This window comes from Chiloscyllium punctatum, chromosome 4 (assembly GCF_047496795.1).
Source record: "Chiloscyllium punctatum isolate Juve2018m chromosome 4, sChiPun1.3, whole genome shotgun sequence".
Classification (NCBI taxonomy): domain Eukaryota; kingdom Metazoa; phylum Chordata; class Chondrichthyes; order Orectolobiformes; family Hemiscylliidae; genus Chiloscyllium; species Chiloscyllium punctatum.
Window position 1 is genome coordinate 89,309,686 of NC_092742.1, and position 543,427 is coordinate 89,853,112.

At 41.6% G+C, this 543,427-nt stretch overlaps 3 protein-coding genes across 8 annotated transcripts; 1 reads left to right on the forward strand and 2 right to left on the reverse strand.

Annotated features, from left to right (window-relative positions):
- Positions 1-57,575: 57,575 nt before the first annotated feature.
- exd2 (exonuclease 3'-5' domain containing 2) lies at positions 57,576-107,073 on the reverse strand. Of its 3 annotated transcripts, XM_072569259.1 has the most exons (10): positions 107,031-107,073; positions 104,379-104,449; positions 91,372-91,875; positions 88,763-89,019; positions 81,699-81,828; positions 75,661-75,989; positions 64,962-65,068; positions 63,010-63,145; positions 60,207-60,563; positions 57,576-58,666 (listed from the first exon to the last, which is right to left on the reverse strand). In XM_072569259.1, exons 3-10 carry the CDS (start codon positions 91,711-91,713, stop codon positions 58,450-58,452), a joined length of 1,875 nt encoding a protein of 624 aa, XP_072425360.1. In that variant the 5' UTR covers positions 91,714-91,875; positions 104,379-104,449; positions 107,031-107,073; the 3' UTR covers positions 57,576-58,449. The 3 variants fall into 3 exon arrangements, with proteins under 3 accessions (XP_072425360.1, XP_072425361.1, XP_072425359.1); XM_072569260.1 differs by lacking the exon at positions 107,031-107,073 and having other exon boundaries at positions 81,699-81,825; positions 104,379-104,625; XM_072569258.1 differs by lacking the exon at positions 107,031-107,073 and having other exon boundaries at positions 104,379-104,624.
- A 27,726-nt stretch (positions 107,074-134,799) lies between these two features.
- On the reverse strand, positions 134,800-419,796 carry pacs2 (phosphofurin acidic cluster sorting protein 2). 4 transcript variants are annotated; one of them, XM_072569261.1, is made up of 26 exons: positions 419,576-419,796; positions 263,813-263,900; positions 247,295-247,384; positions 238,590-238,715; positions 237,954-238,116; positions 232,959-233,032; positions 231,582-231,662; positions 230,127-230,186; positions 229,620-229,777; positions 225,322-225,415; positions 216,668-216,742; positions 215,571-215,695; positions 205,629-205,761; positions 198,939-198,989; positions 189,927-190,031; positions 188,606-188,712; positions 177,922-178,076; positions 176,101-176,211; positions 172,339-172,447; positions 169,871-169,903; positions 159,690-159,732; positions 151,045-151,087; positions 150,454-150,586; positions 142,674-142,906; positions 142,326-142,439; positions 134,800-140,651 (listed from the first exon to the last, which is right to left on the reverse strand). In XM_072569261.1, the coding sequence occupies exons 1-26, from the start codon at positions 419,689-419,691 to the stop codon at positions 140,533-140,535; spliced, it is 2,739 nt and encodes a 912-aa protein (XP_072425362.1). In that variant the 5' UTR covers positions 419,692-419,796; the 3' UTR covers positions 134,800-140,532. The 4 variants fall into 4 exon arrangements, with proteins under 4 accessions (XP_072425362.1, XP_072425364.1, XP_072425363.1 ...); XM_072569263.1 differs by lacking the exon at positions 198,939-198,989; XM_072569262.1 differs by lacking the exon at positions 169,871-169,903.
- A 59,922-nt stretch (positions 419,797-479,718) lies between these two features.
- Positions 479,719-523,538, forward strand: LOC140475988 (homeodomain-interacting protein kinase 3-like). The gene is made up of 10 exons (XM_072567889.1): positions 479,719-480,223; positions 490,019-491,118; positions 501,273-501,425; positions 501,579-501,621; positions 508,429-508,483; positions 510,811-510,919; positions 512,269-512,348; positions 513,113-513,182; positions 515,202-515,303; positions 523,417-523,538. Exons 1-10 carry the CDS (start codon positions 479,719-479,721, stop codon positions 523,432-523,434), a joined length of 2,235 nt encoding a protein of 744 aa, XP_072423990.1. The 3' UTR covers positions 523,435-523,538.
- The last annotated feature ends 19,889 nt before the right edge of the window (positions 523,539-543,427 follow it).

A 543,427-nucleotide genomic window follows, 5' to 3' on the forward strand; every position in this document is an offset into this window, starting at 1 on the left:
CCTAACCACTTTTTAACCAATCTATTAGCCAGCCTTCCCGAGTGTGTCCTTAAGTGGTTAGGCTTGGTTAACAGATAAGTATGAGGGAGCATATGCCAAATTTTCGATATGTCAAATGTTGTCATATGACATTCCTACAAAGTACTTGGAATGTTTACATGAAAGGCACTACATAATTGCAAGTTGTTGTTGTTGAGAAAATTACTGATCAGTCCAGTTAGACAAGAAAGCTTCCTCTCCAACAACCCGTGAGAGTCTGACTATCTGGAGGATGCACCAATCATGAAAAGTGTAGGGACAGTGTAATATGATGCAGAGGGTCATGTGTTCAAAACTGCAGGAGTATGCCAACCAGAACTGACCACTCTCGCTACTCTGTAATTGTACATACTCAAGGACTTAACAGAACAATCTGGAATCTTTCTGGAGAAAAGGTCATTGGATGCATAATATTAACTCTGCTTTCTCTTTCTGTGGATGCTGCTGGACCTGCTGAGATTTCCCAGTACTTTCTGATCTCTCTTCCGGAACTTTTGTCAGGATTGAGCCAACACTCGGATGTGGCAGAAGTTCGTGTTCCACAAGTCTGCAATTGCTTTAAATCAACATTTTAATTTGCCTCACAGCTGGTGATGCCAGATTGAGAGGAAATTAAAATGAAAACAGAACGTTTCCCCCGATGTAGGATATAAAACAGAAATGTTTTATTATTAAATCCCAATTACAGTCCAAATGTCCCAGGCTGTTTTTCAGAAATTCTCTTTGTTGGTGACACTGGCATTTATTGCTCATTCCTTATTGCCTGGGAATCGAGAGGCTTGTTCACCCATTTCAGGGTGGAAGTTAAGGTCTGGAGTCATATGTGGGTCAGACCATGTATTGATGGTAGATTTCCTTCCCAACTTAAATTCCAAGGAAGTAACATGGTGGGATCTGAAGCCTTGCTGCATGACTACCTCAATTATATTACCATCACTTGCCCATCTGACCGATTGAAAAAAATAAGTTGCAGCCCCAAAACTGACTGTAGGCCAAAATCACAGATAGACTGAGCAAAGAAACGTCTGCATTGATCTACAATTCACATCTGCATTGATAGAGCGCCTTTCATGGCTTTGGAAAATTTCAGAGTACTATTTATTATTGGTCCTAGGATATAGGCATTACTGGCTGGACCAGCACTAATTACTGTCCCTAACGGATCATTGAGAAGGTGCTGATGAAGCTGCACCACAGAATGATAACTACATCCACGGTTCTGATGAAGAGTCAACGGACTCAGAGCATTGACTCTGCTTTATCTCCCCACAGATGTTGCCAGGCCTGCTGAGTTTCACCAGCAATTTCTGTTCTGGATACACCCACAGAGTTGTGAGGAAAGGAGCCAATAAGGTTTCTTTTTAATAACTCCTCCTTTCATAAAAGTGGGTATATACCCGGACTGTACAATTGTCACACAGAAAGCAGGGTCAGTTTCCTATGGTGGCGAGAATGAACTCAGGAAGCAGAAACCTTAAGGGTTTTCACTGTGACAGGAAATAGCCTGCACACTATTTTCATTGATCTTTGCACAGTTGGGAAAACAAAAGGTTGAAACCCTGCATGCATCCCACCTGAGGTCAAGATCACTGTTATCACCTCTGTAGCAAATATGACCTTACCATCACCTGCAACATTTCATAGATCATAGAATCCCTACAGTGTGGAAACAGGCCCTTCGGCCCAACCAGTCCACACCGACACTCCAAAGAGTAACCCACTCAGACCCATTCGCCTACATTTAACCCCTGACTAATGCACCCAACCTACACATCCCTGAACAATGTGGACAATTTAGCACGGTCAACTCACCTAAAATGCACATCTTTGGATTATGCAAGGAAACTGGAGCACCCGGAGGAAACCCACACAGACACAGGAGAATGTGCAAACTCCATACAGTCACCTGAGGCTGTGAGGCTGCAGTGCTAATCACTGAGTCTTGTGTATGGTGGGGTGGGTTTTGCAAGCCCTAAAAAAGAGACCTTCTTGATTGGAGAGTTTGTGACCAATGAGAGTAATCCGCTAAGGAACAGGGAACATTCTGACGGATATATGTAAAATGTTTTGATACTTGATTCTGTATCACAATGTAACTGTATTTTAACTGCAGTGATTCATGATGGAGTATTGCCTTGAACAGATAAATCACCATTACATTAGCCAGCAATCTCTAAATATGAGATGCTTTAGAGTGCTTTACCCATTGGAGAAAATGCCAGAATGCATTCAAACCTGGAGCAAAATGTGCTGGGAGAAGTCCTGTCATAATTTATACTGTCAGTTAAATGTCGGGATAAACATACTTTGAAAAAAGATGCCTGTTGTTGAAAGTATAACAAAACTAAGTTTGTGCTTCAGTCTGTTGATTGGTAGACAATCTTCTTTAAAGGGTGATTGACTTGTAAGTGCCTCTGAAATAGCCTGGCAAGACCATTTGATTCAAAGATAATTTAGAATAAGCAAAAAATGCTGTCTTTGCTAGTGACATGCATTACAAATAATGGAAATGAACCACCATCTGCAGTTAATAAAAATCTATTTGTTTCAGTTTGTATAGACTCCATTGTTTACAGTCCTATGGTTGAGTTTTTTTTCAGTGGGGAGCTATATTAATATTTTTGACTGACAATTTTAAGAGGTTATTAAAGGAATTTTCATCTTTGACGTGGTAAGTGGTTCAGTGCTTGTTTGCTTACATTGAGAACAGATTGACCACTTCAGATTTTTAAGGTAGCTTTTTATGATTTTTTTTTCCCACCCCAGAATGAGATGTCTTTAAATAATGGCTGTGTTAGAATTGTTTGATTTTTCCAAAGGCGTTGTGTGACATGCCCGTTGTGGAAACCGGTGAATGGCTATGGAAGTAAACTGGGGCACGAAGACGGCATGGAACTATGAGAAGGCATGCAAGAGTATGGGATCCATGGAGGAGGCATGGGGGTAGCATAGTGGGCTATGGAGAGGGAATGAAGAGTATGAGGGGACATGGGACACATGAAAGGGCATGAGGAGTGTAAGAGGGTAGAAGGCGTGTGAGGCATGCGGGATGAAGTTTTGAGGTTCATAAGATTGCTGTTGGGTGCTGGGCTGTTGTGCACAGAACCATGATAAGCATTCTAACCAGCTTGCCTCTGTACCTATACCTATCCTGCACAGTATCACTTGCAAAGCCTGATCCTGGCCTGTCCACATCTCTCACAGACAGATGTGTGGAGGGAATGGGGCTCAGATATGAGCTTGAGTTTCAGAGGACTTAAAGAACGTCAGATCCTATTGAATGGCACAGTAGGCTCGAGGGGCTGAATGGCCTACTCCTGTTCCTATTTCTTGTGGTCTTATGGCATACATTCCTGAAACTGACCAGTTAACAGACCCGAAATTAAGATGGTGTTGGGGCACTGATGGTAATGAGCGAAAGAGGTGCCTTTTCCCTTCTGTGGGAATCTTGGCCTACTTGAAGGTGGGGTAGTGAACGCAGGTCATGGGTGATCTTGTGATGCTTGCTACCCTGCCAAAGTACCCACTCCCTAGGGCAAGGTGGCTAAAACCGAGGCCTCTGTTTCAGTTCACTACAGGCACCCAGCAAGTCCCTGTCAGCATCACGCCCTTACCTTGTCACCACATGAGAAATAACCAGACTCCCTGTCAGGCAGTCAATGATTCTCAAATTAGTCAAGCAGTTCCTTCTCTCAACTTCAATGAATATCTATGACTATTAAGAGAAAGTGATCAAAGATCTCTTAAAAGGCTATATGCCCCAATGATTTTTCCCCAGATTTGCTTGTGGCATTGCCCTGAGTGTTAATCTGAGAACTGTATATCAATCCTGGAGAGTTGTCAGCCCTATCTTCAATGCGCCCATGCTCAGCTGTGGTTCTGAAGATTTATTTCGGCAAGGTTCTGGGCACTGTACTGTGACCGCAGTTAGCTAGACTGGCCAGCCTATTCCTCAAAAGCAAAATCAATTCTCACCCAATTGCTACCGCAACTCTAAGCGGCAGTGTACATTCATCAGGATGTCCTTGGCGTCATCAGTCTCTGTAATAGAAGTGCAAAGCCATCCATGACCCTGCACCATAACTTTCAAACCGATCTGCTCTGCTGCCCACTGACATATATGCTACAATTTGCCAACACTCAGTTCTTGACTTGGAGGGAGGGAGCTAGCAAGAAACGTGAAAGATTACTGCTGCTGGCTAATAATTATTGGCATTTTAAATAAGTTGAGAGAATGAGCTTTGCAGGGTGATATTCAGTAAGGTGTATGACAGTTCATTTTAAATGAATTCACCTTCCCCATTCACTACCTAGTTCATCTTAATTCTGAAGGGTTTCCCCAGAGTGCTTTGCTTAATTGGTAGATCTGTCTTAGAAGCAGTGTGAATGGTATGCTGTTACTCCCTTCCCTTCACCCTACCATCTCCCTGGTGCACACCCCGAACCCAGTCCCAGTTTGTCCTCTTTATTCTTAAAGACTGCAGCTCATTCCTGTTCGGTGCTATCTCAGCATGTATCAACTCCTGCAAATGTCCAATGTTCAAGGAAAAGAAGCAGTTCTCATTTCCCAGTTTCCAAAACTTTAGACTGTGGGATAGGGACGGGTGTCACCAACAAAACAAAGGGATTCTTTTTTAAAAGTCAGGTAATGATGATCTGACTGTATGGGGAGTTATAATGGGCCTCATAATCTCAAAATATTACTAGGAGGGGAGGTAATCTATCCAGTGCTGCTGTGATCGATCACCACTCACTGATACTACGAGGATAGGTAAATGGATCCCAGGTCATGATTTGGAGATGCTGGTGTTGGACTGGGGTGTATAAAGTTAAAAATCACACAACATAACCACCTGATGGAGCAGTGCTTCGAAAGCTAGTGCTTCCAATTAAACCTGTTGGGCTGTAACCTGGTGTTGTGTGAGTTTTAACTTTGTAGATCCCAGGTGGATCACATCACAGGAATAACCTGAACCAACAACAACTGTGTCAAATGAAATTAAATTGTGTCTAACTGAGGAGATTTCCCCAAACCACTTCGATAGGAGCATAATGTGACAAAGTTGGACGCTGATTCATAAAGGCGCATTAGTGTAGATGATTAAATCAGAGATGGATTTAAAGGAGCAACTTTAAAGTACAAGAGAGGGTGAGAGAAATGGAGAGGTTTGGGGGGGGGATCTTCAGAGTGAGGGCCCAGAGAACAGAAGGTACAGTTTCCGACAAGTGAAACCAAGGAAACCAGGAATGCTGAAGAGATCAGAATTTTTCGAGGCCTGTGGGAATGAAGGAGGTTACTAGGAGAGCTGAGGACACGGAGGGATTTGGAAACAAGGGGCGCACCGTGGAGGAGTTGCTGGACAGGAGCTATTGCAGATCGGTGAGCAAACGGGGAGAAAATTGTCGGAAAGTTGGTTAGAGAGACTTGGCAAAGTAACCTAGCTAAATTGTAAGTACAAATGTTCTTTGTGCTGTTATTGAATCAGACGTTGCTCATAACGGCATTCTTTCCTTTGTGGTAGGCTCAAGTCCTACTCCACAGAATTGATCACAGGATCCAGTCTGATACCCCCAGGTCAGTACTAAAGGGGATTGCTCCATGTTTCAGCATGAGACCTTGGCAGCATTCTAGAGTAGATGTCAATCATCTATTTTGAAGATGATCAGGAGTTCTTCCTAGAGTGCTGGCAATATTTCCCCTCAATTAACTCTTCGAAAGTGGCCAGTGATCTCACTGTTTTAGGAGCTAGTTGTGAAGAGATTGGTGGTCACTTTCGTATATTACAACATTGACCTGCATTCAAAACTTAACTGAAAAACACTCTGGGATGTCCTGAAGTCATTAATGGAAAAATATGAATTCAAGTCTATTGATACAAAATTTAAACATTTCTTAAATATTGCTGAAGCTTTTCATCTTTCATTGGGGAAAATGTAAGGACATCACATTTTGAACCACCACAACAATTGGAAGGACTGCTGATTACAAAGAAGATGCTGAGTCTCCCGTACAGTGGGGCAATGTGAAGTATGAACTTGATGCCAGTTTGATGTCAAATGTACATTGCAGCATTTGGTGCCCGGAACAAACAGAATGCTCCTTCGGGTTATTCTTAATAGGCAGAGTACAGACCATCATTAACCAGCCCAGGCTTGCAAAACACAAACATCAACTGTCCAATGGGATTCTGTGATTTGGCAGCACTTACTGAATGATCAAGAGTACGCTAACAGTTACACTAACAGCCAACTTCATATAATTAGTTGATCTTGTAAGAGTCCCCAAAAAATACACCCTCAGACTAAAATTCCCGAGGGAATGCAATCATGGACACCACCAATTGAAGAAACGCCCCCATAAGGTCATGGACAGATTCAATGAGGAACTGTTTCTTCAGATACAGGCTGGTTCTCTCCCAGATTTGCTGCTGATAGGGCAATTAAGAAAAGAAGGGCATGAAAGCAAGCGAACTACCAGACTCCTGACCCTGGGTGGAGCTGTCTGTCAGGGTCGGGGAGGGAGGGGGAATGAAAGAAACCACAAGCAGGGAGTTGAGAAGGAAGAGGCTGCAAGAAGATTTGAGGCTAAGGCTGCAGTGGGCAAGAGGGGAGAATGAACGAAAGACGTAGGGGACCATGAAAGGTAAAGTTGGGAGGCTGCAAGGGGGAAATAAGAGATGGAGGCAGCAAAGACTGCATAACTGTAAATAGGGTCAGATACAGGCTGCTTAGGAGGGAGGACAGTTTTAAACTTGTCAGCAAAGGAATGGTCCACTGAAAAGCAAGGAAAACGTGAACTTACAGAGAAATGAACTCCTTTCAATTACAGTTGGAACTTAGGGCGGTGGATATTCAGGAGCTACTACTTATGGAGTGGATGTTATTGTAATGAACACCGTCAATTGTTAAATTTCAATCTGAGATTGAGATCCGCAGTAAAAGTGATTGAAACATATTGATTAAATCTTTCAGCTTTGTGCATATACTCCACCACATGTGATCTCACCAGTCTGTGGAAGGTGTGGTAAGGGTAATGGTATTTTGTGTGTAGAAGTGTGTTCATTTTTTTTCGTAAGAAAAGCCTTTGATGCTTATTTATGTCTGTCGCCTTGTGCCGATTTAAACATTGCAGTGCATAAGAAATGAATGCTCCCATTGTGTTGTAGCTTTACATTTGCTGGGGGATTGATAATAATTGATAATATTGATGAATTCTTCTCATTCTGCTTCTGTGTCAGTTCAAATTCTCCATATGTCGACACAAGTATGGAAGACAGAGTGGGGTGGAGAATGCATTTGGCACACTTGCCTTTACTGGCCAGAGCATTGAGTACAGAAGTTGGGACATCATGTCATGGCTGTACAAGACATTGCTGAGGCCACATCTGCACTACTGCGTACAATTCTGGTTGCCCTGCTGTAGGAAGGATGTTATTAAACTGAAAGGGGTACAAATAAGATATACAAGGATGTTACTGTGACAAGAAGGTTTGAGTTATAAGGAGAGGCTGGATAGGGTGAGACTTTTTTTCTCCTGAACATAGGAAGCTTGAGGGGTGATCTTCTCGAGGTTTATAAAATCTTGAGGGGCATAGATAAGGTGAATGGCCAAGGTCTTTTCCCCAGAGTAGGAGAGTCCAAAACTAGAGGCCATAGGTTTAAGGTGAGAGGGGAAAGATTTAAAAGGGAACTGAGGGGCAATCTTTTCACACAGAGGGTGTATGGAATGAGCTGCCAGAGGAAGTGGTGGAGGCTGGTACAATTGTAACATTTAAAAGGCATCTGGATGGGTATATGAATAGGAAGGGTTTAAAGGGATATGGGCCAAGTGCTGGCAGGTGGGACTAGATTGGGTTGGGATATCTGTTCAGCATGGAAGAGTTGGACCGAAGGTTCTTTTTCTGTGCTCTATGACTCTATGACTAATAAACAATTGAGATTGAAAACCTAGCCTCCAATAACCTAAATAGAGCTCTCAGAAGAGCTTCATTACACTTGCTAGAAGTAAGATATTTCAGAAACTTCAAACAAAAGGAATATTTTCAAACATTGTTCTTTTTTTGATTTATCCAAAGGTTGGGATATCTTAGTACCTTATTGTTCCCTGCATGGCAATACACTATCAATCAAAGTCAATCAGCCAACCAATGTACACCCTTTTCTCCTGTAGCACAATCTGTTGTGGAATTGTTAGAAATGTGGTGTTCTTGCACTTGTCCTGAAAGGTACAAGGTTAAAAAACGTAGCAATTTGGCTCTCTTTTCAATAATATTCAACTTCAAGACTTTCTGCCTCTTTAATATAATCATCAAGACAGTTTAAATCGACTCCGGTAACTGCAAACATTAATTGAGTAAAGAAAAATTCTAAAGAACAGATGCTAACAAGCAGACCAAAGCTATTTTACCACTTCATTAATTGAAAGCGCTGAGAGTGGGAGAGGAGGGGATGGTGAGCATTGAATTTTAGTGTTGAAAAACCTTGAAAAATAAATTGAAAAAGCAATTTACAAATGGTGCTGAGTGCCAGATGGGCCAAAGAAATAGAAAGGAAAAGCACAGATAGGAATTCATCATGAAAGACAATGGAATCCAAGCTTGAAATTGAATCATACTGTGGAGAACTGAGAGCAAAGAGAGGGAATTAAGATTTGTTCAGCATTAGTTTTGGAGAAACATAAAGGGCAGGTTTCAGAGTGTTCAAAAATTAGAGATTAAAGGGGAACAATGATTGATGGAAGGAGATAAATAAGGGATCTAGTTCATGACAGAATGGAGGGGGAAGTAGCAACTGAAGTAAGGCAATGGAACAATATTATTGTTCTGCTTGATATTGTGGATGGCGAGAAATTATTTCCTCTGCTTGGGGATTGAAGACTAGGCCAACACAACCGGAAAAAATCAGAGCTAGGTCACTCAGCGGAGATGTCAAGAAGCAGTCCCTGACACAAAAGGTGAAATTGGGAACTCTCTCTTGCATGAGAAAAAGAAGTTGAGAATTGGAGGGGAAAAGTTGGGATCAATAAGTGATTGAGTAAGTTACTGAGGCAATGTGAGTAAAGAGAGTTATGATGTCGATCAACAATTGGTTAATCTAGTAGCCGAACTGATTCCAGGCGTTAATGACTTCCTTATCCTACCTACCTTAAAGTTCAGACTGCTTGATGGGGTACAGTCTTAACACCATAAGAACAGCACTTTAATGCTAAATTTCAAAGAGCCAACACAGGCATAAAGGCAGAATGACCTGTTCCTGTACCATTCTATAATTCTATAGCACAGATGCGTATAAAATGACACTAGTTATGCACATGGGGGAGTAAGAAATAATGAGATACGGTGATAGAGTGGAATGAAATAAAGTGGGAGGAGGTTTATGTGGAACTCAAACAATTACATAGACCAATTGAGCTGAATGTGCTGTAAATATTAAGTAATGGACGTGCAAAGTTGCTGTGGTGAGTGTACAATCCACCCAGCTGGCACTGTGAATGTATGGGAGCTGATATCAGACACACAAGGAGTTGTACAGAAGATGACTTTTTATTTGGCTGTTGTACATTATACAAATTTAAGAGTTTGCAGTAAGACAGACAATAAATAAGGTAACAGATGGAACTGAAACTTCCTTTCTTACTGCTGCAGATGTACAAGAGCTGTCAGAAAGATACACATTTTATTACTATTTTTGAGATGTGAATATCACTAATGAGTTCAGCATTTATTGACAAGTCCTAGTTGTCAATGAGAAGGTGGGCATAGGCAGGTTAAGGATTTTCATTAAACAACAATGAAGGACATGAGTTTCATGGTAAGTAAGAATGATAGAAATGCTTCTCTTCCTTGTTTTCAAATCCCTCCACTGCCTCAGCCCTCTGTATCTCTGTAATCTCCTCCAGTCCCACCACCCTCCAAGATATCTGCACATTATCCACCTCTTGAATAGTCTCACCATATGTAGCCGTGTTTCAGTTGCCTAGGCCCTAAAGCTTTGGAATTCTCTTCCAACGCCTCTCTGCCTCACATTCCTCCCTTAATAGACTCTTTAAAACTGGTGGCACAGTCGCCCACTAATTAGCACTGCTGCCTCACAGCACCAGGAATCCGGGTTCAATTCCAGCCTCGGGCAACTGCCTGTGTAGAGTTTGCACATTTTCCCCGCGTCTGCCTGGGTCTCCTCCCACAATCCGAAGATGAGTAGGGTTAGCTGAATTGGCCATGGGAAATTACTCATAATGTTCAGGGATATGTAGGTTAGTCGGGGGTAAATATAGGATAGTAGGGTAGGGGAATGGGTCTGGATGGGTTACTCTTTGAAGGGTTGGTGTGGACTTGTTGGGCCGAAGGGCCTGTTTTCACACTGTAGGGATTCTTCTGCGTTTGGTCACCCTGTGATCATCTGATTATATATAATCTGATAGTCTAAAATGTCCTCGTGGAATTTGATGTCATGCTTTACATCACAATGCTCTACTGACGTGCCCTGTGACCTTTTATTATGTTAAAGGCACTGTATATAAGTATAGATTTTAGTTGCCTTTACACATTGAAATTAGAGCTGAAAATGTGTTGCTGGAAATTAGAGCCAAACTCTTATACTCTGCTGATCTCAAAGCAACATGAGTTCTCAAAGATCTCTGTGCAGACTTGAGTAATGGTCATTCTTGTGCATAAGTTGACATTTGACGATAATAGAACATAGAACGTATAAAAGTACAGTGCAGAACAGGCCCTTTGGCCCACGATGTTGTGCCGAGATTTAATCCTAATGTAAAATATAGTAACTTAACCTACGCACCCCTCAACTCACTGCTATCCATGTGCATGTCCAGCAGTCGCTTAAATGTCCCCAATGACTCTGCTTCCACCACCTCAGCTGGCAACGCATTCCATGCATTCACAACTCTCTGTGTAAAGAACCTACCTCTGACGTCTCCTTTATACCTTCCTCCTAATATCTTCAAATCCTAATAATCTCCAAACTCTTAGTATTTATCATCCATTCACTGCTGAAATCAATACTGTCCCAGTGCAAACCTCCTTAACATTAAAAACAGAAACACAGAAAGTAGGGGCAGGTGTAGGCTATTCGGCCCTTTGAGTCTGCACTGCCATTTAATATGACCATAGCTGATCTTGGGTCACTTAATAAAATCAGGGAATTGCCAACTAATGAATGCAGTGGTTCAACTTATGTCTGCGCATGTTAAATATGTGGTGCTCTGGCTGATTTGCTGGGGCTGCTGTCTCCACAGACAGCACTGCTCCCTTGCAACTGCATCGATCTGTCTGATATAGAGTCTGGGAGGGAGATGTCTTACCGCATTGCTCAGGCTGCTCTTATTCAGCTGGACTGTCCCTGTGGCTTCTCTTTCTCTGCCTTATTTAAGATTATTGTTTGACTCTCCAGTAAACTCCCAACATTCTAAAATACAAAATACTTTTGGATAAAAATGTAGTCTCAGAAACTCGACCTTTAGATGAGTGTGCATGTAAAGTCCTCAAAACGAATCAGACCTGAGCTTTCAAATACATCGAGAATTATCTGATTTATTTCAGATTGGAAGCCTCCACTGTATTTTGTTTTTTGTATATAATCCATGGTAAAGTGAGAATTCTGATAGGATTTGCCCACGGGATTCAATGAGCAGCATCATAGCGCCCTCTGTTGGTCTATATTTCATCATCTTTCTCCTCTGATGTTCTGTTCATGATATTGGTGAGGAATACTATTGGCCAGGGCATTGGAGAGATTTAAATGTCCTGGAGGTAATTGAGATGTTCAATTGTACCATGGAACCTTTTATGTTCATCTGACAGAACTAATTAGGCCTCAGTTTAAACTGACAGCAACTCTGATAGTGCAATGGTCCCACAGTTACTGCAGTGACATGTTATTCTATGGTATGGTGTTCAAGACTCAGAACAGAGTTAAGCTCCACTAGTCTTTGAACTTAGAATCTCTACAGTGTGAAAGCAGGCCACTCGACTCATTAAGTCCACACCGACCCTCCGAAGAGCAGTCAACCCAGACCTGTCCCCCTACCCTATCCCTGTACGTCTCTTGTCTAATCCAGCTAGCCTGTACACAATGAGTACTTTGGCATGGTCAATCCACCCAACCTGCACATCTTTGGACAGTGGGGGGGAAACTGGAGCACCTGGATGAAACCCACACAGATATGAAGAGAATGGGCAAAGTCCATATAGACAGTTGCCCGAGGCTGGAATTTAATCTGGGTCCCTGGCACTGTGAGGCTGCACTTTCAAAGTGATCAAAGTGATAATTGAGTCAAGGTGGTACAAACTGTGTCTGTCGCAGAAACAGGGACTCACCATCGTGCTTGCCTGTGAATATCCAGGAACGTTGGAGTTGCACATAAATATGAATTAAACGCCACCAAAAAATGGTTGAGGGGACCAATTCATGACCCTGTTCATTTTATGATCTTGGCATGAAACTCAATTTTGTAAGATCAAACACGGGAAAAAGTGAGACTGTGGACTCTCACTTCCACAAGCAGGAAACTGCTCCTGGACGTCTTATCACAATTTTTTTTTCAAATCAATTCTGTTATTATTTTGTTTTTCTCTCTCACCTTTTCTTAATTAAATCCGTTTGTATCTCTCTTTCTAGATTCCTAACATACTTGTTCTTTCACCATCAGTCATTCTGCATCGCTCTACATACTCATTGGTTAAGAAATTACTGTAATTTACTGCAGTTGCTTCATGGGGCCATTGGCGTTGAGCTGGAAACAATGGAATGAAATGCTGATTTCAATAATCAGCAGGAGAGAGTAAGATCTAGTAGCATAGATGCTGCCAGTTCTGTATAGCTAGCTGAGCACTGGGCAATAACTTATGATCTTCGGCATTTACATTCCACTAGCTGTGCACATATTAAATAAGTACACTTCTCAGAAGGTCAGTGTTTCAGTTCATTTCAACTGTGCGAACTCAAGAATAACAATAAGTTGTTGGCAGGTAAACCACTTTTCTTAAAATGAGCTAATAAGTCTTCAGCAACGTTCTTACCTATAGGGTGGATGGTATGACACTTCTGTCGTGACGGAGACAGCATTGAGGCTTAAATAATAAGGGAGAATTTGGCTTTTTAAAGCACCTTTCAACACTTTCCAAATTAAGTGAGAGTAAATAAAGAATTTTTGAAGTGTGGTCACTGTGCTTTTCCAGCACCACACTCTCAACAGGAAACACAGCAGCCAATATGTGTATAAGGCTCAATTGTCACATCAGATCCCACAAGCACCAAACTGTCACCACTGTGATAATGACAATGCTGGTTAAGGGCTAAATATTGGTCAGGGCACTGGGAAGAATGCCCCTGCTCCTTATTTTACTTGACAGGGCACACGGGCACCAGGTTAACAGCTTCCACAAATTCAACCCAGATTCTGTGCATGTTTTCCAGAGTTTGATTCTATGATGTCCCAATTCAGAGGTGAGAATGCTAAATATGAGTCCACAGCTGGTAGACACATATAAAAGTCATGGACACCTGTTCGCAGGAATCAAGCTTTCCCAGTCAGTTGTAGGATCCTGCCTGTTCTAATCTGCCCACAAGAAACCTTCAACTTGACCTTCAAAGAAGACCCATAATTGATGTCCGACTCCAGACATCACTGTAATTCTTGCAAGTGAGATTGACGATAGCCAATAAGTGCAAATGTGCTCCATACTAAAGTCTAGAAATGGAGGAATTGTCTCATGAGCAAAGTCTGAACGGGTGTGGACTCTACTCACTAGAGTTTTAAAAAATGAGAGGTGATCTCATTGAACTGTGTCGCATTCTTAAGGGGTTTAATGCTGAGAGCGTGCCCCTCCCCCCCCCCCCCCCCCCCCCCCCACCCCCGCCATGGGAGAGTCTAGGATCAGAGAGTATTGTCTCAGAATAGACGGGTGCCTATTTAAGAGTGAGATGTGGAGGAATTTCTTCTCTCAGAGGATGAAGAATCTTTGGAACTCATTGCCACAGAGAGCTGTGGGAGCAGAGTGCTTGTGTCTATTGAAGGCTGACATGGATTCTTGATCAGTAGTGGAATCAAGGGTTACGGAGAAAGGACAGGGAAGTGGACTTGAGGAATGATGGATCAGCCATGGTCCGAGTGAATGGGAGAGCAGGTTCAAGGGGCCGAATGGTCTGCTCCTGTCCCTATTTCTTAAGGTCTTTCTGTTTGTAGATCCATTCCCAACTATCAACTGGGCCGAGAAAATCATTTTGTATAGTAGTTGTGAAGTAAATAGACATGAGGTTTCTAATCTGTCAGTCTGGGTTGAATTTAGACTAAGATCCCAGAGTTGATAAGTTACTCTGATCCTCCCTACAGCTCAATCCTTCCACTCTGTCCACAAAGAGTGTTTGGCAAAGGTTTCATTGGATTTGTTTCTAAGCTGGAAGTTACATCAGGGCACTTCACTGCACCATTGTATTGACAACATGATGAAACTGACACAAGGTTCTTCCCCACAGCAAGCAGTGGAAGATTTAACAAATGCTTCGTGCACTGAGACAAGAGCCTCTTTAAATAAATGACAGTCATTCATTTGGAACATACATGATTTATAAGCAGGGAATAATTAACACAGTGCTCGGAGCCAATGTTCCCAGTTACTGCCTAAAATGAGTCATCGTTTTCATAAATATTTTTCATAATCCTACCAAAACTGACAGGCTCACAAAATTAATCCTCTCAGATTGCCTAGATACACAAAGTCATTTGATATATTACTGGGTTGGAAAAGGAAGGCAAAATAGTATCTAAATTCATGATATCTAATTTGTGTAACACGCATCACAAACTTAAATAATTGCACATTGCAGTTTTATCCCCAACAGCTTTTTCCATTGGTCTATGCAATTGTCCTAACCTTAAAGAAAACAGAGAAACTATTTCTAAATAGCCTTTCATGGCACTTTTAATATCCCAACACACTTCATGGGAGCTATTACGAAATGAAAGTTGACACTGAATCACAGAAGGAAATACAGGTATTAGCACAGGTGACGAATAAAAAGAGGTTTAAGGGTCTTAAATGAGGACAGAAATGTACTGATGGAATTAAAGAGCTTACTGGGTATGAGTTCAAGTCTGATCAGGGTACATTTGGAAACTGGATGGCATAAATTTTGTAATTTTGGGGTGCGTATGTGTAAAAGTGACCATGCTAGGTGGTTGTAAAACCCAAAAATGTTCACTGGCATCAGAATAACTCTGCAGAGGCTGTTATCCCGTCACCCAGGTCACCCCTTGTTTACATGTGCATGGTTACTGACCAGGTATCTCAGAGCCAGTCCCTAGCGTGAGGCTCCTGTTTAGATCTGTCAGCCAGGGCTCCCTGATTAGCCCAGGTTAACAGCCCCAATCAGAGATCAAATACTCAATGAGATCTATTAGGCCCACCTTGTTCCAATCACTACAAATCCTTTAGGCAAGAGAACATAGGAGCAGACATAGAGTATTCTGCGCCTCGGAACTGTTAAGCCATTCAACAAATAAAGAAGGACCTTGGGAAAACCTTTAGACAAAGCCATGGTAGCAGTGTGGGAATCGTAATGCATAATTAACCCATACCCTTCTATGGGTTAATGCAGACAACACACTAACTTTGTGCTCCTCACTAATTTAAAGTGGAAGGTGATGCATTTTAGAAGAAGGAATCAGAATAGGGAGTAAGTTGTTAATGACACGATTCAAAAGAGTGTGCAACAGCAATGAAACCTGGGGATGCATGTGCATTGATCTTTGAAAGTGACACGACATATTGAGAGAGTGATTAAGCTTTGGAACTTGGACTTCCGAAGAATATGAAGGGAAAGTGAGAACAAGGTTCTGAGTTGGATGATCAGCCATTACTGTATGAGGGAGCAGGCTCAAAGGGCTGAATGGCCTATTCCTGCATCTACTTTCTATGTTTCTATGAGTCTGCTCTGCCATTTTAAGTGATCATGGCTGACCTGATGATCATCAGCTCCACATTCCTGCTTTTTCCCTCTAACCCTTGATTCTCTTACTGATAAAATGTCTACCTCAGCCTTGAATATATTTAATTATCCCACTTCAACAGCACTCTGTTGAATTACACAGACTCACTGCACTCAGACAGAAGAAATTCCTCATAGTTCCTATTGTTCTGTTTCCAAAACTTGACTGTTTGATCTTACATGTTTGTCACTCTGTGTAGCCTTGAAGGTAACAATGATACGTAGCTTCGCAACACAAAGGATGTACCATGGGTTGATGTCTGTGTTGAGAGCCTTTTGCAGCATCTGGAAGCAAGAGGAACAGAGAATAAACAGGGTACTGGATCCTGCTGACACCATTGCTCCTTGTCTTGCAACATCCCTATTTTTGCCCTAGTGTTTGAGTCCAAAAGCATTGGTCTCAACGAGTTGGTCAGCAATGCCTGGACAGAGAGGTGCGCAGCAACAAGGAAGCCACTAGGGATTAGGGATCCTATAGGCTTGTATAAATCCGATAGACCCTAATTTTCCAAATTGCCTTCTCAGTAGCCCTTCCCCATAACTCCCCATGGGCTTAGCACCTCCCAGGGTCTCTACCCATACTGTCTCGTGAGTCTGCTTCTGCCCACTGTTCCCTGCCAATCCTTGGGCACATGAAGTGATTTGTCAGGTGTGATCATGGGCTACTCCCTCTTTGAAGTCACTACCTAATTGCACGAAAATTGCTCTTGCTTGTGACGTAAAGGGAAGTGAATGAGAGTTGAGACACAAAATGAAGTGTAAGGACAGACACAACATTCTATAGGCTTTGCTGCAAGGTCAATTTAGTAAGAATTCTCCACACAAGAAGGCTTATTGCCCATGACCTAGCAGTTCAAACAATGGAAGTATTGATTGCCATTCTGTTGAGAATTGTAATGAGCAATAGCAGAATGTATAATGATATTATAATGATATCAATGTCACATTATTGTGGAGCAAGATCTGGAAGATGGCAGAAACTAGGCTCAAAAAGCAGTACACGGGATAAAAGAGAATGATATCTAATTTCCTTGAATACATGGTTACCGCGAACTGAAAAGATGAACTGTGGATGCTGGAGAACTGAAACAAACAAAAACGGAAAGTGCTGGAGAAACTCAGCAGGTCTGGCGGCATCTGTGAAGAGTGAAAAAGAGTTAACATTTCAAGTCCCGTGATCCTTCTTCAGAACTGGACTTCAAATGCAAACTCGGTTTCCTCTTCAGAGGCGCTGACAGATCTGCTGAGTTTCTCCAGCAACTCCTGTTCTTATTGTGAACTGGTCTTGCATACAATTGTGAATGTATTTGGGGAGAGAGAGTAAAGGACCTGAGCAAAGGACATCACAGTGAGAGTTAAAAGTGTTCCAAGTGGTGAAGGCTATTGGCAAGACTGATAAGGACAAAATTGTTTCCAGTGACAGGAAAGCCAGTAACCAGAAGGTACAACTTTAAGGTAATTCATAAAAGAGGCAGAATGGAGATGAGAAACGGTGTATGTTTCCACACAGGCAGTTGTTACGATTTGAAATTCACTACTTGAGGGGTTGGTAGAACCTGATTAAATAATGGGAACTAGATGAATACATGAAAAGGGGAATAAATGCAGGGTAATGAAGAAGGAACAGAGGAGTGGGACTAATTGGAAAAGCTCCTTCAAAGTGCAGTGCAGGCACAAAGGGCCAAGTAGTGTTTTTCCGTTGTGTTAAATTTGTCACTGCCTCTTTATTTTTCCATTTTCTCAGTGAAGCCCTATTTCCAAGTCAGGATAGCAAGAGAGACACCCAAGGGCATAAAGATGTGAGCTTATGTAAAAAAGTCCATCAAAGGATTTAAGTTTTTTTAACAAAGGGTCTGAGATTCAGAGTTTTTCTTTACTTCCTACCCAAGAAATGAATTATAACGATAATATAACGCTGTAATTTTCATGTTGCTTCCATGTGAAGTGCTTATATTATTTGAATTGGTTGCAACTTGAATAATGGTGTTTTCTCATCTGCAAAGAGATTATAGACACATACTGTGCATTCTATATGAAGTCTGATTATTAGGAGTGTAGTAAATATGGTCAAAGCTTGGGAAAAGATTTGTAGCTCGGGTGCTCGTTGTTGTGGTTCTGTTCGCCGAGCTGGGAATTTGTGTTGCAGACGTTTCGTCCCCTGTCTAGGTGACATCCCCAGTGCTTGGGTGCCTCCTGTGAAGCGCTTCTGTGATCTTTCCTCTGGCATTTATAGTGGTTTGAATCTGCTGCTTCCGGTTGTCAGTTCCAGCTGTCCGCTGCAGTGGCCGGTATATTGGGTCCAGGTCGATGTGTTTGTTGATAGAATCTGTGGATGAGTGCCATGCCTCTAGGAATTCCCTGGTTGTTCTCTGTTGGCTTGTCCTATAATAGTAGTGTGGTCCCAGTCGAATTCATGTTGCTTGTCATTTGCGTGTGTGGCTACTAAGGATAGCTGGTCGTGTCGTTTCGTGGCTAGTTGGTGTTCATGGATGCGGATCGTTAGCTGTCTTCCTGTTTGTCCTATGTAGTGTTTTGTGTAGTCCTTGCATGGGATTTTGTACACTACATTGGTTTTGCTCATGCTGGGTATTGGGTCCTTCATTCTGGTGAGTTGTTGTCTGAGAGTGGCTGTTGGTTTGTGTGCTGTTATGAGTCCTAGTGGTCGCAGTAGTCTGGCTGTCAGTTCGGAAATGCTCCTGATGTATGGTAGTGTGGCTAGTCCTTTGGGTTGCGGCATGTCCTCGTTCTGTTGTCTTTCCCTTAGGCATCTGTTGATGAAATGGCGGGGGGTATCCGTTTTTGGCCAATACATTGTATGGGTGTTCTTCTTCGTCTTTTTGTAGTTCTGGTGTACTGCAGTGTGTTGTGGCCCTTTTGAATAGTGTCTTGATGCAACTTCTTTTGTGTGTGTTGGGGTGGTTGCTTTCGTAATTCCCAGCTCGGCGAACAGTAGTAAATATGGGCTACATAGATTTTAACTTGCATCATCTAGCTGTTATACCTGAGCCCTTACATGATCTAAAATGTTTTTTTTAAAAAAGTAGAAACATAAATGGCTGCAGTAGTCATCTGAACACTGTTTGACATAGGTGTTCTGAGATATACGTGAAATAAATGAATTACCTATATTGTCATTACCATTTTATCCAAAGACACTAAATTCAGGCTAGGCAAAAGTGAGGACTGCAGATGCTGGAAACCAGAGTTTAGATTAGAATGGTGCTGGAAAAGCACAGCAGGTCAGGCAGCATCTGAGGAGTTGGAAAATCAATGTTTTGGGCAAAAGCCCTTCATGAGGCTACTGGCTAAAATCAGGCCACTGAGTCAGCATCAGGAAATTTGCATCACCCATTTAACTGATGTTAATTATATGATGATTTCACACATTGGGAGATGAAAAACTCACCTGTCAGTCAGCTTGGCAAAACAGTGGAGCTAGACTCAGGAATACATACTAAACAATATTTCAATAGCTGCTTTTGAGCAGTAGAGCAGTGGAAATGAAAATTAATTTGTAACAAATGGGATAGAGTCCTCCTTCTCTCTGTCTGCTTCTCTCATGCTCTTACAGTGCCTGGTGAAAAAGCAATGAGAGACAACCATTCACTGACAACTTAAAGATATCTACAGAGTCCGCTGTTTCTGAGGTTACAAATCAACGATTAAACAGCTGCAGTCTCGGGTTAAGAATCTAACATCTCAAGGACTTCAGGACCACTTAACTGTGCAAGCTTCCAACTCCCTGTCTGTACTAAACACTCTCCCTTTTAAACTTACTACCTGTGTTTGTGTGTTTGATGTCCTATAATTATTTTTTTCTCTGGGTTAGTTTGTAATAAAATTCCTCTTTCTTTCACATAAACCCCTGAAAATTGCCTAATTCTAGTTAACCAACTTTCAATGAAACATCGAATCCTGGATAATAGCAGGAGTAGGCTATTTGGCCCTTTCTGCTCACTCTACCATTCGGTATGATCACATTGATCATCCAAGTCAGCACCCTGTTCCTGCTTTTGTTCCATACCCATTGATCTGTTTAGCCCTACAAACTGTATCTATCTGCTTCTTGAACACATTTAACGTTTTGACATTGGCCACATTCTGTAACAGAGAATTCCATCGGCTGTCTGACTGAAGATATTTCTCTTCATCTCAGTCCTAAATGGCGTACCCCATATCCTTAGACTGTGACCCCTGGTTCTAGACTCACTGGTTAGTGAGAACATCCTTCCTGTGTTTGCCCCGATTTGTATGATAGCTGTGTGCTGAAATAAAACAAAAGCTAACTGAAAGGGGGTTAAAAAGAGGGGGAGCCAATTCCTTCTGTCCACCTGGTTAGAACACAATGCATTTCCTCGAGATGTAAGGAGGCGAAGGTGAGGACTGCGCAACGCTGGAGATTAGAGTCGAGAGCGTGGTGCTGAGAAAGCACAGCAGGTCAGGCAGCATCTGAGGAGCAGGAGAGTAGCGATGTCAGGATACAGCTGAGGCACATTGCTCTGGTTCACTTTAAGTGATTGTTCCAGATTCTCAGGTGTGGAAACTGTAATGAGTCCTGGGTATGGAATGGTAGGGTTTAGTAGAGCTCTCTCTCCCCTTGGCTTTAATAACATCTGTTACTTCACTTGATTACTGTTGCTTTCCTTTCCCATCACCTCCCACCTAGCGTTACATTACAGAGAGGAATCAAGATAAATGAAGAAAAATGTATTAGTTCCAAGGCACTAAAACAAAGTTGCATAATGCAAGCCAGCAAAAAATAAATCAGCAAAATCGGAATCATCAGACCAGATACATAACCTGTTAGCAGTGTCATTTATTGATTTATCATTGTTTTGTCTCTTGCAGGAGCAATTCCTTGGGATATGTTTCACGAGTCCATGAGTATCCGATGCAAACAAAAACTGTTTTTTTAGATATCCTTGGCCTTGCAGCAGTGGAGTGGAGCAGAAAATTACACAGTCACGGAATGCTTATAAGTGGCTTCAGTGAAAGTAAGATGACAAAACACACTGACAACAAGCTGAAAAGAAAACCAAAGCTGGCATGAATTCAAATCCAATTTTTCTTGCTTTACTCGTTAAGAGGCTTGTACAAATCTCCTGTATCCAGAATAAAGAGTCAGTCCTTGAAGCAGACTTTTGGACGGTGGGCAAGTTGCACTTCATTTTCGTCCTTCGATATTTTCAAAGGTGCTAAAGAATGATGACAAGCTCAGTTATGAATATGAATACGAATTTTACAGATGACAGAAGCCAACAGTGAGTAGTGACCACAATGTGAGAGCTAGCTAGCCACCAAATGCACGGCCCCCAGCCCAAACCCCAGAAAAACTATTATACTGTTTCCTTACTTCAGTTAAAAAAACGGATTTGCGTATGTATTGTTTTGTTATGTGCTGTGAGCTAATGCTGCTCCCTACAGATTGGGATACTGATCTGGTGTTTCTCTGAGTTGTGGACACCTGGACAAACGCTGTCTCTATGGCTGCTCCTTATCACGCAGCATGGCTCCTTACGTACTGTAATCTCCCTTCTTCACACCTGTGTGCAGTAGTTCTTACATACCGCTCTCTACTGCAGTGTCTAAGTCCTCTGGCTTCACATGCTTATTCTCAACTGAGCTCACACATGGCGATTTACAAGAATCTCATTACAGCACATCAGAAGGAATCATCAGAATGAAAGTGGTCATTGTCTCCACAAGGACTATACAGAGGCCACTCTGAATGATACTGACTTGGATGGACACATTGGCGGCAGGTAGATTGGTGATGGCAAGGTCAAATAGGTTGATCCCTCTTGTTGGTTTTCTTACTGCCAGCTCCAAGCCCTGTCTGGTGGCTACGCCCTGTTAGATTTGGCCAGCTCCATCAGTAGTGGCACTACTGAACTAGTCTTGGCGATGGGAACCTGTGTTCAAAACACACAGGAGAGGTGGTGGAATCTGCCAGCAGCAAATACGGTCGAGAAACAGTTTGTGACTGGAGGTGTAGTGAACATGGTAAATAAAGAAAAGAGAGCAAGCCACCTTTCACCATCTGGGCAATGAGGAGTGAGTAGAGAAGCCTTGAGCCTCCAATAATGAGAAGTCTTTCGTTGCTGGACGGGGTAGAAGGGTTGGGGCAGGGAAACTGTGAGCTACCATTGGGAGCAGCGGTTGGGATTTTGACTGACAGCAGGAGAATGTAACAGCTACAAGGCAAGGGCGAAGGTTGCCAGGAGAAGGAAGGCGGAGTGGCTATAAGGGAGGGGTCGAGGGTCAGGCTGCAAGGGGGTCAGGCAGAGAAGCTGAAAAGTGGTATGATTAAAAGAATGCACAGCCTAACACACAGGCAGTAAAACTTAAAATTACTTAAGAGTCATAGAGTCAGAGATACACAGCACAGAAACAGACCCTTCGGACTAACTCGTCTATGTTGACCAGATATCTGAACCTAATCTAGTCCCTTTGCCAGCACCCGGCCCATATCCCCTAAACCCTTCCTATTCATATACCCATCCAGATGCCTTTTAAATTTGCATTGTATCTTCCAGCTTTATTCACATATGATGGAGAGTAGCAGCAATAACTTCAAAAGTCAGTGGAAAGTAGGTTCAGGGTGATGGTTTTTTTTGAGCATAGATGTGTATTTTAAAAATTAAACCTTATTGCTAACTTATGCTTGTGGTCTCATGCCATTTATATAGTGTCTCAGAAATTAACGCTCTCCTTGTGTTAAATTTAATAAAGGTTTGATGGTTATTGAAAATATTGACAAATTGAGTCCAAATATCCCATATAGCTATACAAATACAGAAGAGATCGTGAGCACTTGACTGACTTAACTTACAAATAAATTTGTGAGAATGGAAAAGGAGACACTGAAAACCAAAAGGTAGCCCTTGACAGTGTCTCGAGAGGATTACCTACTAAAGAAGGTGCAAAACATGACCTACTCTTGGGAAAAAAGACAAGGCAGGTGACTGAGATGTCAATGGGGGAGCACTTTGGGGCCAGTGACATTAATTCTAATAGTTTTAAAATAGCGATGGAAAAGGATAGACCAGACCTAAAAGTTTAAGTTCTCAATTGGAGGAAGGCCAATTTTGATGATATTAGGCAAGAACTTTCGGAAGCTAATTGGGGGCAGATGTTTGCAGGTCAAGGGACGGCTGGAAAATGGGAAGCCTTCAGAAATGAGGTAATGAGAGTCCAGAGACAGCTTATTCCTGGTAGGTGTAGGGAATGCTGGGTGACTAGAGAAATTGAGGATTCGGTTAAGAAAAAGAAGGAAGCGTATGTCAGGTATAGACAGGATAGATCGAGTGAATCCTTAGAAGAGTATAAAGGAAGTAGGAGTATACTTAAGAGAGAAATCAGGAGGGCAAATGGGGACATGAGATAGCTTTGGCAAATAGGGTTAAGGAGAATCCAAAGGGTTTTTACTAATACTTTAAGGACAAAAGGATAACTAGGGAGAGAATAGGGCCTTTCATAGATCAGCAAGGCAGCCTTTGTGTGGAGTCAAAGGAGATGGGAGAGATACTAAATGAGTATTTTGCATCAGTATTTACTGTGGAAAAGAATATGGAAGAAATGGAATGTGGGGAGATAGATGGTGACATCTTGAAAAATGTCCATATTACAGAGAAGGAAATGCTGGATGTCTTGTAATGCATAAAAGTGGATAAATCCCCAGGACCTGATTGGATATACCCTAGAACTCTGTGGGAAGCTAGGGTATTGATTGCTGGGCCCCTTGTTGAGATATTTGTATCATTGATAGTCACTGGTGAGGTTCTAGCAGACTGGAGGTTGGCTAACGTGGTACCATTATTTAAGAAAGGTGGTAAGGACAAGCCAGGGAACTATAGACTCGTGAGCCTGACATTGGCGGTGGGCAAGTTTTTGGAGGGTATCCTGAGAGACAGGATTTAGACATATTTAGAAAGATAAGGACTGATTAGGGATAGCCAACATGGCTTTGTGCATGAGCAATCATATCTCACAAACTTGATTAATTTTTTGAAAAAGTAACAAAGAAGATTGATGAAGGCAGAGCAGTGACCTATATGGACTGAGGTAAGGCACTTAACAAGGTTCCTCATGGGAGACTGATTAGCAAGGTTAGATCTCATGGAATACAGGGAGAACTAGCCATTTGGATACAGAACTGGCTCAAAGGTAGAAGACAGAGGGTGGTGGTGGAGGATTGTGTTTCAGACTGGAGGCCTGTGACCAGTGGAGTGCCACAAGGATTGGTGCTGGGTCCACTATTTCTCGTCATTTATATAAATGATTTGGATATGAACATTGGAGGCATAGTTAATAAGTTTGCAGATGACACCAAAATTGGAGGTGTAGTAGACAGCGAAGAAGGTTACCTCGGATTACAACAGGATCTTGATCCGACAGGCCAATGGGCTGAGAAGTGGCAAATGGAGTTTAATTCAGATAAATGCAAGGTGCTGTGTTTTGGAAAAGCAAATCAGAGCAGGACTTATACACTTAATGGTAAGGTTCTAGGGAATGTTGTTGAACAAAGAGACCTTGGAGTGCAGGTTCATAGCTCCTTGAATGTAGAGTCACAGGCAGATAGGATAGTGAAGAAGGCGTTTGGTATGCTTTCCTTTATTGGTCAGGGCATTGTGTAAAGGATTTGGGAGGTCATGTTGCGGACGTTGGTTAGGCCACTATAGGAATAGTGCGTGCAATTCTGGTCTCCTTCCTAACAGAAGGATGTTGAGATTTACAAGGATGTTGCCAGAGTTGGATGATTTGAGCTATCGGGAGAGGTTTAACAGGCTGGGGCTGTTTTCCCTGGAGCGAAAGCTGAGGGTTCACCGTATAGAGGTTTACAAAATCATGAGGGGCATGGATAGGATAAATAGACAACGTCTTTTCCCTGGGGTGGGGTGAGTCTAGAACTAGAGGGCATAGGGTTAGGGTGAGAGGCGAAAGATATAAAAGGGACCTAAGAGGCAATGTTTTCATGCAGAGGGTGGTGTGTGTATGGAATGAGCTGCCAGAGGATGTGGTGGAGGCTGGTACAATTACAACATCTAAAAGACATTTGGATGGATATATGAATAGGAAGGGTTTGGAGGGATATGGGCCAAGTGCTGGGAAAAAGGCACTAGATTAGGTTTGCATATCTGGTTGTCTTGGACCAGTTGGACCGAAGGGTCTGTTTCCATGCTGTACATCTCTATGACTATGACTCTAAGAGTCTTCGAGAAAAGAAAATTATTTTGTGCCTTGGCTTTATGTGCCATTTTGGTGAGGGCAGAAGCAAAGACGTTAGGACTGTGCTCTTGGACTGGGCAGATCTTTACGTGAGTCAGCACATAATGATGATTAGACACCAGCACTGTTATCTTTGGCCTTGCTGCTCCAGTCAACATCTTTTTAAATGTCCACAGTTGAACGTGCATTCAGTCACAATCTTTAAAAGCGTTATGAATTATTTGCAGGTTTGTTCTTGTTTGATTTCTACCTGGTGAAGTTGAAGAGGTGAATAGCAAATTACGCGGAGGGACATTAGCTTTGACGTCAAGTGGGTTTGAGGCCACAGCAAGTGTTGTCAGTCACATACTTCCTCTCAGTCACAAGGTTGCTCTCAGTCACATTCTTGCTCTCAGTCATGTACTTGCTCTCAGTCATGTACTTCCTCTCCGTCATGTACTTCCTCTCCATCATGTACTTCCTCTCCGTCATGTCCTTCCTCTCCATCATGTACTTCCTCTTAGTCATGTACTTGCTCTCCATCATGTACTTCCTCTCCGTCATGTACTTCCTCTCAGTCATGTACTTCCTCTCTGTCATGTACTTCCTCTCCATCATGTACTTCCTCTCCGTCATGTACTTCCTCTCCATCATGTACTTCCTCTCCATCATGTACTTCCTCTCAGTCATGTACTTCCTCTCCGTCATGTACTTCCTCTCAGTCATGTACTTCCTCTCCATCATGTACTTCCTCTCCATCATGTACTTCCTCTTAGTCATGTACTTGCTCTCCATCATGTACTTCCACTACATCATGTACGTCCTCTCAGACATGTACTTCCTCTCAGGCATGTACTTGCTCTCCATCATGTACTTCCACTACATCATGTACGTCCTCTCAGACATGTACTTCCTCTCAGGCATGTACTTGCTCTCAATCATGTACTTGCTCTCCATCATGTACTTCTTCTCCGTCATGTACGTCCTCTCCATCATGTACTTGCTCTTGGTCAGTTGGATAGAAAACTGGCTAACAGGTCGAAGTCAGAGAGTGGTGGTAGATGGTAAATATTCGGCCTGGAGCCCAGTTACAAGTGGAGTTCCGCAGGGATCGGTTCTGGGTCCTCTGCTGTTTGTAATTTTTATTAATGATTCGGAAGAGGGAGTCAATGGGTGGGTCAGTAAATGTGCAGATGATACGAAGATTGGTGGAGTGAGGAGGGTTGTTGTCGGCTGCAAAGGGACTTAGATATGATGCAGAGCTGGGCTGAGGAGTGGCAGATGGAGTTCAACCCCGTCAAGTGTGGGGTTGTCCATTTTGGAAGGACAAATAAGAATGAGGAATACAGGGTTAACGGTAGGGGTGTTAGTCAGGTGGAGGAGCAGAGGAATCTTGGAGTCTACGTTCATAGATCTTTGAAAGTTGCCACTCAGTTGGATAGAGCTTATAAGAAGGCCTATGGTGTATTAACGTTCATTAGCAGAGGGATTGAATTCAAGAGTCGTGAAGTGATGTTGCAGCTGTACAGGACCTTGGTTAGGCCACATTTGGAGTACTGTGTGCAGTTCTGGTCGCCTCACTTTAGGAAAGATGTGGAAGCTTTGGAGAGGGTGCAGAGAAGATTTACCAGGATGTTGCCTGGAATGGAGAATAGGTTGCATGAGGATAGGTTGAGAGTGCTAGGCCTTTTCTCATTGGAACGGCGAAGGATGGGGGTAACTTGATAGAGGTTTATAAGATGATCAGAGGAATAGATAGAGTAGACAGTCAGAAACTTTTTCCCCGGGTACAACAGAGTGTTACAAGGGGACATAAATTTAAGGTGAAGGGTGGAAGGTATAGGGGAGCTGTCAGGGGTAGGTTCTTTACCCAGAGAGTGGTGGGGACATGGAATGCGCTGCCTGTGGGAGTGGCAGAGTCAGAATCATTGGCGACCTTTAAGCGGCAATTGGATAGGTACATGGATGGATGCATAAGCTAGGACAAATGTTCGGCACAACAACATGGGCCGAAGGGCCTGTTCTGTGCTGTATTGTTTTATGTTCTATGTTCTATACTCTCCATCAGGTAATTGCTCTCAGTTATGTACTTCCTCTCAGTCATGTACTTCCTCTCGGTCATGTACTTCCTCTCCGTCATGTACTTCCTCTTAGTCATGTACTTGCTCTCAGTCATGTACTTCCTCTCAGTCATGTACTTCCTCTCCATCATGTACTTGCTCTCCATCATGTACTTCCTCTTAGTACTGTAATTGCTCTCAGTCATGTATTTGCTCTCCGTCATGTACTTCCTCTCCACCATGTACTTCCTCTCAGTCATGTACTTCCTCTCCGTCATGTACTTCCTCTCAGTCATGTACTTCCTCTCCGTCATGTACTTCCTCTCAGTCATGTACTTCCTCCCCATCATGCACTTCCTCTCAGTCATGTACTTCCTCTCATTCATGTACATCCTCTCAGTCATGCACTTCCTCTCAGTCATGTACTTCCTCTCAGTCATGTACTTGCTCTCCATCATGTACTTGCTCTCAGTCATGTACTTCCTCTCCATCATGTACTTCCTCTAAGTCATGTACTTCCTCTCCATCATGTACTTCCTCTAAGTCATGTACTTCCTCTCCATCATGTACTTCCTCTAAGTCATGTACTTGCTCTCAGTCATGTACTTCCTCTCAGTCATGTACTTCCTCTCAGTCATGTACTTCCTCTCCATCATGTACTTCCTCTAAGTCATGTACTTGCTCTCAGTCATGTACTTCCTCTCAGTCATGTACTTTCTCTCCGTCATGTACTTCCTCTCAGTCATGTACTTCCTCTCAGTCATGTACTTCCTCCCAAACATGTGCTTCCTCTCCATCATGTACTTCCTCTCAGTCATGTACTTCCTCTCAGTCATGTACTTCCTCTTCGTCATGCACTTCCTCTCAGTCATGTACTTGCTCTCAGTTATGTACTTCCTCTCAGTCATGTACTTCCTCTCAGTCATGTACATGCTCTCCGTCATGTACTTCCTCTCAGTCATGTACTTCCTCTCCATCATGTACTTCCTCTCCACCATGTACTTCCTCTCGGTCATGTACCTCCTCTCCACCATGTACTTCCTCTCAGTCATGTACTTCCTCTCGGTCATGTACTTCCTCTCAGTCATGTACTTCCTCTCCGTCATGCACTTCCTCTCAGTCATGTACTTGCTCTCTGTCATGTACTTCCTCTCAGTCATGTACTTCCTCTCCGTCATGTACTTCCTCTCCATCATGTACTTCCTGTCCATCATGTACTTCCTCTCAGTCATGTACTTGCTCTCCTTCATGTACTTCCTCTCAGTCATGTACTTCCTCTCAGTCATGTACTTGCTCTCAGTCATGTACTGCCTCTCAGTCATGTACTTGCTCTCCGTCATGTACTTCCTCTCAGTCATGTACTTCCTCTCCATCATGTACTTCCTCTAAGTCATGTACTTGCTCTCAGTCATGTACTTCCTCTCAGTCATGTACTTGCTCTCCTTCATGTACTTCCTCTCAGTCATGTACTTCCTCTCAGTCATGTACTTGCTCTCAGTCATGTACTTCCTCTCAGTCATGTACTTGCTCTCCGTCATGTACTTCCTCTCAGTCATGTACTTCCTTTCCATCATGTACTTCCTCTAAGTCATGTACTTGCTCTCAGTCATGTACTTCCTCTCAGTCATGTACTTGCTCTCCGTCATGTACTTCCTCTCAGTCATGTACTTCCTCTCCATCATGTACTTCCTCTAAGTCATGTACTTGCTCTCAGTCATGTACTTCCTCTCAGTCATGTACTTCCTCTCAGTCATGTACTTCCTCTCCATCATGTACTTCCTCTCAGTCATGTATTTCCTCCCAAACATGTGCTTCCTCTCCATCATGTACTTCCTCTCAGTCATGTACTTCCTCTCCATCATGAACTTGCTCTCAGTCATGTACTTCCTCTCCATCATGTACTTCCTCTCAGTCATGTACTTCCTCTCCGTCATGCACTTCCTCTCAGTCATGTACTTGCTCTCCCTCATGTACTTCCTCTCAGTCATGTACTTCCTCTCCGTCATGCACTTCCTCTCAGTCATGTACTTCCTCTCCGTCATGCACTTCCTCTCAGTCATGTACTTGCTCTCCCTCATGTACTTCCTCTCAGTCATGTACTTCCTCTCCATCATGTACTTCCTCTCAGTCATGTACTTGCTCTCCCTCATGTACTTCCTCTCAGTCATGTACTTCCTCTTCGTCATGCACTTCCTCTCAGCCATGTACTTGCTCTCAGTTATGTACTTCCTCTCAGTCATGTACTTCCTCTCAGTCATGTACTTCCTCTTCATCATGCACTTCCTCTCAGTCATGTACTTCCTCTCAGTCATGTACTTCCTCTTCATCATGCACTTCCTCTCAGTCATGTACTTCCTCTTCGTCATGCACTTCCTCTCAGTCATGTACTTGCTCTCAGTTATGTACTTCGTCTCAGTCATGTACTTCGTCTCAGTCATGTACTTCCTCTCAGTCATGTACATGCTCTCCGTCATGTACTTCCTCTCAGTCATGTACTTGCTCTCCGTCATGTACTTCCTCTCAGTCATGTACTTGCTCTCAATTATGTACTTGCTCTCAGTCGTGTACTTGCTCTCCATCAGGTACTTCCTCTCCATCATGTACTTGCTCTCAATCATGTACATCCTCTCAGTCATGTACTTCCTCTCAGTCATGTACTTGCTGTTGTCATGTACTTCCTCTCAGTCATGTACTTCCTCTCCATCATGTACTTCCTCTCAGTCATGTACTTCCTCCCAATCATGTGCTTCCTCTCCATCATGTACTTCCTCTCAGTCATGTACTTCCTCTCCATCATGAACTTGCTCTCAGTCATGTACTTCCTCTCCATCATGTACTTCCTCTCAGTCATGTACTTGCTCTCCCTCATGTACTTCCTCTCAGTCATGTACTTCCTCTCCGTCATGCACTTCCTCTCAGTCATGTACTTGCTCTCAGTTATGTACTTCCTCTCAGTCATGTACTTGCTCTCCGTCATGTACTTCCTCTCAGTCATGTACTTCCTCTCAGTCATGTACTTCCTCTTCGTCATGCACTTCCTCTCAGCCATGTACTTGCTCTCAGTTATGTACTTCCTCTCAGTCATGTACTTCCTCTCAGTCATGTACTTCCTCTTCGTCATGCACTTCCTCTCAGTCATGTACTTGCTCTCAGTTATGTACTTCCTCTCAGTCATGTACTTCCTCTCAGTCATGTACTTCCTCTTCGTCATGCACTTCCTCTCTGTCATGTACTTCCTCTCAGTCATGTACTTCCTCTCCGTCATGTACTTCCTCTCCATCATGTACTTCCTGTCCATCATGTACTTCCTCTCAGTCATGTACTTGCTCTCCTTCATGTACTTCCTCTCAGTCATGTACTTCCTCTCAGTCATGTACTTGCTCTCAGTCATGTACTGCCTCTCAGTCATGTACTTGCTCTCCATCATGTACTTCCTCTCAGTCATGTACTTCCTCTCCATCATGTACTTGCTCTCCGTCATGTACTTCCTCTCAGTTATGTACTTCCTCTCAGTCATGTACATCCTCTTGTCATGTACTTCCTCTCAGTCATGTACTTCCTCTCCATCATGTACTTGCTCTCAGTCATGTACGTCCTCTCAGTCATGTACTTCCTCTCCAGCATGTATTTGCTCTCAGTCATGTACTTCCTCTCAGTCATGTACTTCCTCTCAGTTATGTACTTCCTCTTAGACATGTACTTGCTCTCAGTCATGTACTTGCTCTCAGTCATGTACTTCCTCTCCATCATGTACTTCCTCTCAGTCATGTATTTACGAACGAGAGGGACCGTATTGTTGAAGAGGAGAGTGTGAAACGGACTGATAAGCTAGAAGAGATACCTGTTAGGAAGGAAGATGTGTTGGACATTTTGAACAACTTGAGGATAGACAAGTCCCCCGGGTCTGACGGGATATATCCTAGGATTATGTGGGAAGCAAGAGAGGAAATTGCAGTACCGTTGGCAATGATCTTCTCGTCTTCACTGGCAACTGGGGTGGTACCAGGGGACTGGAGAGTAGCGAATGTTGTGCCCCTGTTCAAAAAAGGGAATAGGGATAACCCCGGGAATTACAGGCCAGTTAGTCTTACTTCTGTGGCAGGCAAAGTAATGGAAAGGGTACTGAGGGATAGGATTTACGAGTATCTGGAAAGACACTGCTTGATTAGGGACAGCCAGCACGGATTTGTGAAGGGTAGGTCTTGCCTTACAAGTCTTATTGAATTCTTCGAGGAGGTGACCAAGCATGTGGATGAGGGTAGAGCAGTGGATGTAGTGTACATGGATTTTAGTAAGGCATTTGATAAGGTTCCCCATGGTAGGGTTATGCGGAAAGTCAGGAGGCATGGGATAGAGGGAAATTTGGCCAATTAGATAGAAAACTGGCTAACCGGTAGAAGTCAGAGAGTGGTGGTAGATGGTAAATATTCAGCATGGAGTCCAGTTACAAGTGGAGTTCCGCAGGGATCAGTTCTGGGTCCTCTGCTGTTTGTAATTTTTATTAATGACTTAGAGGAGGGAGTCGAAGGGTGGGTCAGTAAATTTGCAGATGATACAAAGATAGGTGGAGTTGTGGACAGTGAGGAGGGCTGTTGTCGGCTGCAGAGGGACGTGGATAGGATGCAGAGCTGGGCTGAGGAGTGGCAGATGGAGTTCAACCCTGCCAAGTGTGAGGTTGTCCATTTTGGAAGAACAAATAAGAATGCGGAATACAGGGTTAATGGTAGGGTTCTTGGTCAGGTGGAGGAACAGAGGGATCTTGGGGTCTATGTACATAGATCTTTGAAAGTTGCCACTCAGGTGGATAGAGTTTGTAAGAAGGCCTATGGAGTATTATCGTTCATTAGCAGAGGGATTGAATTCAAGAGTCGTGAGGTGATGTTGCAGCTGTACAGGACTTTGGTTAGGCCACATTTGGAGTACTGTGTGCAGTTCTGGTCGCCTCACTTTAGGAAAGATGTGGAAGCTTTGGAGAGGGTGCAGAGAAGATTTACCAGGATGTTGCCTGGAATGGAGAGTAGGTCGTACGAGGATAGGTTGAGAGTTCTCGGCCTTTTCTCGTTGGAACGGCGAAGGATGAGGGGTGACTTGATCGAGGTTTATAAGATGATCAGAGGAATAGATAGAGTAGACAGTCAGAAACTTTTTCCCCGGGTACAACAGAGTGTTACAAGGGGACATAAATTTAAGGTGAAGGGTGGAAGGTATAGGGGAGATGTCAGGGGTGGGTTCTTTACCCAGAGAGTGGTGGGGGCATGGAATGCGCTGCCCGAGGGAGTGGTAGAGTCAGATTCATTGGCGACCTTTAAGCGGCATTTGGATAGGTACATGGATGGGTGCTTAATCTAGGATAGAAGTTCGGCACAACATCGTGGGCCGAAGGGCCTGTTCTGTGCTGTATTGTTCTATGTTCTATGTTCTATGTCATCTCCATCATGGACTTGCTCTCACTTATGTACGTCCTCTCAGTCATATACTTCCTCTCAGTCATGTACATGCTCTCAATCGTGTACTTGCTCTCCATCATGTACTTCCTCTCAGTCATGTACTTGATCTCCATCATGTACTTGCTCTTGGTCAGTTGGATAGAAAACTGGCTAACCGGTCGAAGTCAGAGAGTGGTGGTAGATGGTAAATATTCAGCCTGGAGCCCAGTTACAAGTAGAGTTCCACAGGGATCGGTACTGGGTCCTCTGCTGTTTGTAATTTTTATTAATAATTCGGAAGAGGGAGTCAAAGGGTGGGTCAGTAAATGTGCAGATGATACGAAGATTGGTGGAGTGAGGAGGGTTGTTGTCGGCTGCAAAGGGACTTAGATATGATGCAGAGCTGGGCTGAGGAGTGGCAGATGGAGTTCAACCCTGTCAAGTGTGGGGTTGTCCATTTTGGAAGGACAAATAAGAATGAGGAATACAGGGTTAACGGTAGGGGTGTTAGTCAGGTGGAGGAGCAGAGGGATCTTGGAGGACATTGGTTGTGCCACATTTGGAGTACTGTGTGCAGTTCTGGTCGCCTCACTTTAGGAAAGATGTGGAAGCTTTGGAGAGGGTGCAGAGAAGATTTATCAGGATATTGCCTGGAATGGAGAATAGGTTGTACGAGGATAGGTTGAGAGTGTTAGGCCTTTTCTCATTGGAACGGTGAAGGATGGGGGTAACTTGATAGAGGTTTATAAGATGATCAGAGGAATAGATAGAGTAGACAGTCAGAAACTTTTCCCCCGGGTACAACAGAGTATTACAAGGGGACATAAATTTAAGGTGAAGGGTGGAAGGTATAGGGGAGCTGTCAGGGGTAGGTTCTTTACCCAGAGAGTGGTGGGGGCATGGAATGCGCTGCCTGTGGGAGTGGCAGAGTCAGAATCATTGGCGACCTTTAAGCGGCAATTGGATAGCTTCATGGATGGATGCTTAAGCTAGGACAAATGTTCGGCACAACAACATGGGCCGAAGGGCCTGTTGTGTGCTGTATTGTTTTATGTTCTATGTTCTATGCTCTCCATCAGGTAATTGCTCTCAGTTATGTACTTCCTCTCAGTCATGTACTTCCTCTCAGTTATGTACTTCCTCTCCGTCATGTACTTCCTCTTAGTCATGTACTTGCTCTCAGTCATGTACTTCCTCTCAGTCATGTACTTCCTCTCCATCATGTACTTGCTCTCCATCATGTACTTCCTCTTAGTACTGTAATTGCTCTCAGTCATGTATTTGCTCTCCGTCATGTACTTCCTCTCCACCATGTACTTCCTCTCAGTCATGTACTTCCTCTCAGTCATGTACTTGCTCTCCATCATGTACTTCCTCTTAGTACTGTAATTGCTCTCAGTCATGTATTTGCTCTCCGTCATGTACTTCCTCTCCACCATGTACATCCTCTCAGTCATGTACTTCCTCTCCGTCATGTACTTCCTCTCAGTCATGTACTTCCTCCCCGTCATGCACTTCCTCTCAGTCATGTACTTCTTCTTCGTCATGCACTTCCTCTTTGTCATGCACTTCCCCTCAGTCATGTACTTGCTCTCAATTACGTACTTGCTCTCCATTATGTACTTGCTCTCCATCATGTACTTCCTCTTAGTACTGTAATTGCTCTCAGTCATGTATTTGCTCTCCGTCATGTACTTCCTCTCCACCATGTACTTCCTCTCAGTCATGTACTTCCTCTCCGTCATGTACTTCCTCTCAGTCATGTACTTCCTCTCCGTCATGTACTTCCTCTCAGTCATGTACTTCCTCCCCATCATGCACTTCCTCTCAGTCATGTACTTCCTCTCATTCATGTACATCCTCTCAGTCATGTACTTCCTCTCCGTCATGTACTTCCTCTCAGTCATGTACTTCCACCCCGTCATGCACTTCCTCTCAGTCATGTACTTCCTCTTCGTCATGCACTTCCTCTTTGTCATGCACTTCCCCTCAGTCATGTCCTTCCTCTCAGTCATGCACTTCCTCTCAGTCATGTACTTGCTCTCAGTTATGTACTTCCTCTCAGTCATGTACTCCCTCTCAGTCATGTACTTCCTCTCAGTCATGTACTTCCTCTTCGTCATGCACTTCCTCTCAGTCATGTACTTGCTCTCAGTTATGTACTTCCTCTCAGTCATGTACTCCCTCTCAGTCATGTACTTCCTCTCCATCATGTACTTGCTCTCCATCATGTACTTCCTCTCAGTTATGTACTTCCTCTCAGTCATGTACTTCCTCTCCATCATGTACTTCCTCTCGGTCATGTACTTCCTCTCGGTCATGTACTTCCTCTCAGTCATGTACTTCCTCTCCATCATGTACTTGCACTCCGTCATGTACTTCCTCTCAGTAATGCACTTCCTCTCCATCATGTACTTGCTCTCCGTCATGTACTTCCTCTCAGTTATGTACTTCCTCTTAGACATGTACTTGCTCTCAGTCATGTACTTGCTCTCAGTCATGTACTTCCTCTCCATCATGTACTTCCTCTCAGTAATGTACTTCCTCTCCATCATGTACTTGCTCTCCGTCATGTACTTCCTCTCAGTTATGTACTTCCTCTCAGTCATGTACTTCCTCCCCGTCATGCACTTCCTCTCAGTCATGTACTTCCTCTTCGTCATGCACTTCCTCTTTGTCATGCACTTCCCCTCAGTCATGTACTTGCTCTCAATTACGTACTTGCTCTCCATTATGTACTTGCTCTCCATCATGTACTTCCTCTTAGTACTGTAATTGCTCTCAGTCATGTATTTGCTCTCCGTCATGTACTTCCTCTCCACCATGTACTTCCTCTCAGTCATGTACTTCCTCTCCGTCATGTACTTCCTCTCAGTCATGTACTTCCTCTCCGTCATGTACTTCCTCTCAGTCATGTACTTCCTCCCCATCATGCACTTCCTCTCAGTCATGTACTTCCTCTCATTCATGTACATCCTCTCAGTCATGTACTTCCTCTCCGTCATGTACTTCCTCTCAGTCATGTACTTCCTCCCCGTCATGCACTTCCTCTCAGTCATGTACTTCCTCTTCGTCATGCACTTCCTCTTTGTCATGCACTTCCCCTCAGTCATGTCCTTCCTCTCAGTCATGCACTTCCTCTCAGTCATGTACTTGCTCTCAGTTATGTACTTCCTCTCAGTCATGTACTCCCTCTCAGTCATGTACTTCCTCTCAGTCATGTACTTCCTCTTCGTCATGCACTTCCTCTCAGTCATGTACTTGCTCTCAGTTATGTACTTCCTCTCAGTCATGTACTCCCTCTCAGTCATGTACTTCCTCTCCATCATGTACTTGCTCTCCATCATGTACTTCCTCTCAGTTATGTACTTCCTCTCAGTCATGTACTTCCTCTCCATCATGTACTTCCTCTCGGTCATGTACTTCCTCTCGGTCATGTACTTCCTCTCAGTCATGTACTTCCTCTCCATCATGTACTTGCACTCCGTCATGTACTTCCTCTCAGTAATGCACTTCCTCTCCATCATGTACTTGCTCTCCGTCATGTACTTCCTCTCAGTTATGTACTTCCTCTTAGACATGTACTTGCTCTCAGTCATGTACTTGCTCTCAGTCATGTACTTCCTCTCCATCATGTACTTCCTCTCAGTAATGTACTTCCTCTCCATCATGTACTTGCTCTCCGTCATGTACTTCCTCTCAGTTATGTACTTCCTCTCAGTCATGTACTTCCACTCAGTCATGTACATCCTCTTGTCATGTACTTCCTCTCCATCATGGACTTGCTCTCACTTATGTACGTCCTCTCAGTCATATACTTCCTCTCAGTCATGTACTTGCTCTCAATCATGTACTTGCTCTCCATCATGTACTTCCTCTCAGTCATGTACTTCCTCTCCATCATGTACTTCCTCTCAGTCATGTACTTCCTCTCCATCATGTACTTGCTCTCAGTCATGTACTTCCTCTCAGTCATGTACTTCCTCTCCATCATGTACTTCCTCTCAGTCATGTACTTCCTCTCCATCATGTATTTGCTCTCCATGATGTACTTGCTCTCAGTCATGTACTTCCTCTCAGTCATGTACTTCCTCTCCATCATGGACTTGCTCTCACTTATGTACGTCCTCTCAGTCATATACTTCCTCTCAGTCATGTACTTGCTCTCAATCATGTACTTGCTCTCCATCATGTACTTCCTCTCAGTCATGTACTTGATCTCCATCATGTACTTGCTCTTGGTCAGTTGGATAGAAAACTGGCTAACTGGTCGAAGTCAGAGAGTGGTGGTAAATGGTAAATATTCGGCCTGGAGCCCAGTTACAAGTGGAGTTCCGCAGGGATCGGTTCTGGGTCCTCTGCTGTTTGTAATTTTTATTAATAATTCGGAAGAGGGAGTCAAAGGGTGGGTCAGTAAATGTGCAGATGATACGAAGATTGGTGGAGTGAGGAGGGTTGTTGTCGGCTGCAAAGGGACTTAGATATGATGCAGAGCTGGGCTGAGGAGTGGCAGATGGAGTTCAACCCTGTCAAGTGTGGGGTTGTCCATTTTGGAAGGACAAATAAGAATGAGGAATACAGGGTTAACGGTAGGGGTGTTAGTCAGGTGTAGGAGCAGAGGGATCTTGGAGGACATTGGTTGTGCCACATTTGGAGTACTGTGTGCAGTTCTGGTCGCCTCACTTTAGGAAAGATGTGGAAGCTTTGGAGAGGGTGCAGAGAAGATTTATCAGGATGTTGCCTGGAATGGAGAATAGGTTGTACGAGGATAGGTTGAGAGTGCTAGGCCTTTTCTCATTGGAACGGTGAAGGATGGGGGTAACTTGATAGAGGTTTATAAGATGATCAGAGGAATAGATAGAGTAGACAGTCAGAAACTTTTCCCCGGGTACAACAGAGTATTACAAGGGGACATAAATTTAAGGTGAAGGGTGGAAGGTATAGGGGAGCTGTCAGGGGTAGGTTCTTTACCCAGAGAGTGGTGGGGGCATGGAATGCGCTGCCTGTGGGAGTGGCAGAGTCAGAATCATTGGCGACCTTTAAGCGGCAATTGGATAGCTTCATGGATGGATGCTTAAGCTAGGACAAATTTTCGGCACAACAACATGGGCCGAAGGGCCTGTTGTGTGCTGTATTGTTTTATGTTCTATGTTCTATGCTCTCCATCAGGTAATTGCTCTCAGTTATGTACTTCCTCTCAGTCATGTACTTCCTCTCAGTTATGTACTTCCTCTCCGTCATGTACTTCCTCTTAGTCATGTACTTGCTCTCAGTCATGTACTTCCTCTCAGTCATGTACTTCCTCTCAGTCATGTACTTCCTCTCCATCATGTACTTCCTCTTAGTACTGTAATTGCTCTCAGTCATGTATTTGCTCTCCGTCATGTACTTCCTCTCCACCATGTACTTCCTCTCAGTCATGTACTTCCTCTCAGTCATGTACTTCCTCTCCGTCATGTACTTCCTCTCAGTCATGTACTTCCTCCCCATCATGCACTTCCTCTCAGTCATGTACTTCCTCTCATTCATGTACATCCTCTCAGTCATGTACTTCCTCTCCGTCATGTACTTCCTCTCAGTCATGTACTTCCTCCCCGTCATGCACTTCCTCTCAGTCATGTACTTCCTCTTCGTCATGCACTTCCTCTTTGTCATGCACTTCCCCTCAGTCATGTACTTGCTCTCAATTACGTACTTGCGATCCATCATGTACTTGCTCTCCATCATGTACTTCCTCTTAGTACTGTAATTGCTCTCAGTCATGTATTTGCTCTCCGTCATGTACTTCCTCTCCACCATGTACTTCCTCTCAGTCATGTACTTCCTCTCCGTCATGTACTTCCTCTCAGTCATGTACTTCCTCTCCGTCATGTACTTCCTCTCAGTCATGTACTTCCTCCCCATCATGCACTTCCTCTCAGTCATGTACTTCCTCTCTTTCATGTACATCCTCTCAGTCATGTACTTCCTCTCCGTCATGTACTTCCTCTCAGTCATGTACTTCCTCCCCGTCATGCACTTCCTCTCAGTCATGTACTTCCTCTTCGTCATGCACTTCCTCTTTGTCATGCACTTCCCCTCAGTCATGTCCTTCCTCTCAGTCATGCACTTCCTCTCAGTCATGTACTTGCTCTCAGTTATGTACTTCCTCTCAGTCATGTACTCCCTCTCAGTCATGTACTTCCTCTCAGTCATGTACTTCCTCTTCGTCATGCACTTCCTCTCAGTCATGTACTTGCTCTCAGTTATGTACTTCCTCTCAGTCATGTACTCCCTCTCAGTCATGTACTTCCTCTCCATCATGTACTTGCTCTCCATCATGTACTTCCTCTCAGTTATGTACTTCCTCTCAGTCATGTACTTCCTCTCAGTCATGCACTTCCTCTCAGTCATGTACTTGCTCTCAGTTTTGTACTTCCTCTCAGTCATGTACTCCCTCTCAGTCATGTACTTCCTCTCAGTCATGTACTTGCTCTCAATTATGTACTTCCTCTCAGTCATGTACTTCCTCTCAGTCATGTACTTGCTCTCCATCATGTACTTGCTCTCCATCATGTACTTCCTCTTAGTACTGTAATTGCTCTCAGTCATGTATTTGCACTCCGTCATGTACTTCCTCTCCACCATGTACTTCCTCTCAGTCATGTACTTCCTCTCCGTCATGTACTTCCTCTCAGTCATGTACTTCCTCTCCGTCATGTACTTCCTCTCAGTCATGTACTTCCTCCCCGTCATGCACTTCCTCTCAGTCATGTACTTCCTCTCATTCATGTACATCCTCTCAGTCATGTACTTCCTCTCCGTCATGTACTTCCTCTCAGTCATGTACTTCCTCCCCGTCATGCACTTCCTCTCAGTCATGTACTTCCTCTTCGTCATGCACTTCCTCTTTGTCATGCACTTCCCCTCAGTCATGTACTTGCTCTCAATTATGTACTTCCTCTCAGTCATGTACTTCCTCTCAGTCATGTACTTGCTCTCCGTCATGTACTTGCTCTCCATCATGTACTTCCTCTCAGTCATGTACTTCCTCTCCATCAGATACTTGCTCTCCATCATGTACTTCCTCTCAGTTATGTACTTCCTCTCAGTCATGTACTTCCTCTCCATCATTTACTTGCTCTCCGTCATGTACTTCCTCTCAGTTATGTACTTCCTCTCCATCATGTACTTCCTCTCCATCATGTGCTTGGTCTCCGTCATGTACTTCCTCTCCAATATGTACTTCCTCTCAGTCATGTACTTCCTCTCAGTCATGTACTTGCTCTCCATCTTGTACTTCTTCTCCGTCATGTACGTCCTCTCCATCATGTACTTGCTCTTGGCCAGTTGGATAGAAAACTGGCTAACTGGTCGAAGTCAGAGAGTGGTGGTAGGTGGTAAATATTCGGCCTGGAGCCCAGTTACAAGTGGAGTTCCGCAGGGATCGGTTCTGGGTCCTCTGCTGTTTGTAATTTTTATTAATGATTCGGAAGAGGGAGTCAAAGGGTGGGTCAGTAAATGTGCAGATGATACAAAGATTGGTGGAGTGAGGAGGGTTGTTGTCAGCTGCAAAGGGACTTAGATATGATGCAGAGCTGGGCTGAGGAGTGGCAGATGGAGTTCAACCCTGTCAAGTGTGGGGTTGTCCATTTTGGAAGGACAAATAAGAATGAGGAATACAGGGTTAACGGTAGGGGTGTTAGTCAGGTGGAGGAGCAGAGGAATCTTGGAGTCTACGTTCATAGATCTTTGAAAGTTGCCACTCAGTTGGATAGAGCTTGTAAGAAGGCCTATGGTGTATTAACGTTCATTAGCAGAGGGATTGAATTCAAGAGTCGTGAGGTGATATTGCAGCTGTACAGGACCTTGGTTAGGCCACATTTGGAGTACTGTGTGCAGTTCTGGTCGCCTCACTTTAGGAAAGATGTGGAAGCTTTGGAGAGGGTGCAGAGAAGATTTACCAGGATGTTGCCTGGAATGGAGAATAGGTTGTACGAGGATAGGTTGAGAGTGCTAGGCCTTTTCTCATTGGAACGGCGAAGGATGAGGGGTAACTTGATAGAGGTTTATAAGATGATCAGAGGAATAGATAGAGTAGACAGTCAGAAACTTTCCCCCGGGTACAAGAGAGTATTACAATGGTACATAAATTTAAGGTGAAGGGTGGAAGGTATAGGGGAGCTGTCAGGGGTAGGTTCTTTACCCAGAGAGTGGTGGGGGCATGGAATGCACTGCCTGTGGGAGTGGTAGAGTCAGAATCATTGGCGACCTTTAAGCGGCAATTGGATAGGTTCATGGATGGATGCTTAAGCTAGGACAAATGTTCGGCACAACAACATGGGCTGAAGGGCCTGTTCTGTGCTGTATTGTTTTATGTTCTATGTTCTATGCTCTCCATCAGGTACTTGCTCTCAGTTATGTACTTCCTCTCAGTCATGTACTTGCTCTCAGTCATGTACTACCTCTCAGTCATGTACTTCCTCTCAGTCATGTACTTGTTCTCCATCATGTACTTCCTCTTAGTACTGAAATTGCTCTCAGTCATGTATTTGCTCTCCGTCATGTACTTCCTCTCCACCATGTACTTCCTCTCAGTCATGTACTTCCTCTCAGTCATGTACTTCCTCTCCGTCATGCACTTCCTCTCAGTCATGTACTTGCTCTCCGTCATGTACTTCCTCTCAGTCATGTACTTCCTCTCCGTCATGTACTTGCTCTCAGTCATGTACTTGCTCTCCATCATGTACTTCCTCTCCATCATGTACTTCCTCTCAGTCATGTACTTCCTCTCCATCATGTACTTCCTCTCAGTCATGTACTTCCGCTCAGTCATGTACTTCCTCTTCGTCACGCACTTCCTCTCAGTCATGTACTTCCTCTCAGTCATGTACTTCCTCTCAGTCATTTACTTGCTCTCCATCATGTACTTCCTCTCAGTCATGCACTTCCTCTCAGTCATGTACTTCCTCTCCGTCATGTACTTCCTCTCCATCATGCACTTCCTCTCAGTCACGTCCTTCTTCTCAGTCATGTACTTGCTCTCAGTCATGTACTTCCTATCGGTCATGTACTTCCTATCGGTCATGTACTTGCTCTCAGTCATGTACTTCCTCTCAGCCATGTACTTCCTATCGGTCATGTCCTTCCTCTCAGCCCTGTCCTTCCTCTCAGCCCTGTCCTTCCTCTCAGTCATGTACTTGCTCTCCGTCATGTTGAAATGCAGCACAAAGGGAGAGTAAGCAGAATAATCTCAGGGAAGAACAAGTTGCTTTCAGGAGGTGGGAAGAAGACCTTGCAGCAGATATTTCTTCTTCCTCCACCTAACCCAGGAATATACAAACATGTAGGTAATCTAATTGGGAACACAAGTAGGCCATTCGGCCCCTTGACCATGCACCACCATTTGATAGCATTATGGCCAATCTGTTTGTGGCCTCAGCTCTCCCTTTCTGTCTACCCACTATTCCTTTTGACTCCCTTGTCAATCAAACATATATCTCACTGAGTCCTTAAACAGTACCAAAGACCCTGCCTCCCCTGCACACTAAGGAAGAGAATTTCAGAGCCCCATGACCCTCTGACAGTAAACATTTATCCTCATTCCTGCCTTGAATCGGAGAAACATTATTATTAAACTGTGTCCCTAGCTCTAGGTTCTCCCAGAAGTGACAACCCACCTTATCAACTCCCCTCAGAATCTTAAAACAAAGAATTGGAAATGCTGGAAATCTGAAACAAACAGTAACCAAAATTTCTGGAGAATATCAGCAAATTCCAGAGCATCTATGGAAAGAAAACTGAGTTAATGTTTTGCAACAAGTTTGAAAAGTCTCCGGCCTAGAACTGGTAACACTTCACAAATGTTGCCAGGTCTGTTGCGTTTCTCTGGCGATTTGTGTTTGCTCAGTTCAGGATCTTATCTGTTTCACTAAGGTCACCTCTCATTCTTCTCAACTCCAATGAATCTCAGCTCAACCGTCAAACCTTTTCTCATTAACCAAGCCCTTCATCTCAGGAATCAGTTAAGTGAACCTTCTCTGTTCAGCTTCTAATGTAATTACATCCTTTAAATTGGAAGACTAAAATTGTACACAGTACTCCAGATGTGACCTCCCTAATGCTCTGTACAAATAACAAAACTTCATAATTTTATGTTCCATTCTCTTTACAACAAATGTCATTTTGCTTCCTAATCATTTGCTGTAGATTAATGATAGGAGATTCATGAGCCAGGACACCTCTGTACTCAGAGTTCTGCAACCTCTTTCCATTCAAATACTTTGCTGCTCTTCTATTCGTCCTGCTGAAGTTCCCATTTTCCCACACTATACTCCATCCCTAATTCACAATTGCTGAAATCTGCCACCTTACGTACCAGGCATTCACCTTAGTGCAGAACAAGGATGGCACCACCTGCAGCTGTGAAAGTGGCACTGACCCTGGATACATTTGCTATGAGATATTTCCAGGCAATATCTTGAATATCTCTCAATGTTCTATCCACTGCTGCACAACAGAGGTGACTGAGACTCTCAAGAACAGGACAGAGAAATACATTGTGCTTTCTCTGACCAGGGAGAAACAGGTGGAGTTTATTTATAGCTTTACCAGGATAATAGGGTTTACTATAGAGCAAGATGCCATTGTCCGCACATGTGTCTTTGTATTAAAGTAAAAAAAATTAATTTATACTGCACCTTCTACAACTACTAGTCATCTCAAAACACTGAAATGTAGTCATTGTTGTAATGTAGGAAATGAAATGGTACATTTGTGCGTGGTTAGCTCCTACAGATGACAATGTGATTTTTACCAGAACAAGAACTTTGATCTTCAAACTAATGTTATGGAAAGGCTTATATCCACTTTAGGGGGCCGACATGACTTTGGTTTCAACTTCTTAAACTTATTCTTTCATGGATTCTGGCATCACTGTCATGACCAGAAAACTGCAGTCCATCCTAAAAGCGCTGTTGAATTGAGTGACTTGATAAGGCATTGCAAAGAGCAGTTAACCATGTAGGTCTAGAGTCCCATATAGACCAGACCAGGCAAGACTAGCAGATTTCTAAACCTAAATGAGATTAATCAACAAGGTGGATTTTTATGGTAATTGACAATGGTTTCCTGCTCCTCTTGACTAAGGCTATTCCAGATTTTCCTATTTGAATTAAATTCCACCAGCTGTAAATTTAAACCCATGTCCCCAGAATATTTTTCAGAGTGTTTAATAGTCCAATGGCTATGTCACCATTTTCCACTGGCAAACGGACAAAATCAATATTTTACTACAGTTTCAGCCTTGATTTTTGTGCTTCACTCCTAGACTGGTCCTTGAAGCAGACTTCCTGGCTTACAGACAGGAGTGTAACCAACGCATGCACCACTCTGATGCAGAAATGTACTACAAACACAAAATGTTCCTCTCCCCAAATCTGCAATTGGTGTGCACCCGCACTGAGTACTCCATATAGCTCAATGCCCAATCCCCTGGCAGCAATGAATGTTTCTGTCTATAACTGAAAGGTCACAGGGTGGCCATGGGTAACAAGAACGGTTTGTTGACCACAGGGTCTGTGACTTTAATGTGCATTTACCCACACGTGCTCAGCATGTGCATGAGGAGAATCAAACTGCTCCAGGAAATATCACGGAGTACTCAAACAGCACTTCTGTTACCTGGATACCTTTGGGGGACCCCTGCTGTATTCACTAAAGCATGTACTTCAACTTGTTGTTGCCTGTTTCATCCAGTATAACCTCGCCATGAGAACACAGCCCATGACACCAGCGATAGGGAAAGCAGTTGGTGAGGAGGAAGGAGGATGAGGCAGAAAAGGAAGAAAAAGATGAGCAATAAATACGCCTTTAACCAGCCAGGTTGTCGAATGTACACCTCTTCCAGGTGCAGTGCCATTGAACAAAACTCCAAATCCTCCTTCTACATCAACCCACCTTAATAAGAACATAAATATGAGGAAAGGGAGCATGAGTCATCCATTTGGTTCATTTAGCTTTCTTTGATTGAATAAGAACGGATTATGAAGTTATATTCACTTTTCTGCCTGCTATAACCTTTTGACTCAAAAATCTATCTAACTCAGACTTGAATATATTCAATGACCCATCCTGCACTGCTCTCTTTGGAAGACAATTCAAAAGATTAACGACTACTTGTTTCAAATTGCCACACCCCACCCCCAAGTTGTAGATTCTCCCTTAAGGGTCAATCCTCCATATCTATCCTGTCAAGCCCAGTTTGATTCTTTATCATTCAATAAAATCACACATTCTTCTAAACACCAATGAGTATAGGCCCAATATGCTCAAAATGTCCACATCAGACAACTCCTTCCTTCAAAGCATCACTTAGCAAACTTTCTCTGAACTTCCTCCAATGCAAGTATATTCCTCCGTAGATATAGAGACCAGAGTTGTATGCAGTACTTCATCAAGACTTTCCTCTTGTTACACTGGACTTGCCTTGCAATGATGACAAAAGGCTGAAACTTATGTTTTTTTTGGTAAAGTGCGAGTTGCTTCAGATTTTGGGAGCGATTCTTGGCATGAGGCCCAGCAATATTCCTTACTGTAACTCACCAAACTCATCTCATTAATCAGTGGTTAGCATTGGTGCCTCACAGCGTCAGGGACCGGGATTAGATTCCTGCCTCGGGTGACTGTCTGTGTGGAGTTTGCACGTCCTCCCAGTATCTGGATGGATTTCCTCCGGCTGCTCCGGTTTCCTCCCACAGTCTAAAGATGCGCAGGTCAGGGTGGATTAGCCATAGAGGAATGCAGGGTTATAGGGTAGGGGAGTGGGTGTAGGTGGGATGCTCTTCGGATACTTGGTGTGGACTCAATGGGTCGAATAGGAGAAAGTGAGGACCGAAGATACTGGAGATTAGAGTCGAATGGCCTCCTTCCACACTGCAGGGATTCTACATTTCTATTCTATGATTGTCAGACATGATCTAGGAGCTATTTGCTAGATGTAGAATTGATACTGGTTTGTATGAGTATTAGTTTTCTTTCATAGAGTTGGTGTGTGTAGGTTAGACATGTCATTTCTATAAGCCTAGTAAACAAAACTGAAGCTGATATATGTGTTGGACTATCTAACCAATACACTACTTTACAATGCATCCTGTTATACAAGATGCTTATATTGGCAATATGTGTTGTGTAATGCAAGCAAATATGTCGTCAATGAATAGAGTCCCACTCATGAATCACTGTGTAAATGCACCAATCAGATGGCATCAGATGTGTCAGGATTAGATCTCTAGGCTATGCTGAGTTAGCCCCACTGATTCGAATAGCAATGAGTGGCTTTAACAGCTGTTGGAAGGGTGAATTCAAGTTGCAAGGATGCTCACCCTGATGGCAATCTAGTGAGGTCTGTCAGAAAGTGTTTGTATGTGCATGGCATGTCAAGCAAGATCACAATAGCTATAATCCAATCGATACACAGCATGGCTCTCAGTTAACTGAAACACACCATTTAAAGTCAAGTGACAGGTGACTGCTACACTCAACATAAGGAAAGAAGTTATTAAAGTCTTGTATGTAGTTCAGAGCCAAGATGATTCATTGTTAAGTAGAAAACCTTGTACAGATCTACAACTTCTAATCTATGAAGTGTAAGGGGGATGCACAAAGATGCTGCTTGCTCTTAACAAGATCCCGCGCGGGGGGCTGGAGCTAGCACAAGGTTCGGTCTGACCAGGAAACTCTCCTGTTCTTAGAACTGCAAAAGATGCTTTGGAAGAAGTTAAAGGATGCTAGTCAACTTGTTTGGTTGCATTATTATGTACCTTTTATGGCCAACAGGTTCTGAGGTGAGATTTGAACTTGAATCTTCTGAGCCACAGGTAAGGACACTACAACTGTAACACATGATCTCCTATATCTATAAGAGAGAGAAATTGGGAAGGCAAGTGTAAAGAATTTAGGAAGAAGGTCAACAATTACTTAGCTATCTTGGGAAGCTGAAAGAGCTTATCGTATTGCTTTAGAGTCAGAGGCCAAATCTGTGTTTGTTCACCCATTCACTCATTTTAGCATACAGGTGAAGCAAAGATGCAAACCAATGCTGCACAAAGGAGTGGTCTCACCTGTGAGAAAACTACAAGTCGGTGTTCAGGTAAAGTTACATTACCAAAACAAATGGATCACTGCAAATCTGCATTGATATGTCTCTCAGCTGAACAAAGCTGTTCAAAGGGAGATTCATCTAGTGGTCCTTGCAGATGAGAGTCTAGTAAAGATAGGTCAATTTTCCCCAAACTAGATATGAATTATGGCTTTCAATCTTTCAGATGAAGAATCCAAATTCCCAAAACTTCTTCACTTCATTTAGGAGGTATTTGTTTAATTAACTACCTTCTTGAATCGCACCAACGATTATTGAGCAGAGGATGCCACGTACTATACTCTTAAAGTAGACAGAAGGTAATCTGCCAGAGAGATTAGATTAGATTACTTAGAGTGTGGAAACAGGCCCTTCGGCCCAACAAGTCCACACCGCCCCGCTGAAGCGTAACCCACCCATACCCCTACATCTACATCTACCCCTTACCTAACACTACGGGCAATTTAGCATGACCAATTCACCTGACCTGCACATCTTTGGACTGTGGGAAGAAACCGGAGCACCCGGAGGAAACCCACGCAGACACAGGGAGAACGTGCAAACTCCACACAGTCAGTCGCCTGAGGCGGGAATTGAACCCGGGTCTCTGGCGCTGTGAGGCAGCAGTGCTAACCTATATATAACAGATATAACGTACTTTATTATTATTATTATTATTATTATTATTATTCCACTACAACAGAGTGGGATGCCAGAGGGAGAGTACTGTTGCAACGCTTCCAAGAATCAAGGTTTTGCCTCAGTAACAAATGAGTTCTCCATTCAATGTTTAGGGAACATTGTGAATGGATAGGAATCGGAGCTGTTTGTCAGTAAACCAAAGCAATTGAAGAATTTCCATCTCCTCCCAATATCACAGAGATTTATGGGAATGTGCCACATGTGGGGCATCCTTACTCAACTCAGTACATGTGAATCTGTGTCTGTTGCTAAGCCAAGACCAAGCACGGGTGTTGGGAAGACACCAACAAGTCTCACTCGATAGGATAAGAGAAGTGAATTGCACTGGATGCAGTGGCTAATTGTAATCCAGAACTGCCTGTGGATGCTGCTGTAGATGCAACATTAACGCACTGGGACATACAATTTCCCAGATTTTCCAACGAGATGGTAAACATAGATTAGTGTATTCCCATCTCATTCTTTAACTAGAAGAGAGGAAAGATACAGTGCAACTGAAAAGGAGCTACTGGGTAGATGTGCGAGACCACAATGAGCCATTGAATCCAGTCAAACTAGAGATTCCCCTGTTAAAGTAATTCTATTTTTGTGGATAGTTACCAAGAAAAATAATTAATCTATTAAAAACTTAGTTTAACTCCTGGGTAACTATTAAAACCATTCCCCAGCCACCTCTCCAATTTACCTCCAACCCCAGCAGGCTCCAAATTCCGCACCCATCTCTTCACCAGCAGCCACAACATCTTCACCAACCCCCACGCACCCAAGCCCACATTTACCTGACGTATCTACCCTTTCACAGCAGATGTAAGTGTCTGGCTGTGCTGCTGGGCGTTTAAATCTCAGAACATGGAACAATGACCGCGGACACATTTTGACTTCCCTCAACTATCCCACACCATGAGGTGGTGTTGGACTGGGGTGGACAAAGTCAGAAGTCACACGACACCAAGTTATAGTTCAACAGGTTTATTTGAAATCACAAGCTTTTGGAGCGCTGATCCTTCACCTGACGAAGGAGCAGCGCCCTGAAAGCTTGTGATTTCAAATAAATCTGTTGGATTATAACACAGTGCCATGTGACTTCTGACTTTATCCTGCTCTACAGATAGCACCACGTTTCTGAAGGAGTGGGTATCGGAATTCCTGGATAAAAATTGTGGAGCTTGGTACTAATGCTAAAAAAAAACTAGTGAAAAAGACAATGATTGTCACTTCTCAGACTATCTGAATTTATAGCCCTTTTTCAAATAAGAACACTGTACTGTACAGTACACAGTACATCAGATATGGTCTTACAAAGGCCCTGTGCAATCTCAGTGAAATGGTGTGACTTTTATATTCCACACTCCCAGCAATAAACACCAACAATTCATTTGCCTTCTTTGCTGCAAGTGCACACTAACTCTTTGTGATTCATATACTTGGGCATCTGGATCCCTCTGTGCCACCCAGTTGTACGATCTCTTTCCATTTAAACAACAGACTAATGTTCACTTCTCCCTGAGTGAGAAGAGATTGCTTTATTTTCAGAAAGTTAAACAGGAAATACTTTGTCACCAGAAATAGTAAACAATTGCATTATTTAAGAGAAAAATAGCTAAGTACTTGTGATTATTTGTGACTGAATACAGACCTTTCATGTTTCAACTTCAACAGACTGGCACGTTTATTATTTCTATATGAGAGGAACCACTGTTCAAGCAGGCAGCATATAACTTATGAATATCAGTCCTACGTGGATGTAGATATTGGAATATACAGATGCAAAAGATGATTGGAAACTAGATTTGTAACAATACTGAACAAAGAATCATGTTTTGTTATTATGATAAATTGTCTTTAAAACTAACATTTTATGGAAGCAAATGATGAACTTTGGGTTTAGAGGGCTTGCCTTGCCACATTGTGCAGCAGTCAGAAGGTTAGGGGCTCCAATCCCACTCCAGAGCTTGAACATATGCATAGACTGATGCCCCAACTCTACCACTTAGAGAAGTCTGCAGTGTAGGAAGTGCTGTCTTTCAGAAGAGACGTTAAACTGAAGTGACATCTGTCCTCTCTGGTGGCAGCTAATGATTCCCCGGAATTATTTTGAAGAGAATCTGGAGAGTTTCTAGCCTTGTTTGTGGCTGAGCTATAACAACTGACTGCTTTGCTTTGTAGATAGACCCATATGCGCAAAGTGCAATTGTCTCAAGAGGCAAACATGATATTTTGAGCAGCCATGGAGTCATGAGTTTGCCTGTGAAAGAAATATATCACCTTTACTCCCCATTCTTTACCAACCGCCCCACAAATATTTCCTTTTCAGCTATTACCCAATTCACATACAGATCTTCCTATCCAATCTGTTTCAACCGTCCGATCAGCCAGTGAATTCCAGGACATAATCACTTTGTAAAAGCAATCTTCATTAGTCACCAATATGTTTTTGCTATTTGTCTTAAAGCTCTGTGTTACTAAGCTTCTTGTCAATGGGAACAACTTCTCCATATTTACACTATCAAAACTGGACCGATAACTTAAATCTCCCCTAGTCTTTTATTGTTGCACAGACAACAATCTCAGTCTGCCCACGCAATCTACTTGGGACATCAAAACGTAAAAGTTGGAGCAGGACTAGGCCATTTGGCCCTTTGAGCCTGCTCCGCCATTCAATATGATCATTTAACTCTGATCCCTGTTTCCACTTTCACCCCATACCCCTTGATCCCTTTAGCCCAAAGAACTATATCTATCTCCTTCTTGAAATCATTCAATGTTTTTGCCTCAAATGGTTTCTGTGGCAGAGAATTCCATAGCTTCACCAGTCTCTGGGTGGAGAAATTTCTCCTCATCTCAGTTCTAAATGGCCTATCCCAAATCTTTAGTCTGTGACCCCTGGTTCTGCACTCCCCAGTTATTCATGAATATCCTTCCTGCAAATATCCCATATAGCCCTGTTAGTATTTTAAAGGTTTCTATGGATCCTTCTTACTCATTTAAACTCCAGTGAATATAGTTCGAACAGCCTCATTCCTGATGAAAGGCTTATGCCTGAAATGTCGATTCTCCTGCTCCTCAGATGTTGCCTGACCTGCTGTGCTTTTCCAGCAGCACACTCTTGACTCTGATCCCCAGCATCTGCGGTCCTCACTCTCTCCTCCCTGCTCCTCAGATGCTGCCTGATTGGCTGTGTTTTTCCAGCACCACACTCTTACCTCTGAAGGAAGTTGATGGAACAAAGCAAAAGGATAAGAAAGTGATAATCGCCATATTAACTGGAATAAAAACCTTGTGGAGAACAGCAGGAAAGAATATAAATTAATACTGAAAGGGAAATTTCTGTTTGATGGTTGGAAAGTACTGAATACCTTCATCCCTTTTAAGTACTCTCCCCTGCTGAACAAGCGAGCTGAAAGTATTCCAAAGTGCATTATTTACTCTGCTCTCAGGATAACTATACATGACTCTTGAAAATGCAGATCGGGCAGCGAAATCCAAATGAGCATTTGCCACAATGGAGTTGCTGACAGGGTGGGCAGGTTAAAGTTAAGTCTGTAGCTGGCTTCAGCGATCAGCACATTCCTTGTTTAGGGCTTTTCTTGACAAAAAAAAGATCAATCGCAATCACAATGATGGACAAGATAAGTTGACATGACCTAGTTTCAGGACTCAGTATTAAAAGTGACCCAGCTGAACAGCTACTTAGCTGTAGCTCGTTTACTTTTGGTCAAACTTATAGAACATCGAACATACAACAGTACAGCATAGTACAGGCCCTTGACCTTTTATCCTACTCTCAGACCACACTCAACTTACATACCTTTCATTTTACTATCATCCATGTGCCTATCCAAGACACTTCTATATGTCCCTAATGTATCTGACTCTATTACCATTGTTGGCAGTACATTCCACACACCCACCACTCTATGTAAAGAACCTACCTCTGACATCTCCCCTAAACCTTCCTCCAATAACCTTAAAATTGTGTCCTCCCATGATAGTCATTTCTGTCCTGGGAAAATGTCTCTGGCTATCTACTCTATCTGCGCCTCTCATCATCTTGTACACCTCTATCAGGTCATCTCTCACCCTTCTTCACTCCAATGAGAAAAGGCCTAGCTCCCTCAAACTTCCTTCATAAGACATGCCCTCCAATTCGGACAGTATCCTGGTAAATCTCCTCTGCAACCTTTATAAAGCTTCCACATCCTTCCTATGATCAGGCAACCAGAATTGAACACAATATTCCAAGTGTGCTCTAACCAGGGCTCTATAGAGCTGCAGCATAACCTCGCAGCTCTTAAACTCAACCCCCTGCTAATGAAAGCCAACACACCATATGCCTTCTTAACAATCCTTTCAACTTGGATGGCAACTTTGAGGGATCTATGGACATGGAATCCTAAGATCCCTCTGTTCCGCCACACTACCAAGAATCCTGCCTTTAACTCTGTATTCTGCATTCAAATTCATCCTTCCAAAATGAATTGCTTCACTCTTTTGCAGGTTGAACTCCACCTGCCAGAACTTGTCAGCCCAGTTCTGCATCCTATCAATGTCCTGCTGTAACTTACAATAGCTCTCCGCACAATTCAACACTGCACCAACCTTCATGTCATTGGCAAACTTACTAACCCATTCTTCCACTTCCTCATCTAAGTCATTTATAAAAATCACAAACAGCAGAGATCCCAGAATCGATCCCTGTGGAACACCACTAGACACCAAGCTCCATGTTGAATACTTTCCATCTCCTCCCACCCTCTGTCTTCTATAGGCCAGTCAATTCTGTATCCAGACAGCCAAATCTCTCTGTATCCCATACCTCCTTACTTTCTGAATGAGGAAGTGAGGACTGCAGATGCTGGAGATCAGAGCTGACAATGTGTTGCTGGAAAAGCGCAGCAGGTCAGGCAGCATCCAAGGTGCAGGAGAATCGACGCTTCGGGCATGATTCTGAAGAAGGGCTCATGCCCGAAACGTCGATTCTCCTGCTCCTTGGATGCTGCCTGACCTGCTGCGCTTTTCCAGCAACACATTTTCAGCTACTTTCTGAATGAGCCTACTCTGGGGAACCTTATCAAACGCCTTGCAAAAATCCATGTACACAACATTCACTGCTCTACATTCATCAATGTGTTTTATCACATCCTCAAAGAATTCAATAAGGTTTGTGAGGCATGACCTGCCCCTCACAAAGCCAAGATGACTATCTGTAATCAAGCTATGCTTTTCCAAATAATCATAAGGCCTCTCAGAATCCTCTCCGATAATTTGCTCACCAGTGACATCAGACTGACTGGTCTGTAATTTCCAGCGTTATCCCTATTGCTTTTCTTGAACAAGGGAATAACATTTGTCACCTTCTAAACATCTGGTACTACTCCAGTGAACAGGGAGGATGCAAAGATCTTTGTCAAAGGCGCAGTAACCTCTTCCCTTGCTTCTCATTTTTAAATTTTGGGTGTATCTCGTCTGGCCTGGGGACTTACCTATCCTCATATTTTTCAAAGTTTTTAGCACATCTTCCTTCTTAACATCAACCTGTTTGCACGTGTCAGTCTGTTTCGTGCTGTCCTCACAAACGACAAGGTACCTCTTCCGAGTGAATACCGAAGCAAATTCATTCAGGACCTCCCCAACCTCCTTTGACTCCAGGAGCAAGTTCCCTCCACTATCCTTGATTGGCCCTATCCTTACTCTGGCCACCCTCTTGTTCTTCCCATAGCTGTAGAACACCTTCAGGTTTTCCTTAATCCGACCCGCCAAGCCTTTTTCATGCCCATTTCTCATTCTCCCAAGTCATTCTTCCTGGCTACCTTCCACTCCACCAGAACCTTGTCTGAACCTTACTTTCTCAACCATAAGCTTCCTTCTTCCTCTTGACTGGATGTTCCACATCCCTGGTCACCCAAGGTTCCTTTACCCTACCAGCCCTTCCTTGCCTCAGTGGGTCAAACCTATCCAGCACTCACAGCAAGTGCTCCCTAAACAACCTCCACATTTCTTCCCTACATTTCCGAGAATACATGCTCCCAATTTATGCGCCTTAGTTCCTGCCTAATAGCATTGTAACTCCCCCTCACATAGTGATCAATATGCAAGATTAGAAAGAAAGACGAACGAATGTCCATTTATGTGGTGCTTTTCACATCTTCGGGACTCCCCTTTCTGATGAATTACTTAGTTACTTTTTAAAGTTTTATTGTAGCCGTTCTGTGCACAGAATTCTGTTGAACAACTGCTTTCTAGTTTTAGACAGTGTTGGTTGAAGATAAATGTTGAATAGGACACACAGAAAACTCCCAGAGGGTCTTTCGCATTCACTTCAACGGGTGGATGGGGTCTCATTTAGCATCTGATCTGAAAGACTGCATCTCAAGCCTTGCTGTCAACTCCTGGAATAGATTGCAACCATAGTTGGGAGGCAGATATTTGTCCTGGTCGTTGTACAAATGTTTAAGCTGTCTAGCCCTCAATCCTTGTGTGCCCTATATTTCAACTCCTGCCCTGTAATAACCTTCCATGCTACCTCACACCCTAACATCTCTACAGCCATTCAAACAGTATCCGTGCCCAGAGCTCAGGAATTAGGAACCATTTGAATTTTTTTTTTAAATGGCTAACAATCTAATAGAACTCACATTCATACAAATCTAACACTGAAAATAACTCTCATCCACAGACAAATTGAAATATTTTACATTCCAAGTTTCTAATCAATGATAAAAACCTCCTTTTGAGAAGTGTCAATCTAGAGCTCTATTGAAATTTCAGGAACAGATGAAAATTTTTATTTAACCTAAAAGAGGTGCCCCTGCAGTCAAAGCAAAGAGTTTTTAAAATAATTTTAGTTGACTGCTTCAGCCTTTTATTTCCATTTTAAAGGGGTGGGGATTTAAAAATTCATTTCAATATATTTAAATAGACCGCTTCACCTGTTTAAGAAAATGTAAGGGGGTAATCCAACAATTTGTGAATTAAAGCCCTTGGTACGGTGAAAACGCGGCTGGTGTGAACTCAGTAGCATCATGTAAAATTAGTGCTCAGTTCGGTTTTCAATCTGCGTCATTCTCATCCCTCTCCTCCATTGCAAAATGGAACCTCCATATCCAGGTCCAGCCCATTTTTAAAGGTCTCCAGAGCTGGGTTTGACTCTCAAAAATCTGGCCCCCGACTTAAGGTTAAAAACCTAACACCAAGTCAGTTTGACACTTGATTTCATGCAAACCATCTCATTCTTTGCACTGTTCCAAGCAATTGCAATTAAATATAATGATGAGGAATTTCTACAGCATTTTTCACCACCCCAGAATGTCTCCAAGTGCTCTGAAACAATTGAATATTTTTGAAACGTAGTCACTATATAACATGGTAAACACAGAAACCAATTTGTGCAGAGCAAGTTTCCTAGAAAATGTGATACGTTCTTCAGCAATTTTGGTTGTGGGATAAACACTGTCAGAGCACTGTAGAAAACATGACTTTTCTTTTTGAAAATGGTGTTTGGTTTTCACTGCAGACACTCAACTGGTCTCTGCTTAATGCTTAATTCATCAGTATCATTCCAAATTCTATGTCCAAGTCTCTGGAATAGGACTTGAACACAACAGATCCAAGTCCGATACCCTGGGCTGACTGAAGTGACAACTTAATGTCTTGGTTTCTTGTGGGGTTTTATGTAGTGGTAGGAACCAATAGGGTGAGACATCCGAGTTAAATAGTTTCGTCGACAGGAGAATGACTCCACTTAACGATTGAAGGTTAAAGTGCAAAGGATGTGAACCATCCAGACCTAGGAGATGATTTAAACAAACCAACAGAACAACTCTTTAGGAAATATATATTCTCTCAGGATGTCTCAAGCAATATAGATAATGAATTACTTTGAAATACAGTCAGCCTTGTATGTAAACATTTGACTGTCAAATTGGTGACTGCAAATGGCCATTATTTGAGTCATCATCTTGAACTGATTACCATTATCTCTAAGATAAAATTCTAATATTTAAAGTCTCATAGTAAAACACAATGGAGCTATTGAAGAGACGGAAAACTACAAAACGTTGTGGTCTGGTATCAGCTAAACACAGAAATAGCACTAATTCTAAGAGGTACTTACATTATTCAACAATACATGTGTAAGGATTCACCACAATGCAGAAATGCTCTGTAGTGATCTGCTCAAGGAGACTAATCAATCAGTAAGAATGTTCTGTGCATATCATATACTAATCCAATTCAACATATCATCTGTTCAACTTACCATATAAACTCAAGAAAAAGTTGATCTCATGTAAAAGTCGACCTCCTATTTTTAGCCCAAGCATCTGGAACTTTCCATACATCTCGGGTAAAAGTCGGCCCTTGTTCTTCACAGATAACAGGTAAACATTTGAAAGTCAAGAAATTATCCTGTACATAAATGTTATTATGAGGAAATGATTTTTTTTCATGCTATTGTGTTTTGATGTACAATTCACACCAATTTGGTGCAAAAGTTTAAGATTAGATTAGATTAGATTAGATTAGATTACTTACAGTGTGGAAACAGGCCCTTCGGCCCAACAAGTCCACACCGCCCCGCCGAAGCGCAACCCACCAATACCCCTACCCTTACCTAACACTACGGGCAATTTAGCATGACCAATTCACCAGATGCATCAGGTTAGAGTCAAGAGACAACCTCCCTTTGAGTGCAGCTGAGCTGAGCTCAGTTCCCCTCTTGCACTCGTGGAGTACAGTCACATACTGAGTTGAACAGTGATTTTGCAAGATTTTAATGAACTTTTGAATTTGACATGTTTAAAATGTACCATGTAATTATAATTTAAAGCCATATTATATTTCTACTTCACTTTTTGAATGTATAAACAAAAGCTTACGAATTCATTTTTGTTTCTATTGTCTTTATCTGGTAATTGGCATAATTCATTGTGTTTTTTTTCTTATTTGTTTAGAGATCAGTGGGGCTTCTGCTAATGACATGATATTTTGGACAGTAGGATGAAGTTCAACCCCATTAAAAGTAGTATCCATGTTCTAGTCGAAGCTATAAATTTAAGTTTAAAAAATAAAGTCTAAAAACTCAATTTTTATATGAGTATATATGGTTGTGGAATATATTGAAATAAATCGTTACAAGGAATAAAAATATGCTGGCAGTGTATCTTTTTTGGAGAGGGTCTTGTGTACTAGATTTGGAATACTAGAACAGGCTATGGCTGTCGTCTATTGTCCTTCTCTCCCCGAAACAGTCTGGGTACAATGGAAATCCAGCGTCAGTGAAATGAAAGCTGTGCAGTCACATCTGGAGGCAACTTTACATTGCCTTCACTGATCTCACCATGCAAGCAGAAGCAATCTATTTAAGCTGAGGAAAATTGGCTGTCTGCTGAAACTTCCTGGTGCGATCTCCTCTTTCCATGATAGTATGCTGGGTTGGGTCAGTTACACCAGGGCAACATCACAACACTGAGTTGCATAGTCATCAGACAGGGTTGTGTTCTAGCACCAATATGCTTTGGCATATTCTCTTTACTGCTGTATGCCTTCAGTTCATTCACATATCACGACTGAGATCAATGAGGCCTCCCTTTCCCTCAGTATTCATTGAAAACTAATTGCTGGCCAGGACACAGCAAGGAACTTCCGTAGCCTTCTTCAAAAATGTCTGTCGATCTTTCACTCAAATCAAGATAGCCGGTCAAACAGATTGGGTTGGCATTTCTTTCAACAGTACAATGGTCCCTCATTAATACACTGTCATGACGACTAGATTTTGTGCTTGAACCTGCAGATTCAGAGACAATCGACAATGTAAGTCAACTGAGAGAATGATTGTTTGCCTAATGAATGAGAACTACTTGGATCATGTAATCTGCCCATTTCTCAACAACTAAATAATGGGATGGGATTCCTAAAGAGGGACAGAAGCAAAATGCTGTGTGTAAGTGGCTCATGAGATCATCTGCTCAGGGAACTAAATTGGGTGATGGGAGAAAAATATTCAGGCACAAGACAATTAACTTATATTTGTAAATGATGTGTTTATTGAAGGCTCACTTCATAAACCGCTTGCAACAAAGAATCAGGAATGTACATGCATCACATTTAGTCAGTGTTAACCTAAGACATGATTACATGGGATGAACAACTACAACGTGTTAACAAAGATGCGTCCTCCTGTAGAAGGGCTTGGCTCAAACTGGACCCGCAGAACTACACAAACGTTATAACAGAAATTTTCACTTTCGGACAATGCAGAGAAAGATTTTTATTCTGAAACCACTTTTCTACTAATGAAATGAATGAAATATTTGGAAAGCCCCCATCTATTTTCTGGGAAACATGAATTAGCTTTGAAAACTGTATAAAAGCTAAAATATATTTTACTGTTCTGATCGGTTCTGGATGAGCAACTCTGACAAAATCTGATTACGTGATCCTCAAAAGCAGGTACAATGACTAACCTGTAGTATTCCAGATGGTATGTACTGAGATTGGAAGTTCCCTCTGCTATTGTAAACTGTTGCATCTCTCAAGCAGAAGATTCACTTATGCCTCTGGTTCAAATATATTGTTTTTATTTAAAAATTAATTTTTTAAAAATAAAGTCCTAATTTAAAAATGTACCTTCAGTGACATTGTACCAGATGTTATATTTGCAAACCAAACCTCTAAAAGGTGTTAAAATTTGATAATTGTTCAGTGTTTTATTTAACTGTTCACCGTTTCAACAGCTCTCTCCCACCTTCATAAATTTAATAAAAAAAAACTTGCAGTCCTTCCCAGTGCTTCACGAGTAGATTGATACAAGTGGCTCATGCATCAGCATTGATCATTTCCACAGTCTTGAGAAGCAATTGCAAAAATAAAACAAAGAACTGAATTGCATCTTCTTTCACGTCAACTCAATCTTCAGGTCCTCCCCATACTTGCGGATGAGCTTGCTGTGATTGTGATCCACAGACCACATGGGTGGAAGGTGCCGGGGCTGCATGTAGTCCAGGAAATGCTGGCGCCAACGTTTCTCTAAAGACATTAGGGCTCGGAGACCGCCAACTGCACAGGACTGGGTCACTTTCAGACCATGAGGGACATAGCTCTCATTGAATACCCTGAGAGAGGATAAAAGAGAAGTGGATAAATGCAAAGTCATTAGATTCATGCATCATACCTCATGTCAGGTTAAAATTCACATTAGAATTTAAAAATCACAAGAATCCACTAAGTAGAAAGAAATACATGGTTGTGCTGATACACTTGATGACGCTTCATAAATACCAGTTGGGCCAAATGGATCGTTTCCATGATGTATGTTCTTCGTGATTTTGATGATGAAATTAATACATAGCAGCATCATGTTAGGGAACAAAGAAAAACTTTGCAATTAAAGTCCCAGCAATCACATTAAGGCAAAGCTTCCCCTGATTTACCTCCAAAAATGCACTTTAGTCTGCAACCTTAGATTGACCCTTGACACACACACCCAGGATTTCAAATTCCCCACCAATTACTGCTGTAGTCCCAGTAAAACCATTGACCATTTGGAACTAGGCAGTGGATCTATCTTTATCTTCTCACTGTAACTACGTATCCCTCACCTGTCAAACTAAAGCAGATTGTCTGGTGATTGTCACATCATTGTTTGTGAAACATTGCAAATTTCCCCGATTATAATAGTGACACACTGCTGTCTGTGCTGACACACTGTACAATGAAAATGGAAGCCTTTTGTTTTATAATTGAAGATTATTTTCCAACATGAAGAGAAGGAATATATTGACTGATACTTCTGAAGTGAATTCCAGTGAGCTTACTGGAAAATGGAGGCATCAATATAGAACAGCAGTCGTAGAGGTAGATTTAGGCAATGCTTTACCAAAAATAAAATGTATTAAATAATCAACTGTAAGTCCAATATTAAACTCAAGTTCACCAGAGGACAGTTAATTACTTCCTTGTACTTCAGTGCACATAAAATGATCTGGATTTTTAATGTTGAGTATGGGAGTTACGATGAATGCCCCCATTCCAACTGTAGCATGGAATGTCACCCATTGGGAGATACATATATAATGCATTGACATGTTTCTTTGTCTATAAAATTGTAGGTCCATTTCCCAGCTGATCAAGGTTTCATGAGGGGAAGGAAGCAATTCAGCAGTTTAATTCTTATTTGCAGTAAGTCTTCTTCACCTGCCAATCCTCTGCTCACTGACCTATGCCAATTCCCAATCTGTCAACACTATGATTTTAAAGTCATCTTCTTCATGTCCCTGGTTTCACCCCTTTATATCTGCAATAACCTCCTTCTTAAGACCCCAAACCCTTAGGGTACCTTGCTTTCAACTAATTCTGGGTCTCTTGCGTATCCTATCACTCCAGAAATGGCTGCCATGCCTTCAGTTCTCTGGAATGTTCTCCTCAAACCTCTGCCTTGTGCGCATTCTCTCTCTCGCTCTCTAAGTCACACCTCAAAATGAACTTCTTACAGACCAATCTTTTTTAGTCATCAGCTCTACTTCCTCATGTGGCTGGTTGTTACTCATTAAGGTGCCTGTGAACCATTTTGGGATGTTCTTAATACACTTAAAGCACAAGATAACTGTAAATTGCTTTGAGTAAAGGTAAGATTGGAATCAAAAGTTCTCTCACCGCGTTTCCAGTGACGCTCCTTCTTCAAGGATCTCCCTTGTCAATGTCTCCTTACCATAGAAAGCCTTCAGGATATCCTGAAGCTCTTTCCTCCGAGTCTGGGGAAGGCCCTCAGCACGCAGCAAGGCCCGTGCTCCAGAACGCACCCGCCTGCGACCCGGATCCTCCAGTAGGCGAACACTTTCCTCGCAACCAATCGGTGCATTGAACTCTGCAGCTAGCTGCTGCTTTAGAACATTGTCATAATAGTTCGAGGTGGCATGGCAGGCAGTGCATAAGAGCAGGACGTCGTGAGAATTGTGGTCTTTCATTTGGACCGGGAAGTGTCTCCGGTATTCATGGGGAACAATGTTCTTCCTAAAGAAGCACAAATCATTGAATTTCAGATAAAATAGTTGGAATGAAACTGAAAATATGGGTTACCCAAAGTAGCCAGAATGGGAATGATTGAGTAATGTTTGCATTAATCACACCTTGAGTAACTATAACTTCACATTATTATGTATCTATCACCTCTATGCTCATTGATCTGACTGGCATCCAGTCTGGCAACACGGCAATATTTTTAAAAAATGCTTTTCCTCAAATACCTCAGTCTTAACTTTCCCTTTCTCCTTGAGTACTATAACCCTCTGATACACACTGCATACATCCAGTGTCAGTGCAAGTGACTCTTCAAAATGATGGTTGGAGTGATAACCATGTGTTATGTATTGGATGGTGCTGACATTCTTCAATATTGTTGCACTTAAGTAGGAAGTATTCAATCATACCCCGGGTCATGCCCTGTAGGTGGTGAAAAGGCTTTGCAAGTAAGGAGATTTGTTATGGGTTGAAAATAGCTAGCCTCTGCTCTGCTCTTGCAGTCAAAATGTGTGCTAGACTAATTAAGCTTTGGATGATGGCGATCTTCATGATATGCATGGTGAGGAATCTGACTAATGTAATATCAAAAGATGGTTTTGGAAGCCTTGCATCTGTTTATTGCACATATTACTCACCATCTGTCAGCCCAGGTTGTGCTGCTGACCACACTTTGTTGCATTCATTATCTTGAGAAGTTGTGAATAAAACTGAACACCGCAATCATCAGCGGATATCCTGACTTCTGACCTCATTACAGACAGAAGTTATAACAACTATGTTTTATTTTAAAAATGTAAATTGGAAAACGGAAGCTTGGACTACTGTGATGCAGAGGGAAAAAGACAATGTGTTTTTTTAATAACTGGAAGCAAACGAAAACTACAGAGGAACCTTGATTATCCAAAGGAGCCAGGTGGGCAGTATTTCGTTTTATTAACCGAATTCCAAATAATTGAATACCGGATAACATAGTTTAACCGAGCATTGGGACCTTGCCATCTTACTGGATAATCGATTTCTGAATGCCAGATAATCGAGGTTCCTCTATAGCGGATGTTTGCTCATTGGTTACACAAGAACTGAAACTTTTGAAAAATCTGAATTTGAACCTTCCGAGACATAATCCGGCATGAAATGCATTTGGGAATTAAAGAAAAACGTCCAGTAACAGCATTTGACTGGGTTTAGGTAGCAGTTTTGTCACGGGGTAAAATAAGAAAGCATTGGGCATAAAAACCTGCAAGCAAACCAAATCCCCTTTTTCAAAGATATCCTCCTCCAGTTAGTTATTGATTGTCCATCATGATTTATGGTTAGATTGGCAGGACTAATTAATTGATTTTGGGATTGTTTAGCTTTGTCTAACATGCTGCCTACCTCCTTAAATCAAGGCCCTATCTCTCTTTTCAAATGAGCTTAGAAGAACCTACTATTCCAAGGAAGAGTAGGGGAGTTACCCAGAGTCCTCTGCTCAATATTTACTCCACAGTCAGAGAGGTCTACAGCACTGAAAAAGGCCCATCAGCCCAGGATGTCTTCGCTAGTCAAAACAAACTATTTAACTATTCTAATCCTATTTCCAGCACTTGGCCCACAGCCTTGTATGCCTTGGCATCGTAAGTGCACATCTAAACACTTTGCAAATACTATGAGAGTTTCTGTCTCTATCATCCTTACAGACAGGAAGTTCCAAATTTCCACTCTTTGGGTGAAAAAAAAACTCCTGTCCTTCACTTTAAACCTATGCCCCTTTCTGTCTGCCCTGTCTATGTTCCTCACAAATTTTACATATCCCAATCATGACCCCCTCAGTCTCCTCTGCTCTAAGGAAAACAAACCCCAGTCTATCCAATCTCTCTTCATAACTTTAACATCCTACTACATCTTTCATGCACCGTGTGGGTGAAATGAGTTGTAAAAATCCTCATCTCCCTTTTATGTCTTCTATCACTGATAGGTCTGCTTTCAGCTACCATGAGCCTCAGAATGCAGAATTCCTTCCACCTCTCTCTCCTTCAAGGCACACTTGAAAAACCTCTTTGACCAATGTGTGTTTAGACTGTTCCAAGATCACTTCACATCGTTAAATTTTCTCTGATAATGCTTCACCTAAAGTGCTTTACTTTAACATTCCATAACATTAAGGGTACTGCACAAGCATAATATGCTTTTGTTTATCAAGTCAATGCCTTATGTCAGCATATTCCAATATATTAAACCAGTTTGCATACTGACGTGGAAGTGCTGAAGCCTGGAAAAGCTGAGGGTAAGGTGAAGTCTAATTTATAATAAGTATTATACAATCAGGTCAGGGCAAGCAATATATCCAAAGTTCTAAGTAAATAATATGTACGGAAATATACAAAAGCATCTCTATTAGCAATGATGGATGAGTAAAAGATACCAATGTTTATTCCAGTGTCCAACAACACCTCACCTGATGTAAGACTCTCTCTTGCCACACACAACACAAAGGTTTTCCTTGGTTGTCAAGTAATAATCTTCTTGAGATTCAGGTCTTCCTGATGGTTCAAATTTCAATTTCACAACAAATGGGTCTTCACTGATGAGCTCTAAATAAAAACACACATTCATTCAAACTCAGAACACAACACTTTTAGATTTGAGGAACAAAAAAAATCATATCATCTTCCTAGCCACGATTCAGGTTAATGTGGACACATCTGATGGCAGCCAAATAGAGTCAATTGAGAAGGATAGACAGGGGGATCCCCTGCTTTAACCTCAAGCTGCTAGGCTGACAGACACAGGAATCTTAGAAAACTTAAACACCCATTTAACAGTCCTGACCAAAGAGCAGCAGGAAAACGTGGTCACTCTACTACAGACATTTAAAGGAACCTGCAGAGATCAGCCAGGGCTTACCTCACTAATAATTCATAACAAAAATGTGGGAGAACACCACTCCCTACCCCATCCCAATACTGTTCTGCTGGAATTTGCACTTGCAACCCTTATCTTAAAAATTGCTCACATTGTGAGAAAGAACAATATCAACACTGTTGCTCTTTCCCAAGTGTGAACCTATAGAATACAGCAGGGGAACTGACAATGCACCTCTTAGCTGTGTATTGACTTTCAAATGTGAAAGAGAGAAGGAATGACACATTTTTACTAGGTTAACCAAACTGATCCCTGGGATGGCATATGAAGAGAGACTGGATCAGTGATGACCATATTCACTGAAGTTTGGATGAATGAGGCCAGATTTCACAGAAACCTATAAAATTCAACAGGACCAGACAGGATAAATGTGGGAAGGGTGTTCGCGAAGATCCAGGAGTCCAGAACCAGGGGTTACAGTTTAAGGATATGGGGTAGGCCACCTAGAACTGAGTCTAGATCAGAGTGGTACTGGAAAAGCACAGCAGGTCAGGCAACATCCGAGGAGCAGGAAAATCGATATTTCAGGCAAAGATTTTCCTACTCCTCGGATGCTGCCTGACCTGCTGTGTTTTTCCAGCGCCACTCTAATCTAATTCTGATCTCCAGCATCTGCAGTCCTCACTTCCAACTAGAACGGAGAAGAGGAGAAATTTCTTCGCCAAGAGTGGTGAGCCTATGGAATTTCCTGCCACAGAAAATGGAGTGGAGGCCAACAGATTGAATATTTTCAAGGAGGAGATCCTATAGTAAGACATATCTTTCTGAGGGGTAAAGGGATTAGAAGCTATGAGGAGAAGCAGGAAGAGGATACTGAGTTGGATGATTAACCATGATCATACTGAATGGCAGAGCAGATTCGAAGGGCTGAATGGCCTATTTCTGTTCCTATTTTCTATCTGCTTTCTTTGAACAGAAAGCTTGTTAAAAATATAGAACGATTAACATGCACAGAGTCGTCAAAATATTGAACAATGGATCCTCAATTAGAAAGGTAGAAATTATTTAAGTTGGAACTGACTCCTTAATGGGCCAACAACAGAACCAAAGTTCACCTGGTTATGAAGTGTGTAGTTCTGAACCTTGGTGGAATCTGCTCTTGACATTACAACAAAGAACAGCAGGCAGCACTCCAGACTGATAGCCAAGGCTGCGACGAGTCCAAGTCTCCCTGAAACCTAGTTCCAGAATGATTCTTGTATTTGCCTGCAAAGCAGACCAATTCATTGTACCCCAGGATCATCTCACTGCGCCATCACCAACCTTAAAGGAATCCTGCAACTCTTGCCATCAGTCAACTGGACATGCCTGGGAGTGGGGGATGTGTGTTGTGTTGTGGGTGTGGGTGTGTGTCTAGTCTGTCTCTCTCTCTCTCTCCTGTCCATAACACATGCAACTATTTTCATTATTCTTCTGTAACTCATTGTTCTCGGCAGTGGCAGCATAGTTCAGTCTCTTTTGCTCTCAAACTGAAGACCAACCTACCCCCAATGCCCTTGTCTATGTACCATTGAGCCTTCTTCCTGTCACAGGTGCACAGAGGTTGTCCATCTGGAGCATGGAGGAAGCAATTGTCATAGAGAGGCGATTTCCTGCAAAAAGTGAAATAATTAGCAATGATTCCCTTTGAAGTAATCATCAGAAACACACCTGCAGAGGACCCGAACAATCACCTGCCATGAATAGCACAGCTCCATGTACTAACAGAGGTTAACATTCGAACCAATGACAGTCAACCTTGGTCTTTGAAAATGCTATATCTGATGTCATGCTTTTTGTCACACTTTATGTCAAATGCAAGTGACTTTCAGATTTGTGCATTTAATGTGGAGACTAACAACTGGATTCCTTCAATGTTTTTTCAAAAGTTTTCACCGATGATTCCCCCAAAACCTCTGCAATCTAGTTTTCTTAAATACTTGAATGAAATAAAATGCAGAATTTATAAGAACGTTTTTTAATGCTTGCCCAAGTTTTACCTGCAGACTACAAATCTCATTTTTGGGTTGATCAACTTGTTCAGGCTGGAGACTAGGAAAACTACATCAGAATTGTGCAGCTGAGTATGTGCAGAATATTTAACTTCCCAGGTTGCCCGGTACTGTTCAGCCAGCTAGACCGATGAAATATTCCAACAACTTCTGACCAAGACTTTCTTGAAAAGTTAACTCTTTGAATAGTAGTTTAGAGAACACATTTTAAAATCTTCATTTAGGTAAAACATATATTGAGACTTTGAAAAGAAGTTGTGTGTTATACAAAAGGAAGTGGAAACTGCTGATTACACACCGTAACGTGCATTAAGCACGAATACGGGTTTTGTTACATTTGATGTTAACACATTCCGAGCATGTATCTCACCACCCAATTTCTATGTTATCCGCTGTTTTTTTTTCTCTTTCTCTTATTTGAATAATGTAAGAGACTTAAATATACACTCTGGTTAGTTGTAGGTTAGATTAGTAGTTAGTTGAGTTTTGTTTATTTTTCTCGGTATTTTTCTTCTGTTAAATTTTGGTTATTACATATTTAAGATTTAATTGTATATCAATGTTTGTTCTTGACTGTTTTGTTTATTTTTGTAAACTTGTAAAAATGTTAAATTTCTAATAAAAATATCTATTAAAAAAACATGGGGAGAATGTGTAAACTTCACAAGTCGACGAGGGTAGATTGGAACCCAGGTCCCTGGTACTGTGAGGCAGCAGCGCTGACCAATGAGCCACCGTGCCACCTGTTGTCATGTAAAACACTAAACAGGGAATGTAATGAGAAAAAATGTGAGTTTTGCACTTTGGCAGGAAGAATAGAAGAGGTCAATATTATTTATATGGGTAAAGACTGCACAAACCTTCAGAAAGGTTTGGAGGCCCAGTGCATGATTCACAAAACGTCAGCAGACAATTTCAGTAGCTAATAAGGAAGCAAATGGAATACTGGCCTTTATTTCAAAGGGAATGGATTATGAAAACAGGGGAGTCTTTCTAAAACTTTACAAAGTTCACAAGATAGACCAGATCTGGAATACCATGAATAGATTTGGTTTCCCTTAATGTAAAAAAAGATATATTGGTATTGGAGATAGTCCAGCGAAGGTTCATTGGGTTGATCCTAAGTATGGAATGACTCTCTTATGAGAAAGTCGAGAGGCCAAGTAGTTTGGGCTTGTATGCATTGGAGTTTCGGAGAATGAGAGGGCACTTTATTGAAACATAAGATTCTTCGGGGTCTTGACAAGGTAGATGCAGAGACATGGTTTCCCTTGTGAGAGACCATTCATTTAAGGCGGAGACGAGAAGGAATATTTTGTTCCAAAGAGTGTGTGGAATTGTTTATTATGGAGGCCTGTCAAAGCCGGATGGTTAAGAATTTTTTGAGGCTGAGGAAGACAGATTTCTAATCTTTTAGAGAATCAAATGTTATGGGGATAAGGCAAGAAAATAGTATTGAGGATTATCAGATCAGGCATGAACTAATGGGCTAAGCAAGAATCAAAGTTGTGGAATAACACCAACATTCTTGAAAGGAATAATGGGAGCACACTGTTCTTTAGAAACGAGAAGTAGAATTCTGGAAAGATATCCCACAAAAGAAGATAATTAAGATTTTGAGTAACAGATCTTGGAGGCACTGTAACAATTTGCATTTACACAGCACCTTTACCACAATAAAACAGCCCAAGGCATTTCAGATGAGCATCATCCAAAAAGCTAATAAGGAGCTATAAGACAAAAATGTAAAAATTTGGTCGAAAGGGCTGGTTTCAAAGAGATTCTTAAATTATGACAGAGATGGAGACATTTAGGGGAGGGAATTCTGCAACTGAAGGCTTCAAAAGCAGAAGCATGGCTGTCAGAGCAGCACAAAAATTACCAGGTGCTCGGGCAGGCAGAAGAGACCTTAGAGAGTTGGAGGAGATTGCAGAGATTGGGAAAAGGACAAGGCCATGAAGACATTTAAGAACATCGAGGCAAATTCTAAGAAGAAAAATAAAGGAAGCTGAACCTAGGCTCAAGTCGAAAAAAAACTCCACAATGGTTTGGGGAAAGATGAGGGGAAACAGAGATCATGATACAAATGCTGCCAGGAACACATTATTCCAATAAAACAATCAATGCTTGTGGCACCTCAATTCAATTGAAGACTGATATAGAAGGCTTTGACAATGAAGTCATTATGCACTGATGTCCTGCACCAGTTTATTCTTCCTGGTCCCCACAATCTTCAGCTGCTTCAGTGACCTTCAGTTTGCACAAGGTCAGAAGCGGGAACGTTTACTGATAATTGTACAATGTCCAGCACCACTTGCAACTCCAAACCTAGACAGACAGAGATAATTGAGGGACTGGTAGGGCCCTCAAGTTTAGATGAAAAGAGGCCAGGTACTGCAGGTAATGATGCATTGGAATCTGGTGCTATTCATTTAGATTTAAAGCTGCCTAAGCATGAGGAGAGAATGAAAAAATACTGGAGAAGTAAGGAAAAAGTCAAAGGAAAGCAGAAATAGATAATTGGAGAGAACTGTAAATGGAGAATAAAAACAGGAAGTGAAAATGAGAATTGCAGCTAGAATTGCAAACTAAAATTAGAATTGCAAACGGAAAAGAAAGCATGGAAACATGCAGATAAGCTTAAAATGATGTGACTGAAACAGGAGATGCTCTACAGTGGAGAGAATCTGAACCATAATTTGAAATCCAGTAAGGAAATGTTTAAGTTTGCATAAGTCCTACTCAAATTAGAGAAAAAGATTGCAGAGGCACTCTTCATGTGATTTGAGAAAATGGCTAGGCAAAAGAAGGCTGATGGGAGTATAAGTTGACAGGTTAAGCACAGGAAATTCATGCATCACTCTCAGTGGAGGTTTCTCAGGACAATGATGTTATGAAGACAACTATATTGATGGCATGTGAGCTAGTCCCTGAAGCATTTAGGTAGTGTTTGGAACTTTAGGGAAACTGCCAGAACTAACCTGCACAGGGAATCCCTGACTTATGAACGCTCGTACTTACGGACATAATCCCATGCAAAAGTGTCATTTTAAAGATCCAACATATGAATATTTCCTGTACTTATGAACAGCTACTTTATGCTGTCCTGCATTGAGTTCCGACTTGCGCATGGGCTTGAGAATGGAACCCATTTGGAACCCAGGGGCTGCCTGTATTGAATTGAAAAGGATTTAGCAAAGTAATTTTGGTGTGTTGGATAGAAGCATTAGAAGTTGAAACCACATATGAAGCTGTTAGAGAGGTTATGCACTTAAAAGAATTTTTAAAAACTCACTACCTTCTGTAATAAGAACCCATGGCGAGGGATAAAGGGTTGCATCTCCTAGACAGACAGCAATAATGCCCAATGATTAACAGCTAATCCATGAACTGTAACCTTTTATCCCAGTCACTGTCAGAAATACAAAAAGCATAGAAAAGTAAAAGGAAGGTGAGAGCCAAGAATGAATGGCTGGGAATATCCCAGGGTCTCCTCCTCAGATCAAAGGCAAAGTACTAAGGGTGGAAGTGAAAATTGGAAGCCAGTGTGTTTCCATTGTAGAAAGGTGGGGCCTTTGTTTCAGAAAGCTGGAAGCTGAGACTCATTGGGGCTCTTTAGGGTGCGCCTGAGTAGGAAACTCAGAAGGAAAAGGCAACGGATCAGATAGCAGCTTTAACTATAACGAAGAGACACTACGTTGAGTGCAGAAGTTGTACATAGGGTAGATGAAAGATTTGAAGGGATTTTATCTAAAAATAAGCTAACCCCCTTTTCTTCAAAGAGAGCATCCAAGCTCATAACTACACTAAGGAGTACAGAGGTAATTTAAATCATGCTGCTGGAAGCCCAAAGTGTTGGTAAATGGATAAATGGAGAGTATATTAGATTCCATTGTACAATGCCCAATTGGATTGAGACTTGTTGGCTGCACAAGTGGTAGTTAAGAAATTATCTAGCAGCAGCGAAACCTATGGCTTTGCCTATAACTAGGAAAAACCCATCTAAAGCTAAGAAAACAGAACAATCGTCAAGAGTAGTGACCAGAGGGATGGTTAAACAAAGTTCATCACCAGAGGTCATAGTAACAATGCATGTAAAAAATGTTGTTAGGGTGGCTGAAATGACCTAAGGAAGATAGTGCAAAAGAAGCATTTGGCATGTTTTTATTAATTGACCCTCAGGATGCTGCATCTGTCTGTCCACCCTGAAGCTGACGGTAAGTGCCATTACATCAAAAACGGAGTTCTGGTAAGGAGACATTCCTCACTCAGCACAGAATGAAGACTGGATGGTTCTTCATCAAATAGTGGTTTACCTCAATACTATAAGGAGATATGAAATTCTTAATGTAGGGCATGTAAGAATATACAAAATGCAGGCATTGATATACATTTATTTTATCTAGCCAAGATTCCGTAAGGATGTAGTGCGGTTCCGTAAAACATATCACACGTCAGGTGGTAGGAAAATAACAGGTAATGAAACTACTACCTTTGAAACCCATACCAGTTTTTTGAAGAGCCATTCAGTTGAGTGGTAGTGGATTGTGTAGAATCATTACCAAGAAGTGAAAGTAGGACACCAGTATATCCTTACAAAAAGGATTAATCTAACCAGACTGCAGGGCTGCTCTCATTAGAAAGAGATGACTGGTAATGGTTTAATCTGAGCATCATGACATATCAGGAAAGGGGAGAGGTAGAGAAAAATAATCCTTCATAGCAACCTCAACCAGTACAGAAATTGAACCCACATTATTAGTATCACTCTGCATCTCAAACCAACTATCCAGCCTACTGAGCTAAACCGATCCCAATTATGGATATGACATACTGATTTACAGAAGCTATTCCTTTAAGGACAGGTACAGCTACAGCAGTAATAGATAAATTAATTCAGTTTTTCAAGCATTATTGACTAACACTTGAGAAAAAGTTAGAATCCTGAGCAGACTGTATGTTTAAAGATTTCCAGAAAATCATTAGCAATTTGAGCATAAAACAATTGAAGTCAACTGCATTACATCCACAAGCCCAGGAAACTTTGGAAATCATCAGACACGTAAAACCATGATTAAGGCATACTTTATTGAAAGCCCTTGAATTTGAACAAAGGGTTAGATTTCTTACTATTTGCTGCCAGATATTCCCCAAATGAATCTCCTGAGTCTATCTATTTGAACTGATTTATGGTCAGGAGATTAAAGGACCGTTAAATTGACTGGGGAGAACTTTTTGAACCTAAAAGACAAATCTGCAAAGTTGAATTGCACATCTAGCAAAGCTCACAGGAGCATGTAGAGCACAAGAGAACCTGAAAGCTTCTTAGGCAAAAATGTGAAAATAGGCAGATAAACATTCAGCAACTACTTTTCAAGCAAGAGATGACATATGGGTAGTGTTGCCTCTGCAAGGTGAGCCTCAAAGCGAAATTTAGTGGTCCATAAAACGTAGTTAGGAGCATTAGTAAAATGATTTATCTGGCAAATATACCAGGTCATAGGAAGAAGAATTGGTTATGCCACATAAATGTGTTGAAAATATATCATCATAGGGAACAAGTGTGTCGAGGTGGTAAGAGTAGTTGAAGATGACACAAGAAATAAGAGTAAGGTAGGAGAGGCAGAACTCATACAGCCTCACTCCAATGATTGTTCGCACAGTTCATAAATTGAGCCATAGAAAGTTACAGCATAGAAAGAAGCCTTTTGGCTCATCATATCTTTGTCAGTCATCAACCATCCATCTACTGTAATCTCATTATCCAGCACTTGGCCCATAGCCTTGTGTGTTATCATGATTCAAATGCTCATCTAAATACTTCTTAATTGTCTTGAAGATTCCTGCTTTTACCATTCTTCGAGGCAGTTGAGTTCCCTCTGAGTGATACCCATTTCCTCCAATCGTCTCTAAACCTCATGCTCCTTACTTTAAAATGGTCACTGATCCCCCCCACTGAGGGGGAAACATTTCTTTCCAACTATCCTGTCTAAACCCCTCAGAACTTTATACACCTCAGTCAAATCTCCTGCTCTGTCTTCTCTGCTCAAAGGAAAACAACCCCAGCCTAGCTAGTTTCTCTTCATAGCTGAGTCGCTCCAGCCGAAGCAACATCCTGGTAAACCTGTTCTGCACCATGTCTACTCCAATTATATTCTGCATATAGTGTGGCAGCCAGAACTAACTGAACTTATATACAGCTTCATCATAACCTCCCTGCATTTGTATTTAATGCCCTGACTAATAAAGGCAAATCCCGTATGACTTCTAAATATCTACCTGCCCTGCTGCCAACTGGAGGATTTTGTGAGACTACTGAGGAAGCGCGAGGTAATCTGTAAAGATACACCTGGGTGAACTACAACAGCTAAACATAATGTGGACATAGGACAGTTAGGATCTATAAAACAGTATCCTTATCAGTTAAGACAACAAGGTGGAAACAAAGATTAAAGTAGCTGGAGTTTACCAGTACTATTGGGTTATTAAACTGATTAGAAAGTCCAGCTGATCCATAGTTCTAGAAAGGTAAATATAGTCACATAGACAAGTTCATATCTAGATCCACAGTTAGAAGACTGCATTGATCGAGTTGGTTATGCTTAATTCCTTCTTAAGATTAATCTATTGAAGCGCTATAGGCAAGTGCCAGTGACATCACAGGCTATTGAAATAGCTTACGTAATACCAAATGGTTTGTATTAATTTTGAGTGATGCCATTTGGATGAAAGAACACCTCAGCTGCATTCCAAAGGCTTATAGATTGAGTTGTAGTTGATGTTCATAACTGCAGTTTACTTAGACAAAATTATAGTATATAGTGTCACATGGGAAGAACATAAATGATTTGGATGTGAACATAGGTGGAATAGTTAGTAAGTTTGCAGTTGATACCAAAATTGGAGGTGTAGTGGACAGCGAAGAAGGTTACCTCAGAGTACAACAGGATCTTGATCAGGATCGAAGGCTGAAGGGTGACCTTATAGAAGTTTACAAAATCATTAGGTGCATGGATAGGATAAATAGATAAGGTCTTTCCCCTGGGGTGGGGAGTTCAGAACTAGAGGGCATAGTTTTAGGATGAGAGGAGAAAGATATAAACGGGACCTTAGGGAGTAACTTTTCCACACAGAGAGTGGTGTACGTATGGAATGAGCTGCCAGCTGAAGTGGTGGAGGTGGGTACATATACAGAATTTAAAAGACATCTGGATAGGAATATGAATAGGACGGGTTTAGGATAAGGGCCAAGTGCTAGCAAATGGGACTAGATTAGGTTAGGACATCTGGTTGGCATGGATGAGTTGGAGCGAAGGGTCTGTTTCCATGTGGGCTGTACATCTCTATAACTCTATGTAGAAGGCTTGTTTAAGCAATTATAGTTGGCTAGTTTAGTCATAAATTGAGCTAGAATTCAGGAAAGAAGTAGAAATTTACCCAAGTCATACCATGGGTCAAGGACAAGTGTTACAAAAGACAGTGAGACTGAATGCTCTAATAGAACTCACTGTTCCTAAAGCGAAACAAGAACATAGAATGTTACAGTGCAGTACAGGCCCTTCAACCCTCAATGTTGTAGTCATAACATTTTTAGGAATGTGTAGACTTTACCAGAAATTCATGTGTAATAGCTGTGCCTTGAACAAATTTGTTAAAAGAACAAACAAAAATGGCACGGTCAGCAGAACACCAGCTCTTGAGAAGCTGAAGGGACAATCTAATAAGAAACAGTGCTGGTTGTCCCTATTTTTCAAGACTTTTCAAATTAGAAATTGATGAAAGTGGCTCGAGTGCGGTTTTCTTGCAGGATGAAGCGTCAGCAATAGAAAAGCCAGAAAAAAAGAGGGGATTTAAGATTGACTGGCACTTTAACACTTTGAAGTTGAGATCTGACAGTAACAAGAAAATACTAATTTACACTGAGTATAATGAATTGGCCTTCAGTGAAAAGTCGAAAACCAGGAATTCCAGGCTATTTAGATGGAATTTTTTAATTGCAACTATTTAAATTTTATTCACATTGCCGTAAAAGATAATATAATTGATGATACATTGTGATAAGTGCTAGGAATAAGTTAGAAGTTTCAGAAATTCTAAGATCATAGATTACAATATAAGAATCCAGTAGCACCACTGCAGTTTTGTCTGTCAAGACCATTTCCTGTTGTTCTCAAAAAATAAGTTTGTCACAGTGACATCATAGGCTAGGAAAGCCTCCAAGTCCAACTACGCATCAGTTACACTACCCAACCCTGTAAAAGATCTGAGGAAGTGGAAGCTCCATTCCTTTCGGCTTGTTTTGCAGCCAGATTCTACAGCAATCTAACAGGAATCTTCCAAACTGACACCAATATTGAGAAATTAAAAGCTTATGTGAGTTGTACCAAGCGGCATTCACATTCCTGATTTAAGATTCAATTTGTCTGGAGCAGACTCTATCAATTAAACTAATCGTGTCCTCCGACCTGGCCAAGTTCTGGGTTTTCTCCAGGTGCTCCGGTTCCGGCCCACAGTCCAAGATGTGCAGGTTAAGTGGATTGGCTCTGCGAGATGTGTAGGTTAGGTGGATTAGTCACGGGGATTGCAGGATTGTATAATTTGGGGGGGTGCGGGAGGTGTGGCTGAATTGCCTGCTTCCATGCTGTAGGGATTCTATAGTTCCAAGTCAAAATCAAGAGACTGAACAAATTTCACTGGTTAAAAAAGGCTCCTCAAATTATGCACAATTTTATGGAAACAGAGAAATCTGTAGGCATGTCTTAAAACAGATTATATTTGCTAAGAAACTAGCTAGTGAACACTGGCAAAAACAATATTTTCAAGTGGGTTTTAAATGACTTAGAGGTACATGAATGGACATCCTAAAAATTCGTATTTTTGGTAATAGACTCAGAAATATATATCAAGAAATGCTTAATAATTACTTTCATGATACAAAGGAACTGCTTACGCTTATTGCTATTTGTGGGGTTTTGCACATTCCCTATTTTACTGTGGTCAAAAGTATTCATTAGTTGTAGAGAAGTATTTTCGGATGCCCTGAGGTAATGCAATGCATTATGTATGACAATATGGTGACTCTGTTCAAAAGGTGCAAGAGGTCCAGCAATGAGGCAAGATGCAAAAATGGAGAATGGCTATATCATGGCAGGGAGCAGGTGACCAGTACCTATGAATCAATGCAAGCAGAGAAATAGTAGATTTAGGTGACATAGGGACTACTGGGGCTGGTAGTGTTCAAGAGTTTGAAGAAAGCATGAAGTAAATACATTTTCAAAATAAATCATAATGTATTTTGAATACTACAAGAGAAAATATATTTAGAATTTTAAGGCTTATTCAATTTTCAGTTGAACCAAAAATTTATACCATTTACACTACCCACCCCTGTCAAAGGTCTGGGAAAGTGGAAGCTCCGTTCCTTCCTGAAACTTTTGGATAATACAGTTTATAGTAACTTGTACTTTTCAAGTTCCAGTTTTGGCTCCATCTTAAATAACATTGATTAATTCAGCACGACAATCTGGAGATTCCTTTTGTTTGGTAGGAGTTTAAATGCATCTTCCTACACTCAGACTGTGGCAAAGTAATTGATTAAAACGATAAATTTCAATATCACAATAAACTCTTATTCAGAAGAAAGGGCCACTTGACTTCGGTGATTTTAAGGAACTCTCAGAGTTCAAGAGAGCAACTGGAACAGGTTCTTAGATCATTCCACTTTTACACTTCGCAACCCAACAAAGTCAAACTTGGCCAAGCGTGACGTACAAGGTAACTTCAGGAGAAGGGACAAAAGCTGAAGGGCAAGTGTTCAGAAATGGTCCATTCACTGAAATGGTAGGAAAGCAAGGAGACCAATTTTCTGATCAAAGCATCAATTTGAGGGGGAAAATCAACAAAACTGTGTGAAGGAAACTGGTAAAGGACCATCAGCCTCTTTTTTTCCAGCCCCTTTTCATACAGGAAAAAAGCTGCCACCTATTTTGTTCTCTCTTATGTTCTCTCTCACAGCCACACATATATGTGGAAACACAAGAATCCACCAATATCAGATCTTTCTTAACCACCAGCTAGCACACTGCAGCACCAAGATGACTTGATCATTTTCAATCACATAAGGAAATCCCAACTACAGATATACTAGATTGTGTACAAGTTAGAAATTAGCACACAAACTATATCTATTTTACCTGGCAGAATATCCCACCCCTAGCGGTTTGTGTTGAGTTTTTCTTGGATCTGGGGTGTTCAGGTGTGATGCAGATTTCTGGTTGGCCCCAAACTTCTTGTTTCGCCATCTCTGTTGCGAGTTCACGTCTCCTGTTCCATCTTCCCCTCTTCTACTTCCCATCTTGCCCTTAAATGGGACATCTATCAGGCCCTGGCACCGTGCCAGCATCTGCTTCCAGGTGGGCTCACAGTCACTTGGCACACAATTTTCAAGTAGTGCAGAACCGAATCCCAGCAGCTGAAAGCACAGAGCCACTGATATCTGGGCATCTTGTGCAGCATAGGCTACCTGAGGGCACAAAATAGAATGCAGAAGTGAGATACAAACTAAAACCTTTACCCAAAACCTGCAAATGTGTCAAAACAAATTACTGTGTGTAATAAGAGACTGGTTGGTGAATACTAGAGACATAAGAACAGGAGCAAGCCATGCAGTCCCTTGTGCCTGTTGTGCCATTAGATTATGGATACCTTTGACATAATCACATGTTTGGTGAATATAAACACACATCAATCTCAGATTTAGATCTAACAACTAATACAGCACCCACTGCCATTTTCTGAAAAAAAGCGCAACATTTTAGATGACCCTTAGTGCGTGGAAGTGTCTTCTAAACTGAACTCCCGCAATTTTTTTTCCCAATACTAGATTCCCCAGGCAGTGGAAATAACTTCTCCAAATCTACCCAATCAGTGCTCTTAATACCTTGAAAACTAAAATTAATTTTACACTTTGTCTTTCAAGTTCCCAAGGATAGGTCCTTAAATTATGTAATCTGTCCTCATCTGTTAACCACTGGAGACGAGGACACATTTTTTGTGAATTCCCTTGAAGGTCAATTTGTCCTTGCTTAGGTGTTTGTTTGTTTGTTTGTTTTCAATGCTTCTGAAGTGTCTAACCAGAGCTGTGTATAGCTGTATCATGACTTTTGACAGTTCATATTTTAGTCTTCAAGATATAAGCATTCAGCATTTTATTAGCATGTTTTATTATCATTCAGACACATCCTTGATAGTTTCATGATATGCATAAATGGACCTCCGCTGTTTCTCGCTTTTCACCATTTAAACAACCATTCTGGTCTATGTTTTTTGGCCCAAAGTAGATGACCTCACACTTGCATATACTAAAATTAATTTGTCACATCTTAATCTCAGTGATACTAACATTTATTCTCATGTTTAATAGAACAAAAAGATCTAAGGCTCTACACAGGGGTATTAGAAAATGATACCAAGCCACATAATGAGGTATTCATTCAAGTGATAAATGTCTTCCTTAGAGAGGTAGGTTTTAAGGATATCTTAAGGGAAGGAAGCAAGAGAGAGAGAAGGAGAAGTGCTGGGAGTTAACACCTGAGCTTAGGGGCTCAGATGCTGAAGATGTGGCCACCAATGGAGGTTCAAGTTCAGAATCCTCCAGTGACCAGAATGAGAAAAGCACAGATGTTCCGGGGACATGTGGAACCAGAACATTAAATCTTTTTAAAAACTTTAGTCACCAGAAAGCGGGTATTGCTGCCTGGACTGCATTTGTTGCTCATCCCTCAAAAGGTGGTGGCACCTTCTTGAACCAGTGAAGTCAATTTGCAGTAGATGTACTCAAAATAATGTTAAGGAGGGATTTTCAAGACTCTGAGCCAATGATACTGAAGGAACAGGGATATATTTCCAAGTCAGGATGGTGTGTGGCTCAGACTAAGATACCTTAATGAATTTCTGCAGAGCGTCGGCATTTTCTACACAATTAGTGTTTCTGGTCTGAAGTGCATTACCCAGAAGTGTGGCCCAGGCAGAGTCAACTGAAGCATTCAAGAGTGCACTGGATGACTAGAATTTTTAGAATTAGAATTAGAATCCCTACAATGTGGAAACAGCCCCTTTGGCCCAACAAGTTCACATCGACCCTGCGAAGAGTAACTCACCCAGGCCTATTCCCCTACCCTATATTTCCCCCTGACTAACCTACACATCCCTGAACACTATGGGCAATTTAGCATGGCCAATTCACCTAACCTGCACATCTTTGGATTGTGGGAGGAAACCAGTGCACCCGGAAGAAACCCACACAGACATGGGGAGAATGTGCAAACTCCACAAAGACAGTTGCCCGAGGCTGGAATCGAACCTGGCGCTGTGAGGCAGCAGTGCTAACCACTGAGCCACCATGCCATCCTTAATATTTAAATGTGCAAAGGCATAGGGAAAAAGGTAGATGAATTGCACTAATCTATAATTGCTCATTGTGATTGCACCAGCTGTCGAATGTGCTGAATGACATCCTCCAGCACCATAACAATTTTGCGATTCTACGAACAGGATGGGAGATTTGAGGGAGGGAATTTGAAAATAAGGATGGAAATTTTAAAATCACGATGATGACTAATCGGGACACAGCTCTCAGTGAGTACAGGAGCGATAGGGTCTTGATGTGACACAAGACAGAGGCAGTGTAGCTTTAGAAGACCTCAAGTTAAGGGGGGATAGAATGCGAAAAAACAGCCAGAAGGCAATGGAGCAGCCAAGTCCAAAATTATCAAGACATTAATGAAAGCTTCAGCAGCAAATGAGCTGAAACAAAAGCAAAGTTAGGATATTTTGATACCAATTTCAAATTACTGACTTGGTTATGTTTATTTGGTGAATTCCAACCCTAATACAAGATGAGCTTCCTTGGGGGTGACTGGCATGATGGCTTTTTCTGGTGGAGATACACAATATTGAACACATCTTCCATGTCCTTATTTTCACCAAAGTCAATTTTTTCTTGACTTCTCTTCATTCTTTCTCTGATGTAATTGTCAAAGTTTTGTATTGATCGCTTGTAAGTTTCATTTCCTCGTCCCTATTTACACCTCTTACTATCTGTCTTGTCAACTTCTGTTATTCTTTAGAGCACTCCCATTTATCATATCCTATTTTTATGCATTCTTTATTTTTGTTAAGTTTTGTTTCACTTTATTCTTCACTTCTCAAGTCACCCAGGGATTGTATTCCCACCAAATGTTAGTTTTTGAAAATCTCCTAATAACTGACAAGAAGAAATTAGATTAGATTACCCACAGTGTAGAAACAGGCCCTTTGGCCCAACAAGTCCACACCGACCCTCCGAAGAGAAACCCACCCCTCTATATTTACCCCTGACTAATCCACCTAACACTATGGGCAATTTAGCATGGCCAATTCACCTAACCTGCACATCTTTGGACTGTGGGAGGAAACTGGAGCACCCGGAAGAAACCCACGCAGACACAGGGAGAATGTGCAAACTCCACACGGACAATTGCTCGTGGCAGGAATTGAACCCAGGTCCCTGGCGCTGTGAGGCAGCAGTGCTAACCACTGAGCCACCGTGCCACCCACCCTGTTATTTTTAGCCATTTTTAGATTTGCGCACTTTACTGTGGGAAACCTCAGTTTTAACCTGCTGAAGTTAGACTTGCCTAAATCTATCATCTTAGTAGATGGTTTGTATTTCTCCCCTTTCAAATACAATGGACACAACGATATTATTATCACTATTTGATAAATAAGCACACATCAATAAAACCATTTCTCATTACCAAATCTAATATGGGCTGGCCCTTTTTAGGTTCCTGGAATATATTGTAACAGAAAACTACATAAACAACAGGATAATCCTGCTACTTTTTTAACAGGTGCCTATTTACTTATTCCAATGAAATTCGAACTAAACTCCTTGCATTAAAATTTGTCTGTCTTTACTACATGATAGCCCAATCTCTGGTATTAGTTTTGAATGAGTTAAAGCAGAGGGCCAAAATGTAACTCCCAACTCAGTCTTAAATCCTTTCCATTTCTTAATTCTACCCATTACATTTTAACTGCCTCTCACATTCGTGATGGGTATTTTGACACAGCCTGTGCCAGTGGCTCAACCGCTCCTCATTCAGCTATGGTTTAGCAGTAACACCAAATGTTAGTTTTTGAAAATCTCCTAATAACTGACAAGAAGAAATTAGATTAGATTACCTACAGTGTGGAAACAGGCCCTTCGGCCCAACTAGTCCACACCGACCCTCCGAAGAGAAACCCACCCCCCTATATTTACCCCTGACTAATCCACCTCACACTATGGGCAATTAAGCATGGCCAATTCACCTAACCTGCACATCTTTGGACTGTGGAAGGAAACCGGAGCACCCGGAGGAAACCAGGGAGAATGTGCAAACTCTGAGTCAGAAAGTCATGGGTTCATGTCTCACTCTAAAAACTTGAGCATAACATTTGAGGGGGTATGTACCATCAGAAGTGCTATTTTTTAAGTGAGGTACTAAACCAATGTTCCACATGTACACTCAAATAGATTTAAAGAAGGTCAATTAATTCAGTTGGTTCGATGGTTGGTATGTGATGCAGAGTGATGCCAATAGCGTGAGTTCAATTCCTGTACCGGCTGAGGTTACCCTGAAGGACCCTCCATCTCAGCCTTTCCCCTTGCCTGGTGAGCCTCAGATTATATCATTACCAGTCATCCCTCTTTAATAGTTACCTGTCTTAAGGTAGAGCAGGCATATTCTCATTGATCTGCTCAGCATTAATCTCTCAAACAACATTCTTAAAAAAGATAATCTAGTTATTATCTAATAGCTACTTACGAGAGCTTACTGTGCACAAATTGAATGCTGCATTTTCTACATTATAGCAGTGACTTGAGAATACTTTGGAATGTTGAAAGCATTAAAATCATTGTAAAAATGCATATTATTACTGAGATCTTACTGATGTCACCATTTACTGTCATTAAGTATGTGCTCAACAAGGAAATATGACACTCATTTTTTTTTAATAAAGTTTCAAAACAAGCACTTGATGTTATTGAGGGCCAAATTAAGCCGGCATCCTGAACATGGTGACTACTTACATTTATAAAGGATGTTTTATCTGTTAAAAGGTACTAATGTGCTCTTCAGAAACCTAACTAAACCAAATATTTTACAGCCAAAAAAGGAAACGATACAACAGTTGATAAGGAAAAGGTCCCTTAAATGAGAAGAGGGGTGCAGAAAGGGAAAACCAAGGGAATTCCAAAGATGAGCACTTGCGCAGATCAAGACACAGCTTAATTCTACTTGGATTACATACAGTAAAATAAGAGTAAATTAAGGCAAGACAAAGCTGCCAAAGGTGGAGCATAGGAAGTCAGATACCATATAATCCCTATGGTGTGGACACAGACCATGTGGCCCAACAAGTCCACACCGTCCGTCCAAAGAGTATCACACCCAGACCCATGTCCCTACCCTATAATCCTGCATTTCCCATGATGAATGCATCTAACTTACACATCACCGAACACTATGGGCAATTTAGCACGGCCAATCCACCTAACTTGCACATCTTTGGACTGCAAGAGGAAATCGGAGCATCTGGCAGAAACCCATGCAAACAAAGGGAGAACACGCAAACTCCACACAGACAGTCGCCCGAGGCTGCAATTGAACCAGAGTCACTGGCACTGTGAGGCAGCATTACTAACTACTGAGACACTGTGCCAATGTGTGCAACAGTTGAAGATCACAAGAGACCAGGATTAGAGGAAAGCAGAATTTTGAGGCAGGTGGTGATGGAGGACATTACAAAAATAGAGATTTAAGGTTTTTGAGGAGTTGAAACACAAAAATGGGTATATTAAAATCCATGCACCTTGCAGTCAGTGAGCATAGGGATGATGCTTGAGTAAATATGAGTTAGGAAACAGGCATAAAGTTGCACAGGAACTGGTGTTTACACAGGAAGAAAGGAGATTAACTCTACTTTAGTCTGAAGGAAGGATGGGCTTTCTGCAGCAGATAGGCCAGTGACAGATGATATCAAGAAAACGGAAGCTGTGACTGGGAATCACCACAGACCTTTCCAAATCTCTGATGAAATGGAACACGAAGGAAATGACTTACCTCTCAAACAAAGATACATGAATACAAAAGTGCTTGCAATATTCCAAATAATTTTATAAACTCTCCTTTGACAAGAGTACCTGTTCGTTGGAGAGTTCTTCTGCCTCCCAATTGCTACACCGCAGATGGAGGGACTTGTCAAGGGTATAATTTAAGATGTCTTGAGCTAAGGACTTCAGACTGGGGGAGCACGCAAAGCTATTCTTCCTGCTGTAACAAAGAAAAGGGGACCTGGATTAATAGCAGAAAACTGCTTTAAATGTACATGAACTAAACAGGCAGCAAGGAAACGCTATACAGCAGATTATAATGTAACATCAGGCATCCTTTAAAAGTATCATAATAAGTTTGAAGTAATTTGAAGTAATACATCTGACCATGTGTGGTTGGAACCTAGATAAAAGTAAGCCAAATAACTCAACCCTCATTGTTCAAAATTTCAATATATCATACCCCTTTAGAATACATTAAACTATTACAGTTTCAATATCAGTCCACAGCACAGAACTCCAACAAAACCAACACCTTTCCCTTTGACTCATGAAGTAGAGAATTTCTATGGCCTCTAAATTTTCCCTAATTTGTTCTTATTTTGCAGGATTCAATCAAAGCAAATTCCATTCACTCCAACCTCAATTCCCAATCTCACACACAGAAACACATATTTCATTGAAAACTCATTGCAGATATCTGTAGAACAGCTGACATTTGAGGGGTTGGTTGCCCAGTAGGTATTTTCAATGGTAAAGGGGACTCATTGTTTGATGCATAACAATTTCTACATTACAGCAAAAGTATATTTGCCCTATGAGTGCACAACAAAGTGCAACTGTTTTCTGACCATTTTTCTCATCAGTAACTGACAATGTCTTTGGTGCAAAAGTACGTAAAACTTGAGATCATATACTGTAGCATCAGGCACCCTTTAGAAGTACCATAATTACTTCAGATTTCAGTATGAACTTATCCAAGGAATTCACTGCTATACTTTGAAAAAGTCCTCTGTCCTTCCTGCCTGTCTACACAAGACTGTGGAGGTCAGGTCATTGAGTATATTTAAAATGGAGATAGATAGGTTCTTGATTGTAAACGGAATCAATGGTTCTGGGCAGAAAGTGGGACAATGGGGTTAAGAAACGTATCAGCCATGATTGAATGGCAGAGCAGGCTGGATGGGCTGAATAGCCTAATTTCTGCACCTGTGTCTTATGGTCTGAGGATCAGATCCTTCCAAAACCTGAATTCAAATGAGATAGTTTTATCCAGCGTTTGACTCTATGAATTACATCAGATTGTGTAGCATTTCCAATGTCCCAAATACCTCAGTATCATTCAGTTATGTTGAGGAATATGCTTCTACTTTGATATAAATAAATTTGAAAACCATATACATTTCAAAAGTTGTATCATGTTGAAATTTACAGATTTTTAAAGAGACACTGGGTGTGTGCAAGAGACGGAAAAGTAAATGACTGCTTTCTGAATATACATCAGTTGCAAGCTTTTTGTATACTGCAAAAAGAAACTAAGAGAAAGACTTACCTCGTTTCATATTAATTAAATTTTCAAAAATGTTCAAGCCTATACTATAACAACAGAAAAAATCATTCGAATACATTCATTCCTAACACTCAGGAGAGACAGAAGCAGACAAGAGCAAGAGAAAAAGAACAGGAAGCTGCTCTATTTTATAAAGAAAGTTTAAAATGAAACAAAGCTTCTGTTAATGTTAGATTGATCTAGTAAACAGGCATTCATGTTAAGTGTTAATATCAATACTTGGAGTTAAAGAGTAAGCAGGTGAGGGGTGTTAATTGATCAATTTCCCATCCACTCCAAGAGTGTGCAATAACATCGCTGAACAAATTGATTAGAAAATATCTATCAGAATGATTATCCATATCGTCAAAATTGCCCCCACATGTGTACACACATAGCACATGGCAGGAGTGTTTGTATTTTTTTATATACACTACCTTTTTACTGGAACTAATTACATTGAATCATTAAGATTATTGATGCTATATTACTGTTTGCCTTCTTCAACTGCTGCCTACATTCCAGCACATACCAAGTCCTGTTCAGCTATCACATTAACTGCTGCTGCTGTTGTCATCATATCAAGATGAGGCCATACATGACATCACCAGGCTGGCATTGGAGATTGGAGCTGATGAAGTGAGCTTTGCCTCTTTGGCGGAGTAGATTTCTTGATTCATCGAGGAGACAGGGAGAACTGAGACAGTGAACAAATAAATCAATAAGCTCTCTGTTCAGGGAAGGAGCCGTGTCTTGGTCTGGCACGGTGGCTCAGTGGTTAGCACTGCTGCCTCTCAACGCCAAGAACCAGGGTTTGATTCCAGCCTCCAGCGACTGTCTTTGTGGAGTTTGCATATCCTTGCTGCATCTGTGTGGATTTCCTCCGGTTTCCTCCCATGGTCCTAATGTGCAGATTCGGTGAATTGGTCATGCTAAATTGCCCGTAGTGTTCAGGGATATGTGGGTTAGATGCATTAGTTAGGGGAAAAGTAAAGTAATAGGGTAGGGGAAATGGGTCTGGGTGGGATACTCTTCAGAGGGTCAGTGGGGACTTGTTGGGCCAAATGGCCTGTTTTCACACTGTAGGGATTCTCTGAACTCATCTTCAAGTTTGGATCCAGTTAATATTTCTTTGCGTGGGACAGATAGAAAGGGAGGGTAGCAACAGGAAAAGTCCCCTGGCTATGGAGCAAGTGAGATGAAGTGGGAAGTTTGGATGGAAGACAAATTGATGAACAAGAGGCGAGAAGCAAAGATACAGGGTTCGAGCAGGCCGTTTAGTGCAAGGCTGACAGAAACAGTATGGTAGAAGTGTTGGGAATGTAATAGTAGTAAGATGGTGGAGGAGAAACATGAAGTAGAGGGCAACATGTAAAGGTTGAGGCCATATTTTCCTCACAACCATCAGATAGTTGTTGCCTGCTTTGCCCATCATAATTCCCTCCTATCACTGTTCCCAAGCCCTCACTTACAGAGATTAAGTGAAATGAAACAAAGTACTGTGGATGCTGGAGATCTGAAACAAAAACAGAAATTGCTAGAGAAACTCAGTGGGTCTGGCAGCACCTGTGGAGAGAAAACGGGGTCACTGGGTTTAAAACTTTAACTGTTTTCTCTCGATAGATGCTGCCAGACCTGCTAGGTTTGTCCAGCAATTTCTGTTTTTGGTTAAGTAAAAAGGATTTATTCTTGGTCATTCCATTAAGCATGAAAGGAACTGAATACATATCATCACAATCAAGCTGACAGCATAGCATGCCTCAATAGCCCAATAACATTTGTGTAATTTTTCCTGTTTGCATAAGTTGGGAAATGGACAATTAAAATGAACCATACTCCATAAGATTTATAAATTGATCATTTACAGCTGGGTTTGTAGACATTCTTTACAAGCATAAAAATTATTGGACTAACATCACTTATATCAGACTCCAACATTACCAATAATACAGATAGTTACTGGGGTATTAAAATGCTTTCCTCAATTTAAAGTCTGTGTAGAGACAATTAATTGTTATGGGGCAATGTGAATTCAGTTTTCTAAGGCCTTTTGTTATAGAACCACTTGAAAAGCTAGGATTTCCACATCTATAATGTTTAAAAGCCAATTTAGAGCACTGAACAGTAAATTTGAATATCTTTGTTTCCTCACTCTCCACGGGAGTCGTACCGGAGGATTGGAGGGAGGTGAATGTTGATCCTCTTTTCAAGAAGGGGAATAGGGAAATCCATTCATTTAATTCAATTTTGTTTGAGAGACAATAATTTTTTTGAGAGCAAATTGTTAGATGGGCAATTAGCTTTCCAGGAGTTTGTTTCTTTGACAGTTACTCTCTGACCAATTTTCAAAATGTCTGCCTTCTTATACCTGCCAACATTGGATCGTCTCATTGGTTTGATGCTGGCAAAACAATAAATTCAAACTCAATTATCCTTTAGTATCCTGGGGCATAGTTTAAAGTGATGGGTTAAATTTGAATAGTTGTCAAAACAATAACCAAACAAAACTCAGGTATCTATTTCACAGCCAAATGTTACATATTTTCAATTTTTCACTATACTCTGGGACTGCCGACTGGCTGTATACACTGGTGCTTATAATCTCTCAGTTCAGAATATCACTCTCTCTCTCTCTCTTAAAGGTACAGTGCACACCTTCAACTTCATAACAGTACTTAAAAATTGATAAGGGACCAGAAGCGATGAGACGCATCTGAGAATATTATAGGGAATGAGACTGGAAACTGCAGAGGCACTGGCAACAATCTTTCAATCTTCCTGGATTCAATGATCATGCCAGAGGCCTGGAGATTTTCAAAAGTAACACCCTTGTTCAAATGTGTGTGTATGGATAAGCCTAGCAACTACAGTGCAGTGACTTTAGTGGTGGGGAAATTTCTTAAAATAATTATTTGGAATAGAAGTAATAGTCACATAGGAAGGTGTGGGTTAATTAGGAAGAGCTGGTATACATGGCCTTCTAGAAGGCATTTGATACAGTATTAAATAGCAGACCTGTAAGAAAACTTGTAGCTCATGGAATAAACAGAATAGTAGCAACATGGATACAAATTGGCTTAAGGAGAGGAAATAAAAGAGTAACGATTAACAGATTTTCCAGGCTGGAGGAAGATTTGTGTTGGAGTTCCCCAGGGATCAATCTTAGACCCTTGCATTTCCTGATATATATTACTGATCTTGATCTTGGTGCACAGGGAACGATTTCCAAGTTGTGGATGATGTGAAATTTGGAAGTATTATAATATGAGGAAGACTAGGTAAAACTCCAAAAAGGACATTGACAAGTCGGTGGAGTGGATAAATGTATGGCAGGTGAAGTCCAATGCAGAAAAGTAAGGTGATAGATTTTGGGAGAAAGAACATAGGAATAGAGTATGAAATAAAAGATTTACAAGGATGTTGCCAGGGTTGGAGGATTTGAGTTATAGGGAGAAGCTGAACAAGCAGGGGCTGTTTTTCCTGGAGTGTCGGAGGCTGAGGGGTGACCTTATAGGGATTTACAAAATTATGAGGGGCTGGATAGGATAAATAGACGAAGTCTTTTCCCTGGGGTCGGGGAGTCCAGAACTAGACGGCATAGGTTTAGGGCGAGAGGGGAAAGATAAACAAGCGACCTAAGGGGCAACTTTTTCACGCAGAGGGTGGTACGTGTATGGAATGAGCTGCCAGAGGATGTGGTGGAGGCTGGTACAATTGCAACATTTAAGAGGCATTTGGATGGGTATTTGAATAGGAAGGGTTTGGAGGGATATGGGCCAGGCGCTGGCAGATGGGACTAGATTGGGTTGGGATATCTGGTCAACATGTCAAAGCTGGTATATTTATATGCACATAGTCACAAACAGGGACAGGTCAGATAAAGAAAACAGTTCGTAAAATGTACAGTACGCTCAGTTTTATTAATAGGGCCAGAGAGTACAAAAGCAACGAAGTGATGCTGAATGTGTATCAGACCTGTTGGACCACAACTGCAATAGTGCATACAGTTCTAGATGCCGTGCAACAGAGAGGATGCGAACACATTGGAGAAAGTAGTTTATAATAATGGTTCCAGGGATGAGAAACTTCAGTTATCAAGATAGATTGGAGAAGTTGTGACGTTTCTTTTGGACAGGTGATGGTTAAAAAGAGATTTAGTAGCTGAAGGTAAATTGTTCCCTCTTATTAAAGTATTGAAGACAAGAGGGAAAGGCTATAAAGTTACTTGTAAAAATTAAATGTGACGTGGAAAAAAATTGAATTCTTCACTATCTGAAGCATACTACCTGAAGACTAGTGGAGGCAGGTGCAATTAAGCATTCGAGAGGACATTAAATTATGATTTAAATAGAAACAATGTGGAACAGCATGGCAAAATAGAACAGACTGTCACCATTTCACCAGTCAGTCAGTTCAGATATGATGGTCCTTTTGTACTATAACAATTCTGTAATTCTAAATTTAGCATTGCATTACTCAGTAAGGTTGTGAGTGAGTCTGTCTGTAGAATTTGTGATTCAGTTTAGAGGAACCTCAATTATTCAAGTATCTCATTCGGTTAATCGAATTCTAGATAATCGAATGCCAGATAACATAGTCTAGCCAAACATCGAGACCATGCAATCTTACCAGATAATCCGATATTCAGATAACTGAATACAAAATAATCGAGGTTCCTTTGTATATGAAACCAATTATTACAGAAGTTAAAGTTCATCTCTAGATTAGCCTAAAACACCAAACAGAAGGATGTTTTTTAAAAAAACCTAAGTCAATTTTGAAAACAGACATGCATAACCTCAGAAAGAGGGAGAAAGAAAATTCTCAATTCTGCAGAAAATAATAAAAATTTTTACAAAAATTATTTCACAGGCTGTTCACTGGACATTTATAGGCCATCACTGGAGGTAGTAGTTTTGAGCTGCCTTATTGAACTTCTGCAACCCTTAGGTCCACTTGCGAAGTTATCAGGAAGATATTTCCAGGATTTGGCCCAGTGATAGTAAAGGAACAGTGATATGTTTTCAAGTCAGAATGGTGAGTGGCTTGGAGGGGAATCTGCAATTTGAACTAAAGGGCACTATTCAGCCTCCTGACTATGTTCCACAATTCAATGACAATGTCAGAAGTCACACAACACTAGGTTATAACCCAATAGGTTTATTTGAAATCACAAGCCTTCAGACACTTCACCTGGTGAAGCAGCAGCACTCCAAAAACATGTGATCTCAAATAAACCTGTTAGAATATAAACTAGTGCCATGTAACTTCCGATTTTGTCCAACCTAGTGCAACACTGGTACTTCTACATCAATGAAATAACTGTTGACCTGTATGTTAACTACATCTCTAATCATTGCCTAACAAAAACTTGTTGATGCCAGTTCTGAAAGTTTCCACTGCTTCAAAGGCTTTTCTTTCAACTTCATTGTGAAGGCACGTTTCCTGACATCAACTCATTTTAAATCCTGATTTTAAGGTATGGCTCCTCATTCTAGAATCTACTACCAAACCCCTTAATTACATTATTCCTTGACTTTCCATAAGCAACTAAATATAGACTTAGTCTTTGCAATCTGTCCTCATAATTCAACCCATCACGAACCTCTGGCGCATGGCCAAGTATCTCACATCCAAGCAGCCCCTGACCATAATGCAGTAATCTCGGAATAACTTGCAGCCATCTTCGAAAGCATCAACACCAACTTTCAGAACACTACCATTCCCCAGTAGGTCAAGCAAAGTTTTCGGCATCAAGCGACCATCCCTGATCATCTGGGGCATGCGGACAAGAAGGCAGAAGCCGCTGTAAGATGCAAGCTGAAGGAGAGACACTGGGTTTGGTTTCCCCTTTATAGAAATCTGAAAAATAATTTCAAGATAGCAAGTCAAATAAACGTAATTATTGCCAGGGTTAAACTAAAAGATTAAAAATTCCAGAGACAAAAATACAACCTACAAAAACAAATCAGCTAAATCCAGTCTACTCACTCTTTCAGAAGTGCAAGTTATCCTAACTTCCATCCCAATAACTGTATTATACATGCTTTCAATGTAACCAAATTTCCCAAGGTACTTTACAGAAGCTTTGTCAAACAACATTTGACATCAAGTCTCAAAACCAGAAAGCTTATTAAACACAGGTAGATCTGATTGAATACCTAAAAGGCGACAGACAGACAGGTTTGGGGAAAGAATGCCAAATGTTAGGGATGAGGAAGTTGAAGACAGCCACCAAAAGTGGAGTGCAGGGATATGAGGATGTACAAGAGGCCAGAACTGGGAGGAGCACAGACAGTAGAAGACTATAGGACTGGACGAAATTACAGAAATAGGAGTGAGTGAAGCTAAAGGGATTTGGACAACGTCAAGATGGTTTTGATCCATCAGGAGTTAAGGTAGGCTTATGAACATACCGTCAAAGGGTGAACTGGACAGATGCAAGGTACGGTACAGGGAGCAGACCTTGAGTGAACAAAGGGTGATAGCTCACCCAAGAGAGTATCAGGATAGTTGAGGTAACAAAGAGGTGGTAGGGGTTTCTGGAAATGAGAGGTCTTTTACTTAAGCACCCTGCAGACTATGTTTTCTAACTGCACATTCCAACTTCGTTAACATCAGTGCAGTGCTCTGGTTTTAGAGGCAGTGCCTGACATACAATGCTCACAATTCAGTCTATCCTCTCCATAGCACCTTGCATTTAGTAAATGCTGCTTTTGGGTGCTATGGTTGCTGCAGGCTGACAGATGGACAACCAGACACTAAGGGTGACACGGGTGACCATTCCTTGAGCTGGTAATAAAATATTTCACGCCATCGTAGGGCTTTGCAAAATTGGGTTACAGACTTGAAAACATGTGGAGAAAGCCTGGTATTTAGCACATGATTTTGTCGAGGTAAGGGGAAGTTAGATAAACATAACGGAGAATGCAATAGAGGTCAAATGAAGTCAGGTGTGAAGACGTTCATGTGGAGTATAAATCTGCTAAACTAAATGATTTAGTTTCATGTAGTTCTATGCTTGGCAGTTCAGGGTCAACTTAGAAGACACAATTGGAAGCAGTTTACTTCAGCTTTAGAAACTGGCCAAGGAGAGAGATGGAGTCAGTAGCAAGAGAACTGAGTTTATGGGGGGACTGAAAGCAATGTTTTAGTCTTTCCAATAGTTAGTTGGAGGGTATCCTTGATCAGTTAAGGAACAAGACAAGTCAGTTTACTTGCATGCATGTGCAACTCCAAGCATTAGAGTCAAGTCTTCAGCAATACCAGGCCACAGGTCTTGGAAAGTCCATTTTCCAAAGGCAGTGTGCTCCACAGAATCCAGTTACCAACAGTTTAAAATGTACAGTTTTATTGTCCATTTCTGGAAATGTTTTTACAATATTTAGTACGTTTTTCAATAAGGCTGATCAGTGGGTTGTACTCTCCTCTCTCAAGCTGCAAGGTTGGGGCTTTGAAGCTGACTCCAGAGTTCAGCACAAGAAGTGACATCCTCTGAATCAGCATTAAACTGAAGCCTTGCGTGTCCTCAGATATTCATGAAAGATCTCTTAGCACTACTAAGGAATTCTCGCTAGCATCCTAGCCAATATTAATGGCTCAATCAGCATCACTAAAGAAAACATAATCTGTCTAGCTATGACCAAATTTGTAGCAGTCAGTGTGCAAGTTGATTACTGTTTTCCCATATTCAAACTATGACTGCACTTCGAAAGAAGAAGTACTTTGTCCACTATGAAGCACTGCAAAAATGGAGGAGTTGCATTATAAGCAGAGATACAGTCGGTAATAATGAGGGAAGGTTTCTTTATAAAACATGTTTTTCAGATGGGTCATGACAACCCTGGAGGAAATGGGACTTGAACCCTGGCCTCCTGGCCCAGAGATGGAGACACTGTCACTGCATCACAAGAGCCCCTGTGGGAATGCATTATTCAGTGACAGAGTGAACGAGCTGGATTAACATCAGTAGGCACAGTCAGTAAAACAGGGTGCTGAGAAATGCATCACTGCGTGACCATGTAGGGGAGCTGATTAAAATCAATAGATGTACAGCCAGGAACACAGCATGCTTGGGGACAGGTGACTGAGTGAGCCAGGGACCTGGAAATATAATTCTTAAATTTTACCACCTAATTTCAAGTAATTTGCTTTCAATCCCATGTGGAAAGTGCAGAGCAACAGAAATCGACAGATGTTATCAATACCACTTACCCATTCACAGTCAATTCCTATGAGAGGGTAATTATCCAGTTCTGACTTCAGCAATGGCCAGGCTTGCTCCCATTCATCCTCTGACTCCACTATGAAGGCATCTGCAGAGAGCAGTTTTCCCACCAGCAAACTGGGATTGACAAAATCGTCTGTGTTATCTATCTGGCAAGATTCCTCTCCATCAGTCTGTGTGGTTTCCTCTCTTTCCACACCCTCTTCATTCTGGTTCACAAGAGCCTTCTTGCATTTGGGACTTTTAAAGGCCTTCCACAAGTACAGGCAGCCAACAGCAGTACCCAGTAACGTGGCTGCTGTCACCACTAAGGCCTGCGGCCGGGACATGGTTTACCAGTCTTCTTGAAGATCTGACTCCGTCCACACATTACTTGTCAGACAGAAGAGACAGGGTGCAGCTTCCTACAGAACAGTGTCCTTAGTCAAAGCTCGAAGCACTCCAAACAAAGCTACCTGATTTATAATTTTCCAAAGAACATGATCATCAGGCTGTAAAATAAAAAAAATAACTTTAGTGTCCTTTTTTGGCGCACTACAGAATCAGAGGTTCAGTTAGCGTTAGCTGGTTTGGAATGCAAAGTGACAGCAACAGTGCAAGTTTAACTTCCAACACTGGCTGAAGTTACCATGAAGGTCCCACCTTCTCAATCTTGCCCTTCACCTGAGGTGTGATGATCCTCAGGTTAAACTGCCTGTCATGAGTGCAACGTTATTCCAAAATCTATTGTCGAGCTAAATGCCCAAGTGATTCCCTGTTGTATATCGCACCCAAGCTCTTACAATCCATTTTTAATATCCAGGCAAGTGTACTCTGGTATTCTGTTCCTGTTCCCTTTTTATAAAGTTGGTGGCCCTTTGCTAATTTCTAAAATACTTCCAGTTCTTGCACTTGCTCCTGCTCTTTGCAAAATTTTAAGCTAGTTTTAATCTAACACAATCCTTAGGTTCCTCAGCAGCTAATGGATGGATCTTACTGAGTTTTTGTTCTTGAATAGAATATATTATTGGTAAAGTTTCTTTAAATGCTTCCCTCTGGTATTTACCCAATTAAGCTCTCCCCTCATATTTACATTCCAGTATAATCTATTTTTAATGTTATGATCATTATTTCACAACTAATTTTTAATATGAAATTACTGATGAACTCTCCTTCATTGCACATTACTGGGTCTAAAATAGCGTCATCCCATTTGTTCTTCAACACACTGTTCCAGGAATATGTTATGATATTATCTTACAAACACGTTAAGGCCTTTGCTAATTTGATTTATCTAATTGATATGAAGTCTAAAATCCCTTCAGTTAGTACACTACCTTTGTTATAAGCTCCAATTATTTCCTACTTAATACTCTGCCAGGGTGCAGACAGGTTCTGGGGCATGGTGGGGAGGGCAGGATAGGTAGGGTTGGAAGGCAGAGTGGGGGCAGATGGTGTTGTGGGGTTGGGAGAAGATGGCGGGGGGGGGGGGGGGGAAAATCAGGAGTGGTTGGGGCCGACAGGTTCGGGGGCTGGGTAGGGGCAGGCGGAGTGAGAGGTTAGGGTTGAGGGGCGGGCGGGCAGGGTGAGAGGTCAGGGTTGAGGGGCGGGCGGGCGGGGTGAGAGGTCAGGGTTGAGGGGCGGGCGGGCGGGGTGAGGGGTCAGGGTTGAGGGGCGGGCGGGCGGGGTGAGAGGTCAGGGTTGAGGGGTGGGGTGAGAGGTCAAGATTGAGGGGCAGGCAGGCAGGGTGAGAGGTCAAGATTGAGGGGCGGGCGGGGTGTAAGGTCAAGATTGAGGGACAGGCGGGGTGAAAGGTCAAGATTGAGGGGCAGGCGGGGTGAGAGGTCAAGATTGAGGGGCGGGCGGGCGGGGTGAGAGGTCAAGATTGAGGGGCGGGCGGGCGGGGTGAGAGGTCAAGATTGAGGGGCGGGCGGGGTGAGAGGTCAAGATTGAGGGGCGGGCGGGCGGGGTGAGAGGTCAAGATTGAGGGGCAGGTGGGCGGGGTGAGAGGTCAAGATTGAGGGGCAGGCGGGCGGGGTGAGAGGTCAAGATTGAGGGGCAGAGACTCGTGCATGGTGTGCTGCTGCCTTGTCTCCTGAATAGGGAGCAAACTTACCAGAAAACCCCAAGCCCCAGAGGGAATCAATTAACCGAATAATCAATTATCGGAACAAAATAGTGCCGCCCACCTCGTTCAGATAATCGACAATCCTCTACACATGCAAAACATGCACAGATACTGCCGGAGGCTAAAAGGATACTAGCACAATAGATACAGAGCATTGATGATTAGTGTAAGGCGGGTGGGGGAGAGAATACACATTAGTAACGTGTACTGTCCACCAGAGTGTCTGAGTCCAGCCATCACCTTCAATAGAAATGTAAACCACCTGAGATTGCTTGTATACAAGTGTTAATACTTCAGATCTGCAGTAATGGAAACGATCACGACCACTGAAACTGACAATGATTTTGTAATGTTCTCTGTAAACAAATCATGCCGTACAAACAAAGACTCGATACTTGAACTATCATACCACAAAATGTATAAAATGTCATGACACGTGTCGCAGCTGACAGCCGTGCTGACGATCATGTCTCTCTCTCTCTCCCTGGAGCTCGGGTACAATAAACTCTGTCGTTGAATCCCAATTCTGACTCCGAAACTGGTGATTTTCCCCACAACAACTGACACTGTGCGTAGGGTCTCATATTCCTGGTGTTCTGGTCAAAGGCCACAATCGGGGAGCTGGGGTAAGAGACATTTTGAATCTGCAAATGGGAAGAGTCAGACTGGGCCAAAGACACAGTTTATAGGGTATATCATTGTAGCGTGTAACTTGTGCGATAGTACTGGGTTGTGTATAAGTGCAGGTCTATGGAGTGTAAGTGGAAAAGTGTACTAACTGGTGGGATAAGCAGCTGCTTGTGCTGAAATGACCAGAGGACAAGGTAGTGCCTGCCTCAAAAACCTGCCCTAAACCAGTTATTAAGAGGGATAGCATCCCCCCCCCCCTCCCCCCATGCGATGGTTGGGAATTGAAGTGGGAATTGTGGCACCAAGGGCACTAGGAGTTGTGAAGTACAAGTGGCAATGTTGGGTAACATTGGACTCTGTAGTGGCAAGCAATGCAGAGTCCAGTTAGAGCCTAGTTGAAGGTTGGGTGCTGTCTGTTATTGTGTTACTCTGACCAAGAGCCAGATTCCAGTGGAGCAGCACATTACCAAGGTGGGAAGCATGGACACTGAGTAATTGTGATACCCTGTCAGTCTGTAGCAGAATGACACAGCTTAAATAGTAGCGGTGGTCAGGAGGGTATAAAGTCCCTCCGATAGAGAGCACATCGGGCTTGAGATAGGTTTCTGGACCTATTGGGTGGTGTTGGAACAGTCGAGGTGGCAGGAATGGTAGAGGTCTCCTGGTAGAGAGCACACCCTATTGAACCGACATTCCCAGCCGACCTGTAGGTGCCGACTAGTAGTGATGGCCGGGAGGGTAGAGAGCACACCTTGCTAGGAGGCTGCTACAGCCATACGGACTGTGCTGGGACAATATTAGTTGCCAGGGGATAGAGATGTCCCACTGGTGAAGGACACTTTACTGTTGGGTGGTATCCAGGGGTACACAATCTGTGAGAAGGCAGATCAGGATTTTAAAGGGAATACTGCAGGTTCCCTTATTGAGAAATACAAGGCAGGCAGACGAGCGCTGACCGAACAGATGAAGAAAGGGGAGTTGGGATCCATCTTACACATGAGTACAGCAGCAGAATTGGATTGACAAAGAAAAACGAAATAAAATTAAAAAGGTAGGGGTAATGTTAGTGTACCAATGAGCAGGCCTAATTGAACAAGTAGATGCCTCCACTAGCAGGTGGGGAAAAGGCCAAGAATGAATTGAGGAGCTGGAGGATAGGATAAAGGAGTTAGAACAAAGATTAGAAAAAGTACAGGAGGAAAGGGAGACGGACTCTCTCCCCTCCTATGAAACAGTACAGCAGGGACGAACTGCTCCCTCAGCAAAGCAAGAGCTGTAACAATATAATCTAGCACCAGTCACTAGAGGGGGGCGACAGAGTTGCAGCCAAAAGCAAACTATAAACCCTTTACCCCAGGAGAAAGGCAACAGATCATGACCTCCCTGGGCTAATTACAGCCCCAAAGTGCAAACACGATGTTCTGGGAAGAGCTAGGCAGTACATGGGCACGGCACTGACTGCACTTGAGGGATAAATACCAGCTGTCCGGTGGTCACAAAGCCACAGCTGAGACTATTGGGGGTGGGGTGAACGTTGGACACATGCTGTCACCCCTACAGCCGAGGTGGATGCCCAGCAGGCCCCCTTTGCCCATTTTAAAGAAGAGATCCAGCGGGTATTAGGAAATGCTCCCACAAACTGGAGCAAAATCACAACCTCTAAACAGCTTAAAAGGGGAAGAAGCCTCTGAGTATGGGGAATGATTATTTAGAGTATACCAAGAGTGCTCAGGATAAGCAAACCCAGATCATGGGGCCAGGCACTTATTCAGGGTTTTAGAGACGGGCTGTCTAGCGCCCATCAATCCATCCTGAAAGTGGCAGTGATTATGTCCAAAATTTATGACAACCTGGTAGAGTGGGCTAGCGGGGTGCAGCAGGGGGAAGCTCCCACAACAAAAACAAAACCTGACAGAGCAACCTACCGGAACGGAGGCAAAGGCAGAACCAAACCAACCTGCCACAACTGTGGCCAACAGGGATACTTTGCCAGAGACTGTAGGGCCCAACAGGCAGGGAATAGGACAAGGGACAGCATAGAGTACTGCAGCCATTGCAACAGAGCAGGTCATACAGAGACAGTGCACTGGGAAAAGCATGGAGGTAACCCCATCAAGCATCAGTTAAGAATCCAAGCACTGCTGAGTGCCAGCAAACTGCCAAAAGAGGCTGCAGTAATAAAAATCAAAGAGCACCAAAAGGAGCCAGGGAAAGATAGTCCAGGCTGGCTGCAATTTAAAGGGAACCAAGCCATAGACAGAGCAACCCAGCGAGCCTTAAAGCAGGAAACCACTGATGAGGTTTCAATAGCAACAACAAAACTAATGGAAGATGATATTCACATATAGCAACTGCAGGAGGACAGCCCGCAGAAAGAGAGGGAGAGAGATGGAGAATGTAGGGAGCACTTAAAGGGCTGGACAATGTCTGGAGGCAAGCAGACAAGGTGGCAGCATCAGCGTGCACACAAAACACCTTGCTTGAGCTGCAACATGAGCTCTCACATACAGGCAGGGAAGCTAAGATAGCAAGTCTCGGGAGAGTGGCGGTGGAAGGGAATGGGAAGAGATGTAGATGCGTGGTTTTTGCACAGCACAACACAGGTAGACCCTTAAACGTTAGGATGGGACACCAATCAAGGCCAAGGGGACCCTGGGAACATGTCCAAATGGATTTCACAGGGCACTACCACCTTCCTGTGGAAAACGTACTGCCTGCTCATCATAGACCACTTCATCCGGTGGGTTGAGGCATTCCCCACCAAAATCTGTACTGCTACCACTGTAGTCAGGATTCTAGCACAGGAGGTAATCAAGAGGTGGGGGGTACCCCGACAGATCCACTCCGATCAAGGGACACATTTCACAGTCAAAGTTACAAACACAATATGCCAGCTACTACGGATAAAACAAAAATGTCATATCTGCTATCACCACCAGAGCTCAGGGGTGGTAGAGAGAATGAACAGAAACCTTAAAAATGCTTTAGCAGGGCAAGAGTTATAGCTGGGGGAAAAGCAATTATGATGTGATTAGTCAAGATTTTGGATGCATAGGACGGGGAGGGAAACTGCAGGGGATGGGCACAATTGAAATGTGAAGCTTATTCAAGGAACACCAACTGTGGGTCCTTGATAAGTATGTACCTGTCAGGCAGGGAGTAAGTGGTCAAGTGAAGGAGCTGTGGTTTACTAAAGAAGTTGAATCTCTTGTCAAGTGGAAGAAGGAGGCATATGTTAGATGAGACATGAAGGCTCACTTAGGTCGCTTCAGAGTTACAAGTTAGCTAGGAAAGACCTAAAGAGAGAGCTAAGAAGAGCCAGGAGGAGACATGAGAAGTCACTGGCAGACAGGATCAAGGAAAACCCTAAAGCTTTCTTTAGGTATATAATGAATAAGAGTGACTAGAGTAAGATTAGGGTCAATCAAGGACAGTAGTAGGAAGTTGTGTGTGGAATCTGAGGAGATAGGAGAAGCGCCAAATGAATATTTTTCATCAGTTTTCACTCTGGGAAAAGACTATATTGTCAAGGAGAATACTGAGATACAGGCTAATAGACTAGACGGATTGAGGTTCACAAAGAGGTGGTTTAGCAATTCTGGAAAGTGTGAAAATAAATAAGCCCCCTGGGCCAGATGGGATTTATCCTAGGATTCTCTGGGAATCCTGGGAGGAGATTGCAGAACTTTTGGCTTTGATCTTATGTCATCATTGTCTACAGAAATAGTGCCAGAGGACTGGGGGATACCAAATGTTGTCCCCTTGTTCAAGAAGGGGAGAAGAGACAACCCTAGCAATTATAGACCAGCAAGCCTTACTTTGTTTGTGGGTAAAGTGTTGGAAAAGTTATGACGGATAAGATTTATAACCATCTAGAAGGGAATAATTTGATTAGGAATAGTCAACACAGTTTTGGGAAGGGTAGATTATACCTCACAAATCTTATTGTGTTCTTTGAGAAGGTGAACAAACAGGTGGATGAGGGTAAAGTGGTTGATGTGGTGTATATGGATTTCAGTAAGGCGTTTGAAAAGGTTCCCCACGGTAGGCTACTGCATAAATATGGAGGCATGGGATTGATGTAGATTTAGCAGTTTGGTTCAGGAATTGGCTAGCTGAAAGAAGATAGAGAGTGGTGGTTGATGGGAAATATTCATCCTGGAGTTCAATTACTCATGGGATCTGTTTTGGGGCTACTGCTATTTGTCATTTTTATAAATGACCTGGATGAAGGTGTAGAAGGATGGGTTAGTAAATTGGTGGATGACATTAAGGTTGGTGGAGTTGGGGATAGTGCTGAAGGATGGTGCAGATTGCAGAGGGACGTAGGTAAGCTGCAGAACTAGGTTGAGAGATGGCAAGTGGAGTTTAATGTGGAAAACTGGGAAGTGATTCACTTTGGAAGGAGCAACAGGAATAAAGAGTACTGGGCTAATGGTAAGATTTTTGGTGGTGTAGATGAGCAGAGAGATCTCGGTGTCCACTTACATAGATCCCTGAAAGTTTCCACCCAGGTTGTTAGGGCTGTTAAAAAGTGCATGGTATGTTACCTTTTATTGGCAGAGGGATTAAGTTTCGGAGCCATGAGGTCATGTTGGAGCTGTACAAAATTCTGGTGTGGCCATACTTGGAGTATTGCGCACAGTTCTAGTCACCGCATTATAGGAAGGATGTGGAAGCTTTGGAAAGTGTTCAGAGAAGATTTACTATGATGTTGCCTGGTACGAAGGGAAGGTCTTATGAGAAAGGTTGATGGATTTGCAGCTGTTTATATTAGAGAGAAAAATGTTGAGAGGTGACTTAATTGAGACATTAGATGATCAGAGGGTTAGATAGTGTGGACAGAGCCTTTTTCCTCAAATGGGAAGGGCCAGCACGAGGGGACATAGCTTTAAACTGAGGGGTGACAGATATAGGACAGATGTCAGAGGTAGTTTCTTTATTCAGAGAGTAGTAGGGGCGTGGAATGACCTGCCTGCAACAGTAGAGGACTCGCCAAATTTAAGGGCATTAAAATGGTCATTGGATAGACATACAAATGAAAATGGAATAGTGTAAGTTAGATGGGCTTCAGAATGGTTCCACAGGTCGGCGCAACATGAACAGTTAGCCAGAGTGGCAAAGAGCACCAATACACACGGCTCACAGAATCACTCTCTGAGAGGTATCTGTTCATATGAACTCTGTGCAGCAGAAGACCCAAGAAAAGACTCACAAAAATCTACAGAGGAAGATACAGAAAAGGAGCGACACATCTGACTGGTTTTGAAATTTGAATTTTTGTAATTGGAGAGTTTTACCGGACCAGTATAGTGGGAGGTAGATAAATCGTTAAGACAAAGGAGGCTTACAGTGTTGATAGTTGTTTAATGTTCTCTTTTTTTCCTTTGGAGTTAAACAATAAATTGTTAATTTTTCTTTAAATACTGGGATTTGGCAGTTTTTTGTCACTCATACTTCTACAGATTATGAGGCAAGGTTAGATTTTCTGTGTATCTGGTTTAAATTATCAGAAGAGTCATAATAGCTGGGGGCTCTGGTCCGTGATTTGGACAGGTTTGAATAGATTTGGGGTACAAGAAAAGCCCAGTAGATTTAAACACTTGCAGGTTAGTTTCCTAGATCTTTAAATAAAACGTATGTGCGACAATTTGTTTAATTTTGGTTACTTGTGGTTGGTTAAATAAAAAGTGAGAGAAATGGCTTTTAAAATTGCTAAAGAGGTCTGGAATTTGAAGATGAATCCTAAATTTGTCAAGGAAGTTTAGAAAGAAAGAAAAAGACCTTACTTTTCAACTTAGCAAAGAAGTTAGAATTGCGTTGAACCAAGAACAAAAGTATAGCAGAAATTGTAAGGGAGTTACTCAAACACTTAAGCATGTCAGAGAAATAGACAAGTGCAGTTGAGTTAGAAAAATTTAGCTTACAATTGAGAAAAATTGAGTTATAAGATAAACAAAGAGAAAGGAAGGAGAGAGGAAGAGAGAAAGAGAGAGAAAGAAAAAGAGAGAGAAGAAAGAGGTAAAAGAGAGAGAAGAGTCTTAGCTGAGCAAAGAGAGAGAAAAAAGGGAAAGAGAAAACGTGAGAGAATTTGAACTGGAGATGTTGCGACTTAGTCAGCAAAGTCAAGTCAACAGGATGGAGATTAAAAGAGAAGGTAGCGATATATAAAAATATGGCAAAACTCTGCTACATTTTGATGAAAATGATTTTGAAGCCTTTTTTATTTCATTTGAAAAATTGGCTGGACAGGTGGAGTGGTCGAGAACTTGTGGGCAATACTAGTTCAGATTAAACTGGTAGGCAGAGCTAGTGAGGTATTTACAGCGCTGTCAAATGAAGGGTCAAGAGATCATGAAGAGGTCAAACTGGCTGTTTTGAGTGCTTATGAATTGGTACCAGAAGCAAATTGACAGCGGTTCAGAAACAAAAGAAGGAATCAGGTCAGACTCATGTTGAATTCTGAGAATTAAACATAATCATTTTGATAGATGGGTGCGTGCTTTAAAATAGATAAGATCTATGAGGCTCTAAGAGAAATTATTCTGCTATAGGAGTTTAAAAACTCACTTTCAGAGATGATAAGAATTCATGTGGATGAACATAAAGTGAGAAGAGCAGCAGAGTTAACAGATGAATACACACTGGTGCATAAGACAAGCTTCCTAAGGGGTATTACCTGAAAGAACTGGAGAAACTGCTGTGCAGAGTGAGGAATCAAATCCGATGTTGTAGCATTTGATGTGCCTCAAAATATGTTAAACAATGAGGAAGTCCTTGAGGAGTGGGATAGGTTAGTAAACTATTTGTCTCAGGAGCAAAGAACACAGTTGAAATGTTTGTTACAGCAGTATGAGGACATATGCAAGAATCCGATGGGGAGGACGAATGCTACTGCGCATTAAAGTCACTTTCAAAGCCAGGTCCAGAAAGAAGTGAAAGCCAAGCTCAACAAAAATATCATCAAACCGAGTCAAAGTGAGTGCAGTTTGCCAATCGTCTTAGTTCCCAAACCTGATGGGACTCAACGGTTTTGCGTGGATTATCAGAAGGCCGTAACAAAATCGGAATCATACCCAAAACAGAGATTGGAGGACCGTATAGAGAAGGTTGGACAAGCCAATTACATCATAAAGTTGGGCTTACTGCGTGGGTATTCGCAGGTACTTTTATCAGAGAAGTCAAAAGAAATTTCTGCATTTGTAACCCCAAATGGGCCATATTAATTCAAAGTGATGCCCTTTGGAATGAAGAACGCACCCACCACATTTCAAAGACTCATGAACAGAGTTGTGGCTGGCTTAACAAACTGTGTAGTCTGTTTGGACAATGTAGTGATCTTTAGTGAGTCCTGGGAAGATCACAGGGTACAGTTGGCAGAGCTCTTTGAACGACTACGAGAAGCAAAACATGTAGTAAACTTAAACAAAACTGAATTCATGAAAGCAGAGGTAACCTTCTTGGGATTATAACATCGGTCATGGAAGGTTGACCCCAAGGAACACAAAGATGAAGGTCATCGAGGAATTTCCATGACCAACCTCAAAGAAAGAGGTGCTTCAACTGTTTGGGACTAAGCGGATTCCATCGGAAGATTTTTCTGAACTTCAGCAGTGTAGTAGCACTGTTTACAGATTTGCTGAAGAAGAACACAAAATGTTGGTGGACATAACAATGCCAGGAGGCACTTGACAGTTTAAAAGCAATATTAACCACCGCACCAGTTTTAGCTATACCAAACGTTTTGAAACCTTTCAAAGTTACCTTATCAATGCTAGTGTCATTGGAATATACTGCTACAGGAAGATGAAGATGGAATTGAACTGCCAGCCTGTTACTTTTCAAAGAAACTCAACACTCACCAGAGAAATAGTCTATGATCGAAAAAGAACTATTCAGTTTGGTAACGGCCTGCCAACATTTTAATGTTTATGTCACAATGTGTCGGACATGGTTGTATACATGGATCACAATCCTCTTACATTCCTGGAATACTTTAAAGACAAGAATTCTAGCCTATTTCATTGGAGTCTTACGTTACAGTCTTTTAATTTACAAATCGTACATGTTGCGGGTGCTGAGAATGTAATAGCAGAAGCATTATTGCGGATTTAACTGATAAAGTACAGATGAAATTGGTATCTATTCAATGTTATATATATACATGTGGGAAGAAGTTAATATGAACTTGGATTAAAGTCATACATTTGTTATGGTAATGTGGTTAAGAAATAGAAAAAAACCATCTTTTCATTATGATGGTTCATTTTCTCTTAAGCGGGGAGGTGTTATGAAGGTGTAGGTGCATACTGTACCTTTAAGAGACAGTGGAAGCTGGCAAAGACTTAACAAGCACAGAGTATGCTGAAAAATTTAAAAATTTAACATTTGGCTGTGAAACAACTAGCTGAGCTGTTACATATCAAATTCGAATTTGGCCAATCAGTTTAAATTATGCCCCAAGATAACAAAATCCAATTGAATTTGAATTTTACTTTTTTGATGACATCAAACCAATGAGACCATCCGATGTTTTGGGGTATAAAAATCAGGCATTTTGAACAGTTAGCCAGAGCGGCAAAGAGCACCAACAAACACAGAAGGCTCACAAAATAAATCTCTGAAAGGTACCTGCTCATATGAAATCTGTGCAGCAGAAGATCAAAGAAAAGACACTGAAAAACCAACAGAGGAGGATCGACACATCTCATTGGTTTTGAGATTTGAATTTTTTGTAAAGCTTTATCGGAGGGTTTTATCACATCAGTATAGTGCTGTAGAGTGGGAGGTAGATAAATTGTTAAGACAAAGCAGGTTTACAGTGTAGATGGTTGTTGTTTAATGTTCTCTTTTTTTTCCCCCTTGGAGTTAAAGAATAAATTGTTAATTTTTTCTTTAAATACTAGGATTTGGTAGTTCTTTGTCACTGATACTTTTACAGATTATGAGACAAGGTGAGATTTTCTGCATGTCTGGTTTAAATTAGCAGAAGGTTTACCCCGTGTCATAATAATACCATTGAATCATACATGAGCCACAACTGGATTGTCCCCTCAACACCAACTCTGATAACATCTTTTTAATCTTGCATCAAGCCCATAATAGATTCTTCAAAAATCCCAGTTGAGATTGCAGAGAAGTATCTGTTCTGATTTTATTGCCCTCATTACTACCACACTGTTATGTAGTATTATGACTACATAGGGGTTGGTGGCATAGTAATAATGTCACTGGACTGGCAATCCAGAATCCTAGATTAATGATCTGAAGAAATAAAAACTGAAAGAACTGCACATGCTGAAAATCAGAAACAAAACAAATTGCTGCAAAAGCTCAGCAGGTCTGGCAGCAACTGTGGAGAGAAATCAGAGTTAACATTTTGGGTTGAATGACCTTTCCTCAGAACTGTTCTGAGGGTCGCTCGACCTGAAACTTTAACCCCAAGTTCTCTCCGAAGTTGCTGCCAGACCTGCTGAGCTTTTCCAGCAATTTTTGTTTTTGTTTCTAATGTTTTGAGGATGTGAATTCAAATCCCACTATGGCAGGTTGTGAAATTTGAATTCAATAACAATCTGGAATAAAAAGCCAGTCTGATGACAAAAAAAACCCATCTGGTTTGTTATTGTTATTTAGGGAAAGAAATCCTATATGTGACTTCACACAAACAGCAATGAGGTTGGCTCTCAGCTGTCCTCTAGATAGTTAGGGAAACAAAATAAATGTTAGCCTAGCCAGCGATGCCCATACCTCATGAACAAATTTAAAAAAAAACTTTCTCATTCCCTCCACTTGAATGACTATCTACATAGTGGGGCCATGAGCAGTATACTAAACTACCCTGCAGTCTTTGTTGTATAAATTTCAAAATCAGCTCAGCCATGATCTTACTAAGGGGTAATGGAGACTAATCGTTTTCCTTTTTATATGTGTTCTCATCCACCCTGCAATCTTTGTCCTCATATAATATTTCTTGCAGACTCATGTAGATGTTCTCATTTTCCTTTCTTTTCTCAGTTTCTTTGTCATCCATTGTCAAATTCCAAATGGTTTCCATCCTACAGGTTTGCCATATATTCTGGCATCCGTATAAACCATGTCCTCTGAGCTAATGAAATCTTTTCATTCTTTTGTTAACCACAGTTGATTCACCTTCTTTGTTGAGTATTTAGAAGAGTGTATGTTGTAGACCACTTAATACTTTAAATGCTAGCCATTGGCTGCCTACTATCAAATCTTTTAGCATATTTTCCAACTCACCATAGCCACCCATTCATAGTTTCTTGTGTTAGGGTTAGATCTTGTTCAGATTCAAGATCCGAATAAACTTTCTGAAATTCAAACAAAGTGAAATCTATCATAATACAAACTTTAAAACAGCCAAACATTAAAACAACCCAACTGTTAATTGGTTCTTCAGTGAACTGTTCCAGACACCTGTTAAGTGTGGTGCTGGAAAAGCACAGCAGGCCAGGCAGCAACCGAGGAGCAGGAGAATCGATGTTTTGTGCGTAAGTCCTTCATCAGGAATGAGGTTTGCGGGCCAGGGGTCAGTTGTGGTGGTGAGATATAAATGGGAAGGGGGTTGGGGTTGGGGGCAAGGTAGCTTAAAATGCAATAGGTAGATGAAGGTGGGGGAGAAGGCGATAGGTCAGTGAGGAGGATAGAGCAGATAGATGGGAAAGGTGATGGACAGATCAAGGGGGCGGTGCCGAGTAGGCTTGGGACTGGGATAATGTGGAGGAATGTGAAAAGAGGAAACTGATGAAATCCACATTGATCCTGTGTGGCTGCAGGGTTCCAAGGCAGAATATGAGGCATTCTTCCACCTATCCACTCCACCCTCTCCTCCTTGACCTATCACCTTCATCCCCTCCCCCACTCACCCACTGTACTCTATGCTACTTTCTCCCCACCCCCACCCTCCTCTAGCTTATCTCTCCACGCTTCAGGCTCACTGCCTTTATTCCTGATGAAGGGCTTTTGCCCGAAACGTCGATTTCGAAGCTACTTGGATGCTACCTGAACTGCTGTGCTCTTCCAGCACCACTAATCCACATTCTTCCTCCAGGTGTTTGGCTGAAGGTAAGGCTCAGGACCTGCATGTTCTTGCTGGAATGGGTGAGGGAGTTGAAGTGTTTAGCCATGGGACAGTTGGGTTGGTTGGTGTAGGTGTCCCAGAGATGTTCTCTGAAAGGATCCACAAGTTGGCATCCTGTCTCCCCGATGTAGATAAGACCACATTGGGCGCAACAGATATAGTAGATGATATTGGTGGAGGTACAGATACATTTCTGTCAGATGTGGAAGGATCCCTTATGGCCTTGGACGGAGGTGAGGGGGGAGGTGTGGGTGCAGGTTTTGCATTTCCTGTGGTGGCAGGGGAAGGTGCCGAGAGTGGGGTGTACGTCCACCCATGTCATCTATGTATCTGTTGCACCCGAAGTGGTTTCCTCTACGTCGGGGAGACAGGACACCAACTTGTGGATCGTTTCAGAAAACATCTCTGGGACACCCGCACCAATCAACTCCACCGCCCCATGGTTGAACACTTCAAAATCCTCTCCCACTCCACGAAGGACATGCAGATCCTGGGCCTTCTCCATAGCCAAACCCTTACCACCTGACGCCTAGAAGAAGAACACCTCATATTCCACCTTGGAACCCTGCAACCACACAAAATCAATGTGGCTTTCACCAGTTTCCTCATTCCCCCCCCCCCAACATTATCCCAATCCCAAGCCTCCAACTTGGCACCGCCCTCTTGACCTCTCCATCACCTTTCCCATCCATTCACTCCAACCTCTTCTCCGACCTATCACCTTCTCCCCCACCTTCACCAACCATCGCATTCTCAGCTTCCTCCCCCCCCAACTTCACCCCTCTCCCATTTCTGTCTCAGCACCCTGGGCCACAAGCCTCATTCCTGATGAAGGGCTTATGCCCAAAATGTAGAGTCACCTGCTCTTCAGATGCTGCCTGACCTGCTGTGCTTTCCCAGCACCACACTCTTGAATTTGATCTCCATCATCTGCAGTCCTACTTTCTCCTAGTTGTTCCAGATACTTATCTTGTACACATTCCACAAATTCATCCTCCACACATTAGTGATTCGGATTTGTTGAGGCTACATGAAATTCAAAGCTGCCCATTATTACTATATCACTGCCATCCATGCATTTCTAATTTCTGAATTATACTGTGCCCACCATTACATTACAGTTTGGTGACTCAGAAACAAATGTCACCCATGTTTGCTATCCCTTTCTCTTCTTTCCCCCTACCCAAAAAAAACTTGATCCTTTAACTGAAGATTCACTCTCCTACTGAACTCTAACCCTTTCTCTCTATCACTCTCTTTCCATCCACTTATCCTGCTCTCCAAAATACCAACATTTTCTGCTCCTCTGCAATCATATCTTGCATCTGCCTGTCTCACCTTTCCTAATTCCCTGTAATTCCCTCATTAACGCCTCCCTCATCCTCTCTATTCCCTCACAATCCCTCTATCCTATCCATTTTCCTCTATTCCTTGTAACCTTTCTCAAGTTCTTTCCCCATCATTCCCTCTATCCCCCCACCCAAATTATTCCCTCCATTCCCCCCATCATTCCTTCAACTCCCCTTTTCCTCTCTTACCCCATCATTTCTCTATTTCCCCCTTCCCTCTATTCCCATCATTCCCACTATCCCCATCTTCCCTCTATTTCCCCCTTCCCTCTATTCCTCCATCACTCCCTCTATTCCCACCTTCCCTCTGTTCTTCCCCCTTCCCTCTATTCCCATAACTCCCTCTATTTCCCCCTTCCCTCTGTTCCTCCATTCCCACCTTCCCTCTATCTCCCCCCCCTTCCCTCTGTTCTTCCCCCATTCCCTCTATCTTCACTCCTCCTCCCATTGTCTTTCCTTTACCTGGAGCCTCTCGTGCGGCTGCTGTTAAACAACGACAGCGCGCTGGCGGCAGGATAGGCGTCTTGCTAACACACACACTCTCAGTCCTCCCAGATCCTCACTTGGACCTCCCAGTGGTGCACATGCGCAGCGCCCGTGTTCAGCTGGAGTTGATAACTTTGTCCTGTTCGTTTCCGGTTGTGGTCTTCCTTAAGGCTTTATAATTCACCATCGCCACTGCTTTAAAAGTTCAGGAGCCGATCACTTCCGAATTAAGTTTGGGAACAGGATCCCAGAGAGTGATCCCAGGGAGAACATGATCTCAGAGAGTGATCCCAGGAAGAACAGGATCCCAGAGAGAACAGAATCCCCGAGAGTGATCCCAGGGAGAACAGGATCCCCGAGAGTGATCCCAGGAAGAACAGGATCCCAGGAAGAACAGGATCCCAGAGAGTGATCCCAGGAAGAACAGGATCCCAGAGAGAACAGGATCCCAGAGAGTGATCCCAGGGAGAACATGATCTCAGAGAGTGATCCCAGGAAGAACAGGATCCCAGGGAGTGATCCCAGGGAGAACATGATCTCAAGAGCGTGATCCCAGGGAGAACATGATCTCAGAGAGTGATCCCAGGGAGAACAGGATCCCAGAGAGTGATCCCAGGGAGAACATGATCTCAGAGAGTAATCCCAGGGAGAACATGATCTCAGAGAGTGATCCCAAGAAGAACGTGATCCCAGGGAGAACATATCCCACGAAGAACAAGATCCCAGGAAGGACACAAACCCAGAGAGTGATCTCAGAGAGAACACGATCCCAGACTGTGATTGGAGAGAACATGCGAGGTGTTGCCTTTTGGTAAAGCAAACCAAGGAAGGGCTTGTACAGTTAATGGTAGATCCCTGGTGAATGTTGCTGAACAAAGAGGCCTAGTGCCACAAGTGCATAAGCAATTGGAAATGGAGTCGCAGGTGTTAGGTTCTTTTCATGAGCTTTCACACACAAGATGCGTTTTGCACACACCATAAACTGTTAAAGTTTATTAAAGCATGTGCAAGTTAGTTGACCCCCTTTGACCCAAGTGAAGCCCTGAGTAAAGAAAATACATGCCCTTTATACAAGTCAGTTAGCAATGCTACATATGCTCTGACCAACCCCCAATAGTCACATGCCACTCAAGACAACCCCAGTTACTCAGTCACGTTATCCCAGGTGCAGTGGCAGGATGAGATCATCCTCAGAGATAATGCAAATGTTAATGCCCTACTCCTGAGGAATCAAATGCAGATGATTTCCTGACTGAGTGATTCCCCAACACAATGCAGGTGCGGCATTAACTCTGTCCAGAAACCATTTCTGAATGGAAGAGATTGAACGATAGTTTAACTTGACAATAGCAAGGAGGAATAGTAGCAAATGACTGTCTAATTGGAGAGGGAGGCATTCACATTCCTTCATGATTGTCGTCCTCACTGAAAGACAGTGCAGATTAACCCTTTAATATGACATTAATGTCCAGAGAGACAGTACATTTTAATCTTTTAACATTACATTCCTTCCTCTTATCATTCTATGATAACCACCTAGATGACACTGCCAGCTTTCATAAGATTCTGACAGCCAGTATTTAAGCAACTTATTGATACACAACATGCAATGATTATAACAACAAAAATTACAAGTCAATTCAGTAGATAGAATTTCTAGGATCCTCCCATGTGGGAAAAGGTTCACTAGTAAAGTTCTTAAATCCACAGTCCTTAATGAACGCTCCATCTGCTCCTAGTCGAGTGGAAATGAGCCAGTTATCCAAGATCTCCTTCAGTAAAGTCCAACCAGAAAAGAAAATTCAGTCTATCCTTGCACACCACCCCACGGAGAAATCCGAGTTCTTGGATAAGGGCAGTTAAATATTTAAACAGAATTGACAAGACTTCCATCCTTTCGGAGATGCTTCAGATGGAGGATACAGTGCATTTGAACATACAGCAGCTGCTGCAGCTACAGGCTAGGTAAATGCAGCATTCTTTGCTGCTTCTGCTCGTAAATATAACAAAGCCATCTGGTTGTTGTGATCAGCTTGATCAGTGAAGCTTCATATCCTTTAAATCCTTTATCCTTTAAAGACAAGGTAAAGCTCATATGGTTTAATGTCCATAGGAAGGCCACTGACAAATAGCGTACAGACCTCCTCTTCACTGTTGCTAGTTTTCGTGCTCATGACTGGGGAGCAGATTGAATCCTTTAGGTCAGGTTGTGGAGAGGTGGGCAGTGGTCCAAAGATGTGCCTTACCTGTGAATGGAGAAACTGGAGAGATAATGTTAGCTGCTGAAAGCATATTTACATTTCCTCTCTCATTCCTTCCTTGCCAAGGTGGCTATCAGTATGGAGACTACACTAAATTGTGTCTGCCTTTTTCAACGTTCTCAGTCATCTTGAAGTCTGTTAGTCTATTCACTATTTATAAATTATCAAGTTTTATACAATCCATAAACTTCTAAATTGTACTGCCTAAACAATTCAGTCAGTTATAAACAACAATCAGTGGTCCTAAAATCAAACCTTCGGGTACTTCATTCAGGTTATTCAAAAATTATTGTCCTTTAACAAATTGATACTTTGTCAATGTGAAAGCTGTCAGGAAAAGTATTTCAAGAATCTGGAACAGCAAGAAAACAACAACATGTTTCCTGCACTTTAGCTATTGAAGAGGCAGTTTCAGTTCCGATTTAAATCTCAAAATATTCGTGGGAAATAAATTCAAAACATTAAAATATGTTTTCCAAATGAAACTTCCGAAATAAAACATTCGGAATTACAGTGGCAACTTTGGTAGGGATCAAAATTCTTTGAATTTGCAATATGAAGGGGCCAATGAAGTTAACAGAACTGAAACAGCCCAGCCTCAAGTTCTTCTCTAAAATCTGAACAAAACATCAGACTTAAAATGCACTCTTCCTTTTGTGAACACTGCATTAAAAACACAGCAGCAAAGATATTTTAATACAATACCCTCATCTGGCCAAAGCATGACCACTGACGATTGTTTTTATTTTCAAACAGGCATTGTAGAATTTCAAACAAATCAGGGGCTCAAGGCACTCAATCAATTTGTTTTAAGGTTACAAGTTTGATCATTTTAAAAAGGACATAATGTACAATTTCAATGTAAAAACAAAATCTGCCCTATTACATAGCCCACAAACACATTGAATTGAGATCTTAATTCAAACAAGGCAAAACAGTTACTTAAAAGGATTTTCTGAACCAGGATTTTAACAAACCAAGATGTTTAAATATCAAACAATCACAGCATAGCACAATTTACATTAAGACATCCCCCCCTCGACCCAACTACTAGTACAACCTTAATTTCAGCATTTTTTGAAGAACCTTTGGTCAGAATTGTTCCCATTTGGGACACCATGCCGTCCCAAAAAGTACATCTAAGGGGAGGTGTGGGGGACAAAGGCGATAACTTTAAGTACCAAATTCTAACTTTTTTTTATCAGATCCTCAAACCTCGATGTCTGTAGAGGACCTTAAACTCCTTTCTACCTGGGGACTCTAACCCAGATTCAACCCTGGGACTCTAACCCAGATTTTAACCATGGGACTCTAACCCGGATTCACCCCTGGGATTCTAACCTGGATTCACCCCTGGGACTCTAACCCAGCTTTAACTGTGGGACTCTAACCCCAGTTTAACTGGGGGGGACTCTAACCCCGACTTAACCCTGAGGACGCTAACCCTGATGTAATCCTTTTCAAAACCCTTTTAAAACCCAGCTTCGTCCAAAATGACTCGTTTGTGTGCAAGTTACCTCAAAGATTCTGTCACCACCAAGTCCCAGGAAACGAAGGGTCAACTGTGTGTTAAGTTTAGGCAGAGAGATCAAGGTGAAGCTTATCTTGTGGGCCCATCCGTCTCACATAACCAACACTCAGACAATCGCTTATTCAGTCCGCCTGGAAGCTTTATAGAGTCATAGAGATGTACAGCATGGAAACAGACCCTTCGGTCCAACCCGTCCATGCCGACCAGATATCCCAACCCAATCTAGACCCACCTGCCAGCACCCGGCCCATATCCCTCCAAACCCTTCCTGTTCATATACCCATCCAAATGCCTCTTAAATGTTGCAATTGTACCAGCCTCCACCAGTTCCTCTTTTGTATCTTTAGGTCTCTTTTAAATCTTTCCCCTCTCACCCTAAACCTATGCCCTCGAGTTCTGGACTCCCCGACCCCAGGGAAAAGACTTTGCCTATTTACCCTATTCATGTCCCTCATAATTTTGTAAACCTCTATAAGGTCACCCCTCAGCCTCCGACACTCCAGGGAAAACAGCCCCAGCCTGTTCAGCCTCACCCTGCAGCTCAAATCCTCCAACCCTGGCAACATCCTTGTAAATCTTTTCTGAACCCTTTCAAGTTTCACAACATCTTTCCGATAGGAGACCAGAACTGCACACAATATTCCAACATTGGCCTAACCAATGCCCTGTACAGGCGCAACATGACCTCCTGTACTCAATACTCTGACCAATAAAGGAAAGCATACCAAATGCCTTCTTCACTATCCTATCAACCTGCGACTCCACTTTGTGTATGTTGGAAGCCCACCGCTGCCACCATATGTTAGGTTTTTTTCCCGAGGTTTCACACACAAGATACAATTCGCAGACATCAACTTCTGCAAGCTGTTGAAGTTTATTAAAGCTTATACATGCTAGGTGACTCTCTTTGACGCCCCACAGGCATGCTAGATTGAGTCAAACTGAGGCCCTAAACAAAGAAAACACATCCCCTTTATACAGGTCAGTCGATAATGCTCCAGGGTCTGGGCAGGAGACTGGTCTGGCTACTCCCCCATAGTCACATGCCACTCAAGACAGCCCCCAGTTACTCACAGTCACATGTTATCCCAGGTGCAATGGCAGGATGAGATCATCCTCACAGATAATGCAAATGCTAATGCCCTAATCCTGGGGAATTGTTATGCAGACAATTTCCTGACTCAGTGATCCCCAAGACAATGCAGGTGCGACATACCTCTGGGCAGAAAGCATTTCTGAATGGAAGAGATTGAATGATAGTTTAACTTGACAATAGCAAGGGGTAGTAACAAATGACTGTCTAATTGGAGAGGGAGTCATTCGTATTCCTTCAGGATTGTTATCCCCACCCAAAGACAGGGCAGTTTAATCCTTTAATATTACATTAATGTCCAGAGAGATATTACAACTTAATCTTTTAACATTACACAGGTAGACAAGGTGGTGAAGAAGGCGTTTGGTACACTTGCTTTCATTGGTCAGAACACAAGTATAGGAAGTGGGATGTCATGTTGTGACTGTACAGGACATTGGTGAGGCCATCTTTGGAATACTGCGTATAGCTCTGGTTGCCCACGTATACTAAGGATGTTGTTAAACTTGACAAGATTGAAGAAAGATTTACAACAATGTTGCTGGGACTGGAGGGTTTGAGTTATATAGACAGGCTGAAAAGACTGGGGCTGTTTTCCCTGGAGCATCAGATGCCGAAAGGTGACATTATAGAGGTTTATAAAATCATGAGGGGCATAGATAGAATGAAGAGCCAAAGTCTTTTTCCTAGGGTGGGGGAGTCCAACACTAGACGGCATAGGGTTAAGGTGAGAGGGGAAAGGTTGAAAAGGGACCTGAGGGGCAACATTTTCACAGGGAATGTATGAAGGGAATGAGCTGCCAGAGGAGGTTTTGGAGGCTGGTACAATTACACCATTTAAAATGGATCTGGATTGGTATATGAATAGGAAGGGTTTAGAGGTATATGGGCCAAATGGCGGAAAATGGGACCAGGTCAGATTGGGACAATTGGTTGGCATGGATGAGTTGGACTGAAGGGTCTGTTTCCATGCTGTATGACTCTATGACAATAAGAGAGTGATCCCAGAGAGACATCCCGGAGATAACACAATCCCAGACACAATCCATAAAGAGAATATGATCCCTGGCCATGATTCCAGAAAGACCACGATTCCAGATCATGATCCTGGAGAGAACATGATCCCAGTCAGTGATCCCAGGGACACTACAATATCAGATGGTGATCCCAGATAATACAGTATGAAATAGTGACCCCAGACAGAACATGGCACAGGATATAAGAGCAGGGAGGCTATGTTGGAACTGTACAAAATTTTGGTTAGACAAATGATTTTAAAAGGTCACTGACTTGAAATGTTAATTGCTTTCTCTCCGCAGATGCTGCCAGACCTACTGAGTTTCTCTAGCAACTTCTGTTTTTTCAGATCTTCAGCATCTGCAACTTTTTGTTTTATTTTGTTTCAGCTACAGCTAGAGTACTGTGTGCAGTTCTGTCACCACCCTATAGGACAAAGGTGATTGCACTATAAGGGGTGCAGAGGAGATTCACCATGATGTTGCCTGGATTGGAGCGGCTTAGCAATGAAGACGGACTGAATAAGCTTGAGTTATTTTCTTTAGAGCAGAGAAGGTTGAGAGGGCACCTGATTGAAGGGTTTCACAGTATGAACAAGGGATAGGAAGCAAGTGTTGCCCTTGGTTGAAGGATCAGTAATGAGAGGACGTAATTTTAAGATTAAGCACAGAAAGTTCAGAGGATTTTAGGAAACATATTTTCTCCCAGGTGGTGGGAATCTGGAATATACTGCCTGGGACAGTAGTGGAGGCAGGAAATCTCACAACCTTTAACAAGTCAAAAATGAATGAGCACTTGAAATATCATAACACTCAAAGCGATGGGTCATGTGCTGGCAAAAGGGACTAGTGTAGATAGGTCAGCGCAAACCCGATAGGCCGATGGGCTTTTTCTATGCTCTGACAAATCCAAAACAGTGAAACCAGATCATAGATTTCCAAGTAGTGCTCCCAAATAAAACACAATGCCAAAATGATCCCAAAGAGAACAAATTCCCAGACAATGATCCCAGGGACGTTACAATCCCAGCCAGTGATCCTGGTGAGAACTGTTGACAGCCATAATAAAGAGGGTGCGTAGCTCCCAAATGGGGCAGACCTCTGCTCCTCTAAACAACAGGGGAGGCAATAGTCTACTGGTATTAACAATACACAATTAACCCAGAGACCCAGGTAATGTCCTGAGGACCCGTTGAACTCCCACTTTGGCAGATAGTGGAATTTGAATTCAATAAAATATCTGGAATTTACATTCTAATGATAACCATAAAACTGTTGGAGAAACTCAGAAGGTCCAGCAGCCTCAGTGAAGAGAAAGCAGAGTTGCTATTTCAGGTCCAGTGACCTTTCTTGCACAAAGCAATTTCTGTTTCAGGTTTACAACATCTCTGTTTCTTTTTACTATAAAGCCATTGCTAATTGTCAGAAAAACCCGCTTAGTTCACTAATCTCCTTTTGGAAATGAAATCTGATGTTAACAGATTTGGATTACATGTGACCCCAGACCCATAGCCGTATGGTTGACTCTTGACCACCTTCCAGGCAATTAAGGATGGGCAATAAATGCTGGCCTAGCCAGTGATGTCCACATCCTATTAATAAATTAAATAAAAATTCCCAATCACCTTCATGTAGTCTGATCTGTAGACAACTCCACAATGGTCTGTCACTGTTCTACATTCATGGACTTACTGCCAACTGATTACACGATGCTACTATTGGTATGCAAATATTTAAAGAAAGTTCAAATGAGATTTTCAGTTTTTGGATCCTCAGCTGAACAAGGACTTCTGTAAGGCGTTTGGCAAGGTTCCCCATGGGAGACTGGTTAACAACGTTAGATCTCATGGAATACAGGGAGAACTAGCCATTTAGATACAGAACTGGCTCAAAGGTAGAAGACAGAGGGTGGTGATGGAGGGTTGTTTTTCAGACTGGAGGCCTGTGACCAGTGGAGTGCCACAAGGATCGGTGCTGGGCCCTCTACTTTTTGTAATTTACATAAATGATTTGGATGCGAGCATAAGAGATACAGTTAGTAAGTTTGCAGATGACGCCAAAATTAGAGGTGTAGTGGACAGCAAAGAAGGCTACCTCAGATTACAACAGGATCTTGATCAGATGGGCCAATGGGCTGAGAAGTGGCAGATGAAGTTTAATTCAGATAAATGTGAGGTGCTGCATTTTGGGAAAGCCATTCTTAGCAGGACTTATACACTTAATGGTAAGGTCCTAGGGAGTGTTGCTGAACAAGGAGACCTTGGAGTGCAGGTTCATAGCTCCTTGAAAGTGGAGTCGCAGATAGATAGGATAGTGAAGAAGGCGTTTGGTATGCTTTCCTTTATTGGTCAGAGTATTGAGTACAGGAGTTGGGAGGTCATGTTGCGGCTGTACAGGACATTAGTTAGGCCACTGTTGGAATATTGCGTGCAATTCTGGTCTCCTTCCTATCAGAAAGATGTTGTGAAACTTGAAAGGGTTGAGAAAAGCTTTATAAGGATGTTGCCAGGGTTGGAGGATTTGAGCTACAGGGAGAGGCTGAACAGGTTGGAGCTGTTTTCCCTGGAGCATCAGAGGCTGAGGGGTGACCTTATAGAGGTTTACAAAATGATGAAGGGCATAGATAGGATAAATAGACAAAGTCTTTTCCCTGGGGTTGGGGACTCCAGAACTAGAGGGAATAGGTTTAGGGTGATAGGGGAAAGACATAAAAGAGACCTAAGGGGCAACTTTTTCACACAGAGGGTGGTACGTGTATGGAAAGAGCTGCCAGAGGATGTGGTGGAGGCTGGTACAACAACAACATTTAAAAGACATTTGGATGGATATTTGAATAGGAAGGGTTTGGAGGGATATGGGCCAGGTACTGGCAGGTGGGACTAGATTGGGTTGGGATATCTGGTCAGCATAGACGAGTTGGACCAAGGGTTTGTTTCCATGCTGTACATCTCTATGAGGAGAAAGTGAGGACTGCAGATGCTGGAGATCAGAGCTGAAAATGTGTTGCTGGAAAAGCGCAGCAGGTCAGGCAGCATCCAAGGAGGAGGAGAATCGAGGTTTCGGGCATGAGCCCTTCTTCAGGAAAGAAGGGCTCTTCAGGAAAATTCCTGAAGAAGGGCTCATGCCCGAAACGTCGATTCTCCTGCTCCTTGGATGCTGCCTGACCTGCTGCGCTTTTCCAGCAACACATTTTCAGCTCAGTACATCTCTATGACTCTAAGGAGATGTGAATTAACTTTAAAAATCACACAACACCAGGTTATAGTCCAACAGGTTTAATTGGAAGCACTAGCTTTCGGAGCACTGTTCCTTCATCAGGTTGTTGTGAGCGGCGCTCCGAAAGCTAGTGCTTCCAATTAAACCTGTTGGACTATAACCTGGTGTTGTGTGATTTTTAACTTTGTACACCCCAGTCCAACACCGGCATCTCCAAATCATAAATTAACTTTGGTACCCATGTTGCTGTCACTTGTGATGCAAGATGCGTGATTTAACGATATTATTATCATTTATATTTGAATTTTGAACTGCTGGCATATGATTTTTCCGCCTGTTTGGCGGAGGGAGGTTGACAATTAGCTAATAAGTACCTCTGTCACCACAGTGATTTTGTTTTAAAAATGCTATGAGAGAAAGAGTTTGTCTTCTGTAATGGGGTCTTAGCTTCATTGGGAGAGTTTTACAAGCAAAGTAATAGAGTTGTGCATTTGGCATTCCGTGTAGTAGGACAGGAATGGATATTTTTTACTTTTGACTGAGGGAAGCAGTCAAGCTTGAAAATAAAATTGACATTTCAGTTCTGTAGAAGTCTTGACTGAAGCTGCATATGTAGAAAGCCACTCCTGAGAAAGGGAGATTGTTTAGAACTGCTAAGAAATTGGTTACCTCCATGTGAGGAGTTTTCTTTTATAGTTCCAGGCCAGAGGTATTTGGTCATAACCCTGAAGGGGTCATTTGAAGCTGAGAAAGTTCACACTCAGTTGTATAAAGGGTCAAAGGAGAAGTGATCAGATTCTCCAAACTGGTTATTGAAGGCACAGCTAAATCAAACCGTCTGTGTGTTGTATTATCTCTGGTGTTGTTACATGCGGAATTGGGATTAAGGGGATTGTAGTTTCTCTGTGTTTCAAAATCTTGAACGTCATTTTCTGCTTTTCCCAGATATACTTTTTTGCAGTGCAGACCTCGAAGAGCCACACCCAGTAGCAACTTCTGTGGGCTTAAGTCAACACTGGGGAGTATCGTTTAACAAAGAGACCTTGAAGTACAGGTTCATAGATCCTTGAAAGTGGAGTCACAGATAGATAGGATAGTGAAGAGGGCATTTGGTATGCTTTCCTTTATTGGTCAGTGCCAAAAAGTGTGGTGCTGGAAAAGCACAACCGGTCAGGCAGCATCCAAGGAGCAGGAGAGTCGACGTTTCGAGTATGCGGCCTTCATCAGGAATGAGGCTTCATTCCTGATGAAGAGCTCATACCTGAAACATCGACTGGCCTGATCCTCAGATGCTGCCTGACTGGCTGTGCTTTTCCAGCACCACACTTTTCGAGTCTGATCTCCAGCATCCACAGTCCTCACTTTTTCCTCCCTGATTGGTCAGTGCATTCAGAATAGGAGTTGGGAGGTCATGTTGCGGCTGTATAGGACATTGGTTAGGTCACTTTTGGAATACTGTGTTCAATTCTGTTCTCCCTGGTATAGGAAGGGTACGGTTAAATATTAAGGGTTCAGAAAAGATGTACAAGGGCATTGCTGGGTTTGGAGGTGGGGGTGTGTTCGAGCTATAAGGAGAGGCTGAATAGGCTGGGGCTATTTTCCCTGGAACAATGGAGGCTGAAGGCTGACCTTATAAAAGTTTATAAAATTATGAGAGGCATGGATAGCCAAGGTCCTTTCCCCATGTTGGGGGAATCCAAAACAATAGGGCACAGGTTTAAGGTAAGACGGTAAGATTTAAACGGGACCTAAAAGGCAGCTTTTTCACTCAGAGGGTGGTGCATGTGTGGAATGAGCCTCCAGAGGAAGTGGTGGAAGCTGGTACAATTACAACATTTAAAAGGCATCTGGATGGGTATATGAATAGGAAGGGTTTAGAGGGTCTTATTTCCATGCTGTACATCTCCACGATCTAATCCATCAGCATGTTAATCAGCATGTACAGGATGTCCAAGTGGCTGTGCCACATTGCTTGTGTTAAATAGTTCAATTAATTCTATTTTCTCTTTTTTTTTCTTTGCATAATAAACTTGCATTTTACTGATAAAACTACACCTGTAGCATCATGGGCTTGTGTTTCAGTGACAGATCACCTCATTAATACCAAAATAAAAATACGATTTGTCAAGCCTAATTTCAGAATGAGACCAGACTTGCCCAATAATAAAATCAGATGGGAACATCGAGTTAGATAACCAGGGGCTGGTGAAATTATCTGCTTCTACAAATATCCCAATATAAAATCCCTCCATCATAAGGTCAGAAGAGGGGATGTTCACTGATGGTTGCACAATGTTCAGCGTTATTTGTGAACTTTCAGCTACTGAAGCTGTTCATGTCCAAACGCATCAGGATCTGGATCTGGTCACTGTCCAAAGTTGGGCTGACAAGTGGTAAAACATTTATGCCACACAAGTTGTCGGCAAATGCCATCTCCAACAAAAGAGATTCCAATCATTGCTCCTTGACATTCAATGGCACTACTACTGCTGAATATCTCACTATCAATAACTTGGGTGTTACCGTTGACCAGAAACTGAATTGGACTAGCGAGATAAAAACTGTGACCACGAGAACAGGTCAGAAGCTGGAAGTTCTGTGGTAAGTAACGTATCACCTAACTCCCCAAAGCCTGATTACCAGCCAGAAAGCACAATTCAGAAGTGTGTGGAGTACTCCTCAAGTGTCTGGATGGGTGCAGTTCCAGTAACACTCAAGAAGCTTGACACCACCCAGGACAAAGCAGCTAAATATTCAGTCGTCACCGCTGAAACACAACAGCTGCAATGTGTACAATATCTGCAAGGTGCACTGCAACCATCCATCAGGCCTCCTCAGACAGATACTTTAATACACACTACCACTATCATGTAGAAGGACACATCTCCACGTTTGTGTTTCTCTTATGCCCTGATGGTGGAAACTGAACACAGTGCTCAAATTAACCAAAATACTTGACATCTTGGGGGTAAAAGAATGGAGAATTGGTGATCCTGTAGGCATTGTGAGAATGGGGATAGATCATAGTTCACTGTAAAGCTTTCCACCAAACGGCAAGGTCCAGATTCAAGTGCTAGCTCTGCAATTGGACTCGCACTATACCCTAACTATTACCAGTTAGTGCCTACACAGAGGCAATATACCTTCCCAACCCCAGGCAAATAATTCCTATTTGAGCGAATGCAATAGTTCTATGTGTTTCCTTCTTGCAGTAAGATACATATGGGGCCAGATCTTTCCAGGAGTGGCAACCATAGTCAGATTGTCACTCAACTCTGATATTTTTCAGAGCTCTACATTTCTAAATGGATGTTACAGTTAGGGATCCCTCAGAAATGTGGAGCACATTTAAACTTAACAGGTTCCTGGTCATGCACCCCACTTGTAATTGCAGAATTTTGCAACTTAAATGCCCAGAGCACAGGCATCTATTGTGACAGTACCTGTGAAAGGGTAAGTATGGAATTAGAATGCCTTTAAGAGGAATGTTGAGGGTAAATTTAGGTGAGTGGGTTGGAGTGTTGTGTCTGACAAGGGAGGGATGTGTGTGCGTGTGCTTGTGTGCTTTTTCTTTCTTTGCTTAACGTAAATGACTATCTGGCCATTGGAAAACCCAGGCGTTCATGTTGAACTGAAAAAGCAATGTGTGTCCATCTAGATAGCTGTCAATAATACAACAGTCGCTTGGAGATAGTAAGGACTGCAGATGCTGGAAGTCAGAGTTGATAAAACGTGGAGCTAGAAGGGCACAGCAGGTCAGGCAGCACTGGAGGGGGGAGGGAAATTGCTATTTTGGGTTGGGACCCTACATCAGGACTGGGGAGGGGGTAGGGAGCTGAGAAATAAATAGAGGGAAAGGGGGTGGGGCTGGCGGAAAGTTGGGTAGGATTGTGATAGGTGGGTGCAGAAGGTGGTTCACTCTCACCTTGTCTAGTCTCCTGGGAATGGGCAACCAACAAAATTTCGGTCAATTTATCATCGTAGCCACCAGTGTTAACCAGTCCCTGTGGTTCTACTCTGCAGCTCAGTGTCTTCAGGCACAAACGTGTTCTGTAGACATTATCAGATTGGGCTCTGGGTTGTTTAGATGGAGGGTGGCCACGAAATTCTCCTTTCAACTTTGACAAACCAAACTGTGACCAAACTATACCAATCACAACAGCCCTACCTTGCATCCACCTGTCACCATCCTACCTACCTTTCCCCCAGCCCCACTTCCCCTCCCTCTATTTATTTCTCAGCCAATCGTATAACAATTGTTGCACTCAGCAGTCAAAACATTTTGGATTCAAGACCTGCTGAAGATGTGGAAACCTATCATTAAGGTTGACATGGCAGTGATTGGGGTACACTGCGAGAAGAGTAATTTCTCAGGCGAAATGTTGAGGCATCTCTGTTGCCCTCAGGTGTGGCATCAGTCATGGTTGATCACCCTGATGGTCTGGTCAATATTTAAACCTTAACCACTAACTCGAACAGATGCTCTGATCATTTATTTAATAGCTGTTTCTGAGATCCTACTGTTTACAAATTGGCAGTTGTGCTTTCTTCGACAGACTGGGAGGTTTGATATATAAGGAGGGGCTGGATAGGTTGGGACATTTTTCCCTGGAGCATCGGAGGCTGACGGCTGATCTTAAAGGGGTTTACAAAATCATGAGAGGAATAGATAAGGTGAGTATTAAAGGTCTTGTCTCCAGGGGAGGGGAATCCAAAGCTCGATGGCACAGGTTTAAGGTAAGGGAGAAACGCTTAAAAAGGGACCTGAGGGGCAACTTTTTCACACAGAGGGTGATGTGTATGTGGAACGAGCTGCCAGAGGAAGTGATAAAGACAGTTACAGTTACAACATTTAAACAGGTACATGGAGAGGAAATGATTGGAGGACTATGCCCCAAAATGCAGGCAAATTGGACTTGTTCAGTTCAGGAAACTTGGTCGGCATGGATGAGTTGGGCCAAAGGGCCTGATTCCATGGTGTACATCTGTATGAGTCATAGACGTCTGCAGCACGGAAACCAACCCTTTGGTTCAACTGGTCCATGCTGAGCAGATAGCTTAAATTAATCTAGTCCTGTTTGGCCTATATCCTTTTGAACCCTTTCTATTCTTATACCCATCCAAATGCCTTTTAAATGTTGTAATTGTACCACTTCCTCTGGCACTTCATTCCGTACACACAGCAACCGCTGCGCGAAAAAAGTTGCTTCTAGGTCCCTTTTAAATCTTTCTTCTCTTACCTGAAACCTATGCCCTCTTGTTTTGGACTCCTGGGGAAAGGACCTTGACTATTCAGGTAAAAACAATGGCTGCAGATGCTGCAAACCAGATTTTGGATTAGTGGTGCTGGAAGAGCACAGCAGTTCAGGCAGCATCCGAGGAGCAGCAAAATCGACGTTTCGGGCAAAAGCCCTTCATCAGGAATAAAGACAGAGAGCCTGAAGCGTGGAGAGATAAGCTAGAGGAGGGTGGGGGTGGGGAGAAAGTAGCATAGAGTACAATGGGTGAGTGGGGGAGGGGATGAAGGTGATAGGTCAGGGAGGAGAGGGTGGAGTGGATAGGTGGAAAAGAAGATACGCAATTAGGACAAGTCCGGACAAGTCATGGGGACAGTGCTGAGCTGGAAGTTTGGAACTAGGGTGAGATGGGAGAAGGGGAAATGAGGAAACTGTTGAAGTCCACATTGATGCCCTGGGGTTGAAGTGTTCCGAGGCGGAAGATGAGGCGTTCTTCCTCCAGGCGTCTGGTGGTGAGGGAGCGGCGGTGAAGGAGGCCCAGGACCTCCATGTCCTCGGCAGAGTTGGAGGGGGAGTTGAAATGTTGGGCCACGAGGCGGTGTGGTTGATTGGTGCGGTTATCCCAGAGATGTTCCCTAAAGCGCTCTGCTAGGAGGCGCCCAGTCTCCCAAATGTAGAGGAGACCGCATCGGGAGCAACAGATGCAATCAATGATATTAGTGGATGTGCAGGTAAACCTTTGATGGATGTGGAAGGCTCCTTTAGGGCCTTGGATAGAGGTGAGGGAGGAGGTGTGGGCGCAGGTTTTGCAGTTCCTGTGGTGGCAGGGGAAGATGCAAGGATGGGAGGGTGGGTTGTAGGGGGGAGTGGACCTGACCAGGTAGTCACGGAGGGAACGGTCTTTGCGGAAGGCGGAAAGGGGTGGGGAGGGAAATATATCCCTGGTGGTGGGGTCTTTTTGGAGGTGGCAGAAATGTCGGCAGATGATTTGGTTTATGTGAAGGTTGGTAGGGTGGAAGGTGAGCACCAGGGGCAATCTGTCCTTGTTATGGTTGGAGGGGTGGGGTCTGAGGGTGGAGGTGCGGGATGTGGACGAGATGCGTTGGAGGGCATCTTTAACCACGTGGGAAGGGAAATTGCAGTCTCTAAAGAAGGTGGCCATCTGGTGTGTTCTGTGGTGGAACTGGTCCTCCTGGGAGCAGATACGGCGGAGGCGGAGGAATTGGGAATACGGTATGGCATTTTTGCAAGAGGTAAGATGGGAAGAGGTGTAATTCAGGTAGCTGTGGGAGTCGGTGGGTTTGAAAAAAATGTCAGTGTCAAGTCGGTTGTCATTAATGGAGATGGAGAGGTCCAGGAAGGGGAAGGAGTGTCAGAGATGGTCCAGGTAAATTTAAGGTCAGGGTTGAATGTGTTGGTGAAGTTGATGAATTGCTCAACCTCCTGAGGTGGCGCCAATACAGTCATCAATGTAGCGGAGGAAGAGGTGGGGAGTGGTGCCTGTGTAATTTCCCCTTCCCCCCACCTCACCCGAGTTCCAAACTTCCAGTTCAGCACTGTCCCCATGACTTGTCCTACCTGCCTATCTCCTTTTCCACCTATCCACTCCTCCCTTCTCCCTGACCTATCACCTTCATCCCCTCCCCCACTCACCTATTGTACTCTATGCTACTTTCTCCCCACCCCCACCGTCCTCTAGCTTATCTCTCCATGCTTCAGGCTCTCTGCCTTTATTCCTGATGAAGGGCTTTTGTCCGAAACGTCGATTTTGCTGCTCCTCAGATGCTGCCTGAATTGCTGTGCTCATCCAGCACCACTAATCCAAAACCTTGACTATTCACCCTACCCATGCCTGTCATGATTTTATAAACTCTATAACAGTAATTGTGCTTCAAGAGTTACTAAGTTGGTTGTAAAGTGCTTCAGGGAACCAAGGTCATGAAAAGTGTTTTGTAAATCCAAATTCATCCTTTGTGAATAATGATAAAATATCCTCTCATGCATTTAATTTACTGATTGCGTTATGGTTACTGGAACAAGCTTATGTGGAGGATTGTGCTGGGTAGATCTTTGAAGCAGGATACCCCTCAGAATAGTGGGATCTGATTGAGAGATTCATTTCCTTTTTTTTGCCTGCTCTGCAACCATTGCATAATCAGGTGAGACATTGTGACTCAAAGTATGAGTAGTCAGTTTGAATGCTCCTCGTCATTAAAACCATTTTTGCAGTGGGCCTTTGAAGCATTTTGTTTTTTCCTCCCTGGCACACTGGCCATTTGAAAGTTGAAAAATCAAGACTTGGCAGAGAGATGGCATCCAGAACGTATCCAGTCTGTCACAGTCGGTTTGGCAGGAGTCTTCGGGAATGGGCTGGAGGAAGGGCATTTGTTGCAAGGTCCTCCTAGTGGACCTGGATGTCATTGCCAGAGACAGTGCTAATGGAATTTTTCTCTCATGCCCTTATCTGTAAATTACATTAATACTATAATACAAACTAAATAAACCCTTGAAAAAGAACTAATTTTGTTCCGGATGTTCTCCTCTTTCCTCTGTACTTTAACTTTTTAAAAATATGATTGTCTTCTTGGCATTTTAGCCTTTGTTCTACATTCATATTTATTTTTAAATACACAGCTCATCTTTTCTTCTGTCTCTGTTCTATTCTTGGAGAAAGTGAAGCAGTTCTTCATGAGGGCGATGTCGAGAATGAGGTCATCAATTTATGACAGGGGACTGGATAAATGTGGGTTATAAGACACGATGATGACAAGGTTATGGGGTTATTTGATTAAGGCAGGGATATTACAACTATTTTAGTAACGGGGGCTGTGTTTGTAAAATTTAAAGACACGTAAAAGTAAATCCAAAAAACAAATCTTCATGTTTATTAGGATAGGGAATAGACCTTCCAATAGGATGAGGTCATGGTTGCAAGATCAATTTGAGCAGCTTGCAGTGATGTGGAGAAAGGGCCAGTTTTAGGATTAAAAAGGAAATGGGATCTTCAAACAAAGCAGCAGGTTAGGTTTTCTGGAGGCAAGTGTGTATTTGGTGTGTAGCACCATTGTGCTACTGAGACTTTATAAAGCTCTGGTTATGCCCCATTTGGAGTACTGTGTCCAGTTTTGGTCCCCACACCTCAGGAAGGACATACTGGCACTGGAGCGTGTCCAGCGGAGATTCACACGGATGATCCCTGGAATGGTAGGTCTAACATATGAGGAACGGCTGAGGATCCTGGGATTGTATTCATTGGAGTTTAGAAGATTAAGGGGAGACTTAATAGAGACGTACAAGATAATACATGGCTTGGAAAGGGTGGATGCTAGGAAATTGTTTCCGTTAGGTGAGGAGACTAGGACCCGTGGACACGGCCTTAGAATTAGAGGGGGTAAATTCAGAACAGAAATGCGGAGACATTTCTTCAGCCAGAGAGTGGTGGGCCTGTGGAATTCATTGTTGCAGAGTGCAGTGGAGGCCGGGACGCTAAATGTCTTCAAGGCAGAGATTGATAGATTCTTGTTGTCTCGGGGAATTAAGGGCTACGGGGAGAATGCGGGTAAGTGGAGTTGAAGTGCCCAGCAGCAATGATTGAATGGCGGAGTGGACTCAATGGGCCGAATGGCCTTACTTCCACTTATGGTCTTATTTTTGTCCTTTGTGCACATCTGTTTGAATCATTTTATGACACAACTACGTTTTCAAACAGTCGGAATAACACTTTTTTCTGGTTCCATCTATAATAGTAATAGTCCTAGAAAGTATCGCTTGTGATAAGTGCTTTGCAGAAAATGTATACTTGCACCCCCAGTATTTCAGTCCAACAAGTCCCTGCCTGGGATTTCTCCAACATGAGTCTGCTTCTCCCCCTTTTCACTTAATCCCATCAGCATGTTGTGTCATTTCCTTTCTCTTTGTGTGCACATCTGGCTTCTTCTTGAATCCACCCACCAAATTTACCTCAAATACACCTCTGGTAGAGAGCTCCACATTCTAAGCACTCGCTGGGTAAAAATATTACTTCCAAAATTCCTGTCGGATTAATGAGTGAATATTTTGGAGTTATGGCTCCCTGCATCTGGTTTCACCACAAATGGAAGCATTCTTTCTGTGTCTGTCAAATGCTTTCATAATCTTGAATACTTCTTTGAGTACAGGAGTTGGGAGGTCATGTTGCGGCTGGACAGGACATTGGTTAGGCCACTGTTGGAATATTGCACGCAATTCTGGTCTCCTTCCTATCGGAAAGATGTTGTGAAACTTGAAAGTGTTCAGAAAAGATTTACAAGGATGTTGCCAGGGTTGGAGGATTTCAGCTATAGGGAGAGGCTGAACAGGCTGGGGCTGTTTTCCCTCGGAGTGTTGGAGGCTGAGGGTTTACAAATTTATGAGGGGCATGGATAGGATAAATAAACAAAGTCTTTTCCCTGGGATCGGGGAGTCCAGAACTAGAGGGCATAGGTTTAGTGTGAGAGGGGAAAGATATAAAAGAGACCTATGGGGCAACTTTTTCACGCAGAAGGTGGCACGTATATGGAATGAGCTGCCAGAGGAAGTGGTGGAGGCAGGTACAATTGCAACATTTAAGAGGCATTTGGATGGGTATATGAAGAGGAAGGGTTTGGAGGGATATGGGCCGGGTGCTGGCAGGTGGGACTGGATTGGGTTGGGATATCTGGTTGGCATGGACGGGTTGGACCGAAGGGTCTGTTTCCATGCTGTACATCCCTATGACTCTATGAGGTCACTTCCCAGTCCTTCCTTTCCAAGAAACAAGGTCCCGAGCCTGTCCAAACTTTCTGTCAGGAATAACCTCTCAAATTCCGGTGCAATTTTAGTAAGTCTTCATCCTACTTTTCCAGAAATACTCTATCATTTTTTAACCTGGGGGAATAAAACAAATGTAGTCTAACAAGGGTTCAACAAAATTTTAACAATTTCTCTCTCTCACTGGAAATGCTTTTTCTTACCTGTCATTAGTAATGTATGCCACCATTTTAATGATTCATGTACTTTATCTGTATACCTAAATCCCTGTTAATGATATTTTGTTCAAAAAACATTCATATTCTGAAGACTGAAGCATGACTTGCATTAAAAAAAACAAGCTGAAAAACAAGCAAATGTTCCTCTACCTGATTTAGATACATTTCCAAAGGAGTGTGCCAACTTTGCATTCTTCTTACCAAAATGTCGCACTTTGCGCTAGCCTATATTGAACCTTATTAACCAATTATTCATCCAATTAAGTCAGTTTGACAGTGGCTCAGTGGTTAGCACTGCTGCCTCACAGCACCAGGTTTGATTCCAACCTCGGGTGACTGTCTGTGTGGAGTGTGCACGTTCTGTCCGGGTGCTCCGGTTTCCCCCCACAGTCCAAAGATGTGCAGGCCATGTTAAATTGCCCATAGTGTTAGGTGCATTCATCAGAGGGAAGTGGATGTGGGTGGGTTGCTGGTCGGAGGGCTGGTGTGGACTTGTTGGGCTGAAGGGTCTGTTTCCACACTGTAGGGAATCTAATCTAGTTCATCTCAGTCATAGAGCTGTACAGCATGGAAACAGACTCTTCAGTCCAACTCATCCATGCTGACCAGATATTCCAAATTAAGCTAGCCCCATTTGTCAGCATTTTGCCCATATCTATCTAAACACTTCCAATTCATAAACCCATCCAGAAATCTTTTAAAAGTAATAGTACCAGCATCCACCACTTCCTCTGGAAGTTTATTCCTCTGTGTGAAAAGGTTGCCCATTCAATCTCTTTAAATCTTCCTCCCTCAGCTTAAGCCTATGCCTTTGAGTTTTGGATTCCTCCGCCCTGGGGAAAAGACCTTGGCTATTCAACCCATCAATGCCCCTCATGATTTCATAAACCTCTACAAGGTCTCCCCTCAGCGCCGAAGCTCCAGGGAAAACAGCCCCAGCCTATTCAGCCTCTCCCCATAGTTCAAATCCTCCAACCCTGGCAACATCCCTGTAAATCTTTTATGAACCCTTTCAAGTTTCACAACATCTTTCCTATAGCAGGGAAACCAGAATTGCATGCGATATTCCAATAGTGGCCTAACCAATGATCTGTACAGCCACAACATGACCTCCTAACTCCTGTACTCAATGCACTGACCAATAAAGGCAAGCATACCAAATGCCTTCTTCACTATCCTATCTACCTGCAACTCCACTTTCGAGGAACAATGAATTTGTGCTCTAAGGTCTCTTTGTCCAGCAACACCCCCCAGGACCTTACTAATAAGTATATAAGTACTGCCCTGATTTGCTTTTCCAAAATGCAGCACCTCTCATGTATCTAAACTAAACTCTATCTGCCACACCTCGGCTGATTGGCTCATGTGACCAATTGTCTGTTGTACTCTGAAGTAACCTTCTTCACTGTCCACTACACCTGCAATTTTAGTGTCACCTGCAAACTTACTAACTATACCTCTTGTGCTCGCATCCAAATCATTTATATAAATGATGGAAAGAAATGGACCCAGTGCCAAGCCTTGTGGCACTGGTCACAGGCCTCCTGTCTGAAAAGCACCTCTCATCCAACACCATCTGTCTTTTGAGCCAATTCTGGATCCATATGGCTATTTTCCCTGTAGGCAGAGGTGGGTACTGCTGATGTTGGAGATTAGAGTCAAGATTAGAGTGGTGCTGGAAAAGCACAGCAGGTCAGGCAGCATCTGAGGAGCAGGAAAATCCACATTTCGGACAAAAGCCCTTCATTCCTGATGAAGGGCTTTTGTCCGAAATGTTGACTTTCCTGCTTCTCAGATGCTGCCTGACCTGCTGTGCTTTTCCAGCACCGCTCTAATCTAGACTCTATTTCTCCCTGTATTCCACATGATCTAACCTTGCTAACCAATCTACCATGAGGAACCTTGTCGAACGTCTTACTGAAGTCCATCTAGATCACATCCACCACTCTGCCTTCATCAATCCTCTTCGATTCTTCTTCAAAAATCTCAATCAAGTTAGTGAGACGTTGAATGTCTCTAATCAGTCCTTACCTTTCCAATTACATACAAATTCCTGTCACTCAGTTTCCCCTTCAACAACTTGCCCACCACCAATGTCGAGTTCAACGGTCTATAATTCCCTGTCTTTTCCTTACCACCTTTCCTAAATAGTGGCATCATGTTAGCCAATCTCCAGTCTTCTAACACCTCACCTGTGACTATCGGGGATACAAATATCTCATCAAGTAGCCCAGCAATCACTTCCCTAACTTCCCACTCTTCTCCCTAATAACTATTCCTTCCAATTTGCAGATTTTGAAATTATATTACTGATTCCAAAGGCAAAATTGTTTGCGTCAGTAGTGAACATTGGTTCAAGCGCTGAGCCTTTGGAGACCATCTTCCCACCATTTGCTAATCCAAGTAACAACCCATAATCCTGTTCTCTAATTTGTAACCAATTTCTAATCCAACCTGCTGTGTGTCCTATGACTCGACACGCTCTGATCTTAATCATGTATCTTAATATTGATGCCTTCTCAGAGGCGTTTTGGAAACTTAATTATGCCTACTGCATAACCTTTACCTGCCCCGACTACTACATTATTCCAGTCTATTTTTGCATTACTAATATAAAGGATTTGGGGAATTAGGGAACTCTGGAATTGTGTCTGCTACATATCAACTGTTAAATTGATTTGGCTTGCTTCCTTTGAAAACATGCATATATTATTTGTCTCTATGTGATCTGTCCTACAGAAGACAATCATAGAATCACACAGTTCAGAAGACGGTCTTTGGCCCATCAAGTCTGTACTAACCTATCCACACTTAGTCCCACTTTCTTGCAATAAGCTCATTGTCTTAAATGTTATGACCTTTGAAGCCCTCATCAAGTACTTTTTAAGGTTTGTGAGATTTCCTAACTTAACTAACTCTCTACACAATGCATTCCAGATTTCCACCATCATCTGGGTGAACAGAATTCCTTAAATCCCCTTTAAACGTCTTGCCTTTCAACTTATAATTATGCCCCCCGTCCCCCACTTCAACTAAAGGTAACAACTGTTCCCTGTCCATGCCCTTCAATCACACACATCTCAGTCAGATGCCCTCAGCCTTCTCTGCTCTTAAGTAAACACTCAAGCTTATCCAGCTGCTCTTCAAAGCTAAAGTGCTCCATTCCAGGGAACACCCTGATGAATCGCCATTGAATCCCCATTAGTGCAATCCTATCAGAGCTATACACAGTTCCAGCTGTAGCCTAACCAAAATTCTTTACAGCTGCAATATAACCCCTCCATTCCTATAATCTATGTCGTGACTGATACAAGGCAAATTGTCCCGAAGCCGACCTGTCACCTTCAGGGGTTTGCAGACAAACACTCCAAGATCCCTCTGTTCCTCTGGACATCCTAGTGTCCTGCCATTCATTGAATACTTTGTCTTGTTTCTTCTTCCAAAGGGCATTACCTTTCAATTTTTGGGGTTAAATTCCATCTTCCGTTGATCTTCCTTTAATCTAAGACCAACTTCTTCACTGTCAACCATCCAGCTAATGTTTGTGTCAACAACAAATTTAATGAGCATACCTTCCACATTTTGATCTATATTACTCACATATCCCAAATAATCGGGGACTCTGTACTGATCCCTGTGGTAAACCACTGGACACCAGCTCCAGCCATGTAAACAGCCTTCAACCACCACCCTCTATCTCCTGCCACTTAGCCAATTTTGGATCCAACTTGCTAAGCTACGCTGCATCCCAAATGCCTTTACCTTCTTTATCAGTCTCCCATGTGGAACTATGTCAAAGACCTTGCTGAAATCTGGATAAGCTACATCAACTGCATTGCCCTCATCTACACAACTGACCAACTCTTCAAAGAAAAGTTCAAAATTGCATGGTATGATATCTTTCTGACAAAGCTGTGATGACTATCCCTCGTCAAACCTCGAATTCCCTGTTTTATCTCTACTACCCTTTTTGACAAGTGAAACCCATTAGCTGTCACCCAATCCTCTGGCACTTCATCTGTGGCCAGGCAAGAACTAAAATCTGTAATTTCCTCCCTCATCTCACACAGCAACCCAGGGTACAACTCTTCTGGACCTGGGATATTTGTCCATCTTCAAGCCCACCAAAACCTCACTCCTTATATCAATCTGTTCAAGAACTACACGGTCTCTCTTCCTGAATTCTGTATCTATATCTCCTCCCAAGTGAAGACAGATATGAAGTACTCATATAACAACCAACCACAATGTCTTCCTGCTCCACACACAAATTGCGCACTCAGTTCCTCACAGGTCCTACTTTTTCTCTCCCCCTTGATAAAAGTTATGCAGCATAGAAACAGATCCTTTGGTCCAACTTGTCTGTGCTGACCTGGTCCCACCTTTTGGCCCATACCTTTTTCAAACCCTTCCTATTCATGTACCCATCCAGATACCTTTTAAATGCTGTAATTACACCAGCCTCCACCACATTCTCTGGCAGCTCAAGCCATATACCCACCACCCTGTGTAAAAATTTACCTGCTCTTTTCTCTCATCTTAAACCTATGCCCTCTAGTTTTGGACTCTGCCACTCAAGGAAAAAGACCTTGGCTGTTCACCCTATCCATGTCCCTCATGATTTTCTAAACCTCAAAAAAATCTCTGATAGAATATCTCAAGATTCTCCCTAATCTTACCTGCCAGTATTTTTTCATGCCTCCTCTTTTCTCTAACTGCTTTCTGAAGTTCCACTCTACACTTGCTACACACCACTTGGGTCTCTGTTGATTTGCTCCCATTGTACCGGTTAAAAAGCCCTTCCTTTTGTTCTTATCCTGAAAATTCCTAGCCAGTCATGGTTCTTTGGGTTTGTTGCTCCTACATTTCACCCTAAAGGAAAACATTTCAGGACAGTACACCTCCAAATTCTGTTTTGAACTTCCCCACACCTTAGGCTTGTTCCCTTCAATATTATAACAACCAATTAATTGAACATCTAGTAAGAGACTGACTCCATCTCCCTTACAGAGATTTACTGTTACTTTCTGAGGTGTTGTGGTGCAGCATGTAGTGTCCCTGCCTCCTGGTTTAAGTCACATTTCAAAGAATTGATGGCTAGATGTGTTGAAGATTAATTTGTAAGCCCTTCCAACGTACACAAATGGCAGACAGCATGGGAAGTTCCTGGTTAACCATGCAATGATAAGAAAATTGGAAACCATACCATTACCAGCGATAGTCCCAGACAGTAGCTATGTAAAGGTGCAAGGTACCACAGCAATACTCACTCCTAAGGTTGGTTCAGTTGGCTGGACAGCTAGTGTGGATCATATTCAAACTCTGTTCTGGCAATGGTGGATTTGTGATCTGTCTCTTTTCCCTCCTCATTTTGCCTTCAGCAAAGAACTCAAGATGATTATTGATGTGTGACTGGAGGTAGACTTGTATCCTTTAGTAAATTGTGGGCAGAACCGCTACTGGGAAGGAAAGCAAGGTGTGCGGCCTAATGCAGTGCATGCTAAGTGTGGTGCACTGGCTAATCAGCAGCAGAAAGAGTCAATAATCATAAATTCAGATTAATTAATATCAGAACTGCATGTGCTCCTTAATCAGATGAGCACGTGGAGGAGCATTAAGCAAGAGGAAAAAATGTATGTTTGAGAATTAGGTTACGACAGAATTCTCTCAGTGAAGTTGATTATTGCGGAGGTCTAATACCATGGGTGCTGAAAGTCTAAGATTGAGCCGGTTAGATCTGCAAAGGCATTCCTTCTCTAAAATTGTTATATCTGTAAAAAGAAACGGATATTTTGTGCTTGAATTTCTATAGTTTCATTAATAATGGTACGAGTAATGTGGAATGTTAATTGAGCAGAGAAACATTTGTGTTATTCGCTTTAGAGCGGAGAAAGTTCAGGATAGATTTAATAGAGGTATTCCCAGTAATTAAGTATTGACTATGTTAATAGGGTGAAACTGTTCCTGGTAGCAGAAGCATCAGTAACCAGAAAACAGAAGGTATTTTCATAAAAGCACCAGATTCATAGAACCAGCAAAAAATATGACCTACGATGCTGTGGGTAAACAAAGGATTGAACTGTTAAAGATGGTCTCTGTAGTGAATCCTGAGATATATGTACACAATTGAAAGGTACCACAATCAAGCTCATTTAACATTTTGAGAAGGCAACTCTGAGCAGTTGCTGTTACACTTCTGAAAACAAGAATAGGAAAAGCATCTTCCATTCAACACAGATGAGTTTGAGAGATTGGAGGAAGGATGATGAATTTAACAGAAGGTGCACACTTATAAGTCAGATCTTTTTGCTTTGAGAAAATTGAAAATTAGTACTATGGTCCCAGACAGATGGGGAATGGATTACAGATGCATTTGGTAGAACCTCTTTTAAAAAGTGTCATGAGGTTATTAAACCCCAGCTCTGGCACGAGAGAGAGAGAGAGAGAGAGAGAGAGGGAGGATACTTTGTACAAGATGCCTTCTGGTATTATCATGTGTTCTTTCTCTTTATTATTTTTCCCTTGGTTTTTCCAAAACCACATCATAGATCACAGCAAAGCAGCTGTGAGATCATGTTCAAATAACAACCAAAATCAGTGAAAGTGGTGAAAATAGCGCTCTTTTATTCAGCAATCACAGCACAACTTTGAGGCAGCAACAGGATCCCGAAATACAGTTCTTACAAGAGCTTGTTTATACACAGTTCTTATATATATTAAAATTCCACTACTATGGTGTTACTTTTTTTTAATCTATAGTTCACAAAGGTTTGAAGGGCTTCTGTCCTGGGAGACAGGCAATGGGTTACAACATGTGCTAAGTGCTGGCTGTTACTTCTGATGGGATTAAGAGTGCCTGTTTAGTCTACTTTCATAATTAAGAGGAATTTGATGAAGGGCTTTTGCCCGAAACATCGATTTTTCTGCTTCTCGGATGCTGCCCGACCTGCTTTTCCTATCCAGCAGCATACTCTCGACCTATTCAGGGATAGCCAGGCCTAAACACTGCTTGTAGCAAAGGCTGATAAAATATGAAAATGCAGTAATGGGTTTGAAAGGGTTGTTTGAATTTGGTCTATCTCATGATAGTAGAATAGACTACAAAACTGATGTTTTATGAATGAATGAATGAATGAAACTATGTTATAGTAAATAACAGGTTAGTAAAGGGTTATGAATGAGTGAACAGGAACCCAGTATTAATGAATATAGTGTTGAGTGAGTTAGTAAAGATTAGATTCCCAAGTGTGGAAACAGGCCCTTCGGCCCAACAAGTCCACACCGACCCTCTGAAGAATAACCCACCCAGATGCAACCAACACTCTGGGCAATTTAGCATGGCCAAGTCACCTGACCTGCACATCTTTGGATTGTGAGAGGAAACCGGAGCACCCAGCGGAAGCCCACGCAGACACGGGGAGAATGTGCAAATGCCACACAGACAGTCACCAGAGGCTGGAATCGAATCTGTATCCCTAGCACTGTGAGGCAGCAGTGCTAACCACTATGCCACTGGGGCCGCCCTTTTTAAAACCTTAACTCTCCCTTCCCTCATCCGGATTAGATTCGATCCCCTACAGTGTGGAAACAGGCCCTTTGACCCAACAAGATAACCTAAAAAAACAATATCGCACAGCATTTATACTGCAAAACTAAAATACTGTGGTTGCTGCAAGTCTGAAATTAAAAGAGAAGATATTGGAAGGAAAACAAACAATGCTGGAAATCACAGCGGGTCACGCTATGTTCATGGAGAGCGAGCACACTAATGTTTCAAGTCGAGATGACTCTTCACCTCGACTCAATATTAGTTTGCTCTCTTTCCATAGATGCTGCCTGACTTGCTGTGATTTCCGATGTTCATTGTTTTCAGTACCTGCAGATTCCAGTATCTGCAGTAATTTGCTCACAGATAATGGAAGGATATAGCCAGCTTAGTTAGCATCTGTGGAGAGGGAGAGTGACGCTGGACCTTGACTGACACCATTACTTTCATTAAGCCAAGATGGAATATAGAGAGTGTACATTTGGTCTTGTTATTATATGTGATGTAATGTTATGTAACTTTATTATTATTGATCATTGATTTCATGTTAGTGTCTGCCCCTTCTGGCTAAAGTTTACTTGCAACTATTCTAGACTTTCAGCTCTGGAAGAGTGTCCTTAAACATCTTCACCTCCTTTAAAATTTTCCTCAAAATCTCTCTTTGCCCAAGCCTTTGGTCACCTGTTCTGGTATTTCTTTTTTTTTTGTCAAATTGTGTCTGATTAAGCTTCCATCAGAGGTTATCAGATGTTCTGTTTCATTGAAGGTGCTATGTATAAATGCAATTTGGTGTTGTGTCAGAAATTCAAAATAAAAGTTTAAGTAGCAAAATGAATGATCACCACACTCTTATAATGACAATTTATGGATAACGGTTATTTTATTTAATTGTAGTACTCAATGTATTACACGTCTGTTCCTTCATAAGTCTTCACCAGTATAAAAAGAAAACAAAACTTGTGCTACATGGGCTTGCAAAACACAAAAGACTGCAATCTATTATCAGCCTCCTAGAGTGAAAATCCAAAAATAAGTTTCATTAAAAAAATTAAAAACAAAACTTTCTTTTTAATTCTGGACAGCAAAACAGTGCGTACTTTCATAAAGATGCATCTGTATTCAAAATCATTCACATACATACAGCAGTTTCACACACACTGCTTCCATACTGATTCCAGGTCACAGGCAGATGTTCACAGTGCAGCACAGACTGTGACTGACTCTTATAACAAGATGCTGATTAAAAAAGAATGCTGGATATGGTATTTGTTGTTAACACATTGGCTGTTTATTTGGTACTGGTTGATCGAAAACTTGGGCAATACTTGGAACTCTTAATTCCCTCTCATCTTTAGACTTGTAACTACTAACCAAAGCCGCTGATGTCAGATGTACATCATCATTAGCTCCAAACCAAAGAACAAATGATTCACAAAAGCTGTGTGTGTCATGCTCATCATTTGTAAAACATATGCCAAAGGCCTTCTGGCTCCTGTTTCTGGAGATCAGCCTGAAAACTAAAGAGCTGTGGATGGGGTTTCATCAACCACATCGCCTTCTAATTCTGGGCAGAGACCAGTAAGGAAAGGGGAAAAAAAGGAAGGAAACAATAGAGAAATAATAGAGAAAACTTACATCACAAGAGACAAAAATTTTAACACAAACATTGAAACCAGAAGCACAGAGATATCAGTAGGGAAAAACAGGAATGAGTAACAGTAGAAACAGCAATGAGAAAAAGTTCCAAGGAAGTTCCAACAAATAAAACAAACAAAAAAGTAACAAAATTGCAGACAAAAACAGTAATAGCAGTGAAAGAATAAATGAGAAAATTAAAATAAGAAAAAGGTTAAAAAACAAAAGGTTAGCTGTAAAGAATAAGTAAAATGAATAGGAGGAAGCTCAGAAAAGACTAATATCTGTTGATAATGTGACCACTTTAAAAGGTTATTATTAAGCGGTTACAGTTTAGCAAGTGTCAGTGTAAAATCTCAAATAAGTATTCATGATTACCATTAATGGACATTAAAAAGCTTCAAAGAGCACATTTGTAAGAGTCACGTGGCAGTTAATTCCTCACCCTTAAAAGGAAGTGGGCATGTACCTGCATGTCTCGATACAGTGCACATGGTGTTACACCAGCAACCTGTTTTCTAAGTCAACTGCAAACACCCTCAAAAATTACTCAGCACTATACTGCCAACATATTGTGCCAATATAAATACATCTCTCCAGGTTACTGAGCTATATTAGTAAAGTGGAATGGGTTTTGAGTCACATCCTGACTAGTGCATTACATGATCACCATTTAGTGAGAAAGTGGCTTACCCTTATGCTTGTTGAAAAAAAGCTCAGGAAGAAGTGCAAAAAAAATGCAAAATGCACACAGGATGTTCTAGAACCAGTTAACATTTGGTATGCACTCAAGTGATGACATTGTGTTTCTGCAGCAGTTAAACTCTTATTACATGATCATTTAGTCTATAGCACCTCTAATTCATGTCCTTTGGAATTTAGCATCCAGTCTGGAACAAAATAGCACAAATGCACTTGATAAAACAATTTCCTTTTTTCTCCTCCAACATGGAAAGCATCATATCCAAGCATGATACCTTAAGGGACCTGTGCTGCTGACCCCACAGCCCAGATAAGCTTAGTGAACACAAAAGTACCAAACAGCAGAGATCAGTGGTTTTCTATACAGCCTGCCTGTGGATAAGTCCCACATCATAACACCTTTTCACAAAATCAATATTAAATGCTACATAGTGAGCACTGGAGATGGAATGAGGATTTTGGGACTGGTAATATTACTTTTCCCTTAAAGAAAATAGCAGCATATTCAGGACCTGGAAGCAGTATGTGAATAACACAGTTTGACATTTACCGACAATGTAGAATTAGAGCAGTACCATTATAAACAATTGTATATTTCCACAGTCACAAAGCAGTCTTTAGTACATCAGGTTAATTCAGAAATGGTATTGGAGAAACATTTTCATTTCTTTGCTCATATTAAGTAACATGGAAAATAAATTAGAAAAACAGTGGGTTTTTGAATGATCAATAGCACAGCTGTCAGTATGTGAATCCTAAACTCTCAGGTCTCCAATAATGGAGAGACCTTGCCCTCAATCCTGAAGACCTACACTATTATGCCAACACCTTTCAAAAGCAGCCATTTTGATGGTTTCAATGATAAAGTTTTTTTTTATTAAAGTTTGAGTGTGTATAGCATTGTTTTACTGATAGGGTTTCTTAGTGCATCAAGACTGATATAGAACGTTCTGGAATACCTACTTCCTTCCAATTTCCAAGCTCTTCCAGGGATTTACAACTTTTGAAACAAAAGTCCTCCTCTCTTCCCTTGCCCCGTTAATTTTCTTTTCTGAAGGTGTCGATTCTCTCTAGGGTACAATTCTGTGGACCCTCTCACAGCTGAGCGCCTGCCCTTGGTTTTTAGATTAGATTAGATTAGATTACTTACAGTGTGGAAACAGGCCCTTCGGCCCAACAAGTCCACACCGCCCCATACCCCTACATCTACCCCTTACCTAACACTACGGGCAATTTAGTATGGCCAATTCACCTGACCTGCACATCTTTGGAGTGTGGGAGGAAACCGGAGCACCCGGAGGAAACCCACGCAGACACGGGGAGAATGTGCAAACTCCACACAGACAGTCGCCTGAGGCGGGAATTGAACCCGGGTCTCTGGCGCTGTGAGGCAGCAGTGCTAACCACTGGTTTTGGTGAGTTATTCACAAGGCATCACGATCAAAGCTGACCCTGTTACACTTGACACACATTCTCCTGAAGAGTGACTGGAGAAGGACAAGGAGCAGGAATGTTGGTAGATTTTCCTAAACTAGGCATGCTACAGATAATTTATAATACCCCACTTTTAAGTTCTCCAGGAATCAAATAGCTCTATGCAAGCCATGCATCCAAGCAGAGGTCTCCTGTACAGTCAAGTATAATACAGGACAAGAATCCACTCATCCTGAGGGGGATTACTTAATTTATTCCCACTTAGAAGCATAGTGGAAAATTGAAGTGGTGGCAGTGAAACAAAATACAGGACATGAAGTAGAACAGACAGGATTGATTTGGCTGCCCAGTACACATCTGATCAATACTGTTTAACAGGTAGCTGAAACGATCTAACTTGCAACGTCCAATTTCATTCCCAATGAACTGAATAACCCTGTAAAAACTTTTAGTGCACTGAAAGTAAGGAATGAGGCAGTTACCTGGTTAAAGACTACACATATCTAACACACATTCTTACTTTTCTCAAGCCCTTCTAATTTGACCTTTGGAAATGGCCAAACATCTCACACTCTTCTATTAACTAGTGGTAATAACCTTTGGAATAGACAACTGCCGAGAACCAAATTGTGAAAATGGTACTTATAATAAACTGGGTCAGAGATCTGAACTCGCACAGGAAGCAGTAATGCAATAGAAACCGAATGCTTATACTTTGTGTTATGTAGCTTTGATGTAAGGCTAAGTCTACATGAATGTATTATTACACAAAGGCATATAAACTAATGCAGAGATTAGTGGTCTAGCACCAGATACTGAAGATGGATGCCAGATTTTCCATATCTACAACTTATTTAAACTTCAAGACACTTAAAGATTCGCAGTATTACTTGTCACTTTTACGCCTGCAATTTGATGCACTCTCAGGCATTAGTTTACAGGCAAGTTAGACCCCGTAGGGAGAGCTCCTGACTTTGTCATGTTTTAAGGCAGGTGAGATCCAATTCATTCCCAACCAGAATTATAACTTAAACACATTTTGGCACATTAAAACAAAAAGGTCCAAGGTATTTGCAAAAACAGAAAGCACACAGAGTCAAGGTTAAACTTCATAATGAGATTATTAATATTTTCCAACATGTAGGAAATCAATGCAACATGGTTTATTTTCTGGTAAGCTACAAGCCTAATTTTGAACCACATATTCTGACCTATGTAACATCATTTTAAAGCTCTTGTGCCAATACAAGGTATGGGGAAAGAAATTCATTCTGTTAAAAGCAAATGCCCTTTGGTGCTTGTAGTGCCAGATTTTGCACCATCACTGCACCAGTCTATATAAAACTGTACAACATAAGTTATTAGTGTCAAAACAAATGTCAGTATGCACTCCTTCAAGAAATAACGTTCTTTTTCAGGAGGCCTAGTTAAATGCATAAAAATTATATTTTTAACTATCAAAGCTATGCTAACAAACTGTTATGTACACTGCAAACTTTCAGCAACACCACAGGGAAAAAACAGCCACCTTTCCCTCTTCATTGATAGTTAGATACACTCAAATCAAACAGAGAATCTGAATGATTTACTGAATAGATCTATGTTACATTTGGGGAAAAAAAAAAGTCCCATCCCCACCACCCTACCCACTCAAAAAAATAAAAGTTAGGAGTTAGAAATCTGTACAACCCAAGTTATATCACAAAATGAGGTTCAAAGCTGGATATCTGGGACAAATTGCCATGGTTCACTTGCAAGCGTGGTGAAAGCAAAGCCACAGAATTGCTGTGAGGGACAAAGTGTGGGAAAGATCTCAGCTCTTGTGAGTTTTTAAAAAATGACTTGTTAGTCAACCACAAACTTCACCCTTAAAGTGAATTTTTGAATAATGAATAAACCACCATAAAAAAACATTAGAACCTAATTAAAACATGGTGTGACAGTAATATAGGAAGTGCCTTTTATAGAATCACCACAGTGCAAATCAAACCCATTTGCCAGCTTACAAAGTTGAAGAAAGCTTTCAGTGGGGCAACCTTCAGGCTGAACAGCCGAGGCAGGGTCCCTTATTTGTCTGACTTGATAACAAGCACAATCCTCATGCCAAAGCCCTGCTCAGAATGGTAGTGAAGAGCCTGAATTAAGAAGTAAGGTTCTGAAAAAAAAATAGGTACCAAATCAAATAACCATAAAGCAATCATCTTCAGAAATCACGTGTTGAAGGCCCACTCCATACGTAGCCACTATTGAAGTTGTGGGGACTGGGGAGGTAAGAGGGGGACTGCAATGGCCATCTAGGCATTTAATAAACTTGTTCTCAAGATTCAGAATGTATTTACTGGGGGTGGGGGTGCAGGGGTTGGGTGGTGTGCACTAGGGTCATGAGGACCACAAAATTGGTTTGCTGTTACAATATTTAATTGCAGTCTGGTTTTTTTTTGGCTTATGTGGATGAGATATGGCCAAATTGTGGTTTACACTTCAATATGCAGACTTCACTTCTATCAAGAGCTGAAAAACAGGAAGCAATGGTTATAAGGAAACAGGGGAAATGGTTCATCTGAAATTACATCCATATGGCACCCTCCCCTTCCCACAGAAAAGAAAGTGCTGCATCATGCTCAGATAACCTTCTGATAAGGCTCATAAGGATATGCATGTTATTCCTTGCCTTAGATCATTGTTTTTAAGAAAAAATGCAAAGCTCTGACACTGCACGCAAGCAGCAGGCACCTCCAGTTCGAAATAGGTTCTTGGCACTGACTAGTTGCTGGCTCCTAGACCAGCTACAGGTTAAATATTTCTTGCTTAGCTGGGAAGGTTTAGTAAGCTGATTTCAAATGGCCAAAGATGCCAATTGGGAAGTATTTCACATGAGAGGACCACTGAGCAGCAAGCTGGAAAAACTTCACATCGTTCCATTCCACTCCATCAATTGTTACTGGAAGAGAAACAGAAGAAACAGTGAGCAGGATGGACAACAATGTCTGTATTTCCTGTTGGGAAGAAAAATAAACATTTAGATGAGAATCTATTTTGACATAATGTGTTATGATTAGATTAGATTAGATTCCCTACAGTGTGGAAACAGACCCTTCCGCCCAACAAGTCCACACCAACCCTCCGAAGAGCAACCCACCCAGACCCATTCCCCTGACTAACACACCTAACACTATGGGTAATTTAGCATGGCCAATTCACCTGACCTGCACATCTTTGGACTGTGGGAGGAAACCAGAGCACCCAGGGGAAACCCACGCAGACACGGGAGAATGTGTCAACTCCACACAGGCAGTTGCCCAAGGTGGGAATTGAATCCGGGTCCCTGGCGCTGTGAGGCAGCAGTGCTAACCACTGAGCCACCGTGCTGTCATATTATGGTCTGGAATTCAGTCTGAAAGCTTAGTGGAAGGAGCTTCAATAGTAACGTTTAAAAGATACATACTTGAAAAGGAACACACTGCATAGCTAGTGGGAAAGTGCAAGGGGATGGAAGTAAATAAAATGGCTTTTCAAAGAACCAGTACAAACCTTTGGCCCTGTGTGTCTAATTAATGAATCAATAAATAAGCACCACCAAACCAACCCATGCTGTTAGCTGCTGGAGAGGAAGTGACTCCTGTTTGTATCTTGTATCAACTATAGGAAGATCCCTGCATCAATTCACAGTGTTTTGAAGTGGGAGCAGATCCAAGGAAGTTTTCACCAACTATGCATTTTATATTAAAAGCCAAATTTCTAAGCAAGCAAAACTAAAACTGAAATACTCTAGTTTATTAGATAGGTCGCTAAAATAGTTAAATTATGCAAAAATTGCTCTCTCCCATCAAGAGGGCGTATGCACAGGACATGCACAGAATCTCTACAAGGCGGAGAGAGAAGAATAGGGTTCAGCAAAACATAACCGCGAAACTAACCATCATAGCTTCATGGTTGGAACTAAGATTCAGCTGTGGTCTGAAGTAGCATTCTCACTTCGCCCAAAAAAGTCCTGGATTTAAGCCCCATTCACAAATCTCAAAATAAAGCAAAATACAGTGGATACTGGAAATCTGAAGTAAAAATTGAAAGTGCTGAAAAAATGTAGGTGGTCTGGCAGCATCTGTGTTGTCAGAGAAACAGAGTTAATGTTTTGGGTCTGATATTCTAAAAGAAGGGGCCCTGTTTCTCTCTCCACATGTGCCAGATCTGCTGAGCTTAAAAGATTGGCTGACATTTGCATTGCAGTACTGAGGAAGTGCTGCACTGTTAAAAGTCACCTTTTGGATGTCATGTTTAACTGTGAACATAAAAGAACACAAGTCAGAGTTCCTCAACCAACAGTATTTAAAAAATGAAACTGTCTGGCCATTGTCATATGCTGTTTGTGTGATGTTACACTATGCCAATTGGCTTCTGCTTTTCTTACATTACAAAAGTGACTACCTTTAAAGTGCATCATTAGGTTTAATTTACTTGGAATGCCCCGAGTTTGTTAAAGGCACTACATAAATGTAAATGCTTCTTTAGGTTCTCTCTGAAACATCATAACTGTGTATTTCGCCACTGAACAACACTAAAAAATGCACTGTTGTGAGGTGTTCTGCTGCTGTGAATCTAATTTCTTTTTTCTTACCTCGCAGCATAGTCTGTTGCTGCTTTGCAGTACAGATCAATCGGCTGATGCCTTCAATCACTTGGCTCTTAGATTCCAATTCTTTGTCTTTTGCTTTCTTAGGCAAAAACATCACTATAAAGAAAGAATACAAACATACTTTTATAAATAACGAAACATTGATATTTGGAGGAACAGCTGCAAATCCAAAAGCATTTCTACTATCAATTAACATATAACAGATTGATTAGTATGCCAACAAAGACCACCTTTCCATAAGAAATAAAGGGGGCAGGCCAAATTAAACACTGGTCCATCTTAGCAGCTACAATAGCAATTAAAGTCAGCCTGGTCTGTGCAATACCTTACCCTTTTTGTTCTTCTCCTTTGTCACCACTGTCATAGACATTGTCGGCAGGGTTGTAACTTCTCCACCGCTTGGCAGTCTGCTGACCTGAAGGGAACGGAAGGTACACTTCAGTGTGTTCTTTGCTGTAGCATCCTTCTTCTCTGGATCCTTCTTCTTGTCAGCCAGCTGTTGTGCGATCCAGTAGTCAACCTGCAGTCCCATCAGTTCTCCACTGTGGCCAAGGCTCTGTGAACTGATGAGAGTCAAGTATCATGACATTACTGACTGCGAACAGTACACATCAGTGCTCAGAAAAATCTCATCATTTAACAACACTGGTCTTTTGGACTTGGCTGTCTATGTTGAATGAACAAACAAGACTATGTGATAACTGTGAATTTGCAACAAATTTAAGACATGGATTGACCCATGTGATTCAACACAGGATCAGCTCTGCTGAATGTGTTCAGCGGGGTCTAGGAGCTCTCTCATAGGGAAGGAGGAAATTAAAGAAATTAGAGGACAAGTAGATAACACTACTGTCACATGCCAGTGAGCTGTCATACAGCGAGGGGCAGGGGAAATAGTTACAAAAGGGAAGGTAAAACAGAATCCAGACTTTGTTTTTAACATAAGAATTTAAACTATGTAAAAACAAAGAATGTGAATGCTGGAGATCTACCTGCGACTCCACTTTCAAGGAGCTATGAACCCTCTCTCCAAGGTCTCTTTGTTTAGCAACACTTCCTCGGACCTTACCATTAAGTGTATAAGTCCTGCTAAGATTCGCTTTCCCAAAATGCAGCACCTCACATTTATCTGAATTAAACTCCATCTGCCACTTCTCAGCCCATTGGCCCAACTGGTCCAGAGCCTGTTGCAATCTGAGGTAATCCTCTTCGCTGTCCACTACACCTCCAATTTTGGTGTCATCTGCAAACTTACTAACTGTACCTCTAATGCTCGCATCCAAATCATTTATGTAAATGACAAAAAGTAGTGGACCCAGCACCGATCCTTGTGGCACTCCACTGGTCACAGGCCTCCAGTCTGAAAAACAACCATCCACCACCACCCTTTACTGGTTTCGTCTATACCCAATCTGGTTTGAGACTTCATCAAAAAAAAGTCTAATAAATTAGACAAATTTCCCTTTCATGAAGTCACGCTGACTTTGGATTAAATTATTATTTTCCCAAAGGTGGCATTATTACTTCCCTAATAATCGATACCAATACTTTTCCAAAAAACCATAATAAATGTCTGGCTAGTTGGCCTAGAGTTACCCACATTCTGCCTCCCTCCCTTTTTGAATTGGAGTGTCACAATGGCATTTTTCCAAATCCTCTGGTACTTCTTCAGAATCCAACAATTAACAACACCACAACCAATACATCCAATATCTCTGTAGGTACTGCTTTTAGGATGCTAGGATTCAAGGGGACATATATGCCTTTAGCCGCCTTAGCTTGTCTGATACTACTTCTTCAGTGATGGTGATGGTGATGGTTCTTAATTCCCCCCCTGGTATTCTTTAGTATTAATGGCACATTTGAAATATCCTCCCTGTAAAGATTGATACAAAATAATTATTTAACTCCTCTGCCATTTCCAAGATCCCCATAACTGTCTTTCCAGATTCATTTTCTAAAGAGCCTCAGTTCACTTTGACATAGTTTCTTTTTGTAAATTTAAAGAAGCTCTTACTGTCAGTTTTTATACTACTTGCTAATTTGCCCTCATACTTTATTTTCTCTGCCTCCTTTACTAGATTCTGAATTTACCTCCATCTTCAGGGATATTTGGCCTCCTTATATACTATTTTCTTTGAACTTAATACTCACCTTAACTTCCTTGGTTAGCCATGGTTGGTTTATCCCTCTCATAGAATCTTTCCTCCTTATTGGGATGTATTTTTGCTGAGAGTAATGAATTACCTCCTTAAATGAATGCCACTGCTTGCTTACTGTCATTCCTGCTAATCCATCCATCCAGGTCACTTTAGCCAAAGAATCATTTCATTGTAATTCCCTTCAAGTTAAATATAGTTGTTTCCAATTCAAGTTTCTCACTCTTAAACTGAATATTAAATTCTATAAGGTTATGATCACTACTTCCTAGGGGATCTTTTACTCTGAGGCCATTTATTTAACTTGCCTCAATATTGATACCCAGATCATAGACAACTCCATGGTTGGCAACATATTGCTCTAGAAATCTATTCCTAATGCATTCAATGAATTAGTCGTCATAGATACCCTTTCCCATTTTATTAACCCAATCAACAAGATTAAAGTCATCCATAATTATTTTTCTATTCTTTCTATATGCTCCTAATATTTGTTCATTTATAGTCTTTCCCACAGAGTGGCTACCTTTTGGGGGTTTCTCACCACTGTCACCAAAGTCTTCCTTCCTTTGCGGTTTTGGTTCTACCCCTACCAAAATGGACTGTATATCACCCCAGCCTAGATTGTCTCTCAACGTTTCATCCACTATTAACAGTGCTACCCTAACATCTTTTCCATCCCTGTAGGCTCTCTAAAAGGTCAAATATCCTTGAATGATAAGTTCTCAGTTTTGATCTCCTTGTTACCATGTTTCTGTAATGGTTTTGAGACCATAGTCATTTACCTCAATGTGCACCATCAATTTGTCCACTTTATTTCAAATTCTCCACACATGAAGATGCAAAGCTTTTAAGTTTGTTCTATTATCAAATTTCCCTGCATTTTTATGGTTCCTTAGAACAATATGACATTCACACCTTCTGCCCCTTCCTTTTGTTATTTTCTGGTGAACAATCAGCCCCATCACTAACCTGTAATCCTAACTTCTCCTTTATCCTTGCTTTTAGAATTTTCCATACAACTGAATACATCCTCACACTATTTCGTTTAAATCCCTATCCATAACCCTAGTTATGCAATTAATCAAGACTCTGGTCTCAGCATGATTCAGGTGGAGCCAGTCCCATCAGAACAGCACCCTCCTTCCCCAGTACTGGTGCCAATGTTCAAACAGAGGAAGAAATGGGACTTTTGGCAAATAATACATTTCATAGAGAGAGATGTACAGCATGGAAACAGACCCTTTGGTCCAACCTGTCCATGCCAACCAGATATCCTAATCTACTCTAGTCTCTTTTGCCACCACTTGGCACATATCCCTCCAAACCTTCCCATTCATATACCCATCGAACTGCATTTTAAACGTTGCAATTGTACCAGCCTCCATCACTTCCACTGACTGCTCATTCCATTCATCTACCATCCTCTGAGTGAACAAGTTGCCCCTTAAGTCTCTTTCATATCTTTCCCCTCTCACACTAAACCTTTGCCCTCTAGCTCTGGACTACCCCACCCCAAGGAAAAGACTTTGTCTATTTATCCTATCCATGCCCCTCATGATTTTGTAAACCTCGATAAGGCCACCCCTCAACCTCTGATGCTCCAGGGAAAACAGCCCCAGCCTATTCAACTCTCCCTATAGCTCAAATCCTCTAACCCTGGCAACATCCTTGTAAATCTTTTCTGAACCCTTTCAAGTTTCATAACATCCTTCTGATAGGAAGGAGACCAGAATTGAACGCAATATTCCAACAGTGGCCTAACCAATGTCCTGACCAGCCGCAACATGACCTCTCAATGCCTATACTCAAAACACTGAACAATAAAAGGAAAGCATACCAAACGCTGCCTTCATTATCTTATCCACCTGCCAATCTACTTTCAAGGAGCTATGAACCTGCACTTCAAAGTCTCTTTGGTCAGCAACACTCCCTCGGACCTGACCATTAAGTGCATAAGTCCTGCTAAAATTTGCTTTCCCAAAATGCAGCACCTCGCGTTTATCTAAATTAAACTCCATCAAGTGGAATAGAATTGAAGGTTTTGGGGTGTTTTTAAAACATGCGAGTCACACATACACGGGAGTGAGTTACACATTGGAATCTAATCGAATGGGTTCCGGGTGATTCATATAATCCCGATAGTGGAGAAACAAGCCCTTCAGTCCAACAAGACCACACTGACCCTCAGAAGAATAACCCATCCAGACTCATTTCCCCACATTTACCCTTGACTAATGCACCTCCACCTACACATCCCTGAACACTCTGGGCAATTTTAACAGGGTTTGGATTGGATGGTTAATATACAGACTAACAGATACCCAGGAGTGCGATCCAGACTGGAATCTAATCAAAGGATTGAGCTGGCTAATGTACAGAGTCCCTTAAAAATGGAAGTCAGTTAAAGATTGGAATTTTATCAAGGGGATTCGGGACGATTATGTGTAGAATAACAGATACCCAGGAGTGAGCTGTAGACTGCAGTCAAATTGAGGGGATTGAGTGATTTACAAACAGAGCAACGGGATAGGAGAGGGGAGAAAGTACCCACCTTGGACCAACTCAAAAATGAGCTGAGCCAGACAGGATTCAACTGCTGTATGTGGAGGTTTCCATGTGTTCTGAAAGATGGGAGAGAAACAGGCAGATACCCACACTTTCTATGATGTTGCAGTCAAATATCTGAAGGACAGTGTTGAATTCTTATGATTTGGAGGTGCCTGTATTAGACTGGGATGGACAAAGTTAGCAATCACACAACACCAGGTTATAGTCCAACAGGTTTATTTGGAGGCACGAACTTTCGGAGCACTGTTTCAACCACCTGATAAAGAAGCAGCGCTCCGAAAGCTAGTGCCTCAAAATAAACCTGCTGGACTATAACCTGGTGTTGTGTGATTTTTAATTTTGAATTCTTATGGAATTCATAGGCTTTCGATAAGGCCACCTTGACAGAGAAATTGATTCTTTTCTAGCATTTTAACAGAACGAGAAACATTGAAGTCTCGTACTTCAGGTTTCTACCTCAAAGTTGAAATGTTGGCCTCTCATCTATATGAGTTGAAAATGTGTTGCTGGAAAAGCACAGCAGGTCAGGCAGCATCCAAGGAACAGGAGAATCGACGTTTTGGGCATAAGCCCTTCTTCAGGAATGAGGAAAGTGTGTCCAGCAGGCTAAGATAAAAGGTAGGGAGGAGGGACTTGGGGGAAGGGGTGTTGGGAATGCGATACACCTCCTTCCACCCTGCCCCCTGTAAAAACGCCATCCCATATTCCCAATTCCTTCGTCTCCACCGCATCTGCTCCCAGGAGGATCAGTTCCAAAACCGTACCACCCAGATGGCCTCCTTCTTCAAGGACCGCAATTTGCCCCCAGACGTTGTCGACGATGCCCTCCACCGCATCTCTTCCACTTCCTGCTCCTCCGCCCTTGAGCCCCGCCCCTCCAACCGCCACCAGGACAGAACCCCACTGGTCCTCACCTACCACCCCACCAACCTCCATGTCCAGTGTATCATCCGCCGTCATTTCCGCCACCTCCAAACAGACCCCACCACCAGGGACATACTTCCCTCCTCTCCCCTATCGGCGTTCCAAAAAGACCACTCCCTCAGTGACTCCCTCGTCAGGTCCACACCCCCCACCAACTCAACCTCCACTCCCAGCACCTTCCCCTGCAACCGCAAGAAATGCAAAACTTGTGCCCACACCTCCCCCCTTACTTCCCTCCAAGGCCCCAAGGGACACTTCCATATCTGCCACAAATTCACCTGCACCTCCACACATATCATCTATTGCATCCGCTGCATCCGATGTGGCCTCCTCTATATTGGGGAGACAGGCCACCTACTTGCGGAACGTTTCAGAGAACACCTCTGGGACACCCTGATCAACCAACCCAACCACCCCTTAGCCCAAAACTTCAACTCCCCCTCCCACTACACCAAGGACATGCAGGTCCTTGGACTCCTCCATCGCCAGACCATGGCAACATGACGGTTGGAGGAAGAGCGCCTCATCTTCCGCCTAGGAACCCTCCAACCACAAGGGATGAACTCAGATTTCTCCAGTTTCCTCATTTCCCCTCCCCCCCACCTTGTCTCAGTCAAATCCCTCGAAGTCAGCACCGCCTTCCTAACCTGCAATCTTCTTCCTGACCTCTCCTCCCTCACCCCACTCCTGCCTATCACCCTCACCTTGACCTCCCTCCACCTATCGCAGTCCCAACGCCCCTCCCCCAAGTCCCTCCTCCCTACCTTTTATCTTAGCCTGCTGGACACACTTTCCTCATTCCTGAAGAAGGGCTTATGCCCGAAACGTCGATTCTCCTGTTCCTTGGTTGCTGCCTGACCTGCTGCGCTCTTCCAGCAACACATTTTCAGCTCTGATCTCCAGCATCTGCAGTCCTCACTTTCTCCTCTCATCTTTATGAGTGTCTGGTCAGAGTCAACAAAAATGACCACCAGCATGAGGTCAACTAAAAAGTGACCCAAGCTGAAGTGATGGATAGAGGAAGAGGTGAGCATGCTGACTGCTTCACTACCTGCCTTGTATTAATTTGTTAGGCAGGTTTGAATAACTGATTGACATAGGAGAAACTACCAGTCCCTATAAATACAGTATATAAACAGGCGCTTAGAGACAGAGGCTATACTTAGTCTGGCAGCCACCTTCTTTGGATAGGGGAAGTCTGGGAAAATAATGATGGAAGGAAGGAGAGGGGGCGAGAGCTTCCTAACTCTTCAGTTACTGAGGGGAATTCTGGTGTCACAAACTAGAGAGATCAAGACTCAAAACACTATCCATTCATTCATTTTCCAGGATTAAATAAACTACTTTTGGCTGTCACAGGTCCAATGGTCTTCCTATCGATGTAGCTGATACATCATATCATAACCATTACTTCTTAATTTGCTTAATTGACTTTCTTAAATTAATTTACAAATTCTCGACTGCCTTTTAACTGACAAATCCTGAACCTCAAAACTTGCAGACAATTTCAGAGTCTGGGAATTCTGTGGTGAGTAATACCTGTTTGGTACCCCATCCTTCACCTTCAACATTCAGCACCCTCACTCCTGACACATAATGGCAGCAGTATGTACCGATTACCAGATGCACAGCGGTAACTCACCCAGGCTCTTTTGACAACATGTTTCAAATTTGCAACCTCCACATCTAAAAGATAAAGGGTAGAAGATGCTTGGGAACACCATCACCCACAAAGCCCTTTCAAAGTCACACACCATCCTGACTCAGAATTATATTGCCGCTCCTTCACGGTCACTGACACATCCTCTTTTTGGTATACCTTCGCTCTATGCACTGCAGTGGTTCAAAGTGGCAATTCACCATTACCTTCTCAAGGGAAATTAAGGTTGGGCAATGAGCACTGCTCTAGTCAGTGACACCCACATCCCATGAACTCCAAAGCCTGCCCACCATCAATAAGCCAGGAGTGTGATGAAATACTTATCTGGATGAGCGTAGCTCCAACTACACTTTAAAAGCTCAACAATATTCAGGACAAAGCAGATGATTTGCCAGTCATCCCATCTGCCAGATTTAACATTCACACACACCAACATTGAAACACAGGTCTGCAGTGAGTACCATATACAGATGCAGAAAGGGAAATCACATAGGCTCCTTTTACAATATTATCCAAGTCTGTAACCTCTGTCACCTAGAAGGGAAAAGGCAGCAAGTGTTTGGGAACACCACAAATGGAAGTTTCTCACTGAACCACACAAATCCTGACATGGAAATACAACACATTCCTTCATCACGATGGATAAAATCTCGCCACTCCCTACCTAACAGCATTGTAAGTCTATCTACATCAGATGGACTGTAGCAGTTCAAGAAGGTGTCTCACCTTCTGGCCTCACCAATGACCTTCACATTCTGGGAAAGACTTAAAAGAAAGGCTTCTCTCAAATGCTTACCTTGAGTACAGTCCACTTCCAACAGACGGGGAAGAAGGTGGTGTAGGGGAAGCTTCTTTCATTGCTGGAGACAGTGTTGGAGGAGTAGAAGACAAGACACTAGGGCCTGAAGTAGCAGCATCATCAGAATCACCTGCAGGTAATATAACTTTATTTAGCACTGTTATGATATGAGCTGACAGTGTAAGTCTAAGACATATTTGAAAAAATTCTCGAACCAATGACAGTATCAAATGCCAGACAGCACAACACTCATTTGGCCAAGAGTCAAGTTCCTTTCCATTAATGGTTTGCAAACTGAGTTCCACAGATACTTCCCAAGAAGCCCATGAAATAATGTGAAAATGTTGCAGCTGCACGTGCAATGCAGTGTGGGCTGTGTTTCCTTAGAAGTATTATTGAAAGACTCATAACATGTAGCACTTGTTGCATTAGAATTGAGATTGGGGCAGAGTGTTGATCAGTGATTACTAGCCCATTTGTGCAGGGGTAATGCAAAGAAATAAGCTTGGGAACCAGTTCTCTGCATGGCCTCACACATATTTCCCATCATTTGCAGGGAATCAATTGAGCTCAGAGGAAATTACCAACCTGACGTCGCTGAAGACTGCTCCACAATTCCGACTTTCACCACCTGCAATATTATAGATTCAGTACAATGTATTAAGAGCAGAAAGTGTCAAGAATCAGCAACCAATTACTAAGAAGAACATGTGTTGATATACAGTTTATACGCATATCTTCCTCGGTATCTGGGCTGTTTGTACAGTATAAGAATTAGAACCCTGTGGAAACAGGCCCTTTGGCCCAACAAGTTCACACCCTCCGAAGAGTAACCCACCCAGACCCACTCCCCCACCCGATATTTATCCCTGACTAATGACCTACACTATGGACAATTCATCTAATCTGCACATCTTTGGATTGTGGGAGGAAACTGGAGCACCCGGAGGAAACCCACACAGACACGGGGAAAATGTGCAAACTCCACAGAGACTGGAATTGAACCCGGGTCCTGGCGCTGTGAAGCAGCAATATTAACCACTAAGCCGCCGTGTCACCCATGTGGAGCACAAGACTCTCATCATCTGATCATACAGAGTCAGCCTCTCAATTCCAGAATAGGGAGTACAGCTTCTCAGTATCTGGATTTCATGAAATGTTTAACCTTCTATATTTCTGTTGATTATATACATGCTACAACCAATATAAATGAGAAATAAGTTACAGTGACACAAAAGCAAACTATGCAAATGTTTAATACACCTACCTCAAAATGCAAGCATACACTCAACTCACTTCCTCAAAGACATGCATATATGTTCAACCTTTTCTCCAACTGGCATCAATTCCTCGACTCTTCATGGTGAAATGCATTCAGCCGTCCTCCACAAATATACACAAGTATTCCTTCAGTGCTTCCTCAGTGTTCCTGACTAAATTTGTAGCCCATCCCTAAACCACCCAGAATGCATGCATATACTTTTGCAAAGTTGAAAATCACACAACACCAGGTTATAGTCCAACAGATTTATTCAGACTATAACCTGGTATTATGCGATTTTTAGCTTTGCACAAGTGCCCATCAAAATTACTCTACAGTCTCACACACAAACACAAACTTCAATGAAAATCTAGTGTAAACTTGTTCAATCACAATCTCCATCCAACTAAATGCCCACACACCTGCAACTCTCATGTCTCAACAAACACAAAATGTAATATTCTTTTCTGTTGAGTTCAGAAAACATTCTCTCTCTTTATAATAAGCATTAAACACTGTAGACCATTTGGCCTCTGGATCTACTTTACCACTCAATAAGATTATGGCTGATCTGATCATGAATTTAACTCCACATTCTTTCCTAATCTACATAACTCTTGATTTCCTTGACAATCAAAAACTTATCTAACCTAGTGTGACGTATATTTATGATCCAGTATTCACTGCTCATCCAGGAAGAGACTAGGTTCGAAAACTAACAACCCTTTGAGAGAAGAAATTCTCCCTCATTTGTGTTTTAATTAGGATTTCTCATTTTTAAATTGTGCCTCCAGTTCTAGATTATCTCACAAGGTGGAACATTTTCCACCCAGGTACAATCAACTCTCAGTAATACTTAGAATCAATAGCTAGTAATACGCAGCAAAACCATTCATTATAGAGTCGTGATTAAAATTTACATAACAGGAATTGAATGATAGTGAAGACTTCAGATGTGTGATTTGAGCAGGATTTGTAGGAAAGAGGCATGTCAAAGCAGAGAGATTTACAAATATATGACAACTAACAGTTGAACAATAACTGAGGAGACACCAGAAAAGCGGAATGTTTGACGATAGAGGATTTGAGAGGTTTTCCCATATTCATCTCCAGATGTGGTTAGCCCAATTGTGCAAGAGGTGGTGGTGATGAACTGCCTCCTTGAACAACATACTGGATTAGTGGTGCTGGAAGAGCACAGCAGTTCAGGCAGCATCCAGCGAGCAGCAAAATCAACGTTTCGGGCAAAAGCCCTTCTTCAGGAATAAAGGCAGTGAGCCTGAAGCATGGAGAGATAAGCTAGAGGAGGGTGGGGGTGGGGAGAGAGTAGCATAAAGTACAATGGGTGAGTGGGGGAGGGGATGACGGTGATAGGTCAAGGAGGAGAGGGTGGAGTGGATAGGTGGAAAAGGAGATAGGCAGGTCGGACAAGTCAAGGAGACAGTGCTGAGCTGGAAGTTTGAAACTAGGATGAGGTGGGGGAAGGGGAAATGAGGAAGCTGTTGAAGTCCACATTGATGCCCTGGGGTTGAAGTGTTCCAAGGCGGAAGATGAGGCGTTCTTCCTCCAGGCGTCTGGTGGTGAGGGAGCAGTGGTGAAGGAGGCCCAGGACCTCTATGTCCTCAGCAGAGTGGGAGGGGGAGTTGAAATGTTGGGCCACGGGGCGGTTTGGTTGATTGGTGCGGGTGTCTCGGAGATGTTCCCTAAAGCGCTCTGCTAGGAGGCGCCCAGTCTCCCCAATGTAGAGGAGACTGCATCGGGAGCAACGGATACAATAAATGATATTAGTGGATGTGCAGGTAAAACTTTGATGGATGTGGAAGGCTCCTTTAGGGACTTGGATAGAGGTGAGGGAGGAGGTGTGGGCACAGGTTTTACAGTTCCTGCGGTGGCAGGGGAAAGTGCCAGAATGGGAGGGTGGGTCGTAGGGGGGAGTGGACCTGACCAGGTAGTCACGGAGGGAACGGTCTTTGCGGAAGGCGGAAAGGGGTGGGGAGGGAAATATATCCCTGGTGGTGGGGTCTTTTTGGAGGTGGCGGAAATGTCGGCGGATGATTTGGTTTATGTGAAGGTTTGTAGGGTGGAAGGTGAGCACCAGGGGCGTTCTGTCCTTGTTACGGTTGGAGGGGTGGGGTCTGAGGGCGGAGGTGCGGGATGTGGACGAGATGCGTTGGAGGGCATCTTTAACCACGTGGGAAGGGAAATTGCGGTCTCCACTCCACCCTCTCCTCCTTGACCTATCACCTTCATCTCCTCCCCCACTCACCCATTGTACTCTATGCTACTCTCTCCCCACCCCCACCCTCCTCTAGCTTATCTCTCCATGCTTCAGGCTCACTGCCTTTATTCCTGAAGAAGGGCTTTTGCCCGAAACATCGATTTTGCTGCTCGTTGGATGCTGCCTGAACTGCTGTGCTCTTCCAGCACCACTAATCCAGTATTTGGTTTTCAGCATCTGCAGTCATTGTTTTTACCTCCTTGAACAACAGCCTACCATGTGGTGTAGGTGCACCCATAGTACTATAAAGGAGGGAGGGAATTCCAGGATTTTGACCCAACATCAATGAAGGAATTGCAATATATTTTCAAGTCAGGATGGTGAGTGGCTTGCATGGGGACTTGCAGCTGGTGGTGCTCCCTATGTATCTGCTGTCCTTCCAGATGGTAAAGGTTGTGGGCATTGAAGGTTTTGTTGAAGCAGCCTTGGTGAGTTATTGCAGTGCATCTCGTAGATGGCACACTGTGTAAGAGAATGAAGTGAATGTTGATGGGGTTAGCTGGGGTTCAAGTCAAGCTGGCTGCTTTATCCTGGACAGTATCAAACTTGAGTATTGGAGCTGCACTCTTCCAGGTGAGCAAGGAGTATTCCATCACATTCCTGACTTGTACTCCATTACTCACAGCTGGATTCCTAGCCTCTGACCTGCACTTATATTTATATTGGCTCAATTTATGGCCAATGGTAACCCCCAGGATATTGATCATGGGGGATTCAGTAATGCCACTGAGGATAGTTAAGTTTTCCCTTGTTAGAGATAGTTTTTGCTTGACACTTGTATGACATGAATATTGTTTACCAACCCAAACCTGAATGCTGTCCACGTCCTGCTGCATTTGTACAAGGGCTACTTCAATATCTGAGGAATCACAAATGGAGCTGAACACTATGCAGTCAACAAGGAACATGCCCACTTAGAGTCATAGAGATGTACAGCATGGAAACAGATCCTTCGGTGATGAATGGAAGGTCATTGGTGAAGTAATTGAAGATGTTGGGCTTAGGATATTACCGAGGAACTTGCACAGTGATGCCCTGGATTGGACTGATATCTAAATAGCACAACCATATTCTGCTTTGTGCTCGGTATAATTCCAACCGGGGACAGTGTTTCCTAATTCCCATTGATTCCATTTTTGCTAGGGTTTCTTGATGCCACGCTCAATCAATTGCTACCTTGATGTCAAAGACAGTCACATTCACTTTTTGAGTTCAAGCTTCCCTGTTCATGTTTGCAGGAGCTGAGTAGGCCATTAGACCCCAAACTGTGTGTCAGTAAGTAGGTCACTGTTGAATAAATACCACTTGGTTTGCACTGCCAATGACACCTGCATCAGTTTTCGATAATTGAGAATAGGCTAATTGGATGGTAATTGACCAGGTATGATTTGTGCTAATTTACAAGATATATCTAGGCAATTTTCCACATTACTCTGTAGATACAGTGCTATAACTGTACTGTTATAGCTTGGCAAAGGACATATATAGTTTTGGAGCACAAGTCTTCAGTACTGTTGTTGGAATATTATCAGGACCCACATCTTACACAGCATCCAGTGCCTTCATAGATCTCATTACAGTGTTGAGTCAGCAGATCTGTTCTAAATCTGTCCATTCAGCGTGGTGCCACACAATGCAGAGGCATGGCATCATGGTAACGACACTAGACTTGTAACCAAGAACTTCAGGGAGATACTCTTGGGCCATGGGTTCGAGTCCACCATGACTGATGGTGAAATTGGAATTGAACAAGAAACTGCTTTTATTCACTTGTGGGACATGGGCATCACTGGCTGTCAGCACTTTTATTGTCCATCTCTAGTTGACCTTGAGGTAGTGTGCTGATCTGCCTTCTTGAACCGCTACGGTCCACATGTTATAGTTGACCCACAATGCCATTGGAGGGAATTTCAGGGTTTTGACCCAGCAACAAAGGAATGGACATATATTTCCAAGTCAAGATGGTGAGTGGCTTGGAGGGGAATTGCAGGTGGTGGTTTTCTCACTGATCTGCTGTCCTCATCCTTCTAGATGGAAGTGGTCATGGGTTTGGAAGGTGCTGTCTAAGGAGCCTTGGTGAATTTCTGCAGTGTATTTTGTAGATGTGGTACTAATCAAGCAGGCTGCTTTGTCTTGGATGGTCTCAAGGCTCTTGATTGTTGGTGGGTAAGTGAGAAGTATTCCACTACATTCCTGGCTTGTCCTTTGTAGATGGTGAACAGACTTTAAGGAATCAGAAAGTGAGTTACTTTCCTGACGAAGGGCTTTTGCCCAAAACGTCGATTTTCCTGCTCCTTGGATGCTGCCTGACCTGCTATGCTCTAATCTAGACTCGCCTCAGTATTCCTAGCCTCTGATCTGCTTTTATAGCGATTGTGATATGTGATACGTCCAGTTGGGTTTCTGGTCAATGGTAGTACCCAGGATGTTGATAGTGAGGGATTCAGTGATGGTAACACTATAAAATATCAAAGGGCAGTGATTAGATTGCCTCTGATTGGAGATGGTCATTGCTTGGCTTTTGTGTGGCGTGAATATTACTTGCCACTTGTCAGCCCAAGATGTTTATTGATGTAAAAACCCATTTGGATCACTAATGTCCTTTAGGGAAGAAAATCTGTCATTCTTACCTGGTCTGGCTTACATGTGACTCCAGACCCACAACAATATGATTCATTCTTAACTTCTTTCTGGATAGTTAAGGATGGGCAATAAATGGTGGTATAGTTAGTGATGCCTTCATCCCATGACTAAATAAAACAAAACCCAGTGAAGCGTGTCATCCAATAAAGACAAGACTTCATCTCCAAAGGTAAAAACAATGACTGCAGATGCTGAAAACCAAATACTGGATTAGTGGTGCTGGAAGAGCACAGCAGTTCAGGCAGCATCCAACGAGCAGTGAAATCGACGTTTCGGGCAAAAGCCCTTCATCAGGAATAAAGGCAGTGAGCCTGAAGTGTGGAGAGATAAGCTAGAGGAGGGTGGGGGTGGGGACAGAGTAGCATAGAGTACAATGGGTGAGTGGGGGAGGAGATGAAGGTGATAGGTCAAGGAGGAGAGGGTGGAGTGGATAGGTGGAAAAGAAGATAGGCAGGTTCACAACATGGTTGAAGAGCTTCAGAGCAGAGGAAATGACCTGGGAGTTGCAGTGGGAGAGGGACTCCCTGAGATTCTTGTAGAGAGAGGAGAAAAACTTCTTCAAGGCAGGCATCCTTGCAAGAGGATTCGCAGTAGGGTTAAAATCAACAAGGTAAAAACAATGACTGCAGATGCTGAAAACCAAATACTGGATTAGTGGTGCTGGAAGAGCTCTTTATTCCTGATGAAGGGCTTTTGCCCGAAACGTCGATTTCGCTGCTCATTGGATGCTGCCTGACCTGCTGTGCTCTTCCAGCACCACTAATCCAGTATTCATCTCCAAAGGACTGTTTGGTGGTTACTCCTCCCAATACGGTTATAGAACATACAACACAGTATGGGCAGATAAACTTGGTACAAACACATTGGAGAGGACGAGGTCAAGCAAGCCTCTCCTCACACCTGCTGCAACTTCAAACAAGCACTTATGTCTTTTAAGATTTGGCCAATTTCCTCAGTACTACCCAGTTGGTGCTACCCAGCCACTTCATGACAGACATTGAAGTCCCCCACCCAGAGTACATTCTGTGCCCTTACACTCCTCGGTTATCCTCCAAGTAAAGTTCAACATGGAGGAGAACTAATTCATTAGTCGAATGGGGTTTGAGAGGAGGAGAGCACAAGGAAGAAAAGGAGGAGGAAGGTGGATTCCTTGCCTATGTTTCACCTGATGCCATAAAACTCTTAAGAGTCCAGAATCAATGTTACGGGCTCCCAGGAAATCCTCCATCATGGAGTCATCGTGGAATTGTATTATACAATGTCAAGCTGTTGTTTAATTAGACTGTTTGAAGGCTCTTCCAATTTTGGCACAAACTCCTAGACATTCGAAAGGACAATTTTACATGGTCAGTAGGGCAGTGTGCGCCATTTTCATTTCTGATGCTTTGGTCGATGCCTTTTATCACACCTTGGAGAGGTTAGGTGCAGGTGAGTGGGCTTGCTGGGCCATTTCAGAACACACTTTTGAGTCAACCACATTACTGTAGATCTGGAGTCACATGTCATACAGACCAAGTGAGGATAGCAGATTTTACTTTCTTGAGGATATTGGTGAAGCAAATAGATTTTGATAACTGATAAAGCCTTTGTGGTCACCATTAAGCTAGCTTTTAACTTTAGACCTATTAATTGAATCCAAATGTTTGCGGTGAGAATCAAACTCATGTCCCTAGAGTATCAGTCTGTGACTATGGACTGCTAGCCCAGGGACAATGCCATTATACTACCATCTCCCAATGGTTAATTGAATACACAAGATGGAGTAAACCCACAGAAAGATTTTCATACAGAGCAAATTTTGATTTCACTGCTTATCAGAGAATAGCTTGTGGTAGCTACCAAGGATCAGTGAATAGGATTGGCAAGGAGGTAAGATAACATTGAAGAAGTCTGGTTTAGTTGAGGCTGATGTAGAGCAAAGCTTTGAAGACTTATTGAAAGCATACCGCAGAATTAAAGGTTTGAATGTGGCTGCCTGCTGTGCTGCAATTGAGATGGGAGTATTTCAGAAGTGGAAGTGAGTTGTCTCGATAATAATCTAGAGGAGGGGTTTAAAACTCAGCTGGAGGAGAAGCTAGTTGTCACCATTAGATTCAGTTTAAACAAAGTGAGAGTTTATGTGTGAGTGAAGCTTCAGTTTAAACAAAGTGAGAGTTTATGTGCGAGAGACAATCCCTATGAAGAGCTTATGCTCGAAACATCGATTCTCCTGCTCTTTGAATACTGCCTGACCAGCTGTGCTTTTCCAGCACCACACTCGCAACTCTGATCTCCAGGCCTCACTTTCTCCCAAATCCCCCAAATGTACAAGAAGGGTCTCCTAGTTTCCAAGTTACAGCCAATACCAAGAATCAACTGCATTTTGATATGGAAATTGAAATAATGCAGAGGAATAAAGGTCACAGAGGCAGCATCCGAATGATGGATTAATAAGGGACTGCAGCTGACAGTCCTAGGGATTGCTGGAGCTGACCATGTTTAACACATCCCCGGTGTTGGGTTTTCTTATGCACAACTATTTACATCTATATAATGCCTTGGGATGCAATAATATATTGCCAACTGAAAAACGAATGTTATATGACCACTTGTAACACCAAAACTAAAAAAAAACACATTTTAAAACAGGGGAGATCACAGAAGTAGATTTAAGGAAGATGGAGTTAGAGAGGCAGCAAGGTTTAGAAATCAAATTCCAAGCTTGGGGCTTTAAAAGTCGCAACAGCAGCTTCCATTCTGAGGTGAAAGAAATAATGATACCCCAAAAACCCAAAACAGAGTTGAATAACCATCTCAGAAGGTTCGAGAGCTAGAGAAGGGTACACAAATAACGAGAGTAAGACTTGAGGAATTTCAGCAGAAAGATGAACCATTTAATCTTGCTAAACTGGAAACCAACTTCAGTCATAAGCCACAGGTGAGCAGGAAGATAAAAATAGAAGCATGAATGGACAACATCATGGAGGAAAAGTGATGGGGCATGACAGAATATTGAACATAATGAAGGACACACAGAGGAGAAACTTTAAAATATAAACTGAAATAACTTACCCCAATAAATGGAATAAACTTCTGACAGGAATCTTCATCTGGGCTATAGATTAAGAGGAAAACAAGAATCAAATCTAATCCATAAAATCACGAGAGAAGGAGAACCAAGCGATGCAAATATTAACATGCAGTAACAATTCTGTTTGATCAAATACTCATCTTTCAATTTGCATTTATACGCAGGATCATTCTTCAAATTGGCTGCAAATATTTACGCACAGCATATATGCACTAGCAGGAGAGTAATGTACAGTAGTATGGCTTTAGATACAGAGCACTCCAACTGGTATTATCTTCCAAGCTACTTTAATGTCAAAATGTTTAAACAATTTTGAAGCAATTTACTGGAATGGTACCATGGAGTTCACATGGTGGAAGAGTCTAGATCTAGTCTCAAAGTATACCTTTACTTTCCAATCAATATTTCAAAATGTGCTAAATACTTTAAAACAAAGCATTGGAATCAAACTGTGTGGGAAGTTGTTCAAACCTACATTGGGGCCCAAAAAATGACAATGAGAAACTACTTATGTAATTCTTATATATGATACTTCCAACAATTAAAAATGTTAGTATATCTGCAGATGAGAGTGTAAATATGGAAAAGAAATGTAATGGATAAGGTGTTAACATTAAGATAAAATAATGACTCTAGATGTCACTTTCACAAATAACGTTACAAGAGACGGAGAGTCTTTGGGAAAAGCTGGGGTAAATACTGCAAATAATGCAGGAGACAAAAATCCTTGGTGAATAGCTTGATGATTATTGGGAATGTTGCAGGATTAAGGAAACCTTTCATCATAATGGGCATAGTACAAGACACAAGAACTCAGGCTTGGTAAAGAACACAGGAACTCTTAGACAGTTGTCTGTCTGGTTAATCACTATTTCTGGGGTTATAACAATACAATTGATGCATTCTGATGAACATTTTAAAAATAATCGGATTCTATGTCCACATCAATTTAGTGTTTGTTTCGAAAAAATCTTGGATTAATTTCAAGGTCCCTGCTGAAGAATGGCATTTCTAAGGTAAATGGTCAGGTTTCTTGACCTGTGAAACTAGCCAGAGCAAGTATTGCTGGTTATGACTACATGAAAAAGTCATGCCTGAGCAAAGTGCCATGTGATAGGTCCACAGTTTAAACATCAAACTCAACATTTACATTGCACCTAATGGTACTGGAAAACATCATGAACATCAAAACGACAGCGCATATTCAGTATACATGTAAATTGCACATTTTCCTAGTTGCTAACATTTCTGAAGTATCAACACTTGCAAAATGTTAGCTCTATTTTCTTCCCTCAGTTGCTGCCAGACCTGGGACTTTCCTGCAATTTCTATTTTCAATTCAATAAATAAATTGGAAAATACTCAAAAGGGCCAGATTTCTAGAAATATGGGGAAAGCATAGCAGAGTAAGACCATTTGGGTGGTTCCCTCAAAGAGCTGGCCCAGACACAGTGATTCCTGAAGAAGGGCTCATGCCCGAAACGTCGATTCGCCTGCTCCTTGGATGCTGCCTGACCTGCTGCGCTTTTCCAGCAACACATTTTCAGCTCTGATCTCCAGCATCTGCAGTCCTCACTTTCTCCCAGACACAATGGGCCAAATTTTATATAATTCAATGTACTGAGTAGAAAGAAGGTTTAGACATGTTGCTCTCCTATATTGTCAGGAGTTTATCAGCTTGTCTGTTCCTCTTGGAACAAAGGAAATTTGATTGGTTTGTTCATCATAACAGATCATGTGTAGATCAGGCAAACAAAAGCTGTCCAATTACTTGTTAGTAGATGGACTAGGGGACACAGGTGTAAACGCTTTTGTCTGTTATACCAAACAAGCTCAGATAACATAAGAAAAGATAAGAAAAGATGAGGAAGACAAACATTGTTAGAACTTCTTTTTTGTTGTCATGTAGTTGACTAAAAACAAGCAGGAGGTGGAAGTCACTCAAGTGGCAAATATTCCAATGGCGCTGGCCCAAAATCATTAAAATCACTCAATCATTAAGACAGATTATTTTAAATAGAAAATAATATTTCAGGAAAAAATGCATAGCTGTATGTAAAGGGAACGGCTACAAAGATTTCTTGTCTGTACTACTTTGACAGCAAGTCCAGGTGCTGCAATCACTGCCATTAAAAAGGCCACCAGCTGTCCTACCATGAGAACACTGACATCTTCAAATTTCTCTTCAAACTTTGCCAATGATACCAACAGAACTGTGGCAGACAATGTTGAGTGTACCAATCAACTGCACCATAACACGTAAGTCAGGAATATGGGCAGACAGGAAGCAAGTTTAATACATACTGGGAAATGTGCGGTAATGCATTTTGATATAAGGAGAGGCAATAAACTTAATGACCCAGTTCTAAAGAGTGTGCACGACAAAAGGACCTGGGGTTCCTGTGCCTAGACCTTTGAAGGTGGTAGGACAATTAAGAACGTGGTTAAAAAAAAATGCGATCTTGTGTTTCGTAAATAGAGATGGTGTACAAAAGCAAGGAGGTTATTCTGAATATTTACACTGCTCTACGTAGTCCACAACTCAAGTATTCATTGAGTCATACAGCACGGAAACAAACTTTTCGGTCCAACTTGTCTATGCAAACCAAGTTTCACAAACTAAAACTTGCCTGCATTTGGCCTATATCCCTCTAAACCGTACCAAGTCACGTACCTGTCCAAACGTCTTTTAAATGTTGTAACCACACCTGCATCTACCACTTCCTTTGGCAGCTCATGCCACATACAGACCACCATCTGTGAGAAAAAGTTGCCCCTCAGGTCCCTTTTAAATCTTTCTCCTCACATCTTAAAAATATGCCCCCTAGCTTTGAACTTCTACTTCCCTAGGGACAAGTTCTGTTATTCATCTTATCTATGCTGTTCAAGATCTTAGAAACCTCTATAAAGGTCACCTTTCAACCTCTTATGCTCCAGTGGAAAAAAACCCAGCCTATCCAGCCTTTATTTCTAACAAAAACTTTCCATACGCAGCAACATCCTGGCAAATCTTTTCTGAACCTTCTCTAATTTAATAAAATTGCTCCTATATCAGGGCAACTAGAACTGTAAACAACATTCCAAAAGTGACCTCACCATTGTCCTGTACAACTTCAGCATAATGTCCCAACTCTCAATGGTCTGAGCATTGAAGCCAAGTGTGTTGAACACCTTCTTAACCACCCTGTCCACTAGCAATGCAGCTTTCAAAGAACTATGTACCTGAACCCCTAGGTCTCTCTGTTCAACAACCCTACACAGGGTCTACTATGAATTGGATAAGCCCTGCCCTTGTTTATTTTACCAAAATGCATTACCTCACATATATCCAAATTCAACTCCATTTGCCACTCCTTAGCCCATTGGCCCAATTAGTCAAGACCCCTTTGTAATCTTCTTCACTGTCAGTGATACCACCAATTTTGGTGCCACCTGCAAACTTAGTAACCATGCCTCCTAAATTCTCATTTAAATTGTTTACATAAATGACAAATGAAAGTGGACCCAGCACTGATCTCCAGTGTTCCAGTCCAAAATCCAACCATTTACCATGCTCGCATCTCCTACTATCAAGCCAATTTTGTATTCAACTGACAAGGTCTCCCTGAACCCTGTGTGATCTAACTTTACTAATTAGTCTACCATGTGGAACGATGTCAAAGCCTTTACTAAGTCCACAAAGACAAAATCCCCCGTTCTGCCATCCAGATCTAATCACTACACTTTAGAAACAATTGAAGGGTCTGTGAGAGGGTGCAGAGGAGATTCAGCAGAATGGATCCCAATAAGAAATTTTAATGATAAGGCTAGGTTGGAGAAGCAGAGACTGTTCCCATAGAACAAAGGAGATTTGATAGGATTGTACAACATTATAACAGATCAGATTTAGAAAAGACAGACAAAATATAGAACATTATCTGATCCCAATCAGGGAGCCCTGGCTGCCAGATAACAACAGGAGTGTCAGGCATCCTGCTCACTCAGAACTGGCTCTGAGGGACATGGATCCGTGTCAAGTCCTCTCCACATATAAATAAAGGTGACTACACAAGACACCAGCCTCTGTGGAGTTATTTCAGTGGTGAGAGAAAAGCACATTCCTGAAGAAATTTGCTCGCAACAATTGTCTTTGAGTTGGGTGAACATTTCAGGCTTGTGCTGTTATTTGGGAAGCTAGACTCTTTTGTTCCTTCCAAAGATTGGGCCCAGTCAGTGGAAAGAATGCTTTTTTTTGGGGGGGAATGATATTTGAGGCAGATGAAAAGCAACAAATAATTCCCCTGACAACTTGTGAACCGGAAACTTTATTGGTTGTTAGGCACCTAACTTTCAGGAGTTGAGGGGTTTAGTTAAAGAACATTATAACCCCAAGCCTCTTCTAATTCTGAGATGCTATCAGTTTGACTCAGCAATTCAAGAACCAGGGGAACCAATATCCAAATTTTTGACGAGGTAAGACAACTGGCAGGGGCATGTGAGTTTAGTTTAACCCTTAATGAGATGCTGAGACACCTTTTGGTATGTGCAATTAATAAAGTAACCTGCAAAAGCACCTATTAGCTGAAGCTTAACTGGACTTCAAACAGGCACAACAATTGGCTTTATTATTGGACACCCTCGCCACTCCGATTGAGCTTGGGGAACATCACCTGAGTGAAGGCAACTGCATAGCTGCTCTCAGGATATACCCTAAACAGAAGGACTCTAGGTCAGCCCAAAGTAAAAGCCCGAAACAAAGCCAAACCTCAGCCAAGTGGCTAAAATTTCCTTCAGGATCCGGGCCAGTCAGCATTGTAGTGGCTGCAGGTATGCAGACTCGAGACAGCAAGAGAGTCCTACTTGACCTAAATTGAGTAAAAGGACTCTGAGGCTGATATGTGGGAGAATACATACCCTGGGATGTCCTCCTACATCTGGTTTGGAACAGTTAAATTGGTTCTGATTTGGATGTTGCTAAGCAATCAAAGTAAATATTTGGTCAAATGACGTTCCAGTTCTAATGGAGCTAGATACTGGCGTGGCTGTTTCAGTGTTTGCAGAACTGGTCTTTAACAAAATTCACTCTGGACTCCTACCCTTAAGTTTGTACAAGACCTCAGCAAGACTGAGAACCCACATCAGGGAACCTTCACAGAACTTCGGCTCCAGCCTCGTATGAGGAGCAGCTGGTTCAGTTCCCACTGATTATAGTAAAAGGCTCTGGCCCAAGCTTTAAGAAGTGAAGTTGGTTGAGTAACATCTACCTAGATTGGCTCCACATTTTTTTGATTACAAAACAGCTGCTTGAGTGAAGTCCTAATTAAACACCCAGAAGTTTTTCAGGAAGGTCAAGGAGCCAGTGTCACCTTTCTGTAAGGTGACCTTCCACAATTCTGTAAGGCTTGCCCAGTGCTATTTGCCTTACGGGAAAAAGTAGAGGCAGAAATCAGAAGGCTGGAAAGCAAAGGATTGATCAAACCAGTCCAGTATGAGCAATTGGCAGCACAGTTGTATCAATCAGTTTGGTTCACTTTTGTGGGATTTTTAAGGAACTGAAACCGCCTTTTGCGTTTGGATAAATATTCAATCCCTCACTTACAGGGTTTCTACCTAAAGCCTGCAGAGGGGCTATCCCTCACGAAACTGGACATGAGCCATGCTTACTTGTAATTAGAGTTAAATGAGGATTCCCAGAATCATGCTACAATTAATATCCATTCGAGTTTGTATCAATATACATGACTGTCAGCATGTGCAATTTGTCTGTGGAGGTGGAAGAACATTTTACAAGGTCTACTCCAGATCACCATTTAACTACATGGTGTGCTAATAAACAAGGAAAACGAATAAGGAGCAATTAGAGAACTTCAAATAGTCCGTAGATATTTCCTCCAGGCCAGCGTTTGCCTTAGAAGGGAAAAAGGTGTGTTCCAGGCACCCTAAGTGACCTTCTTGGGCTCCAGAGTCAACAAGATTGGGTTATGCCCATTGAAAGATAAAGTGAGGACAATCAAAGGTGCCCTGGCTCCTACGTCTGTACCAGAGCTTGGGTCTTTCCATAATAATTCACAGCCAAGGAAAGTTCATACATAACCTGGCCTCCACCTTAGCACCTTTGCATCAACTCTTACAACAGGGTCAATCTCAGAAATGGTCACGTAGCCAAGCCATAGCTTCCAGGGAAGTGAAGAAACAGCTATTATCTCTAAGGTGATGGCACACTATGATCCCAAGCAAGATCTGATATTGACATGCAATGCCTCCCCGTATGGCATTGAAGTAGTAATCACTCATAGGTGGCCCAATGGAGAGAAACATCCAATAGCATATGCGACCAAGATTTTGGCTAATGTAGAGTGCAAATAACCCAGACAGAGAAGGAAAGTTGGTGGTTATATTTGGAGTCAGGAAGTTCCACTGACAACTTTATGGACGTAAATTTGGAATAATAATGGATCACAAATCCCTGCTAAATCTGCTTAAAGAGGACAAGGCAGTGAAGCCAAATTCAGCAGTGGGCTCTAATACTAAATGCATATAATTACAAGTTAGAATACCATCTGGGAAGCCAAGTAGCAATTGTGGATACATTTGAGCGGTGTCCTGCTGGCAGATACACCACCAGTGGTGCCCCCACTGGAAGAGTTGGTCATGGTTTTAAATTTTCTGTACGTATGTCCAGTCACAGCTGACAAAGTCAGACTCTGAACACAAAGATCCAGTCTTGACAAAACTGAAACAGTGGGTGATGATGGGGGAAACCAAAGGGCTGTCACAACCAGAATTAAAACCTTATTGGACCTGGAGAGACCAGGTCACAGCAGAGGACAGCTTATTATTGTGAGAGCAAGAGTGATTGTCCCGAACAAGAGTCACTGCCAGATACAGGCTGAACTTACTCAGGGTCATCTAAGGGTTTCCAAAATGAAGATATTGGTGAGAGGTTATGTCTGGTGGCAGGATTGGATGCAGATATAGCTACATTGGCAGAGTGGGGGGTTGGGGTGGGGTTGGAAGGACAAGAATTACCACCAGCAGCTCGCCACATTCACGGGAATGGTTAGTTAAACCCTGGACTTGATTACACATTGACTATGCTGGTCCTTTCATGGGCTCAATGTTTTTGGTCATTGTGGACATCCACTCAAAGTGGCTGGATGTGCATACAGCACATTTGTCAAACACCATGATGATGATAGAAAAGCTGCGTGCATTTTTTTGCAACACATGGACTCGTGGAAGTGTTGATCACAGATAACGGGCCATCGCTTACCAGAAGGGAATTTCAGTATTTCCTAAAGTCGAATGGTGTTCAGCATAAGGACAGCTCCATACCATCCAGCATCGAATGGTCTGGTAGAAAGAGCAGATCAAACTTTGAAAGCAGGATTAAACAAACAACCTACAACTTCACTAGATATCAAACTGTCCATGTTACTATTTAATTTAGTTATAGGGTCATCTTTCAAGCAACTGCAGGGAGAGCTGCAGCAAACTTGCTAATGAGAAGACTTGCATCAGGTTAATTCTGATATTCATAGACCTGGGAGAGAGGATGAAATGGCTAAACACAAGACTCCGCTAAGTGAGAGAGACAGTGTACTTCAGGTTTCATGTAGGAATCATGGGAATTGCTCTGCATGGGTAAGAGGTATGGTCGACACAAGGTAAGTCCAGTGACGTATAAAGTTTGTGCAGATGCAACAGTCCAAAACAAGAAAGTGGACCATATAAAAGGTGCAAACTCTCAAACTGTGAGACAGCAAAATGTGCATGGCTCATCAACAGCTTTTTCAGTTCCAGAACCTGTGGGTTCTGCCTCTCCATCAAGAGTTGAAGATACCTTGGAATCTGAGATGGACAGCAGATGTTGCTGCCTGGATGTCTTTGTCTTCTGAAGTAGGGAATGAATTTCTTCCAAAATGCTCCAGGGACAAGAGGTGAGCTACTGTGTATTGATGCTGCCCATATCAGAGGCCGAGTTGGAGGAACCTGAGCCAGTGCGAAAATGCCCCAGGAGGAGCTACAAACTAAAGAACCAGCCTATTTCCTCAGATCAGACTCAGATAGGGAGGATATAGTGATAGTGAAGAGGTCAGCGAGGTGGACCTATTAGAATACAAGTTTCCTGATTGGGGCTGTTAATCTGGTCCCATCAGGGAGCCCTGGTTGACAGATAAGAACAAGAGTGTCAGGCATCCTGTTCACTGAGAACATACTCTAAGGGATCAGTGTCAAGGACTCTACACATGTAAATAAAGGGTGACTTGGTGACAGGATATCGGCCTCGGAATAGTTATTTCACAAGGAAATCACTGGCCTGGAGTGCGCTGGAAGTAGGCACAATTCATGATTTCAAAAGTAAACTGGATGGTCATTTGAAGTGAATAAACTTACAGGCCATGAAGATAGAGAGGGGGAATAGGGTTACCTGGGTTGCTCATGGAGACCCAGATTAGATGTATGTGTTCTTCTGTGCTGTAATGATGTGATGACATTGAGACTCATAGTAGGCTGACCTAGACATTCATCGACATTGAACACACCGAATGTATCAAAACTCTGGAACGCTGGGAATACTTTCACTCCAAAAATAAAAACATAGAAGAAAGGAGTAGAAGACCCTTCAGCCTTTTGAGTCTGCTGCATCATTCAATATGCCCTATTTCCAGTTTCTCTCCACACCCTTTGATCCTTTCAGCTCCAAGAACAATATCTAACTCCTTTTTGAAACCGTTCACTGTTGGGCCTCAACCTCTGGTAGAGAATTCAACAGGCTGATCACACTCTGGGTGAAGACATTTCTCCTCCTATCCTACCCTGTAACTTTAGACTGGGACCTTTGCAGTTTCCTTATCTAGTCCTATTAGGATCTTATACATTTCTATGAGATCCCTTCTCATTTTTCTAAACTCCTGTGAATAAAGTCCTAACCACTCCAGTCTCACCATCACACAAATCAGTCTGGTACACATCTACTGCACTCCTTGTATAGCCAGAAAATCCTTCCTCAGGTAAGGAGACCAAAACTGCACACAATAGTCCAATACTCTATACATAAGGCAGCAAGACATCTCTACTACTGTACTCAAATCCATTTGCTATGCAGGTCAACATACCATTTGCCTCTGTCAGTGCCTACCGATCTGTAAGGTTACTTTCAGGAGCAGTGTACTAGGATACCCAGGTCTCATTGCACTCATGGTAACCTAACTTCCTGGTTTTGCTATCAAGTAGATAACTTCACTTTTAACCACATTCTACTTTATCTGCCATGCATTTTGCCACTCCCTCAACTTGCAAAAATCACACTGAAGCATCTCAGCATCCTTATCTCAGTTCACCCTCCTACCCAGACTTGCTTTATCTGCAAACCTGGATAAATTACATTCACTTTCCTAATCAAAATCATTCACATAGAGGGTATATTGTGAATAACTGGGGTTCAATCACTGATCTCTGCAGTACCTCACTAGTCACTGCCTACAACTCAGAAAATGACCCATTTATTCATTGTTTTCTGTCTGCCAGCTAGTTATCGATCCATGTCTATACATTAGCTCCAATCCCTGTGCTTTAATTTAGCTTCTAAATTGCAAGGACTGTAGTTCAAGAGGTAGCTCAATACCATCTTCTCAAGATTATCTGGGGATGGATAATAAATACTGTCCTCGGATGCTGCCTGAACAGCAGCACACTTTTTGACTACTGTCCTTGATATGCCTATCCTGAGTAGAAGAAGATTTCTCAGTGTTGTGCTTCAGTTCTATTGTCATAGTCAGTGGAGAAGACAGACAGACAATGCAGTGACATTAAGGTAACATGATGCATTGAGAGTCATCAATACGGGTGGGGGGAAATTAGATTGGATAATATTTGTTTAGGCAGGGCCAGTAAAGTATTCTCTGGATGTGTGATTTACTTTTCAGATACCAGACCAGTAAATGCTTATTAGCATGCTCATGGGAAATACTAAATGTGTACACTACTCTCCAATGTTAACATGCTCCAGCAGATTCACCAAATTTCCAATCTTAAGTCATACAATTGTAATCCAATCATCATACCAGGCAACAATGTTAAGCCAACAGGAGAAGAAAAGACTGGCATTAAATATACATATATTGACAAAGCATTATATATTTATTTTTAAAAAAATCAAAACCCAAGCAGACTCTGGTACCTTATGTTAAAATCAAAATGAAAGCTCTTTTTCCTTTATTGAAAGCAACCACAAGAAAACAAAAACCACACGTTATTACACGGAACAGGTCGATCTGAGGGTTGTATCAATAATAAGGACTTGCCCTTTCCTCACTGGCTGCTGATAGCGGAGTATTAAAGTCAGTCAAATGCATTTATAGCTGGCTGCATATCACATGAGGATACAGTATTTTGTGCTGATTAAAGACCAGAAGTAGTTATTATGGAACAAGAATTATTGATAGAATGGACCTGAGCCAACAGACTCAGAATACATCCATTTTTAAAATGTAAGCATATCCTTTTTGATTAATCATTCTCTTGACTCCAATCCATTCTCACTATCTACTGAAGACCACAGCACATTAGTTGATCAGTGTGTACCAATCTGTTGCTGGTTCAGGAGGGTGTAGATCTACAATGATATCATTTTACAACATGGGCACGATTCTTGGAGGAGAGCTCATTGGGCTTCTCAGTGTCATGTGGGGGACAAGGATGTTGCTTGGATGCTCAATTCCTGCTAGATAAATAAAAAGGATATCCACACAGTGGATCAATTCACTGATGAGGGAAGGAATAGAATATGTAATTTTAAAAGCCACTATTCAGAGCATGCTGAATAGTATCTTAAAAGATACAATTTTAAGCCATAGCATTGTGTGTCGACATTCAGCCAATTCTCTTGGTTTTCAATATGTAGCATTGCACTCAGGGCATTGCTTTAAACAAAACTTTCTCACTTGCAAGAGCAATTGGTGGAAAATCCACTGAAACCTTTGCTGCTACAGCTTCTTGCATAAGAACAGCTGTTCTGGTACAGGATGCTACAACTGCATTTGTCTTAAATCTACAATATCTAATTGAAAAAATTACAGGGAACTTGTCCATGTTAGCACATTTAACCAAAGCCAGTGTGGAAAGGGCATTTGAATTTAAAAGTAATAACCACACATGTAAACTTAAAAAGGTAAACAATAAATACCATAATTCCTAAGCTGCTATAATATTACTTGGTTATCACAGAAGATAATTAAACAACATTATCATATACCTTGTTTTAAAGAGAGATTTTCCTGAAGAACTTGTTCCAAGGTGAAGTGCATAATCTGTTATTTACATTATTTTATTAAACAACCTTAAAGACTTTCTCAGGTTCTCATCATCATTACTACTTGCTGAACATGACCAATTACAAAAGATTATGATTACTCAGTGTGTATAGGAGTCACTGAGCGTAGCTGTTTGAACTGTGGGATACAGCTGATTTTAAGTGCACCAATGGTTGTGATGGCTTCAGCTGTCTAAGTCAAGTTCTGGAATTCCCTCCCTTAGAAGCCTTTGCTTTTCTTTCCTTCTTTACCTTGCTCCTTAAAATGTTCTTCTTTCTGACCAGCTTTGGCTCATGCTCTTATGTCACTTTATGTGGCTTGAGTCAAATTTTAATTTATAAACCTCCTACAAAGTGCCCCGAGGCATTTTGTAATATTAGTTGCAAGCTGTTGTAAGGATTAGTGTGCGTACTATCTCAAACTCATTTATCCAGAATCAATGATTTGGTCCATATCATGACAGTAGCTCCTTCCTCCAGAACCTTATTTTACTAATTCTGTCACTAGTAATGCTAAGTCAGTTCCTTTGCACTGCTGTTTAACAACCTCTCCAATCATTATATTACTGACTGTATATCTAGTGATGTTAATTAGCTCCTTTACACAGTCTCTCAGAAACAAACTTCCATCATACTGAGACGAATGGCATCTCAACTAATGTTAATCCAGTTCTGAAAGATTTTGTAACTCTTCCAATACTTTTGCTAAATACAGATTTTCTTTTTTCTCAATGTCACCACCCACTTTAGGCAAAAATGTTGCAGGAGAAAATGTGCAAGATGTTAAACTTATCTCAGTGTATATTGATCGGTTAACTTTTGAAAGAGGTATTTAATGCCAAAAAATCACATTGTGAATTATTGTGGTCTAGCTAATTTACATCTGTAATATACCTGAGTAAAACAGGTTCCTGGCTGACTTCTCAACACTCGACAGCCAAGTATTCTGCATTTATATTAAGATATTTACTGTGAAAAAAGATGACATACAATAAGAAGAAAACACATCAACCAAGTACTGCTGACTTGCAAGAGCTACAAAGGTATAACACAAGGTTTCATGACAGGTCATGAAAGAAACAGGGAAAAGAGCGAGACCAACAGATTGATGTATTGTCACAGAAATATTTACTTTACTGAATATGTGCACTATTTTTTGATGTCTGGTGATTATCATGGTGTAAGGTCTCAATTATATTCACCCGCAGGCATGAAAACTGCCTGCTGCTGTCACAGAGTTCCATTTGGCTGAGTTTGTAGATTATGTAACTTCTTGAAAGCATTATTGATTTTCAAATGAAACTTTTATGTAATCAGTGTAAAAATCAAGCCTGTACCTTTTCTGTTTGTAGGTTAACATAGCTTCCGCTATAGGTAATTGGTGGGAGATGTTTGCATTGGAGATGTACTGGGTAACTCTAGTGACAACGTCCGGTATTTCCTGCACTGCAAATAAGACACAATCAACAGGTTAAACAGGTCATTGGCTCCATTAATCACAGCGTGTCTTTCTTACAAAAGCAAAACTGCATCCACAAGCAGGGAGAAAATGTAGTTAAGCAAATTTCCAGCAAAAATTTTAAGTAGCAGTGCACACTACACACAACAAAAGACAAGGACGTTCATATATATGAGTCGAGGGCGGGGTGCTGGAAAAGCATAGTAGGTCAGGCAGCTTCCGAGGAGCAGGAATGAGGCTTCTGAGCTGAGGGGGTGGAGAGATAAATGAGAGGCGGTGGGCTGGGGGGAAGATAGCTGAGAGTCTGATTAGTAGACGGAGGTGGGGCTAATGATAACAGGTCAGAGAGGAGGGTGGAGTGGATAGGTGAGAAGGAAGATGGACAGGTAGGACAGCTCATGAAGGCAGTGCAGAGTTGGAAGGTTGGAACTTGGATAAGGTTGGGGGGGGGGCGCGAGGGGAAATGAGGAAACTGGTGAAACCCACATTTATGCTGTGCAGTTGCAGGGTCCCAAGGCAGAAGATGAGGCATTCTTCCTTCAGGTGGCAGATGGTTAGGGTGTGGTAATGGAGGTGGCCCAGGACCTCCATGTCCTTGGCAGAGTGGGAGAACTCTCTACAAGTAGGCATCCTGTCTCCCTAATGTATTTGGGGGTGGAGGTCTGTACTTGTTGCAGTTGGAGAGGTGGGGTTCAAGGGTGGAGGTGCGGGAAGTGGATAAGATGCACTAGAGGGCATCATCAACCACATGGGAGGGGAAATTGTGGCCTTTGAAGGAGGAGGCCATCTAGTGTGTTCTGTGGAGAAACTGGCCCTCCTGGGAGCAGATGCGGCGAAGGCAGAGGAATTGTGAATAAGGAATGCCGTTTTTACAGGCGGCAGGGTGGAAGGTTATGTAGTCCAGGTAGCTGTGGGAGTCAGTGGGCTTGTAGAAGATGTCCGTGTTGAGTAGGTCACTGTTGATGGAGATGGAGTGGTCCAGGAAGGGGAGGGAGGTGTCCGAGATGGTCCAGGTGAACTTAAGGTCGGGGTGGAATGTGTTGGTGAAGTTGATGAACTGTTCAACCTCCTCATGGGAGCATGAGGTGGCACCAATACAATTATTAACATAGCGGAGGAAAAGGTGGGAAAAGAGACGGGCATAGCTGGGGCCCATGCGAGTGCCCATGGCTACCCCTTTCATCTGGAGGAAGTGGGAGGATTCAAAAGAGAAATTGAGCGTGAAGACCAATTCAGCCAAATGAATGAGAGTTTCAGTGGAGGGGTACTGGGGGGGACGCCAGGAGCAGAAGAAATGGAGGGCTTGGAGGCCCTTGTCATGGCTGACAGAGGTGCATAGGGACTGGATGTCCATGGTGAACATGGCAAAATACTTTCCAAGAATTCAGGACATCCCAAAGCACATTTCAGTAACTAAGTCGTTTTGAAATGCAGTCACTGTTCCAATTTAGGAAATGTTACAGGTACATTCTAAGGAGGAAGTTAAAGGGGGAAAAGAAAGGCACAAGAATTCTGAATTTTAGGGTCTAGTCAGCTAGAGTTTCAATATAGATCCAAATCAGAATGGTGGGCATTCTGAAGGGAAATTTGCAGATGTTGTTTACAATCAGACCAACAACAATTGTGTTATACAGCAATTACTGAGAAACAAATATGACAACTGACAAGAATTTTCAGAAATCATATTGCGAGAACTGTGGAAACCTGATAGTCAGGTTGTTCAGAGAGTAACATAGTCTCATTATAAAATACCAGCTATTGTGAGCATTGAAAATACCGATTACAGGGACTTAAGGCCTTCAAAGAAATGTGCAGCAGATATTGAATTTATAACAGAAGAGTACAAAATATATGTAATATGTCTAATAAGGCAATAACTGAACAAACAATGTACCACTTACATTCTCATTTACTCATTACTACTTCCTGAACAGAGTCTCAAAGGCAAGTCTACATTGTGTAATAAAGATTAATGTTTCAGTCACTTTTAATATCAAGGTCATTAACAGTGTTAGAATAGAGATTAATCTATTTTATCAATAGCAAGTAAAGAAAGAAAGCCAGGAGACTGACCATTCATCAAAGTTATGTTAATCAATTCAGACACTAGCTTCAGACACAAACTATTAGCAAAACTTTATTAAAACAATAAAAGCTTTCACTCAAAGAATAACCCAATCGAACAAAGAGCTAGAAGCAAAGATGTTATTTAAGTGCCATGTTGAGTGTCACAAATGGATTAAAAAACAATGAACATATACTTAGGATTATTTGAAAAACAACATACAAAACAGCCCAACAAATGTGGCTGCTTCCAGAAATCCGCAGCATTTATCATGACAAAAGCCAATTTATCATCTCTCTGGAACCTCAGCTCTATATTTTATATATCATTCCAGTCAAGCCATTCAAAAGAATAGTATACAAGATAGCTATCGCCAGTTCTAAACAAAGGAAACCATTGAAACACAATATACAGATGGTTTTTATTGTCAGTTTTTATATTCCTGGTTAGTTTGCTCTCAGTTTATTTTCTCCACCTTTATTATCATTTTAGTCCTCTTTCGCTGAATTCTGAATTTATCCCAGTCTTCAGGGTTACAACTGACTTTGACCTCCTTATATGCCTTTTTCTTTTAAGTTAATACTCTCCTTAATTTCTTTGGTTGGCCATGGTTGGTTTATCCCTCTCATAAACCTTTCCTCCTTACTGGGACGTATTTTTGCTGAGAGTCATGAATTACCTCCTTAAAAGTCTACCACTGCTTGCTTACTGCTAATCTATCTGCCTAGTTCACTTTAGCTAACTCTACTGTCATTTCATTGTAATTTATTTTATTTAAGTTAAACACAGTTGTTTCCAATGCAAGTTTCTCATTTTCAAATTGAATATTAAATTCTATCATGTTATGATCACTACTTCCTAGGAGGCCATCTTTTCGTGGAGGCCATTTATTTAGACCAGAGAAGTACTAGAATTAATAGATCTGGTCAGCATGGACAAGTTGGACCAAAGGGTCTGTTCCCGTGCTGTACATCTCTATGACTCTATACTCATGTGATCTTTTTCCTCTTCTTTGTAAAACAACCAAGCTGTTAAGGGTTGCTGTCAACAGAATTCACAGTAGAATATGTGACGCCATTCATTTCTCCATTTTACTTTAAAGTGACAGTGGCAAAACTATCAACCATATACATCTTCATATTTGTAACATACCTTCTTTCAATTTAAATACTTAATCAAGGTTTTCTCAATTGGAGGTTTTACATTTTGAGAGCATCTGATCTTTCCACTCTATTTTCTGTTGGAGCATGCTTGCAAATTGGCCATGGAATTGGCCTATATTGTGGTTACTGCACTTCAAAAGTAATTTATTAGTTGTAAAATGCATGGGGTTATCCTGAGGATTCAAAAGACATTGCATAAATACAAATTAATTCATTCTTACTTATCCCCAAATTTCATATTGTGAAATCAGCTTCAGCAATTGTGTTATGGTATTCAACTTTAAAATCACTGATTAAAGCAAGAAAACTAACACAAATCTGCTGTGAGTGAGTTTTGACAACATGGTAACTCAATATAGCCTTGACACAAAGTGACTCAGTGGCTTTCAGTGCATTACAACATATTATTTACCTATTGAAGGAGCCTCTGTTTTGGTGAAAAAGTCTTGCCATGCTGCATCCTGGAAAAAATTGTTGTACCTGTAATCTATGGAGCTGAGGTATTTGGCCACTGGGTGAGAACCTAGAGAGAAAAACGTGGATGTTCTAATATATCCAGCCAGATTGAAAACACTGCTTCAATTACAACCACGATATCTGTAACTTGCTGCTTCTTTACTTTCCCACGTTCATTTTTAATGGAGATAGACAGTGGGAATAAAGATTTGCGCTAAGCTTTGAAATTTGACCATCTTAAAATCCTAGAACAAAAAAAAGCAATCCATTTAGTCCCATGTCCCGCTATTTCTCCAAAGCCCTGCAAGTCTTTTAATTTTTCTGTTCTCACTTTATTTCAGTGTATGGTGAACAATAAAATAGTGAACAGCTGCCTGAAGTTGCAAAACAGCTGTCAAGATTGTGGGTGATCTCAGCAACTGCATGTCAAGGTTGCTGGAGAGACTGCAGGAGGGACCAGCAACTGCATGGACGTTTGGAAGAAAAAAGTTGCTCTGTTTGCACATACCCTCACAGCTGTATTGTAGAAGCTTTCCAGTATTTACTCCACTCTAAGCTGTATTCCACTTGCTGCCCTCTACAGTATATTAGATCTTGCAGATCTATTATCGATAGAGCCTTGTGCATCTCTAACTATTATAAAAGCGCTCCTGCATATATTCCACTCCCAGTTCTATTTTTAAATGATAATACAGCTCTTAGCTTTAATCATTCAATTCAACAAACTCTGATTGGGTCCAAAAGAATTTGTAGCTTTTTTTAAAACAAAATCTGGCTGATGTTCAAGTTTTTTGGTTATTTTTCAAAACATCGCCACAAGGATTCAAGTGCCATTCTAGAAGTCCACCCTATGACCAAACAGATGGCTGACACTGAGTCATAAGGTAAAATTTCAAATCATATTGCGACAGCAAAGCAATGAACATCCACACAGAACATGACTAAATTAATACCTTAAAACCACTGACAACCAACTGTTATTCATTCTAACATAGTTCTTCTGAGATTTTGTTTCTTATATAAAAAAAAGTTATAATTTCTTATCCTTTCCCTCCCTTCCTTGAATTTTGTGGAATTTCAGAATTGAAATTCATAGATTTTTGAAGGGCAAGTCCATTAAGGGATATGTTACCAAGGCAGGTAAATGGAGTTACTGGATACAGATGTTCCACAATCTGACTGAATGACACTGCAGATGAGGAACAGAAAGGCCTGTTTGAAAGGCCACTGAAGGGTGCCGCTGCTGGCAAATGAAATACTATTGGACAAAAAGATGTGAATGTAATACCGTACATTTCAAAGGTAAACAGGAATTGGATGCTTTCTCTCCAGCGCACTCAGTTTGATATAGTGTAATGACATCAATAATGATTGCTAACATTTTCTACATGTGACATTTTGTGTTTCTGTTTGATTATTAATAGCTAAGAGCAAGAGACAATGACTGGCAGAGGACTGACAGATGACCTGCTGACCCATGATGCACAATGAATGGTTACCAAGAGGTTCTACAATCACTGCAAGATGAACCTCCCAACCATTTACTTTCATCTTCCAAAAACAGCATGAAACTCATGCCTGATGGAATCAGGAATGAAACTATCCAGATCAGAAACTGCCTGATGGTCGACACATTCTACTTTCATTCTCAAATACCACCTTCCCAAACCAAACAATCCTATCAGAATCCTTCCTGATTAATATCAATGTTCAAACAATGCAGATTTGCCTGGAGTGAGACAATACAAGTATCTTAAAATAGTTGAGGTGAACATACCAAGAGGAATAATGAGAAATCTCATGTATCCAAGCCAGTCAGGAGTTTTGTGTGATAGCTGCTCCACAAAAAGCCTCAGGATAGCACTTAGGTAATGCTGGGCCCCAGCCACCGTCACTTTAATGGGGTTTGGTGTTTGGGAGTTACAGTTGCAGCTGAAAACAAGCAGAAAAATTACACAATATTCAATGTGCGCATTTGCCAAAAGAGATGCTATAGCTTCAACAATAACTTACACCTTTAACGCAGTAAAATGACAAGTTTTAAGGAGCATTTTAAAGAAGGATAAAGAGAGAACTTCAGGAAGGGAAATTCAAACATCCAGCAGTTGAAGGCACAGCTGCCAAAATTATATTTGTTGAACAGACCAGATATTTGAGTTTTAGAGGCTACAGGTTAGAGAGAGACAGGTAATGGGGAGGTCGAGTAAGGATTTGAAAGCAGGGTGAGAATTTTTAAATGCAAGGAATTGCTAGGTTGGGAATCAGTATGGGCCAGCAAACACAGGTATTCTGGAATACTGGGTAAATGAAAATTGCCTGTGTTAAGACAACAATAGCAGAATTTTGGATCACCTCAGTTTATAGAGTTGAAAGAGATTAAAAGTCAGTAGAGGTTTACTGAAATAGAGTTAACAAATAAATGGATGGGTGACTCAGCAGAAGGCAGTACAGATAAACCCAGTTACTACAGCTCAGTTAATTTAACCACAATGCTAAGAAAAATGTTAGAATTGCTAATCCAGGATGAAATTAACAATTACTTGGAGAAGTACTTCATTAAGGAAAGCCATAATCAATTTGTTAAGGTAAATCACATTTAATTGACATGATTTAGTTTTTTGATGAGATTGTTGATGGGATATAGTGAACATGTCACATAATTGACATGGCAGCAATGTTGAATCTCCTGAAAAACGGTGAAAATGGAAGGATTTGGCTGAGTAACAGGAAACAGACAGTAGTGCAGAGTGTTTTTTCAGACTTAGAGGTAGTACAGCAAGGTACCTAAAGGCTTGGCACAAGGACCACAGCTTTTCCAGTTATATATTGACTCATGCATGGATGCTAAGAGCACAAATTCAAAATATGCAAATGATAAAGCTGGGAATTATAGCAAACTATGAAGCAGACAGTAATAGGCTGGAAGATAGGATAGAAAGGCTAGGGAATGAGCCTATCCATGGTACACTGAATGTAACATGGAGAAGTGAGACATTTTTATTGGAAGACCAAGAAAAGGCAATAAACTAAAAAGGTACAAATATAAAGGAAGCAGGGCAACAGGATGCAGAATTCTTATAAAGTGACAGAGGAAGTGGTTGAAGTGGCTTACAGAATACTGGGCTTTACAAATTAACAAAAAAAAAACCCCAAAAAGTTATAATGAAGCTTTACAAAGCATTTGTTTGGCATCAACTGGATGTGTTCTGTCCTACACTGGGTACCACACCTTAAAGATGTGCAGGCTGTAGACAGAGTACACAAACTATTTGTAAAAATGATTCCAGGGATGGGTAGACTAAATTTACTTGGATAGATTGGACAAGGTGAAATTGTTTTCCTTCACAAAAATTACAAGGAGATATCATAGAAGTATTCAAAATGATGATATTTCTGGACAGAGCAAACAGACAGTGTGTTTTCTCAAAGACAAGACTCAACAACTGAAAGGAACAGATTGGCAAACAGCAACATGAGGAAAAACTTTATGCAGTGAGTTGTTAGGATTTGGAGCACACAGGCTGTCATGGCTTTCCAAAAGAAATTGAATAAGATCCTGAGAAAAACTAATAGCTGGTCTACAAGCTAAGGACAGAGTTCAATTGCTCTTACAGAGAGTCAGCAAGAACTTAATGAACTGAATGATTAGTGTGTAGAAGCTGACCAATGATTCAAGAAGCTGCAGCTGAGATGCTCAGGTGACATAAGTGAATGGTAACATTCAAGTCTTCATGATTGTGGGGTGTGTAATAAAAGTTCATTTCATCCCTCTCCGTGCTCTCTTCATGCTAGGCAATATCCCTGGCTGCAATGGCAGATGTGCTACATACTTTCAGTCAAAGCTTTTTACGACAGCATCTTTTATCAAATTCCCCCATTTTCCACTTGGCGAAATTGCGTGGGTCTGAGGGAAAGGGTGACAACATGACTAACAAGTCACTTGTCACTCATTGTTGCAGTCTTATTCTGCAAGGTGAGTGACGACAGCACTTTTTAATTATTATTGGGAGTCCTCTCATGAATCATCAGGTAGGTGATTAAGATAACTGAGTCTTTAATTCCAGTGTGAACAATGAAGTGATTGTTTCTAATGGTGATAGTTTAGTAACTTTGCAATTTTAAGTTGAGAGAGAAAAAAAATGGAAGAACGAACAGTACTGTACAGGAACAGGCCCTTCGGTCCACCAAGACCATGCCAACACATGATGCCTTCCTAAACGGACAACATTTTGCCTCTACCAGGTATCTGTTAAGTGGCCTCTTAAATGTTTTTATTGTATCTGCCTCCAACACCTCCTCTACTTTTTACTTACCCCCCTCTTACCTTACACCTATGTCCCTACTAATTGGCATTACTCTGAGAAAAAGACTGACTATCCATTCCTCTCAATTTCGTACATTTCTATCAGGTTGTCCTTTATCCTTCGATGTTCAAGTAAAAACAAACCAAGTTTGTACAATCTCTCCTCACAGTTAATACCAGACAACCAAACCAAACCAGGCAACATCATGGTAAACCGTTTCTGTACCCTCTCCAAAGTCTCCATATCCTTCTTGTAGTGTCACGGTCAGAACTGTATACAACATTACAATCGTGGCCTAACTGAACTTCTATACAGCTGCAATATGACTTCGCAATTTTTTATTCTACGGCTCAACAAATGAAGGCAAACAGTTTAAATGCCTTCTTGAACACCTTATCCACTTGTGTTGCCACTTTCAGGGACCTGTACACCTAAATTCCTCTCTATATTGATGCTACAAATGGTTCTGCTATTTACTACATACTTCCCTTATGATTAGACCTTGCAAAATGCATCACCTCACAGTTATCTGGATTAAATTCCTTCTGCCATTTCTCTGGCCGAGTCTCTAGCTGTATCGATGTCCTGCTGTATCCTCTAGCAATATTGTCACTATTCCCAGCTCCCCCAATCTTCGAGTCATCCACAAGTTTACAAATCAGGCCACCTACATTCTCCTCCAAATTTTGTATATATTGTACAAACAGCACAGGTCCCAGCACTGATCCCTGCAGAACATCACTAGTCACAGATCACCACAGTTCGAAAAATACCCTTCTACCGCTACTCTCTTTCTGTCTATGACTATCCATCTTACCAGCTCACCGCAGATCCATGTGACTTCACCTTTTGTATCAGCCTGCCATTAGGCACCTTGTCAAAGGCCTTGCTCAAGTCCATATAAATAATATCTACTGCCCTGCCCTCATCAATCATCTTTGGCACTTACTCAAGTTTGAGAGACATGACCTTTCCTGTACAAAGCCATGCTGCCTATTGCTAATAAATTGATATTTTTTCAAATGTGAGTAAATCCTATCCCTATGAATCATCTCCAATAATTTCCTTACTACTGACTTAAGGCTCACTGGGCTGTAATTACCTGGATTATCCCTGTTGTCCTTCTTAAACAAAAGGAGCAATGTTAGCTATCCTCCAGTCCTCTGGGATCTGGCCTGTGACTAAAGGGGATACAAATATTTTGTACAACATTTTCAGAAGTCTGAAAGCTTCCAAATAAATACATTGCTGCACATCAACTCATGGTGCTTTACTGGCTCTTTCAGAATACCACCAAATATATTATAAAGCAGGTTGTCTTGTGGTACTTTAGATAGCATCCCTGCATTTGAACCTGAAACTCTAGGTTTGAGTTGCACCCTAGAACTTGATATTCAAGGATGCTGCCTTACTAGCAAGGACAAAACACATTGAATTTGCAAGTAGGCAATCAATGTGACAATGGCAGATACTAAGAGTGGGGGAAACTGCTAGTTGAACATGTAGGCGTATCTATCATCATCACTTAATGTTGTAATCTGGAGATTTTCAATAAAGTGTTTGTTGACCAACGTGAGGACCACTGAGTCACTTTGTGATCGACAGTGTGATCTGCATACAACCATCATATTATCGAACAATGCTTCAGGAGATATCTCCACATTGGATAGCGTTAGGTAGTCATTCTTTCTAATAAAATTTGTGGGCCATTTGAAAGTTCCCCTCGATTCTGTATTTTGAGAGACCAGCAACTTCACTGATCTAAGACCCTAATTAGTGATTCACAAGCCCTGACGATGCCATCAAAGCATGGATTCAATGAGCTTCCACCCAATGAAATAAAAGCAATCTGATCACATGGTGGAACTATCCTTATAAGCACAATGACAGAACTCTTAAAACGTGAAGCTTACACTTTTCAATAGAGCTATCTGCCTTGCAGTTGCTTAAATTCTCCATGCAGAAAATAGTGGCTTGACTCCACAAATGCCCAGAGTTGTGCCCTTGAAATTAGGAGCACATAATATGGATGACTGCAGTATTTCTGGAAGAGCCCTTAACATGTTGCTACTAAGTTAGTCAGCATCACTAGCTGCCACTATAATATAGAAAGTAGCATGACACAAGCCCTCAAATGTACCATTTTATGTAATACCTTACTACTATAAACATTACCAGGCTCTAAGTTCAGGTAGTGGAAAAACTGATTACATCATGCCAGAGTGATAGAATGACTCTGCACAGAGGGATGTCATTTAAGCTCAACTTGCTAGCGATCGCTCTTTGAAAGAGTTATAGTATTAATCCAAGCTTTCTGATCATTCACCATAGCCCTGTTAACGTTCCTCAAGAATTGATCCAATTTAGTTTTGAAATTTATTACTGAATTTGCTTACAACCACCTTTTCACTATTGTATGTGACCACAAATTTTCCTCTTTGGACTGCCAGCTGAAATGGAAGTTGGACTACTATACAGCTGAAACACAAGGAGAGCTTTGCAACTTGGAAAAATCACAAGATGCACATTTTTAGTTTCTTTTTAAATCGGTGAGGTTTTTACTTTGAGGCAGAGTTGACCCAAGAGTCTTTTGAGTTAAGGAAAGATCATCTGACGGCAGCCCTTGGCTGAGCTGCAGTTTGGAAGGCAGTCAGAAACACAGGCAGAGGATGTGAACTGAAAACATCAATTTCCCCCTTTCTATTGATTTCTCTGCAGGTAAAGAGACATAAAACCCAAGAAAACATTCTAAGAAGAAAAGACCTAGGCCCAATGGATTGACTATCAAAGCAAAGAATGACCATTGCTTTACAAAGAAAGTATGGCATCAATTCTAAAATCAGAGAACTTGAGAGAGAAAATTTAATGTACCTTTGTGACCTGGACTTTTGATCTTCAAAACCTTAAGAGATCATCCCTCTCTCCTTGTAGAGAGAGGTAGTTGGATTGACCAGGCTAAATTGCCCATAATATTCAGGGATGTGTAGGCTAAGTTAATTAACTATGGCAAACATAGGGGTAAGAGATGGGATGCTCGGAGGGTGGGACTCAATGGGCTGAATAGCCTGCTTCCACATTGTAGGATTCCATGATTCTAAGTAACAAACTTGATGGCCACCGTACCTTTAAAATAAAGGATACCCAATCTGTGTCAGATTGCAACATTTCCCTACGAGAGTTAGGAATTGTTAACTCATATTCTCGTTGCCTGTGGTTAGAATTAATTCACTTGTAATAAATAGTAGTTTCTTGTTATCCACAGAAACTTGCCCAGTGCTTTCTGTTAGCCTGTGTTCATCAGACAAGAAAATTAGGGACTTGAGTCATTTGATTAAATCTTCAACTTTAGTCATGACCCTGGGAGTAGCGGGGCTCGAGTATCTGTGCAATCGCTCAAGGGAGTTGTGACAGAACCGACATCCAAATTGTTGATATATATCACCAACAGTTTGAGTCCAAACAATGTACCTCACAGTACAACATTTTTCCAAAGAACAATGATCTATTCTTCTTGTTGATTAACCCTTGGTCCATGCCAGCACATTACTTCCCTTCCAACATGCTCCAATTTTGTGAAATACCCTCCTGTGGGGATCATCATCAAACTAAGCAATACCCAGTAACTTCTTAGTCATTTGTTATACAACACTGAAACTGACCCTTCTGTCCAACTTGTCTATGTTGACCAGATAGTCTAAATTAATTTAGTCCCATTTGCCAGCATTTGGTCCATATCCCTCTAAACCTTTTCTGTTCATGTACCCATCCAAATACCTTTTAATATTTTTTTTGATTCATTCATGGGATGAGGACATGACTGGCTGGGCCAACATTTAAGAATCTAGTTAAGAGTCAACCACATTGTTATGGATCCGGAGTCACATGTAGGCCAGGCCAGGTAGGAATGGCAGTGCTTTCTACAAAGGACATTAGTGAACTACAAGGGTTTTTCCATCAACAATGGATTCATGGTCATCATTACACTCATTTTTTTTTAATGAACTCAAATTCCATCAGCTATGGCAGGATTCAAATCCCAGTCCCCAGAACATTACTTGGATCTCTGGATTAATAACACTAGGCCATTGACTGCCCATTAAATGTTGTAATTCTACCCTCCTCCACCACCTCCTCTGGCAGCTCATTCTATACATGCACTACCTTCTGCATGAAAAAGCTGCCCCGCAGGTCCTTTTTAAATCTTTCCCCTCTCACCTTAAACCTACATCTTCTCGTTTGGACTCTCCTACCCTGAGGAAAAGACCTTGACTATTCACCCTCCATGCCCCTCATGACTTTATAAACGTCTAGAAGGTCTTTTTTTAAAATCAATTTTGTTAGTAAGGTGCTCAAAAAAATTACAACAGGTTCAACAAATATGAATTCCCCGTCACAAATGCATGGGAGTTATACCGAACCACAACATTATCATCCAAGTGAAGCATTTGTCATGTTGATCATCAGTCCAGAAATCCTTTATCTGCAAGCCTTGAGGCCAATTGTTTCTCAGATAAAGGATACTTTTATTTTTCATAAACATTTGCATTATGGGTCTGCTCAGGCCTTTGAAAAACGAACAACTTTGCTTGGCTGGAATGGACATGAACAGACTGAGAACGCAAGTTCTTCCCCCCTCCCAACCAAAAGTGCCCAATCCCAGAATGCCTATGGGTACACATGCTGAGTTCAGGCCCAATTTTAAAAAGTCCTTCAGCTTTTAGGTCTTTTCAATTTTCAGACATGCAAATAACAGATACACAACCTATAAAGGATTGCAGCATTACTCTACTACTGATAGAAGGCGAAGAGATCCATAGTAGCTCGTATTCTCTCTCCCTCTCTTACTAAACAGTAGGGTGATATTGGCTCTTTGCCAATCTGCAGGAAGCATTACAGAATTTGGGAAGATAATCATCACTGAAAGATCATCAATGCACCCACCATTTCCACAGGTATTTTAAAAAATATTCTGGAAGGTAGAATATCAGGTCACAGTGACTTATCAGTCTTCAGTCTCATTCATTACCTCAACATTTTTTTACATTCTAAATTCCATTCAATTTCTCATTCACTCTTGTCCCTTGCATCTTCTAGGAGGCTTCTTGTATCTTCCTCAGCGAAGATAACTGCAAAGTAATCATTGACATTTCTCTATTCCCCTATTCCTCCTGATTCTGCCTGTAATGGATCCACATTTTCCTTGGCCAAATGTTTCCTTTTTACATATCTAGAGGGGCTTTTATTAGTCTGATTTTTTGTTTTGTTCATTTGCGTTCATACTTTATTCTACCTTTATCATTTTCTTAGACCTTCTTCACTGTCAATCCTCAGGTTTACATTATTTCTGGCGATTTAAAAAGCCTTTTATTTTAATTGTAAACAATCCTCAACTTCACCTTTTAGCCACAATTCTGAATGTTTTGCACTTTTTTTGTACCTTGAAGGAATATAGAGTTGCTGTAAACTTTATTTAAAGACTATTGATTATCTATGTACTGCCATACCTTCTACTGTATTTTTCAAATTCACCTTAGTCAATTTGCCTGTCATATCTTCCTAATTTCCTTAATTCAGATTTAACATGCAGGCTTCAGATTGAAAGGCTTTATTTTCAAATATGATGTAAAATTCTACCATATCGCTCATCCCTATTTTACAGAATTATTAATTATCCCTTTTTTGTTACATAATAACACACATAAAATAGCCATTTGTCGGTTAGTTCATCAATATTAATACTTAAGAAAACCATCCCTAACATTCCAGAAGCTCATCCTCTGCAGCATTTGTGCTCATTGGGTTTACCCAGGCTGCATGTAGGATGAAGTCATCCATGATTATTGCATTATCCACATTACATGCTTCTCTAATCTCCTGATTTACATCATGCTCTACACCACCTCATTGTTTTATAGCATCTAAAAAATTCTGCCTGTGGCTACTCTCCTTGCTGTTTCATAACTCCACTCCAACAGATCCCACATTTTGTTTTTCCAATGTGAGATCCTCCTTTGCTAATGTACTAATCTGCATCCCTTCTTATTAGCGCAACATCACTTCCTTTTCATTTGCTTTGTTCTCCCTAAGCATCAAAGATCTTTGAATATTGAATTTCCTGTATTGGTCACCTGCAGATGTGTTTCCCTAATGGCAATTAGATCATCCTCATTTCCCTCTTTTATGACTTTTAAAATCATTTAACTTGTGGTGAATACTGCTTACATTCAGAAAAAGTGCTCTTAACGTTGTCTTTTTGACATTATTGCACATCTGGTTGCTGCTTGCCCTTATTTTGTCTGACTTCTAACTCACTACATTTCTACATCCTGCTACCTGTGCTTCCTCCTTGTTTTGAGCTGTCACCCAGTTTGTCATTTCCCTGCCAAGCTGGTCTAAACTTTCCCCAATAGCACCAAACCTCCCTATTAGGATATCAGTCCTTGTCCTGTTAAGGAGTAATCCGTACAACTTGTACAAATCTCATTCTCCCCAAGACTGATTGCAATACTTCAGAAATCTAATGTTCTCTCCCTTACACCAATTCTCCAGCATGTGTTCAACTGATTAATTGTCCTCAAACTGCGCTCACTAGCTTGTGGCAATGGAAACAATCCTCAGAAAACTGCTTGAGGGCCTCCTTTTAAAGTTCATTACTAAACTCCTGAAAATCTGCCTCAGGACCCAATTTGTTTTCCAGCTCGAGTCTTTGGCATCAACATGGACCACTGGTCATTCAATTCCCCTCCAAAATAATGTCCTGCAGCTGTCTTGTGATATCCTTGACCTGCAGTCATGTTAATTGCTGTAGAAACACCTTTCTGATCCCAACTATGGAACCACCTATTACTATTGCTCTTGCACAATTCTTCCTCCCCTCTTGTATAGATGAATCACCTGTGGTGCCACAGACTTGACTCTGGCCATATATCCACAATAGAAAACTGATTAGCATGACCACCATACCTCTTATGTGAGATTGTCTGGTGCTCACCTATTCCCTGGGCCAGTAAATCCCCAGCCTAAGAGGTGACCAGATCTTTAACGTGCTCCACATAATTCTTTGCCTTACTCAACACTTATTGCAGCCATTGCTCAAGTTTTGAAATGCAGAACTCATTCTTATGCAGGTAGAGTTGACTGAGTACACAGGGTGTGTTCATGACTTCTTACAATTTATAAAATACTTATTGTCATTAGGCTAGGCAGAATAGCTTAACAATTACTCAACAACCAGCTTCTTTCCCTGTACCAAAGAAAGAGACAATCTCTGGAGGTTGAAAAAAGGTAGAAGACAGAATCACCCTCCCCCAAACCTCCCTTCACCAAATTCCCCCGCACTCACCAAATTCCCAGTTAATACCTTGTGCACCTAAATCAACCATCAATATATAAGAAACAACATTTTGGTAGATCTCCTTTACGTATTTTAATTATCCAGCTTGAAAATATAATTACACACTTCCAGGGCAAGCGGGACATGAACATGGACATTCTATCCCATAGGCAGGGACATGACCACTATGCCACAAGACACTCAGTTTTTTTTTCAAAGCAAAGCCAGCGACAACTGAATTCAACCTTCTGAGATCCCGATTTAATGAGCCATCTTGTTACTTAGCTGGTGATGCTCTCAGACTGCTTGTATACCCTGGTTTGAAGGCTGGAAGAAAACTTCTCTTAATGTAAAGAGTAAGATTTCAGCAGATAGACTGCCAAGTTCAATATGTCTCACTGATACTTCCTCCCAACCAACTAGAACGGGACAATAAATACTGCCCTTGCCAGTGACTCTCACGTTTGAGGAGTTAACAGTTAACCCAGACTCAAGAACCTTGTCCACTCAGAAGAGGTAGATTTGTAGTGCAAGTGACAGTCAGCCTTTTCCCTAAAGGGAAATAGGCTTCACATACATTTCCATAAAAGGTAAATATTTTGCAAGGATCGATGCAAACATCAACTTAACCTCTTGAGTTGCAATGATACAGGAAGGAAAAATAAAGAAAAAATAATTTAAAATGATAAGGAGAGACTCTACAGGTTCAGATGGATAAATTCAAAACTCTGTAATTGGACTTGCATTGACTAGTATTTTTGTTTTCCTCAGGGACTAAGAATAACACACACAGAAAGGCCATAGCAAAGAATGCTCCAACTCACAAGCGTTGTATCCTGGAGACGATAGTTGTGAAGGCTGCTTGTACATCTGCTGAAGAACACGTGCACACAATAGGGAGATTGTGTTTCTGAAGTAACTCTGATACATACTGTAAGGCAGTAAAGTATTATTAAACAAGTATCCTATTCACTGATCCAGTCTCAAAGTCACAGTCTCAAGTTTAATTAGCAAGTTCGACAATGACAAACTAAGATGGAGGCTTTGGAAATAGGCTTAACGAAAGCAAAACATGAAGAGGAGCAGAAAAACATCAGAATCATGCAACTAGAGCATCTTAAACCCATCCTCTAGTGACAGAGAATTAGGAGCAACAAATTCTGCATTTTCATCTTAACATTTTGGCCCAATTTTATCGTCCATCTCTAATTACCAAAGGTATTAAGAGTGGGACTGGGGTAACATGTTGGCCAAACCGGATGGAGATTCAAACCTAAACTAAAACAACAAACCTTTTGTCTAGTAACATCAGTGAACTATCAGTGATTCTACAGCAGCTTTCTTGATTATTCCATTCGGTGCCAGCTCACAAATAACCACATTTATTGCATTAAGAGAAAAACAAGCTGGGAAATTAATTCCTGACTATTATCAACTAATCCTTCACAGAAACGGGTAAGTGTGAATTTGACTCTCAGCTGAGGCATGGTTTACAGTTAGATTCTCTGCTGGCACTTACAATTGTAGTTTATAACTGAAGAGGGTCTTGCACTGGTTGTTAAAAAGCAATCTTTGAAGAGAAAAAGAATCAATTGCTCAGGACTGAAAGTTGGAGGAAAGACTTACAATGTCACCATCATAAACTAGTGTGGAAGCAAGGAAGTAGAACTTCATATTTGTCTTGATGGGCTGGAATTGCTAATTTTAAATCAGATGTATCACTTAACAACTGAAAAGTAATGCAAGTGAGAACATGTAAACCTTTTTATTCCACATAAAGATAGAAAGACTTGCATTTAGTGTCTTTGGTCTTCAGGATATCCTAAAATGGTTTATGAACAAGGCACTTCTGGACTGTTGAGACAGTTCCAATGCAGGAAACCTGGCAGATCATTTGTGCCCAGCTTGCAAACAAAACACAGCAGTGAAACAAATTAGCTTCAGGATAACTACTGATCAAGGCATTGAGAGAATGCCTCTGCTTTTCTGCAAGGTGTGTTGTGGGACCTTTTATGTCAACATTAAAGGGAAAACGTCTCCTTCAAAAGAAGACATACCTCTGACAATGTAGCACTTTCTCAGTACTATTCATTTTCGTAATGTAGGAAACATTTGTGGAAACATGTCACACAACTTGGTGCTTACCTGACCCTGCCAGTCTGATGTATTGATAAGAATTATGTTTTCTGGTAACTGCTCATCTGAAATTAGGATGTGATTCAGCTGGTCATAGACGGTTTTCCGAGGGATCTGTAATAATAAATAGAACGCAGACTAAATTGAATTAAATCAAGTAAAATAAGCTAATCATCCTCATTCTGGCACAGAACCCAACTTTGATGTTCCAAATCTCAAATTTGAATGTACCCAAAAAAACTCATGTTTTAGATTTCAACATTTCTTGAATACTGGAAGGACCATTCAGCTCTATAGTCTGTTCTGAGCATCAGTGGGACCATAGCTCATCTGTTATAATCATCATTCAATCACCTTGGCTCTTCAGCCCTTTGCACCCTCTCTTGACTAGTAAAACTCCATCACTCTGCATTGAGCTATCAGCTTCTACTTTTTGGGGGACAGAGTTCCACACTATCCTTAACCTGCTTTTTAACATATTTTCTGAATGAATTACACTGATTTCTACACAATTGTGTCAAATTCCCATAAATGCTTAAAATTCCCAAAATCTTAAAAAACTTCAAAGATCTCTGACACATCTACATAATGGGTTATATGACAAAGGTCCATAGACCATAAGAAACAGGAACAGGAGTTTGGCCCTTTAAGCCTTCTCCACCATTCAATAGGATCCTGGCCGATCCAACATCCCTCACATCCACTTTCCTGCCCATTCCCCCAACCCTCAATTCTCTTACTGATCAAGAGTCTCCCCCTAATATCTCATCATAGCTTAACCCTTGAAGACCTGACAACAATCTGTTGAACCTGCACAGCTTTCCTACCAAGGTCAATAAAAGCTTTTGGAGGGGTGGTAAAAAGCACAGTATGTCAGGCAGCATCTGAGGAGCAGGACAGTTGATGTTTTGAGCATAAGCCCTTCATCAGGAATTTGGAGGGGGAAGGGGGCTGAGAGATAAATAGGGGGTTTGGCTGACATGAGAAAGGGAGGTAGCTGGGATGGTGATGGGTGGATGCAGGTGGGAGATGGTTGTGATAGTCGGTGGGAAGGGCAGAGCAGACAGGTGGGAAGGAAGATGGACCAGTAGGTCAAGTCAAGAGGACAGTGCTGAATTGGAGGGTTGGATCTGAGATGAGGTGGGGTGTGGTGAGACATGGAAACTGGTGAAGTATATGTTGATGCCATGTGGTTGTAGGGTGCAGAGGTGAAAGATGAGGGGTTCTTCCTTACGTTAATCTTTGTATCATCAGCACACTTAAGTAACTCTATAAGAAGCCAACTAACTAAATCATTAATGAAGTGCACAGTTGAAGCCTTAGAATCGGTCCTTTTGGGGACTCATTAGCCACTTTCTCACAAAGCTTAGTACATACATGTTATTCCAAATATGCCTTCTACTGTTTAAATTTAAACAAGCCAGAAACTTGTCTTCAATTCTAAGGGTTTTAATTTGAGCTAACATCTCCTTATGTGCAACCTGAATGACTTTTGGAAGTCCATATACATTACAACTCCAAGCCTTCAGATGTCGCAAAGCTAGATAGGAGGGTGAACTGATGGATGGGGAATGCAGAGATACTTTATTGTGATTTGGACAAATTGAGCAAGTGGGCAAATACATGGCAGATGAAGTATAATAGGGATAAATGTGAGGATATCCACTTTGGTAGCAAAAACTGAGAGGCAAATTATCACCTGAATGATGATAGATTGGGAAAGGGGAAGAGCAAGAGACTTGGATGTCCACATACACCAGTTGCTGACAGTAAGCATGAAGGTGCAGCTGGTGTCAAATGCTATGCTGATTGTCATAGCGATAGGATTTCAGTAGGGTTGCCTTGCTGCAATTGTACAGGACCTCTGTGAAAGCATATCAAGAGTTGTGCGCACACTTTTGATCTCCTCATCCAAGGATGGGTGTTCTGGCTATGGAGGGAGTGCAATAAAAGTTTACCAAACTGATTCCTGGGATGGCAAGATTGATGTACAAAGCAAGACTGAATCCATATTCCCTGGTGTTTTGAAGAATGATAGGGATCAATAGAAGAGTAAAAATTCTGCAAGAACTAGCCAGAATAAATGCTGTTAAGGATGTTCCCAATGACCGGGGAGTCCAGGGTCATAGTGTTCCCACTAATTTTCTTACCAGTTAGCTAGGCATCGGAGGTGCCAATGCCAATCATTATGCAAGGGATATCAGAGAGGCTGCTCAACTTTGAAGGAACATGATACAATATTTAAGATTGTGGAGAACAGAAATTTCTTCACCTAGAAAGGACTTGAAGCCAAAATACTGAGTGGTTTCAAGGAGTTAGATATAGTTCTTAGGGTTGATCAAATCAAAGGAAATGCTGAGAAAGCAGGAACAGAATATTGAGCCCAGTTCTGAGGAAGGGTGACTGGACCTGAAACATTAATTCTGATTTCTCTTCACAGATGCTGCCAGATCTGCTGAGCTTTTCCTGCAACTTATGGGGGTTTATTTGAGTTTTTCTTTGAAGTTTTTTTTAGTTTCTGATCTGCTCTTGTAGCCAATGTATTTATATGGCAAAAAAAAAGTATGGTGCTGGAAAAGGGTGGCTAGAATCTGGCAGTAGATGCCCAGGACTTGCATGTCCTTAGTGGAGTGGGAGGGGCCATTGAAGTGTTCAGCCATAGATCGGTGGAGTTGTTTACTGCGTGCATCCCAGAGATGTACTTTGAAACATTCCACAAGTTGGCATCCTGTCTCCCCAGTGTAAAGGAGACCACATTAGGAGCAATGGACACAGTAGATAGCGTGTGTGGGAGTACAGGAAAATCTTTGCTGGATGTGGAAGGATCCTTTGGAGCCTGGGATGGAGGTGAGGGGGTAGGTGTGAGCGCAGGTTGTATATCTATTGCGATGGCAAGGGAAGGTGCTGGGAGTGGAAGGTAGGTTGGTTGGGTGCATGGACCTAACAAGGGAGTCGCGGAGGGAAAGGTCTCTGCAGAATGCAGATTGGGGAGGGAAATATATCTGGTGGTGGAGTCTGTTTGTAGTGGCAAAAATGGCGGAGGATGATGCATTGTATCTGGAGGTTGGAGGGCTGGAAGGTGAGGACCAGAAGGGGTTCTGTCCTTGTTGCAATTGGAGGGGTGGGGGTTTAAGGATGGAGGTGCGGGAAGTGGAGGAGATGTGCTGGAGGGCATCGTTAACCACATGGGAGGGGAAATTGCGGTCCTTGAAGGAGGTGGCCATCTGGAATGTTCTATGGTGGAACTGGTTCTCCTGAGAGCAGATGTGGCAGGGCCGGAAGAATTAGGAGCATAGGATAACATTTTTTACAGGAGGCAGGGTGGGAGGAGGTGCAGTCCAGGTAGCTGTGGGTTTGGAGTAAATGTCTGTATCAAGTAGGTCAATGAAAATGGAGACGGAGGTGTCCAGGAAGGAGAGGGAGGTGATCGAGATGGTCCAGGTGAACTTGAGGTCAGGGTGGAAAGCGTTCGTGAAGTTGATGAACTTTTCAATCTCCTCATGGGAGTGCAAGGTGGCACTGATACAGTCATCGATGTACCAGAGGAAAAAGGTGGGGAATGGTGTCGGTGTAGCTGCGAAAGATGGAGCGTTCCACATACCCAGTGAAGAGGCAGGCATAGATGTGGCCCATGCAGCCCTTTGGTCTAGAGGAAGTGGGAGGATTCGAAGGAGAAATTGTTGAAGGTGTTCAACTTGTTCAACCAATTCAATTAGTGTGTCAGTTGAAGGGTACTATTTGGGTTGGTAGGAGTAAAGGAAACGGAGGGCTTGGAGGCCTTAGTCATAGCGGACTGATGTGTATAGGGACTGGCTGTCCATGGTGAAGATGAGGCATTTGGGGCCAGGGAACCGCAAGTCATGGAGGTGGTGGAGAGTGTGGGTGGTATTTCGAATATATGTGGGGACATCCTGAACCAAGGGGACAGGAAGGTGTCAAGGAGATAAGTTCGGTGAGGCAGGAGCTGGATGAGACGATCGGTCGACTAGGGCAGTCAGGTATGTGAATTTTGGATATCTGCCTTCCGCAGAGAAAATTCCTTCCTCGTTCATCTTGTTAGGTCCATGACTCCCAACAACCCAACCTCCACTCCCAGCACCTTGCCTTGCTACTGCAAGAGGTAAAAAAAAAATGATGCTCACACCTCCTCCCTCACCTCTATCCAAGGCCCCAAAGGATCCTTCCATAGTCAACAGAGATTTTCCTGCACCTCCACACGTCATCAACTATATCAATTGCTCCTGATGTGGTCTCCTCTACATTGGGGAGACAGGATGCCAACCTGCAGAAAGTTTCAGAGCTTATCTCTGGAACACACACACTAAACAATCCTACCAACCTGTGGCCAAACACTTAACTACCTCCCATTTTGCAAAAGGACATGCAAGTCCTGGTCTCCTCCACCGTCAGATTCTAGCCACCAGATGCCTGAAGGAAGAAGTCCTCATTTTCTACCTTGGGACCCTTCAACCACACAGGATTAATATCGACTTCACCAGTTTCCTCATCTCCCCTCCCCCCACCTTATCCCAGATTTAACCCTCCAACTTGGCACCACCCTCTCAAACTCTCCTCACCCTGTCACTGTCACCCCCACTTTTATCTACATTATGCATTCCCAACTACCTTCCTCCCACCCTCACCCCTCCCCTCCCATTTATCCCTCAGCAATACCCCCGATCCCATTCCTGATGAAGAGCTTATGCTAGAAACGTCGACTCTCCTGCTCCTCGGATGCTGCCTGACCAGCTATGTTTTTCCAGCACCACACCTTTTGACTCTGATCTCCAGCATCTGCAGTCCTCACTTTCTCCTATTTATATTGCAAGTCCAATTGAGTTTCTGGTCAATAGAAACCTCAGGACATTGGTAGTGTGGGATTCAATGATGGTAACACCATTGAATGTTAAGGCGGTCGTGGTTAGATTGTTTCTTATTGGAGATCTCATTACATGGCATTTATGTCGAGCAAATGTTACTTATCATTTCTCAGCAAAAGCCTAGATATTGTCCAGGCCTTGTTGCATTTAAACATGGACATCTTCAGTGTCTGTGGAGTTGCAAACAGTGCTGAACAATGTGCAATAACTGGTGAACATCCAGGCCTTACGATGGAGGGAAGATCATTGATTAAGCCATTGAAGATGCTTGGGCCTATGATACCTCCCTGAGAAACTCCTTCAGAGATGCTCTGGAGCTGAGATGACTGATCTCCAACAACCACAGCCATCTTTCCTGTGTGCTAGTTATGACTCCAACCAGCGGAGAGTTCTCCACAGTTCCAGTTTTGCTAGGGCCAAATGCGGTTGAAAGTGGCCTTGATGTCAAGGGCAGTCTCTCTCATCTCTCCTCTGCAATTCAGCTCCTTTGTTCATGCTTGAATCAAGGCTGTAATGAGGTCAAGAGCTGACAGATCCTGGTAGAACCTAAGCTGGGAATCACCTAATAGGTTATTGTTGAGCAGGTGATGATTAAGAGTAGACTGATGGGGCGGTGATTGGCTGGGTTGGATTTATCCTGCTTTAATCGTACAGGGCTATTTTCCACATTGTCAGGTAGAAGTCAGAGTCATTGCTGTAGTGGAACAGTTTAGCTCCGCGTACGGCAAGTTCTGGAGTGCAAGTCGATTGCCTGAATGTTGTCAGGGCTGACAGTCTTTGTAGTATCCAGTGCTTTCAACTGTCTCCTGTTATCACGTGAAGTAAATGAAATTGGATGAAGACTGACATCTGTGATGCTGAGGACCACTGGAGAAGGCCAAGATGGATCAGCCATTCAACACTTCTGGCTGAAGATTGCTGCGAATGATTTTGTCTTATCATTTGTCCTGATATGTAAAGCTCTTCCAACATTGAGGATGGAGATATTTGTGGAGTCTCCTCCTCCAGTGAGTTAATTGTCCACCACCACTCATGATCAGATGTGACAAATCGGCATGGTGGCTCAATGGTTAGCACTGCTGCCTCACAGCACCACAGACCCAGGTTCAATTCCAGCCTCGGGCGTAGATGCCCTGGAGCTGAGATGACAGAACTCTAACAACCACAGCCATCTCTCCTGTATGCCAGTTATGACTCCAACCAGCAGTGAGTTCTCCTCAGTTCCAGTTTTGCTAGGGTAGGGTTAGCACAATCTCCCTGTGTCTGCGTGGATTTCCTGAGTGCTCCGGTTTCCTCCCACAGTCTAAAGATGTACAGGTTAGGTGGATTGGCTTTGGGAAATATGAGGTTAGTGGGATGGGGTGGGATGGGATGCTCTTTGGAGGGTCAGTGTGAACTCAATGCGCTGAATGGTCTGCTTCCACACTGTAGAGATTCTATGATTGCAGAGTTTAGATCTGATCTGTTGATTGTGGGATAGCTCTGTCAGTTGTGTCTTATGCTGTTTGGCACACACAGTCCTGTTTTAGCTTCACCAGGTTGACACCTCAACTTTAGGGGTACCTGATGCTGCAGCTGACACAACCGCTCTGCACTCTCCATTGAATATGATTGATCCCCTGGCTTGATGGTAATAGTTGAGTGGGTGGTTTGCCAGAACATGAGGTTGCAGAAATAAAAATAGAAGTTGCTGCAAAAACTCAACAGGTCTGGCAGCATCTGTGAAGAGAAATCAGAGTTAACGTTTTGGGTCTGGCGACCCTTCCTCAGAACAAGAGTTGCAGACTGTTTTGGAGTACAATTCTGCAGCGGTCGATGAGCCACAGCATCTCACAGATGCCCCATCTTGAGCTTCTACATCTGTTCGAAATGATGACAACTATTATTGCTATTGTCGATGGTCTCTCTCTTACCAATACTGTCGTGACATAGATACATCTGCAGCCAGAAGGTTGGAAAGGATAAGGTTAAGTACGGCCTTCCCCCTTGTTAGATGATCACAAAATTATTCTTGTACGCACTTTGCAGCTTACTTTCTTTTTCTGGGTTTTCACTTCTCTTCGATTTTCTTTTAGATTCCCCAGAGCGTGGAAACAGGCCATTTGGCCCAACAAATCCACACTGACCCTCCGAAGGGTATGCACCCAACACTATGGACAATTTCGCATGGCCAATTCACCTGACCTGCACATGTTTGGATTGTGGGAGGAAACCGGAGTACCCAGAGGAAACCCACACTGACACAAGGAGAATGTGCAAACTCCACACAGAGAGTCACTCAAGGCAGGAATCGAACCCGGCTCCCTGGCACTGAGAAGCTGCAGTGCTAACCACGGAGCCATTGCACCAATCTCACCCAATCTCCTGGATTTACAGTAATTTACATTTTTTTTGTATTTTATTTGCTTTAGCTTTATGTTACCCATGGCTGTTTACTTGAAGAGAGGTATTTCCTCTGTACTTAAGAGTTCTGATTAGTTATTGTCAGCATCTGTCTCATCACTTTTCAACAGCTAACCTTACCAAGCTCTACAATCTTAATAGCAATGTTAGTTACTCTTTTTGAGCAATTAATTCAATCATCTTGTAATAACTGTTAGATTACTGTTAATATACTGGATTAACCAAGTTTAGCACATGATCGATATTGCCTCTATGTTATTTAGAAAGCCTAATGTTCTGTGGAGTTCAAATATAATTTGGTGCATTAACATCACTGCGTGCTTGCAGCTGTGGAAAAGAAAACATTTCAAGGGTCCTGTCATATAATCAAACTGCTTAGCCCTCTGAAAATAAGAGGCAGAAATATCGTTGAATACTAAATTTGGCACGATCTACATTTTTGTTGGTTCATATTCTTGCAGAAAACTACCTTAAGTACAATCAGGAAATTCACTATCTTTCTAATTTGGGCTACTACAGTTTTTCTGATCGGTGCAAAATAAAGTATTTCACTAAAACAACATGACTTTCTACAATAATATAAAACAAAGAACACCAGATGCTAGAGATCTGAAACAAAAACAGGTAATGCTAGCAAAACTCAGCAGGTCTAGCAACACCTGTGGGAAGAAGCAGAGTTATTTCAAGTCCAGTAACTCTCAACACAGGACTGAAAATGTTAACTCTGCCCTCTTCCCACAGATGCTACTGGATCGGAGTTTCACCAACAATTTGTTTTTATTTTGTGGCTTCCTACAAATTTTATTTATCACTCGGAAATGTATTCTGTCATTTCACTGCTGACATTGAGAAGCCTATAGATAATTCCCTGAATGGTTACAAGTCCTCTCATTCCTCAATTCTAATCATAAAGTCATTCCTGATTGCTTTCATCTACCTTTATCCTCTCTCTATGATGTTATCATAGTGTCTTAAAAATTGCAAAGAAGGATATCGAATTAGCTATGTAAAATAAACTATGCCCAGAAAATTTATCAGCTTCAGAAAATATCAATACTTTAGCTGCTTCATTGAGCAGCTACAGTCAAAGGATCATCCTTTCGTGTTGTTTCAAATGTTAACTTACCTGATATGCAAACTCAGCATCTTCCATTGTGACTTGCGACCAGATCCAATCCCTCTCTCTTATCACCTCTCCCACTCCCTCATCCCCAATCTCGAGACTCAATCCTGGGCTAGAAATCTGCCTTTAAATTTTGCCAGAACAACTGCCCAAAGTTTTAAAGACATCACCTAAAGACTCCCAAGAATGTTTAGTCTTATTAACTCAATGTTAAAGGACAAAATTTTACAGTCAATTGCCATTCTGTTATTTGCCCCGAATATTATCACGGTACAGCACGAACACAGAAAATCTTATAACTATCCCCACAAAAAATACATGATATATGAATTTAAGTAGGTTCCAAAGATACAATAATGAAAATTAGAAAGCAAATTACAAAGTAATGATACGTACCAAACCAAATTTGTGGTTTACATCACTTAATTCCCAATAAGTTAGTAACGACTGTGAATGTTACACTCTGGCATACAGCATTTAGTAAAAAGAAAATCAGTTAAATAATGTTATGATGATGCTATCTTTGTTACTTTGCCAGGCCCAATTTTTAATTTCAATTAGGGAAAATGTGTAAGTAAAAAATAAAGGCAGATAAAAGATTCACCGCTCACTTACTTGAGTGAATGCGGCTCTCTTCACGCTGTTCAGCAATGTCAAAGTAGTGCCCTTTGAAGTTAAGGGATGAAGGTTAGCAGTCATACAACTTTGAATGTAAAATGTGTGGCAAAAAAGGGGAGTAAATAAGGCTCGGCTGGTTTGATTTTGATTTAATTGAAAAGGAAAGACACATTACTCCATTTACTATATAGTACAAAATATGCTGGTTAGTAGTAGAACTTCAGTGTAGGAGTAAATTCACCCCATCTACTTTATCATTCCAGGTTGCACTTGCACAAAATATATTTAAGGGTTGCACATCCCTACAATCACAATTTCCAATCATCATCATTGGATTCCAGCAGAGTCACTGAACATTTTCTTTTCCCCAAGTTGCAATGTTGGACTTCCATAAATCCAATACTTATTATAACCTCACCCTAACAGTTCATATTGATCTAAACCTTTGTATGTTCAGTTCTTCTATAATAGGAAGATTGCGTTCTTATGCAACCCTGTGTTATAGGAAAACCATGCTTTAGAAACAGCGTTTCAAGTGTTGACAATGTAATCGTGTTACAGCCAACACACGTTTTAAAAGTTTGTATTTTTGAAACAGTGCCCCCATTTGTCAATCATGTTACAGCAAATTTGCATTGACAAAACACACGTTATAGCACAAAGACCTGAAGATGATTTTTCTCTTCGCTTGACTGTGTCACTGTTTACTAATTACACTATGAAACAGAGAAATAAGGCAGAAGGTGCCAATGAGCATAGGTTGTCAAGGAGCTGGATGGGAGTAATAACTGTGGCACAGAATAAGCTGGAATGGGGCTGGGTCGAAGGTGGTTTAAGAAGTGTGAGGAATATGGGATAGGAGATTTAAAAACCTCTTAGTCCCATTTAGTTAAGTCCCAGAAAACCAATGAAGATCTTCTAATCTCAGGCTTCAGCATCTAAGCACCCATGGCTGTTTACGATCTGCTTCCAACATTGGTCCAACTTCATCCTAGCTCACACCCCAGGGTGAAACATAAATTTTGACAATTATTCATTATTATTGGAAATACTGCTGTAATGTTGGAAACACAGTAGCCAATTTGTACACAAAAAGCTCCTTCAAACAGCAGAGACAAATAATTATAATTAATGTGATTGTTATGTTAACTGTAAAACCATTTCTCAAGAGTTTGAATTTAAGCCCTCTGCTTCCTTTTGGATTAGTTTGTGATGATATTCTGGATGGTATAGTAGGTTAGAGGGACCTCTTTGATACCTCTTGCATTTGGTTCTAGACTTGCTCTTGATTGACTACATTAGATTAAAGTCTCTTTCATTGACAGAAATGGTCCCATGTCAAAACAGCACATGGCACTGTCAATTGAGATCCAAGCAGTTGCAGGCAAATAGCATAAAGTTGCACACAACTGAGCATTAATTGGTATTCTTGCAAGATCAGCCAATATGAGAAAGAGATGATACATTACGAAGACTTAAGGGATGTCACTTACTATGGTCAGAGGCAGTCTGGGCCAATAACTCAAGGGCAAGTTATGCGGTTAGCCAACAAGTGAGATCTAAATCAAAGCCCATGAGTTTTAAACTAGAGTCAAAAATCAGATTTTATGATGGGCTGTATTTTACAAACTGGTTTCAGTGCAGCTGGGGGCAGTGAAAGTGTCACTCAGGTTGCCACTGTGTAAAAAGTTTCTTCGGTTAAGTTTTTAAAAGGTAACAGTGAGAAGAGAATTCTTTAAAAGAATTCTTAAAAATATACAAAATATCTGAAAGGGTCCAGGAGGAAATGTTACACTGGTGAATTGAAGAACCTTTTTTTTCAGTCAAATTGTCGCACAATATTAGCTAAAGGTCAATGACTTTATAAGGTACAAACATAATCCTAAATTGTTAATGGGTAGAATCGAATGACTTTAGAACTGTGTCTCACGTTTGGTCCTTTTGCTTTAACTATTGGCTATCTTGAAGCAGGGGTCACCAGTCAGAGCAAAAGCAAGACCATGGTAAGCTAAAATTAGATGCAGGCAAATCAACTGCAACTTGCAAATTTTGATTAATTAAGCAATCAATACTTCTGCTGCTCACTGCTTGTAAGGATTACAAACCAACTAATGCTGCATGTACGTCCCCACCCAGACTTGTAACAAGTTGAAACAAGTCAGTTAGGAATGTAGGGACAGAAATCAGCTATTCAGCTTTCTCAACTGTGTTTTGCTATTCAATTAAATTCATCAACCTATCTTAGCTCCAGATTCTTTAATACAGTACATCGTAACAAAAATGTATTAATAGTCAATTGAAAATTTCAAAGCATATTCTTTTTTATTCATTATTGGGATGTGGGCCTTGCTGGCTAGGGCAACATTTTTGTCCATCCCTAATTGCAGAGGACACATTGCTCTGGGCCTGGAGTCACATTTAGGCCAGACCAGGTAAGGCAGCAGTTTCCTTCCTTCAAGGACATTAGTGAACCAGATAGGTTCTTCTAATAATTGACAATGGTTCCACAATCATCATTAGTCTCAGTCCCAGATTTTTATTAACTTGATTTATTACTGTCACAGTGAAACATATTGGCTTGCATGCCTTGCAGACAGATCATACTATTCAAGTGCAATAGGGTAACTGAACAGAGTGCACGATACAATGCCAAGAAGATGCAGAGAGAATCAGCATGAGCATTAAAGATGTCCATTCAAAAGCCTGATATCAGCGGGGAAGAAGCTATTCTTGAATCTGTTTGCACGTGTATACAAATTTTATATCTTCTGCCCGAAGAAGGTGAAAGAGAGTACAGGGTTGATTATGTTGGTTGCTTTCCCAATACAGCAGGAAATATAGTTGAAGTTAATGGATGGAATGCTAGTTTGCATAATCATAAACTCTGTTGTGTACACAACTCTTCATGGTTTACTTCCATCTTGGGAAGAGCCTACCACACTGTGATGTATCTGGATAAAAGTGTACCTATAAAAACATTTAAGGGTCTTTATGGATATGCCAAACTTCTTTAGCTTCCTGACGAAGTAGATGCGTTGCTGAGCTTCCTTGACCATTGTGTCAACATAGATGGACCAGAACAGATTGCTGGTGATCGTCACTCCCAGGTACTAGATGGTCTCGACCATTTCCACCTCAGCACCATTGATGTAGATGGGGCATGCCTTCTATTCTGCTTCTGAGATTAATAACCAGCTCCTTCATTTTGCTAATGATGACAGAGAGATTGTTGTCTTTACAACATGTTCTTAGCTGCTTTCTGTACTTGTGATTTGAGATCCAACCGACAGTTGTCAGCAAACTTGTAAATGGAGTTGATGTGGAATTTGGCCACACTGTCATTTGTGTATAAGGACTGTAAGTAGGGGGCTGAGTATGCAGCCATGTGGGTCTTCTGTGTGGAGGAAGCGTTGTTGCCTCTCCTTACTGACTGCAGTCTGTTGGTCAGTAAGTTGGAATCCAGTTACAAAGTAGGGAGCAGGGACCTACATCCCGGAGTTTGGGATGAGTTTGTTTGGAATTATGGTGTTGAAAGCAGAGCTGTAGTTAATGTGTAGGTGCCTGACATAGGTATCCTTGTGTCCAAATATTCCAAGGATGAGTGCAGGGTTAGAGAGATGGTATTTGCCCTGGACCTGTTACGCCAGTACATGAATTGCAAGGGGTCAAGCTAATCTGTTGAAAATGATCACTGAGCAACCTCTTGAAGCTCTTTGTAATTATGGATATCAGAGCCACCCAACAGTAGTCATTGAGGCACACTGTATAATTGAATTCAAAAGAGATCTGCCGTGGTGCATTTTGAATCTAGGTCCCCAGAACAATACCTGGGTCACAGGGTTAATAGTCTAGTGATAATACCACTAGGCCATTGCCTTCCCTTAATCCTTCACTTTACTTCAAAAAATATTTGATGCTGGAGTGTTGAGATTTCCACTACCCTTTCTGAGAAGAGATTACTCCTGACATCAGCACGGGCACACAAACTTTAATCTTAAGGTTAACTTTACTAATCAGGACACCCAAATTATCCAGAGTCCCACCCATTCTGCCCATTGCCCTCGAGGTGGACTGTGGTAGGAAAACAGACTTGTCAAACTTCCTGTGGAATATGCCTTTGCAAGAAAGGTCTGTAGATAGATGCAGTGCAATTTGTCACAATTCATCCCAAGTAGTTCGGTAAACTACATCTCTACTCTATATGCTGTTCCCAGAGACTCAAACTGAAATAAGTATCGACTGTGGATTGAGAACCAGCAACTCAATGAAGATTCCCTGTGATCTGCTCAAAGCCTGGTTTTTCAGTGCAACCTGGCACAAGATCCAGGATTACGTGCTAAGGAATGCTGTAAAGCTTAGGGCATTTGTCACAGAGGAACAACGGGGAAAGGCCAGAATCAGGACCTTTCAGCCATAATATAGAGGGACTGAAAGCCATAAAACCCCTTTGGCTGTGTGCCTTACAAGAAATGTACACTGTGAACATCAGAACGTTTAAATTGAATTCAGGCTCCGCAGGGTGGAACAGTGTGCAATGTGAAAAGTTGAGTTCTATCGTACTTTGTATTTTTTAGTTTGAGATTTTGCCCTCAGGCTCATGCCCAACACAGAATCCATACTGTAAACATTAAGGGTAATACAATTCTTTTGAGACATCTAAGAATGGAACAAACAGCATGGAGACAAGTTGAATGTGTTTGTACTTTCTGTAATATTTTAAAATCATTTTTTTCCCGTTTAATTGTTCATATTTTGGAGAAGAAATTTACTTCTATTCACCCTACCTAGTCTTTCAATCATCATAAACACTTCCATATCTTCTTCTTCGCTTAAAGAAAATCAAGCCTCATCTATGCAACTTCAATGATTTAACTTGACGAGTCTCATTATCTGTGACAGACCTAAGCTGCACTTTAATGTAGGAATGCATGCTACATTGCATGTTGGAAAAAGATCATGAGAAACTTTAATACATCCTGGCCCTGTACAATTTAAACATTGTATACTTTCAAAGAATCTGCATCTGCCATAATTCACATTTTATGGTTTGTAGCTGCAGGCTTGGCAGAATTACAAAGTAACAACTTGGCGGTTCACAGAAAATAGGAACAGGAGAAGGCCATTGGAGCCTACTCCAGCTTCAGGATGATCATGGCTGGTCATCCAAGTGAGCACCTGTTGCAACTCTCTGCCTGTTCCCTTTGATATCTTTAGCCCTAAGAACTATATTTATCTCCTTCTTGAAAACATTAAAATGTTTTGGCCTTAACTACTTTGTGGCATAGAATTCCACAGGTTCACCACTCTCTGGATCTTCCCCCCAGCCCTACCCCCCTCCCATTTATCTCACCACCCCCTCAACTACCAGCCTCATTCCTGATGAAGGGCTTTTGCCCAAAACGTTGATTCTCCTGCTCCTCGGATGCTGCCTGACCTACTCGGCTTTTCCAGCAACACACACATTACTCTGATCTCCAGCATCTGCAGTCCTCACTTTCTCCACAATGGGCAATTTACCAAGGCCAATCCACCTAACCTGCAAATCTTTGGACTGTGGGAGAAAACAGAGGACCTAGAAGAAATCCATGCAGACACGGGACAACATGCAAACCACACAGACAGTGACCAGACCTTGGAATCAAATCCTAGCCACCTAGCGATCATAGCATTGTGTATATTCCTTAGCCAAAATTATAGCCTCAGACAGAACAGTAGGAAATTATGTGGCTGATGGTATCTGTACCAGCGTTTTGGACAAACCTCACTTCTTAGTCTCTTTCCTCTTAACCAACACTGCTCCAAATTTTCATTTTCATATACACACACAATTCCCTTGAGTTAATAGGACACAGTGATTTAATATCAATCCATACTACACCTCATTACACTTCCCTGATAACCAACCATTCACGCTATCCTAGTTTTAATGTCATACTTCCAATTTTGTATCAAGACTGCCACTGTCCTGTTCAACTCAAAGATGACAGTCTTGCTGACAAGTCTGTTATTTGATGCTTTGTCAACACATTCTAAAGCCCATAAACATATATCGACTCTCATCAACTCTGTTTCCAAGCTAACTACTTTGCTACAGGTAGAAATAGGAAAACCACTGCTCTGTGGTGATACAGCAGCATGCCATCCTTCTCTATTCTTTGAATAAGCTATAACAGTGCAATTACATTGCGCTCCTTCTATAGAATATTCTGCTTTAAAGTTTTCAAATAGCTGACACTGTTTCCATGAATTATACACCGTAAAACTGAGCAAAACTGTGCTTCAATTCTTGGCCAATGCTCAACTGACAGAACTTAGGTGGAGCCATAGCAATAAAAGGAAGTGGACTGAATATGATTTATATCAGTTTACTGTTTTAGGGATAGGTCGAAGCTCACACAGTTCACGACTGCTGTTCTGTAATTCCTGTTGCAAATATGAAGGAACAGAACTGTCTTGTGTCATGAGGTAGAATTACCTACCATCATTAAGATTTATCAAAGTTTATGGATGTAGGATAATCCATTTGGTTATGATGACTTAAAAGGATGGAGTGGTTTTTTTTGAAGATTTGAAATATGGAATACTTTTCTAGAAACTTAGGAGTTGTAAACTTTGTATACTCTTATATTTTATGATGATGTGAATTTACCCTTTATTGAAGCAGGATTCGAACTGTTCTGCACCTACCTGCAGATGCTGCCTTGGCTCTGGTGAACGCTCATTGTCCAAGCTGTTAGCCCGTTCATTCTGCTGCCTTGCGGGCTGCCTTTCTTTCAGGGATGTGCTTCTTCCACGGCGTCCCACCTGTTTCCCTTCTGTCCTAATGAAGCCATGATACAAGATAAAATAGATCAGGAACTCCACACACCAACAGTGCAGGACCCTTAGCTGAATGAGATCGGTGTTTGTGGTGCTGATGCTCAAATCTGCTCTGTCATTCAATGTGATCACAGCTGATCTTTTACCTCAGCATCACCTTTCCACACTTTTTCTCTGAAACCCCTAGTATCTGAAAGTCTATCAATCTCGGTCTTGAATACACTCCATGATTGAGCATCTAGAAATTGCTTGGGTACAGAATTCCAAAGATTCACAGTCATTGGAATGCAGGAACGTAATGTCAATCCGAACCAATCCAATGGTTATGGACTCCTCACACAGACGATGTATCCTCTTAGCAGCTACCCAATCAAGCCTTTAAAGAATTTAAACAAAATCACATTTCATCCTTCTAAATTTGAGGGAATATAGATCTGTATTATTCAATTTGTCGACATGAGAACATCTCTCTCATTCCAGGAATCTGTCTGCTGAAGCTTTGCTACATTCCCTCCAAAGTATGTCCTTCCTCAGAAGACCTGACCAAACTGTTGGCAGGTGCAGCCTCACCAAGGCCCTGTATAAAGGCCTGTGGGAAAACATCTTGCATTTGTGCAGCAATTCCCATTTTATGGTGGCTTCCCTAATTGGCATCTCAGCTTTCCACAATTTGTACACAAGCCAGGTTCCACAGAATACCAATATTTCCCATTTTGAGAAATATTTTCTGCTTTTATATTTTCCTTCCAAAATGGAGAACTTCATGTTTCTCCACATTATATTTCATTTGCTATATTCTTGTTCACTCACTAAACCTGTTCATTTCTTTTTTGTGCTCTGACAGTTTACTTTCTCTTCCAACTATGTACTGTCAAGAAACTTAGAGACGTCACACTGTCTCCTCACCTAAATCATTGATTTTAAATGATAAATATCCAAGATAGAAACACTAATGTTTGGGGCACCCCACAAGTTACAGCCTGCTAACTCAAAATAATACATTTTTGTTACAGTGACCATAGTTCTGTAAGTTTTACGTTACTTATGGATAAAGGATAACATCAGTCATGAGGTGAAAGTGCTAAATTGGGGGAAGGCTAGCTACTACAATATTAGGCAGGAACTGGGGAATGTAGAATAGAGGCAGCTGTTTGAGGGTAAATCTACATCTGGTGTGTAAGTATGTTTTAAAGGCCAGTTGATTAGAGCTCAGGACCAGCATGTTTTAGTGAAAATGAAGGATAAGGTTGGCAGATTCAGGAACCTCAGATGGCAAAAGAAATTGAGAGCTTAGTCATAAAGGAAGCATGTGGAATGTTTAGGAAACTGAAGACAGCCAGAGCCCTCAAAGAATACAAAGATAGCAGGAAAGAACTCAAACAAGAAATTAGGAAGGCTAAAAGAGGCCATGAAAAGTCCTTAGCAAACAGGAATAAGGAAAATCCCAAGGCATTATGTATAAATATATGAAGAGCAGAGGGTAGCTAGGGAAAGGATAGGTCCACTCAAGGACAAAGGAGGGAATTTCTGGGCAAAGCCAGAGGAAGTGGGTGAGGTCCTTACTGACTACTTGAGAATTCACAAAGGAGAAGGACATGGGGGATGGGTGAATCTCAGGAGGGCTTTGTTGAAATTCTAGGGCATGTCAATATTAAGAAAAGGTGGAGTTAGGGGTTTTAAAAAGCGTTACAGTAGACAAGTCCCAAGAACCTGATGGAACCTATCCCAGAATGCTGAGGGAGGCAGGTGAGGAAATTGCTCAGGCTATATAGGTAAGCTTTATATCTTCTTTAGTTACAGGAGAGGTCTCAGAGGACTGGAGAATAGCTGATGTTGTTTAATTTAAGAAGGGCAACAGGATAATCCTGGAAATTACAGGCCAGTGAGCCTTATGTCAATGGTAGGGAAATTACTGGAGAAGATTCTCAGGGATAGGAGTTACGGGAATCTGCTCTGCAATGAGCTTGTGGCTAATATGTCATTCCTACCAATTTTTCAGTGTTATTTTGTATGAACACCTGCTGGATCATGGGATTGTGTCTCAATTTAGCACGATCAATAGTCCGGAAGTGAAAACTGTCACGATCGTTTAATCCTCTATTGAAGAAATTCAAGTTTTATACCTGTACAAGGTAGAACCCTGATAGAATATAACTATAAGGAGAAAGTGAGGACTGCAGATGCTGGAGATCAGTTTCAAGGAGAAAGTGAGGACTGAAGAAGGGCTTATGCCCAAAACGTCGATTCTCCTGTTCCTTGGATGCTACCTGACCTGCTGCACTTTTCCAGCAACACATTTTCAGAATATAACTATAACATAGCATGAAATAGATTTAAATATTCACAAAATATTTACGTGAACATCTTAAAGGGAGTGGAGGAAAATATCATACTGTACATATATAAAAGATACATGGAAGAAAATTTGTTACAGGTAAATAGTATAAACTGTATACACAATGCTGGTCTCTAAGTGGGGAACATTTCCTCATTGCATAGAAACAAATGGTTCCTATCTCTTAGCATGAGCATTGTTCCACCACTTCTATGCATGCACACCACTCTGCTGCTGGCCTGCTCAAACCAATCTCCCCATAATACTCAGTATCAGCTCCTGGAAGTCATGCAATAGACATTTTCACAGCTCAATGGTCGTGCTCTTGAACAAAGTTAAAAGGTAATGGGTTCAAGTCCCACTCAATAGACCTCTGCACATCCTGCAGAATGCTGTGGTGTCAGAGGTGCTACACTTCAGATGAGATGTTAAACTAAGGCCTCAGCTACTTAAAAGATCTTTGATGTTATTTCAAAGAGATGTGGAGTTTTCCCCAGTATTCTAACTAACAGTCATCTCTCAGACTATAAGCCTAAACAGGTTACCTGGTTAATATCACACTGCTGATTATAGAAGTTGAGAAAAAAACCGAATGCTGCCTCTTCTACAACAGGTCTATACTATAAATGATTTAATTGATTGTCAAGGGCTTTGAGAGGTCCTCAATTAGTAAAAGTCTCTATGAATTATTTACTCTGAGGCATCTCCACTTCCTTTCCATTCAAAACCGAGTCTACTAATTGAGTCGAACACATGTGGATTAGTTCACATACTTTTGAATTTAAGGATGATGAAGGATTTTTCAAACTGCATAACAGAGTCTGGGAGGCAAAACAGACGGGATCAATGCTTTCACCTGCATCGAGCTATGCAGTGAGCTGGAATGTACCACACATTTAAATAATCAAACTGTTCACAACTTCATGAAAGTTTGGAAGCTTTTAAAACATAATCTGCCCATAGACCAAAAAAAGTACAGCCCAGAGGAGTCTGTCACCAAACCAGCACAAAGAAAAGTGAAAAAAAAATGGTTAGATCACTTTGGAGATGTATTCATAATAGGCACTTCTTGACATCTTTCTGTTTTATGCTCTATTTAGTTTGGTCCGATCGATACCTCATGCAGGAATCAGATGTCTGAACTTGACTGTAATCAGTAGTTTTGCACAGGCATGCAATCATGCTAGATAGATAGCTGACAATTGCAAATGGCTCATGTACTTGCACTTAAAAAGAAGTTTGAATGGTATTTCCAAGACTGACTTTTCCCTCAGTGGGTGTTCTGGTGGTCAGAGTTATGGCACTAATGTGAAGTACAGTGGAATAAAACCACTAAACAATAAACCAGAGTCAATGTTGAAAAAGCTCATTTTAAGCTGAAGGTTAGTATCGGAGAACAATTTAGTTAATTTGAAAAATGATGAAACATTTATAATAACTGTTAATAAACTGTACAGTTTTCTGCAATCAACTGATTATTAAATAAATTTGTTAGTTATATCATGGCCCAGGAGCTGGTCTTGACTATGTCTATGGTTTTCAGGCCTGACAAATCTACTAGAATTGTTTTAAGGAGGTGATAAGGGCAGACGAAGCTGTGCTTTATTTAGACGTTCAGTACACTTTTTGATAAGATCCCACATAAAAGACAATCATGTACGGAAGAACTATTCACATTTTTGGATCATTAGAAACACTTCTGGGGTAGAAGTGACCTGTACAAGAAAGATGGATTACACCTGAATTGGAAGGGGACTAATATACTGGCAGGGAAATTTGCTAGAGCTGCTCGGGAGGGGTTCAAGTGGGGGGGTGGGTGGGGAGGTGGAGGACAGGGAGGTAGTGAGGAAAGAGATTGATCTGAGACTAACACAGTTCGGAAACGGACTGAGTCAAACAGTCAGAGCAGGTAGGGACAAAGCAAAGAACAAGGTAGGACTAATAAATTAAACTGCATTTATTTCAATGCAAGGGGCCTAACAGGGAAGGCAGATGAACTCAGGGCATGGTTAGGAACATGGGACTGGGATATCATAGCAATTACAGAAACATTGCTCAGGGATGGACAGGACTGGCAGCTTAATGTTCCAGGATACAAATGCTACAAGGAGGATAGAAAGGGAGGCAAGAGAGGAGGGGGAGTGGCGTTTTTAATTAAGGGATAGTGTTACAGCTGTAGTTAGGGAGGACATTCCTGGAAATACATCCAGGGATGTTATTTGGGTGGAATGGAGAAATAAGAAAGGAATGATCACTTTATTGGGATTGTATTATAGACCCCCTAATAGTTAGCAGGACATTGAGAAACAAATTTGTAAGGCGGTCTCAGTTATCTGTAAGTTTAAATATGGTGGTTATAGCAGGGGATTTTAACTTTCCAAACATAGACTGAGACTGCCGTAGTGTTAAGGGTTTACATGGGAGAGGAATTTGTTAAGTCTGTACAAGACAATTTTCTGATTCAGTATGTGGATGTACCTACTAGAGAAGGTGCAAAACTTCACCTTCTCTTGGGAAATAAGGCAAGGCAAGTGTCTGAGCTGTCAGTGAGGGAGTACTTTGGGGTCTGCGACCATAATTCTATTAGATTTAAAATAGTGATGGAAAAGGATAGACCAGATCTAAAAGTTAAAGTTCTAAATTGGAGAAAGGCCAATTTTGACAGTATTATGCAAGAACTTTCAAAAGCTGATTGGGCGCAGATGTTCACAGGAAAAGGGACGGCTGTAAAATGGGAAGCCTTCAAAAATGAGGTAACGAGAGTCCAGAGAAAATATATTCATGTTAGGGTGAAAGGAAAGGCTGGTAGGTGTAGGGAATGCTGGATGACTAGAGACATTGAGGGTTTGGTTAAGATAAAGAAGGAAGCATATGTCAGGTATAGACAGGGTTTTGAGTGAATCCTTCAAAGAGTATAAAGGCAGTGGGAGTATACTTAAGAGGGAAATCAAGAGGGCAAAAAGGGGACATGAGATAGCTTTGGCAAATAGGGTTAAGGAGAATCCAAAGAGTTTTTATAGATACATTAAGGACAAAAAGATAACGATAGAGAGAATAGGGCCCCTCAAGGATCAGCAAGGCAGCCTTTGTGTGGAGCCACACGAGACAGGGGAGATACTAAACAAGTGTTTAGTATCAGTATTTACTATGGAAAAAGATATGGAAGGTATAGAATGGAGGGGAATAGATGGTGACATCTTGAAAAATGTCCATATTACAGAGGACGAAGTGCTGGATGTCTTGAAAGGCATAAATGTGGATAAATCCCCAGGACCTGATCAGGTGTACCCTAGAACTCTGTGGGAAGCTAGAGAAGTGATTGCTGAGCCCCTTTCTGAGATATTTATATCATCAATAGTCACAGGTGAGGTGCTGGAAGACTGGAAGTTGGCTAATGTGGTACCACTGTTTAAGAAAGGTGGCAAGGACAAGCCAGGGAACTATAGACCAGTGAGCCTGACGTCAGTGGTGGGCAAGTTGTTGGAGAGAATCCTGAGGGACAGGATGTAAATGTATTTGGAAAGGCAAGGACTGATTAGGGATAGTCAACATGGCTTTGTGTGTGGGAAATCATGTCTCACAAACTTGATTTGAGTTTTTTGAACAAGTAACAAAGAGGATTGGTGAGGGCAGAGTGGTAGACATGATCATTATGGACTTGGGTAAGGCGTTCAACAAGGTTCCCCATGGGAGCCTGATTAACAAGGTTAGATCTCATGGAATACAAGATCTAGCTATTTGGATACAGAACGGGCTCAAACTCCACTCCCCACCCCCCTCCCCCAACCAAACCGTGGGGTGGTGGTAGAGGGTTGTTGCTCATACTGGAGGTCTGTGACCAGTGGAATGCCACAAGGATCAGTACTGGGTCCATCACTTTTCATCAGTTATGTAAATGATTTGGACGTGAACGTATGAGGTATAGTTAGTAAGTTTGCAGATGACACCAAAATTGGAGGTGTCGTGGACAGCGAAGAGGGTTACCTCAGATTACAATGAGATCTTGATTAGATAGGCCAATGGACTGAGAAATGGCAGTTGGAGTTTAATTCAGGTAAATACAAGGTGTTGCATTTTGAGAAAGCAAATCTTAGCAGGACTTATACACTTAATGGTAAGGTCCTAGGGAGTATTGCTGAACTGAAACCTTGGAATGCAGGTTCATAGCTCCTTGAAAGCAGAGTTACAGGTAGATAGGATAGTGAAGGGGGCATTTGGTATGCTTTCCTTTATTGGTCAGAGTGTTGAGTACAGGAGTTAGGAGGTCATGTTGCAGCTGGTTAGGTCACTTTTGGAATATTGTGCGCTATTCTGGTCTCCTTCCTATCAGAAGGATGTTGTGAAACTTGCAAGTGTTCAGAAAGGATTTACAAGGATGTTGCCAGGGTTGGAGGATTTAAGCTATAGAGAGAGGTTGAATAGGATGGGGCTGTTTTCTCTGGAGTGTCGGACATTGACGGGTGACCGTATTGACATTTATAAAATCATGAAGGGCATGGATAGGATAAATAGACAAAGTCTTTTCCCTGGGATGGGGGGAGTCCAGAACTAGAGGGCATAGGTTTAGGGTGAGAGGGAAAAGATATAAATGAGATCGTAGCAACAACTTTTTCACCCAGAGAGTGGTGCATGTATGGGATGAGCTGCCAGAGGAAGTGGTGGAGGGTGGTACAACTGTAACATTTAAAAAGGCATCTGGATGGGCATATGAATAGGAAGGGTTTGGAGGGATATGGGTCAGGTGCTGGCAAATGGGAGTAGATCAGGTTGGGATATCTGGTCAGCATGGACATGTTAGACTGCAGGGTCTGTTTCTGTGCTGTACATCTCTTTGAGATGTAGATAAATGTGAGAATATCTAGTTTGGCAGCAAAACACTAGGTAGATTGGGAAAGGGAGAGGTTGAGTGAGATCTGGATGTCCTTGCACATCATACAGTGAAAATAAGTATGCAGGTGCAGCAGGTGATAAAGGCTGCAAATGGTATGTTGGCTTTCGTAGCACGAGAACCAGAGTACAGGAACAAGGATGGTTTGATGGAATTGTACAGGGCCTTGGCGAGACTATACTTGGAATAGTGTGTGCAATTTTGATCTCCTTATCTGAAGATGGATGTTCAGTTATGGAGGGAGTGCAAAATAAAGGTTTACCAGACTGATTCCTGGAATGTCAAGAGTGTGGTGCTGGAAAAGCACAGCAGGTCTGGCAGCAACCGAGAGCAGGACAATCAACATTTCGGGCATAAGCCTTTCAACAGGAACGAGGCTTCTGGGTTGGGGCTGAGAAATAAATGGGAGGGGGTGGGGTGTGGGCGAGGTAGCTGAGAAAGCGACAAGTGGATGAAGGGGAGGGAGAAGGTGATAGGTCGGGGGGTAGTGGGGGGGGGGTGCATCAACCACCATGTGGGAAGGGAAGTTGTGATCGTGGAAGAAGATGCCGTATGGTACTCTCTGAGGTGGAACTGGTCATTTTGGGAACAGATGTGGCGGAGGCAGTAGAATTGGGAATAAGGGATGGCATTTTTACAGGAGTTAGGGTGGGAGGTGGTGTAGTCTAGGTAGCTGTGGGAGTCAGTGGGCTTGTAGTATATGTCTGTGATTAGTTAGTCACCAGAGATGGTGATGGAGAGGTCAAGGGAGGGAGGTCTCTGAGATGGTCCAGGTGAATTTGAGGTCAGGGTGGAAGCTATTGGTAAAGTTAATGAACTGTTCAACCTCCTTGTGGGAGCATGAGGTGGTGCTGATACAATCATCAATGTAGCAGAGGAACAGGTGGGAGGGTGGAGCAGGTGTAGCTGTGGAAGATGGACTGTTCCATGTACCAGACAAAGAGGCAGGCATAGCTGGATCCCACACGGGTACCCATGGCTACCCCTTTGGTTTGGAGGAAGTGGGAGGATTGAAAGGAGAAGTTGTTGAGGGTAAGGACCAGTTCAGCCAGGCAGATGAGGGTGTTGGGTGGAAGGGTACTGGTTAGGACAGGCCCCACATTGTCCCAGTCCCAAGCCTCCAACTTGGCACCACTCTCCGGACCCATCCATCACTCCCTCCTCTGACCTATTACCTTCTACCTCACCTTCATCCACCTATCACTTTCTCAGCTATCTTCCCCCCACACTCCACCCCCTCCCATTTATCCCTCAGCACTGACCCACAAGCCTCATTCCTAATGAAGGGCTTATGCCTGAAAAGTTGATTCTCCTGATCTGCTGTGCTTTTCCAGCACTACACACTCAACTCTGAGCTCCAGCATCAGAAGAGAGATTGGATCAGTTAGGACTATATTCACTGGACTTTTGAAGAATCTCATAGAAACCAAACAAGTTCCAACAGGACTAGACAGAGTAAATGCAGGGAGGATGTTCATGATGACAATCACAGTCCAAGGATAGGGGGTAGGTTATTTAGGACTGAGACAAGGAGAAATGTCTTCAGCCAGAGAATGGTGAGCTCGTGGAATTCTCCATCACAGAAAGCAGTTGCTGTCATAATATTGTTTGTTTCAAGGAGGAGTTAGATATAGTTCTTCATGTTAAAGGGTTCAAAGGGCATGGGGAGAAAACAGGAGCAGGGTACTGAGTTTGACGATTAGCACAATCATATGGAAAGATGGAGTCGGTCTGAAGGGCCGAATGGCCCTGGCCTTGTTATTATCTTCTGTGTTTCCACCTTCCAGAGTCAAGTAGACCATGATGCAGTACATAGTATTTTCTGGCCAGTTACACTAGTGACAAGGGTGCTCTGTTCAATCTACAGGCTTTCTTAAAAATCAGGCAGGTACAGGTGTACCTTGGACTACAGAGAATGTCAGATCTGCACATTGCAGTGTGAGCCTGCCCACGATGAAGCGTAAAAATTCAAAAATTTAGCATCCACATCATTCCACAATGTGGCACAGAAAGAAAAGATTTTCATTTACTTTGAGCCTTTAACAACCTCTGGGTATCTCAGACAATGAAGCAGCTTTGAACTGTAATCACTATTATGATGTTGTAATGAGATAATGGTCAAATAATCTGGTTTAATTGGCCCAGGAGCTTGTCCTGAATAAGCTACATTTTTCCTGCTTGACAAATCTATTGGAATTTTTTCTTCAGGATATAACGAGTGGAGTTGATAAGGGACTGCCCAAGGTGTGGTTTACTTAGATGTGCGGAAGGCTTTTGATAAAATAGCTGTAGGATAAACATCAGCCAGAATATCTGGGAGGACTGACTTGCTTTTCTTTACATAATATCATTTGATCTCTTATAGCCACCTTAAAAGACAGCTTGGTTTAACATCTCATTCCAAAGACTAACAGTGCAGCTCCACATCAGTGCAGTGGAGTGTCAGGCTAGCTTGTGGTTAAGCCTCCAGAGTGCAACTTGAATCTACAATCTTCTGCCTTCGAGGTGACAGCGTTAGAAATGCATCATGGCTGACATGCAATTAATGCTTTTAGGCCACCATTATCTTCTACTGAAAGCACCTTACCTAGTAGAAGGAATAATTAAAGACTCTGTCTTTGTGATTTTTCCACTGGGAGGGAGCCTTTCCAGAAAGGTGTCTGCACTGATGCTTTCAGACGCTGCTGCTGCCTCTTCCTGTTGTATTTGATCCTTATGGGAAACCAAACAAAATAAAATCATGATTTAAAAATAGCCCGTATGGTAGACTGCATTCTCTGAGTAATACATGATCCATCTCCTTTTGCAACACCCTGGGGTCTTTGTATTACTCGAGTGAAAGACAGCATTCAAAGTCAGCATTAAACAGCCACAATCACCCTGCATTATCCTTTCTGATATGGTCCAAGGTTACAGATATTCCTGTAGAGGATTATTTAATTGTACAAAACTGTGTTTCAGATTAAATATTGATGATCAGAAATTAATTAACGTAAAGAACTGAATTGCATGACAAAATTTCACCCTTCTTCATGCTACAAAGCATAAGCTGTGTCAATGGCACACAGATTTGATGCAAAGGTTTCCACAATTTGAAAGTTACACGTGGAATAATAAATACTGAACCATGAGTTGTGGGCAGGAATCTATTTGAGGGGTTCAGCTGGTTTAATATTGAATAATTGATGATTGAGTTCCAGCCTAGAAAGGAATGAAAGGGCTCATGATATTTGGGAGTGCATTACAAGCTGAAGTATAATCGAGGAATTTATAAATGGTTTATAATGACTTGAGCTGGATCAACACTGTTCATGTTTTGCTTCCGTGCTTGATAACTACCCTATGCCGAATGGCTTCACATAGTCTCCAATTATCCATGTTATTCAGTTGATAAGAAAGATCCACAGACATGCAATGTATATATTATTTTCCCTCAATTTCAACGTTCAGTTCCTCCAAAATTTCCTTTTTCACATTTCCCCGCATCACAACTCTGCTCCCAGATAACTGTTCCAACTTGTCACCAATTTAAATTTTCCTTCCTTATCCAACATTCTCTTTATATTCCTAAACCAACGACTGTTGGTACCGTTATTCATTCTCACCTCTCCCTTGAACTCCACCTCTAGGTTACATCTGGTATAGTGCTTGACATATTTTGCAATATGCACCAGTGATACTTACAACTGACAATGTATTGGAAACACTATCTATCTGAAACTTGCTTGCAGAGCTCTTGAGCTTTTCCGGTGCATCTACCTGCATGAAGCAAAAGACGAACAGGATTATAAAAACTGTTTAAGTTTGTGTGTTCTTTAAAATTATGGACTGGATTGAAAAAGAACTGCTTTAAAAACCAGTGTTCTAAATGATTACTACATTTTTTGAAAAGCGAGTAACCTGACTCTCATGGCAAACATAAAGCAGTAGTTGAAGTCTGGGTTGCAGACGAACTGGAATCGAGGGTGTGTGTACAGATGCAACTCCAGCTGGCAACAGGAAATTGATAGATAACTTGTCATTATTCCATAGACCAATGACACAAGCCTCTTGCCTACCCTTGTCAACTAAACAGCTTGGGGCTAGGAACAAGATAGTGGAAAATGTTTTGATCTCCACTAGCTCAGGAGCTGTTTCTCTGTTCTTGGCGGTCATAAACCCATTGCAAGCTGAAACTCTTAGCGGACAATTCAGGGACCTTTCCTATGTGAATTGGCTACCTTGTGTGTCTTGCAAACCAGTGGAAGCATCCAGAGAAAGGTAACTGAAAAGCAACATTTTGAAAAAGGTAAGAATGCTAAGGATCATACCAGCAACCCATGAATAGAAACCTCTGAACTGTCTTCTCAGTTTTCCGCCATCAAAAACTTATTTTTTTTCTCTGTCTCCATCTGTGTTTAAAAAAGTTGGGGGGGGGTGGTTTATAAGGAAGTTAGAGTTCTAATTTGTAATATTATTTGCTGACAGTTTACAATTGTTTATCTGTAGTTAGAGTCTAGTCAATTGTATTAAAAGCAATTCTTGTTAAGTACACAAACCTGCTCTGTAGTTTCTGACAGCCTGGGTTTGAAAATCAGGTAATTTGGGGAATTTAGTATACTCATTTTAAAACCTTTAAAACCTTCTACTGTGATTCTGGAACTAGCAGGGCTTGATTTCTGGTGCATTATCCAGTGAGGTGTGACAGGATAGTTCATGAGCTCACAGCTAACCACCAAGTTTAAGTAAAGCAGCCACTTGACTGGAGGAGGGCACAGTGAGAGGGGGATGGAGGTCAGTCCCAATCCAAAACCTGTAGTTTAATTATTTTAGATTTGAAAACTTGTCAGCAACCTGCTTCTTGTAAGTGAACATGACAGGCTGTTACCAGAGTTTCTTTCTCATATCAATTTTAACCTCAGCAAACTCTCAGACCTTTCTTCATGACCATCACATTCTTCCTAAAATAGAGTGGCCAAAACAGAACATAATAGTCTCACTGTATTGATCCATGAATATTTAGCATCACCTCATTACACCAATTTATTAAAAACAAGCAACCTACATAACAGTTTTAATATCAAGTTAATTTGCTTCTGTATGCATTTCTAAAATCTCGATAACCTCAGCGTCTCTGCTCCCCTACTCATTTTAAATTATCATTTAATAATTAAGCACATTTAATCCTCATTGTTTCTTTCAAAATGTGTCAGTTCACATTTCTTCATCTTAGATTTTACCTGCCCTTTAGATACTCAATCTATAAACTGGGTTTAGTGAGGTTCTTTGTTTGAGTTTATCTCTGTGAATAATATCTGGGCAGAGCCAGCAGACGTAACTGATTTATATTGGTTTGCTAAACTCAGCTGATGGCATTAATGGACATGTTAAATCCAGAATGAAGCCTTTCAGCAAGATGGTGGAAGAGTAAGATGCTCCTACTGGAGTTCCTCTGCTCCGCCTGCTCTTCTTTCTTCTTTTTTTTCCCCCTCTATCTCTCCCCTTAGCTCCAGAGATGAATCCTGGAGCAGTGGCAGACGTGTATTGCGAGCCCCTGGAGTATCACCCAAGGGAGTGAGTCCTGACCGGAGACCGGTGCAGGGGAAGCAGTCCTAGGACTTACCTTGGAGCAGATGAGTGTGGGTACAGAACGGACTGCAGGCTAGGAGCAGAGTGGGGACAGCTCTTGAACTGGGGTCTGGGGTGGGCAGTCAGACCACGTGCAGAGGCCTGTTGCTGCAATGAAAATTTATTTGAATTTTTTTTTTAATCTGGCTGTAAAGTCAATCCTTTAACAATGTCTTATTTCTAATTTATTTTTTAAACAGTGTAAAGTAATGTAACTACTTTTTATTCCTCTTTTGTATCCAAGATTTGTACCTAGGTACTTATACCAAAGATAGCACTATAAAGGCAGACATTATAAAAGCTTTTCACTATACCTCTACAAGGGAGTACACGTGACAAAGGATATTGTATTTTATTCTCTTCTATTCAATTCTATTCTGGCTTGACCGAGCACATGCTCTTTTTTGTTTCATTAGTTAACAATGGTTAGTCATGTTCGCATGAGGCTGCAAATCTTCTTGAACCAACTCAAAAAAATCCTTATTCCACAAAAAGAAACAAATCAAGTATTGAAGACAGTTAGAATGTTTTCTGTGGGATGTAAGATCAAAGTGTCAACCTGTTTCCCAATGCTTTTTATTAGAGATTGATGTCCAGAGAAATTAGGTACTTACTCAACTCTTTAGGATTCTACTTAACGGACTTCTGAAAGTTTTTTTTGTTATAGAGTGTTGAGGCAGTTTTGCCTTCTGGCTCTGCCCAGATACTGTTCACAGAGATAAATTCAAAAACAAGGACTCTCACTAAACCCAATCTATTAGCTAATCTGACACACATGGCCTATTCAAAGTATTAGTGCAAAAGTGTTGCATTTTATTTAATAGATCCTTGCTGATTCTGACAGGAAATAATCCAAGAGCCAAACTTTTCTCAGTTCTAATAACCTGTAGGTGTTTTAACACAACTTTCCTTGTTTTGAAGTTTCACAGATGAAAACTGGCTGGTGAGGGGAGTTGCACCCTAAACTCCTTCTAGGAGTAAAAGTAAACTTGCTTCTAAACAGAATTAAAAACCTGCTCAAGTTCCTGGACTCTACTGAACTGAAAATAAAGCTGATAGATTTACAATAAGTGCAGGAATCCTTGTAAGGTCAACAGTGTAAAGATATTTTCATTTCCACCACAGGGGCCTACAGTCAATTACTTTTTGAAGAAAAATGCTGGATTTAAATACTGTTTCAGAAGGACTTCCTGACCTCTTTTTATTTTTACAATGAAAGGAAACTCTTCGCTGAAGGAACCAACACCCATTTGCCACTATTTTGAAATACATATTTCAAAAATGATATTGCTATGTAAATTATACACTTTTCATTGCATTGGAAACCAGCTAAGAGGTTGTTTTAGCTTTGGCTCTTCTATAACTTGTAGTTCAAGTCAAGAATAAAGCCAAAACAGCACCTGGAATACAGTAAAAGCTAAGCCTATCATTACTGACAGACTGTGAGTGGGAAATGGTATTCAGTGTAAGATAAAGGTGAAAAGATGACAAATGCTTGGAAGATTTAGCTGGAAGCTAAAGAAACAAAATACGCAGTAATTTAGCGAAAGACAGTCAACCTTGTTGAAGTAGGAGTTCTGGAAGTAGCACATTTAGTTTTAGATTAAAACCATAACAGTCGCTACTGCACCATGATTTTCCCTGAAAGCTCAGAGAAAAGAAACCAGAAAGTACGAGAAGGAACTGGAAGCTCACATGGAAAGGAATATGCAAAAAAAAGCGTTCTAGGAATGAAAGAATGTTGATACAAGTTGACCAGCAAAAGCAGTAGCAGCAATAAAAAGAATTTTTGTTATTTGGCAAATGGTTGGAATCTGGAATGCAGGGTGTGGTGAAAGCAGATTAACCGTGACTTCTAAATGAAAAGAAATAAACGCAGGGTAACTTTGAATGGGTAGGGCAGTTGGGACTGTTAACGTTGCTCCTGCAGAAAGCTGACACAGATACAATGAGGTAAATGGTCTCCACTGAGCTATAACTATTCCACGATTTTTTTATCTGAAGATATGCTTCTTGCTATCACTTCTGAATGGTTCAGCTCTAACTTTAAGGTTAATCCACATAGTTGGAACATTCTCACTAGAGAAAATAGGAAACCGCTTCCAGATTTCACTTCTAAATATGCAATTACTAAATGTATTGTTTTTGTTTGTCTGGTCTCCGTAGCTCAGAACAGTACAGTACTCAGAACAGTACTCTGCTTTTCAACAGATCCATAGAATGTTTCAATGAAGCTGAAGGAAAAAACAAGGTGTTATAGATACTGGACATCTGAAATGAAAGCAGAAAATGCTAGAGAAACTCAACAAGTCTGGCAGTTTCTGTGGAGAGATAAACAGAGATAATGTTTAAAGGGCAGATCTTCTGAAATGCTGAATTCTCCCTCACACCTTGTTTTTAGATCAAAGAAATGTAATGTTATGTCCACAACTTATGAGACAATGCCTTGAAAATCATTAACACTGGTCAACAGCAACCTCTGGTGGTGCAGACCAAGCAGTGCAAGAGTACTGCTTATTTCCAGGATACACTCTGCATCTAATTACATTGAATCAACATAGTACAGAAAGTAACTTGAACAATCAGTGGCAGCATACATGCTTCATCATGTAACCTTTTGCCATCCGTCCATTCAAATCTGTCAACACACCCTCTTATTCTCTTAAGTTCTAATTACATGTGCATCATTTGTCCTCATTTTGTTACTGGACTAACTCATTACTATCTTATATTGTTAACTCTAGATTCTTCTTAACTTTGGATTCATCTGCATTTTTTCTAATTTTCAAGAGCTCCAGAAGATTGACCAAGATTTCTTGTTTGTTTTTAAAGAAAAAAGAACCCTAGTCTGTCTAGTCTTTGGAGAAACTTATACCCTCTCATCTTTGTCATTATTCTAGTTAATATTGTTCTGCATCTACTTTGGTATCAGATGACCGGAGTCCAGTTTTTAAGTGGAATGTCTAGCTAGTTCTACACATGATTGACCTGTTTTAGTAAAGATAAAAGTGACTCTTTGCACATTATCAGGCTTCTTGTAGTCTAAAAGTATTAGATGTCTGGGTTTCAATTGAATCTTCACTAAAGGGGAAAGACTACATCCCAGTTCTTGGCTACTTACTTAGACAATAGACAATAGATGCAGGAGTAGGCCATTCAGCCCTTCGAGCCTGCACCGCCATTCAATATGATCATGGCTGATCATTCCTAATCAATTTCCTCTTCCTGTCTTATCTCCATAACCCTTGATTCCACTACCTTTGAGAGCTCTATCCAACTCTTTCTTAAATGAATCCAGAGACTGGGCCTCCACTGCCCTCTAGGGCACAGCATTCCACACAGCCACCACTCTCTGGGTGAAGAAGTTTCTCCTCATCTCTGTACTAAATGGTCTACCCCTTATTTTTAAGCTGTGTCCTCTGGTTCGGCACTCACCCATCAGCGGAAACATGTTTCCTGGTGCCAGAGTGTCTAATCCTTTCATAATCTTATATGTCTCAACCAGATCCCCTCTCAGTCTTCTAAACTCAAGGGTATACAAGCCCATTCGCTTCAGTCTTTCAGTGTAGGTAATCCCGCCATTCCAGGAATTGACCTCGTGAACCTACGCTGCGCTCCCTCAATAGCCAGAATGTCTTTCCTCAAATTTGGAGACCAGAACTGCACACAGTACTCCAGGTGTGGTCTCACCAGGACCCTGTACAGCTGCAGAAAAACCTCTTTGCTTCTATACTCAATTCCTCTTGTTATGAAGGCCAGCATGCTATTAGCCTTCTTCACTACCTGCTGTACCTACATGCTTACCTTCATTGACTGGTGTACAAGAACACCCAGATCTCTCTGTACTGCCCCTTTACCTAAATTGATTCCATTGAGGTAGTAATCTGCCTTCCTGTTCTTGCCACCAAAGTGGGTAACCATACATTTATGCACATTAAACTGCATCTGCCATGCATCTGCCCACTCACCTAACTTGTCCAGGTCACCCTGTAATCTCCTAACATCCTCATCACATTTCACCCTGCCACCCAGCTTTGTATCATCAGCAAACTTGCTCATGTTATTGCTGATACCATCTACTATATCATTAACATATATTGTAAAAAGCTGCGGTCCCAGCACGGATCCCTGCGGTACCCCACTGGTCACTGCCTGCCATTCCGAAATGGAGCCGTTTATCACTACCCTTTGTTTCCTATCAGCCAACCAATTTTCAATCCAATCTAGTACTTTGCCCCCAATACCATGTGCCCTAATTTTACTCACTAACCTCCTGTGTGGGACTTTATCAAAAGTTTTCCTAAAGTCCAGGAACACTACATCTACTGGAGCTCTTCTACTTCTCCAAACCCAAGTATGCATATGTACAGAATGTCTCAATTGTATTGTTTTAACTAAGATTCTATTCCTTATTTTGAAATCTCCCTGTACACTTGCAATTTCCCCCAGCCATAACTAAACACACAACCTATAGTAAAGGTGAGGGCTTTTGGGTCTATGCCAACACTTTAAGAAAACCATTGCATTAGCTTAACTACATTGCTCTTTCCCCATAGCTCTACAAATTTTAATTTCGAGTAGATATCTATGGCAGTTTGAATACTGTTCCTGAATAAGCTTCATCTACTACTTGGTAAAAACAATGACTGCAGATGCTGGAAACCAGATTCTGGATTAGTGGTGCTGGAAGAGCACAGCAGTTCAGGCAGCATTCATCTACTACTTTATGCAGTGCATGCCAGGTAATAACGTGCATCCATTGCTCTTTCAATATTATTTGCATGTACATTTCATCCTACCATCAGTGCCAGTGTTTCACCCAAAGCTCCCATCCTTCAGAAACATATTCCCATATCCCTAGTGTTGCCACTTGTCCATCGTTACCAAAAGCCTACAAAAACCTCATTGTTCAACCATATTTTTCTTTCTAACTTTGTTGGCATCTATTTTTCTTATTTAATATTCTCTCTTTTCTACCCTGTTAGTGATACTATAGAAATGTGAATTCTTGAAGGTGAAGAACCCTACTAATTGATTTTTGACCTTGCCTCAGGATAAAAAATTTTTTTCCCAGTCGCAATGATCATCTTCTAAAAATACTGTAACTTGCAATCACAACAGGATCAAGTCCTCACAAACAAAAACAGAAATTGCTACCAAAGCTCTAGTCTGGCATGTCTGGCAGCATCTGTAGGGGGAAAGCAGAATTAATGTTTCAAGTCTGCTTGACTCTTCATCAGGACAGCTCGGAAAAAGTGGTATTTATGCTAAAGTTGAGGTTATGGAGGTTGGGGAGAGAGATGGGTGAATAGATGGAGATAGAGCCCAGAAAGGGAGAGATATGAAAGGGGTAGACAGATGAAGAAATGTCCCAAAACATTAGGATGTTGTGAAACTTGAAAGGGTCCAGAAAAGATTTACAAGGATGTTGCCAGGGTTGGAGGGTTTGAGCTACAGGGAGAGGCTGAATAGGTTGGGACTGTTTTCCCTGTAGCATCAGACATTTATAGAGGTTTATGAAATCATGAGGGGCATGGATCAGGTAAATAGACAATGTCTTTTCCCTGCATTGGGGGAGTCCAGAACTAGAGGGCATAAATTTAGGGAGAGGGGGGAAAGTCTTAAAAGGGACCAAAGGACAACTTTTTCATGCAAAGGGTAGTGCATGTATGGAATGAGCTATCAGAGGAAGTGGTGGAGGCTGGTACAATTACGACATTTAAAAGGCATCTGGATGGGTACATGAATAGGAAGGGTTTAGAGGGATACAGGTCAAGTGCTGGCAAATGAGGCTAGATTAGGTGGGGATATCTAGCCACCATGGACGAGTTGGACCGAAGGGTTTGTTTCCGTGCTGTACATCTCTGACTATTAAGTGGTTTCTCTTCACAGATGCTGCCAGACCTGCTGAGCATTTCTAGCCAGGTCTGTTTTTGTTGTAGACAGATGAGAGGATACGCCAGGACAGAAGAGAAACAGACTTTTTAAAAATTCTTTACTCACTAGCTAAGCCCATTCAGAATTACTAAGAGTTAAGAGTCAACCACATTGCTACGAGACTGGAATCACATGGAGGTCAGATCAGGTAAAGGACATTAGTGAACCAGACAGGTTTTCCAGCAATTGACAATGGTTTCATGGTCGTTATAAGACTTTTAATTCCAGGTTTTTACTGAATTATTACTATCTTCCACAGAAGGACTCGAACCCAGGTCTCTAGATTAATAGTCAAGCGACAGTACCATGAGGCCATCATCTCCCCATTAGAAAATGGAGAAAATGGGTAGATTGTGTTGAAGAAAGCAACACATGCAACGTGATTATAGGCCTGAGAATAGGTGAGAACCAGGGCTGATTATCACATTAAATGGATTGCTTTCAGCACAGTCTACCCATTGTCTCCACTCTCAGCTGTCATTGTCATTTATTTAGCTTCTCTTCTATCCTGGCCTATTATCAATAATTCCCTCATCTGCCAACCCTTTCATATTTCTCTCTCTGGGATTCATGTCCCCTTGTTCGCTCACCTCTCTTCCTCCCTCCCCAGCCTCCGCTTCAGCACGTGTACCACCTTTTCGTAGCTGCTTTCAGTTCTGATGAAGAAAGTCACTGAAATATTAACGCTGCTTTCTCCCTACAACTGCTACCAGACCAAACAGTTCCACCAACAATTTCTGTTTTTGTATCAGATCTCCAGCATTCACAATTCTTTATTTTTCTGAATTTCTTACAGGACTGGGCGGTTCTTTGGTCTGGCTTCTCAAGCTATGGATGCTGCCAATTTCAGTCTGGGAACTGGAGTGTGACAAGCCTTCAAAGTAAGGTCTGCAAAACAACAACAAAATAAGATTAGACATTGGAAGAAGATAATGAGGCACTTGCGATGCAATTCTAATATCATGAGATAGAATTACATTCAAAAGCAGAGAGCCTTCCTCAGACTTACAAAATGAAGACCAGTGAACTACAAGTTTACAATCTAATCAACATCTTCTAATTCTCTAGAATTGTCATGCCTTGTAAAGCTATGTTAACACTGTGGGATCTTTTACATTCAACTCAAAGCAGACACGTGAAGATAGCATTTGACAGTACAAAATTCTCTCAGTAAGTCACCATCATGCTAACATCCATTATTTGTACTTCTGTGTCAATGCAAGTGAAGATACATCCTGTAATCTTCTCTCACCTCACTGTCCAAGGCTCCAAATGCTCTTTCCAAGTAAAATATTGATTTAAGTACACATCTAAAAATTCAGCCTACTGTATTTGCTCAATATTGTATGTTGTAGAATGGGCAGATCAGACACTGACTTTTTTTTTAAGATTAGATTAGATTAGATTAGTTACAGTGTGGAAACAGGCCCTTCGGCCCAACAAGTCCACACCACCCCGCCGAAGCGCAACCCACCCATACCCCTACATCTACCCCTTACCTAACACTACGGGCAATTTAGCATGGCCAATTCACCTGACCTGCACATCTTTGGACTGTGTGAGGAAACCGGAGCACCCGGAGGAAACCCACGCAGACATGGGGAGAATGTGCAAACTCCACAGTTAGTCGCCTGAGGTGGGAACTGAACCCGGGTCTCTGGCACTGTGAGGCAGCAGTGCTAACCACTGTGCCACCGTGCCGCCCACTTCTGGCCTGTTCAAAGGATCCCCAATCAATTTGCAAGCATAACCCCAAGCTAACAATCATCTGTCATTCTAATTATCAACTTTGCTCACTTGTTGATCTCTCTGCCCTTAGCTTGATGCAGTGCTCCAATAAAACTGGATGAGGAAAAGACGTCTGGAATAAATTCTAAATTCGACAATTTCAGTCTGCAAACTGTCCTTATCTCAGTTTTATTCTTCTTTTCACTTTTTTGGCAGAAGCTACTTAGCAGTCTTCCATCCACAACTCCTCCAGATACATCATTACTTTGCTTCATAACTTATTTCATTACCATTCCATTTGGCCCTGGACCAATTATTTGGCTTTGGCATAGTGGTAATATCACTGAGCTATTAATATATTAGAATCCCTACAGTTTGGAAACAGGCCCTTCGGCCCAACAAGTCCACACCAACCCACTGAAGAGTCTCCCACCCAGACCCATTCCCCTACATTTACCCCGGACTCATGCACCTAACCTACACATCCCTAAACCCTATGGGCGTTTAGCACGGCTAATTCACCGAGCCTGCACATCTTTGGATTGTGGGAGGAAACTGGAGCACCCAGACAAAACCCACGTAAACAAGGGGAGAATGTGCAAACTCCACACAGACAGTCACCTGAGGCTTGAATCGAACCCAGGTACCTGAAGCTGTGAGGTAGCAGTGCCACCCCCTGGCTAATGTTCCAGGGACATGGATTCAAATCCCACCACAGCAGACTCTGAAATCTGAATTCAATAACAACCTGGAGCTAAAAGCTAATATAATGGTGTCCATGTAAAAACCCATCTGGCTCACTAATGTCCTCAGGAAAGGGAGTCTGCTGTCCTTACCTGATCTGACTTCCATGTGACTCCTGAGCCATAGCAAAGTAGTTGGGTCTTGACTGCCCCTTGGGCAATTAGGCCTGGACAATAAATGCTGGTCTAGTCAGCAATGCCCACATCCGGTTCACAAACAACACAATCGTCCCATCACCTATCTTGTCACAGACCTTTACTTCTGTTTATTTTCTGAAACACCCACCTCTTTGGCATGCTAAAAACCATTTCTGATTCGCCATTTCTGTTGAAAGATCATCAACTTGTAATGTTAACTTCATCTCTCTTCAGATGCTCCCTGGTTTCCTAAACATTTCCCACATTTTTTTGCTTTTATTTCCGATTTCCAGCTTTTGGAGTATTCTGCATTTATATTAGTAAGTCCATAAGACCATAAGAAATTGGAAGAGTTGGCCATTCAGCTTCTTGAGCCAGCTGTGCCATTCAATAGGACATATATCAGTTATTGCATTGTTTGGTAGTGGCCAGTGTTATAGCTGGACTGGCGCAGCTTGTCTGGGGAGCGGTGATTCTGAAGTTGAGGCCTTCAGTACAATTGCTGGAATGTTGTGAGAGTCAATAGATTTTATGCTATGCAATACTTTTAGTCATCTTTTGAAGTCGCATGGAATAAATCAACTTCACTGTGATGCTGGGGACCTCAGAAGGAGGCACTGATGAATCACCCCTCAGCACATCTAGTTGACGATAGTTGGAAATTTTTTAACTAGATATGCTGGGCTCTGACATTATTGAGGAGTGAGGGACCAGCTGCCGGATTCTCAACAGTGTACAATCTTCAACTGTACTTAATTAGCTGCAAAGTGTTTTGAGGAGCTTATAAAAAGCACTATTGTGATGAAAGCTAGTTTACACATGCGATTAATAGTATTTTTAAAAAGAAACAGTTTAGACTTACAGTTAATGGTATGCAGGTGTTGGCCTATTTTTTGAAGGTGTTTTAAAATTAACTAGGTCATTGCCTCTGGAACAATTATTTTCAACCAATATGGGTCGACTGGAAATTTGTTTATATTGTGCTGGTCTCCAAATGAGAGAGGAAGCATTGAAAGATATCAGCCTGCTTTTAGCTTACAAATAACAATTTTAGCTTGGAAAAATCCAGAGATGAGAAAACTTTCAGGCAGTTCAAAGAAACCTTGCCTTAAATCAGATGCAAGTATCGTCTCTTCTAGATAAAGGTGATCGTTTAGAACAGTTATGTTAGCTCAGTGAAAGAGTGCACTTTGTAAATGTTCTGAGGAAGAGTGTTTGGTTGGAAATCTACATTGGTTATTCACAGCTTACAAAGTCTAAGGTCTCACTTGCATGAGGATCCCAATAAAACGTTTTATTGCTCGACTGATAGGTGCTATGAAGTTGAAGGCGTGTACTGTATCTTTAAGAGAGAGTGAATGCTGTTCTGAATGACAGATTACAAGAACCTGTGTATATGACTGGATTGCAGTCCCAGAGTGTACTGGAAAACTGAAAAAAAGTAATGGATACCTGAGTTTTGTTTGCTGTTTTAACAAGAATTCAAATGTAACCAGTTTAAATTATGCCCCAGGATATTAAAACGAGTTTGAATTTATTGTTTTGCCAACATCAAACCAATGAGACAGACAATCTGATGTCGGGCGGATCTAACTGCCAATCTAACATCTTGCTCTCAAAGAAATTACAAACACTCTCTATCAAAGGTACCTTTTCATGTGAAACATACTTGCAGGAAAAAGACCAACCCAGGGAGATCAGCAGTCAGAGGAGTGAAGGCACAGAAAATGACAGAGACTGTGTGGTTTTGAGATTAACTTAGTGTAATTTTAATAAGTGTCTTATTGGAACAGCATTTTTTTTTATATAGAGTTGGAGTCAGATAGTAACTGGTTAAAAAGAAGGGGGGGCTTGGGTTTGTGAATAGTTGTTTTGTTATTTAATGTTCACTATTAGAGTTAGAAAAAAATTGTTATTCTTTTCTTTAAATAGTGGAATTTGGGAGTTCTCTGTCATTCGTATTTTCACAAGTTATGAGATGAGGTGAGGCTTTCTGAGTGTTTGGTTTAATTAAGAGGGGTTCAACCACCACTTCGTAACATAGGGAAAGGAATTTGTTTTTTTGAGTAGGTGTGAAGTTCTGGTGTTTGAGAATATATGTGATTATGTTTTGCCATACATTCTGATATTTATGTATTGCCATTTGAAAGCTATCTGGGTTTGGATTTCTTTTATGTTAATGCTTGAGTGAAAGGCTGCCATATGAAACAAAAGTCCATTTCATTCTGGGATCCGACTTATCCAGTAGAAACATCAGCTGGCATCACCACATTGTACAAATGTAATCTTCTGTTTTTTTCAATGAAATTATATTTCGAAAATAAATATTTCGAATACAGAAACATTTTGTATTTGAGCATTCAAGCGACGTGTATTTCTACAGTATAGTTGGGACTCAGACCTGCTGAATAAGCACCAACTATTTATAATCTGCAAGCAGGGTAACATTACAAAGTATAATGTGAGACAAACGTCCTTCATACTTGAGTTTTGGTTTTGGAGTACTGAGGACACTGTCATCATCGTCCATGTCAGGGCCACTGTCACTGGGATTTTCCACATCCAAGCTGTCGTACAACAGGTCTAGGTCCTCCTCCACTTCTTGCACATTGTCTGTGGGATCCTGCTCCGAGTCAAGGACCTACAACAAATTTACAAAAATATTTCATTAATGCCTTGCTCCAACCATCGTTTGCATATTTCTCTTTATCTTGATTGGTGAGTACAAGCAAAGTGAATTTTAAAAAGTGGATTTGTTCAGCCTAGGTCAGAAAAAGCTGGGAAAAGAATCTAATCAGTCAAACTGTGGAATATTAAGAGTATCAAATACTCTTTCACCTCCCCCTCCAACACCCAACAAATAATTCACCAACCTCTTGAGTAGCAATGTACTTTTGGTTTTGATTTATCATAATACAATTACTTTATACTATAAGCATATTACATAATTTCGCACCCCACATTAAAAATAAAAACTCCAATCAGCATACCTCATCTGAAACCTTGAACCGTCTCAGGAGGGCAACTACTTTCTGCTTGAAGTTCTGTTGCTGGAAGGAAAAACAATTTGAACAATTAAGCCTCCAAAAATTAGTGAGTGAAGCAACCATGGACAGAGCAATACAAACTCATGTAAGTTACCAACCACCTAAGTCTATGTTTATGCAGATAACCATAATGCATAATTCATAATAGTAAGGTAGATCAATAATTTCACTTAGAGCCCACAGGATGTGTAGAATGGGAATTATAAATCACTTTGGAGGAACATTAGAGAGAACGTCACCTCAAAGACCACGTACATTACTCCTTGCGTTTTTTTTATTGTGGATCAAGATGGGAGAAGAACAGTTTTAAAAGCCACAGATTACTGAAGGATTACTTCAAGCCTTCAGGATTTTCAAAGCAAGTAACCTGACAGTCATCATAAGCACAGCTGCATGTTCAAGCAGTAGCTGAAGTGTAGTTTGCAGATGAGTTGAAGCAGAAAGGTGTGTATTAATGGAGACTGAGCCAACTACAAATAGCGGATTGGTCTGTGGACAATTGACCAACTTTTGATGACAAAGGCCTTCTGCCTGCTAACAACTGCGTGATTGGTTTTCAGGTAGAGAGAAACATCAGCTCGGGAGCTTACTGTTCTCTGCAGTAAAAGCTTAAAGAAAACCAGTTAATTTTTCCTTCAGTTGTTGTAAGCTGGGACTTTTAATTAAAAAGTCAGATAATTATGAACCAGCCACAACTGTGCATTTACAAATCAGGAAAAGCATCTGGAGAAGGAAGACTAAGTAGCAGCATTCAGGTCAGCACAAGAACCATCTCAGCAGATCCTATGAACAACGGCCAATGAAATGCTTGCCCCGTTTTCCTTCCATCCATAACATTTTTTTTCTGTGTGTAGGGACATGCACCCACATGTGAGAGAGAGAGCGCGAGAGAGAGCGAGAGAGAGAGAGCGCGCGCGAGAGAGAGAAAAATAGAGAATCATCTGTAATACATAAGTTTTATTTTAAGTACAGAAGCCTGCTTTGTGCTTGCTGACAGTCTGGATCTGAAGATTGGATAAATTGGGGAATTCTACATACTTTTTAAAATCTTTAACTTCTGTGACAACAGCAAGATTTGTTTTCCAGCATACTATCCCAACAAGGTTTGAAATCAACTTGATGTAACATGCCATTATGCTTGCCTATTTTGTGTCCACTTTCTTGGGTAATGTGGAACATGATAGTGCTGATGGAGAGTGTCAAATTGATCTGGTGATGGTTGACAGGAAGTATGAATGAATTTTGATGTAATATGATGTGTATACAAATGGACACAGAAGCATGTACAGAAACATGCACATCATATATATGGATGCACAGGTCATGATGCATAAACATTCATTCTCACAGTCACTTCATGCCTCTAATATCAGCCAAAGGGATATAAATTCCACTAACCCTTGTGATTGAGGTTGTTCTTACGATTGTCCGCCTTTGTTTTTTCGGCTTGCCCATATCATATTCATCATCATCCATATCCTCAAAAAGATAAACATAAAATCACTGTCCTGTGTTTTTCAAGACGCAGTGCATCAAACACATTTCCTCGTAAGTGTATTCTCACTTTTCCCTTTCAACATCAGTACTAGATTGACATTATTGCAGCTTGGTACACTACGAGATTGAACATTCAGGCAGTTTGTACATATTGATGGCTTGTATTTTAAAATGGATTGTGAAACCCCAATCTGATGTTTATAGATATTTTCAGTCAACTTGTTCAGCAATATCATGACACACCTTTGCAGCAGCAGGCTGGACGGGAACCAGCACCTTTTGGTCCAGAGGTAACATTATCACTGCACCACAACAGCACTTTCTTAATGCTTACATTCTTAACATGCGACCACATCTAAGTTCAATGACACTTAGTTGTATTTCCTGATTAATTTTGAGTTCATTATCGGACAATAAGGAATAGAAATAATTTGATATTTTCTTTAAAGGACAATCACAAAGGTGATGGGCTAAATAGCCTCCTTCTGTGCTTTATGTTTCAATAGTGATATTTGAGGTTAGAGATGCCAATACTGGGAACAGAACAATTATTTTTGGTATCGCACTAGACATAAGGCAATAATAAAGGCTTCTCTGTTCAGCACCAAACTTAAATGGCAATGCTTGTCACACTTACAGCCAACTTTTGTCTTGTATGTTTACTTCACACACAGCTTCCAACTTAATCATGTGCTTTCAAAAAAACTTCTGCTAAGCATTAGTAGGATTACAGTACACATAAGAAATTATACCTCCCAATCTCTGTATAATATTGTCTATCTAGTGGGAACCTATGCCTTGTCATGATCTGCTCACAGTAACTTTATGCACAACTCAAAAACCCAGCAAAGAAATGACTTCAGCTTTAGAGTCTGTGGTATATGTGAATGACGGTAGAAAGATATGCATGTAAGATCATCAAAGCATGCTACTCCCAAACCGTGCACACCTCTTTAAAAAAAAATTACAACCGACCAATCAGAAATCAAGCTGCAAAAATTAGACATAAGCACCCGGATTATGCAAGTCAGTTACTATGAAGCACAACTCAAGTCAGCTCTTGCTGTTACTTCCCATACTTGCTATTCCATTGCCGTATTGTTACCTTGCTCTACAGTGTTCCTGCAAAGCCCTTAAATGAATAAACATTGCCAGGTTCATACTTAGTTTCCATTCTGGCATGCCTTTACAAAGCACCTATCCTGCTACCCTCCTAATCCAATACCTACCCTTTGGACCCAAGTAGAAACATTTGTGAACATTTCCAGTGTTACATACTTGTCCTTGGACTGCATCATCACTTGCTTCCTGTTCAGATGAAAAACTTTCATACTCTTCCTCTGAGTAATTATCTGTGAAATAACAAAGATACCTTAAACTGTAGGCTTGTGGCTCACATACATACAACAGAGCTAATGAGATAGGACAATCTAATGAATTAAACTAGATATCCCTTCAAGAGCTTAAGCCAAATCATAGAATCCCTACAGTATGGAAGCTGGCATTCAACCCATCAATTCACATTGCACAAACAGCCAAGTTTCTGGTATTGAGACTGGTTCTCATGCAACGACGGCTTCCAAGAGATCAAATTGTGTTAGGGGATCCTGTAGTCCGAGGTACAGACAGACATTTGTGTGGCCAGCAGCAAAAAAGCAGAATGGTACGTTGCTTCCCTGGTGCCAGGATCAAGGATGTCTCAGAGAGAGGGTGCAGAATGTTCTCACGGTGGAGAGGGGCCAGCAAGAGGTCATTGTCCATACTGGAACCAACTACTTAGGAAGGGAAAAGGATGAGATTCTGAAGGGAGATTACAGGGAGTTAGGCAGAAATTTAAAAAGGAGGTCCTCAAGGGTAGTAATATCTGGATTACTCCCAGTGCTAAGTGGGGGAGACCCAGGGAGATGTGAGGAAAGAGATCAATCTGAGACTGGTACAGTTGAGAACAGAAGCGAGTCAAACAGTCAGGGCAGGCAGGGACAAGGTAGGACTAATAAATTAAACTGCATTTATTTCAATGCAAGGGGCCCAACAGGGAAGGCAGATGAACTCAGGGCATAGTTAGGAACATGGGACTGGAATATCATAGCAATTACAGAAACATGGCTCAGGGATGGACAGGACTGGCAGCTTAATGTTCCAGGAAGGATAGAAAGGGAGGCAAGAGAGGAGGGGGGAGTGGCATTTTTGATAAGGGATAGCATTATAGCTGTGCTGAGGGAGGATATTCCCAGAAATACATCCAGGGAAGTTATTTGGGTGGAACTGAGAAATAAGAAAGAGATGATCACCTTATTGGAATTGTATTATAGATCCCCTAATAGTCAGAGGGAAATTGAGAAGCAAACTATTAAGGCAATCTCAGCTATCTGTAAGAATAATAGGGTAGTTATGGTAGGGGATTTTAATTTCCCAAACATAGACTGGGACTGCCATAGTGTTAAAGGTTTAGATGGAGAGGAACTTGTTAAGTGTGTACAAGAACATTTTCTGATTCAGTATGTGGATGTACCTACTAGAGAAGGTGCAAATCCTCACTTACTCTTGGGAAGTAAGGCAGGGCAGTTGACTGAGGTGTCGGGGGAACACTTTGGGGCCAGCGACCACAATTCTATTAGATTTAAAGTAGTGATGGAAAAGGATAGGTCAGATCTAAGAGTTGAAGTTCTAAATTGGAGAAAGGCCAATTTTGACAGTATTAGGCAAGAGCTTTTGAAAGCTGATTGGGGGCAGATGTTCGCAGGTAAAGGGACAGCTGGAAAATGGGAAGCCTTCAGAAATGAGATAACAAGAATCCAGAGAAAGTATATTCCTGTCAGGGTGAAAGGGAAGGCTGGTACGTACAGAGAATGCTAGATGACTAAAGAAATTGAGTGTTTGGTTAAGAAAAAGGAGGAAGCATATGTAAGGTATAAACAGGATAGATCGAGTGAATCCTTAGAAGAGTATAAAGGAAGGAGTATACTTAAGAAGGAAATCGGGAGAGCAAAAAGGGGACATGAGATAGCTTTTGCAAATAAAATTAAGGAGAATCCAAAGGGCTTTTACAAATACATTAAGGACAAAAGGGTAACTAGGGAGAGAATAGGGCCCCTCAAAGATGAGCAAGGCGGCCTTTGTGTGAAGCCGCAGAAAATGAGGGAGATACTAAATGAGTATTTTGCATCAATATTTACTGTGAAAAAGGATATGGAAGATATAGACTATGGGGAAATAGATGGTGACATCTTGCAAAACGTCCAGATTACAAAGGAGGAAGTACTGGATGTCTCAAAATGGGTAAAGGTGGATAAGTCCCCAGGACCTGATCAGGTGTACCCGAGAACTCTTTGGGAAGCAAGAGAAGTGATTGCTGGGTCTTTTGCTGAGATATTTGTATCATCGATAGTCACTGGTGAGGTGCTGGGAGACTGGAGGTTGGCAAACTTGATGCCACTGTTTAAGTAGGGTGGTAAGGACTTCTAGGGAGCTATAGACCAGTGAGCCTGAACTCTGTGGTGGGCAAGTTGTTGGAGGGAATCCTGAGGGACAGGATGTACATGTATTTGGAAAGGCAAGGTCTGATTAGGGATAGTCACCATGCTTTTGAGCGTGGGAAATCATGTCTCACAAACTTGATTGAGCTTTTTGAAGAAGTAACAAAGAAGATTGATGAGGGCAGACCATAAGATGTGATCTATATGGACTTCAGTAAGGCGTTCGACAAGGTTCCCCATGGGAGACTGATTAGCAAGGTTAGATCTCATGGAATACAGGGAGAACTAGCCATTTGGATACAGAACTGGCTCAAAGGTAGAAGACAGAGGGTGGTGGTGGAGGGTTGTTTTCTAGACTGGAGGCCTGTGACCAGTGGAGTGCCACAAGGATCGGTGCTGGGTCCACTACTTTTTGTCATTTACATAAATGATTTGGATGCGAGCATAAGAGGTAGTTAGTAAGTTTGCAGATGACACCAAAATTGGAGGTGTAGTGGACAGTGAAGAGGGTTACCTCAGATTACAACGGGATCTGGACCAGATGGGCCAATGGGCTGAGAAGTGGCAGATGGAGTTTAATTCAGATAAATTCGAGGTACTGCATTTTGGGAAAGTAAATCTGAGCAGGACTTATACACTTAATGGCAACATCCTAGGGAATATTGCTGAACAAAAAGAGACCTTGGAGTGCAGGTTCAAAGCTCCTTGAAAGTAGAGTCGCAGGGAGATAGGATAGTTAAGGCGGCGTTTGGTATGCTTTCTTTTATTGGTCAGAGTATTGAGTACAGGAGTTGGGAGGTCTATGTTGCAGCTGGACAGGACATTGGTTAGTCCACTGTAGGAATAGTACGTGCAATTCAGGTCTCCTTCCTATCGGAAAGATGTTGTGAAACTTGAAATAGTTCAGAAAAGATGTACAAAGATGTTGCCAGTTTTGGAGGATTTGAGCTATAGGGAGAGGCTGATCAGGCTGGGGCTGTTTTCCCTGGATCGTCGGAGGCTGAGGGGTGACCTTATAGAGGTTTACAAAATTATGAGGGGCATGGATAGGGTAAATAGGCAAAGCCTTTTCCCTGGGTCAGGGAGTCCAGAACTAGAAGGCATAGGTTTAGGGTGAGAGGGGAAAGATATAAAGGAGACCTAAGAGGCAACGTTTTTACATAGAGGGTGGTACAGGTATGGAATGAACTGCCAGAGGAAGTGGTGGAGGCTGGTACATTTAAGAGGCATTTGAATGGGTATATGAATAGGAAGGGTTTGGAGGTATATGGGCCAGATACTGGCAGGTGGGACTATATTGGGTTGGGATATCTGGTCAGCATGGACGGGTTGGACCGAAGGGTCTGTTTCCATGCTGCACATCTCTATGATTCAGAGTCCACACCGACCCTCCAAGGAACATCCCACCATGACCCACACCCATACCTATCCCTGTAATTCCCACGGCCAAACCACCCAACCTGCACATCTTTGGACAGCAGAAAACCAAAGTATCTGCAGGGAAACCCACACAGACGTGGGGAGAATGCGCAAATGCCACAGGGCCATTCATCTGAGTATGGAATTGAACCAGTGTCCCTAGTGATGTGAGACAGCAGTGTTAACCACTGAGCCTCCATGCTTCCACATGGATAGTGAGGTGGGCAATTTCACTGATCTGGGCAACAGGTAAGGAGTACTGGAAGAGAAAGGGGAGGTTAACTCTGGTGAGGAAGTTGAAAAGAGTTAGGAGATAATTTGTAATTTTGATTTAGACCTGTTTCAGTACTGTGGTTATGTGGGGCGGATCCAAATTGGAGAAAATCAAATCTCGCGCTCCAGCAAAGATGGATTCAGATTTGGGAGGTTTCAGCAAGCCAATAACTTTTGAGAGGAAATGGTGGTTGGAAATTAGATGTTAGATTACAAAGGAAGTAAATTGAAGTATGCTATGTTTTGAGGTTAGGATGATTTTATATAGAAGTGCACAATACCAGCAATGCAATCATTTACAGAGCCAGCTAGCATGGAGGCCAAGAATGGATATTGGGATGTTAACAGCTTACTCTGACTAGATTTAAAGGTGGGTAAAATGAACAAGTTGAGCTCAGATATGCACTGCAGCAAAATTGTTGAGGAATAATAAAATGACAATCGCAGAGAGAGCTAGAGGGAACCTTAGCAGAGGTTGCCATGGTAAGGAGAAATAGAAGTGCAACAAATGCAAAACAGCAGTTGATCTTAATTTTAGTGACAAAGAGGTCCAGAAATTTCAAGTGCTTATTGAAGGTCAGAGTGCTACAGGAAAGCTTTATGCCCTTAATACTGCATTGAGCTTTAGATTGTTCAACACTGACAGATTAAATTATTTGACTACCTGTGCACATTAAAATAATAAATTTGCCACTTAGTGCTACTGAAGAGAAGTTGAAGATCTAAGAAACTGAACTAAAATGAAATGCCCAGTAGCACAATTACAGATCCTGATCATAATTCCGAATATATCTGGAGGACATTCTGAGCTGTATGGTATTGGAGTGTATCACCAACAGTGGTGATTGTGGGCATAATGTGAAATAATGGGATTTAAGGGAATCTCCAAGAGAATACCATACTACAGCAATTATTACAGCTATCACAGGAATCTTTTTTGTTGAGCAATTGTGACAAAACACGAAACCAATATAGTGTACCTTTGTAAACTAAGGCAGCATCTATTATTAGTACATTTAACTGTAATTCAATTAACATTAGTACTAATTGCTCTGGTGACATTATTAAAAAAAACTCATGTTCTAAAATCAGGACTCAACCCCACCTGTTGATTTTATCTTTTGATTTGGCTGCATTGAACTATCCTCATGATCAATTGGCTGGCTGGACAGTGCAAAGATCCAGATTTCAGCTACTTTCACTGCAGCTTGCTTGAGGTTACTGAGCAGCGTGAGGATCTGGCCACCTTCCGTTGGATGTTGCATTACCTGCACCACATGAAGAGAAGAGTTAGCTAGCAAAGTTAACTTTTATGAGTAAATAGCTGTGTCTCCTGGTTTAGTCATACTTGATGAGGGATAAATAATTTCCAGTATTCTAGGGAGAAAACTCTCCTGATTTTCTTCCAATTATTTTTCACAATTCCAATGGCTTCTGTCTTGATGATACTGTTATCATTCTGCTGAGCTGGTCAACATACTGGGATCATTTTAACTTTGTGCAGGTGACAGAAAGGTAACATGAATAATAGTGAATTGGCAGCCATTTTACACCTCTCTCACTTTTTTGCTTTGACTAATGCTGGTCAATGGAAACGACAATTAGTAGAGATATAAAATGGGCTGCCAACTTACTACTATGCATTTTATTTTACTGCACAGAGTCAAAATGACCTTGGCATCAAGGACCAGAACAATACAAAATGGCTGCCTCAGTTTGATTCCTTTACCCTCTGTCTCACCTCTGCCATATTGATAGACCCAACTGCCAGGGTCTTGTATCCCAGAATGGTCCTGTTCTTGTATCGCTTTCGTCTCTGAAGCATGATTTGCAGCTTGTTGCCTTCTCTTTTGAGGAAATGAGGATACTGTTGAAAAGAAAAGCCATAAATTGTAGAAAAGCATCAAAGTGAGTGGGTTCACCAACTGGAAATTTCCACTAAAGCCCATTATGCTGGAGAGCCTGCAAAAAGCAAACAAGATAGCTGGTAACTCAAATGAATTCCAATGGCCCTCTGCATAAACCTTTCCTTAGTAGGTGAAAAGGTAGCTGTCGGTGAGAAAGACATCTTGCGAAATTGACAGGGGTGATACTGTCTGGGAGAGAGTTCAGCAGGGGGAGGGTGCGCATGGAGGGTGATCCCACAGTTATCATGTTACCTGCACAGGAAAGGGGACCAGAAGATGAAATATCACTGCTCAGTCCCATGATAATTAGCGCTTGTTATAGTATACACAAATCTCTTCAGAGATTGTTATCCTCAGATCCTCAGCAAAGTACACAGGCACCCTATTATAAGTTACATCACAAGTACACATTAGAATAAAACTGCTTAGAAAAATAAGATTAAGTGTGGGAGCCGAATGGAAGGAGGAAATACCTGTATCAAAAATGAAAGATTTTAATTGAATTGCTTTATCACACCTGTCCAAATACCTCAGGGTGACTGAGATAATGAAGTCTTTTCATATGTCAACATTTACTTTTTTTAAAAAACTGCCTAATTTATGCAAGATAAGGTGGTGAGGAAGTTCACCTTCGCCCATCTATCCAGAAACACATCAACCATTACGACCGAAAGATGTCTCTGAAATGAGGCCTGATTCTTGCCTACACCAAATAAACAAACCAATGAATTACAGATGCTGGAAATTAGAAACAAAAACAGAAATGGCTGGAAAAATGCAGCAGGTCTGGCAGCATCTATGGAGAGAAAGTAGAATTAACATTTTGGATCCTGCGAGTCTTCTTCAGAACATTCTGCTGAGCTTTTCCAGTATTTTCTGTTTTTGTTCCTTCCTGTCACCATCTTGCCCAGAAGTCAGATTTAAATTTAGATTTTTTTTCTTAATCGATCAGCTCCAAATTTACTTATGTTCAGTTTGAAGTCATGCATTTTTCTGACTGTTCATCTTTCTCTCAATGGAACACTGTTTACCTTACCTGTAGTATTAAATAATTCACATAAACTGGCTCCTTCCACTTACCCCCTTCAAGTCTGAGGAACCCATGATCTTAAGTTCCTCATAGTTTCAACCTTTTGAGGGTTACCAGCCTACCACATTGTTTACATTCCTTCACTTGTTAATGGGCAGCATACCGACAAAATGACAAGACTAGGAATTATCGATGTGAGGAGACAAGGATGCAAATTCATTCTCATCCTCGAGGACTCTACCACACCACTAACAGCAGTGATCATTGCTTAAAGAGAAAAGAACAAATTCTTCTTTTCCCAGAGAACATTGAAGCTATAGGATGCATTGTTGAATGGTGCATTGAGCACTGTTTGGCCACATGTTGAGGAGAAACCAGGGACAGAAATTATATATGAAGGTTATTGTAGATATGGTTCATCTGAATCTCTAAATTGATTTGAGGTGACAGATAGAGAGAATATTTTTCCCAACTGAGCCTGGGGTTTTATTCCTCTTTATAGGTCTCTCCCAGAACTCTACACATCTACAGATAGGGAAAGAACATGTACCCAGTGAGCGTCACTGTGGAGTAAGTTTGATAAGACTAAATGATCATTTTCAGACCAACAATTTTCTCTCTTTAGGAAGTAAAGCATGGAAGGACAAAGGTATAGTCTATCATGACAGACATACTAATGGTTAATTCACCATTTTGGGAGTATAAAGACAGGAAGTTTTACAAGTTAGAGAACTTTCAAAGAATTGAAGCTTGACTAATTAAATCAGAATTGGTTACAGGCACAAAATGGAAATCACTTTCATTATATACACCTATTAATTAGAAACTATTTGCCTACTGGAAAGCACAAGTGCTATTATTATTTTTTAAAAAATCATAGGAAGGCTAATCACAATTCATGCTTTATGAATGTAAAGGCAGAGTGATCCAAATTATTTTTTAAACAACAATGATCAGGCCAGCCAGTGTGCCATGGTGAATTTTGATTGTATTCAATTGTTGGAAGCCAACATATTTCTAACATTTGCAACTCTTCTTTGTGTCAGAAATATGCAATGCACTAACTTTTTGAGCAATAGCATCAGTCTCTACTTTGCAGAGGCTAAATGCCAATTTATCATCACTTCCTTTCCTTCCATCTCTTCCTGGATCATGATTCCACTGCCAAATATCAAGCTTCAGTTCCAGATGTGGCACTAACTTCATTGCCCCAGGAGACTGTTCACTCCGAGGCCTCTAACCTCACTGTATTCCAAACATATAAAGGCCACTTACACCTCCTTTCCAAGATCCAAAAACAGGAAAGATCTGGCTGATGTAATACTTCTGCGTATTGCTGCCCCATGAATTGAGTTCCTCCTAACTTCTGATCATCGATATTCCTCACGAAAGGCTTATGCCTGAAACGTCGATTCGCCTGCTCCTCGGATGCTGCCTGACCGGCTGTGCTTTTCCAGCACCACAGTCTTCGACTTCTTCCTAACTTGACTCAACTTCTTCTTCCCTTGTCCAGTCTCTTCCCAGTTGCATCCATAACTCTTCTGACAGCCTCTATCACTTCAACAGTTTCACATTTCTTGACCCTGACCATCCCCGATTCACCACAGGAGTGAAATCTCTCTACCCCTACAATCCCATATGATCGTCCATTGCCTCTGCGCTTTGCTTCTTCCTTGAATGAAAATTCAGTCCATCTGTCAATCCACCAACATCCTCTTTACCTGGTTGAATTCTTCTCACATGAAACATCTCCTCTATTAACTCGACTCACTTCCTCCAAGTAAAAAGATTGCTGGGAGAGACACACCAGGGATCCTTATCTGCATTTATTTGGCATATGTGGAACATTTAGGCTGCAGATGTACTTGGGTTCTTCCTTCACCTATCTTAAAGTAAATTTATAATTAACTCAGTGCCCATAATCATGCCCTGGAGTGGAAATTTTCAATAACTTTGCTTCCAATTTTCATTCTTTTCTCACTTCGACTGGTCCACCTCAGAATCATGCTTTCCTTTCCTTGGCTTTTCTCTGTCCATTTGTAAGTGATTAGTTATCACCAATGTGATTCTTTCTATCCACTGAACCCCACAGCCACCACAACTGCAATTGCTCACATCCCACTTTATGTTAGGACTTAATTTCAGTCTTCCAGTTTATTCTTCACTTTTTTTTAAGATTAGATTAGATTAGATTACCTACAGTGTGGAAACAGGCCCTTCGGCCCAACAAGTCCACACCGACCTGCTGAAGAGCAACCCACCCAGACCCATTCCACTACATTCATCCCTGACTAATGCACCTAACACTACAGGCAAATTTAGCATGGCCAATTCACCTAACCTGCACATCTTTGGACTGTGGGAAACCGGAACACCCGGAGGAAACCCACGCAGACACGGGGAGAACGTGCAAACTCCACACAGAAGGTTGCCCGAGGCGGGAATTGAACTCGGGTCTCTGGCGTTGTGAGGCAGCAGTGCTAACCACTGGGCCACTGTGCCACCCATAAACTTCCACAGACATATTTCTGATGTCTTACTTTTAACTCAACTCAGGCCTCCAACACCCTGCCCAACAGATTTGTTCCCCATACTTCTGCTGTCACTCCTTCCCCGCTCCAAAAATCATAATCAGGCTCTCCCATCACTTTTCACCAACTAGCCTGCAAATTCACTGGATTACACCATTTCCACTATTAATGCTGACACCAAACTCACGTCCTCATTTTCAACATTTGAAGATGCAATTTCCACTGCAACATCTTGATCTACTCTTCAATTATTCCACAACCTTCTCCCATTCCTATCTTTCCAATGCAAGCACAGAACACGTAACACCTGCCATTTTACCTTCTCTCCCTTCATTAACTAAGCCCCCAAACAGTCCTTCCAGGTTAAGCACAAATATGCATGAATTTCTTTTAATTTACTGCTCAAGATTTGCATTAGTGGGGTCAATAACAGACTGAGCAATTGCTTTGTGGAACCTGTCTGTTCAATCATTAGCACAATACCAAACTTTGTGTCAGATTAATTCCCAATCTTACTCTCATTGATTTCTCTGCCCTGAGCCTCATGTGTTTCAATGAAGGTCAATGCAAGCTCAAAGAAAGAAGCACATCTTCTAAATGTATTCTCTACAGTCTTATGGACTTAGAGTTCAACAACTTCAGGCTGCAATGCTTGTCCTCATTTTGTTTTGCTTTCACAATTCATAGATATTGGTTTTCATCTCTTTTTCTCTTAAATTGGTTTCCAGATTGCAGCAGCTCATCAGCCTAAAATTCTTACCTCTGCCAGGCAGGTCACTGATTTCTTAGTTATTCCACTAGCACGCCCTTTTCACTTAGCACACCACCTCTTGTCATTTTATCTCTCCTGCCCTACACCAGACCATCGACCTTACCTTTTGTTCTTTCTTCAGCCCATCTCTCCACTCACCCCTTTCAACTGCCTCAAACTTATTATATTTCCATCTTCTCGAAGTTCTTCTGAAACAGTAACTGTTTCTCACACCACAAAGGCTTCCTGGCCTGTTGAGTACTTCAGCATTTCATTGCCAAAGATTAGGTTCATCCGCTAATTCAAATGGAAGACGTTTAAGAGGAAAATGCAAAGGAATTAAGATGACAAAGAAGTAACATTTTAAAACTACAAAGGGTTTTCATAGGTTGGAGCTTCAGCAACAAGTACGAAAGGTGCAGTCAGTGGAAACAGGTTGTGAAGTGTTACAGCACAATACCAAAATATTGTGCCAAATGGCACATGTTGTGAGGTTCTTATTTTCTTTTCCAGTTGCACCAGATGCAATTATTTCTTGTTTAATTTAAAATGGTCACTTTTATATTCCTCTCAGTTAATTTCTTGAAGACATGTCTAAGTCATTACAGAAAGGGTTCTGAAGAATCATCACTGGGCCCGAAATGCTGACTCTGCTTTCTCTCCACAGATGCCCTCAGTCCTGCTGAGTTTCTTCAGTAATTTCTGTTTCTGTCATGAAAAGTCATTTTGAGGAAGCTTTATCTTCATTTTCAAATAGATTTTGCATAAAAAAACCAATCTAGCTACGATGGTTGAAAAGGGTCAGGTGACTTCAGCAAATTGTATATCAATCTTCTGAGAAGTTTCTCATTAAATCACCCTGGTTGAGTGGTGGAGGGGTTTCCCGTTGAATGGTCAAACCGTGACAGCACCTCACTGTGGAATTCACAATTGATCTTGCTCATTTTTTATGCTCCAAACTCAAAACAAATTAACTTGCAGAATTTTTGTTTGCAATTTATCAAAAAGAGAACTCCAGAGAAATTGTTACCCATTAATAGCTGTGAAGGGCCCCATTGTCTACCTTCTATTGCTATGACATTGAGGGGAAACCCTCTGTTAATTAAACTAAACACCCAGAAAAGCTCACCTCGCCTTGTAATCTGCTAAAATGTGAGAGAGAGAACTCCCAAATTCCACTATTTAAAGAAAATAACATCAATCTATTTTTTAAGTCCAAATGTGAACATTAAACAATTATTCACAACTCTAAGGCCTCCTTTCTCAACTGCTTATTAAGTGCCTCCAACTCTGTAATATGCTGTTCCAATAAGACACATTAAAATTACATCAACTTAATTTCAAAACCACACAGTCACAGTTGTCTTCTGGGACTTCACTCTTCCAGCTGCGGAATTCCCTGGGTTATCTTCTTTCTTCTTACTGACTTTCAGCCTCAGATCTTCACGTGACTGTCCTCCAAGGCGGACCTCAGGATATGCAACAACGCAGAGTCGCCGAGCAAAGGCTGATAGCCAAGGCTGGGACCCATGAAGGTGGCCTCAACCAGGATCTTGTCACACTACAGGTGACCCCACTACACTATATACACACACACACACTCTTACATACAACCACACTCTCACAGACCCTCTCTCATACACACACAAATTCACACTCACGCGCACACTCTCTCGCAGGCATATACTTTGTCACATTTATGCACATACACTCACTCTCCCTGTCTCCCACACACACAAGTCTATGGGGTATTTGCATTTACAGATTTGTATTTGCAGATACATTATTTTTTGTTCAAAAAGTGTGCACTACAATTTATAAATTCCTACTTTGGAAACAGAGGCAGTCTGACCCAAGGTTGGGATACAGGCGGACTTTAACCTCACTTTTATGCATTGTCTGAGTTGAGTTGTCATCTTTTTTAATAAAACCTTAAGTTATCTCAGGAATGTGACTTGAAAGTGATTCTGGGATTTACACATTAATAAATCGGAACCTGCGACCCATTCTAAGTGACAAAAGACTTAACAGCAATCTAGATTGGTTCAATACATCACATCAGTTGAATGACACTTTGATCTTTTACTATAAATTCTGTGTCCTATGATCCAGCTCCACAAGCTACCTGATGAAGTAGCAGCGCTCCGAAAGATTGTACTCCCAAATAAACCTGTTGGACTATAACTTGGTATTGTATGATTTTTAACTTTGCCAATTTAAGAAAGAAACAAGGAGATTCTTTTCTCAAGGCAGTGAATCTGGGAATTCTTTACTTCACAGGGCTGTAAAGGCTGGGTTGTTAAGTATTTTCAAGGATAAGGAAGACAGATTGTTTAATCAGTCAGGGAATCAAGGGTTATATGACAAGGGAGGAAAAGTGGAGCTGAGGATTATGAGATGAGCCATTATCAGCCACGGCAGAGCTGACCAATGGCTGATGGCCTTCTCCAGCTTTGACAACTTATGGTCACCTGTAAAGAAATCCTAGTGTGAGAACTGCAGTGTATAACTCTGTGACCTGCTGAATGTTCAGCTCTTCTGGGGAATCCTGAAATTATACTGATATCTGACTGCAGCTATTTGAACCAGTACAGACTACAATTCAAGAGTGGAATGGACTCCATCAATGACAGTGACAGCGACCTTACAAAATGTGTCGAATATGAGAACTTTAATGACCATTTTGTCTGGTCACTTGCAATCACGTATGATCTTCTTTGACTGTCTTTTTTGCGTGACTGAGGTAGCGCTTAGAGTTTTGGGTAAATGCATGAATAAAAAATACCTTTTACTTAACTCTGTAAACATTTACTGCTGTCCAGAGTCTCTTGGGTTAAGATGCAGACACATCTTCCTCTCCAAAAAATCATGTTGATTTAAGACGACAAATGGAAGTGCATATACAAGTGTTTTAGTTTCTTTCTAAACTTTTCCATAACAGTCAGAGAGAGATGATCATAACTTTCTACAGAGTGCTGCTGAAATATTCTCAAGGGATGTGGTTAAGGATCAAACCATTTAATCTTGTAAAGGAAATGTAGATAAGTTTGCAGAGAAAGAACTATTGAGGCTATGGACTCTGAACAAGATAATGGAGTTGAAGGGCCAAATGGTCTTGTTCGATGTTATGGACTGCTGACTTTTTCCCCAGTTGCACCATAACTACGTATTTCTTGTTTTAGAAGAAGAAAAAAATCATGCAAGTCTAATAAATCGTGCCGTTGATTCATCCTTAATTGCAAGGTGAAGGAGCCTGTGGCAATGAGAAACCTTGCAACAAAAGTGGGGAGTGCACTGCATGAATAACTGACAGAATACATCAAATTTAAATTAAAAAGCCTTATGAGAGTCAGTGTCAAAATCAGCATCTCAGCACAGAAGGTAGCTCATCAGTCTATTATGCCTGTGTCAGCTCTTTAAAAGAGCTATCCAATTAGCCCAACATCCTGCTCCTTTTCCAAAACCCCGTTAATTACACATCGAATATTCAGCCAGTTCCTTCACAAAACGGATTCTAAATCGGTGTAAAAAAAAATTGCCATCTTCCATCATCAAAACTCTTGGCTATTTACCTTAAATCAGATCTTCTGTTTACTGACATTTCTGTAAATTGAAACAACAGCTCTGGCTCTATTGAAATCCTTCATAATTTTGAGCATCTGTATTAATTTTCCCACAAATATTCTCCAGTACAAGAACAGTGATTTAAGTTTTTTCTCGGCTCTCCAAATAGATGAAGATATTCAACCTCCACTCCATTCTGATAATTCTCCTCTGCACCATCTGCAGGGCCATGACATGCTTTTTGAAGTGTGGTATGCAGAATTGGAAACAGCAACCTCGCGAATTGTCAAAAAGCAATTTACAGAAAAGTCATAATTTCCCTGCATTTATATTCTTGTCTCTCTCCATGTGTAAAGACACAACATCGTCTGAGAGTATTATTTTGGGGGGGAAAAAAAACTCGTTGCTCTCAGACATTTAAGACATGTCACAAAACATGGAATTATGTATTTTTCCCTTTATTTTCTAATTTATTTACAGATTTGTTATTGCAGGCATGGGTGGATGAGCCAAGATAGATATAAGACTTTTCTGACTACTGTGTAATCTCTGAAAGTGTAACTTATATCATCGGCAAGAAACATTTAAAAGTTGAAATACTTCAGAAATATTCTTATAAAATCGTTCCATAATGAAAAATGTTAAAACAAATAGACCAGTTACCTGAAGTGAAAAAGTTAATGCGAGATCAGTTTCCACTAGTCCACTAGGTGGCAATATAATCTCGTGCGATCGTAAGATTCTTTTTGAGCCCTATGTTGAAGACATGAGACATTAAAATTAGAAAATATAACAGCAATTTCAAAAGATGTGCAGTAACCTTCATGCTTTAAAAATAAACCATATCAAGATGTGCTTTCAAATAAAGCTAACCACTTCATGCATATTTATTTCCTTTCTCCAACTTCGCATTTTTAAACCCAAAATCATTCAGTCACTGCAAATTTTAGGGTTACCAAGGCGCACTTTCTGAATTCCAAATTGTCATCCTTCAAAATCAAAACCTAAGCACATGCCCTGGCTGTCTTCTAGGATAGGAATGTCAGCCAAATAGGTCCATTAGTGACAAGGCCGTTAGAAGATAAAGTATTGCAGCTTGGACAAACTGTTATACCATTTTCCCTTCTTTAAGAAAACGATTCGACGCTGGTCATCTGGGTTAAGCAGAGTGGGTATCTGGAGTGAGTAAAGACAATTGGAACATGGGTCTAGAGCAAGAAGAACTAACAAGCACAGGCTATTTGAAGGGTAATAAACCATAACAGTGAACTTAAAGCCAATGAGAAGCTGTGGACCACAGAACATAATCCCAGTTTCTAAATACAAGTATAAGCTTCCTATATGTAAATTCTCATTTATAGTGAAAAATCATGTGTTATAGGTATATTCTGTGTACTGGAATACATTATACCACCAGATAAAGCACCCATGTTTATAATAATGCACTCACTTTGCGCAAGATTCCTGTGTTTCGTAAATACAGTGTACTCTTACCTTATGTTTATACATTGCAAATCATGTATCAATAACTTGTAAATAGTAGCACGTGATATTGATTTATAACACTCATGGATTTATTGTACAAGCAAACTATTAACTTCAACTGGTTCAGATTGCAATTATAAACAATGTTGTCACACATATCATTAGCAGGATACCAAGAACAAATCAAGAAAAGTAATAATTTTAGACAGACCAATGGCCACTTCACCAATTTTGTTGCAGTCTATTTGGCCATACAATTGTTTCCCCAGCTTCGAGAAGTCGGTTTTGTTCTCTACTGTTTTCTCTTTCATATAGATCTCTCACATCCCTCAGTGTTCCCACACAGTTAGTCCTGCCAGATTTTTGTGAAAGACAAGGCATGCAGGCAAATGACATCTAGCACAAGGATATTCAGGAGCTGCCTTGGTCAGATAAAAGTGTAAGAACTAATGTCCATTGCTGTTTTGTTTTGTTTTTGCTTTCACTTTAAATAGTAAACTTATTTTTAACTTAGTTTTAAAATATTAGTTTGCACAAGCAATATTTATCCTGTTGGTTTTCATAGCATGGAATATTACATAACTATTAGACTAGTACTCTCTAAATCTTAATCCACTGTAATGTATTTTGAGGCTCAAAAACTGTTGCCATCAGTGACTGATGGGAGGGGAGCTATTTTGGAGCTCACAACCTGAAAATTTCAACTTGTGACTCTGGTATCCCATCCTCCACTTTGGAAATTCTTGTGCTAGACATAAAGTTACATCCTGAGGGAAAGGATGCACACGTATTTGGAAAGGCAAGGACTGACTAGGGATAGTCAACATGCCTTTGAGCGTGGGAAATCATGTCTCACAAACTTGACTGAGGATTTTGAAGTAGTAACAAAGAGGATCGATGAGGACAGAGCAGAAGATGTGATCTATATGGACTTGAGTAAGGCGATCGACAAGGTTCCCCATGGGAGAATGGTTAGCAAGGTTAGATTTCATGGAATACAGGGAGAACTAGCCATTTGGATACAGAACTGGCTCAAAGACAGAGGGTGGTGATGGAGGGTTGTTTTTCAGACTGGAGGCCTGTGACCAGTGGAGTGCCACAAGGATTGGTGCTGGGTCCACGACTTGTTGTCATTTATACAAATGATTTGGATGTAAGCATAAGAGGTACGGTTAGTAAGTTTGCAGATGACACCAAAATTGGAGGTGCAGTGGACAGCGAAGGAGGTTACCTCAGATTACAACAGGATCTTGACCAGATTGGCCAATGGGCTGAGAGGTGGCAGATGGAGTTTAATTCAGATAAATGCGAGGTGCTGCATTTTGGGAAAGTAGATCTTAGCAGGACTTACACACTTAATGGTGAGGTCCTAGGGAGTGTTGCTGAACAAAGAGACCTTGGATTACAGGTGCATAGCTCCTTGAAACTGGAGTGGCAGGTAGATAGGATAGGTGAAGGCAGAGTTTGGTATGTTTTCCTTTATTGGTCAGAGTTTTGAGTACAGGAGTTGGGAGGTCATGTTGTGGCTGTACAGGACATTGGTTAGGCCACTGTTGGAATATTGCGTACAATTCTAGCCTCCTTCCTATTGGAAAGATGTTGTGAAACTTGAAAGGGTTCAGAAAAGATTTACAAGGATGTGACGAGTTGGAAAATTTGAGCTACAAGGAGAGGCTGAACAGGCTGGGGCTGTTTTCCCTGGAGCGTCGGAGACTGAGGGGTGACCTTATAGAGGTTTACAAAATTATGACAGGCATGGATAGGGTAAATAGACAAAGTCATTTCCCTGGGGTGGGCAGTCAGGACTAGAGGGCATAAGTTTAGAGTGATAGGGGAAAGGCATAAAAGAGACCTAAGGGGCAACTTTTTCACGCAGAGGGTGGTACGTGTATGGAATGAGCTGCCAGAGGAAGTGGAGGAGGCTGGTACAATTACAACGTTTAAAAAGGTATCTGGATGGGTATGTGAATAGGAAGGGTTTGGAGGGATATGGGCCGGGTGCTGGTAGGTGGAACTAGATTGGGTTGGGATATCTGGTTGGCATGGACGAGTTGGACCAAAGGGTCTGTTTCCGTGCTGTACGTCTCTAGGACTCTATTATTTGCCTTCCACTATTCTAGTTTTTTTAATCACAGCAATTTCTATCAATTAATCTATTAGTGACTCAGAAAAGTCCTGCAAAAACCCATTGTACTCATATACAGCATCCTAAATTCTCAGCAAGTAATTTGCCTATCGTCGTTGTGAATAGCTCTCTTCTGTGTTTGTGGAATTACCAGTGAGAAATAGGGAAGAGTAGTGGTCAAGCAACCCCACCCTCCCCTGATGTCACAAGCTGAAGCCACACCCCTTGAGGTTACTTGAGACTGAGTTATTGCGTATTTAATTAATTAAAACTTTTCTTTGAATTGTAGTTTCCCCAGTAAGCAATGTTCCCCACCACAAACAGCAATGTTCCGTCAGACCTCAGTCTCTTCTGGTCATGCACCCCAACCTTCCTAATCCATTTGCCCATGGCCTCTACTGTCAAACTTCCATCCTCACATGGACAGGTTCTCTAACAGCCTTCTCCAATGTCACTGGGAAGGAGTAGTCATGTGAACAGGCACAGGAGGGTTCTGATATCAGAGCCACTGTGACTGGAGTTGAGTGTAAAGTACTGGGAGACCACTGAGGTAGTCGTGCACAGAACTGACACGTTCAGGTGCAATGTTCAGTACAGCTAACAGTGGATGGTGCTGGAGTTAGTACTCCTGATTTAATAGGATGTGTTCTTAACAACTCTAATTAAAATCAGTATAAGTAACAATGCACAACCAATCCAAAATGTGCACACTGGTGTGTCTGGGCCATCAGCGCGGCAGCTAATTCAGGAGACACACAGCTTTTGCCTTCACTGCCATCGAAACTGCTATTTATCTCGACGCCTATTTTGTAACCACAAAAACGTTTCAGCACAGAAAGAGGCCACTCAACTATCCACTGTAAATCGAAGGAGATTCTGAATTTATGGAAGTCACTTCAAAACGAAGCCATTTGTTATCTACATTTTAAAAAAAAAACAAGAATGTAGTGTCCAGACGGAGTTTCATTAGACAACCATCAAACCTGTGTGAAAAATGGGGAAGGGTGTTGTTTTCGCAAATGTAGCAAAAAGGGTAGTGACAATAAGCTTAAGCATAGCGCTGACAAACAAGTATAGAGGGCAGCTGCAGGCAAAGATCAGATTAGCAAACTTCTGGGAAAAACAAGTTTGTGCAGGCAGCAAAACAGAACAATAGAAAATATTAGCACAGCAAGTGTTAATCTCGTTACAAAACGGTTGCAGCTAACGGTCCAAGGAGATAGAAGTAGAATATAATCAAGATAAGGAGAAGTCACGTAGGGGCAGTCAGGTCACAAGTTAGGCAGAGAACTAAGGTGATTGGGTAATGTAGGAATTGGGAGAGGTGACCTCACGCAGCTCAAAGGTAGAACTGTATACTTGTCTCAATGCTCATTGCTCATTTGCTTTGGCATTTGACGCCCTTTCTTGCAAGATCGTAAAAAAAATTGTCTTGTTTCCAGTTTTGGTGGTCTTGGCTAATTTTGTTAAGTTTGTTTCTAACACCTGCAAGTCATTAGAGCAACCATGGTTATAAATAGCAATACTATAAAGGGAGAAGGGCTCTCCTCCAATCTGTCCCAACTCTGAGTTACTTAGGAATTAATCTCCTGGAGATGGGACTTAAATTCTCTGCTTTATAAGATCTTCACTTCAACTAAGGCATGAGCTCCTCTAAGAAACGACAGGGCCTTTATAAACAAATCTACTGCTATCTTTATTGCAGTATGAGTGTCAAATGGTGATAAAATACCTTTGCATTTTACTGCTTACAGGAAGTTGAATTAATATCAATGATGAAATAAAAGGCTAGCAGATTCTCAAATATTGCTGTGCACAGACAGCAGTATTTACTTTTTAGCAGACAGATTTTAAAAATGTGCTTCTTTTAAGTGATAACTCTGAAAAGGCATATGTCTTATATCAAGGTTACCCTTTGAATATGATGCTGGTTTTCACTGTGTTGCTTTATGCAACCAAGCAACTTGGTAGACCACTTCACAAATCAAGTGTCGATTCTCTGGTGTGGCCCTGGAGCCACATCCAAAAGAAAAGCAGACAATGTTGAGATATCTGTGAAATTGGAGAGGTTGGTTGTTCTCCCCACTGAGCTCGTACAAGTCATTTAAGAGGATCGCTGATCTGATTGTTTTGAATTTCTCATTGTAATCAACCCTTGCCTAATTGAATGTATTTAATACAGTGGTGGACATTCCTCCTCCTCCTCCTCCTCCTCCTGAGGCAGTGTTCCAAATTCATATTGCTCTGTCTTGAAAAAGCCAATTCCTAATTTTAAAAGTAGGGTCCCCGTGCTCTGGACTGATCCACACAAGGAAACATTGTCTCCAAGTCCATCTTCTCAAGAACGTTCAGGACCTTGTACACTTTAAATCGAGTAATGCCTCACTTTTCTAAACTCCAGTGGAAACAAGCCTAACCTGCCCAAACTATCCTCATAAGGAAACACATTTATCCCAAGCATCAATCTAGTAAACCACCTGTTTCAATGCATTTACATCCTTCCTTAAATAAGGAGACCAAAACCATACGCAACATTGGAGATGCAGTCTCACCAAACCCCTGCATAACTGAGACTTACCTTCCTTACTTTTATGCTGAATTCCTCTCATAAGGATAGCATCCCATTAGAGGATTAGTCGTGCTGCCAGCTTGTTGGATGCTGCCTGAACTGCTGTGCTCTTCCAGCACCACTAATCCAGTATTTGGTTTTCAGCATCTGCAGTCATTGTTTTTACCCTATCCCATTAGAGGAGGCTAATGAGAGACGTATTAGCTATTTTGATGAGAAGAAAGTGATTATCTGGGATGCAATGCTTGAAAGAGTTGTGAAAACAGATTCAGTAGCAGGAGAGCTTGACAGATATTTGCAAAGGAAAATACTGCAGGACTATGGATAAAGAGCAGAGGAACAGCCTTTCACAAAGAGCTGGCTCCAGCACAAATGGTTAACTCGCTGACTCAGAGAGAAATGGTCGCTAGTCATCGGTGTGGGAGTGGATTAGTGAAAGCTAGAGCAGAGTGTCAAAAGCATCAGCACAGCGCAAAGAAAAGGAAAAGACTGTAGATACTGGAACTCAAAGAAACAGAAGGCGGGAGAAACTCAGCAGGTTTGGCAGCATCTTTGGAGAGAGAACGACTTAATATGTCAAGCCTGGTGTGACTCATCTGCTCATGACTCAATTAAAAAAACTTCTCTGCTCAGACTTAAGTGAGAGACTCTGCTTTTTAATTTGTGCTTTGGAGCTCTGGTCTTGCCCAAAAGGGAAACATCCTTTCAGCATTCAACCTGTCAAGTGCCTTCATGATCTTCTAGGTCCCAATGATATCACATCATTATTTTAAATGTCAGTTGACAAAGATCCAGTCCATCCAACCATTCCTTAAGATACGCAGGATCCTCCCCACCCAAATCTCCAGTAACAGTGGAGTGAACCTTCTCTGAATGGCCTCCAACAAATGTACATCCCGTTCTCAAATATGGAGATCAAAACTATACAGTATTCCAAATGTTTAGAGGGTTTTGAGGCTACATCTATAGCAAAACATTTCCCTTGCAATGAACAACATACAATTTGCCTTACTAATCATTGCTGTACCTGCATACTTACTCATACATTAACCTAGCTTCCTATTAAGTACATCAATGCTATTCACATGGACAACTCATTGAAATACCTTGTTCCCTTTAATAAATTCTATAGGAAATTCAGTAGAAAGAACTTCACTCAGAATTTAACAAATGAATTTGCATTTACCGTTCTAGTTTTGAGCTTATCCATACGCTGAGTCAACTGCTCTCTGTCTACACTATGAAACACTTCCATAGCCTAATGACATTCGTCAGATCAATCCCTTCCATCATTCCCTCTCCAGACTGGCATAACCACTCAGTTCTGATATCAATCTAGCAATTCTTTTTGCATCTTCTCCAATACCTTTAAATCCCTTAAAATAATCTGAGTTTTTATGTCTAACAACTTATTTGCTTACAGATTTTCTTGTTCTCCACACTCACTTTAGACACTTTAAGGAAGATGTGCTTTCCAGCTCTTGTGCTTGCCAGTTCATATTTAGCTTAAAATAAATTAATATCTTCCTATATGTTGTCACAGCCCTCTTTTTGATTAACTGAAATCCAATAACTTGTATTAGAGATATATTTCATGTCAGTCGATCATTTATATGCCTCAACTAGCTTTCACACTGAATTCCAGACCCCTACACCCGCTAGGTGGGAAAAAAAGATCTCCCAACAATAATCTGTTCAATGCTCAGTTTCAGCTCCGTCAGACCCATTCAACTCCTGAGCTTATTACAACCTTGGTGCAAACTTTGACAAAAGAGATGAACTCAGGAGAGGAAGTGAGGGTGACTGCCCTTGACATCAAAGCAGCATTTGATCATGTGTGGCACCAAGGAGACCCAGCAAAGCCAAATGCAGCAGAACTCAAATAACATTCAGCTTCGGGTTGATGTAGCAAGTAACATTTGCACTACATAAGTGTCAGGCAATGGTCAATCACAAAATGATGACATCCAATCATCACCCTGATACTTAATTGCATAGTCATTGCTGAATCTCCCACTAACATCATCTTGAGGATTACCAATTCGAGGAACAACTTTCAAAGTACTTAGAGTCATAGGGATGCACAGCATGGAAACAGACCCTTCGGTCCAGCCCGTCCATGCCGATCAGATATCCCAACCCAATATAGTCCCACCTGCCAGCACCCGGCCCATTTCTCCAAACCCTTCCTATTCATATACCCATCCAAATACCTCTTAAATGTTGTAATTTGTACCAGCCCTCCACTACTTCTTCTGACAGCTCATTCCGTACATGTACCACCATCTGTGTGAAAAAAAGTTGCCCCTTAGGTCTCGTTTACATCTTTCCCCTCTCACCCTAAACCTATGCCCTCTAGTTTGGGACTCCCCCACCCCAGGGGAAAGACTTTGTCTATTTACCCTATCCATGCCCCTCATAATTTTGTAAACCTCTATACGGTCACCCCTCAGCCTCCAACGATCCAGGGAAAACATCCCCAGCCTGCTCAGCCTCTCCCTGTAGCTCAAATCCTCCAACCCTGGCAACATCCTTATAAACCTTTTCTGAACCCTTTCAATTCTCACAACGTCTTTCCGATAGGAAGGAGACCAGAATTGCACGCAATATTACAATAGTGGCCTAACCAATATCCTCCCAACTTCTGTACTCAATACTCTGACCAATAAAGGAAAGCATACCAAACGCCTTCTTCACTGTCCTATCTACCTGCGACTCTACTTTCAAGGAGCTATATGAATCTGCACTCCAAGGTCTCTTTGTTCAGTAACACTCCCAGGACCTTACCATTAAGTGTATAAGTCCTGCTAAGATTTGCTTTCCCAAAATGCAGCACCTTGCATTTATATGATTTAAACTCTTTCTGCCACTTCTCAGCCCATTGGCCCATCTGGTCCAACGTAATGGGCCAACGTAATCTGAGGTAACCCTCTTCGCTGTCCACTATACCTCCAATTTTGGTGTCATCTGCAAACTTACTAACTGTACCTCTTATGCTCGCATCCAAATCATTTTTGTAAATGACAAAAAGTAGAGGACCCAGCACCGATCCTTGTGGCACTCCACTGGTCACAGGCCTCCAGTCTGAAAAACAACCCTCCACTACCACCTTCTGTCCTCTACCTTTGAGTCAGTTCAGTATCCAAATGGCTAGTTCTCCCTGTATTCCATGAGATCTAACCTTGCTAACCAGTCTCCCATGGGGAACCTTGTCGAATGCCTTGCTGAAGTCCATATAGATCACATCTACCGCTCTGCCCTCATCAATCCTCTTTGTTACTTCTTCAAAAAACTCAATCTTTGTGAGACATGATTTCCCACGCACAAAGCCATGGTGACTATCCGTAATCAGTCCTTGCCTTTCCGAATACATGTACATCCTGTCCCTCCTCAAACAACTTGCCCACTACCAACGTCAGGATCACTGGTCTATAGTTCCCTGGCTTGTCCTTACCACCCTTCGCAAACAGTGACACCATGTTTGCCAACCTCCAGTCTTCCGTCAGCTCACCTGTGACTATCGATGATACAAATATCTCAGCAAGAGGCCCAGCAATCACTTCTCTAGCTTCCCACAGAGTTCTAGGGTACACCTGATCAGGTCCTGGGGATTTATCCACTTTTATGCGTTTCAAGACATCCCCAGCACTTCCTCCTCTGTAATCTGGACATTTTGCAAGATGTCACCATCTATTTCCCTACAGTCTATATCTTCCATATCCTTTTCCACAGTAAATACTGATGCAAAATATTCATTTAGTATCTCCCCCATTTTCTGTGGCTCCACACAAAGGGGAGGGGCCCTATTCTCTCCCTAGTTACCCTCTTGTCCTTAATGTATTTGTAAAAACCCTTTGGATTCTCCTTAACTCTATTTGTCAAAGCTATCTCATGTCTCCTTTTTGTCCTTGTGATTTCCCTCTTAAGTATACTCCTACTTCCCTTATACTCGAAGGATTCATTCTATCTATTTTGTCTATACCTTATGTATGCTTGCTTCTTTTTCTTAACCAAACCCTCAATTTCTTTAGTCATCCAGCATTCCCTATACCTACCAGCCTTTCCTTTCACCCTAACAGGAATATACTTTCTCTGGATTCTTGTCATCTCATTTCTGAAGGTTTCCCATTGTCCATCCGTCCCTTTACCTGCGAACATCTGCCCCCAATCAGCGTTTGAAAGTTCTTACCTAATACCATCAAAATTGGCCTTTCTCCAATTTAGAACTGCAACTTTTAGATCTGGTCTATCCTTTTCCATCACTATTTTAAAACTAATAGAATTATGGTCACTGGCCCCAAAGTGCTCCCCCACTGACACCTCAGTCACCTGCCCTGCCTTATTTCCCAAGAGTAAGTCAAGTTTTGCACATTCTCTAGAAGGTACATCCACATACTGAATCAGAATATTTTCTTGTACACACTTAAATTCCTCTCTATCTAAACTCTTAACACTATGGCAGTCCCGGACTATTGTTTGAAAAGTTAAAATCCCCTACCATAACCACCCTATTTTTCTTAAAGATAGCTGAGCTTTCCTTACAAGTTTGTTTCTCTATTTCCCTCTGACTATGAGGGGATCTATAATACAATCCCAATAAGGTCATCATCCCTTTCTTATTTCTCAATTCCACCCAAATAAGTTGCCTGGATGTGTTTCCGGGAATATCTTCCTTCAGTACAGCTGTAATGCTATTCCTTCTCAAAAATGCCACTCTCTTGCCTCCCTTTCTATCCTTCCTGTAGCATTTGCATTCTGGAACATTAAGCTAGACAACACTTTGCAAACCATCAACCTCTTCCACCTAAGAGGACAAAGGCAACAGATTCATGGGAGTACTTGTAAGCTCCCTTCATGTTTACACCATCCTGATAATCACTAGGACAGAATCCTAGAGCTTCCCCCACTAATAACAATAAGTACCCTTGCGCCACCTGGACTGCATCAGTACAAGATGGGCTCACTTCCTCCACCCTTCAGTAATTTTCTATTTATTATGTATTCCTTTTCCTTGTCTGACCTTCCCAAATGCATTCCCATTCTCCAGTTTGAATTACATTTGCCACTAGTGTGCCTACTTGACCAGTGCACTAATATATTAATTTGCTATCTACAGCTACCTTCATCATCAACGTTAAAAATCACACAACACCAAGTCATAGTCCAATAGGTTTATTTGGAAGCACTAGTTTTCAGAGCACTGCTCCTTCATCAGGTAGTTGTGAAGCAGGACATAAGGCACAGAATTTATAACAAAAGATTACAGAGTCATGCAACAAAGTGATATATTAAACAACCCTCAATTGTTAAGTCTTTCATCTTTTAGAATCAGTTCATTGATATGTAAATCTTAGAACTTCTTAAGTCACATTCTCAAGATAACTTAAGGTTTTATATTAAAAAAAGCTGACATCTCAGCACAGACAATGCAGTAAAGGTATGAGGTCAGAGTCCAGACTGTCTAGATACCGAATGAAACTGAACCCATTCTAAAAGATCAAAGACTTAGCAACAACCGAGGGTTGCTTAATATATCATTTCAGTTGCATGACACTGTAATCGTTTACTATAAACTCTATGTCTTCTGATCCTGCTTCACAACTACCTGATGAAGGAGCAGTGCTCCGAAAGCTAGTACTTCCAAATAAACCTGTTGGACTATAACTTGGTGTCGTGTGATTTTTAACTATGTCCACCCCAGTCCGACACCAACTCCTCCACATCATGTTCATCAACATCACTGTCATTTTCATGTCATCTACAAACTTCATAATACACACATTAGTATCCAAACTTTTAAATTTCCAGAAAATGTACAGAGCCCTGCAGAACCAGACTGAAAGCAGCCTTCCAGTCTCAAAAACATCACGCACTCTGTTTCCTGCCAGCGTCAACGTTGCACCCAGTTTACTACTTTCCCCTGAATTCCATGTGCTTTTACATTTTTATTTAATTAAATCTGTCATTATGTACTGCATCAAAAACATGTTAATATCCATGTAGACCACATCAGCTACACCACCCTCATTAATCCTCCTTGTTACTTCCTTAGAAAATTATATCAACTTAGTTAGACATGACTGCCTCCCAGCAAATCTATGCTCATGAGCTTTTATTAACTTGTGTCTAAGTGTAAGTTTATCCAATCTCTAAGAATTGATTCCAACTATTTTTCTACTACCAGGTTTGACTGACTGGCCTAAAATTATTTGGTCTCTCCTTCATTCTTGTGTCAAACAAAGGTACAACCTTAGCAGGTCTCTAACCATTCAGCACCATGCCTCTATCCAAGCTTTTGTTACTATTGCAAGAAATGTGTTAAAAATGGTCAAGCAAGTCTTTCTTTTTGGAATCTTTGCTGGTTCCTCTTTACTATATTTGCAGTTTCCAGACAATCAAATACATATTATCTGGCACCGTAAAAACAGGAACACTCCAACAATCTTAATTTCCAATATTTCCTTAGATCAAAGAGGCACTTCACCAATTAGATGCTATATCAATGGTAACTGGCACCTGAGCACTATCAAGTTGGCAGAGTGACCTTCAGCTGGCCATTGAGATTGACTAACAGCACAGCTAAAAGCATTTTATGCTCTTTATATACATATATATGATCATGTAGAAGACCATGTGTGGCCCACGAAATAGTGACAAAACTCAAATGACTGAATAGCACATGGTTTCCCAAAAAGTCAGTATTTGTTTTGTGAACTAGCATTTTGGAGCTACCAGTATCATCTATTCCCAATGTAGGCCAGAAAGCATGAAGCTTACTTTATTTTCTATTGTACCTTCTAAGTAACTAATAAAATTCTGTTTCCCATCACAAACATAAGCTATGGTTCACTATTTAAATGCAGGAATCACATAAGCTTCCAGTAGTCACCCTTATTCCCTTCACTAATTATATATAATCCGAAATAAATTTCATTAATTTATTGATCATTTAGCTCCCTTTTGTCATAAACTGTCTTTACATCTTTGTTAGAACTCTTTCTAATATTATGCCCACTATGTTAGTTTGCCTGGCTGATACTGAGGTAAGATAATTATTTAACATTTCTGCCATTTTGCATTCATTACCTATGAGTTTTTCTGTGTATTTCTTAGCTGCTCTACCCATTATCATTATTGTTCCTTGGTTATTTAAGTCTATATGATACATTACTATTTCTTCTTATAATCCTTGATTATTTTATAGTTTCTCTTTACCTTTCTAATTTTGTGCGCTTTCTGAACCTTTTATATTTCTTTTCATTAGCCCCTCCTTTTTAAATTTAATTAGCATGCTTAGTTTTGCTTAATTTCAAAATTATTCTGTGTACACATGTATGTTGTATATGTTTTCCACTTTTGCTTTTTTGTCAGTAATTCTTTTTCCAGTTGTTTTCCCATTTCAATTCTTATGTCTTTGAAATCAACTCCTCCTCACCAAAGCGGAAAGATGTTATGAAACTTGAAAGGGTTTAGAAAAGATTTACAAGGGTTGGAGGATCTAAGCTATAGGGAGAGGCTGAACAGGCTGGGGCTGTTTTCCCTGGAGCGTCGGAGGCTGAGGGGTGACCTTATAGAGGTTTACAAAATTATGAGGGGCACGGATAGGATAAATAGACAAAGTCTTTTCCCTGGGGTTGGGGACTCCAGAACTAGAGGGCATAGGTTTAGGATGACAGGGGAAAGATATAAACAAGACCTACGGGGCAACTTTTTCACGCAGAGGGTGGTACGTGTATGGAATGAGTTGCCAGAGGATGTGGTGAGGCTGGTACAATTGCAACATTTAAGAGGCATTTGGATGGGTATATGAATAGGAAGGGTTTGAAGGGCTATGGGCTGGGTGCTGGCAGGTGGGACTAGATTTGGGTTGGGATATCTGGTCAGCATGGACGGCTTGGACCGAAGAATCTGTTTCAATGCTGTACATTTCTAAGACTCCCCTCCCCATACTGAAACACTGATCTTGTCTTCCTTCATTTCTCTGATAAAACTGTTTTGAACTATTCCTTAGAGAACTTGGAAGTTTCAAGGAACAATCATATCAGATTTGAAATATTAACTCTGCTGGTCTCTTCACAGATGCTGCCAGATCTATTGAGTTTCCCCCAGACTTCGTTTTTATGACAGAAACTTCGTTTTTATGACTGAACTCAATGTTCCCTGCTGGTTGACCAGTTCATAACCGTAATTCTATTATTCTATAATTACAGTATATTGGATATGTACAGCTGTCTAATTATTCTTAATCACCTTTGACCTGAGGGCCAAGCCACACTGGTGAACAAATCCTGCAAGCAGCTGTGGCACTAGTTTATCTGCCTTGCCGACAAAAGAAAGCCCTGTTTTAAATCCAAACACTGTTCTTCTGCAACCAAGACTGTGCAGTTGGCAAAACATTTTCTAAATACATAGAATGATTAGATCATATGACCAACTGGGATAGCACATGTCAGTTACCTTCATTTTCAACAGTCCCAGAAATTCCCAAGTGTTTGAAATATCTCTAGTGCAAATCCAGTCAAAACAACACTAGAGAATTTTTTACTAAACTATATGATACAATTGCCTGCACATTCAGTTAAAAAAAAACGTGTTCCATAATCCTCGATCCTGCTGTACATTATGTGGAATTTGTTTGAAGATCAGCCATGATCTCATTGAATGGCAGAAAAGCTTCAAGAGGCTACATGGCCTATTCCAACTTCTATGTTTGTCTTCTGCATAGCAATGAAGCATGTACTCCTGGTTATACATGCAGCTGCCAAAAAGGCCCCTTAAAAAAGGGGCCATATTTCACGAGGAATTTCTGAATAGTTTGACAGGTTGTTCACAATACATGAAAATAATCAAATCAAAGCTTGAATCGGAAAACTCAAGATCCAATACATAAGGGCTTTGTAAATATGAAAAGGGGAGCTTTGACTTAGCATAAATTGTCCACTACTGTGCAGATGTGAGTATGAGTACAGAAGATTCCAACACACAAATAGTAAACTGGATGAATTTTGTTTAACTGTATCAGTATCCAAATATTTTTAACTTATGCATAGTCTAACACAGCTAGGTTTAAGTCTAGATTAGACTGGTGCTGCAAAAGCACAGCAGGTCAGGCAGCATCCAAGGAGCAAGAAATAGACGTTTCGAGTCATAAACGTTGATTTTCCTGGTCCTCGGATGCTGCCTGACCTGCTGTGTTTTTCCAACACCACTCTAATATAAACTCTGATCTCCAGCATCTGCAGTCCTCACTTTTGCACAGGCCAGGTTTAATGCAATTCCCAACATATACATATACACACACTTTCAGCACAGATTATTGTATTGCAATTAGGAGCACAAACTCTGGATGATTTAATTTGTCTTGCTTCATGCTCCTGCCATTACTTGCATTAGCTTCACTTTTAACCCAGCTGTCAAAATTCTGAAATTTTGTTTGATTCCACCATCCACTGCCTTAATTAGTTGAATGCTAACACGAGTAGACGGCGGTGTTGATGGCAAAGTTAATACACCATGTTAGGAAATAGAGAGGAACAAATTTGTACCCATTATTATTTCAGAACTATTTTATATAGCAGTTTGACTCCCATCTTTGGGTTTGACAGGAATGAGCTCTTGATCAACACTGACGCTCCAGATTTTCAACATCAGAAGTACTGCCTTTCATCTACCATTTTCAAGAGTTCAGGTGGATGTAATAAATCTCGTCTCAGTCTTTTGAAGAAGCTTATCAAGATTACTTGGTGTTTCCTCAACACTCACCCCAGCATTATCACCATCAACAACAGTTTAACTGGCTATTTTCTAGCTGTTTTTATTGGAATTCTGCAAAGGTCAAAATTTTATGTGTCAACATAATAGTTACTGTTCTTGAAAGTAATTCAGTCCTGAGGAGAAACTGGGAAACTTCAGAGACAATGACAAAGTACGATGCAAAAGCTTTCCTTTTACCATATTTGAGTATTGCTCTTCGAGTGAACGTCATCTTGGACAAAAGGGAAGGGTAGGAAGGAAAGGGGGGGGAGATTATTTATTTATGTATTATCAGATTTTTAAAATCATTACATTTTCTCAATGCCTAGTAGCTGGTTTCTGAATACATTAATACACTAGTGCATATTATTATAGCAAGGAGTGAATCACAGTGAGAACAGGCAGTCAATGGCAAAAAAGCAATTCAGGGAGGATTGTCGCCAAATTGCTGATCATCTGTATGGTAAAAGTACAGTAGTTCTGTGATCAATGTGGTTAGGATCGCTCTCTGTATTTACTCAAGCAGGTAAATGATTGGTTCAGTGTTTCTTTTAAGCAGCACTCATGTTAACGTAAGTAAGGCAATTTTTTGATTTAATCTTGCACTTGATGCAATGGCTGAAAAATGTGTTGCTGGAAAAGTGCAGCAGGTCAGGCAGCAAAGGTGCAGGAGAATTGACATTTCGGGCATAAGCCCTTCTTCAGCCTTCCTGAAGAAGGGCTTATGTCCGAAATGTCGATTCTCCTGCTCCTTTGATGCTGCCTGACCTGCTGCGCTTTTCCAGCAACACAGTTTTCAGCTCCGATCTCCAGCATCTGCAGTCCTCACTTTCTCCTACTTGATGCAATGGCAACAATGAATAGTCAAAAGCAGTTGGTCATCAGGTCTGGTTACAGGAACTGCAGGACATAACCAAAGAAATTTGGGAGGAATCTTTCCTAGAAACAAAACTGTGATTTAGCAAATGCGAGATAGATTCCTGTGGAACAAATAATGTCTGAATGGATTGGGGTTCAGATACAGGTGCAAATTGATAGTGCCTGCTGTCTGAATTGCAGCCAATATGCACCAACCCAGGTATCGGTCTTGAATAGAAGTACAGCTAGCCTTCTGCTAACATTTAAAGTCAATCCAATCTCTGCACTGTAATAAAGCCTCAATATGAGTTAGTAGTTTTCAAATGGGTTTTGGTCTACTTGTTCCAAGAGAACAAAGTTAGAAAGGACTGTGCAAGAGTAAGCAGCTTACCTGCATCTTAACAGCAATAACAACTGAAGTGAGTTCCTTGTCCAACTCCTTTACGACAACCAGCTTCTTCAATGTCAAACTGCACAATCTGTAAAAGAATACACAACATACACTCATGAGAGCACAGTATATGCATTGAAACAAAACAAATCTCATAGTCGATTCAAATCTGAGCAGATCTTGAAATACATATGCTACTTTAAAATGCTTTTACTGCAAACACACTCTGTATTCATCTGGACGCACTAACATTAGACTCTATGGCCAAGTAAAAAGAGGGAGCAAGCCCACACCTGCACAGAAGTATTGTTATTAAAGGAGACTGGGAAATCCACCCCTTTAACAAAATGTAGCTGAGAATCATTGAAGGGGTACCGAGCCAAAGGAGGACAGTCTGGTCAAGTCTATGCCAGCTTTGCGCAAGAGCAATTTTGCCAGTCCTTCTCCTAAGCCTTCACTCCATAGCTTTACAAATTCTCTCTCCCCAGGTGCTTATCCAATTCCATCTTGAAAGCACCAACTGAAGCTGCCTCTACTGCACTTTTATGCAGTGCCAGACCATAAGTGTCTCAGATACTTAGAGATGTACAGCATGGAAACAAACCCTTCGGTCCAACTTGTCCATGCCTACCAGATATCCCAACCCAATCTAGTCGCACCTGCCAGCACCCGGCCCATATCCCTCCAAACCCTTCCTATTCATATTTCCATCTAAATGCCTCTTAAATGTTGCAATTGTACCACCCTCCACCACATCCTCTGGCAGCTCATTCCATACACGTACCACCCTCTGCGTGAAAAGGTTGCCCCTTTTCTATCTTTCCCCTCTCACCATAAACCTATGTCCTCTAGTTCTGGACTCACGGATCCCACTTGGGTTTGAGATTTATTACATCCACCTGAACTCTTGGAAATGGTAGTTGAAAGACAGGACTCCTGACATTGATGGTCTATTTATCCTATCCATGCCTGTCATAATTTTGTATACTTCTATAAGGTCACTCCTCCGCCTCCGACACTCCAGGAAAAACAGCCCCAGCCTGTTCAGCCTCTCCCTGTAGCTCAGATCCTCCAACCCTGGCAACATCCTTGTAAATCTTTTCTGAACCCTTTCAAGTTTCACAACATCTTTCCGGTAGGAAGGAGACTAGAATTGCACGCAATATTCCAACAGTGGCCTAACCAATGTCCGGTACATCCGCAACATGACCTCCCAACTCCTGTACTCAATACTCTGACCAATAAAAAAAAGCATACCAAACGCTGCCTTCACTATCCTATCTACCTGCGACTACACTTTCAAGAAGCTATAAACCTGCACTCCAAGGTCTTTGTTTAGCAACACTCCCTTGGACCTTACCATTAAGTGCATAAGTCCTGCTAAGATTTGCTTTCCCAAAATGCAGCACCTCGCATTTATATGATTTAAACTCTTTCTGCCACTTCTCAGCCCATTGGCCCATCTGGTCCAACGTAATGGGCCAACGTAATCTGAGGTAACCCTCTTCGCTGTCCACTATACCTCCAATTTTGGTGTCATCTGCAAACCTACTAACTGTACCTCTTATGCTCGCATCCAAATCATTTTTGTGAATGACAAAAAGTAGAGGATCTAGCACTGATCCTTGTGGCACTCCACTGGTCACAGGCCTCCAGTCTGAAAAACAACCCTCCACCACCACCCTCTTTCTGTCTTCTACTTCTGAGCCAGTTCTGTATCCAAATGGCTAGTTCTCCTTGTATTCCATGAGAATACCTTGCTAATCAGTCTCCCATGGGGAGACTTGCCGAACGCCTTACTGAAGTCCAAATAGATCACATCTACTGCTCTGCCCTCATCAATCTTCTTTGTTACTTCTTCAAATAACTCATTCAAGTTTGTGAGACATGATTTCCCACGCAATGTTGACTATTCCTGATCAGTCCATGCCTTTCCAAATACATGTACATCCTGTCCCTCAGGATTCTCTCCAACAACTTACCCACCACTGAGGTCAGACTCGCCGGTCAGTAGTTCCCTGGCTTGTCTTTACGCCTTTCTTAAACAGTGGTACCAGGTTTGCCAACCTCCAGTCTTCCGTCAGCTCACCTGTGACTATTGATGATACAAATATCTCAGCAAGAGGCCCAGCAATCACTTCTCTAGCTTCCCACAGAGTTCTAGGGTACACCTCGTCAGATCCTGGGGATTTATCCACTTTTATGCATTTCAAGACATCCAGCACTTCCTCCTCTGTAATCTGGACATTTTGCAAGATGTCACCATCTATTTCCCTACAGTCTATATCTTCCATATCCTTTTCCACAGTAAATACTGATGCAAAATATTCATTTAGTATCTCCCCCATTTTCTGTGGCTCCACACAAAGGGGAGGGGCCCTATTCTCTCCCTAGTTACCCTCTTGTCCATAATGTATTTGTAAAAACCCTTTGGATTCTCCTTAACTCTATTTGTCAAAGCTATCTCATGTCTCCTTTTTGTCCTTGTGATTTCCCTCTTAAGTATACTCCTACTTCCCTTATACTCGAAGGATTCATTCTATCTATTTTGTCTATACCTTATGTATGCTTGCTTCTTTTTCTTAATCAAACCCTCAATTTCTTTAGTCATCCAGCATTCCCTATACCTACCAGCCTTTCCTTTCACCCTGACAGGAATATACTTTCTCTGGGTTCTTGTCATCTCATTTCTGAAGGTTTCCCATTGTCCATCCGTCCCTTTACCTGCGAACATCTGCCCCCAATCAGCGTTTGAAAATTCTTGCCTAATACCATCAAAATTGGCCTTTCTCCAATTTAGAACTGCAACTTTTAGATCTGGTCTATCCTTTTCCATCACTATTTTAAAACTAATAGAATTATGGTCACTGGCCCCAAAGTGCTCCCCCACTGACACCTCAGTCACCTGCCCTGCCTTATTTCCCAAGAGTAAGTCAAGTTTTGCACATTCTCTAGAAGGTACATCCACATACTGAATCAGAATATTTTCTTGTACACACTTAAATTCCTCTCCATCTAAACCTTTAACACTATGGCAATCCCAGACTATGTTTGGAAAATTAAAATCCCCTACCATAACCACCCTATTATTCTTACAGATAGCTGAGCTTCCCTTACAAGTTTGCTTCTCAATTTCCCTCTGACTACGAGGGGATCTATAATACAATCCCAAGGTTATCATCCCTTTCTTATTTCTCAATTTCACCCAAGTAACTTCCCTGGATGTATTTCTTGGAATATCCTCTGTAAAAGACAGTTTAAGGGTTACTGCAGATTATATCTGCCATAAATGCTGTTGGATGCGAATCTTACAGCTGTAATGCTATCCCTTATCAAAAATGCCACTCCCCCTCCTCTCTTGCCTCATTTTCTATCCTTCCTGTAGCATTTGTATTCTGGAACATTAAGCTGCCAGTCCTGTCCATCCCTGAGCCATGTTTCTGTAATTGCTATGATACCCCAGTCCCATGTTCCTAACCAAGTTCTGAGTCCATCTGCCTTCTCTGTTAGGCCCCTTGCACTGAAATAAATGCAGTTTAATTTAGTTGTCCTACCTCGTCCCTGCCTGCCCTGACTGTTTGATTCATTTCTGTTCTCAAGTGTACCAGTCTCAGATTGATCTCTTTCCTCACTATCTCCTTGGGTCCCCCCACCTTACTAGTTTAAATGCTCCCAAGCAGGTCTAGCAAATTTCCTTGCCAGTATATTAGTCCCCTTCCAATTTAGGTGCAATCCGTCCTTCTTGTACAGGTCACTTCGACCCCAAAAGAGATTCCAATGATCCAAAAATGTGAATCCTTCTCCCATACACCAGTTCCTCAGCCATGCATTCATCTGCTCAATCCTCCTATTCTTGTCCTCACTAGCTCGTAGCACTGGGAGTAATCCAGATATTACTACCCTTCAGGACCTCCTTTTTAAAGTCCTGCCCAACTCTCTGTAATCTCCCTTCCGAATCTCAACCTTTTCCCTTCCTACATCGTTGGTTCCATTGTGCATAATGACCTCCTGCTGGCCCCTCTCCCCCGTGAGAACATTCTGGACCCTCTCTGAGACATCCTTGATCCTGGCACCAGGGAAACAACACACCATTCTGCTTTCTCTTTGCTGGCCACACAAACATCTGTACCTCAGACTACAGAATCCCCTAACACAATTGATCTCTTGGAAGCTGACGCACCCCTCATTGCATTAGAGCCAGTCTCAATACCAGAAACTTGGCTGTTTGTGCTACGTTCCCCTGAGAATGCATTACCCCCTACATTTTCCAAAACAGCATACCAGTTCCAAATGGGTATATCCGCAAAAGACTCCTGCCCTAGGTGCCAACCTCTCTTACCCTTCCTGGAGTTAACCCATCTTTGTGACTGTATCTGAGACTTTCCCCCCTTCCGATAACTGCCATCCATCACATACTGTTGCTGTTGCAAATTCCTCATCGCTTCTATCTGTCTCTCCAACCGATCCACTCGATCTGATAAGATTCACATCCAATAGCATTTATGGCAGATATAATCCGCAGTAACCCTTAAACTGTCTTTAAACTCCCACTGTATCTCCTACATAAAAAATGTTTTCCTCATATTTCTTCTCACTTCAATTTGTTCCCTTTGTTCTGAAACCTTCTAACAATGAGAGTAGTTTCTTGCTGGTTACTCTGCCCAGATGAACCTCATGATCAGAATGTCTCAATTTTAGAAAACCAAGAACTGTGGATGAAGATCTGAAACAAAAACACAAATTGCTGGAGTAAGGACTTTATCCCACTTCCATCTCTGTTGCATTTGTTGCGATGATATCACCTTCTGCCGAGGGGCCTCAGACAAGTCCACTTTTCCTTCAACTGAGCAGATCCCCTACCGTGGTCAATAGGGCTCTTAGCCAGGTTCGACCCATGTCCTGAACTTCTGCTCTCACCCCCACTTCCCATTTACAATGATCAGGTACCCCCGTCCTCACTTACAACGCACCAGCCTCCACATCCAAAGGATTGTAAGCCGCTATTTCTGTCACTTCAAATGGGATGGCACAACAAGACACACATTCCTCTCCCCTCACTTGTCAGCATTCCACTGGAATCATTCCCTCTGGAACACACTGGTCGACGACTCCACCATTCCCAACACTCCCACAGCAATTGCATAAGATGCAACACCTGCCTATTTACTTCATCCCTCCTCGCTATCCAAGGCCTAGACATATGTTCCAGTTGAAGTAGCAATTTATCTGCATTTCATTTAAACTGCTTTAATGTATTGACTGTTCACAATGTAGTCTTCTCGACATTGGAGAGAGGAAATGCTGGCTGGATGATCACTCTGCAGGACACCTATTTTCTGTCTGAAAAGGTGACCCAGAGCTTCAACTGCCTGCCACTTCAATACACTACCATGTCCCTTGGTGAACGGGTGTCTCAGGTCTGCTGCAGTGTTTCAGCAAGCCTCAGTGCAAGTTGGAAGAACAGGATCTCATTTTCTACTTGGGCACTCTGCAGCCCCTAGAAAGCAACATCAAGTTTAACTTGAGCTTGATTCAAACCTTCCATGTTGTTACGGTATTGTTATATGAGATAGATTGCTCTTAGCACAGTCACCCATTCTCATGTACTCCTTGACACATTTCACATTATATGGGTTGCATTCAGTAAAGTTCACCCATTTTACCACTTTTAGTTAATATTATCAATTATTCAGCTTCTCTCCTGCCCTGACCTGCTATCCATAATCTGGTTTACTAACCCCTTTCATATCTTTCACCCAGGTCTCCATTTCCACCTACCCACTCATCTCTCCACAACTCACCTACCCCAATTCCCACATCAGTTTCTGCATAAATACCATCTTTTCTGAGCTGCTAACATTTCTGATGAAGAGTCACCAGACTTAAAATGTTAACTCTGCTTTCTTCCCACAGATCCTGCCTCCATCCAATCTTCTCTAGACCTTTCTAAGAAGTATCCCAGCTTTTCCCATATCATCTTGTCCTCCAGTCTTCACATCCATCTGAAGATAGTGTCCAGGATTAGGCGCAATACTCCAGAGAATTTCAGAAACAATAATTCTTGCTTTCCGCTATGTGGCTCTATTTAAAAAGACACACAATCTTCACTTATAAACATTTCCTTAATCTGCCTTATTGCATTCAACAAATTAAAGCCACAAATTCCTAAGGTGTCTCTGTCCCTGTACCCACCCTAGAATTATATTCTTTAGTTTACAGTGCCTATTTGTTCTTTTGACTAAAATGTAACACATTGCATTTGAGTGCCTTAAATTGCATCTGTAACATTTCTGCACATAAGCTTTGACATTATTGCAGACCATTAAAAGCTATGATCCCAGTATCAATCTCTGGGGACTATCTTCCTTCACTTTGAAAAACTTTTCACCACTACTGTTTCCTGTCACTCAGGAATATTCAGATTCATAATCCATTTTCCTTTCCATTCCATTTCATGGCTTCAGGTTGGCTCACAGGCCTATATAGCATTTGTCAGAATCCTTTTGCAAGTCCATAAGCACATTTCAATTGCATTACCATTATCAAGCCTCTCAGTTCCTCATCAAAACATTCAATCCAGTCAGCGAATTCCAACAAATTTATGCTTACCCATCTTACCCAAGTGACTCTTAATTTTGTACAGGATTTTTTTTTCCAAAAAGTTACCACTAAATTTGAACTGGGTGATACTGATTGATCCTGGAGCATATTAGCTGGGAACCACCAACTGTCAATAACATTCCACCTGTAGATTTGAGACCTGTGATTCCAAAGGATGACAAGGATCTTATTGGTAGTTTGGTTAGCGACTCTACATTACTACCAGAAATTTGAAGCATCAACGTTCAAAATGCAAAAACTATTTGGCTTCCAAGTCCAAACATCCCTCATCTAGCATATCATTCAAACTTGTATCTAGTTTATGCAACAGCCTTTCACCTTCAAGCCTTGTTGCCCTATCTGGGCAGATGTGTTTAATTTTGTGCACCATACCTCTAGAAAGATATAGCCCTTGGAGGTGGCACCAAATTATACCAAACTTTTGGGATCTAATTATGAGGGCAGGTTGCATTTACTAATTGTATTTCCTTGAGATTTGAAGGTTGAAGTGTTGAAGACTGTTTCTTGAGTTAGTCACTGAGTAGTATGTAGGGAGATGGATTCCAGTTTAAAAGAGTGACAGCTTGGGAGAGTCAAGACCAAGCAGACACTGCAAAGGCATCAATGTTGATGTAGGTTTAAGTGATAATTGCTGTGAAAATTGAGGAGAGCACACTTTTGGAAGATTGTAAGGGTGAAGGAGGTTACAAGTAAAGTCATGAAGGGACTTCATGAAGCCAAGGGAAAAACAAAATGAGAAGTTTAAAACTAATGCATGACCAGACAATGAGCCATGACATCTCAGGGATTGTAGCAAAATGAAACTTGGTGAGAGTTACGATGCAGACAATGAAGTTTTGGATGAGTTGAGTCTACAAAGGGTGTGGAAGGTAGGGTAAGAATGGGAAATTGGTCAATTCAATAGATCACCAATCAACGCAAAAGGAGGCAGATATGAACATTGTTCAGGAGACTTAAGCTATATTTAACTTACATATTACATGGTGTCAATCCAAAACTGAAGATTCACTCCTCCAAAAAATGTTCCAGCATTACAATTTTAAAATCAGTGAGGAGTTTCTTTGCACAAAAGCTGAAAATGGAGTGGCGATGCATATGTAATACATTAATCTTTCAAGCTTCAGTCTGTATGCTTTCTTTCTTGTATAAACAAATTACTTCTATGTTGTTAACAAAATCATGAGGAACTGAGAAAAGTGATGAGATTAAAAGAACAGCATTTCCATTGAAATAGAACAAGGATGTCATGGGTTCCAACTAAATGCTAATTCAAAATTTTATGTCTGATAAAAACACCCCATTGTCATGAAACAATGGCATTTCTTTTTTAAACAAATGTGAAAGACATTGTCATCTCTGGCAGTGAATGGTACCATGTGCCAGTCACAGTAATACAATGAATATTTCTCCACTTTGTGCAACAGAAAGGCATTCATACAGTACTGTGGTCACAGCTCAGCGGTGACTCACTATATTCAATCAGCTAAAAATAACAGGCTGCCTTTGAAAAGCTAGCCCGGAGACCCAGTGCTTGCATTTGGAGAGAACAGGGGTCTTTGGCACAAATCCATACCTCAGTTCAGGCTGCCGTGATCAACATTTCACTTATTAACAAATTGAACCCAATTACACAAAACAAAATGGTATTTTAGTTGCTCACCTATCATTCAGAAATTATTCTTTACAGAAAACAATCTGTAGAGATGAAAATGATTGTGGACTGCTAGGCCATCAGTTCAAAAGATTTCAGAGTACCTGATCACCATTAACACAATTAGCTTAAAGTTTAAAATCTCACAACACCAGGTGAGTGTCCAACAGGTTTAATTGGAAGATGTTGACCTGAGATCAATTGTTACAGTTAACCTGAGAATGTAGCTTTTAAAAAGAGTTTTGTGATTTAAATCTGAAAGAAGTGAAACTATCATGGTCATTCTAACATGAGACTCTTAAACAACCAAGTTATTTTTCAATGTATAATTTCAGTTACATCACACTGTAAAATTTTGGTATAAATTCTGTCTTACAATTGTCTCCTCCACAACCATCTGATGAAGGAGCAGTACTCTGAAAGCTAGTGATTCCAATTAAACACGCTGGACTATAGCCTGGTGTGTGATTTTTAACTTTGTACACCCCAGTCCAACACCGGCATCTCCAAATCACAATTATCTTAAGTAATTCTTTTGCACTGCTATGTATAAGCAAGTATTTTTCTAAAGTTAATTAATACACAAAGTTTAAAGAAACAGCAGTCTGGACTTGCCAACACTATCAGTTGTGAAGTGACTTTGTTGGAAAGAAAGGATGCTGCATCACAGTTAACAAAAGACAAAAATAAATTGGAAGGCACGTCATAGAGATGTACAGCATGGAAACAGACCGTTTCATCCAACTCATCCATGCCGACCAGGTATCCCAACCCAATCTAGCCCTATTTTTAGATTAGATTAGATTACTTACAGAGTGGAAACAGGCCCTTTGGCCCAACAAGTCCACACCGACCAGAGGAAGCGCAACCCACCCAGACCCATTCCCCTACATTCACCCCTGCCCCTAACACTATGGGCAATTTAGCATGGTCAATTCACCTAACCTGCACATTTTTGGACTGTGGGAGGAAACCGGAGCAGGTGGAGGAAACCCACACAGACACGGAGAAAATGTGCAAACTCCACACAGTCAGTTGCCTGAGGCAGGAATTGAACCCGGGTCTCTGGCACAGTGAGGCAGCAGTGCTAACCAGTGTGCCAGCACTTGGCCCATATCCCCTAAACCCTTCCTACTCATATACCCATCCAGATGCCTTTTAAATGTTGTAATTGTACCAGCCTCCACCACTTCCTCTCTCAGCTCATTCCATTCACACATCATCCTCTGTGTGAAAAAGGTGCCCCTTAGGTCCCTTTTAAATCTTTGCCCTCTCAAACTGAACCTATTGCCCTCTGGTTCTGGACTCCCCCATCCCAGGGAAAAGACTTTGTCTATTTATCCTATCCATATTCCTCATGATTTTATAAACCTCTATTAGGTCACCCCTCAGCCTTTGACGCTCTACCAGCTCAGTGAGCAAATTTACAACCTGAGCTCCAAATCTTCTTCAAAATCTCAAATCTCTTTGAAATGATTTCAATATCCTGTAATAATTGTGTATCATGGTCAATTTACTCTCACCTACCCATCAGGATCAGAGAAACTTACAAAATCAGGCCCACATCTTATCTTTTCCTTTAAAATATTCGATTTCATGCATGCCCATTGACTTTTGAGTGTTCATATGGAGGCTCATAACATTCATGAAATTTTAGCATTTCTTTTTTAAACAGATTGTGCATTCCAGATCCTTGTGTCCTTCCAAATAAAACAAATTTTCATTGCCACTCATAATCTTTGGCCAATTATTTCAAAATAGTTATTCTGGTTACTATCCATTGCTCCAATCAATTCCCAATCTTATTCATTTCTCTGTCAAAGCCTGTCACAATTTTGACAATTTCTAGTTGATTTTCTCTTCCCTTCCCTATAGAATACAATTCAAGGCTTTTTCAATTACTTCATATAACTGAACCTTTTAGGCTTGGTAACATTCTAGTTAATCTTCTCTGGATCATCTCCAATGTCTTAATTGAAGAAATTAAGACTGCAATCTATCATAATCATGTGATCTGAGATGGTTGCTTTCAGTTTTGAGAAAAGCCATTAAAGCCTACATATGGAACATAATGTGCAGCTGAAATTGTATGGACTTTGAGAAGAGAAAGCCAGCTACTCTAAGAAACAGTAAGGATTAATTGCAATTTGCCATTTTGTACAACTGAGTCAAGATGGCTTTGAATTTTCCACAGGAGCAGGGACTGGAGATGAAAGGTAATGAGATGGAGTTGGGACTCCTGCCAATCATGATGGCAAAACTATAAGAAACAGTCATACAGTTTAACAGGAAACCTGAACAAATAAGAGAAAACAGTGCTTTAAGTTGTGTAGTAGCACCCTAGACATCAATGAGGATAAGAAAAGATAGAGTGGACGAATTCCTGAAAATCCATTTTGAACCCTTTAGTCATGTTATTTATGAGTGGTATGATTTAACACCAGAGAGGGAGAATATTGATCAGTATGTGATTCATTGAGCAGTTGAAAAATCAGGCAACTAAAAGAACCCAAAGTCATCAGATAGAAATATTTTTGAATGAGATTCTGCTGAAATGAGAGACACTTCCATTCAAGAAAGCGATTTGAGGTTGCCAGTCATCAGGTAGAGGGGGTTACTGGGAGAGCAGATGCATCTTTGAATAATGTTGAGACACAGAATCATAGAGTCATACTGCACGAAACAGACTCGTTGGTCCAACTCTACCATGACACCCAAGTTTCCCAAACTAAACTAGTCCCACTTGCCTGTATTTGGCCCATATCCCTCTAAATCTTTCCTATTCATGTACCTGTGCAAATATCTTTTAAATGTAATGACTGTACCTGCATCTATCACTTGTTCTGGCAGTTCATTCCACGTATGAATCACCCTCTGTGTGATAAAGTTGCCCTCCGGTCCCTTTTAAATCTTTCTCCTCTCCTTTCTGACCTTAAAATATGTCAAGTTTTCAACACTCCCACCTTTGCTATTCACTTTATCTATGCCCCTCATGATTTTATAAACCTTTATAGGGTCACCCCTGAACCTCCTACGTTGCAATGAGAAAAGTACCAGCCTTGATCCATTTAGAAAATACTCTATTCTTTCTACCAAAGTATATAACCACATTTTTCCACATTGTATTCCATTGACTACTTTTTTGCCCACTCCTAGTCTGCACAAGTCATTCTGCAACCTTACCTGCTTCCTCAACACAATCTGTCCTTCCAGTTACCTTTGTGTCATCTCCAAACCTAGCAACAATGTCCTCAGTTCCTTCGCCCCAACATGGACTCCTTCAGAACTCCACTCGTTACCATAGGCCAGTGTAATAAAAGAGCTCTTTACCGCAACTCTCTCTGCCTTCTGCCAGTCAGCCAATCCGCTATCCACACCAATACCTTGCCCCTAACCCCATGGACTCTTGTCTTATTTAGCAGCCTCCTGTGTGGCATCTTGCCAACAGATGTCTAGAAATTCAAACAGATCACATCCACTGACTCTCAATTGTCTAACTTACTTATTACTCCCTCAAAGAATTCTAACAGATTTGTCAGGGATAACTTCTCCTTGATTAAGTCAGCATGACTTAGACTAATTTTACCATGCATTTCCAAGTACTCAACAATCCCATTCTTAATAATGGACACTAAAATCTTACCAGTAACAGGTCAGGTGACCTAACCTACTAATTCCTGTCTTCTACCTCTCTCCCTTCTGAAACAGGGGTGTTACATAAGCCATTTTCCAATCCTCTGGGACCCTCCCTAATTCTGGTGATTGCTGAAAGATCATCAATGCCTCCATTGTCTCCTTCACAACGCTGGAGTGTAGCCTACCTAGTCTGGGTGATTCATCCACCTTCAGACTTTTCAGCTTCCACATCACATTCACCTCTGCCCCTGACTCTCAAAGTTCTGATAATCTGCTGGTGTCTTCCACTGTGAAAACTGATACAATGTATGTATGTATCTTTGCTCCCCATTACTACTTCTCCAGCCTCATTTTCCAGTGATCTAATGTCCTTTTGCCTCTCATCTTTTGGATATCTACAAAACCTATTGCAATCTTACTACTAGCTAAATTAAGCTTATATTTCATCTTCTCCCCCTTAATTGCTTTTTTCAGTTGTTCTCTGCTGGTTTTAAAGGCTTCCCAGACCCCGCTTTCTACACATCATTCACCACATTGTATGCTTTTCTCTTTCACTTGTTCCTGACATTCCCTGTCAGCAATGTTACAAATCACACAACACCAGGTTATAGTCCAACAGGTTTAATTGGAAGCACTAGCTTTCCGAGTGCCGCTCCTTCATTGGGTGGTTGACCTAAAGGAGCAGCACTCCAAAAGCTAGTGCTTCCAATTAAACCTGTTGGATTATAACCTGGTGTTGTGCGATTTGTAACTTTGTACACCCCAGTCCAACACTGATATCACCAAATCAAGCCTGTCAGCAATGGTTGCCTCACTCTCCCCTTATGTTTCTTCTTCCTTGGGCTGTGCTTCCCAAATTACCCCTTGAATTACCCCATTACTGCCCAACTGTCTTCTTGGCTAGGCTCCCCTCCCAACTCCTCCCTCATGCCTTTGTGGTTAACTTTACTCAATTGTAATAGCATTACATCAGATTCCAGCTTCTCCCTCTCAAACTGCAGGGTGAGTTCTGTCACATTATTGTTACTGTCCCCTAGGAGTTCCTTCACCTGAAGCTCCCTAATCAAGTCCACCTCATTCAAAATGTAAAGGAGGGGATTGGCAAGTGATGCTCAATGAAAGTGGCAGTTTATTTGGCTACTTTCTGGATACTATTTGGAAGGTATCATTGGGTCTACATGGCATTTGACATTTGCACTCCTTTGGAAGAGTATCATCATAAAGGAGGTAGCAGTTTGTGATTTTCCTGGAGTGGAGCGATTATGAATGACCTGCAAGTGCGTGGTTACGGAGTTGCAATGGAAGCTGTTATCAAAGCCCATGATCATAATCTAGTTACACTGCTAGAGAAAGTTCACTAGAGGAAGGTTAAACTGTAGGAGGAAAAGATAGAATTGAAGCCTGACAGTCAAAGAGCTTTGCCCTGATCCTGATTAGGTGAAAGCTCTAATTCAGATTCAGCAAGCAATTGATGTGAAAGAAGTGAAACAATTTGGTCAATTTGTGAATCACCTAGCGAAGCTCTTGGGCTAATTTGTCAGCAGACTGAGAACCTTTGCACTAACTCACTGCTAAGAGGAGCAGTCATATTTGGACTTGGAGCAAGAAACTGCTTTCACTTGCACCAAACAACTAGTAACAGCAACGCCAGTACTGAGGAGCAAGAATGTCAATGAAGCTATGTTCTAGTGTGACACCAGGAAAACAGGACTTGGCTAAACTCTCATGCACCAAAAACAGTTACATTTGCATCCAAGGTGTTTATGCAAAATTAATATCTTTCCTTGGGGCTGGAGAGTGAACAGAGCAGATACCAAACAATGTTCCAGTGATGAAGAAGTGCAGAACCAGGGGTCACAATCTAAAGGTACAGGAAAGGACTGTGATTAGAAATGTATTTTTTATCCAGAGAGTGGCAAGCCCGTGCAATTCTTTACCACAAAAAGTAGTTGAGGCCAAAAGATTTAAGAGGAAAAAGTGAGGACTGCAGATGCTGGAGATCAAAGTCGAGTGTGTGTTGCTGGGAAAGCACAGAAGGTCAGGCAGCATCCGAAGCACAGGAGAATCAACATTTCAGGCATAAGCCCTTCAGCAGGAAACATTTAAGTGTTTTCAAGAAGGAGGTCAATACAGTTCTTTGGGCTGGGGTGAATCAAAGAGTATGGGGAGAAAGCAGGAACTGAGTACTGAGTTCGATGATCAGCCATGTCCAAATTGAATGCAGGGGCAAGCTCAAAAAGGGCCAAATGACCTACTCCTGCTCCTACTCTCTGTCTTTCTATGTATCAACAACTTGTAGAGGTGCCATTGAACAACACAAACACTTTAGAGATTATGGGAATGGTAAGTGTGCAGGAACAGACAAAGTGGAACAGATTGGAATGCATGGTTTTTGTTCACGTGATAATTTTCTTCATTAAAAACATACTTTGGGTAACTTGTAGCAGCAAATGATGGCTCATAATTTGTTTTACTTGTTAGTTTTTAAATGTAAAGGATATTTGGAGAAATGCATTTATATACACTGACTTACCATAGCTATATGACCTCTGTAGTAGTTGTCTTCAATTTAGAGAGAAAAACCACCAAAGTCTACACATTAAGTAACGTCTTTCCAACAATGTGGCATAGAATTCTACCCAAGACACTAGTGACTTCAGTAAGTTTTGTATGACTCATGTTTTCAAATTCAATGTTTGTAAGTATAAAGCTAATTGTTCCATATGCTTTCTTAACTTCCTTACCAAAGACCTGCCATCTTCAGTGTATACATGACCAGGTATCTCAGCTCTCGCCCTCAAGCGAGTACCATTTAGATTATATCTCCATTACCTTCTACCCAAAGTGAATTGTTTCACAATTATCTGGATTGAATGAGATATGCCAAATTTATTATAATCACATTGATTGTCTACCAGATTTCCAAGTTTTACAAACTTTGAAACCATACTCTATATTCTCCAATACATGTTATATACTCCAATATATGCTATATACTCCAATGCACCTGCCATATAACAAATTAACTGCAGACTTAAGGCCATTTGTGGGCGGCACGGTGGCACAGTGGTTAGCAAGTTAACACCAGAGAACCGGGGTTCAATTCCCGCCTCAGGTGACTGACTGTGTGGAGTTTGCACGTTCTCCCAGTGTCTGCGTGGGTTTCCTCCGGATGCTCCGATTTCCTCCCACAGTCCAAAGATGTGCAGGTCAGGTGAATTGGCCATGCTAAATTGCCCGTAGTGTTAGGTAAGGGGTAGATGTAGGGGTATGGGTGGGTTGCGCTTCGGCGGGGCTGTGTGGACTTGTTGGGCCGAAGGGCCTGTTTCCACACTGTAAGCAATCTAATCCAATCATTTGATGCACTTCATTTTTTTAAAGGCCTCTCAATAACGAATCATGCTGAAGCTGCAGCAGTGCACATGGACAAAGGGATCAACCCACTAGACCACTATTTCCATTAGTCCCTGTACAAACAAACAGACAACTGTGGGTGGCATGGCAGCATAGTGCTTAGTACTGCTGTCTCACACTCCCAGAATCTGTTTTCAATTCGAGCCTTAGGTGGATTTCTGCCCGTTGCTCTGGTTTGTGCCCACAGTCCAGACATGTGGGAAATCATCCCATGGTGTCCAGGAATGTGCATTAGCCATGGTAAGTGCAGGGTTAGGAGGTTACGGTGGGGTTGAGAGTTTGGGCAGATGCTCTTTGGAGGGTTAGTGCTGACTTAATGGGCGGAATGGCACCTTTCTGCAGGGGAATCTATTTTTCTATGTTGTTGTTAGAGATGGATTAGTGAAACATTGACTGTGATCAAACAAGTGACAAAAGTGTCTTTCATAGCCAGAGGGAGTGGTTGATGGGGGAAGAAATTAAGACAAAACAAATAAAAGATGTGTCAACAGCAGATGTGAACTGCAGAAAATTGAACAAAAGTGTTAAATAAAAAAAAAGAACAAGGTTAAGACTGACATTTGCAAACAACAGGAAGTAATTGGGATAGAGATCGCAATTTGTAAATTCAATGTTGAATCTGAATTCCACAAGCTTACATTGAGTTGTACTGGAATACTGCAGTAGGTCAAGGTCAGAATGGGAACAAGATGTTGAATTAAAATGACAGGTGACCAATAACTCAGGGTCAAGCTTGCACACTGAACTCTAATGTGTTCCAAAGAGCAGATTGGGTGATTGCTTTGCGAACACCTTGAGGCATAAACCCCAAGCTAATAGTCACCAATCATTTTAATTCTTTAATTTGCTCCCAGTCTAAATCAGTTTGTCCTCAACCTATTGTAATTTTGTAGTATTTAATTTGATTTGATTTGATTTATATATTGTCACATGCATTTTGTTACAAAATACAGCAAAGAGTGTTGTATAATGTCACTCCTCTCGGGCACTGTCTTAAAACAGAAAAATAAACCAAAACATTGAATATAAAAGGCAGAAAAATAAATAAATAAATTTAAAACATTCAACGCTATGGTGTTTCGCGTTAAGTGCTCTGCCATGGGCAATGGGCCTGGCACGAGTCCCCTTCACCACACTGCCACCGGAACAAAAGTCACCATGGTTCAGCACCATGTCACCTTCACCAATGCCCTTGCCACTGTGAGTTCTCGCTGCACCTTGACAATATAGGCGCTAATATTGCTGGGTACTGCACCAGCCTAAACTTGACTCCAGGCCCACCTCATTGATGCAGCCCCTGTTGAAGTCACTAGGTCTCATAGTCACTAGGAAACTGGAGAAATCTGAGTTCATCCCTTGTGGTTGGAGGGTTCACAGGCGGAAGATGAGGCGCTCTTCCTCCAACCGTCGTGTTGCTATGGTCTGGTGATGGACGAGTCCAAGGACCTGCATGTCCTTGGTGGAGTGGGAGGGGGAGTTGAAGTGTTGGGCTATGGGGTGGTTGGGTTGGTTGGTCCGGGTGTCCCAGAGGTGTTCTCTGAAACGTTCCGCAAGTAGGCGGCCTGTCTCCCCAATATAGAGGGGGCCACATCGGGTGCAGCGGATGCAATAGATGACATGTGTGGAGGTGCAGGTGAATTTGTGGCGGATATTGAAGTATCCCTTGGGGCCTTGGAGGGAATTAAGGGGGGAGGTGTGGCCGCAAGTTTTGCATTTCTTGCGGTTGCAGGGGAAGGTGCCGGGAGTGGAGGTTGGGTTGGTGGGCGGTGTGGACCTGACGAGGGAGTCACGGCAGGAGTGGTCTTTTCGGAACGCTGATAGGGGAGGTAAGGGAAATATATTCCTGGTGGTGGGGTCTGTTTGGAGGTGGCGGAAATGATGGCGGATGATACACTATACATGGAGGTTGGTGGGGTGGTAGGTGAGGACCAGTGGGGTTCTGTCCTGGTGGCGGTTGGAGGGGTGGGGCTCAAGGGCGGAGGAGCGGGAAGTGGAAGAGATGCTGTGGAGGGCATCGTCGACCACATCTGGGGGGAAATTGCGGTCCTTGAAGGAGGAGGCCATCTGGGTGGTACGGTTTTGGAACTGGTCCTCCTGGGAGCAGATGCGGCAGAGACGAAAGAATTGGGAATATGGGATGGCGTTTTTACAGGGGGCAGGGTGGGAGGAGGTGTAGTCTAGGTAGCGGTGGGAGTCGGTCGGTTTATAATAAATGTTCGTGTTGATTCGGTCGCCCGAGATAGAAATGGAAAGGTCTAGGAAGGGGAGGGAGGAGCCTGAGATGGTCCAGGTGAATTTGAGGTTGGGATGGAAGGTTTTGGTAAAGTGGATGAACTGTTCAACCTCCTCATGGGAGCACGAGGCAACGTCGATACAGTCAGTCATCGATGTAGCGGAGGAAAAAGTGGGGGGTGGGCATCCTTGATCCTCTGCTAAAGTCCTCTCACAATGAAGGCCAACATACTGTTTGCCTTATTCACTGCCTGCTGCACCTGTGGTGACTAGTGTGGGAGGACACCCAGATCTCACTGCACCTCCCACTTTCCGAATCTATCGCCATTCAGATAATATGCCTTGCTGTTTCTGTTACCAAAGTGGATAATCCCACATTAAATACATTTGCCACAAAGCCCACTAGTCACTGCATGCCATTCAGAAAAAACGCCTATCTATTCCTCCTCTTTTTTCCCGATCTGCCAACTCGTTCTCTATGTCAGCAACTACCCCGCCCAATTTCATGTGCTTTAATTTTACATACTTATCTGTTGTCTGGGACGTCACCAGAAGCCTTCTAAAGTCCAAGTAAACACATTCACTTGCTCTCCTCATCAATTCCTGTAGTTACATTCTCAAAAAAATATTAGTAGGTTTGTCAAGCATGACTTCTCTTTTGTAAATCCTTGCTGACGTTGTCCAATCCAAGTGCTCTACAATTAAATATTTCATAATGGTCTCAAGCATTTCCCCCACTACTGATGTTAGGTCAATAATTCTCAAATAAAACAATGAACTGCAGATGCTATAATTATGAAACAACAATCTCTCCAAGTCAGCAAAACAAAAGGAGCTGGTCATTGACTTCAGAAAGCGAGTGGAGGGCATGCTCCTGTCTGCATCAATGGTGCTGAGCTGGAGATGTTTGACAGCATCAAGGTCCTGGGAGTGATCACCAATCTGCCCTGGTCCAGCCACATGGACGTAACAGTCAATAAAGCACAACAATGCCTCTACTTCCTCAGAAGGCTAAGGAAATTCAGCATGTTCAAAAAGACACTTGCCAATTCTCATATGTGCAATATAGAAAGCATCCCATCTGGGTACATTACAGCATGGTATGGCAACTGCTCTTCCCAATTTCACAAGAAATTACAGGGAGTTGTGAACACAGTCAGTCCATCATGTAAACCAACTTTCCATCCATTGACTACATCTATATTTCCTGCTGCAGCAGGAAATCAAAGACCCCTCCCACCCCAATTATACTTTCTTCCACCTTCTTCTGTCAGACAGAAGATGTAATAGTTTGAATAGACATACAAACAGATTAAAGAACAGCTTCTTCCCTAATGTTATCAGACTTTTGAACACACCTCTGAAATGTTAATGTTGATGTCTCTCACTGCACCCTCTCTGTAGCTGTAACACTATTTTGCAAGCTGTTCTGCTATCTGATGCACTGCTTATGGTGCAATCTGCCTGTACAGCACACAAAACACCACTTTTCACTGTATCTCAGTACATATTACAACAATAGATCAACTCAAAATTGCTGGAGAAATGTTACTGGACTTGAAATGTTAACTTTTTGTCTCCATATAAACTGCCAGACCTGAGTTTCTCCAGCAACTTCTGTTTTTAGTCTATAATTCAATTATCTCATTTCCTTTCCTTTAAAAAAATAGTGGGATTACATTAGTTACCATCTAATTCATAGAAAGATGACCACCAAGATATTAACAATTTCAAAGGCCACTTAAGTAGCTTGGGATGTGGATTATTAACCTTTAATCCAATCAATTTTCTTCAGTTCCTCCCACTGATGAGATCTTGTGTTCCCCAAATTTTTGGCACATTTATGTTCTTCTTTGCAAAGGCACAACCAAAATATGCACAACATTGGTCTGCTAACACTTTGTCCCCATTACTGATAGTAAAGGATCGATACCTGTGTTAACCAATCCTTTTCTCTTCATATATCTAAAGAAGCTCTTACAGTCAGTTCATTCATTCATTCTCTGCTAGCTTACTCTCATACTCTATTTCCCCCTATCTAATGCATCCTTCATCCTCCTTTGCTGAAATCTAAACTGCTCCGAATCCTCAAGCCTGATGCTTTCTCTTGGCCAATTTGTGGCCTATCTTAAGATATAATACTATCTTTAAATTTCCCTTGTTAGTCTTATTAGTGTTACAACATGGTGGAGAACCCTTCTACTAATTAAACCAAACACCCAGAAAAACTCACTTCACCTCGTAACCTGTTAAAATATGAGTGATGGGGAATTCCCCAAATTCTACTATTTAAAGAAAATAACAAATTTATTTTTAAACTCTAAAACTGAACATTAAACAACTATTCACAACTCTAAGCCCTCCCTTCTCTTAACTGTTTATTGTCTGCCTCCAACTCTATAACAATATACTGTTTGAATATAACACTTACTAAAATTACATCAACTTAATTTCAAAAACCATACAGTGGCTGCCATCTTCATGTCTATCTTCCGGCTAAAGACCTCCCTGGGTCATCTTTTCTTTTACTGCGGATATGTTTCATATGAACAGGTACCTTCGATAGAGAGCATTCCTTAATTTCTTGGATCTGTGGTGGCGGCTGTTGCTCTCTGCAGTGTGATTTTCAAAATGCCTGCTCTTTTATATTCCCAACATTGAATCATTTCATTGGTTCGATGCTTGCAGAACAATAAATTCAAACTCAATTGGGTTTTAATATTCTGGGGCATAATTTAAACTGATTGGTTACATTCGAATTGTTGTCAAAACAGCAACCTACTCAGATATCCATTTCACGGCCAAATGTTACATATTTTCAATTTTCCAGTACATAGACTACAACCGTGTCATATCACAGGTGCTTGTAACCTCTCGGTGCAGAACAGCATTCTCTCTCAACGGTACAGTACACGCCTTCAACTTCATAACAGCAGGGCCAACATTCTTGTATTATTTTGGTGCCGGACAAGAACAATCCTTGCAGCTCCTCAATGTGTTCTTTAAATGTTTTCCACATCCACTGTCATCCCTTTAGATAATGTACTCCAATTTATCATAGGCATCTTGCATCTCAAACCATCGTACTTTCCTTTATTTTTACTCAAGACCCTCGACATCTGGTGTTTCTTGAACCCAGTCCCACTCTCTTTTGCCCTTCACAAATAATTTTTTTGTCAAGCAATCTGTTCTGTCCTCCATAAGATCACATTTTCCTTTTTCATCTTTGCCCCATGTTCCCCAATTTCATCTGCTTAAAATCATTTACAATTTTAACTTCTCTGATGAAACATAGACTTGAAGTGCTCGGTTGGATTATACAAGGGAAGCTACTGTAATTATTATTTCTGCCTCTGCTAACCTAATTGTACTTTGTTTACAGTAACATCCCTTTAATTAGTGAGGCAAAAACCTCTGCAGTCTCAAGGAGGAAGTTCTCCTTGTAGAGCTAACAGCCAGAAGCCAGTAGCTCTGCACTTTGACAACACCAGCAGAAGCAATGGACACTGCTAGTGCTGTGGGCAAGACAAGGAAGTGGCATTCAGTGATAGACCCAGATGTTCAGGTACATCAAGGATGTTGTTTGGGCCATACTGACAAGACCCAGCAAAATAGCTGAAGGCACGTTGCACATGTAGAGAAAATGTGGGAGATGCCTCTGATTGGCATTGGGCCTGGCAAGATGCAGCCCTACTTTAACCGGTCAGCAGTCCATGGGGTTAAACCTATGGGCTCCAAGTTAGTCTCACATGTCACATAGGAGCAGGTTTTCCAAGTCAAATTGCTGGCAACAATTTGCCCATACAAAGGCCTCAATTAAGCCAACTAATCTAAGTGGCCTACCCAAGATCTCCCCACCACTCAGAAAACTGTAATGGGGCAGGTTTTACAGGTCCACCTGTCTGGTTTACTGCCCACAGGTAGCCCATAAAACTCCACCTGGTACGTTTGTTTCTCTTTTCCAGACGTTGCCAGATCTGCAAAGTATTTCCAGCAGCTTTTAACTTTTAAGTTAGATTTCTAGTATTTGCAGCAATAGGTTTAATCCATATTCAAAAGACCAGCCTAATCATCACTCTGCCAAAAGGCCTCCCAATATTTCTTATAACGTCACATTTTTAAGTTGCATAACCTTTAGACCTGCTCACTTCCAAAACTGATAGAAATCTCTACTCCCACAAAGAAGCAATCTCTACTCCACTAAGGCATTATTTTCTCCTCTGACGTGCACTTCATTTCCAGCCTTAGCAACGTTGTTTTAAATTAGAGCAGAATCTGTAACACCGTAGTGGGAACTTGCAATCTTGAAAAAGCTTAGACATGGGGAACTTCTGTCCTCAGTTTTGGTTGCAGCAGTGTGCCAAATTCCAGAGTAAAGCAACGTAACATATTTGAGCTGGAGTGAATGTCAGCAGTGAGAAATTTGATGTGGAATGAAATAAGTGACCTGTTCTCCCTCCTTTGCTTCCTTCTAAAGCAAGGAACAGAAAGTGGGTGAACCAAACATTAGAAACTGCTTTCGAATGATTGTAAAGCCTCCCATTCGGGGCCCAGTCACACTTTGATTCAATAAAGTGAAAACAGATGAAGACAATCTGTTAACAAATCAGAATGTATTGCAGTGAAAACACACAACAGCAGTGCAGGTCAAATACCCTTCTCTTCATGTCCAAATCAGTGTCCATGGATGACTGTGTTAACATTACATGATAACTTACTTGTCAATGTGACTTACAAGATCAAAATTAGATTGAGGTCAGAGTTTTACAATCAGTCAAAGCCGGGTGTTCAGATTAAATCTCAAACAACAATCTAAATTAGGACCAAATATTGCACTGAGCTTGTGATTCAATATAAACAGGTTTGAAGATATGATTCTTAAAACTGTAAAGCCAAAGATTCACTTTCTAGTTGCAAACTTTATTGCTAGAAAGTCTAAAATAAATGTAGTCATTCAGGCGTATAAATTAGGTGGAGCAGTAGGCTGCTTGGCTTTTCAGATTTACTCCATCATTTAATATGATTATTCTACATCCTCACCTATCCCCAGCAACCTTTCACCCACTTAAGAAGAATCTACCTATCTCTGCCTTTAATAAATTTAAAGATTCTGCTTTCACTGCCTTGAGGAATATAGTTCCATAGATGTACCAATCTCAGGAAAAACAAATGCTCCTTGTCTCCATCTTAAATGGGCAACCCTTACTTTGAAACAGAAACTGCTAGTTCTACAATCCCCAGCATCAGCAAGCAATCTTTGCTTATCCATGTTAGCAGTTCATCAGGATCTTGTATATTTCAATCATGTCACCTATACTGTAATCTCCTGCAGGTGGAATTCTAAACTGTTCAATATTTCCTCGTAACATAATACACTTGTTCATGTATTAATCTAGTAAACTTCAAATTGTTTTCAATCTATTAACAGTCAAGCCAAACAGCACTAATAACAGCACCTCAGTCACCAGGCACCATCATCCCCTCTGAAACCTGCAAAATCTTCCTTGCATCCTCTTCTGCCCCAGCTGCTTACCACCAAACCCTTCCTTTTTGGCCCCATCTCCCAAGCCTTGTTAACATCTGCAGGTTTATGTCCATGCATTCAAAGCTAAATTATTCTCCTCCGGAAAAACGCTCACCCCTATGCCTTCCATCTTTAACATTTCCTGCTCCTGAGTACACATTAACTCTGAGCCACTCTTCTCACAATTCTCTCCAATCCAGTTTCTATTTGCACGCAGCAATATTACCTCTCTTTTTGGATGTAACCTTGGATGGCTGCCTTTCCTTATCACTCTACCACCTTCAATACTGTTCGCTTTTCTCTTTTGCAGTTTACCTGTATTGCACCTTTTAAGTTTGCACTTTGGCTCAATTATTCATTCATTCCCTCCATGATCATAAGTGAATGCTTAAACTTCCAATTTAGCACTTGTTCACCTTCACAGGTATTATTTCGACCACTAAGATCAGTTTCATCCTTTTAACTGATGACAGCAATTAGCAATGCTTTTTTTTGTAATCAGTTATCTGACTGACAATATATATAAAAATTCATCAGAATGTCATTCATTTGCTGCCTTTAAACAAAATCATTGTCACACGTTCTAAAACAAAGTTTTTAAAGCCCTTAAATCATACATGTGGAGATTAATCATACAAGGTATAAAAAGAAAACACATTAATGTATGCACAAAAGAATTAATTGGAACAGGTTCAAGGAAAGAGTTTGTACTGAGAGAAACAACAGCTGGAAATCACTCCCCAGTTGGCTGGTACCACAAATGATGATATGTATTTATCTTCACAAAAGCACAGTAGGGCACAGTGACTCATTGGGCCAGTGACCCAACTGTGTGTTCTGTGTCACAGCTGCAGCAAAAGCCAATTTCATGGAATTTTCCACCTACAAGCATTGAACACAGGCTGTGATATTATTGTGGACCAGTGACCATCTGAGTGGATGCTCACCTATATCACTGTCCAACATTCACCTCCCCAACTTCCACCCTCATCCCAACTGAAACGACTCAAGAATCTCTATTCAAACGAACAAGATCAAAATGTAGTTCCAACAGAGATACCACTTATTGGGCTGGAACAATGCTGAGAGTTCATACCTTCCCTGGGGCTTGTATTCTGTCTGAGAAGAGATTTTAATATAACACAGCTGAAATTTTCAAGAATGTGAAAGGAATTAACTAAATCTGACAACGTCTCAAATACCAGAAGACAACTTAATTTTTATATGAAGAGCAAGGAAGGATGACAAGTAGAATTTCAAAAATAAAAATAATTACAAGCGTTTGTTCAGCACCAATCAAGTTCTTAATACCTCAAAACAAGCATCGTTTTCAATCTCTTATTGAGTTTCAAACATCAAACTATCACTGCTCAGTTTAGCTTTGCGAAAAATTGGCTGAAATCCTAACCGACACATCAACACTGCTACACTTGATGGGTAAGGTTTTCCACCTCCCCTGGCTAATTTTATGATCACCACTGGTCAGTGGAGGAGATAGATGGACAAAAGTGAAAGGAAAGCTTGCACATATACACTCAGAGCACAGTCCTGCACAGTCACAATCCAAGAGTATGACGCCTTAAATTAAAATCTTATATTTTCAAATAGCAAGTTGGGTATCTTTACATCACTGTATACTTTTACTGAAAGGCCAGTATACCTTCTTCCTGTAAGATGACCACCAACAAGCTGAAAATACACCCAAGGTCAGTACAAACCCTCAGGGAATGATGAAGTGACTTCTAACATCTACTGACAGAAATTTAATGAAATGGTCAATCTTTATCATCAATATCAACTCATTTGTAACTCTATTACCCACATACTATTTTGTACTCAACCTTGTCCATCATCCGCCTCCATTCTAGTCGACTGACACCAGACTCCCCCAGACTACATTAGTCCAATTGCTGAATTGAAAAACCCAAGCTCTCGCTTTCAAATCCTGCCATGGCTTTGGCCCAGTCTTGCATCTGCTAATCTTAGACTGCTGGTTTAAATGCATACAGGGTTTCTTGTGGCCCACCATAGACAATACAGCTTTTAATGACTGGTGCCCTATACACTCAAATATTCTGACTGAACAAATGTTCAAGCCTGCTTTTCGAACAAAGCAATCAGCCAGCTCTCTCATCTTCCAATAAGGCTCAATATTCATTTCTTTTCTCAGATGAGTCACTTTGGAATGTTTTATGCATCTTACAGCTGATTTTTAAATGCACATTTCTATTATTAGTTTTGTCATAAAATAGCAAAATTTCCTGGATTTCATGATTCAGTAGCAGATTATTTCTGTGTTAAAAATACAAGAACAGTCATTGGTAGTACAGAACTTAAGTATTGCTGTAAGATATTTTGCCAAAACATTTTACCTTGCACTCATCAGGACAATTTGCGATAATGTTAATTTAAGAGGAAAACCAACATTTATATTGCATGCAGAGGACAGCATTAATTGGTTGGCAAATGGACTGATTGGGATCCATCATTCCATAGCTGGAAATAGCTGTAACCTCAGGATATTGAGCAGAAGGAGAAACCCAAGAAAATTACAATTACCATGGAAGCAGTACTGAGTAAATTTTGGAACTACAACTTGACAAGTCCCCAGGTCCTGATGGGAATTTCATTCTAACAGTAGCAGCAAGATAGTTGATGCACTGGTTGTAATTTTCTACAACTCATTAGATTCAGGGAAGGTTCCTTTTGATTAGCTATTTTCCATAGAAGTTCCTTTATTCAAAATGGGAGGGAACAGGAAACTATAGTATAGTTAGCAATTGTCACAAGGAAAATGTAAAACGCTATTTCTAAAGACTTCATAATACCACACTTGGATAAGTTCAAGGTAATTAGACGGAGTCAACATGGTTTTGTAAAAGAGGAATTAATATTAATTAATTTATTGGAGTTCTTTGAAGAAATAACTTGTGCTGTGGATAAAGGAAAACCATTGGAAGTACGGTACTTAGATTTCCAGAAGGCATTTGAAAAGGTGCCAAGTCAAAGGTTATTGTAGAAAATAAAAGCTCATGGTTTTGGGTGCAACATATTGGGATAGATACAAGATTGGCTAATTAAGAGGAAGGAGAGAATAGGAATAAATGGGTCTTTTTCAGGCCAGCAGGATGACATGAACGACATGCCACAAGGGTTGATGCTAGGGCCTTAACTCTTTATAACTTGTAAATGATTTGGATAAATCGCCAAAAGCTAGTATGCAGAGACAGCAGGTAATCAGGAAAGCTAATAGAATGTTGTAGTTTATTGTGAGAATTGAATGCAAAGGGAGGGATGTTATGCTTCAGTTATACAGGGCACCAAACAGACCACATCCGGAGTACTTTGTGCACTACTAGTCACTATACATGAAGAAGGATGTTGGCTGCAATGAGCAGATTGCCTCATGAGCGAAAATTTAGAACAGGGGTCGTATGTTAAAAATAAGTGATTGTCCATTTCAGACAGATGAGGAGAAAGAAATATTCTTCGGGTTGAATGTCTTTGGAATTCCCTTCCTCAAAAAGTAGTGGATGCAAGGCAGAGGCCTACTCTTGTTCCTTGTTCTTTTGTTGATACATTGACATGAACATGCGACCAACAAAGGCTCCCAAATAGTTTGGCTAAACGTCTACTCCTGCTAAATATGATTATAAAAATTGGGGTTGTTCTGATCAATTAGGTGAACTCTGTCACCAATATAACATTTATAGATAGGAATGAATACACATGGTTCAAGTTGCCAGCTGCCCCCAAGTGCTGACTGGAGGTATCTGAACAAGAAACAGAAGATGCCAGTTACATACCACTTCATATTAAACTTGTACTGACATTTTCGAACTTAGACAACAATCAACAGCCATGTTCTTTTCACAACTTAACATTATAATAACCTAGTGGTTTCTGCAAATGGATCTGTCTCAACCTTGGCTTCTGGTGAGTCAGCAGTAACTCAGTGACAATTCTCTCTCCTCAGAGTCAGAAGGTAGTGTTTTCAAATATAACTCAGGATTAAGGATAGACCAGATCTAAAAGTTGAAGGTCTAAATTGGAGAAAGGCCAATTTTGACAGTATTAGGCAAGAACTTTCAAAAGCAGATTGGGGACAGATGTTCACAGGTAAAGGGACGGCTGGAAAATGGGAAACCTTCAGAAATGAGATAACAAGAATTCAGAGAAAGTATATTCCGGTTAGGGTGAAAGGAAAGGCTGGTAGCTATAAGGAATGTTGGATGACTAAAGAAATTGAGGGTTTGGTTAAGAAGAAGAAGGAAGCAAATGTCAGGTATAAACAGGATAGATCGAGTGAATCCTTAGAAGAGTATAAAGGAAGGAGTATACTTAAGGAAATCGGGAGGGCAAAAAGGGGACATGAGATAGCTTTGGCAAATAGAATTAAGGAGAATCCAAAGGGGTTTTACAAATATATGAAGGACAAAAGGGTAACTAGGGAGAGAATATGGCCCCTCAAAGATCAGCAAGGCAGCCTTTGTGTGGAACCACAGAAAATGGGGGAGATACTAAATGAATATTTTGCATCAGTATTTACTATGGAAAAGGATATGGAAGATATAGACTGTAGGGAAATAGATGGTGACATCTTGCAAAATGTCCAGATTACAGAGGAGGGTGTGCAGGATGTCTTGAATTGGCTAAAGGTGGAGAAATCCCCAGGACCTGATCAGGTGTACCCGAGAACTCTGTGGGAAGCTATGGAAGTGATTGCTGGGCCTCTTGCTGAGATATTTGTATCATCAATAGTCACAGGTGAGGTGCTGGAAGACTGGAAGTTGGCAAACGTGGTGCCACTGTTTAAGAAGGGCGGTAAAGAAAGCCAGGGAACTATAGACCAGTGAGCCTGACCTCAGTGTTGGGCAAGGTGTTGGAGGGAATCCTGAGGGACAGGATATACATGTATTTGGAAAGGCAAGGACTGATTCGGGATAGTCAACATGGCTTTGTGCATGGGAAATCATGTCTCACAAATTTGATTGAGTTTTTTGAAGAAGTTACAAAGAAGATTGAGGGCAGAGCGGTAGATGTGATCTATACGGATTTCAGTAAGGCATTCAACAAGGTACCCCATGGGAGACTGATTAGCAAGGTTAGATCTCACGGAATATAGGGAGAACTAGCCATTTGGATACAGAACTGGCTCAAAGGTAGAAGACAGAGGGTGGTGGTAGTGGAGCGTTGTTTTTCAGACTGGAGGCCTGTGACCAGTGGAGTACCACAAGGATCGGTGCTGGGTCCTCTACTTTTTGTCATTTATATAAATGATTTGGATGTGAGCATAAGAGGTAAAGTTGGTAAGTTTGCAGATGACACCAAAATTGAAGGTGTAGTGGACAGCGAAGAGGGTTACCTCAGATTACAACAGGATCTGGACCAGATGGGCCAATGGGCTGAGAAGTGGCAGTTGGAGTTTAATTCAGATAAATGTGAGGTGCTGCATTTTGGGAAAATAAATCTTAGCAGGACTTATATACTTAATGGTAAGGTTCCAGGGAATGTTGCTGAACAAAGAGACCTTGGAGTGTAGGTTCATAGCTCCTTGAAAGTAGAGTCGCAGGTAGATAGGATAGTGAAGTCGGCGTTTGGTATGCTTTCCTTTATTGGTCAGAGTATTGAGTACAGGAGTTGGGAGGTCATGTTGCAACTGGACAGGAAATTGGTTAGGCCACTGTAGGAATAGTGCGTGCAATTCTGGTCTCCTTCCTATTGGAAAGATGTTGTGAAATTTGAAAGGGTTCAGAAAAGATTTGCAAGGATGTTGCCAGGGTTGGAGGATTTGAGCTACAGGGAGAGGCTGAACAGGCTGGGGCTGTTTTCCCTGGAGCGTCGGAGGCTGAGGGGTGACCTTATAGAGGTTTACAAAATTATGAGGGGCACGGATAGGATAAATAGACAAAGTCTTTTCCCTGGGGTCGGGGACTCCAGAACTACAGGGCATAGGTTTAGGGTGAGAGGGGAAAGGTATAAAAGAGACCTAACAGGCAACTTTTTCACGAGGAGGTGGTATGTGTATTGAATGAGCTGCCAGATGATGTGGTGGAGGCTGGTACAATTGCAACATTTAAGAGGCATTTGGATGGGTATATGAATAGAAGGGATATGGACTGGGTGCTGGCAGTTTGGGTTGGGATATCTGGTCTGCATGGACGGGTTGGACCGAAAGGTCTGTTTCCATTCTGTACATCTCTATGACTATTTATGCATTTAATCCAGACACACAGTAAGGCAATATTGGCCTGTCACAAGTTCTGGCTTTCAGTTGAAATGGAAACCACAGTCCTGTCTTTCTGATAAACTGGACATAAAAGATGCTATGGTCAAAATTTCAAAGAAACATTTAGACTTCAAAACAACATCATTAAAACAGATTGCGGGCTATTGCTCTACATGAATTAGCTGAATTGAACAGTGAACTATTAGGAGAATTTTACTAAGCTGATTGCAATGGCGTTTGGAGTCAGGAACCAAGAGAAGTGCCAAAATATCATTGAGCTAGTTCCCTGACATGCTCCTACCTTGTTCTGTCTTACTCAGCTTAGTCAACAGTGAACTACTTTGGAGACCCTGAGGCAAGAGGACAATTAAAGCTACTAAAAATGCAATGAAGCGTGGTTTTGAGCATGGGTTTCCTCTTTCCCAACAGGGTTTCAGTCTGAAGTTCTTCACCCAAAATAAGTAGTAAGACATAATGGGAGAGACTTTTAGTTTAACTAGCAAGTTGTCAAGTTTTAGACCAGTTACAATGATGATCTAATCAGATGAGTAGTTGTTTTGCAGAAGCACATTATCCGCCAGACTGTGCTTTTACTGCACTAGAATAGAATCCCTAAAGTATGGAAGCAGGCCATTTGGCCCGTCAAGTCCACACTGACCCTCCAAGCAGCGTCTCAACCAGACTTGCCTCCTTTGCCTATCCCTGTAAACCTGCATTTCCATGGCTAATCTATGGCTGTATATCCCTGGACATTATGGACCAAAATAAATTATTCAAAGATGTGCAGCTTAGGTGGACTGTGGGAAGAAACCAGAGCATCCAGAGGAAGCTCATGCAAGCACAGGGAGAATGGACAAACTCCACGCAGACATTCACCCAAGGGTGGAATCGTAACCCAGTCCCTGGCGCTGAGGCAATAGTGCTAACTACTGAGCCACCAAGCCACCCAACTTTCAACTTCAGCTGCACCTCACTTCAGTGGGGTATTGGAGCAGTTTATGCTCCTGCACTGCTCCCTTTGATTAAGGTATTTGATAGATGGCTTACCATTGTTACATGCTCCAAATCTAGCAACACCTAAGTGAACATTAGCTCTTCAGTTGGCTAAGGCTTTCTCAGTCTGATAGTGAACATCTTCATACTCATATCAGATTGTCTTCCTAGTGCATCAGATGGGCATGCACTCCCAGTAGTCAACACAGTTCCTTTTACTGGAGGCACAGAATTCTGATTCTTCCAACCTCCCATCTTTTCCTTTTAAAATTCTTTGACATTATATGGGCTTTGCTGATTAGGTCAGTGATTTTTGCCTATCTTCAACAGCTCTTAAAAATGAGGTAGCAAGCGGTTTCCTTGAACCGCTGTAATCCACTGCAAATTACTCTACTGTTGGGGAGGCAGTTTCAGGATTCTGACTCAAGTATAGGTCCATATGGCATAGGGTGATAGCAATCACATGCATTTGACAACCATGCTCTTCCACCTGGTAGAAGGTGCTGTGAAGCAGCTTTGTTATTATTAGCAATCGACAGCATGGTTTTGTGTGGGGGTGGTCGCACCTCACTAATTTGATTGAACTTTTTGAGGTGGTGACAAAGATGATTGAAGAAGGAAAAGCAGTTGATGCTGTCTACATGGACTTCAGTAAAGCCCTTGACAAGATCCCTCATGGCAGACTGTCACAAAAGGTGAAGTCACATGTATTGGGATGAGTTGGCAAGATCGATACTAACTGGCTTAGTCACAGGAGACAGCAGGCAGTGGTGGAAGGATGCTTTTTTGAATGGAGGGTTGTGACTAGTGGTGTTCCACAGGGATCATTGCTGGGACTTGTGCTGTTCATGCAGGATTGTCAGAGGAATAAGCAAGATTTAGATCAGTTGGAAGCTTGGGCAGAAAAATGGCAGAAGGAGTTTAATCCAGTTAAATATGAGGTGATGAGGTGGAAATTATACAGTGAATGGCAGAACCCTGACTAATCCTGATATGCAGAGAGATTTGGATATGTAGATCTACAGATCACTGAAGGTGGCAGCAGAAGTAGATAAAGTAGTAAAAAAAAAGGCTTACGTAATGCTTGCCTTCATGGAAGGGGCACTGAGTATAAGGATAGACCGCCATTAGCCATGTGGCTGGTACAGCTACCATCCCCACAGCAATCGATGACGTCACTTCGCCCCCATCATGGCCACTTCCACAGCCACTTCCGCCCCTCACGATTCCTCATGCACCACATGTGACATCACTTCTGCCCCCCACGTCATCGCTGACGTCACATGCCCAGTGACTTCCGCACCCCCTCCCCCCCACTGCCGTGTTCACCACCACTTCCGCCCCCTACCAATGCCACTCACCTGCATTCTGCTGACACGCCCCTCACAGGTCCCACTGTCACCATCTCCGTCCCCCAGAACCCTGAGGGGAACATCACCCCTGCTCATGACTCCACCACCATTTCTCCTACCACCACGCCCACTCCACTTAGAGGCTCCACACCCACTCCCAGCTCCACACCTACACCAGGTCCTAGCTGCCAGCCCTGCCAAGTTTTCACCATCCCCCCAGATCTCCCTCTCACTGAGGACGAAAAATCAGTCCTCAGCAAAGGCCTTACCTTTATCCTCCTCCGTCCACGCATCAATGCATTTAATAAGCGGCGTGAGGTCAAATACCTCTTCTGCCGCCTCTCCCTCCAAGTTAACTTTTACAATCAGGACTCCTGCCCACCTTCCGAGGACCCCTTCGCATACTTCCAACACACTCCATCCACCTGGACACCCCGCGCTGGCCTATTACCCACCCTTGATCTCTTCATTTCCAACTGCCCCTGAGATATTAACCTCCTCAAACTGTCTACCATCCCCCCCCCCCCCCCCCCCCCCCCCCCCAACCCCCCAAAACAACACACAGCCCTCCACTCCCTCTGCTCCAATCCCAACCTCACCATCAAGGGTGAAGTGGTAGTTTGGCACACTGACCTCTACACCGTTGAAGCCAGACACCAACTCGAAGACACCTCCTCCTCCTGCCCCCTCGACAATACTCTATCCCCTATCACCAAACTATCTCCCAGACCATACAGAACCTCATCACCTCAGGAGATCTCCCACCCACAGCTTCCAACCTTGTAGTCCGGGAACCCCGCACTGCCCGATTCTATCTCCTTCCCAAGATCCACAAGCCTGACCACCCCGGCCGACCCATTGTCTCAGCATGCACCTGCCCCACTGCACTCACCTCCACCTACCTCAATATTGTCCTATGGGGGATTTTAGCTATGAAGTAAGGTTGGATAGATTGGGTTTGTTTTCATTGGAATGGAAGAGGTTAATGGGCAACCTAATAGAAGTTTGTAATAGAGTGCAAAGAATGAGGCTTTTTCCCAATGGAGAGATCAATTACTAGGGGACACAGCTTCATGGTGCAAGCAGAAGTTTAAAAGATATGTGCAAGTCAAGTTTCTCACACAAAGGGTGGTGAGTGCCTGGAATATGTTGCCAGAGGTGGTGGTGGAAGCTGACTCAATAGCAGCATTCAAAAAGCACCTGGATGAACACATGAATAGGAAGGGAAAAGAGAGATATGGATCCTGTAAGTGAAGACAGTTTTAGTATGGAAAGGCAAAATACGGTGACGCAGGCTTAGAGGGTTGAAAGGTCTGTTCCTGTGTTGTATTGTTCTTTGTTTATTATCCCACCTACAAGATGCACTGCAATCTATTGCCACTGTGCGCCAGTGCTGGAGAGAATAAACGTTTAAGGTAGTGGATGTGATAACAGTTAAGCATGCTGCTTTATTCTGGAGTTATGCTTCTTGACACTTTCTGAAGCTGTGCTTATCCAGGTGAGAGGGACTATTCTATCACACTCCTGATATGTGCGTTGACAATGTGGGCAGGTTTTAGGATACCAGGGGAAAGTAATTTACCAGAGATATCCAAGCCTTGACCTGTTCTTGTAGTCACAGTATTCATATGGCTAGTCCAGTTCAGCTTAGTTCCAGTAACCCCATTCATATTGGTAGTGGAGGACTCAAATGCCATTGGACATCAAGGGGAGGGAGTTAGATTCTCTCTTTTTGAGGACAGCCACTGCCCGATACTTATATAAATTTACTTGCCACTTGGCCATAGCTTGCACATTGGATCAGTCCCACTACGTATGGACCACACTGCTTCAGCAGCGCCTCACGTACTATGTTTCAGATTAGGTATTAAACGAAGGCCTGATCCGTCCCTTCAGGTGGATGCAAAATGTTCCACAATACTATTCCAAAGAGCAGCAAGGAAGTCTTTTGTCGATGCTGTGCAATGTTAATCCTGCAACCAGTGATTGCAAACAAATAAATAAAACAAAAGTGCAGCTGCTGAAAATCTGAAACAAAACAGAAATTACCAGAGAAACTCTGCAAATCTGGCAGCAGAGTTAGATGTTTTTAGTCACTGGACTCAAAATGTTAACTGTTTTCTCTCCACAGATGTGACCAGAGTTCTTTTTCTTGCAATTTCTGTTTTTGTATCACAAACAGATTATCTAGTGATTAAGACATTGCTTTTTGTGGACATGCCTGTGCAAAGATTGTCACGTGTCCTATGCTACAACATTTTTTCTGAAGCATAGTCAAAAGCCATGTATTTTGGAGATACATTGTATAAAGCATAATAGATACTACCTCAATTAGCTAAAGCTTTAGCTACTCACCAAGATTCAGAACATCTCACCTAGAATATAATTGCAACCAAACATCTTAATGAGGACCTGACGACAACTGTCTGGCTTTCCTGTCTTCTCTGCCATTGAATAAGATAACAGCTGAACCACTTGTGCTCCAATTTTGTATTCTCATCTATTCCCAATAAGCTTTGATTCCCTTGCCTAACAAGCATCCTTTCAGCTGTGACTTCAAGATATTTAATGATCTCTGTCTCCACTGTCATTTGAGGCAGAATGTTTTGAAGTTGCATAAATTTCTGAGGCAAAAAAAGTACTCATCTTCGCCCTGAAAGGGTGACACTTACTGTAATTTTAAAACAGATTCCCCGAATTCTGGATTTACCCACATGAAGAAACCTCCTTTCCATGTCCATCCTGTCAATACCCATTCAGGATCTTCTATATCACTGAAAAAAATCAGCTTACTGTTCTAAACAGTCATGAAAACTAGCCCAGCTTGTCCAAGCTCTCCTCCAAAGAAATCCACTCATTCCAAATATCAAACTAGTAAATCATCTTTAACCTGCCTTTCCTTAAGACAACCAAAATTGTATTAAAGATGTAACTTCACCAATGCCCTATATAACTTAAGTGCAGTATTCTTCAAATTTCTTCAATGCTTCTCATAATCAAATTTAGTATACTAATCTTTTGTGATTCATGCACTACAATACCTAGATCTCTAAGAACCTCAGAATTCTGCAGTTATTCACGTTTAAATAATACTCTCCTACCTATTCGCTCTGCTAAAGTGAATAACTTCACACTTTACCACATTATATTCCATCAATCAGATTTTACCCCAACCTTAACATGACAGGGATGTAGAGAGGCAGGCAATTTTCACAACATATTTTCCTATCTATCTTTGCAACATCTGTACATTTAGCCACCATGTTTTCAATCCCCTCAGCGTAGTTATTAATACAAATAGTAAAAGTTGAAACACTGAACAACCCTCTCTGGAACCTCTCTCATGTATAAATTGATTTTTGTCACCCAGCCAATTTTCCATCCATGCTATTACCCTATCCACTTGTACCCCTATCCTATTTACACAATAACCTTTATAAGTGCAACTTTGTTAAATGCCTTCTGGAAATACAAATACAAAGAGACTTACTAACTCATCCTATATCTACCATTTTGATAGTTTGGGCTTCATTTTAACTGGATTATAATATGTTGATCATTAGATTTAGTATTTCAAAAGGCGAAGGTGAAGGTAGGGAGTCAATTGCCTGAATGGCTGGTTTGCAGTGCAGAGTAACGACAGTGTGGGTTCAATTCCTACACCAGCTGTGGTTAACCTGAAATATCCTCCTTCTCAATCTCTCCCCTTGCCTGAGGTGTGATGACCCTCAGGTTATCCCTCACCAATCAACTCTCAGACAGCAGCCCTATGGTCTGGTATAACAAAGGCAACTTTACCCTCAAACAAGAACTTGAGATTTCAAAAATCACAAGTAAATCAAATAATTAAATAGTCCTCATAGCACTATAACATAATCACAAATGGCTGCCTTAACATTGGTTGAACATAAAATAGATTTAGATCAAGCAGTTTTATAATGGGATTTGCCACTACCACACAGCATAGTCCATTATGTTTGTCTGGATATTAATAAGTGCATAATTAAATACTGACACAGCCCATCACAAGACACAAGTTAGGTAATCAAATACAATTCTTTTAACATATCTAACAAATCAATTTATCCAGACAAAGCAATCAACAACAATTTGCATGAATACAATGTCTTTGAGTAAAACATCTCAATGCTTCACTGGAACAGCCACAATTTGACACCAAGCCACTTGGAGATAATCCTTCAATCACCTACATGAGTAAGTTTTAGAAACCATCTTAAAGGGAAAGAGAGGTATTGTGAGGGAATTCTAGCACCCATGGTCTCAGTAGTTGAAAGCGTGGCTATCAATGGAAGGAGGATTAAAATCAGGAATGTACAAGAGCCCAAAATTAAAGGAGTTCAGAAATGTCAAAAGGTTGGTCAAACGGAAGGAGGTACACAGCAAGGTGGGAGCAAGGCCTTGGAGGAATTTGAAAATATGTCTGAGAATTACAATTGCTGCGTGGCTCAATCAGGAACCAATGTAGGTCATTTAACCAAAGGCTGATGGTGAACAGGACATGATGCAAGATACATGAGACACATTGCAGAAGATCAGATGATCTCAAATTTATGAAGTGTGGGATTTATGGTACTGTGACCAGGAATTACTTTGGAGTAGTCAAGTCTATAGATAACTAAGGCATGGATAAGTGTTTCAATAAATAAGCAGAGGTAGGATAGAGTCAGGCAGTGCTATGAGTGATTGCATGAATATACGACCAGAAGCTCAACTCTGGGTCAAATAGAACAGCAAAATTGCAAAAGGCCTGGCTATATATCAAACAATTGTCAGAGAGGGGGGTGGAGTCAGTGGCTAGCAAATGGAGTTTTATAGGGTTCCAAAGACATTGGCTTCAGTTTTCCTAATACTCAATTGGAGGTGCCCTAGACTACCTAAAAAAATCACTTTTTCTCAATGAGGTGCCATACAGTGTAAAATAGCGTTGACAATTTTAGTGAAGCAAGGTGATTAGATTAAATTACAAACACTTTCAAATGAAATGCTTCAGATTAATTAATCTAAAATAAAGGCAGGAATGATGTTGAAACCAGAAGAGATAGGAATGAATTTGTATTTCAGACCAAAGGGGAAGGAGGGTCATGGTAATTCCTTTTAACTTGTAATAGATTGAGCAGGAACACCCGAGTTCACATCTCAAGTCAATATTATTCTAAAAGAAGAAAACATACAACTGCTGAAACACAGTGGATGAAAACTGGGAGACCAATTTTTTCCAATCAGGGCACTGAGATCGCAAACAAAAAAAAATTACTTATATTAATAAACAACAGAAATTCTGGAGCAATTCAAAACAGGAATTCCACTATTGCATTCAGACTGCAAAAGGAGTTTATAAACCCTGTGATGGCATTATTTCCTTAACCATTCTCATACATCCGGTGTTTTTTCAATAAATGTACTCCAATGTTGGCACTGAAATAGTACTGGTTTTCATGCCATCATTATCTAGTCCTGACTAATCAAATCTGTCTCAGTGCTATAGGTTTAGGTAGAACCTCTCAAATAACAGTACCGTAGAAAGTCAACAAGTCATTTCTTGACATCAACCTATGCCCTCAGTGAGCAAGAAATATGTACTCCAGCTAGTAAGTTATTGGATCTGCGGCACGGTGGCACAGTGGTTAGCACTGCTGCCTCACAGCACCAGAGACCTGGGTTCAATTCCCGCCTCAGGCGACTGACTGTGTGGAGATTGCACGTTCTCCCTGTGTCTGCGTGGGTTTCCTCCGGGTGCTCCGGTTTCCTCCCACAGTCCAAAGATGTGCAGCTCAGGTGAATTAGCCAGGCTAAATTGCCCGTAGTGTTATGTAAGGGGTACATGTAGGGGAATGGCTGGGTTGCGCTTCGGCGGGGCGGTGTGGACTTGTTGGGCCGAAGGGCCTGTTTCCACACTGTAAGCAATCTAATCTAATCTAATCTAATCTGGGCTGCAATTAGCTGTGTTGGGAATGCCTTCACGAGAACAATTTGCGTTTTATATATTACTTTTAACATCACAAAACATCCTAAGGCACTTGACAGAAATGCTACAAAACAAAATTTGACACAGCCGCATAAGGAGAATTAGGACAGGTTTTGAAGGAGAACAGGGAGGCGGAGATGCAAAAAGGTTTAAGGAATTCTAGAGTTAAGATTACAGAAATAAGGGAGGGTGAAATAGTGAAGAATTTGCAAATAAGAATACAATACTAACACCCTCCTCCCACCATCCTCTGTATATCAAGGATTACTTTCCACCACTTCCATTGCTTCCAGTATGCTTCACCACCAAACACATCTTCACGGCTGCTCTGGTATCAGCATTCCAATGGGTTCGTTCCCAGTGATACCCTGGTCCATGCCTCCCTCACTCCTATCATGTACTGTAATTCCTTTCCCAGGAAATATTACTATGTAATGCTTACCCTTTTACCTCACATCTCCACAAAGACTCAAAACATTCTTTTCAGGTGAACAATGTCAAAAAGGCACACAATATCATGTTATAGTCCAACAGGTTTAATTGAAATCACAAGCTTTTGAAGAGCTGCTCCTTCATCAGTTAAAGTGAAGAGAAGCACACAGGCACAGAGTTTATAGGCAGAGAGATCAAAAGCTCATAGAGTGGAGTGCCAACAGTCTGAATTAAGTCTCTGCAGTGATCAAGTGTCAGATGGTGTGAGTGAAGTGTCAACAGCTAAATAGCAAGTGGAGGGATGATCTATAATCCAATTAATTGAGGCAGAGAGGTAATTAAAAAAACTAAAATTAAGGTAGTGCTGGAGACAAATGGCTGAAATATCATGATTAGGTATAAAAATTGCACACCAAGGGTCGAACAAAGTAACAAGTAATCCAAAACTTACAAACCAATTAAGGTCCAGAAATCATAAGTTATTAAGGTGATGGTGTCAAAACAGGACAGTAAGGAAGATTTTACAGGTACAGAACATGAACTTAAGATCATGGTTGAGGCTGTCTGCATGGGTACGGAGCTTGGCTATCGGTTTCTGCTCAGCGATTCTGCAGTCTTGCCAATATGCCAAGCCTTGCGGCAGTGTTGCCTGCAGCGTAGGAGGTAGACAACATTGGCTGAGTCCCAAGTGTATCTGCCATGTACATGGTAGGTGGTGTTCCCATGTGTGATGTTAATATCCATGTCAATATTCTGACATGTCTTGCAGAGTTTGCTATGGCAGTGTTGTGGGCTGTTGTGGTCAAATGTTGGCCTGAAGGCTGGGTAGTTTGCTGTGAAGGATGGTCTGTTTAAGGTTTGGTGGTTGTTTGAAGGTGAGAAGTGGAGGTGTAGGGATGATCTTGGCGTGAAGTTCGTTGTCATCGATGACATGTTGAAGGCTGCGAAGAACATGGCATAGTTTCTCCACTCGAAGGAAGTACTGGACAGCAAAGGATGCTCTATCAGCCATGTCCTGTGTCTAACTTCTGAGAAGGTCATTGGAGTTTTTGCTGGGGCACATTGGACTGGCAACCGATGAGTTAAATATCATTGTCTTTCAGCATCCTCAGGTGTCTGATGCATTCCTCACCAGAGCAGATCCTGTGTATATGCAGGGCTTGTCCATAAAGGATGGCTTCTTTAACATGTTTGGGGTAGAAGCTAGAGAGTGCAGCATCGTGAGGTTACCTATGGACTTGCAGTAGAGTGAGGTACAGAGGTATCCATCCTTGATGGAAATGAGCGAGTGCAAACGGATTCTGAAGAGTAGTCCACGCGAAGTCTGATGGTGGAATGAAGCCTGTTGCTTTCATTGTGTAGCCGTTTCAGTGATTCCTTGCCACAAGTCCAAAAGGAAGAAAATGTCATTGCTGTATCAAGTGGATAGTAGTGGTTGGAGGTCCTGCACAGCAAAGAAGTCATTCTCGAATCTGTGCTTGAAAATGTGTATTAGGGTGCAAATTTGGTCCCCATGGCAATTCCATGTGTCTGGTCGAAGACCTGTATGTTGAAGGTGAAGACGCTGAGGTCGAAGATAAAGCAGATGAGTTGTAGGTTGGTAAATGTTGTCTATCTCATCCACTGTAGGCAACACTGTCCCAGTGCATGGCACATTGGCAAGACCTTGCAAACACTATGAGAACAGATGAATTGATACTGTGCAACAATTGCCAGTCGGGCATGTTTCCTCCCAGTCAGAGAATACTTCAGCGGTCAAGGACATTCAACCTCCGATCTTCAAGTAAACATCCTCTCCATTGCCCCATGAGATACAGAATGTTGCAGAATCACCAAGCAGGAACTGATAGCCAAGTTCCATACCCACTAAGACAGCCTCAAACGTGATCTTGGGCTCATGCCATGCTACATGCAACCCACTCCACTCCAAGGAAGTGGAACACACTGTTCCATATCTGCAAAAACTTCCTTACTGTCCTGTTCTAATACCATTGATAACTTGTTATGATCTCTCTACCTTAATTAGTTTGTACAGTTTTGGTTTACTGGTTACTTTGGTTAGACCCTCAGCACATGACTCTTATGCATATCGTGTTATTCCAGCTACAGAGGAACTTCAATTATCCGAACAACACGGGTGGAGAGTATTTTGTTTGGATAATCAAATGCCGGATAACAGTTTAGCAATGCATTGGGACCTTGCAATCTTGATCGGATCATCCGAAATTCAGATAATCGAATGCCGGATAATCAAGGTTTCGTCTCCAGCAGCATCTTACGTTTTTGCAATTTATCCCTTCACTTGCTATTCAGCTGTTAACACTTTAGTCACATCATCTGACATTTTGATTATCTGCAGAGACTTATTATTCAGCCTGTCGACACCCCACTCACCATTTATAAGATCTTTTGATATCTGTCAACAAATTCTGTGCTTGTGTGCTTCTATTCATTTCACCTGATGAAGGAGCAGTGTTCCAAAAGCCTGCGATTTCAAATAAACCTGGACTGTAACCCAGTGTCTTGTGACTTCTGACCTGAGCAACCCCAGTCCAACACTGGCACCTTCACATCCTTTCAATGAATGAGCAGCTCCCACTCATTTCTTTCAATTTAGTCTACTGTACTCACTGCTCACAATGCAATTGCCTCTACATTGCACAGGCCAAACACAGATGGGATAACTGTTTTATGAAACACCTCAATTCAGTCAATAAGTATGACCAAAGCTTCAAACGGTGTGCTATTTAAATTACCCACCTTGCTCTCATACTAACTTCTTTATTCTTGGCTTTGTGTACTATTCCAGTGAACATCAACGTAATCTTGAGGAACAGCATTTCATCTTCCAATTAGGCACCTGTCAGCCTCTGATTCAACGTGTAGCTCACTATTTTTAGATTGTAAACTGAGCTCCCCCACTTCGCTTACATTTCTGTACATGTGTTGGATTTTCTCTTTTCTTGTTTTCAAACAGCAGCATACCTGTGCTATAGACAACTTCTATGTACTTTTATGCTCGACCAATATTCCTTTGGGCCTGTAAGGTTAAATTCAATCTCATCGAAGTACATAGTTATTTTCCCATCTTTCGCTCAAAGTCTATTAAATCTCCACATTCTCCCAGTTCTGAAAAAAGCCATCATCCTGAAATATTAACTGTTACTCTCTTCACCAATGCTGGCTGACCTGCTGAGAATTTCATGTTCAGGATAAGGTTTCCTGGAAATGTTGGGAGTGCTTGAGGCATGGACTAGGGTGTCATTGGGGATTATTCCACTGGAATGCTGACATTACAGCAGAAATTTGATTAGATTCCCCAGAGTGTGGAAACTGGCCATTTGGCCCAATAAGTCCACACTGATCCTCTGAAGAGCAACCCACTCTGAGCAATTTAGCATGGCCAATTCACCTGACTTGCATATCTTTGGACTGTAGGAGGAAACCGGAACACCCGGAGGAAACCCACACAGACACTGGGAGAATGTGCAAACTTCACACAGACAGTCGCCCAAGGCTGGAATCGAACCCGGGTCCCTGGTCCTGTGAGGCAGCAGTGCTAACCACTGAGCCACCATGGAGGTGTATTTTGTGGTAGCTTGAGAATTTCCAGCATTTTTGGTTTAATTTCAGATTTTCCGCATACACAGTTTAAATTACAGTGTTTGCCGGACTGAGAGCCAGCCAAGATCAACAAATACACTAGTAATGAGTGAACAGGACCTGGTGCAACATGATATGAATATTTGCACAAGGCTGGAATTTAGTAGGCTGATTGGGAGGGATGCAATACTAGTCATTCTGGTGTAACACTGTTTTCATCAATGCAAATAGGCTATAACACAATCGACTAATTGCAGATACTGCCTGGATAAGGCAAATTTTCTACTGAACGGGTAAGTGATTTTCTACAGTGGTTTCCCATAGCATGATTTTCTATAGCTTGAGGTTATAGAGGAACATAACCATCACATTATACTAGAACGCCCTGTATTTGCATCTAGAAGTCACAAATGCCACTGATCAATCAGAACTGCTAAACAACATATCAGTTAGGTGCAGAAACAACATTTGTAAAAAGATTCGTGCCTTGTTCCCTCTCTCCTTGCCACCCAAGAAACCCTATTTTAGCAGCATATACCTACTGTTTCAGGATGCTTTGGTTAGAGCAGGACACACAGAAATTCCATTGTACTTACATTGGCACACTGATCACAGCCAATAGGGGCCATGCATTGCAATGCACATCGCATGAAACTTCTGTAGTTTAAATTCAAATACAAGTTACAGTAGTATATTAGAGATGTCACCCTTTTAAAGAAATTGTGAAAAAGGTCCCAAAATTGGCTTTCATAGGAAGCAAATTCAAAGGCATTGTTTCCATCATCATCTGAAGTAATGGGCGATGCAATAAATGTTGCATTGGTCTGAATACAGAGATTATACATAAATTTAAAGAAAAGTAATCAAGTCTTTATTCCAAGTTTCATCAACATCGACTGAAGTATTGTTGAAGATGAGTTAAATTATTTTGATTCTTCTCATTCAATACACATCTACAAGTGATTCAGAAGGAGTAAGGGCTTGACTTCACTATCATATTTTGACAGCAGACAGTATCTTTCAGTTCCTATTGCAAACACAATCATGCTATTCAACATGTTCGATATTCAACTAAAACTCAATTCCAACTAATCAGCTTGATTAAACAAACTACTGCCAAATAATTCTGAAGGCTCAAGGAACTGCAGAGATCAATCCAAAATAGGGCAATGTCCTTTATGATATCAACACTATTCAGAATGACAATACATCAAGAAATACACTGGAGGCCAACTGCAGACCTGATTTACAAACTCAGCAGATCTGGCAGCACCTCAAGAGAGAAAACACAGGTCAGTGTTTCAAGCCTCAACGATCCTTATGCCAGACTGCTGTGCTTCTCCAGCAATTTATATTTTTGTTTCAGATTTTCAGCATTTGCAGTTCTTTGTTTATAATTGGACACTGAATCTGTCGTACAACTTTTTAAAAACTGAAGTTTTAAATTCATAATTCAACACAAAGCAATGTAAAAATAAAAGGCTTATAGTTGCAGTATTGTGTGTTGACGTTGGTGGTAGTTCACCAGAATTGTTGGGGCGGGTGGGGTTGGTGGTGAATGAAGTGCTTGTCAAGTAAGAAGCAATTGAGGACTCTGGATGTATAATTGGAGTTTAGAAGGATGGGGGTGGATCTGATTGAAGCTTACAAAATAGAAGATAGAGTGGACATGGAGATGTTTCTTTCCTTGTAGAGACTAGGATCTGAAGGCATGGCCTCAGGGTGAAGCGATGACACTTGAGACCGGAGATGAGGAAGAATTCCTTCAGACTGAGTGTAATGAATCTGTGCAACTCATGGCTGGATGACTCCTACATTTTATGATGTTATGGTCTTCTCATTTTCCCATCTACTCCATGGCCCTCTAATAGATAGCCTTTGCCATCATATTAAATCAGTTTCTTCTTGCTCTACCACTTCTGTTTGTTCTGGTTTGTCAACGTAATCTTGATACAAGAGCATAATCAAGCACAAAATTCAGGGAATACATGACAAAATGAAGTTTTATGTAGTGCCTTTCACCACCTTGACATATCACAGAACACTTGACAGCGAAAGTACTTTTAAAATGTAGTCATTATTGTAAAATCAGAAATGAAACAGCCTGAACAGGAATTATTCTTAGTAGTAGTGTTGGATTTTTTTTAATGTATATAAAAGAATAGATAGGGGCTAACATCAGTTTCATGCATCAAAGGCTATGCCTCAGACAAATTGAGTCAGCTCTTGAGTTTTCAGATCAGTGAGTGCTTAGCTTTGCATCTGGTTGTACTATACTTGACATGGAAATCTTTAATGTGGATTTAATGTTGACACCAGTTGGCTTTAATATTCTATTTCCCAGCTAACATCCTTCATCTCAAAGAAAGGGAGAATTGATTTGAGCGAGTTGGACAAATAGCAGAAAATTCAGATGATTCAGCTAGCTATCAGGTGCATACTAATTCAGCTGCCTCACAATGTCTCGCTTAGAACTCCTCCAAACCAATTGCCAAATTTCAACAAAGTAACTACATTTTTCAATTTGACATGAAGTTTTAAACACTCCTACAATCTAATGAACTGCATTGCACCACCAAACTTTCAAACCTCAAAGTTGCCAGCTACTGCAAGCTAGATTATAGTCTCAATGTTCTGGAGTAGAGACTGAACCCCCACTTCCGGACTAAGTAGTGAGAATGTTACCCACTGTTCAGAGACAGACATAACTAATTGATGGAAGTTAGGACTAATCTGCAATGGATTAATTGTGCAGTGCAGAGTATTGACTTTGCAAAATGCTTTTTAAAAAATGGAGAATGCCCATGAGGATTATCATCTTTCTTACTCCTTTCTTAGAGGATGCAATCAATGTTTAGATCATGAATTTTGATATGCAGAAAAATTACAATATTTAGGTATCATCTAGATCTCTCAGTAAGTAGCAGAACATTAAAGTCAAGATGATCACAAGGTCAGATATTGCCAGCTATTGATCTGAACAAAACGTCTACCTGCGTATGCATCAGTTTTTGTACATTTCAGTATGCGTACATAAATATGCATGAATATGTGTATGCATCATTCAGCTCGAGCGTAATACACTGTCAAGTTGAGTCATCTGTTGACACAATCTAACGACTTGCACACTAATAACCAATTCGACAACATCACTGGGACCCATAGAACGATAAAGCAAGAAAAGGTCAACAGCATGAAAAATAAAATTCAGCCACAAGGGCACAGTAATTGCAATTAACAAAATATTGTGATACAAGGGGTTTCAGCTCATCTGCAATGAGAATTTTTTTTTAAACATAGGCTACATTTATATTGAAACATTAGGGGGGTACACTTCCTGCACATGTACAGATACAATGTCAGAGTTTATGATTAGGAGAAAGTGAGGACTGCAGATGGGGTCATGGTCAAGGGGGCAGTAGGAGGAGGTGTCTGAGAGCTGGCATTTAGCCTCAGCAATATAGAGATCGGTGCGCCAAACTACCACCGCGCTTCCCTTGTCTGCTGGTTTGATGGTCAATGTCATTGTCACGGCGACAGTTGGCTTTGACTGCCTCAACCTCCCCACCCCCTCACCCACTCCAACCTCTCACCCTCGGAACGTGCAGCTCTCCACTCCCTCCGCTCCAACCCCAACCTCGCCAAACCCCTTGACCATGACCCCACCTCCCACCACCAAACCATCATCTCCCACACCATCCATAACCTCATCACCTCAGGGGATCTCCCATCCACCGCCTCCAACCTCATAGTCCCACAACCCCGCACCGCCCGTTTCTACCTCCTGCCCAAAATCCACAAACCTGACTGCCCCGGCCAACCCATTCTCTTAGCCTGCTCCTGCCCCTGCCCCACCGAACTCATTTCTGCATACCTTGACACGGTCCTGTCCCCCTTAGTCCAAGAACTCCCCACCTACGTTCGGGACACCACCCATGCCCTCCACCTCCTCCATGATTTTCGCTTCCCTGGCCCCCAATGCCTTATCTTCACCATGGACATCCAGTCCCTATACACCTCCATCCCCCATCACAAAGGCCTCAAAGCCCTCTGCTTCTTCCTTTCCTGCCGAACCAACCAGTACCCTTCCACTGACACTCTCCTTCGACTGACTGAACTGGTCCTCACTCTGAACAACTACTCCTTCCAATCCTCCCACTTCCTCCAAACCAAAGGAGTAGCCATGGGCACTCGCATGGGCCCCAGCTATGCCTGCCTCTTCGTTGGATATGTGGAACAGTCCATCTTCCGCAGCTACACTGGTACCACCCCCCATCTTTTCCTCTGCTATATCGATGACTGTATTGGCGCTACCTCGTGCTCCCACGGGGAGGTTGAACAATTCATCCACCCTGACCTCAAATTTACCTGGACCGTCTCAGACTCCTCCCTCCCCTTCCTAGACCTCTCCATTTCTATCTCAGACGACTGACTCAACACGGATGTATACTATAAACCGACAGACTCCCACAGATATCTAGATTACACCTCTTCCCACCCTGCCCCCTGTAAAAACGCCATCCCATATTCCCAATTCCTTCGCCTTCACCGCACCTGCTCCCAGGAGAACCAATTCCAATACTGAACCACCCAGATGCCCTCCCTCTTCAAAGACCTCAATTTCCCCTCAGACGTGGTTGACGATGCTCTCCACCACATCCCGCTCCTCCGCCCTTGAACCCCGCCCCTCCAATCAGGACAGAACCCCATTAGTCCTCACCTACCACCCCTCCAACCTCCAGATACATCCTTCGTCATTTACCTCCAAATGGACTCCACCACCAAGGATATATTTCCCTCCCACCCGTAACAGCGTTCTGGGAAGACCACTCCCTTCGCGACTCCCTTGTCAGATCCACACCCCTCACCAACCCAACCTCCACTCCCGGCACCTTCCCCTGCAACCGCAAAAAATGCAAAACTTGCGCCCACACCTCCCCCCTCACTTCCCTCCAAGGGATCCTTCAATATCCATCAGAACTTCACCTGTACCTCCACACACATCATTTACTGCATCCACTGCACCCGATGTGGCTTCCTATACATTGGGGAGACAGGCTGCCTACTTGCGGAACGTTTCAGAGAACGCCTCTGGGACACCTGCACCAACCAACCCAACCACCCCGTGGCTGAACACTTTAACTCCCCCTCCCACTCCGCCAAGGACATGCAGTTCCTTGGCCGCCTCCATCACCAGACCATGGCAACATGACGCTTGGAGGAAGAGCTACTCATCTTCCGCCTAGGAACCCTCCAGCCACAGGGGATGAATGCAGATTTCTCCAGCTTCATTTCCCCTCCCCCCACATTTTCTCAGACCCAGCCCTCAGACTCAGCACTGCCTTCTTCTTCCCGACCTCTCCGCCCCATCACCCTCACCTTAACCACCTTCCACCTATCGCATTCCCAACGCCCCTCCCCCAAGTCCCTTCTCCCTACCTTTTATCTTAGCCTGCTTGCCACACCCTCCTCATTCCTGAAGAAGGGCTTATGCCCGAAACGTCGATTCTCCTTCTCCTTTGATGCTGCCTGACCTGCTGCGCTTTTCCAGCAACGCATTTTTAAGCTCAGAGTTTATGATTGTTTGGTAAGCAAGGAATGTTTTCAACAGCTATTTCGTATAACTGAAAAAGTTTTTTTTGCTAGTTGATGCCTTGAAATTGTCGCTTTTACAATAAAAAAGTTAATGGGAAAAAAGTTTCAATTATTCGACAAAAACCTTGTCCTGCCAATTAGTAGCATATCTAAAAAGGCTACAAGGGAGGTGGACTTATTGTTCCCCGAGCAATCAATTAATGTCCTTGGGATCAAGAATTCTATTACCTACCCTCTGAGTTAGCCAAGCTATATAGGAACTTTGTACGACTTGCTCATTTCTTTGAATACATCCCATTTATTTACTTGTAAAAGCATTGATTAGTGATTACAATTTTGGGGGCTGGGGGATGCGTTTGAAAATCTATTGCCCTTGAACGGATTGACTTCTAGGCTAATTCAGAGGGCAATTAGGATTCAAACCTATTGGGTTTCGTAATCTGAAACTAAGATATAAGTAATGAAGAATGAACAAATGTCACATTATGGATTTGCTTAATACTGTCTCAATGCACTAATGGTAGTCATGTTGAGACATTGCAGTTAAACAGACCTTTTTGCAATGTCAGATTGGCCTGGGAGCAAAATAGCACAAATCCATGACATCAGTAGTTGAATCTTTATGTGCATTGTTGGTCACAGTATGGGCCAACAGCTGGTGCACAACCGTTCCTGATGCCTTTCCAGTCAGCGGAAAGGATTTGTAACTTGGAGCACAGAAATAATATTCATGTTTGATAGTGTTCTTACTGACACTAATAATATGTTTAAATAAATTCTCTCCCTCCTAAAATCAGGCAGTTATGATAACCTTCGTATTGACAAACAGAAGAGTACAGCAGACAGACAAAGGCATGCTGATGCCAATCTTCGAAATGTTATGTTCATTCCCAAGTTTTATTTGAATTCAACAAGCCCAAACATGGAATCATCTCTGGAAACAACAAGGCATTTTGCATTATAAACAAGGGAACATTTTGCTCCTGATAACAGAATTATCAACTCTGAACAACAAGCTGTTGACTTAAAGAACAAACTGTCATTTGCCAGGCAAAATATTTAAAGTTTATAAAATTAAAATGAAGTGTCTGATTTGGCCAGATATTGCCCAGTTTGCATTTCAGGAATTTAGAAATGGCCCTCAAATCTCAAAACATTGGAATTATTCCAAATTTCTCTGTTATCTTGTTCTTTAAGTCTTACCCATTTTAATTGTGGTCACCATAGTTGCTAGTTGATCACCCTTTCCCATCTCCTGTGAATTACCCGTTTCTCTTCCAACCTCAATAGATTATCACCTCAGCTTTCCACCTGCTAGGAGATCCTACTCCTCCTCCTTCTCCTCCTCCTATTAACATTCCTTCTGCATTACTGGCCTCAGCAAGTTTCCTCTCTGCAATTGCAGACCATTTCAATCTTTTCCGAGCCTTTTTTTTAAAAAACTCACCAATACCTGAATGTGCTTATTCCTGATCTTGTCCTTATCCAAATTTGTTAATATCTTGTCATTGTTCCCCTCTTCTTGACATTGCCCAAATCTGCACAACACAAGACCAGTCTCTCAACTCTGATCATGTTGCAAGTGTAGGAATTATATTGCAGCAGTTTTATTCCATCTAACATAGAAGTACTGGAAGTTGAAGAGAGTTACTCTGGAGATACTTGCGCTTCTTAGATCATTCATCATTTCAACTCATCAGGTTTTAGGCTTGACCTCCCTCATTGAAACAAATAATGAACTGGATCATTTTCCAAGTTAAATCTTTCAGAATATCCTTTTATTGTTGACAATTTAAAAAAAAAGGTTAGTTTCTAATGAGATTGAGCTAATCATGGTAAAATTACTATGGTCACTTTACTACAATTGATTTTGATATGTATGTGGCATTGAGATAATGATTCTTGACTTTATGAAGGTTACATGATCAATTATCCTACATTAAGATCTCTTCAGTCAGTATCAGGGGTTATAATACCTATGCCCTATAGTGAACTTTAAGCAATTGGGATACAAAACATTTTTTAAATGGTCAACTGTAAGACCGACTGTGAACCAAACAATACCAAATAAGTCAGGCAGTAAACAAAGAGTGGAAGAGGCTAATGGGATAAATCTCAACTCTCAAAATTGATGGGTTTGACTCACATGGAAGGATAAACATTTAAAATGCAACTATAGATTACATTCGGGATAATTTCTTACAACAGCACATTCTGGAGCCAACAAGACAGTAGGCTATACTGCAATACCATTGTTAAGATAGGATCAATTCATGACTTTGAAGCAGCAATCGATTGAATTTTATATTTCACAGCCAGAGAGAAGAGTGGGCCTAAAACTAGGATTTCCATCTTAAATAAGGGCAACTATGAGAGAATGAAAGCACAACTGGAAAATGTGAGCTGGCAAATTCAATTAAGGAATAAGTTAATAGAAGTGCAGTGACAGACATTTATATAGATATTTAAACATAAGTAAAATATATATTCCAAAAATAAAAAAATCCAAGGGTCAGACTTCATTCATGGTTAACTAAAAAAAGCTAAAGACAGTATTAAACAAAGAAAATACATAATTATGGGAGGATATGTGGCAGGTTAGAACATCATGACAAAGTGATGACTGTCTGGCAACATATTGCTCCTACTAGAGACACACAGTCAGAGTGGCAGTAGAACAAATCCCACCAGACTGTAAGACTTGAAGGGGAACAACAGATGGTGTTGTTCTCATGCATGAGCTGCCCTTGTTCTTCTGGTAGTTTGGAAGTTGCCTCAGGGAGTTGACAGAGTGTAATTTGTCAGTAGGTAATACTCCAAACCGCTGACGGAGGGAGCACACACCAGTTGTTTAGTCTTGGATGGATGGGGGGGGGAAGAGAGAGAGAGAGAGAGAGAGAGGGGGAGAGGGAGAGGGAGAGAGACTACCTCCATTTTTAGAGGTCAGAAGGCTTCTGGCCATATCATTCACACCTACAAGCCGTCCAACAGCCTGGGAACTATAGTTGTTGACAGGCGAAAGGTCTTTGCCATTGAAAATAAGGTGTGAGAATTCCATTCCACAGACCAGCTATTTGTTGCTGATCTAATCTCACTCGTTCATCTGCAGTAATCTTCCCCCATGCTCACAATAAGTATCCGTATTTGCTGTTAGAAAGTGCAGCAAACACTTTCACAATCCTTGTTTGCTTTAAAAAAAGGTTTTTCCGTTTCAATCCACCATCAAAAATGCAAAAAAAAACTCAATTCCCACCAACTCTTGACCTCCCAGTTACTATCCATGTTAATATAGTAGGTTTTTCATTTTATTTTTGTTAGATTTCTAACTCCCATAGTATTTTGTTTTGCTTGTGTATATGTTTTTGTTAAAAGAAAGTATATCCTCTGCTGAGAGTTGAACTTGGCATCAATTTTGTTTGAACCCAGCTTTTCATTTTTTTTTAAAACTTAGGGCAGTTTTTCTTTCAACATCAGACATTTAAGAAAATCTTCCATTTGTTTATTATTATATGGGGATGCTTCTCTTATTATCTCCTCCCCACAACAAATGCTCAAGTTAGGAACTCACCACGTACATCTTGCCTACCAGTGCAACAACCACTTGTACTTAGATATAACCATCTACCACAAGTTTAAAATTAAATTTTTATCAAGAATAATTGGATATTTAATGTCTGGCTAACAATGGTGAGATCATAAGGACCAGTATTAAGGCATTACTGGAATGCAGAGTGAAGAAAATGATGCAGCTATTACCCATTGTGTTTCTGCAATGGAATTACTTCAGGTATATTGCTTTTTTAAAAATTTTGAATGATTTATTTATTATCACTTCCATTTTACTGCAAATAATACAGTAGAATCCATTCACAGACAATCATCCTTGCATTGCATACTACAAGAGCTTTCAACACCATCTAAATCACATGCTTTTATCCCAGATGATCATTTCAGGACACTTCAAATTCTCACACCTTATTTTAAACCTGGAATAATAACCAGATAAAACAATCAAAATCTGTTAATTAGCACTGATGAGCTGAAGTGCCAAGTGCATGTTTCACTCTTTCCAATAAATGAATTGATTCACAAATCAATTCACTTCTTCATCAAGTCCTCAAGTCAGGATCTGCTGCAGTCCTGTCTTGTTTTGCATACAGCTCACAGAAGCTTTGCTCTTGCATTTGGTGCTCCTAGAACAGCTGTCAGAGTGCAAACAAAAATTCCACCCCCATCCCCTGACAACCCCCACAGCAGGCATCATGCCATCCTCAAATTGCTGACTGGCAGACTACTGCAATATATTTCAGTGTTGAGCAAAGGCATTCATTTCCATACTGCAAACATAATGTTAAAATCTCTAAAAGGCACAAACATTTATCTAGATGTCTGACTGTATATTCCAGAACACACAGGGCACCTTACCAACATTAGAAACAGTTTACGAATTATGAAAGAGTAGTTTTCAGGGAAAACTGATAAAAGACAACAGTGTAGACTGTGTTGTATTATAGCAGACACAAGTGTAGATAGAGATATATTGGAAAAGAATGGATAGCTTTCAATCCCTTCATCCTTTTCATTCTTTCCTTGCCTACCAGTGTAACAACCACTTTGTACTTAGATATAACCACCTACAGCAAGTTTAAAATTAAATTATCAAATGTGCTAAAAATATTTAAGAATATTTCCAAACAGCATATCATTTATTGAATTATTGTATATTTAATTTCTGGCTAACAATGGTTAAATTATAAGGACCAGCATTATGGAATTACTGGAACGCAGAGTGAAGAAAATGATGCAGCTATTACTCACTGTTTTTGTAATGGAATTACTTCAGGTACATTGTTTTTTTTTAATTGATGTATTTTATTGTTACTTGCATTTTACAGTGAATAATACAGTAGAATCCAGTGAAAAGCTTCAACGATTGCCACAATCTGGCACTATTTTAGACTAAAAGGAGTAAAGGATATGACTGAAATAGTGTCAGTCTTCGATCCACTTCTACCATGAGTTGGCTCACCAACACGAGATCTGTGTCACCACCCCTCATCCACCAGGAGTCCCTGGCTCTGCTGTCACCTTGATAACACCAGGAGTTGCCTGCTCCGGGCATAAAACGCTATTGCCTCTGTAGCCACTGCCTTGCCAATACCCGGAGTCCCTGCTCTGATCCTACTGCAACCAAGAGTTCCTGGCTCCATTGTCAGTCCAGATCACCAATGTACTAAGAGAACCGATCCACTGCCCTCCAAGATGTCGCCTTGCCGTTCCCGTCGTGTTGAAGAGTCTGCCGCAGCCTCAGATTGCCTGAGCTTTGCTGCTGCTGCCACCACTGGCCCCAAACGCCAGGAGGACATCCTTGCTACCACCACCTCCAATCACCATGTGCCACGCCCACTGCAGTCACCCCCCCCACCGCCAAGAGGCTGCTGCTGCTGCTGTGCACATGACTATCTCTCATTGCTGCACTGATGCTGCCAAATAACCCACCAAAGAAAAGAAAAACCCAAGAAAAACAACAAAAAAAAGTGAAGTAGCAAGAAAAGAAAGCAGAAGGGAATGGACAAGCCCCAGACAAGAACTTGCACACAGCCCTGCTACCCAATCATTACCTTGCATTTTAAGTATTAGCCTCGGCTCAGTGACAGTACTTGTCTGAGTTAGATGGATTCAAATTATACTACGAGATTTGAACATATAATCCAGGGTGACATTCCAATGTAGTACTTTAGTACTCTGCACTATCAGAGATGCCAACCTTCACATGAGATGTTAAACAAAATCCTATTCACTCCCCCAGGTGGCTACAGAGTTGGTTGGCCTGTGAAGCCTGGAGCGGGACGTACACTTCAATATGGAGTGGGCCCCTGTCAGCGGCCCAGCATGAGTTAGCGTAGCCCGCAGTGGGACTATAGCAGCAGAGAACGAAAGGTTGGACCCTCTAAGTTATCTTTATTTAGTTTTTATTTTATTTTAAGTAAACATGAATGCCACCATGCATGGTGACACTACATACTTTTCACTGTATTTTATGTTGAATATATGACTCAATCAATATAACATTCATTCGGTGGATATTTCAGATACTATTTTAAATAATGAGATCTTCTGTTGTCTGATGAACACTCATCTCAAAACAAATATCAATAAAACACATTAGCCAATTATCACTTTTTTTTTGAAAAACTGGCTACGTGCAGATTGTTTATGTATTGGAACAGTGACGACCTTTCAATAGTACTTCATTGCTATATTAAAAAGGTAGAGACATCATAGTCCTACCAGATCATAAGGATGCTCTCTCATTAGACAGCTGGTAGTGGTTTAACCAGAGGGTCATCACACCTCAGGCGAGGAGAGGTCGAGGAGGCAGGACCTTCATGGTAACCTTAGATTAGATTCCTTAGTGCGGAAACAGGCCCTTCAGCCCAACATGTCCACACTGACCCGCCGAAGAGCAACCCACCCAGACCCATTCCCCTACATTTACCCCTTCACCTAACACTACGGGCAATTTAGCACAGCTAATTCACTTAACCGGCACATCCTTGGACTGTGGGAGGAAACTGGAGCACCCGGAGGAAACCCACGCAGACACGGGGAGAACGTGCAAACTCCACACGGACAGTTGCCCGAGGCGGGAATTGAACCCGGGTCTCTGGCACTGAGAGGCAGCATGGTATGGGATTGAACCTACTCTTTTGGAATTACTCTGCATTGCAAGCCAAGCAACTGAGCCAACTGACCCCACCAAATCTGTACTGCTGTCAGTCAATTTAGCCATTCTGTTATCAAAGTAGCTGGGTCAGAATTCTTCTAAGCGGCTTGTTAAAGGTGAAGTATCACTCACACATTTCAATACCGGAGTATAGTTTCATCAATATGTTGAGTCTGTAATACAAACGGAGTTAAAGATCATGACAAGGATACCCTTATAGTGAGTAAAACTCTATCTGAAATGAGATCTGTGCAATATTTTCACAATAAGAGTTGTGCTCAGTGAGGATGGAGGTTCAGAAAAGGAGCCATTAGGATGACAGTTCCAAGCTTTTTGTGCTTTCTAGCCTGCACACATGTATACCACTGAGTCTTGAACCTACTTAAGATGAAAATAAATGTTAATATTGGCAACTTATGATACAAATTTTAAATGTTCTGATTTATGAGTCAACCGAGTGAGGTAATGCAACGAAGAATGGTGTTCTGCAAAGCTTTTGAGAATAAATTCAAAACTAGCAAATAAGATATTTACAAGTTCAAGTCACTTGTGGCTTCGGATCTTGCTACATCAGGACCCAGAATGTACATGTAGCCTACCAGACAGTTTGGATTTTCATTCATGAGAATCTGGAACAACAGTGAATCATCGCACATCAAGGGGAAAGAAACAGAACATCTCTCCTCCATGTACATAAAAATCTTGTGAACTAAACCTACATTGCCCAGGCCATCAAGGAAACTGCAAAGCTGAAATAACATTACAGTTATTGCACACATACAAATCCTTAAGGCAGTTCTGCTTTAATAACAGTGGTACAATCCGCAAATGGACTGTCAATGCTAAGCCTCTGTCACTGGACCTTAATACCTGAGGCTTTAAACCCATTTTTAGTCCATCAGAAAGGACACTGTTGACCCACAACTGTCTTAAACAAGGTCTTTTGCCAAGGGTAGGGGATTCCAAAGCTAAAAGGTATATGCTTAAGGTGAAAGGGGAAAAACTTAAAAAAGGAGCTAAGAGGCAATTTTCTCACAGAGGGTAGTGAATGTATGGAATGAGCTGCTAGAGGAAGTGGTGGAGACTGGTATAATTTGGTCATGGTGGAGAAAGAGAAAATTTAAAGGTGTAAAAGGGAGAGAATTGGTTCTCCCTACTAAGTAGAAAGAAAACAAAATACATACCAGGATGTAGGGGGTGGTGGTAGTGGGGAGGAGAGGGGAAGAGAAAAAAATATAAAATAATATAAAATAATATAAAAAAATATAAATATAAATATAAATTGCAAAAAAAATATAAATCGGACATCACATGGGCAGTTTCTCAAAATTGTTGAACTCAATATTGAGATTGAGAGTTGTAAAGTACTGGAGTGAAAAATTAGATGATCTTCCTTGAGTGTGCGTTGGGATTCATTGGAATATTATAGCAGGTTCAGGTCAGAAGTATTAGCATGACAGCAAGATGATTTATTGAAATGTCAAGGAACTGGAAGGTCAGCATTCCAACAGTCAGAGCTGGAGTATTCAGCAAAGCTATTTTGTCTGTGCTAGGTACCCCTCACTTGTATTTCATTCACTGATATCCACATGTTGAATTAGGCAGCAAAATACCTTGAGATTTACTAAGATTTTTATTGTAAATCTCTAATATGGTACAGACATTAGTTTCCACCTATCCTTATTTGACATTTTTTCTGACCAGAAGCCAATATCCCAATAGGAAAGAACTCAGTTCTTTAGTAGATACAGCTTATTAATAACACAGGATAATTATACAATTACCAATTGTCAGTGTAAAATCAAACTCAATGAACAGTCTCCAGGCATGATTGCTCCAGGTAAATTGCCCAATCATCTCCACATGGGCTGATGATAAGTGTTACTATATACCTCTGAAGCAGATGGAGGGTTTTTGAGGTGACATATTCAAGTCCCACCTGCTCCAGGAATGTGAAAAAGCATCTCTGAACAAGTCCATTAGAAAATATCTGGAGCAGGTGGAACTTGAATCCAGACCTTCTTGTCTATAAGAGGGATGCTACCACCATGTCACAAGAGTCCCAAAACATAAAATAGCTTCTTTTGTTTATTTTTACTAATGTATATTTCTAATCAACCTGATCGATGATGTTATTACACACCTCTGGAGCAAGTTGGACTTGAGCCCAGGCCTTCCTGGTCCAGGGCAGGGAGGCTACCCATGCGTGACAACAGCTCAAAATAAAATTCAGCTTTTTTAAAATCTATTTTCTAATCAATCTCTTCAGATCTGTAGTTACACACATCTGAAGCAGGAATGTTGAACTAAGCTCTTCGATTTTCTAATTAACCTGATGTGAGATGTTATTACACACCTTTAAGTGCAGTTGGGACATGAACATACACCTCTTGGCTCAGTGATAAAGAAAGCACAAGAACTCTACACATAATTCCAATGAGCATCACCTGCTCTCGATCAGTTCTGGAGCTGATCTGTTGGAGCCTTAAAAGGAACCTGCATTATTAACTGTGACACTTTGTAAGCCTATTACCTGAGCTTGTGTGTTTTTGATGTGGCATTTTAATTTTTTTCCCCAGGTGGTAACAAAATTCCACTTTCTTACACTCCCAAAAAAACTTTGTAATTAATTGTCCCCTTCATTTTGATCTAGTTAATTAGATTTCAATTAAAATGGGATAGTCGCATGCTTAACAAAAAAAAACTTGTGACTAACAGAGAGAGGCCTCAAAAGATGTCATTCATCCTTTCTACTACTACTACTACTACTACTACTACCACTACCTGTTCAGCTTCAAAACTTCAAACTTTTGATGGTCTACAAGACGAATCTTTCTGCAAGCTGTCATTTGAAACAGACCAGAACAGAGACTGTCGTCTTACAGAACCAAGAGTAACCAGTGTACCCAAGTAAAGGGAAATTTAAGGAGTGTCATAGCCCAGCATTCAACAGTACTCTTGAATGGTTACACACCAACTACTTGCAATGACTTACTTAACATGACAAAGACAGCACTCCCCACCCCCCCAACAACACCTAGCCACACTGATATTCTATCGACACACTTCAAACACAAGTGATGACTCTGGAGGTGGAGGAGCAGGCTATAGCACTGATATCATTCTGGGAAAATATATTCCAATAAAATCTAACAGCAATATAGTTTGTTAAAAATATTGCTTCTATTAGTGATGAATCTCACAATACAAGAATTCAAGGGTCGAAGCAACCCTGTAGCATCAACTTGGAAAGGCATTCTCCACTCTTGCAGAAGCCAGTTGAGCTACTTTGGCTAAAAAGAAGACAGTGTCCTGAATAGAAAATGATCTACAACAGCAATTACAGCTTGCATTAATAATGTTTTACATCTGAAAAAGAACATGAACAAGCCAGTCACACAGGAAAGTCATGGAAAGAAGATGATGTTCAAATCTACAGGATAATAGAAGAAAAGACAAACAACCTGAGGCAATACATGGACTGACATCGCAACAAAACTGTTGCTAGGATTTTAATGGAGCACAATATTGGGCATGCAAGACCTTCACTCTACATCCAACTAAAAGTGTGAAACAAGCATTCAGCATCACAGTTGTTGATTTTGTTCTTTCAAACTTTGGTTGTGCTTAGAGAGAGCATGCTATACTTAACAATAGGTACTGCTGATTAGACATTTGCCAGTTTTGTTAAGTGGAATGAGTTGGTGAATATGAGCATTGCATGAAAAACATATTGAACATGGGGCATCACAGCATTAATAGCTCTACCACAATATTTCTTTGACATACACAAACATTAAGAACTAACCAACCTATATATAGCAACTCATTCAAAATATCTCTAGGCACTTTTCAATTAATTTAATTTGAAGAAGTTACTTTGATAGGGAAACATGGAAGCAAATTTGTGCAAAAGAGAAATTGGACTAGTTAAACTTTGTTTTGGTAGTGCTTGATTGAGGAGAAATATTGGCCAAGATCATTTTGCTGTTTGATAGTCTTTGGTTAAGTGGGATTGCTGGTGAAAAACCTTCTGCTTCTCTTCAGTATCACATAGTCTTTTAGTGTTCAGTTAAAACAGGCAGACAACTCATCTGAAAGATGGCACTGCCATCATGAAGTGATCATTAGCACTGCACTGAAAATTTGCACTTGTTATGAAGCAGGGCTTACACATGAAGAAGTGAGCATGTTAGCTTCCCCAGTAATAAGAAAGCAACTCAAGTGCAAAATATTTATTTCTTGTCCTGTAATACAAACTCTAAGACAATAAAGAATACAAATTAATGAGAATGATTCTCTTATAATTGAAGTAACATTCATTTACTTCAGGCTTCAGAGCATCAACTTATACATCTGAAAAGTATTAACTGATTAGTAATTAGATTTTTTTAAAAAAAATTTTGTTGCAATTAGTGATTCACCTTTGCTCACACACACATAGGAGCAGGTTGTTAGTGTTGAATGGGTCTTGAGGTACACAATATGTAAAGCATATATTGAGAGAGTACAAGCCTGTGGGGATAAAACACTAGGCTCCAGTTATGTCTTTTACCAACAGTTATCAGGAGTTCCAACATCAAAAAAGAAATTGAATTGTTTGTAACATTCTGCTCACCCATCAATATCTGCTTGCTGTATTAAATGCTATAGATTCAAAATGATGTGCAAGCTAGGTGAATTGGCCTTGCTAAATTGTCCATTGTGTTCAAAGATGTGTAGATTAGGTGCATTAGTCAGGGGAAATGTAAAAGTAATAGGATTAGGGAATGGGTCTGGGTGGGATGTTCTTTGGAGGATCAATGTGGTCTTGTTGGGCCAAATGGCCTGTTTCCACACTGCCGGGATTCTATGATTCTATGATCAATTTGCACATAAATGGTGTATGAAATTCTTACAAGAAATATTGTACTCCAGATGAGTGCACCCAAGTAATCAAAAAGGTCAAGTTTACTATATAATTAATACTATTTGAAATTTCAGCTCATTTTAGTCTCAATTTTTCTCCTCACTCCAACACTTATCGCCTGTTAGAACATGCATCTGATGAAACACATTTAGATTAGACTTTTAGATTAGATTAGATTTACAGTGTGGAAACAGGCCCTTCGGCCCAACAAGTCCACACCGACCCGCCGAAGCGCAGCCCACCCATTCCCCTACATTTACTCCTTACCTAACACTACGGGCAATTCAGCATGACCAATTCACCTGACCCTGCACATCTTTTGGACTGTGGGAGGAAACCGGAGCACCCGGAGGAAACCCACGCAGACACGGGGAGAACGTGCAAACTCCACACAGTCAGTCGCCTAAGGCGGGAACTGAACCCGGGTCTCTGACGCTGTGAGGCAGCAGTGCTAACCACTGTGCCACCGTGCCGCCCCTCCGTTCACATGATCTTTCCTCATATATGAGCCAAAACAGTAACTGTTAGTAGACTGTTCAACCCAATGGGCAAAATATTCTTTCACAGGTATGCAGATTTCAGCCATGGGTAGAATTTAATTTTTATTCATGGTGTGTGCATAGCACCAGCAATAATGAATTTATTGCAAATAGGAAAGAAACACTTCCAATGGCAAAATTGCCAGCAATGCGAGGACAAAGTTTGAGGCTGTTCAGCAAAAAAAAATAAAAGGCAGGAGAGAAAGGGGACTTCATTTGTCACACAACGATATATGATTTAGAACGCATTACTTGGAAGTTGTGGATTCAATAATAACTTCAAATGGAGACTTTTTATTTGCTGTTCACAGATGTGAGCATTGCTTATTGCCCATTGCTAACAGCCCTTGAGAAGGTGGATAAGAAACAAAACTTAGAAAGAAAAAAATTCCAGGGCTATGGGTGAAGTTTAGGGAAGTGAAACTAAGGAGGTAGTGTTTTTAAAAAAGTCATAAGAGAAACAGTGGACTAAATAGCCGCTTCTGTGCTTCATGATCCCATGACTATGTTATCAACCGCTCATCAGCCTAAAACTGGTCGTTATCCTGCATCAGTTGGTAGTGCTGCTTTACTTTCAGAGGAATTATTCACAGCTGAAAATTGTAGAATCAACTGCAGACAGAGTCATAGTACCATTGAGATGGACAGTATGCAAATATACCCTTTGGTCCAACTCATCCACGTCAACCAGGTATCCTAAATTAATTTGGTCCCATTTCCTAGCATTTGGCCCAAATCTCTCTCAACCCTTCCTATTCATATACACATCCAATGTTGTAATTATAACAGCCTCCAATGCTTCCTCTGGCAATTCATTCGTACACGCACCACCCTCTGCATGAAAAAGTTGCTCCTTAAGTCCCTTTTGAAACTTTCCCCTCTCAGCTTAAAGTTATGTCCTCTAGTTTTGGACTTCCCTGCCTGGGAAAAAGACCTTGCCTATTCACCCTATCGATACCCCTCATGGTTTCATAAACGTCTAGATGATCACCCCTCAGACCCCATTGCCCCAGGGAGAGTAGCCCCAGCCTATTCAGCGCCTCCCTATAGTTCAAACCCTCCAAGCCTGACAAACATCCTTGTAAACCTTTTCTTAATCCTTTCAAAGTTTCACAACATCTATCCTATAGCAGGGAGATGAGAATTGAACGCAGTATTCCAAAAGTGGCCTAACCAAAGTCCTGAACAGCAACATGACTTCCAAACTCCTATCCACAATGCACTGAGCAACAAATGCAAACATATCAAATGCCTTCTTCACTACCCTTTCTACCTGCAACACCACTTTCAAGTAACTATGAACCTACACTCCAAGGTATCTTTGTTCAGCAATCTTACCATCAAGTGTACACATCCTGCTCTGATCTGCCCTACCAAAATGTGGCATCTCACATTCATCTAAGTTAAACTCCATCTGCCATTTCTCAGCCCATCTGATCAAGGTCCCATGATTGTCCTCAAAAATTATGACTGAACTCATCGTTCTCCTTGTTTGGCTCCGGCCATGGGGCATCTTTCTCTTCAACACGGCGGTTTTGCCCTGGGTTCTGCAGATCAAAGGGATATATTTACAATGGATTAGAAACAAAAGAATTTGCTCATATTTTTCCTTCCATGTTTTGGAAATAAAATTCCAATTGCAGCACCTATTACTTTGGTGCTAAGGTCATCTAAAAGAAAAAAAAATGTCATTTGAATCTGGGGTCTCTGGTCTGTGCACCTCACCCACTGGTTCTTCACATAATAGGCAGCATAAATTTCCAGCAGGGGACATGCTTAGATAGAATGGAGTAATAGAAAATCTACACTTGCATAGCACCTCTAACGTTTCAAATACACATCTCAAAGCAATTTACAGCAGTTTTACCAAACTAAGTTTACTGCTGAGCTGTATAAGGAGATATTGATAATGGCCAAAACACTGGGCAAACAGCTATTCTTTCTGGAACATTTTAAAGAGAGAGGAGTAGAGAGGCAGAGAGATTAGAAAGGAAATTTTGTTAGTTAGGGCAGCAGCTAAAGAGAATTGAAAATCACAAATGCAAGAAGCTGGAATTGGACGAGTGCAGCAATCTCCCTGTGGGTTGTTGGGCTGCATGAAATAGAATGAGGCATGGTTGAGGTTAAAAACAGTGAATATGGTACTGAAATTGTTTTTGGGTGACAATGCAGACTCCTAAGTGATGTATGGTATTTCAAAGCCTTTCTTTAAAATTAACTTACAGGTTATTTCTAAGTAGCTAATACATAGCTGGATTATAGATGAGAGATGAATTTATCACCCAGGTTTAAGAACAGCTGTTGGACACAAATGCAACATTACTGTCAAATGAACACAGGAACACCTGAAATAGGACCAGATGTAGACTCCTTGGTCCTCAAGTCTGCCTCGCCACTCAACAAGATTATGACTAATTGAAACATATTTCCAATTCCACATTTCAATCTACCTCAATAATCTAATTCCCCACCTAATAAGAACAGATCCATTTTTAAAAATATTCAAATCACAGAAGGCAATGAAGGCTGTAAGGTCTAAAGTCACACAACTCCTTGCAAAAGAAGATTTATCTTCATCGCTGTATTGAAAATGCAACCCTAATTTGAAAACAGTGCCCCTCAGTTCCAGATTGACTTAAGAGGAAACACCCTTTCCATGTACTTTGGCAAAACCAGTAACATCATCCCTCACTCTTCTTACATCCAGTGGAAGTAAGCCTAATCTGTTCAACACAAGACAACTTGCTCTACCCAGGCACCATCTAGTAAACTTCCCCTACAGCACCTCCAACACAAATAGAGAGACTTAAACCACATATAATATTCAAAATGTGGTCTTACCAACAACCTTATAACTGAACTGTTGCATCCTTATTTTTGGGTTCAGTTCCTCTTTTAATAAAGGGTAGCATCCCATTAGCTATCTTGATTCCACACTGTACCTGCATAACAACATTTTGCTACTCAGGCACCAGAACACCTGATTCACTTTGCATCTCAAAATGTATTTCTTATTTGTTGATTGGATGTGAGTGTGACTGCAGACCTGTTGGCCCTGGATCAATGGTATGACTAGATCCCCTACAGTGTGGAAACGGCCTTTCAGCCCAACCAGTCCACATTGACCGTCCAAAGAGTAACCCACCCAGACGCATTTCCCTCTGACTAATGCACCTAACACTCTGGGCAACTTAGCATGGCCAATTCACCTGACCCACACATCTTTGGACTGTGGGAGGAAACTAGAGCAGCCGGAGAAAAACCAAGCAGACACGGGGAGAATATCTGGGGTTCCTGCTTGCTACAGTCTTAAACCAACCTGAATGCTTTATTAAATGATTTTTATTACTGGTAGTTATATTATTTACTTGTTTATGTTGCATTTTGAATATTCTATGAAATTTATCCCCCGTTTGTATGCTAAGTTAATATTTAAAAGGTCAAAAAAAAAGCTTAACTGCTTTCCAAAGACTGACCAAACGTCATCTTTCTTTTTCTGCATTAGGGAAAGGACCAAAACTAGTTCAAGTTACAGTGCATCCAAATCTGTCAGCTATCCAGCCCTGAAGTTCTTAGCATATGGCCATTTAGGCCTCAACACTGGCAGTATGACAAAGGTGATGTTTTTGGTTTCTCTCACGCACTGCCAATACTTGAGAAAGTTACTATATCACAGGCCTAGTTCACTGGGAACACTTCATTTCAAGTCATAAAGATACTCAAGAAATACATATGTAAAACCTGCATGCATATTGTGTCCTGCAGAATTCAAAAAATAAATTTAAATAAATCAAGGAATTATACAAATTTAAGTAAAATATTACAGACGCTGGAAATTTGAAATAAACCAGAACATGCTGGAGAAACCTAGCACATCTGGCCCTGTGGAAAGAGAAACAAAGATAGTGTTGAGGTTGATATGACTCTTCACGTTCTAAATTGTTACCAATTAGTTCCAAAAGTATCTCTACTATATATTTTATTTTACAAATACATTTTTTTTAGTCCCTCATTCCTGTTAGCCTTAGCAGTCTATTTGTTTCAGAATATTTTGTGCATCTACCATCATGGGAAAAACATCAACCATTTATTTATTGCCCCTGTCATTTCCTTATATTTCTAATTTTCTGTATTTTTGATAGTGAACTGAAATGGGAAAATAACTGGTTGAAAAAAAAACTAAGGACTGTTGAAGGGTTGCTGCACTTTAAGAATATAAGAACTTGGAGCAGAAGTAGGCCATCTGGCCCTTTGAGCCTGCTCCACCATTCAATAAAGATCATGGCTGATCGTTTCATGGGCTCAGATCCACTAACCCGCCCTCTCACGATAACCCTTAACTCCTTTACTGTTCAAAAAAATGATCAATCTTGCTTTAAAAACATGCACTGAGGAAGCCTCAACCACTTCATTTGGCAGGGTATTCCACAGATTCACAACTCTCTGGGTGAAGTTCCTTCTCAATTCAATCCTAAATCCACTCCCTCTAATTTTGAGGCTATGCCCTCATGTCCTAGTTTCATCTACCAGTGGGAACATCTGCTCTACTTCTATCTTATCTATTCTCTTCATAATTTTACATGCTGCTATAAGATCTCCCCTTGTTCTTCCAAATTCCAATGAATATAATCCCAGTCTACTCAGTCTCTCCTGACAAGCTAAACCCCCTCAACTCCGAATCAACCTAGTGAACTTCCTCTGCACCACTTCTAGTGCCAGTACATCCTTTCTCAAGTAAGGAGACCAAAACTGCATGCAGTACTACAGGTATGGCCTCATCAGCACCCGCGACAGCTGCAACATATGCTCGGTTTTTAAGCACAACCACTTTAGCAATGAAGGACAAAATTACAGTTGCCTTCTTAATTATCTGTTGCAATTACAGACCAACCTCCTGTGATTCATGCACAAGGACACCCAGGTCCCTCTGCAGCGCAGCACACTGCAATTTCTTACCATTCAAGTAATTGTCCTTTTTAGTGTTCTTCCCACCAAAATGGATGACTTCACATTTACTAACATTGTACTCCATCTGCCAGACCTTTGCCCACTCTCAAACTATTTACTGCCCTCTGCACACTTTGCTCTACAACTCATCTTAGTGTCATCCGCAAGCAATGATGTCTACATGTGGTCCTCAACTCCAAATCATCTATGAAAATTGAACATAATTGCAGTCTCAACACTGATCCCTGAGGCACACCACTAGTCACTGATTGCCAACCAGAATATTTATGCCTCATTTTTGCTCACTCTTTGCTCTGTTAGTTAACCAAAGCCTCATCTTCAAAATGGACATCCAGTCCCTGTTTACATTCATCCACCATGACAATGGCCTCCAACACCCTCCATTTCTTCCTCTCACGCCATCCCAAACAGTACCTTTCCATTGACACACTCATTCAAATGGATGAACTGGTCCGAACCCTCAACAATTTCTCCTTCCAAACCTCCCACTTCGTCCAGACCAAAGGGGTAGCAATGGGTACTTGCATGTGCCCCAGCTTTGCCTGCCTCTTCATCGAGTATGTGAAACACTCTATTTTCCACAGTTACACTGGCACCATTCCCTACTTTTTCCTCTGGCATATCAATGACTGACTATATTGGTACCACCTCGTGCTCCCACAAGGAGGCTGAACAGTTCAGCAACACAGTGAACACCTTCCAACAGGTATTCACTGAGGGACAGGATATACATGTATTTGGAAAGGCAAGGACTGATTTGGGATAGTCAACATGGCTTTGTGCGTGGGAAATCATGTCTCACAAATTTGATTGAGTTTTTTGATGAAGTAACAAAGAACATTGATGAGGGCAGAGCAGTAGATGTGATCTATATGGACTTAAGTAAGGTGTTGCTGAACAAAGAGACCTTGGAGTGCAGGTTCATAGCTTCTTGAAAGTGGAGTTGCAGGTAGATAAGATAGTGAAGGCGGCGTTTGGTATGCTTTCCTTTATTGGTCAGAGTATTGAGTACAGGAGTTGGGAGGTCATGTTGTGGCTGAACAAGACAATGGTTCGGCCACTGTTGGAATATTGCATGCAATTCTGGTCTCCTTCCTATCGGAAAGCTGTTGTGAAACTTGAAAGGGTTCAGAAAAGATTTACAAGGATGTTGCCAGGGTTGAGGATCTTAGCTACAGGGAGAGACTGAACAGGCTGGGGCTGTTTTCCCTGGAGCGTTGGAGGCTAAGGGGTGACCTTATAGAGGTTTACAAAATTATGAGGGGCACGGAGAGGACAAATAGTCAAAGTCTTTTCCCTGGGGTCAGGGAGTCCAGAAGTAGAGGGCATAGGTTTAGGGTGAGAGGGGAAAGATATAAAAGAGACCTAAGGGGCAACCTTTTCACACAGAGGGTGGTACGCGTATGGAATGAGCTGCCAGAGGATGTGGTGGAGGCTGGTACAATTGCAACATTTAAGAGGCATTTGGATGAGTATATGAATAGGAAGGGTTTGGAGGGATATGGGCCAGGTGCTGGCAGGTGGAACTAGATTGGGTTGGGATATCTGGTCGGCATGGACGGGTTGGACTGAAGGGTCTGTTTCCATGCTGTACACCTCTATGACTCTATTTCAGAGGACATCTCTGGGTTACCTGAACCAAACAACCCCACTGTCCCATGGCTGAACACTTTACCTCCTCCTCCTGCTCCACCAAGGGCATTCAGGTCCTGAGCCTCCTCCACCATCAAACCCTAACCACCTGATGCCTAGAGGAGGAATGCCTCATCGTCCGCCTTGGGACCCTCCAACCACACAGGATCAATGTAGATTTCACCAGTATCCTCATTTCCCCTCCCCCCACCTTATCATAGATCCAACCTTCCAACTCAGCAGCGCCCTCTTGAACTGTCCTACCTGTCCATCTTCCTTCCCACCTATTCGCTCCACCCTCTTCTCTGATCTTTCACCTTTACACTCCTCCTCCCCCCCCCAACTTCATCTATCAATTGCATTCCCAGGTATCTACCCCCCCCCCCCCCCCCCCCATTTATCTCTCAGCCCCCTTAGGCCACTAGTCTCATTCCTAATGAAGAGCTTAGACTCGAAACGTTGATTGTCCTGCTCAGTGGATGCTGCCTGACCGGCTGTGCTTTTCCAGCACCACGCTCTTTGACACATAAACCACTACAACCTGTGGAGAAGGAGCTGGTGTGCTGCAGTTAAAAAGCATCTAGGGGGACTCGGCAAGATGGCGGCAATTCTGTAGAACTGCTGTGGACAGGTCTGTCTAACAGCCAAGGCATACTGGTGTTTTTTTGCCATCCCTGGCCAACTTGTGATTAGTTTAAAACCTTACAGAACACATTTGTTAATATTTGGGAGTGGGAAGGATGCCAAAGGGAAAAGGAGCAAGCAAACAGCAGCAGGGAGGACACTTCCCTGCAGCACCTACCACACCAGAGGCTGCAGCAGCAACAGCCTCTCCTGACCCCACCCAGGCGACATGACAGACCCTCAGAAATTGGCTGCGGCGATGGAGAGACTTACCTTGAAAGTTGGGGCTGTGATTGAGGAGATCCGTGGGGAGATTCGTGCCCAGGTCCAACCTATTGCATCCATGCTGCAGAAGCATGAGCAGGAGATCCAGGGCCTCAGGGAGAGTCTAGAGGTGGTGGAGGGTCAAACTGATGCCTCAGAAGCTGCAATGGAGTCCTCAGCCAGTCTGATCCAGATGCTGGAGTGACAGGTGCAGACCTTGCGAGACCATATCGACAACTTTGAAAATCGAGGTCGGAGGATAAATCTCCAAATTGTTGGGCTCCCTGAAGGTGAGAAAGGTGAGCAGCCAGTGAGCTTCTTTGAAAACTGGCTGCCGAAGTTTTTGGGCCTTCACATCTAGTCCAGCAGGCCACAGATTGAAAGGGCTTATTGGGTTACAGTGCACAGGTCAGGCCTAGTGCAGTGCCCCTGCTCAGTCCTAGTGCACTTCCATTCATTTAAGGACAAGCAAAAAGTCATAGAAGCTTGCAGATCCTTGGGAAAAGATCTGTAGGCAGTGCTGTATAAGGGGTCAAAAATCATGTTTTTCCAGGATTTCTCTGCAGCTGTAATTCAAAAGAGGAAGTCCTTCAATGAAGTTAAAAAGACGCTGAGGAACCTGGGCATCCAGTACTCCATGAGATTTCCCACAGTGCTCCATTTCAGCCACGAGGACTCAGTTTATACATTTGACTCAGCGGATAAAGCTAAAAACTTTGTAGACACTTTAAAATAGACGGATTGGCCTGAAGAATATGGTTAATGTTTGTTCTCTTTTCTATCTTTCCCCATGTTTTCCCTTCCTTTTTTAAAAATTCCTTTCTTTCTCCCTAATAATTTCCTTTGTGGAAAGGGGTGAAAAGACCTTGGAATAAGTTGCTCTTTTTTTTAATAACTGGATTTTCTGATGGGAAATTTTGTGGATGCTCTTTGTTGTCTCTCCCCTGTTTTTTTGTTTCTTCTGTTTCTCTTTTAGTCCAAGTCAGGATGAGTGGAGTGCTCATCCTGACTTGGTCTTTTTTCTGTTGATTTCAGGATCAGCTCCTTGTTTTTTTTTCTGGCCTAAGGCAGGGGCACAGTCCAGGTGTGAAGAAGCTGTGAAGGGGATGGGTAGGGCAAGTGCCCCCTATGGACAGGGGGGATAAAAAAAAGTCATCCATTCAAGGTTTTATAGTTGTTTTTTTTAGTATTTTGGTAGTAATAGTTGTTTATAGTTATGATAGAGTAGTTTTTGTATATATAGTTCTTTGACTTTATGAGTCTTTGTTTACTTATGCTCAGCGCTTTGTAAGCAGGGTTCTCCCTCCCAGGGGTTCAAGGGTCTCTGAAAGGGAATATGGCTAAGTGCCTTATTAAATGTTGCACCTGGAACATTAAAGGAAGTCATTCGCCTGTTAAAAGGAAAAAAGTGCTTTCTAGCCTTAAGAGGGAAAGGGTTGATGTAACTTTGTTGCAGGAAACCCATCTTGATAATGGGGAACACCTGAAATTACAAGAGGGGGGTTATGACTGGATATTCTTTTCATCCTTTACCACTAAAAGTATGGGAGTGGCAGTACTTATCCAGAAAAATCTTCCGTTCACATTATTAGAGCAGGTGAAAGATGAGCAGGGACGGTACATGGCGAGGAATATGGCATTTTAAATGTCTACTGTCCTCCGGCACATCCCCTCAAATGTTTGATTAGTGCTTTCTCTAAGTTGAGTGCTTTTGGAACAAGGCACATTATTATATGGGGGGGTGGGATTTTAATTGTCTTTTGGATCAGACAGTGGACAGGATGCCTTGTGGGCCCCCAACTATTTCTTTACAGGCCAAGCAGGTGGTTGACTTATGTGAGGAGTTGGGGCTGGTGGATATTTGGAGATGTCTTCACCCTACCGGCAGGGACTTCACCTTTTTTTCCGAACCCACATAAATGTCACATGAGGACTGACCTCTTTCTGGCTCCCCTGGCCATTCTGGATTCAATAATGGGTTGTAAAATTGTGAATATAGCTATCTCTGACGATGCAGCAGTGTATTTGAAGGTTAGGGCCAAGAGTGAGGGGCTAGGTTTTCAGCACTGGTGGTTGGACCCTTTTCTCCTTAAGGATTCCAAATTTGTGGAATACGTTTTGAAGGAGTTTCAGGAATTCTTGACTATCAACTCAGGCACGGCTAGTAGTCTGTCTATGCTATGGGAGACTGCTAAGTCCTTTGCTAGGGGATTAGCTATTTCCTATTCGGCTAGCCGGAAACGACAGAAGGTGGAACAGCAGAGTCTACTTGAGACAGCACATTTGTGCGGCCTTCAGTGACTAAGCTACAGCGGATCACAGCCCTCCTGGCTGCCTTGAATTCAATACTGGCACAAAACGCAAAGAAAGAACTTGCTTTTGCTAGACAAAGGCTGTTCAAATATGGGGATAGGCCAGGGAAGTATTTAGCGTACCTGACTAGGAAAAGGCGTGCTCCCCAATCCATTACTGCAATCAGAGACAGGGCCGGAGTCCTTACATATGATGCGAAAAAGATTAATGAGGCTTTTCAGAGCTTTCACTCTGAATTGTATTGGTCTGAAGGTTGCAATGACAGGAGGGCTAAAATGGAGGCCTTTTTTAAGAACCTGGACCTCCCAGGGGTAACCTTGAACCAGGCCTCTCTCGTTAATGCCCCCTTGACAGTTCAGGAAACACAGGAAGCAGCTAGGCAACTTCAGAGTGGGAAAGCGCCTGGCCCTGATGGTCTTCCATGTGAGTTTTATAAGGAGTTTATAGGGATTCTGTCAGGGCCGATGTTGGAGATGTACAATCACTCCTATATGCATGAATGTCTACCACCATCTTTGAGAGAAGTTAATATTTCCCCAATTCTGAAGGGGAAGGTTCATACAGGCCCATCTCTCTATTAAATTCAGATTTCAAGACTCTGTCAAAGATCCTGGTGCTGAGATTGGAAAGGGTGTTGCCCCATATAATTAAAGAGGACCAGACAGGCTTTATAAGGGGCTGTAGGTCCTCTAATAATATTAGAAGATTGCTGAATATGGTCCAAGCTTGTCAGCAACGATTGATTCAGGGGTGGGTGATTTCCTTAGATGCAGAGAAAGCATTTGACCGGGTGGAATGGCCATGTCTTTTTTATGTTTTAGAACAGTTTGGGTTGGGTGGAGTCTTTGCTCAGTGGGTGGAGGTTTTATATCGCCACCCTCTGGCCGTGGTCATCACCAACGTGGTGAAGTCTGGGAATTTTAGGATTGGTAGGGGTAGCCGGCAAGGTAGCCCTCTCACCACTGTTGTTTCCGTTGGTGACAGAGCCGCTGACAGAAGCCATTCGGCAGAATGTCCACATAACCGCTCCGGAAGTGGGATCAAGGGTACACAAGATTACACTGTATGCGGATGATGTCCTTCTGTTTTTAAATTGAACCCGATGATCTCCGTACCCCATTCAATACAATGTATCGATTCACTTGGGGCTATTTCAGGATATAAGATTAATTTTGCAAAATCAGAGGCTATGCCTTTGGGGAACCTTAAGGATGTACCAGAAGTTTAAGGTGGCCTTAAATTCCCTTAAGTGGTCATGGGCAGGGTTCCAATACCTCGACATTTTTATTACCAACAAGTTTGATCTGTTATTGCAGACTAACTTTGCTCACTTGCTCGACAGTATTAGGTGAGATCTCCAGAAATGGGAGGCTCTTCCAATTTCATGGCTGGGCCGAATATCTCTCATTAAGATGAATGTTCTTCCTCATTTGCTTTATCCCATGTGTATGCTCCCTATAATGTTTCCCAAGTCACCGCTGCAGAAATTTATGGGGTGGTTTGTTTCTTTGTCTGGCATCGTGGGCGGCCCCTCATCAAACCTACTGAATTGCAGTTGCCTCAAGGAGGGTGAGGAGTTGATTTCCCAGACATAAGGAGGTATCAATTGAGTTCCCTGCTGTCCTTTGTCTGTGATTGGGTAGGTAACGATCTAAACTCAAAAATGGCTGGATATCGAGGCCTCCCAGGCAAGGTGCCCTCTTATTAACCTGTTGTTCATGGATAAGATGAGGACAGTTATGGACCACTGCTGGAACCCCATTGTCATTAGTACAGTCAAGGCATGGAGTGTGATGCTTCAGAGTGAGGGTTGTTTATCCAAGATTTCGCCACTCACACCTATAGTTGGCATGCCAGGGTTCCAACCAGGGATGATGGACTCAGGGTTCAAACTATGGGTAGCGAGAGGAGATTCTAGTTTGGAAAACTTGTTTGAGGGGGAGGTTATGGTGCCTTTTGAGCAACTGAGCTGCAAATACGGGTTGCCCAGCAGAGATCTTTTCCGTTTTTTTTTCAGGTTAGGGATTTCATCCAGAAGGGGACTACGCTTCTCACTAAGCTCTATAAGCCCGATACAGAGAGCTTGTTGCTACGCCCCACAAGCTCCCTTTCGGTTAGTGCCCTGTATCACCTGCTGGGTGGTAGGGCCTGGCAGGATATTAGCCAGTTATGAGGGGTCTAGGAGCAAGAGCTAGGAGTGGAGATCTCTTCTGAAACATGGGAGAACATATGGGAGAATACTCGAAAAATCTCAATCTGTAATAGGACATGCGCTACGCAGTTAAAAGTTCTGCACAGGGCTCACCTGGCACCAGATCATCTGGCGAAGTTTAATAAAAAGGGGCATCTTCAGTGTGCCCCAAATGTAAAATAAGTGTAGGTACTCTTACCCATTGTTTCTGGACATGCCATAGGCTCCGTGTTTATTGGACGCTGTGGCGGGAGAGATAGGGAGGGTATTGAGGACTGAAGTCAAAGTAGACCCGATCTCTCTCCTCTTAGGTCAACCGAATTTACCATCTTTAAACGGGCATGGGAAGAAACTATTTAATATTCTTGCATACTGTGCATGGAAGATTATTCTGATGAATCGAGTGTCTGAGAACCCGCCGGGCTTGCTGGGATGGCAGAAATTAATTATGGACCACCCCCTTGGACTTTTTTTTAAACAAACATGGTGCACCACACAACATAATGGGCGGCACGGTGGCACAGTGGTTAGCACTGCTGCCTCACAGCGCCGGAGACCCGGGTTCAATTCCCGCCTCAGGCGACTGACTGTGTGGAGTTTGCACATTCTCCCCGTGTCTGTGTGGGTTTCCTCCGGGTGCTCCGGTTTCCTCCCACAGTCCAAAGATGTGCAGGTCAGGTGAATTGGCCATGCTAAATTGCCCGTAGTGTTAGGTAAGGGGTAGATGTAGATGTAGGTGTATGGGTGGGTTACGCTTCTGCGGGGCGGTGTGGACTTGTTGGGCCGGAGGGCCTGTTTCCACACTGTAAGTAATCTAATCTAAACATGGCAGCCCTACTGGAATTAGTTGGATATAGATTTGTCAGTTATCTTAACTAGGGCGTTTGTTTAACCAGGATGATTAGATTTGTCAAGCCCTGGGCCCTGGAGGGAGTCTCTCAAGTTAATACGGGTATGTATACAATGCTCCCATTCCTTTGTTCTGTATTTTGTGGGGTTTTTTTTGTTTTTTTTTGCTTTTCTTTTTTTTGGTGTTGCTTTGTACAGTGTTAGGGTTTGCTTTGTATTTTAGGGTAGGTTAGCAGTTAGTAGATAGTAGTTGTATTGTAGTTTCTGTTTTTTTTCTTTTTATTATACTGATATTTGTTATTGATGGTTTTTTTCAATAATTTTATATGTTTATAAAGTTAAAAACATTTCCTAATAAATATATATTTTTTTTAAATTATCTAGAGCCAAAAGATAGCTAGTTTATTTACCCTTTCCACTTGCTGTAAGTGGACACTTAATTTTCAGGCAAAGATCTTTATAAAGTAGTAACCAGTTTCCCTGTGCCACCTGCAAAATGTTGAAAGTATCTGGAAAACGACAGTAAGAAACTACAGAAGGTTGCATGTACAGCCCAGCTCATCATCACAGAAGCCAACCTTCCATCCATGGACTCCATTTACACAGCCCATTGCCACGAAAAGGCTGCTAAAATCAAAGAACCATCACACCCTGGCAATGCTCTCCTTATAACCTCTTCCATCAGACAGAAGATTGAACACATGCCCCAGCAGTTCAAGAACAGCTTTTTCCCTGCTGTTCCATGCCCTGTGGAATGTATCTTGTATGTCTGTCTAGCTTTTTATCATTCTATGATCTGTATGTTCTTGCTTACTATGATTAGATTACTTAGTGTAGAAACAGGCCCTTAGGCCCAACAAGTCCACACCGACCCTCTGAAGAGCAACACACCCAGACCCATTCCCCTACATTTACCCCTTCACCTAACACTCCGGGCAATTTAGTGTGGATATATGACCTGCATATTTTTGAACTGTGGGAGGAAAACGGAGCACCCGGAGAAAACCCACAGAGACACGGAGAGAATGTGCAAACTCCACAGACAGTTGCCTGAGGTGGGAATTGAACCCAGGTCTCTGGCACTGAGGCAGCTGTGCTAACCACTGTGCCACCGTGCCGCCCATAATCTGCTGGTACTGCTCATAAACAAAGCTTTTCGCTGTACTTAAGTAGATGACAATAAACCAAAAATCAATCAAGAAAAGCACTGATCAGCACAATAATCCTCTCAGCAAACCCAGTAGACAGATCACTTAACTGCTTTTCTAGTCTTTCCCTTCTCCTATAACAGCCATTTCTTTGCCTCTTGTTTGCATGCAGTTGGGGGGAGTAGGAGGCTACAAGGGTCGTAGAATTTTAAATGATAGAATTGTGTCAATGATTCATACTTGTTTGTAGCTACAGTCTATTTATTTGTAGCTAATAATAATTCTCAGTAAATACAGAAACCTGGTACATGCTCTCTGTCAACTGGAGTCTAAAAGATCTGTAAATTGGAGAATTCAGTTTTTTTTTGTGAAGTACATTTAACTTGTGGGACAATTCCAGAAATAGAAGGGATCAATTTCAGTGCGCTACTGCATTAAGGAATATCATTCCGCACTGTAATTTTACCTGTGCATGCTTTTAATTAGTCTACATTTATTTTCACTAATCACTTATAAACCATTTTAAAATTAATCTTGCTAATCTAATTTCTGCCTTTCCGCATTATCAACTTCTTGGTCTTTGCTGAATTCTAAAATCATCCCATCTTCAAGACTGCTGTACTTTTTTGGTAACATTTTAAGCCTCTTCCATTGATCTAATACCATTTTCAGCTCCATATTTGGCCTTAGTAAACATAATTACTACACTGGCCTCATTATTCACACTTTTAATATCCTGAATTATACTCTGTTCTACACAGCAACTACTGTTATGGAGGCCAATGAATAACTCTTAACAACGTCTGCACCCCTCGAGGTCATGTTGCTGATGTAGAGGATATTGGTTCAGCCACTTTTGGAATATTGTGTGCAATTCTGGTCTCCCTCCTATCAGAAGGATGTTGTTAAACTAGGAAGAGTTCAGAAAAGATTTAGAAGGATGTTGCCATAGTTGGAGGATTTGAGCTATAAGGAGAACTAGAGGGCATAGGTTTAGGGTGAGGGGGGAAAGATTTAAAAGGGACCAAAGGGGCAACTTTTTCACACAAACGGTGGTACGTGTATGGAATGACCTGCCAGCGGAAGTGGAGGTGGCAGGTACTAATACAGCATTTAAAAGGCATCTGGATGGGTGCACAAATAGCAAGGGTTTAGAGGAATATGGGTCAAGTGCTGGAAAATGGGACTAGATTAGGTGAGGATATTTGGGCTGCATGGACAGGTTGAATCGAAGAGTCTGTTCCTCTGCTGTATATCTCCATGACTAAAATATTTCACAATATTGCAAGGTTGTGAAAAGTCCAATATCAATGTCTTTCTTTTTCATTACATATACTGTAGTGCATTTAATTTGTTTGTCAAGATGAAACCAGATTAAACACTTGGGAACAATGCGTACATTGCAATGCAAGATGGATGTCGGTAGTGCATTCTTATGTACAATATCACAAACAAAAACAACATTCTTATTAAAGACCTTTTGTAAGAAAATTCATGAATATTTTGTGAGCTACACTGTAAATAATTCATATTATTAAGGATCAATAGTTGGTGACGCATATCCTTATGTTAGCACAAAAATCTCAGTTTCAAGACTCAGGGATTTTCTTAATTTTCTGAAACAACTACAGATGGAGATGTGAGAAACTTGGGCTTCAGTTCATCTCAGTGTGCACTGGATGACAGTATAAATATTCGAGTAGCATACACAATGCAAAGCCACCCAGGGTTATGGTAGCATTGCCTTTGCACATAGCAACCCACAGCGCCAGACAAGTGCTGCAATATTGTCTATGACCTTGTGATTTACTTCTGCATAGTCAACACGGAGATCACAATTACAGTCAAATTCCAACGTAAACTTTTTTCTCTCTGTACTGTACAGTTGTTTCATTGCAGATTGAAAATCATTTTTAAAGCTCAAAAAGCAGTAGAGCCTGTTAAATAGTTATTAGATCAAGTCATGAAGACATATCATTACTTGTACATCCATAGTGGATGAATTTGGCTTCAAGTGATGTAGTACAGTCAGCTGCATTGCACTGGTTACAAACAGGAATCTCTGGATCACTTTTAATCAGCAACTTTTGCGCAAGATGTTTTTCTCCCCAAAATCAATACAGTCACTTAATGAACGATTACAATGCCGTATTCATCCTCTTTGGATTTTTTGAAAAATGTAATAGAATCTTCTAATAAGTTACCAATATGGCTTTCTTGCTATTTCTAGGCTATAATACATTAGTTTATTGTTCAAGTTCCAATAATAAAGGATATATAGCTGACATTAGTTTGTCAGGATTGAAGATGTCAATCATCTGGAGAAGCTCATTTGTTCTTTTCAAAACAGAGAATATTATGACAAGATTTAACAGAATTTGCAAAATGACACAAGTTTCCATTGGTAGCAGGATCGCTATTGAATGTACTATTGAAATGACTTGGTGCATTTTTAAAAATCAGCTCATTCGTGGGACATGGGCACTATTGTGGTGCCTATCCCTAATTGCTCTGGAAGTGATGATCAGCTGCTGTCTTTTGACCTCAGGATATTGGAAGACCCACAGTGATATGAGGAAAAGAGATTAAGAATTTGGACACAGCAATAGTAATTCCAAATCAAGATGGTGTGTGGCTTCTATTGGAATTTTACAGATGGTGGTGTCCCCATGCAACTGCAGCCCTTATTCTTCTAAATATTAGAAATGGAACATTTGGAAGTTGCTATGGAAGGAAATTTGATGAGTTACAGCAGTATATCTTGTAGTTAGCACAAACTACTGCAATTGTGTATTAGTGATCGATGGAGTGAACGGTGAGGATGGTGGAATTGGTGTCTGTTGTGGGTTACTTTGTCCTGCAATGGTGTCAAGATTTTTCAGTGTTTTGACAGTGAATATTTTGTTCAGAAAGCGTGGAAACAAATTTAACAGTAATTTCCTAAAAGATTCATATACTTGAAATAAAAAAAGGTATTGAGAAAGAGAATTGGAGAGAGTCTAAATGGATAGTTCTTTCGTAGAGCTGGCACAGGCATGAGAGGCTGGATTGTCTACTTTTGTGGCATACAGTTCTAACCTTAGGAGCCTCTCAATGGGCAAAAGGCCATAATGAATCAAGCATTCAGTTCTTGACTGACAAGGTTAAAATTGAACTAGTCCTGGATTAAGTTTGAGTAATGGTGTGAATGGTTGACAGAGATTTATCACTGACTCCTTTTTCTGTTAATATTGACCACTGGCTTTGAGGCCTGAGGGATGGTGGTGGAGATCAAGTACAACGGAAAAATAAAATCAGGTGGTGAATACAGACTATCAACTTAAAATTTTACATCTCCTATTGGTTCATCTACACATTCTGGCTTGTGCTTCAAATAGAGTAATGTGAATTTTCACTGCCTCAAGCAAGAACTGTACAAAACTTTTTTGTTCGATTATGGTTACAGACTAATTATGCACAGGATTAGATTTATTTTTTGATAAGAATGGTTATTGTTTTCATGACCTGCAACATTAGCATCTTAAATTGGACTGAAAGCAAGAGGCTTTTATACAATTGCTCTTCCAAAAGAATATCCACTCAAAGAAAGGTAGACGTAGGTCAATTATCATTATTTACTGCTTCTCCTAAATTTCTGTTTTCTATATCAGTATGCACTGCTAAATAATACCTAGACTTCTGATCAAAACAGAGAAAAAACAGTGTTGCTCACTATGTTGTTCTATAAATGGACACAAAGTTTGAACATGTACCACCTCTCTCACGTATCTGCAAATAGTGCAATTGTGATCAAGAACTAGTGCTGAGTGATGGCAAACCCACTTTTACACTAATAATGTCCTGGCTAAGACATGTGATGAAAGAGCTGATAAAGAGTTAAGGTCCTCACAATTGTTCGTAATCCTCAACCTGATGTAAAGTTGATATCTCACACTGCTTTTGATGTAAAAGATCAACACACAATGCAGAATTTTATTAATTGTGCCAAAGTAAACACTCATATTATGCAAACTAATGAACCATAAACATTGGGATGGGATGAATCTGCACAATTTAAATCACAATGACCAATTCAGTGCAAAATCCCAAAGGGATTGCACGTTGTTTCCATTTTCTGTAAATGACGACTTCCTGAAATTGGATAATGCACAGTTGTTGTAGAAGCAACATTAAGGGAATGCTTTGGATATCATGTACTTTATGCATGATACAATTTCTCCAATTCCAATTTCCAGACAAGAACAACACACCAAAAAGGACCATATTATCACAGATAGTCGCCCCACTTAACAGTTATTGCCATAAACATGCAAATTTAGAAATAATGTTAAGTTAAAGTGCTTTTGAAAAGTAGTTGGTAAAAATATAGAGAATGTACCAAGTTGCGAGGATACAATCTGATGCCTTAAGTTACATAGAAAAGCTGTAGAGTGTGCAAGCTAGTAAACAGAAGAATATTGGTCAACAGACCTTTAATAGTCATGTTTTCCTGGATGACCAATCGAACACAATGAACTGTAACAAGTGGAGTGCCATAGGGAACAATGCTAAGATCAACCATTTATAATCTATAATAATGTGTTGGACGGAGCATACTGTAGCAAATTTGCTGACTGTGAAAGTAGATAGGAAAGCTGGTTGTGATGATGCTACAATCTGCAAAGGATATAAATAAGTTTTAAAAATATTGGCAGGTGGAGGGATGAGAGAGAGGGAGAGCACACTTAGGAGAAGAGCAAAAGTTCAAACCTGTCAACAAAAGGAAACAAGGGTTAGGAAAACTTGAGACCATGGGGATCAAACATCACTTGTAAATGAACATGGTATCTCAAGTTGAAGGCTGCATTTGTTCAAACTCTTTGGGGGAACTTGCAGTGGATGCTTCTGCAATGAACATTTCTGTCAATTGCTACATTTTAAGTTTGAAATTCAGATGCAGTTAAAAAGGTAATAACTACCTGGTTAAAATATTCCTGATTAAGTTAACATGCAATGGAAATGCATTAGCTGTGATCTCAAGTCTCCTGAAGACTGTTGAAAATGATGGGTTTTTTTTGTTTACAAGTTATGTGTCAGTTCAAGTATTGTATCTAGGAAATTATTGCTTTCCTTACGTGCTGTGACCTTTTAAAAATTCTATGAATTCTGCTTCCGTGTGAATTCAAATACCTATTTGTCAACACAGACACAGAGGTTAGGTTATCTAGATTCAGGAGTTGTACCTTTGGATTGGAAACTTGCTTATGTCACTCCACTCTAAGACAGGTTACAGAGGGGAAACAGATCTGTTAGATTAACATCTGTGGTGGGGAAATTGTCAGAGTCTACAATCAAGTATAGGGTAACTGATCACCTCGAAAAATTTCAATCAATTAGTTAGGGAGGGTCAGCATGGATTCATGAAGGGTAAGCCGTACCTGACAAACCTTAGTTTTTTTTTTCCGAGGTGACAAAGGTGGCAGACATGGGTAAATCAAAAGATGTTGTGTTTGTATGGACTTCCACCAAGCTTTTGATAAAGTCCCACACAAGACACTATGAGCCAAGGACTTGAGGGCAAGCCATTGGTATGTACAGTTGGTTAAGGATTTAAATTGGGGGATGTAGCTAGCAGCATCCACAGGGATCTGTGTTGGAGTCTCAATTATTTAGACCACATTTATAGAATACTGAGAGCAGATTGGGGCACCACACCTTAAGATGGATGTTTTAGGCCTGGAGGGAGTTCAATGCAGGTTTATAAAAAGGGGCTAAATTATGAGGAGAGATTAGACAACTACGCCTTTAGCTCTCAGAATTTAGAGAGTTATGGATGATCTAATTCAGGTAGAGAGTGGCAGAGCAGGCTCGAGGAGCTGAATGGACTACACCTATTCCTATGTTCCTCATGTTACTACACGATTGCATCATCAAATTGAGTTTATAAGAATGAATAAATAGCCCTTGAAAACTAAAAATGTTGCTCTCAAAAATTGGCCCAGAAAAAAATTATGCCCTGCATTCTTCATTCAGAAGGCAGGATAAACACCAAACTCAGAGGCTGCTATATTGTGTGTTGTCAACTCTATCAGATGGCAGAAAGCAGCAGTCTTAGTAATGACATACATCATTCATTCCCTACTCCAATAACAAATGGGAGATTTTCAGGCAAATAGTTATTTGGTTGCATGAAACCACTTACTGCCACTTTAAGATTGTTATCTGAATAATTTATCAGAAAAATAATTCTGCTCCTAGACATGTATGGCCACCAGTAGCATCTATAATATCCTTGTGCAGTACAAGCTTGTTTGCGCATGTTCACTCAGAAACTGAACCCCAGGCCACTGACACTTTGAAGCATGAGAGAAAATAGGCCCTTTATAAAGCATCTGGAAAATTAAAGTTCCTCTTCCAACTGCAAAACACGAGTCTACCCATTGACTAAGATCAATGAGGAAATCCTGAAAACATAGGCATTTTTATTCCTAAAGAAGCCAAACATACCCACACAGACTTATGCAGGAGATCGCCTCCTCTAGTTAGAAATACACATCAATAATAAAAGTCTTTATTACCTTCAATAGACCAGTTCAGCCTTCAGCTGACTGAGAAAGTATATTGGAAGTCCATAAACACATCAACAGCAGTACATCCCATCAGCCCTTTGTTACCTCCCCAATAAACTCCAGCAAATTAAGTAAACATGATTTTCCCTTCAGAAATCCATGCAAACTATCCTTAATTAACATGTGACTATGAATTACTGCTTCTAGAAGTGCCCCATCACCAAAGTTAAGCTGATTGCTATATAATTGCTAGCCTTATCCTTGTACTTTTTTTTTACAAAGGACATGTTGTTTGCAATTCTCCAACCCTCTGACACCACCCAGAATCTAAGAAAGGCTGAAAAATTCTGGTCAGTTCTTCTGCATCACCCAATCACTCAATCTCACAACTCATCACCTTTAACTAATGACAGCTTATTAATTATCTCCTTGTCAATTTTAAACTCCTCTAGTGAAGGGTTTTGAAATGTAGTTATATGTATAAAATATATGAAGCACCACTATCAATTTACACACAAGATCCCACAAACAACAAGCTATTGGCCAAATAAATATTGGTTAGAACATCACTGAAAACTCCTCAGCTATGTTTCAAAGTAGTATCATGAAATCTTTTATATTCATCCAAGTTGGGTCCTCAATTTAACATCTCAGCCAAAACAAGATCTCCAACAGTACAATATACTTTGCAATATTGGAGCAGCAACCTAGCATTTCCGTTCAGCCCTCCAAAGCGGATTAAACCCACAATTTCTAACTGAACTGGAGTGCTAACAATTAGGGGGGGCATGGTGGCTCAGCGGTTAGCACTGCTGCCTCATAGCACCAGGGTGTCAGGTTAGATTCCAGCCTGGGGTGACTGTCTCTGTGGTGTTTACACATTCTCTCTATGTCTGTGAGGGTTTCCTCCGGGTGCTCCGGTTTCCTCCGCAATCCAAAGATGTGCAGGTCAGGTGAATTGGCCATGCTAAGTTGCCCAGAGTGTTAGGTGCACTAGTCAGAGGGGAAATGGGTTTGGATGGGTTACTCTTCGGAGGGTCGGTGTGGATTGGTTGGGCCGAAGGGCCTGTTTCCACACTGTAGGGAATCTAATCTAAATTGAGCCAAGGTTGATAAAGCTATTAAGGCATTAACTGCAGGAATACAGACCTTATGTCTGCAAAATTATTTCACAGCAAGTATTTATGCATTTGAGAATACAACAATACTGTGCAATTATGATCTATATTTTGAAGCAAAGCAAAACATTAAAAATGTTTCATTAAACAATAGATTCACACTTCTTTTACCCTGATTTTAAGCCTCCTTGGTTGTCATAGTAATCCTTTTAGAAGGTATGGATTGGCAAACAAGAGCGATACATTTGACACACACTGATGGGTGCATATTCTCAAACATGTATTGAATTTTAGTGTCAGAAATTCCACATCTGCAAGTAAACTATTGATCAACATCTTCCCATCATCCTCTGCCTCGCTCACATGTCATTCTTTGTGGACACTTGGATAGGAAGTGTCATTATACACTTCGACAGAGGTTGGTGATCTTGTGCAGACTCCCTGGGACAGCAGAGGAAGCAGATCATGCTATATATTTTAAGATACTGACAAATACAATAATTGAAGATTTTCAGAGATTAGGTCATAGAGGAAATCACTGACCTTTGGAATTATCTATATAATGCACTGGACAGTTCAAATTCTGCGAACACTGCGACATATCTGAGTAAGACATGAGGGCTGTTAAGTATATATGATGGCAAACTACATGTTAATGTGCACTCCGAGATCCATCCCAAGTGCTTCATAGATTTCGTAGAGAATATCACAATAATTCGGCTGAATCTCTAATATTAACCTGCAAGGATAGAATACCATCAAGTAGATAAAGTAGGTTTTGTCCATCCTCTGACTGGTGAGGGAGTGCCTTTTGGATGAGACATTAAAAGAGGCACTCCCTCAACAATCAGAGGAATGGACAAGACCCACTATTCAAAAAGAGCACAGCTAGTTATTGTTTAACTAACAATAATAGATAACAGATTATCTGATCACATTGCATTGCTGTTTGTGGTAGCTCCTTTGGACAATTTACTGCATTTCTTACATTACAATTGTAATTGCATTTCAAAAAGAATTAACTGGTTGTGAAACACTTTCATATATACCCAGGTCATAAAAATCATAATTTATTAAGGAATTACATTTGTCAAGTGAAAGACAATTCAACTAGAACAAAAGTTGTAACTATGTACCAATAATATTTGGCGGCAAGACCAAATGTCACCTTGGTGCAATATCTAAGACATTTGGTCTTTACATTTCTGAACTGAACATATGACCTCCAAAAATATAACAATAACATTTATCAGTAGATTGACTAATCAGCAATTCAGATCAATGTTTACTTTCAAACAAATCATTGCTCTATCTTTTGCTTTCAACTCAGTACATTGATTGTACGGAACAACAGAAAACATGGAACCCTAGTTCTGGAAGTTTAACATGCACTGATCAAATTAAAAGTCACTTGCTGTAAACCTCCCCAACTGATTTTCTGGTCATTAATGGGTAGCACTATAGAATCTTTCTTAAAAGTGCAGGAGGCTATTTGGTCCTTCCTGTCTGTGCTAGCTTTTAAGAGCCACCCAAGTAGCCATATATCCTCTTGCTATATTATGTTCTCATTGCTGTAAATCTTCATTTCAGAGTACACAGTTGTATCATTGTGGGAAACAAACCTACTAATATAATCTGTTTTTAAAAATACATTTAAAAATTAATTTTATAAAGTAATTGAACTCTCCTCAAAGTAAGCAAACAGCATTTTGATTTACAGCAATCATTTACTTGTCAGTGAATAAGTATTCCCAATGCTGGCAAGTTTGAAATCCGGCAGCTGTAACAGCAATCGATTGTTTTTTTTTCACCATGGACTGCTATGACTGGAGATCAGAATAATTCAACTCCAAGAATTGGGACTGTTTTATCACCAATTCCCAACACAAAACCAAAATCACCCTCACCACCCAATGACACATAGATAATGCAGATGGGGGTTTCTTTGGACATACTGGTCATACAATAAAAATGGAATTAATGCTTCCACTAAGATCAAAGCTTGAATTGATTTTTGTAGATGCACCATTAGTTTTACTGAATGCTCAACAGAAATAAATCCACACTCCAGATGAAAGTGGAAAAGTAAAGCCAGCAGGTATCAACACCACCCCAGAATGAGTCTTCATTCAAAAATGGAATAGACCATTCTCTAATTTATACTCTCTAACAAAGTAGTCACATCTAGTCAAGAAATAAAACGCCAGACATACATAAGAATAGACAGGAGGAACAAAACATATTTTTCTATTGATGTGCTCAGAATAATTTACAGCAAGTAAGGTGGCCTAACGCAGTCAATGAAGTAAATCTGAAGTACATTCCACAAAATGATGAAATTGTGCGTAGATATATGTCACAACCAGAAATGCAACAAATAACAAATAAGCCCTCTTAGTGATGTTAACTGATGGATAAAAATTGGCCAAGTCACGAGGGATCTCCTGCACTTCTTCAAAATACATTTCACTGGATTTTTAATTTAGATCTTCTCAGGCAAACTTATTTATTTTAAATAACAGCTCTTTTAATTTTCAGTTACAAATTCTTACTGCGTATGTCAAACAGAAAAATATTATCTTATTGACTCACTTCATTAATTTGCACACGTCAGGCTATAATCCAATTGTGGGATTCAAATCTATAGAAGAATTGTATTGAAATTTTAAAAATCTGACCGTCAATGACAGGCTGAAATCTAACTGAGACAAACATTTTATACATAGAATAATGGATAATTAGGAGTCTTTTATAAACTGACATCTAATCAAGTGATTTAGGCATCTATTACTGAAAATTAAATATTTCAGATTGAGGCACAGTTTTGAACTATATTCTCTGAATGATTGATGGACTACCTGTCATGTTTAATTCACTGAACCTGTTATTTAATGATGTTGCAGGCTGTGAAAATAAATTTAAGCATACATGTTAGCTTTCAAAAGACTAAAAGAGAATAAAGGTGTCAAAAGTAATATTTTGACTATGCGGTTTAAATCTTTCACTTTAGGAATTTTTAGATTGAGTTAGGATGAGGTCACAACAATGCAACTATGAACAGTGAGGTAAATATAACAGAATTGCTGTGCCAAATGGCTGTTTTCAGTTTCAGTTTAAACTCTTAGGTAATTGAGCAGTCTGGGAAAATTATCTCAACATTGCATTCTAGTCACTCCAACACAATTCTTCCAACTGGCTAATTTGTGTTGTTTTATACTAGGTGCAAAATTGAATTTATAAGATTACAATTGACTTTATTTTGACAATTAACTCACTTAAAGCATATTTGTTACACTGTTAAGGAGCTTCTCAATTTTCAACTGATGTGCAGATAACATCAACTGTGTTCTATTGTACACTTTTTACGAAATATATCCAGGAGAATGACAATTTATTTCACTATGCATTAAGTTTCCAAAATTTAGCTCTCAGTTGACACAAAGCACTGAAGAGGTCTCTCAGCCCATCCAGTTTGCACCAACCTAGCTGTACAAAAGTCATTTTTCCATCAATTGGCCGATATGCTCGAATGTTATGACATATTAAAATGCATCAAGAACTGTACTGAGAATATCTTTGGCTTAGACAATACTGCATACCGATGCAGTGGAGCAGTGCTTTTAAAAAAAACAATTAAGGGACAATATGGGAGAGACAGGTCAATCACCTCCCAACATAAACATGGAGTGAAAATCTAACATCCCTGCAATATGAGCCACACACTCATATGCCGAACACTCATTTTCAAAGCTAGGTGCCTTAACGTAGCAGGTAAATCATACACTTTATGACTTGATTGAGTAGGCACAAAGCAAATATTTCCTTTGACAGAGGAGAACAAGAGACCATCATAAAAGTAAACCTTAGTACATTTTTTCCTTAATAAATGGCAGTGAAAATTTCTAACTTTTACTCTTTAGAAGCAGTAGATATTGGAAGAATTTGCAGTTTTCAGGTTTAAGATTGATAGATTATGTTAAGTATGGGTACTTAGAATTATGGAGTTAAGTTGGTGAAATATGGTGTAGGTATAAATCATCCATAACCTAAGTAAATGGTTGAAATGGACTCTTCCCCTTCTCATAAGCCTAACTTCATCACTAGTCATTGTCTTTTGGGTTTTTTTTCCAATCTTTCTTTAAAATCTAATTTCTTGGCAGAGTACAGCGTATGCCAATTTTGTTGAAAACATCAGAGTTTATAGCAATGGTGCACAGTATCAGAATGGAAAGGCAAAGTGAAGAGCATCTAAATAAATGGTAAAGAAACTAATTGAAAGGCTGCACTCAGCATTAGGCATGGCATTAGCTTTTGAGCAATTCGTGTACTCAGCCATGATTCAGACCGCAGCTGGCACACGACCTGGGGGACCAGATGGGGAAGTAGAGGAAAAGGCCAGTTTTACTCCTCCTGGTCTCTAAGCAACACACCATTCTTACTGGAAAGAGCATGGATGCTTGGCTCAGAGTCGGAACTCCCAGCTGAGTCATAAGTTTGTTGGTTCGATATTTGTTGGGTGGATTTCCAAGCTGATGTAGTGAAATTTTTTCTCCTGTGCCTACAGTTTACAGATGTTACTATGAACACCAGTAACACAGTGGGAATGTGAGACTGGGATTTAGAATCAAAACTTTAAAGAAATTAATAAAAAGAGACATTAAATTTATACTTTAATCATCATGCCCAAGGTATTCCTTCCTGCGGGTTTACTGTATAACCTATAACTACTGCACTATGGTGCTCTGTTGATATCAGCTAATTTCATTATTACTTACTGCTTTTACTTTTTTAAAAAAAACTCACTTTGTTGGTCTTGCTACCAATGCAATGCTATATTTTACACCTTTACATGTCAGTGGTCTTTCAACAAAAACTGGATAATGCAATCAATGTAAGCTTACACTGTTCATTGTTCAGATCCTCTGGATTTTTACAAACTGAATGCTTGCCATGCACCAATTCTCAAAACAGTAGGATACTGAACAATGCCATCTATTTTAAATGCATGTTCCACAACATTTCACTGTACACAGCTGCTCATTTGTGTCATTGTTTGTGTCACAATTCAGAATCTTGTTCTCACTGATTAACCGCACTGGATCTTGAGAAACCCAATCAATTTACAGTATACAGTATAGTGTAATATTTCAGTCAAACCGATCAACCATCACTTAGAATTACAGAATGATTAACGCACAGGAGACCATCCCACTGCTGTGCCTGTGCTGCCTCTATAAAGGGGCAAATCACTTAGCCCCACACCCTTGCCTATTCCCCAGAACCCTGCAAATATTTCCTTTTCAGACAATAATCCTATTTCCCAAACTGACCTAACACACCTACAAGTTCAGGCAGTGCATTCCAAATCAAAACCTTTCTTGCATCATGATAGCTTCTTCTGTTAGTTACCTTAAATCTGTGCTCCTGGTTATTGAGTCTTCCTTCAATGGGAACAGTTCTTTCCCAATTTACTCAGTCCAGATTCTTCTTGATTTTGAATACCTCTGTCCCGTCTCCATAACGTTCTCAGAACAGTTCCAATTTTGCTAATTTTTCTACACATTTAAAGCTCTTCATCCCTGGAGACATTGTTAAAAATCTTTTCTGAATGCTCTCTAATACCTTCACAATCATCTGAATGTGTAATGTCCACAACTAGACAGAATACCCCTGTTGAGGCTGAACTGATACTTCACACAGATTTACCACAATTTATTTCCTCTTGCACTGTGTCTCTAAAGGTAAAGCTCAGAATTCCCTATACTTCATTAACCACTTCCTCAAATTGTTGTGTTACATACACACCCTCGTCCCTCTGCTTCTGCATCTTTTTACAAAATGTACCTTTTACTTTAAATTGTCCTACTATATTTTTCCCACCTAAAATCAATCGCTTCACACTTCCTTATTATTCAATTTAACCTGCCATTTGTCTGTTCATTCTGTTTGTAGATCTAAATTCTCCTCTGCTTGGTTCATAATACTTTTAATTTTCACTGAGCCACAAATGTTGAAATCATGCCATAAAACCAAGCTCGAAGCTATTAAAATCAGGGGTTCTATAACAATCCCTGGATAATTCTGCTGTAAATGTTCCTTCAGTCCACATTTTGGATCAGGAGTAACACACATTCAGATTGGGTAAAAGCAGCAGATTTTCTTCCCCCAAGGACATTAAGTGATTTGACAATTGATAACGTGATGAAAACTGCTACTGATGTTAACAGATGAATAATTATACAACACAGCAGGTAGCTCAAATTACTTATTTCCAAAAATTACTGCATTTACATAACCCCTTTACTGTAAGAAAATATTACCAAAAGCCTTCACAGACAAAAATGGATGCTAATCTAAAAGAAGTGATATTAGGAAGGATGTCTAATGTGTTGGTTGAGGTGGGTTTTAAGAATGGTCTTAAGAGGATTTAGAAGACTTTCACAGTAAAGAAGAAACTCCAAGGCTGAGGGCCACAATAAAAGGAAATCAAGGCCTCCAAGTTTAGGGCAAAGTAATGGGTTTAGAAAGATTCCAAGGAACAGAAAAGGTGAGTGAGTGTGAGAGGTGATATCTTCATGCAACTGAAAAATACTGAAGAGATATGGAGCGTCAAGTCTAGAAAAATTCAATTTTGAGAATGACTGGTTTAATGGTTAACATTTTAATTGAAGTCAGAATGCTCAAAACTTGAATTCTGCCACATGTAATGGGGACTAGAACCAAATTCTGTTTTGACATTAAGTAAAAGCTTAATGTCTTTTGAGTGTGAATAATTTACTTTAATTACACATGACATGGAACTCCATTATACCTGGTAACAGCCTTAGAGGAAGCATTCACATTATTGCCTACCAAAGTAAACAGCTAGCAAACCCCTCCATTACTGTGTACTAGTCACCAAAGAAAAACGTAAATTGGTTAATTATTTTGGTTTAACAGTCCTTTTGAAAGGACCAATTTAGTTCCACAGGTTAATGAACCATGCAAATTTTCCATGATTCTATAGTATTGTTGATTATTGATATGTTCATTAAGTAATGCTCATTTTGCATGCAATAGCAGAGAATTTAGAAATACTGTACATAATATGACCAAGTAGAGTCAGCATGGATTCATGAAGGAGTAATCCTCAACTGTGCCTCACAAATTTATTCCAATACTTTGAGGTGGTTTAATAAAAACAATAGAAATAGGGGAAGTGGGGATGTAACATATTTGGATTTCCAGAAAGCACTTAAAGTAGTACAGGTTAGGCTACTTAAAGGTAAGAGGCCATGGCATTGGAGGTAGTTTATTTGCATGAATAGAAAATTAGCTGATAGAAGACAGAATTGGGATAATAGGTGTGGGTGTAGGTATGTGTCATTTTTAGGATGGCAATCCAAAACCAATGAAGTGCCACAAAGATCAGTGTTGGGGCCTGATACAATTATTTACAATTGTATTGATGACTCAGATGACGGAAGTGAATGTACTCAAGCAAACTTTGTAGCCATAGAGAAACAGGTGGGAAGGGAAACGGTGAGGAAGTAGAGTCTGCAGAAGGATGTAGACAGATTAAATGAATGGGAAAAAAACTTGCTATATGGATTATAATGTGGGAAAATGTCAGTTGACACACTTTGGAGATGAAGAAATAAAGAAAAAAAGGCTGCATAAAGCTAACGAAGTTAGCATCCATGTTCAGCAGGTGTACTGGAAAGCAAAATTGAATGTTGGTCTTTATTAGGAAATAAGGAGAAAAAGTAGGAAGGTCTCACAAAAACTAAACAGGAACAGTCAGACTAAGGTTGCTATTCTGTGAATAGCTTTGATCCCCTTATCTAAGGAGAGATATACTGGCATTGGTGGCAGACCAGACAAGGTTCACTGGGTTGGTCCTGGTGTGAAGGCACAGTTTTATGAGGTGAGGTTGAGCAGGTTGGGCCTGTAACCAGTGGAGGTTTGAAGAATGTGGTGGCCCTATTAAAATATACAAGATTCTGAGGTGGCTTAACTAGATAGATGGGAAGAGTGTAGCACTACAGGAATTTATGTTAGAGTCACCCATTTAAGATCCAGGAGGAGAAATTCTTTACTGCAGAGGGCCTATCAAACCTATGTTATTATGTATATTTAAGGATGAGATAGGCTGATTTTCAAAGTAAGGAAATTAAGGGAATGGACAAAGTCACAAAAGTGGATTTGAGGATTATCAGATCAGCCATAATCTCATTGAATATTGGCACAGACTTGATAGACTGAATGACGTACCTCTGCTCCTCCATCTTACGGTCTTATGCCTGGTAAACTGGAGACCTGTGACTAGTGGAGTGCCATAGGGTTTGGCGCTGGGCCCATTACTGTTTGTTATCTATATCAACAATTTGGATGAGAATATACAAGGCATGATTAGTAAGCTTTGAATCTGTGCTCTCTCATTCATGATCCTTATACAAGTGGGAACAACTTCTCATGTACAATATCTTGACCACTTATGATTTTGAAAACATCTATCAGATCTTCCCTTTCCTTTTTTCAAGGAGAGGAGTCCCAACTTCTCCAATCTATCCGTATAACTGAAGCATCTCACCCTTGGAAACATTCTAAACCATTTCTACTCTCTCCAGTATTTACACATCCTTCCTATAGTATTGTGCACAGAACTGTGCACCATGCTCCAACTGAGGTTGAACAATGTTGTCAAGGAGAATACTGAGATACGAGGTTCACAAGAAAGAGGTATTAGAAATCCTGCAGAGTGTGAAAATAGATAAGTCCCCTGGGCCGGATGGGATTTATCCTAGGATCCTCTGGGAAGCCAGGGAGGAGATTGCCGAGCCTTTGGCATTGATCTTTAAATCGTCATTATCTACAGAAATAGTGCCAGAAGACTCGAGGATAGCAAATGTGGTTCCCCTGTTTAAGAAGGGGAGTAGAGACAGTCCAGGTAATTATAGACCAGTGAGCCTCACTTCAGTTGTTGGTAAAGTGTTGGAAAAGGTTATAAGAGATAGGATTTATAATCATCTAGAAAAGAATAATTTGATTAGGGATAGTCAGCACGGTTTTGTGAAGGGTAGGTCATGCCTCACAAACCTTATTGAGTTCTTTGAGAAGGTGACCAAACATGTAGATCAAAGTAACCTGGTTGATGTGGTGTATATGGATTTCAGCAAGGCGTTCGATAAGGTTCCCCACAAGTAGGCTATTGTACAAAATGCAGAGGAATGGAATTGTGGGAGATATAGCAGTTTGGATCAGTAATTGGTTTGCTGAAAGAAGACAAAGGGTAGTGGTTGATGGGAAATGTTCATCCTGGAGTCCAGTTACCAGTGGTGTACCGCAAGGGTCGGTGTTGGGTCCACTGATGTTCGTCATTTTTATAAATGACCTGGATGAGGGCGTAGAAGGGTGGGTTAGTAAATTTGCCGACGACACTAAAGTCAGTGGAGTTGTGGATAGTGACGAAGGATGTTGTAGGTTACAGAGAGACATAGATAAGCTGCAGAGCTGGGTTGAGAGGTGGCAAATGGAGTTTAATGCGGACAAGTGTGAGGTGATTCACTTTGGTCGGAGTAACCAGAATGCAAAGTACTGGGCTAATGGTAAGATTCTTGGTAGTGTAGATGAGCAGAGAGATCACGGTGACCAGGTACACACATCCTTGAAAGTTGCCACCCAGGTTGACAGGGTTGTTAAGAAGGCATACAGTGTTTTAGCTTTCATTAATAGAGGGATTGAGTTCCGGAACCATGAGGTTATGCTAGAGCTGTACAAAATCTGGTGCGGCTGCACTTCGAGTATTGTGTACAGTTCTGGTCACCGCATTATTAGAGGGATGTGGAAGCTTTGGAAAGGGTGCAGAGGAGATTTACTAGGATGTTGCCTGGTATGGAGGGAAGGTCTTACGAGGAAAGGCTGAGGGACTTGAGGCTGTTATCGTTGGAGAGAAGAAGGTTGAGAGGTGACTTAATAGAGACATATAAGATAATCAGAGGGTTAGATAGGGTGGACAGGGAGAGCGTTTTCCCAAGTATGGTGACGGCGAGCACGAGGGGGCATAGCTTTAAATTGAGGGGTGATAGATATAGGACAGATGTCAGGGGTTAGTTTCTTTACTCAGAGTAGTAAGGGTATGGAATGCTTTGCCTGCAATGGTAGTAGATTCCCCAACTTTAAGTACATTTAAGTCGTCATTGGACAAGCATATGGATGTACATGGAATAGTGTAGGTTAGATGGGCTTCAGATTGGTATGATAGGTCAGCGCAGCATCGAGGGCCGAAGGGCCTGTACTGCGCTGTAATGTTCTATGTTCTAAGTATCCCCTTATCCTATTAAGAGGATTAATAAAGCTGAATCAGGACTGCCACCCATTGTCCTGTCCTTCCTTTTCTATCTTTTCTGAATACCTTCAGCCAGAAATATTTTAGCATCCATGATCTAGCAGACAAATAATTTGCAAACGTAACAGTTCCTGAAATTGTAAATTACCAGATAACTTATTCCTGCTAGTATAAGTTTGAAGACAGACTTTAGCCAGGAAGAACATCCTTCTCTTCTTTAAATAGTATAATGAAATTGTGGTGAATAAAATCTCCATTTAACATACCATCCAAAGGACACCACACTCAAGTCATAGGAATACAAGTATAACGTTCAGCACCTCAAGATTGTTGTAGAACGGATCTTGGCTGAAGGGTGTATTAAGTTCATTTACGTACCTTTGATTCATATTTTTCTAAGAACACAAAAGTAGGGAGAGGTCCCTGGAGTTCTGCTATCCAATAAAATCTGAATACAATCTACATTAAGCTCCGATTTCATGCCCAATCCCTGTTCTCCATAGATATAAGGATATGAATCAATTTCAGTCTGAATAAATTGAACATACACAGCCCTTTGGAATAGCAAATTCCAAAGCTTAACAACTCATTTTTCATCTCATCCTAATTGGTGGATTCTAATCTTAACACAATGACCTCTAATTCTATATCTCCAGCCAAGGGAAACATCTACACAGTCAGGTATCCCAAAAACAAAATCTATTTCAATGAGCAGAATATTTTAGGGGTTCTAGTGATATAGGCTAAGATAAGATTTTCAATTAGTGGTGCTGGAAGAGCACAGCAGTTCAGGCAGCATCCGAGGAGCAGCAAAATCGACGTTTCGGGCAAAAGCCCTTCATCAGAAATAAAGGCCGAGAGCCTGAAGCGTGGAGAGATAAGCTAGAGGAGGGTGGGGGGTGGGGAGAAAGTAGCATAGAGTACAATAGGTGAGTGGGGGAAGGGATGAAGGTGATAGGTCAGGGAGGAGAGGGAGGAGGGGATAGGTGGAAAAGAAGATAGGCAGGTAGGGCAAGTCATGGGGACAGTGCTGAGCTGGAAGTTTAGAACTAGGGTGAGGTGGGGGGGAAGGGGAAATGAGGAAACTGTTGAAGTCCACATTGATGTCCTGGGGTTGAAGTGTTTCGAGGCGGAAAATGAGGCGTTCTTCCTCCAGGCGTCTGGTGGTGAGGGAGCAGCGGTGAAGGAGGCCCAGGACCTCCATGTCCTCGGCAGAGTGGGAGGGGGAGTTGAAATGTTGGGCCACGGGACGGCGTGGTTGATTGGTGCGGGTGTCCCGGAGACGTTCCCAAAAGCGCTCTGCTAGGAGGCGTCCAGTCTCCCCAATGTAGAGGAGACCGCATCGGGAGTGACGGATGCAATAAATGATATTAGTGGATGTGCAGGTAAAACTTTGATGGATGTGGAAGGCTCCTTTAGGGACTTGGATAGAGGTGAGGGAGGAGGTGTGGGCGCAGGTTTTGCAGTTCCTGCAGTGGCAGGGGAAGGTGCCAGGATGGGAGGGTGGGTTGTAGGGTGGGCGTGGACCTGACCAGGTAGTCATGGAGGGAACGGTCTTTGCGGAAGGCGGAAAGGGGTGGGGAGCGAAATATATCCCTGGTGGTGGGGTATTTTTGGAGGTGGCGGAAATGGCAGATGATTTGGTTTATGCGAAGGTTGGTAAGGTGGAAGATGAGCACCAATGGCGTTCTGTCCTTGTTACGGTTGGAGGGGTGGGGGTCTGAGGGCGGAGGTGTGGGATGTGGACGAGATGCGTTGGAGGGCATCTGTAACCACGTGGGAAGGGAAATTGCGGTCTCTAAAGAAGGAGGCCATCTGGTGTGTTCTGTGGTGGAACTGGTCCTCCTGGGAGCAGATACGACGAAAGGTGGAGGAATTGGGAATATGGGATGGCAATTTTGCAAGAGGTAGGGTGGGAAGAGGTGTAATTCAGGTAGCTGTGGGAAGAGGTGGGTTTGTAAAAAATGTCAGTGTCAAGTCGGTCGTCATTAATGGAGATGGAAAGGTCCAGGAAGGGGAGCGAGGTGTCAGAGATGGTCCAGGTAAATTTAAGATCAGGGTGGAATGTGTTGGTGAAGTTGATGAATTGCTCAACCTCCTCTTGGGAGCACGAGGTGGCGCCAATGCAGTCATCAATGTAGCAGAGGAAGAGGTGGGGAGTGGTGCCGCTGTAATTACGGAAGATCGACTGTTCTATGTAGCCACCAAAGAGACAGGCATAGCTGGGGCCCATATGTGTGCCCATGGCTACCCCTTTGGTCTGGAGGAACTGGGAGGATTCGAAAGAGAAATTGTTAAGGGTGAGGACCAGTTCGGCCAAACGAATGAGTGTATCGGTGGAAGGGTACTGTTGGGGATGTCTGGAGAGGAAGAAAACGGAGGGCTTGGAGGCCCTGGTCATGGCGGATGGAGGTGGAGAGGGATTGGATATCCATGGTGAAGATGAGGCAGGGAAACTGAAGTCTTGGAGGAGGTGGAGGGCATGAGTGGTGTCTTGAACGTATGTGGGGAGTTCCTGGACTGGGGGGATAAGGCAGTGTCGAGGTAAGTAGAGATGAGTTCAGTGGGGCAGGAACATGCTGAGACAATGGGTCGGGCAGGGTGGTCAGGCTTGTGGATTTTGGGAAGGAGGTAGAACCAGGCAGTGCGGGGTTCCCGGATTATGAGGTTGGAAGCTGTGGGTGGGAGATCTCCTGAGGTTCTATGTGGTTTGGGAGATGATGGTTTGGTGATGGAGGGGGTTGGGGTCATGGTCGAGGGTGCGATAGGAAGAGGTGTCCTCGAGTTGGCATTTGGCTTCAGCAGTGTAGAGGTCAGTGCGCCAGACTATCACTGCGCCCCCTTTATCTGCTAGCTTGATGGTGAGGTTGGGATTGGAACAGAGGGATTGGAGGGCTGCGCGTTGTGAGGGTGAGAGGTTGGAGTGGGGGAGGGGGTAAACAGGTTGAGGCGGTTAATGTCCCGGCGGCAGTTGGAAATGAAGAGGTCGAGGGCAGGTAATAGGCCAGCGCGGGTGTCCAGGTGGATGCAGTGTGTTGGAGGTGGGCAAAGGGGTCCTCAGAAGGTGGGCAGGAGTCCTGATTGTGAAAGTAAGCTCGGAGGCGGAGGTGGCGGAAGAAGTGTTCAACATCATGGGATGTATTAAATTTATTGATGCGTGGACGGAGGGAGATGAAGGCGAGTCCTTTGCTGAGGACTGATCGTTCATCCTCAGTGAGGGGAAGGTCTGGAGGGATGGTGAAAACTCGGCAGGGCTGGTAGCTGGGATCTGGTGTGTGCGGGGAGCTGGGAGTGGGGGCGGAGCCAGTAACTGGAGTGGGTGTGATAGTGGGGGGAATGGTGACAGTGGGATATGTGGGGGGGTGTGTCAGCAGAATGTAGGTGAGTGGCGTTGGTGGGGGCGGAAGTGGTGGCAGACAAGTAGGGGTGGCGGACGTCACTGAGCGTGTGACATCAGCGATGATGTGAGGGGCAGAAGTGATGTCTCATGTGATGTATGAGGAATTGAGAGGGGCGGAAGTGGTTGTGAGTGGCCATGATGGGGCAGAAGTGACATCATCAATCAGCGTGAGGTGGCAGCTGCACCAGCCACATGGCTAATGGAGTCCAAATTGTTCCAGAGGCCGGGGGAATCTTCTGGAATGTTTGAGTAGCGCTGGTTATGGAGGTGGGTAGATAAAAGTTTGTTGTACTTACAGTTTTTGATGTTTGAGATAGAGTTGAAATACTGTTTGTTGAGAGTATGAATTCTCTTGAGGATGTAGTACAGAGTGGGTCTTTTGCAATTCTGAGAGAGTGTGGCCCTCAGCTGAGGCAGGGCTGACTGTAGAGAGGTTAGGTGCCGGCGCATTACTGCAAGCGTGGAGCGGAGGATCTTGAAGGAGAACTGTTGCTGGTGTTTTTGAATCTGTAGTCTGTACTGTTTGTCCTGTTCGGGTCCGAACTCTGCTGGTTTAAAGGTGGTCTGGAGTCCGTGTGTGATGAGTTGGTTACGGAGGCAGGCACTGAGGAAGCAAATGTGGCTGTGGTAGCGAGTTTGTTTCAGGACATGGTTGAACAGCTTCAGGGCAGAGGAAATGACCTGGGAGTTGCAGTGGGAGAGGGACTCCTTGAGATTCTTGTAGAGAGAGGAGGAAAACTTCTTCAAGGCAGGCATTCTTGCAAGACAATTCGTAGTAGGGTTAAAATCAACTAGGTAAAAACAATGACTGCAGATGCTGGAAACCAGATTTTTGATTAGTTGTGCTGGAAGAGCACAGCAGTTCAGGCAGCATCCGAGGAGCAGCAAAATTGACGTTTTGGGCAAAATCCCTTCATCAGGAATAAAGGCAGAGATCCTGAAGCATGGAGAGATAAGCTAGAGGAGGGTGGAGGTGGGGAGAGAGTAGCATAGAGTACAATTGGTGAGTGGGGGAGGGGATGAAGGTGATATGTTAGGGAGGAGGGTGGAGTGGATAGATAGGTGGAAAAGAAGATAGGCAGGTAGGACAAGTCATGGGGACAGTGCTGAGCTGGAAGTTTGGAACTAGGACGAGGTGAGGGAAGGGGAAGGGGAAATGAGGAAACTGTTGAAGTCCACATTGATGCGATGTTTGGTAGAATTGAGCAACAAATGCAGTGAGGCTGCGAAGGTTAGGCACAACTCATTGCACCTTTTATGCTTTTCACAATCAGCGTGGCATGGCGACTGATATTAATGCTGGTTAATCAATCAGTTAATGGCACAACTTGTCACATTTAATATTCGGTCTCTCATCTTATCAAACTCCAAGATGTTGGCACAGTGACAGGTCAGGTATAGCGATATATTTCTAAGTCAGGATATTTTATAACGTGGAGAGGAAGTTGAAAATGATAAACTTTATTGACATTAAGAAGGCTATGCAAACCAATAATTTCCACCTCCATTTCAAACATGTTTAGTGTTAAACTATACGAAATCATAAGTGACAAAACAGATAACAATGGAGGATCATTTTCAACTCCAGTATAAAATGTGGCAGTGTTTAAAAAGCGTACAGCTTGCTGATCACAAGGAACTAGAGTCGAAAAGTGTGGTGCAGGAAAAGCACAGCATCTGAAGAGTAGAAACGTTGATGTTTCAGGCATAAGCCCTTCATCAGGAATCAGGGATCAGGAACAAGGTTGACTTGGAAGAATTGCTATCACTTTTGAGAAAAGGCTGTTATCAACAGGTTCAAACTGTTGTAAATATACTCACTGCAGTCAATGCATTTTCCTCCATCTGGCTCTCAATCTTTCTTATATCACAAAAGGCCTGTGTCTGTGCCACTTTTTTGAAAGGTATATCCAATTCGCTACAGTGTCCCTTGCTTTTAGATCCATACCAACATTTTTCCTCTTTTTAAGTTAAAAAAGCCTTCAATAAAATAACTTCGTCAAAAAATGTCTCAAAAAATATTCACTATAAAAAAATGACAAAATAACAAATGATTTGCATGTACAACAATTACTTTTTTGTACCTGAATGAGTACTCCCAAACATTGGAAATCCAGACTGCTTTTAACAGAGAACTTGCTTTTCAACAGAGATTTCTGTGCGCTGAAGGTCAGAATAATTCAACTGTAAAAATGAAATTATTTTATCACTAATCTCTAACTCAGAGTCATCAAGTCAATTTTCCCATCCGATGGCACACATGAAACAAAGATGGAGGCTCTTTCAGCCATACAATTAATGCTTCCCAACTGGACCAAATAATTTTAGGATGTAGTTACAGCATCAGCTTTGTGGGCTGACTGGCAGAAATAAAAGTGACTAACATAGCCAATGTGCATCAGGACCACTCTGTTGAAAATTTTATATGACAAAGCTGAAAGGACAACATACTAGTTTGCGTTCGCCATTAAGCCTGCACATCTATTCAAGAATGGGCATGTTCTGCTTTCAATAGAATAAAAAGACTGAGCTCAGTGAACAGCAAGAGGGACAACATTGCTCTGAACAAGATAGCTGGGCATGGGCTGCGGTAACAGGGACACAAGAAGGGTTGAGAGTGTCAATGAAGTATTTTTGAAGTCAGTCATCATTGTAATGTAATAAATATCCCATTCATTTATCCTGTACATATTTCATTTCATTCCATGCATTACTCAGTACTTGATGTACTGCAGTCCATGCGTTATCCTGTTGGACTCAATGCAGCCAATGTAATTTTCACAATGTAACAAGAGGACTTAAGTATTACAATTCAAAGCATATCTTTTCTCATTTAATAGCTGAACATATTATTTTGATTAGCTGACTAATGTACAAAACAGAACCATCTTTGGAAGTAAGTTTGCTCACTGAGCTAAAAGGTTCATTTTCAGACATTTCATCACCATACTAGGTATCATCAGTGAGCCTCTGGTGAAGCACTGGTGTTCGTAACCGGCTTTCCATTTATGTATTTAGGTTGGTGATGTCATTTCCGGTGATGTCATTTCCCATTCTTTTTCTCCAGGGTCTAAGTCAATATTTGTTGATAGAGTTCCGGTTAGAATGCCATGCTTCTAGGAATTCTCATGTGTGTTGGTTTGTCCTAGGATGGATGTGCTGTCCTAGTTGAAGTGGTGTCCTTCCTCACCTGTATATAAGGATACTAGTGAGAGTGGGTCATGTATTTTTGTGGCTAGTTGGTGTTCATGTATCCTGGTGGCTAGTTTTCTGCTTGTTTGTCCAATATAGTGTTTGTTACAGTTCTTGCAAGGTATTTTGTAAGTGACATTAGTTTTGCTTGTTGTCTGTACAGGACCTTTCAAGTTCATTAGCTGCTGTTTTAGTGTGTTAGTGGGTTTGTGGGCTACCATGATGCTAAGAGGTCAGAGTAGCGTGGCAGTCATTTCCGAGATGCCTTTGATATAGGGGAGAGTGGCTTGGGTTTCTGGACATATTTTGTCTGCTCGTTTGGGTTTGTTGCTGAGAAATTGGCGAACTGTGTTCTTTTCAAATACACTGAATAGGTGATTTTCTTCTGCTCTTCGGAGTTCCTCTGTGCTGCAGTGTGAGACAGCTTGTTGAAATAATGTTCTAATACGACTTCGTTTGTGGGTGTTGGGATGATTGCTTCTGTAGTTCAGTATTTGGTCCGTATGGTGTTGTTTTCCAATCTCAGAACTAGACAGCCAAATTATAGCCCTTCTCAAAAAGCTTCAGAAACCTGAAGAATTAAATAAGACCAACTTCCAAAAAATGAAACCAGATGGATCCAATACACCACGCTTCTACAGATTACCCAAAAATCACAAACCAGGAGCTGCCCTCAGACACACAGTCTCGCCATCTGGAACACCAAGGTACAGATTAGCCAAGGAGCTACAAAGATTAAAAAACATTTAGTAGAAGACTCACACCACTCCACCCAAGAATTCCTCAACACCAAAATAGAAGAGGATGACATAATAGTCTCCTTTGACGTAAAATCACTGTTCACATCTATCAACATCAATCTGGCCAAGGAAACACTGACTACACTATTAAAAGAACCAAAGACACACACATAACACCAACTTCATAAGCAAGGACAACATCATCAAACTAGTGGACCTTACCATCCACTTCACTTTTGACAACAAAATCTACAGACTAACCAACAGAATACCATGGAATCTCCAATAATCAGGGTTCTTACAGAGGCAGTAATGCAGAGATTCAAACAAATAACTCTACCAACCATCCAACCCAAACTTTTGGTCTGCTATATGGATGACACCTTTGTCATCACTAAATGAAACAAATCAGAGGAAACCTTCAAGACCATCAATAATACCCTTATTGGCATAAAATTCACTCAAGAGGAGGAAAACAACAAACTGCCATTCCTAGATGTCACAGTAGAGTTAACAGCCAATGGAAAAAATAAAACCAACGTTTACAGGAAAACAACACGTACGGACCAAATACTGATCTACAGAAGCAATCATCCCAATATCCACAAACCAAACTGCATTAGAACATTATTTTAAATGAACCACCACACACTGCAGCACAGAGGATCGACAAAGAGCAGAGGAAAATCACCTATACAATGTATTTGAAAAGAATGGGTACCCATTTCCATATCAGTTGAAGCAAACACTCAGACACAGTATTGCTCTACCTTCTTCACTTTTATTCCAAGCCCTGGTGAGACAGCAATCACCCATGTACACAAGGACACAAGTTCTCAGTCTTCTCTCAAACAGCAGATTCTTAAGGAATTATATAGGGAACAGTATCCAAATAAGGCAACATCTATACTATATTGATTGGGTGACCATTATAATCAGCAAGCATCAACAGTAAAGCTTAAGCCATCTGGCATTACACAATAGATATTCTTCACCTCATTAAACCACTACCCTTGCCTCCAGCACCTCATTGTTTACTGCAAGTTCTTCTCTGGTCAAAGTCATGTTAGCAACCCTAAATTTAACTCTTTCCCTACCTGCTCATACCTTATGCACATTCTCAAATGAACACAGGTCCGCTGATTCCTCAGCAACAAACCCAATCAAGCAGACAAAACATGTCCAGAAACCCGAGCCACTCTCTCCTACATCAAAGGCATCTCAGAAATGACTGCCAGACCACTTGGACCTATGGCACCATGGTAGCCCACAAACCCACCAACATACTAAAACAGCAGCTAATGAATTTGAAAGACCCTATGCAGACAACAAGCAAAACTAATAAACTAATGCCATTAACAAAATACCTTGCAGGAACTGTAACAACCACTACACTAGACAAACAGGCTGAAAACCAGTCACCAGGATACATGAACTAGCCACAAAAGTACATGACCCACTCTCACGAGTATCCTTACACACAGGTGAGGAAGGACACCATTTCGAATGGGACAACACATCCATCCTAGGGCAAGCCAAACCAACACACACACGAGAATTCCTAGAAGAATGGCATTCCAATCAGAACTCTATAAATAAACATATTGACTTAGACCCCATTCACTACTCTGAGAAAAAGAACTGGAAATGACATCACCAACCCAAGGAGACCTAAGTAAAAAGCAGGTCACAAACACCAGTGCTTCACCAGAGATTCACTGATGATGTTACCAACTATCGAGATGAAACGTCTGAAAACAAACCTTCCAGTTCAGGGAACAAGCGTACATGGTTTCCAGAACCTCAACCTGAGCTACAAATCTTCTCAAAACTTGCTAGAACCATTTTTTTTTAACTTTGATGCAATAAAGTCGTTTCTTATGTTAGAAAACAAAGCTACTGTTTGGGAATGGTGATCTCCAGTGCATAGCCCTGTGTTCATTGTCAGTCACAGGGATCCCAACCAAATATCCTTTCAGTCTTTGATCTTGCAGTTTAAAACTATTGTTCTGTTTTTGATAGATACCAAATGGAAAACATGCACTCAGATTGAAACTACATAATTGATGAAAGGACGTCCTTTCAATGACTGGGATGCAGGTGTTAATAAATGCACCTTGATTGATGAAAATGTAGCATTTGTCAGTATTCACACAATGCAGATGTGAATTAAGCAAACTTATCTAGACAAAGCTATTATCCATAGTTTGCTAATGCGTGAAGACAGCAAGCTTGAATTTTTAAATCAATGATTTTTTTAGTAAATCAAATTCTAAGGAAAACCTACCAGGCCTGAATGCTAATTTTTAGTTTATCAAGGTCATTCTGACTTGATCAGTTTATAAAGCTTGCATCATATGGATCATATCTCAGGTCAATTGACAGCAGACAAGAAAATATAAATATGGCTGTTATTCCAAATAAATCACTAGAAACTAAGACTGGGAAGGTCTGCTGAAATCATTTCTGACCAACATTTAATCCATTTCCATCATTATTAAAACTAATGTTCTGGTCATCTATCATACTGCTATCTTTGAGGATTTGCTGTGCAGAAACTGGCTGCCATTTTCATAAGTTACAATAGTGACTACACTTGTGGTTTTTAGTTGGCTATAAAGCATTTTGGAACTTATTGTGGTCAAAGGTCCTCTAAAGAATCATGACTGACCCAGAAAATGAAATAAATGGTCTTGATAATCCTAATAAGCTTTAAACATCAACATAAGTTGCACGTCCTATTACGATACCACAATTTGAAATCAAAGAAAACACAGTTCCATTTAAAAGTAAACAAAAATTAAAGCCTTCCTTTCAAATTTCCCTTCATAAAAATTATGTTGTTTACATATCAGTGAATCACACTAAGCTATTCAAATATGATCTTTACTCCTAATATAATTAAAATATCAATTTCCTTGGTTACCAAGGATTAGATTATGATGTCTTTACAGTAATCAATTTATTTTACACTTTGTTTATTTGAGAGTATACAAAATCAGAATATAGTTACAAATGAGAAATGTCATTCGACTATTTTAGCAATCCAGACACATTGCCATTTGTCACAATCTCTTCCATGATTCCAAGGTATTTGCCTCTGGGACTATTTGGGAGGCTATTCCACACATCAATGTAAAGAAGAATTCCCTGACATCAGTCCATAGTAACCTTTTATTAATTTGAATCTTCATCCCTTAATTTTAGCATCACATTTAATTTACTTAAGTTAAAGCCAAATTCTAGGTTAACTTTCCCTGAACCTTTACAAATGTTCTGACTCCCGAGGCTGAGGATTGTGGGCTCAACTCCATTTTAGAGAACTGAACACAGCAACTAGACTGATAGACTATGGAAACATCAGAGTTGATCAGGTGCACAAATCACTTAAGATAATCATTAGAAACAGCTTAACTTGGAGTTGAAGGGTCCTGTCCTGATCCAACCTTTGTGGCTCAGCGATGGTGCTACTACTGAGGCCAGGAGGCATGGATTCAATTCCCATCCACTCCAGAGGTGTGTTATAACATCAAAGATACGCACGAGAATTCCGAGGGTCTGGGCATTCAAACCGGAACTCCAATAACACATTGATTTGGACCCCATTTACCAATCCCTCAGAAAAAGAACTGGAAGTGATATCACCAAACACAATAGATCAAGACACATAAATAGCAAGCAGGACAGAACATCAGCACTTTATCAGAGGCTCACTGATGATTTTACCTAGCATGGTGACAAAACGTCTGAGAACAAATCTACCAGCTCAGCAAGTAAACTTACAACCTGAGCAACAAAGAGGGAGTCATAGAGACATACAGGACTGAAACAGACCCTTTGGTCTAACTTGTCCATGCCGACCAGATATCCCAACCCAATCTAGTCCCTCCTGCCAGCACCCAGCCAATATCCCTCCAAACCCTTCCTATTCACATACCCAGCCAGCTGCCTTTTACATGTTGTAATTGTACCAGCCTCCACCACTTCCTCTGGCAGCTCATTCCATACACGCAAAACCCTCTGTGAAAATGTTGTCCCTTAGGTCTCTGTTATATCTTTTCCCCTCACATCCTAAACCTATGCCCTCTAGTTTTGGATTCCCCACCCCAGGGAAAAGACTTTGCCTATTTACCCTATCCATGCCCTTCATGATTTTATAAACCTCTATAAAGTCACCCCTCTGCTACAGGGAAAACAGCCCCAGCCTGTTCAACCTCTCCCTATTGCTCAAGTCCTCCAACCCTGGCAACATCCTTATAAATCTTTTCTGAACCCTTTCAAGTTTCACAATATCTTTCCAATATGAAGGAGACCAGAACTGTATGCAATATTCCAACAGTGGCCTAACCAATGTCCTGTACAGCCGCAACATGACCTCCCAACTCCTGTACTCCATACTCTGACCAATAAAGGAAAGCATACCAAACACCTTCTTCACTATCCTATCTACCTGCGACTCCACTTTCAAGGAGCTATGAACCTGCACTCCAAGGTCTCTTTGTTCAGCAACACTCCCCAGGAACTTCACATTAAGTGTATAAATCCAGCTAAGATATGCTTTCCCACAATGTAGCACCTCATATTTATCGAAATTAAATTCCATCTGCCACTCCATTGGCCCATCTGATCAAGATCCCGTTGTAACCTGAGGTAACCTTCTTCGTTGTAAACTACGCCTCTAATTTTGGTGTCATCTCCAAAATTACTAACTATACCTCTTATGCTCACGTCCAAATCATTTATATAAATGATGAAAAATAGTGGATCCAGCACCGATCCTTACGGGACTCCACTGGTCACAGACCTCCAATCCTAAAAACAACTCTCCATCACCATCTTCTCTTCTACTTTTTGAGCCAGTTCTGTATCCAAATGGTTAGTTCTCCCTGTATTGCATGAGATCTAACCTTGCTAACCAGTCTCCCATCTGGGTAAGGCCTTTGACAAAGTTCTGCTTAATGAACTAGTTAGCAAGGTTAGATCACATGGTATACAGGGAGAACTAGCCATTTGGATACAAAATTGACTAGAAGGTAGGATACAAAGGGTGATGGTGGAGGGTTGTTTTTTTGTCCTGGAGGCTTGTGACCAGCGGTATGCCACAACCATCAGTGGTGGGTCCACTGCTTTTTGTCATTTATATAAATGATTTGGATGTGAACATGGGAGGTATGGTTAATAAGTTTGCAGATGACCGCTAAATTGCGAGTGGAGCGGATGGCGAAGGTGGTTACCTCAGAGTAGAGCAGGACCTTGATCAGATGGACAAATGGGCCAAGGTGTGGCAGGTGAAGTTTAATTTAGAGAAATGTAAGACGCTGCATTTTCATCAGGCAAGTGAGGGCAGGACTCGTACACTTAATGGTAAGGTCCTCGGGAGTATTGCTCAACAAAGAGACCTTGGAGTGCAGGTTCATAGCTTCTTGAAGTAGAGTTGCAAGGAGATTGGATAGTGAAGGCGGCATTTGGTAGGCTTTCCTTTATTGGTCAGGGCATAGGAGTTGGGAAGTTATGTTGCAGCTGTACAGGATGTTGGTTAGGCCACTTTTGGAATATTGCGTGCAATTCTTGCTGCCTTCCTATCAGAAAGATGTTGTGAAACTTGAAAGGGTTCAGAAAAAATTTACAAGGGTATTGCCAGAGTTGGAGGATTTGAGCTATAGGGATAGGCTGAATAGGCTGGGGCTGTTTTCTCTGGAGCATTGGAGGCTGAGGGATGACCTTGTAGAGATTGATTAAACATGATGGGCATGAATAGGATAAATAGACAAAGTCTTTTCCCTGGGGTGGGGGAGTCCAGAACTAAAGGTCATAGGTTTAGGGTGAAAGGGTAAAGATATAAAAGGGACTGAAGAGGCAAAGTTTTAACAGAGGGTGGTGCATATATGGAATGAGCTGCCAGAGGAAGTGATGGAAGCTGGTACAGTTACAACATTTAAAAGTCAGCTGGATGGGAATAAGAATAGGAAGGGTTTGGAGGGATATGGGCCAAGTGCTGGCAAATGGGACTAGATTAGGTTAGGATATCTGGTTGGCATGGCGTGTTGGACGGAAGGGTCTGTTTCTATGCTGTACATTTCTATGACTGTCTCTGCATCTCCAGTTTTTAACACAGCCTGGTACAAATTGAACATAAAAATGGCATAAAATTTGAGAAATCTCATGCTTGATGTTGCCTTCCATTTACATGGTGAGGAAAAACAATTTTAAAGTTTTACAATGCAAAATAAATTTAAATAAAATACAGGAAATATTACAAAAATGTGCAAAGCAAAAATGAGGTCACAGACAAAAATATACAAGTATAAGCCTCAAATTCCATGACTGACTAGGAAACAACTCTTCAGTAGTGTTGCTATCTTGCAGCTCCATGCCACTTTGTAAATAAGTGAACATTAGTGCAGTAGTAGTCACTTTTTATGTAAATAGCACCCAAAGTTGCACATGCTTCTGCCAGAGGTCCCCAGCATCACAGATGCCAGTCTTCAGTCAACTTGATTCACTCCTCATATCATCAAGAATGAATGAAGGCATTAGATACTGCAAAGATATGGCTGTGACAACATTCTGGCAATAGTACTGAAATCTTGTGCTCCAGAAATTGCCATGCCCTTAAGCTGTTCCAGGACAACTACAATACTGACATCTACCCAACAATGCACTGGACACAAAATGTAGGACAAATCCAATCTCGCGAATCATCACCTCCATTAGTGTATTCTCAATTATCAATAGTATCATCAAGTAGCACTTGATCAACAACAACCTGCTCACTGATGCTCAGTTTGAGTTCGACAATGGTAAGTTGGCATTATTGTAGCATTAGTTCAAACATAAACAAAAGAACTAAATTCCAGAGGTGATGTGAGAGTGACAGTCCTTGACATCAAAGCCACATTTCACAGAATGGCATCAGGAGCACTGGCAAAACTGAAGTCAATGGGAATCGGGGGAATACGTGGCACTAACAAAGGCGTGTGTGGTTGTTGGAAGTCAGACATCCCAGTTTCAGGACATCCCTGCAGGAGTTTCTCAGGTCATATCCTTGGCCCAACTTTTCATCTGCTTCAATGACTTCCCCTCCACCAAAAGGTCAGATGACAGCCGTGTTTAGCACCATTTGAAATTCCTCAGATACTTAAGCAGTGCATAACCAAAGGCAGCAAGACCTGGACAATATCTAGGTTTGGGTTGATAAGTAGAGGGAACATTCTCGCTATAAAAGTTCCAGGCAATGATGATCTCTAACAAAAGGAAACAAGTGTAACCGTTGCCCCTTGACATTCAATGGCAATTCCATTACTCTAAATCCTGGAGGTCACCATTGATAAGAAACTGAAAATCGACTCACCATGTTAAGATTACAAATACATTTCAGAAGCTATGAAGCACCTTCTGACTCCAGAAAACCTGTCCACCATCTGAAAGGCACAAATCAGGAGTGTGGTGGAATATTCCCCACTTGTTTGGATGAGTGCAGCTCCAACAACACAAGAAGCTTGATGCCATCCATGACAAATCAGCCCGCTGAGTGGCACCATATCCTCAATCATTTACTCCCTGTATCACTGACATTCAGTAGCAACAATGTGTACCATCTACAAGATGTACTACAGAAATTTTTCAAGAGTCCTTAGACAGCACCTTCCAAACCAATGACCAATACTATCTAGAAAGACAAGGACAGCAGATATATGGGAACATGGATGCATGCAAATTCCCTTTCAAGCCATTCACGATTGTATCTTGGAAATATATTGTTGTTCCTTCAACATCAGTGGATCAAAATCCTGGAACTCCCTCCCTATTTTCACCTGAAGTAAACAGACTGCAGTGGTTCAAAAAGAAAACTCACCACCATCTTGAGGAGGGATGGGCAATTTCTGCTGATTTCGCCAACAATCTCATCTCACAAATGAATGAAAAAACAGTAGCATTGCCTTAGGTAATAAACAACATCTTTTGTTGCTCCTGTCTGCAGCAACTAGCCATTGTCACCTGCATGCCTACAACCCATAACTCAGAATGACAACGATAACAGGTACATGGGAAAACCATTACCACAAAATTTCTGTCCATGTCAAATTTACCCGAATTTGATTACCTTTATCAAACAAACTCAAAACCTTCAAACTTCTTAATTAGCAGCAAAGTGGGAGCACCTTTACTACTTGGACTGCAAGCAAAAAAAAGAGAAAGTGGTTCAACACCATCATCTTAAAGCAAATGAGGCTGGCTAATAAACACTTCCTTAAGGAAGGGGGGTAATCTTAAGAGTGATTTTGTTCAGACAAACCAAGTTTCCACTGCAATTGGATTGCAAATCTTGCAATTCTCCATGCTGTTTACATGATCTCTTGGCATTACTTTTTGATCATGAATGTGGCATGTAGGGTACATTTTGAAAACTGGAATCAATTTATGCGCCACACCCACCTTTCCTCATTAGCTTAATTGCAGCCTGGGATAATCAAACACAAAATAATCCCCGGAACAATAATTTCTGTTTAATGAATGGGTCATTAGCCTCCCAAACTGTATAGCCGCACTGTTCAGAAATCAGAGGCATAATGGGGTGGTGGTGGCAATGCATCTCAATAAACATGATCTAGCCTTGCGCTGGGTGCATCAGAATAGCAAAACAGAGAACCTGTTCAAATCTGCATAACTTCTCAACCGAACTCTTAAGTTAGCTGCCTCGACAGTGGTGCTGGAAAAGCACATAGGTCAGGCAGTATCAGAGGAGGAGAATCAGGAATGAAACTTGTGGGCCAGGAGGGCTGAGAGATAAATGGGAGAGTGGTGGGCTGGGAGAGAAGGTAGTTGGGAATGTGATAAGTAGATGAAGATTGGGGGAGAAAGTTGATAAGTTGGAGGGGAGAGAGGAGTGGATAGGAGGGTAGAAAGAAAGATGGACAGGTCAAGAGGGTGGTGCCAAGTTGGAGGCTTGAGACTAGGATAAGGTGGCGGGGTCATTGGTGAAACTTATCCCAGTCCCAAGCCTCCAACTTGGCACCGCCCTCTTGACCTGTTCACCATCCTTCCCACCCCATACATTCCACCCTCCTCTCCGACCTATCACCTTCTCCCCCACCCCGCCTCCCATTTATCTCTCAGCCCCCCAGCCCACAAGCCTCATCCCTGATGAAGGGCGTATGGCCAAAACGTTGATTTTTCTGCACCTCGCATGCTTCCTGACCTGTGTTTTTCCAGCACCACACTCTCAACTTGGATTTCCAGCATCTGCAGTCCTCACTTTCTCCTCTTAAACTAGATGAAAAACAACTGTGACTATTGTAACTATGTTTGAGAAATATTCTCACTTCCTCAACAGATAGGTTTTTAGCCTTCTGTGGATTGAACATGCAAAATGTTTACTGGTAAATACTTCCTTTCGTAATAAACAAGTGAAATCACTTTCAGGATCAAGTATCATTCAAAACTCACGAAACCGAAACATATTGGCTAGAAAATCAACGTTTTGGGCAAAAGCCCGAACCGTTGATTTTCCTGCTCCTTGGATGCTTGTCTGAACTGCCGTGCTTTTCCAGCACCACTCTAATCCACAATCTGGTTTCCAGCATCTGCAGTCATTGTTTTTACCAAACATATTAGCTGTCCATTATAGGTCACACATGTTTAGGTATTTTGCAGCTTTATCCTTGATCAGGTTTCAGTCAGTCAGTCTGGAATGGGAGTGTGTGTGGACAGATTCTTGTTGTTCTAGTGAACGTGCATATCACATGCTAATCAGGTATATCTCATTTTCAATGGCTGATTTGGTCAGCTGTCAGAAGTCACTGGGTGATAACATTTAACCTACAATGAAATGCTCTGTATACAAATGATACAAGTTATGTCAGATTTTAAATCCATTGTTCATCTTGGGAGACTGAATGCACCTGCACTCTGCAACAAATTTTAGCCCCTCTCCAAAGATATTTGAAGACAAAAAGCCAATTCTATCAAGTTCCTTATCAGTTTGTTGTTTGCATTACAATGGTCATTGTGCACAGTTATTAGTCAATGCCATACAATACACAGTTAAACAAAAGGCTCAGTGTTTCTGCTCTGTTTAGTCAACTCTGCTGCCCTTACTTGCAATGAATCACAAAACATATATTAATCTTTGAATAGCTGTTTAAAATAGAGGAGCAATGCACAGTGCTTTAATGCATAACAGATACAAACCAAACCGAAATAATACCAGATGTGCGAGAATAAATGTCAACAGATTCACTTAATACAGAAGACAATAAGAAACAGTTCACAAGCATTAATGATAATGTTAAAGATCTTAGCAAATATATTGGAAACCATACAAAGCCATTACATTGGAGGTTATCAAATTAGTTTTGAAAGGGTTGTGGAACCAGCGACTTTAGAAGTGATGAGAGTTAAGTGAAAGCTGCATATAGTACCTGGAAACGTGAATCTGATTTGTGGATTATGAAAAAGCTTTCAACAGGGTGAATTGGCAAAATCTGTACCTTAGCTGAAGTCAACCACAGATGACTGGAAAGATAAAAGAATCACTGTAGCTCTGTAGAGACTACTTAAAACAAAGATAGTGTTTGGTGAAACTGAACCTGGTGCAGATCATTTGATCCTGGTAATTCACCAACCTTTGTGTACAGTCAGCCTTCTATTCAAACATATATTCAATAGTTCCTACAAAGCTGTTTCTTAGTCACTTCCTCTACCTTCAGTAATGCAAATTAAAGAGATACTATAACAGTGTTTGTTATTCACTGGAATAAAGAGAGATAATTAATAAATTTGCACTTACAGAGCACCTTTCATGATCTCAGAAGTCACAAAATGTTTCACAGCTAATGAGATAATCTGGTGGTGTAGGTTCTGCAGTGCACAATGTGCACAGAAGCTCTCACGAAAACTTTTTCCTAATATTCATTCTTGGAATGCATCACATGCTGGGGGAATGTTTATCCCAAATCACCTAGAAAGCAGTTAAGAGTCACCTATAGTAATGTGGATCTGTAGTCACATGTAGGCTAGACTAGTAAATATAGACTTCCTTCCCTAAAGGACACAAGTGAACCAGATGGGATTTTCCAACAATCAGCAATGCTTTCATGGTCATCATTAGACCCAATTCGAGACTCCTATTGAAATCAAATTCCACCAGCTGCCATGGCGGGATTTGAGCCCGCATCCCTTGAACATTAACAGAAGTTGTTGGAAAAGTTTAGCAGGTGTGGCAGCATCTGTGAAGAGAAATCAGAGTTAAAGTTTCGAGTCAAGTAACCTGAAACTTTAATGTTCCTAATTTTTCAGCATCCACAATTCTTTCGGTTTTTATTTCACATGAATATTACCTTGGTCTCTGGAGTAAATAGACTAGCAATAATACCACTCAGCCATCACCTCTGCTACAATGTGGTAACTGGTCTAGTAATTTTTTTTTTTTACAGATGCTGGTTGAGAAAAAGCAATATCACTATGGACTCCAAACTAACTCATTTGCTCTTCTTTTAAAGTAGTACTTTAGGATCTTTTGCATCACTGCAGAGGCAAATGAGGCCTCAATTTAATCTAAATTAAAAATATATTCTTTATCACAATTTTACATTCATTTAACAAAACTGAGCAACTAAGGAACAGCAGGAGAAAATGTAATTTAAAATACACATTTTCATGAAATAAACTGCTCAATTTGAAGGATGCTCAAAACTTTGCTTGAAATTTTAATCAATCTGAAAGTAGGTACTGATCTGTAGACAACGTCCACTGCACTGCATATACCTACAGAGATGGCTGAATATGAGAGAATTGCATGGCATTAGGTGCATGCGATAATGGTACTGTTGCAATATCAAATGCCAAGGCAGATTGTTCAATGTCTAATACTGAGAGGTCTTTGCATTGTATAGCAATTGAAATCACTTTTCCTGGGGGATATACCACAACAAGGGTGGCTAAAATTAGAAACTGGCCAGGCCACATAAGAACAAGGTTAACAAAACTAGTACAAATGCTAATAGCAAAATATATATATATATATATATATATATATATATATAAAAAAGAGGACTGAAGGTTGCTTTTCCTTGTGGTCTAAAGCAAGGTCACTGAGACAACGTAGAGGATCGGAGTCTTTGCATTTTACATATACTAGCAGACCCACAAAATATTCACAGCCATGCCAGTACATTAATGTACATTTAATGCAGCTTTAAAAACTTGCATAAAAAAAACAAGACTTCTAGTCATTCTTGCACCAAAATCTTTAACAGAAATCAATCTTTTCACTTTGGAAAAAGATAAATAAAGCTGTGCATGTACAAAACCATGTTATAAAATACACAAATTCAGTCAAGAATCTAGCCTGCTGACTTGCTTATATGTCACAGAATACAGAAATCTAACTAGAAAATATTATTTCCCAGAGTTTAAAATGCTGATTGACATCTTTTTAGGAGTCACATTATACAAAATACAAACACTATTACCTTGCAATCTTCCTGTTTTAACCTCAGCATCCCCAAAGAAAACTGCTTCCTAAATATCAATCTTGTTTAGGATTTACATTTCATGACATCATAACTGCTCCTTTCTTGTGTCCATGTTTGTGGACTTGGAAGATGTATGAACTCTGCATAGTGTGTAATTTTCATCAGCTGCAGAATCAATGCTGATGTATTCTTTAAATTCATTGACAATTTTGGTAAAAGTTAATTCATCCAAGTGTAGTGAAACTTTATTTTTAGAGCAAAGAATAGCTTTATAGTAAGTGACATTAAATAATTGTTCCTGATAACTTGTCACTTTTAACCATCATCCGTCATCTGACATCACCTTCCCATGTCACCTCTCCAATATCACATCCATCCTTTCCATGTAATCTTGAGTTTATTCTGTCCATTGCTCTCCTTCCCAACAATCCCACCTCAATTGTCATATCAATACCCTCTCCAGCCAGAGCAACCTTGAAGTTAAACAGTGGAAGGCAGGCTCACTTATGTGCTCTTAAACTACCCACCCTATCACCACTGACAAGAACCCCTCTAGTTCACCTACCAATTGCCTCAAGTCTTTAACTTGCAGTTGCTTACCATCCTACTGTTAGGATCAGTTTATTACTCTTTATTTTTTCAAAGTCACTCAATTTTGAACTTCTTATTTTGTCATAGGCACTGGTGGAAAAAAAAAGAGTTATAGCAAATGTTTCCAACCAAAAATGGGGTTAAAAATTCTTGTTGATCTTTGAACCTCATCATTATAATGTGAAATATATTAAAAATATAACAAACAGTGCTAAATGAGTAGCTTCAAAAGCCTGGAGGTTCAAACAAGTTGTCATACTCAATTCACCCAAATAATATTCAAATAACACTGCCATTACTAAGAGTCTCTTGTCTGGAATCATATGTCATATTGTCAAATTAAATTTAGTTTCAAGGTTCTCTAAATACACAATAGTTGTCACAGGAATTGTATCAATTCAAATCTCTTGCGAGTGCTCTGATGGTAAATTAAAATAACAATTTTCAGCATTCTGAAGGATGAAAGAAAAACTAAATTTAAAATACACGGTCACTTTGTAATCCAAATATTCAATTGGCAGCACTTGCCATATAATAGGTAAAAGGTAAGGTTAAATCAATATTGAGAACTTGACATGGTTGAAATTGAAAATGCTGGAAATGCTCAACAGCGAACACAATACTCTACATTTAACTATTATCTGTGTGATCAAAACGTGCAGAAATTCATCATATTTCGGATGCTACTAACGAACTTCAACTTTGCATTGCTTAAATCGTTCAGATGTAGCACCAATACTAGAGTGTCTTTACTGTGACAGGAATAAATGCTGGGATTCACTACTCACAATCTATATCAATATGTGGACAGATTATATATTGTAGTCAAAGTTAGGTAAGAAAACAGTTTGTGACTAGTATTGTTATATTAACTAATAGGGAAAAGTTTAAGCAGATGGGAAAATTGGCCTTGCCCACTTTGGAATATTGGCCTCAAGAGCACAAAGAATGGAGTCGAAAAAAAACTTGTTGCAACTATTGAAAGCATTGGTGAGATTGCACCTATACTAGTGTACAGTTTTGGTCACCTTAAGGGGCAGACTTTCATTGGGGACAGTTCAGACAAAGTTCATTACGTTTATTGCTGGGAGAGAGGGGTCATTTAATGACTAACATTTTGGCTAGTTGTGCCTGTATACATTGGAGGTCAAAAGAGTTAGAGTTGATCTTAATTCTAACACTCAAGTTTCTGAGGGATGGGATGGGATCCTGAGAGCGTGGACACAGAACATTTGGCCTAACAAGTCCACACCAACCCTCTGAAAAGTAATTCACCCAGACCCATTCCCCTATTCTATTACTCTACATTTCCCCTAACTAATGGACCTAACATATACATGCCTGAACACGATGGCAATTTAGCATGGCCTATTCACCTAACCAGCACTTCTTTGGACTGTGGGTATATGAAACTGGAGCACCTGGAGGAAACCCACACAGACACGAGAATAACGTGCAAACTCCACAAAGACAGTTGTCCGTGGCTGGAATCGAGACAGGGTCCCTGGCACTGTGCTAACCACTGAGACACCATGAAGCAGAGACCGAGAGGACATTTCTTTCCTCTTGCGGTGAAGATTTAGGAAACAGTTTAGAAATAGGATCTGCTATTTAAGATCAAGATTTGATGACAATTGTCTCAGAATCATCAATTTTTGAAATTCTTGACCCCAAAAAACAGCCGAAGCGGGGTCATAGAATGTACTTAAAGCTGAATTTTGGTTGACAATGGGGAGGGGGTTTTAGATGGCAGGAAAGTGGAAAAGGCCTCAATCATATTAACCATGGGCTCTGACTGAACAGTGAAGCAGTGTCAAGGACTAAATAACTTACTCCTGACCTTCTTGATAGAGAAAGCAGAGAAAAGTCAAACCGTACTCAAATGGAGAGGGTTGAAAAGTGCAAGTTTCAAAAGGGATCTGGATGCAAGCTCAGCAAACAATTAGAAAGGCAAAATGGTATGTTGGCATTCACTCCAAAGGCATTTGCGTATAGCACTAGAAATGTTTTGCTGCATAAAAAATAGGAGGAATGGGCCATTCAATCCCTCAAGTCTGCCTCTTCATTCACTAAGATCATGGGAACAATCTGCCCCACACCTCAATTAATTTGCAAGGCAGATCTTCATAGTTGTCAACACCCCGATATATCAGCCAAAAATGTGTCAACTTACAAGTACTTTCAGTGATCTCTCATCCATAACTCTCTGGGATAGAAAACTCCAGACATTCATTACTCTCTGGGAAAAGAAACATCTTTGCATCTCAGTTTTAAACAAGTGTCCCCTTATGCTCTAATAACATCCTCTAGTTTGAGACCCCTCCTACATGAAACATCTTGTCATCATTGAACATGTCAGGCCTGTTCAGAATCTTAATAGTTTCAATAGGATAACTCCCTCATCTCAATGAGTCAACCCTTCAGCCCAGGAGTCAGCCAAGTGAGTACCTTTTGAACTGCCTCCAATAGGAGTACGCCAAAAAAAAGGGGGTCTGGGGTCAACCTCGTGTATGTGGTATGGGTAGCAAATCAACAAATAACAAGCAAATGTATATCCTTCCTTGAAATATACAGGCCAAACTTCAACACCCTATACAGCTGCAACAAGACATCCCTATTTTTAAACTCCAACCCTGTAGAATACAGGCCAATATTAATTTGTCATCTGTATTGCTTGCTGCCTCTACATACTGACTTTTGTCTCATGCACACAGTTCCCTCTGTTTTTCACTTTTTGAAGCCTCTCTCCATTTAAATAATAGTCTGCATTTTGATTCTTCCTAACAAAGTGAATGACCTCACACTTTCCAACATTAAACTCTATCTGCCAGGTTTTTGTCCACTTCTCAACTCACCTATACAATTGTATAAACCCTCCACAAGACCTCACCTCGGTTCAGTTAACAGAAGGTTCACTAGACTCGTAGTGACAGGCTTTTGCCCGAAACGTTGATTTCGCTGCTAGTTGGATGCTGCCTGAACTGCTGTGCTCTTCCAGCACCACTAATCCAGTATTTGATTTTCAGCATCTGCAGTCATTGTTTTTACCTCGTAGTGACAGAGACAAGTGGTTTTCTCATTCACAGGGTGAAGAATCTTTGGAATGCTCTACCTCAAAAGGACTGCAGAAACTCAGTCACTGATCATGTTCAACGCAAAAACTGACTCATTTCTGGAGACTAGTGACATTAAGTGAAATGAAGATAATTTCTTCAATGTAATTTTCCCAAATTATCAGCCATGATCTAAAATGGCAGAGCAGGTTCACTTGGCTGCATGGCTTAACCTTATTCCTCTTTTCTAAAACTTTGTTACGTTAATCTGCTCTAATTTCTCCTTATCTGGCTCAGCGCCATATGTTTTGCATTGCTCTCGGTAAAGCACCTTGCAACTTTCAATATTTTAGTAGTATCTTTAACAACCTAATAAATCATTCTTAAATATTGTTTTGTGTCATATTGTCTTATGGATATTGCCTCTTCCTACTATATTGTGTCAAATTTTACTTATGCATATTCCTATAACAGCTCAAAGAATTTACCGTATATCTTGATTTTTTTCCTTAGACGCCCAAATACAGAATCACCCACAAGCTTGGAAATTCTGACCTGAATGCTTAAGTGAAGGTTATTAAAACATGAAAAAAAAATCGAAACTTTGTACTCTGTTGTCACATTTCTTTTACCATAGGAACATGGGGACTTGGAGCAACAATAGGTTATTTGAGCCTGCTCAACTGTTCATGGAGATCATGGCTAATCGCGCTTAGTTCTCAAATCCAATTTTATATCTTCCCACCACTACCCTAGACACCCTCATAACCTAGACACCCGCATACAGATCAATTCAATGATCCACCTCTTTCTGGGAAAGAGAATTCCACAGAATAACTTGCAGAAAAAGAAATTTCTCATCTAGATTTTAAATGGGGAGACTTATTCTCAAACTGGATCCTCAATTTTAGTCACCCACAAGAAGAATCAGCTTCCCAGTATCCACCTATCAAATCCTCCCAAAATCTTTTGTGTTTCATAAATGTTACTCCTCATTTGAAACTCTAATAGTTTTGTAAATCTTTCAACTTTTCACTCGATAAACTTCTCATTCTTGGAACGAGTCTAGTGAACCTACTACAATTATGTTTGTCGAAACAACACAATTAAACTGTACACACGACTCCAGGCATAGTTTCACCCAGTCCTTTTCAGCTGTAGTAAAAGTCCCCTACCTTTCCATTTCTCTTGCAATAAAGGTTAGCATTCTATTATTTGTTTTCTTAAACATGTGCTGTACCTGAATACTATTGTTTTGTGATTCACACACCTAGATCCCTCTATAAAACTGAGTTCTGAAATCTCTCACCATTTAGAGTCAGAGATGAACAGCATTGAAACAGACCCTTCAGTCCAACTCATCCATGTCGACCAGGTATTCTAACCTAAACTAGTCCATTTGCTAGCATTTAGCCCATATCACTCTAAACCCTTCCTATTCATATATTTATCCAAATGTCTTTTAAATGTTGTAAAAGTACCAGCCTCCACCAGTTCCTCTGGCAGCTCATTCCAAACACACACCACCCTGTGCACGAAAAAGTTGCCCCTTAGGTCTCTTTTATATCTTTCCCCTCTCACCTTAAGTCTAAGACTTCTAATTCTGGACTCCCCCACCCCGGGGAAATGACCTAGTTATTTATCCTATCCATGCCCCTCATAATTTTATAAACCTCTATAACCTCCACCTCCGACGCTCCAGGGAAAACAGTCCCAGCCTGTTCAGCCTCTCCGTGTAGCTCAAATCCTCCAACCCTGGCAACATCCTTGTAAATCTTTTCTGAACACCTTCAAGTTTCACAACATCCTTTTGATAGAAAGGAGACCAGAATTGCATGCAATTTTCCAAAGTGGCCTAACCAATGTCCTGTACAGCAGAAATTTGATAGTACATTTCTGTTTCTCATGCCAAAACAGACAAGTTCACATTTTCCCACATTACACTCCACTTCTAGATTTTTGCCCACTCACTTCAGTAAGAACAGAGAAGATAGTAAAAATGGGGAAAATGTGGCATTGTTAGTCAAGGACAATATTACAGTGGCAGAAAGGATATTTGAGGACTTGTCTACTGAGGTAGTATAGCCTAAGGTTAGAAACAGGAAAGGAGCGGCCACCCTGTTGGGAGTTTTCTGTAGGTCTCAGAGTAGTTCCAGAGATGTAGTGGAAAGGATAGCAAAGATGATTCTGGATAGGAGCGAGAGTAACATGGTAGTTGTGATAGGGGACTTTAGTCAATGTTTGTAAAGTTATAGCTAGAGTACTTGAAATTGGTCAGTTTTTGCCCAATGTGTGTAAAGAGGGTTTCCTGACACAGTATGTAGACAGGCCATCAAAGGACGAGGCCACACTGGATTTGGTACTGGGTAATGAACCCGACCAGATGTTAGATTTGGAGGTAGGTGAGCACTTTGATGACAGTGACCACAATTCAGTTATGTTTACTTTAGCGATAGAAAGGGATAGGTATATACCGCAGGGCAAGAGTAATAGCTGGGGGAAAGGCAATTATAATGTGGTTAGAAAAGATTTAGGATGCATAGGACGGGGAGGGAAACTGCAGGGGATGGGCACAATTGAAATGTGGAGCTTATTCAAGGAACAGCTACTGCGTGTCCTTGATAAGTATGTATGTACCTGTCAGGCAGGGAGTAGGTGGTAATTGAGCGACGAAGCCGTGGTTTACGAAAGAACTTGAATCTCTTGTCAAGACAAAGGTGGCGGCTTATGTTAGGATGAGACGTGAAGGCTCAGTTAGGGCTCATACAAGTTACAAGTTAGCCGGGAAAGACTTAGAGAGCTAAGAAGAGCCAGAAGGGGACACGAGATGTCATGAGCAGATAGGATCAAGGAAAACCCTAAAGCCTTCTATAGGTATATCAGGATAAAAGAATGACTAGAGTAAGATTAGGGCCAATCAAGGACAGTAGTGGGCAATTGTGCATGGAATCCGAGGAGATAGGGGAATCACTAAATGATTTTTTTTAAAATCAGTATTCACACTGGAAAAAGACAATGCTGAGATACAGGCTACTACACTAGATGGGATTGAGGGTCACAAGAAGGTGGTGTTAGCAGTTCTGGAAAGTGTGTAAATAGATAAATCCCATCCAGCCGAGGAGGCTTATCTGAAGATACTCTGGGAAGCTAGGGAGGAGATTGCTGAGCCTTTGGCTTTGATCTTTATGTTGTCATTGTGTACAGGAATAGCGCCAAAAGACAGGAGGATACCAAATGTTGTCCCCTTGTTCAAGGAGAGGAGTAGAGACAACCCTGGTAATTATAGACCAGCGAGCCTTACTTCAGTTGTGGGTAAAGTGTTGGAAAAGGTTATAAGAGATGAAATTTATAATCATCTAGAAAGGAATAAGTTGATTAGGGATAGTTAACACTGTTTTGTGAGGGGTAGGTCATGCCTCACAAACCTTATTGAGTTCTTTCAGAAGGTGAACAAACAGGTGGATGAGGGTAAAGCACTTAATGTGGTGCATATGGATTTCAGTAAGGCGTTTGATAAGGCTCCCCACAGTCAGCCATTGCACAAAATACAGAGGCATGGGATTGAGGGTGATTTCGTGGTTTTATCTCCAGCATCTGCAGTCCTCACTTTCTTCTTGATCAGAAATTGGCTAGCTGAAAGAGGATGGGGTGGTGGTTATGGGAAATGTTCATCCTGGAGTTCAGTTATTAGTGGTGTACTGCAAGGATCTGTTTTGGGGACACTGTTGTTTGCCATTTTTACAAATGACCTAGATGAAGGCATAGAAGGATGGGTTAGTAAATTTGCGGATGACACTAAGGTCGGTGGAGTTGCAGATTGTGCCGAAGGATGTTGCCAAAGGGACATAAATAAGCTGCAGAGCTGGGCTGAGAGGTGGCAAATGGAATTTAATACAGAAAACTGAGAGGTGATTCACTTTGGAAGGAGCAACAGGAATAAAGAGTACTGGGCTAATGGTAAGATTCTTGGTAGTGTAGATGAGCAGAGAGATATATGTCCTTGTACATAGGTCCCTGAAAGTTGCATTCGGGTTGATAGGGTTGTTAAGGCGGCATACAGTGTTTTAGCTTTTATTTGTACAGGGATTGAGTTTCACAGCCATGAGCTCATGTTGCAGCTATACAAAACTCTGGGATGGCCTTACTTGGAGTATTGTGTACAGTTCTGGTCACCACATTATAGGAAGGATGTGGAAGCTTTGGAAAGGGTTCAGAAGAGATGTTGCCTGTATGGAGGGAGGGTCATGAGAGGAAAGGCTGAGGGACTGGAGACTGCTTTCGTTCGGGAGAAAGTTGAGAGGTGACTTATTCGAGATATACAAGATAAGCAGAAGGTTAGATAGTGTGGACAGTGAGAGCCTTTTTCCTCGGATGGTGATGGCTAGCACGAGGGGACATAGCTCTAAACTGAGGGGTGACAGATATAGGACAGATTTCCGAGGTAGTTTCTTTACTCAGTAGTAGGGGCATGGAATGCCCTGCCTACAACAATAGTAGATTGGTCAACTTTAAGGGCATTTAAATGGTCTTTGGATAAACATATAGATGAAAATGGAATAGTGTAGGATAGATGGGCTTCAGATTGGTTCCACACGTCGGCGCAGCATCGAGGTCAAAAGGCCTGTACTGCGCTGTGACGTTCTATGGATGTACGTCTTGTCTCCAAGCTGGAAGGTTAATTTTCAGACGTTTTGTCACCATACTAGGTATCAGTGAGCCTCCAGTGAAGCTTTCCAAAACTTGCTGTAATGTTCTGCTGTCTGTTCACTGAAGGAACCTTCCCTGAAATGTAAAATCATAACATCCACAAATCCCAAAACCACAGACACAATCTCAAACTGTAAACCATGAATCGCCAAATCTCAACATCTGACAGGGTGAGCTACATTGGTATAAAGGAGTTAACTGTGTCTTCACAGAGGTGTGAACCAACTGAAACTCTGGCTCATTAAAACACGAAGTAACGTTACCACAAACAGTGTGCACGGTAACCATAACTGCGTAATGCAATTAGCAGGCTGAGGAGACAGTACCACAAACATAATATAAAAGACAACTGCCATTATATGACAATTAAGAAATTGGGAATGCTATCACAAACATGCAGCCCTGAACAACAGCCATGGCAGAATCAGTTCCCATGAGGAAGTAAAAGAGTAGGGTATCAGACATCAGGATCAGGACAAGTAGACTTCATATTGTTTGCGGTTATGAAAACAATATTTTACCAGTTTGGACCAGGATGTGGAATAAACTGAAGAATGAAAGTAGTGTTAAATACTGGATGATTCAGCAGAATGCCATTGAGTGATGAGTTTGGGGATATTGAGAAATGAATCAAAGAATCAAAAACCTTGGAAAACAGTTACTGCAGTTGGGACAGGACAGAGACTGATCATTAATAGATGCAGGCCTATAATCAATCAACACTGGCAACAATCAACTCCCTGCTATGGGAAAGATGTTGTTAAACCTGAAAGGGTTCAGCAAAGATTTACAAGGATTTTGCCAGACTTGGAGGGTTTGAGCTATAGGGAGGGATTGAATCGGCTGGGGTTTTCTTTCCTTGGAGCAGAGGCTGAGGGGTGATCTTATAGAGGTTTATAAAATCACGAGGGGCATGGATAGGGCGAATAGTCAAAGTCTTTTTTCCCCCAGAGTAGGGGAGTCCAAAATTAGAGGCTATAGGTTTAAGGTGAGAAGGGAAAGATTTAAAAGCAACCTTTTCAAGCAGAGGGCTTGTAGGGAATGAGTTGCCAGAGGTTGTCGAGATAAGTACAATTACAACATTTAAAGGAGGTATCTGGATTGACATACAAATAGGAAAGGTTTAAGAGGGATTATGGATGGAATGCAGGCAAATGGGACCAGGTCAGTTTAGGGTATCCCATCAGCATGGGAGAGTTGGACTGAAGGGTCTGTTTCTATACTGCACAACTATATGACTACATGATTACAAGCTTCAGTAAATCATACAGGAATTTCCACTAGGGCAATTTATAAGTTGCAGTCAAATCATGGAAGGACTTGACCTGTGCTAATAAATGTAAGTTTCAGTAAAGTGGTTTGATGCAGAGATTTATGTAAATTCCAGACAAGTCACAGGAGAATAAGTACTAATGTGGCAACATTGAGAGTTCAATGAACAAATGATTCAGCCGTTGAACCAGATTCTAAGACACATGTATTTTGCCCTTTTAATTTCTGAAATCCAAAGAGGATCAGAAATGGAAACCCTTACACTGCACCTTGCAGACTCTCTATTTCAACTTTACAGCTTACTTTGCTACTTATCTTAGAGTCAGAGATGTGCAGCATGGAAACTGACCCTTCGGTCCAACTCGTCCATGCTGACCAAATATACTAGATAAATTTAATCCCATTTGCCAACATTTGGCCCACATCCTTCTAAACCCTTCCTAATCATATACCCATCCAGGTGCCTTTTAAATATTGTAATTGTACCAGCCTCCACCATAGAGTCATAGAGATGTACAGCATGGAAACAGACCCTTCAATCCAACCCGTCCATGCCGACCAGATATCCCAACCCAATCTAGTCCCACCTGCCAGCACCCGGCCCATATCGCTCCAAACCCTTCCTATTCATATAGCCATCCAAATGCCTCTTAAATGTTGCAACCACTTCCTCTGGTAGCTCGTTCCATGTAAGCACTATCCTGTGTGAAAAAGTTGCCTGTTAGGTCTCTTAAATCTTTCCCTTCTCACCTTAAACCTATGTCCTCTAGTTTTGGACTCCCCAACCCAAAGGGAAAAGACCATGTCTATTTAACCTATCCATGCCCCTCATGATTTCATAAACCTCTATAAGGTCAGCCCTCAGCGTCCGATTTTCCAGGGAAAATAGCCCCAGCCTATTCAGCCTCTCCCTATAGCTCAAACCCTCTAATCCCTGCAACATCCTTGTAAATCTTTTCTGAACCATCTCCAGTTTCTCAACATCCTTCCTTTAGCAGAGACACCAGAATTATACACAGTATTCCGAAAGTGGCCAAACCAATTTCCTGTACAGCCCCACCATGACCTCCAGACTCCAATATTCAAAGCACTGGCCAATAAAGGTAAGTATACCAAAACTTTCTTCACTATCCTATCGACCTGTGACTCCACTCATCTTAGTATCATTGACAAATTAGCTACCATACACTCGGTCCGTTCATTCAGTTTATTGATTTGGATGTATAGAGATCAGGCTCCAACACCAAGTTAATGTGAAACTCCATTATTTCAAGCATGTCAATACAAAAAGATCCATTTATCTCTACTGTCCACTTCTTGTTCGCTAACACAACCCTCAATCCATGCTGATATGCTACCTCCTACACCCTGTGCTCATCTGGTGTAATAACACTGAATGTGGCACTTTAATACATTTAATAGATTTTAGCTGTGCAAACAAGATTGTGTGGTAGTCCATGAAATACTGCATAAAAGTACTCACACCATAACTGTAACACTCAACGATCTCCACGGATTCAAAGAACTCAATCAAGATTGTTGACAAAAGTTACTGTGAGCAAATCCATGCTGACTGTCATTTCTTAGCCCATTCTTTACGAAGTATCAATCAGTTGGCTATAAAAGGTTTCCCCCCTGTAATGCTGGGTTCGTCAGCTCAAAATTGCAGCATTTATTCTTTGCTCTTTTTTGTTTTCAGTAATATTTTAAACTTTGCAGTGCCTGGTGCCATCCAAGTATCCAAGGACAGTTCAAAGATTGCAACTAGACCCACATAAGTAACTTAGGATGCAGGACAGGGACAAGTAACCTTGCAGGGGCGTTTGATAGTACACTGGGAAAATACTTTAAACTGGAGTAATTGGGGATGGGAATTGAAGGGGGATATGAGAGGGAGGGAAATAAAGGAGATGAAAACTAGAAAACTGGACAGCAAAAGTGAAAAGCAGAAGAAACACAGGCTAGCAATAAAGGGGGTCAAAGTACAAAAAATGTATAACCTATCTAAAAGATACCATAATTGAATGCATGGAGCATTCACAATAACATAGATGAATTACATCAAATTGTTGCAATCACATCATACCATTGTTCAATTATGGAGACATGGCTGGGAGTGACCAAGACTGAAAACTGAACATCCAATTGTATTTAACAGTCAAAACAGAGGAGGTGGGTGTGTGTTGTTAATGAAAGATGATAATTGTGCAATAGGGAAAAATAGGGATAATGGCAGAGGAATTCTCAATGTTGAATCAATCTGGATTGAACTAAGAAGCAGCAAGAGGAGGAAAACAATAGTGATACTTGTCCATAGATCTCCAAACAGTAGGGGCAAGTAGGGGATGGCATTAAACAGGAAATTAGACCAGCATGGATGCTGCAGTAATCTTGGGTGATTTTAGATTACCTAGAGACTGGGCAAAGCACATTTCAATGATACTTTGGGAAGATGAATTCCTGGAGAGTAAACAAGACGAATTTTCAAACCAGTTCACCACCACCTTCTCAAAAGCAACTAGAGACAGGCAAAATGCGAGCTAGCTAGCAATATCCATGCCCTATGGAGTGAATAAAAAAAGTTCGTTGAGGAACCAATTTGACAGCCAGTGACCCAAGATTTGGTTTTTGTGCTATGAGAGGAGGTTAATTAATAATCTCATTGTGAGTGGTCCTTTTAGAAACAAATGACCATCTCATCATATAAATTCTGCATTGCAGAATATGAAGTGATCAGATTTAAAACAAAGGTCTTAAATCTAAACAAAAACTGCAAACGCTAGCTGGCTGTGACATACTGTGTAACTTTACTAAGAGGTATGACAGTGGACAGGCAAAGGTTAATATTAAAAGTAGTGAATGCAAGCATTGTTGCAGTAATACATTCCTTTCAGGTTAAAGAACAAGAAAGGTGGCCCAACCATGGTTAAGAAAACAAATTAAGGATAGCATTAAATCCAAAGTGGTGTTTATAAAGTTGCTCAACAAAGTAGCAAGCCTGAAGACTGGGAGCAATTTAGAATTCAGTAAAGGAGTATGAAGACGTGGATTAAGAGGGGGAAAAAAAAGTGGACAAGTGTAAGCTTGCAACAAACATAAAAATGGGCTCTCCCAGAAGCTTCTACAGGTCTGCAAAAGGATTAGTAAAGACAAATATAAGCCCCATACAATCTAAAAAGAAAGAGAACAAGGAAATTGCAGAGCAATTAAACAATTACTTTTTTTCTGTTTTTATAGACAATGAATCAACAAACATGCCAGAAATGTTCGGGTAGCAAGGCTTTTTCATGAAGGAGAAATTGAAGAAAATTTGAATTTGTTAACAAAAAGCACAAGAGAAATTAATGGGAGTGCAAACTGATAGATATCCCCAGAGTCTGATAACCCACATCCCAGGATATTAAAGGAGATAGCCACAGAAATAATAGGTGCAATTATGGCTGTCATCTTCCAAAATTCTGCCGGTTCTGGAATTCTCTAACACGCAGGCTATGGATGCAAAGTCACTGAATATATTTAAGAAATAAATGGATAGATTTCTAAAAGCTAAAAGGTATTGAGCTACACTCCCTCTAAGCGGCATGTGCATGCAGTTTCTTCAATGTTCCACACATACTGATTTCTGGCCCTAGAAGTCATGTCACACACTGACCTCAGGGGTCTGCAGTCAGTAAATTGGTGTTAGGGGATATGGGAGGGAGCGTAAGAGTTTGGCAATAAGATAGAGGATCAGCAATGGTTATGCTGAATAGCAGAGAGGACTTGATGGGCTTCTATTTTCTGTTTCTATCCCACCTGGACCAGATAACCTTTCAAATTAATAATCCTCTCAGTCTATTATTAATTCTCTACAATATTCATGTTATCACATCTTTAGATGTAATATTGCCAGCACTGTCTTCATTAATCAAGGCAGATGCAAAATACTAAGTTAGTAACTCGTCCATACCCTCTGCCTCAAGTGCAACCCCTTTACCAGTGCCTAATCAGCCCCACCTCTCTCATTTAATTGTAAATTCCTTTTGGGTTCCTTTTCATGTTAGCTTTTGAACTATTTTCATGCTCACACTTTACCCTTCTTACATTTTTAAATTTTCTCTATACTGTGTGTTTAATTTGTTTTTTAAACTTATAATGTCTTACACTTACTACCTCCCTTTTTTATTAAATTTTAATCTCTATCTTTAGTCATCCAGGCAGGTCTTTGTGTGTGTCAGTCCAGTACCCAAACCATTTCCTCTTCAAAGCAATCTGTTATTCACAACTGTTCTGTCTACCAATTTCTGATTTCAATCAACACGGATCAGATCTCTTTGCAGCTCACTGAATTTAAAGTATTTGGTTTGTTCCTGGTCCTTTTCCAGAACCACATTAATGAAAGTATTATCATTGTTCATAAAATTTGAGATGAAGATTCATCTCAGAGCCTTGAACACAGGATTAGGGCAGACAATAGTGTATCAGGAGTGTTGCCTTGTCAGACTAACTGTATTTTGGACATAGATGTTACACTGAAGTCCCATCTACTGTCTCAGGTGGATGTACAATGTACTATGTTACTATTAGATGCATCTTCGTCAACATATATCCTAATACTGCCAATGTATGGTTTCATATTTTACCACTGTGTTTGGGATACTCTACCACGTGGAAATAGTCTAATTTAGTTTGACTACATTACCACAGTGATTACATTTCAAGTGCTTCACTGGTTTAAAAGCATGCCAAGTTATTTAAGATGTGAAAGGTCCTTCGCTATTTTAAAAAAAATAGCCAAGCACAATCCTTAAAAGATGCTTGGGGATAAGAATGTTGAGATTAAAGCAAATCAACTTACTGAGGTGACAAAGCAGCTTAAAAATGATGGATTTTGGAGAAACAGGAGATGGAAGTAAATGTGAAATGTCACAGCATGTATACAGGATACAGGTCCTGGCCACTAACAGTGAGGCAAAATATGAAGGATGCTTAAAAGGCAGAGTGAGCATTTCAAAGTGAGGTTACAAACAGATGAGATAATGGAGGGAATTAAACACAAGGATCATGTTCAAATTTTTAGGTTTTGGGATATCATGAACCCACATAAGATAAGAGTGCAGGGATTGATGGGTAAATAGCATCTACAGATACCATTCACTTCGTTACTCCCTCATTAGGTCCACGGCCCCCACCAACCCACCTTTCATTCCGCAAGAGGTGTAAAACTTGTGCCAACACCTCCCCCCCCTTTCACCTCCGTCCAAGGCTCCAAAAGATCTTTCCATATCTGACAAAAAATTACCTGTACTTGCACAAATATCATCTACATTGTACCTGATGTGGTCTCCTCTACACCAGGGAGATAGGACGCCAACTTGCAGATCATTTCAGAGAATACCTCTGGGACACCCACACAAACCAACCCCACTGTCCCACAGCTGAACACTTCAATTCCCCGTCCCACTCCATTAAGGACATGTAGGTTCAAGGCCTCATCCATCGCCAAATCCTAGTCACCAGATGCCTAGAGGAAGAACGCCTCATCTTCCACTTTGGGACCCTGCAACCACAGAGGATTAATGTGGATTTCACCAGTTTCTTCATTCCCCTCCCCCCACATCATCCTAGTCCCAAGCCTCCAACTTGGCACCGCCCTCCTGACCTGTCCATCACCTTTCCCGTCTATCTGCTCCACCTTCCTCGCCGACCTATGAACTTCTCCCCCACCTTCATGTGCCTATCGCATTCTCAGTAACCTTCACCCCAGCCCCTCCCATTTATCTCTCAGACCCTTGGCCCACAAGCCTCATTCTTGATGAAGGGCGTACGTCCGAAACATAGACTCTCCTGCTCCTTGGATGCTGCCTGACTCTGTGCTTTTCCAGCACCACACTCTCGACTCTGATCTCCAGCAGCTGCAGTCCTCACTTTCTCCTAGTTTTGGGCATAAGCCCTTCACATCAGGATGTGGTGGTGGTGGGAGGGCATGGGAAGAGCAGGGAGCTGACAGATAAATCAGAGGGGGGAATGGGGCTGGAGATGGTAACTTGGAAGACAAAGGTAAATGCAGGTGGGGCTGATGGTGAAAGGTTGGAGAGGAGGATGGAGCAGATAGATGGGAAGGAAAATGGACAGGTGGAACAGGTCAGGAGGGCAGTGTCCAGTAGGAAGGTTGGATCTAGGATGAGGAGGGGGGAATGGGGGGGCAGTGGAGAGAAGGAAACTGGTGAAATCAATGTTGATGTTGTGTGGTTGGAGGGTCCCGAGGCAGAAGATAAGGTGTGGGGCGGTTAGAATTTGGCAGTGGAGGTGGCCCAGGACTTCCATGTCCACGGTGGAAGGGGAGTTGAAGTGGTTGGTTACAGGGTGGTGGGATGTTTTGGTTTGTGCATTCCAGAGATGTTCTCCAAAACATTCTGCGATTTGGAGTCCTGTCTCCCCGGTGTAAAGGAGAGCACATTGAGAGCAACAAACACAGATGAGGTGTTTGGATGTGCAGAAACTGTTGTGCTTCTTCAGCACCACACTTTGACAAGTAGGACTTGATGCATATTAACAGAAACACATGAGAGCTTTGGTTAAACAAGTGTTTAAAGAAGGTGGCTTATATGCACACATCCATGAATGTGTTGAAAATTGAATTTACAAGTCACATATGTGACAGTAGGTTTCAATAATGGGAGAGCTCAGTAGAGCTGGAAATACAAGAAGTTAGAGGTGAAATTATAAAATAATAACCCTAGGGAGGATACAAAATTAGAGATTCAATCAGGGTTAAACAGGACATCAAGGTTGTTAAAAATCCTTCTCAGAAAACAGATGGACTTATTAACTAAAAGGTTTAAACTCTATGAAAAGATTTGAGGACAATGAGCTTTATCTTCCCAATAGATACATGGAAGAAATTATAGCTTATTGGAAAATAAAAGTTTGGAAAAAAAAAGGTCTGACACCAGGCAGCAGTAGAAGAGTTAAGAGAGCTGGTAGAGTGACACTGTTGGGAGTCATCAGCTAAATCCATGTCTATATGTGTTAAAGGGCGTTATGAAGACAAGGGAGGGGAGGGGGAACCAATCATTAGCCTCACTCAAAAAAGTAGCTGACTTTATTTTCTAAATAAACAACGAAACATAGGAAATCGGGGAAGTTGGCCATTCACCCCTCGAAACTGTTCCACCATTCATTATGATCATGGCTGATCTTCTAAATCAATGGCATGTTTTTGTTTTTCCCAGAAATCTTTTGATCTCTTTAGTCCCAAGTGCTATCTCCAGCTCCTTCTTGAAAACGTAGAAGGTTTTGGTCTTGCTTTCTCTGGTAGAGAATTCCACAGGCTCACTAGTCTCTGGGTGAAGCAATTTCTCCTCATCGCATAAACCTAAATGGTTTACACTGTACCTTTAGACTATGGCCCCGATTCTGGACTGCCCCACTATCAGGATTCATCCTTCCTGCAATTACCTGGTCTAGACCTGTTAAATAATTTATAGGCTTCTGTGATATCTCCTCTTCATTCTTTTGAACCCAAGCAAAGATAATCCTGATTCAACCTCTCCTCATAAGTCATTCTTACCATCCTAGGAAGAGTCTAGTAAAACCTTGCCACACACACACACACACACACACACTGTATAGCAAGAGCACCGGTTAGCAGATAAAAAGACCAAAACAGTACAGAATATTCTATATGTGCTTTTAAAGTGTGTGCAGAATGGTGGCCTCTTGCCGAAATGCATAACTGGCAACCTCATTCATAAAAATTAGCAGGGTGTTTAAATTACAAGCAAAACACAGAAGTTTTGCAAATATTTAAAATTAAGTTTCTGATTGCTTCACGGATGTGTTACCAGGAGATGACAATCTTTGTGCAAATGCAATAGCATAAATGAAGGCTTCCAAACAAAAACTTATACTATACCTGATTTAAACAAAATAGAATTTTCATTTTGTTTAAATTTTTCTTAAACTAGCATTTGTGCAGTTCTTTCAGATACTAAAAGAACTTTAAGGAAATGTCTAACTTGATCTATAGCAGTAATACTTCAAAAGATTTTGCCTGTTTGAATTCATTCATGAGATGTGGGGATCACTAAGGAGACCAACATTTACTGCCAAATTCTAATGCCCTTGAGTAGATTGGGATGAGCCACCATATTCAACTGCTGCAGTCTGTACGGTTTAGGTACACCTGTATGTTTTTAAGGAAAGAGTGCCAAGATTTTGGCACAGTGACAATAAAGAAACAGCAACAATTCCAGTCAGGATCTTGAGAGACTTGGGAAGTGTTGCCCTGAGTTTACTACACACGTCCTTTTTGGTGCTAGAGGTTGCAAATTTGAAGACGCTTCAGGGAGTTGCTCTAGTCCACCTTTTAATGGTACACATTTCGGCCACAATGCATCAAGTGGAAAGTATACAGTTCACCTGGTGGATGAGGTGGGTAATTGATCACAATATTATCAAAAATTATGTTCAAAATATCATATCCACCCTGTTCTCAAAACCATGGATCAGGAGTTGATGTCCCAAGGTTGTTAGTCTTCAATTGTTCTATTAACTTTAGTCAGCTGGCTTCTGTCAAGTGAAATAACAAGTTCTAATTAGGGGAGAGTATCAAAATCTCAACAAGCAGCTAACAATATACCATATTTTGACTGAGGATGATTTAGTGAATGGAGAATATGAAAAAGCCTATTATTCTCAGAATATGCCTACATAAAAGACATACACAAAACTTAGCGTTGGAAAAGTGTCATTCATGGACATGGTAGGATTTGAAGTGACAAATTAGCCCTGCTAACCAGATCACCCTGAAATGTAAAACAATGCCTCAAATACTTCAGCTGAAAATGGCAAGATATTCTGTAGCTGCAGAATTTTATTTATTGTCACTGGACAACTTCACAAATGTTCCAAAGAAAAGTATGCTCAATTACTAAGTCAGTTGGTATATTTGCATCAATTCAAGAATAAGCTTCAGGGATTAGAAGGTCCCACCATTAGAAGTACTGAAAGACTGGAAATTATAGTGGTATAACAAATAGAAATGAAGTGATTCAAAAATGTTGCCAATGTAATTTGTAGGCTTTTTAAAAGAAATGTAAAAAACATGATTGATGTATAAATGTGAAAGTACAAGCATTTTTGACTTATGGGCTTACATTCTGTACCTGCAAGATTTTCTAAATTGCTGATAGATTCTGGCATTAGCATGAAATTGCCATATGTACAAATTAAGTCACTAACCTCCTTTAATGAGCTTCAGAAACACATTGCAACCACCTACGCAAGATCCTCAGCAAAATAAAAATTAATTCATCAGAAAAAGGTGAATTCTGAAATGTCAGCAAATTAGCCACCAACACAGTGAAGAATGACAGCCTACGGGATGCAAATAGAAATACATTAAAATACAGTATGCAATTGTCTCCTCCTCCCCCAATCTTCCAAAGGTATTTCCTCTAGTATTATTCCCACAGAGATGAAAATGTGCTGAGGCTTTGGTGCTTTGAAGGGATGAAAACATAGTCCACATTCCTATGATTCTGTTGCTACAAATAGCAGCATACTTAATCAGTGAATTCGGGGCCATAAAGGTCAGAAATGTCTCAAACGTATCCTTAATCTATGCTGAACTATCTGATCTCAGTCTGGGAGGCACTCGTGATTCTGCAATTGGTTCAAGTGCCCACAGGCTAGGGGGCTGAAGTCCCTCATAGTTCCCATTCATAACAGTTATCCACTGATCCATCCTAGAGACAATATCAGACATTACGGTAATTAGCCCAAAACTGAAATCTGATTACTTTCACTGCCTAAACATACGCACAAAAATGGCTATTTGGGGGAAGAAACATATCAGAAGCCTTTCCTTCACCTGAGTCCATGCCCTCAACGCATGGGTAGATGGGGTGAAACACAGGTATAACTAGCAATTACAGACCAGTCAGTTTAAAGTTCAAAGAGGAAACTTTGTTACCTGGGATAAAATTAATAATCACATGGGTTAATTTGGAAGAGTCAACATGGATTTGTAAGGAAAGATTATGTCCAACTTGCTGGAGTTTTTTGAAGACCGAACAGAAGGGTCATGTTGATGTCATGAACGTGGACTTCAAAAAGATGTTCAATGGTATCACATGACAGACTTGAGGGAAGTTATAGGATGTGAAATAAAAAGGGACAGAAGTAATGTGGTATGAAAGAACAGAGAGTAATGCTTAATTTTCAGTACTGAACAATTTTTGTAGTAGAATTCACCAGGTCCCCATTGGGGCCTTTTTATGACCTCATAACTACCAAGGAATTTGATGGAGGTTTTCAAAATCATGAGGTACCTGGCCAGAGTAGATGAAAAGAAACTGTTCTTGTTCTTAAGAGGATTGAGAATCAGAGGACACAGTTTTTAAGAGTTTTGCAAAAGAAGAAAATACACCGTTAGTAACCAAAGTCATTTTCATAGTTAACTGTTAAGGTCTGGAATGCACGGCTGGAAATGTAGTGGAGGCAAGTTCAATAAAGGCATTCAAGTGGGCATTGGGTGATTATTTAAATATATACGGTAAAGGGTTATGAGGAGAAAGCAGTTAAAATGCTTGGAGAGCTGGTAGCGACAATGGACAGAATGGCCTCTTTCTGCACTGTAACCATTCTGAGATTCTGATTTGTGGTTGAATTTGTAACCCCTCTTTACTGTGATGAGGTTCTCCTGTTAGTGGTACTATATATTGGCTCTTCTTGAGACTGAAAATAGAAGTTAAGGATCCTTCTTAAAAACAACTACATGTGTTTCCTGTAGCTTTTGTGACCTACCCTCCACAGGGAGCCACAACAGTTCCTCCAGTATTAATTCTTTCCCAAGTTAGAGGAGTTCTGAAACATATACTTTCCAAGATTTCAAGGGTATGCAATCATATTTGCAGAAATCATTCTTTCTAGGCTTCCTAAAGAGTCTGATTGCCCATGAAATAAATGCTGAAGTACAATCGTTACCAATGAAAATTAATTCAGACATACTGGATTCCTTCAAAATATGGTGAAGTACCTGACTAGTTTGCTTCTTTTGTTGTGGGAGGAATGGGCCAGAATACTGAGAGACCCTGCTGATATTTGACCGGTTCCATGCAATCTTTTACATCCCCCAAAGCTGTAAAAAGGGACCTCAGTTTACCATCTCAATTTTGAGATGGCACTTAAAAAGCATTTCTTAGATTGGACTGACCCTTAATTACGTGATCAGCATTTTAATTTGATCAGTGAAATTGAATTAAATTGCATTCGTTTTTAATAGATATGCTGCAGAAATCATACAATTTTGGAATTAATTTGATCTCTTAAGTGCTGTTGAAAGCAGTGAACTTTACAATGCAATGTTAAACTTCTCATTTTCAATGTATCAATTTGAAGACGGTTGTCCAATTTAAACACCTGCCTGTTAGTTTGGATATATGTGTGATGCTCTTGAGGTGAACATAAACAGCCTTGATGACGACATGGATGTGGACAGAAGCTCTTCTGACAATCCGGTTCAGTCTCAGGCAGTTAACAAGTACATTGATGAAGCTGGTAGCTCGGATATGAATTTTGTGGGAGGTCCTATGGCAATAATTAATTGGAGCAAAATTCTGCTTAACCAATGGCAGATATCCTGTAAGTAATTGATAATTTAGCAATCACAAATGAGTGGTGGTTATGAGATGGAACTGCAGGGCTTTCAACAAACATATAAAAGCTAATTTTGTGTTTTGGATACTGCTGAGGGGATCATGTAGTTGAGAAACAAGTGGGGCAAAGTTACATTTTTGGGCATGAGCACAGGCAAGTGTGCATGACCAGGAAGAGAAGTCTTTGTGGATGATTCTCTGGCTACTTTTGGATAAAAATGGAACAAAGCAAGTGCAGTCTCCTCCATGGTGGGTCAACCATTCCCAGAGAGAAGTACGAGGCTTGAAAAAGAGAGAACTATTAACAATTTAACATTCATTAACCATTAACAGCGTGGTGTAGTGGCTCAGTGGTTAACAATGCTGCCAGTTTTTGTTTAGTTTCATTGAATCTTCAATATTTTACTTCTATTAAGGAAATAGACTGAATTACATGTGTAAGAAATAGGTTTGCCAACTTCCTGGACGTTTCCTGGAATGTCCGTGAATTTAAGATTAATCACAGGATTCTACTGCCAGCACTTTTGTTCATTATATTTTTAAAACTGTCAGATGAAAAGAAGGTTGACAAATCAAGAGTCCAATCATCAGGAAATAGGTAGAACTTGTGCAGTCCCAAAGAAGCACCAGGAGCATACAAGTTTCAATGCCGTCATATTCGATTGCCTCCCATCTGTGTTTTCTCATTCATTTGGGCATCGCTGGCTGACTAGCATATGTTGCCCATCCCCAGGTGCCAGAGAAGACTGTAGTGATGTACCTTTTTGAATTGCTGCTGTCTATGTGCTGTAGCTAGACTCATTATGCGGCTCAGGATGGAATTTTAGTGATATATTTCCATCAGGAAGGTTAGTGGCTTGGAAGAAGTTGTATTCCTATGTGTCTGCTGCCCTTGTACTTCTAAATGAACTGGCTGTGCGTTGAAAAGTGCAGTCTAAAGATCTTGGGTGAATTCCTGCAGTGCATCTTGTAGATAGGACATATTGTTGTTATTGAGTGTCAGGTGGTTGAGGGAGTGGCTGCTTGTGGGTGCAGTGTCAATCAAACCGGCTGCTTTGTTCTGGATGTTGCCAAGCTGGAGTGTTTTCAGAGCTTCACTCATCCAGGTCACCTTCTGTCGCCTGGATTTGGGATAGCAGCAGAAGCTGTTGCTGCCACTGGGTGGTACTGACCCTCCTGTTGCTGCCAATTGATCTTGAAGGAGCCAGAGGTCCTGCTGTCTCCAGCAGTGAATCAATTTACATCAGGCTTCACATCACCTAGTTCACCCACAAGTTGTTCCACAGCAGTAGACAACAGCCAACAGTGTCTTCTTGAATCTGACCAGTAAGATGTTGCAGCACTCCCAACAAGATGCCACAATCTCCACAAAGTGCCCAGCCATCATTTCCCCCCATCGACAGCTGCCACCAGACTCTGCCGTCACCTCACCTTCCTGCCTTGGGAACAGCCTTCTAGCAGATTGGCCAAATTCATTTCACTGGTTTCTGGTGCGGACCTGACCTTTTGTAGCTATTGTATTTGTATGGCGAGTTCAGTTCAGTTTCTGATTGATGGGAACTACCAGGATGTGGACAGTGGGGGATTCAATGATGATAACACAATTTTACGCTCAGGTGCAGTGGCTAGATTGCATCTTGTTGGAGATGGTCATTGCCTGTCATATGTGTGGCATAAATGTTACTAGCCACTTCTGAGCCCAAGCCTGGATATTGCCCTCATCTTGCTACTTTTGGACAGGACTGCTTCAAAATCGGAGGAATAACAATTTTTACTGAACATTGATGACTGCATAATGAATATCCCCACTTTTGACCTGATGAAGGGAAGAGCATTGATGAAGCAGTTAAAAATGATTGGGCCTTGGACACTATTGAGGATCTTCTGCAGATGCGTCCTGGACTTGAGACGACTGACTTCTACAACCTCAAGCATTATCCTATGTGTCAAATATGACTCCAATGGAGAATTTACCCCGATCCCCATTGATTCCAATTTTGCTCCAGCTCCTTCATACCACATTCTATCAAATGTAGCCTTGATGTTAAGACCTGTCACTCTCCTCTCACGCCCTTTTATCTGGAGATGAACTCCCAATGATAACTGCTATACATCTAACATTGCAAGACAGTCAATGAGAGTAGTTAATATTATGCTCTCAAGTGTTGGTCTGATGACCATATCAGAAGGTCTTTGCAGAACAATCTGAAGATGGGTCAATGGTGCCCTGCAAAGTATGGGTGCTGACAATGTGGCTAACCAGAAATCTGACTCTTACTGCCTGCCAGAGATGCTTGTTGAAAGAATTTGCAGATCATTACATGACTACTTCTGCTCCCAATTTGTAAGTTCACACGTAATTAGAAATGTAGCTATTTGGTCCCTCAAGCCTTCCCCAATCAATAAGATCATGGCTTACCTGTTTGTTTTGAATTCCACATTCCCATCTATCCCTGCTAACCTTCTGAGAATATAGAATCTGTCTACTGTTGCTTTCAAAACATCAAGGACCCCCCCCCCCCCCCCACCCAACCAAATCTCAACTGTTCTGAAGCAAAATGTTAAAGTGGCACAACCAGAGAAGAATCCTTCTCTCCTCAGACCTAAAAGGGCAAGCCCTAATTTTTAAGCAATATTCAATAGTTCAAATTCTTTCCAAATCCACTTTGTCAAGGCCATTCAAGATCTTAAACTTTAATCAAGTGACTCCTCATTCTTCAGTACTCCAGTGTAAAAACTTGTAATCTGTCCAACATATTCTCCCAAGACATCTGCTAATTCTAGGTATCAATGTAGTACACTACCTCCTCCTCCTCCAAATCACCTCCAACTTAATTACATCCTTCCTTAAATAAAGAGACCAAAACACCACATGATATTAAAAATGTGGCCTCGCCAATTCTCTGTTTAACTGAAGCATAATATAATTGTTTAAATTCCTCTCATACTAAAGGACAGCATTCCATTTGTCTTTTTGATTACCTACCATTCTTGCATACTAATGATTTCATGACTCATGCATAAGAACACCGAGAGGTCTTACTGTCTTTTTCATTTTCTGTATTTGCGGACTGAACTAGGAAAATAATGTGCTTTGAAAGCAAGTAACCTGACACATTATAAACACACTTACACAGCTGGTTCCAGCACTAGTTGAAGTCTAGATCGCAGACGAATTGATGCCCAAGCCAAGCTAATTCTGACAGGGGGGCCATCGCGGCTCAATGGGTAATACAGTTGCCTCACAGCGTGATGTACCTGGGTTCAATTCCAGCATTGGGTGACCGCATGTGTTTGCACATTCTCCCAGTGCCTGCATGGGTTTCTACTGGGTGCTTTGGTTTCCTCCTGCAGTCCAAAAATGCACAGATTAGATAGATTAGCCATGGCAAATGTGGGGTTACAGGAATGGGGTAGGGGACTGGGTCTGGGTGGGATGCTCTTCAGGAGGTTTGGTGTAGATTTGATGGGCTAAATGACCTATTGTGTTTCTAATAGACGTCTATTTTAGCACTCTGAATTGGACAGGGTTCCCAAGTAGATTCTTAAAGTGGTCGCACCAAAAATATATTATCCAATGGCTACTTCCACGTTTCCAGCCTGACCTGAAACAGACATTATGATCACAAACTATCCAGCAAAATTTAATCTAGTACGTCCACTTACCAGTTGGCATAGGAAGGCAAGACACAGCAAGGACAAATACATCGAGTGCTCAATGTTGGGAGAATCGATGTGGGGCAGTTGAAGGTAGGTGGTTATGGGATGCAACCCGCACAAATAGGTCAGGAGTTAGACATAGAAGTTGGAGGAAGAAAACACTAGTGTTGACTTGGTTGGCTAAAATAACATGTCACTGGATGCAGGTTTGCTCGCTGAGCTGGATGGCTCATTTCCAGATGTTTCATCACCCTACCAGGTAATATCTTCAGCGGGCCTCTGGGCGAAGCACTGTTGATAATTCCTGCTTTCTATGTTTGGGTTATTTGGATTGGTGATGACATTTCCTGTGGCGATGTCATTTCCTGTCCCTTTTTTCAGGGGGTGGTAGACGGAGTCTAACTCGATGTGTTTGTTGATAGAGTTCCAGTTGGAATGCCATGCTTCTAGGAATTCTCGTGCATGTCTCTGTTTGGCTTGTTCTAGGATGAATGTGTTGTTCCAGTCAAAGTGGTGTCCTTCCCCATCTGTATGTAAGGATACTAGTGAGAGAGGGTCACATCGTTTTGTGGTTAGTTTATGTACCACAGGAAATGACATCACCAACCCTAAGAAACCCAAATATATAAATAGAAAGCAGGAATCAACAGTGCTTCACCCAGAGGCCACTGAAGATGTTACCTAGTAGGGTGATGAAACGTCTGGAAGTGAACTTTCCAGCTCAGCAAGCAAACCTACATCCAGAACCTCAACTTGAGCTACAAATCTTCTCAAAACTCGCTAATAACATGTCACTGTTGTTAAGTCCCATAACATGGTGGTTTCATCCACTGGAAAGTACATAAGATGGAGCATGGTATGGCCCAGAGACTCCAAAGATCGTGCAATAACTTGTCATGTATAAGTCACAAATTTTCATACAGTAATGTTTTGCTCCTATCACAGTTATCAAATGGGGTGAGAGACTGAGCTCTCTCCACAGGTTGCTTACCTCTTGCCTCACTAACATTGAGGTTTATCTGGATGCCTTTTAAGTAACAAGATAATATCTAATGCACGAGCACAAAACGGTGAACTTTAAAAATAAGTAACTGAGCAAGGGTTAAGAACATAAAGAATCCTTTGTGAACCAAGTAAACTATTGTTCTTATGATCATGTGGCTTTGCTAAATTAAATACAGTACTGCATTGTACATCTAGAATTTCGAGAAAGGTAGTCAATGCTCCACTTATACTGCTGGAAGGGTTTAGACATGCAAGCGTGGATAACAAACATTCAGATAATGATTTGATTGTGGAAATGACAATATTTAGCAGATACTTGTTCAGTACACCCACAGCTTTAACAAGAAGAGAAGCCAGTGCAGAGTGGTAATTATTACAATATTAATGTCCATACGAATAACATGATGTTTGGTCTACATCTACACTTCAGAATGTTGTCACACAGTGTATTTAACCCATTACTCAGTATAGTTCAGTGCTTTTACCTGATCAAATATTCTAAAACATTCAAAAATACCAACTGATCAGCTCACAAAAACGATACAGCTACTAACACTAGAGTCAGCAGGTCGTGGATTCAAACCCTGACAGAGACATAAGCCAATAATCCAGAGGTACGATCTTTCAGAGACTGGTCTCCCTTCCTAGCTTGATGCAAAATATCCCCATAGCACTTTCTAAAGGAAAGAAGGGCAATATTTATCTGTCAATCAACATGAATAAAATTATAAATTATGTTATTGTCACGAAGGTCTTTGAGAGGCCGAATGAGACACTCCACACACAAAAGGCTGGGGGTTATTTGGCACTCTGCCACAAACAGCAGCAAATGCTGGATCAATTGTTAATGCTAAACTGGAGATTTTTTTTTTGTCAAGCAATAGATAGATTTGGGCCAAACACAGATATATGGAGTTAAGCCACAGATCATCCATGATCTCAGTGAATGGCAGAATAGGGTCAAGGGGCTAAATGGCCTACTCCTGTCCTTATGTTCCTAGTTACTGTTATGCCTCATTTGGGTAGCACACTGAAAATCAAGCCCTGCTATTCAGAGTCATCACAAAAAATAACGATTCCATACACGTACGCAAAATTCTTCAATTTATTGGTCAATTAGAACAGGGTTGGCAGAAAGCACAAATCTGATTTCTCTACATCACAAGAATCATTAGGAAATCGACTCTAGCCACTGGTAAACAATTAAGAACGCTCCTAGGAGTTCATATAACATCCCAGAAATAGTTGTAAATCAGAAAATAAAAAAGGAGGAACTCAAGAAAATTAAAACTGACAAGTGGTGTAAGTGAACTGTTGGAGTCCTCAAAGTCCTAACGAACTTCATCTTAAGGTCTTAAAAAATGGCTCGTGAAATAGCCAATACATTCTTTATAATTTTTCAAAATTCACTAGATTCAAGGAAGGACTGAACAGTGAATGCAATTACTTTATTCAAGAAGTGAGGGTGACAGAAAGCAGGAAACTACAGATTATTGAGCGTAATACTTGCCATAAGAAAAATGTTAGAAGCTACTGTTAAAGGAGTCATTAGCATGGCACCTCAAAAGGTTAAAAGCAATTGGGCAAATTCGACATGGTTTTGTAAAACACAATGCATGTATACCATTGCATAAATTGTAAACTAATTTATTGCTGTTCTTTGAGGGTGAACATATGTTGCGGATCAATGGGAACTGGTGGATGCACTGGAATTAGATTTCCAAAAGGCATTTCATAAGGTTTATTGTAAAAACTAAGAGCTCAAGATGTAAGAAGTAACATTTGACACAGGTAAGAAATTGGCTAGAAAACAGGAAACACGGTAGACATAAATGAGTCACCTTCTAGTTGGCAAGATGTAACAAGTGGCATGTCCTCAATTTATTACAATTCAAATAAATGACCAAAGATATGATTTTAACTTTGCTGACGACACAAAGTCAGGTAAGTAGGTGGTGAAGAGGACATCTATGCGGCTACAAAGAGACATATAGGTTAAGTGATAAGGCAAATATCTGGTAAGTGAAACATAATGTGGTAAAATGTAAAATTGTCAATTTTGACAGGAAAGGATTATTGAATTAGTGAGAAATCGCAGAGCTCGGAGATGCCAAGGGATTTGGGCCGTCCTCTTACACAAATTGCAAGTCATTAGAAAAGCTAAAAGAATGCCATCGTCAGTTGTAAATGAAACTGAACACAAAACTGGGAGCACTGCATATAGTAATGGTGTTCGTATTGAAAGAAGATTGAGTTCAAAGAAAGTTTACTCAATTAATACCAGGAATTAGCAGGTTGTCATTTGAAGTAAGGTTAGACAGACTAGGCTTGTAAACACAAGCTTGGATAAATAAGCGTATTTTTGGTTAAAAAGACACATGGTGCTGAGGGGTCACAGCAGGGTACGTGTGAAAAAGATCTTTCCTCTTGTGGCAAAATTGTGAACTAGGGGGTCACAGGTTCAATGTACGTAATTGCCCGTTAAGACAGAGGTGAGAATTATTTACTTAGAAGGGCCGGTCAAGTACCTTCGGAGCTTGCTTCATCAAAAGGCCAAGGAAACAGTCTTTTGGATATTTTTAAAGCAGAGTTAGATTCATGATAGACAAGGGATACATGGGGGGGGAGGAGGAGGAGGAGGAGGTGGAGTAGGTGGAAATTTAGATCAGCCATGATCTTTTCTAATTCAGAGCAGGTGAGTGGGACAAATTGGCATACTGCTGCTCCTATTTTGTGAGTACACAAGTTGAAACATGACTCCATGACCTCAATGTTCTTCTTCCCGGCATACTTTGGTATGATTACCCTTCCTACAGCTGTGGAGAGACCTCTGCATTCACAAATAGGCAATTTTGTGCCCAACATTTGCTTGACCATTCATAATAGGACTTTGTAACTGTCTTCAATAAGGCCTTGGCTTATTCAGCCATTGCTTATCTAGTTCAACAGATGAGCTGTTGTTAATTCTGACCTCTTTTGGAGTCACATTCCACTGCAACCATGGACAATGCCATGTAACAAAGTCTTTGGCCTATGTTTCTAATGTCAGCAAAACGTACTCTCACTTTTTAAAACCATGCACAACTCTGTCCTTTAAACACCCCTGTTCAAATTCTCCAAAATTACAAAAGGATTGTCATCATCTTCAAAGGCACAATGAATTCTCCAATGTCCTCGCTCTAATTGATCTCTTATTCCAAACTGACAGCTTTCTGCAATCTCCAATGGCTTGGGACTTTAATGTCCAACAGTGGCATATACTTGGATTTAGTGGGGTCAAGCAAATTCTTGAGTGTTTCACATATTCATGTCAGCAACATCACCAATTTCATTTCCCCAAAGCCTGATTAACAATCTTATCAGGAATATCCAGAATATTTTTAGTAATAAAAAAATTCCTAACTAATTTCATATCCACATTGAAAGACATGCGATCAAAACTACACTCTCAGTGCCCAAGTAGTATCTGTTGATGTAGTCATTAACCATTTGATAACACAAATACATACAGCTTTTAAAAGCTCTTCATGCAAAAATATTTCTCAAAAAAAAAACTGAATTTCAATGCACATTTGTTTGGCCATAGACATCAACATCCAATTTAATCACCAAATGTGATATTTGCAGGACAAACTAAAACAATGTGCAGCACACAGAACATGCACTGCACAGTCTTCTGTTCCAGTATACCTTCTGATATCCTACCATCAACCATGTATTCCCTGGTCATTTGTCCTGTTGGAAACCTTCCAATTAAAAAGGAAGATAATTAATTTGTTTTGAGGTTGCTGAAGCTTTTCAGATCAAACTCATCGCCTCTCTTCAGACCTCACAGTAAGTATTTTTAGGCAACCTGCCCTATAGGGCATCAAAACCTCTACTAATACACATGTACATCATATTAAAAGCACTACCCTGATCAATGCTGTTTGTCAAAACATTAAAAATTAGTTAATATGATCTTCCATGCTTTAGTGCCCACGAAACGAACTTGATTTCACGGAGCTCTCTTCCAGACTAACCGCGTGACCAATTCTTGTATCATCTAGAGTGTCCTTTTCTGCAACCTCCATATTACATAGTCATAGTCAAAACTGAACAGCACAGAAACAGACTCTTCTGTCAAACTCATCCATGCCGACCAGATATCCTAGATAAAACTAGTCCCATTTGGCAGCACTTGACCCATATCCCTCTAAACTCTGCCTATTCATTTACTCATCCAGATACCTTTTGAGTGTTGTAATTGCACCAACCTCCATGACTTGCTTGAGCAGGTAGTTCCATACACGGACCACCTTAGATCCCTTTCAAATCTTTTTTCACTCACCTTAAACCTATGCCCTCTAGTTTTGGACTCCCCTACCCCAAGAAAAAGATCTTGGCTATTCACCTTATCCATGCCCTTCATGGTTTTATAAACCTCTAAGGTCACCCCTCAGCCTTTACTCTTCAGGAAAAATAACCCAAGCCTAAATCAATCTCTCCCTATATCTCAAACTGTCAAAACTGGCAACAATCCTGTAAATCTTCTCTGAACCCTTTCAAGTTTCACAACATCTTCCTATAGGAGGGAGACCAGAATTGCACGTGGTATTCCAGAATTAGCTAAACCAATGTCCTGTCCAGCTGCAACATGATCTCCAAACTCTTATATTCAATGCTCTCACCAATAAAGGCAGGCAATCCAAAAGCCTGCTTTCACTATGCTATCTACCAGAGACTCCACTCACAAGGAACTGTGAAACTGCACTCCAAGGTCTCTTTATTCAGCAACATTCCCCAGGACCTTACAATTAAGTACCCTAATTTGCCTTGCCAAAATGCAGCATCTCGCATTGGCTCATCTGATCAATATCCCATTGTACTTGGAGGTAACCTTCTTCACTGCACACCACACCTCTAATTTTGGTATCATCTGCAAACTTACTAACCATACCTCCAATGTTTACATCAAAATCATTTATATAAATGACAAAAAGCAGTGCACCCAGCACCGATCCTTCGGGCACTGCTGGTCACAGGTCTCCAGTCTGAAAAGCAACCCTCCACCACCACCCTCTCTCTTCCACTTTCGAGCTAGTTCTGTTTCCAAATAGCTAGTTCTCTCTATATTCCAAGAGATCTAATTTTGCTAACCAGTCTACCATGAGGAAACTTGTCGAATGTCTTAGTGAAGATCCCAGTCCAATGTCTGCCTTCTTTGGTACTTCTTCAAAAAGATTCAAGTTTGAGAGACACGATTTCACATGCATAAAGCCACGTTGATACCCCTAATCAGTCCTTGCCTATCCAAATGCATGTACATCCTGTCCTGATGATGTAAGGCTCACTAGTCAATAGTTGCCTGGCTTTTCCTTACCACCTTTCTTAAATAGTGGCACCACGTTAGCCAATATCCAGTCTTGTGGCATCTCACCTGTGGCTATAAATGATACAAATACCTCATCAAGGAGGTCAGCAATCACTTCCCTAGCTTCCCACAGAGTTCTAGTTTACACCTGATCAGGTCCTGAGGATTTATTCACTTTTATGAGCTTTACGACATCCAGCACCACCACCACTATGGACATTTTTCCAAGATGTCACCATCCAATATCTTCCATGACCTTCTCCACAGTAAGCATCGATGCAAAATACTTGTTTAGTATCTCCTCCAGTTCCACACATAGGCTGCCTTGTTGATCTTTGAGGGTTCCTATTCTCTCCCTAGTTACCCTTTAGTCCTTCACATATTTATAAAATCCTTCTGGATTCTCCTTAACTATTTGCCAAAGCTATCCCACATCCCCTTTTTGACCTCCTGATTTCCCTGTAAAATATTGTCCTACCACCTTCCTACCCTTCTAAGGATTCACTCAATCTCTGCTGTCTACACCGGACACATATTTCCATCTCATTCTTAACAAAAACCTCAATTTCTCTAATCATCCAGCATTCCCTTTACATATCAGCCTGCCTTTCACCCTAACAAGAATAAACTGTCCCTGGACTCTCATTACCTCATTTTTGAAGGTTTCTCATTTTCCAGCCATCTGTTTACCTGCGAACATCTACTTCCCCAAGGAACTTTTAAAAGCTCTTGCCTAATACCATCAAAATCAGCCTTCCTCAATTCAGAACTTCAGATTTTAGATCCAGTCTATCCTTTTCCATCACTATTTTAAAACTAATAGAATTATGGTTACTGGGCCCAAAGTGCTCCCCTACTGACACTTTAGTCACCTGCCCTGGCTTATTTCCCAAGAGTAGGTCAAGTTTTGTACCTTCTCTAGTAGGTACATCCACATATTGAATCAAAAAATTTTCTTTTGTACACTTACATTCCTCTTCATTTAAGCCTATAACTATGCAAACACAACCTGGGACTGCCAAAGTTAAAATCTGCTACCAATACCACCCTATTACTCTAACAGATGACTGAAATCTCCTTACAAATTTGTTTCTCAATTTCCTGCTATTGTTGGTGTGTGTGTGTGTGTGTGTGTTTTTAAACAGTACAATCCCAATAAGGTAATCATCCCTTTATTTTATCAATTCCATCCAATACCGTCCCTGGATATATTCCCAGGAGTACCCTAAGTAAATGGGCAGCACTGTGGCACAGTGGTTAGCATTGCTGCCTCACAGCACCAGAGACCTGGGTTCAATTTCCACCTCAGGCAACTGTGCACATTCTCCCAGTGTATACATGGGTTTCCCCCCAGGTGCTCCAGTTTCCTCCCACAGTCCAAAAATGTGCAGGTTAGGTGAATTGGCCATGCTAAATTGTCCATAGTGTTAGGTGAAGGGGTAAATGCAGGGGAATGGGTCTGGTTGAGTTGCTCTTCGGAGGGTCGGTGTGGACATGTTGGGCTGAAGGGCCTGTTTCTACACTGAGTAATCTAATCTAAATCAAAACCATAACGTTATCAGTTCCCAAAAACGCAACTCTCTCTCCTCTCTTGTATCTTGGAACATTACGCCGACAGTCCTGTTCATCCATGAGCCGTGTCTCTGTAATTGCTACGATACCCCAGTCCCATGCTCCTAACCGTGTCCTGGTTCATCTGCCTTCCCTGTTATGCTTCCTGCATTGAAACAAGTGCAGTTTGATGGCAATCTAGCAGTGGTGTCTTCGACATCATATCCTACAGAAAAGCAGAGAATCACTGTCAGGAACTTATGGATTTCAGCATTCAAACTACTTTCTTCAATTCTTTGTGACACAGACATCACTGAAATTACCAACAGTTATCATTTAACCCTTATTTGTCTGCTGTTTTTCTTATAGGTGATGGGAATTGAAAGGTGCTATCAAAGAATCCTTGCAAAATTGCTGCATTACATCTTGTAGAGGGTACTAGCCGCTATGCACGAGAGAAGTGAACATTTAAAGGTGGTGAAAGAGGAATCAATCAAACAAGTTGTTTCGTCTTTGATGACAGATTTCTTGAATAATATTAGAGGCACAGGTTTTGAGTAGTTAAATGCCTAGTTGCTAGCCATAGAAATTTCCAGTTTCTAACCCATTCCTCCAAACAGCACTCATTTGTCTGATCCACCTTTCTTACTGGTCAAAGTTAAATCAAAGGATATTGACAGTGAGGCATTCAACTATGGTAGTCCCCCAAACATCAGGAAGAGATGCTTTGAAGTTGCTGGCAGTTTTAGAGAAGCAACGACAAAATACTGATTGTTTCACTTTCATTACCATTACAAAATGTGACATTCCCAGTGCAGTACTGAGTGAATATTATATAGCCACAGGAGCTGTGCTTTGTTTGAGATGTTAATGCTTTTAAACTGGATCACAGAACCTCAAATCTTTGCAGCAGGAAGCTATTCAGCCAATCATGTCTGTACTAAGTCTAAGTGAACATCATTACCTACTGCAAATTTCTTACTTTATCCCCATACCTTTACACATTACTTTTTATCTAAATAGTCACTCCATACCTGCTGAATGTCTCAATTGATTCTGCCTTCAATATACTTCCAGGGAGGGCATTCAAGACCCCAACTAGTCATTTGTGAAAACTGGTTTTCTTTTTCTTCCTCATCACTTTTAATCTGTACCCTATGGGTCTTGATTTCTTGATGAGTGGGAACAATTTCTCACTCCTTATCTATTTTATTCAGCCCAGTCATGATTGTGATCCTCTCTCTCTCATCTTCTTTTAACTATCTTCTCTGCGGAAAAAAAACAATCCCAACTCCTTCTAATTGTCCTCTCACTGAAATTTCTCATGCCTGGTACTGTCGCCCCATTCCCCCCCACCTCAGTCAAAGCAAAATGTTCTGAGGCACAGTATAGTTTTACCTCCACCTTTATTCCAGGCCTTGGATGGGAGACAGAACAATCGCACAGAGACATGAGTTCTCTGTCTTCTCTCAAACAGCAGTTTCTTAGTGAAGTATATAGCCACTTTACAGGGAGCAGCATCCAGATATGGCAACATACATATTGAGGGGGTGACAACAGGGATTAAGCCATCTGGCATTATACAATGCATACCTGGCTTCACAATGAATACTTTTCACCTTGTTAACGGACTTTATATACTGAATGCTTCCTCATCTTGTTAAATGACTCTACATTATGAATGCTTTTCTACCTCATTAACCCATTATCCTTGCAGTTAACAATGGAATGCTGGAGGCAAGTTCTTATCTGAGTCATGCTCAGTTGAACCTCGTTTCACAAAACTCAAAACCTAACTCTTTCCCTATCTGCCCATACCCTATACACATTCTCAGTACCATTCTGATGAATCTCTTCGAAAACCTCTCACCAATGCATTCACATTCTTTCTCTAACTGTACATAATACTCCAGCTGAGATCTAAGAAGCATCTTATACAAGTTTAAGATCATTCCCTGTTTGTATACTCTGTGCTCCTATTATTTTATTAATTGCTCTTAACCTGTCCTGCTACACATATACAACTCGGTCCCTCTGCTTCTGAGCTCCCTTTAGAATTGTACGTTCCTATCAACTTGCATCACTTCACTACATTAAACCTCATTGTTGTTTACTTGTCCATTCACTCAACCAACTTATGCGTTTTCTTTTGTGTTTCTACACTGCCCTCCTCAAAGCTTGCAATTCTTTCAAGTTTTGGGTCATCTGCAAACTTTGAAATTGTTTGCTACACACCAAGATTTTCATCATTAGTACATATTAGGAAAACCAAAGGTCCCAATATCAACTCCTGGGAAACTCCACCACAAACCTTCCTCCAGCCAGTAAAATATCTATTGACCAGCAAACTCTGGCTAAATAACAGGAAACAAGTTTATGTGCATGTTGACATTGTCTTTCTATACCATGACCCATAACTTTCCTCAAGTTTGTCATGTGGCACCAAAATCTAGTGTCTTTCTGAAATCCACATAGACCATCAACAGCACTACTCTCAATGAGCCTCTGTTACATCAGACATTCCAGCAAGTCAGAAAACATCATTTCCCCTTTAAAAAATTCACGCTGACCCATGCTAATCAACCCACCTGCTCCCACGTAGCTACTAATCCTATCCCAAAGAAAGCTTCCACACACTAAAGTTAAACAAAGGATGCTATAGTATTCCATTGCACTAGTGCAAAGATAAGCAGAGGAATTCTCTCCACTATCCTTGTCAATACTTATCCCTAAACCCACTAAAACAGATTATTTTATCATTATAAACAGCCACACAATACTGGAGAAACTCAGCAGTTTGTTTCTCTTTGCACAGATACTATCAGAGTTAAAGTTGAGCTCAGTATAACTTATCACAAGTACCAAAAAGGGTTGGAAAATGGTTATTTATGTTCTTTTGACAAAAGTGGAGGAGAAGCGAGGGATGAGAAATAAGGATGCAACATGGAAGTACATTAAAAGGTGTGAAAGGGAGAAAATGGGTCCTCTCCACCCAGAATTAAGTAAACAAGGCATAGCAATAGAAGGTGGAGTGTGGGATGATTACACGATACTTAGCATCACTCCTCAGATAATGGGACAGTCCATGTTCAAATGCAACAAGACCTGGACAATACCTAGGTTGGGGTTGACAAATAGCAAGTGAAATTTGCGATGCACAATGCCACGAAATAACTATATCCAAGAGTACAGAATATAACCATTGCCCTTTAACCTCCAAAAGGCATTAGCACCACTGAATCTCTAGCTATCAGCTTTCTGGGTGGGTTTGCATTGACACAACTGAACTGGATTGGCCATAATAAATACTGCGGCTACAATAGCAGATGAGAGGCTAGGAACCCTACAGTGTGCAACTCACCTCCTGACCGCAGATCCTGTCTCTCATCTAGTATGCACAATTCAGACGTGTAACACTCCCCACTTACCTAGACGACTGCAGCGCCTTAGTTATCCAGAAGCTGGAAAGCGTCCAGGACAAAGTAACACACTGGATTTGCATCACATCCACAAACATTCACTCTCTCCAACGCCAATGCTCAGTAACAAGTAGTGAATACCACCCACAAGATGCACTGCAGAAATTCAGTAAGTCTCTTTGGACAGCAGTACATCTAACTTCTTTTCGAAGTCTTTGTGTTTGTTTCATTTCTGCATGTCGTGAGGAATTTGCTCTTTACGCTATGCCTTCAGCATTTTGAATACTTCATTATAATTTAAGAATATTTCATTCTTTTTATATTTGGTTATCAGTTTAAGTAAAATTCAAGCCACACAAATTCATACAGACAAATATGAATACAGACAGCAAACCCATGACTACTATGATCTAGAAGGACAAGGTAGTAAATATATGGGAACACCACAACCTGCAAGTTCCCTCCTAAGCCACTTGCCGTGCAGACTTGTAAAAATACATGGAATGGATTAACATAAATCACAAAGAGAGTTCACTGCTCAAAACTTGTCTGTATGAATTTGTGTGGCTTGAATTTTACTTAAACTGATAACCAAATATAAAAAGAATGAAATATTCTTAAATTATAATGAAGTATTCAAAATGCTGAAGGCATAGCGTAAAGAGCAAATTCCCTCACGACATGCAGAAATGAAACAAACACAAACTTCGAAAAGAAGTTAGATATACTGCACAGTTGTGTTTCTGCTTAGCTGCCCTTTATGATGCAGGTTCATTTCAGGATTATACACTATGGCCACTGAGTAGAATTGTCCTCTTGTAAAACTTGTTGTGACATTAGAAAAACAATCCTTTGATCAGAATGTCACTATGTTTCATTGCTAGGGAGCACAATGCAAGTCAATATTGATAACTAAAATCGAATTACAAAATTTGTCTAAAATCAAATACTTAGCCTTTTAATTTTAACTGAACATGTCCTAAAAAGACAGAAGATAATAAGTAGTTTCATTGCATTGTTCAAACATTACAAGCTGCCTATTCTGTCATACACAAAGTTAAATACTTTTCAACAAAGTCCCGGTATACACTTTCTAATTAAAGAATTTTATTTCAACCAATCTCTCTTGAACACAGGTTTTCTGACTCAGAAGGTAGAGACACTACCACTGTACCACCAAAGCCCCATAAATAACTGTAGTACAAGATGCTAATTTACTAATCAATTTATACAACTGTGGAACATGGGTCTCCTGGCTCATAGATAGATAAACTATCCCTGCACCACAAGATATCTTTAACCTACCTATTCATATACGCTATGACAAGCATGAAAAAGACAAATCTGAATCTTCTTGACGCAGACATAGAGATGCTACATCAAAGCCATAAGAGCCCTCATTAGATCACATTTTTTGTTTGACTTGATACTTTTAACACCTAGGTATTTAGCATCCAGCAATTAGAAATTAGACACTAATATCATAATACAAATCCAGCAAAATTAGCTTGGATACCCAATAAAGCAGTTATCTGCTTTTCTCAATACAACAAAATAATATAACCAAGGATCAATTTACATTCTGTTGGACAATCAAACATTCAATTCCATAACCCCAAGTTTAAATAAAAACAGTTCATTTCAGCAGGTGACGCAAGGGTCAGGTTTGACTCAGTAATCTATCTTCCTTGATCAAAAACTTATTATTCACCATTTTCTGTTCATATTGTTATGAAGAACACCATATTTCCCCCATTGTAAATGTAATCTTACAGCTGGATCTCCTTTTCCCTTCTTGCTACAGCTGCACTAAGATAGTAGGTGGGGTACCAATCTAACAAGCTATTTTTCCTGAACAATAAGGTTCTTGAGTATTTGAGCTGCACTGATGCAGTCAAAGGACAGTAATCCATCACTGTCCTACCTTGTTGATTGTGGATGGACTGGAGGGGCTGGAGACTACTTTTGCCATAGACTTCTCAATCTGAACTGCTTGCATGGCTATAATATTTATTTGACTGTTCCAGTTAACATTTATGGTTAATGGAACCACCCAGAATGTTGATAGTAGCATTTAGCAATGGTGATGCCATTGAATATTGAGAGATGATTACATTGCCTTGCTGGAGATGGCCATTGCCCGTCACTTAAGTAGCATGAAACATTCTCTGGTGACTTTTTTAAAAAATTATTTGAGAAATCTGTGCATGGCTGAAGCTATCCATCAGCATACCATCTGTGGTGCACAGAGATCTTATCAGCTGCAGAGAGAATAAATATTGGTGGCAAATAATATTTGCCCCACATATCAATTCAAGCTTGAATATTATCCAGATCTTGCTGAACATCGACACATACTGCCTCAGTATGAGGATACACAATTGGTAGTTTGCAATAGTCAGTGAACATCTGACTGCTAATCTTATAATGGAAGAGGAGAACTGCTGAAGCTGCTGATAATGAATGGGCCTAGGACACAAACCTGCAGTAATATCTTGCAACAAAGATGGCTGACGTTCAACAATCATAGCCATCTTCATTTGTGCAAAGTGAGACTCTAACCACTGCCTCCAATTGTACTCAGGCTTCATGATGCCATGTGATCAAATGTTTCTTAAGGCCAACAGCAATCACTACTCAAGTGTTACAATAGTACTATTGATGATATTTTGTTGTGATGATTGAGAATAGACTGATGAGGCAGTACGCAAAATTGGATTTGACCTATTTGTGGACAGCCTAACTAGGCAATTTTCAGTTCGTAGTTAGCACTACTACTAGGTTAGTAGTAGTCACATCTGTACCTAGTTGTACTAGTGCTAATTCTAGAACCCTAGTTTTCAAAATGACTGCTGGGATTTTCTACAGCTCCATAGTCTTTGTTGCATCCAGTGTCTTCAGCCATTTCTTGATATCACTGAGACAATAAATTGGCTTAAGACTGGCATGTGTTATGCTGGGAACTTCAAAAGATGAAGATCGATAATCCACTCAACATTTTGGCTAGAGGTAACAAATGTTTCTGCCTCTACTTTTGTGATGATTTGCTGTGCTCCCTTGTTATTGAGGATGTGGGTTTATACAGAATGCTCCATCATCTATGACCAGATATTGCAGACGTACAGAGCTTAGATTTGATTCATTGGTTGTGATGGCTTCACTCAATGCTTTCACTGTTTGGCATGCCAGTGGACCAATGCTGCAGCTAGATCATTTTGACATGTTGTTTTTAGGTATATATGTTGTTGCTCCTAGCATGTTCTCCTGCACTCTCCATTAAACCAAGATTGATCACTTAGCTAGATGGTAATTGCAAAATATTATGCACCAGACCATGATGTGAAGTTCTGCTAATGGTGCACAGTTCTTCATGGACACCCAGTTGAGTTTCTAGATCTGTTCTGAATCAAATATTGAGGCTGTGCACAATACTAGTACCACATAATACAGTGGAGAGTATTCTCAGTGTGAAGTTCAGACATTCCACATCCAAGGACTGTTGTGGACAGACGCATCTGCAATATTTTGATGACAAGGTCACGTAGGTTTTTTTCTCTTTTCCTGGTTTCCTCACCACTTGATGCAGGCCCAGTCCAGTACATGTGCCCTTCAGGGTTTGGCCAGCTCAGTTAATAATGATACTGCCTACTCACTCTTAGGTGACACACAGTGAAGCCCCCCTCAGAGTTTATTCTATTCCCTTGCCAACTTCAGACCTCTTCCAAGTGGTGTTCAACCTGAAAGAATACTGACTGATAAGATCAGGGATATCAGTAGTAAGTAATCAGTAGGAGGTTACCATGGCATAAAGACTTGATGCTTTGATATTTCATGAAGCCAGTAGTCAACGTTGAGAACACCCAGCAATTCCCTGCCTGTATAACATTGTGCCACCACCATTTGTTGGACTGTCTGGACTTTAACTGTGAAATGTTTTGTTAAATCTGGATAATGAATAATGAAAATCATTACTCTTTTTCAGGCAACAGAATTATCAAAACAAATTGATTTTCCTCGTGGGATTCAACATTGCTTGACAAACATCTCTATTTTGACTGCTGGGAGTTGCAACTAGTCTGTAATTTTTTTTTAAAAATCCAAACAAATAGTAAATCCTGGAGAATAAAGTGTTGGTAATCATAAACAATCTTTGGTCAGTGAGGAATTGGTATCTTTTAACAAAGTACATTTATCTAAAAAAAAATTGCGCTGCCTCGAGTTTGTCAGCTTCGCTGCATGGTGTGCACCATGCAGCGCATCTTCCTATTTACCAGCATGCATCTGAAACTAGGAGACAATAGATCATCTGGGATTTATTCACTAATGAGGCAATAGCACCTAAAAAAAAACATGCTTCTCTCAACTTCCAGAGGCTTAACATTCAGACATGATAAACCAACAAACGAATATAAATCCAAAATTGGCAGAATTCTGTGCTTAAAGCATCAGTTGTCTGTGGGCAATACAGAATTCAAATAATTTAGATAATCCTGACCTAAATGGCAATTGCTGACAAAGGAGATACTGTTTTTCTATTTCAGCCACTTTAGTAAACCACTCATGGTTGTTTTGCTTGTATTCAGTTGCTTCTTAATTTCTGTTACTCAGAAACATATGAAGGAATATGGAATGAACAAAAATCCATCAACTCCAGAGATTCCAACTATTCCAGCGAGTCAAAAATACAGAAACTTAATAAGCACAATATAAAGATTTGCTTCAGTATAATGGCTTCATAATAGACTGCAAATATTACAAATTTCAACACAGTGAAGTATGAAACAAATCGTGTTCTGAGACCTGAATTTCACAGTCATGTTTCTTGGTTACACTGCTACAAAATGGATCATCCTTAAGAGGACTGAAGTGATCATTCACAAAAACAAATGCACAAAAGAATCACATGCACAGTTCATTCAAGAGGTGTAGTTAAATATTCACTAGTTTTGAATGTTTAACTCTATGTTGTAACTTTCAACTCAAAAGTTAAATAGTAGTCTCCATCCAAAAAGTTTTAAACATGCGCATTAACAGTCAAAAAAAATTATTTTGCAAAGGCCGATCACTGCTAATGTTTGAAGAAAAATGAAACCCAAGAACATCAACCAATATTTTCTTTCTGCTCCAACTGGTGTATCTTATGGCTACTGACTGAACTACTAACTATTTTAAAGTTAGATTAGCACTGATTTTTTTTCTTTTGGTCAGTAGAAAGGAATCCATATTGCTCAATACAGTCACTCTACGAACAAAATGTACCACAGCAGTTTCTATAAATTCTGTCCTCTATTTTGGACTTGCAAGTGCCACTTAAACCCGGCTAAGTGATGAATGTCTCGTGTTCAAGACTTCACGCAGAGTTTGTACAAGTTATCAAGGTCGACACTGAAGAGTGCTAAATTGTTCAAAGTACATCTATAAGCACCTATTGCCTGCTCAGGAGAGAAAACACTACAAAGTGCTCTGGGTATTCTGGCATCATTCACCCCCCAGCATTAATACAGTTTAGATTATGCAGTCATTCAATTTGCTTTATATTTGGCAATACTTTTTGTATACAAACAGCACTTATCTTTTTAAGAAAAGATTCTAGACTGCAATTTATTAACAAACTGCCTCAGAATATCATAAGCATATGAATGGCACTACATAAATGCAAGCTACTTAGGTCTTTAGTGAATTATTGCAGAATACCAAAACATTCAATTAAAATTATCTTCAAAATACTGGCAAGTATGACTACAAAAACATGGCTATTGCATTTGTGGTAAACTGCTGGAACACTGAGAGGCAGTTACAGATCTGAGCATTACTAAGTGGTAAAAATTGAGTTCCCTGATTTAATTGCCAAGATGATTTAAAAATAAATATGCACGTTTGACCAAAAGGTCTGTTATATGCAAAAAGCCTCGTTTCCCAGTCGTAATTCAGACTGCATGGTAGCAAAGCAACAGACATTTCTAAGAGGTGTTTACTCTGGACTAAATGTATTTGAAAACATTAATGTACAAGAAAACAGTAAAAAATGAGAAAATGCCCATTAATTGTTCCAATCAGACTACACACCTTGTGCTAGCATTAATTTACATACTTTCAAATTCCAGTTGGCTCAGCAAAGTTAACAGTTAAGAACTGAGCCAATTGACCTAGAAGGTTAGATGTTTGCCTCCAATTTGATCTCAGGTAGCTGGTAATAACACAAAGTGATTGGGTTTCTACCAGTTTTGACAGGCCTCAATTTGGAAAGGGTAGGTGGAAAATGAATGGTTCCATGGACTAGCTTTAATTTTCTTATGTCAGTAAGGAATTTTCCAGAGCTATTTTTAATCCTCATTCTGCTACTTTTTCTTTCCTATCTTTCCCACGAGAGTACATAGCTGAGAGGGCAGACATGCAGCATGTTGACATTACATTCAAGGCATCGTGCATTGGGCAGAGTCAAAACATCTGGTGCTGGAAAAGCACAGCTGGTCAGGCAGCATCTGAGGAGCAGGAGAGTCAATGTTTTGAGCATAAGCTGTTTATTATGGGAAATAGGCAGGAAAATACCAGTTTGTTTTCATTTTCAAATTGTATATTGACTGATATCTGGTGATCCCCAAAGGTGACAATGCCAATATTTGGTTACAATAGCTCTAAGCTACCAATCAGAAATTACAGTAGTGACAATGACAATCAGGTATCAGGGAGTAATCAACACTTGAATCATAGTCCAGCAATAAAGTCAATATCTTCAGGAAAAAGTGAAAAGATTAACAGAGAAATCAAGAAAATGAGACTATGGTTTTCTAATCCAGTCTAATTATTCAAAGCATAGCAGAGTAACTGATAAAATTGGACTCCTTATAGTGCATTTTACAATACTGAACATAGCTTCACACTATTTATGTTTCTTTTACTTCATGGCTGAAATATATGCAGTTATGGGCAGTCACTTCTATCTATTAATCTAATCAATCTATTCAAAGGTGCTATTACACACCTCTGGAGCAGGTGGGACTTGAACACAGGCCTCCCAATCCGGGGTAGGGACACTATCACCATGCCACAAGCAGGCCTGACAGTTACTTCCACTTTAATATTCCATGTTGAATACACTCAGTGTATTGTGACCACTTACACAGCTTTTTTTTTCAAATACTACATCTGATGTTAGCAGCACCCAAGTATAAATGTGGAGTTCTGCTCTAACATAATTTTTGGCTGCTGAGAACATCCAATGCTCAAAAAGCTAAATAGTTAGTGAACATTTCACAATAATATATTTAAGGCTCATTATATTTCAATTTGGCAATGTTATTCAAGCACTTCTAAATTTCTGACAGTGAGAAGGAAATACCCAAGTGTTCAAAGCAACTGCTTAGAACAGATTGTTGACATACTCTCCCCTTCAGCACTGCCTGCTAATTGATAGTACTTTATGTGGATTATGATTGTGCTTTCTGCATCAGTCACTAACATTTCAATTTGCTCCTTTGCAAATCAACCACTGCAGCATAATATCAGAGTTACAGATCTGAAAATATAACAAAGCTTCAGAAAATATCTTGCAGGAAAAAAAACATTTGCGCCACAGTTAAACTCCAAATCTTTTAAATATTGATCTTCACATGATGAACACAACTACACACTTGGAGTGATCAATTTTACACCGTGTTGATTTGTTTCACCCTGTAAGATTATCTTTAAAGTTAACAACATCAGTTTGTGGATATTCGTAACTGATGTTTAGCCCCTGTTTAAATCTGTGTTGCCCAAATTCAACAGGTTCCCAATGAAAAAAATACCACGCTTCTGAGAAAGTATTACAGGACCCATTGTTGCGACAAGGATCAAGATTTTAGACATTTGAATGCGGTTGGACTCCAAACGCACGCAGATAAATTCCAATACAATATGACACTTTCAGTCTTCCAGTCAACACCTCTTCTTACCTATCTTTGTCACTTCTCCCAATCTGCAGCCTTTATCCTACTTTAACTATGTCAGCTGTTTCCCAACTTCTACCTCCTCATTCCCTACCCCCATCCTGCATCCACAACCGCTCTAACCCATTCCTCTGCCAGCCTTACCATACCCTGCCAGCTTTACCTCCGCGGCTCAAACCCATGCCACGCATTGCGCCCTCCCGGCCACGACTCCGCCGTAGGAGCTGCCGCCAGCCCTTTTCCCTGTGCCCGTGCCAGCCCTCCTGCCCGCTGCCAGCGTCAGCAGGAGCTGCAAGCCTCCCCGCTCGTGGTTTCGCCAGCCTTGCCCGGGGACGGCTCCGCTTTGTACCTGGGTATGCAGCTGGGCGATGAGCCGTCTATCTCCCAGGTGGCGAAGAGGTTCATCGGCACCGGCTTGTTGAGACCGGACGAGCCGGTGAAGCTGAGTCTCCCTTTCTCGGCCATGCTGAGTGTGTCAGTGCCCGATGTGCATGCTGTGTGAGTACCGCTATCCGATCCGTCCCTCTCTCTCTCAGACACAGACGCCGCTCCGGCTGCTCCACTGCGGCACTGGGACAACCCACCGGAAACTACGTCACGGGCCGGGCACGCGCTGACGTCGCCTCCCCGCCGCCTCGTGCACAACCGTCGTCCCGATTCGAAGCCGAGGAGCGGCTCGAGCTTCCCACTCTCCTCCCCCAGTGCAACCCGCTCCAAATGCCTACCGCATTGCAACTGTCACCCCTCCATGGGAATCCGCCCCTTATCAGTTGGTGCCCACTCTCTCACCTGCGAGATCTCAAACAGGGTAATGCAAGGTAGGAACCCTTCCAGCAAGTATTTAGAGGAGCACTCAGAGCGTTCGCTCCCTCACTCCCCGTACGCTGCTGAGTTTCTCCAGCAAAGTCAAGTCGTATCAGTCGAAGTATCTGCGAGCCAAGTGCTGCAAAGTGAGATTGGAACAGATAAATGACCATGATGGCCTGAAGGGCCTCTTTCCGAGTTCTAACATTTCTGTGGCTGCCTGCCAGACACATGAGGACATCATCTCAGCAGAAAATCCCCAGTGCAGTTGTAACTGAGGGGTTGCTACACTGCTGGAACAAAGTGCTCCCTACTTGTTCAGGGATGGTGCAAAAGATCCCTGGACGCTATTTGGGAAAGAAGCAGTATCATTGAAATGGCACATAATCTGGTTACTTTTTGTGGGCTCTAGCGTTACGTAGGTGCAGGAAGCAAGGATTTAAATTCTTGGATCGCTGGGGTATGTTTTGCAGTAGGGATAAATTATACAAGAGGCATAGGTTGCACCGTAATAGGTGGGGGACCAGTATTTTGGCAGGCAGGTTGCCACTGCAACACCTGTGTGTTTAAACTAAGTAGTGAGGAGGGGAGGGGACAAACTTGAAATTTAAGAAGGAAGTTGAAGGGAAAGTGAGAATAAGAGAAGTTAGGAGACACAACAGAATCAATGGAGCAGAAAACTCAACAAGGGATCATACAGTATGGTCAAGTGAAATAGGGATTGATAGGAAGGGTGAGGGGAGTAACAAATTAAGAATATTATATATGAATGCACAAAGCATACGAAATAAGGTGGATGAGCTTGAGGCTCAGTTGGAAATTGGCAGATACGATGTTGTGGGGATAACTGAGACGTGGCTTCAAGTGGACAGGGCCTGGGAAATGAATATTGAAGGCTATACGTGCTATTGAAAGGACAGACTGACAGGCAGGCGGGTGGGGTGGCTCTGTTGGTGAGGAATGATATTCAGTCCCTTGCGCGGAGGACATAGAATCAGAAGATGTCGAGTCTGTATGGATAGAACTGAGAAATTCTAAGGGTAGAAAGACCCTAACGGGAGTTATCTACTGGCCCCCAAACAGTAGTCTAGACGTTGGGTGCAAGATAAATAAGGAGTTGAAATTAGTCTGTCACAAAGGTATTACTACAGTTGTTATGGGGAATTTCAACATGCAGGTAGACTGGGAGAATCAGGATGGTATTGGACCCCAAGAAAGGGAGTTTGTGGACTATCTTCGAGATGGATTCTTAGAACAGCTTGTACTGGAACCTACCAGGGAGAAGGCAATTCTGGATCTGGTGTTGTGCAATGAACCGGATTTGATCAGCGACCTCAAAGTAAAGGAGCCATAATGAGGTAGTGACCATAATATGATAAGTTTTAATCTGCAATTTGAGAGGGAGAAGGGAGAATCGGAAGTGTCGGCATTGCAGTTGAACAAAAGAAACTGTGGAGTTATGAGGGAGGAGCTGGCCAAAGTTCAATGGTTCAGTACCCTAGCAGGGATGGCAATGGGATAACAATGGTAGGTATTTCTGGATATAATGCAGAAGGTGTAGGATCAGTTCATTCCAAAGAGGAAGAAAGATCCTAAAGGGAGGCAGGGGCGGCCATGGCTGACAAGTGAAGTTAAGCACTGTATAAAGATAAAAGAGAAGTATAACATAGCAAAGATGAGCGGGAAGCAGGAGGACTGGGAAACTTTTAAAGAGCAACAGAGGATAACTAAAAAGGCAATACATGGAGAAAAAATGAGGTACGAAGGCAAACTGGCCAAAAAATATAAAGGAGGATAGTAAAAGCTTTTTTAGGGATGTGAAAAGGAAAAAAAATGGTTAAGACTAAAATTGGGCCCTTGAAGACAGAAATGGGTGAATTTATTATGGGGAACAAGGACATAGCAGAAGAGTTGAATAGGTACTTTGGATCTGTCTTTACTGGGAAGACACAATCAATCTCCCAGATGTAATAGGGGCTGAAGGACCTAGGGTAATGGATGAACTGAAAGGAATTTATATTAGGCAGGAAATGGTGTTGGATAGACTGTTAGGTCTGAGGCTGATAAGTCCCCGGGACATGATGGTCTGCATCCCAGGGTACTTAAGGATGTGGCTCTAGAAATCGTGGCTCTAGTAATCATTTTCCAATGTTCTATCGATTCAGGATCAATTCCTGCGGATTGGAGGGTGACTGATGTTGTCCCACTTTTCAAGAAGGGAGGGAGAGAGATAAAACAGGGAATTATAGACTGGTTAGCCTGACGTCAGTGTTGGGAAAGATGTTGGATGCAATTATAAAAGATTAAATTATTTGGATAGCAGTAACAGGATAGGTCAGAGTCAGCACGGATTTACGAAGGGGAAATCATGCTTGACTAATCTTCTGGAAGTTTTTGAGGATGTAACTATGAAGATGGACAAAGGAGAGCCAGTGGATGTAGTGTATCTGGACTTTCAGAAAGTCTTTGATAAAGTCCCACATTGGAGATTAGTGAGCAAAATTAGGGCACATGGTATTGGGGGAAAAGTACTGACTTGGATTGAAAATTGGTTGACTGACAGGAAGCAAAGAGTATCCCTTTCGGAATGGCAGGCGGTGACCAGTGGGGTACCACAAGATTCAGTGCTGGGACTGCAGCTGTTAACAATATACGTTAATTATATAGATGAAGGCATTAAAAGTAATATAAGAAAATTTGCTGGTGACACAAAGTTGGGTGGCAGGGTGAAATATAAGGAGGATGCTATGAGAATACAGGTGACCTGGACAGGCTAGGTGAGTGGATGGATGCATGGCAGAAGCAGTTTAATGTGGATAAATGTGTGGTTATCCACTTTGGTGGCAAGAACGGGAAGGCAGATTACTATCTAAATGAAGTCAAGTTAGGTAAAGGGGAAGTACAACGAGATCTAGGTGATCTTGTGTATCAATCAATGAAAGTAAGCATGCAGGTACAGCAGGCAGTGAAGAAAGCTAATGGCATGCTGGCCTTCATAATAAGAGGAATTGAGTATCGGAGCAAAGAGGTCCTTCTGCAGCTATACAGCTGGTAAGACCACACCTGGAGTATTGTGTGCAGTTTTGATCTCCAAAATTGAGGAGGGACATTCTGGCTATTGAGGGAGTACAGCGTAGATTCACGAGGTCAATTCCCAGAATGGCGGGATATCATATTGAGTTTTGAGAAGATTTGTAGCTCAGGTTGAGGTTCTGGATGTAGGTTTGCTCGCTGAGCTGGAAGGTTCATTTCCAGGCGTTTTGTCACCCTACTGGGTAACATCTTCAGCGGGCCTCCAGGAGAAACACTTGATAATTCCTGCTTTCTATTCATATGTTTGGGTTTCTTTGGGTTGGTGATGTAAATTCCTGTGGTGACATAATTTCATGTGGTGATGTCATTTCCTATTCTTTTTCTCAGGGGGTGGTAGATGGGGTCTAACTCGATGTGTTTGTTGATAGAGTTCCAGTTGGAATGCCATGCTTCGAGGAATTCCCGTTCATGTCTCTGTTTGGCTTGTCCTAGAATGGATGTGTTGTCCCAGTTGAAGTGGTGTCCTTGCTCATCTGTATGTAAGGATACTAGTAAAAGAGGATCATGTTGTTTTGTGGCTAGTTGATGTTCATGTATCCTGGTGGCTAGTTATCTGCCTGTTTGTCCAATGTAATGTTTGCTACAGTCCTTCCATGGTATTTTGTAAATAACATTAGTTTTGCTTGTTGTCTGTATAGGGTCTTTCAAGTTCATTAGCTGCTATTCTAGTGTGTTGGTGGGTTTGTGTAGCTGCTGTTTTAGTGTGTTGGTGGGTTTGTGGGCTACCATGATGCCAAAAGGTCTGAGGAGTCTGGCAGTCATTTTTGAGATGTATTTGATGTGTTCAAAAAGAATGGGTACCCAATGATCATGGTCCTCAGATTTCTCAGCAAAAACACCCAAACAAGCAGACAAAACAGGTCCAGACATGCCAAGCAGAGAGACGCACAAGAATTCCTAGAAGCATGGCATTCCGGAACTCTATCAACAAACAAATTGAGTTAGACCCCATCTACCACCCCCTGAGAAAAATAACCAGAAATGACATCACTGCAGGAAATGACATCACCACAGGAAATGACATCGCCAACCCAAAGAAACCCAAACGTATAAATAGAAAGCAGGAATTATCAATAGTGCTTCACCTGGAGGCCCACTGAAGATGTTACCTATTAGGGTGACGAAACATCTGGAAATGAACTTTCCAGCTCAGCGAACAAACCTACATCTAGGGACTATCGTATGCTGAAAGATAGGAGTGACTAGGCTTGTATACACTTGAGTTTAGAAGGATGAGAGGGGATCTGATTGAGACGTATATGATTATTAAAGGATTGGACAGTCTGGAGGTAGAAAGCATGTTTCCGCTGATGGGTGAGTCCAGAACCAGAGGACACAGTTTAAAATAAGGAGTAGGCCATTTAGAACAGAGTTACGGAGCAGTTGAGGAGAAACTTCTTGAATCAGAAAATTACAAGTGGAGTATGCTCAAGCAACAGGGACCATAGAACTGTGAGATTTGACATGATCTGAGATCCAGAAATATCAAGAGTTGGGTATAATCTTAAACAGTTCTGCTTCAAGGAAATGAAAGAAGAATTGAGCAAGTTGATTGGTGAAGAAGAGTCATATCAGACTTGAAACATGCACTCTGTTTCTCTGTCCACAGATGCTACCAGATTATCTGAGTTTTTGTTTTCATTCAAGGTTTCTAGTGTCTGTGTATTTTACTTTTATTAAATTGACTGTGTGAAGGACTGTTCACAATATTTATGAAGAGAACAGGTATAAGGCATTTAAAGGCAAAAATGTTAAGCCTAAAACAAATATAACTTGACCAATAAAGGATTAACAAATAAAAACAAAATTATAAGGTAAAAAAGGTCATGCATTTCCTGCAGTAAGTAAAGCAAAGGCCCATTGAAATGAATATAGGAATATACAAATACATTTCCAAAGTTAAAGAAAAGAGAGAGGAGAAAAGCATGGATACAGAACATAATTCAGAAACTTTCAACATTATCTTTAACTGTAAAAAGGAAGAGAAAAGCTGAAAATCCTAAAACAAGCTAACTGGATTAACATAATTTCTTATAAAAATACATTTTCAAAGAATTCATCAGTGAAGACATGAGCTACTTCCTAGGAGAGGTTGAGGACTGCAGATGCTGGAGACCAGAGTTGAAAAATGTGGTGCTGGAAAAACACAACAGGCCAGGCAGCATCCGAGGAGCAGGAGAATCGACGTTTCGGGCATAAGCCCTTCTTCAGGAATGAGGCTGGTGTGCCAAGCGGGCTGAGATAAAGATAGGGGGGAGGGAATTTGGGGGAGGGGCACTGGGAATACGATAAGTGGAAGGATGTTAAGGTGCTCCCACAAGGAGGTTGAACAGTTCATCCACTTTACTAACACCTTCCACCCGACCTCAAATTTACCTGGACCGTCTCAGACTTCTTCCTCCCCTTCCTAGACCTCTCCATTTTTATCTCGGGCGACCGACTCAACACAAACATTTACTACAAACCGACCGACTCCCACAGCTACCTAGATTACACCTCCTACCACCCTGCCCCCTGTAAAAATGTCATCCCATATTCCCAATTCCTTCGCCTCCGCCGCATCTGCTCCCAGGAGGACCAATTCCACTACCGAACTACCCAAATGGCCTCCTTCTTCAAAGACTGCAATTTCCCCTCCGACGTGGTCAATGATGCTCTCACCGCATCTCCTCCACTTCCCGCACCTCCGCCCTTGAACCCCGCCCCTCCAATCGCCACCAGGACAGAACCCCACTGGTGCTCACCTTCCACCCCACTAACCTCCGGATACATCGTATCATCCTCCGCCATTTCCACCACCTCCAAACAGACCAGGGATATATTTCCCTCCCCATCCCTATCAGTGTTCCAGAGAGACCATTTCTCCGCGACTCCCTCTTCAGGTCCACACACACACACACACACACCCCTCCCCCCCACCAACCCAACCTCCACTCCTGACACCTTCCCCTGCAATCGCAAGAAATGCAAAAATAGCGCCCACACCTCCCCCCTCACCTCCCTCCAAGGCCCCAGTGGATCCTTCCATATCCGTCGCAAATTCACCTGCACCTCCACACATCGTTTACTGTATCCGCTGCACCCGATGTGGTCTCCTGTACATTGGGGAGACAGGCCACCTACTTGCGGAATGTTTCATGGAACACCTCTGGGACACCTGCACCAACCAACCCAACCGCCCTGTTGCTGAACACTTTAACTCCCCCTCCCACTCCGCCAAGGATATGCAGGTCCTTGGACTCCTCCATCACCAGACTCTGACCACACGACGCCTGGAGGAAGAGCGCCTCATCTTCCGCCTAGGAACCCTCCAATCACACGGGATGAATGTAGATTTCTCCAGCTTCCTCATTTCCCCTCCCCCCACCTTATCTCAGTCCCAACCCCCGGATTCAGCACCGCCCTCCTAACCTGCAATCTTCTCCTTGACCTCTCCGCCCCCACCCCCTCTCCGGCCTATCACCCTCACCCTCACCTCCTTCCACCTATCATGAGCTACTTGCTCCCTGGCATAGCATTCTAAGTAAAATTGAGAAATGGGACATAAATAGACAGAGTAGGGGATAAAAGGTTCATTCTGCAGTTGGCAGAATGTGCTGTTTCCCAGTGATTACTATTGGGGCCACAGTTTTTCACAATATATACTAATGAATGATTAGAGAGTGTCCCCAAGTTTGCAGATAGCAGTAAGGTTATAAAGTGCACAGCCAAAACAATGACTGGTGAGCCCAATGCTGGAAATGTATGAGATCATCCATTTTGGATCCTCAGCCTCTCTACTTTGCTCTTTTAAGGGCTGCAAAGGGTGCTGGTCAGGCCACACCTGGAGTACTGGGTGAAGTTTTGATCTTCTTACTTGAGAAAGAATGTACTGGAACTGGAGGGAGTGCAGAGGAGATTCACTAGGTTGATTCCTAAGTTGAGAGGGTTGGCTTATGAGGAAAGACTGAGTAGACTGGGAATATATTCATTAGAATTTAGAAGAATGAGGGGGTACTTATAGAAACATAAAAAAATTATGAAGGGAATAGATAAGATAGAAGCAAGGAGGATGTTTCCACTGGTGGGTGAAACTGGAACAAGAGGGCATAGCCTCAAAATTAGGGGGAGCAGATTTCGGACTGAATTGAGGAGGAAGTTCTTCATCCAAAGAGTTTTGAATCTGTGGAATTTCCTGCCCAATGAAGTAGATGAGGCTTCCTCATTAAATGTTTTTAAAGCTAAGATAGATTATTTTTTTGAACAGTAAAGGAATTAAGGGTTATGATGAGAGGTTGGGTAAGAGGAGCAGAGGCCACAGAAAGGTGAAAGTGGAAGGATTGTGCACTTAGGAGACAGAAGTGTCTGCATATATCCCATAAGCTGATGCAAAAATAATGCAATATTGACCTTTATTTCAAAATGTTGGGAATTCAAAAGTAAAAAATGATGCTTCAATTCCATAAACCTTTCACAGATACCATCTGTGACAATGTGTTCAGGTGTCAACACCAAAGCTCAGGAATGATATGTTGGATTTGTAGAGGCTACGGTAGGTTTTCTGAGAATGAGTTAAGGCAGAAATGGTTAAATTATGAAGACAGGTTGCATAAAATTAGCTTTAATTCTGCTGAGTTCAGAATGTTGTCAGGAAATCTAATTAAGGTCTTTAATTTGATAAAAGGGTTCAATAGGGTAAATACAGAGAAGATATTTCCATCTGGTGGAGGATAGCAGAACAAGAAGTCATAATCTTCAAATTTGAACTAGGCCTTTTAGGAGTATAAAAAAGGAAGTTTTTTTTCACACAATTATATGTGGATATCTCTTTGGCAAATTGCTCGAGATGTCAGGCTGAACTAAGATTTGAGAGTAAGATTGATTTTTGTTAGGTAATTATCAGAGATGGGGAACAGTGGTTGAGGTACAGATCGTCTATGATCTAACTGAATGACAGAACAGGCTTGAGGGGCTAAATGGCTACTCTTATTCCTATAAAAATTAAATGGAAATCTTAGACAATATGAAAGGACTTAAGACAATAAATTCTTAGAAATATATATATTACTAAATGGAATACAATAATGTCAATTATTAGGACAAACCTAATGCTTACCAAAGCAATTTACTAACCATATATTCAACATATATTCAATAAGGAAGATTCTGCCTGATGTGACCAGTCTTGACTTTTCTGAAGATTTGGTATTCAAAATGAATCATTTGGACTTGTATGACTTGATGTGCTTTGTCTAAAATTCTGCAGGAAAGCTACTGTGTTAAACTTAAACTGTGTTACAGCATAAACTTGGAAATTAATGTGTAGAGTCATAGAGATGTACAGCATGGAAACAGACCCGTCCATGCCAACCAGATATCCCAACCCAATCTAGTCCCACCTGCCAGCACCCGGCCCATATCCCTCCAAACCCTTCCTATTCATATACCCATCCAAATGCCTCTTAAATGTTGCAATTGTACCAGCCTCCACCATTTCCTCTGGCAGCTCATTCCATACACGTGTCTCTCTCTGTGTGAAAATCTTGCCCCATAGGTCTCTTTTATACTTTTCCCCTCTCACCCTAATTGCATGCAATATTCCAACAGTGGCCTAACCAATGTCCTGTACAGCCACAACATGACCTCCCAACTCTGACCAATAAAGGAAAGCATACCAAATGCCGTCTTACTTGACAGATAGCAAAAAGCATCAAGTGTACGTTTTTGGAGATGTAGTTTCTCAGCTAGTACATCATTGAAGGAGAGTAAATCTTGACTGAATCCCTAATAAATCATTTTCAGAATCCTGTTGATATAAAAGTCTTCAATCCAGGAGCATAACATTGTCAAATTTGCTGAAGAATCAATAATATTTTGTCAATCGCAAAACAAAAAAACATAGCAAGGTATTAAATTTGCAACATTATGCTGAAACAAGGTGATTGGTTACCTATCTGTGTAACTTCTTTTCTTTCCAGCAATAATTTGGGTGGCACAGTGGCTCAGTGGTTAGTACTACTGCTTCACAGCAGCAGGGCCCCAGGTTCAATTCCAGCCTTGGGCAACTGTCTGTGTGGAGTTTGTACGTTCTCCACATGTCTGTATGGGGTTGCTCCAGTTTCCTCCCACAATCTAAAAATGTGCAGGTCAGGTGAATTGGCCATGCTAAATTACCCATAGTGTTAAGTGCATTAGTCAGAGGGGGGTGGGTTGTTCTTCGGAGGGTCGGTGTGGACATGTTGGGCCGAAAGGCCTGTTTCCACACTGTAGGGAATCTAATCTAATTAACAAAATTTCTGATATTTATGTTTTCTGATGGTTTGATGCCTCAGTGATCCAGGGGTTGTCCATATTGCACTATGACATAGTCAATATGTTTATAATGGTGGAATTATATTTTTAAAAATGTTGCCTAGCTTTCAAAAAGCTGGTTCATTTACTGCAGTGCTTTAATTATAAAATGCATTAACTTAAAATGGAAAATCCCACCTGAGAACTGGTTTACGTTTACACAAATGTAGGACAGAGGAACTTGGTAAAGCTGGCAAAACTCAAGTTTAAACCTGATTTTAGGAAAGGCTTCTTCACACGTAAAGATATCAATTTTATTTTGCTGCACATTTTAATCTCCTTTGGATATTCTTTTGGCTAGTCTTTAATAGGTTTTGCATAGATCACTAGTTCACATTCAGCTGGAGTGCTCCAGTTCTAAGTGCTGCATTTTAGGATGGATGTGAAAGTATTGGAGAGAGTACAGTCAAGATTCATGAGAATATTTTTTTCAAATTTATTTGTTCATGGAATGTGGGTATTGCTGGCAAGGCTAGCATTTATTACCCGTTCTAATTGTCCAGAGGATAGTTAAAAGTGGGTTTCGAGTCACATGTAGGATTGACCAGATAAAGATGACAGATTTCATTTCTTCAAAGGCATTCATGAACTAGATGGATTTTTATGACAGTTTTGGTTACACACTCACCTTTAGGCTAGATTTCTATTTAGAATATTTTTTGAACGTAAATTTGACCATCTGCCATTGTGATTCAAACCAACATCCCCAAACCATTTGCCTGGAGTACTAGTCCAATGACAGTACTAATACTCCACTTTCCCCGGAAATGAAGTATTTCAATTGTAAAGACAGATTTGGAGAATTAGGACTGTTTTCCTCAGTGAAAAGAAGACAGAGAAGATTTGATTGAAGATCAAGCTTAGGTAGAAACTATTCCCACTTCTGACAAAATTGACAGCAATTTTAAGTTGCTAATTTAAGATCTGCAGACATGATGAACCAAATGACCTCCTTTCACTTTAGCAATTCAATTTTTCTATCTCGCTGTTCTTTTATTTGAGGTGACTATGATCAGTCAGATTTAAATGCAGTTTTCATCAAAAACATTAAAACTTCCAGATGAATTATTTTAACTGTGCATTGTTTTGAAATCTATTTCATAGACAACAGATTGATGCTTTACATATTATTGGGCATCTGATATTTTGTTTAAACCAGTACCAGATTTGATGTCCCAGGGTGATATTGGAAATTTGTTTATGTTTTATGAGTAGACATAGTGAACATCGAGAAACATTAGTTTCCCTTCTGTTTACAAAGATCAGGAATTATGTTAATTTTCCTGAGGGGAAAAATCGTTAGCTTGGAAAGTTTTTTCTTTAGCTGTTCACAAAGCTTCTATTGGAAGTTAGATGTGTGAAACTATTTCTCTTGAAGAAAGGAGATATTTTAACTGTTGGGAACTAGGTTACCTCAGAGTAAGGATTGCAATCCTAGTTTTAAAAATCTGGATCTTCAAATTATCTCACTGCCTCTAGCCTCCCCAACAAGAGGAGACATCATCTCAACCTTCACACTGTCTGGTCCCATAAGGATCAGGGAAATCCAATTGACAGAAGTAGCCACAAGGAAGAATTCATGGATTGTATATGGGATAGTTTCCTAGAATTAGGAGTATATAATTACTAAATGGAATACAATAATGTTATTAGGAAAATAGTTTTCTCGATATATTATGGGTCAAACCAAACATCAGGCTACTTTGTATCTGGTAATGTGTAATGAGACTTAAAGTAAAAGATCACCTTGGGAACATGGTAACAACATAGCATTTAGTTTGAGAATGGGAATTTCGATCTGGAAACAACTATGCTAAGCCTAAACAAGGGTAATTATATGGGAAAGAGGGCAGAGTTGGCTGGAGTGGACTGGTATAGGAATTTAGCAACAAAGATAGTTGACGAAAAATGGCAGATATTTAAAATAATAACCCATGACTCACAGCAAAGATATATCGAATGAGAAAGAAGAATTCCAAAAGGGGATAAATCGCCCATGGTTAATCAGGAAATTGAAACATAGTATCCAAAAGAAAGGAAAAACATACAACATGGCAAATGATTAGTGGTAAATCAGAGGATTTGGAAAGTTTTAAAAAGCCAACCAAAGATGGCTAAAAACAAAATAAAGGAAAAAGTAGACAATAAGGACAAACTTGCAAGTAATGTAAAAACAGATGGCAACAGTGAACATAGGCCCCTTCAAGAATAAGGCTATGGAAATAATCATACAGAATTTGAAAATAGCAAGCATTGAACAAATAATTTGCACCAATCTTTGTAGTGGAAAAAAAACTAAGTAATCATGGAACTAAAAGGGGACAAGAAATTAAAACACTAACTATCACTAGAGTCAAAGTACTAAGCAAACAAGACTAAAGACTGGTAAGCCCTGTGGACCAGGCACCCTCATTCAAAAAGGGAGAGAAACAAAAAAACAATTAATTATAGTCCAGTTATCTTAACATCATTGTGAAAATGTTAGAGTTTATTATGACGAATATAATAGCAGAGCATTTAGAAATACATAATACAATCAAACAGTTAGCATGTCTTCATGAAGGGGAAATCATACCTTGACAAATTTATTATAGAGCGCTTCAAGAGAAAATCTCCGGGACACCCGCACCAACCAACCCCACCGCCCTATGACCGAACACTTCAACTCCCCCTTCTGCCTTGGGACCCTCTAACACATAGCATCAATAGGGATTTCACCAGTTTCCTCATTTCCCCTCCCACCCACCTTGTCCCAGTTCCACCCTCATGACTTGTCCTACCTGTCCATCTTCTCACCTATCTGCTCTACCCTCCTCTCCAACCTATCACCGTTACCCCCACTTCTATTTACCTATCGCACTCTCAGCTACCTCCTCCCCAGCCCCAGCCCCTCTTATTTATTTCTGATGAAGGGCTCTTGTCCAAAATGTCGAATCTCCTGCTCCTCATTTGCTGCCTTACCTGCCATGCTTTTCCAGCACCCCACTCTCGACTCTGATCTTCAGCATCTGCAGTCCTCACATTCTCATATATAAGGCACTAGCCAGACTACAGCTGTAATACTGTGAACAAGTTTTGTACCATTATCTGATGAAAAATATCTTGGCATGAGAGGCAGTCCAGAGAAGGTTCAGGTTGATCCTGACTGTGGAAGGATTTTCTTATGAGGAGAGGTTGAGTAGTTTGGACCTGTACTCATTTGAGTTTATTGAAATGAGATAACGCTGAAACATAAAGGATTCTTAGGGGGTTTGATAGGGTAAATATGGAGAGATTGTTTCTCTTTGTCGTAGAGTTTAAGATAAGAGGGCATAATCCTAGAGTAAGAAGTCGTCCATTTAAGACAAAGATGAAGAATTTTTTTTTCATTCAGAGGGTGGTGTATCTGTGGAGTTTTAATCATTAAGGGAACTAAGGACTATGGGGATAAAACAGGAAAATGGAATTGAGGATTATTAAATCAGCATCTCATTGAATTACAGAGTTGATTTGATGGGCTCTATGGCCTACATCTTCTCCTATGCCTTATGGTCTTATGATCTTAAATGTTTTAATGGCTGAAATTTTTCCATCCCATGAATGAAGTGGGCAATGACAAGTCAGTTGGGAAATTATGGAAAGGTCAGAAAAATGATCAATAGGGAGAGTTGAATAGGCTGGGGCTGTTTTCCCTGGAGTGTCGGAGGCTGACAGGTAACCTTATAGAGGTTTATAAAATTATGAGGGTCCTGGATAGGATAAATAGACAAAGTCATGGGAGTCCAGAACGAGAGGGCATAGATTTAGGGTGAGAGGGGAAAGATATAAAAGAGACCTAATGGACAACTTTTTCACACAGAGGGTGGTGTGTGTGTGGAAAGAGCTACCAGAGGAAGTGGTGGAGGCTGGTACATTTGCAACATTGAGAAGGCATCTGGATGGGTACATGAATAGGAAGGGTTTAGAGGGATGTGGGCCGTGTGTTGGCAGGTGGGACTAGATTGGGTTGGGATATCTGGTCAGTATGGATGAGTTGGACCAATGACTCTATGACATTCTCAACAACTAGAAAACTTTGATTTTCCACCCAAGGTCTAAATGGCAAGATATGACTTTCGCTACTGAGTGAAAGGAAACCTATTTGCTTGCACATAATCTGACTAATACCTAATCTTGCCTCATTTAAACGCAATTTTCCATTCTCCCATACAGCAGAGAGAAACCTTGTACTTTGGAGCCACCGACAACTTATTTCGTAAAGTTACTGTCAGGTCAGTTTAGACACAGGAAGGTATCCACCTCATGCTTTAGAGAAGGGTGCATTCAGGGCGTTTGCTATCTCATGAGCATTCAGTCAATTCATGTCTAGAGTTGTAGAAATGTACAGCATGGAAACAGACTCTTCAGTACAACTCGTCCATGCTGACCAGATATACTAAGTTAATCTAGTCTCATTTCTGAGCACTTGGCCTATGTCCCTCTTAACCCTTCCTATTTACATAGCCATCCAGATAGCTTTCAAATGTTGTATTTCAAATGTTGTAATTGTACCTACTTCCACCATGTCCTCTGGCAGTTCATTCCATACATGCACCACCTTCTGCATGAAAAAGTTGCCCCTTACACCCTTTTTAAATCTTTCCCCTCTGACCTTAAACCTTTGCCTTCTCATGCTGGAGCTCTTTTTACCCTCTATTTATTCATGCCCCTCATGATTTTATAAATCTCATCCTCCAACCCTGGCAACATCCTTGTAAAACTTGAACATTTCTGCCTTGCTATGTCTGTTTCCAAATTGCTGCCCCATTCAGAAGTCACAGGCCCACAGTATTTACATCTTGTCATGCCTTTTAGTGCAGACACAATCTCAGGCAGCTTGTCATGGTTGGCAACAATGATCAGTCAAGGGGTCAAAATGTTTCTGTTATGTCATATGGTGCTAAGAATGGGTAGCCTGTGTAGTTTGATACTTGTAGCTGCACAACAGTGACAGTCAATCAGACAGGTGCTTATGTAAAATAGAAATACATTGACAAATGTGAGCTTGTGTTTGCAAGAGAGTGTCACACATACTACCTAAGTGCTCTCAAACATTTTTCCTATTGTTTCCCTCTTACTGTGTGTACTGTGAAGGGCAATTTGTTGCTGGTAGCAATTGATTTGATGCACAACTGGGCTTTAAATATGATGTTAATGGTGGAAATCCTGGAAGGTCCAAGGAGTGATGAGTACTTCCATTGCTGGTAACTGCAAATGCCATAGAAGTGAGGTGAATACATAGTGAGATGAGCAGCATAAAATTGAATGAAATAACACACTAAACAGAGAGAAACTCTCCATGAAACTCTCCAAAATTGACATTTAGCTGATTTTTGGGAAAACTCAGCCCAGAAAGATCACACGTCATCCTTCTGAATTCCATTAAATATATAGCGAACTCATTCATTCTGTTCTCACAAGTTGTATGAACCTTCTCTGAACTTCTAATGCAATTATATCCTTTCTTAAATAGGGAAAACAAAATTGTACAGACTCCCAGTAAGTCTAACTAAGGTCCTGATGATTATTATGTATTCTACGTGAATTGGATTTGCTAGTGTCAATTGAATTTAAATGGATTCAAGTTGTCAGGATGGGATTCTATTTTAGTTATCATCAATTAATATTATTTTGGAATGGTTACATTGATGGATTGCAAGGATGGAATCAGTGGTTAGCACTGCAGCCTCACAGTGCCAGGGACCCGGGTGCGATCCCAGCCTTGGGTGACTGTCTATGTGGAGTTTGCACATTTTCCCTGTGTCAGCGTGGGCTTTACTCTGGGTGCTCCGGTTTCCTCCCACAGTCCAAAGATGTGCACGTCAGGCGAATTGGTCATGCTGAATTGCCCATAGTGTTAGGTGCATTACTCAGAGGGGAATAGTTCTGGGTGGGCTACTCTTTGGAAGGTCGTTGTGGACTTGTTGAGCCAAAGGGCCTGTTTCCACACCGTAGGGAATCTAATCTAATCTAACCGAATGTGTGCTTTGGATTAGAATATTATTGAGGATATAATGATTAATATAGAATGAAAAAGGTGCATATAAACATGTAATTTCTAACTGTCTAATTCTGTTATTGCACATTGAGAAAGATACAATTTTTTTGCATTTATAATTGCTCACTGTTCTAGACTCAGTAATTTCATTTTAAAGACAAGTACAAATTTAACCAAGAAGGAAAATCTGACCTTTTATTTTAGTTGGTACTAAGTAATCTCCTCAAGAGTGGTAGCAAAATCACTTGACCTGATCTGGGAGAGGAAATCAGTGATAGTTTATGATCTCTAATTAGCTACTTACATGCATTTGTAGACTTGAAGATCGGAGGATTATATTCAGCAAAGCATTTCATGTTAAATAATCTACTAATATGAACTCATATTTAGATAATGACAGGATGGTAAATGTCTTGAAAGAGATTGCCACAAACAGAATACACAAATAGATATGATCATTCAGTCCTTTGAGTGTGTTTAGCACTATAGTAAGGACAAGTCTGCGCTTTCAGAAAGGGAGAAATTTGGATGAGCTTAAAGATGAATCTTAAGACAGATTGCTGGCAAAACAGATTCATTTCAGTTATAGAGTCATAGACTAATACAAGCATGGAAACAGGCACTTCAGTTCAATCATTTCCATGCTGCCTACTCAGCTAGTTCCAGTTGCTGTCATTTGATCCATATCTCTCTAAACCCTTCCCATTCATGCAACTATCCAAATGCTTTATAAATGTTGCTATTGCACTTGCCTCAACCACTTGCTCTGGCAGCCCATTTCATATACGTACCACTCTCTGCATGAAGAAGTTGCCCCTCAAGTCCTTTTTTTATACAATATATTTTTATTAAGAAAAAATAGATTTTTAAATGTTACAACAAATACAAAACAATGCAAATCAAAATAGTACAAAACTAAACCCAAATAATTTTTAAAAATCCCCAAATCACCCTCCTATACGAATGTATAAACATATATAGAGAAGTATAAAATTAAAAAAAACTAAACTAGCTATTTAACTAAATAAATAAATATATAACAACAAACAAATAAATAGTAATAACTCAGCCCAGCCAAACAAAACACTCATAGATTCACAGTTCCTCCTCCCTGGATATTGGACTCATGAAACACAATCGTTACGGCTATATAAAAGCCCTTGTTAGTGTGGCACATAAATCTGTGTCCAGGTATTTCAAAAAGGGTTGCCATGTCTTGTAAAAATTCTCAGTTTTGTGGTGTACCATATTTGTGAGAAAATCCAGAGTAATATGCTCCATAACAATCTTCCGCCAACCCAGCAGGCCTGGGGGTTTTTTTAGATATCCAACCTAGCAAGATACTCTTCCTTGCACAGAACATAAGAATATTGAAAAGTTTTCTGTTATGCACGTCTGCAGGAAATACAAAGGGTCGGCCCAAAAGGAGAGCAATGGGGTTCTTCTCCACCCCTACACCTAAAATCCTCTTCACTGCACCCACCACAGTGCTCCAATATGTTTGAAGACAATGGGCAAGAGTGCCCGTGCAGACCTTGCACTTGGGACATGCTGAAGATACCCCTGGTTTAAATTTTGACAAACAGTCTGGGGCTAAGTGGACCCTATGGAGAATCTTCAACTATAAGCATGGGTCCTATTGCAAATTGATATCTTCCTTGCATTCTCCCAAATATCCTCCCATGCCTCTGAAGATACTTCAACACCCAGCTCTCTTTCCCACATCTTGCAGAGTCGATCAGACTCATCTGAGGTGGCACCCCCCCAACTGGTGATATAAAGTACTGACAGAGAGTGTATTGTTGGCCCTCAGTACCCTTTTTCTATGTCAGGTTTGTAGCGATCAGTCAAAAGTGTGGTCTTTTTGAATAAAATCCCTAACTTGAAAAAACAAAAGAGGTCTCTATTAGGTAACTCGTACTTCCATACTAACTGATCGAAGGACATCATTACATCTCCCTCAAATAAATCACCCACACAAGACATACCCCCAGCTGCCCAACGTTTAAATCCTGAATCTATCACACCCGGTTGAAAACCCGGCATACCTACTGAAGGTGCAAACAAAGATGTTTTGCCAATATTACCTTCCCTCTGCTGAATTATCCTCCATGCTTTAACAGTATTGGTGACTATTGGGTTATGGCAATATTCCCTAATTGTCCTCACCTTGTCCAAAAACAGCAAACTGGTAAGGGGGCACCTTGCCTGGGAGGCTTCGATATCTAGCCATATTGAAAGAGGGTCCCCACAAACCCAATCACTCACGTAGGTCAAAAGCGAGCTTAAGTGGTAATTTTTAATGTCCGGAAGGTCTACTCCCCCCAGTCTGTGAGGCAACTGCAGTTTGGCTAATTTAATGAGGGGCCATTTACGGTGCCAGATAAAGGAGCTGAACCAACCGTTCAGTCTCCTGAGTGTTTGTTTATTGAAAATCAGGGGGAGCATCCGTATAGGGTATAGCAAACAAGGGAGAATATTTATCTTAATATGCATTATCCGACCGAACCATGAGACTGGAAGTGCCTCCCATCTTTGGACATCTTGTTTAATTTTTTCAAATAATTGAGTAAAATTGGCTTTGAACAGCCAATCCAGAACTGGAGTAACGAATATGCCCAAATACACAAACCCCCCCCCGTGACCACCTAAATGGGAATCTATAGTCACTCTCAAGAGCCAACTCTTTCGTAAGACCACCCATAGGCATATCATCTGATTTAGTAAAAGTAAGCTTATACCCTGAAAAAGCGCCAAATGCATGAATGCATTGTATCAGGCAAGGCACTGAAGCTGCTGGAATCTTCAAGAAAATTAGAACATCGTCTGCATACAGCGAGATCCCACTTCTGGAGCTGATATATTGAAATCCCCACGAATGGCCTCTGCCAACGGTTCAATCACCAGCATAAAAAGTAATGGTGAAAGGGGACAGCCCTGCCGGCTGCCCCTAGAAATACTAAAATTGCTTGATCGTACCCCGTTGGTAATGACTGTCACAAGAGGTACACTGTAGAGAACCTTTACCCATCTTATGAAAACTTGGCCCAGACCAATCCGGTCTAGAGTACAGAAAAGGTACGGCCACTCAACTCTGTTAAATGCCTTCCCTGCATCTAAAGAAATCACCAGTCCCTGTATTGACTGCTGTTGGCATGCTTGATTTAAGTTAAACAGCCTCCTAACATTATTGGAAAATCTGCGACCATTTATAAAGCCCGTCTGATCCTCTTTAATAATAGAGGGTAACACAGTCTCCAGCCTTAACGCAAGAGCCTTAGAGAGGATCTTAAAGTCCACATTTAAGAGCGAGATGGGCCTGTATGAAGCACAGTCTTCCGGGTCCTTCCCTTTTTTAAGGATAAGTGAAATATTGGCCTCTCTCAGAGATGGTGGGATGGCTGTCTGAATCATTAAACATATTCAGCCTCGGGCCTGACAGTATACTTATAAATTCCTTATAGAATTCACTGGGAAGTCCGTCAGGACCGGGCACCTTTCCACTCTGAAGCTGCCTCACAGCTTCCTGCACTTCTTGCTGTGATAATGGGGCATTGAGAAAGGACTGTTGTTCGGGAGTCACACTCGGGAGCTTCAGATCTCTAAAAAAGGATTCCATTTTGGCCTGCTCCTCCTCACAATTCTCAGACTGATATAACTTAGAGTAGAATCTCTGGAACGCCACATTAATCTTTTTAGAATCAAATGTTAGGTCCCCAGACCCTTCCCTAATCGCTGTAATGGTTTGTGGGGCACTTCTCTTTCTGGCAAGGTATGCTAAGTATTTGCCCGACTTGTCACCATGCTCGTATAACCTTTGCTTTGCAAAAGCCAGCTCATTCTTTGCCGTCCGCGTGAGCATGGAATTTAGTGCAGACCGCAGTGCCATAATCCTCTGTAGTTTGACCAATGAGGGTCTGTCAAAATAGGCCTTCTCGGCTGCCTTCAACCGTGCTTCAAGGAGACGTTGCTGCTCAACCTTCTGCCGCTTCCTACTGGTGGAATATAAAATAACTAACCCCCTGGCATAAGCTTTGGCAGTATCCCAGAGATCAGATGAGCTATCAACCGAGCCTATGTTGATGTCTAGGAATGCCCGAAATTCCCGAGAGAAATACTCCACAAACTTACTATCCATGAGAATAAAGGGGTCCATTTGCCAGTACCTTGAATCCACTAGAACATCCTTAGTCTTAACCATGAGGTACACTGGAGCATGATCAGAGACGGCAATATTACCAATCGTACAGAATGCCACCAGATCCAGGGTTACTGCAGGGGTCAGAAAAAAATCAATCTTCATGTGACATCTGTGCGGATTGGAGAAAAACGTGAAATCCCTACCTGGAGGGTGGCGACACCTCCAGACGTCCGCCAACCCTAATTCCCCACACAAACCCAATAACTGTTTAGTTTGTGCAGAGGGTATCGAGAGACCTTTAGGCAACCTGTCTACTGTGGGGTCCATGAGGCAGTTAAAATCTCCCCCAAAAATGATGTGCCAAGACTTGAGACTTATCAGTTTAGAAAAAGCATCTACCAAGAATTTAAGAAGATGAGCTGGGGGACAATAAACATTTAAAATACCATATTCTTCCCATTTATCAAGGCTTTAAGAATTACAAACCTCCTGGATGTTTCTTTAACACATTCCAACAATTTAAATGAGAGATTTTTCCTAACCAATATAGCCACTCCCCTACTTCTGGTATTAAATGATGAAAAATAAACTCGGTCAAAGCCATTCTGCTGTAATTTCAGATGCTCCTTGTAATCCAAATGTGTCTCCTGTAACAAAGCAATATCTACCTTCTCCTTTTTAAGACTCAAGAGTACCTTCTTCCTCTTAATTGGTGAGTGACAACCCTTGATATTCCAGGTACACTATTTAATCAAATCATTAGCCATAATCTTCTGCAATTACATTTAAATTCCAGAGAGGAGGAACCCGAACCACAAATTGCTGAGCCTTAGTGTCACATGGTCCACCAAACATAAAAACTGCATAAACTAAAACCACTAACCTTTAACAAACATACAAAATTATTAAAAATAAAAAACAACAAAAACCAGAAAACAAACCAACATATAAAGCTCTGAGTTGGGAAACTCACCCCCTGCCCAGAGGCGGGAACTGCCCATAAATAGGCTTCTAACCTTCTCAACCACCTTCACTTCTCCCAGCTAGAGTTGCATCGCAAGCACAAACTAAAAAGAATAAACACCCCATAGAATATCAATATGAATAAAAAAACATCCTTTTATAAAAAAATGGAATAAATACCCCACCCATCCTTTGGTATGTCCTAACTTAGAAATTTAAAATGTATATCTTAACCATCGCCAGACATAGTTTGAACCAAATTATTATCAATAGAAGAAAAAAAAGGGAAGAACAAGGCTTCAACCGGATTTCCTCCATTTCTTTTACAGAATGATAAATGCATACCCAAGCAACAATATTTATACATACTACAATTGTTTAAATTAGGTTAGTTTGTCCACAAAGTCTGTTGCCTTCTCCGATGTGTCAAAGAGATGTATGGATCCATCTAAGGTGATCCGAAGCACTGCCGGATATCTCAGAGAGTACTGAATCCCAAGCTCCTTCGGTCTTCTCTTGACATCATCATACAATTTTTGTTTCTGGATCACCGCTGCTGGAAAGTCCTGAAAAAACATGATCTTAGACCACTTGTAAATTAGGGCCTTTTGGATCCTTCCCCTGGAGTCTGGAAGCCTCCATGACTCTCCCCTTATCCCGGTAATGATGGAACCGCAACAGGAAAGGACGAGGGCATTGACCCAGACTCTACTTTCGCGCTGCGACCTGGTGAGCCCTCTCTATCTTCAATCCTCTCATGCCAGTCTCCAAGTCAAGGAATTTCAGAAGCCAATCTTCAACAAATTCCACAGGCTGCTCACCTTCCTTACCCTCAGGCAGACCGATGATCCAAATGTTTTTTCTCCTGCCCCTGTTTTCAAGATCATCCACTTGGTCACGCAAATAACAAACCTGCATCTTCAGGGCTAGGATCTCATCCTTGAATGAACTGGCATCAGCTTCCACCTTTGTGACCCTGTGCTCCACCTCATCCGTCCTCTTCTCCAGGTCTCCCAGCTGCTGCTCATGCTTCTGCAGCATGAGAGAGACCGGAGTCAGCTTCTGTTCAATCTGTTTCCCCAGCATCTCACAAAATTTCGAGAGCTGGTTCACCAGGTCCTGGAGAGTAATCGGCTCCGAGGCTGTTGCAGGCTGAGTTGCAGACCTGGCCTCAGATGCTCCCCCTCCCTTTTTAGGCATTTCTGGACAGCTGAAAATACAGGTAAGTCAATTTTTAAATGTTTCTTGGGGCTCCAAAATCTTTCCAATGCCCCAAGAAATCCTGATGACCTGGATTGGGCAGGTTAAAGGACCGTCCTGCTCCTGCTGCGATGCGAAGCTCTGCAGTGTGATCTTCTCAGATCACCGCCATCTTTGATCCCCCTCAAGTTCTTCTTAAATCTTTCCCCTCTTACCTTAAACCTACACCCTCTGATTTTAATTCCCCATCCCTGGAAAAAAGACTATATACATTCATCTGATGAGACCAGACGGAGTACCAGGCCGTACACTCAGAGCTTGCGCAGATGTCTTCTCGGACATCTTCAACCTCTCCCTGCAGCAGGCCACTGTCTCTGCCTGTTTCAGGAGGGCCAACACCGTCCCTGTGCCTAAGAAGGCTCATGAAGCATGTCTCAGTGACTACTGCTCAGTGGCCCTTACTTCGGTGGTCATGAAGTGCTTTGACAGGCTGGTCAAGGCATTAATCAACTCCAGCCTCCCCACTACTCTTGACCCACTCCAATTTGCTAATGGACCACCAGATCTACATCTGATGCCATATCACTTGCCCTTCACTCATTCTTGACACCAAGAGCAGCTATGTAAGAATCCTGCTCATTGACTACAATTGAGCCTTCGACACTATTATCCCTTCACAACTGAATACTAGACTTAGTGATTTCGGACTAAACCCCACTCTCTGCGACTTGACCCTCCGTTTCCTGACCCAAAGGCCACAATCAGTGAAGATTGGGGACAATATTTCGTCCTCACTAACATTCAACACTGGAGCCACCCAGGGGTGCATATTCAACCCGCTACTGTCTGCACTGTTTACCCATAAGTCTGTTGCCAAATACTAGACTAATGCCATTTACAAGTTCGCTGATGACACAACCATAGTTAGTCAAATCTCAGACGGCGACGAAACAGACTACAGATGGGAGGGTGGAAGACCTGGAAAAATGGTGCACTAAGAACAACCTATCTCTCAATGCTGGGAAACCCAAGGCAAAACCAAGGGACTCATTATTGACTTTCAGCAGGATGTTACTCATGCCCCCCTATACAGAGGTAGAACAAGTGGAGAATGTCAAGCTCCTGGGAGTGGTCATCAACAACAAGCTTTCTTGGACTCTTCATGTGGACGCACTGGTTAAAATGGCCCAACAACGTCTCTTCTTCCTCAGGCAGCTGAGGAAATTTGGCATGATGGCGAATGCTCTTGCCAGGTTTTCTAGGTTTGCCATCGAGAGCATTCTGTCTGGATGTATCAATATCTAGTATGGTAACTGTACCATTTAAGATCTGAACAGTTACAGAGAATGGTGAACGCGGCTCGGACAATCACAAAGGCCAACCTCCCATCTATAGAATCCATCTATGAGGCCTGCTGGTCAAGGAAAGGCCGCCAGCATTCTCAAAGATTAATCCAACCCTGGTAATGTTTTTCTACAACTTCTACCATCGGGAGAAGGTACAGAAGCCTGTATCCACACACCAGCCAGTTTCGAAACAGTTTCAACCCTACTGCTGTTAGCATACTGAATGGACTCTCAAACTCTTAGCATTCGACTGTACCTGTGTTTTTGTTTTGCTGCTGTTTACCTATTATTTACTTATCTATGCAATTTAACTATGTGATCTGCCTGTATTGCTCACAAGACAAATCTTTTCACTGTGCCTTGGTACACGTGACAATAAATTCAATTCAATTCATCCTATCTATGCCCCTCATGATTTTATGCACCTCAATAAGGTTACACCTCATTTTCCTGCATTTCAGAGAATAAAATCCTATCCTGGCTAACCTCTTCCTGTAACTCACTCCTACTAGTCCTAGCAGCATCCTTGTAAATCTTGTTAGCACACTTTCCAGTTTAACTATATCTTTCCTATAACAGGGTGACCAAAACTGTATATATCACTCCACGCCTCACCAATAACTTATACAACTGTAACATAAAGTCCCAACTCCTATACTTAGTGCCTCACCTGATGAAGGCCAGCATGCTAACTGCCTTCTTCACCACCATGTCTACTTTTGGCGCTGCAGTCAAAGAACTATATACTTGTTCTCCTAGGTCCCTCTGTTCCACAATGTACCTCAGGAGCTTATCATTTACTATATTAATTCCATCTTGGTTTGACTTTGCAAAGTGCAACACCTTTCACTTAGCTGTAAGATCCCTCATTAATGTTTGATAACCTTCCTCGCTATCAACAATACCTCCTAATTTTGTATCTTCCCCAAACTTACGAATCATGCTTTGTACATTCACATCCAGATCATTTATATAAATAACAAATAACCAAGTTCCCAGCACCGACCCCTGTGGCACACCGCTAGTCAGTGCAAAAATCAATCTTCAACCATCGCCCTCTACTTCCTACCAATGAGCCAATTTTGAATCCAATTAGCGAGCTCTCTCTGGATCCCATGCAACCTAACCTTCATGCCATGTGAGACTTGTCAAAGGTCTGACTAAAGTCCACGTAGACACTGCTTTACCCTCATTTATCCTCTTGGTTGAAAAACCCTAAAAGATTTGTCAGACATGACTTATCATGCTCAAATGCAAGCTGACTATCCTTAATCAGATCTTGACTGTGCAAATGTTGTTTGATCCTGTCCTTCAGTACTTTCTCCAACAACTTGCCAATCACTAAAGTCAGCCTCATTGGCCTGTATTTTCCTGGCTTGTCTTTGCTACCTTTCTTAAACAATGGTTAGTTTAGGATATGTAACTCCAATTTTAGCTAGTTACCAATCTCAGTTGATTCATGCCTGAGGGTCACTGCACCTCATGGCAAAGTTGAAAAGGCAACAACTTCACAGTAACCTCAGTTGGTATAAGAATTGAACCCACACTATTCACGTTATGTTGAATTGCAAAGCAGCCATCTGAGCCATGTAACCCCTGATGACAGACAAATGTTATCTATGCTACAATTATGTATTTCAAAGATTCCCAAATTTGAATCATTGAAGTATTGTGATGCACTGATCTCTTGTTGATGTAATTCTCCCTTATTAATCCCAGTAAGAAGAATAGGCATAGTTCCGTTTTAATTTCATGAATTATTGTGCTTGACTATATATGTATTAGGAGACTCAATTTTGTAGGTCTGTCTCCAAATCTATTAGGAACAAAATTCCAAGTACTGATTGAAAGTGCATGGGCGAAGCTAACGTTCCATTCTCTAACAGAATTGTAAAGAAAATACTCTTAACATGAATATAGTCCAGTACTACTAAGAGTACTAATAGTTATAATATTTAACACTCAATCGTTATTGATTGTTTGCTTTTCCCATTTTTGTTTTAGCTAGTCCTCTCAAATAGCTAGTTTACCTTTTGTGTCCATTCCAACAAGGTGACTCAACTCAACAAGAATTTTAATTTTGAGTTTACTTGTATTGTTATTTAGTTTTTGATTACATAAATGATCGTGAGGCTGTAGAAAGCTAATCCAGTCAATGTCACAATGTTTCCAATGTTTTCAATGTTTTTCTCGTCAAATTGATTCATTGCTGCCTCACAGCGCCAGGGACCCTGTCTGTGTGGAGTTTGCACATTCTTCCCGTGTCTATGTGGGTTTCCTGTGGGTGCTCTGGTTTCCTTCCACAGTTCAAAGATGTAACAGTTTAGGTTGTTTTGCCATGCTAAATTGCCCATAGTGTCCATGGATAGGTGGATTGACCATGGAAAATGCAGTGTTACAGGAATAGGGCAGGGGATGCGTGTGGGTTGGATGTTCTTTAGAGGGTAGGTGTCTACACGATCGGCAGAATGGTCTTTTTCTGCACTAGGGATTCTGTGATTCTATCTTGGTACAAGTGTAAGGAATTAAAGGATCATTGGGCAGAGTACCAGAAATACAACATTTTCTAATTAATATTGAATACTTACTTATTCTTAGGTAGCAAATTATTTAAGCTACTATAACTTAAAAACATCTCTTCTTGAAGAATATGAAATCCTTTTTTTCAAAATTCAGGCATCATGGATCTTATGGCATGGTAGTTTAACTTAGTTGTTTTGTAGCAAGGAGTTTTTCAGGTAGATAACTAGAGCTGACATCCTATATATTAGGTTTTCTCAGTACTATTGATATATCATTCTTTTCATTGCTTGGATTATCTTGCTTTTCTTCTCATAAAAAACATCTTCTGCGCTGGAACATGGATCCATAGGATCAAGCAACCTCTGGAATTTCAAGTGCCAATTCCTCCTGTGCCAATCAAGACATTGTCCCTAGATTCTGGAACCTTCACAGCCAACCAGTGTTTTCCATATACACCTTCCAGCATAAGAATGAAATCACAAAACAGTAATATTTTCTCTCTCAAATTTCCAGTTATATTAGCAACTGAACATAATTACTACAGTTATTTACTGATTCATTTTTCAGGGCTATGTATTAACCATTTGGACACTCTCATTCGTTTGGCTGAACTGGTCCTCACCCTTAACAATTTCTCCTTCGTATCCTCCCACTTCCTCCAGACCAAAGGCGTAGCCATGGGCACATGTATGGGCCCCAGTCTCTTTGTTGGCTACGTAGAACAGTTGATCATCCGTAATTACACCGGCACCACTCACCACCTCTTCCTCCGCTACATTGATGACTGCATTGGCGCCACCTCGTGCTCCCGAGAGGAGGTAGAGCAATTCATCAACTTCACCAACACATTCCACCCTGACCTTAAATTTACCTGGACCATCTCTGACACCTCCCTCCCCTTCCTGGACCTCTCCATCTCCATTAATGATGACCGACTTGATACTGACATTTTTTGCAAACCCACCGACTCCCACAGCTACCTGAATTACACCTCTTCCCACCCTACCTCTTGCAAAATTGCCATCCCATATTCCCAATTCCTCCACCTCCGCCGTATCTGCTCCCAGGAGGACCAGTTCCACCAGAGAACACACCAGATGGCCTCCTTCTTTAGAGACCGCAATTTCCCTTCCCATGTGGTTAAAGATACCCTCCAACGCATCTCGTCCACATCCCGCATCTCCGCCCTCACACCCCACCCCTCCAACCGTAACAAGGACAGAACGCTCCTCGTGCTCACCTTCCACCCTACCAACCTTCGCATAAACCAAATCATCCGCTGACATTTCCGCCACCTCCAAAAAGACCCCACCACCAGGGATATATTTCCCTCCCCACCCCTTTCTGCCTTCTGCAAAGACCGTTCCCTCCGTGACTACCTGGTCAGGTCCACTCCCCCCTACATCCCACCCTCCCATCCTGGCACCTTCCCCTGCCACCGCAGGAACTGTAAAATCTGCGCCCACAACTCCTCCCTCACCTCTATCCAAGGCCCTAAAGGAGCCTTCCACATCCATCAAAGTTTTACCTGCACATCCACTAATATCATTTATTGTATCCGTTGCTCCTGATGCGGTCTCCTCTACATTGGCGAGACTGGGCGCCTCCTAGCAGAGCGCTTTAGGGAACATCTCCGGGACACCCGCACCAATCAACCACACCGCCCCGTGGCCCAACATTTCAACTCCCACTCCCACTCTGCCGAGGACATGGAGGCCCTGGGCCTCCTTCACCGCCGCTCCCTCACCAGCAGACGTCTGGAGGAAGAACGCCTCATCTTCCGCCTCGGAACACTTCAACCCCAGGGTATCAGTGTGGACTTCAACAGTTTCCTCATTTCCCCTTCCCCCACCTCACCCTAGTTCCAAACTTCCAGCTCAGCACTGTCCCCATGACTTGTCCTACCTGCCTATCTCCTTTTCCACCTATCCACTCCACCCTCTCCTCCCTGACCTATCACCGTCATCCCCTCCCCCCACTCACCTATTGTACTCTATGCTACTTTCTCCCCATCCCCACCCTCCTCTCGCTTATCTCTCCACGCTTCAGGCTCTCTGCCTTTATTCCTGATGAAGGGCTTTTGCCCGAAACGTCGATTTCGCTGTTCCTTGGATGCTGCCTGAACTGCTGTGCTCTTCCAGCACCACTAATCCAGAATCTGGTTTCCAGCATCTGCAGTCATTGTTTTCACCTGAAGGCAACCCGTCTGGTTCAAAGTTTAAATAAACCTGAGCAGTTAATTGATAGTTATCATTAACTGGTGCGTTCTCCATGGCGACATCTCTACCAATCAGACTACACTTGTCGACCAGTGAGCACTATTCTCTCAAACTGTATAAATATTGATTTTCTCTTTCAATTTATAGCCTGGTGAACTGTCTTAATGAATGCTATTATGTAAGAAGGTTGGCAAGAAAAAGCCAGGGAGTTTTTGCACGATGTTGGTGCTGAGTCGGTTTCCAGAGATGGAGACGGAGAGGTCCAGGTAGTGGAAGAAGGTGTCATATATGGTCCAGGTGAATTTGAGGTCAGGGTGGAAGGTGTGGGTGAAGTTGATAAACTGTTTAAGCTCCTTTTGGGAACAAGAGTCAGCGCTGATACGGTCGTCAATGCAGCAGGGGATGATTAAGTCAGGGCACTATAGACTGGTGAGCCTGATGTCATTGGAGGAGATTCTGAGGGACAGATGTACATGGACTTGGAAAGGCAAGGATTGACTAGGGACAGTCAACATTGCTTTGTGCGTGGGAAATCGTGTCTCACTGACTTGATTGAAGAAGATTGATGAAGACATTATCTATATGGACTTCAACAAGGCATTCGATGAGGTTCCGCTTGTTACACTGTTTAGCAAGGTTAGATCATATGGAATTACAGGGAGAGCTAGTCATTTGGGTGAAAAATTGGCTCAAAGGTAGGAGACAGAGGATGGTGTTAGAGGGTTGCTTTTAGACTGGAGGCCTGTGATCAGCAGTGTGCCAGTAGAATCATTGCTGGCTCCACTGCTTTTTGTCATTCACGTAAATGATTTTGATGTGAATATAGGAGGTGTGGTTAATGTGTTTGCAGATGACACCAAAATTAGTCGTAAATGAACGTTATCTCAGAGTACAACGGGACTTTGATCAAATGGGTAAATGGACCATGGAGTTTAATTTGGAGAAATATGATATGCTGCATTTTGATAAGACAAATCAGGGCAGGACTTACATACTCATGGTAAGGTCCTGGGGAATGTTGCCAAGTAAAGAGGCCTTGGGGTGCAGATTCATACTTGGTTGAAAGTGGAGTCACAGGTAGACAGAGTAGTGAAGAAGTCATTTGGTACGCTTACCTTTATTGGTCAGTGCTTTGAGTATCGGAGTTTAGAGGTCATGTTGTGACCACTTTTAGAATACTGCATTCAATTCTCGTCTCCCTGCTATAGGAAAGATGTTGTGAAACTTGAAAAGATTTACAAGGATGTTGTCAGGGTTGGAGGGTTTGAGTTGTTGGGTTAGACTAGGGCTATTTTCCTTGGAATGTCAGAAGCTGAGAGGTGACCTTATAGAGGTTTATAAAATCAAGAGAGGCATCAATAGGATGAATAGCGAAGGTCTTTTCGTGGCCCATATCCCTTCAAACCTTTTCTATGCATTTATCTATCTGAATGCCTTTTAAACGTTGTAATTGTATCCACATCCACCACTTCCTCAGGAAGTTCATTTCATACACAAATTACCCACTGTGTAAAAAAATTTGCCTCATACAACTTTTTAAAATCTCTCTCCTCTCAGCTTAAAAATGTGCCCCCTAGTCTTGAAATTCACCATCTTACGGAAAAGAAAACTACCATCAATTCTATCTATACCACTCATTATTTTATAAACTTCTATCAGGTTGCCTCTCAATCTCCTACGCTCCAGTGAAAAAAGTCCCAGCCTACCCAGCCTTTGTTTTTAACTCAGATCTTCCGTACTTGGTGTTATAAAGCTGTGGGTGGACTGTACCTTTAAGAGAGTTAAAAGCTAGCAGAACTACCTGACAGCACCAAGTGTTCTGAATAATAAACAATGAAACATGTGGTCCAGTAGCTAGGTTAGCTGGTTGCCTGGAAACACAAACAAATTTGAATTTGGCCAATTAGTTTAAATTATACCCTAAAAATAAACCAAACTCCAAATCAAGTTTGAATTTAATATATTGACAAGATTAAAAGCCAATGGCACAATCCGATGCTTCAGGTATATAAGACCGTGAAAAATTGAACAGTTGGGGAGAACTGCCAAAAGACCAACAGATGTGGACTGCTAGTCAGAATTCTCTGTCTAGAGGAGAAGTTTACACAGAGAAAAACATCAACTCTAAACCGGAGAGCAAATTTACAGAGGAAGATATAAAAAGAAGATTCAACCGCTGGCTGGTTTTAAAATTTGAATTTTTGGTAAATCTTAATCGGGGGTTTTATTGAACAAGTATTATAGAAGGGAAAGTAAAGGATAGGTTAGAGGAAGGGATTGTAAATAGTTGTTAGTTAATTATTCTCTGTTATACTTTAAGAAATAACGTTGTTAATCTTTACTTTAAATAGTTCTTGGCCTCTCGAATTTTCACAGATTACTATATGGGATAAATCATTTCTGTGTTGCTGGTTTAAATTAAGCAGGGTTGCTGTAACACCGGGAACATCCTGGTAAATTTCTTCTGAACTCTATCCAGCTTTGTAATATCCTTCCTGTAACTGGGTGACCAGCACTGGACACAGTATTCCAGAAGAGACCTGACCAATGTCCTATACAACCTCAACATATGCCCCAGCTTCTATGGTCAAAGAACTGAGCAAATGTGCTAAATGTCTTTTTAACTACTCTGTCTATATGTGACACAAACTTTAAAGAATTATGTACCTCCACCCCTCGGTCTCTATGTTCCACAACACTATCCAAAGCCCTACCATTAATTGTATAAGCAATACCCTCATTTGTTATACATTTAAGACATATTTTGAAAAGCGTTGAGAATCATACAGCTGCTCTTGGCATTGCAGGCTTAGTTAAAGATTTATTATAGTTTTTTTACAGTTATTATAGTCATTATGTATTACAAATAAGATTATTTTCTATTTTGTTTCATGTACATTAAAAAACAAACAAAGAAATTGTGACTTTTTTTCAAATTGACTTTTTATTTAAACAAGATTGTAAGGCTATACAGTGAACGGCTGAGGGTTTCTTATTTTTAATTCAAAAGTTTTAAAAGTCGATGTGTTTTAGATGGTTTTTTTAACATTGCAAAGGTTTTTTTTGAAAAGACCAAAAGTTTTTTTTAAATGAGTTGTGTTTTCGTTTCAGAGAGTCCTTCACAGGGTCAGCTCTGGAGGTGATTTCTTTTCTTTGAGGCATTTGTTGAAGAGGAGTTTTTAAATTCAGTTAATCAGCTAAGTGATTGATTTAAGTTTTATATGTTTGATGTATATATTTTTAATTTTTTTCCATTTTAACATGGAGGTAATGAAAGGCATTATTGAAACATTTTTTTTTTGGCTTAATGTTATTAAGGCCATATATGAGGAACAGAGCGAGATGGCTAGTAGAATTAGAAAAGTTATTACACAGCAGGATCAGTCAAATGGGTGACTGTTAAGAAAGGTAAGAAGGTCTTATCTTGCCAAACGTCTCCGGTAGCTGTTCCTCTATCAAATAGATATTCAGTTTTTGAGTTGTTGAAGAGGATAGTCTCTCTGAGGAAAATGGAAGGACCAGTCAGTTATTTGACATTTGTAATGATTATTATGTTAGACAGTATTTGACAGGATTTAATAAATTATTGTTATGGGGACTCTCCTAAGAGGGGCATAGACAGGAGATTCTGTGGCTATGAGTGTAAATTTAAGATGGTTTGTTGCCTTTCTGGTGCTAGGATTAAGAACATCTCTAAACATTTCAAGTATATTATTAAAGGTGAGATTAAGAAGCCATAAATTATTGCAAATTGGTAGGAAAGACATTTTTTAGGGAAAAGATTAAAGCAGTTCAGAGTGGATTTAAGAGGTTAGGTAGAAGAATAGACCCTTAAAAGTAGTAATTTCTGTTTTACTCCCATTGCCAAACACAAACACAGAAAGGAACAAAAGGTTAAAGGAGATAAATCAATTGTTGAAGACCTGTTGTATTGTTCAGGGAACATAGACAGTCAGAATGTCTTCTGGAATATAAAAATCTGTTCAAAAAGGATAGGTCTAACCTAGACTGGAAAGCGATCTCTTAGCAGGGAGATTTGCTCATTCCATTAAGGGAGTCTTTACACTGAGAGAGAGGGGGAGCGAAGGAATTCTAAGTAGCACTATAAACAGAAGGATTAATGGGCAAGGTTTTGAATGTGAGGAGAGCATGTCAGTTAGAAAATAAAGAGAGAAGAAATATTTAAAAGGCACCAAAGGGGCAATCTTTTCATGTATAGGGTGGTGCGTGTATGGAATGAACTGCCAGAGGAGGTGGTAGAGGCTGGTACAATTACAACATTTAAAAGGCATCTGTATAGGAACATGAATAGGTTTAGATGGATGTGAGCCAAATGCTGGCAAATGGGACTAGATTAATTTAGAAAATCTGGTTGGCTTGGATGAGTTGGACCAAAGGATATGTTTACGTGCTGTGCATCTCTATGAACCTGAGTGTAAGACAAAAGCTTCAAGAAAGTATGATTTTCTGTAGCAATACAAGTCTGTACTACCAAACAAGTAAATATGTTATAAGCATGCTGGTTAGTACCAAACTATCAAGTTCCCATTTTACAGAGGTCATGTGAGGTGGCAATGTAGTGGTAATGCTGACTAGTAACCCAGAGGCCCATACTAATATTCTGGGGATATAGGTTCCATTTCCAGCATGGCATCATGTGGATGTAGAGGCTGGCTCCCTTGCTGGTTTGATGTTTGACTACTCTGATATATATTCACAAATCATTAAATATCCTGATTTGTCCCAAGACATGGTAGTTGTCCCTTGTATCCCTGGTGTAACATGGACATGGTATCTTGGCATAATGCTTTTGATATTTGGAATTGTTTTAAAATGATTTGCAGCGATATACCAGGTTCATCACTGCTTGGCCAAAAGTGAATGAATCTTTTCAGTTACTTCTCAGGCCATTATCAGGCCATCTTTGGATAATTAATTGTTTCAATGTTAACAAGCTTCTGGAATAATGCAAAATCAATCTTTCTGCCTTGATCTCTCTCCAAACATATGACCTTGTCCGGAAAGAGGAGTGGATCTCCAAAACATCTGAATTCTGTGATCATCTTCAATAGAGGAGAGATATGTTCAATTATCGTTACTACATGAGTCTGCCTAGTGACAACCACAGAGAAGGTCATTGTAAAAGTCCTCCTCAATTATGATTTGAAAATACCGGTGTTGGACTGGGGTGTACAACATTAAAAATCACACAACACCAGGTTATAGACCAACAGGTTTCATTGGAAGCACTAGCTTCTGGAGTGCTGCTCTTCATCACCTGATGAAGGAGCAGTGCTACGAAAGCTAGTGCTTCCAGTTAAACTTATTGGACTATAACCTGATATTGTGTGATTTTTAACTTCTCAATTACCTCTTCCTAGTGGCTAAATAGCTCCTCCTAGAGTCTTAATGCATATTCCATCCATCAAGAGGCACAATGGACTTAATCTTCTCAGCGAAACAACTCAAAGAAAAGTGCAGATAGCAGCAGCAATCTTTATACATAGCCTTCTTCAACCGCACAAGAGCCGTCAACTGACAACTAGAAGGGATAATGGAAAGTCGAAGAGAATACCTCAGAAGACTTGGGTGGAATTTATTGGGTTTTAAAAAATGTATTCACAGGATGTGACTTTGCTGGTTAGGCTCGCATTTGTTGCGTGTCCTTAATTGCCCAGTGTGCAGTTAAGTATCAACCATATGACTGTGTCTAAATGAGATCAGTGAACTGGCTGGTTTTTGTTTTCCTATAATTGACAGTGGGATCATGATCATCATTAGATTAGATTACTTACAGTGTGGAAACAGGCCCTTCGGCCCAACAAGTCCACACTGCCCCACCGAAGCACAACCCACCCATACCCCTACATTTACCCCTTACCTAACACTATGGGCAATTTAGCATGGTCAATTCACCTAACCTGCACATCTTTGGACTGTGGGAGGAAACCGGAGCACCCGGAGGGAACCCGCGCAGACACGGGCAGAACGTGCAAACTCCACACAGTCAGTCACCTGAGGCGGGAATTGAACCCGGGTCTCTGGGCTGTGAAGCAGCAGTGCTAACCACTGTGCCACCGTGCCACCCATAAGACTTATAGTTCCAGATTTATGTTGAATTAAAATTCCACTATCTGTCATGATGGAATTTAAACACAGGTCCCCAGAACATTAGCTCGGTTTCTGGATTAATAGTCAAGCAATAATACGACTAGGCCATCATCTATCCAATGTTCACAGTGGTGAATCTGTCCAGCATCTATAGCACCGATAGTAATCCTGCCACATCTATTATCAGTTGCCTTAACAGGATTAAAATCCATTCAGGCAGTGTGTAAACTGTCATCAGGGTTCCTGGATCCAGCAGTCAGAGTAACCTGCTTTTGAAAGCTGACATCAAATCAGAGGCCAGCGGCTATTAGGTAATACCACCAAGTGTGGCGATTGCCAGTGGCCAGGTAGACCTCAGGAGGAGGATGTTGCTGAAGCCCTCGAACTCAGGTAACTGTGGTCTGGTCAGTAGGGCCAGTTACTTAAGCCTCAGTGAGAAATTGGAGGCGTTTTTGTGTAAAGGGTTGAGGATGTTGGGATTTGGGTGGTTTTGGGTGGTGGTGTGTCTTGATGAATGGGCATTGCTTGTAGCCATTTGGTCCCACTATTGGGGACAAGAGGCAAATCCCCTGCCCCTTCCCCAGCTGAGTCATAATCTGAAACACAATTTAAGTCAGTATAAAATAGCAATTTAAAATCTTTTGGAGATTAGCCAGAATTCAATTAGTCAGAAAAGAACAAATGGATAAGAAATTGCTGCATGGAATCAGAAGCTACTGAAAATAAGATCAGAGAACTCTTCGCTGTCCTAACAGTTAATGTTCTACCAAATGACCAAAACTGCTGAGAGGCACCTATGGTGTGCCACCTGATGCCTTTTACATTTGGTATGATACCTCCCCCTCCATTCCAACAACACCCTGCCAATGGTAAAATACCAATAGTGACAGTAGAAGACGATTAGGAGACTATTTCAGAACATTAGTTGACACATTCAAGGCGGACATAAGGCTATCCATGACCCTCCCAACTGCAAATCTCCGACCCATTACATGCTCCCTTTGCACCTCCCAACTCACTCCTTGAAAGGGAAAGAAGAGAAAATTAGATAATATCTGGTCGTAAGGCAGTATAATACTGGAATCCTGTTGGCATATGGCAGGTTCCTCCCAGCATTTTGGTCCTGTTGATAGAGCATTAAGAACTCTGCTGTTATGATCAGCGGCCTCTTGTCACAAATAACAATTTCTCATCCATTTATTCTTTTGTAGCTAATTGAATCATCTCAAAAAGATTTTGAATTACTACTTTTCACTGACTTAAATTATGGTTTGAATTCAGCAGTACTTAAAAGAATAAACAGGCCTATAATCATCGCAGTGAGATAATCAATACTATAATTAAAAGCAGATAAACAAATGTGCAATAAGTGAGTAGAGATTGGGCTTCATTATTTAGAGTACAGTCATGATGTTACTACTTTTTTTTTTACTTTCACACATTACTTCTCAGAATAAATGAGTGAGTGATTATGCTGTTTGAATGCCCCAATTTAATGAAACATTAATAGGGATGATTGCCTTTCATCTCGTTTGCAAATGGGCCTTGGCAGGGAAAAAAGATTAATGTCCACCCGATGACATAGTGCATCATCTATTCTGTCATCGAAGGGTTCATAGTTGAATGATAAAGTAAACAGCATCTCTTTGGATTACTTCCATCCATTTCAATTTCATTAAACAATAAAGAATATCAGTTTAATTATATTTTCTATTTGACCAATGCAGATAGGGTGTGAAATTCAGTGGCATAATGTTGCTTCTCGTGATGCTATGGAGGCCTACCTCAGGTTTCTTTTTACAAGATATACCACTCAACATTCTCTCTCTAACCGATGCTGAAGGAAGTTACATACACAGATTGGTCCATTGATTGTGCCAAAGACCTTGAATAGGTGCTATTCTGATGCTATTGGTGTTGTGGTCAGCTGCAAAGCCAAGATAGGAAATCTGGATAATACATGTTAATCACTCCTGAAGCAACAAATTTTGAAGCAAACTAGATCCTGTTCTGAACAATTTTACGTTCCACTCAGAAAGTTGCAGGTGAAGTACTTTTCAGTTGCATTTGCTAAAGCAATGTTTGTCATATTTCTGGTGAGTTGTTTGAACAAGTTGATAGTGTTTGCTACATACAGTAATGTTACGTTCTACATAGGTCCACTAAGATAGAAAGGATGGCCGTTTGGTGTCAAGGGCCACCCCATCACAGGTGGCCAACAATCCTTTTTGCTTCTCATCAAGCCAGATCACAAGGCTGTCATTTAGAGGAACAGAGTATTCTGCAACGCCAAGGAGAAAGCCATACAGAGGTATGGACTTGGCCAGGCATGGAAAGAAGGAGGCAAAGCTGAAATCCATGGGCAAGGAGAGGTTGGGGGGCTCTCCATTGAAGACCACACCCCCACAGTTGTTGCAGGTGTACCACTCCTAATCAGCCATGTATCAACTATAAAGCCTGAGAAAGGTATCTTTCACAAAGCCATTCATCACATGATCTTCACAATGCCCTAAACCTTCAATGCAGGGCTTGAAAATCCCCCCCAAATAGTTGTGGCACATCTCCAATCTACTTACAAAATGCTTCTGCACTTCAGTGATGTTCCTTAGGCTGCACTGGTAACTGCATTCATTATGGTGGCAGACCTTCATTTCTGGAACTTCATCTGAGCTGCTAGCAGTGTTGTTCAAGCTGAAACAACACCCAGCAGGTAGGTCAGTGTGACTGTCAGAAAGGAGGGTGCCAAGGTGCTCTCATCTACATCTTGACATTGACTGCTGAAGGTTGTTGGGCAGACATGTTAGGTCAATGCAGAAAGCATCTCAGCATATATTGTCCTCAGAATTTTCCTGTGATCATCCTAATGATATCCTTATCTGAATCAACTGCATCAGATCTCGTTTTGGGAGATTTCAGACAGAATTTTCAGCCCTCGGCTTGGCTTCAACCTACAAACCAAAGATGTGCAGGTTAGGTGAATTGGCCGTGCTAAATTGCCCATGGTGTTCAGGGATGTGAGGTTAGATTAGATTCCCTACAGTTTGGAAACAGGCCCTTTGGCCCAACAAGTCCACACCGACCCTCTGAAGAGTAACCCACCCAGACCCATTCCCCTACCCTATATTTATCACTGACTAATGCACTCAACACTATGGGCAATTGAGCATGGCCAATTTACCTGACCTGCACATCTTTGGATTGTGGGAGGAAACCAGGACCCAAAGGAAACCAACACCAACATGGGGAGAAGGTGGAAACTCCACACAGACAGTTGCCCGAGGCAGGAATTGAATCTGGGTCCCTGGCGCTGTGAGGCAGCAGTGCTAACCACTGAGTCACTGTGCCACCCCGAAGGTTAGGTGCATTAGTCAGGGATAAATGTAGAGTAATAGGGTAGGGGAATGGGTTTGGGTGGGTTTATCTTTGAAGAGTTGATGTGGACTTATTGGGCCAAATGGCCTGTTTCTACACTGTAGAGATTTTATGATTCTACTAGTGTACAGTGACTGACTGATCCAGATTCTGTAGTAGCCTCTTCCAAAGTGCCAGCATATGAGTTGATGGCTGCTAGTTCAAGTCTTCTTCATTGATGTCTGGATGCTGATCAGCATTTGTTCTTGAATATCTGAAAACACAATTACATTATTGGAGTGAAGGAGTGGTGAGGGGGGAAGCAACAGTTCCAAACCATCTGTAAATCGTGGCATCCTTTGGATGAAGGTGAGGATTGAGTGGAGAAGATGCCTGAAGCAGCAACTTACCGTAATTTCTGATAGCCTCTGCAATACGTGGTTCCACTAGATCTATGTTATTGAGTCCAATGATTCATTAGGCTATTTCCTTGAGGGGAAGTAGATATGCTATTCCTCCATTGGTCCCTTGATTTCCCTTCTCCCAATCCCCCCAACCCCACCCCTGACCATCACCCCACTATTTGTGTTGCCTTCTGCAAAAGAGAGGCTAGAACGTCAGTGACTGTGTGTCAAAATGGTGTGCCCATTATAGCCAAGCAGCTGTAGGTTTGCAGAGGTTTGGAAAGATACGTGCGCAGCTGCATGATTAGAAGGCATGTTTCGACAATTTACATGTCAGTTTTGAGTGAATGCTTAGTGCTAGGGTGTGCTCCTGCTAGAGTGAAGGGATCATTTTGAAGAGTGTGAGAGATGAATATGTAAATTAATTATCTCACCTTATTGAGTGACATCATATAATTTGTGCTCTGTAGCCATCTTGTAATCTAGCTGAAACTGAACATTAACTATTCTTGTCACCACTTCATATTCCTAGCAGAAGCAGCCGTTGTGATTCAGATGTTATGATCTCTGTCTCGTCCGATATTGGGCACACCCTGAAAGCGCATTTTCCCTCATCATGTGAAAGTGGTAGTGTAGGGCTAGTGTGTACTAGGCTCATATTCTAGAGAATATTCCTGACGAAGGGCTTTTGCCTGAAATGTTGATTCTCCTGCTCCTTGGATGCTGCCTGACCTGCTATGCTTTTCCAGCACCACATTCTTGACTCTAATTTCCAGCAATTACAGTCCTACTTTCTCATATTTTAGAGACCCAGGCTAAGCCTCTGGGGATTTGGGTTTGAAACTTGTAGATGATGATGAAATTTGACTCAATTAAAATCTGGAATTAAAAGCTAGCCTGAAGGTGACCATTGTTGATCATTGTAGAAAAAAAACCAGCTTTGTCAGTAATGTCCTTTAGGAAAGGAGATCTATTATCCTTACATGGTCTAGCCTACATATGACTCCAAACTTTCAGCAATATGGTTGACTTCTAAATGCCCTTTGAAGTGGTCCTTGCAAGCTAGTCCGTGCAAATGTCAATTAGAGATGGCAATAAATTATGGCCCAATGATGACACCCACACCCCATAAACAAATTTTAAAAAGACTGACAAAGCTGGCATTATTTCCATCTCTAGTTGTCCTAAAAAAGATGGTGATCAGCCAATTTCTTGATCTGTCACAGTCTTTGTTGTAAATGTACCCTCAGTGTTGGAAGTTTCAGGTCTTTGGCTGAACCTTTTGAACTTGTTGTTTATGAATCAGGGCCCCCATCATAAGGTGAGCAGCATGCACCCAGATGCTTTCCATAATTGAAGCTTGGATCCTGTGCTACATAGTCTGTTCAGACTCCACCACATCCTCTGGCAGCTCATTCAATATATGCACCACCTTCTGTTTGAAAATGTTGCCCCTTAGCTCCTTTCTAAGTCTCTCCCCTCTCACCTTAAAACCTCATGCTCTCTAGTTTTGGACTCCCCCACACCAGGGAAAAGACCTTGGTTTCAGCCTATCCATGCCCCTCATGATTTTATAAATCTTTAAAAGGTCACCCCTCAGTCTCCAACTCTCCAGGGAACACAGCTCCAGCTCTAAATGAAAAAGAAGCATTGATAAAATTGATGGCAATTTTCAAAACCATGTTTACCTTTGTCACCTGTTCGACTTCCTGCCCAGGCAATAGCTGTAAAAGTGCCTCAGCTCTTCTATACTAAAATATTATTAAAGCGTGTACAATAATTTTATCAAGCTTAAAGGACCAACTTATGGAATAACTTATCTATTTACGTAATGCTGCAAATATTGCTTCCTTCCTTTTGTATTTCTCAGCTCTCCTTTTTCCTTATGTCTCTTGCTTCTCACATCTTCATCCTCAACTCTTCATCATTCCATCTCTAGGTTCAGTCATTTTGATATCTCCTTTTATTGTTTGTTTACTCTTTTGTTTTCTGATTAGTTTCATGATTCATATCCTCTCCTCCTCTGATTCACACTTAAATTTTGCATTGACGTTCTCACCTTTTCTGCTGGTAAACCTTACCTGCTGGGTACTGATGTATGATGCAATCCTAGAGAAAAATTGTAGAACCTTTAATAATGTTGAAAATTTTCAATTTTTGAACAGTTTTGTTTCTTATAAAACAAATATTGAAGATGGAAAGAAAAGACAGAATCATTAAAACATAAAGTAGGATCTGTTTGTTTTCCCATTGCCTTGGAATGAAGAGTGTGGCAGGCAACCTGTGCCTATGGGGATGATAATTGAAGGTTATTTGAAGAAACTTCCAACAACCAAACAGATTTGGAAACCATAACAAAGTAGCCTTTCCTTCTGGCACCTTTCTTTCTGAGGCTGACCCTTGGGATCAAGGTTGACTTGTTTTTCTCTCTGGCTGAATAATTTCGGAGATGGCAAATCAGTCTAATAAGCAGTCAGCAGACTGTCACATGGGGCCAGCTGGTGCTTAAATGATTAGTTAGGTGAGGTGTTTGGAAGCTTGTGTACTTTGTCTGACATCTTGACTTCACAAATCTTCTCATTTTGGTTAGTCACTAGCCAAGTGTTCCCATGACAAAAAAATGGACAGGAACTTTTTTTTAACCAATTAACTTTGAGGATATCTCTCCTCAAGTGTTTCTGCTGACCTCCTGGCATTTTCCTGTTATGACTGAATTCCAAGTAGTACGGTTGGTTTTGGAGTCTGGTGTTAGGTAAACAACCAACATGTCCAATACCAAGGAGGTGGTTTTGAGCAATTAAAATCTCTGTGCAGGCATTTTGGATTGGGAGAGAATACTGCTGTTGGACCGTCTTCTATTTCACCAGATTTGGAAGATCTTGCAAAATCACCACTGATTGTACTTCCCCAGTGCTTGTTGTTGGCTGTCCAACTGTTGGAGTTACATTATATTGCTGTAATGTAAAACATGAGCTTAGTCCTGTGTTTGAAATCCTACTCATAGAGTTGTACAGAACAGAAACAGACCCTTCATCCAACTCGTCCATGCAGACCAGATACCCTAAATTATTCTAGTCACATTTACCAGCAGTTGGCCCATATTCCTCCAAACCCTTTTATTCATGTAGATTAGATTAGATTCCCTACAGTATAGAAACAGGCCCTTCAGCCCAACAAGTCCACACTAACCCTCCGAAGAGTAACCCAGACCCAGTCCCCTACCCTATATTCACTCATGACCAATGCACCTGACCGACACATCCCTGAACACTATGGGCAATTTAGCATGGCCAATTCACTTGACCACATCTTTGGATTGTGGGAGGAAACTGGAGCACCAGGAGGAAACCCGCGCAGACACGGGAGAACATGCAAACTTCACACAGAATTGGGAATCGAACGAGGGTCCCTGGCGCTGTGAGGCAGCAGTACTAACCACTGAGCCACTGTGCTGGCATGTACCCATCCAGATGCCCGTTAGATGTTGTTATTGTACCAGTCTCTACCGCTTGCTCTGGCAGCTCATCCTATACACACACCAATCTCTGTGTGAAAACATTTTCCCATTCGTCCCTTTTAAATCTTTCTCCCCTCACTATAAACAATTGCCATCTAGTTATGGATTCTGCTACCCTCGGAAAAAGACCTTGGCTATTCACCTTGTCCATGACCCTCATGATTTTGAAAACCTCTATGAGGTAACCCCTCAGTTGATGACTCTCAAGGGAAAACAGCTCCAGCCTATTCAGTCTCTCTGTATGGCTCAAAACCTCCAACCCCAGCAATGTCCTTGTAAATGTTTTCTGCACCCTTCCAAGTTTCACAATATCTTTGCTATAGCAGGGAGACTAGAACTGAATGCAGTATTCCAAAAGTGACCTAACCAAGGTCCTGTACAGATGCAACATGACATCCCAACTCCAATACTCAGTGTACTGACCAATAAAGGCAAGTGTAGCTAACAACTTCTTCACTACCCTGTCCACCTGTGACTCCACCCTGAAGGAACTATGAACCCTGCACCTCAAAGTCTTTGCTCAACAGCAGTCTCCAGGGCCTATAATATGTAGGTCGTGCTCTGATTTGCCTTCCCAAATGCAATACCTCACACTTATCTAAGTTAAACTGCTCTGTGGCTGAGGGCCAGTTTGGCAGATTGAATTGCATCACTCGCATCGGCCATCATCAGGAGGCTGCTCCCAAATATGGAAAGTGACCCACTTTCCAAAGTTTTTGCTATTGATTTTAACTTAGAGGAGCGATGTGTTGGATAGAGCTAGTTGGAAGAGGACATTTCTGAAGCATTCAATTCTGCATCTCACTGTACTGCAGCATGGAGTATATTTACTCTCAAGCTGTCAAGATTCACAAAATTATTGGTTAATTGTCGAGATTTCAACATTTAGAAATTGCCACTGTAATGATTGCAACAAGGTCAACCAGGTGGACTTCATAGAATATGATTTCCCTGATTGTGGCTATTAATCTGGTCCAATCAGGGAGTCCTGGCTGATAGATTGTGGGCGGCACGGTGGCACAGTGGTTAGCACTGCTGCCTCACAGCGCCAGAGACCCGGGTTCAATTCCCGCCTCAGGCGACTGACTGTGTGGAGTTTGCACATTCTCCCGTGTCTGTGTGGGTTTCCTCCGGGTACTCTGGTTTCCTCCCACAATCCAAAAATGTGCAGGTTAGGTGAATTGACCGTGCTAAATTGCCTGTTAGGGGGTGAAGGGGTAAATGTAGGAGAATGGGTCTGGGTGGGTTACGCTTCGGCGGGGTCGGTGTGGACTTGTTGGGCCGAAGGGCCTGTTTCCACACTGTAAGTAATCTAATCTAATCTAGATGTGAACAAGAGAATCAGGCATCTTGCTCGATCTGAGAGCTGCCTTTGAGGGAGCTGGACCAGTGTCAAGGATCCTCCATTTGTGTCAGGGAACTGACTCTGCTGGCTGGGCCATAATCACTGTGTTGCTGCTGCTGTTGGTTTCTGTTTGTTTTTTTTGGATAAAACCTGATTCCTGAACTGGCTGAACCATATAACCAGTTTGTTAACTGGCATTCCTTTTTATTGAGGACTGACTTTTAAACTGGTTGATTTAAACAGTCAATGTGTTACAGGTGTAATTTGGTTCTCATTAGGGAACTGTTGTTTCACTGGTTAGTTACAGCCTGTGTGTTACTCTTTTTTCCTCCTTTATTTTGTGAAAAGGACTATGTTGATTTGTGGCAGGGTTTAGCCTTTGAACTTTTTTTTGTGTTTTGAATGTGTTTTCACTTTTTTGATGTTTGGACTGAGCCCTTGTGAGAAAATACATCTTTACAGATGAGCTGGCCCCTTATGGCTAGGCCTGGCCCTTTGTGGATGTTTATGCCTTTGTAAAGACTGAACACCTGTATGTGTGCTAGAAAGTGAGCAATTGCTGCATGCTAGAGTGGACTGCATCTTTCCAATGTCCTGTGTTCCTTTGAGTGGGCCTCTGAAGACTGAACAACTGTGTGTGTGGCATGGACTCTGCCTTTGGGTGTGGACTCTGTCTTTGCACTAGAAATTATGTTGAGGACTCTATGAATTCTGTTACTGTATGTGGGTTTTGTAATTGTGTTTGAATGTGGGCCAGAGTAGGCTAGTCAGTATGTGGGTGGCTGGGAGCTGGAGGGTCAATGACTGACTTGTGGGAAAACAAGCTTTGGGGGATGGTGGGGTGTCTGTTCGTATGCAGAGTGGCTGAGGACCATGCAGCTGTCAGCAAGTTTGTAGAAAAACTGCTCAAGAGAGAGGTAGCCAGTATGCGGGCTGGCTATGGACCGAAGGGTTGATGACTCCCCTGGAGGAAAGCGGGCCAGGAGAAGACTGTCAGTATGCGGGGCAGGCGAGGCCAGGCAACTGGTAGCGCCCTTGCAGGTAAGCTAGTATAGGGCAGGCCAGTCAGTATGCGGGAGGCTGAGCCAGGCAGGTGACAGCAGCCTGACTGGGGTAGACCAGTCAGTACGCAGGGAGGTTGCGAGCCAGACAGTCGATAGCTGATCCTGAGGAATGATGGCCAGGCGAAAGGGTCAATCAGTATGTGGGCCGGCCAGGTGCTGGAATGCCGACATCCCAACTGTGGGAAAGCAGATTGGAGGTGGTTTGTTTAGTACACGGGGCGACCAGGAGCCGGTAGCTGATGTCGTCCAGAAGGAAAGTGGGCTGGGGAGAGTCAGTCAGTAAGTAGGCCGGAGACTGGAAGGCCAGCTTGTAGTAAAGCAGCCTGGGGTAGTTTGGTCAGTGCACTGGGTGACTGGGAGCTGGGTGGTCGACAACCAGCCTGGAGGAAAGCAGGCCAGGAGAGGGTCAGTCAGTACGCAGGGCAGCCAGAGACCGGAAGGCCAACGACTGTCCTGCAAGAAGGCTAGCCAAGGATGGTCTGATCAATATATGGTGTCAGGTGTCCTTTTTTACTGGTATATTGGATCTGTGTTCTATGCACTGTTTCTCACTTGATTGCACTATTGTCTGTATTTGTTTCTGTTATCTTTTGATAAATGGAAGTGGGACTTGAGGTTTGTTCTCATCTCCCTGAAAACTGGTTGAACGGTGACGTTGGGGGTTTGGCTTTGCTGCCCTTTCCTATATATATAGTGGTGTTTTGTGAACTGCTGCTTTGTTGATTGTTAACTATATTCTTTACTGCTTAACAACAAAAAAAAATGAACATGAGAATCAGGCATCTTGTTCAATCTGAGAGCTGGTTTTGAGGGAGCTGGATCAGTGTCAAGGAGTTTCCATTTGTGTCAGGGGACAGACTCTGCTGGCTGGGCCACAATCAGTGTGTACTGGCAGGAGAAGAAAGAGGAGGAGAGTTTTCCTATTGCAGGGAAGACATTTGCCTTCTGTTTTTGGTTTTTTGTGATTTTTCATTTTCTTTTTCCTGTGTTCAGCTGCACAGGCAGCTACCACCACCAGTGCTGCTGCTACAGCCTAGGGTCTGCTTCCACTGCTGCAACCTGAGCCTCTCCAATTTCTTGGCCTGCTTCTACTATTACAGCCTAGGCTCCACCTACATCTCAAGACTATCGCTGGTGCCTGCCACCCTGCCTCCATTGGTGGTGCCTGGGCCCCATCAATATCCAGACTGTTGCTACTACCTGGACCTGCCTTCATTGCTGCTGCCTGGACCCCACACCCACATAGGACTGCTGCTGCCTGAGCCCACCCACACCTGGGACTATTGCTGCTGTTACTGCCTGGGCCTAACCCCTTTGCTGTTTCCGGGGCCGTTGCTGCTACTGCCCCAACCTCCCAGTGTCATGACCGCAATCACCTGAGGCCCGTGCAGAGGAAGGACACCTGGAGTCGCCCAGCAACATACCATATGAGGAGCCCAAAAGCAGCATGCCCCAGCCGCACCAATGTGGGGATAGTGGCTACTTTAGGCTCAGCTGCACCAGTCCTGGCTGCAAATACTTCCTGCTTCAGGCACCTAACTAAACACCTGGAGGCTAAGGCCTATCCCCATCTGAACATGACAGAGGCTTGCAGTAAGGCCATGGCTAATGTGGTTGGCCCACTAGCCATTGTAGCTGCAGCCCGCATGTACGGGAAAGCCATATTTTTCCTGTAGACCGAGCAGGCGGTCCATCTGGCCATGCAGAAGGGGCTCACTGTGGACGGGACATTCCTTCCCGTTGACCCATTGGAGGTTTCAGTCCAGAGGGTTGAAATCTCTAACGTCCTTTATTGCTCCCCCCCCCTCCCCAAACACCAAACGTTGGGGGAAATCTAGTCAGGTGTACAACCACCCCTGCTCGGTCTTAAAGACCCTGTACACAAGCATGTGTAATCTTTCTGGCGCCAGGTATTCATTTGCCTGACCCAAGAGGAGGTTGCTGAGGGCTCCTTTGCCCTCCTCCAGAAGGAGAAAGTGAGGACTGCAGATGCTGGAGATCAGAGCTGAAAATGTGTTGCTGGAAAAGCGCAGCAAGTCAGGCAGCATCCAAGGAGCAGGAGAATCAATGTTTCGGGCATGAGCCCTTCTTCAGGAATGAGGAAAGTGTGCCAAGCAGGCTAAGATAAAAGGTAGGGAGGAGGGACTTGGGGGAGGGGTGTTGGAAATGCGATAGGTGGAAGGAGGTTAAGGTGAGGGTAATAGTTCAGGGTGGGGGCGGAGAGGTCAGGAAGAAGATTGCAGGTTAGGAAGGTGGCGCTGAGTTCGAGGGTTGGGACTGAGACAAGGTCGGGGGAAGGGAAATGAGGAAACTGGAGAAATGAGTTCATCCCTTGTGGTTGGAGGGTTCCTAGGCGGAAGATGAGGCGCTCTTCTTCCAGCCGTCGTGTTGCTATGGTCTGGCGACGGAGGGGTCCAAGGACCTGCATGTCCTTGGTGGAGTGGGAGGGTGTGGTCTATTGAGTCTTCTGGATGCCGGATGGTGTATGGAGCCACTTGTACTGTTAGATGGGGCATGTCAGGATGAACTGCCCCACCCAGAAGGCTGCTCAGCCTACACCAGCAGTTATGGGTGGCGCCGCCATTCCCACTCCCACTCTCCCTCCCCCAAGATCATAACAAAGACTTCATCAGTGCATTCTAAGCCAGGAGTTACAAGTGTCTCGGCCTTTGCCGGGGAGTGGGGCAAGCATCCGACCAGACAGAATGCAAGAGGGAAGACACACCCCACAAAGCCCACCCCCATGGATGGAACCCCATGTCCCCCCCTCTGGTTTGGACCCCTGTCCTGCCCCACCCTGGCACGAAAATGTCCTTGAGGCCACGCCTGTATGGTCTCAGTGCAGGAACCCTGACCCCAGCCCTCCGATTCTGTGCCTGAACCCCACCCTGTTGCAGTGATCCCTGGGGCCTCTGTGCTTGACTCTCGTCCTGTGACACCTAACCCTGGGATCTCAGGGGTGCACTGAGGAGGTTACCACCAGTGACCCTGAAAGTGGAGTCACTGGGGGTTTGAGGCCAGATGGTGGTGTCAGACCATCCTCCCTCACTCACGGTGGGGAAGGGGCTGGTGACAGAGGGTAACTGCCCAGAGGAGAGTTCGCACTTAATAGTGGGCACTGGAGACGACACGGAGTCTATCTCCAGTGATGTTTTTGACTCCCAGGTGCCCCCACTGAGCTCCCCCTCATCCACCTCTGGGAATTTGTTGAGGAAAATCATTGTCGCTGAGATAGAGCCCAGCTGACTCTCTACTACTGGAGCTCCTTTTAAGCAAGTCTTACTGGTTTGCCCAGGCTGCTCGCCAAGCACCTGGGCTGGATACAATGAGTGAAAGCAGATCAGGAACTTCCTCGGTGCACACCTGGTGAGGTTCTTCTACGCTCCTTGTCCTCCCAGTAAATATGTACAGTTTTGATTGTATTGGTGGTGGTTGCATAATACCACTGATATGAAGACTACATTAACCAGCCTGAACATCAACGGCAGCAGGGAGTCACAGCACAGATTCCAGAACTTCTCGGTCCTTTGGGACAGGAAGTATGCAGTGTGCTTCCTGCAAGAAACCCACACTACCCTGGGAGACGAAACCACCCAGCTCCTGGAGCGGCAACAGGGTGGGTGGGGGATGTGGGGTGGCTACATGAGTCTCCTCATCTGCAAATCTGGCAGGGTGGCTATCTTGTTGGCCCCACATTTTTAGCCAGAGATCTTGGGGGTCAGGGAGCCTATGCCAGGCCGTTTGCTTCACTTGATGATGCAGCAATGGGGCTGGGTGCTTCACTTTCAATGTTTATGCTCCTATGGTCAGACCAGGGCGGCGGGGGGGGGGGGGGGGGGGGGGGAGGGGGAGGGGGGGAAGATGGGGCACATTGTGTGAATTAAGAAGGCCGTGCTCTGAAACCTGCAGCTCAGGTCCCAGGGCACATACGTGAGATCGCAGATCCAGCTCCTCCAGGACCTGGACTGTGGCTCTCCCTTCTTCTTGCTGGAAAATAAAAGGCATGGCACCTGTCAGCAGCTCCTTGTGCTGCTGGCCAATGACCGCTTCCTCATCTCTGATCTGGAGGTTATCAGGGCCCAACTTCACTCCGCTTACGTGGCTCTGTTCTCTCTGGGGTCATCCAACGAGGATGCTCAGTTCTGTGGGAGGACCTGCTGTAGCTCTGCTCGGAGGACACCGGAAGGCTCGATGCTCTCGTCACTTTTTAGGAGTTGAACGGCGCTCTCAATGAGCAGGTCCCTGGGACTGGACAAGCTGACTGTGGAGTTCTTCAGGCCATTCTAGGACCTCGTAAGGAGTGACTATGCACAAGTTCAGGGGGAGTGTTTTAATGCCAGAGAGCTGCCTCTTTCTTGGTGCAGGGCGGTCATCATCCTGCAGCTGAATAAGGGGGACCGTCGTTCTCTAAAGAACAGGCGTCCGGTCTCCCTCCTCGACATGGACTACAGAAAATTTCACCAGGGTGTTGGCTTAATACCTGGCTTCCATGCTTGCCTGCATGATTCACCCAGACCAGTCCCGGGCCAGACGATACATGATAACATCCATCTGGTCCAGACCTGATCCATTTCTGTTAACTGGCTGGTCTGTCGAGCACCTTCCTGTCTCTTGATCAGGAGAACGCGTTCGACAAGGTCAGTCACAAGTATCTGCTCGGGACTCTGCTAGGAATTCAGGTTCGGGACATAGTTCGTCATTCAGATCTGACGTTTTTGTACACTGCTGCAAAGCGCCTCTACCCTTTGTGAGAGGAGTATGTCAAAACTGCCCACTGTCCATCCAGCTGTATTATTTGTGCGTGGAGCCTTTCCTGTGCCTCTTGTGGAGGGGATTGTCGTGACTGGTTCAGTGCGGCATAGGACAATGTACTCCTCGCTTTCGCTGACCTGGTGGACCTGGGGAGGATGAGTGAGTGCCAGGGGGTGTACCCTGTGGCATCTTCCACCAGGATCTACTGGGACAACTATTCGGAACTACTGGCTGGTCCATGGCAGTGGACTCTCTCTGGAGGATTTATGGGGGTTCAGCTGGGGTACCAGCCATCTCCTCTATCTGAGGGTCTACCTCAACCTGGCTGAGGAATCCTGGCTGGCCAATTGGCAGGGGCTGGAGGCCAAAGTCTCGGCTCACCTAAGCCACTGGACAGGACTGTCCAAGTGCTGTCATACGGGAGTAGAGTAGAGTGCTAGTCAAAAACCAGGTGATGGCTGCCATGCATTTGGTATCGGCTGGTGCATTTGGTCCCTCTTCCTGGTTTTGTTGCTGACATCTAGAGAACGTTGGTTCACTTATTCTGGGACAAAAAGATGCACTGGGTCATAGTACAGGTTCTGAGTCTTGCTATTGGGAAGGGTGGTCAGTCATTGGTGTGCTTCTGCATCCAGGTGGTGACCTTCCGCCTTCAGACCTTGCAGCGATACCTTTTACGTTGAGCCTCCTAGGTGGTGTAGCATTTTTTTTCTGTCGGCTGTGTGCTCTGAACTACAACACACAGCTCCTGTTTATCGGCTGTTTTGGAGGTTGCCCTCAGGACGTTGCCTGTCTTTTACCAGGACCTGTAGTAGCTGTTGACAGGGAGCCGTTGCTCTGGAATCTGCACCTGTGTATTCATGGCCTTGAGTGGCTGTCAGAGGGGGGATGGTTGTGGCGGCAAGGATGACCGGGCTGGGCTCTGCTGCAGGATATAGCAAGCAGGGCAGCAGTAGATATCCGGTTTGTGGCGTCTGCCATTCAATGCCTTAAAACAATGGTGCTTGGACCGGACATCGTGCACCAGTTGGAGGATACTCAGGTGTGCGGTGGAATTCCATCTGCGCGCATCCCTGCCGGGATAGAATATTACATTAGGCTCCCGTGGGAAGTATGGGACCTTGGGGCCATGCCCTACAATCTGAGCCGCCTCCGGACTTTTAGTTTCATCCCCTTCAGGGGCATAAAATGGCGAGTCCTGTATCAGTTGCTGCTGCACACCATTCACCTGTTGTCCCTCAACCAAGTGAGAGTCCTCCCCCTTTCTCTCTGGGATCTGGAGTGGAGGGTGTTGCACGCGGCAGTCCCCTGCAACTACAAATTGTGGTGGTTCACTGACTCCCGTCCAACTGCTTGTGCTGTGGAATCCATGAAAACGTGTATGTATTGGGTGTGGGCATTTGCACTAACTAACTGTTTAGTTTTCTGAAAATCCTTCTCTGCTTTTAGTTGCACTTCAACCCCACGCCCCTGATTTTCAGGCTCCCGGTGCAGAGTGGGGAGGGCAGATCAGAGGGTCTGATCCTGGACCTGGCCAAACTGGTCATAAATAGGTCCAGGCAGCAGGCCGTGGATGGGGTTGTTCTATGGCTGATTGCCTGCCCCTCTTCCATGGTTACAGCTATGCTCTGGTGTCCTTTTCTAAACTGGCTGATTTACACAGTCGATGTGTTACGCGTGTAATTCAGTTCTCTCATTTCACTAGCTGGTTGCAGCCTGTGTGTTACTCTTTCCTTTGAGAAAAGGACTGTGCTGATTTTTGTGGCCGAGTTTAGCCCTTACATTCTGGTTTTCTTTCTTTGCATGTGAGATAATGCACCTTTCCAGATTAACTGTTTCTCTGTGAGTAGGCCTGGCCGGCTTGGGGGGTAACTAGGCCTCTGAACAGTGTGTGTGTGTGTGTGTGTGTGTGTGTGTGTGTGTGTGTGTGTGTGTGTGTGTGTGTGTGTGTGTGTGTGTGTGTGTGTGTGTGTGTGTGTGTGTGTGTGTGTGTTGGGAGGTGAACATTTGATGCAGCCTGGAGTGGACCCTGCTAATTGGAGTGCACCATCCCCTGTGAGTTAACTGCATCTTTTATAATGAACTGTACTCCTGTGAGTGGGTCTGGTTCTCTGTGGATAGACCAGGCCTCTATGGAGACTGAACACCTGTCTGTGCTGTGGGGTGTGCATTTACTGCCTTCAGGAGTGAACTCTGCATATCGGCATGGTCTCTGCCTTTGGTTGTGGACTTTATATCTCTGATAATGCATTTTGCATGCTAGAGTGGGCTCTGTGTTCCTGGCAATGGTTTCTGCATTCAGAAAAGAACTGTTTATGGTAATAGTCTCTGTATACCAGAAAGAACTCTGTTTGTTGCTAATTTGACTCTGACTCTCACTCGTTGGGTTTATCACGTGCACTGTCTTCTGTGTCCCTGGGTCTGGCAGGCCTTACTGTGGGCTGGGAAGCTCATGGGTCAACCCGAAAGCTGTCCCCCTGAGAGCTGGAGGGTGAGTAGGCCGTCCTGTGAACTGGAGGGTGGGTAGGCCGTTCTAGGCGCTGTCATCCTGAGCAGGAGTAATCAGGATGGGTTGTCCTAGAGATGGCCGGAAGGTGTGTCAGAGCGGCTGAGAGACAGAAGGCGCATAGGAGCAGGTTGAGATCCAGAAGGCTTGTGAGCTGCCCTATATGCACCATCGTCCCAAGGAAGGGGACTGGTTATTCTAGACGTGGCCTGGACATCTGTCAGGGTACTCCACAGGCCGGATGGTGCGTCTGGGTGGGTGGGAGCCATATGATATGTAGGGGTAGACCAAGAGCTGGAAGGCAGATAGGCCGTCCTCAGCACTGTCTCCCTGGGCAGGTACTGGGACGGGCTGTCCTAGAGGTGGTCGGAAGGGCAGTTAGGGAAGCCGGAAGGTGGCTGGGCCGTCCTGATTGCAGTCATCCTGTGAGGGGTGGAGAAACAGGACAGGCTGTCCTAGAGGTGGCCAGAAGGTGCATCAGGGCGGACCTAGAGCCAGGAGAATGTGAAGACTGCAGATGCTGGAGATCAGTTGTGTGCGCCGCTGGGAAAGCAAAGCGGGTCAGGCAGCATCCAAGGAGTAGGAGAATCAACGTTTTGGGCATAAGCCCTTCATCAGGATGTAGAGCCAGAAGGGGTGGAAGAGTGAGTTGCCTTTGAGTGGCCAGATGGTGGGAGGGACAAGTGGGTTGCCAGGGGTATCTTATTGGACTGCCTATATGTGATTGTGTGACTCGGCAGAGGACTTTCGCCTATATGTGATTGTTTACTGTTTCCTTTTTGATATGAGGTGGGATTTGAGGTTCGTCCTCTTTTTCCCTGTGAACTAGTTGCACAGTCTGGTTTGGCAGTCTGGCTTTGCTGCCCATTTCCCCTGTAAATTGCTGTTTCTTGTAAACTGCTGTCCATTGTTAGCTGTTTGTAATTTGTACTGGTTAATAATTTTTTTAAAAAAAAAGAATAGGAGTGTCAGGCATCCTGTTCACTGAAGGAGCTGGATCAGTGTCAAGGACTCTCCACGTGTAAATAGTGGGTGACTTGGTGTAGCTATTCAGCCATCTGTAGAGTATTTATAAGAGAAAAATGGAAGCATTTGCTACTTCTAGATATCTGGGTGAAAAAAAACAAGCATTTACTCATGGTACATGCTGTCCAAGAGCTCCATCTAGTGTTTGTGGCTAGAAGTTAACTTGATCTATTTGGATTTCCATGAAGACTGAAATTGTAACTCTTTCTCACCCAGTTGTTTGCACCTATTACACTTCTAAATTTTCCCAGCACTGATGAAAAGTCATTAACCTAAAATGTTGGCCAAATATAATGTGAGCCAAGAGACTGAAGAACTGGTGTGAACCCCATGCCATTTACCACAGATTCAATCAAATGCATATCTGGGTAGTATGAGGCTTTCCATACAATCAAGCCCAGAGTATAGGAGAAATTTCATGTCCAAGAACTGCCAGTCAGTCAGAGACCAGCAGTTCTCCAGTTCTAGTTCACTGATGGGCAGTAGTGACCAATAGACAATAGACAATAGATGCAGGAGTAGGCCATTCAGCCCTTCGAGCCTGCACCGCCATTCAATATGATCATGGCTGATCATTCCCAATCAGTATCCTGTTCCAGCCTTATCTCCATAACCCTTGACTCCACTATCTTTAAGAGCTCTATCCAATTCTTCCTTAAATGAATCCAGAGACTGGGCCTCCACTGCCCTCTGGGGCAGAGCATTCCACACAGCCACCACTCTCTGGGTGAAGTAGTTTCTCCTCATCTCTGTCCTAAATGGTCTACTCCGTATTTTTAAGTTGTGTCCTCTGGTTCGGCACTCCCCCATCAGCGGAAATATGTTTCCTCCTGCCAGAGTGTCCAATCCTTTCATAATCCTATACGTTTCAATCAGATCCCCTCTCAGTCTTCTAAACTCAAGGCTACACAAGCCCAGTCGCTTCAGTCTTTCCGTGTAAGGCAATCCTGCCATTCCAGGAATTGACCTCGTGAACCTACGCTGCACTCCCTCAATAGCCAGAATGTCTTTCCTCAGATTTGGAGACCAGAACTGTACACAGTACTCCAGGTGTGGTCTCACCAGGGCCCTGTACAGCTGCAGAAGCACCTCTTTGCTTCTATACTCAATTCCTCTTGTTATGAAGGCCAGCATGCTATTAGCCTTCTTCACGACCTGCTGTACCTGCATGCTTGCCTTCATTGACTGGTGGACAAGAACACCCAGATCTCTCTGAACAGCCCCTTTACCTAATTTGATACCATTGAGGTATTAATCTGCCGATATATCTTGGGGATCATAGCTGGAGCTCCTGGTAGAGGGGAGTGGCGGCAGGATGTTATGGGGTAAATGGGTGAATGCAAGGATGTTGTGATAAGGTTTAAGCAACCTTTCCCTGCCTATACCAAGTCTTTGAGATACAGCAGCAGACAGCCTGAGAACAAAGAGCCCTTTGATTAGGCTGAAGAAAACCTGACAGAATTTGGTAGCAGTCTCCCTGCGAGTTGAGTCCCCGCTACTTAAGGGTCTAAATTGGCTTGCACATGGATAAGCTGGCCTCTATCCTTCCTGTTTGGAGTTTGATCAACGAGAGATAGGAAGGTACCTCAGTCCTCAGCACTTATTCTCTGGCACAACAAATGTCTCTCTTGACATGAGCACTAATTTCCAAAAATTAGCTGTGTTCCTCTTTCTAAATATGCTGCCAGATATGCAGAACATTTCCATCATTTTCTGCTTTTAACTTATTGCAGTCACTGAATACTTGGTCTCATTATGCTATGAAGGAATATTTATAGAGTCTGTGGCATTACGTCAATATCTGTGATGTATACGGTCTTATTAGCATACCACATGGACAGCCTTAACCTTTTGTAATACTCACAGGATTTTTGAGTTTTGAGATGTGCATTTAAAATGGGACCAAAAGTATGCAAAATAATGCATGACATATTCAATACAATATCAATAGAGGAAAGAGAATTAAATATTGATGGAGAGATAAGCAGACACATACCTTTGCAGATGATGTTGTACAAATTATTTAATTTGTTAAACTTGGAAAGTACAAGTAAATACCCTTAGAAGTATATAAAGGCATCAGACTGTAAATGCAGAAAGGAAAAACAAAATATTTGGCATTTAAGACTGAAGATACTATACAAATTGAAAAGTGGTAAATAGAACAAGTAACTGTAGAAATTTCTGGACCAAAGCAGGTTTATAGTGTAAATGAAAATATACTGAGTAGGATCAGAGCTGTATGATGCTTTGAGGTAGAAATTCTGTAATAAGAGAACAGCACTGCCAGTCAGGAGGAGGATGTGTGATTACTGTCCGACTGACTGAAATATGGTGTGGAATCATGGACAACTGCAAAATACTGTGTATAAAATTTGTACACAGTTCTGAAAGCAGTGGTAAGTCGGATGTTACACATCAGTTTGGGATAAAATTAGCTACAATGAAATATGCCATAAAACTGGGATTAGGGACTGGTGTCATTTATTTGGTTTATTAGAACAGTGGTTCGGATTGCTGCCTCACAGCACCAGGGATCTGGGTTCAACTCCACCCTTGGATGACTATATGTGTGGAGTTTGCACATGCTCCCAGTGTCTGCATGGGTTTCCACTGGGTGCTCTGGTTTCCTCTCACAGTTCAAAAATGTGCAGTTTAGGTGGAGTAGCCATGCTAAATTGTCCATAGAGTTCAGGGTTCTGCATGGGGAAATGCTTGGTTACAGGAATAGGGTAAGAGGGGGTGCTCTTCAGAGGGTCGGTGTGGAGTCGATGGACTAAATGACCTACTTCCACACTGTAGGGGTTCTATCATCCTTGATGTTCATCCACAGATAGATGAGTTGTTCTTGAGTCAGATATCTGAGGTTTATTTACAATCCTAAATACAAAGTTATAATATCAGAGACCTGTATACTGTCTAGATTGTTTGCTTGCTAATGTTATTGTATGTTACACGTGTAATAGGGTCAGTCAATTTATGTAAGTGTAGTAATTGATGATGGAGAACATATGTTTTTATGTTGTGTAACTATCTTCAAGGTACAGGCCTGCCTGGTCTGGAATCTATGCCATAATATGAAAAGGGCATCTTTCAGAATGTAAAACAAACCAAATGGAGATGGTCTGACATGTTTCTTTATATTAGGTGGACAAAAAGGTGAATAGATTGGCATTCAAGAACAAGAAAGAAGAAGGCGGAGGCAAAGAGATGGCATAAGGTCATAGGACCCTGTGGGTGGGAACAAGGAATAGAGATGTGAGGAGGCCAACACTCTACACAGTGAATAAAATGATGAAACAAAGTGATTAAGTAGCAGGATCCAGTTCTTTGCAGAACCATAGAGATCACTAAGGCACAGATTTTCACTGAGCTACTTAATCAGCTAGGCAGCGCTCTACTTTCAGGAATGGAACGTCAGCCAGCTCTTCTCTTTCCTACCCCTCTTCTACCTGGTCCTTTAAAGTTGAAGCCTATAGAATTGAAGGGAAGTTATTTAGCCTGGGTAGGAAAGTAGCTGAAAAGCAAGAGATAGTAGGAATAATGTGCATTTTCTCCAATTGGCAGGATGTGACCAGTGTCCCACAGTGTATTTAATAATGAGACCGATGATAGGATTCATATTTTCAGATGTCACAAATATAAATGGCACTGTAAGCAGTGTGGATAGAATCATAGAGGTATTAACAGATTTAGTAAATGAGCAAAGCTGTGATGAATTGAATTAAATGTAGGCTAATCTGAGGTTATCTACTTTCTATGTGCAAAGTACTTTGAATTATTCTTTATAAGTGATGTAAAGCTCGACATTAAGGTGTTACAAAACATCCAGACAACAGATCATGAACAGGTACAGAAACTAATCAAAAGGCTAATGTAATATTGTCCTTTTATATCTAAAGGACCAGAATATGAGTCGATAGAAGTTACACTTCAGCTGTACAAAATACAGATTACACCATACCTGGAGTAAACAATCCTGGGCAGCATATTTTAAGGATTGATTAGCCTTGGGAAAAAGTGTAGGTTTGTCAGAATGATACCTGGACTACAAGGAGAAATGAAACAAACTAGGGTTGCAAATGTGGAATTTAGAAGGTTGAGGTGATTTGATCAAAGTAATTCAAGATATTGAGAAAAACAAATAAGATTGATAATGAAAAGTGATTTTTGTTGGATGAAGAAACCAGCATCGGGGACATTGTTTAAAAATTGTTTCAGGTTTGAAACTAGAAAACACTTCTACAAACAAAAGGTGATAGAAATTTAGAAAGTTTTTCTTGAAAAGGCGATTAGTGCTCGATCAATTGCAAAAGTTAATTCTGAGTTTGACAGATTTAGGTTAAGCAAAGATATTAAGAGACATGAGGCATAGGTAGGTTGTGAACTTAGGTTGCATACCAGCCATAAGCCCATTCCTAATTGTGCTCTGCTGATAGAGTTTGTGAAGAGATAATTGTTTTGTTTCAGATTATACTCAAAATAGTCATGGTAAACAAAAATAGCTATAGGTATTTATAAGTAATACCAGCAGAGAGCAACAAGACCTCAATGATGCATTTAGCATTTACTGAAACATTACTTCTTCAATCCTCATTCCATTCTTTTTGATCCTGCTTGTGCTATCCCTTACCCAATGCATTCCTTTCACCCCTTCATGTTAGTTCAGGCCCATCTCCCATTCTCCATTCTATTCCTCATATGTCACTGCATTGCCTATTTAATACCCCCACCTCCCAAAGGACTTTTGGAGGAGGGTGGACAATGTAACTGGGTGGAAATGTGCAGGGCAGAAGTCCCACCATCTTCCTGCCCCCCTCCCCGCACAAAATTAAGTCTAGGGCAGGAAGGCCTACCAGCCACTTAAGGACCTCACCCTAACTCTGCTAGTAAACAGCAAACCTCAGCCTTCCAGAAGAAATATCCGCTGCTAACTAGAGTTCTGAGCTTGGTATTGATCCCTTCCTTCCCTCAGCTGGGAGCCCTTCTCGCGGAAACGTATGCCCCACTTATGTGTCTAAAGAGGATCTATTTCTGATCCTTAGTATAGGTCCTAGTGAAATACCAGTAATGCCCAATTCTGTCATTGGCACAAATAATGCTGCAAAGATGATTCACCAGCAGCTATTGCAAGCAGGCTATCACATTACTGGGGCCTGAATACATTTGGAGGGCATTGTCTGGGTAACTGCCTGATTACTTCAGATTAGCTTTAGACCTCCAGTACAAAAGTGATTTGGAGCATCCACCAGCTCGCCAACCATTGCCACTTCACCCCGATCCAGTTGCTATGACTGCGTTTTGTCCATTAACCCTGCATTATTACTTCATTTCCCTTCCATGGAAAGAGGCAGTGAGAAGGAATATGTGGGGCAGCTTGAAGTTGGCTGGCTGTGAACCATGGAGTAACATCCCTACTTCTAAACAAGGAAGCCTGAGTTCAAGTACCATTTGTTCCAGAACTGTGTCATAACATCTCTGCACAGGTTGATCAGAAAATATCTCTAAGTGCTTCCCAAACCTTTTCCCACAACCTCAGTTGAAGGATTGAAAGTTGTTGGGGCTCCAAGTCAGAACTGAGAGTTGACAGTGTGTTGCTCGAAAAGCACAGCAGGTCATCCGAGGAGCAGGAAGTCGACGTTTCGGGCCGGAGCCCTTCCAGAACTATGAGAGCAAGATGAAGTTGACAGTACGGGAGGATTTTGGTTTGTGAACTGTACAGATGTTGGCATCTGTGCCTGATTCTATTTCTGTCTCTTATGTACTCACTCGCACTCTTTCTTATTCAGTCATTTACACTTCGAGTCATTCACTATTTGTCAAAATACAAAATATTCACTTCCCCACACTCTTCTCTCTCAGACTCACTCACTTACGTGTCTCTTTCTCTCCTCTGCCACACATAATAATTTACTCACTCTTACACACGCTCACTTTGTTTCACTTTCTCACATATACTCATTCTCTCTCACACTCGCACTATCTATCATACATTTATACTGACTCATATTCTGTCACATATTCACACTTGCTCATACTCTCACTTCTAATACACTCACTCAGTTTCTATCACAAATGCTTAAATTCTCTCGTTCATACTTTGTTTTCCAAGTGTTGTGCTATTAAATAGTTTACAGTTGGTGCTAGCATCAAGGGAGGCAAGACTTTAAGAGGTCCAAGCACAGAAAGTCACACGCAGCCATTGATACCAGTTGAGAGCTGGGACATAGTCAGGCAGCCTCTTGAGGTAGTCAGATTCAGAATTCTATTTTCATCAGGGGTAATGAGCTGATTGACTGCCACCAGTCGTCTTGACTCTTTGTGCTCTATTGTGGACTGTTTGTTCCTGCAATGAGAGAATGGGTGTATTAAGAAAGGTGAAAGTAGGTGTCTCAACTGTTAGTGCTGGTGCAGGTGGGAAAAAAGTCGCAAATTGTTCCAAGTAGATAAGTAGGCAGCACAGGGGCCTTGGTGGTGTGAGGTGAGGGAAAGCAAATGAGGCAAGACTTTTCGGTAATAATGCGTGGTAGTGCATGAGCTTTAGCGGGAGGTGGGTACCATATCAGGATTGAGGAGTGAGGTGGCAGAGACAGGGGACCCTTAACCTGGCAGAGGGTCAAAAATTATTGACCTTCCTCCAGACAGAAACAATCCATCCATCAGGACCTCCAGGACTCCTCTGCAAAGTGGGACATCAATTTCTGCTTATCTGATTCATCTGGGAAATATATCGTGGATCCTGTAGGGCAGTTCCTCTAGCATTTGACCAGATGCACAATGGCGTTTTAAAGATAGCACTGTCGTCAAGGTTGATGGTCCAGACTTTCCCAGCAATGGCATGTTCCACTGGGTAAAACAGAAAATTGGTAAAATTGGGTTAACGTCGGACATGACTGTCAGTATGAGAGCGGGTAGGTAATTAATAAGGAGAGTTTCAGATGATATGGCAAGAAAACCCTCAAGGCCTTCCAGAGAGAGACCCTCTGTGAAACTCCATGAAGTAGACACAGCCAAAAAAACTAAGATTCACCTCCATTGGCCAAACAAACCAAATAAGCTGTCAAGTGCCATTTTGGAATGCCCTTTACAAGTGCGTGTTATTGACAGAGTTTTGAGAGTACTGAAAACCATTTAAAATATTTTTCCAGTCTACAGATACATTCTGTTGTATTAATGTGGTGGAGGCTCCTTCAAAGACATGTTAATTACCCTTTCCTTTTAAAAGATATTGGTGAATCACACAATAATTATGACATCAGAGCATATAAACCCTACAGATTATGATATAATATGACTCAGCATTATACATACCCAGTACAGCTATGCATAGCTACACAAGCAATTTTGGTTAGTTTTGATAAGCTTCCTGACTATATCCTCTAGGTTTTTTTTGATTGCATGAACATGCTAGAACTTCCAAACAAAAGCTGATCTGAGTTAATTTGAGAGATTTGTTTCTAAGTCAAATAGCCAATCTTCATCGTTCAAAAATTGTAAATCACATATAAAGCTGCAAGTTCTTCTGAAACGTTTCTTCAGAGCCTAAGTAGCAACATTGAGACAGACAAGAGTTAAAGATTGTTTCTTCACCATGCACGATCTGTTCAAGTACTTGCAGCATCATCTCCATCTAAAGATCGACTGACAGCAAAAGTTGAGTTAGAGGTGATAAAGGAGAGAAAACATCAAAGATGAGCATTGAACAATCTACAGGACACTCAGCCTCACAGAATAACATATATTCCCCTAAAATGATTCTTCAGAAGCCCTTTCGTAAGAGGATGTCTGCAATTTATTCTCACAATGACACATATAGCATTATCCAACTTATAGGTGAGGGAGTATATGGGGAGGTGACCTGCTGTTGTAAAAGAAGCACTGGTCAGTTTGTTGCTATTAAGACTGTAAAATATGATAGTTGCAGTGCTGCAGAAGTCAGAATGTTGAAACTCTTGCAAGATATGGATGCAGACAAGTTTCATATTGTAAATTTTCTTGAATGCTTCCACAGAAATGCAAAGTCTTACCTTGTATTTGAACTTTTGGAGCAAAACTTGCAAGACTTCCAAAAGGCTAACAACTTTGCCCCTCTCCCTGTCAAGCATGTTCGGACCATTGCCATGCAGTTGCTGAAGGCTTTGGAAAAGCTTAAGGATTTGTCCATTATCCACACAGACATCAAGCCAGACAATATCATGTTAGTAGAACATATGCGATTTCCGTTCAGAGTCAAAGTGATTGATTTTGGCTCAGCCAGTTTACTGCCTGAGGTTCAGCATATTCAAGGTATATATTTAGCTTATTCATTTCTTAATAACTCTGATATTGAATATCTGGATTTATTCAACTTCTCTGTAGAAAGAAGAAAGATTTCAGACAATTTATTTTATTCCAATTTTACTCATTGCAGAAAATTTGACTCTTAATGAGGTATGGTATCTCTCATATCTTGGTGAAATAACCATTCTCAATATTTCAACTTGAAGAAAGTGCTTGTGGACTTTGGCCAAGTCCAAACTGTCCTCAAAGCTATTGCGTTTTCAAGGGAAAAGACGAGTTACTGGATTAAAATGGGAAAGTTATGCGTTCTTCTCTACAGCTATCCAATGGAAGCTGGTGACAGTTGTAACCTGGCTAAGCTAAGTAGCATTAACTGAACATCAAACCTGTGACCACCTCTCTTGTACAACTTCATGTCATATGTTGAAGTGTCTTAATCCAGGCAGTTCTCGGGGAAACCTTGACATCTTTTTACAAGGAACCCAATTATATGTGGTAACTAAAGGTGACTTATATTTATCAGAATTAGTTACAAAATTCTCTGTAGTTTCTGTGCCTGTAGTTTTATTTTTATCTATATATCTTAGCAATTTCATTGTTTTGCTCCTGTCCTCTTTCTAACTTGATTAAGTGATTCTTCTCTTTAACTGGTTTACAAATTCCAATTTTCTCAGCATCTAACATTTCTGATCCCTTAGTACTAAATAGTTCAGTGACTGTAAGGTGTTTAAATAGTTTTTTACTCTACATCATTGGCTTAATCATTCAAATGTTTCTGATTGGTCCAAGACTTCTATTTTTCTTTTGATTGGCTCAGTGATCCTGTTGTTTCTTATTGGGTCAATGATGCTGGTGCTTCTGATTGGCTCATTGACTCTATTGCTTCTAGTAATGCATGAGGTTGAATTTGAATGTTTTGACCAGAGGACAGGAAAGTTGATGGGCAGCTGTTGGATTGAAAAGAAAACCACCTTTCAACCTTAATACAGTCGACAGATTAAAGAAATTGAAGTAGAACTCCCAACTCTCAGTAGGCAGTACCCTTTCCCTCTGGAACTGGTAGGCAATCTAATTGGCCTGCAGCTCTAGCAATTACAGCAATAACAAGAAGTCATTAGTGGACTCTGCATGGAATGCAACTAATCCCAATAAGAAGGAGTCATATATGGCAGAGTTTGTAAATTGGAGGTATTAGGCAGTAAGTGTTTGGCTTAATGATGGCAGTTGCAAAGAGTAATGATTCTGCAGAGCAGGCTGGTAGGAAGAAGTTGGTGTTATCTTTGAGAGGATGCTTCTGATGCACAAATGGTGGCATCTCTGAAGATAGTAACCTTGGTTCCATCCTGAAATTTTAGAAACCTTGCTGGTAGGAAGAAGTTGGTGTTATCTTTGAGAGGATGCTTCTGATGCACAAATGGCAGCGTCTCTGAAGATAGTAACCTTGATTCCATCCTGCAATTTTAGAAACCTTTCTGAAAGTATGTCTGTCCCAAATAGCATAGGCAGTGTATTATTCAACTCACTAACTTTGTTAACAAAGACACAATATTTTCAAGATTTTTGACCTGTATTCATCAGGAAAATTCAAACAATATTTATTTAAGGGAAAAAAGTAATATCTGCTGTTAAGAGGAGAATTGGCAAGTGAATTCTGATTAGTAGAGGTGTTGCCAAAGAGTGTTCAGTAGTTAATGACTGGACTTTGCAGTCTGCTTTGAAAACAACAGAAAAACAAAATGTACATGAATATGTATACTGCACCTTGGCAAAAAGAGAATAGGCTGGTTTGAAATTTAAACCATGCTTTGCTATTAAATGTCAGCCATTATTAACTGGTACATTCTCTAGATCTGTCCCGGCACATGAATGGCACCTTCAGTATCATGATGGCTTGAGCATGACCACTATATCATGCTTATACAGCTTCAATTGTACTTTACCTCAATGTCGGTGACATGTCTTTAGAGTCTAGATCTTATCTCAAAAGTACCATCTACTGACCTTCCTTGGAGGTATGAATATCTTTAGGAGGCTTGACTGCTGCAGCACTATGGCAGCTTTCAGAATATCATTCACTTACAGGCACAATATTCTTTCAATCTTTCCATATCACCTGAATATCTGAATGAGTGGAGTGCAATCTTAACAATATTCATTCCCAAATTACTTACAGACATGCTGAATATTTGAGTAAGAAAATTTGCTTTTCTATTTTTATTAAATGATGTATAAACCAGAGATGGTTCAGAGCGCAGTTAAGTAACTGCCTGAAAATTCCTGTATGGGATCACACTCCACTCCAAGAATAATAATGGAATATCATACACGAAATTTCAGAGTACCATTTCAAAGGAAGAGATACTATGAAAAACTGAACTATTTCCTCATACCTACATAGCCAGATTGCATTCACAATGTGAGGTAAAATAAAGCAGTCTGGGTGAAAGACATGTTTCCATTTTCCCAAGCTGCAAATTTGTCAAAATTAACAACACCTCTGGTGTGCATGTTCTAGTCTAGTGTTCTGCTAGTATACTAGTCTGGTATTTTGGTGCTAATGTGCCAGGATGGTGCTCCAGAACAAGTGTGCCAATTTAGTGTTCTAAGATTAGTTTGCCTGTTTGGTGCTCTAGTATTGGTGTGCTAGTCTGGTGTTCTATGCTGGTATACTAGTATAGTGTTCCAATACTAATATCTTAGTGTGTTTTTCTAGCGCTGCTTTCTTAAGCTCGAGAGCTGGTGTGCTCATCTTGTGTTCTAGTGCTGGTGTACTGGTCTAGTGTTCTACAGCTGGTGTGCCAGGCTAGTGTTCTACTGGGTGCGCGTGTTATGTTCTAAAACTGTTGTACTAGTCTGATCTAGTGCTAGTGAAGTAGTCTGGCTTTTTTTTAGAGCTGATGCACTATGCTGTTCTAGTGCTAGTATTGTAGTCTGGTGTTTCAAGGTTGGTTTGCGAGTCTGGTGCTCTACAGCTGGTGTGCCATAGTGGAGTTCTATTACTAGTATTGTAGTCTGGAATTCTAGAACTTGTGTACCAATCTAGTGCCAGTGCAATCGCCTGGTGTTCTAAAGCTGGTCTGATGTTTTAGTGCCCATGTAGGAGTTTAGAGTTCCACATCTGGTACATTTGTCTGGTGTTCTGCTGCTAGCCTGCTAATCTAGTGTTCTAGTGCTAATGCATTAGTCTGGTGGTCTAGAACTGGTATACTCATAGTCTGGTATTCTAGTGCTGGTGAGCTAGTATATGGTGTTGTAGTGCTGGTGTACTAGTCTGATGGATTAGTGCTAGTGTAGTAGTCTGGTCGTCTTTGGCTGGTGTACCAGGTTGGTGTTCCAATAGCGTGCTACTCTGGTATTCTAGAATAGGTTTCACCACACTTGTACACCAATGAATCTAGTATTAGTGGAGTAGCCTAGTGTTCTAAAGCTTGTGTACAGTTCTGTTCTCGTGCTGGCATGTTAGTCTGGTGTACTAGAGGCGAGAATGTGGTGCTGGAAAAGCACAACTGGTCAGGCACCATCCAAGGAGCAGGAGAATCAACATTTAGAGTATGAGCTCTTCATGAATGATTTATTAGTCTGGTATCTAGTGCTACTGCAGTAGTCTATACTGGTATACCAGCTCTAGACCACTAATCTGATGGTTTAATACTAGTGTATTATTCTGGTCCTCTAGAGCATCTGCTAATGGTGTTCCAGTCTGATGTTGTACTGCTGGCACAAAAGTGTAGTCTTCTGGTATTCTGGAGCTGGTGTGTCAGTCTGGTATTGGTGTCCTGGTCTTAATGTTCTTGTATAATTGGGACTAAGTGCTGTAAAGGATACTGCTAAAGGACATCTAAAAGTTTACCCTGCATTGCAGATAAAGGAAAGAATGGGAAATCTTTTTCTTTGATTGCTGGAAGGAAGTTGCCATTCAAAGCCATAGTCAAACAAGAAACTAGAGAACTCCTTTCAACTAATTTGCAGAACAAAGAATCTGAAAACCAATTGCCAACCACCAGAATCAATGCTACTGGAAACATCCAACTTGATAGCTATAATTTTTCATCCCCATTTTCCCCTAACTACTGTTATCTTTTTACTCCCTTCTCATCTCAAATCTGTCTATAGATGTGATACATTTTTATTATTCCTCACACTTTAGAGATTAATAAAATAATTCTTTGTCTAAATCAAGAAAGCCTAGTTAATGCTCTCCTTTTAAAATGTTAAATCATTGGAGCTGGGATTTTTAAAAAATTAATCTTGTTGCGACCAACAGAGGCGGGAGGGTGCGGGTTGATTCAGAATGGGAGCCAGCTCTGCCCTTGTCCCTGGGATCATAACGGATTGGGGACCTTTTGCTGGGGACCGGTCTTAACAATCCATTTTGATTGCAATATTTTGCAGTTAGATCTGAGATGCCTTGATTAAACCATGGCTGCAATCTGTAGCTATCCCTACATGTAGGAACAGCTCTACAAAATCCATGGTGTGTGTCACTTGGGAAATGCATTGTACGCAGTGGATTGTGAGATTCTACAGATGTCACTGGCAAATCTCTTAAGGGATGAAAATGTGATGCTGGAAAAGCGCAGCAGGTCAGGCAGCATCCAAGGAGCAGGAGAATCGACGTTTCGGGCATGAGCCCGAATTAGGAAGAAGGGCTCATGCCCGAAACGTCGATTCTCCTGCTTCTTGGATGCTGCCTGACCTGCTGCGCTTTTCCAGCAACACATTTTCAGCTCTGATCTCCAGCATCTGCAGTCCTTACTTTCTCCTAGAAGATCTCTTAAGGGAGCCAGAGGTGAAAATATGCAGGTTGTTGTGACCTTGCCCACATCATGACCTGAAAGTCTGTGCCTCCTGAGATCCTTGGATGCTGCCTGAACTGCTGTGCTCTTCCAGCACCACTAATCCAGAACCTCCTGAGATCCTGTTGCAATGTTGGCGATCATAGCCTCCTGCAGGTGGCAGCTCTGCTTGTTCCATCTGCCCTGTAGCATAGCTGTTAGAAAATGTGTTACAACTGTTTTTGTTGTTGCAATTGGTCGTGACCCCTTAGAAGACCTGCATTGCAGTTCCCATGCTACTGGGAATTCTAACAGCTGCTAATTGCAGGGTGATAGCAAAACTTCCACCATAATAAGTCTTGGTAACACACTTGAAAGAGTCCTGTAGATAGAGGCTTTCCAGTTAAACAAAGAAGCGGTTGTCATGTCTTGGTACTTAAAGGCTCTCCAGCCTATCTATCACTGCTTAGTCCCATCAATCCCTGCAGTCCTCTCACCTTGTTTAACCCAATGAGTTCCAGAAGCTTGAAGACTGTTGTCACTTGATATTGTATCTATAAATATGCGCTCCCTCGACCAGTAGCAGTAATATGTACCATCTACATGATGCACTGCAGTAATTCATAAGACATTTTAGACATTAGTTTCCAAACCCATTACTATTATTGTATAGATAGACAAGAGCAGCAGATACATGAAAACACCAAAATCTGCAAGTTCTCCTCTGAGCCACTTACCAACTGACTTGGAAATATATCACCATCTCTTCAATATCACTGGATCAAAATTCTGGAATTCCTTTGTTAACAGCATTATGGGTGTCTCTATGCTGAATGGATTGCAGCAGTTCAAGAAGGCAAATCACCACTGCCTCATCAAGAGCAACTAGGAATGGGCAGTAAATATTGTTGTTAAATTAGTGGTAGACAGGATTCACTATTGGATGGGAGCTGAAAAAAAAACAAAGTCCCTGCAGATTTGATCATGGGCTTATAGGGTGAGCTCTCCTTCAAAGACAATCAGTCATGCCTAATTTAAGGGATTGTCATCAGGACATCAAGTAGGTCTGCTGAGAGCCACTTGCTACAGAATCCCTTCCCCTTCTCCCACAGCCCCCATCACACTTGGACTCGCTTTTTGACTGTGATCCCTCAATGTTCCAGGGCTTCTAGTGCATGATCAATCATCATCCCCATGTTTGATGCATGAATTCTATGCCCATCCATCCACTTTGAGTGGGCATCCACAACGGTAAGAGCATTGAGCCCATGAAAGGACCAGCATTGTCAACGTTAACCCGAGTCCAGGGGTTGCCCAGCTATTCACGTGAATGTGGGGGGCTGCTGGCAGTAATTTTTGTCCTTGGCACTCTACCAGTGTACCACCAACAGGGCTATGGCAGCTTCCAATCCTGACCACCAGACATAACTTCTTGCTAACATCTTCATTTTGGAAACCCTCAGATGACCCTAGCGAAGTTCAGCCAGTATCTGGCAGCAACCTTTACTCGGGACTAACACTCTCCCTCCCCATAATAATATGCCATCCTCTATGATGATCTGTTCTCACAGGGTCCAGAATGGTTTCAATTCTGGTTGAGATTGTCCTTTGGTTTCCCCCACCACCACCAGCTGTTTCGGTTTTGCCAAGACAGGATATTTTTGTGTCCCCAATCTGATATTGTCAGTGGTGACCAGAGGGGGTCCTGAAAGTTTAAAACCAGAACAGGCTCTTCCAGTGGCTGCACCAGTGGGAGCTGGCTCAAGGCTTTCATTTGCCACTTAGCCTCCCAGACAGTGTTCCAACTTGTAATTGTACATTCTCAAAATAACAGCCTAGTGCTGAAGCTATGGGCAGCGTGGCCCTGTCCTCTTTAAGTTGTTCTAGCAAGGGTTTGTGCTATATCATTGGTGTAATTTTATCACAACATTGATGACTGCCAAACCTCCCTTCTCTATCCGGGCATATTTTCGTTCAGCATCGGCCAAAGTTCAGGAAGCACATGCTATCAGGCTAGGCCACCAGTGAGCTAACACTATCCGAAACCGTATGGGGAAGCATTGAATGTCAGCATCACATGTCACTTGGGATTATAGTGTGCTGTCACTTGAGATGATAATACCTGCTGCTTCACGCTCCTACCTCTTGGCTGCAAGACCATGCCTAAGGCTGACCATTTTTCACTAGCAAATATAAGGGTGCCAGGATGGAGGCTAGTTTACGTATGAATATTCCATTATAGTTCACCAACCCAAGAAAAGATGTAAGCTCTGGCACAAACTTGGGTGTTGGGGCACCTGTGACCACCCTCACCTTATGTTCCAATGGGTGTAACCTGGTCTTGTCAACTCTGTAGTCCAAGTAGGTCACTTGGGGTGCCCAGAGCATATATTTTTCCCTCCTAAGGCATACTCACGCCTTGGAGAAACTATTTCCAAGTTCTCTAAAAGCTGTTTATTGACCTTCCTAGTTATTAATATGACATCCAGATAAATGGGGAGCTGGGATCGATCTTAGAAAATGTTCTCCATTGTCCAAAGGAAAATAGCACAGGCTGGTGATATCCCAAAAGGTGGTCTCGTATATTGGTACAAACCCTTAATGGGTATTAATTGTAGCATACTTTTGGGAATCCACATCTAATTCAATTGCAGCTTGTGAAGGACAGCCACCTCACACCAGCTTTGCATATAAGTACTGTATGCGAGGGAATTGCATATTTATCCAGCTGCAAAAAAAGCAGTTTGCCATTTGTTTGAAATCCCCAAAAGATTAACCAACCATCGTACCAACTGGTGATGTCCATTTCACAAACTATCTTGGTTTGGTGTTTCCTTTGCGTTCCAGCCTCCTGGTTTCTGCCTCTAATTTGGCCCAGAAGGAAAATGGCACAAGGCAAGCCTTGCAGAATTGTGAGCTTGCTTCTTGGTCAACATGTAAGCTGACTTTTGGCCCTTTGATACTCCTTAGACGTTCCTGAAAAACTTATAGGCTATTCATTAGGGCTTCACTGAGGCAGCCATTTTCTAATCAAAAAAAAATTGAGCTAATCAGATTGAATATTCCTCAACCAATTTTGCCATATCAAGCTTGGGACTGAGCCTTTTACTATAATTGGTGGTAACTGAACCAGCTGCTTCTCAAAAGAGACCGGAACTGAAGTCAGACCCTTAATCTTTAAGGATTCCCTGATATGGGTACTCAGCTTGGCCAAGGTTTTACACAAACTTAAGAATTGGAGTCCAGAATAAATTTTGGTTCCACAATCACTGACACAGCTGCCTCCATTAGAACTGGGTGACCACTAAGCCAGGCATTTATTTTGATTAGTTCTGATTTGGATGTTGCTAAGCAATTTAATTGTTCCAAACTAACTGTAGATGGACTTTCCTGAGTGTGCACTCTCCTGCATACTGGTCCATGAGTTTTCTTACTCAGTTAAAGGCCTAGTGGGACTCTTGCTGTCTCTGATCCACACACCAGCAACAACTACAATGGCCTGCCAGCCTGGATCCTCGTGAAAATTTTAATCATTTAGTCAAGGCTTGGCTTTGTTTTGGGGTTTTACATTGGGCTGACCTAGTGTCCCTCTGTTAAAAGATATGTCCTGAGTGAGGCTGTGCAATTGCCTTTACTCAAGTGGTGTTCCCCAAATTCAGTTGGATTGGCTCGTGTGTCCATTTCTTTTGGAATATCCTGTAACTCATAAGCTCCACTTGCCACATTTTCTAATGATAAAGCCAGTTGTAGTGCCTGTTTGAAGACCATTGGGCTTCAGCTAATAGGTGCTTTTGCATGGACACATCGTTTATCCAATCATCAGTCACCCTTTATTTACACCCGCATTGTACATGACAGTGACCCAGCTAGCTCTGAGCTGGCTGACAAAATGAATAGAACCCTTGACATTCCTGATAATATCTGTCAGCCAAGACTCCCTGATTAGACCATGTTAGTAGCCCCAGTAAGGGAACTCATTCTATGAGGTCCACTTGGATGACTTCATTCTACTCATTACCCACCCTGTGATCTACCCCCTTCTGTTATTCAGCGATTGCTATGGATCCCTTAATGATACTTAGCCTCACCCTGACAAGAGACTAATTCGCCAGCATTTCTCAGCAGCCAAGACTACTGGTCCCTAGATCCTTAATCCTAAAGAGTCTGTGCGCTGTATAGTTGCGTGCCTGGCCATTAAAGGAGTTATGCAAGACTTATACCAGCACTCTAAGCGTGGGATTAGTCCTTGTCACTTCTGTTAAGTACCATGCTCTTCTGGGGGAAGCTCAGGAGGACTAAGATGATAAATCCTATTTTTATTTTTAAGCCTGTGCATAGATTTTCTGTTTGGTGTTTTCCAAACCTCATTTCCAGGCACATGGTTCTGCCACAGGATGCACTTAAACCTCAATTGCCCTGCTATACTCACAGTGCACTAAATTTAAGTATGATCCATTCAGAATTGTTCAGTATATTATGGAATATTTGCCTCACCAGTGGAAGTCTAGGCTGAGTGGGGTGGGGTGAAGAAATAAAAACAGTACATTTGGCCTCACACAGAAACTCGATGGGAAGGACATCATGTTTGACAAACCCATATGACCATGCTGAGTGCCCCTTGATCTTGCTTTTCATTATTTCCTCCTTCAGGATATTTCATAATGTTTTTACCACATCAGATATCACATATTTTTATGCCTTTTTTTTATCTGACTTACGATTCTTTCTGACATTTTATGCTGCACACCAGTGTTCAACTACAACAGCAAACCTTTTCCAACATCCTGACACAAAGGATTCCCACAACGTGGAGAAATGATTTACAGTTCATCACTCTGTTGTTCTCTGCTCTGCTCTGCTGAGAAGTACGATGTTAGTGTACTTAGACACTGCAGTAATACAAATCACAATACTTGAGGTTTGAAATTAATATATGGTCTTCCTCTAGTTTTTGAAGTAAAATACATTCAATATTCAAGTATAAATTCAAATTCTATCATATAAACATTTAATTTTCACTTTAAAGACCCATATATCCAGGCCAGATACTACAGATCTCCGGAGATTCTCTTGGGGTTGCCTTTCTGTGAAAAGCTGGATATGTGGTCCCTCGGTTGTGTTCTAGCTGAACTTCGACTTGGTAAACCTTTGTATCCTGGTAAGAATCAATATGATCAGATCAGAATAATTGTTGAAACCCAAGGTCAACCCCACGACCATCTGCTCAACCAAGCAAGTAAGACTCACCTTTTCTTCAAAAGAAACTCCTATCCTTCATCAGCTCACCAGTGGCAACTTAAGTCATTGTCTGAGTACCAGTCAAAGATGTTTGCACAACCTTTGGAGCCAAGGAGACATAACTTAAAGTCCCTCGATGAGCTTGAAATATTCAGCATCATCGAAACATTGTCCCCAAATGGTGATGATATTGCCGAGTTCCATGATCGCAACAGTATGTTAGCTCTTGTGAAGAGAATGTTGAACTTTGATCCCAAAAATCGCATTTCTCCAAGACTTGCATTACAGCATCCATTCATCACCATGGAGGAACTGGAAAAAAACCATAAAGATACAAAATATTATGAGTTGTCTGTTCAAAGCCTTGATGCTGCTCTGAATTATGTTAAAACTGAAAATAACAAAAATAATTTTCACCTGCTTCAGAACTGTCATAATTCAAGTACTGTGCACCATGAGAGTACAGAGGACCAATGCAATCATAGTTACTCCTTTGGAAAAGCAATCACTGATAAAAGAGACAATGTCACTTTTGGAAAGTCAAGAAAAACGCACAGACATATGATGCCACCTGGGGGAAAGAGCCATCTAGTTCATGAACCCTTCAATGCTTGTGCAGGGGATGCCCGACGCCCCCTTTACCCATATCAAGAAACTTGTCACCAAATCTCTTGGTCTGTACACAGGCATGTTGCAGAATCAACACCAGGAAATCCTACCAATTCACTTCTGTCAGATCATTCTTTTAGCAGTGTGATTCAACTTTATCTGAAGCCTGATAAGGACAGAAACAGTAATAAGCACTCAATTGTCTTTCCATTAATGAAAGAAGGTCAAGAGAATGGGGACAACAGACCCGAAAAGTACCCAAGATCTTCTATAACAGAGGTAAGACATATAGGAATCTATAAACAGTTGAAAAGTGATTATTGGAATTTACTAATCAAATAAATATTACTAAAACTTATTAATTTCTGCACAGTTGAAAAATGTCAGCTATTAGTGAAGGGAGGTTCAGAGTATATTTTACGTATAGTAAATACAGTAAGTTAATAATCATTTAGTCATACTATGTAATGCAGTTTTCTTGAAGAGTAGAGTGTCACTCTAACAACAGAATGCTTTTGCTCGCATTCCTCAGGGACAGAATTGAAAGAACGACAAATTTCAAAGGGAATAACAATTTGTACTGGAAGGGAAAAGGGTTATAATTGATTTCCAAGTGGATTCTGGTCGAAATATTGTCATGGAGAATGCACCAGGTGACATTTGTCCCTGAATACGCAGCATGCTTAACTAGTCCCTGTTTGTAAAACTCAGAACACTAGATCCAACAGTAGATTGATTCTGTTAATTTTTTAACAGTCTAAGAATTGCACAACAACCGATAGAATACTATCAGTGGGGCTCACAATAGGACTTACTTACACCTGTTAGAAGCTGATGATTTGGAGATGCCGGTGTTGGACTGGGGTGTAATGAAGTTAAAATCACACAACACCAGGCTATAGTCCCAACAGGTTTAATTGGAAGCACTAGCTTTCAGAGCACTGCTCCTTCATCAGTTACATAACACTGTAAATTTTTGCTATAAATTCTGTGCCTTACAATTGTGTCTTCCACAACCACCCGATGATGGTGTTGTGTGATTTTTAACTTTGTTAGAAGCTACCTATGTTGTGGCAATATTTAACCAATCAGAATCAACTTACTGGTTTGAATTTAAACAAATGTTTAGGAATGTCTGTTTGCATGGCAACACCTTGAGCAACGAAGAGTCCACTTGCCAACTAATTAACAGCCATTCTTCGTGCAGTAGAAATTGTCATACAGTTGGTTAGCTCAGTTGGCTGGTTTGTAATACACAGTAATGTCTCTAACATGTGTTCAATTCCTGCACTGGCTGGAGTTATCATGAAAGTCCCTCCTCTCAATCTCACCCTTGTTAGAAACAAACTCAATAAAATTTTAGACGAGACCAATAAATCTGGAAACAAGACAATTTATTACGGACTTGCAAATACGGGCTGCAACTGCACAAAGCAATTGAGCGAATTAGACTGGGGTTAGTTTACAAATATACCTTTTGAGCTGAGTGAGGTCACCTCTCCAGACTCCTAATTACTCAATCTCTCTTACTCGGCTATACAACTGCCCATCTTCGCTCCACCCTTGTTACTTCCCCTTTCCCATGTTGGCAACCTTCCTCCCTGTTAGTGGTGACATTTTCATTATTTTGTCGATAGTGCATCAAGATATATTTTAACATTTTGTATCAATACTGCTGGTACATTCCATTCTCCGTAACTTCATCAACTTTGTGTTATTTTTGTACAGCTCAGGCATTTTAGTTATCTCAGTTTTTTTTGCTGAAAACTTATTTTAAAAGAGTTAACTTGCTTATATTATACTCCAGAATTAGTATTTAATTAATCATAATTAAAAGTAAAGATACACTTCCCTAAGTACCTGCAGAGTTAATAATTCTTCTGCTGGACTCCTTTTCTTCATGTTCTTTTATATCTGCAAAAACAACACTTCTTTTCATTTCTAACAAGTCCCCCATTTCTTTTATTTTACTATTTGTTGTTTTTGCAATTTTTATTCTCTGCCCTCTTTTCACCCTAAGGTGTAGAGGTTCACAATCTTACTGTTTCTGCTCTCTTAAGTTTGCCTTTTGTTTCTCAAACTCTATGAGTAATCTATTACTCTCTCTTTCTTGTGTGTTTAATGTTGTCATGATCATTATTGATTGTTGACCTCCCAAGGACATTATCAACTTATTCATTATCCACTTTAACACGTTAAATCCTATTATTAGTCCTACTATTATTGGTAAGACATAAATGCCTAAATTAGCTAATCATTTTCCCCAACTGGTCAGTCCCCAGTCACCCCATTCCCATCTCTAATCTTTTCGAAGTTTATTCTCAACTTCTTTTATGTTCTTTATCTTTTTCTTTACTATTTCTGCCTTATCTTCTACTAGGGAAGTGGCGTCTGGGATGAAGGTGCAACGTTCTTTACCAATTAGTGCACAGGTTCCCCCTTTTTTGGCCAAGAGATAATCTAGAGCCATTCAATTTTATAAAGCTGTTAATCTTGTGGCAATCATTTCGGTGGTTATGGCCAATATTTGGGTCTGAGTTTCTTCCATTACATCGGAGGTATTATTAATTAATTTCTCAAGGGCTGCCGCCAGTTTATGTATCTCTCCCCCTGCTCTTGCAGTACCGTAGCTTGGGAATAATGTCCACAACAGACAGTCAGAGACCTCTCGGGTCTTATGTTTTACTCCCCCTTCATTTCTCAGGTTGTGTTCATGTTTTTCTAATCGGAGGTGAGGAATTATATAAGCAAGATAACAGCAGCCACTCCAGCTTTTCTTGTTTTGAGGCAATGAATCATCAACATCAAAATATGCATTTCTTCCTATACATTCAGTTATTTGAATGTATTTCACCCCGGGAATAAATGGATAGGCCTGCCGGCCACATACCCAATATGTTCCATTCAATATTTGGGGAACAGTCTTGGCCGTGGCTTGGCTGGTGTAGACACAAGATGATTTTCCTATTTGGAAGGGTGCAGCATTATTCCGATTACAAAAGCAGGTGGTATTTACTGCTCCTTTCGGTGGGGTAATTATAAAGCCATCGATAATACCCTTGGTTCTCGGAGCTGGTCTAGGGAACCATCCTGCAAAGTTATATTTGTCCTTTTCGTGACTCCACATTGTGTTATTTGTACCTGAATTAAATTGTTGCACATCATACATTTCCTTTTTGGTAAGTGGTATTACTGAGGTGGGGATTCCAGATTCACCATGGTGTGGGACCTCTGCACAGACCCAACAATTAGTAAGTCCTTTTTGTTCAGCATAATTTTGTCATAGTGTAGTAAAGTGATTTCTCCCGTTTCCTCGAATAGTTAGTATTACTATTGTTATAATATTATACCAATACCCACCCATTTCTAACAACTATCTACCTGCCTGTCTATTTGTCTTATTTCTTTAGGCGCCAGGAAGAGGTGAGTCCACACAGCCCTTACAATCAATAACAATATATCAGCAAACTTTAAAAGAGTCTTTTGTCTCAATTCATTCTTTCTTTCTCAGCTTAATTTTCAGAGGATTTTCTGTAGGATGGGCGTGCCACTCCGCCACTGGGGCGTTCACAGGACCTTTGACACAAGTGTGATGGCTCCATCCTTTCTCAGCAGTCCAAACAGCTGTTTCGGTGGTTAGAAGAGTTAGGAACGGTCCCTCCCAACTTGGGTGTAGTTTGGTATCCTTCCACGTTTTAATCAAGACCCAATCACCTGGTCGTACACGGTGTACTGCAAACTCTGGTGGTGGTGTTTGTACCAACAAGCCTTTGTTCCTAAGAACAGATAATGAAGAACCAAGTGCCATAATATAATTTTTCAAAAATTTATCATTAAACTCGGCTGTAGGTACCTCTCCTTTCCCTCCTAGAAATGGTAGTCCAAACATCATTTCATAAGGGGAAAGACCAATATCGCGCCTCGAGGCAGGTCAGACACGTAATAGTACAATAGGCAAACATTTGGTCCACGGTAATCGAGTCTCTATGACTAATTTATATAATTGTTTCTTCAAAGTCTGATTCATTCGTTCCACACTTCCGGAGGAGAGTGGGTGCCAAGGGGCATGAAATTCCCAAGAGATTTCTAATCCTGCCATTACTCCTTGTAGGATACTAGAAGTAAAATGGCTACCTTGATCTGAATCTATATTTTCCACTATTCCATATCTTGGAATAATATGTTCGAGAAAGCTTTTTACCACTCCTTTTGAGGTGGCTGATGACATTGGGAATGCTTCTACCCACCCTATTAAATGGTCTACTAAGACCAACAGTTATTTCTGCTTTCCCACTGGGGGTAGTTCAGTATACTTGTATACTTTGGAAGGGTCTCACCCCTGGGTTTCTTCCTCCTTTGAGTATTTCCCTTATTCTTTTTCTTATTAATCTTCTGGCAAGTTGTACATCCTATGCATATTTGTTTTGCTAATGTATAGAGTCCCTTGCATCCATATTTCCTTAACACAATGTTGCACATAGCTTGGGAGCCTCAATGACTACCTTGGTGTAAAGTAGCTAGGGTGTTTCTCATAACTGGTTTACTCACCAATTCCCTCCCATCTGGCAAGATCCATTTTCCTTCAGCTGTCTTATTGGCCCCTATTTCCTGAAATTCTTTTTCTTCTTCCTCCGTGTACACGGGGTTCACGGAAGAAGAATCAACTAGAGGCATTAGTACTTGCATTCTTGTTACTGTGTGTTTCATAGCTGCTTCTTTGGCTATTTCGTCTGCTAGCCTGTTTCCCTTTGCTTCTAGTGTGTGTCCTTTCTGGTGTCCGGGTACATGGACTATAGCTATCTCCCGGGGTAATTTTAAGCTCCCCAATACTTGTCCTATCAATTCTTCATGCACTAATTCCTTTCCTCTACTATTGACTAGTCCCCGTTCTTGCCATATCTTTCCAAAGATATGAGCTACCCCGTAAGCATACTTAGAGTCAGTGTAAATTGTTCCATCTCGATTCTCTAAGTGTTTTAAAGCTTGGTTCAGTGCGTACAATTCACAAGTCTGTGCTGACCATGCGTTAGGTAGCCGGTCAGCTTCTACTATTTGGTTCTCATTACCGTCCACTATTGCGTACCCATTGCACCGTTTTCCTTCCACTACTCTTGATGACCCATCTATAAATAATCTGTCTCCTTCATGTAAAGGAATGTCTCTTAGGTCTTGCCTAATCTTAGTCTGATATTCTATGATATCTAAACAGTCATGTTCTAGTTCTCATTTGTCTAGAGGTTCTCCCTTCCATAAGAAGGTAGCTGGGTTTAGACAGGTGTCTGTTGCTAATACAAGGTCATCTTTTTCCATCAGAATGGCTTCATATTTTAAAATTCGCGAATCTGTTAACCATCTCCCTGCCTTTTGGTTTAACACAGTTCTGACTTGATTGGGGGTACTAACTACTAGTGCTGCTCGAAAAGTGAGCTTCTGACTTTCTTCTACCAATATGGCAGTCGCTGCTACTGCCTGTATACATTCAGGCCATCCTCATGAAACTGGGTCCAAAACGTTGGACAGGAAGGCTATAGGTTGTCTATTTCCTCCTCCTTTCTGAGTTAACACTCCTAAGGCTGCTCCATCATTTACTGTTACAAAAAGGTGAAATGGTTTCTCTAGTGAGGGAAGGGCCAAAACTGGAGCTTGTATTAAGCTACGCTTTAACTCACGTAATTTTTCTTTTTCCTCTTCTGTCCAGTGCAATTTTTCATGTTCGGACTCAGTTAATTTATAATATAGCCCCTTTGTTTTCTGAGCGTATGACTCTATCCATAATCTGCAATAGCCCATTAACCCTAGACACTTCTGTAATCCTTGTTTGGGTTCCGGGAGAGGCAACTCTACTATCCCTTGAATTATGTCGGGGTTAATACATCTAGTTCCTTTGCTAATAAGGTGTCCTAAGTATTTCACCTCTTTTTCTGCATATTGCAATTTACTCCTAGTTACTCTTAACCCCTGTTGTCCTAGGAAATTTAACTACTGAATGGTATCTGAGCTTACATCATTTCTACTTTGTCCTGACACAAGTAGATCGTCTACGTATTGCAACAGTGATGTTCCCTGAGGCATTTTATGTTGTTCCAGGACTTGTTCCAGTACTTGCCCAAATAAATTAGGTGATTCTGTGAATCCCTGGGGAAGTACTGTCATTCAAAATTGTTGTTTTCTGCCAGTGTATGGATTTTCCCATTCAAAAGCAAATATATCACAACTCTCTGGGGCTAAAGGGCAAGCCCAGAATGCATCTTTTAAATCTATCAGACTAAACCAACAGTGGTTGCACGGTATCTTACTAAAAAGGGTATATGGATTAGGCACCACTGGGTGGCGTGTTTAAACCAGTCGATTTACTGATCTGAGATCTTGTACTAGTCGGTAAGTCCCATCTGGCTTCCGAACTGGTAGTATTGGAGTATTAAAGGGTGACATGCATGGTTCCAATAGCCCTTTTTCTTTACTAGGGAGTCTATACTGGTTGTAGACCCTTGCGTCCCTCTACTGAAATTGGATATTGTTTAAGTCTTACTGTTTTATTTTCTTGTGACAGCGTAATTACAATGGGATTAATGTTTAAATAACCTGTGTTTCCAGTTCTTGCCCATACATTAGGATTTATCTGCTCTTCATCACTGGTCGTTAATCTATTCATCAATACAGCTACCGAATTGTTCTCAACTCCGATCTTTAAATTTAGTAAAATGATCAAATCTTGACCTAAAAGGTTGCTTCCGACATCAGGGATATATAATAATTGTCCCGTTATTTCTTCGTTATTTACTTTTATTAAAGTTGGTTCGAAAACGGGCACTAGGAATTCTTCCCCTTTTATTCCAGAAATCTTGAGACTTTTGTCAGTTAACTTAACACCACTAGGTCTAAAGCTTAGGGATGATCGGGCTGCTCCCGTATCCACTAGAAATACTGTTTCCTTTCCCTTAGGCCCCACCTTTAAATTTATCAAGGGTTCCCAGTGGGTTTCAGGAAGAAGGAACCCCTGACTTCCCTATTCTTCATTGAAAGTCATCAACGAAACTGCTTCTTTTTGTCGCATTAGCTTTGGACAATCTTTCTTAAAATGTCCTGTTACTCCACAGTAATAACATCCTGCCGATTGTCTTTTTTAATAATCTGTTCTTTGCCTCTCTTGTCTTTCTTTGTTGCTTTCTGATTCTATCTTTCTCTTCGCAACTTCCTCGACTGCTGCAATCATTACTTTAGCTTTTTGTTTCTGTTTCTCATCTCTTTTTACATATACTTTCTATGCTTCATGTAACAATTCCTCCATCTGTCTCTCACTCCATCCATCTAATTTCTGTAACTTCTTTTGTATGTCTGGCCATGATTTGGTTACGAACCGGACCATCAAAAGTTCCTGAGCTACCGGATCATTAGTTTTCATTCCTGAATATTTTCTAGTGACTTCTTTTAGCCTTTGCAAGAAAGCTGACGGGGCTTCATCTTTGTCTTGTCTTACTTCAAAAGCTTTCGTAAAATTTTGGGATCTAGGCGCCGCCTCTCTGATTCCTAAAATAACTATCTCTCGAAAGTCTCTCATTTCTCCTGTATCATGTTCATCCATACCCTTTCATCGTGGGTCTATATTGGGGAATTTGTTTTCAGCTGGTATTACTCCCTCACCCACAGGGTGTCTCTTTTCCCATTCCCTAAGCGCAGCTCTTCTAATCTTACCCCTTTCTTCTCCTGAAAATAGTGTCCCCATAATGCTCATCAGTTCACCCCATGTATACAAATTTGGTCCCAGGAATTGATCCAACTGTTCTACCAATCCTACTGGATCTTCAATCAAACTTTTCATTTCTCTTTTAAAAGACCTAACTTCACTACTGGTCAGCAGTGCATTAACATATCCGATTTCGCCATTCCCGACGGGTACTTCTCTAATGGGATATATTTGTGCCGATGCCCCGCCTATGTCCCTCTCTTCACTTCTTTTTACTGCTGATCTCGTTCTAATCAGACTCAAGGGAAGGTCTTCCCCCAGACCTTTTGCAGGTCCTTATACCAGAGGGGGTGCTGTGGGAGAGGGAAACGACGGGCCATTATTATCATTGTTATATGGGGGAGGGGGTAAACTTGACAAAGGATCCCAGAGGGAATCCTTTGTTTCCTCATTGCCTTCTTCCGTTCTTGACTTTTTCAGAATTAAAATTTTCGGGCTCCCTATCCAACAGGCGGTGTAGTCAGATTCTTTATAGGAGCACTTATGTTTCCTATTTACATATATATTTAAATCTTGACATAACCAATCCTAGTCTGACCTATATTTAGGCCAAAATACATTTGGGGCTTTAATGCTTTCCTTAGTCCACTCAAAACAACAAAATTTTATCATTTGTTTTTTGTCTTTTCCTCGCGTCCGAGGATTGTATTTCCAATCCCTTAGCATTTTTCCTAAAGGACTGTCCATTGGGATATAGTCCTCAGATGTCTCTCTCATGTCTCTTTCTACATCTGAATTGCTATTCTTATTTCCCATTTTAATACTTAGCCGTTTTCTTTATATAATTTTAATTAACCTCTCTGAAGTTCGGTATTACCTTCTTCCACACTCACTTCAGGGTCCTAATCTCCGAGTGGGGGTTTCCCCTCTTTATAACCGGTCTAAGGCTGGGTGATCGAATCAGTTAGACACCTTACTTGTTAGATTAATCTAGACAATTAAAGACCTTTATTCTCTATTTTGCCAATTCCCCCCTCCCTTCTCGTATGGAACCGACCACCAAGGTAATACTTAAAGGTCAATTTTCATCCCTTGGTCTGTGCACAAAAGTTACCTGGTCCAATGGGCGCCCTGTCCTGCAGCAATACCAGACAGCAAAAACCGTTGTCAATCTAGGTTGCCTGAAATTTACCTTCACCCGGGTCTTAAGTTCATAAGAGTTACCCGACCAAACCACCACGTCTCAGTGCACTCAGAACCACGGCGAAACAGCAAGTACTGTTGCAAATCCTGGCCGCCCGCAAATGCAGGTCTTAAGTCCATAAGAGTTACCCAACCAACCTGCCGTGTCTTAGTGCGCCTTGCTCGTGGCAAAGACTGACGACAAAAGAAAACCCGCTGCCTTCCCCAGTCGCCTGGATAATACTTATTTAACACCTTTTTCTTACCCGGGTTTTATGCACAAGAGTTACCCGACCGAACCCGCCGCATTGCGTCTGCCTGTCTGTTTCCAGGGTCTTTCAGTCCGGATCTCACTCGCCTGAGCCGCCGCGGCAATGGGGGAAAGTAGAGACCGCCGAAATCAGCAGGGTGCACCTCCGATTTTTCCGAAATTGCTGAGCGACCGGAGCTTGGGATCCCAGGACGAGCACCCAAATTTGTTAGAAACAAACTCAATAAAATTTTAGACGAGACCAACAAATCTGGAAACAAGACAATTTATTACGGACTTGCAAGTACGGGCTGCAACTGCACAAAGCAATTGAGCGAATTAGACTGGGGTTAGTTTACGATTATACCTTTTGAGCTGAGTGAGGTCACCTCTCCAGACTCCTAATTACCCAATCTCTCTTACTCGGCTATACAACTGCCCATCTTCGCTCCACCCTTGTTACTTCCCCTTTCCCATGTTGGCAACCTTCCTCCCTGTTAGTGGTGACATTTTCATTATTTTGTCGATAGTGCATCAAGATATATTTTAACATTTTGTATCAATACTGCTGGTACATTCCATTCTCCGTAACTTCATCAACTTTGTGTTATTTTTGTACAGCTCAGGCATTTTAGTTATCTCAGTTTTTTTTGCTGAAAACTTATTTTAAAGGAGTTAACTTGTTTATATTATACTCCAGAATTAGTATTTAATTAACCATAATTAAAAGTAAAGATACACTTCCCTAAGTACCTGCAGAGTTAATAATTCTTCTGCTGGACCCCTGTTCTTCATTTTCTTTTATATCTGCTAAAACACCACTTTTTTCATTTCTAACACCCTCTCGCATGAGTTGTGGTAACCCACTAATGAGATCAAGGTAAAAACAATGACTGCAGATGCTGAAAACCAAATACTGGATTAGTGGTGCTGGAAGAGCACAGCAGTTCAGGCAGCATCCAACGCTGCTCGTTGGATGCTGCCTGAACTGCTGTGCTCTTCCAGCACCACTAATGATCCTCTGGACTATGGTGATTTTTACTTGCTAGAAATTGTTGTTCTCTTTGAGATCGGTATTCTTGCAATTCTGTTCTAATGAATGCAAGACAAAAATCTTCAATTTCTCTTCTTACAATAGTACTCAATTTATACACCATCAATAAGAAGATACACGTCTTTTAAATGAAGATATAGCAAATTAGTTATGATAAATAGATGCATTATTTTCCAATAATTGTAGCTGAATTAATGGAAATCACTTGCACGTTAGTTGTTACATTTCCTGTATCAGTGGGAGTCTCTGTTCTTATTCAACAGGAGAATCAAAATAAAGAAGGACAAATAAAGGAAACAACAGCAGTACACCTGAAAAATTCCATTGCAAAAGAAAATAATTCTGCACCAGTCACATCCTACGCACATTCCAAGTGTAGTGGCATTAAGGCCTCGAATTGGAGGGATACTATAGAGGTGAGATTCATAGACTCAGTTCGGAGGTACAGAACTTGTCCTGGGACCAAACAACACCTGGAACCTGGAATGCACGTACACAAAAAGCAGAATTCTATTTCAACACGCCCAAGACATATCAAAAATAAACCAGGCCTCATTGTTTCTCAACAGGAAGAGCTTAATAGTGACCAAGCTGAAGAAAATGTAAAGAGTGGTAAGAATTATACTTCATATCTTTCAGCAGTTAGAACAATGTATTGTTCTTCAGAAAATTTACTGAAAACTCACAATATTCTAATTATTTGCCAGTTTTGATAAGAAGCAAATCTCATTTAGAATCCATTCACTTATGGTGACTTAAAATCAAGCCTGAAATCACATACACTTACTGCATGAGATAAATAAAGTTCACAATCAAACATTAAGTTCAGTTTAATACATGTATTGCAGGTGCAGAAAATAATTTAAAAGTTGGGGTAAGATTTCCTCTCAGAGATACATATGGAGAAGTGGGCTCAATTCCGGTTGTGAATCCACCTCCATTACCAACCACCTGAGAAGTCTGAGGCTCAGAGGCTGAATTACCCTGGAGTCGAGTCCACTGCCCAGTTACTGGTCAGGGGTATGAGAATGGAGCTGCGACTTTGGGGTAGTGGGCTAGATTTTTGTCCAAAACAGCAGCCAATTCTGCATCAATATTTCACCCTAACATAAGCCTTCTTCTTCTTGACAAGAGATTCAACTTCTTTAGTAAACCACGGCTCCCTCGCTCGACCCCTTCCTCCCTGCCTGACAGATACATACTTAGCAAGGACACGCAGTAGCTGTTCCTTATATAAGCTTCACATTTCAATTGTGCTCATCCCCTGCAGTTTCCTTCCCATCCTATGTATCCTAAATCTTATCACATCATAATTGCCTTTCCCCCAGCAATAACTCTTGCCCAGCATTAAATACCTGTCCCTTTCCATTGCCAAAGTAAACATAACCTAATTGTGGTCACTATCACCAAAGTGCTCACCTACCTCCAAATCTGATACCTGGCTGGGTTAATTATCCCAGTATCAAATCCATTGTGGCCTGGACCCTTGTTGGGTTACCTGCATACTGTGTCAGGAAATGATCCTGCACTGACTCATCTAAAGTAGTTGAACTATAGTATTTGGATAGTCAATATTTAGATAGTGCCCTTTTACTCTTGTTCCTATCCAGAATTATCTTTGCTATTCTTTCCTCTACATCTCTAGAACTATTCGGCGGCCTATAGATAACTCCCAACAGGGTGATCTCTCCAACCTGTTTCTTACCTCAACCCATACTACCTCAGTAGACGTGTCCTCAAACGTCCATTCTGCTACTGTCCTTGAATAACAATGCCACATCTCCACTTCTTTTACCATCTTCTCTGTTCTTACTGAAACATCTAAATCCCGGAACCTGCAACAACCATTTTTTTTCCTGCTCTATCCATGTCTCCGAAATAGCCTCAACATTGAAGTCCCAGGTATCAACCCGTGCTGCAAGTTCATCCATCTCATGCTGGGTGCTCCTGGCGTTGAAGTAGAAACACTTCAAATCACCTTCCTACTTTCTAGTGAACTCATGCGACCTTGAAACCATATTTCTGACCTCGTTACTCTGGACCTCCTGGACACTGGACCTTCAATTTAGGTTCCCATTCCCCTACTGAATTAGTTTAAACCCTCCCGAATAGTAGTCACAAATCCCCCCCCCCCCCCCAGGATATTGGGCCTCATCTGGTTCAGGTGTAGACCATCCTGTTTGTAGAGGTCCCACCTACCCGAGAATGAGCCCCAATTGTCCAGGAATCCAAAACTTCCCTCCTGCACCATCTCTGCAGCTACATGTTCAACTCCTCTCTCTCTCCCTATTCCTCACCTCACCAGCATGTGGCATGGGCTTCAAATCAGAGATAACAACTCTGTTTGTTCTAGCACTAAGCTTCCACCCTAGCTCCCTGAATTTTTGTCTTAAATTCCCATCCCTTTTCAGACCTATATTGTTAGTACGTACACAGACTACAACGTAGGCTGCTCCCCCACCCCTTCAAGAATCCTGAAAACATGATCCAAGACATCACGAACCCTGGCACCTGGAGGCAACACACCAACCGTGAGTCTGTCTCATTCCCACAGAACCTCCTACCTGTTCCCCTAACTATAGAGTCCTCAATAACTAATGCTCTGCTCATCCCCCTCCTTCCCTTCTGAGCAACAGGGTCAGACTCTGTGCCAGAGACCTGTATCCCATTTCTTACCCCTGGTAAGTCATTCCCCCCTCAACAGTATCTAAAATGGTGTACAGAGGAACCTCGATTATCCAAATACCAATTATCCGAAAATCGGATTATCCAAAGGAGACCTCAAGGTCCTGACAGAAATACTGCAGGACTGATGGGAGCGCAGGCACTGTCTCTAAATGACTGACCTCCCACCCTCCCCCTCCCTCTCTTCCCACACTTTCCCTGGAGATCTACACAGGCATGAACCAAAACTCCCCTTCCCCAGATAATGTCTCTAGCAGGGCAGAGGTGGAACCTGTCAAAATGTTTGTGTGTATGTGCACGGTGCGTGCTATTTGGACGCTTACCCTCCAAAAGCAGCAGCAGCTGTCTTGTTGGTGTCCAGTCCATCTGCCCAGAGAGGGGGCGGGGGCACACGGGTGGGGGTGGACTGGGGGAATGTCGGGGGTGGGGATAGGTGTGGGCGGTACTGTGGGGCAGGCAGAGGCAGTGTTGAGGGCGGAAGGGGGTTGGGCGGGCGGGGGCGGTGTTGGGCTGGGTTGGGGGGCGGACGGGGGCAGTGTTCGGGGTCAGGCGGGGGCGGTGTTGGACGGGGTTGGGGGCGATGTTGGACGGGGTTAGGGGTGGTGTTGGATAGGGTTAGGGGCGGTGTCGGACGGTGTTCGGGTGGCGGGCGGGGGTGGTGTCGGACGGGGTTGGGGGGTGGGCAGGGGCGGTGTTGGAACGGGGTTGGGGTGATGTCAGACGGGGTTGGGAGTGGCGGGGGTGGTGTTGGATGGGGTAGAGGTGGGAGGGGGCGGTGTTGGACGGGTTGGGGGCAGTGTCGGACGGGGTTGGGGGCAGTGTCAGACGGGGTTGAGGGACGGGCGGGGACAGTGTTGGACAGGGTTGGGGGTGGTGTCAGACGGGGTTGGGGGGGACGATGTTGGACGGTGTAGAGGCGGGCAGGGACAATGTTGGACAGGGTTGGAGGGTGGGTGGGGGGGGCAGTGTTGGACGGGATGGGGGTGCAGGGGAGTGGTGTTAGACAGGTTTGGGGGTGGGTGGGGGGGTCAGTGTTGATTGGTTTTGGGGGAGCAGGGGGCTGTGTGGGAGTGGGGTTTTGGGGGTGGGTGGGGTCTGGTATTGGATGGGGTTGGGGGTGGGCAGGGGGCAATGTTGGACAGGAATTGGGGCGAGTGGGGGCTCATGGCACTGTGCTATTGCCTAGTGTCTTGAAGGGGGAGCAGCCTTAATAGAAAACTCCAAGCCCCAGAGGAAAGGCATTGAATTGAGTAACCAAATAATCAATCATCCGAACGAAATAGTGTCTTCCCATTTCGTTTGGATAATCAAGGTTCTTCTGTCCTTGTAATCGAGGGGAACGGCTACGGGGTTCCCTGCACTGCCTGCCAGTTCCCTTTCTGTCCCCTGACAGTAACACATCTGCCTTTTTCTTGTACCTGAGGTGTGACTATGTCCCTGTAACTCCTCTCAATAACCCCCCTCCCTCCCACCCACCCACCCACCTACCTCCTGAATGGTCTGAAGTTCATCCAGCTCCAGTTCCCTAACAGGATTTTCGAGGATCTGGAGTTGAGTGCACTTCCCACAGATAAAGTCAGCAGGGACACTTGTGGGTGACCCTTACCTCCCACATTCTGCAGGAGGAACATTCCAGTGCCCTAACCACCATCCCCAACCACCATCCCCACTGTTCTAAATTCCCAAAGAGACTGTAGAAAAATCAAGAATACAAAGAAACTAGTTACCTTACCAATCCAGCACACAGAATCTTTTTTGTGGTTGGAGGAGGAGGATGGGCGGGAGACAATACCAAATACATAACTTACTCAGCAACCCATGTCTGCTTCTGCTCAGCGTGCACTCTGCCTATTCATGAGGTAAGTTTCTATAATTTTAAATTTACCTTCCCAGCAGGCCCCTGGCCCTCGCTATCGCCCTCCTACTACAGCTGCTACTGGAAAAATGGGGACCACTGAACACACAAGCTAAGTTTATATAATTTTAAATTTACCAAACCGGTAGGGCCTTTATCCTCACTGATGCTCCTCATACTACTGCTGTTACTGGCAAAATGTGAAGGGCTTATTGGCCTGTTTTTGTTTAAATTTACTTGATTTCATTCCTATGTCATGCATAAGATGAGTGTTATGTTCCTTGACCTCAAAACTGTATAACTCGTGGTATAAGATATTAGAGTGGAGGTTTCAAAATTCATCATGATCCTTAACTTGAAATCAACTCATGTTACTTCTAATTGTACGTTTTTGCTTTTGTTATGCCATAGTATGTTTATCCCAATACTTGGTTTTCCAACACATTCTCACATTCTAATCCTAAGTGTGACAGCAACTAAAATCCTGCTGCTTATCCCCGAGACACTCTCATTTATCGTTCACCAGATTGTGCTGCCTACTTCCCAGCCTATATTAGCATCTGGTTGAAGAATGACTTGATTTTAAAATTCTCAACTCATTTTCAAATCATTTCACAGGCTTGTTCCTCCTTTCCCCTGTAATCTCCAGCTGCATAACCACCTGAGGTGTCTACTTTCCTCCAACTCTAGCCTCCTGAACATTGTTGATTTTAAGTGTTTTGCCATTGGTGACTGTCTCTTCATCTGCCAAGATCTGGAATTCCTTCCATCAACCTCTCTATCTCTGTTTATTTCTTTAAATTGCTATGTAAAATTTATTTTCTTAGCTAAATGTTTGGTCATTAGGCTCAGCACCAAATTTTGCTTTAAAACTCTGTTGTGAACTGCTTTGTGATATTTTAACATGTTAAAGGTGCTATATAAATGTAAATTATTTTTGTTGTCATCTTGGTGCTTCTGATGGTTCTATTGCCTCTTAACCAGTGATTTATTTGTTCACATCTCAGTCTACAGCTTGTAGTGGGTGTGCTCTGCATTTTCAGCCCCTAGATAATATATTAATCCAATGCATGTGTGCCTGTTCCATAATTTAATATATTAATTAACCCATTTGTACTATTTTAAGAAATATAATCAATTGTCAAAATATTTCACTGAAAGAAAACCACTGAGAAAAGATAACTTGTGTTTATATTACTTCTGATTTTGGAATATTAATGTACACAAATTAGAAATCAATGCGCTTCAGAGTAATCCATAATGTGGAGCATACTTCACAAAGATATTTTTCCTTGCTTAGTTGCTGATATACAGAATTCCAACTTTTTTACTTCTTTGGATATTTTTCGGATATGGGGGTAACTTTTCACCCTTTTACTGTTGCTTGCCAAAGAGCAGCAGAGGTCCTAGACTTGGATGTGTACAAATGTTTGGATAATCATGCGCAGGGTACCTCTGAATGTCTTAAATGTACTTCCAGTGAATGTAATATTTTATACTTCTATAGTGATTGGAACCAGGTTGACCTTGTTGACTATGATTGGGGCTGTTAACCTGGGCCAATCAGGATAGCCCTGGCTGACTAACATAACCAGGAGGTAATATGGGTGCAGGGGAAAAATAAGCACTACCGCAGTTGGGCGGTAGTGTGGGGGTAATAATACAAAAAAATACATATTAGTGTCAGGAGATCTACTGACTCTGAGAGCTGGGAAGAAAAAGAAAAAAAACCAGGAGATGAGAATCTCCTCAGTCCCAGCAATTGACTCAGAGTACTGTGCACAAGTAAATAAAGTGGAAAAGTATGACGCTGGAAAAGCACAGCCAGTCAGGCAGCATCCGTGGATCAGATGAATTGACATTTCGGGCATAAGCCCTTCATAAGGAATGTCTTGTGATGAAGGATTTGTGTCCAAAATGTCGATTCTCCTGCTCCTAAGATGCTGCCTGACCTGCTGTTCTTCTTCGTTGCCACACTTTTTGACTATAATCTCCAGCATCTGCAATCCTCACTTTCTACAAATAAGTAAAGGGTGACTTGGTGATGGGATACCAGCCTCTGCACAGTTATTTCAGATGGACAGAGTCGGAGGTTGCATGGCGCCAGGTTGTGGTCTAGCAGGTTTGTTTGGGCTTGCGGGCTTTCAGAGCACTGCTCCTTCGCCAGGTGAAAGTCGCCTGATGGGGGAGCAGCGCTGTGGGGGCTTGTGATTTTGGGTAGACCTGTTGGACTATGGCCTTGTGTAGTGTGCCCTCTAACAATATTCACAGTGAGATAAATGAAGATATAACCAGGAGATGAGAATCTCTTCAGTCCAGGCGATTAACTCTGAGCTGACAAGCTACAGCCAGTATACTATGCACAAGTAACTAAAGGGTGACTTGGTGACAGGATACCAGCCTCTATGCAGTTATTTCAACTTCATAAAGCCCTGTTAATTCCATTTTGGTATTCCTGAGCTTCTTATTCCATCCATGCATCCAAGGCTCTTATTTTAAAGCTATATCAGAGCTTCATATTCCATGCTGATATCCCTGATTCTCTTAGTCCATGTCTTCCTGAGCCCTGTTTCCATTGTGATGTTCAAGAGCTTCTTAATATCAGTATTCACATTGATTTGCCTGAGTTTTTCAGTGTCTCATATCGCTTATTTGATTGAATTTGCAGATCCTCACTAGGCTTTCCAACATTTCTATATAAATACAATTCTTCCCTCTTTCTTTTCAATTTTGATGAAGATATATATTGATCTCACAGAAGCATGAAATTATATAATTTTATGGTAAATGTTTGGTCAGAGTGGTGAGACAGAAACGGTTTTTCAACAACATTGTCAATAGTAATTATTGTATTTATTTCTCCAATGACTGTCTACTAGGAACCAGGAGGATTAGGAGTAGATCAAGACATATACCCAAGATTGAAATTACCAGGTAAGTGGTAATATTAAAATCTATTTAAAAAGTTACGTATATTCTCATGCCAATATTGCGAAGATGTGATTTATTTATTGATATGTTTGGGGAATGCTTAGTTCTTTCAGTACAGAAATATAAATGGCAACATGTTGTGTCAAATAGTGTTGCCCCAAAATAACAGAACTAGGTCTGTGTCTGTAGTAGAAGAATAATAATGAGGCCAAGAGGGTGCTTCTAGCTATGTGCTTCAGCTTCCTTGTGTTATACCCCAAATTGAGGTCTCCCCAGAAAGTCAGCAGTAATGTCACAAGCACATTCTAGAGGAACTGAAGATGTTTGGAATTTAAAAGATAATTCTTGTTACTCATGCATTTCCTTTCACCAGGGCAATCATTGAACCTTAAGAGCAGCAACTAAAGTTGCCAGTGCTAGTAGCCAGAAGCATGGTTGTAGACATTCCAATTTAATGCCTTTCAGTGATGAGAGCGCATCCTGATAATGTATGTCAATCAGCAGGCATGTGAATTGTGGGTTTTTCTTCACAGCTAAGTACACTTGAAGTCATTTTAAAATTTCATGTCATTTTCTGGGTTATGTCTATAAATGACAATGTTATAGAGTGAAGCAATTGAAAATGATTATTAACTTTGAAGAAATAAATATGCATATCTTTGAAGGAGGCAGGTCAAGCTGAGATTTACAATTATAAACCTTACATGAGATTTACCACATGCCAAATGGGCTGCAGCAGTTCAGAAAGGCAGTTCACTGTCATCTTCTCAAGAGCAACTATGGTTGGGTAGTAAATGCTAGCCCACCATTGATGCTCACTTCCCATAAATGAATTTTTTAATGAAGTATACAGGTTCCTTTGTAAACCTATGCAGAGGGTTAAAGCCATGGAATTATTTAAAACTTCAGCTAGAACATTGTATCCAGTTCTGGGTACCATGTTTCAGAAAGGATGCCAAAATGTTAGAAAGGGTGCAAAAGTGATTTACTAGATTGGAATACTAGGAGTGGGATACCAAGTAGGTGGAGAAACCATGCAATTGGCTTTATTCCCCTTAGACCAATGAAAATTAGGATAGACATAAGTTCCAAGTCATGAAAGGATCTTGATAGAGAAAGTAACTAGAAACTGTTTCCAGTGGTGTTAAGTGATGGTAAACAGAGGACGCAGACTTAAATTAATTGGCAAATAAATCAGAGACATGGTGTTTCTTTACAGTGATTTGTTATAGTTGTAATGCACTGTCTAGTAGGTTGGCAAATGTGTACTCAATAAATAACTTTCAAAAGTGAATGAGATATTGTTATGAAGTTGAAAGCACGTATGTTCAGTTTAAAATAGAGAGTGTTTTCTAAAAATTGAAGTAAACTTAAAGTGCAGGTTCAGCTGCCCAAATGGAAAGGCTGGGAGGCTGGCTGTTCCAAAATAGATACATGTAACAATTGGTTGTTAAAAGGATACCTGAGTTTTTATTGCTGTTTTGACAACAATTAAAATTCAACCAATTACTTTAAATTATGTCCAGGATACTGAGTTTGAGTTTATTGGTTTGACAATGTCAAACCTTTGATGTTGAGGGTATAAAAACCACAGGCATTTTGAAAATTAGTCAGAGCAACTGTCACTGATCAGCAGAGCAACTAACATAGAGCTGAAGAGATACCTGCCCCTCTAAAATCTTGCTCTCAATTAAATTATAAGACACTTTATAATAATTTACCTTATCCTATAAAACATACTCGTAGTAAAAAGAAAGATGATGATGCAGGAAGATCAGATGGAAGATTGAATTTAGCGGAGAAGACAGAGACTGTGTGGGCTTGAGATTAAGTTAATGTATTGTTTAATAGTTGTGTTATTGGAACAGCACGTTAATAGGATTATGTTCAGTTAGGGGAATGGGTGTTCAGTTTGTTAATAGTTTTGTTCAGTGTTTTGTTAGGAAAATAAATAGTTATTTTTCTTTAAATAGTGGAAATTATGAGTTCTCTTTCACTCTCTCACACTTTGAACAGATTACGAGGCGAGGCGAGCTTTTGTGTGAGTTTGGTTATAATTAACAGAGATTCGATCTCCATGTCATAACAGTATATAATTGGAAAGGAGATATTTACAGAGTTTAGTGAAAAAACATTGGCATGGGACTAATTGGAAAATTCTTACCAGGCGCTGATATAGACACAATGGACAGAAGGACCTCCCTCTGTACCGTATAAGTTCATGACTGTGATCTAGTGATCTATGAATTTCATTAGTAAATACACAAGAGTGTGTAATAATTTTGTGTGAATTAAGTCATTTGTGGTTATTTTTATTTATTTTGTTTTAGTTGCAAAGCAAACAAGCTGTTGCTTCCAGAGGATTGTGGAGAGGATGAAGGCAAAAAAGTGCACTTGGAAAACATTCACCTGAAACAAATTACCAAGAGGCACGATCTGGTAAGAGTATTAACTGTTCATCCACGTAAAGTCCTGGTTCAGCAACACCAGGAGTGCTGTGAGAAATTATGGGTGCACAACTTCATAAAAGCAATGCTGCAGGCATTCTCAAACTGTGGAACAGGGGACGAGGTATTTAGGTTGTGAGCTCTGAGACAGCAATAGCAGCCATGGAACTCATTATGAGTTTCAAGGCTGCAAAGTCCTTTTAAATGGTTATGTTTTAATGATATTAGTGAGTTTAATTTGACTGTCAGTCCTCTGAGGCCAGATTGCTGCTGCAAATACAGCCTATAAAAGAAGGTGGCTCTTTGCTTCTCTCAGGGTGAACCCAGGAGTTTTACGTCTCTCACTCCACTCAATGGTATCCCCACAATCACAAACTATTTCCCCAAATCCCAGCTGAACAACTCTCAACCTTGTCCTACTCACAAAGCATCCATCCCACTTCTTGCCCCCTCCAATTTTCACTTCAGGGTCGCACAAAGTCTGAGGTACTAAACTAGGCTCACACTAAGAAAGATTTTTGGAACCACTGATAGACTGGCTTTGGAGTGAAATTGATAAAGATTTACCAGAATGACACTGCAAGGAACCTCAGAGAAGTGTTTACAGAAATTAATGGTGTATTTTCAGGAACTTAGAAGGTTAAAAAGTAATTTGATTGAAGCTATCAGGATAAATGGATAGAAACTTTCCACCAGTGGGGGAGACTTAGGACTACGAGACATAGAGTTATTAGGAAACAGGTCTAAACTCAAAGGATAGCAGAAATTTGAAACTCTCTTTTACAAAAGGCTCAGTTATCTGTTAATTTTAATAGCTAGATTTTTAATTAACAAACGTATGAAGAGACATAAGAAGTTAGTGAGATCATGGTTGATCTGTGACCTGAAAGATTGATCATGAGAAAGAAAATACCCTGCTCATGTTCATGAGCCCTTAGATTTCTGACAGAAAGTGAAGTATTTTTGTTTTCTCAACACAGGCATCATGCTCACAAAAAATACTATTTATGTATAAACCTATTAGTGTATTGGAGTAACAATAAATTGCTAAATAAATATTTAAACAGACATATTTTACCTTACATGTGAAAATAAAAGTCTATTGCTGCATTTTTATCTCTTTACTGTTTTATAATTTATTCAAATTATACATTTGCTCCATTGCTGACTTGTCTTTTGTTCCCACTGCCGTTCACTGCCTGAGCACTTTTGTAACGTTCAATCATTTGGATCCCACAGTAGACATCTGGAGAACTTCAGACCAGTGCTAGAAGAGGAATATTTCAAGGAAGAAACTGAATTTGAACTAATATTATTGAAATTCTTCCTTTCTGTCTATAGAGTTCAGAAACAGAAATTAATTCTTCACCAGTGGAAGTCAATGAAGCTGAAGATTTGGAGAGAAAGAAAATTCTAGATAAGTAAGTGTGATGATCGTAGGATTCTATGTATAATTCAGTTGGACATAGTTGGATCTTGTATGATTATTTGCATTGGATTGCTTCGATAAGGAGTATTGATGGAATAAGGAAGGAGAAACTGTTTTCAGGGAACAGAATTAGCAAAGTTTTTTTTGACTCAGCAAGTTGTTATGATATGAAATACACAACCTGAAAGGCTAATGAAAGCAGATTCAATAATTACTTGCAAAGGGGAATTGGATGTAGATGGATATTTTAATCAACCTGTTTCAGACATATTATTATGACATCTCTGGAGCAGATGCAACTTGAATTTGGGCTGTCTAACCCAGAGATAAAAGCACAGTGACTGCCACAAAATCCTGAACAAATCTGCAATGTTGAAAAGTTAACGTCTACCCCACCTTGCTATCACCACCTCCCCCCAACCCCCCCCGCCCCCAACAGTTAAATAGTAAAAATTAGGTTTGATCCATCAACTGCTATGTTATGGGCCCAACACACTTCCACTGTGCCAATTTAGCTGCATTCCTAATTATTTTTAGTTAACCTCTTTGAACATGTAGGGATAGAAGGAGATTGAGACACTACCACTGCGCCACAGGAGCTGGTTGGATAGGTCATTCAAACTGTGAAAAAGCATGATGGGGCGAGAGTTTATTTTTGTTTATGTAGTTCTAATCTCTGATTCAGTCTCAGTTCTGCAATCCAATGTGCTGCAGATTGCTTCATCATTCACACTTCAAATGTTATCTTTTCTGAAGGAACACCTGTGGGATTTTCAAGTTCGCAAAGTTCCAGAACAGTAGCAAGAAAATCCAAAAGGAAAGGAAAGTAAGTCCTGTAGAATGATCTATCATTTTCAAAACTAGCTAAAAAGTCTGTTTGGCAGCACTTGTACTCTCACATATGTACTATCAACAAATTGAAAAGTTGGATAATCAACATGGTATTCTGAGCAGTTTGAGAACCTCAGGTCGAATCTCATAGGAATCTAAACAATGTGAGCTATGGTAAAATTTGTGGCAGAATCTGTTGAGAAGTTCAGTGAGGCCTATTTCAGTCTCCGTTTATGCTTTTGCTGAGCAGTAAGGGAATTTCTCACCAGGCAGCAGGAAGTTCTCAATTAAGAGGAATTTAAGCTTGTGAAATGCATTGTTAGCAGCCCAACCAGCAATATTTAACTTCCCATCTTATAAGTACCAAACATTTTGGACTTCCATAAATCACCGTGGAAATCAGAAGCAGTTTCTGGAGACTTCAGCTTGCCTCGGACTGCAATCAGCCTCGGTGCTCACTAGCATCAAACAGTTTCCAAATATGGTTATGCCTCACTTGGGTAGCATGTTTGAATCAAGTCCTGCTAGTCCCAGAATTGTCATAAAAGTTAGAGTTTAAATAAGTATGTAACATTTTCCAATTTACCTGTCTTTTAGATCCAGGTTGACAGAAGGCACAAACCAGGCTGCTGTACTAAACAATAATGACTATTTATTACAATTAAATAACTTGTAACTACAGTTAAAGCATTGGCATATAACTTTGCTAGTTAAAGCTCTTACAAACTCTCCCTTACACACATATACAAATAGTTTAAAACACATAGGTGTGATGAGTAGAAGACCAAGAAGGCAGTTCAATGGTTCCTGTTCACAAGGTTTGCTAAGATGGTCTTTTTGTCTTGTAAGGACTGCTGTTTGATTCTCTTCATCTGATACTTATACTTGCTTGCAGAAAGTACAGTGTTCATACTTATAAAGTCTCTGGCTTACTGATTATGAGCCACAGCTTACAATGACTACTGTTGGAAAAACGCACTCGCTTTCTTTAGGCTTGCTGTATTTTTTAATAGAGAGAAAAGTGCCAGCTCCTGCCCTTAAGGGGATTCAATAGCTTCTCCCAAACATTCATGTCACAAACTGGTCAGCTATCTGGGAGCCAACCATAAGTTTCTTGGCAGACAGAAGGCCTTTTCTCATGGATAACTCTTCACTAGTCCAGAGACCAATAAGCCACCTGGTCCCAGCCAAAGTTCAGTTTGTACGTAGTCCCCCCATCCCACTGAGCTCTAGTTGTCTAAACTAGGCCTCCACTATAACTTCAACAAGTAGCTGAGTAAACAGCACTTCCAATGAGTGTCAGGTTACGTGCTTTTATAAAATGCAGCAATCCTCAACAGTCCTTGAGCCACAGTCAAAAATACAGAAAAGTAGAAAGATGCCTTCATCCTTTAAAAAAAAGAATTACCATTTTAAAATATATTAATCACAGATCATCTGATACACAAAGGCAAAACACAAGACTTACATTCATTAATTCTTCCAACCCTCTTCAAAACCTTGTGCAATCTTAAAATTTCTTAAAACGTTTGACATATTCCATAATTTTACACTTAGGACAATTCATCTGCAATTACATTACCTTTTACAGAAATTTACATTAACACATGCAACAAAAGATTTTATCTATATAGTTCCATATTCTGAGTTTTAAACTTTTTGATGACTTATGATCAGTGTAACTTACTGTTTCCTTATTACCATTTCAGACATTCTGCTGACACTAGTTTATTTTCATACTTCACTGACTTCTTGATTCCAGAATCTTCATCCTGCAACCTATTCCCAAGCCACTCATATCAATAGTCATTTTCAAAGATTTGGTAAAATCAACCAACATTGATTCTTTTATTGGTGTTGCCTTTAACTTCTCAAAGGCTGCTTAGCATTCTGCTAACCATGCCAGTTTTGCTTGTTTCTTTAACAAATATGTTAAAAGTACAGCTGTGGTGCTGAAATTACAAATTTCTAGTAAAATCAACACATGCCTAAAATCTCATGGTTTCTCTTTCAGGTATATAGGGTGGTGAAGGTGGTGTTTGGCATGCTTGCCTTCACTGATCAGAGTATTGCATATAGGAGTTGGGACATCATCTTGCAGCTGTACAGGACATTGGTGAGGCCACTTTTGGAGTACTGTGTACAGTTCTGGTCACCTGCTATAGGAAGGATATTATTAAATTGGAAAGTGTGCAGGAAAGATTTACAGGAATGTTACCAGACTGGAGGATTTGAGTTATAGGGAGAAGCTGGATAGGCTGGGATTCTTTTCCCTAAAGTGTAGGAGGTTGATGGATGAACTTACAGAGATTTATAAAATCATGAGGGGCATAGGTAAGGTAAGTATTTTCCCTAGCATAGGAGAGTTCATAACTAGAGGGCATAATTTTCAGGTGAGAAGGGAAAAGGGACCTGAAGGGCAACTTTTTCCACACAGATGATGGTGCAGAATGGAATGAATTGCCAGAAGAAGTGGTATATGTAGGAACAGTTACAACACATTTGGACAGGTACATGAATAGGAAAGGTTTAGCAGGATATCAGCCAAATGCAGGCCAATGGGATGAGTTTAGTTTGGGAAACCTGGTTGGTGTGGACAAGTTGAACTGAAGGATCTGTTTCCATGCTATATGACACTATGACTCTATGATTATGACTTTAGTTTCAGGAACAGGGAATTATATTAGAGCCTTCACTTTCATTGTTCTTGGCACCATTTAGATGTGCTGCTCCTTGATTCTCCAAATACTTAATAACTGCTTGCAGAAGTTGGCTGTTTCGCATTTATAAAGTCTCTAGCCTACTGATTAAAATCCACAGCTTACAGAAACTGCTAATGGAAAAATGAACTCCTTTACTTCAGTTTTAAGGTGGGTTTTTTTGATCAATGATCAAAATGCTGTTGATCTAGAGATTTGGTACTGTCAGTCACAGGCACGGTTCAGGAGCCTGGCCTGGTCAGGCATCTATCAGCATTAGGAGATTTGTCCAGCTGCAGTCTGGGAAATGGTCAACGGCCAGGCCAGCACCAGCAGTCACGGGAATTGTATATGATCAATCAAGAAGCTGCAAAGACAACTGTTGGGATCTGGCCAGTCATGGCTAGGGGCTGTCCTTCAAAGTTGATCAAAGTTGAGGGATCACTGTTCAGAAAGATTGGGCGAGTCATGGTTGGCAGAAATACAGAACCATTTGTGGAGATGGGATGTACTCAAGATGCATGGAGCGATATGTGGAAGAGTATCAGATGGTATTGTAGGCTACAGGAGGGATGTTATTGACAATGACCAACACCATAGCCCCACAATATAATGGAACAAGGTGGGCATCTTTAAGAATGTGTAATGTCAGAGTTCAGGTGGCAAAGACGACAGTTGGAGGCAAAATTTGATGTGATGGGTTCCCATGTTGGGAGAATAGGTGGGAATGGGCTGTACGGGTAGTGAAAAATAAAAGGCACAATGGAGACTCTTGAGGTAGGGTAAGGAGGTGTAATTGGCCAAACAGAGCCTGTCACTGATGATGTCAATATCAAACTTGTGTTCTCTGCCAACATTTACATTCTCTAAATGCTCAATGCAACTGAAAAGTGGCTGGGACAGTGCCCAAGGTGGGTGGAGTCAGTGTCAGTTTAATGAGCAAAAGTGCAGGATCCACGTTTGTTGCATGTGGGTGCAATCTGCAGCCTCTACTTGTTGCCTTTGTTTCCCTTTTGCTGATTGTCAATAAAAACATACATTTTGACATTTCTGACTGCTTGCCTGTATGTTTCTCCTGTCAAAAAGTGTGATGCTGGAACAGCAGAGCTGGTCAGGCAGCATCCAAGGAGCAGGAGAGTCGACATTTAGAGCATAAGCTGTTTATCAGAAATGTGGCCTGGTAGTTAAACAATGACTACGGCAAGAGAATGAGATTGTTTGTATAACAGAGTGTCAGCATGCAACTATGTGCAGCGGGCTGCATGGCTTTTAGGCTGCTGTGCCATTAACTTGGTCAGTGAAGGCATTGCCGGATTGTCATTGTGTATTTCAGTGCACAGCAGCCTCACAAATATGGTGTCGATGTCAGATTTGTTGGTCTAGTGGCGAGTTGTTCTGGGAATGGCATTTGATAAGATTGGGTTAGAATTAGATATGAGATACCGTGGGGCAGGGTAGATCAAAAATGAGGTACATTTGGTAAGAAATATCATGAAATCTTGCTAGGCATAATGACGAAAAACCTTCCAAAAAACTTGCACAACTGACACTTGGCTAAAACTAAAAACATGTGATTTAACCCTTAGCCTTATTTGGTAGCAAAACAAATCTTAAATGACATTTAGATTACATAGAAGTATATAAGCACTTAGTGTTGTTACATACATCAATGTCATTGGTAAGGGGAGGTGATGGTGTAGTGATATTATTGTCTGACTATTAATCCAGTGACATAGATAATGTTCTGGTGGTCTGGGCTTGAATGATGCTGAATTTTGGATTTAAGAGTCAACAATGACCATGAAAACATTGTCTACTGTCAGGAACATCCCATCTGGTTCACTTTAGGGAAGGAAATTGCTGTCCTTACTTGTCTGAACTGCATAGATTCTAGATCCACAGCATTGTGGTTAACTCTTAACTCCCCTCTTAAATGGCTGAGCAAGACATTCAGTTGTACCAGTCATTGGAAGGTCTGAAGCACGAAATAAAACCAGGCAGATCAACTGGAACTGATAATGGTACAGTCCTGCTGACCTTGCAAAGTCATCCTTACTAACATCTGAGGGACTAGTACCAAAATTGGGACGTGTCTCACAGACTAGTCAAGCAATGATACGGAATCATACCTTATAGCCAATGTCCCAGACAAAAGCATCACTGTTCCTTAATAAGTCCCATCCTTCCAGGAGAGATTGTGGCACTGCACTCTTTGTCAGGAGGGAGTTGTTCTGCCAATCCTCAATATTGACTCTGGACACCATGAAGTCTCATGGAATCAAGTCACACATCGGCGTGGAAACTTGCAGTTAATTTTCATGGATCACCTTACCCCAAGTGATGAATTAGTGTTCCTCCAAGTTGGACGACAATTGTAGAAAGCTTTGATGGTAGTAAAAGTGCAGAATGAACTCTAAGTGGGGATTTCAATGTCAATAACTAAGTGTGGCTCAGCAGCAGCACTGCTGACTATGTTGGCAAATCCGACAGGATATAGCTGCTACACTGGGTCTACAGTGGTGTTGAAGAACCAAAGATAATAAAAAACTCAGCCTTATCCTAACCAATCTGCCTGCCACTAAATCATCTGTCCATGATGGTATTGGTAAAAGTGACCATCATACATTTCTTGTGAAGAAGTCCTTCCTTCTGAGGGTATTTTGAGAATACCCTCCATCACCATCTTGTGTGCCTCTATCACCATGCTAAATCATCTTGAACAAGACCTAGCAACTCAAGACTGGGCATCCATGAAGTGCTGTGGCCCATCAAGAGCAGAACAATATTATTATTTTAACACAATCTACAACTTCATGGCCTGGCATATTTTCCACTCAACTCCATCAAACTCTGAGATCAACTCTGGTTCAGTGGAGAATGCAGACATGCATGCCAGGAACAGCACCAAGCATATCTGTAAATGAGGTGTCAACCTGGTGAAACTACAAACAACTCAGTGGATGAGGGGACTCAACAAATCTCCTCATCCTCAGTAATGGAAGAGCTCAACATATTAGTGTGAAAGGTAAGGGTGAAGGATTATCAGCAATCTTCAGCCAGAAGTGTCAAGTGGATGATCCATCTCAGGCTCCTTCACGGGTTCCCAGCATTACCGATACCAGTCTTCGAACAATTCGATTCACTCCACATGACATGAAGAAACGGTTTGGAGGCATTGTGTAGTGGTCCTGACAATATTTCAGCAATAGTACTGAAGACTTGTAGTCCAGACCTTGCCAAGCTCTTTGAGTAGAGTTACAATATTGGCACCGATCCGACAATGTAGAATATTTACCAGGTATGTCTTGTGCACAAAAAGCAGGACAAATCTAACCCGGCCAATTTCCATTCCATCCGTCTACTCTCAATTATCAGTAAAGTGATGGACATTGACATCAACAATGCTATGAAGCAACACCTGCCCAGCAATAACTGCTCAGTGAGGTCCAGTTTGGGTTCCACCAGGACCAGTCAGCTCCAGACCTCATTACAGCTTTAGTTCAAACATGGTCAAAAGAGGTCAGGTGAAAGTGACAGCCCTTGACATCAAGACCACATTTGACTGAGTATGGCATCAAGGAGCCCTACCAAAACTTAAATTAGTGGGTATCAGGGAGCAAACTCTCTGATGGTTGGAGTCATACCTGACGCATAGGATGGTGGTTCTGCTTTCTAGAGGTTGGTTATCTCAGCTCCAAGACATCTCTGCAGAACTTCCTCAGGGTAGTGTCCGAGGCCCATCCATCTTCAGCTGCTTCATCAATAACCTTTGTTCCATTATAAAGGTCAGAAGTGGCGATGTTCACTAATGGTGGAACGTTGTTCAGCACCATTTATGACCATCCTTAGATACTGAAACAGTTAATGTTCAAATGAAACAAATATCCAGGCTATCACTGACAAGTGGCAAGTAACATTCTCATCACACAATTGCCAGGAAATCACTGCCTCCAATAAAAGACAATCTAACGACTGCCCTTTGACATTCAAAGATGTTATCATCACTAAATCCATCACTATCAACACTCTTGGGGTTACTACTGACCAGAAGCTCAACTGGACTCACCACAAAAATAGTGACTGCAAGAGCAGCTAGGAAGCTGGGAATAGTGCAGCAAGTAGTACACATGATTCCCCAAAGCCTATCCACCATCTACAAGGCACAAGTCAGGAGTGTGATGGAATACTCCCCACTCGCCTGGATGGATGCAGCTCCAACAACACTCAAGAAGCTTGACACCATTTAGGACAAAGCAGCCCGCTTGATTGGTACTGTATGCATAAGGTTAAAAACAATGACTGCTGATGCTGGAAACCAGATTCTGGATTAGAGTGGTGCTGAAAAGGCACAGCAGTTTAGACAGCATCCAAGGAGCAGGAAAATTGACATTTCGGGCAAAAGCCCTTCATCAGGAATACAGGCAGGGTGCCTGAAGGGTGGAGGAGCATAAGCATCCAATCTCTCCACCACCATTGTTCAGTAGCAGCAGTGTGTACAATCTACAAGGTGCATTGCAGGAGTTCATCAAAGGTTCTTAGGCAGTATCTTCCAAATCCATGACCATATTCATCTAGAAGGACAAGGACAGCAGATACATGGAAACTCCACCAACTGCAATTTCTCCTCCAAGTCTGGCTGACCATCCTGCCTTGGAAATATATTGCTGTTCCTTCACTGTCGCTGGGTCAAAATCCTGGAATTACCTCCCTACAAACACTGTGGGTCAACTTACAGCATGTGGCCTGCAGCAGTTCAAGAAAGTAGCTCCCAACTATCTTCTCAAGGGCAACTAGGAATGGACAATAAATGCTGGCCAACCAGAGATACCCACGTCCCATGAGTAAATAAAAGGGAGTGTGGCATCAAGGATCCCAACAAAAAGAATTGAGGGAAGATTCTCTGCTTGTTGGTATCATACCTGGCAGAGAGGAAGATATTTATGGTTATGGGACATCAGTCATCTCCATTCCAGAACATTTGTGCCAAAATTTCTCAGAGTTGCATCCTAGGCTCAGCCATCTTCAGCTGCTTCAGCAACAGCTTTTCCTTCATCATAAGGTCAGTTCACGAATGATTCAGTAATATTCAGTACCATTCACAATTCCTCAGTTACTAAATCAGTCATGTCTAAATGCAGAAAAATGTAAAAACATATGGTATTCAGCTGCTGAGCGGCAAGTAAAATTTACCCCATACAAATGCTAGGTAATGACCATCTTCAAAAGGGACAATCTAACCATTGTCCTTTGACATTCAAAGGCATTACTATCACTGAATCACATGTTATCAACATTAGGGGTTATATTGCCATAAACCAAATGGACTAGCCTTCTAAAAACAGGAGCTATGACAGCAGGTCAGAGGATTGGAATTCTGCAGTGATTTATGAAATAACTCCACATAGGCCAGTATCCTGTCGCTAAGTCACCTACTTATTTACACATGGAGGGTCCTTGACACTCATACAGCTCCCTCAGAGCTCACTCTCAGCATGAACAGGAGATCTAACACTCCTGTTTATATCTGTCAGCCAGGGCTCCTTGTTTGGACCAGGTTAACAGCCCCAGTCAGGGAATTATGAGATTCACCTGACTGTCCAAATCCTGTCCTCCAGATACAAGACACAAGTCAGGAGTGTAATGGAATACTCTCTTCTTGCCTAGATGAGTGTAGCTCCAATAACACTGAAGCTGCTTGATATCTTCCAGGACAAAGCAAACGGATTGTTTGGCACCATATCCAAAAGCATTCATTCCCTCTATTATTGGCACTTGCAACAGTGCGGATTATCTACACGATGCACAGCATAAGTTCACAAAAGATCCTTTGATAGCACCTTCCAAATCCACAACCATGACCATCTAGAAGCGTAAGGGCAGCAGAAACATGGAAATACCACACCCTTCAAGTTCCCCTCCAAGCCACTGTCCAACCTCAATTGGAATATCTCCAGTCCTTCAGTGTCACTGCATCAAACTCCTGGAACTCCCTCCCTAACAGCATTGTGGATCTGCAAATGGACTGCAGCAGTTCAAGAATGCACTCACCATCACCTTCACAGAGGCAACTAGGGCTTGGCAATAAATGTGCACCCAACCAGTGATGCTTTTATCCTATGAATAAATACAAAAGTAGGGAAATCATTCACCATTGGAGAACAGAGGAATCTGGATTATCCAAACGAGATTGGCGGGCACTATTTTGTTTGGATAGTTGATTATTCATTTAATCGATTCAATGCCTCTCTCTCTGGGTCCCATGATTGGCTTTTTTAAAACTGTAATTTTTTTGCGTAGCTAAGGAAGATTAAAATCTGTAAACCCTGGCCCCAACCGTCTCCCCCTCCCCCCTCCAACACTGCTCCCGTCGACCCTCAACCCTGCCACCCAACCCCATCCAATACTGCCACGCGCCCGCCCCCAACCCCATCCAACACCGCAACCCCCAACACCACCCAGCATCCAAAACCGCCCCCACCCCCACCCACTGTCCGATCCCCAGCCACGTCAGCTCCCCTCCCCCTCTGGAGCAGCCAGAGTGGACACCAACAGTAAGAGTGCTGCTGCCTTTGTGGGGAAAGTGTGTGCGTACACACACACAAACTTTTTACTGCAACTTCATGACAAGTTCCAGTTCTGCCCTGTACAATATTAGAGAGAATATCTGGGGAAGGGGGATTTCGGGTTCACCCCTATGTAGAACTCCAGGGTAAGTGTGGGGAGAGGGAGAGTGGGCAGGAGGTCAGTCCTTTGGAAATGGTGCCTGGACTCCCATCAATGTCCAGGACTGTTCTCGACAGCATTTCAGTGAGCTGAGATTGTTTTAAATCACTGTGAACAAAAGACGCGATCAGGATTGAAACATCTTTTTGATGTAATGTTTCTATCAGGACCTCAAGATCTCCTTCAGATAATCCGATATTCAGATAATTGATATTTGGATAATCAAGGTTCCTCTGTATTCTTGATTTTTGAATAAAGATGCAAGTCACATTACAAATGGATGCAAAACCTAACTATGAAAATCACTGGGATATCTGTCTAATTAAGACATTTTTAGATCACTAACAATGAATTACTTCCAGTTCATGTTTACAAGAATGTGGGGACAGGTCTATAACCTACACGACCTGTAAATATCCACCCTCAGTCTTCCTGCTATGCACTGATTAACCCTGTCTGTAATGGTCTGTCTCAGTCTCTGTACCACTGAACTATAACCTATGTTACCCTCACTGACTAGTTTAAGTCTTTGTATAATTGTACAGAATAAACTACATTGTCTCCTGAAACAAAAGAGAATACCTTTAGCTGATAAAATAAGAATTTTAGTCAAGAAATGTATTATAGAACATTATAATGATTAAGTTTTTTTCTTAAAGAGTTAGAAAAAATAGATTAACCATGCGTATTAACATCCGTTGAATAAATCATGCTGTTGCTGCGATGGCTTGCCTCAGCTAAAATCTCAATTCCATGTAACTATGGGACTTTCCTAAGGATGCCAATTTCTGTCTCCTTTTGACATAGGTAACCTGCTGGGGGTGAGGATAAGGTCTGACATTTGCTGAACCCTGGACACAAAGAATATCTTTGAAGTTATATTCACCTCGATAATCACTCCACAAATCAACTGTAGATTCCTGTGTGCATTGGGCTACAAGCAAAACAAACACTGTATCTGATTGTTCACTTGAAGCCTTAATTATGAAAGATATATGAACATTTTATATTGAGAAAATTAAAGAAAAAGAAATTAAAATCTCATACTTCACAAGTGATAAATTTAAAATGCTTAATTTATTTAGTTTTCTGGTGCTCTTAATTATTTCCTTCCTGCAGGTAGAACTTACAGCATAATATAAGCAAAATTAGCACAAAATATTGACAATTTAATATGGTAATGCATATTATTTTGTTTCAAAATTGATTACAAGCAAATAAAAGCCTGGCAAACAAATATAATCCAAAGGGATATAGTCACCAATAATGAGTTAACAAACAGTATCCTTCTGGGTCCCATGATTGGCTTTTCTAAAAAACTGTAATTGTTTTGTGTAGCTGAGGAAGATTGAAACATTGAGAAATTATTGGTTTAGTGAAGCTGGGAAGCTGAAGTTGTGCCTCTAAGTAGGTGATGGAATGTTGTTTCCAGAATTCAAGAGAACAAAGGATCCCAGGAAAGATGGTTAAAGTACCAAAGTCTAAAAGGTTGTTGACACAGTCCATGATGAATACCTTTTGAGGGAGTTTCAAGGGCAGATATCAAGAAAAGTGAAGAATTGGAACACGTTTGATGACCCATAGTGTCACGTGTGTGTGTTTAGTGGGGGGTGATTTATTGAGTGAGCAATGGGTTCTGTGTTGATTCCATTTGTTATTTGATGTATTCTGTGCAAGGTTCGTTCTAGTTTATCTATTATCCATATTTGGCTCATGTTAATTTTATGATGTTAAGTTATGTCATATGTATCTATATAGTTTAAATTGTTCTTGTCTAAAATCTTCACCTGTTTGAGTGTATTTGATTTACAATAAACTTGTTATTCTTTGTTAACTATAGAAAAATGGCAGAATTATTTCACACACTGAATTAAATATATTCTGATCGCTATATAACTGCAATATCTACCACCTTTATTAAAATCAAACTTTGACATGACTAGTGAAGCAGGAGTTCTAGGAAAGGAATCATTTCACCCCTTGAACCTCTGTTGGAAGATTTCCACTCGCTTTAATGCAATGTTTTATGATGGGGGGGTTGGTACTTTCATTTACCATGATCTGGATTCATCTTTTTCCAACCTGTGATATTGCCTGGAAGACTAATGAATATCCCCAGTGGAGATCTATTATCTTGCCGGCAGTAATTCTCCAAACAGGGTTGAAACATTGTCAAATAATGAAACAAAAGTGTTTAAGTTAAAATGTGAGCAATACAGATCTTAACTCCAGTTTCAAATGCTCTGGTTACAAGTAGTGCCACAAGGGGGCCTCAGCTGAAATAGTTTCAGATCTTCAGTTACAATTCTGTAGCCACAGCATAAGCTGACACTTGAAGTTCTAAATTTATTTTTGCTGAACTTTGGATGTATTTTGGTAAAGAATGTTGATGCCTGGAAATGGAACACTCCCTATTTGGGGCATGTTAATTAACACAGCCTATAATATCTGTACTGGACGATTTACAGACTCAAATCATAGAGCCAGCTGCAAATCTTCAGTTTCGGGACACTCTATAGTTTAATTATTTTCGAGATCAGTTCCTGCAGATTGGAGGGTAGCTAATGTTGTACCACTTTTTAAGAAAGGTGGGAGAGAGAAAGCAGGAAATTATAGACCAGTTAATCTCACCTCAGTGATGGGAAAGATGCTGGAGTCTATTATAAAGGATGACATTACGACACATCTGGATAGTAGTAACAGGATAGGTCAGAGTCAGCATGGATTTATGAAGGGGAAATCATGCTTGACTAATCTTCTGGAATTTTTTGAGGATGTAACTCTGAAGATGGATGAGGGAGATCCAGTAGATGTAGCGTACCTGGACTTTCAGAAAGCTTTTGATAAAGTCCCACATAGGAGGATTGTGAGCAAACTTAGCGCACATGGTACTGGGGACAAAGTACTAACTTGGATTGAAAGTTGGTTGGCTGACAGGAAACAAAGAGAAGTAATAAACAGCTCCATTTTGGAATAGCAGGCAGTGACCAGTGGGGTACTGCAGGGATCAGTGCTGGGACCACAGCTTTTTACAATATATGTTAATGATATAGAAGATGGTATTTGTAATAACATTAGCAAATTTGCTGTTGATACTAAGCTGGGTGGCAGGGTGAAATGTGAGGTGGATGTTAGGAGATTACAGGGTGACCTGGACAGGTTAGGTGAGTGGTCAGATGCATGGCAGATGCAGTTTAATGTGGATAAATGTATGGTTATCCACTTTGGTGGCAAGAACAGGAAGGCAGATTACTACCTAAATGGAATCAATTTAGGTAAAGGAGCAGTACAGAGAGATCTGGGTGTTCTTGTACACCAGTCAATGAAGGTAAGCATGCAGGTACAGCAGGTAGTGAAGAAGGCTAATAGCATGCTGGCCTTCAAAACAAGAGGGATTAAGTATAGAAGCAAAGAGGTTTTTCTGCAGCTGTACAGGGCCCTGGTGAGATCACACCTGGATTATTGTGTGCAGTTCTGGTCTCTAAATTTGAGGAAAGACATTCTGGTATTGAGGGAGTGCAGCATAGGTTCACGATGTCAATTCCTGGAATGGCAGGACTACCTTACGCTGAAAGACTGGAGCAACTGGGCTTGTATACCCTTGAGTTTAGAAGACTGAGAGGGGATCTGATTGAGACATATAAGATTACTAAAGGATTGGACACTGTGGAGGCAGGAAACATGTTTCCACTGATGGGTGAGTGCCGAACCAGAGGACACAGCTTAAAAATATGGGGTAGACCATTTAGGACAGAAATGAGGAGAAACGTCTTCACCCAGAGAGTGGTGTCTGTGTGGAATGCTCTGCCCCAGAGGGCAGTGCAGGCCCAGTCTCTGGATTCATTTAAGAAAGAGTTGGATAGAGCTCTCAAGGATAGTGGAATCAAGGGTTATGGAGATAAGGCAGGAACAGGATACTGATTAAGGATGATCAGCCATGATCATATTGAATGGTGGTGCTGGCTCGAAGGGCAGAATGGCCTACTCCTGCACCTATTGTCTATTGTCTTGCAAACTTGAATTGAGATGTAGCAGAAACTCCTTCACATGAATGCGAAAGCAGCTGTGACGGCAGCACAAGACTCAATGTCAGGAACTCTCAGGTCACATTTGATGGTTTAGTATGGTGTACTTCTACTCTGTCCTTCCTTGTGCATTTCCAAAGTGAAATGCTGCAATTTACAGCAGTTAATGCTAATCTAGGAGAGTTTGTTCAGTAAGGTCATGATAGGCCATTCAAGCTTATATCATGGAACCGTTAGTTGTTTTTTTTTACAATATCCCAAACAGCAGGTGAAAAACTGTTCCAGTTCTCATGGGTATGAGAATTTATGAAGGGCCCTTGTGGCACAGTCGGAAGGTCCAGGAGACCTGGGTTTCACTCTCAGATTCTCCAGTGGTGTGTAATAACATCTCTGAACAGGTTGACTAGAAAATATTAAATAACATGAGCCCTGATGTTAGCATCCTGCACGTAATGAGAATAGGGCCTGTGGGAAGTCCCTTTCACACCTGACTGTTATAAGTGAGCTCTTATAGGACAATGGTAGTGTCCCTATCTCTGAGCGAGAAAACTGAAGTTCAAGTCCCAACTGCTCCAGAAAATCTTTGAACAGGTTGGTTCCAAAATATCTGGGCATAATAATTTACAGAGTTTTGTACTTAACATCCTTTGGTAAATATTACTGAGGAAACTAAGCAAGACACCCCAGAAACAAGGAGCAGGAAAACTGACGTTTTGGGCAAAAGCCCTTTATCAGCTCCATTTCTGGTGAAGGCCTTTTGCCCAAAACGTCGATTTTCCTGTTCCTCAGATGCTGCCTGACCTGCTGTGCTTTTCCAGCACCACTCTAATCTAGACTCTGGTTTCCAGCATCCGCAGTCCTTGTTTTTACCCCAGAAACAAGTCACCAAAGTCGCAACTTAATAAACTAAGAAAATAGTAACTCTGCCAGCTTTTAATGATTAAATGACAATGTGGTGAACTTTGAATCAAACCACTTAGTCCCTTATTTTGACATTATGGTATTATTTTGACTCCATTTACAGTATTTTCCCTGTGGGTAAGAAGGTTGTATATTGAATTTTCACATCTAACGAGAACACATATTAGAAACTGACAGCTCAGTGCAGAAGGAAAATGCTTTAGGAAAAGTGCTGTCTTTTGCATGAGGCCTTCTTTTAATGTTGAAGGACATAATATGAAAGTGAGTATGAATTCTCCAAGTATCCTAATCAATACCGACTATCTCAATTAAGACACAAAGCTGAATTTTACCAGAAGTTGGTTAGGTATCATTTTCATCAAGTTTGATGAGATTGAGCTCATTTCCTTGAGCAATCATCCTCAACTCATCACTAAATAAGCAGTACGCCACATGGCACTCTGTCCATGCTAGCTGATTCTTCCACTCACTGAAGGCGGATATATTCAACATTGCCAGGATCCCTGGCACTGACACCATATTTAAAAGGTCATTGTGCAACCAATCAAGCACTCTCAGTCTGGAGCTGTCCTCTATGGTTCAATTAACTTGAAGAAATTTGTGTCCTGCTTTGCAGACAGAGGTCTGGAGTGTTTTCTCCCCCCAAGACTGACAGAAAAGGCCACAACTCAGCCCTGCGACTGGTCCAAGGTTGCCACCCTGGTCAGTGTAGTCTCAAATATCAGGAGGGATGTCTAGCAGTGATCAATGGCCTTCCACCAGAGTCATCTTCTCTCTGATCACACTCACTGTATCTCTGCTACTGTACCCACCTCCTACCAAGGAATAGGCTCCCTCATTCTCACTTTAGCTGCAACATTTTAACTCATTCACTTTCATAAACCTGCATGGCCTCCTATTCACTCACTCAGGACACCTGATGGCTTTTCCCCCACCTGCAATGGCACTACTAGCTGTTACACCTACTTTCTCCTCACTCAGTTGCTCCCTTCGTTCCTCCAGGAGAAAATGGACCATAGTAGGGCTAAAAAACAAGGACGAGTGGTAGTCTGCCCAACATTTGGCTCCTTACATCCAATAAGGAGAGGATATCTTCGCTGGTGAGGATTGAGATTTGTCCTGTGAAGATACAGCAACATCCATATCTTAACAAGTAAGAAACGTTTATTATTCCTTGTAATGTTACTATACTCATTACATCCACTGTCAATATATAATTATTAACATGCCACAGCGAGTCCTCTAAATTATCTCTGATCCTACAGGTATCAGTGTCATAATCATAATCACACAATACTAGATTATAGTCAAACAGGTTTATTTGGGAGTACAAGCTTTCAGAGCGCTGCTCCTTTGTCGGGTAGCTAATGGGGCAGGATCATAAGACACAGAATTTATAGTAAAAGATCAAAGTGTCACACAACTGATGCAATGTATTGAACAAATCTATATTGCTGTTAAGTCTTTAATCACTTAGAATCGGGTCGCAAGTTTCGATTCATTAATATGTAAATCTCAGAACTACTTTCAAGTCACATTCCCGAAATAACATAAGGTTTTATATAAAAAAGGTGACATCTCAGCTCAGACAATGCCTTAATAGGTCCGATGTTAGAGTCTGTCTGTATCTCAACCTTGAGTCAGACTAGTTCTATGTCCAAAGTAAGAAGTTATAAAATGTCACATGGACTGACTGCTTCCACAATAAGCACATAATCTGTAGGCAGTCAATCCATGTGACATTTTATAAATTCCTACTTTGGAAACAAGTAGTCTGACTCAAATTGGGATGCAATCAGACTCTAACCTCACACCTTTAATGAATTGTCTAAGCTGTCACCTTTTTTGTATGAAATCTTAAGTTATCTCAGGAATGTGACTTTAAAGTAATTCTGGGATGTACATATTAATAAATTGAAATCTGCAACCCCATTCTAAGTGATTAAAGACTTAACAGCAATCTAGGTTTCTTCAATACATCGCATCAGTTGCATGAAACTTTGATCGTTTGCTATAAATTCTGTGTCCTATGAACTTGCCCCACAAGCTCCCTGATGAAGGAGCAAAGTTCCAAAAGTTTATACTTCCAAATAAACCTGTTGGACTATAACCATTCCTGATGAAGAGCTTATGCCCAAAATGTTGATTCTTCTGCTGCTTGGATGCTGCCTGATCTGCTGTGCTTTTCCAGCACCACACTCTTCAACTCTGATCTCTAGCATCTGCAGTCCTCACTTTTTCCTGTTGGACTATAACCTGGTGTTGTGTGATTTTAAACTTTGTACACCCAGTCCAACACCGGCACCTCCACACCATAATCTCCATGGGCAGGAGGGCAGAGCTGCAAGACATTATTCCTCTATCTCAGAGGAAGCACAGGTGAGGCTGCCTCATGCAAACCTACTCCCATTCCCCAATGTCTCAGATACCGACACCACAGCGAAAACTATATTCAGATTAGAGTGGAGCACATGCAGGTCAGCACTTCACTGCCACATCTCAGCAGCTGGCCCAAGAATAAATATCCCAGGTCGCTGGCATCTCAGAGGACTGCCAGAGACTAGGTACCTGCTCAGCCCCAGTCAGGAGAGGAGCCCATGATATCTGTAATCAGGGACTTCATTGATGCACACAGACACAGGAGCAACAGGCAGCTTTGTCAGGAGGACTGAGCAACCTGACAAGGATTACAGGGTTACATCAATGCTATTGGGATCCCATGCCGTAAGTACATGAGCATTTGGCTGCCTCCATGGAAAGTTGGTGGCTGCCATGGACAGCCAGATTCAGAACCGTTATGGTCTGCTGGATATACTGTCCACGAAGCAAGTGGACACTATTCCATCAGACTCCTGATATGTACCTTGTAAATGGTGGACAGGCTTTGGAGAGTTAAAAGGTGAGTTATCAATAGCAGAATTCATAGCTTCTGACTTGCTCTTGCAGCCAGTGTGTTTATTTGGCAAGTCCAGTTCAGTTTCTGGTCAATGGTAGCGCCAAGATGTGGATAGTGAGAGTGTCAACAATGGTGGTGTCATTGAAGGTCAAGTTTGGGTGGTTAGATTCTCTCTTGTTGGAGATGTTCATTGTCTGGCATTTGTGTAACATGAATGTTACTTGTCATCATTTGTCAGCCCGAACCAAGATGTTTTCCAAGTCTTGCTTCATTTGGACACGGATCTGAAGAGAAGCGAATGATGCTGAACATTGTGCAATCTTCAGTGAAATTCTATTTCTGACTTTATTTTGAGGGCAGCTAAAGCAGCTAAAATGTCTGAGCCTAAGACATTCAACTGAGGCACTTCCTCAATAAACAAAGGAGTGGAAAAGTATCGGGGAAGACAGGAACATGGAATGATCAGATTAGATATAATCATATTAATGGAGAAAGCACAAGCAGCTAGTGGTGTACACCTCTTAATTCATACGATCCATTTACTTATCAGCCCAAGCGATTATTCCACCAGAGAAGTGTACTAAAATGTTTATTGAGTTGAATCACTGCATAATTGGCTTGAGTGATGACAGAAGCTATATAGGCAGCCATTTAATTCCTATTGCACAGTAAATTCTAGTTACTATCAAAAGACAGGATGGAAATGGCAATCTATTTACATCTTTTTGCCTTAACCATATAAGAATAATTCAGATTTTTATGATACGGGGAATGTAAAAGGCAAATTTAACCCAGGTCAGACACTGATATCTGGTGTCAAAAATCTCACTTGGTCTGAAGCTGGAGAAATCCAAAGCTAGAATTAGTCACAAATTGCTACATCAGCCTTGCACTTTCTTGGAAGCGATCACTGTGTCCCCAGCTTTTTGTGGTGCAGCAGTGTGGTATGTCCTTAAGCAGGGCACTGGTACATGGCTTCTTTGTGTGTGCCAGAAACAACAGCAGAACTGGCACTGATAAAGAGCAAGCACTAAAACGGACTTTGCACCAATGATATTGAGATGGTCAGGCTCTCTGTGATTGTGATTCTGAAGAACCTTTGCAATTGCAGAGTGCCTGGAAATACTGTGAAGTGTTTCTGGAAGCATTTTGTTGCTGCAAATGTTGCTACATTCTCACAGGAATAATAGGAGTGGGTGACCTAGCCATACTGTCACAAAGATTGCAAGAGGGTTAGCAAACAAAGGAACAATAGTTAACCATTCAGCCTCTCTGCCATTTCCAGTTTATGGCTGATCATACACGTTAATGCTGTTTACCCATGCCATCTCGGTGTCCTTTGATACAACTAGTATCTGGAAATCTTTTGATCCTTGTTGTAAGGTATAGGGTTAAAATTGTGCAGAATAAGGGAACACGTGTTGCTTCTGCAAAAGCTTACATTATAAAATTAGGCTGCACATGAAAATACTAAACAGTGAGAAGCAAAAACAGGTAGAATTATCTATGACTAATTGGGCAGAGCGACCGTATAGCAGGATGTACCAGACATAGGAAAACAGAAGAAGCGAAAACAGGTAGAATTATCTATGACTATTAGGACAGAGTGACCGTGTAGCGGGATGTACCAGTAACAGGAGAATAGGGTGCCAGTCTCAGGAGGGATGTGGCCAATGGACGGAATTTATTTTGGCAGGATGATCGCACGAAGACAGCAAACTATGCCAGGATAGTCACATATAAGGAATGAGATAAATAAGAGTAAGGGGCGACAGGCTTAGAGTAATGGGAGAAGTAAACAGAGGCGTAGAGAAGCTAGACAAAGGTGGAGTGAAGTTAGAGCTTGTGATAGGCTACGCACTACAGCAAAAGTAACCAATGGGGTGAAAGGGAAGGACCGAGAGACGCAGCTGAACAGTATAAATCAGAATGTAACCCTCAGAAGAAGGTGCTTACTTGTTAGGCACCCGTTCTTGCAGGTACATATCAATAAAATTCGCTGCTTCAGAATTTGACTCGGACTAAAATTTATTGATATGTGAGTTTTGTTTCTCACAATTTGGGGACTCGTCCTGGATATCCATCATCACCAGCAGGAAGAGCACAGTCGACAGCTGGGAAGACACGTCCCGTTCCTTTTAGAACGGTCCTGTGTTCCTCGGTGGTGAATTTCTCCTTCTGGTTGACTGATTAAGATCCGATGAGAGTCTATCTGAACCAGGCGAAAGGTTGTAAGTAGGCACAGGGAGCCAGGCAACTTTGTGCATGGACCAAGGTAGGAAAAGAGATTTTTAAGTACTGCCTTGGCGGCTGGGATTGAGTTCTAGTAGTTAATAAGTGTCTAACGAAGGAACTAAACGTGGGCTGTGCCGAGGGTAAAGTAAAAGCCTCCAGAAAATAAAATGGAAATGGAGGCGGGGTCCCTGACAACATACCTCCAGAAAGTCCGTTGGGCAGGATGTTGTGGAATTGGAAAAATAATACTTGTACAAGGGAAAAAGATAGCAAAAAGATGATTAAATATTGTTGCTTTATATGGATTAAGGAATCCATTCTTCGTCCTGCCGTCTTCTGGCCAAAGTATGGGTCGGACAAAGACTGTGTTTGTAAATATTTGAATTTATATGTCAACAGAAAACAGCCTTTCAGTCAGGAGGGATCAGATTGTGCTTCGTGTTGGAAGGGCTAGTAGCTGAAGGGCCACTGAGGGTAGACTTCGTAACTAAATCATGGCCAGACATCCAAACAAAAATTCAGAAAATAGATGGGTGGAGTGAGAAATCACTTGAGGAATTATTAAGAGAGGCACAGAAAGTATTTGTAAAGAGAGAGGATGAGAAACAAAAACAGAAGGCAAAAATGATGGTAGCCACGGTTGACAAAGTAGTCAGGAAGAATTGAACCGGTGACTAGCAACCAGAGTGGAGGGTGGCAGCACATAGAACATAGAGGCAGGGGTAGAGGACGAGGAGGACCTTTCATAGGGTCCAGTCGGCAAGGACAGAGGTGGACACCCCAACAAGCAGGGTGTTACATCCAGAAAAAGATTCAAAAGATAGAGGGGTGGAGGAAGAAGCCTCTAGAGTTGTTGTTGCAGGAAGCTCAGAAAGTGTCTGTGAGGTGTGTGTGAGTGAGTGAGAGAAAGAAAAGAGCTGTACAGCTAATAGAAAGTTTAACCCTTTGTGATTCGGTTTGAATGCACATTTGTTTGTTGGTGATTGAATGTTTGTGCCTTTGTTCCCTGGAGCTTGAGATTCGGGACTGTTTTGAATCTGATTTCTATTATGGAAATTTAACATGATTTCTTTTAAGGTTAAGGATTTTACAGTGATTATGAAATAAAATGTTAACTCCTGTTCTTTTTAAACAGGTCATGACTGCCTTACTATCAGTTTCTAACTAATCTCTTTTATCCTTACATAAAATCGATTTCAAATCAGCTTAATACGGAGGAAAACAACGTGATAACCTTTTTTTGTGTTTCAGACTCATTTGTTTTCACTTAATTTTAAACTGTAGCTTTATTCAGAAAGTTCCCTCCCTCAATGACAGATGAAGTTTCAGTTCAACATTAGATTGTAATAAATCAATCCTATGGTTAATATCTGTGACCTTGGATTTGGCCATTATTCATGCATCATAAGATTTTTTTTTAAACTTGAATAGACAAATCCTTTTAAGACAGCTCTGGTTATCTCCTGGGAGTTTCACACCCCTTGGCACCCACCTTCATCAGGAAAGGTTGAGAGACACTCAAAAAGCAGTTATCTAAATTAATAATAGAAACCAAACTCCCTTGTACTAAGTGTTTACCTATAGGCCTTTTGCAAGTGCAGACAGCTCCAAGGAAAGATATGGGGCTGTCCCCTTATGAGATATTGTTTGGCCTGCCCTATCTGGGAATGAAAGGGGAATTGCCAACCCTGGAGACTAAAGATCTGTTCTTAAAAAAGTATATACTGGGCTTGTCCTCATCTTTGTCTTTTCTTAGGAAAAGAAGGATTACTGGCACAGACTCCACCCCTTGAATTCACCGTTCATCCCATCCAGCCGAGAGATTGGGTCCTAAATAAGTCATGGACAGAAACTAAATTGCAACCGGATTGGGAGGGACGGTACCAGGCTTTTTTGACTACTGAAACAGCGATACGCATGCCAGAGAAAGGCCGGACTCACTACACCAGGATTAAAGGACCGATGGAATCCCCGGTTAAGAAAGAAGTCTGGACAGCCGAATCAACAGAAGAACCACTGAAACTCAGACTCAAAAGACTTTAAGTACCTGATTTTTATGCGGACGCGGGATAGTTTCTTTTTGATATCTATATATTGTATTGCATGTTAAATCTCTCGGTCCTTCAATACTATTATAGGATGCTGGGGTCGCTTAGGGTTATCATATTAGCTTTCTTAGTATTGGAATTTTGTCAAACGATGCGGTCATCTCCATATTTGTTATTAACGCTCCCGGAGTCTGAATATCCATAAGTAATAGAGGTCGATGCTTGCAGCCTAGCAACATGCGCAGATGGAAAGTATCAGAGGGAGGATATTTCCCCGAAATCCTTCTTACTACCCTACAAGGTATGGTTTGCAAAAACCACCATCTGGCATCACTATCCATAGAGCCCCCTTTCGCCCAGCCCTAGACCGTCCTGACAAAAGGTGCCACCCAATATATCCCACCATTAGGAATACCTCCTCTGAAGACTCCTTTCCCCGTTAAAACAGGTCTTGACTCATTAATAACGATTGTAAAGATAGTAATGGAAGCCACTGGGAAGTGTTTTTCGGGCTGCTGTTTCCGAATAGTTGTAGGAAACGGAAAACGAGCCAAACAACTTGGATAGTAAGATACGACATTTTGCCCCTCCCAATGACCCAAAGGTGGTAAAAATTATAGAGGTGAAGGACTTGAAGCAGACCAGTGAAATAGAAACTGGATACGGGGACGCAAATGCTTGGGTTGAATGGGTAAAGTGCACTGTTAAAACTCTGAATAAAAGCAATCGCTATGTATGTACCTCCGGTAGACCAGTTGCCCACATAGTCCCCTTTCCACTCGGGTGGAACCAAAACAGGAAGGGCATGGAATGTATGATAGCTCTGTATCAGGATAAGACTGCATGGAATGATAGGAATTGTATATCCCTATCTCGAATGTTCCCTCCCTTGGAGAAGACAGATTTGAAAGCTCCCTCTCCATTTTTAACCACGGTCGGGAATCACACATTGCGTATAAGCCGACAAGGTACAAATCGGTCCAGAGACTTGGGGGAGCTGAGGTTATGTGTAGAAACTCTGAATTACACCAAAACATACAAAGGAGGGAACTACTCAGCACTCCGGGTTCCCCAGGCGGATCTCTGGTGGTACTGTGGAGGCAGAATATTGTGACCTACCCTACCTCCTGACTGGAGAGGGATATGGGCAATTGGCAATCCCATTCACCTTGACATTTGAGAAGGAGAAGGTGGTAGTAACAAAGAATGGGAGGAGTAAAAGGTCACTATTAGATATTCCTTTGATGATAGGATTTATCTTGACTCTATAGGAGTTCCTAGAGGGCTCCCCGATGAGTTCAAGGCCCGCAACCAGATTACAGCAGGTTTTGAATCGGCCCTATTTTGGTCAACAAGAATGTGGACTGGATAAAGTTCCATTTTTTTTACAACCAGCAAAGATTCATCAATTACACTAGAGATGCAGTCAAGGGTATTTCCGAGCAACTTGATGCAATCAACAGAATGGCCTGAGAAAATAGACTGGCCTTAGATATGATCCTAACTGAATAAAGGGGGTGTATGTGATGTTAGGAGGTAGCTGTTGTGCCTTTATTCCAAATAATACATCACCTGATGGGTCAATCTCTCATGCCTTGCGAGGATTGACCACCTTGGCAGAAGAATTGGTTGAGAATTCAGGAATGGATACATCATTCACCGGACGGCTGGAGTCATGGTTTGGGAAGTGGAAAGGTGTAGTAGTCTCCATCCTCACCTCCCTGATAGTGGTAGCAGGGGTACTGACAGCAATTGGCTGTTGTATCATACCTTGTGTACGGGGGTTAACCCAGCGGCTAATTTAGACGGCCTTGGCAAAACAAATGCCTTTAAAAGGTAATCAGGCAGAGGGACTCAACCTCTTGAACAATGAGGGGAGGGGTGGCCTTAAGGAATTAGCCACTATAAATGAAGTCTCAGGGATGATGCTAGTGAACTGGAAGGCAACGCATGAGACAAATGCAGAAGACAACACTTAGGAGCCAAGAAGAAAAGGGGGGCGAATGTAAGATATAGGGTTAAAATTGTGCAGGATAAGGGAACAGGTGTTGCTTCTGCAAAAGCTTACATTATAAAATTAGGCTGTGCATGCAAATACTAAACAGTGAGAAGTGAAAACAGGTAGAATTATTTATGACTAATAGGGCAGAGTGACCGTGTAACAGGATGTATCGGTAACAGGAGAATAGTGCGCCAGTCTCAGGAGGGATGTGGCCAATGGATGGAATTTAGTTTGGCAGGATGATCGCATGAAGGCAGCAAACTATGCCAGGATAGTCACTTATAAGGAATGAGATAAATAAGAGTAAGAGGCGACAGGCTTACAGTAATGGGAGAAGTAAACAGAGGCAGAGAGAAGCTAGACAAAAGGTGGAGTGAAGCTAGAGCTTGTGATTGGTTACTTTTGCTGTAGCACGTAGCCTATGGGGTGAAAGGGGAGGACCAAGTCATGCAGCTGAACAGTATAAATCAGAATGTAACCCTCAGATCGAGGTGCTTACTCGTTAGGCACCCGTTCTTGCAGGTACAGATCAATAAAATTCGCTGCTTCAGAATTTGACTTAGACTGAAATTTATTAATCTGTGAGTTTTGTTTCTCACACTTGTCTTGAACAACCCCTATAGCTAAGCCTCCTTGATTCTCTGGAGTAGAGAATTCTAAAGATTTATCACCCTTTGTGTGAAGAGGTTCCTCCTCAGCTCAGTCTTAGAAGGGTTGCCCTTTATTCTGACAATGTCCCTGTTTACAGATCCCCACTGCCAAGACAATTATGCTTTTCGTATGTACCTATTTTATATCCATCCTTTTAAAAATGTTCTAAGTTCTCAAGGTTGCTTCCCTTTCTTCTAAACTCCAGAGAACGCTGACTGGGTTTCTTCAATACCTCCTTTCAGACAGACAATCTCACCATTCCAGCAATTTGTTTCTGCAGTTGCAGGCAGAACCTGGGACAGGGTGTGCAGTAGCCAAAGTCCAAGGCTCAAAGGGTCTGCTGTGCTCTGGTTGGACAGCTAGGCCAGGAGGAGTATGGGGGTCCATCAATTCTTTTCTTGGCCCTGATTACAGGTACTGCACCTCTGACTTTGCCACATGACTGACTGATGGAGTCAAAGAAGATAAGCCCTTGTTAAATTGGAGCAGGACTCCTCCAGGGTCTTTGACAAAGACTGGAGGCTGTCTGATAGGCCAGCGAACACACTCAGAATCTTGCCTTCCATCACTATTAGCATTATCCAACATATGACTGCAGTGCTCATCCGAGTCTCCTGTAGCTGACCTGGATTTTGTGCTCTGTTATTTACACCTGGTTTGGCTACATCTCACTCATGCCCGTTGACTCAACACAAGTTGATCTTAACTCTGAAACCTCCAAGGTACATGCAGGGTGAGTATCTGGTCGGTGTAACAGTCACATCAACTGGCAGGATCTCTTTACTATTTTTCTAATCTAAACCTTTGCATCCTTACACTGTTCGCACCATTTAGAAAGTCTCCCTTTCATTTTGCCAACTCATTTCACCTGTCAATTGTCTCTTCTCATTTACCTAGCTGGTTGGGCCACCTCTGACAGTGTCATCAGTAAACCTGGATAGACAGCTGTCTCTTCCATCATCTAAGTTATTAATACATATCGTGTTTTTTTTTTCCACTGCTGAGGTTCCAGTTTAGATTTCTGGAGGACTACAAGAAAACTTCATAAACTGAGTATGCTGCAGTGAGTGATTCACCATTGACAGCATGTCCAAAGAATGATTTTTTTTTAAACACCCCTACCAATTGTAATGCATACAATGTTGTTTTTATCGTCTTTGTGACTCATTCAAGTTTAAGAGATTGTAATCTAAAATTCTTTGTCCTTGAGAAATGTTTTTCAAAATTTGACAAGTTATTGCTCAAAATGAGAGAGATAATTTAGTGAGACAATCCACAGACAGTCATCAGCAAACAACCAGATAATAGGAGCTTGTGTCTACACCAGTTTACTTGGCAATCTATCATGACTAATATTTCCCATCTTTCAAAGAAAGATTGCTAATTATGTAACTATTCCAAGCCTGGATTAATTCATTGTTCAGTTCACTCTACTGTTTAAAGAAATCTCTTTGCAACTTTTCAGCTTCCAATTGAATGGAGTGTTTGTTCTATAACCTGAGAAAGATCACAATTTTGATCTTCCCACAGGGCTAATTGCATTACAGTCAATATGGCTTTACTGCCAAATGTGTGAAGGAATCCTTCCTCCTATGGGAAGACATGTAGTCAATATCCATCCATAATTTGTAAATTTGTGTCATTCACACACTCCCCGACATTTGTTAAACATGGCAACCAATTTACACACAGCAAGGTTGCTCAAACAGGAAAGAATCAGATTTGATGAAGTTGGTTTGAGGGGCATCAGGAATATTTCAGGGCATCAGGAATTCTCCATGATTCTACTTTGTTAGAGATTGAGACCTTTCATATCAAACTGAGAGCATTCCATGCAAATAGCATCTCATGGAAGGTCAAAAGCATGAATGTGGTAAAAACAATGACTGCAGATGCTGAAAACCAAATACTGGATTAGTGGTGCTGGAAGAGCACAGCAGTTCAGGCAGCATCCAACGAGCAGCGAAATCGACGTTTCGGGCAAAAGCCCTTCATCAGGAATAAAGGCAGTGAGCCTGAAGCATGAAGAGATAAGCTAGAGGAGGGTGGGGGTGGGGAGAGAGTAGCATAGAGTACAATGGGTGAGTGGGGGAGGAGATGAAGGTGATAGGTAGCAGAGGAAATGACCTGGGAGTTGCAGTGGGAGAGGGACTCCCTGAGATTCTTGTAGAGAGAGGAGGAAAACTTCTTCAAGGCAGGCATCCTTGCAAGAGGATTCAAAGTAGGCATTTCCTCTGCTACCTATCACCTTCATCTCCTCCCCCACTCACCCATTGTACTCTGTGCTACTCTCTCCCCACCCCCACCCTCCTCTAGCTTATCTCTCCATGCTTCAGGCTCACTGCCTTTATTCCTGATGAAGGGCTTTTGCCCGAAACATCGATTTCGCTGCTCGTTGGATGCTGCCTGAACTGCTGTGCTCTTCCAGCACCACTAATCCAGTATTTGGTTTTCAGCATCTGCAATCATTGTTTTTACCTTGTTGGTTTTAACCCTACTGCAAATCCTCTTGCAAGGATGCCTGCCTTGAAGAAGTTCTCCTCCTCTCTCTACAAGAATCTCAGGGAGTCCCTCTCCCACTGCAACTCCCAGGTCATTTCCTCTGCTACCTATCACCAAAGCATGAATGTGTCAGACCTCTCAAGGGCAAATCGATCAAGTCTATTGCATTCAATAAACAGAGGCCACTTTGCTGGCTCAGGATCATTTGCAGAATAGAAGACAGATGCATTCCTATTCAATATGGTGGGAGTGGCCAGAGACAGAGACCAGGATGTTTACATGAGTGACATGAAGGCTCTTCATGCCATGAACAACTGTTTTCACAATTGGAAAATACTAGGCAACACAGAAGAAAATGACGATATTAGTGTGTGCTACCATGATAATGGGTGGTTACAGGCACCAGAACCATAAACAGCAATTCCCGTTGATATTTGATAACTATCCTAAAGGCAACATTTGTGTCAGAACCTGTGTCTCACTGGTTGGCCCTTCAACCATCAGCAAACATATACCTTATTGTCAATGAGAGATGCTGCATGTCACATAGGTTGGAAGATGCTGCCCCTGATGACAGCAACTATTACAGAAGGCTCAGTTTAACATTCCTTCCAAACGACAGCATCTTCAACCTTGCAGCAGTCCTCCAGCATTGCACTGATATATTGACTTAGAAACACATTCTCAATCGCCAAAATTGGGTTTTAACCTGTACCGTAGTGAAAATAACTGATCTATTGTCAAAAATAGCAGCCAGAGGATAGACTCTGAGTACTGGGCAGAAATCCAACAGGATGAACACAACCAAATAGAGTGACCACTAGTTAGGCAGTGGGATCCCCACCTGAGTCAGATGGGTTCAGTTTGGGCTGTGCTGTGGGGAATTCCGACCAGCGAAGACTGGAGCACCAGTCTGAATACTGGATTGAAAGGGGGTAGGCCTTTTGGCCTTCAAACCTGCTCCACTATTCAATGCGAGCATAGCTTCAACTCCACTTTCTAGCTTGCCCTGATGTCCTTTGACTGCCTTGTCAATCAAGAATTATCCACCTCTGTCTTAAACATATTCAATTACCCTGCCTTCACCACTCTCTGGAGTTAGATCCACAGACTCACAATCTTTGAAGGGGGAATAAAAATGCTTATTTACAATTTAAATGGAAGCCCCCTTATTTTTTTAAACTGCGTCCCTTAGTTCCAATCTCTCCCACAAGGGGAAATATCCTTTCTGTATCCATCCTGTCCAGTGCCTTAAGGATCTTATCTGTTTCAATAAGATTCTCATTCTCCAATGGATACAGAGACAACCTGTCCTACCTCTTCACAAAAGGCAAGCCCTTTATCCCAGGAATTAGTCACGCCTGCCTTCTCTGAACTGTGTCTAATGCAATTATGTCCTTTCCTCAATAAGGTCAGCAAAACTGTAAACAGGGTATGGTAAACCAAGGTATTGTCTGTCCTGTCAGGTGGATGTAAAATATCAGTGTTATTCCAACCAATATTTATCCCACAGTCACCACTAAAGCAGCTTATCAGGTTGTTAATTTATTGCTGCCAAAGGGGCAGCTTCCAGTACCCAGGATCTGCCCCTAAGAAAATAGAGAATAAGCTGTTTTATAAATGGTGGTCTGTGGCCCGGATGTGATACTTGGATTTGATTATCTTCATTTGGATGATTACTGTCTCACAGAAGTGTGTGATTTTCTGTTTATAAGGTCCCTCAAATCACTGTTCTTTGATTTGACTTTCAGCTCAATGTCATTTTGTATAATGATTATCTGCATATAAGCTCCACTGTTTTCTAAATCAAAAAGCTGATGGCATTTGGTAGCAACTCATCAATGTTCACTTGAAGGAATGGACTTGAGACAACGGTAATGACTTATTCCATCACATCATATTCCTGAAATGGCCTCTTGAATTCCTCTGCTAACCTTCTCCTCAGGTGTAGGTGGAACCAATTTACTTGGTCTCTGATTTTTTTTCTAGTGTTTTCGCTGAATACAGGAAGTATTAGAGCATTTTTAAAAAAAAATTGGGTAGACCACAGTCCAGTTTCAACTTTAATGCATTCACAGCACTGATCATATGTGCTGAGTCTCTCTCCTTTCTCTACAGTTCTCAGTTCAGCTTGTTCAGTTTTGATGTTATGTCTGTAACAAACCTAAAAACCAGTGACCACATGACAGCTCACTGCACACTTCATTCCTGATTTTTAAAAAAGTGACAATTTCTGGCATCAGATCCAAATATCTTTGCAGGACCTTCTCTCAACATAACCACCTCACATCATTGTGAAAGATGAGTTTACACAGACAACACTGAGTTTTTCAAGTAAGTGGTGCTGACGGGCTCTTGCTCGAATCGCGTTTACAATCATGACAACAACTTGCATCACAAGGGAAAAGTGCATAACTTTACTCACGAATGCTTGTTGGTGGATTATACAGTGATAATTGATAAAAGAGGGGATATCAAGATCATAAGACATTGGACTGGAAGTAAGGCCACTCGACCCATCGAGTCCACTCCGCCATTTAATCATGGCTGATGGGCATTTCAATTCCACTTACCCGCACTCTCCCCGGAGCCCTTAATTCCTTACGAGATCAAGAATTTATCAATCTCTGCCTTGAAGACACCCAACGTCCTGGCCTCCACTGCACTCCGTGGCAATGAATTCCACAGTCCCACCACCTCTCTGGCTGAAGAAATGTCTCCGCATTTCCATTCTAAATTGATCTCCTCTAATTCTAAGGCTGTGTCCACGAGTCCTAGTCTCCCTGCTTAACGGGAACAACTGCCCAGTGTCCGCCCTTTCTAAGTCATGTGTTATCTTGTAAGTTTCTATTAGACCTTCCCTCAACCTTCTGAACTCTAATGAATACAATCCCAGGATCCTCAGCCGATCACCACATGTTCAGCCTCCCATTCCAGGGATCATTTGTGTGAATCTCTGCTAGACACGTTCCAATCCCAGTATATCCTTCCTGAGGTGTGGGGCGCAAACTTGGACACAGTATTCTAAATGGGGCCTAACTAGAGCTTTATAAAGTCTCAAAGCACGCCGCTGCTTTTATATTCCAACCCTCGAGATAAATGACAACATTACATTTGCTTCCACCACAGATTCCACCTGCTAATCAGCCTTTAGAGAATCCTGGACGTGCACTCCCAGATCCCATTGTACTTTGGCTTTATGAATTTTCTAACCATTTAAAAAAAAATAGTCCATGCCTGTATTCTTTCTTCCAAAGTGCAAGACCTCGCATTTGTTCACGTTGAATTTCATCAACCATTTCCAGGACCACCCTCCTAAACTGTCTAATCAAGACCATTTATGGAAAATGTAACAAAGCCCACAATTAGAGCAAGCATAGTTGATTCACTATCCGTTATGATGGAAACCACCTTCTTAGTCAGAATAGTTTTCTCAAGTACATTCCTTTTGATTTGTTATGACCATAAAAAAGTTACTTTAGTCTGCAGTGATAGTCCATCCATACCAAACTGAAACACAATGCAACAAGCTGGCAAA

What these genes read in the sequence shown, in the direction of transcription:
- exd2 (XM_072569259.1), bottom strand. Translation starts at nt 91,713, where the DNA reads ATGTCCCGGCCGCAGGCCTTAGTGGTGACAGCAGCCACGTTACTGGGT. An exon ending in CATAGACAAGGGCATTGGGG is followed by an intron (nt 63,146 to 64,961) that starts GTAGGTTGGTCT and finishes GTTTTTATTTAG; the next exon opens with AGCTCATCAGTGAAGACCCA. An exon ending in GGAGCGTCACTGGAAACGCG is followed by an intron (nt 58,667 to 60,206) that starts GTGAGAGAACTT and finishes ATCCTCTCTCAG; the next exon opens with GGTATTCAATGAGAGCTATG.
- pacs2 (XM_072569261.1), bottom strand. Translation starts at nt 419,691, where the DNA reads ATGGCCGAGAAAGGGAGACTCAGCTTCACCGGCTCGTCCGGTCTCAAC. An exon ending in CATTAACTTTTTCACTTCAG is followed by an intron (nt 238,716 to 247,294) that starts GTAACTGGTCTA and finishes TCTTTTCAACAG; the next exon opens with TATCCTCATTTCCTCAAAAG. An exon ending in GGTCTATCAATATGGCAGAG is followed by an intron (nt 238,117 to 238,589) that starts GTGAGACAGAGG and finishes CATGTGGTGCAG; the next exon opens with GTAATGCAACATCCAACGGA.
- LOC140475988 (XM_072567889.1), top strand. Translation starts at nt 479,719, where the DNA reads ATGTCTGCAATTTATTCTCACAATGACACATATAGCATTATCCAACTT. An exon ending in TTACCAAGAGGCACGATCTG is followed by an intron (nt 510,920 to 512,268) that starts GTAAGAGTATTA and finishes TTCTGTCTATAG; the next exon opens with AGTTCAGAAACAGAAATTAA. An exon ending in AGAAAGAAAATTCTAGATAA is followed by an intron (nt 512,349 to 513,112) that starts GTAAGTGTGATG and finishes TCTTTTCTGAAG; the next exon opens with GAACACCTGTGGGATTTTCA.